The 576716-nt window shown below is 38.7% G+C and overlaps 2 protein-coding genes and 1 long non-coding RNA gene across 3 annotated transcripts; all 3 read right to left on the bottom strand.

Moving 5' to 3' along the window:
* Nucleotides 1-174744: 174744 nt before the first annotated feature.
* LOC124880212 lies at nucleotides 174745-175609 on the bottom strand. The gene is made up of 4 exons (XR_007041264.1): nucleotides 175511-175609; nucleotides 175308-175437; nucleotides 175129-175219; nucleotides 174745-175042 (listed from the first exon to the last, which is right to left on the bottom strand). It is a non-coding gene; the product is annotated as an uncharacterized LOC124880212 (long non-coding RNA).
* A 29047-nt stretch (nucleotides 175610-204656) lies between these two features.
* Nucleotides 204657-208124, bottom strand: LOC124880896 (caspase activity and apoptosis inhibitor 1). Its single transcript, XM_047386299.1, has 6 exons — nucleotides 207907-208124; nucleotides 205815-206006; nucleotides 205650-205734; nucleotides 205520-205568; nucleotides 205348-205415; nucleotides 204657-205261 (listed from the first exon to the last, which is right to left on the bottom strand). Exons 1-6 carry the CDS (start codon nucleotides 208009-208011, stop codon nucleotides 204807-204809), a joined length of 954 nt encoding a protein of 317 aa, XP_047242255.1. The 5' UTR covers nucleotides 208012-208124; the 3' UTR covers nucleotides 204657-204806.
* An 82691-nt stretch (nucleotides 208125-290815) lies between these two features.
* On the bottom strand, nucleotides 290816-574764 carry LOC124880928 (phospholipid-transporting ATPase ABCA1-like). The gene is made up of 50 exons (XM_047386373.1): nucleotides 574651-574764; nucleotides 566997-567121; nucleotides 558654-558747; nucleotides 556649-556790; nucleotides 556396-556523; nucleotides 551679-551797; nucleotides 550875-551072; nucleotides 539337-539423; nucleotides 539043-539238; nucleotides 523494-523633; nucleotides 522681-522797; nucleotides 516276-516473; nucleotides 507087-507292; nucleotides 502467-502643; nucleotides 487249-487471; nucleotides 481385-481606; nucleotides 473480-473684; nucleotides 468608-468724; nucleotides 466876-467047; nucleotides 465652-465783; nucleotides 464296-464435; nucleotides 463211-463348; nucleotides 457051-457274; nucleotides 456058-456133; nucleotides 452501-452706; nucleotides 449514-449562; nucleotides 446233-446337; nucleotides 445222-445254; nucleotides 444915-445054; nucleotides 438281-438408; nucleotides 428889-428987; nucleotides 427757-427946; nucleotides 409416-409510; nucleotides 407740-407845; nucleotides 390363-390437; nucleotides 385505-385674; nucleotides 376553-376730; nucleotides 373037-373152; nucleotides 370115-370259; nucleotides 358852-358975; nucleotides 350983-351112; nucleotides 348919-349039; nucleotides 341177-341239; nucleotides 337008-337114; nucleotides 330241-330382; nucleotides 328807-328941; nucleotides 322423-322526; nucleotides 321362-321454; nucleotides 305840-306083; nucleotides 290816-293729 (listed from the first exon to the last, which is right to left on the bottom strand). Exons 2-50 carry the CDS (start codon nucleotides 567060-567062, stop codon nucleotides 293619-293621), a joined length of 6726 nt encoding a protein of 2241 aa, XP_047242329.1. The 5' UTR covers nucleotides 567063-567121; nucleotides 574651-574764; the 3' UTR covers nucleotides 290816-293618.
* Nucleotides 574765-576716: the final 1952 nt, after the last annotated feature.

The following is a 576716-nucleotide window of genomic DNA, read 5'->3' as shown; positions in this document are numbered from 1 at the left end:
TTAAGATTCACAGGAGTTGCAATCTGCATGCTAAGGCCCATCAATTTTTCATGGCTCTCACACTATGAGCACTCGCAGCCAAAGGGGGTAATGCAAAATTGATTTGTGTATTAAAACTGCTTAGCCAAGCAGGCATCACTGGGAAATGTAATGATTACCCCTTTGGGAACTTGAGAAGGCCATGCGATGCCAAAATGATTGGCAGCAAGACTCTTCGTTATATATTTAAAGAATAACTGTGATTTATAAAAAAAAAAACTGATAAAAAGGGTAGCATTTCAAGGCTTCCATTAGCGGACCTAAATTATTTTCAACATTTTCTCTTTAGCAATGTGAAGCTACAAAAGGATGGTGCACATAAAAACCTTTTTATCAATGCATGACACAATCATCAATATTCTTCCTGACAAAATGATGTCAGCATCACAGTAAATGATGTCAAGCACAAATAGAGTGGAGTTCACAAGAAGTAAAGGCTGGCAGTTATGTCACAAGCAATGAAACATCATTTATTTTCAAACGGCGCCATTGATCTCACAACTGTTTTAGTAATGCAGCAGGAATTATGCCATAGACATTAACGTGGTGTCATAGACTTTGACACCTAATAGTGATGTAGTGATGATAGATGCCAGAAAGGTATGGTAACAGGCTGGTCCTTTTATTTGTAAACTAATCATGACAGCTTTAAAGTTTTTCTTTACCCACGAAGAAAGGTGAATTTCATTTAACACTGTAGTGTCATCTGTGTTGGTAATGTAATGTAATTATCTAAGTCAGGTCAATTCAGGTAGGACGTTTATATACACCAATAGAAGGAATATTATATTAATTTTATTTTTTTAATGATTTATTTCAACTGTTCTTTTTCCAAAGCGGGTTGATGATACCGCAAACAACAGCAATGACATTTAATAACAATGATGAGCACAAGTGATTCAATATTTGTCCCTCTACAAATTGCTTCTGATTTTGATTTATGGGCATTCTTAAATGCCTCAAATCAAACACATTTCAATAGGCATAAAGAAAAAGTTAACAAGAGTAAAAACAAAATGCAGTTTTTAAATGATGTTTTAAATTATTAAGGGAATCTACAATAACTTGGCCCTGTGTGAAAGTAATTGCCCCTTACACTTAATTACTGGTTGAGCCTCTCTTAGCAGCAACAAGTGCCACCAAGCATTTGAAATCACTTGCAATGATTATTCTACCTCACTGAGGAGGTATTCTGGTTCACTCTTCATTGCAAAATTGTTTTATTTCACCAACATAGAAGGATCATGCCACAGTGTTTCTATTAGATTTAAATCCAAACTTTAACTAGGCCTCTGTAAAGCCTTAGTTTTGTTTTTCATCCATTCAGACATGGACTTGCTGGTGTGCTTTGAATCATAGCCCTGCCACATAACTCAATACTCTTAAGCTTATAGTCATCAACTGATGGCCAAAGATTCTCCTTCAGGATTTTCTGGTAGAGAAGCAGAGCTCATAGTTTCATCATTCAGGTCCTGAGGCTGCAAAGCAGCCCCAGACCATCGCACCATATTCAACGGTCAGTATGATTCTCATCTATTGAAAGGCTTAGCAATTTAATTTCACTATCCACTTAGGGCGACAGTTTGGGTCTTTTTTCAGACCTTGGCAAATCGATGACGCATCCAAATAACTTGTCCTTATGCACAATAGCTTGAACTGATGAATAGACTTTTCAAATGTTCAGAATATTTGATTATCCTTTTTTATGATGTCAAGCTGTAGTCAAAATTATGTATCAGCTGTAGTCAAAAATGATCCCTAACTAGATATTAATAGTTGTCAGGCTTGACAACCTTCGGCGCCACTATTAAACAAATAGGTGAATGGAAGAATATATTTGAGCCTATATGTATGATTTGGACACTGTTGGATTAGAAAAAAATCCACAATAAATTCCGAATTTCTGTTATGTTGTATTGCCATTAAAGAAAGAATTATTTAAATAAATAATTAAAAAGCCCCAAACTAATGTTTCATGTTTAGTGCATGACCAAACGCAGGTAGGAGGAAGGGAGAACCATGAGGAACATGGATTTATTGAAATAACAAAAATGGAACCTATAAGGCTGAAGAAAGGAGACATGAAGGGACAACAGTAGAAACCAGCGAGGACTTAAAACTTTGTAACAAGTTCTGAGAAATAGTGATTACTGCTGTGAGGAACAGCTGAGTAAAATTTACTCAATCAGTAACAGCTGTGTGGGGAGCATAACTACAGGTCCTTCTCAAAAAATTAGCATATTGTGATAAAGTTCATTATTTTTCATAATGTAATGATGAAAATTTAACATTCATATATTTTAGATTCATTGCACACTAACTGAAATATTTCAGGTCTTTTATTGTCTTAATACGGATGATTTTGGCATACAGCTCATGAAAACCCCAAATTCCTATCTCACAAAATTAGCATATCATTAAAAGGGTCTCTAAACGAGCTATGAACCTAATCATCTGAATCAACGAGTTAACTCTAAACACCTGCAAAAGATTCCTGAGGCCTTTAAAACTCCCTACCTGGTTCATCACTCAAAACCCCAATCATGGGTAAGACTGCCGACCTGACTGCTGTCCAGAAGGCCACTATTGACACCCTCAAGCAAGAGGGTAAGACACAGAAAGAAATTTCTGAACGAATAGGCTGTTCCCAGAGTGCTGTATCAAGGCGCCTCAGTGGGAAGTCTGTGGGAAGGAAAAAATGTGGCAGAAAACGCTGCACAACGAGAAGAGGTGACCGGACCCTGAGGAAGATTGTGGAGAAGGGCCGATTCCAGACCTTGGGGGACCTGCGGAAGCAGTGGACTGAATTTGGAGTAGAAACATCCAGAGCCACCGTGCACAGGCGTGTGCAGGAAATGGGCTACAGGTGCCGCATTCCCCAGGTCAAGCCACTTTTGAACCAGAAACAGCGGCAGAAGCGCCTGACCTGGGCTACAGAGAAGCAGCACTGGACTGTTGCTCAGTGGTCCAAAGTACTTTTTACGGATGAAAGCAAATTCTACATGTCATTCAGAAATCAAGGTGCCAGAGTCTGGAGGAAGACTGGGGAGAAGGAAATGCCAAAATGCCAGAAGTCCAGTGTCAAGTACCCACAGCCAGTGATGGTCTGGGGTGTCGTGTCAGCTGCTGGTGTTAGTCCACTGTGTTTTATCAAGGGCAGGGTCAATGCAGCTAGCTATCAGGAGATTTTGGAGCACTTCATGCTTCCATCTGCTGAAAAGCTTTATGGAGATGAAGATTTCATTTTTCAGCACGACCTGGCACCTGCTCACAGTGCCAAAACCACTGGTAAATGGTTTACTGATCATGGTATCACTGTGCTCAATTGGCCTGCCAACTCTCCTGATCTGAACCCCATAGAGAATCTGTGGGATATTGTGAAGAGAACGTTGAGAGACTCAAGACCCAACACTCTGGATGAGCTAAAGGCCGCTATCGAAGCATCCTGGGCCTCCATAAGACTTCAGCAGTGCTACAGGCTGATTGCCTCCATGCCACGCCGCATTGAAGCAGTCATTTCCGCCAAAGGATTCCCAACCAAGTATTGAGTGCATAACTGTACATGATTATTTGAAGGTTGACGTTTTTTGTATTAAAAACACTTTTCTTTTATTGGTTGGATGAAATATGCTAATTTTGTGAGATAGGTATTTTGGGTTTTCATGAGCTGTATGCCAAAATCATCCGTATTAAGACAATAAAAGACCTGAAATATTTCAGTTGGTGTGCATTGAATCTAAAATATATGAATGTTAAATTTTCATCATGACATTATGGAAAATAATGAACTTTATCACAATATGCTAATTTTTTGAGAAGGACCTGTATATGTAGCTGAGGGAAACTAACTATCTGATGCATAATGAATACAAACAAAATCCTGGGATCCATGAAACTAACTAAACAAAGGGAAAAACATACCTACCACTAAGAATTAGGTGACTGTTTCCAAGTTCAACGATGTAGCAGTTGATTTTAAGGAGAAGTTGAAGAATTTGTTGGTAGTCTTCCATCTTTTTTACATCAGCTTTGTGCAATGAACCATTGGCAATGTCAGCATAACACCCCAACCACAAAACATGCTTATTCTGTCAGATTAAACTTTATTATTAAGTTATGTACAGGTCACAACAAAGTCCATTGACAGGTTTATACATAAAAAAATTAAATTAAAAGGATTTCGTCAAATCAGACTTTGATGTCTTTAATTGACAGAAAGGGGAGGAAGGAGCAAAGACAGCAATGTTGGGATTAGAATTCTGTATTTTACCTAGAAACTTGTTGCTGGATGGGTGCGAAAACTTGTTGTCACTCATGTAAAACCTTTGTGCTGTAATGCACCTGCACTCTGCTCTGTATCATGCTCTGGTATGCAGTTCTCCCTGTGTGTGTGGGATTCCGTTATCTATTTGTACACACACACACACACACACACACCAGAGGCCCATGAGAACCAGCCTCTTCTCAGCCTCACACACACACACCCTGTCTGAACTGTCTGTTGAACTGTGTTTGGACCACAGCATATAAATAAAGAGATAGGGTGTCAATACTTTGTAGTCTGCACTGCAAAGTGAGCTACCCTTGCAAGTAAAACTGACTGTATCGTTCTTACCTCTGAGTTGACTGAATAATACCTAACATTTACGATCACTTTATTATTTAAACAGTGAAAATAAATTAGAATTACTTAAAATTAAGAGAAGGTTTGTATCATTCAGATAACACCTCAGAAACATGTCCTAAAGGAGCATTAAAGGGTTAGGATTTAGGAGTTTTTTGTAGACCTACACCTATATACAGTTATATTACATAAATTTGAATATGGGTTTCCGATGAGGTTGGTTTGTCAGATTAAAAGCACCTTTTGAAAATATCAACCTTTAAGCAGGTATAAAATATACTTGTCATAAAGCCAGCATTTCTGTATTAAAGATGTTTTTTATTGGTCTGATGTAATATTCTAAACTTAAACCGTGTTTTCATTAACTGTAAGTTGAAAATCATCATATTTAAGGGAATAAAGGGTTGAATTCATCAGTCTATGTGCAATTAATCTACATAATGTATTTCACAAAGCCCGGAAACCACCCTGACACTCTCCCTTTCCCCCACACCCCCCCCTTTTTTGCTGACAGGACACCCGCAACCTGTAACTCTATGCGTTACATTAACGCTCAGCATGGACTCCTGCTTTACTTGCACTGCCACACTTGCACAATGATCACCTGCACTGTTGTATTGCTCTTGCATCTTATACTGCTCTATATTTACTCTCACTCACTTAAAACTGTGCACATATATTTATATTATTTTGTAGATATGTTTATACTGTTTAATTTGTACTGTACTGCACCGACTATGCCAAAACAAATTCCTTGTATGTCCAAAAACGTACTTGGCAATAAAGCTTTTCTGATTCTGATTCTGATTCTGATTCACTAAGTGAATTGAGTTACTGAAATAAATGAACTTTAAAAAAATATTCTGAGTTATTGATCTGGTCTGTATATACGGATGTCATCTGTTTTATTTGACATCAGTAGAGTAAAAACCACTCAAACTGAAAATATTTATATCAGTGTCACAACAAATCGTTTGGTACAACGTTTGGTTTCTTTGTGGAGTTACCTTGGTTCACTCTGCCGACTGCTACTTTAAACAAAGGATCCAAAAAGCTTAATACTCTCCCTCCACAAAACTCCGTTAAAAGGTTCCCGCTAAATGAAAAAAGTACTACTCCTCTACCACAGCTTTTTTCTGTGCTAAGTTTATACCTAGGTAATTTGTGTTTACCCTTGTTAATTAAATAAAAATGCAGTTGCGTAGTAAAAACGACCCAGGTTTCTGAAAAAAGGTTTCTGCAGTGGAAACGGACCCTGTGTAAATATCACACAAACCACATCTCAAAGGAACCAACTTATTCCCACATCAAAGGATTTTTTAATAGTAGAAAAAAAAAAATGTCATTGAAAGGCAGAAAAAACTTTATTTTCGGTCCATAACTATATGCTTTGCATATTTTCTATCAGTCTTATATTGTCAAGCATGCAAGCACAATAACTAAACTATAACTAAAAAGAAAGACCTTCCATATTTGCAAGATCATACCATCAATCAATAATGTTTTAGGCTTAAATAAAAGCTTCTCACATGAATGCTACAAATCAGTGGTGAAGACACTGATGTATGATTTATTATGTCATTTAATAGAAGACTCACCCTTACCCTCAGGCTGTCTCAGTTGTAACAAAGAGGTTCAGCTGCTCAGAAGGCACTTTATTCAACAGGGTAACAACTGCTTTATATCTGCACCTAACTGAATTACATGTGTCTGCTCTGAATCTACAAACGGCTGCTTTTGTAAAATAACCTTGCCTGATGACACAAAAAACAGCACTAGCACATACATATTTATCAAAGCACATCAGTAGGGGTCATCAAATGAGCAGTGGAGCTGTCGTCCAGCCTCCCTAGAAGGATGTCCTTGAGTGTCAGAGGAGGCGAGAACCTGCACTTGTGGAATATTTACCAGTCCCTCATTTGGCCGTTCAAACTATTATTAAAGAAACCACCACCATGGTAAAATGAGCTGAAGTTACAAGCTCTCTTCACCGAGATTACAACAACAGGACTGTTTTCTAGGAAGTCCTGAATTGTTTATCAGAATGAAAAAAAATGTACAGTTTTTTTGTGTATTCTCTGACAAAACAGATGCCATTTGGTGAATAACTTTCATAGAGGCTGGAATATTCTTTTATTGCCTCCTTAAGATTCACAATGTTCCCGCAAATTACACCGTCACCCTCCCACATCATGCTTTGACAAGTCTTCAACTACGAAAAATATTTAAAGGTAATTTTTTACCCAGAATATTAAAAAAACTGCTTAACTCCAATACAAGCTCCTTATTCATTAGTTGCCAAATAAAAAAAAGAACCTCCTCTTTCTTTTCTAGCTGCCAAACAAGCGCTGAGTCATTATCTGTTAATGGTCAGCTCAACGAGCGGGGAGTTTAACACAAATGGAATGTCATTTCTTGATTATTGCTAATCTTAATTTAGTGGCGACCTGCGTGTCAAAACATGTCCTCCGCTGAAGGCCACCCAGGGAACCGGTGAGAAGTTGAGGTGAGATTGAGCTGAGTTGGTGGGCTGCTGCAGGAAAAAGAAGTGTCTGAATATGACATATTTACCAGTTAATTAGGTTGGATGCATGCAAACGCGCAAAGTCCTTAAACGGTGTAGGCGTAAATCAACTCTCTGAATAAACTGCTGGAAAGTTTCAGCAAATACAACAATTCACACCCCTCTTGTCTTTTGATGCTGTCTTGTTTCGGCTGAGAAAGAAAAAGAAGGCAGCTTGTTGCTGTCTGCAAAAGACTGCAACCTGTGGTTGAGAATATGACTGGAAATGGCAGCACGACGTTATGTTTTTTCTTATCCATGTTTGAAAGGCAGCCACTGACCTTTACGACTAAGAGCTCAAACATGTTGTGTGCTACATCTGGGCTTTGGGCTTGGCAGTCACTGCACTTTTCAGAGATTATGGAAATATTTGTGAATGCCTCTGCCTAGGGGAAAAGACCAAGGGAAGTATTTACCAGGCACGCCTTCAAGGCCTACCCAAAAACGCAGCTTCCATTTTTGTATGGGATTTCTCCTCGCATGGCTTTTACAGCTGTCTCATAGCCTGTTCTTTTGTCATTCAAAAGCATTGGTTACATTCATTATTATTCTGATTTACATTTTGCTGCATTTGACTCACTGTTGGGCTGTAATGGAGTTTAAACGAAAATTCAACATGGAAGACTCACCACTGTTGGGGCCATCCATTTTGGTCGCACATTTTGACATGCGCAGCTCAACAGACGTAGCAGCTCTGACGTCACTGGAAGTATAAACTGGCTGAGATGCAGAGTCTCGGGCCATTTCCCGTCTGTTGCAGGACAGGCAAGACAAGAGCTCGCAGGCAAACTTTTGCTCCACAAGGCCATTCCCGGAAGAGCTTGAAAGCTGGAAATCTGTCTGATACGAGAAGATCAGGAGATTTATTTACCAATCGAAGACCGTGCCACAACCGGTGCAGGTGAAAACCTACAGAGGTTCTATGTCCAAGGAGAAGAGTTTCCTCCTTGTGTAATGCAGTCGACTAAAGGTTCTTCATATTTTCCCCTCGTGGACGGATGAGAAGTTACCGTTTTTTTTTCCTTAATTCGATCACGGACGCGTGATCCCCCCTCCCCTCCTTTTCTTCAGACATGATCCCTCCTCAACCGGTGGAGAGCAGAAATCAACTTCAAAGTAATTTCGTTCTTTTCATAGTAAACCGGATAGGTGCATTTAGAGGTCTGGGCAGGATGAGGCAGTTAAGGTGATGTAGGATCACCAGTAGTTAATCTCAGGTATTAACTTGTTGCATGCACTACTGATTAAATTATGTTATGCTGAGCTGTATTTTTATTTGCTGCACAAGCGCTGCTGAATCGTGCATGGTTAATGTTTTGTCCGGCAATCAGCTGGTTGTGGCTAAAGGGGCGTGGCCCCACCGTTTCATCAGCTGATCGCTGCGATCGAGACATCAACACGACAGGAGGATTTCTTTCCATTTAACCCAAATTACACATTTTGTCCATAAACTGCTGGTTTGATCTTCATAGACACTAAATGCACATATATATTTTTCTTTTATTATTATTGTTAGGTAGTCATTAATAATGGTATATCAGGATTATTTGGCTTCAATAAATCTTCATATATATAATTAAGAGAAGCGTTTGTGTTTATTTTATGCAAGAGTGATTTATCTGTCAAAACAAGGTCGAAGTACCCTCACCTTCGGTGAAGCGGTTGAATAAACATTGACAGTTTGTGGTTTTGGTTAATAATTTGTAATTATTAAAGAGCCTTGAGCTCATAATCACAACACCAGAGGACATCTCTGATTTCTATTCGTAAGTGATGATTTTTGGTTAAGAAATTAATATTTTTCAAATTCGTACTCGTACTCGTACTGGTCGTCTTCCGCTTTATCCAGGACCGGGTCGCGGGGGCAGCAGACTCAGCAGAGACGCCCAGTCGTCCCTCTCCCCAGACACCCCGGGCCTCATCCCAGTGGGATGTGCCCGGAATATTTTAATATTTTATCAAATAATATTTCGGTCTGTTAAGGGTTGTCCTGTGAATACCAACCCAGTAAGGCGATGGTATTAAGACAAAATATAAAGGTGTGAGACGAGCTCTGACATTATTGAACAGCATAAACTCTGCACATATATGGAATGAATTCACACAATTTCTTAAAATACAAGAATTTATTAACAAAAACAAGTTAACTCAAAGTCAAACATATTTCACTCAGCAAACTCTTTACTATGCTAAAACAATCCAACTAAACTACCAAGCAGAATTAAAGAATAACGAAGACTAATGGGCTATGTACAATATAAACAAGTTGATTAAAGATGATTGGAAATCATGACCAAAAAGAGTGATGCAACATTACCATGCAATGTTTATGTCTGAGAACCAAGGATTATCTTGAAGAATCTGGAAATGAAGTTAATTTAGTCTTAGAACTAACTTATGCAAAAATCAACAAATGTTTAGACAACCCTTCACAATGCAAGATCAGATAAAATATTATTTTAATAAAATAATGTTTTAAATAATGATCTGCTGAATAAAACCAACCTTCTGGATGACCATTCCTCAGCGGTGTCTAATTAGCTGCCTTTAGTTAATGGAATAATATTCGAAGAAATATTATTAAGGGAGTATTTTGGAAAAGAGCCAAATCTTTCTGGAGAAATGGGCTTAATGGTGCTTACTTAGTTATCAAATTTAGTAAATGATGTTTAGGAACTATTATTCACTAACTTGAAAACCAACAACCTTTCTGTTGAATACTCTTTAGTAGCAAGCACGTGTTCTTACCGGTTAGCAGTTGAGCTAACAAAGAAGCGGATAACTTAGCACCAGAATCAACACATTCCTTTAAAATACCAGGGTTAATTAAAGGGTTAAAATGTATAAGCGCGGACGGCGCGTTATGAGCAATGTTCTGTTTAAAATCACCCTTTAAATAAAGTTTGTCTTAATTTTAAAAAACATACAAAGAACACAAACCGGCACATGTGCTGTAGCTAGCCTACTAGCACAAAGATAGCTGAGTTTCACAAAAACAAAACTTCATAGAATGAAAACTATGAAAACAGATTATTTCATCCTAACTGTTAATCTGCCCAAACCTAACCTCATGAACTGTGGTGAGGAAACGTTGTCCAAGGGGCAAAGCTTGAAGAAACATCCACAGTCAACAAGCGGTTAGCTTTCAGCTAACCTCGGGGGTCGAAGTTGCGTTCGCTCTGTGAACAAAAGGGTTAGTTCCGGAGAGCTGGGCGGTTCGTCCTGTCCACTGCGGTCTCTGCTGTCTTCCTTCCAGGCTAGGAGACCGCGTCTTTGCCGGGGCTTCTCTCGAACACCGTTTGCGTCTGCGGGGGCGCGGAGAAACAGTCAAGCAATGGTTGTACCTTAATTATCCCTGTTCATGAATGAAAATACCGGATACACAGACAGTATTTCATCCATACTTATCTTTGCATATGATCAATGATCGTATGGCTTCCTTGTATCCAGTTGAGTTTATGTCTTTTTGCCAGCAAAAGACATCAGCGCGCTTTGTTCCCCTCCTATCCCGATGGTCACCGGTGTGGAAGAGAAAGACTTGTGGGAAGGTGGGGGGTTTTATGCAGGCAGTGGCATCATGGGAAGTACTCTGCTACCCCCCTTCCCCTTCTGAAGTTGTGCTGAAAGTCTGTTAAATGCAATTTATTTTGAAAGTTCCAGAAATGTCCGTACCGGAGTTTAATGTTGAAATCCATGGCTGTGGGTCCCAACACCACCCCCACTGTAAACAGTGTTGGCAAAGCACTGCTTCCCCCTCCTGAGGCGCCGGATGGTTTGCCAGAATCGCTTTGGGGCCAACCGGTAGTCCTTCTCCATGGCCTCACCGAACTCCTCCCAGGTCCGAGTTTTTGCCTCCGCCACCGCCCAGGCCGCGGCACGCTTGGCCCCGCGGTACCCGTCAGCCGCCTCAGGAGTCCCACAAGCCAACCACAGCTGATAGGACTCCTTTTTCAGCTTGACAGCGTCCCCTACTGCCGGTGTCCACCACCGGGTTCGGGGATTGCCGCCGCGACAGGCACCGCAGACCTTACGGCCGCAGCTACGGGCAGCAGCATCGACAATAGATGCGGAGAACATGGTCCACTCGGACTCTACGTCTCCAACATCCCTCAGAATCTGGTCAAAGCTCTCCCGGAGGTGAGATTTGAATATATCCCTTGCCAAGGGGTCCGCCAGACGTTCCCAGTGCAAGGGTGTCCAGCTCCAATACTCAAGGGCCGTAATCCAGCAGGTTTTAGGTGTGTCCTTGCTCCAACCCAGATGATTCAAGTGGCTGAATTACTTCCTTAGCATGTCACCTAACTCTGCAGTGGCCTGCTACTAAACCATCAATTTTATTCAGGTGTGTTGAATCAGAGTGATGTATAAAACATACAGGACACCGGCCCTTGAAGGCTGACTTTGGACACCACTGGTTTTATTGCTCTGATATAATATTCTTATTTTCTGAAAAACTGAACTCAATGGATTCATTACCTGTAAGCAACAATAATTTGTTTTAAAACATAAATGCTTGAAGTATATCACTCTGTAAGTGTAATGAATCTGAGTTTCACTTTTTGAGTGAAATTACTGAAAATAAATGAACTTTTCAGTGATATTCCGATGTTATGTGGCACCTATGTACAATACAAAAAGCTACAATAAATGCTAACCAATTCATGTAATTTACACTATGTTCAGAATGAGGGAATAGAATAGAACAATATAGTAGAAAAAGATTTAAAAGCAATTCAGCTACAGCTGCAACAGTGTAGTACTTACACCATAAAGAACTTATCATTCATCAAAACCTGACAATCATCAGAAACAGGATAAAGAGAGTATATGTTTCTAAGGTTTAATCTATTTATTTACTTTTAAGCAAAAACAAAAAGAATATATTTAGATTCTGAGCAATGATGTAAATGTATTTTCTTCTACCATTGGGCTGCAAAGACAGATCTGTAAGTGCACTATCTCCAGAACGTGGGAGGATCTTATCTAACCTTTCCTGACTCATGAAAAATTCAGTATCCTGGCCACCAATCTCCGCTGTCTCACAATGTTATGTCCGATACAGAAACTTGGCTGCTGGGAAGAGGAGAGGAAATTATTTTGGACTCCAGCACTGTAGGATCAGTGATATCAAGGCAAAAGGCCTCATTCAGCCTTATATCTTATAGCACCCTTTACTTCAGTGGAAGTCAGATTTCATCGACCATGCAGTGTGTGTGTGGGTGTGTGTGTGAGGCCTTGGGTTTGTAATGGGGGTTTGTGATAGGGGTGGCAGGTTATATAACGAGGGGGAGGCGGCAGTGGGGCGCAGACGAGTTGAGCGGCAGATTGTGGCTTGACAGCTATCTGAAAGCAGAGGGAAGGTCTAACACGGGTGAGTGACAGATATGTCGAGATAAAACTTCCTGTCGGTCTCCAGCAAGTGTTGCCCGCCATCACTGCCAGCCCTAACCACGTATTTACCCCTGAGGGGACTTGCAGACAGGACGGAGAAGATCTTAAATATGATGTGACTCCTCAACATCAGACAAACTAAAAGTTAGCAAAGAGACAAACAGGTTTTCTTTCTTTATTTCCAATAAATCTTTTTTCTACCTTTTTTTAGACAAATATTTTATCTCTATATTAAAGAGACAAATAATAGAACACAGATTCGTGTGATGCTTTGCTTTTGGCAGACAGGACAGACATGCCAAATTGACAGAATATGCCGCAGGACAGGTTTAACACTTAACTTTTCATTCTTGTCACACATACCAATTTTACTGTTTTTCAGTACTCTTTTGTAGACTTTTTCTATGATTAAAGGAGTCGGAAGACTAAAACCTATTCGTCTCAGATGTAGCTGAGATTATCTAAACCAATTTCCTCCACAGAATGGAAGAAGACGGCCAGCTTAGTTTAGCCAAAAGAAAGGGAGAAATGAGAACCAGAAAGTTAGCCCTGCTCATAAAATATACAAAGTAGAATACTTTGGGGTCACACTATATAGGTAAAGCTGTTTAGCCATATACTGCACATGTGACATCTAATGTTCCCGTTTGTCTCTGGGTCAGTTTAGGTAGTGAGCCATTTCCTATAGTTGTGCCATTCTTTTTTCATTTTCAGATGATGTACTGAACAGTGCCCAGTGAGATTTTGAAAGCTTGGGATATTGTTTTATAACCTAAACCTTCTTTAAAGTTCTCAAAAATGTTATCAATTTTCTGTCTGTTGTGTTCCTCTGCCTTCTTCAGGCTGTTTGCTTGCTAAATGTTATCTAACAAACCAATGCGGCCATCACAGACAGCTTGATGTTTACTGAGATTACATTAAAGATAACTATTTACTATTGAGGTGACTTCTGAAGGTAATTGGTTACACTTATTTTTTTCCTTCAGATGTATCAGAGCAAAAGAGGCTGAACACAAATGCATTCTTGAGGTAACTGAAAACAGAAATTTTGAAAACCAGGTATCAGTTTTGTTTCATTTCATAATTTCATAATTATGTCCTACTTGGTTCTTTCACATAAAATCCCAATAAAATAAAAAACTTTGGGGTTGAAACTTGGTAAAGTGTGAAAAACTGTACAGGTTGTGAGAACTGTTGCTAGGCACTGCACCTGAAACTGTAACCAGAACACAACGGATTCCTTGTCTTCAAAGTAAAGTATTACAATTTAGTCTTTTCCCAGTGAGTTCTGCTCAAATTCCCTGTTTTACAAATTCATGCAACACCTAGCTAGAAAGTCAGCTAGCACAAGGGTTGCCAAATGTCTGGGGAATAGTATTCCTTCCTAATAAAATAAGGAAAACAACACATTTTTCAAAGGTAGAAAATAGATCTGTAATTAATAATATTCATTATTAATTTTCATAACAAATCAGCAGAGTTTAAGGAGACTGTCTTATTGTTTCCAAAGCTGTCTGTTATGCATCACATCAATCCAAATTGAAAAACCTAGACCAACCTGAAGCAGGTGGAAATCCATCAGATATCCATCAAATAATAAGATTAAGCTTAACAACACAAAAATTGTATTTGAAAACAGACCCAATAAACACAGTTTGCTTGCCAAAATCAAAACTGTCTATGCATAGAATACATTAAAAGGATATATCTATAGGTAATGTAGTCTGACACCAGGAATGTCTATTTATGACATCAAACAACATGCAGTAGAGAAAAACAATTAAGAGGCAGCAGAAGAAACAGAGAAAAATTTACTGTTCACAACACAGGTGAGAAGGTGACATGGTCTCCCTAAGCAGTGTAGAGAAGACTGCTGTCTTCTGTGTTTGCTTTTTTGTAACACTTCATCTAACCAATCTCAATATCAGACAAAGATAAACAAAATACATACAAAATTCAGTTTGTGTATTTTCATTTATTAAGGGTCAGCAAGTTATCCAAACCTACCTGGCCATGTGTAAAAAAAGTAATTGGCCTCTAAGCATAATAACTAGTTGTGCCACCTTTTGCGGCAACAAATTCCATCAACGTTTGCAATAGCTCGCAATCTGTTTAGTTACATTGCTGTTAAAATTATGCCGCACTCTTTTTTTCCTTATTCATTTTAATGGAGCCATTGTCTCAAACTGTCTTTTTCTCATTTAACCCAGCTCCAAATGCTGCAGTTGGGAGTTCTCGGAAAATTTTGGACTTAGCCTGAAAGTTTGAACAAGCACAGCTTACAGGTCCCTCTCCCTTGCTCTCTACTGTTCTATAGCTCTCCCTCCACAGTGGAGCCTGCTGTGAACGTGCAGGCTAGTAGGCAGGATAAACAGCTATGACCACAGGGAGGAGCCAGAGGAGCTTGATTTGTTCAAATATTATATGTCACTAGTATTCTATCAGGACATAGTGACACTTTTAAAACATATGTAAAAAAATACTCGTACTCGTACTCGTCGTCTTCCGCTTTATCCGGGACCGGGTCGCGGGGGCAGCAGACTCAACAGAGACGCCCAGACGTCCCTCTCTCCAGACACCTCCTCCAGTTCCTCCAGGGGGAGCCCAAGGCGTTCCCAGGCCAGCCGAGAGACATAGTCCCTCCAGCGTGTCCTGGGCCGTCCCCTGGGCCTCCTCCCGGTGGGACGTGCCTGGAACACCTCCCGAGGAAGGCGTCCAAGAGGCATCTGGTATAGATCCCCGAGCCACCTCAACTGGCTCCTCTCGATGTGGAGGAGCAGCGGCTCTACTCCGAGCCCCTCCCGGATGGCCGAGCTCCTCACCCTATCTCTAAGGGAGTGCCCGGCCACCCTACGGAGGAAGCTCATTTCAGCCGCTTGTATCCGGGATACAAAGAGACCGGTGCAAAGAGGATTGGGTGGCGGACGAAGGTGGAGACCTCAGAGGCCCGATCCCCGGATGCTTAGGCTGGCTCTAGGGACGTGGAATGTAAAAAAAATAGTTTTTCATAAAAGTTACCTACCACCTAATTCATGAATTAATAAAGGGCCAACACAGGGCAAGGTTGATTTAAATAGCTTGTTCCCTCAATAAGTTAGATCATTTGAAAACTGATTATTGTATATACTCTGCTTATCTTTCTCAGATAAAAAAATAAGTTTGATAGGAAACATATAGGGTACAACAAAAACTAAAACAGAAGAAATCTCTAAGTAGTAGGCAAATACTTTTGGACAGCACTGTAAATCCAAACACTTTCAGTTAAATAAGAGAGGTATTCAGGATAACCTAAATGTATTTTGTTATATTACATACTTAAATACTAACATACCTTTAGCCTGCATATATTATACTAATTTACTCAGCACAAATAAATTGTGTTACTGCATTTAATACTATTTATATTCAGTAAATGTACATTAAGATTTGTATCCAAAGTGCTTTTTAATTGTTAGGTTAACTTACATTGACATAATCGATGAACTCTGCTAAATTACACAAATATTACATCTTTACTAGCATGCAGAACAGAGAAATTTAACTGAGTGAACCTCCTGTAGGGTTGTGAAAATCATTTACTCACATTCAAGCAGCAATGTGACTGTAGGAGATGAATTAATAGACTTGTGCTGCTGGGAACAGATCTCTTAAAATGGACAGTTGACGTGTGACATGCCAGCAACCCTCCACAGGCCTGTGGGCAGCCTGAAACAGAAGATCACTGTGCAAAGAGAGAGGAGGATGACACTGTACCATTTACCAAAAAAACAATAAATGAACCCAGTAGGCTCTGTTGATAGTTTCCTGGCCTAACCTGGCATTTCCCACGGCACTTCCTCATTTTTGGGAGTCGACCCCAAACCACAGTTATTACATATCTATTGGTTTATTTGTTCATTATATTTGTTTGTGTTGGTATGTTGTTGTCATTTTATTTATTAGAAAATTTATTTGGATTTTCCCTCATTTAATATTTCCATTTTTGTTAATGTTTACCCTCCTCAAAGAGTAGTTAAAAGTAAGATCATCACCTGACTGAACTTTTCACACGGCACCAAAAAAACACATGCAACAATTTAATCTTTCCTCGTTGTTCCTTTGGGTTTTTGGTTTTTCTAGCTCTTGTTTGCATTGCTTTGCTGCACTTCCAAAAAGTTGCATCTTTCTCAAACTTTTACATTTTATACAAATTATGATTTAAACTAACTTCTTAAGTGACTCTAACTATAATTCTAATTCAAAACTCAATTCAATTCAATTCAATTCAATTCAATTCAATATTATCTACAAGCAGAAGGAAACTCAGATGTGTTTTGGTTTGATCCCTGGTCATAAACTGACTACAAGTGACATTGCAACATTTTTACAATTTTTATTTTAAAAATGCATCAAAAGAGTAAACTAAAATAGGCTAAAGCTATGTGCTATGTTTATTAAACAGGTGATAATATTGTTGAGGGGCACAAAATGGAAGTAGGAAGGGACAATAGAAAATGATTAAGTACGAAGTGGTGGTATGAATTAGTCAAGAGGCAAACTGAACCTGAGCCTCCAGCTTGCCTGGGCTCTGATCTAAGATAAGACTTTCATGAAGATGAAGAAAGATGAATGAGGAAAAAAGGCTGTTAAACAGTAAAAAAAACAAAAAAAAGCAATGTTGATTTTATGATATTTAAACGGAAGAGCTAAACTTAATGAATGCAAAATAAGTGAAGGGTTTATAAACCCACTATTTGGTTGTACTCATTAAATATTTTTACATGATTTTTACATCTGGTTGGGTACGTTTTCTCTGATAATCCCACTCGTGTTTGCTTCTCTTTTAAATGGTTGCCAGTTATAGATGGTAGTTTGGCAGCTACCAAGGCAGGAGCACTGTGGCTTTGTTTCATGTCGCCATGTTCCATTTAAAGCAGGCCAGCAGCAGTAGCTACTACACATAGCAACTGTATGAGCAGTTTGAGTTTAAGCCTGAGGCACGAGGCATCCCACGCAACTGTGACAGCCGTCAGCTGTAAGTTTGCTTGGCTTTGCGTGAGTATGAACAACAGCGTCAATAGGACAATCTTGTGGTAATGTCTCAGCCCATTACAGGAGAAGCCCCACTCCTTTTGTTTCCACTCAAAGCTCTGCCGTACAGATGGACAACGTCTGTTAGTGAGCACCGATTGCAGTCCACCTGCTGACAGGGCAGACGACAGGGATATATGCCAACGCATCTGGCCATAGCCTTACAAGGGGGGGTTCAGTCCAAGATGCCAAGGTTTCTCTAGCTGAAAGTCCACCTAGGTGATAAATGATACAGAATCTGCTCATCCCTCAGGTTTCACAGCAGGACAGAGAGTCACTCCCGTCCTGAGCCAAATCTGACACAAAAGGGGGACTAAACAACAAAAAATGTGTTTTATATTTAAACAGTGTCTGATGTGGGAAGATTCTGAAAGACTAACCACTCTTTAATTCACAAAAAGGCTGTTGCAGTAAATTATTTTATTTAATTCTCTTCACTGTATGAGACCCAAAACATTTGAGATAACCCTACTTTATTTTTTACTGTTAGAAATGTCAACAGTTACACATACTGAACTAATTTGCTGCAAAGTTAGTAATCTGTTCTGTATCACATTTATAATCTCTGGCACATCTGCTGTGAAGAAAAATTATCAGGCAGCCATGCCTGGAAAAGATTTCTGAAGTGGAATCCTACCTTTAGATACTTACCTAATGTGAATGTACTAATGAGAGGATGAATGTGTGTCAGTTGTCATAGTTTCGCTGTGTCACAATTTGTTGAATTGTGTTTATGTTTGACCTTGTACTTTGTGGTAGGTTGTGGACACATTAACACAGAAAGATATTTCAATGTTCATGTTTGTTCATCAGCAGATGTTGCAAATATTAATTCTTTTAATGTATTGTTTGAAAAATGTTTGCAGCTGCTCAACCGACTTTGGCAAAGAAAAACAAGGCCATGAGCTTTTTGTTGAGACTTTGATTAATGTCAGTTGGGGTAAAGTGGCAAACGTCCTTAGTGTGACAATAAGACAGATAGATTATCTAAAGGAAATCAAGGTAATGACTTTCATTTGCTCAATAAGCAGATATTAATTATCTGTCCAACAGATAAGGGGCCCCGAATTATTGAGAGCCTTGAGATAAATAGCTTTCTGATAGAGACATAATGAAATCCTTTTTATGTCCTCCAACCAACCACTCATCAATTTACATATTAATTTCTGCTCTTCTTATTTTAGTACTTACCAGAGTTTGTACTCCACTCTCCACACCCCATCTGCACCATGGTGTCTTGTTTTGCTTTCAGGGATTTTGATTTTATCACAAACACTTCTTCTCCACTGGCGCCCTCCCTGCTACCTCCCTCAGAGGGGAAAGTAATGAAATGATGAATTTGTGAAGTAACCGCAGGGTGACTATGATGAATTTTGTGGTATCTCTCAGACTAATAGCTCTGTCAACAAGGAGAACTCTATAGATGAGCACAAATGGGCAAAGCAATCGTGGTATTTGTGGTTTAATGAACAAAGCATGAGCAAAGTGGGGGAGGGGGTACAAATCCAGGCATCAAATATCTCTCAGATACGAAAGGTTAATTTAGCATTGATTACTGTGATTTTTCGCCAAGAAATGCAAGTTCCATTAACCATCTGTCTGAATTAATCCTTGTACTTGACTGAGACAGATAAAATGAGCGTTATACCAAACAGGAAAAATGTCGGGCAATGTGTTCTTAAGTTCTTTTAGATGAACGGGAGAGCACCAGTGTGATTAGAGTGCAAATACTTTGTCAAGCATAGGTTCCATATATTACTGTCAACACTGAAAGCTTTATACTGCTGGGTGAAGAATTTGTCTCTGACGGTAGCGACACGATGTGTAGGTGGGAATACTTCACAAACATATGGAGGAAATTGTCTTTTAAAAAAGCAATCTTGAGTTCAAATACTGTGAGCTATGACTAGTAATACAGTGTCTTACTATCTTACTGTACCTTGCAAAATAATTCGAAACGCTTACATTTTCTTACATTTTGTCATGATAGAACCACAAACCTACGTACATCTTATTGAAATTTCATGTCAGAGACCATACCAAATTGTGAATTACTCTAAAGTAGAAGGGAAACCATTCATATTTTTTTAATAAACAATCTGAAAAGTGTGGAATACATTTGTGTTTTGCCCCCTCTACCCAGATAAAATCACCAAACATAACTTAATTAGTAAATGGATTCCACCTATGGTTGATTTAATAGCAGTATAAATCCAGCTGTTCTATAAAGCTGCCAAAGCTTTGTAAGGGACACTGCAAACATTTTTAAAAAGGTGCTCTGGTAAAAAGGATTATATGCAAATTAACATTCATATTATCATGAACAGATCATAGCCACAGTGAAACATAGTCGTGCCACCATTATGCTGTGGGGATGATTTTCTTCAAAAAGGACAGGGAAGCTGGTCAGAGTTGATGGGAAAGATAAGTGGGCAGAGGTTAATCTATCAGCTAGACAACAACCCTAAAAATACAGTCAAGGCTGAAATGAAATGAGTTTGGACTAAGGCAAATGTATATGTTAGGATGGCCTAGTCAAAGTCCAAACCTACATTAAAAATCTCTGTTGGTGAGAGCAGAAGGGCATTGTTTTTTTTCTCCAGTTAATTTTTTCCACTGGACCATATAATCAGAAATGTGGTTATCATCAGCAATGTAATACCACTCATAAAAACAAATACTTACCAATCACAAACATGCTGGAAAAATATTACACAGAACAATATATTTTTCTTCATTCTTTGATAAGCAAACAACATTATGTCCAAAAGCCCATTTGCTCTGGCTAACAGTCCACAAGCATCTAGGCTTTTCCAAAAGTGGATTTTAGCTCATAAAAGTGCTATCAGAAGTCATGATCAAGAGGATTCAGTCAGCAGACACGTTTCCAGGCCAGGAGTCTCACTGTTATCTCTCTGTCCAGTAGTGTTTCTCAATATTTTTCATTTTCATCAGGTAGTAGATACATTGAAACTTTACCAATGAAAGATCAGTTGCTTTGGATCTAGTGATACCATATATCGTCAGATACAGTGGTAAAAAGGTATAAAAAGCCTTGAAATAAATTAATCATTTACTGCACATGCAAAATGTTGCAGAAATATGTACTAAAATTCAACCTTTAACTTCAGAGGTGGTAAATATCTCTCATTGAGAATTATTTATTTTTTTCCCCCAAAGATATTGGTTTCACAAGTACTAGAGCCTCAACAACTCCCTGAAGCGTTTCGCAAATTTATATTTTACCCTTTTGAGTTGATCAAAGTGTCCGGGAAGTTTTAAATCAAAAAAACCTTGCCTGTTATTTTCCTATAAGGAACAAAGATTACATGACCCAAAGGGTCATTTCTGTTACCCACTCTTCAAAATGGGAAAGGCAAGAGAACCTGCTATTCAGGTAAGACAAATGTGTGTTGATCTCCATGACTCCATCTGCAGTCGTGGGGTGGATCAGAGATGGACAAGAAGCTGAGTGCAGGAAGGTGGTGGACCGCTTTGTGGCATGGTGTGGAAACAATCATCTCATTTTGAACGTGACTAAAACAAAGGAGATGATTGTAGATTTGAAGAGAAACAGGAATAAGTCAAAAACTATTTCTATCATGGGAGAAGAAGTGGAGGTGGTGGAGGAGAATAAATACCTCGGTGTTCACCTGGACAACAGACTAGAGTGGAGATGCAACTGTGAAGCCATCTACAAGAAGGGACAGAGCAGACTGTACTTCTTGAGGAAGCTTAGGTCCTTTGGTGTTTGCAGCAAGATGCTGCATCTCTTCTATAAGTCTGTTGTGGAAAATGTGATCTCTTTTGCCATCATCTGCTGGGGAAGCAGCATCAGAGCCAGGGACTTAAAAAAACTCAACAAGCTGATAAAAAAAGCTGACTCTGTTCTGGGGACTCCTCTGAAACCTCTGGAGATCATTGTGGAAAGACAGATTCTTCATAAAATGAAGAACATTATGGAGAACCCTGAGCATCCTCTTCATGAGACTGTCCTACAACAACAGAGTGTTTTCAGTCAGAGGCTTCTTCAGATCTGCTGTAAGACGGAGCGCTACAGGAGATCCTTCCTGCCCACAGCCATCAGCATCTACAACGGCTCTTTGAGGAAACCTTCATAATATGGGAAATGGCTATCATTCTATTCTTCAGGTAAAGCAGTAATCATGTTTAAAAAACTGAAAGTGTGACTAACAAGGCTGGACAAGGAACCATGTTTATCTTGCCGCCCCACACACCAAAGAGAATAGCAACGACTTCCATAAAACACTATCTGAATAATACAGGTTTCTCGCAAATAATCTGGAAATAACAAGTTAGACACAAGCAAGGTAGAAAAATGTGTGCAGGTTATGTTGTTACTAAGCCAGTTCTTATAATTGCAGTTTTGGTCTGTTTGCCCTGCACTTTCATATGAGTGAACTTTAGCTGTCCACCATGTGCCTTGGTAAGAGCTCTGGGTAAGCATCTCAGCTTACCTTAAACGCAGTCCACAAGAATTAGATTGGAAATAGCATAGGATGAAAAAATTTATGTCTGAGTGCAACATAATGCAGCAAAGTGAAGAAATATGGTAACATGGAGCTCTGACATTCACGAGGTCTTAGAAACAAAAAGAAAAGTTGATATTGTATTTTTTTGAATCTCAAGAGATTTGTCTTTAGCTTCCAATGCATTTTTCCATTTTTAATGTTCAATAAGATCATTCTACCTTTTGAAAGGTCCTCCTGGCTCTGACCCTGTTTCTGTCCCCTGACCACCGCCTTCTGCTGAATCACTGGGTTTGCAAACCTGACAGCCAGTGTGACGTAGCCCTGCTGCCTCCTGACGTTCACACACTGAGAAGCTGAAATTCAGTTTCCTAATCCTCTCATGGATTCTGAAAAGAGGTTCCTGTGCCTACTGCTGGTGGTTTCCTGCTGAACGCCTTTCAGAAAGTCTTTTGAATCTTATCAGTTGTGTCCTACTGAAATTTTGGGTCTTCTGAACTACCCGTTACAGAAACGGAAAACTGTTAGCAGTTTTGAAAACTCTTCTTTTGGAAATTTTGGTATATCTTGATAATGGAGACTTGCCCATGCCTATCCACAAGTGCACTGGAAAAAACAAACAGTCTTTGGAAAAGGTCACATTTTTTCATCTGGAAATCCTACTCTTATCTTCCACTTGGCTGTGCCCAACCACAACTCCAAACACATAGGAAATGTCACTGGAATTACCACAGGTGAGGAAAAAAGTTTTGCGCCTCTGGTGTGGTCTCCTCAACACAAATTATCATACTTATTTGACCATTTGCAAAAATGATATTCAAGCTATAGACATGGACTCAATATGTCTTCAAATTGCAAAACAAAAGACTTAAGAGACTTAGGTTCTAAGGACTTAAAAATATTTAAATATGTATCTGTTAAATTAGATCCTAGTACAAAACGGTAAATCTGAGCTCGTAACCTAAAACAATGCAATGCTACATGCAGACTAGGGCATACTTCTGGTGGGAAAACATTTATTGTTAAAGACTATAGATTTGTCTCAGACTTGCCCCTCAAACAAAGACTTTATAATTGATTTAGGTTTATCCCTCAAAGACTTGGTTGACTCGGACATGCCCCTCGAGGTTTTTAGACTTGACTTAGACTTGTCCCACACAGACATGAGACTTAACTTGGACTCGTCCCTCAAAGAAAAAGGGGACTTGTGAACCTTTTATTTCAGACCTAAGAAAATAGAACCTAATAGATCCTCTTTCGGAATATTCTGGATGGCGCAAGAACGCAAAGGGACAGTCATAATGAAGATGCTTATTTTAAAGAATTAAGTAAACTAGTCAAATAACTCCTTAAATACTGAAAACAGCTAATTAGTTTAATGCAATGACACCATCTTCCATTATTTAGTCACAATCATCTGGTCCTGTCTGTGTTTGTGTGTGCTGGAAATATACTGTGTTTGCAAATGACCAGCTGCACAGGTTATGTGTTTCTGGTAGGGACTCGCCTGTGCTGTCAACCTGCCCAGCTCCTCCGCAAGGTGTTCATCTGACCACATACCCATCAGCTGCATAGATAATGACTGTAATTGATTGGAGCCTCAGTCAGATTCTGTGGATTTGCCAAGTTGTAGTGGGAGCCTTATTTAATGCTGCAATAAATGCAATAATTATTTTTTAATTTTGCAAAGTGAAGCTAGTGTACAAGAACCCCATGCAGAGATGGGTGAATATTTATCAGTTTATCTCCATTTACTGTGACAGTATCCTACCGGCCTACACCTACAGAACTGTGATGAACACAGAAAGCTGTCTTATTCTGTATTCTATTGAATATGTGTTTTTGTTTTTCTTTTTTTCAATTGATTGGCTCTGACACAAACAGCAGAAGCTGTTCAATTGAGGGCCTCAGCTAACACTGTGCATTCCCTTTCAATATCCCAAGCACATGATCTTGCATTATGCTCCAGGAAAATATCCACAGTGGAACCTGGCAACAGAAAAGCAATGTATTAGTTTGATGGCAAGGCATTATTCAATACCTATTAAACTATGAATGCTTTCAATTATATGTTTGTGCTTCAAAATCAAATATTTTTCTGCTTATAATTTCACCTGGCTGTAACCAAAACCTTTCTTAAGTCACAAAAAAAATTTCATGCTTTTAAAAACTAAACCTATCACCATTGAAAGTAGTCCTGGATGAATAAAGGAATTAAAAGAAGAGGAAGTGCTTGTCTTAGGCTCTCTTTTAGAGGAAGATTAATTCCCTTTCAATATGCTAAACTGCTTAGAACCCAGGACTTCATCCGCAACATGGTCTTGTTGGAGCAAATGCACCCGCCTGGCCCTGCGACCCCTGGGGCTCATCTGTAATCCTTCAGGATCCTGTGGTCAATACCTTAAGATTGATTCACCTCTCCAGTCGAATAAACCTTTAAATCCATTAGTGAGACAGCTTAGGTTTACTTTACATTTTGATTACAATCAATTGCCATCCCTCGCTGCAAATCTGATTCTGCGGTTCTGTCCAAATGTTAAAATGCTTGCCTCAGTAGGCTCTATTGGCCTTACAAAGTGAAAACCCAGCCAATGATAAACGTTAGCAAGATTAATATACTGGGGACAGCACAAAATGATCATCTCCACAGGTGGGTACAGAACTATACTTGTTTCTCATGCAATGTAAAATAAATTATCATGGAGACTTCTCTAACAGGGATACTTTTTACTCTCTTACCATCCTCCTGTGCAGGATAAACTTGGATCCTTGTCCTGCTTTGTTTGTATCAACACTAGATAAAGATATACATTTCAGTGAACAGCCTTGTAGCTATTTCTTGACTCATGAAGATTAACCCACGTCTGCTTTACTTAAACAGCATGTGCTCTTGTATTTCCCACTTTGAATAGTGGCTAAAAGATATTGAGCTCGCAATCATACCCCATGTTTTCTACTCTGGGGAAACAGGAAGTTATGGATTACTAACAGAAGCTTACTTGGCACTCTGATCAGTTTAAAAAAAGTACTGTTATATAAGTTAAGTATAAGAAAAACTGGCTTCTATGTCAGGACATCTTTCTGTGCCCAATAAACACAAAGCTATGAATAACTAATTGAAAGTTCTTTCAAACTGACAACAAATCAAATTAAGAAAAGTGTAAATTACAAAAATGGCAACATTTGTGGAAGTGGTCATTTTGATTAAAAAAAAGTTTATCAATTCTTAACTAGAATAATAATAATAATAATAAAGAATAAAGAGAAACAGGAACACATTCACACTAATGACAGTTTTTTCACCCCTGTCCACCCCTCATGTTCGCATAAGATTGCAGCTTCAACAAAAGATAAATTTGCCAAGGGTAATAAATAAGGATTATTGTGCTCTTTATAAAGTGATTTCATGGATATAAATCGGCTGGACATGGACTGCAGCTGAGCCTGGTAACGTTGTGATTATGAAAACGAAATGGATATCACTAGAAAACAATCTTCTATTTTACAAAGCTGTCATGGTTTTCCTGATATCACCCACAATTTGGTAAAATTTTGAATTGATCAAGTGACTGCTGTCATTATGCCTATAACTTCTTTTTTTCTGCATGTGCATGCAAAGCACTGTCCTGATTGAAAGGGAAGCAAATAGTTCAGCAAACTTCACCTTACTAAAAGAAAAGTTTCAGAACCACATTCCCAACATAGACTACACATGAAGGTATCAACATTTAAAAGTAAAATACACTTTAACTGCTTTAAAATAATAATATAACATTATATTTAGAATGCACTTTACATCGGTTTACTAGTCTCAAAGTGCTACAATTAAGAGTTTAAAAAACCAAAAACAAAATAGAATTAAAAAACAAGTATAAAATCAGAAATGATTAAAATAAAGTTAGTTTAGAAATATTTTCAACACTATAAACCTATATCTTGAGTCATGGAAAGTTTTTGTTTTTTTTATCCTTGTCACATTTCTTTGGTTTTTAGACAACAATAACAAAGAGATGCAGTTATCATAATCTTGTAGCCAATTTCCAGTCTCTGGTGTTTACAAACCTTTGACAATCGATTTCAGCTGATTTCGGTTTCTCTATGCGTATATTCTAAAAAATGTCTAGCTTGACCTTTCTGACACTTACAAAAAGCTGGACACACATCCAAATCCAACATTTCCTTAACAGAAAGAATTGGAAATCTCAGAGCAACTTTGCTTTGGTCCGTTTAGCCTTTTATCTCCTGAATGTCTTATCCTAAATGGTTGTACCTTTCTGACTTCAATTTAAACAACTTACTGGTCCTAAAATAGCTAACTTTGAGTCTTCTTCACTCAGTAACAATGTCCACCCAAAAAAGTATTCTCAGAGTGACACTTCATATGGTTTGTTCACTGATTTGAAAAATATAAAATTTTGGACTTTGCAGTTGGCTAGTCACCAGTCAGAGCTGATGAAAATCAGTCAATTTTAGTCACCAGATGATTTCTATGAACATCTCTACCATATACTGGAGATCTATTAGACAAAAAATCGGAATAAATGTATATGTTGCATGACATTATTCCCCGCTGCACACCCACTCACCAACTTGGCTCGGTCACTATCTTTATTGGGGTCTCAAAGGTGCGGCAGCAGTTGATCCACGTCAAGCCCTGCCTCTCATTATAAATGCAACCAGACCATGACCCTGTGCCTTCGACCAAAAACATCACCACATGTTGTTCAATACAAGAATCCTCGGGAAATTTCCAAAACTTCTGCACCTTTCTTGGTTCAAACTGCCCCGAATGATTACCATTTAGTGAGGCCGTGCATTTAACAGGTCTGGGAAAACCTGTATCCACTATGCTCCATGGCCATAAAGTAATTTGTAAAAAAAAAAAAATGTTTATTTAGATTTTTATTTTCCACTAATGGTACAAAAACTCATACAGATAGCAATTAAGGATGACTGTAGTAATTTTTCTTGATGGCTATTGTGTTTTAAAGGATGTTATGATCCAACTGTCTCATATATCATCTTGGCTTAATGATATATATACATATATATATATTGCATTTTAATATGCCATAAGGCTGCCTTGTAAAATATATATATTTCATATCAAAATAAATATAAAATATAAAATATAAAATTACTTGTTTAAATGAAAGCAAAATGAATAAGCAGTTCAATAAATACAATATAAAATTTCAAAGCATTTTAGACATTTTGTTTTTCTTTTACAGACCAGGAGATACTGCAGAAAAGTAAAAAAAAAACTCAGTGTTATTCTAAATTATTGTGAGACCCCCTTGTCTATTAAAAGATGTGTCAAAATGCACATTAACTTAAACCAAAAGAGATCCAGTCTAAAAAAAACTGAATGTTTTGCTTCTGCTTGTGTTTAAAATGTTGTAAACCTTGGCAACACGAAGTCACAGACACTGTTTAACAGAACTGGGACAATTTTCAAAACACAATCCACCAATATGTAGGACATATGTAGAAGGTAAAGCTATTTCTCCTTGCATGACTCTTTTCTGTCACGTTATTGCATCTAAATCTTTGAATTTTTGCCCAAAAAAGCACCATAAGCTTTCTTCAGTCAAACACTTTGTGTCTGTCTCTTATATTTTCCACATGATAGAATTTTTGGTAATCCCTTTGGATTAGAAAGACTTCCTCTAATACCTCGAGATGTGAGTCAACCACACTCAGAAGGTAGTGCATGTAAGCCTGTGTTGTTGCATGGAGAGGAGGGAAACAATGTTTGGGATAAAGAAACTGAGCAGAAAGAGATGGAGAGAGGGAAGAAGATAAAAAGGGAGAGAAGAAGCTTTAATGTCGGTTTCCCTTTTAGACATGCTTTTAATTCCTCTGCAGGAATATCAGCAATATTTAACTGGAAATGTCACAGAATGTCAAGTCGGAAAATGTCACTGGGGAAAGACTGGAGGGTGACCTCAAACCTCCCCTTTAAGATGAAATAAATATGCCTCAGTGGTATTGTATAGGCAGGCTTTTCTGGGTTTTTTCCAACGCATGATTTCTCCATTTTACTGAGGCCATTCATTTTCATAGCAACAGAGAAGCGAAAAGCCAGAAGACAAGCAGGGGAGAGATAAATGAACTCATCAATCGTGCTGAGTGGGAACATGGGATTGGCTGACGTCTACCCTGTCATTTCCACCAGCCGCCCGGTAATTGTTGACTTGCAGCGCTGAATGCATTGTCGGCTCTGGCCTCCTGCATGTGATTATTGTGGCGAATGCCGAAAGGGACGGTTACCATTTTCTAAATGATCTATTGGTAAACATTTTCCATGCGAAAGCATACATTAAGGAGGCCCTTTGCAATTCACTGTTAAATTTATCTTCACCCAAAAGTCTGGTCAGTTTAATGAAGAAAAATACCTAAGAGAATGTATTGGTCTTTTACTTTTCCTGCATTACTTGACTCTATAAAAAGCAAATAACTTTTTCAATTTAAATAACAGGCAAAAGGATCATAATTTCTGGTGCATTTCATTAAGTTGGAAAAAACTTAAATTTATATTAAAATTCACATGTTAGATAGGTTTCTGTTTATGATTATAGCCTACACAATCATGGGGAACAATGGCCATTCACAGAGCACTGCCTCCAAGTACATTAACTGAAAGTTGAGTGGACAGAAAAACCGTGAACAATGCTTCATATGTAGTTGATACATTTTTCAAAGTTTTCTTATATTGTGTTGCGCTTTCCTGAATTTGTTCAACTATCTTAAAATAACGTGAAATTACCTAAAGGTGCATCACCATATCTTCTATCTAAATCAGAATATTATCAAAAAGCCAATTCATTTTGGTAATTCAATATAAGGCAAAGTCACCTTGGTCACACTGTTGTGCAGGTCAGCATTGAGAAATTTAGACATTTGAACCTTGGAGCAGTTGACTATAGATAGCCCTTGGGCTTGATGAGCCTGGATCCTGTGCAGCATTGAAAGGTAACTCACAGTAATATGGCATGGGATGCAAAAAAAAACATAAAACAACCCTGATCTGAAATCAATAAGGCTGGAGACAGTGAAAAAAAAAATCCAGGAACAGGAAGAGAACAAGGTGCACAGTTCAGCTAAAAGGCATAAGGATTGTTCAGCTCTTTTTTTTTTTATCTAGCACTGGGGGAAGATTTTCAAATGGGCAGCAATGATCCACTTATCACGTATCAAGATATTAGCCTGGAGTTCTAGGTGTCAGATTGGATACACATTCACTCTGCTGAAGTGCATCAGAACATCGCTTTCCCTTTCCCTCTTTGTCTCCTGCATCTCCTCCATTTTCACCTCAGAGCCTTTACCTTTAGGAATATTGATATTAACAAGACTGAGCCTTTGCTGAGCTTTATAGTGTGCAATAATGGAGCTAACTGAGATCATTACCAACAGAGGTGATTAAATTATTAGGAGCTTGCCCCCAAAAACACAGCAACTAGTTTGGACATAAATATTGACAGCACTGAGTCAGAGCTTCAAAGGACGTCAGAAAAGAAATGAATTCCTGACAATTCACCAAGGAGTCACTGAAGCATCTAAAAACAGAACATTTAGAAGAACTGCTGGTATGTCGTTTGTCTAATACTGCTGCTGTGATGCTAAAGTGTCCTCTGCTATGAGTCAGAACAGCATGACTTTACTAATAGGCAAGAGAAATGGTTCAACAAAGCTGCGGACGTTATTTCTATTGACAATACAGGGAGTGGCATAAAGAGTATTTATCTGTCTCTGTCCGGATTATTGAAGGGTGTTTTATAAGAATGAGAAAATAAACCAGAGCTCTGCAGACAGGATTAAAATGAGGGTGTTATCTTTTCACACAGCCATGAGCTACTCACTGAAATTCACAGAAAATAGCACCATAAAACTAGCGAGATGCAGATAGGACACTGAGACAGCACCAGTTTACTTAAAATGTTGGAAATAGAATGCTACCTGGTTATGGCAAAACTAATTAAAATAACACTCCTTACCTTAGAGATTTATTAGCAGAAACACAGCATCAGGCTTATCAGACCAGACTGTTTATGATTTAGAACATATTTTTGTTCCAAGAGAAATACCTAATAAAGGCAAATAAAACCTCTGATGAATTTCTGATGTTTATGTTGCCCATGATCACCAACTATCAGCAAGTGCTGAAGTCCTAAAATGAGGACACAAAGTAAATAATTGCAGAACTGCAAAAAAGTTCTGCATTTCTTCTTTTACCTACTGTGGTCTTGTACAACCTATATTTTTTGTCAGGTTGAAGAGATGATGGATGGGGCAAGTTCCTTTACTTCGTATTGTTGCTTTATTTTCAAGTCAACATATATCCTGTTAAGCTGCAACACCAGTTTGCCACTCTGCTCAGGTTTTGTTTTATATTTCTCAAAGTGATGTCATCAGTCTAAAGATTTTTAGTCTGCCTATGATGGTTTCAGCAATAAAAAAGCTCTATCACAATTTTACTGCAAGTTGCGATCTTGCACTCTTTGTCTTTGTGATCAATCACAGACGAAGAACCACTCTCATTAAGAGGGCACAAGCATGTGTTTTCATAGCTTTTTTTGTTAAGAAGCACGATAGAAAATGAGGTCACACTACTGTCTAAAACTGGAGTTCCAAGCGGGTCGGGACCCCCCCGGGGGGTCGCCAGACACCCAGTAGGGGGTCACCATATGAGTCAGAGTCATTGTGATGTGGCCCTTCATAGACTGAAACTATGGAGGGCCAAAAGGGACTAAATTATATAAATAAATACATCATGTAATAAAAAAATTTACCATGAAATGTCCTATTAAATAATATACAATATTATTAAATGTCATTTAAAAAAATTATTTAATTAAAAAATATATATAATTATTTTACTCAATATTTTATAAATAAATAAAGACGGCACAAATTATATGTATATTTAGGGGGCACTGTTATTTTGTGGGCCACAGGCTGAAAAGTTTGGGAACCCCTGGTCTAAAGCAATCCAAACGTTTGGCATTTTCACACCACAGCTATTTTGTCCTCTGTAAATGATCAGCAATGGTTTCCTCAGCTAGTCCCCTTTGCCTTGGCAGATGTGAAAGCTTATCCAGACTCTGAGTTCACTTTCAAGTAAACCCCGGTGCAATTCATTCACAATGGGAATGCAAATGACCATTTATTAATCCAAAGACAGGAAGTGAAACTTGGCCAATAAAGCTGATTCTGAATCGAAGAAAGGAAGTGATGTGTCCTATGTACAGACCCATTCAAAAAATAAGAAAAGTTAAAAAATTATTAAAAAGTTCATTTATTTTAGTAACTCAATTCACTCAGTGAAACACATTATACAGACCAATTACACACAAACTGATGGGTTCAAGCCTTTGTTTTTGTTAATTATTTAGATTTTCTGCTTAAAGCTAATAAAACCCCCAAATTTAAAATTAGAATACTACATCAGACCAATACAAATGTGTACAGAAATGTGGTTCTAAAGAAAAGTATGTTTGGTACCTGCTTAAAGGTTGTTATTTAAAACTGGTGCTTTTAATCTGATAAATGAGTCTTATCAGAATGCACATTCTAATTCACTAAATATGTATATACTGTAAAAGATTTACAGATGTGTGATTGAACGTGTGAACTTTTAAACCGTTTGCAATCGCTCGCTCTGTCTGTGTGTGACTGCAGCGACATGAGACATGTATAAAGAGAATTATGCTGGATAGCTCCCTGTCTCATCTTACTTATTTTGATAGTGCCCAAAACAAACGCTGTAACTGCTCAACATTTGTCAACTGTATATGTATTCTACATCCATGATATTAAGTGTTATTCTCATTAAATATGTCACCAGTTATCACATCAGCTAATAATACTATGGTTAGGATTATACGCCACCTTGTGGTCATCCAGAGTCACACCAGATGAGTTGACAGTTTAACATTTAATTTTTTTGTTTTACCTTCAGATTTTTACATTAGGAGAAGGTTTTCAGTTCTGCGTGACCTTTTATTTTGCTAAAGGCTAAGCTAAATGAATTTTAAAAAGCAAATTTTTGTATTACTCTGCTTTACTTACACTGTTCTTTCTTTCTGGCAGTGCCTGGTGTCTCTCAACCCCAAGGAAATGATCACTTATACTGATCCTGGTTTTGTTGGAGGTCTCTTCCTGTTAATACAGAGTGCTTCCTCTCCACCATCACAACGTGCTTTCTCAATGTAAGTGATTGCTAAAAACTCAATGAATTGATGCAATTGGCTTGACAATATTTGAATGATTTTTGACCACTTCGCAATAAATGAAGAACTTAGTTTAACTGTATTATGATGTAAACTCACCAGCCACTTTATTAGGTACACCTCTCCAGTACTGGGTTGGAGCCCTTTTGCCTTCAGAACTGCCTTAATCCTTTGTGGTATAGATTCAACAAGGTACTGGAAACATTCCTCTGAGAGTTTGGTCCATATTGACATGATAGCATCACACAGATGCTGCAGATTTGTCGGCTGCACATCCATGATGCGAATCTCCCATTCCACCACATCCCAAAGGTGCTCTGTTGGCCTGAGATCTGATGACTGTGGAGGCCATTTGAGTCCAGTGAACTCATGGTCATGTTCAAGAAACCAGTCTGAGATGATTTGTGCTTTATGACATGGGGCGTTATCCTGCTGGAAGTAACCATCAGAAGATGTTACAAATAGTTACATTAATCAGTGTCTATTATAATCTCATTATTACCTTTTGAACCATTTGAAACACACAAAATGATCCATGGTAAGAGCAAAATTGAATTGTTTTGAATTTGACTGAAAACTTTGGCTTACCTTTGGTCTCTGAATGACACAAAAATTTAGTTCATGAAGAGAAAAGACTTTCTACCAGAAGAGTTAAAGTGGCTTAGCAAGGGTCAGGACAGATATGAGAGGCACTCTAAAGATGTGCGCCTTCCTGCGCTACTGGCAGGTAATTTTATTAAATGTGCATTATTTCAAGGTCCCAGTCCTTTAAATGTGATAAAGCGTAATCTGGTATTTGCGCCAGGCGGCAGAGCACTGCGTGTCCTTTTCTGAGGTCAGCTGGCTCTTCTTCTTGTTTGGGAAGATATCCAATTTGTCCAATAAATGTTTAAAGAACCAAAGTTCAAAAGCTAGCGTTCAGAAATCCTAAATATTATAATTAACAGCACACCGAATGTGATAAATATTTGCTCTTTTTCCAAGAAGCATTCCCGGAAGCCTGTTAGGTGGTCTGGAGCTGCTATTGAGGAGCATGGGATGCAGGGCTTTATGTAATTGCCAAACAAATATGTTATGCAAAGCTTCTCTTATGAAGGTTTGTTGACACAAAGACATAAACATCTCTGGGACCTTACATCAGTAGAAAGAAACAGTGTTAATATTCCTACATGCAGCTGCACTGCTCCTATGTTGAAAATCCATAAACCAAGAGCTGCACAAATGCTCATTCAGACAAACTATAAAAGATAAAATAAATATATGAAATATAGAGAGGCTTTTAGGTCAAACGACGATTTATATTCCCTAACCCAGCCGGACTTTTCCTATTATCTCTCAGTGTATTGCAATGAGGCCCTGAATGACTCATAAAGAAAGCATTCAGTCACAAAAGGAGAAAACATGTCTTCAACCTGAGTTACACCATTTAGGCTTATTTGGTATGTTTTAAAATGTCTATTTTTTATCAGTAAATGATAAATCCTTGCGTAATCTAGATCTACTGCTTAGTTGTGAGCATTAAATTTATCTCCCCATGCCTGAGCAATGTGAGGGGGAACGTTGCAACTCTTCCACATGAGGATGAAATGGGAGAGATGTTCCAGATCATGTGCAGTGCTTCTTGTTTCCATGACTTCTGTCCCCAGACAGATGTTCTGTAACATGGACAGAGAGAGCAAGGCATCCACCTATGAGGATAAGGCTTCTATGTGTGTGTGTGTGTGTGTGTGTGTGTGTTTGTGTTGTTATTTTCCAAGACAAAGAGAAAACCAGGGCATCTGCTTCTATTGATTTTTTTTTCTGTTTCTGCTCTGAGTCAGTGGCCAAGTTTGAAGAGAGTCATGCATTCAGGCTTCCTCTCAAAATTAATCTACAGAACTGTTCTTCATACCTTGGCATGATAAAATCCAGCACTTTATGCAATGCAGTTTTATGAGCTTAAAGTTCCTATGCTGCAGTTACCGTTATAACAGAAATGTACAATGCAGGCATTATGCCGTACATACAACTGAATGACACAGCAGTACTTTCCTCTCTAATGAATGCATTGTTCCCATTTCCCCCCCCTCTTTGTTCATGGACATTAACTTTTATTGCATAATAGCGTAGTTGTGACACTACACTAAGTTTGCCTTTATGTTTGTTCATAAAGATTGATCACAGTTGCACATTATGGCTGACATTTTTAAAGTGTAGAGTAAAACAAAGCCCATGGAGTTTTGTGTTTTGTGTAGGCCTTTGGTCCGCATGGCTCAGGAAAGAGGGGAATGTAAATGGTTTGAGAATAAAAGCTTTGTAATTACAGTGCCTTGCAAAGGTTTGCACCCAACTTTGGACATTTTTGTTCATTCTTCTTTGCAAAATAGCACAAGTTCAGTCTGATTGATGGAGAGCATCTGTGAAAAACAATTTCAAGTCACAGATTATCAATTGGACCTGTCTGGATTTTATTGGGTCATCCTAACACATCAATATTTTTTGAGCTAAGATATTATATTGTAGCTCTGGCTGTATGTTTAGGGTCATCAAGCCTTTAGCAGCCTCTAACAGGTTTGCTTTCAGGATTGCTCTATATTTTGGTCCAGTCATCTTCCCATCAGGTCGGACTAATTTTCACTGGTGTGCAGAACCATACTCTGTTGGTAAAAAAAGCTGCACTGTATACACTGTGCATGGAATTTTTTACAGTCAGCAAAGTTGTAACAAAAAACTGTCTTAAAGTGAACTTTTACTATTTTTATATAACTGTCTTTAATTTGTTTATGGATTGTTGAGATGTTTGCTTTTTCTATTTTTCTTGACAAAGAGCTGGATAGCTATTTGTAGACGTTTGAAATTAAAAATGCAAATACACCTGATCTTTATTTATAAATTATCTATTTTGAAGAAAACAATTAGTATGGCAAACAGTATGAACATGTTTGAACCTCGGTCAGAAAATTCAGCTCCATTCCAAAGTGAGTGTCTCCAGGATAGAGTTGCTGTCACCGAATCTGAAGATCTAAGGACCATGGTCTGTAAAAAGTCAAAGTCAGCCTGGGTGTTTAATGTCCTGTGTGTTCTGGAAGTTGTTCAAATGTTGGGGTGGGTGTAGGTTTTTTCTTGGCATGGGTATGGGTGGTTGGTTGGCCTTGGGTGGGGATAGGTATCGTTTGGACCTGGGCCGTTCCAGGATCTGGGCTGGGGGCGTTCGGGTTCGGGCGGTACTGGTGTTTGGATTCAGGTGTTAACAGCTACACAGACTTATATATATCGCAGTTACCACCAAATACATCTTGCATTCATTAGTACCGTGCACTTTTATGCAACATTGTTGTTATTATATATGTTTCTGCATGTGTAGAAGCAGTCTGCTAGTATCTTGTATTCTCCTCTTCCTTCTTTCTCTCCTCTATTCTTTTCTCCTTCTCTCCCTTTTTCCATTTGCCCCACCTCTCTCTTTCTTGCTTCTTTTCTTTTCCTTTTCGTTTCCGTCTCAATGTCCCTTGCAATTGAAAGGATCCCAAAGCTGTTTCTAATAAGGTTTTTTTTTTATACTGTATATATCAAGCAGAGCATCATAGCGTTAGCCATAATGCTCCACTTGTAAGAATAAATTGCTGGGGCTTCTTCTTGGCACTCAGACAACAATTCAGAGTGCTACTCTGCTGGACAGGACACATAAAAAAAAAAAAAATGAATAAGTTGGGAGTTCAGTGTAAATCCTATGTAGAAATTATTGAGATTGAAATAAAAAAAAATCCTGTTTGACTTTATAATCCCAGCAGGGGGGCACATTTTTGGGTCTTACAAAGAGAACATGTCCTGGGTACAAGACGATGTCTTGTCGTCCCTAATAGGATGCCAAATGTGTAAAGTCAACTTAATTTAGCTTTTCATTTACTCTGGATGTCTTTATCAGGATATACAGGGGTTGGACAATGAAAGTGAAACACCTGTCATTTTAGTGTGGGAGGTTTCATGGTTTCAAGAATCCCTGATGAGGACGAAAATATCGAGGCACGTGACGTCGCCCGGTACGGCGGAGCCGGGGTCCCACCCTGGAGCCAGGCCTGGGGTCGGGACTTGCCGGAGAGCGCCCGGTGGCCGGGTTGCTCCTCACGGGACCCGGCCGAGCCAAGCCCGATCGAGAGACGCGAGGCCATCCCTCAGTGAGCCCACCACCTGCAGGGGGAACCGTGAGGGACCGGTGCAAAGAGGATTGGGTGGCGGACAAAGGTGGAGACCTCAGCGGCCCGATCCCCGGATGCTTAGGCTGGCTCTAGGGACGTGGAATGTCACCTTGCTGGGGGGGAAGGAGCCTGAGCTTGTGCGGGAGGTCGAGAGATATCGACTAGAAATAGTCGGGCTCGCCTCCACGCACAGCGTGGGCTCTGGAACCCATCTCCTCGAGAGGGGCTGGACTCTCTTCTACTCTGGAGTGGCCCACGGGGAGGGGCGGCGGGCTGGGGTGGGTTTGCTTGTTGCCCCCCAGCTCAGCCGTCTAGTGTTGGGGTTTACCCCAGTGGATGAGAGGGTCGTATCCCTGCGCCTTCGGGTTGGGGAGAGGTCTCTGACTGTCGTCTCGGCCTATGGGCCGAGCGGTAGTGCGGAGTACCCGGCCTTCTTGGTGTCCCTGTCGGGGGTGCTAGATAGTGCCCCTCCTGGGGACTCCGTTATTCAGCTGGGGGACTTCAACGCCCACGTGGGAAATGACAGTGACACCTGGAGAGGCGTGATAGGGAGGAGTGGCCTCCCCGATCTGAATCCGAGTGGTGTTTTGTTATTGGACTTCTGTGCTAGTCCCACCTCCGGGAGAGCTTTGACCAGATCACGGGGGTGTTGGAAACATAGAGTCCGAGTGGACCATGTTCTCCGCATCTATTGTCGATGCTGCTGCCCGTAGCTGCGCCCGTAAGGTCTGCGGTGCCTGTCGCGGCGGCAACCCCAGAACCCGGTGGTGGGCACCGGCATTAAGGGATGCTGTCAAGCTGAAGAAGGAGTCCTATTGGCTGTGTTTGGCTTGTGGGACTCCTGAGGCGGCTGACGGGTACCGTGAGGCCAAGCGTGCTGCGGCCTGGGCTGTGGCAGAGGCAAAAACTCGGGCCTGGGAGGAGTTCAGTGAGGCCATGGAGAAGGACTACTGGTTGGCCTCGAAGCGATTCTGGCAAACCGTCCGGCGCCTCAGGAGGGGGAAGTAGTGCTTAGCCAACACTGTTTATAGTGGGGGCGTGAGGCTGCTGACCTCGACTGAGGACATTATCGGGCGGTGGAAGGAGTACTTCGAGGATCTCCTCAATCCTGCCATCACGCATTCCGTGGTGGAAACAGAGGCTGGGGACTCGGGGTTGGACTCTTTCATCACCCAGACTGAAGTCACCGAGGTGGTTAAAAAGCTCCGTGGTGGCAAGGCTTCGGGGGTGGATGAGATCCGCCCTGAGTACCTCAAGTCTCTGGATGTTGTAGGGCTGTCATGGTTGACACGCCTCTTCAACATTGCGTGGCGGTCGGGGACAGTGCCTCTGGACTGGCAGACTGGGGACCGGAGGGTGTGTTCCAACTACAGGGGGATCACACTCATCTGCCTCCCTGGTAAGGCCTATGCCAGGGTATTGGAGAGGAGAGTCCGGCCGATAGTCGAACCTCGGCTTCAGGAGGAGCAGTGTGGTTTTCGTCCCGGCCGTGGAACACTGGACCAGCTCTATACCCTCTACAGGGTGCTTGAGGGTTCATGGGAGTTTGCCGGTTCACATGTGTTTTGTGGACGTGGAGAAGGCATTCGACTGTGTCCCTCGTGATGCCCTGTGGGGGGTGCTCCAGGAGTATGGAATCGGGGGCCCTTTATTAGGGGCCATCCGGTCTCTGTACAAGCGGATCAGGAGTTTGGTCCGCCTTGCCGGCACTAAGTCGGACCTGTTCCCGGTGCATGTTGGACTCCGGCAGGGCTGCCCTTTGTCACCGGTCCTGTTCATAACTTTTATGGACAGGATTTCTAGACGCAGTCAAGGGCTGGAGGGGGTCTGGTTTGGGGACCAGTGGATTTCGTCTCTTCTTTTTGTAGATGACGTGGTCCTGCTGGCCCCCTCTAGCCAAGACCTACAGCATGCGCTGGGGCGGTTCGCAGCCGAGTGTGAAGCGGCTGGGATGAAGATCAGCTCCTCCAAGTCCGAGGCCATGGTACTCGACCAGAAAAGGGTGGCTTGTCCTCTTCAGGTTGGAGGGGAGTTCCTACCTCAAGTGGAGGAGTATAAGTATCTCGGGGTCTTGTTCACGAGTGGGGAAAAATGGAGCGGGAGATCGACAGACGGATCGGTGCGGTGTCTGGGGACAGGGACGTCCGGGCGTCTCTGCTGAGTCTGCTGCCCCCGCGACCCAGTCCCGGATAAGCGGAAGACGACGAGACGAGACGAGGTTTCATGGCTAAATTGGACCAGCCTGGTAGCCAGTCTTCATTGATTGCACATTGCACCAGTAAGAGCAGATTGTGAAGGTTCAATTAGCAGGGTAAGTGCACAGATTTGCTCAAAATATTGAAATGTACACAACATTATGGGTGACATACCAGAGATCAAAAGAGGACAAATTGTTGGTGCACGTCTTGCTGGCACATCTGTGACCAAGACAGCAAGTCTTTGTGATGTATCAAGAGCCACGGTATCCAGGGTAATGTCAGCATACCACCAAGAAGGACGAACCACATCCAACAGGATTAACTGCGGACGCAAGAGGAAGCTGTCTGAAAGGGATGTTTGGGTGCTAATCTGGATTGTATCCAAAAAATATAAAACCACGGCTGCCCAAATCATGGCAGAATTAAATGTGCACCTCAACTCTCCTGTTTCCACCAAAACTGTCCATTGGGAGCTCCACAGGGTCAATATACACGGCCGGGCTGCTATAGCCAAACCTTTGGTCACTCATGCCAATGCCAAACGTCTGTTTCAATGGTGCAAGGAGCGCAAATCTTGTACGGTGGACAATGTGAAACATGTATTGTTCTCTGATGAGTCCACCTTTACTGTTTTCCCCACATCCGGGAGAGTTACGGTGTGGAGAAGCCCCAAAGAAGTGTACCACCCAGACTGTTGCATGCCCAGAGTGAACCATGGGGGTGGATCAGTGATGGTTTGTGCTGCCATATCATGGCATTCCCTTGGCCCAGTACTTGTGCTAGATGGGCACGTCACTGCCAAGGACTACCGAACCATTCTTGAGGATGTATCCTGAAGGCGGTGCCGTGTATCAGGATGACAATGCACCAATACACACAGCAAAACTGGTGAAAGATTGGTTTGATGAACATGAAAGTGAAGCTTAACATCTCCCATGGCCTGCACAGTCACCAGATCTAAATATTATTGAGCCACTCTGGGGTGTTTTGGAGGAGCGAAACGTTTTCCTCCACCAGTATCATGTAGTGACCTGGCCACTATTCTGCAAGAAGAATGGCTTAAAATCCCTCTGACCACTATGCAGGACTTGCATATGTCATTCCCAAGATGAATTGACGCTGTATTGGCCGCAAAAGGAGGCCCTACACCATACTAATAAATTATTGTGGTCTAAAACCAGGTGTTTCAGTTTCATTGTCCAACCCCTGTACAAGCTGATAGCCATGCATTTCACTTAATTTTCTGCTTTAAAATACTGCCGTTATCATTTTACTAGCAGAAACTAGAAACTAGTGCTTTTTCTAGACTTGTGACTAGACTTATAAGATGCAGACCATCAGATGTGCAAATAAACAGTTCAATACTGCAGTTATCATTACATTTTCTGTACCTGGTCACTCTTGTTTAGAAACCACACACTACCAGTGAAATTTCAACTTAGGATTTATACTGGTTATTTTTTTCAGTCAGAGAATGAAAAATGCAACTGTATACTTATACACTGATGATGACACCATTTAGTTGTGACATCAACATAGGCCAACAAACATTATAATTTTCCTCTAAAACAGGACTTGTTGCTATAGAGAAAAAACCTCTAAACAGCAGAACTTGCACCCAAAAAAGTGAAGAGAGTGAACTAACTACACAGTTTCAAAGTAGTCAAGTTAAATTTGGTGTCACACTATTTCCTATCTTCCTGTGTTTTCTGGCCAATGGGTCAAAACATAAGAAAATGAAGCAAGAGAACATCACACCCCATAATGTTTTTTTTCTTTAGATTTTTGTGTTGCTTTTGAAGCATACCCAGTTTGAATAGTGCATGTGCATTGGGATTAAGGGTGGGAATTCCCAGTTCATTTGTTCATCCATATTGAAAAATATGCTGACCATCTGTAAATTCAATTCTAATGCTTTATGAGTGCACTGAAGTGGTCAAATCAACATTATTAAATCAGAAAGTAGGTCAAGCCATTATTATATTACTTTCAGTGTCAAGCATCCAGCAATGGTTTTGTGGCTGCAACTTGAGTTTGATTCTGAAACTTGAGTCCCCATATATGTGTGAGGGGGCATGTAGTTTTGAAAACCTATGCAACCATTGCAATTGCATTTTGTTCAACTGCACAGATGCCTGTGAACAAGAACCTTCTTCTCTGCTGCTCTTTGGGTTTTACGAGCCAATACTCAACACAGAGGTTAAAAAAATCAAGTGTTGAATGTTCAGCCAAAATGGCACAGAATTGACAGAAACTGACGTCAATTTTGCTGTGCAAAGCCTTGGACAAAGCCCTGACAAATGACGGTGGTAGCACACCAAGCAAAAGTAAAAAAAAAAAAGAAGAAAATCAGACTCTGACAACTTTCCAAACTAATGTTTTTTTTGTTTTGTTGATTCTGTAGAGCTTATAATATGTGTTAACATTTCAGATATGCAACATTATGGAAAATCAAAACCTGAATAAATGTGGTTGGGTGACAAAATTGTTGGTTCTAATTTAGTCCTGTTTATCTTTGTTTCGTTGTTTCTGCTTAGCTTGTTCCTCTGTGAAGTCTGCCACCTCACATTCCAAAATCTCTGTCTACCTCCCAATCTGCAATTCAAATGGAAATCCCATGCAGAACAGGCCAGATGGTCCTTCCCAGGCTGCCATTGCTTGTCCAATCAAAAAATCCTGCCTGTGTCTATTGATCTATGCTCACACTTTTGTTTCCAATGCTCTTCCTGTAAAAAATACACATCTTGAGACATGTCAAGTTTGTACACTAATGTAATTTAATTTGTGGCAAGAATGCTGTGGTGAACTTTGACAGTCAACAATGAATTAAATGCCTCTGGTTAATGAGGAGTGGGTTAATAAAGGGGGATTTGGGATTTCTTTTACCACCAGGTGGAAAACTTTTTTCAATTGTTATGACTCTATCCCTAACAGTACATGCAATGTTTTTTTAGGCCTACCTCCAAAGAAGCCAGGTTTACAGCCCCACGCTTGTTTGGAACCAACAAGCAGGAAATGATCATTTGCATCTCTGCTACGCTGTCAAGTCAAACCTCTCTACTTCTAATATGAGCGCTGTCAAATGCTGACAAGATGAGCGATGTTACACACACGTGCCAAAATGTGTGAGGAAGTCATCTCCCCACCTGTCCTTCAAAAACACAGCAGGGTGCCATCTTGCTTTTACTCACTCTCACTGATGAGTAGAAATGTAGATGTGTGTGTATGTGTGTATTGGAGGGGGAGCATTTGATGGGGTGCAGTTCCCCCTCCTGCTAACCTCCAAAAATAGACCTCATAGTCTCGTTGTCCCTCTTGGCAGCAGCAAGTCTTTCTTGTCGTGACATGCTGTCAGAGAGCAACGCAAAGTAGCAATTTGCCCAGGTATCCAGATTTTTAAACGGAAGTGCAAAGTGCTCCTTCTAAATTTAGATCAAATCCTATTAAAGCTTGGGGATGCCTGTGATACACAGTTGGAGGGTGTGGATGCAACATTTTCATGCAATGCACTGTTTAACCGTTACATTCAAAGGTTTTCATTATCTTCACACTTCTAATATTGTGGATATTCCTGCTAAAATACTGGCACTGCCACACTTTTTTGAGAAGTTCTTAATTTTGGATCAATGAATCTGTTAAGAACCTTGCTTTTATGAAAATGACAATGGATACATGACTAAAGAGACTGGAGAAGACTATCTGACCTGTTAGGATTTTTACGCCTGCTTCTAAATCTTCACAGCACATTATCACAGCTGTGGATAAAGCATGTCACTGGGGCTTAGAGACAGGCCGTTAAAAAGCACTGAAAGAAAAGTTTCACTCAGAATTGTTTCATCCTTAGCATGAATGTCATAATATTTTGTTGTAATTTATTAATGCGTCCTAGTCCTTTCCTTAAAGGGAAGAATAATTCTGATGTTCATTATACAGCTTTTTGCTAAATCTTAAGTATTTTATGGACCTTTATATTCTTTTTATATTCTAATGGGTAAATTATTCTATGTCTCTTGTTTTGTTGGCAGAATTGGTAGAGTTTATTTATTTTGGTCGATTTGCTGCCACTGACCTGACCTTAAAACATGGTCTAGACATTTTCAGTGAGAGTTGAGGTTGGAGAGCTTCTTGAAGCTTATCATTAGCCTGCTTCCTCCATTCCAAAACCAGGTCTAATGTGTGTGTTTGGAATATTGCTTGTAAGGTAAGGTAAGGTAAGTTTATTTAGATAGCGCTTTTCACTAATGAGACACTCAAAGCGCTGTACATACAATTACAATACAATCACAAAGAACGCAGAAAAACAAATCTAATGCTAAGAAATCTAAAAATCTATTAATCCTTCTGAGAAATCTAAAAATCTCTGGTCAATATTACAATGATACAGATAACATTAATAATCCTTTGGGTTTTACTGGTAAGAACTGGTTCTAAACCAATCTTTCTAAAGAGGTAATTATATCATTAAGTCCTCTATGTAGGGGAAAGTATCTTGTGCTAAGAAGTCTCATCATTCCACTGAATTCTAACTAGTGAAGCTGAGTCACTGGTACAAAACAGCTTTAATCCACATTTTCAGGTGCTAATAATATATTGCTTTAACTGGTGCTGAAGTTGAACTAAGTAATCTAAGTAAGAATACACTTAACTGTGCACACGTTTTTACCATCTAGCTTTTGCTTTGATTTGAAGTTAAATAATTTAGAGGTAGTCCTTCTTTATCACTCCAATTACATCGTTTGGCAATGCTTGGCTGCCAGTGCAACTGACAGTTAACCAGCCTCACATTATAATGCTCCCGCCACCACGCTTAAAGATTGATACAGTCAACTTAGGTCTGGAAATCTTACCTTGTCTCCTCCGAAGGTATCTCTTATTATTGAATCCAAACAGCTCAATCTTTGTTTCATCCAACAATAAAACATTTTTCCAAAGACATTTGGCTTGTCCACATAGGTGGCTGTAAATTTCAGTTGAGATTTTGTTTCATAATTGGGTGCCAATTTTGTGGCAAAGTGAAAACTTGTTGGGTGTTCCAACAAACACCAAATGGTTTTGGAATGGATAAAGGAGGCTAACCTTAAAGCCAACATTAAACCTAATCAAAAGCTTAAGGAATATGCTTAAAAGCCAGGTCTGTGCCAGGAAACCTCCCGGTTTAAATGAGCTCTGCGAACGGGTTGTCAAATATCCAGCTGGTATCATGTCAGGACCTTGTTGATGGCTATAAAACGCATGTAGTTTCTCAATAAGATGCTAAAAGGTATTTAACCAAATATTAGTGGAGTTGGATGTATTAATTTGACCCTGTATATGTAATTTTTACCTTGTTTGGATTAGACAAACTTATTTAAAGGTGTTTGCGGAGTCATTATTCCACTATTTTTTTGAACTGTTCAAATAAATGATTGAAAATCTAAACGTAACAGGTAACATGGCAACAGTTGGCTGTTCTTCTACATGTCATTGCTGCCCTCTGCAGATCTGCACATCTTCAATAACAAAAGCTCAGCCGAACCAGACACTAATTTAGAATTGGACTGGCTTTTATTGTCCCATGAAGGAATTTTTGTGGAAAGTATTCCTCGGTAATTGTTTTAAATGAAAAGCAGACATTCATCATAATAAGGTATCACCTCCTAAAGCTATTTCATAATAAAACTTAAGTCCAATAATGAAATCCCTCAAAAATATACACATGTTGCTACATACTGCATGAGGAGAATATTCAGAGACCAGAGACCTTTAAAGGCTGTTTTTAGGACATGTCCCATTTTCTTCATGCACTAAAGCACAGTGACATGTATGGTCAGCCCACACCTGTGGTGTCATGTGCCATGTGACACTCGGCCTAACTCTCTCCCCCGTTGGGCTTGCCCACTTGCCTGCCTGTATAACAGAGGAATGCAATTAATGACAGATGGCCGGGCGATGACCACGTCCTTGAGCTGCGAGTCTTCCTGGCGCCTAGCGCTAATTGTATCACATATAACACAAGTAAAAGCATAATAAATCTGCGCAAGAGCAGGATGTTTTATGCAAGCCCTCTCCTCTTTCTCAGAGTGGTAAATTGCTCTGCTCTTGAAATATCTACAACCTTATGACACCCTTACTGCATTAGCTTAATTGCCTTTTTCTCGGCCCAGGTTTCTGGGCCGCAGGAAAACAGAGGAAGAAGGGGGAAAAGAAGAGATGCAGCCGTGCTAAGAAATTGTAGGGATTTTTCACTGATTAGCAACAATTGAGAATGATTACTTGCCATTGCATGATACGATGAGATCCCAGACAAGAGGGCATGAAATTGGGATGTGTGGGAGTAAAGTGACAAGCGCTATTTAAGGTTCACTCTATCTTATTTATAATAACCCACTCAGCATTGAGGCATATAACTGGTATAATGATGGAAAAACAAGGAATCAGATGTAAGGTTAGGACGTTATAAAGACAATTGAAATGTCCACACAGAGAGCTTGTGTCACTGCAGGGTTTTCCCTTCAGCATCACGTGAGCCCTCCCCACCCAATACCTGCCGGCCAAACCTTCCTATCTCACCCAGAGCTCGTTAAGAGGAGAGCGATTGCAATGTTTTGGAGCAGCTGCTAGAGGGGCAGCTCTGCCAATAAATCTCACTCTGCTGAAAGACTCTTGGAGATGCCGTCAGGTAAGGTGCAGGAACAGGAGCAGCAATATCTTGTGTCATGAATAGACTGTATAAACCTATGACCTGACCACTTGAAACAAAGCCCTTCAGGTTTCATTGGCTCATCTCAAACTAAAGTCCATGCACTCTGTACATGTACAATCAATGGTGGATATTGACCATAACATGGACACTGGGGCCCAGGTGCGTGTTCATCAGCAAATCCAACCGATGAGGGTCAAGATCAGTTCACCCTCAGGTTTATTTAACACTTTTAGTTTAACATTGATTGCAGCCAAATCTTGGAATTCTACAAAACCTACACTGATGTTATATTTAAACCTCCAGATGCCTTTTTCTGTTTTAAAGGACTAAATTAAAATTGTACATTTTATATTTTGTCTCTCAATGTATACACCAGCTCATGTTGACCAAATTTCCCTCCCTGGTGATACCTTGTACCTTAACCTTGTTAATTAGTCCTGACCCCCAACTTTAAATGCTGCAACTCGGGTGCAGTAATAAGGCATTAGACTAAATGCCCACCTTGTAAGGTGCAAATTTTTCTTTTCCTGGGGTCCAAAGTCCAAAAAGAAAGCATGAGACTGCTTACTCTGGTGTAATAATCAGATTATTTATTGTTGGTTATTGAAAATATAAAACAACTGGGGACCAAAGTTGCAAACATTTATTGTTTCGGTGTGAAATTTACATAGTCTCTTCATGTGCATGAATATCATACATTTTTCGCTTTTAATAATTGTTTTTTACTTTTCTTTTATCAGGGTGAAAACCTTTACAACTTCCCTCAAAAAAATGCACAGGTATGAGTTTATTGAGGAGGTCATTATTTCACATACAGGATCATATGTTTACATACACCCCAACTATGAAAAGTGTCCCTTAACCACATACGTTTTCCAGTTGTCAAAAGCTTTTATCATATTTCTGGCTGGATATTTAACCACTCCTTCTGGCAGAATTTGTAGAGTTTATTTAAAATGGTTGATTTCCCGGTTGTTAAACATGTCTATAAGTTATCAATAGAGTTGAGATGGGGTATTTGGAAAAGGCCTCTCCAGAGTTGTAACATTAGTCGGCTTTATTTATTTTAAAACCAGATTTGATGTATGTTTAGGATCATTGTCCTGTTCAAACATTCACTTGGGTCCAAGTTTCAACCATCTATATGTTTAATTGGAGGTAAAGTTTAATTCAGCAGATAATTCTATTTCCTCATTATTCCATCACTTTCTGAAATATACCAGTGTTTTTGCAGCAAAACAGCCACACAGCATGATCCTACAACAATGCTTGACAGTTGGTAAAGTGCTCTTTGCTTTAAAACTCACTTTGACTGCTCCAAACATACTTTTTGTCACCACATGTGTGACCAAATAGCTCAATCTTAGTCTCGTCTGAATGCTTTTGCCCAGAAGGCAATTGGCTTTTCCATGCTTAAGATTTCAGTTAAACACGAAGGTCTCTGTTTTGGATCTTTTGCATCTTTTTTAGCAGGTCCTCAGGTCCATGTTGGAGTAACACTTGGCTCACTGTGGCCAGTGACACTGGTTTCTAGGAGTTTCTAGTTTATGGCATGGTCTTGATTGTTTCAGGGTTGTTCTTGAACATCCTAACCAATATCCTTTATTTGAGAGTGACAGTTTGGGTCCGATGGTTACAGCTAACCCTAACCCTATTAAACAGTGTCTTAATAGGACAAAGGTCCCAACATATCTCAAAACTCTTTGTGGAATGGATGGAGCATGCTTGAAGAAAACTGTGCCAGGAAACTAACCAATTTAATTGAGCTTGGTCTATTTCGCCAAGAAGAATGATCAAACATCCTACAAGAATAAGGCCAGAATCTTGTTGATGGCTTCAAAACAAATGGTTCAAATGTGTCATCACCAATGATTATTGTATTTGGTCTTTTGATTGGAACTGTAGATGCAATAGTTGCCTCTCTGTGAAGCTTTGATCAAAAATGTGGAAAAAGTACATTGGTTATACATAAAATGTGATTCAGGTACAACATGTGTACTAAAACTGAAAATCATGACAAAACTAAACAAGTTTAAGTCTAACATTTTTATAATGAGGTTAAGGAACCTTCAGAATCCCTAAAGTAAGAAAGGTAAAATAATTAGTAACCAGTGTCTATTCTGTTTTATTTTCCCCACTGGCCTAAACAAAGCAACACCTTTTGACTGCAGTAAAATTGACCAGAAATGACTAAGTGGTCCCAGCTGAGTAAGCACACCAGGACAGCTTCGTTTGAGTGGAACAGCCAAACAAACCTTTAAAGCAGCTGGGGAAATAAAATAAGGTGGGGCAGGAATCGCCACCCCCGGGTCTGTACTTGCAGCCACGTTGCTGTTAAACTCAGAGCTCCTCATGTGCTGCTGAAAAGTGGTTTTCCACTGAAAAACAGAATAAAGAGAAGGCTGGTGAGGTATGTTGGAGCAAAAGAAAACAGGGGGTGAAAAAGAGAAAAAAAATGCTCAGATGGGGAAATCAATAAGGGTGTGTGAGAACTGGTCCACGCTGCTTGCATTTCCTCGATGGTCATCAAAAGGTTATTTTACACCCAAAAAGCTTGTATTGATTGCGCGCGCTCGGCACGGTCTCTGAAAGAACAGAGGGATATCTGCTGGGGGAATTTACACGGTATTTATTTTTTGCATTAGGATTAGGGTGGGCGTTGGGGACGATCAATGCTTGTTTAATGTAGCTGCAGGGATCAAACCATGAATCATGAGCTCCAGGGCTATTACATTTTATTTGGCATTATCATTGATGGGCTTAAAAGCCCAGGCATCATTCAGTTTAGTCAACATATAAAATTAGACTTCCATGTCAAAAAAAAAAAAAAGGATGCTAAAACTGTTTGCCACCAGATTGGACAAGAAATCGGATACATTTAATGTTAACCAAGTTAAAAAGGGATGTAGTTGAAAATAATTGGCTTGACAAGTGTTTCTAATTGTCCAAATGACCAAATCAATCTACAGCAGAAACAATGCTGTCTACTAATGGGTGAATGTTCGGATGGAATATTGATAACATTTGTGTCTAAAATTATTTACTAGAATACAAATTATTTTCCCAGCACATTAATTTAGTGTATTAAATTTTCCATAAACCTTCTTTGAACCAAAGCTTATATCTAAAGACAAGCTAAAGTTTTCGGTAACGTGAATAAGCCTAATCTGCCAAAAAGAAAAATATCGCTTTCATAAATGTTTCATTACAAATATTTTTATGTTTGTAAAGAAAGAAAACCTTACCCCCTGTGTTACGTTTACAACTTGAACATGAAATTGGTAAACAACCCTTAAAAAACATTTGAAAGATGTTGAACCTTTGTTAAGGTGTGGGGTGGTGTTACGTCACCAGGGAAGCAGATACGGATGAGCATGTTATGAGGAAGAAGAGTTAGAATTGTACAATGACGAGAAAAACTGTTGCCAACTTCCCAAAATCAAATGTTCCCTGACCAAAGATAAAACTAATTCAACTCAGTTTAAGTCAACACAGCCGATGGGTAATTAAACTGGATAATTTATTATCAGGAGCGGATTTAAAAATGGGCAATATGGCTCTTTGCTCTGGGCTACAAGAAGCAAAGAAAGTTATCTGTTGATTTTCCATTGCTAATTAGCATGTCCAGTCAAAAGGGAATGGGTACCACCCTGTGTTGTACACAGTGTAGATAATACAAAAGTTTTTTTAATTTTTAAGCTAAGAGGTTTGTCACAAATGCCAAACTAAAAGAAGCCTAAAAAACAAACAAAAAAGTGTAAAAGTAAAAAAAGTATTTAACTTTTGAAAATGAGAGTCACTGAGAAGAAATGAACCCAGTCAAAGTTCTATCTCAAAGATAATGACAGCTTTACCTTGTCCAGAACTTTTCCTTTGCCAAGACAACCTTTAGATATATGCTACTGTCAGGCAGCAGCCATAAATTGCCTCAGCCTTGGCGATTTGAGAGAATCAGTTCTACCAACGCATGTATCATAGTGACGAACTGCTATGTTGCTGCAACAGAAGGGATCAATTTATCAGCACATATCAGACCATAGAGAAAATGTTTTATTGTGCAATATGGTAGGTGATGAAAACAGCAATTCTGGATCAAGGCCAGGATCAATTGCACAGGCAGAAAAGAGAGAAGTGCTGCATTTCTGCTGATGAAGAAAAGTTAGGAGCGAGAGTATGGATCATTTTCACTTTCCGATGACTGAAAAGCTCCCAGCACATCAGCCACGAGACACTCATTGACAGGTACTGCGTGGCGAAACAGCAATCCTGTGCTTCAAATGAATAATTCAACCAGGACCAATAAGCCAATACTCCAGCATTCACTGTGTGACACAAAAATGACAGTTTCTCTTCTTATGTCTGTTGAAATTACAGAGATTAATAAGAGCACAAAAGTGGCGGTGCACTTACAAAGCAGCAGCAGCAATATTTGCTTTGCAGGGATTTGGAAAAGGCATTTCCTAGAATAAACTAGAGGTCATCAATGGATGCAACATTTAGCAGGCATATCGTATGTGGGTCCATTATTAAAACGAGCAGAGTATGACATGAATGTAATTTAGAAGGATAACATAGGGAGGTTTTTTCACTCAAAATATTAAGGTTTCTAAGTGTTGTGTTGTTATTGGGAGTGAGATTTACTATTTGCTTCAAATTTCTAGACAGAATGCCTCAACAATAAATTAGAAAAGGATTCAAGAGCAAGCCATTAATTACCTGTTTTTTATGTACACATGTACATTAATTAGTTACAAATATACATGTTTGTTGTTAATATTCATCAACCTACAATATTTCCTACAACATACTGCTTTCATACATATTGACCGTGCCTTGCAAAGTATTCAGACCCTTTGAACTTATTTACATTGTGTTTGGAAATCTGAAATGTGTAGCTTGCTTTTGCATTAATACCTTGTAGAACTGCCTGTTGCTGCAAATCCAGCATCAAGCCTTTTGGTGTATGTGTCTACTGACTGTATGTTTAGGGTAATTAGCCTCCTGGAAGGTTAATCTCAGCCCCCAGTCTCACATCCATTGCAACTTCTAACAGGTTTTATTCAAGGTTGTCTTTAAATCCATCAATCTTCCCATCAGCTCTGACGATCATCTTAATCCCTACTCAATTAAAAAATAGAAACAAAAAAACCAAAATTTTCAGAGGTGTTCATAATGTTTTAAGGTGTTTGTTGTTTTTTAGGCACACATTGAGCTTTGTTCAGTTTTGGTCTTATCTGACTAGTGTAAATTCTGCCAAATTTTTGCTCTCTCTCCTACATGTCTTGCAACAAATTGCAAATCTGACTTCTTTTTGCTATCTGCAGGCCACCGTTCCATACAGACCAAGTGTTTTTAACTGCATTACTAATCGTTGTCCTGTTATCAGAGTCTCCCACCTGAGCTGTGGATCTTCGCAGCTCCTCCAGAGCTATCACTTGATGATTAAAGCTCCAGTTGGCCGGCTTGCTGGTTTAGGTGGACGGTTTGCCGTTGTGCCACTTTCAGATGATGGATCGAACAGAGCTTTGTGAGATGTTTAAAGCTTGGGTTATTGTTTAATAACCTAAACCTGCTATGTGTTCCTTAGTCTTTATAATGTTGTTTATTCACTAATGTGAACAAGGCCTTCAGAGCTTTCTTTATACTCAGATTAAACTACCCAGAGTTGGACTCTATTTACATATTAGGTGATTTTCTTTAGGGGTAGCAGATTAAAAGGGCTGAATACAAATGCTTCCTACAATTTTCAGATATTTATTTGCAATACGTTTGTGAAATTATGCTTTTCCTTCAAGAAATATGTGGTTGTGGTTGTAAAGTGGCAGAACATGATATAGTTCAAGGACTATGAATATTTTTGAAAGACAGTATTAATGCATATATGTGTGGCTGTGTGCCTTAGATGGCTTTGTCATACAGTAAAGATGTCCTGATCTTTTAAACTTGCATAAGGACATTTCTATATGTGGATCACATGCTGTCTGCACATCCACAGGATTTTCTTTTTAGCCTCAGGACATGCATGTTAAGTTTTTGCCCTTGATTGTGCAAAGAATAACTCACATTAAGCTGCCATGTGGTTACATGATGCTCCTACAAACAGTAGTAAAAGAAGGGTAAAAGTATGCAGGCCAAACTTTCTCTGAGGGCCTAGTAGTGGGACGTATTGAAACCTTCATTTATCTGACATCAAGAAAGACAAGTAAAAAGTACCGATTTAGTACAAAAAGCAGTTTATGCATTTTATGTAATAGTTTTTGAGTTTTTACAAGAAAAGACATAAATAAAATAACAAACACTTTAAACATGTCACACTTTACAGTTCTTTACCGTTCTTTTTTGCTTCTTTATCCAGGTCTTGGTCCAGTATTTTCTTTTTTAGTAGAGTTACCCCCTTTTTCCCATGGTCCTGCTTCATCAAGGTACCAGGATTAAAACAGTTTGCTGAGCTACTTCAGGCATCTGATTAGTATGTTCCCTGAATGCTGTTGTTTAGAACATTTAAATGTAGAAGGCTGGAATTGATAGGAGGGACTATATATCGGTTATGTCTTAGGTTCTGACTGAGCTGGGAAGTGGGATGTCATGGAAAGATGGGTAATATGAGATTTTTAGTGGCTGTCAAATGTTTTACAACAAATACCACATCATTAAATAAAGTTTTTGTGGGTACCACCATGTACACATTTTAAAATAGTAGTACAAGAAACACCTTGACCATGTCAGTTTGTTTTTTTATGTCATAAAAACAAACTAAAAAAGAAGAAATGAAAACCAATATTGTTCATGGGCATTATGTTTTGGATAAAACAATCATATTTAATAATGCTTTCAATTTTTACACAGAGGCTTGAAAATTCCCAGGTTAGATGTAATAAAAATAACAGAAAGAGTCTTAGATTTCAGAATTTTGAGCAGGAAAGTTACATATTTCTCATCAGCCAGAACCTCAAGATCCAATATGCTTGCTGCCCTTGGATACAATACTTAGTACAAAAAAACAAGAAAAAAAAAAATCTTTATTGCTTTTCAGACTGTTTGCATCTCAGAATATCTTTAACCCACATGGTGCCATACTACATCTTTGTGTTTGAAAGAAAATATGTTGCTCTTACCTTCTTTGCTAATAGTAATTTGCCTCGTTAGTGAGCATCTGTTGGCAAATCCCACTAGTTTGGAACTGGTAAATGATTGGATTTGATGATCAAAGTTGATGATCAAAGTTGTGATAATTTTCCCCACTGCACTACTCTTCTGAGAAGTTTTTAAATCCCTAAAACAACTTATTTTTTAGGCTGTTTGCTCTTATTTGCTCTACATCACAGTTAATCCGGTTGTATTTTCTTTGCAAATACTTATTATCAACAATTCTGAGAACTACTGCAGACAGACCAAGTACCCCCCCAATGATACTAGTACCACAACTAGAGAATCACTGGTGTGGTGATCTTCTGTTAATAACTGTTATTAGAATAACAATAATTATAGCTTTTCGAAAATTCTTGAATCATTACAAGTTAGTTCCTCCTCACTTGATAGCAAATTATTCCAAACTAACTACTCAAGTTTTTTTTAGAAGCTTTGTTTAATTGTGCCAGTCTAATAATATGGCAAATTCTGAGTTCTGGTTGAAGCAGAATAGAGATAGGGCACCTAATTACCTTCATGGTAATGGAAGCTGACAGTGTGATTAGCCATTGACAGCGCTATTAGCCAGCCACTTTTAGGGTCCTTCTCGTCGAATCAGTTTTACTTTCTTGTGGCATATCTAAGGAAGCTTGTTTTTATCCAAAGTCAAACATTTTCTCTGATTTTAAACAAGAGCTCTCTGTGTAGCGGTGAAATTTGCTCCTCTAAATGGTTAGTCAGTTGTTGATATTACTTTGCTTGCAATTGGAAAAGACACATGCAAACGGTAAACAACAAGAGATAAGTTGAAGCCAGCACACTCGACACGGCCAAATACTACATCTATGGATCAATATTGCTTTCACTTGACAGGGAGAGATTGATCACAGGCCAACATGATTTCAAGATGAAAACAGCAGGTGTCTTCTCTGGAGGAGGATGTCGAGCAACAGAGCGGTGCACCCGCTGATGAAACCGACAGGCCGGCGGAGACGTAGAAAGCAGAGCCTCCGCTCACCCACGCACCTTACGTGACTGGATAGACTTGATTGAAGAGCCCTGAGAGTGTGGATGCAGCTGCTGCTGGAAGTCTGATACACGGCTCGCCTGCTGTTTTGAAATGAATGTTTTTGATTGAGCGACATGCCCTGACCGGTTTTTAAAGCAGGGGTCTGTTCTTGGTAATTATGACTGAAAACATATATAGCTTTTGATTTTCTTAGTTTTAACAAATAAACGTTTTTGTAGTGTGAATTTTCATGTTAGGCTGGAGCATTCTTATCATCCTGGAGACAGAAAACAGGGAAGCTTTGATATTTTTTAAAGTCATCTAATCCTAATTCATCCTTTGATTTGTTCAGCCTTTGTTTTTTCCCTTTCTTTTTCATAGTCTACACTCAGGAATCACTTTTAGCCAGAGTAGTAAAGCTCTTTCTGCCTGTTTAAACCCTCAAATCCTTACCCACACTGTTCAGCCACAAGACTCCTCCAACAAAGCAGGCTGTTCTCTCAGCATCATCATTTGATATGACAGACTTTTACTCTCAAAGATGATGTTAAAAAGGGACCAAGCATATAAAATGTCATATGCACAGCATTGATCTCTCCTGATTCCCCTCTTTTCCAAGTCACTCTAATCCTTTATCTGTGGAAATTATAATGCAAAGCATGTTCAGAGCATGAGCCATCCCCTCTGGATTGATTACACAGATATCCGATCAAAGCTGTCGGCACAGTTCTGGCTGGCCTAAGTAACTCCTAAGCAATGGCGTGTTCAGACATGTTCGGGCAAGCTTTTGATGCTTCAGAAAGGTTGATGTCTTTGTGATTACATCTCTTGACATCTATTCATGCAGCGGCTTGAGTCTGAAGAGGCAATATGCTAGTGGATTTCAAAAGGGCAGGAGTGACCATGGATCTTTAAAGGCATGTTTTAATCCTGGTATTTTTTTTAACAATTACAGTGCTTGAATAATTCCATATTTCTTCACGTTACAAATTTTAACCTCAATGTTGTTTGGATTTTTTATGATACGCGAACACAAAATGGTGTATAATTGTAATGGAAAGAAAAATGGCAATTCTCAAAAAAAAAAAAAAAAAAAAATTCGAAAAGTGTGGCATGAGCCACTTTTCCACAAAAAGCCAGCGGATTTAAATCCCCAGGATTTGTTTTACCTGAGTAATATGAATCCCACGGAATTCTGTACTTTCTTTTTCCATTGCCTAGGGAGGCCCCGGACCATTTATTTATTAGCCCAATGACTTATGGGGAAGTTGTGAAGAAAACTGCACTACACCTTCAGAAACAGAAAATGTTTTAAGTAAAATTTGCATTTATTCAAATAAAAAAAAAAAAAAAAAATATGACCAGAAGTACAGGGAATTGATACCTTGACTGTATAATCATAATCAAATTATGAAGTAGAAGATGCGTAGAGAATGGAGTAGAGGATGACAGGGTCACTAGGAACTGTGGCCTCCCCTAATGCATAGCTGTCTGCATAAAACTATGAAAAAATAAAAATATTTAGGATTTCATACTCCATTACGTTAGGTTTACATGAAAAGACAATCTCAGGGAAATTTGTAATTTTAGTGCTCTGATCCTCAGCACTGCATTAAAATATTTGTCTACAGAACTGTGGCCAAATATTTAATAATTAATGCCAACAATAACTTACAATATCACAAATGTCTGGTGAAAAATATGCTGCTTTATTTTCATGTACTTGTGGTTTTTCACCACATACCTACTAAATGCTTTATATTCATTTTCAGCCACCACAAACAGATCATGTAGCAGGTAATCCCAGAGTGCTTGGCTGAGTCCCTGTCCAGCTCCCTGGTTAGCTTAGCAGCCAGACCAGCCTGTAAGTGGAGCTCCTCTGCTCCGAAAACTCAGAAAAACATTTCAAAGTAGACTCATTCTAGATGAAGTGATTGCACAGATGACGTTTTGAGGTCTACTTTCATGCTTAAAAACATCTTAAAACAATTTTTTGTGAAAAACTAATGGTATGAAAAAGATTAATTTGTATGGTAACCTGCCCCTTTACTGAAGCTGCTGGTGCCATGCCTCGCTGCATACAACCCGCCCCTTCAACAAATCCCGGGGAAAGCTGAAAAGACCATGTCCAGACCAGGACCATTTACCCGTGAAAGTAAAGCCCCGGGAAAGTGAAAATACCCGGGTAAATTTGTATCGAAACATGACCTGGGCTTTACAAAGCCTGGGGCTTTGTGCAAGCAATGGAAAAGGTGCTGTGCATGTGTATTTTGTTACCTGAGTCAATACTTTGCAAAACTAAAACAGTAATTACAGCTGTAAGTGTTCTGGGGTGTCTCTTCCAGCATTGCACATCTAGAGAATGACATTGCTAATTCTTCTTTGCAACATACATTAGTTCAAGCTCAGTCAGACTGGATGGAGAGTGAATGTAAAAAACTAGTTTCAAGTCTCAATTATCAATTCCTTTTGTGCCTAGAAAATTCTAAAACATAAATATGCTTTGATCTGGATCTGATTGGGGGCAATTTTCCTGTTGAAAGGTGAACCTCTATCCCAGTCTCTCTGCAGTCTCCGATATATGCCTTTTATGAAGCTATGAGAAAACATGAGCAGATAACATTATTTTTGCCCGGTCTTAGTGCTGCGGTGAAGTTAGTCTCTCTTTACAGGCAGCAATGGTTTTTCATATCGTGTGCCGACATAGGGATGGCGGTTACCTAAAATCTTTGTACTCTCTTCTGAATGCATTGGTTTTCTTAGGGACCATCAAAAAACTCCAGTTGGTCAAAACACAAAAACAAACCAACAAAAACAAAAAAGAAAACAACAGCTTCCAGGTGACCCAAACACTCACAATAAGAGCAAAATGAATGTTCATGAAACCCATTTGGCAGTAATCATATCTGACATCAGCTTTCCAAAAGATGTGATTAATTCATTAACTAAAGTTTGGATAACTTAATTATGGAAAATCATAATTTACAAATTGTTGCTGGAAACTGCTTGGGTTATCTCTGTCTGGTATTACGGTTGAGTTCATGAACATTAATTTTGTTTACAAGTGAAAAATTGAAGTAAGAAGAAATAAATTAGTAATATGTGAGGTAGGTATAAGGTGGGTGTTTGAATTAGCAAATTTGCAAATTGAAGTGAAGGCAGTCCTGAAAGTTTAAATACATGTTTTTTTCAGATTAGTGAAATACACTAGAGTGGTTCCTAATGACTGTTTGATTCAATATTAAGAAATTGTGTATTTCAGTCACCTCCTTGAACCTGTAGATTTTTGTAGATGACTTGAATTTGTTGATGGTCCTTAAACAAGCCAACGCATTCAAGAGTGAGTACACGAAATGGAGCTAACCGCTGTCTCTATGACAGTAAACGATATGAAAAGTCTAACCTCCCTGTAGTCAACCATGGCGTTAATCTCTGTCGAACATCCAACGTAAAACTTATTAATTTGGCCTTACTCCAGTTTCCTCAAGACCCATCTCGGTTCTTAATTGAACATATTCACACTAAACTGTGATATCATTGCATCATTTTATTAATGTTTGGTTTCAGTTTTATTCTTTTGTTCCCTTTGTTTTGTAGGTTATTAGTTTTTATCATTCTTTTTATTTTTCCTGATTTGTCTAGTTGGATGTTAGCAGCCTAGTCTGTTGACAAAAGTATTTCAACCTGAGGTTGAATTACCTTGTTAATGAATTCTTGTTATATATATATATATATCTATATCTATGTGTGTGTGTGTGCAGAGCTCCTCTGTCCTACCAGAGGTTGCTAACATAATCAACCATCCAGCAGCCCTACGAGGCATAAGGTAGTGGTATAAGCATGTATATAATGTACAAAGTCATAATCTCCTCCATTGATGTTATGCATCATTTCAACACATAGTAACTGAATTGCTAATTGAAATACTGTGTCTCGCATAATCAGTTGCTGGTTCTTACCTACATTTTAATAGTAAAATGTTTTTAATATTTTTATAGTAAACTTTGCTTTTCTAGTTATACCTACCACTTAAAGCACTTTACATCCAGCCGCAGTTACAATGCTGAACCATTTCTGCACTGATACTCAGCACTGTAACTGCCATTTGGTGTTGAGTTGGAAAAGTCATCCAGTTGATGAGGGTGGAATCGAACTCACAACTTTCAAGTTGACTAATACTTATTCCATAGTTGCTAAACGTTGTGTCTTTTTTTAACTGAAATGATTAAATCATTACTATGTTAAATGGGAACAGACAGCGAGTTTTGACTAGTATGGCTGAACTTTAGAAAATTATATTTCTGCCGTATAATAAGTCTTCCATAACTTCCTATTGGGATCTTTTTAACAGCTTTTGTGTCATCTCAGGACAATCAGACTCAAAATAAGGATCCGTTAAAGGGTCCAAACATCTAATTTATTACTGTTGCACGTAGTTGGATGGGAATAGCTTAAATGAATAGAATTTCTCACAGCAGAAAGGGTCAAGGTTGGTTGATAAGCCAATAAAGCTGAATCACTGCATTTCTGTAATGGAGGGTCATAGTGTACTCAGACGTTGGGAGACTGTAGTAAACTGGTAACCGTCCTTGAAAAACACCACTGTCGAAGTATTGTGCATCAGAGCAGTCATGTGTTTTACTGAGGGCATTATTCCAGACTGGTAATTAAAGCAGTATACCTTGCTGACTCTAATCTTTGGAGATAAGTGTGTGGTAATGTGACTTTCCAAAGGAAAGCAATGCCAGCATGTACATTAGCAACCATACACTGTGCAGTGGGGGTGATCCACTCACTTTGTACTGGAATTACATTAGCTGCTTGTTAATGATAATGCGTTGGGAGGCAGGGCTATGTAACTGGTAAAAAGACAATTGCTTGACATGCAGGCATAATCAGAAGATTTAAAGTGAGTCTCTAATGTGAACATTGTAGGACATCGACTAGGTCAAAAGTTGTAAAGCAACTTTAAATCCATATTGTTTTGACCAAAGCAGTTTGTTCTTGACATTTGTACTGTTCAAACATTTAGTAGCCCAGTTGCTACATTACGTTCACTATGTAAAGGACTAAGTAATGGATGAGGTAGCCAGTTGTTGCTGTATTTTGAACACTTTCTGAGTGCCTTTTAATTTCATATTATTTCTCTTTGCTAAAAGTCAGCAAAATGTATGACAGAATTTGTTTGAGATTTTTATTTTTACTTTCTTCAAATTCAGATCTTTACATGCATTTCTTTGGGGGAATTAGGGGATTTACCATTTAAGGTATCTTGGTTCAATCAATTGGGTATTATCACACAAGCAAGCGTTTCACAATAGTTGCATTGAATTTCCTCTACCTTCAGGTAGAACTTGTGTAATTGAGTCAGGTTTGTAGGCCACCTTATATCTCACACACCATTTCAACACTTCCCAGACTTTTTCCAGTGGACTGAGCTCATGGCTTTGTCTTTAATCCACTTTGTAACCACTGTTGTGGTATGCTTGGGGTTATTGTCCAAGCATATGTTCGGAACATACATTTATGCTTAAGGTTTCTGGCTTGAGTTGTTGTTTCAGTATTTATGTGATAGGTTAAACAGTAGAGGTTAGAAAAAGGTTCATAGAATTTATAGACACATTTTATAGTTATTATTTTTGTTATAATTCCATTTGAAATGTTGCTAATGCACTATAGAATGTTTAAATACTATTTACATTATATACAATTCATTAAGAATTAGAAACCATCACTAATATGGTACAAGAGTTATTCTATGTGTACTAATTACAGTTCAGTAAAAGTTTGATGATTCTCAGATTGATTGCTTTTGTTAGAACTGGTTGTGCGCCTGCGCAAAGAAGTGTGTGAGGTTTTTTGAATAAAGCGTAATGGAGTAAAGATGACGGCTCTGTCCTTCATTTTAGCTCAAAGGTTACCACTTACCTATCCCAACTCATTGGAGCAGAGGCCGCAACATATACACATATTGTACTCTCCTCATAATGCCATCTATTTTGAAAAGCACACCAGTCCCTCCTGCAGCAAAACACACACACATGCTGTTGCCACCCCCATACATCAGTTTCTGTGAAGTATGCGGGTGGCAAGCTTCCTGCTTGCAAACTTCCTGCTCTTTCCTCCAAATGTTGTGGTGGTCATAATTGCCAAACAGTTCAATTTTAGTTGTAGAGCAGTACCATGAAAAGCAACATGAAAGCCAAAACTGGAATCTAGATTTTTAAGTTGCTGTTAGTGAGTTCTTCTCAAGGTGGGCTTTCAGGCCACATCAGAACAGACTTTGTTTGGGTTGGTATGGGTATTTTGGAGAAAATTAACTTTGTCTCTGAGGCACAGAACTTGTTGATTCCTGAATGGTGTGATGGCTGGACATTCCTATGCTGTGTATACTTGCATGCTTGAACAGAGGAATGTAGCACCTTCACTAGAAATTGTATCCAAAGATGAACAAGATGATGGTTGACAAAAACAAGCAGTGTGTTTACGGGGTTTTGTAAAATACATCAACAATTGTGCGTTCTTCAAACTCAAATGTTGTGAGTTTACCTATCAGAAGCTTAAAAAGACATAATACCACCACCTCGCCAAAATTGTCAAAAGACTTAGAATCTTAATGTATATAAATATAAATAAAAAATAAATAATAATAATATTAGATATTTCATGGAAATATAAATAAAAATATTTCTGTATCTTTTTAACAGTATGTGTATCAATCTAGATTCAACTGGAAAACAAATGTCAGAAAATTGTTAAAAAGTTAAAACATCGATAAAGTACTGATATCATATTTCTGTTTCAAGAGTCACCACTCCATCTGATGTCTAGAGATGTGTCCTGTCTCATTGCACTTCAATGTGTGTTAATAGCAAGAAATAGTGTGCATCCATAACACATCATTCAGAGGTGATCTGTGTATTTTCACCTGAAATCCCACAGCCAGGTGTAAAAACAGAATGTCTGGAATCGCTACTTTACCCAGTCAAACTGTAATGCTGGCTTACCCCTGCACAATTCAGCTGAGACGAAACTGTGACTAACACACACACACACACACACACACACACACACACACACACACACACACACACACACACCACCTCAATCCTATCACAAAACACAAGGAGATGGGTTTTAGTCCCTCCTGAAAGTGTTTTGTAAAAGGGCTACTGTTGCAGACTGCAAGGCCGACATGAAAACACAAAAATCTATAATAATATAATACACAAGTTGGGGCTGTTTATGTATTTTGTGCTCTCAAGTGATTCAGTTGGATTCATATATCACAGTGTGAAGTGTTCCTTTTAAACTACGTATATTGTGTGAAGAGAAGATTGTGGCTTATTTTGCTGTAATTAAAGATTTAAAGTATTGCAAGAGGGGTTACCTAATTGTTTTAGATAAGTTTGATGGAACTATATTATGTACAGTTATTATTTACATAAGTCATTCTTAAACTAAAGATCAGTGGTGAAAAATACAAAAACACAATAACTATGTATGAATATAAATGGATGTGGGAGATAATCTAGGGTAATTCTTTTACTTTTGTCCCCAAACCAGACCCCCTCTGGCCCTTGGCTGCGCCTAGAAATCCTGTCCATAAAGGTTATGAACAGGACCGGAGTCCAACATGCACCGGGAACAGGTCCGATTTAGTGCCGGCAATGGGAACCAAACTCCTGCTCCGCTTGTACAGAGGATTTCGTCTCTTCTTTTTGCAGATGACGTGGTCCTGCTGGCCCCCTCTAGCCAAGACCTACAGCATGCGCTGGGATGGTTCGCAGCCGAGTGTGAAGCAGCTGGGATGAAGATCAGCTCCTCCAAGTCCGAGGCCATGGTTCTCGACCGGAAAAGGGTGGCTTGTCCTCTTCAGGTTGGAGGGAAGTTCCTGCCTCAAGTGGAGGAGTATAAGTATCTCAGGGTCTTGTTCACGAGTGAGGGAAGAATGAAGCGGAAGACTGACAGACGGATTGGTGCGGCTGCCGCAGTAATGGGGGCGTTGTGCCGGTCCGTTGTGGTGTAGAGAGAGCTGAGCCGAAAAGCGAAGCTCTCGATTTACCGGTCGGTCTACGTTCCTACCCTCACCTATGGCCATGAACTTTGGGTCATGACCGAAAGAACAAGATCCCGGATACAAGCGGCTGAAATGAGCTTTCTCTGTAGGGTGGCCGGGTGGGGCTCGGAGTAGAGCCGCTGGTCCTCCACATCGAGAGAAGCCAGTTGAGGTGGCTCTGGCATCTATATCAGATGCCTCCTGGCCGCCTTCCTCGGGAGATGTTCCACACACGTCCCACCAGGAGGAGGCCCAGGGGATGGCCCAGGACACGCTGGAGGGACTATGTCTCTTGGCTGGCCTTGGAGCATCTTGGGGTCCCCCCAGAGGAGCTGGAGGAGGTGTCTGGGGAGAGGGACGTCTGGGTGTCTCTGCTGAGTCTGCTGCTCCCGCCACCCGGTCCCGGATAAAGCGGAAGACGACGAGTACGAGTACGAGTCTTTTACTTTTGCCTGTTTGAATAATTAAAAACTGATATACAATCTAATGTCTAATCCTTGAAGAATGATGGTGGAAGGTTAGATCAGGTTAACATTGTCATGATCAATTACAAACCACAGTGTGGAAAGAAACGTTTGGTTTTCCTTATAGGCACTTTCATTGCTCAGAGTGAGTTTTATCTGGGTAGATTGAGAGGGTGAGAAATGGAGGAAAAGCATGTGTCTCACTCCAGAAGAGTGCAAGTCGGCAACTCCAAAAAAAGATAAAATAAAATAAAAAGCATTATTTTTACTTTCTGATGTAAAAAATAGCTGTTTTACAATATTTTGGCAAAAATAAAGATCAAGAACTCTTATTTAAAGTTCATGGTACTACACTGTTTTTGGTTAAATGTTTTGCCTGTGTTATACATAAAGGTTGATTTGCACACCTCAATGTAAAAATAGTGTAAATGTTCTGTGAATAAAATCTGTATGCAAAACCCTATACAGGTAATTCCTGAGCATTTGCTTCTTAAAATTATCTGCCCTCAAAACATTTTACTAAACTGAGCTTACAAAGCTTACAGGGCCTGCATTCTGGATCATAATAAACAGTACATTTGTGCACAAAATATCAGCGGTGGCATAGATTTACAGGCATAGAAACTGGGCACAATATCAGAAAATCTAATTTCTGTTAGATATTATAATCTGAATGTCTTCTGGCACTCACGGAGCCCTGTACAATGTAGAGTTGTGATGTGACCTCTACATAGTGAGTGGATGGATACAAATATAGCTAATATTTGATTTTTTTTCTTACTTTTCTGATCAGAATCAGAATCAGCTTTATTGTCAAGTTCGCACATACAAACAAGGAATTTGACTCCGGTACACTTTGGTCTTTTGTTCTGTTTTTGCATTACAGAATATACAAATTTACAATGTACAATATACACATATATAATAAAAAGGTGCATTTGCAACATCTGTATGCTGTTGTTTTGTACTTTATTGAATGTTCAACAGAGAAACAGCCTGGGGGAAGAAACTGTCTTTGTGGCGGCTGGTTTTAGTGAACAGTGCTCTGTAGCGGCGGCCTGAAGGTAAAGCTCTGAACAGTTTATGTGCAGGGTATGTGGGGACTGCAGAGATTTTAGCAGCTCTTTTCCTGACCCTAGACCTGTATAAGTCCTGGATGGAGGGAAGGTCAGCTCTGATTATTTTCTCTGCAGTCCTGATTATTCGTTGCAGTCTGGACCTGTCCTGTTTTGTGGATGAGCCAAACCACACCGAGATGGATGAAGACAGGACAGACTGAATGATGGCAGTGTAGAACATAACCAGCAGCTCCTGTGGAAGGTTGAACTTCTTGAGTTGCCTCAGGAAGTACTGTCTCTGCTGGGCCTTCTTTCGAACAGTGTCTATGTGTGAAGACCATCTCAGGTCCTCAGAGATGGTGGTTCCTAAGAACCTGAAGTGGTTCACGGCTGATACAGAGTTGTTGAGGATGGTGAGGGTGGTGTATGGGGGTGGTGTTCTCCGAAAGTCCACCACCATTTCCACAGTCTTGAGTGGGTTCAGTTCAAGGTAGTTCTGACTGCACCAGTGTACCAGCCGATCCACCTGCTGTCTGTATGCAGACTCATCACCGTCCTGGATCAGTCCAATGGCAGTGGTGTCGTCTGCAAACTTAAGGAGTTTCACGGACAGGTCCGATGAGGTGCAGTCATTTGTGTACAGAGAGAAGAGGAGTGGGGATAGAACACACCCCTGGGGGTCACCAGTACTTATTGATCTGGATCGGGAGAAGATGCTCCCCAGTCTCACCTGCTGCTGTTGGTCCGTCAGGAAGCTGTTGATCCACTGACAGGTGGAGGCTGGGACGTTGAGCTGGGTGAGCTTCTGGTGGAGGATGTCTGGTATGATGGTGTTGAAGACCGAGCTGAAGTCTACAAACAGGATCCTGGCGTACGTCCCTGGGTGGTCGAGGTGTTGCAGGATGTAGTGTAGACCTAAGTTAACAGCATCATCTGCCGACCTGTTTGCTCGGTAACCAAACTGCAGGGGGTCCAATAAAACAGCTTATAAATACAAACTATAGAAATGCTATAGAAATTTAATAAACATTGAGGTTTTTTTTTTTTTCCAAATTCTATTCTAAAGCATCTGAACAATACAGAAATATAAACTAAAGACCTTGGGATCCCCCTGCCCTTTTGTGGAATTAATTTACATTTTGGACTAAATTATGGCCCTATTGTGTTAAGGTCACGGATCATGTTACCTTACAAGAAATGCTTCACATCAGACAGTGTCTGTCCGTGCTCATCAGTGCTTAGGGTTGGAGCGCAGGAGGTGACAGACAGCATGGGGGCTGATCAATGTGGCAACAGCTATTAGGTAAGTGGGGCTGAAAGGCCAAGTGTTTTTAAATGAGCCACTAGGGAAGGCATGGCTTCCTTTGCCAAAACTGAACATCAGCATTGACATTAGCTAGCAATGGTGTATTTATGCACACAATGGAAAGGAGCAAATCAAATATGGAAAGATATTATTTATTTTAACAACACAGCACAGGCAGTTGTTTTTAACTAAAACCAGGTGTTAGATGAGAATTGCTTAAACCTGTTAAAGAATTTAATGCTATTACACTTTATTGTTGAAATTGTCCCTTTGTTCTCAAGCTGTGATGCTGTTATATTCCTTAGGTGTTTGGATTTTGGGTTTCTTTTATGTCTGTGTTTTTATCATTACCTTTTTGTTTATTTATATTCTTTTGTTCTTGCCATATTTTGTGTATTTCCCTGTGTTCATTTTGTTAGTTCATTCTTTTGTGTTTAGTGTCTTTATTCGTGTGTCCAGTTGTTTGTTCATCTGTATCTATTTTTTTCAGAGCATCTCTGCTTTCCTTTTCCTTCAGCTGCTCAACATTATATCCTGATTGACTCACCTGCCTTCAGTGTCATTTTCCACACTTCCCTCAGTTTTTAAGCTCCTTGATTGTCATTGTTCGTAGCTGGATCCTCTCATAAATATCCATTTGTCTGTCTGTTCCCCTGATACTCTCCCAGATGAACTGCCTGTTCCCCTGTCTGTTCTCCACCTCCTGTTCTCTTTGGAACTTCTGTAAGTTTTTTATTTCATTATTAAACCATCACTATGCTCATCCCACATTCCTGTCTGCACTTGGGTCGTACTCCAAAACAAGATGTCATAACAGGTACATGTAGCACTGGTGTTACTTATGTTGCTTGTCGTGGCAGCCCAAGTTATCTTGATTAACTCAAAAGAAAGTTTGGTGTTGTTTACTAGAAACAAAAAGCTTTGTTGAAATTTTAAGGAGTACTATGACTTTTGTCAGGGAATATAATTATTGGCAGAATTTGCCTATAGTCTTCAACATAAGTTGTAGTAGCAGAGATTTCCCAAGTACATGGAGCAGTTGTAGCAACTTAAAGGCCTGTTCCTTCTACAAACACTTGCATCATATGAATCACTGTTTTATTGTAGTGGCTATTAATCAGTAAAAAAAAACAAACAAAAAAAACAAACACAACCTTCTGCAACTTAATATTTGGAACCTACTTAACACACTATGAGGATAATTATTTACCAAAATGGTTCCCTGATGACACAAATTAATAAACTAATCATACCTATTCTAGCCTATAAGAGTTTAGGAGCTCTCATGGTAAAAACAAACTCAGATATTTCTAAATAGGGTGCTGGGTTGTTACATCTCCACTCTGACTTCGCCCTCAGTGGATAAATCGCTGTATAAATATTCACTTTATCTGCTCAAATTTGAGTTGCAGACTTTGCCTTTGCTGCTTTTGTTTTGGGTGGCCATTACATAATGCATAATTGCCCAAGTTTGGCTTTCATCACTCTTTGAGAAATATCAGCTGCAATCTCGCATTTCATATTCTTTTTACATATTTCTCTAATTTGATCATTGAAATGAACATAACCTTTGTGAGTTATAAGCCTAAACACAATTAAAAATAATATGTTGATCAACTTACCATAACTAGATCATCTTTAAATAACTAGGGAACTATTTCTTTATGTATCACTCCTTCATTGATGTGCATTCACGCTGAACAGGTTATGTTTCATTATGTTTCAACCTACATGAGGTGTGGATGACTGATGCACTCAATTGGAAATCTGTGACAAATAATTCAGCTAAGTAAGGTAACCTTGTTTTTGCTCACAAACAAACAAATGACAGTAACTGCAATGTCACTCAGCACAATTGATTGCTTTTAAATATGGTGCATGCAAGACCCCCGGGTCGGATCCTATGGCAGGAATGAGGCGACTTATGAATAGCTAAAAGAAACAACAGGGATCCGCTGAGGAATAATAATTGGGCGTTGTATTGAACGGCAAAAAACAGTGACAGTTTTGAAGGTTGTGGAAAACAATTGTGAAAATGTATTTTATATATAGCACATGCATTGCATTATTAAATTGCTTTTAGCATCAGAAATAAACAGTATTATTACTACAATCATAATGTTTATACATTAGATCTTAGTTGTTGCTTACAATAGTAGACTTAAGTGAGTCAATTTAGAACAGATATAACTCCATTCATTTGCTTAAAAAAACATGTCTGAGTTCCCAATTAATTTCTAAAGAGTTCCTCTCTGCCGATCTGCTGCCTTCCAGCTTCATGCAATGTGGAAATTCCAGCAACAATCAACTGCCTTTGTCTACCTCAAGACCGAACAGTCACAGTTTTCTTTGTCCAGACATGGTTTTCTACATCTCCTGTCTTTATTTCCAAATTGGAAATTCACTTTATGACACTGGAAATCTTTGAATTCCCTTGTCCCATGTGCTCCTCTGCTTGCATTGTCTGCTTTTCAGTTTCATCCTTCTGTGCAATGTTTCACCTTACCTCAGGCATACTGGTTTCAAGTTTAATGGCTGGTTCTTAACAGTTGTCAACTACTATTGTAGCAACATCCTTTAAACTCACAATCAAGTGACTTTAGCCGAGCTAATATGGCTGTTAAAAGCAGGTAGAGTCATTGTCCTATATACTGTATTTCCATGCACAAATAATGAAAAAATAAAGGCTGCAGAGTGATGCAGTTGTTAACACTGTTGCCTCAAGAGAGTCCTGGCTTCAAATCTCAGCCCACGATCTTTCTGCCTGGAGCTTGCATGTTCTCTCCAGGCCTCAACCTACAATCCAAAAACATGCATCTTAGGTTAATTAGTCTCTCTAAATTGCCCTAAGGAGTGAGTGTGTGTGGGCATGGTTCACTGTCCTGTGTGTCTCTGTGTTTCCAAGTGATGAATGACAGTTCCCCCTATGATCCTGTGAGTTAATGACAATGGATGGATAGATTAAAGATTAGGTAATTAGAAAACTACAGAATATCATGTTAAAAATGCAACATCTTTGTATGGCCCAGTTGGAGAGACATACAGTATAATAATGCCTTCTGTGGCGTCAGCGGTGTGTCCACAGCTGTTAGTGTTATCTAAAATAAATCAGAAATATGACTTATTTTGCCCTGCGATGGACTGGCCAGGTTGTACCCCGCCTCTCGCCCATAGACTGCTGGAGATAGGCACCAGCTCCCCCGCGACCCACTATGGAATAAGCGGTAGAAAATGACTGACTGACTTATTTTATAAATGTCCACTTATTAAATATCAGTGATTTGAGTGTCTTGAGGAGAGACTGTTTTAGGCAGCAGGTCTTAATAAAAACACTCAAGTTATCATTCAAGTTTCTTTCCCTGTTCATTGATTTTCCAATCATGGTTCTTGTACTACATTTAGTTCCTATTAACTGTCATTTGTGACAATTATTCTTTGATGTTCGCCTAAAATAAACAAAGAAGCAAACAGATTTTCTATGTGAGCATAACTTAAACTCTGATCAACCTCATGGTCTTATAAAGAGATATGTAGATGTGCCCTAGGCAGGATTATATGAACTTGGCATGACTTAGCTGCTCCTCTTCAGCCTGGTGTTCTAAAAACTAACCCGCAACAAATGACAGAAAGGGATAGATACATGACATTAACTTTTATCTTGAATCATCAAATGTATCTGTAAGTTATGATTGGTGGTTCTGAGATCTGAATATATGACTTTAGGTTTGAATTGCTTACTAAATTGCAGCGAAGTAAAAACTAAATGTGGGTGATAGCAGCTTTTTTACAAACTCAACCATATTATAATTTGGTATGTATAGTGATGAAGAAGAACTCCTCACATTTGACTGAGCCTTTCTTAAACAAAGAACAATAAAAGAGCCCAGAGTTAAAACTGAATATTTAGGATAAAAGTGTGAAATTTGAAGTTTTTGATGAGCAAAATATTACGTGTTTGAACATCAGTGAAACTTCACTAGTAAAGTCCTGTATGTTTGGGGTATTTGTTTCAAAGACTTGTGTTGCTGAAATTTCTTAAAAAGATACAAACCTACAGGTATTATCACTGTATTATAACAGAATGCACAAACTTAAATTACCCTGACAAACTGTTAAAATAATTAAAAACATTCCATAACAGCCAGGAATATATCTCAAAACAACAGATTAATTTAGATTATCTAATATGGCCCAGCAGTAGTGACATAGTAGTTAATATTGTCAGTTATTTCCAAAACATTGGGGACCTTGGCTGCCAGCATTCAATTCAGTCTTATAATTGGATGGCCCCAAAGATCTGCAATTACAGAAGATCATAATTAAAACCTTGCTTTCCAGAAATGATTCAAGTTTAGGTTTTTTTTTTTTTATTTGGTCTGCAATTAAACCTGCCACTTCAGGAAATGTGAATGTACAATTACAACCGACGTAAAGGATTGGTCATCGGATACTGTAATTTCAATACTCATCATAGGTAAGAGGTAATATAGTAAAGGCTGTCTGGTGGAGTTAAGCTGGCTGTCATAATGTTGAACCTGTGGGTGACTATAGCATTAACAGAACACGGCTATGGTGTGTGGACACCAGAGTCCCACTTTGAACTCAGAAACCAATTAAACAGAGTAAAGGAAGCATAGTCTTTTTTGCAAGTATGTTTTAAAAGCATATAACCAAGTGTAATTGGGGTATGATTTATGCAGCTGGAGTTGTCTTAGTTTGAAAAAAAAACAACAAAGAAAACATATTCCTATTTACAGAAAATGTTGGCTTTCTGAGTTGTGATGTATATGCCACAGGATGTTTTTAGTATATCCAAAACATCTCTGGTAGTTTGGCTGAGCTAGGGCTCCAATTATATATGCTACAATATCAAACCCATAGAAAGGTGAAGATGGACGTTATTTACTTAAAGTCATGTATCTGATGAAGGTGCTAGCTTGAGTTTGCCAAATGATACTTTTCCTGTTTTTCTAAACTGAGATAACATTGGCTGCTGTCTGCTGGAGGTTAGTCACTGGTTGCTTATAAATGCTCAACATGACTTTGTTTCAAAACAAAACAAAACAAACAACAACAAAAACATGTAAACTACACCTGTAATCTTCTCATTAGTATCTCTTAGCGCAGACTTAATTTAGTATGATTTGTTTTTTTCTTTTGTACTTTAAACTGTTATTCCAGAGTCAAAAACACACAGTAAAACACAATAACTGCCAGATCCTGAAAGCTGAAGATGTCTTGGAAAAGAGGCAGTAGCATTGACTCATTTCATATGTTTTGATAATTCTACTACTATAAAAGTCAAAATAAATCATGGTTAGCTAGATAGCATTGTTGTCATAGCAAAAATAAGGAGAGCATAATTATTGCCTCCACTGATTTACTATTGTAGTCTAATATTCGATATATCACTCTGGCAGTTTTTTAGCTTAAACCCCAAAATGAATAAACAAAAGATAAGAATTGTATTCAAACAGAGAACATTTGCATATGTCAGAATGGTAAATCGATTTATGACATCAGAGCTAACAGCACCACATATTGCAAGAGGACTGGGAAATGAGAAAATAAAAGGGACAGAGCTCATTTCTCCTGTGACATGATGAAGCACACTTGTGCATGAGCATGAATCACCCTGCTGATGATGTGTATACAGTTCAGGGAAAACAGAACAGATACACAGAGTAGCTAGAGTACCTGAGTGAAGGAAACCATAACCTGTATCACTCTGCTTCAATTAAAAAAAACAAAAAAAAACTTTGTGATTTCTTCCTAAATATTCAGGCATACATTAATATTTGCTGAGGATGTGATCACACCCACACTCACTTTGTATCCAAGCATCAGGTGGGTTGCAGCTGCTCAAGTGGCTAAATCTTACGTAGGTGAACATAAATAGGTGTCATCATCTTTAGTTTGATAACTTTAGACATTAATTCTCAGTTGTGCTGAAAAATCAGATAAGGCGACATGAGTGATAAGGACCAGAATGAGCAATGATCCGGAAAATGAGGCGAGTTCAATAGGTGTATTTATGTGGTTGAGCAATTGGTTCAGCATGTAATTTATTCAATGACTCACTTGTACTCCTCAGATTCGACAGAATTATATGAGCCTCTGCATCAACACTGTGTGTTTTATATGTGCTTCATTTTGTCAATGTCTTGGAATAGGCAGCCTACTTTTTAAGAAGTGCACTGAAAGCACAATTCATCTTATTACAAGCTGAAAGCTCTTTTCACAACAGGTACAACACCTAGATATACCTCCATATTTCTGCTTGGAGAACAGCTGGTCTACTATTTAAATTCAGGATTAAAGTTTTATACATTTCAGTAATAGAATGAGATGTCACCACAGAATAGGGCAAGGTGCGAACATGCATTTGGTGCGTATTTCATAACAGTTTGGCCGCTGATTACATACAGGGCTGTGATCCAAACCATTGTCAAATGAAAAAACGAATCAAAAAGGACCAAATCATGAAAATCTCGTAAAATTCAATACTACTCCGACTGAACAGAAAAATAAAACAGTTAAAAGGGGTTTACTGAAACACAAGCTCTCTCTCTTCAGACTTTCATAGTTAATGACTTCATTTGTAATAATCAGATTGATTTGTTTTGCCTCACAGAAACCTGGAGGCTGCAAGCAAATTTTGTTAGTATAAATGAGTCGATTTCTTCAAATCTTTAAAATTTTGACATTCCTTGATATACTGGGCAAGGAGGAGGAATACCAGCCATCTTTCAGTCAGATTTATTGAGTAATCCCAGGCCTATTAATATCTACAATACTTTTGAATATCTATCTTTAAGCCAAGCCTAGTCATCTTTATTTATAAGCACTTTTAAAAATGCACCGCTGACCAAAGTGCTGAAGAGATGTTATATAGAAGCATTAAAACATGTTGTAAAACGACTTGAATAAATAAAAAGCGCTCTCCCATACTGGGTCAAAAGTCAGTTTTCAGAGCAGTTGTAAAATTCCCCAGTGAAGAAGCCTGTCTGATGTCAACTGGCAGTGAATTCAAAAGCCATGAAACTGCCACAGAAAAAGCATTGTACCCTCTTGACCCTCTTGGGGAACGGTCGGGGGGTGGGTGTGTGTGTGTGTGTGGGGGGGGTGAATGTAATTGAAAATAAAAGAATAATAGTTTTTCTCATTCAAACTGCAATGCACTAAAAGCACTGTTTTGTTTCATTCACCAGCCCTCTACTTTCAGTTTTTTTGATTTCTTATCTGATTTTGTCAGAGTCTGGTTCTCTCCGTGCCTGCTGCTTCCTTTTTCCACCTCTGGGGCCCACAGAGCTGGAGGACCGAAGGTGTGACAGGTGTTCTTCATTGACTCATCTGTTCAGAGGACCATATGAGGGCGGCTCACCTGCACTTCTGCGCCTGAGTGTTTTTGCCCTTCGTGGTAGTACTCCCTGGCCATATACCTTGTATCTTGTGATTGTTTTATGAGGATTTTTACTAACAGTCTGTTTACCTTGTCTTAGGCACCTTAGCCTTGCTCCTTGTTGGAGATCTCAAGAAAACCTCTGATCACAGTCTGGACTCTGGATTCATTCCATGCCGCCCTGGATACCTCTCTGTCTGGTTAAGCGAAACCTCTCCACCCTCCTACGGTTCCTCCTGGATCATCAAGAAGCCCTAACGGAATCAGCACTACCTCACTGTCCCAGACTCGCAACCATCTCCCCCCGGGCAGATCGCCCCACCCGAATAGTAAGCCTAACCACAGAACTAGCAAGTCTGTATCCTGATCTGAACTCACCTTGTTGTTTTCCCTTCCAGTCAGTCGGCCTTCCTGGAAACTTCGCTCCTTGTACATTTCACAAATTGTTAATAAATTGTTTAAATGCTTCTCTGTTTGAGTGTTCTCTGCATTTGGGTCAAATCGGCCTTAAAAACAATGACAGATTTAATGCTGAATACTGATATATAAATTATGGTGGGGGATTTTAACATTCATGCTGACACAGAAAGTGCTAGACTACATGTAGTCTTAAATGCTACCCTAAATAAAATTGGCTTTGCTCAAAAAAACCACTGGCCTACGCATTCTTGTCTTTTTACTCTGGACCTTGTGCTGACACAGGGCATTGAGTGTGAAGAAAAAAACAAAATATGTTATATAGTACATCTTTATTACATGCTGTAACAACTTTTAAATAACCCGTTTCATTATTTCTATTACAAAAAACACAGCAAATCACATTGTGTGATTTTTAAGTAATATTTTAGCATTTAATTGCATGACATAAGTATTTGATCACCTAACAACCAGTAGGAATCCTGGCTCTCACAGGCCTGTTCGGAAAACCCGCTTGGAAGAGATCCTCCTTCCCCGTTCCCTCCTCTGGCGGATTCAAACTCTTCATTCTGTAAGCAAACAATTCCTCTACTAAATCACCACCATGTCATGAAGGCAACCAAACTCACCACTCTCTCTTCCTGTGCAGCTGTTCCCCGCCGCTTTCATGCCCTGATCCTGACGACCTGTTCCACATCAAATAAACAAACATATGAACTGTTTTTCATTCTCCTGAGTTTTTCTGCATGTGGGTCAGAGCCATTAATGCTAAGATGACAGATCTGTGTTTGGACTGTTTTTATCCGGTTGAGTTATTAAAAAGGGTTTTGCTCATTATTGTTTATATATCCAGGTGATGCTTTTTTAGTTCTTACTTATTCTTTTGTTAATGGTGCCTTTTAGTTTATAGTCTGTATAGGATTTCTTTTGGTTAGAACATTTCCTTGCATCTCTGTTTAGTTCATTCATTTTAGATACCACTCCCTGCCACAGTCAGCCAATAATTAGCTTCAGTCCATCTGCTCTATGCCTATTAGGCTTCTTGTTTTCACCTGTGCCATGCTCTATTTATACACTTCTGTTTACTTCTTGCTGGGGTATGCTTTTGCTCAGCCAGTTTATGTCCTCCTCTGCTCGCCTTGCCACGCCTATGGATGACTGCTACCATCTGCCTATTGTAAGTTTTTCTTTTTTTATTAAAACCTTTTTAACTTTGACTTCCTGTCTGCACTTGGGCCCCACTCCAAAAACCACAATATGGGACATAAACCTTCAAATTGTATTTTAGATCAAATCCCAACCAAATTATTTAATTCAATTTCAATTCAATTTAGTTTATATATATAGCGCCAATTCACAACACATGTTGTCTCAAGGCACTTCACAACAGTCAGGTACATACATTCCAATTAATCCTAACCATTGAACAGTGCAGTCGGAGTTAGCTTTTTATTCAAATTGGATAAAAAGTTTTTCTATCTAAGGAAACCCAGCAGATTGCATTCAGTCAGTGACTTGCAGCATTCACTCCTCCCGGATGAGCATGTAGAGACAGTGGACAGTCACTGGCATTGACTTTGCAGCAATCCCTCATACTGAGCATGCATGTAACGACAGTGGAGAGGAAAAACTCCCTTTTAACAGGAAGAAACCTCCAGCAGAACCAGGCTCAGTGTGAGCGGCCATCTGCCACGACCGACTGGGGGTTTGAGAGAACAGAGCAGAGACACAAAGAGAACAAAGAAGCACTGATCCAGGAGTACTTTCTATGGGAAGGAAAAGTAAATGTTAATGGATGTAGCTCCTTTAGTCGTTTCACCTAGAAAAAAAGAACAGATAAACTCTGAGCTAGTTTTCAAGGTAAGAGTCTGAAAGAGAGCACGTATAGTTACAGTAAAAGCTCAGTCAATTGCCATATCTAGGAGAGAGAAAGGGTTAAACACTGAAAGACAGGGCCGTGTGGATCATCGGTAGAGGGTGAGCATTAAGTTGCCGCCAGCAGAAGCTCGAACGATTCCCCTCTCCAGAAAGGTGTCACAGGTAGACACAGTGCCAGGCAAGGTGCAGCTTCTACAAAGAGAATAGAGAGAACAAGGTTAAAAGCTGAAATAACAGCAAATAATGCAAAATTGGAGAGTAGTGTGAGAATGTAGCGAAGAGGGTGAAAGTGGTCGTTATGTCCTCCAGCAGCCTAAGCCTATATCAGCATAGCTACACAGATAGTTTCAGTTCAAATTACTTAGTTAAACGGCGCTTATTTACAACAATGTCGTCTCAAGGAACCCCACAAATGGTCATTGTTATACTAAAAACCACAACGATTGGGATACCTCTCTCTGTCAGACTGATTATAACCATTGGAAAAGAGAAGGGGGTCATACAGGTAGCAGAAATGGAGGGTGTGTTTGCACCTCAACCATAACTAAGCCGGTTTAGGCTATACCTGACTCCCCCGTACTCCAACCAACAGGGAGGGAGGAAGGCTTCCTCCCTGATAACCTAAGCCACTCTAACTATAAGCTTTATCAAAAAGGAAAGGTTTAAGCCTAGCCTTAAAAGTAGACAGGGTGTCTGCCTCAAGGACTAAAGCTGGGAGCTGGTTCCACAGGAGAGGAGCCTGATAACTAAAGGATATGCCTCCCATTCTACTTCTAGAGACTTTAGGAACCACCAGTAAACCTGCAGTCTGAGAACGAAGTGCCCTGTTAGGAACATATGGAACCATCAGATCTCTGATGTATGATGGAGCTAGATCATTAAGGGCTTTATATGTGAGGAGGAGAATTTGAAATTCTATTCTAAATTTAACAGGGAGCCAATGAAGGGAAGCTAAAATAGGACAAATATGATTTCTCTTTTCAATTTTCATCAGAACTCTTGCTGCAGCATTCTGAATCAGCTGAAGGCTTTTAACTGCATTTTGTGGACATCCTGATAGTAAAGAAATACAATAGTCCAGCCTTGAAGTAACAAATGCATGGACTAGTTTTTCAGCGTCACTCCTGGACAGGATATTTCTAATTATGGCAATGTTCCGGAGGTGAAAGAAGGAAATCCTAGAAACCTGTTTAATATAGGATTTAAATGACATCTCCTGGTCAAAAATAACACCAAGGTTTTTTACTTTATTACCGGATGTCAATTTAGTGCCATCCAGGTGACTCTGGTCCAAAGACGACAACTTCTGTCTTGTCTGAATTTAGAAGCAAAAAATGTAAAGTCATCCAAGTTTTTATATCTTCAAGACATGCTTGTAATCTATCTAACTGTTTGGGCTCATCAGGATTTATGGATAAGTAAAGCTGAGTATCATCAGCGTAACAGTGAAAATGTATCCCATGCTGCCTGATAATTTGACCTATTGGAAGCATATATATAGTAAAGAGAATTGGCCCAAGTATTGAACCCTGTGGTACTCCACAATTAACCCTGGAGTTTAAAGATGATTTATCATTTACATGAACAAACTGGAATCTGTCAGACAGATAAGATTTAAACCAGCCTAGAGCTGTTCCCCTGATCCCTATAGCATATTCCAGCCTTTTTAAGAGAATATTATGGTCAATTGTATCAAATGCAGCACTGAGATCTAACAGAACCAGAACAGACACAAGTCCATTTTCTGAGGCCATAAGAATATCATTAGTGACTTTCAGCAGAGCTGTTTCAGTGCTATGATGAGCTCTGAAACCTGACTGAAACTCTTCAAACAGGTCATTGCTGTGTAAATGCTCACACATTTGATTAGCAACTATTTTCTCAAGAATTTTAGATAAGAAGATTGGATATACAGGGGTTGGACAATGAAACTGAAACACCTGTCATTTTAGTGTGGGAGGTTTCATGGCTAAATTGGACCAGCCTGGTAGCCAGTCTTCATTGATTGCACATTGCACCAGTAAGAGCAGAGTCTGAAGGTTCAATTAGCAGGGTAAGAGCACAGTTTGGCTCAAAATATTGAAATGCACACAACATTATGGGTGACATACCAGAGTTCAAAAGAGGACAAATTGTTGATGCACGTCTTCCTGGCGCATCTGTGACCAAGACAGCAAGTCTTTGTGATGTATCAAGAGCCACGGTATCCAGGGTAATGTCAGCATATCACCAAGAAGGACGAACCACATCCAACAGGATTAACTGTGGACGCAAGAGGAAGCTGTCTGAAAGGGATGTTCGGGTGCTAACCCAGATTGTATCCAAAAAACATAAAACCACGGCTGCCCAAATTACGGCAGAATTAAATGTGCACCTCAACTCTCCTGTTTCCACCAGAACTGTCCGTCGGGAGCTCCACAGGGTCAATATACACGGCCGGGCTGCTATAGCCAAACCTTTGGTCACTCATGCCAATGCCAAACGTCGGTTTCAATGGTGCAAGAAGCGCAAATCTTGGGCTGTGGACAATGTGAAACATGTATTGTTCTCTGATGAGTCCACCTTTACTGTTTTCCCCACATCCGGGAGAGTTACGGTGTGAAGACGCCCCAATGAAGCGTACCACCTAAACTGTTGCATGCCCAGAGTGAAGCATGGGTTGGATCAGTGATGGTTTGGGCTGCCATATCATGGCATTCCCTTGGCCCAATACTTGTGCTACATGGGCGCGTCACTGCCAAGGACTACCGAACCCTTCTTGAGGACCATGTGCATCCAATGGTTCAAACATTGTATCCTGAAGGCAGTGCCATGTATCAGGATGACAATGCACCAATACACACAGCAAGACTGGTAAAAGATTGGTTTGATGAACATGAAAGTGATGTTGAACACCTCCCATGGCCTGCACAGTCACCTGATCTAAATATTATTGAGCCTCTTTGGGGTGTTTTGGAGGAGCGAGTCAGGAAACGTTTCCCTCCACCAGTATCACTTAGTGACCTGGCCACTATCCTGCAAGAAGAATGGCTTAAAATTCCTCTGACCACGGTGCACAACTTGTATATGTCATTCCCAAGACAAATTGACGCTGTATTGGCCGCAAAAGGAGGCCCTACACCATACTAATAAATTATTGTGGTCTAAAACCAAGTGTTTCAGTTTCATTGTCCAACCCCTGTAGGTCTGTAATTTTTCAAGTCATCTCGATGAAGGTTTCTTAAGTAAAGGTTTAATTACAGTTAACTTAAAAGCTTGTGGTACATATCCATTTACTAAAGATAGATTAATCATATCTAAAATGGGGCTGGTAATCAGAGGGAACACTTCCTTAAATAATTTGGTTGGGATTGGGTCTAACATACAAGTTGAAGGTTTAGATGAAGCTAATATTTCGGATAACTCAGGAATCAAGTTCTGCAGTCATTTCCAATGTTGTCTCACTTGCTGAGGATGAAGTAATCATCGTCGGGAGAATGTCAAAGATTTTCTTTTTAATAGAATCAATTTTATTTAAGAAGAATCCCATAAAGTCATGGCTGCTAAGAGCTAAGGGAATGGATGACTCAACAGAGCTATGACTCTGTGTAAGTTTCGCAACTGTACTAAAGAGAAACCTAGGATTATTCTTGTTCTCTTCTATTAATGATGAGAAATAAGCTGTTCTAGCTTGGCGAAGTGTCTTTTTATACAACAGTAGACTATTTTTACAGATTACGTAGGAATCCTCTAGGTGTGTAGAATGCCATTTTCTCTCCAATTTTCTAACATTGTGCTTTAAAGTATGCAGCTCTGAATTAAACCAAGGAGCTAGCCTCCTATGAATGATTACCTTCTTTTTCAAGGGGGCTGCATTGTATAATGCATCACGCAATGATGAAGAAACACTATGAACAAAAGAATCAATTTGTGAAGGGGCAGAAACAGAATTATTGCCCTCCATTGTGCTTTTCAGTGATAATGAGGAAATTAAAAGTGGAACAGATTCTTTAAAGGTTGTTACAGCATCGCCTGATAATGATCTACTATAATGAAATTTTCTTTCAGGTGTGGAGTACTCGGTTAAATTAAACTCAAAGGTTATTAAGAAATGGTCAGACAGGACAGGGTTATTTAAGAAAGTGTTCTCCTTGATCACAGACCCCATTTTAGATATAAGTAACACATCCTTAGTAAATGGATATGTACCACAGGTTTTTAAAGTAGATGTAATTAAACCTTTATTTAAGAAAATGTCTCTTGATCAAGATGACTTAATAAATTACAGACCTATATTGCATTTTTATCTAAAATTCTTGAGAAAACTGTTGCTAATAAAGTGTGTGAGCATTTACACAGTTCTAATCTATTTTGAAGAGTTTCAGTCTTGTTTCAGAGCTCATCATATCACTGAAATAGCACTGGTGAAAGTCATCAATGACATGCTCATGGACTCAGAGAATGGACTTCTGTATGTACTTGTCCTGTTTGTGCTGCATTTGATCATAGTATTCTCTTAGAAAGGCTTAAACATGCTGTAGGGATCAAGGGAATAGTACTTGACTGGTTTTAATCTTATTTGTCCAATAGATGCCAGATTGTTAATGATAAATCTTCTTCACATTTCAAAATTACGTGTGGAGTACTTCAAGATTTAGAGCTTGGACCAATTATCTAAACTATATATGCTTCCATTTGGTGAAATTGTGAGATAGCATGGGATTTCCGCTGTTATGCTGATGACATTCAGCAATATTTATCCATAAATCCTGATTAATCTAATCCAAGTAGATTACTAGCATGTTTTGAAGACATAAAACCTGGATGACTTTTATTTTTTTTCTGCAAAGACAGAAATAGTTTTCTTTGGACCAGATTGTTTGAAAAAGAAACTGCTCAGTCAGTCACTTAATCTGGATGGCATTCAATCTTTGTTATTTTTGACCAGCACCTGTCATTAAATCCCATATTAAAGAAGTTTTTGCAATTTTCATTTTTCACCTTCGGAATATTGCCAAAATTAGAAATGTCCTGTCTAGGAGTGACATTGAAATAGTAGTCCAATTTGTTTTTTCAAGGCTGGACTATTCTAACTTTTTATTAACAGGAATTCCACAAAATGCAGTTCAAAGCTTTTATCTTATCCAAAATGCAGCAGCAACAGTCAAATAAAAAAGAGAGCCATGTTAAAGCTCCACTGAGAGTTTCCACAGCCATCTGTTATGCAAAATGGAGGACCCCAGAATGCAGATGAGCAGGCAGCACGACGGTAGGTGAAAAAGCTTTAATTAACAAAAACTCTCTCACAAGAAGAGGCAGGAACAAAACAATAAATGAGCAGGAGAGACAGGCATGATCTGAACAACAAGACATGAGCATTGTAAGGATTATGATTATTGATTAATTAATATTCATCAAGAATTATAATTTAAAATCATAATTTGAAAAATATTTATTTCTTAACCAAAATCATTACTTACGAATAGAAATCAGAGATGTCCTCTGGTGTTGTGATTATGGGCTCAAAGCTCTTTAATAATTACAAATTATTAACCACACCACAAACTGTCACTGTTTATTCAACCACTTCACCGAAGGTGGGGGAACTTCAACCTTGTTTTGACAGATAAATCACTCTTGCACAAAATAAACACAAACGCTTCTCTTAATTATATATATGAAGATTTATTGAAGCCAAATAATTCGGATATACCATTATTCTGGTCCAAAACCATCACCTAACTAACAAGCACTATTCTACACAAAGGGAATAACAATGATTAACTAACAATAATAATAAAAGAAAAACATATATGCACATTTAGTGTCTATGAACATCAAACCAGTAGTTTTATGGACAAAATGTGTAATTTGGGTTAAATGGAAAGATAAATCCTCCTGTTGTGCTGATGTCTCGATTGCAGCGATCAACTAATAAAAGGGTGGGGCCACACCCCTTTAGCCACAACCAGCTGAATGCCCCAAATCTTAACAAAGAGTCATAAACTCTGAGGCGGGAACTCAGTGGAAAATCTCCAGCAATAAAACTGGAACAAAGAGTGGTCGGGCGAGGCCCAGACCGCAGTTGCTTTGAATGAAAAACTTTCAAAAGTCCAACTTCTAACTCCTGGCTGATTTAGGATCAGCCGGACAAAACATTAACCACGCACGATTCAGCAGCGCTTGCGCACCAAATCAAAACACAGCTCAGCATAACAAAATTCAATCGGTATTGCATGCAACAAGTTCATACCTGAGACTAACTACTGGTAATCCTAAATCACCTTCACTATGCCTCATCCTGCCCAGACCTCTAAATGCACCTATCCGGTTTAATATGAAAAGAACGAAATTACTTTGACGTTGATTTCTGCTCTCCACCGGTTGAGGATGGATCAGATCTGAAGAAAAAGGAGGGGAGGGGGACCACGCGTCCGTGATTAAATTAAAGAAAAATAAAATAGCAATTTCTCATCCGTCCAGAAGGGGAAAAGATGAACCGTTAGTTGACTGCATTACACAAGGAGGAAAACTCATCTCCTTGGACATAGAACCTCTGTGGGTTTCCACCTGCGCCGGGTGTCGGCGTGGTCTTCGATCGGTAAATAAATCTCCTGACCTTCTCGTATCAGACAGATTTCCAGCTTTCAAGCTCTTGAAAAGCTCTATTCGCCTCCGTTGTGCTGTCCTGTGAGACATGCGGGAAATGGCAACGAAACTCTGCATCTCAGCCGATTTAAGCTCCCATTGATGTCAGAGACGCGACGTCTGTTGAGCTGCGTGTGTCAAAATGTGCAACCAAAATGGATGGCCCCAACAGCATGATCTGAAAATGTGTGCATATATATGGAGTGTGAACCAGGTGGAGCAAGGAGACAGATTAGCTTGGAGCAGATGAACCAAATAAAGATAATTGACAGACAGAACAAAACGTGGCTGGCGCAAAACAGACTCTTGAATACAAACTAACAGAAACTAGAAAAGCATGAAACTAAAGCATAACCAGATCCAAAAACCAAACTTGACAAAACATGAACTAGAAGACAAAAACTAAAGCGTGACCAGGAAAATAATAAACAGAAGCATGATTCAAAAACTGTGAGAAATATAAGAAAAAAGCAGATACCAAACAACCCCAAATTATAACACCATCAGACTGAATGTGGCTCAGCTGTGTGAAAAGAAGTGCTGCCAAGTATCTGGCAAGAAGTGATGCACAAACTGACTCAAGCATGATATTTTTGTTCAGTGTAATATTAAAAAAACCTCTTTACAAAGATTTTAAAAAATGAAGTTTTTTCTTCTTTCATAAAAATCTGGATATATTCTTATCTTATTGAAGCAGTGCTGCTAATGTGTGTCTAGTAAGACGCATCTGTAATTGGGTTCATTTCAAAATTTATAAAGTTCAAGATGTGCATAAAAAATATTTGCACTATTTGTATAAAATAAAATAGCATAAAATGAAAGGCACGGCTTTTTGCATGTTTTTCTTGTAGCCCAAGATAAACATAAGTTCTGTTCTCACTATTTGCAGTTTTGTATTAATGCATTATTTAAGCTAATACAAATTATACAGAAATACATTGTTTTATTTCAAATATCAGTGTAAGCACCCCTCCAGTGAGGCGACAGTGCCAATACCTACTTTAACCTCTGCTCTAAGGTTCTGAACCTATTTGTCTGAGCCATTATCTAAAACACAGAAATCTTAGAAACGTGGCATGTTGGCGAAGAGGATTACTCTGTAGTTCACGAAGCAGGACCTCAGCTCTATGAGATGCTACCATCTGGATATGATGACTGAGTGTGGAACATGCTATCAGTCAGCAAACACAGATGTGACCTCCAGTTTTGACAAGCATTTACTGTAGCAACTGTAGGTGTTTATGTTGGATACAGAAGTTTTCTCTTTATAAATGTTTCTATAATTCAGTTTATCATCTGGCCAAAAACAAAACATTTCATTGTAATGCACATTATTACCTTAGTGAATTACTATTATTTACATGAGCTAACTTTAAAGACCTAGAATAATTTACCCTCTTAAGTGGAAGAAGGAAAATGAATGTTTAAAGATTAAATCTCTGGACATAGATTGCCTAATGACAGGTCTGTTGCTTAACTGAAAAGCTTTACAAGAAGCCATATCCAAGGAACAATCTATGCAAATGGCCACTGTTTTCTCCATGCTGGCTTTGGTCCATCTGGCTAAGATCAGCCATTCCATCGGATTACCATCGATAGGAAGTCTGGACCTGCTGAGAGAGGCACTTTCCTTCCTGATTCTAGATCTGACATTGGGATGGACAACAAACAACTTCCCATAATCCATACTGACCTTCCCTGGCTGCAATTCAGCTTTATTTTTAGTCACGCTTGAAGAGGACAAACCTTTACTCGCTCTATTGATGCAAAAACCACTGCAACAATTTTCCCTGTAGGGATCCACCTTATCAGTTTTTTATTTTGATAAAAGGCAAGAAAGTATTGATCTGAAGTGCTATGGCTCAAGTTACCCTGCATACCTCAGTTGCAAGAATCGAATCAAACATGTAAACTATAACACAAAAGATTCTAAATGATAATACTGCTTGTTTGATATGAATTGAAATTGCTGCAGTCTTACAGATAGATTCCGTGTTTATGTTTTTCACAGAGAACAACGTGAAAAATGGATGGAGTAAGTGATCTATGCAGGAAATGGCAAATGGATGCGCTCTGTGGTAATAAACAGGTGAAGAAGGGGTGAATTTACCCTTTACCAACAAACACTGTCTCTCCATTGAAAAGTCTTTTACTTAAATGTATGAATTTATTTATAATCTTGGATGTAAGGGAGGGAACAACCTAAAGCTAAGGGAAGAGGACGAAGCACAGTTTACGCAATGGCTCTGACCAACAGCTCGAGCAGGCAGTCAATATCTAGGCCAATGAGGTGAACATAGCTGCTGTGAGCATAACGTTTATCAGGTAACAAAATGCTCATTATTTTGCAGTAGTTCTTAACTTTTATGTCCTCTGTCAGTACAGAATGTCTGCTGATATCCCCTGATTGTGTTAAACCAATAACTGCTCCTTTTAAACAATCCTTCTGCATGTGTTGTACAAATAACAAATTTCCCTCTCTCAGAAAGTGAGAAAAACATCAGATTTCTTCTCCTCTTTGCTCTTCATTTTATCTCAAATGGCAAAAAGCTTAAAGAAAGATATAACAAATAATGAAGCATGTGTTTCCCCTTTAAAAGTCTTAATTACTACAAAGATCTGAGACAAATTGTAATAAACTTAGAAGTAATTTGATCATCTTTGAGTGTTAATATCAGAAAATGAATTCATTCCACCTCTGCCACAGTGTGTCTTTCTATAGACCCAGTTCAGCCACAGTACATTTCAAGCTTCAGAGAGAAGAAAGTACAGAAGCAAAAAATGGAGGACAGGGGGAGTAAATGTTAAAATTACCATATTGATGGATGTTACAAAATAGGGGCTTCATCTTTTTGATCTGAATTTTAATGATGCATAATCATGATGGCCATTTCTTGCCGTATTTGCATAGTATCCCGAATTATTCAATTTTTAGGTCAGTTCACTAATAACATGTATATATATTTTCTTCTTTTAATGTGGTTTAGGCCTAAGGTAACACGTGCTGTAATGGACCTGCAGATATAAAAGCACAAACCATTTGTTTAAATCAAAACACTAAAAAGAATGCAGCATTTTTGAATAAAAGTGTCCAAAACTGCAAGACTGAAATTTTTATTTTATTTTTTATAATGTTTTGTGCTTATTTTGTTAAATTTTAGGATTTAGTGATTTGTCTGAACAGTAGCCTGAAACTTATCTTTTTATACCATCTTCCCAGTCATGGCTGTTCTTCACACTTGTAAATTTCCAAGACATCAGTATCTTTTGAAAAAACATAAAACCCTCTTCAAGCCATGCCATTCTTCTCCCAACCTCGTTGTTTCTGAAAGTTTTTGACCTGATAGGCCCCTGCATGGTGCACATTATTAATCTATTCCCTCACCTGTTAAGCCCATTGTTGTTGAACCTATTCTTTAGAAACTTTGCTTGGACTCCTTTTAGCCAAATAGTTAATTTTAAAATCAACTTTAACAAAATTGTGAGAAGAAAATTATTGCCGGCCAACTGATTTCTTTTTATGGGACAATAAAAAAGCTTGGATAAAAACCAGTCTGGTTTTTACATAATGTATTCAACAGAAACCGCTTTGCTTTAATTGTGCCGTGATACCATGATGGCCACAGACACTGGAGAACTGTGGCTCTTTTGGTCTTGTTAGACTTTTTAGCTGCCTTTGATAATGTCGATCTCATCGTCCTAATTAAGAGACTGCATATTTTGTTGGTGCTTTCTGGAACAATTTTAGTATAGTTGGGATCTTATCTTTCAAACAGAAGGTCCAGTGTTTGTAAAAACCACATCATGTCATATTCTGCTGATCTAATATGTGGAATACCCCAAAGTTCTGTTATGGCCCACACTTTGTTTTGCTTTATACAGGTGTAAAAAAACAATGTTAAAGGTCACTCAAAACAACTTGTCCAAAACAGTTTTTACCATTTCAGAAATATTTCCTAACTTAAGGGGGGTGGTGTCAACCTGCAACTTGAGATGGTTAATGCTATTATTTCCTCTTGTCTAGACAATTATAATCCATTTTTACATCAGCCATCATGTTCAAACTCCTTCCTGTATATCATAATTTTCAAAGGCCACATACCTCAACTTCAGCCCTCAGGTCCTCAAACCAAAATCTGACACTAGTTCCACGGACCAGATTCAAAACTCAAGGGGAGAGTGCTTTATAAGTTCTTGCACTGTGTCTGTTAAACAAGCTTCCTTTTCTGTAAGTTAAAGTTTGACTCATTCAAACGCATATTCAAACATGATTTTTTTCTAATATCTTTTTAAACATTGATTTTTTAATGATCTTTATTATTTAATTTGTGCAGTTGATTATACTTAAATTTTTTTAAATCCATATTTGTGAAAAACGTTATTGATTATTATCTGTGAAATATGCTATGGAATATGATTATCTTATTTACTGTTTGGCTGAAGAGGTCACAGTGTGCCCTGCACTTCCACACCTCCTGAGTGTCTTATATGTAATCTAGGCTTTCTGATAAAGCCTTTTGTCTCTGACCTTACTGTCAGTCCTTGATGGTGATTGATTTTGCCCTTAAGTGTTTTCATGACAGCAAAGCACAAACATACAAGTTTGTATACAAATATTTACTGTATTACCATATTTTCTTCACAGAATTATTTAAAGGGTCTCAAATATATACTTTATACAGTTTTTAAATAGCTGTTAAATTATCACTGGATCTGGATCCAGAGGCCGATTTTAAAATGCACCAAAGAAGAAATATGGCTTTCTTCTTTGGTGTCACATAAGTCAGCTGCGCCCTAGTTTTCTATAGACTACTTGGATCTCCAATCTTTGGCTACTTGGATCTCCAATCTTAATCTTAGTCTCTCAAATTGTGCATAGTTTTAGGCACTGGAAGGAAGGTATGCTGTTAGTGGCAAGTGGCTAATTATGCTGTTGGTGAATCAGAGTTTGCAGTTTAGTGCCAAATTAGAGGGTTATTTATTTTTAAATTTTTTAAGAGGTTTGGACAGCATGATAACCATTTAAAGACAAAGGCTTACTTGTTTTGAATTGGTTAAATCACAGCTAAATAATAATTTAAGGAAAAGAGTTGTTTTGGCATTAGGATTAATTGAGATTGAAATCATCATCAAAAGCACAGTATATCAACAGGTCAAACCTGGACTGGTAGTAGATTATTGTTAGTCTATAGTGAAAATTTCAGTCTGAGCTTCACAATTCATTTCAGAATCAGAATCAGAATCAGAAAAGCTTTATTGCCAAGTACGTTTTTGGACATACAAGGAATTTGTTTTGGCGTAGTCGGTGCAATACAGTACAAATTAAACAGTATAAACATATCTACAATATAATATAAATATATGTGCACGGTTTTAAGTGAGTGAGAGTAAGTATAGAGCAGTATAAGATGCAAGAGCAATACAACAGTGCAGGTGATCATTGTGCAAGTAAAGCAGTGCAAGTAAAGCAGGAGTCCAAGCTGAGCGTTAATGTAACTCATAGAGTTACAAGTTACAAGTGTCCTGTCAGCAAAAAAAGGGGGGGTGTGGGGGAAAGGGAGAGTGTCAGGGTGGTTTCCGGGCTTTGTTAACCAGGCTGGTGGCAGATGGGAAAAAACTGTTCTTGTGTGGCGTGAGGTTTTGGTCCGGATGGACCGCAGCCTCCTGCCAGAGGGGAGAGTCTCAAAGAGTCTGTGACCGGGGTGGGAGGGATCAGCCAGAATCTTCCCGGCCCGCTTCAGGGTCCTGGAGGTGTACAGTTCCTGGAGCGACAGTAGACTGCAGCCAATCACCTTCTCAGCAGACCGAATGACACGCTGCAGCCTGCCCTTATCCTTGGCTGTAGCAGCGGCGTACCAGATGGTGATGGAGGAGGTGAGGATGGACTCAATGATGGCTGTGTAGAAGTGCACCATCATAGTCTTTGGCAGGTTGAATTTCTTCAGCTGCCGCAGGAAGAACATCCTCTGCTGGGCTTTCTTGATGAGGGAGCTGATGTTTGGCTCCCACTTGAGATCCTGGGAGATGATGGTTCCCAGGAAGCGGAAAGATTCCACAGTGTCAATTGTGGAGTCACAGAGGGTGATGGGGGCAGGTGGGGCTGGGTTCTGCCTGAAGTTCACAACCATCTCCACTGTCTTTAGAGCGTTGAGCTCAAGGTTGTTCTGGCTGCACCAGTCCAACAGATGGTCCACCTCCCATCTGTACGCAGACTCGTCACCATCAGAGATGAGTCCGATCAGGGTGGTGTCGTCCGCAAACTTCAGAAGCTTGACAGACTGGTGACTGGAGGTGCAGCTGTTGGTGTACAGGGAGAAGAGCAGAGGAGAGAGAACACAGCCTTGGGGGGAACCGGTGCTGATGGTCAGGGAGTCAGAGACGTGCTTCCCCAGCCTCACGCGCTGCTTCCTGTCAGACAGGAAGTCAGTGATCCACCTGCAGGTGGAGTCGGGCACACTCAGCTGGGAGAGCTTCTCCTGTAGCAGAACTGGGACGATGGTGTTGAAGGCAGAGCTGAAATCCACAAACAGGATCCTGGCGTAGGTTCCTGTGGAGTCCAGGTGCCGGAGGATGAAGTGAAGGGCTAGGTTGACTGCATCATCTACAGACCTGTTGGCTCTGTAGGCAAACTGCAGGGGGTCCAGGAGGGGGTCGGTGATGTCTTTTAGGTGTGAGAGCACAAGGCGCTCAAAGGACTTCATCACCACAGAGGTCAGGGCGACGGGTCTGAAGTCATTAAGCCCTGTGGTCCTTGGCTTCTTGGGAACAGGGACGATGGTGGAGGACTTGAAGCAGACTGGCACATGACATGTCTCCAGTGAGGTGTTAAAAATGTCTGTGAAGACTGGAGACAGCTGATCAGCGCAGTGCTTCAGGCTGGCTGGTGAGACAGAATCCGGACCAGCAGCTTTCCGGGGGTTCTGTCTCCTGAAGAGTTTGTTGACGTCCCTCTCCTGGATGGAAAGAGCCGTCCTCGGCGTGGGTAGGGGGCTGGTGGGGGGGAACTTCAGGGTGGGGGTTGGAGGTGCCAAGACCCCTCTTGAGGTTGGAGAGATGGGGGTGGTGGATTGTGGCTGCAGCTGTTGGGGGGCGTCGTGGGAGATGGTTGCAGGACTGTCCCTTTGTCTTTCAAAGCGGCAGTAGAACTCGTTCAGGTCGTTGGCGAGGCGTCGGTCGTTGATGGAGTGGGGGGCTTTCGGCTTGTAGTTGGTGATTTGCTTGAGCCCTTTCCAGACAGACGCAGAGTCGTTGGCTGAGAACTGGTTTTGGAGCTTCTCAGAGTACAGTCGTTTGGCCTCTTTCACTGCCTTGCCAAACTTGTACTTTGCCTCTCTGTATATGTCTTTGTCCCCACTCCTGAAGGCCTTTTCCTTATCCAGTCTTAACCTTCTGAGTTTAGCTGTGAACCAGGGTTTGTCGTTGTTGTAACTCACCCTGGTGTATGATGGTACACAGCTGTCCTCACAGAAGCTGATGTAGGAAGTCACAGCATTTGTGAAATCTGTGGGGGGAAAAGCTGGATGCTTAGTTTTCTAAGAAATATTTTTAAATCAATCTATAAATCAGTCTAGATCAGTTATTATCAGATAAATATTTTAGTTTTGTTTTAGTTATTTTTAGGCTTTAGTGGCCTTTATTAATTTTTAAAGTATCTTTTTGACAGTCAAATGGTGTGGAAAGAGTGGTGTAAGGGAGTGCAGAAAACGTCAACAGGCTGGGATTCAGTCGTATGTGTCATATTGGATAAGGCCGACTTGACCCAAAACAGAAAACACGGAAGACAGAGAAGCGTTTCAGGAACTTTATTTACAGGTGACCTGGGGCTGGAAAACCAAAATCTGCTGACCGGCTGCAAAGGAACGGACGCAGGTAAGAAACTGCAAATGCAACCCTTGAACCCTACTTTGTAAGGGGGCTTACGGTCTGGTTGGAGGTCGGCCTGCCAGGGAGAGAGGTTGTCAATCCTGGGGGGGCGGCGTGGCTACGCTGAACCGCTGGAGCTTCAGATTGTCTTGGCAGGATGGGGGAGGGTGGACAGGGTTCACCTGGAAGCTGTGGAGGAACCACCAGGGCCAGAGGCCGGCAAGGAATAAACGATCAGAATCCAAGTTATTGTCAGATGAGTTCTACAGAGGTTCTTTTACTTGGAGCGTGACTTGGGCAACCTGAGACAAATACAAACTATTAGTCAAGGTTATCAAAATTCTTCAAAGATACAAAATTTCTTCAAGGTTCTTTGAAACTAGGATTGGCCAGGTAATAGTACCACAAAGAGGCAAAACACTCAGGCGTCAAAGTGCTGGCTTGCCACCCTCTTGTAGTCCTCCAGCTGATGACATGATGCGACACACCTGTCCACCCTGATCCTTCAGCTCCAACGGTGGAAAAGGGTTAGTAGCAGGCAGATGATAACCAGGATCCGACACCACCCCACCTCCCCCTCAACGACCGCCACCGGGCGGTCCAGATGACCCGGCCCGGGATGACCAGAAGTCCTGGACCAGTGTCGAGTCCAGGATAAAGGACTGGGGAACCCAGAGGCTGTCCTCCAGACCATAACCCTCCCAATGTACGAGGAACTGCCACCCCCTGCCTTGCCGACGGGAGGCCACAATCTGACGGACCGAGTAGGCAGGGTGGCCCTGGAACTCCCGGGCGGGTGGAGGGGGCGCGGCCGGAGGGTAGAGCGTGCTGGACTGGACTGGTTTTATCTGAGATACATGGAATACTGGATGAATCCGGAAACTGGAGGGTAAACGCAGGCATACAGATGCAGGGTTGACGAGAGAATCAATAACATAAGGACCGATGAACCTGGGAGATAACTTCCGGGACAGGGATTTGAGTGGAACAGTCCGTGTCGACAGCCACACCTGCTGACCTGGGCGATAGGCAGGGGTGGGGATCCGCCGCCTGTCGGCGTAACGCTTGTTTGACGCAGCAGTCCATTGAAGAGCCTTGGTGGTAACCGCCCAGATCCGTCTGCATCGTCGGACGTGCTGTCGAATTGATGTCACAGCGATCTCACTCTTATCAGCTGGAAACAGAGGTGGTTGATACCCCAACAAGACCTCAAATGGGGTGAGACCACTGGCCATGGACACATGAGAATTGTGGGAGTAGTCAATCCAGGGCAGGTGGTCACTCCAGTCAGTGGGGCAGCGGAGCGCTGCCTCCATCTCCTGGTTGAGTCTCTCCACTTGGCCGTTGGTCTGCGGGTGGTGACCGGAGGTCAAGGAGACAGTGGCTCCCAGAGCCGCACAGAACTCCTTCCACACCTGGGCGGTGAAATGGGGGCCCCGGTCAGACAGCACGTCCAGGGGGATTCCATGCAACCAGAACACGTGCCTGACCATGACCCTGGCAGTCTGGAGGGCGGACGGCAATTTCCTGAGAGGGACAAAATGGCAGGCTTTAGAAAATCTGTCCACTGTAGTCATGATAGTAGTCATACCATGAGAGTTCGGAAGGCCAGTGACAAAATCCACAGTGACGTGGGACCATGGTCGAGGAGGAATGTCCAGCGGTTGCAGGAGACCAGCAGGTGGCCGATTGGATGTCTTGTTACGTGCACAAACCCTACAAGCCGAGACGTAGTCCCTGACGTCCCGGTGCAGGGTGGGCCACCAGAAGCGTTTGGCCACAGCGGCGATGGTCCGACTCGCACCCAGATGGACGGCAAACCTCGTAGCCTGGAATCAGGTAATGAGCCAGGACCGAACTGTACTGGGGACATACATCCGGTTTGGTGGTCCAGTTCCTGGGCCCTGGTCGTTGAGGAGGGCCTGCCGCACGCTGTCCTCAATCTCCCAGGTCACGGCTCCGACTGTGCAGCTGGGGGGTAGGATAGGTGCAGCTAGCGTCTCAGTCTCATTAGCGGAAAACTGTCGCGACAGAGCATCAGGCTTGGTGTTTCTGGTACCGGGTCTGTAAGAGATTGACAAGTTAAAGCGTGAAAAGAATAATGACCAACGTGTCTGGGATTTAACCGTTTTGCAGACTGGATGTATGACAAGTTCCTATGGTCAGTCCAGACCAGCACTGGATGCTCTGCACCCTCCACCCAGTGCCGCCACTCCTCTAGGGTGAGCTTAATGGCCAGGAGCTCTCTGTCTCCCATGTCGTAGTTCCTCTCCGCCACCGATAAGCGACGGGAGAAAAAGGCACACGGGTGGAGCCTTCCGTTGAGTTCCTGGCGCTGGGAGAGCACTGCCCCCACCCTGGTGTCCGAGGCATCCACCTCCAGAATGAACTGCTTTGTTGAGTCTGAGTGGACGAGTACTGGTGCGTGGGTGAACTTGGTCTTCAGGGCATTGAATGCGGTGTCAGCTTCAGGAGCCCAGATTAATGGCACTTTATAGGATGTCAGAGCTGTTAGGGGGCTGGCCGTCTGGCTATAATTCAGTATGAACTTTCTATAAAAATTGGCAAAGCCCAGGAACCATTGTAGCTGTTTCTGTGTGGTTGGAATTGGCCAGTCCTCCACAGCCCTGATCTTGTTTGGGTCGGCGCAAACCTGCCCACCCTCGAGGACGAAACCCAGGAAGCTGATTGACGACTGGTTGAATTCACATTTCTCGGCCTTTACATATAGTTGGTTCTCCAGGAGGCGCTGTAGGACCTGGCGGTGATGCTCTGCTGGGGTCTTTGAATAGATCAAGATATCATCAAGGTAAACAAACACAAATATGTTCAGGAAGTCCCTTAATACATTGTTCACCAGAGCCTGGAACACGGCAGGTGCATTACACAATCCAAACGGCATCACTAAGTACTCAAAGTGTCCGAGTGGAGTCTTGAAAGCCATCTTCCACTCATCTCCCTGCCGGATCCGGACCAAGTGGTACACGTTTCTAAGATCAAGCTTAGTAAAGATCGTGGCCCCATGGACCGGTACGAAGGCAGACGAAAGAAGGGGTAACGGATACTTGTTTTTTTACTGTAATGGCGTTTAGGCCTCCATAATCGATATACGGACGGAGAGACCCGTCCTTCTTACCGACGAAAAAAAAACCCGGCTCCCAACGGAGATGAGGATGGTCGGATAATCCCAGTGGCTAATGACTAGGTTATATAATTCTCCATTACCACCCTCTCTGGTCCAGTGATCTTATACAACCGGCTGGATGGTAATGGAGCTCCCGACAGAAGGTTGATCGCGCAGACATAGGGACGGTGCGCTGGGAGGGATAGGGCCCGAGATTTATTAAACACGGACTCAAGGTCGTGGTACTCACGTCAGATCAGGCGGTTCGACCTCCCTCTCCATCACAGATGTACTAGGGCAAACAGCTGACTGGAGGCAGGATGACAGGCACGGCGTGGACCAAGACTCTACCCGTAATTCAGCCCAGTTCAGATGCGGGTTGTGGCGCTGAAGAAAAGGGAACCCCAGAACCAGGGAACTCTGTACTATAGGGAAAACAAACAAGGCGATGCGCTCCCTATGGTTACCAGATAACACCAACTCTAAGGGAACAGTCCTGTGGGTTATACTGTGGAGAGTACGGCCATCTAAAGCCAAGACTTGACGTGGCGTGGTTAACTGTTGTATCTTAATCTGATGGTGTTGAACCAGGCCCTGATCGATCAGGCTCAGTTCACAACCCGAGTCTAGAAGGGCAGAGAGTGTGAGGGTCTGTCGGTTGAATACTAATGTGGCAGGTAACGTGAAACGTGAGGGCATAAGAGGGGGTGTTTGGTCCACCGGTCGTCTGTTAGAACCGGCGGACCCAGCCTTTTGGCCGAACCGGGCAGGCCGACACCAAATGCTCAGGGGACCCGCAGTAAAAAGAAGACTATTCTGGCCGGGCCGGCGTCTGAAGGGTAGGAAAGGACTGCATTCTAGACTGCATTCTAGACGGAAACTGCTCAGCGCAGGTCCATCTCATCTCCCTCATACGGGTATCCAAACGGAGTGCTAAGGAGATATATTCGTCTAGATCATCAGGTTCCTCTAACAATGGGAGTTCATCTTTTAAACCTTCGTCCAAAGTCTGAAAAAAACACTGATTTCAGGGCGCTGGAGTTCCAGCCAGATGAAGCTGCCAGAGTGCGGAAATCTATGGTGAACTCTGTGAGCGGCCGATTGCGCTGCTTAAGCGTGCGTAATCGACGAGCCATATCTATGTCAAAGGTGGATCTGAAATCCTTTAAAAACTCCTCATAAGTGCTACCAAACCGATTATAGTCAGCGAATCTAGCCTCCGCCCATCGGAGTGCTCTACCAGTCAGTAAACCCAATACATAAGAAACTTTCGCGTCATCATGGGGAATTGACTGAGGGGATCTGTTAAACATCAGGGTGCAATGTAACAAAAAACCGCAACAATTCCCTACTTCTCCGTAAAATTTCTCTGGGCAGGGGGAAGTGACGTCACGACCATGCGGAAGTCACTGCGAGGCGGGAGGCTCCGCAGCGGCCCCCGGTGGTGTGGCGGGTCCAACACTCAGAGCGTGCTGCATGAGCCCTGTCATCTCCGCCAGCTGCTGACTGACCTGTCCCTGATAGTCGAGGAGCGCCTGGATCGTTTGGCCATGTTCCGAGATGGTTCTTTGCAGCGCTTCTGCTGGGTGTGGCTGGCCTGAATGTTCTGTCATATTGGATAAGGCCGACTTGACCCACAACAGAAAACATGGAAGACAGAGAAGCGTTTCAGGAACTTTATTTACAGATGACCTAGGGCTGGAAAACCAAAATCTGCTGACCGGCTGCAAAGGAACGGACGCAGGTAAGAAATTGCAAATGCAACCCTTGAACCCTACTTTGTAAGGGGCCTTACGGTGTGGTTGGAGGTCGGCCTGCCAGGGAGAGAGGTTGTCAATCCTGGGGGCGCGGCATGGCTACGCTGAACCGCCAGAGCTTCAGATTGTCTTGGCAGGACGGAGGAGGGTGGACAGGGTTCGCCTGGAAGCTGCAGAGGAACCACCAGGGCCAGAGGCCGGCAAGGAATAAACGATCAGAATCCAAGTTATTGTCAGATGAGTTCTTCAGAGGTTCTTTTACTTGGAGCGCGACTTGGGCAACCTGAGACAAATGCAAACTATTAGTCAAGGTTATCAAAATTCTTCAAAGATACAAAGTTTCTTCAAGGTTCTTTCAAACTAGAATTGGCCAGGTAATAGTACCACAAACAGGCAAAACACTCAGGCGTCAAAGTGCTGGCTTGCCACCCTCTTGTAGTCCTCCAGCTGATGACAAGATGCGACACACCTGTCCACCCTGATCCTTCAGCTTTTCGTTGTCCGATGTGCTAACCCCTCCCTCCTACTTCCCCATGTTTAAAGGGATTGCTCCATCCAGCTCTCCATCTAACGGGTCCGGACTTCCCCAAACCTGAAAGATCTTACTAAGCAGGTTTACTGAAAGTTCTGTTTAAGCTGGTGTCGGGAAATGACTCGCCTATCCTCTGACAGCCTTCATCCAAAAGTCTCGCCCTTCTTCAACTGGAGGTCCGGGCGACCGAGTAGCCTATTGCAGTCATCCACACCTTCGACAGTCACTTTTGTTCACGGCTGCTCATTCCCTATTTTTACAACTGGGTCTTGGTATATGGGCTAGATTAATTTTAGTAGCTCAGCACGAGCCCCAAGGGCGCTGTTTTAACAAACTTGACTAAGGCAATCTATAAAAGCCTCCTAAAATATCTTAGAACCAGGCAACAATACTTTTTACCACCAATGAAAAACCAACAATACGGTGACTCAAATAATTGAATATCCACAGTTTAACTAGAATTTTATATGCTTTCTTTAATTAGCAACGCTTATGCAGGGTTAAGTAACAGTTTCAATTCGGCAACACGTAATAATTTCAATTCAGCCTGTCTTACCCTGATGCTGAAACTAATGAGTTTGGAGAGGCTTTGAAGACGGAGGCTCATCCATGCACCTGATGGAGAAGATTCTTCTGGTAACAACGAGTGGTTTCTTGAAGGGAATACGACTTAATCTTCACTTTTCTTCCTTTAAGTGGCACGTACTGATGCTCCAGGCTTCAATGGTTAAACAGGATATTTGTTGTCATATGTCTCAGAAGACAGTAGTTTCCAGAGGCTGAAGAGTTGAAGGAAACCAGGAGACATAAATAAGGTTGATTCAGGACTTCCAGAAGCCTGAAACTTAGAGCAATCAGCTGTTCACCTATCAAGTTCACTTCTGTTGTGTGGATAAAAAGGCTTTAGATGAAATCAGATTCTTAATCTTGAGGCACAGTCCTTCTAAGGCAAACGTCCTCTTATTAATGCAGTCGATCAGCTGGGCTGTGTCTCTGGTCCTCTGATTCATCTGTAGCATCTCTCCGATCTTGTTCGCTGGTCTTCTGCGAGGAAACAACCAACTAGTTCCTCTATTCTTGCCCATTTTATAGAGCATTTCCAACAAACCCTTTGTGCTCATTGGCCAGTGGTTGTTGCCATGGCTGTCCCATTGGTCACCCATGACATAAGGGGATTTTCTGGAATTTCCCGAGTCGTGTCCATATCAGACATGCCATCATCACCTCAGTCCTGAACTGTCCTGCTGGCCTCTTCTTTGCCCTGTGCCCCCGGATCAGTCATCAGTCTTGTGCTATATGCTACAGCTCTCACTTCCCCAATTCCCGAACATCTGCTCTATCCCTGTCTCACTCAACGTTACACTTCCTCTTAAACAGAGGCTTTAATTCTTACATTGGTGCTGCTCAAACTTTTAGTTTCAGCATTTACTTCATTTACAGTTTAAAACCATTACTTAAACTTCATCCTTTTTATTCATTCACCACGCAACATTATCTCTTTCATATATAGCTGATTGAGAATGTCAAACCTTAAAGTTTTTTGGGTTTTTTTTACTCTAATTCTCAGTTCTTAACCACATTTCAATCATACATCTTTTAACATTTTAATCAAAGATTACTAATTTTATCCAATACATGTGAAAGAATATAAAATCATCATACATCATTTCTTTGGATATACTTGTATTTTTGCAAAAGATAAGACAGATAACATGTGGCAGATAATATGTGCCTCCACACAGGCCTCTCCAGTCTCTCAGCTCCAGAATATGAGAACAAGCTTGTTTCACTCTCCACTGCTTCAACTGTGTATTTATAATAATTTTTACATGGATTACACATAAGGATATAAGGATATCTATTGTAATTTTTATGGATTTAACTGTGAGCAGTTAATGAATGTTGCATGGATTACATGGAAAGATCTCACCTAATTTTGATAAGCTCCAATGGTCCCTACTGGTGGAAAAGGGTTAGTAGCAGGCAGATGATAACCAGGATCTGACAGTATGATAGTTCTACATACCGGAGTCGCACCCTGAACCCCCCTACACCATCAGCACCACAACCATATTTTCAGTTTTTAATGTTTATGATAATTACATAACTAAACATTTTTAGATGGGAATGGTCATCTTTGCTTGTGTGTGGGTGACAGGAGGCAAGAATGCACTCGAGGGAGTTGCCAAACACCAAAAAGTGGTTCTTTGGTTGATCTCGTTTAAACAATTAAATAAACAAATAAAATTTTGCTCTAATTGTTAAATAAAAATAATAACATTGGTAATAAATTGATCAACACTGATTTCTTTGTATACTTTTGTTTTTTTTCTTTATTAATAAGTCAAGAATGTACATTTGATTAACCTGACAAATTTATTTTTAAGAGTTCTGATGGCTGGATGGTGCAGTTGGTAGCACTGTTGCCTTGCTGCAAGTTTTGAGTTTGCTTGTTCTCCCTGGGTACTCCAGCTTCCTCCCACAGTCCAAAATCATGACAGCTAGGTTAATTGGTATCTCTAAGGCTACATTCACACCGCAGGTCTTAATGGTCATCAGATTTGTTTTTTTGGTCTTTTTTTCAGAAATCTGAGGGTTTTTTTGTGTGGTCGAACACATTACTTTGAAAATGTTGCAGCTCCAAAGTGATCCGCATGAGCATAAGAATAATACGAGTGTCGTCAAGCACAGCACAACAGTAAATACGGAGAAATAGGTGTTATGGTTTAAGTGCACAACAGAAGCCATTTACTGTCAGCGGGTGCTGTGTGGGAAACACGTGAAAAAAAACGGGGCAAACTCTTTATTGAATGTTAACAACTTTACAGAGACCGAATTTATTCAGAACTTTATCATATGAATGTGGCTCAAATTAAAAAGTCAGATACAAACCAGGTCTGAGCGTTCCAACTTGCTTTAAACAGCCTGACCTGATCACTTGACCTCGGAAAAATCAGACCACATTTGCCTGCAGTGTGAAGTGGGCCTAAATTACCCTTAGGTGTGAATGGGTGTGTGCATGGTTGTTTGTTCTGTGTGTCTCTGTGTTGCACTGTGATGGACTGGCGACCTGTCCAGGCTGTGCCCTGCCTCTTGTCCATAGACTGCTGGAGATAGGCACCAGCCCTGCCACAACCCTGTACGAAAGAAGCTGGAATAGAAGATGGATGTATGGATGGACCAATGGACAGACATTTTATTGCCATCCCTCTCAACATTCAGTGTTTTGCAGTGAGACTTATGGATCTACTCATGCCAGTGTTTTGATGAACTGTCTATAGACAGGTTGCTGCAGATGCTCCACTGAGGTCTCCATAGCAACTTCTTGTCATTTTAAAGTAATTCAGTGTAGCGAGACTGTTGCAGGGAAATATGACCTCAATACCCATCACAAAGTGACAGAGCAATTTAGGTGACTCCTTAATCCTGTTTTAAGCCCTCAAAGAAGCATCATGCATGCAAAGGAACTGAAAACACATCTGGTACAGCTAAAACTGATATAGATACTTTCAGTATATTATTATATTTATAGTGTCATCCCTTCATGGCATAGCGGGGTAAGTCTGCATCTTTGATATGGAGGACCTGGGTTTGATTCCTGGTTGCGTCAGGAATGGCATCTGGCGTACAAACTCCACCAGGGCGCAGCTGAAAAGACTCCTCTTCCTCCATTGGATTTACATCATCTAGTGGACTGTCTTCATCATCTTTCCTGTTAGCCATTTGTCCATCTCTATATTATGTCTCTGCTGTTCGTGGCCAAGGAGCTTTTATTGAAATTCATAACAGATGCTTGAGTCATATAAATAGATGAGATTGTTGATAGTCTTATATCACAGCATAGACAGCCCATCCAAACCCGGCCAAGTGAATCTACATAATCTATCAGTAAGCTGTAAAGCTTTGTGCCTTCAAGATGACCTGGTAGATCGATACTTCACTACAGGTATTGACAGGACTTTAAATGGTGGCTTAACACAATGTGCAAGCTCTGGAAACATTTCTTCACACTTGCCCTATTATCTAGTTGCACATTTGTTTCAAAGACAAAGCCTATTCACTTAGAAAAGGAAGAGCTCTGCCGAGTATCAGAGGCATAAATAAGGTGACTTTCAAAGGGGAGTTAATCTGAAACTGCTTATTGGAGCCATGTTGTGACTTAAACTACAGAATGAAAGGCAGTTCCACTAAAATACACAATTTATTTTAGTTTTACACCTTGGCCATTACAAGAGATGCAACATTAGTTTAGCATTTTGCTAATGACATCTTTTGGACAATATTTTAGCAAAAATAACAAAGGTAATTGAGAGGTCAAGCTAGCAGAATGTGAATCTGTTGAAGAAAATTAAACTCAATCCACAGTGTTAAGCATAACTTTTAATGGGACCTGATTTTATTTTGGAGAGGTTTTGACATTTCTTCTTCCGCTTGTGGTAAAGTAGTAAATGTCATTAAGATAATGATGAACTGGGGCAAATAATTTATCACCAAAACAAAACTTAAATTTTATAACTCAACATCAGCTCCAGATCTGATGATGTTGTTCTCTGTGATTATAGTATATGACATCTTCACCTATGGTTTTCTATCAGCTGTGTGCCTGTGTTTTACAAAGGTGGTTTTTACAAATCACAACCTAGTTTTGTCTGCTTAGTTTTTAAAATTTGATTTTTTGTCATATTATATATTATTTTAGATATAATTGTTTTGATTTTTCAAATCTGGGTATTCCCTGAGAAGAGTTTTTCACTGTTTTACAGTGTGGTTCACAGTGAAAATAAAACTGTATTGGCTGTTACAGGCTCCAGTCTTTCTGTCATGTAACCTACTCTGCAATCTGCTCAGAGAGCAGCTGAAACACTGGCCTTTACATTTTATGACATTCAAAGCAAAGCAGCGAGTGTCTGAAGCAGGGTGTTGCTGCCTAGCGTCTCTGCAGTGTCTATCTTGTGTTTTAATCAGTTTTGTTTTTTTAGTTTTTGTCACTTTGGTCCCATGTGTTCTCCTGACTGACTCCTACCTCTGTACAACAAGATCATATAGATTTGTTTTTGCTACCTCTTTGCAAAATATGATTTTAGCTAATGAATTCAATCAGCAAACGAAAGGAAAATTGTACTTGTACAGGTGAACTTTATTTAGTGCTAATCAGATTTACTATAATTTATGACAGATGTAAACTGCTGAAGTTACTGCAAATTAAAAGGTATTTAAACAAAGTATTCATTTAAGGTTGTACACCTTAATGCAACCAAATTCTTGTTTGTTTATTTTTTTATATTGTACCTCTAAAAGATTTGTTTTTCAGTTGCATTGTGCAGGATACATGGAACGCTTGAGGTGGAAAAGTAGGTGCAATTTATGAAGGTTTCAATTACCAAAGTCTAAACAATTTATACTTTTAACAAGGGTGTATTCATTTTTAAGTCTCTGTTCATGCTATTTATTTGATTAATCATAATATAGTATCAGAAGACTCGGCAACTGCAAAAGCCAAATGTTCAATGGCTTAGGTAGTGGACAAAAATTATTTTGATCAGAATATCCTTAGATTTTACTTCTCAGCTTGAATAAACTTTAATAAAGACCTTATTCTTGGCAGACAGCTTATATTACGATCATATCTTACTACTACTGTGAAAAATAGAAACAATAAAATACCATTTTAAAATTGTCAAATTGCCTCAGCTGTTTAAAAAGAGCATCTTAGCTTCAGCTGTCATTTTCTTTGAGTTTGAGGCTTTTTTACCATAAATGTGCTTAAGCAACTGTTTCCTAACAATGCTGCCATTAAAAAATTAGCAGAATCTTTATCTGTGTAACAGTTTCAAATAACACTGACATTCTTTTTTCACGTGTTTCCCTTTTCAACAGACAAATTAATTCCTGTAGAGGAACCAACGCTGTTGAATTAATAACAGGAGAAAAATGTTGACAGCCTAAAACCTATTATTGCTTGATGCCTCATGCTTTTTATTTCTTCACCATCACACCTTTGTAGAGAAGCAACAGATTATTTAATTTATGACTATAAATTAATCTCAGTAAAGATCAACCAGGAGTGTTACAAATCTTATTAATCCAGATTATTAACACCTAACTTTTATTTATCAAACCATTTGCATTCAAATAATAGATGTTCCAAAAATTGTAATGTTTGTCTACCCCCCAAAAAATTTAATTATCGACAGTTTCTGCCCCCTTTTTCTGGGCTGCGGACCTTAGACAATTAAAGCTGTTGCTGCAGTTGGTTGATTTTATTCTGGCTTTCTACTATCCGCTTTGCTGTGTCTCCTAGCATAACGAAGACTCCGTGGAGCATGATGGGCAAATAAGAGAAAAACATTTTCCATCAATATGAAAGCCAAGGAGTGAGGGTGGAATGCCTCGAAAATGAAAATGGTGGCTTCGTCTCGCGCAGTGAGAGCCTTGAGGTATTCCGCCTTGCACTTGAAAAAGACTGAAAACTGCCAACTTCTCCTCTTTTTCGCTGCCTGTGATGTACATCTTGTGAGCAGGCAGTTTAGGAGCAGGAGGCCCGATGGATGGTTGTTGAACTAGTAAAAGCAGAGGCTGTGCTGAATTGCTGCATTAGGGGAATTTAGGCTAAGAGGGCTGTGAAGTGATAGAAAATATAGAGACAGAATCTGGATCACTGATGCTTTTTGATATGTGGATGATGGTATGAGAAAGATACAGCTGGTCAACCTTACAGTCGACACTAAAGAAAAGACCATAAGAGCATGTTTTACAAGAGCTTCTGCTCTGATACGCACTATATAAATTGATGTTTCATTCACAGGGTTTTATTCATTCATTCCAGTCTATGTGCTGGAGCAGGGATACATCTTTTTGGTGAACACAGGAAGCTCATCTTAAGGGAAATAACTGTATTATACTGTAAAATGTACTTTGTGGCATTACTAATCAGTGTTTGTCCCACTGTATGTTCACAGACTGAAGCAACTATATAAAAAAACATATCTAACCAAGAAAAGGTTGTGGAATATGGAGATCAACAAAACAGAAACACTGCAGGACTCTACATGTAATCCTTAACAGAACAGATTTTTCAGTACTTATCGTCTTTAGCTTCAGAAGCCTTTCCTTTCCTGGTCCAACACGACCAGTTTGTAACTATTAACACTCTTATTTACACATGCATGCACCAGCACTTCAGTTATACCGCTTATTCATGAAATGAACAAGTGGTGTGGTGATTTTTGTAAAACACAGCAGCAGTGAATAGAAGTAGTGACCTTATGTGGCAAAAGTCTTACTTTTTGCCCCGTAATAAATCTGTTTCAATTAGAGGGTTTAACTACTCTACAGTAATCTCACAATGAAAACAATGCTACACACGTGGCCTTTACAAGGAAAGTTAAAACAGTACATCTACAATCAGACGTTTTTTTTGTTGTTTTTTTTTACTGACAGACACATAAAAAGCAAAAACCACAGTTAATAAATTTTCTTATCTAAGAAGTTGACTCACTGCTAGAGCTGGCTGTCGTAGCTGTAAGATATTAGCTGTCATGTCCTCGTCCCCCATCCTTGGGTTGTTTCCTACCTTGATGCCAAGATTCCACTTGTTTCAAGTCCCTGGAGCACATGGTTTCAAAAGGAGGTCCAATTTCTATTTTACTTTCACAAATATTAAACCCTTTTTATGCATAGAGGGTCGTTGCGGAAATTAAGAGTCTTCATTCCCATCTTTTTCCTTTGTTACCAATATGTAGCCACTCAGTTTAAAATATTCTCAATGAAAAGGTCTTTTTTTTAAGAAAACAATTGTTTTCTCTTTGCAACAAAAAAAGAGTCACACTACATGGTTCAAGATGGGATGACATGATCCACAGATCCTCGCACATTATTTTTAGGTCCTCTGACCTACAAAATAAAATGAAATTTGCTCCTTTTAAAAAACATACCAATCCCTATGTTTTTTCTAAGATAAAGCAAGCTGTATGTATGCTAGTTTGTAGTAGTTGATTATATAAATTTTTACCATAAAAAGGATTTCTGGATTTTTTTTTTACACACCCAAATGTCACTGAACACATTTCAATATCAGACAAAGATAATCTGTGAAAAAACAAAGAAACATTTTCAAATGATTTCACTAAAGGGGAGAAACCATCCAGACTAATCTGTCTCTATGTGAGAAATTAATTTGCCTTCCCTTGTTAAACTTTTAAATAACTATGACTGACAAACTTTTCTGGAAAGCTGAGTTCAGTTTCATGAGCCACAAAGTGGACTGATTACTGACAGACCAGTAGCATCAAGACATAGCTTAATTAGAACCTGTCTGCAAACATAATGTAGGCCGAAGGATCTTGAAAAGCAATACATTATGCCCTGATCTGAAGAAATTCAGAAGAGATGAGAAATGCAACCAGGACAAAGGTTTTCCCTTATATTCTGTATAGTTTTCATATCAAAATCATCACAATCCTTAGCTTTTATACATAAATTATTACATTTTGTTCTATAAATATTTAGAAACTATTTGTATTCCTGCTAAAAGTGTATACATGTCTGCTATATAGGCAACAAATTCATTTCAAATTTTCTCAAAAATGTATTTTTTTAATAGATGTTTATTTACCATTTGTGATCAAATTGTTAAGCACTTTGTATGTATCGTATGTGTAAATTATTGGTCTCTGTCCTATTTTTGGTTCACCTCCACTGTTCATCAGTCTCAGTTTCAGTTGCACTTTGGCAGCGTTTTTTAGTGAAAAAGCCAGGCTGTTTAATATGAAAGCAGATTTGTTTTTCTGAGCTTCTCAGAATCTAAAATTTTACATAAAAATTTAACTCTTTGCACTCAGTCCTCCAAATCATTTAGTGATAACCAGCCACAGTTGTGTGCAATCCATAAGTTTTGTGATCAATGCTACCCCTCTTGTCACAAACTGCTTGCAGCTAATGGTATGATTAGAGGCATGAACAGGGCTAACGCCAAGGCCTTTTATTCTCCACATGGCATGCCATTAGAAAGTCTGGCCTTATTCTGCCATGTCCATCTGCCTCTTACAGGAAACATGTTAATTGATGGATAAGGACGTTGCGGGAAATGGTTATGGTGTTGATTTTCTTTTAAATGTTCCTGCTACTTAGCTGCTGGAAGAAAGGAAGAACGACAACTTTCCTGGACCCCGGACAGCTGAGAGGAACGTGGGCTGGTGATGCCACGTCAGCAGGGGGTGAACAAGTGAAGGGTGGATGATTGATAGGGACTTAAAATAGAAAGAGGGACACCCACCTTCCCTCTCATCACACCAATTTCCCATTGCTGGAACCAGGATGGGTTTAATGAAGCAGGGCTGTTTTTTTCACACATTGTTGCAGGATTTCTCATTCTCTGCAGGCCTCTGTTTTCACTGGCTACATGCACCCAGCCACTTTCACTGCAGATGATTTCATTATTGACAAAGTATACTAATGAAATGTCACCTCAGACAGCTGGCTGAGACAACTGATGTGCCAGAACTTTGTTTTTTCTTGCTTTATTTGAAATATTCTTCTCTTTACTTGTGTTGCACGTTCTGTATTGATTTTTGTGCCCTTGATTTCTCACATCATAACACTTGAAATGAACTTTGTGCCCCTTTCTGTTTGTAGCAAAAATGTATTATCTTAATCCTTAATACTAATTCGAAACACGTTGTGCATTGTGATACCATAATTAGGGCTCTGTTATGAAAACATTATTATTGCAAGATAATTGGAGTTTCTCTACATAATACACATGTAGTCAATAGGGAATTACAAAAAGCCTTGAAAGTCAATTCAGATAGCACAACAGAAAAGCACAATATTTCTAGTTTACAAGCCTTAAAAAACCGAAAACTAGCATTGGTGATAGGTATTATTTAGTCAACTCAGAGGTAAGGAAACGGCACAGTCAGTTATACTTGCGGCAAGGGTAGGTCACACTCTGCAGTGCAAAACTACAAAGTATTAACACTCCTCCCTCTTTATTTATACATGCTTGGTCACACACAGTTCAAACAACATTCAAGGTGTGTGTGTGTGTGGGGGGGGGGTCAGAAAGGTTAGAGTTCATGTGTCTTGATTTTAGAGAAAGGAGTGAGGATTGGTGCCAGTCTCTAGACGTTGCTGATAATAGCATAACTCACCCTTCTCTCTTATCTCTTTGTCTATGACATGTGGGGGAAGAAAGCAATTAGAGCAGACACAAGTGATAAACAATATAAAAAGTCATAAAAACCCTAACAGTTCCCCCCTGTTTTATCACGAATAAGTCATGAGTAAATACATGTAAAATGAAACACTCTGTGTAAGCACAAACCCACAGGACGGAAAACAGATTATTTCGTGGGAAACACTTACACGGTTCCTCCGCCCCTAGGCAACCACCAATCATGGCAGAGTGAAACAATATAATAAAGCAAAGAAACAAAATGTAATAATAATAAAAAATAAAAGAATTAAAACAAGCCTTGTTCATATCATCAATGCACTTTTTCTCATTTCACTTAAACAGCAACTTCTTTAGATTTTCTGCTATAAGGTCATTTTATGAAGTACAAGTATGAATACACTCAGGCATTGAAGATATATTCATTTACAATATGTCATCATAATCATCTGCTTTTTGGGTCCAGTGTTCATCTTGTCCATCTCTTCTCGTGTGATGTTACATCCTGTGGATCCTGTCTTAAACAGAGAAAGAGCCCTGCTACCAGGTTTAAGCTCAGGCTTATCAGTCCTGTCCACACGTCACAGAAAGCCATGCTAAATTGGGCACAGGTCAGTTGTTTTCTTCGCCGGTTTGAGATGTTGGACCATATGGATCAAACTCCTTTGTACCCGGTCATTCCCCTGTTACCCCGTCGGTTGGTTTGGCTCCTGTAACGGTGATATTAGTTTACAGTGGCTCTTGTGGATCCAGGATGGTCTCTGCGATTTTCAGAGCTGTTGGTGTGGTCAGAAGAACACGGTATGGCCCTCTCCAGCAGGGGGTGCTCCAGTCCTTTCTGTGAAGTGTCTTAATCAGGACCAGGTCCCCAGGCCTCAGGTTCTCCTGTGAAATCGGAGCAGAATTTACTGGCAGACTACTGGACAACTGTACTTCTTTTGTTTGTAATATCTTATTAATCCATTCAGCTAATGATGTTTCCTGCTGTGCTTTTTCTATGTCATCCATTTCTGATGGCAATAGAAAGGGTCTGCCTGTCAAGTTCTGAGTTTGGATCGGACCAAAGTGCAGATAAGAGCTTGGCAGCCGCATAATTAAAGGAATCTCCATCTTTAATTAGCAATCTCGAGGAAGTAGCAAAACACAAAGAACTGATCAGGGAAATGAAACATGGCAGAACAGTGAGTAAATAAACAGAGGAACCAGCAGGGAACAAAGAACACAGACCAACTAATATACAGGGAGAAAACAAAGGCAAGTAATCACAGGAACTAAGAAAATGTGTGACAAGCTGGCAGGGAGGCAGAGGGGACAGGTGGAACTGATTAACAACACAGGGAAACAGATCTAAACAAAAGTTAACACAAAACACAAACCAAGTCCAAGGATGTCATATCATGACACTGCCATGTACTATTTCAAATGGAGTGAGACCAGTTTGATTTGGAGTTATTCTTATCCATAATTTAACCAGAGATAGACATTCAGGCCATGGCCTCCCTGTTTCTTCCATTGTTTTCCTTAATCTATTTTTTATTGTTCCATTTGTTCGTTCAACCAGCCCAGCAGATTGTGGGTGGTAAGAACAATGTTTTTTTTAACTGAAACCCTAATGCTTTAGAGCACAGTTCTATTACATTATTTACAAAATGAGTCCCATTATCTGATCTTATGATTTGTGTCACTAAACTCTTCGCCACTGTGAGCGCATCACAGTGTTTTGCAGGATACATCTCAACCCACTTCGAAAATGCATCTATGAACACTAAACAATATTTCTTTCCCCCTGACCATGATAACTCTATGAAATCCATGTGTATCGTGTGAAAGGGATGGATTGCTGCTGGGAACTGGCCTCTTTTGGGTCTCATGTTCCCCTGTGGATTATGTTTGCAGCAAATAATACATGATCTACAAACGTTTCTTGCATAGTCAGAAAAATGTATGGTGTGGAAATGTAGATTTACTAAGTGTATCATTCCCCCTCTCGACACATGGGAAACCCCGTGTGTTGCATGGGCCGCCGTCTTGTATAAATTCTTTGGTAATATTGGCTTATTTCCCAAATTATAAATGTCATCTTTCTTTATGGCCCCTCTATTCAGCCAAGATTTAACTTCTGCAGCTGGTGCAGATTGTTGTGAATCTTTCAGCACATCTGTATCTATAAATAAGAGATCTGACATTTTCAAAGTGAGGGGAAGCCTCGAAGTTATTTTAGCAGAAATATCAGCAAAGGTGTTCCCCTTTGTTTCCATGGTTTCATCAAATTGATGCGCTTTACATTTACAAAGTGCTATCTTTGCAGGTACCTGGATAGCTAACAGCAGTCGTTTTAACAGATTAAAATGTGTCAATTCTGTTCCAGCTGATGTTTTAAACCCTCTATTTTCCCATATTTTAGCAAAATGGTGAACAGAACCGAATACATATTGGCTGTCTGTATAGATGGTTAGGATTTTTCCTTCATATACAGGGGTTGGACAATGAAACTGAAACACCTGTCATTTTAGTGTGGGAGGTTTCATGGCTAAATTGGACCAGCCTGGTAGCCAGTCTTCATTGATTGCACATTGCACCAGTAAGAGCAGAGTGAGAAGGTTCAATTAGCAGGGTAAGAGCACAGTTTTGCTCAAAATATTGAAATGCACACAACATTATGGGTGACATACCAGAGTTTAAAAGAGGACAAATTGTTGGTGCACGTCTTGCTGGCGCATCTGTGACCAAGACAGCAAGTCTTTGTGATGTATCAAGAGCCACGGTATCCAGGGTAATGTCAGCATACCACCAAGAAGGACGAACCACATCCAACAGGATTAACTGTGGATGCACGAGGAAGCTGTCTGAAAGGGATGTTCGGGTGCTAACCCGGATTGTATCCAAAAAACATAAAACCACGACTGTCCAAATCACGGCAGAATTAAATGTTCACCTCAACTCTCCTGTTTCCACCAGAACTGTCCGTCAGGAGCTCCACAGGGTCAATATACACGGCCGGGCTGCTATAGCCAAACCTTTGGTCACTCATGCCAATGCCAACGTCGGTTTCAATGGTGCAAGGAGCGCAAATCTTGGGCTGTGGACAATGTGAAACATGTATTGTTCTCTGATGAGTCCACCTTTACTGTTTTCCCCACATCCGGGAGAGTTACGGTGTGGAGAAGCCCCAAAGAAGCGTACCACCCAGACTGTTGCATGCCCAGAGTGAAGCATGGGGGTGGATCAGTGATGGTTTGGGCTGCCATATCATGGCATTCCCTTGGTACAATACTTGTGCTAGATGGGCACGTCACTGCCAAGGACTACCAAACCATTCTTGAGGACCATGTGCATCCAATGGTTCAAACATTGTATCCTGAAGGCGGTGCCGTGTATCAGGATGACAATGCACCAATACACACAGCAAGACTGGTGAAAGATTGGTTTGATGAACATGAAAGTGAAGTTGAACATCTCCCATGTCCTGCACAGTCACCAGATCTAAATATTATTGAGCCACTTTGGGGTGTTTTGGAGGAGCGAGTCAGGAAACGTTTTCCTCCACCAGTATCACGTAGTGACCTGGCCACTATCCTGCAAGAAGAATGGCTTAAAATCCCTCTGACCACTGTGCAGGACTTGTATATGTCATTCCCAAGACGAATTGACGCTATATTGGCCGCAAAAGGTGGCCCTACACCATACTAATAAATGATTGTGGTCTAAAACCAGGTGTTTCAGTTTCATTGTCCAACCCCTGTAGTTCACACGCTCTGATGACAGCATACAGCTCTGCAGTCTGTGCTGAGCATGTATGGGGCAGGGCCTGTGATCCTATAATTTTAGTTTCAGTGGTTATTGCATAACCAACTCTGTTTTTTCCATATTCATCTTTTGATGCTGATCCATCTACAAAGATTATTTGTGAGTTTTCCAGAGGTGTCTGAGAGATATCTTGCCTAGGTTTTGTGTCTTCCTCAACCTTTGTTTATAAGAATGTGGTTTCCCATCTTCTGCTGTTGGAATTAGCGTGCTAGGGTTCAGTGGACCACATCTTTGCAGAGTTATATTTGGTTGTGAGAGTAGCAATGAGGTCAACGTAATATGCCTTGCATGAGTCAAGAAAGGAAGTGAAGTTTGTAGCAATATAAGTGACACTGAATGAGGAACTGTCAGTGTGAGCGGGTGGCACAACACAATTTCAGCTGTCTGCCTCACGGCTTCTACTGCTGCGATGCAGCTCTGCAGACAATTTGGAAATCCAGATGCCACAGAGTCCAGTTTTTTAGAATAAAATGCTAAAGGTCTGTTTTTGGAGCCAAATGGTTGGGTTAATACAGCTTTCATATAACCCTTACATGCATCTACACAAAGTGTGAAAGGCTGGCTATAATCCGGCAGAGCTAAGGTGACTGTTGTTTGAAGCAGATTTTTTAGCTCTGTGAATGCTACTTCTCCTTCCTTAGTCCATATGATTTTGTCTTTTAATGTCAAGTCTTTGCCATAGATCATAGATTGCAAGGGTTGTACAATGGCTACATAGTCTGGTATCCATTCTCTGCAAAAATTACACAGTCCCAGAAAGGACATCATTTGTTGTTTAGTTCGTGGTTTTGGGGCTTCTTGTATGGCTGTTTTTCTACTACTTAGGAGGGAACGACCATGTTGTGATAACATATGTCCCAAATAAATCACTTTCTCCTTGCAAAACTGCAGTTTATCCCTAGAGGCTTTGTGCTCCGTCTGGTAGAGATGTTTCAAAACTGTTATAGTAGCTTCCTCACTGTTGTTGAGTGTCTGAAGCTATAAGAATATAATCTACATACAAACGGACTTGACTATGTGCAGGCACCTCACAGGTGCTCATAGAGAATCTTAAGGCTTGTGTATATACATGTGGGCTTTCACTGAAGCCTTGTGGTAGTCTGGTGTAGGTGTATTTTTTCCCTTTAAACTTAAAGCCAAATAAATGCTGTGACTCTTCGTGCAGTGGTACTGTAAAGAAAGCATTGCTAAGATCTACCACTGAGAAATATTTTTTATCTGGAGTTAATGAATGCAGTAATGTATGTGGATTCGGGACGTCTGGACTCGCATGTCACACTATTTTATTTATCGGTCTAAGACCCTGAACCATCCTCCACTTTCCTGTGCTGACTTTCTGCACTGGAAAGATAGGTGTGTTGCATGTAGCATCAGGTGCTTCCCTTAATATTCCTGATTTCGACATATCCTGTATCACTGGCTTAATACCCTATTCAGCTTCTGGTTTCAAGGGATACTGGCGAACTACTGGCCGTTCTTCAGATATTAATTTAACCTTATATGGTGGAAACCCCTTTATAAGTCCTACATCAGTCGATGATTGGGACCACAGTTCAGGTGGGACAGCAGCTAAGGCAGGGTGCCTGTTGCTCTCTTTGCTTTCAGCTAGGCCCTGTATCTGTCACTTTGCCTCATCCAAATGTGTCTTTGGATGAACTTTGACTATCCACCCTAAAGTGAGTTTCCAGATTCCTGTGTTAGGATCTACTTTCCAGTCAGAGCTTGTTAATGCCTCATATCTCCCTCTTTCAGCACGCTGTATACAGGTCCTTCTCAAAATATTAGCATATTGTGATAACGTTCATTATTTTCCATAATGTAATGATGAAAATTTAACATTCATATATTTTAGATTCATTGCACACTAACTGAAATATTTCAGGTCTTTTACGGATGATTTTGGCATACAGCTCATGAAAACCCAAAATTCCTATCTCACAAAATTAGCATATCATTAAAAGGGTCTCTAAACGAGCTATGAACCTTATCATCTGAATCAACGAGTTAACTCTAAACACCTGCAAAAGATTCCTGAGGCCTTTAAAACTCCCAGCCTGGTTCATCACTCAAAACCCCAATCATGGGTAAGACTGCCGACTTGACTGCTGTCCAGAAGGCCACTATTGACACCCTCAAGCAAGAGGGTAAGACACAGAAAGAAATTTCTGAACGAATAGGCTGTTCCCAGAGTGCTGTATCAAGACACCTCAGTGGGAAGTCTGTGGGAAGGAAAAAGTGTGGCAGAAAACGCTGCACAACGAGAAGAGGTGACCGGACCCTGAGGAAGATTGTGGAGAAGGGCCGATTCCAGACCTTGGGGGACCTGCGGAAGCAGTGGACTGAGTCTGGAGTAGAAACATCCAGAGCCACCGTGCACAGGCGTGTGCAGGAAATGGGCTACAGGTGCCGCATTCGCCAGGTCAGGCCACTTTTGAACCAGAAACAGCGGCAGAAGCGCCTGACCTGGGCTACAGAGAAGCAGCACTGGACTGTTGCTCAGTGGTCCAAAGTACTTTTTTCGGATGAAAGCAAATTCTGCATGTCATTCGGAAATCAAGGTGCCAGAGTCTGGAGGAAGACTGGGGAGAAGGAAATGCCAAAATGCCAGAAGTCCAGTGTCAAGTACCCACAGTCAGTGATGGTCTGGGTTGCCCTGTCAGCTGCTGGTGTTGGTCCACTGTGTTTTATCAAGGGCAGGGTCAATGCAGCTAGCTATCAGGAGATTTTGGAGCACTTCATGCTTCCATCTGCTGAAAAGCTTTATGGAGATGAAGATTTCATTTTTCAGCACGACCTGGCACCTGCTCACAGTGCCAAAACCACTGGTAAATGGTTTACTGACCATGGTATCACTGTGCTCAATTGGCCTGCCAACTCTCCTGACCTGAACCCCATAGAGAATCTGTGGGATATTGTGAAGAGAACGTTGAGAGACTCAAGACCCAACACTCTGGATGAGCTAAAGGCTGCTATCGAAGCATCCCGGGCCTCCATAAGACCTCAGCAGTGCCACAGGCTGATTGCCTCCATGCCACGCCGCATTGAAGCAGTCATTTCTGCCAAAGGATTCCCGACCAAGTATTGAGTGCATAACTGTACATGATTATTTGAAGGTTGACGTTTTTTGTATTAAAAACACTTTTCTTTTATTGGTCGGATGAAATATGCTAATTTTGTGAGATAGGAATTTTGGGTTTTCATGAGCTGTATGCCACAATCATCTGTATTAAGACAATAAAAGACTTGAAATATTTCAGTTAGTGTGCAATGAATCTAAAATATATGAATGTTAAATTTTCATCATTACATTATGGAAAATAATTAACTTTATCGCAATATGCTAATATTTTGAGAAGGACCTGTAAAGTTTTCTAATTCTTTCCACTGACCCCCCTGACAGATGAGGTGTACTGCCTTTAAACTGTTGAAGCTGTCTTCCTGACAGTATGATTGAGGTGGAAGATTTCCCTGTTTTGGGGTCAACATACAGATGCTGTATGGTAACAATCTGATTATTTTCTCTGTGAAAAACAGTATCATACTGATAATCTGGCCCTGCAGTATTTTTATATCTCATGGTTACATGGAGCTCAGTATCTGGCATGTACTGTGCCTCCTGGGAGCTTTGTTTTTCTCTGGTTCTCCTCAGTAGTTCTCGAGCTGTTGGTGTGGGGCCTAGATCGAGGGACCAGTAATAATGTGGCTGTGAGAGTTCATTTAGGACTAGGGCATCTTCTTCTACTACAGCTTTCATACCTGTTTCTGTTGATACTATATTTATATGCAACCTTTGCATAAGATCTCTTCCCAACAGGTTTACTGGACATTTTTGACTTATCAGAACGGGAGCCTGACAAGTAAGCTTTGTCTCAGGTTCTATTATTGTTACTGGTGCACTTAGGTAATGTACCTCTGATGTGCCAGCTGCTGATCTAACATGCACTGCGGTGTTAGAATATTTTATTCCGGGTGGAGGTTTAGTTAGCACAGTTCTACATGCCCCTGTATCACACAAACAGCTATATACTTTGCCATTAATTATGATGTTTTCATATGGCAAATCTTGCGTCCTACTTAGTGCTATAAGTTCCAATGCGGCTTGTATATCAACCTCCTCCATTTCACCATTGTTTTTCTCTGCTAGTGGGGGAGGAGGTGGGGGCTGTGGCTGTAATTGTCAATTCTGGGTAGAATTGGGGTTATACACCCGCTTTTCATTACATTCTCTTGCAAAATGTCCTGGCTCATTGCAGATCCAGCAGTTTTCATCTTTTGCGCCAGGGTTTTGTAAAATTGTCCTACATTCTCTAGCATAATGCCCTATTTTTCCACACCTCAGACACACATTGCTCTGTGTGTAACTGTGTCGTGGCCCTCCTCCTCCTCTGTGACCTCTAAATCCCGTCCGTCCTCTTTGCCTGCTTGCCCCTAAGCGATGCAAAGCCATTAAACTGTCTTGCATTCCAAACGTATCTGTCTTCCTATCTCGTTGTGTTTTATGAACGTGCTCCGCGTATTCCAAAGCTTGTGTAACAGTTCCTGTATTTTGATGAACCCAGTGTTTATCTATATACCGTCAGTTAGTTAGTTTACTTTGTTTCTTCCCCATGATGTTTAATTTTAGTTCACAATACTATAAATGTCCCAAATAGAAGTTCACTGGCATGTCCAAACTGGTTTGCTGAGTGGGCCAACGATGAGTGGACCCTTAAATTAGACACTCTCTTGTCCAGTTCTTTAGATTTGGACTGAGAAAACTGACTGTCCAAGCGGTCTGACAACTTTAAATATCTCCAACTTTGTTGGAGTAGAACTCCAAAATAAAAACATGAAAACTACTGAGAGAGCAGCAACCTCAATGAGTGTTAAAGATTTAATCAGCTTGTTGACAATGTGAACGGTGATTTCTTATTCTGGAGACTGGATTAATGCGCTGCCCCTCCAAAATCTAGGAACGGAGCCTAGACGTTATGTTAGAATGTGTCGGAGCATAGAATCTGCCTGAGTGAAGAAGTTAAGTGAGAAACACTGAATGCCTCAAATGTAGCAGAAGGTTGAGAAAAGAAATGTAAAAAGAAATGGAGAGATGCATCTCACCTAGAGACAAGCAAGGCCCGGCGTTAGCGAGGTGAAGGACGGTGGGAGGGGCTGAGGAGTGGGCCTGGCGCCGGTAGAGCGCAGAAGAGGAAGCTGACGTAGCCAAGTTGGAGGAGAACTCCGGAGATGTTGAATGAGATTAATGGAGTGCTGGAGAGAATCCATGGACAATATGCATGAAGCAGAGAAGATTGAGGGATGACTGGAGTAGAAGAAGATGTTGAAGCTTGAGGTGCGGGAGGATCGGTTTGAGAGACAAAAATCAGAGGAGAAGCTACATGCAGAAGACAGGCTGGAATGTGCAGGGGGAGCCAGGGTGGAGGAGCTCAACGTCGGCAACGTTTGGCAGGAGGATTTTAGGGGGCTTCCGGAGGAGGTAGGAGGTGGAAGAAGAGAATCATGCTGTGGCAGGAATGCGGAGAGCTGAGCGAGGTGGGATAAATCCAGATTGGAGTCAAGAGACATGCAGCACGGTGTTGGGACCTCCGCCATGGGGACAACATGATAAGAACTTTTCTGGAACTTTCAAAATAAATTGCATTAACCTACTTCCATCACAGCCAGAAACGGAATAACTGCGGACTTCCCATGATGTCACTGTCCGAATAAAAACCCCGCTTCTGCAACAAACTGACCTCTTCCACGCAGGTCCCCAGAGGAACTGGACGGAGGGACACAGCGCGCTAATGTCTCTTTGCAGGCAAACAGACATAACTCTTCAAACTGGATCCAAGAGTGTCATACGATCACGTGATCATATGCACTAAGTTAAGTTGGAATGAATTGCTGTTTGTGTATCCAGTATTAATTTGATGAACGGGGATAATTAAGGTACAAGCGTGGCTTGACGTTTCTCTCTGAGGTCTACAGAAGCAAACTGTGTTCCAGAGATTTCCCAGCAGAGACCCTGTCTCTACAACGCAGAGTGAAGCAGTTTTCCAGGTCTGAAGGAAGGGCAACGGGACCGCATCACCGTGGTTACAGCTGTAATGTGCAGTTCGGCAGTCCAACAGAACGAGCTGCGCAACCCTACAGCTACGGAGGTTAGCTGCAGTTAACCCTTTGTTCACTGTGGATACTTCCTTCAATTTCGTCGTCCCGGGCAACTTTTTCTGAGCACGGTTCGCGTAAGATGTTGTGTTTTGGGCACAGAGAAGTAGTTTAGAATGAGATAGTCTAAAAATTTTTGGTTTTATGACGTTTGGTTTTGTTTGTATTGAAACCCAGCCATCTTCGTGCTAGCAGATTAGCTGTAAGCACGTGTGCTCAGTTTGTGTGTTCTGTGTTTTTTTTTTAAAGTTAAGACAAACTTTATTTAAAGGGTGATTTTAAACACCGAAGATCGGCCATTGTATGCATTTTAACCCTTTTATTAATGGTATTTTAAAGGTATGTGTTTGATTCGGATGATAAGCCATAAGCTTCTTTTGTTAGCTAACAGCTAAGAACACACGGTTGCCTGCTAAAGATCATTTACCCAAAAAGGCTGTTAGTTTTCAATCTAGTAAAATAATATTGTCCTAAATATTATTTTACTAAACTTGATAACTAAGTAACACAATTAAGCCAATTTCTCAAAGATTTGGTTCTTATTCAAAATAATATTTCTTTAAATATTATTTTAATAAATAAAGGCAGCTAATTAAACACCGTTGAGAATTGGTCATCCAGAAGGTTGGTTTATTTAGCAAATCATTCTTTAAAATATTATTTTATTTAAATAATATTTTATCTGATCTTGCATTGTGAATGGTTGTCTAAAGGTATGCCAATTATTGCCTAAGTTAGTTCCAAGAATAATTTCACTTCAATTCCAGATTCTTCAAGATAATCCTTGGTTCTCAAACATAAATAACATTGCATGGTAATGTTGCATCACTCTTTTGATCATGGTTTCAATCATCTTTAATCAACTTGTTTATATTGTACATAGCCCATTAGTCTTCCTTATTCTTTCATTCTGCTTGGTAGTTTAGTTGGATTGTTTTAGCATAATAAAGAGTATGTTGAATGAAATATGTTTGACTTTGAGTTGACTTATTTTTGTTAATAAATTCTTGTGTTTTAAGAAATTGTGTGAATTCATTCCATGTGTTTGCAGAGTTTGGCTGTTCAATAATGTCAGAGCTTGGCTCATCCCTTTCAATTTTGTCCTAATACCACCGCCTTACTGGACTGGTATTCACTGGACAACCCTTAACAGACCGAAATATTATTTAATAAAAAGTTAATATTAATATTAAATAATATATTCATATTCATAATTATAACAACGGTCTGGACTTGGAGAATGGACGCCAAAGCGGGAGGCCAGGCGAATGGTTCTGCGAGCATGTAGGAAGGAAGGACGGCGAAGATCCATTGCGAACAACGCAAGGAGCGGCCAGATCATCAGACTGAAGTCAAACATGACGTGGCTGAACGTCACAATTCAGTTGCAGAACGGAGGGATCCATGGATGAAGATTTTTTTAAACCTTGAGAGCCTTGAAGGATGATTGACCGGGGAGAAATGCAGACTTGACGCTGATTGGTGGAGCAGAGCCGCATAGAGGAGTAATTAAACGAAGCTGGAGGTGATGGTGAGTCTTCCATGTTGAATTTTTGTTTAAACTCCATCTCTCATAGGAATTTCTGCCCAATTCTCCAAACTAAGATCACTCTGATTACTCTCTGCAGCAGGTAAGATGCTGATTGCTTATAAATACCAAATATTATGACAAGTAACTAAAAAACACAAATGTTGATGAAAATAAAATAAAAGTAAAATTTAAGTAACAGGTGGTAGTCTTTAAACTCAAAAGGTAGTATTATAATGTAAGAACCTATTATGGACAAAGGTTTTTCCTTATATTCTGTATAGTTTTCATATCAAAATCATTACAATCCTTAGCTTTTAAACATTAATTATTACATTTTGTTCTTTAAATGTTTAGAAACAATTTGTATTCATGCCAATAGTATATGTCTGCTTTATAGGGTACAAATTCATTTCAAATTTTCACAAAAAAATTAATTAATTTATTTTAAATTTACCATTTGTGCTCAAATTGTTAAGCACTTTTTATGTATCGTATGTGTAAATTATTGGTCTCTGTACTATTTTTGGTTCACTTCCACTGCTCATCACTCTCAGTTTCAGTAGCATTTTTCAGTAGCGTTTTTTAAAAGTAAAATTAAAGTAACAGGTGGTAGTCTTTAAACTCAAAAGGTAAGTATCATGATGTAAGAAGAACCTATTATGAACCTATTAGGAAAAATGGATACACACAACTTATTCAAATCACAGTAATGAGTCAATCTTTGTTTCTTTTATTATTTTATATATTTAGAATCAATTCATAATTACCTACCTCTGGTTCAGAATTTGGTGTGATGTTTATTTCTACTTCTCTCATTTTTGCCTCATAACTAACATAATTACATGTTATAATGATCAAAAAGCATTAAATGTCTCTGAATATCGCAGTGTGGTTGATTACTGCTTGTTATTTAAGCGTTGGAGTACATTTGGTAATCAGACATGCTGCACAGAGTAAAAGAGGCTGCAGAACCCAAGTGAGCTTGGCTAGTGCTACTGACAGTGACTCACCAGCATCCAGAAATCAAGTTTTTTTTTTTCAATTTAAGGTCACCAAACTAGCAAAACAGGTGCAAAAAATGGGAAACCATCATTCAAGATGCCTTCCTTGCTCTAAAACATTTCCAATTGTTGGCAGAAATGTAGACAAACTGCAGTATAAGTATATTGCATGAGGTGCTCTCTCTGCAAAGAAGGAGTGCACAGCAACAAAAGCAGCACAACTGAGTGATACTCAGAAATTCCTTGCACCGCATGCTGAGCTGCCGCTCACAGTGAACACAGAAAGTGGATTCTTTTGTTGCAAAAGAAATTAAAGTGGGGCACGGAAGTAGTGAATGGTATCTAAGTTAGATTTTATGAAGAGAAAACTGCTATTCATGTAGTAAAAATTAACGTTAAAAGTTAATTATTTAAAGAGATAATCGAAATTACCTAAAACTGGTTTTGAAAAGTCAGAGCTTCAAAAAATTTGTGATCAAAAACTGGCCACGAAATCTGAGATCAGTGCATTTATTCTTCTTATACTAACATAACAAGACACAGCAAAGTATGTTCAGATTAGATTTATATCCAAATCTGTTTTTTGTAAGTTTGACTTTCTCCTACACTTAAGCCTTTATGTCATTACAAGCTGTATATCTTATCTGGTAACTGCTACAGGCATAAATTATTGCAAAAACAAGCCAACTTATTTTCACATCCTTTTGGGAACTGTTTGGTTTTCAAGACTCCATTTGCTAGATTAAAGTGTATATCAACAACAGAGCAGTAGGGAACAAAGTGGATCATTTAAATGGCCTTTCAGAGAAAATATACAGACATGTGTTAAAAAGTGTATGTGTTAGAAGGAACAACTTGGTAGCCATAAAGCAAACACGAGCAGCAGAGACTTCTTCTGTGCTTTCTATTTTAAAACATTCTTCTTTTTTCATATTTGGTATTCTGAGTCACGTAATTTAGCAAAATTGCCACTTGTGAGAAGGAACATTTTGTTCAGGGAAAACAGCAGTGATCCTGGAAAATTGATACTTCTTAGCCTATTTAAGGTAAGAATAACACTTTTAGGTCTTTTATCTGTTCTTTTTAAACTTTTTTCTATTTTTCTAAACTCTACTTTTCCATAATTGGAGTGTTTATTTGCTGCTATTATGCCATTGTATCTGGCTACTGTATGCATACAACAATCAGTACAATCTAAAGAGTGAATCTGAATGTCTTGTAAAATAAAAAAAACACAAACTGAACAAAAATAGGCTGCTTGCTTAGCCACACAACATAAAATGTTGTTTTAAAAAACATGCCAAAGTAATTTTTCTAAGGCCCTCTTTAGCTGGACCACCCACAAAATCTGCTCAAAGACAAAACTCTGTCAGATGGATCTTAACATCAAGCTCCTTGACGGGACTTCCTATGTGTGCCACGTGTCTCTGAAAAGCTTAGTTTATTTTGATGTGTCATATTCAACACATTAGAATATTACTCAAAACGTCATTTCTTTCAGTTACTCAATTGACAAGGTGAAACACATTGTATAGATTAATTACACAGAGACTGATGTTTCCAAGCCTGTATTTATGTACTAAAATGATTTTTTTTGCTTACAGCTAATGAATACATGACATTTAAGATTTAAAGTAATACATCAGACCAATGTAAAAACATATCCAGAAAGGTGGGCATGATAAAAAGTATGTTTAATACCTGCTTAAAGGTTGTTATTTTCAAAAGGTACTTTTAATCTGGGAAACAAACCTCATATTGCAATTTACTGAATATGGCTATATTCCAGACCTGATAACACACCCAGACATAAACTGGTCCATTCCTAAGGTCCCATTCCACAGATTCAGAAAAGCAACTTGTTCAACTTGGTTTGTACAGTCGAAAGCATTAAAGAATGTTCTGAACTCTCTAGGTCAATTAACCAATGATAGATAGTGCTTCAGGTCAACATTTGCAAATACATCAGATTTAAACACTCCTGTGAAAAAGTTATTTTTTTCTCTTTTTAGATCTCTGCAGGAACATTTTCACTTGTCAATATTTGACCACTCTATGCAAAAACAACAAATCTGTCAAGACTAAGGGCTATCATCTATGACAGCCCTCAAGTCTGGGCTGGGTTGGGTCATTCCAAAATTGAATTCGACTTCTGGTGAAGCCATTCTTTTGTTTCTTTGGACTTACAGTACAGACCAAAAGTTTGGACACACCTTCTCATTCAAAGTGTTTTCTTTATTTTCATGACTATGAATATTGTAGCTTCACACTGAAGGCATCAAAACTATAAATTTACACATGTGGAATTATATACTGAACCAAACAGTGTGAAACAACAGAAAATATGTCTCATATTCTAGATTATTCAAAGTAGCCACCTTTTGCTTTGATTACTGCTCCGCACACGCTTGGCATTCTGTTGATGAGCTTCAAGAGGTAGTGACTTGAAATGGTTTTCCAACAGTCTTGAAGGAGTTCCCAGAGATGCTTAGCACTTGTTGGCCCTTTTGCCTTCACTCTGCGGTCCAGCTCATCCCAAACCATCTCGATTGGGTTCAGGTCCAGTGACTGTGGAGGCCAGGTCATCTGGCGCAGCACGCCATTGCTCTCCTTCTTGGTCAAATAGCCCTTACACAGCCTGGAGGTGTGTTTGGGGTCATTGTCCAGTTGAAAAATAAATGATGGTCCAACTAAACGCAAATCGGATGGAATAGCATGCCGCTGCAAGATGCTGTGGTAGCCATGCTGGTTCAGTATACCTTCAATTTTGAATAAATCCCCAACAGTGTCACCAGCAAAGCACCCCCACACCATCACACCTCCTCCTCCATGCTTCACGGTGGGAACCAGGCATGTAGAGTCCATCCGTTCACCTCTTCTGCGCCGCACAAAGACACAGTGGTTGGAACCAAAGATGTCAAACTTGGACTCATCAGACTAAAGCACAGATTTCCACTGGTCTAATGTCCATTCCTTGTATTATTTAGCCAAAACAAGTCTCTTCTGCTTGTTGCCTGTCCTCAGCAGTGGTTTCCTAGCAGCTATTTTACCATGAAGGCCTGATTCACACAGTCTCCTCTTAACAGTTGTTCTACAGATGTGTCTCCTGCTAGAACTCTGTGTGGCATTGACCTGTTCTCTAATCTGAGCTGCTGTTAACCTGCGATTTCTGAGGCTGGTAACTTGGATGAACTTATCGTCCGCAGCAGAGGTGACTCTTACTCTTCCTTTCCTGGGGCGGTCCTCATGTGAGGCAGTTTCTTTGTAGCGCTTGATGGTTTTTGCGACTGCACTTGGGGACACTTTCAAAGCTTTCCCAACTGTTCGGACTGACTGACCTTCATTTCTTAAAGTAATGATGGCCACTCGTTTTTCTTTACTTATCTGCTTTTTTCTTGCCATAATACAAATTCTAACAGTCTATTCAGTAGGACTATCAGCTGTGTACTGTATCCACCTCCTGCACAACACAACTGATGGTCCCAAACCCATTTATAAGACTTGAAATCCCACTTATTAAACCTGACAGGGCACACCTGTGAAGTTAAAATCATTTCAGGTGGCTACCTCTTGAAGCTCATCAACAGAATGACAAGAATGTGCATAGCAGTAATCAAAGCAAAAGGTGGCTACTTTGAAGAACCTAGAATATAAGACATATTTTCAGTTGTTTCACACTTTTTTGTTCAGTATATAATTCCACATGTGTTAATTCATAGTTCTGATGCCTTCAGTGAGAAGCTACAATATTCATTGTCATGAAAATAAAGAAAACTGTTTGAATGAGAAGGTGTGTCCAAACCTTTGGTCTGTACTGTATGCTTTGGGGTGTTGTGCTGGAAGAATACGTTCATCTCCATCTTTCTAGCAGAAGCCCTAAGGTTTTCCAAACAATGACAGGTTTTGGAGCCATTCATATATCCCACACCTTGACTAAGGTCAGAGTTCCAGTTGAAGAAAAACAGCCCTAAAGCAAGATGCTGCCACCTCCATGCTACACAGTAGTTCTGCTACTTTTGATGATTTAGATGTATGTTGTTGGGTTGACGTTGTGATAAAACATCTTTAGCATTCTAGCAGAAGAATGGAGGTTTTGAGCCAACATTGTAAGATGTAGATAAGAAAGTCAGAATGAGGACATTGATGAGGAATGAGGATGCCAGGTATATATATATATATATATATATATATATATATATATGTTATATATATATATATATATATATATATATATATATATAGGAGGCAGGAACCAAAACAATAAACAGGCAGGTGAGACAAGCATAGCGTGATCCAAAACACAGGTGACATGACCTGAAACACCGGTGACCTGATCTGAAATGTTTACGCAATGAGTGACTTAACAGGTGTGTATTTATGGCGCATGAACCAGGTGAAGCAAGGAGACAGATTCGCTTAGTGCAAGTGAACCGAATAAAGTTAATTGACAGACAGAACACAATGTGACAGGAGCAAAACAGAAATTCAAGGATACAAACTAATAGAAACATAACTAGAAAAACATGAAACCAAAGCATAATCAGAAGCCCAATCCAAGAACACAACTTAGCAAAACATGAATACAAACACTAAAGCATGACCAGGAAAACAGAAGCAGGATTCAAACCCCAACTAAAAATAAGACCAACAAAAACCCCAAAACACCCATAAATCATAACAACTGGTGCCGATCTGCTGGAGATCAGCACCAGCAGTATATGGGCCTAATTGTGTCTACTCTTTAACCAACTTATGGTCAGACGAGGCAAAAATGTAGTTCTGTGGCCACAGTTACAAGAAGTTTATTTGGAGGTATCAAGGTGAATCTTTCAAACCCAACAACACTGTACTAACTTTCGAGCATGGTGGCGATACTATTATGCTGCAGGGAATGAGCTTCCTCCGTAGGGTGGCCGGGCACTCCCTTAGAGATAGGGTGAGGAGCTCGGCCATCCAGGAGGGGCTCGGAGTAGAGCCGCTGCTCCTCCACATCGAGAGGAACCAGTTGAGGTGGCTCGGGCATCTATACCGGATGCCTCCTGGACGCCTTCCTCGGGAGGTGTTCCAGGCACGTCCCACCGGGAGGAGGCCCAGGGGACCGCCCAGGACACACTGGAGGGACTATGTCTCTCGGCTGGCCTGGGAACGCCTTGGGCTCCCCCCGGAGGTGCTGGAGGAGGTGTCTGGGGACAGGGACGTCTGGGCGTCTCTGCTGAGTCTGCTCCCCCCGCGACCTGGTCCTGGATAAAGCGGAAGACGACGAGTACGAGTACGAGCACGTGTTCTTAGCTGTTAGCAGTTAAAGCTAACAAAAGAAGCTTATAGCTTATCATCCGAATCAAACACATACCTTTAAAATACCATTAATAAAAGCGTTAAAATGCATAAAATGGCCGATCTTCTGTGTTTAAAAAAACCCTTTAAATAAAGTTTGTCTTAACTTTAAAAAAAAACACAGAACACACAAACTGAGCACATGTGCTTACAGCTAATCTGCTAGCACTAAGATAGCTGAGTTTCAACACAAACAAAATCAAACGTCATAAAACCAAAAATGTTTAGGTTATTTCATTCTAAATTACTTATCTCTGCCCAAACACAACCTCTTACGTGAACCGTGCTGAGGAAAAGTTTTCCAGGGCCACGAAGTTTGGAAAAAGCATCCACAATGAACAAAGGGTTAGTTGTAGCTAACCTCCGTAGCTGTGGGGTGGGACGGCTCGCTGTCTGCTGGCCAAACTGCACGTTACAGCTGTAATCATGGTGATGCGGTCCTGTTGTCCTTCCTTCAGACCAGGAAAACTGCTCCACTTGGTGTTGTAGAGACAGGGTCTCTGCTGGGAACTCTCTGGAACACAGTTTGCTTCTGTAGACCTCAAAGAGAAAGGCAAGCAACGCTTGTACCTTAATTACCCCCGTTCATGAATGAATACCGGATATACAAACAGCAATTCATTCCTACTTAACTTAGTGCATATGATTGCGTGATCCAATGACACTCTTGGATCCAGTTTGAAAAGTTATGTCTGTTTGCCGGAAAAGGGACATTAGCGCGCTGTGTCCCTCCGTCCAGTTCCTCTGGGGACCCGTGTGGATTAGGTCAGATTGTTGCAAAAACTGTGATTTTATTTGGACAGTGACATCACAGGAAGTCCTCTGTTATCCCTTTTCCTGGCTGTGCTGGAAGTAGGTTAATGTGATTTGTTTTGAAAGTTCCAGAAAAGTTCATACTGGCCTTTCATTTTGTAACCATGGCTGGGGTCCGAATAATGCTCTCCTTGCCTGACCTGCCAGTTTAGTTGGACAGCCTTGTCCTGGTAGATTTGCCATGATGCAATGCTCCTTCCATTTTCAGATGATGGATTAAACAGCGCGCTGTGAGATGTTCAAAGCTTTGAGTATTGTTATGTAACCTAACCCTGATATAAACGTTATATGTTGTAAAGATACGTTCCTTGGTCCTGATGCTGTTTGTTCACTAATGTTCCATAAGAAACCTTTGGTGCTTCCCAGATCAGCTGGATTTTTTTGTGAGATCAAATTAGTATTCAGGTTACCTTTGAAGGCAATTAGTTGCCCTCAATTTTATTCAGGAGTGTCAGAGTACATGGCGCTGAATACAAATGCACCTCACACTTGTAAATAGTAACTTGTAAATGCCTTGAATTAACAGAGAGGATTGATTTGCTTTCGTGAACTGACACAAGAGGTTAAGCTTATTGTTGAAACAACACAATGCAGTGCAGACAACCCACAGCAGCAGGTTGCAGCTCCTCAAGTTACATTCAGAAGCAGGGGACATGCAAATCACCTCACTTCACTGCTTGCAGAACTGCTCCCCCCCCCCCAACTGCTTTCTTTTTGGCTCTTTTTGTTTCTCCCCTCTTAATTTATGCTTACTTCTGTTTAGCGCAAGGTGCTGCGTGGTCATAATGACATTTTTATTGCCCGGTCTCCTTTGGCTCTCTCAAGGCAGAGATCACAGGCACAGCAGGATTATTCTGTAGTGAGGCGTCGAGCAGCAGACATCATATTAAAGCTCAGACAGCTCCAAGGATGTTTATTTGCTTGATTTGCTTCTAAGACAGAAATGTACAAAGTAACGGGGCAATAAAGAAAAGAGTAAAATAAAAAAATAAAAGCAACCTCTTAGCTGAGATTTGATTTCCTGGGGGAACGAGTAGTGTGTGTGTGTGTGTGTAAGGTGCCCTTGACTGACTTTTTGACAGTTGTTTGAAGAAGCTTGCAGGTAATTTATTTATTTCTCTGACAAATCGTGCTCTCCTTGCTCTTCATGTGGAGAAAAAAAAATTCCTTGAGACCTTTTTGCTATTCATTGTTTGAGCAACACCAGGACGTTTTGTGCAATACTAACAAACATTCCCCCAATCGTCACCATACATCCACCGGCGGTAATATTTAATACATTTGCCTCTCTAATATGATATGGTGAAAGATAATAAATGAGCTAATGTGACCAATGAATATCACACACCCACTTCCACAATGCTTATTAAGAATTAAGTGCTTCAGCTGACACTTAGGCTTCCGACACAGTTTGCTGTGGTAATTGAAGGAGATGAAACTGTAAGCACAATAGACTTGAGGCATTCTGTTGATTAGAACTGATTGCATTCGTAGTCTGCACTTCTTTGTTGCATGATGAAACACCTGCAGAGCATAGGTGGTTGCTCACTTTTAATCTTTTTTAACATATTAATATGCATTTTTTTCACCTTTTCTATAATATTCCTTTTGTGACCATCGTAGTTTTCTATTTGGCTTAAGAAAAGCTGTTTTTTAATTTAGTGCTGCTTTGGTCTAATTGGTCCCACACCGTTATTTAAAAAGCTAACTAATGATGGTTTTCAACTATAATAAAGTCGGTACAGTCTTTTAAATATTTAATTTGAGCTTTATATATATAAAGTCTGAATCCAGACAAGATGTTGTTTAAGTGCAATCTGTACACGTTGCAAATATGTTGTGAGTATGCATAGGTGAGATTTTGGCCAAATCTCCTTTCTAAGTGTCATCTGAAGGCCAGGGTTCCTACATATTTTCATCGCATAATCCCATACCTTTCATGACTAGTTATACCTTTTTCTATCCTGTTTTGAATATATCAATAAAAAAGTTCAACATGAACCTATGTCACATATTTCATCGGAAGGCAGTTTGTTTTGAAGGTGCAGTTTTCCTCATTTTCAATGTGTTTTGGAGGATCTGGCAACAATACCAGACACCATTTAAGGTCCTACACATATTTAATTAGTTTTCTAGACTCAAATTTCTAGATTTATGCTAGCATTCTTTTTGTAACGTATTCTTGGAGTTTAAGTATAAAATATTATGTAAACCTTCTTAAACATTAGTTTGGTTATTTTATCTGCAGATCCCGCTATACTAAATTCTGGTAAAAGGGCCATTTTGCTACTTTTGTAGCATGTGGACCAACTTAGATGATTTGATCTATGCTTGAATTTCTTGAACTCTTGAATTTTTCAAAGGTATATGAAGTATGGTAAATTTGAACTCTTGAGCATGAGTTGAAGAAGCACAGTTTGTGAATTTTTGGTACCTTACATTGAAATACTCCCAAAAACTAAATAGTGATGGATAAAATCTTAAAATCAAGTTGTGATTTGGCAAATCAAAGATAGTGTTGTTTTATGGTGGTAATACTACCTAAAACTCAGAAAATACTTAGGTTTGTGAAAGTATATACAAGCACGTCTCATTTTTTGTTTCCAAGTGTGGCCCTAATAAATCTCACAAAGCAACACCTTTCCCTTTCACCACGGAGACTACACCCTCCATTCCGCTATGAATGAGCAAAAAGTAGGGTTAGAATAAGAGGTGGAGGGATGGAATGATATTCAGCCTTTTGTGTGAAACAAATCTTTTGCAGACTGCCTCTATCTGCCAAAGGCTTTAGTCAATACAGCCGAGACTATTATTAATTTCAGATCTCCACAGAGGCTTTGATCAGAGCTTCTGTTTTCCAATGATCTCATTTCAAGCTGCAACATGAACCTAAACGGTCAATACCAACGTCTTACTCAGTTCTCATTTTTGGCTCATCCACTGGCTTGAAGATGTGAACATGTATAACTCCAAGAGAGCCTACTTTGGATTCATTTACCAATGATATAGGTGCTACCAGTCTGTCGCTTTGAGATGTATAACTAGTTTAAAAATACAATTTTTGTTGCAACTTACAGTTTCAAAAAGAATACTAAAAAAAAGCCTTTGGTAAAGTACAAGTGAACAGACGTGATGCAGTCAGCCATACCTGGATTTATGTGAGACATCCATTAAACGATTAAGCACTGTCAGTAATCTCAGGCTGTTGCTGCATCCACAAATGCAAATTAAAACCATGCAAAGGGGGAAAAACAAAACAGACTCAGCTGCCTGGAACTGACTCAACAGGAACATTTTAGGAGCCTAGCACACACACGGAACCAATATTAACTCAGGGGAAATTTGATATTTAATGAGTTGTTTAGATAGAGGAAGGTACCCGCCTTCTTTAAGAAACTGTTAAACAGTCACTTGATTATTGAAACACACTATACTAGGCTGGACAGCCTTAATTCTTTGTGGCATAGATTCAACAAGGTGTTGAAAACATTCCTCAGCGATTTTGGTTCATACTGAAAATAAAGCATCACACAGTTGCTGCAGGTTTGTCAGGTCCTCATCCATGAAGACTCTCCTGTGAGTTGAGATCTGGTGATCGTAGAGGCCATTGGATGACAGTGATGGGGGCGTCAAAGTTTTTTCTTTTAGAAGCCAACATTTGGGGCAGCATAAGAAACCGTGTGACAATTATCCAAATTATCAAAAAATGTTAGCAAATTTTTATTCACATGACTGTTAATTTTTACACAGCTACAAAGGGAGTGTTCTGTGCATGCATAGTTTTTTTTTCTCTGTACTATAGCTTTCTCCCACGGTCCAAAAATGCCCACTAAGTTAACTGGCAAGTCTAAATTGCTCCTCAGTCACCGGCTGTGGCCATGATGGGCTGTGATGAAATGGATGAACCCTGTCTAGGATGTATCCCCCCTCTTTCCCACTGACTTCTAGGATAGGGTACAGTACACTTTTGACCCTTGACCAGGACAACGTGGATATAGAGAATAAATGGAGGGATGAAATTGTGTCACAAAAACAAAAGTGATATAAATATAATAATCTAAAAACATAACCAAGTCTCATAAAATATTGTCAAACTTTCAGGCACTACTGTATATTCTTAATCAAATCGGCTGAGGTCTCTTTGGTTCTTATTTCTTATAAATAATTTAACAGAAAAATCTATCCACCACAACATAGGGTTATAATTTCCTGCTTGAAAGTAATTTCAACACCAAGAGCATATCATATTGGAAAAAACAAACCTCAGCGAAGATCCTGCAGAAACTGTGCTGTGCAAGATAACACTGCAGTAAGGTGCCCTTTGCTTACAGAGAGGGCTTATAATGAGGTAAAATTGGGGAAAACATTGGATTAATAATACATGGGTCATTTGTAAATCAATAGAGGGGCCAGCAGTAGGCCACTGAATTGGCTCGAGGATTTATTCTGATTACAGACTGGGAATAAAGATCCATTTACAACCTGAATGCGACAGCAAGTAATTATGAAGGCTGCCTTAGAACAAAAACGGAAAGAGTTCTGTGGGAGTTCGCCGTTAACTTCAGGGAAGAGCCGCTTCATGATAAGCCGCATTGTATTTCACGTGCAGTTGGTTGGACATGGCCTGGGAAGGCTAATTCATGAGGGATGAGGTGGTTGAACATTATAAACGAACATCATTAAAAAGTTACACCCAAAGCTCTAAAATGTTCCAAGCATTTTGTAAAACATATAAACCATATTCACACTAATCATGACTCTTTCTTTCAGGTTAGTCTAATTAACGTACACTTGATTTTGCTAAACTGCAAACACATCAACATTTCAACTACATAAATGTTAATCTAATTTTATCACCGACAGAATGATAGATTGAGTGCTGTTGGCTGCAGTTGGTCACTTCTTTAATTTGTTTGTATAAATGTTTTATGTAATCAAGATAAAAATAAATAATGTTCCCAAAACTGCTGATTCATGTTCAACCATCAAAGGACGTTTATTGTCCCTCAGTGGGGAAATTCTGGTGTACCAGCAGCAAAGTGTAAGGCAAATGGGAGCATGTAGATACACAAAAAAGTAAAAAAAACCCAAAAATAAGAATAAGAGACTATAATTTACAACATAAGAAAAACTCGTGTACAGTTATTAAAAATAGCATACTCAGATCAAAAGAACTGTGCAACTGAGTAGGGTGATTTAAAAAATGTACAAAACATAGGTGTATGTTTATTCAGTTTATTTATTTTATTTAACGCCATTTCACAACATCTCATCTCAAGGCAGTTTACAAAGTAAATGCATGTAGCGACAGTGGAAAGAAAAACTCTCCTTTAACAGGAAGAAACCACCAGCAGAACCAGGCTCAATGTGAGTCACTGCCTGCCATGACCGACTTGGGCAGAGACAGAAAAAGAACACAGAAGCACTGATCCCGGAGTACTTTCTATGTTAAAGAAAATAAAAACATTGATGGTTCTAGCTCCTTTAGTGGTTTCATCTAGGAGAGAAAGACAGCTAAGCTGAAATACAGTGAGTCAATGAAAGAGAGCACATACAGTTAGTCACAGTAAAAGCTCAGTCAGTAGGAGAGACAGGGTTAACAGGGTTAACACTGAAAGATAGGGCCATGTGTATCATTTAAAGGAGGAGAACATTAAGTTGTTGGCATGAAGATGTCACAGCTAAACACAGAGCCAGGCCAGATGTAGCTTCTTGGTAGAGAAAAAACAGAGAGAACATAAAGTTAAATGCTGAATTAACAGCAAATAACACAGAACTGTGTTGAGCAATATCTATTTTTCTTCTTCTTCTTTTTGTTTTGCTGATTACAACAAGCATTTTTACAGTTGTTGGTTTGTAGATTTTGCAGATTAAATTACATTTTGAGTCAAATAATTTTAGGTTTATCAAATGAAGTCCCAATAAAAAACAATGACACTTGTGGTTTTAATGTGACAAAATGTGAAAAAGTTAATTGAGGTATCATTACTTTTACAAGTCACTGCCAAACTTTAAAACCCGTGGATTAAAAAAAAAAAAAAGATATTTAGGAGAGAAAAGCTCTGTCTGAACATTTCTAGTTTGTAAAGTGCACATTTCAGCTTTTTTCAAAGTATTGTAAATGAGTGAAGAAATGTGTGTGACCTTTATGATAAGGACACTGACTGACTTGTTTGAGACTTTCTGGTCCCATTTTGTCATATTAGCACTTTATGACAAAAGCACTTAGTAGGGTCTCCTGTTTGTGATGACATTAGATACATTTGTGATACATGCAAATAGCATCCTTTTGATTTAAGTTTGATGCTGATCATTTTTCTGAATTTTAAAACCCGCATACATCAACTGCTCAAAGCAAATGTTTCTGTTATTTTTTATATTTCACGGAGTAATATAATAAAAAAAAGGAGTATCTGTCAATCTAGTAATCAATACATTTTGGCTGCAATTACATTTTACCATTAGGCTTCTTGCAAAGGAGATGGAAACACAAGTACAATGAACTGCAAAAAGACACTAAAATGAAGACTAAAATGCTCTGTTTTATCTTGATACAATTTCTTTGTGTCTCAGTGGGTGAAAGTCTAATTATGCTTTAATGGGTTTTGTAATTGCAGACAAATAGTTTATTTTGAATGAGGATCAATGTTTTTATTCAAATTAGATTGATTTCTAATTAAAAGCTAACTGAGCATAAATCAGGGAATTGCCTTTTATTGAAGGCAGCTAAAAATAACCACCAAGTTTGCAGCATGTCTGGGCACTTTGCAGGTTGTGTTAAAATTAAGAGTTTTCGCTTACTGACTGCCTGCAGCTGTGATTCAAACTGGCTTTGCATAGATATTTTCTTCAGCAATATGACATGTGCTATCTGGAATGTCAGCTGAAATGAGAAGACAGCTGAAATGCAAAGCCATTTCCTGCTTGTTCTGTTGTAAAGCTCACCCATGTTACTCACCCATTGTGTGGCTTCCTCCAGGTTATCTGTCAGGCCCGGCAAGCACCCTATTATTTTCTGCCATTTGACTGTCCTCTCTGCCACGGTGCAACTATTCTGTCGTGCCATGTGATCGGTCTGATATTTTTGACATCCAGCGAGTGGTATCTAGCGATCTGTAATGGGGGTAATATTTCCTGTCAGAAAACGGTCCCTGGGAATGGGGTGTGGGAGAGGGAGACAAAGCTACACAGAAAAGAGAGGAGGGAGTATGTACCTTTTTGGAGAGAACCTTTTTTTGCAAGCACTCTATTATTTTCTGCCTTTTGACTGGCCCCTCTGCCACATTTTAGACCGGTTTTTATCTTAACTCTGTCACATCTTGATATTTCCAATCTCTACTCAACATTGTAAGCCTCTGAGTAAGAAATGAAGTGCGTCAAAGCCACTGCTCGCACAACACTCCCTTTCTGGTGAAAAATGATCTCCTTCCGTTTCTTAGAAACTTTTTGGTAAAGAGAAAAAAATATGAATATATTATAACTCCACTGCCCCTGCATGGTGATGTCATTACAGGAGACATCGTGATCAACTATTACTCATCACTGGCATCACTGTCACTTTTTGCTGGTTCACTCAGAAAATACCTCCTTTGTTTGTTGCATTTCATGATTAAAGAGAAAGGTTAGCTTTAAAAATTGTCTTATTTATTTCCAGATTACATCAATTCAGGGCTGAATTACATTGGAAGCAAAGTTTTAACGTCGACAGCACTTTTTCTTACTCGTACTCGTACTCGTTGTCTTCCGCTTATCCGGGATCAGGTCACGGGGGCAGCAGACTCAGCAGAGACGCCCAGACGTCCCTCTCCCCAGACACCTCCTCCAGCTCCAGCCAGTTATTAATATCTCAGTTTTCAAGTTAAAGCTTGTTAAATATGCAATGATCTACAACAAGTAGAATGAATGACTATCCGAAGTGCATTTCTCAAATAAAGAACAAAAATTCACATGCCATGACAAATTAGAACACAACACTAAATTTTTAGTGCTTCAGGAATTTTTACGTATCGCTTGTAAGGCAAAGGTGCTACATCAGTATAATTGAGTAGTATTTACCGTTCAATCAATAATAAAAAACGGAACAATAGATTTAAGCTGAGCTTGATGCATCTGTATGTAAATGTGTTATTTAGAGAACTCTTAGTTAATTAAACATTTGCAGAGGGGAAAATGGTACCTGCTTGACTCAGAGGGAATGATATGTGAGGCAGACTTTCAGTTACTGTTAATCTTTTATTTCAGTACAGCTAGTGCAATTAAATGTTAAGTAATTTTCTTTAACAAATAATCAGTTCATTGTACCCTGCCTTTCACCCACAGACTGCTGGAGATAGGCACCAGCTCCCCCGCGACCCACTATGGAATAAGCGGTAGAAAATGACTGACTGACAGTTCATTGTAAACATGACCTTTGTGTGTATAAGATGATGTATATTTCAGTGTAAGGCGAATAGTTATTTATAGTTTGTTACAATTTGTTAATGACAACAGGATGTCATGTGTATTATGGATAGAAATAAAGAATATATTCAATTTTCATCTTGGAGGACAATATCGTCAAGTGTAAAAAGAGAGTGTTATGTAATGGACTAAATTGTTTTAAAAGGATGACGATCAGTAACTAAAACAATTGAAAATGTATTTATTTATTTAACTCTGTATTTTGCAAAAAAAAATCTTATTGACCTCATGTCCTCTCATAGATGTACTGAAAGAGCTTAACTGATCCCACACAGCAGTTCCCTACCTGAACCCATGGTTCAAACACTTTTCAATTAACTTGAACTGTTCTTGAAGCTACAGTAAATTGCATTCATTGACCCTTTATATAAAGTCATTGGTAGTGGTCAAATGTTCCACTACACGGAACATTTAGGGCCATTCTTGAAGATGAAGACACTAAACATAAACCAACAGCATTTGCCAAACATAACATAAAACATAAATCCCTCGCATATGTACAGGGATTTGGTGGTGGTAGCGCTGTGGTAGTATGGCTAGAAAAATAGCATGAAAAATTGAATTTGGCAAGCACTACGAATGCTGTAGATTGCTTTTAATCTGAAATACTTCTCAAAAATGTTTCACGATACAGCTTTACTCAAACTGTGTCTGGACCGTAGGGCAGTCTTAATCTGGAGTGAAAGGAGTGTACCCCTCATGTAAAGAGTGCCCATGAAAAATCTCCATTTGATAGGTTTGATAGCTTTACCGGTTTCCCATACATTACATCATGAATGCAATTTAGCTGCTTTTTGAAGTGGATGTACAAAAACGTAGGGCTTAGACGAAGTGGTAGGGAACATGTGGTGAAATTGAACTCATCCTTGGAAAACATTTGTATGTGAAAAGGCTTTCAGAAGCATTATCAAATTCATGTCCAAAATACAGACAGCTCATTGTAATCCTTAGGCTTGGCATAGATATAGAGCAACTCTAAGAACAAAATGTTTAGGGTTTGCTGCTCTGCAGAAAAAACAATAGTACAAGTTTAATTTTTGTTTTAGACAATGTACAAAGATATTGTACACATTTCACCAAGTAGAAAAGCAATAAAGTTCCACGAAAATAGGCCTTCAAAGGAGAAAAGAGATAAATCCTACAACATACATTGATATGCTGTGGAACCAAATGATGAAGCAGAAAATATTCAGAAAAGACTTAAATCCTCAGCTTATAACTTTATGCAGGAAGATACAGAAACCAAAGTATATGAGTAATTTTTTACCCAAATTGTGGAAGTCTGCAGAATTAGGCAGAATGTTAGTAGTTTACTCACACAATCTGTTTATAACCCTATAGCAAATGTAAGCTCTCTTGCAAAGTATATAAAAATACCAGAAATCATAAATGTTTTCCAAAGTTTTCTTCGATTTACCCATGTTCTCTCTCTCTCACTCTATCTCTCTATTCCTTTCTCGCCTTTTCACAATGACAGACGTTAAACATTATATCCAAATTGGATCTGGGAGATTTGAGCGCAGTCTGCATCTGCTCTGAGGGACAAATACACCGAGGCTGTTGATTGTTCGAGGAGGACCAAAAATTGTGCTGTCATGGTAGAAAATGCTGAGAGATTAATATTGGGGTGAATTTTGCTGCCATCATCTCGCTTTCATTATCAAGTAACAAACGTCGGAGAAGGGTGGGGGAAAAAAACAAAATAAATAAATCCCTGCTTCAACGCTGAACCTTAGGTGTGAGTGTGACATTAAGTTGACAATTCAGTGTATGGGTTCTGTTCAAACAGATGCAGACATATCAAGCCAAGCCATTACTGTCTTTAGTAGATTGGCTTAGCTTTGTGGAGTAATTGTTCAGCTATCTGGCAATAGTACCCCCCCCTAACAAATTGGTTTAGGCAAGATTGCTTTCCAAATATAACAGTGAGGAGGTCGCATACTGAATCTTTACATGGTTTGCTTCTAGCTTTTGAGGATGACATATTTTGCATTAACCTACATTTATTTACCATATCAATGTTGTGCATTGGCAGTTGTAAGATGCACAACATTTATGATCTTTTGAGAAAAGGTCAGAATGTGTCAATTGCATGTCATTGTTTATTGAATGCTGTTACCTCCTTTCTACTGAGATGCAGCCGTTAAAGTTTTAATCTATGCCTATTTATGCATCTGGCATGGGATTTCTCACTTAGTGGCTTAATGCATAGACATAAAAGGTCATTTCAGCTGTATAATGCTAATGCTAAGCTGTGGGGAAAATGCTACAGTGTATTCCCAGTGGCTCCCTTGACCAATTTGTAACCCCATTTTGTAACTATGTGTTGCAACAATTACATACTAATAATCTGAGGTACTTTGATGAATTATGGTGATAAACAATCAGAAAAATGTTAAACGCCCAAGTATAATTTATGTAAAAATATATTATTTTAAACATATGAAAAAGGAATATATATATATGTATTCGCAATACCCTATGTATTCGCAATTGATACTATTTTGCCAAAAGTATTCACTAACCCATCCAAATAAATTCAATTCAATTTAGTTCAATTCAGTTTATTTATATAGCGCCAATTCACAACACATGTTGTCTCAAGGCACTTCACAACAGTCAGGTACATACATTCCAATTAATACTAACAATTAAACAGTGCAGTCGGAGTTAGCTTTTTATTCAAATTGGATAAAAAGTTTTTCTATCTAAGGAAACCCAGCAGATTGGATCCAGTCAGTGACTTGCAGCATTCCCTCCTCCTGGATGAGCATGTAGAGACAGTGGACAATCACTGGCGTTGACTTTGAAGCAATCCCTCATACTGAGCATGCATGGAGCGACAGTGGAGAGGAAAAACTACCTTTTAACGGGAAGAATCCTCCAGCAGAACCAGGCTCAGTATGAGCAGCCATCTGCAACGACCGACTGGGGGTTTAAGAGAACAGAGCAGAGACACAAAAAGAACACAGAAGCACTTATCCAGGAGTACTTTCTATGGGAAGGAAAAGTCAATGTTAATGGATGTAGCTCCTTTAGTCGTTTCACCTAGAAAGAAAGAACAGATAAACTCTGAGCCAGTTTTCAAGGTTAGAGTCTGAAAGAGAGCACATAGAGTTTGTTACAGTTAAGCTCCGTCAATCGCCATGTCTAGGAGAGAGAAAGGGTTAAACACTAAAAGACAGGGCTATGTGGATCATTGATAGAGGGTGAGCATTAGGTTGTTGCCAGCAGAAGCTCGGACGATTCCCCTCTCCAGAAAGGTGTCACAGGTAGACACAGAGCCAGGCCAGGTGTAGCTTCAAGGAAGAGAATAGATAGAACAAGGTTAAAAGCTGAAATAACAGCAAATAATGCAAAATTGGAGAGTAGTGTGAGAATGTAGCGAAGAGGGTGAAAGTGGTCGTTATGTCCTCCAGCAGCCTAAGCCTATAGCAGCATAACTACACAGTATAAAGTTAGGTGTTCCAATCGCTTCCATGGCCAGAGGTTTATAAAATAATTTTTCAACAAACATTTGTAGAAGAATGGTTTGTTCTTAGCATCGCAGTGAATTCCACCATGTAGTCATGTGTAGTTATGAAATTTCCTCGCTCCTAAATATTTGAATAGATTTTTTTTAATTATTCAACTATCAACTATTAGTGGTATTATAAAAAAGTGGAAGCAATTGGGAATGACAACAACTCAGACCCAAAGTGTTACGCCATGTAACTCTGACGGGGTGGGGGAGGCAGATGCTAACGCGCATAGTAAGCAGAGTTTGCGGTCTTTCAGCAGATTCGCCACAGACCTCCAAACTTCATGTGGCCTTCAGATTAGCTAAAGAACAACGCGTAGAGAGCTGCATGGAGTGAGATTCCATGGCTGAGCAGTTGCATCCAAGTCATACATTGCAAAGTGCAATGCAAAGAGGCATCTGCAGTGGTGTAAAGAATGCTGCCACTGGACTATAGAGCAGTGGAGGCATGATGAATCGTACTTCTCCATCTGGCAATCTGATGAAAGAGTCTAGGTTTGGCCATTCCCAGGAGAAAGGTACTGTGTATAGTGTAAAGATTAGATGGAGGAGAAGATTATGCTTTGGGGTTGTTTTCAGAACCTGGGCTTTCCTCTTATTTCCATTGAAAGTATCTCTGAATACTCCTGCATAACTAGAGGTTTGGACAATCCCATGCTCAAAACAGTGCACAAGGCAGTCCATAAAGATATGGATGAGAGAGTTTGGTGTGGATGAACTTGACTGGCGTGCACAGAGTCCTGACCATAACCCGATAGATCACCTTTGGGAAGAATTAGAGCAGAGGCTGAGAGCTTTACCTTCTTCTCCAACATTAGTCTATGACCTCACAAAATTGTTTCTGGACAAATGGTCAAAAATTCCCATGAATGTCCTAAACCTTGTGAACATCCTTACCAGAAGAGTTAAAGCTGTTATAGCTACAAAGGTTGGACCAACTACATAGTTGTTCCAGAATTGAGCCGCTCAGAGTAACAGCATGTTGGAGCTCTGTTGTTTTCGTTCTGTTTGAGAGAAACCGAAATAGGTCAAACACTATTTCCATCATGGGAGAAGAAGTGGAGGTGGTGGAAGAGAATTAATACCTCAGTATTCAGCTGGACAACAGACTGGAGATGCCACTGTGAAGCCGACCACAAGACAGGACAGAGCAGACTATACTTCCTGAGGAACCCTAGAACATTCAGTGTTGATGCTGCCTATCTTCTATACATCTTTTGTGGAGAGTGTGATCTCTTCTGCTATCATCTGTTAGGGTAGCAGCCTCAGAGCCAGGGACTCAACCGGTTCGGCCCTAAGCATTTTCGAAGCAATTTCCAAAAATTAAATTGCATAACTGAAATAAATCAAGCATAGCTCCACAGTTATAAGGTCTACATGCAAACTTTTAGTACTTGTGTAAAGGTAAGACATAAAGGAATATTTTCCATTGAAACCATTTTTGCAACTACGTTAGATTTATTTGTGATTAACAAAGAAATAATTCAACTTTTCAAGCCTTGCCAAAACATTGCAAAACACCATGTAAATCCCTTTGAAATCCCATGAGAAGCCTCAGATTGTTCTCATCAACATCTTGACTATAGCTGCAGAAAATTTGGACTGAATCAATTAAAGCATATTTGTTCCGCAAAGGTTTTAGTAAGCAAAGTACCAGGCAGAGCTTGGATTTAGCCAAATATGCCAAAAAAGTGTTTTTTACCTCATACCAGGGAATCTGTGATCATTATGCATATGATAAAGCCTTTGGCAATGGATTTGTATTAATGTGTGTTTAAAGGCATAACTTTGAATTTTAAAAAAAGTATATGAAAAAAGTCAATTTAATCATAAATCTCATGACCGTGGGGGATCCCCATGATGAAGACCTCTATGTTATAGTTTGCATGCTCTTGTTGCCCAAAAAAGCTGAAGGTTTTATTATTTTAACTTTTAATTCATGTGGAGTGTGTGAACAGCATGTGAGATTCTGCTCAGATTTTCTATTCATTTCTATTATCTGTTCCTTTCACACAGAAATAAGTGCAACTGGAAAATATGGGAATACTGTATTCCTGTTTTAAACGATTTGAAAGGTTAAGATGCAGATTTTCACCTTCTCTCTTATGTATTATCTTAAATATATTTCACACAATAATCTGAACAGAACAGGAGAAACAAATGAAAGAGTAAAGAACATTATTTTTTGCCAGTATTTGTATATATATATTTTTAAATTGTTGGTAGAATAAATTATTGGTTACTTAATAATCCTGCTGTAGATATTGTAGCTGCTGTGTAACTCTAAGTGTAATGCAACTTCCTTTATTGTCTAAATCCATAATCTGAACTAAATGGCATTGGAAACTTTAAGAAGTCTGTCTTCAGTAACAGGTAAAAGTAATCTAGATCTGTCCTGGCCTGTCGCACCGAGAACATTTTTATCACATCTTTTCACTCATGATTGATCTAAAAGTCAATTTTAACTGTGCAAATAAAATAATTAAATCTTTAAATCTTGCAAATCATCATAGAGACAGAAAACAATATGAACTGTATTTTCAGGCAGATTCTACTTTTCTGTTTTGTACAGTTTTGCCACATATTTAACCTTCTCCAAAGGACGCCATTTTAGAAAACCGACAATATCTATAATTATAAACCTTTTATTATTATGATTCTGAAAGTTGTAAAATAAAATATATTTGATGGTGAATATATTGCTTACACAGGGAACAGACTGCAAATATTAACACTTATTCAGATTTTCATAAAAGCATGAATAGCTGTCAGCTACCAGTTAGGTGAGTTAAACATAAATGCAAAAAAACATGAATTGAACAATGACCTCAAAACCAAGGACTATAATTTCTGTGTACTGTTTCATTCCTAATTTTTGCATCATTGCTTGTCTTGTCTTGTCTACTCATAATAATGACAGATGTCAGTTTAGTATGAAGTAAGCTATTAAATGTAAGTGCAATCCACATTCAAACTTATTCAGCAAGAAGAAATGGACTTTAATGATAATGCAAATAAGGTGTCTGACCTAACCTCACTTGAGTTCACCTCCACACATTTAAGACTACAAACTATTAAACCTCTTCTTTTAACCAAAATTTAATTAGTTAAATAAATAATTTGTAAATTTCTGTTCAACAAAACTATGTCCCTAAATTGTTAAATTTAAAGTTTTGGATCTCAAACAAGCACCCTATCTGTGTATGATTTTTATAATAAAATAATAAATAAAATAATACCCAAAAAGTGAAGACAGCATACAACCAAGCTCCGATTCATACATTATTTAATTCCCTCAATCACTGATAAACTTGTGTTTATTTTGTTGAATGCAAGTTTGGTGGTGTTCAAAAAATTGCTGCTCTTTGTTGTTATTATGATCTTTAAAACATGGAGTTTTGACGTAAATTCAACCTGGAAGACTCACTTCTACCACCGGCTCCGTACTATGACTCCATCATGCATCTCTGTTCCAACCAATCAGCGTCAAGTCTGCATTCCTCCTCAGCCAATCACCCTTCAAGGCTTTGCTTTTAAGGACCTCCAACCATGGATCTCCCTGCTCTCCCCCCAAGCTTCGATTCTCCTTTTAAGCATCAACGAGATAGTCCCGCCTGTAACCCGGCTCCCGCCGCCACATCACCCAGCTGTCTGTGGCAGCAGCTTCTCTTGCGAGCAATCATCTGGCACCTCAGGCTTCCACGTCTTCTTCTACGCCGGCTATCCCACAATCTTCCCTGCTTCATTCATCTCTTCCATGGATTCTCTCCAGCGCTCATTATCATCCATTACTTAGCTTCTCCGGGAGCTCGCCTCCAACTCTGCCATGTCAGCGCTTCCACTTCTCCGCTCTGCCAACGCTCAACCTGCTCCTTGGCCCCTCCCACTAACATTCACCCTCGCAATGCCTGTCCTGGTTCGTTTCCAAAGGTGAGATGTATCACTTCATTTTCTCTTTTCCATTTCCTCATTCATGTGCCCTTCAAGCACGCTGTTTCCCACTCCTCTTTTACATTGAGGTAGATCATATACTCCCACGCATTCTGACATCTTACTCAGGCGCTGTTCCAAAATCCTGCAGGGGCAGCTCATTAATCTGGTTTCTCTCGTTGTTACTATCTCCTCAGGTTGACCACTGTGTCGCTTCCCCTGATGGCTGTACTGCTATGTTTGAATCATCGCATCGCCGCCTTACTAACAATCTCTTTTTTGGCGAGCTTGTACCGCCTTTAAGCATTTCAGAGACGTCTTCTGCTCTTAAACCCAATAGAATAAGCTCGATCCCATCCATCCCACATCGTCGACCTACATTTCAAACAGTGCTTCCCTATCAATATCACAAATCCTTCTCTCCCAAGCTGCATCCACCTTTACGCAATCAGGAGTCTGCCTAGACTGGCTTATTCTCACCACTGAAATTGTATCATAACGCAAGCCACCTCTGATTCCTGCGGCTCAGTTAGCCATCAGAACGCTCTTTGTTCTTCTCTGCCTTTCTTCCAGCACTCCTGCCCAGCCATCTCAAGCTGCTGGCTTCCCGCTCCAGTCTCCTTACGAAATGGAACGGTATCTCCTTCTTTTACAGTGACGTCGTTCTCCCGGCTGACTTGTTTCAGTTTTTACGGTCTCTGGTCCCGGTCCAAAAGTTGGCTTCTCGAACAGATGGTTCACAATCCTTTGTTGACAAAGCCTTGCATGTGAACACATCATTTGAGCTAAGAAAATATAGAACGTAATACCTTAGTAACTCTAACAATATGCTGCTTTTAACCTTTTTTCCATATCATTTACCATAAATGAATTATTTACCTTAAATTATTACAACCCCCTTTTATGGTTGACAATTTTTCCCTTGAATGCTTTTATATTTATTAAACTTGTAAATATTACCTTCTTTATTTTTCCTGTACCATTAAACAAAATAATGCAACACATAATATTTCAATTGTCTGTGACTTTACTTAGCTTATACTATTGAAACTTTTGAAAATATAACACCAACCTCTTTGCTCTGTAGAATTTCAAAATATTCTTTTACGCATTCGAACATTCATACCAACCTTGTTCCCTTATCATCCAAGCGCTAAGGACCATTTACTGTTTTGATACGCCTTAACTATATCTTTTCCCGTTATAATCGTGGTGCACACTTTCTCTCGGCAGACCGGGTCGGCGCTGCTCTGTTCAGCTTGCGACACAATCAATTTACAGCACCTTTCCGGACTAAGTGTTTTCACAATACAAGCATTAACTGCATTACTGCCGCAGCAGAATAACAAACTCTTACGAAACAATTTATGAACAGACAATATTAGTAAGGTCATTTCAAGGACGTAGCTCTTACCTCCATCGAACCTGGCAGGCCTGTCATGTTCCCGGTTATTCTAATGCAGTCGCTTGTTCCCTGTCTCGATTTAAATTTTCAGGTATTCTGTCGTCTCTGTCCATCAGCCTACTTTCACTCTACTCGGATTATTTCTCTCTCTCCTTCCTCCGTCACAGTCAGCCAAACATTGCTGTATCTCAGGTTTAGCTCCTTCCACTTTCAAACCCCATTCCTTCGCCTGGCAAACTTTTGTAAATTTTGCCTTGCTATAACACACCATCGTAACCGGTTTGCATTCAAACACCTCTAGCTTTCATAACGCATTGCTTTGAACATCGTTGTTTCAATCTCCCCTTCATCCACAGCTGTTAGGATTCTGGCACGTCTGCTTGTCCTGCTCTACCCTGTCTCCCTGGCTGCAATCAGCAGATGAGATGCACCTGATGACTACTGCAGTGCAGTGCAATCTGTGGAATGCCAAGCACCTGTGTCTTCCCTGATATATACTGACTCTGACAAGCAGATGGTGCCAGATTTTTGAAAGCCATCGTGTGAGTAGATATCCAGCGTTCCTTCCTGTCTGATCATTGTTTTTTGACCTTGCCTTGTCTCTTGGATTTTGCCTCTCTGCCTGCACCTTGTCGGACTTTTTGGATTTTGGTTTTCGACCCTATTTACTGCATCTGGTTTATGCCTCTGCCTGCCCTTGCCTGAGGTCTCTTGTTCCAATCACTGACCCTGTGTCTGTCTCCGGATTATTGAGCCAGCCTAGCCCTCAGCCTAAAGCCACCCGCCTCTCTTACGTGCACTGTGGAGATCTCTGCCTGCCACCCACTGAGGTTTCCCCTCTGGGTTTCAAGTTCCACCCAAGACAAAAGCAGGTTAGTGACTTATCTGATCCTTGCAAGATCTGGAGAAACTACATCCTAATCCTTCTTTCTGCTTCGGTGATTCCCAGAAGCTGTGTGGAGTTTAACCTGTGTGACGTTTTCCTCTGGCTGAATAAACCTTTTAATCTTTCAGTTCTGTGTCTGGCTGAATCTTGGGTCCGCTTGTTTCTGATCCGTAATAGCAGCCTATTAGCAGGCATCAATTTTTATCAAAAGATCCCACGTTGAGCTTTTCACTCATCACGGCATTAACTTCTTCTCAAAGACATCTCAAATCATTGCATTCCGCAGCCTGACTCCCAGAGATCTATTACACTTCCCCTCTTTAAAGAGGGGGAAAAAAATTATGACCCTTCGCTCCGCTCATTTTCAACTTATTTCCAATCTCTTCTCTCCAGTGCCTTCCTCCTCACCTTCTACGGCTTACTTAGACTAAGCAAATTTACTTCTCCTTCTAATTTATTAGTGCCATCTAGAGATTTAGCCTTTTCAGACCTCAAGTTCCATCCAGTCCATTTCAAAGTTTACTTCAAACACATCAAAGGTATAGGTTCATGTTTCATTTCCATAGCTCGCCTCAATGGCCTTTTTTGTCCTTTCTCTTTTGTTCTCAAACGTCACAAATCAGCTCACCCTTCATGCCCCTATTCCTTACTCCAGAAGGAGTCACATCCTGGTTTCTCAAATTTGTGAGGCAAACTTTAGTTCAATGCAACCTTCCCCCTAGACAGTTCTCAGGTCACTCATTTAGAATTGGGGCAGCCACTTCAGCAGCTACCCAAGGAGTTTCCACAGCTCTCTACAACAACTCGGCCGCTTGTCGACTTCAGCATTCTCTTCATATGTCTGCCCAAACTTTCATTCTGTGCTCTGCTCAATGACCTATCAGCTCTTAGGTAAGAGCTTCTGCATTAACTGGTTGTGGTTGGCCTTTTCAGTTTAAACTTATCCTTGATTCCCCTTCTTGACTGTCAGACACGACCAAGTCTTTCTCTCTGCCCGCCTCGTCAGGTTTACCAAGTTCCCATCCTCTTGCTTGTCAGCTATCACCTATTTTCCCTTCGCCTGTCGGGCACACCCACGTCCGCATCCGCCAGGCCTAGTCAGGTTTATCATGTCCCATCCACGCCTCATCAGGCACATTCCAGCCTAACCAGTTTATTCCATTCCCTGTCCAGCCAGTCTGCTTCATCTTTTTTCCTTCACTCGTTAGGCTTAGCTTAGCTCTTACTCAACACTTCGTTATGTTTCCTTTCCCTTGACTTTGGCCAGATTCATGTCCTACCCTTCTTCACCTGTCAGGCTCTTATCATCCTTTTCCTCCCCACCCTTCTGCTCCATTCATATCTCTTTTTGCTCGGCCTTGGCCTCGGTTTTTGGGGGGGTGACATATCTAATCCTAACTCCATGATGTTCAAGCCCTCTATGGGTTTTAAGTTAAGTATATTTAGTCTTCTCAGACTTCAAGTTCTATCCTGATCATTTCAAACCCCATCTCAATATACCAAAGGGAAGGTCCACGTTTCATCTCCACTGTTCGCCTTGATGACTTGTTCAGCTAATTTCAAGCCATGCTCAAATTCGCACTCAAACATCTCCCATCATGCCCCTCTTTCTCACTCCAGTAAGAGCCCTTTGTCTGCCTCCTGGTTCCTCATATATTTTAGACCGACTCTAATCCAATGCAACCTGCCCCCGGTCAGTTTTCTAGCCATTCATTTAGAATAGGGGCAGCCATTACTGCAGCCACCCAAGGAGTCTCAACAGCTTCCCTTAAACAACTTGGCCGCTGGTCATCTTCATCCTTCTCATCCTATGTCTGACCAGACTTTTTCTTTGTGTTAGCTGCCCAAAGATCTCTCAGTTCTTGGGTAATTATCTGGTGATGGATGGCCCTTCATTAAATTGTATTTATCATCTTAGACAGATCGTCTTATCTTAATTCATGTCTCATATCCCTGTTTCTCCAAGGTCCTTCGTCAGCATCCGTCATCCTCATTCATTCATTCTCTCACCGTCTCGTCATCTCCATTCTCCCCTTCATCGTCCTTCTGTCTAAATCATGCTCATGCCTACGCAGTCTCGCTCACCACACGCGTGCTTATGCGGTCCGTTCTCCATTCTCATGCCTATGTGAGCTCACTCACCTGCATCCATTCATCATTTTCATGCCTTCGTGGCTCAGTACATTCTTCATCACTGCATGATCTATCATTTCATGCCTACGCAGTCTCTGTCATCATTCTCTCCTCATCAGCAATCTCCTGCCTTTGCGGCACAATTCATTCATCATCCACAACACCTTCATGGCTCGACATATCATTCTCATGCTTCTGCTGTCTCATTTTTCTCAGTACCTCCGCCGCTCAACTTCATCCCCTGTCCACCTTTGTAACTCTGACCTTCATCTATTCAACTCGATTCATCTTATCCATCCCCACTTGTCAGACCAGAACTACCAGAACTGCCACATCATTTATTTTAGCCTCGGCCCGACCTCGCCCTATTTCGGGGAAAGACATCACTAATTCTACTCCTAAATGATTTATTCAATATCATGTCATTCATAGCCTTCATGTCTTCCTCCGGGGTCCAAGCACCAAAAAAATAAACATCTGCTATTTAACTTATCTAATCGGCATCTTTGTGTTTTTATTGTGAGTCTTTACAGGATTGAATTAGCATTTAATTTTGAGGGAAATAATATTGTTAATAATAATACTAATTATAATCACAATCATCATACATTTTTTTAAGTTTTACTGTGTAATGGTTTCTCTCTGGTCAGCACTTAGGTTTATTGGTTAAAAAAATAAATAAATGAAACTCAAATGATGACTGCAAAATCAAACTATGATGGATTGCTTGCATAAATTCTTTGGAATAGGCTGATATTTTTATGAATGGACCTTCAAACTCCTCATAAGATAGTTAATCAACGTCTGCTGGAGAATGATTTTTTTTTCCAAAGGGAAAGGTATTAGCTTTTGCAAGCTTGGAGCCCTATGACTTTGTAGAATTGTCCTATACAATTTTTCCCTGACATTGCATTAATCATCATTTCACAATTTCAAAAGTGCTACAATAGAAAAATGAACACCTCTGTAAAAAAACATCTACAGTACATGGTAAAAAAGACAAACATTAATATTTTCTACATGATTTAGCTATGATATAGTTCATAACTTCTTTTTTATTGCACTTTTGCAAGTGTTTTTTTCTTTCTGCTTCATTGTTGTGTGCTTCATTAATTTAGGCTATCTATTACTTATTACACCTTGATAAGCTGATTTATGCTTATTTTCACAGTAGTTTTAAAATACTGTTAATTAACTGTCCATTTGAAATGTTTTTAGAAATATATGTGAACACTGGAAATTTTTTAACTAAATAAAAACCTACTATATAATACCACATACATTTAGTGCAGTTATTTCCCATTAAGGTTTTATAATGCTGAAGTGGTCATAAAGTAAAACCTAGTGTGCAGTTTCCAAAGAAAATGATTTTCAGGGAAATCTATACCCAATGGAGAGGCCAGTTTTAGCGTGTTAGCGAAGCGATGTGAAATGTAAATTCAAGATTTCCCTTTCAAAATAGCTTCGAGCTTTAAGGAATTGCAAAATGCTACAATGAAACTTTCATTTCAACCCACTGACGGTAATCCCTTCCTCATCGCTCGTTCCTTTGAACGTTTTTGCTGCGGTTAAAAGTGGAACAATCAATAATGAAGTGAATCTGGGCACATTAGAGCCTCCATCTGGGATTTGAATGTTCCCTTCCCCCCATAAATCCATAACATCAAGGGTGAAAACAGTGACAGAGCTAAAGAGGGCCCCCCTCCCCATGGCACCCCACGATGCACAAAAAGAACCGAAAACAGTTCAGCACTCTCATCCATTTAGGAATCACTTGGTATACATCCATTATTCTTCCATCAGTGTCATTCAGAGGTGTTATTTCCTTGTGCAACTATGTCAGGATAATGACTGAAATTTACCTAAATCTCCCTCAAATCAAATGCCATTATGTAGATTTACTTACAAATATAATCCTAAAGTCATGTTCACTCCCCACTCTGTGGCTTTCTTGTTTGTTTAATCTGGTCACGTCTGCCCTATTCCCTCACCTGTTTTCTGCCGGGTCACTTTGCACCTCAGTTAATTGAGTAATTAAATATTTTTATACCCTTGCTCGTGCAGGGAGGGAGAGCCACATAAATACTGTAATAACTGAGCAAAGTTTTAGCTTTGAAGGTCAAGCTCGTAGCACTGATTTCTCTCTGCCCCTTAAATATTTTATTGCTTCAAAATGAAAAATAGGACCCCCTATTCAAACATACCTGCAAGCCAACTGGAAAAACTCTCAGCACCAGTGTTTACAATAAACAAGGCTCAGTTACCATATTTTGTCTTCCTTCATGGTGTGATCAAATTTTGTGCTCAGTGCTGATCCTAAAGTAGAAACAAATATAGTATGGCATATGATATAATTTTGTTTAACAATTAGGTGCGTAGTTCATTATTAAATGTTTAATGCAATAATTTACAAATATACTCCTGAATTTTGAGACCAGGAAAGATCTGAGCCAAAAGATCCAGTGGGCTTTACAGGAGAGTGCAGCCCAATAACTATAATGAAAGCTTGAAGAAACATCTTCATAGGTCATGTCTCTTACCATAACACAAACTTGCCCATTTGCAAAGGAGCACCGAACGTGGGACATTTAAAAAATGGAGGAAAGTTTTATCCTGTGCAGATTTTTTATTTTTTTTACCTGCTCGGTACTGGCATGACAAGGAGCTCGCATTGGAGATGTCTTCTACAGGGACCAGAGGAGGAGGCTCCATCATGATCTGGGACATTTTTCGTCAATTGAATGATGAAGCTACAGGTTGCACAGGGGAGTCAAACCAGGGCTGGTTTTGTGGAGATGTTGCATATCTGTTGACTGAGGGCCCCGGTTGTGGGAAGATGACTGTTATTTTTTTTACAAAACATGTCCTGATGTACATTAGGGATCACTCTCCAGCTGGGACACCGAAGTCCAAATTTCACTCATCTGACCAATGTCACAGTGACAGTAAAGCATATTTAGTGCCAACATGGAACATGGAACATTGCAACAGTGCAAGAAAGGAGCTCTAATTCCATAACTGACTCTTTCACTCTGCAGTTTTACATTGGGAGAAAAAGATTGAAGCTATTTGGCCCTAATATTAAGAACTATGTAAGTGTCAAATGGAGGGTTTCAAACCTACACTGTGCTAACTCTAGCATGGTGGTGGCAGTATTATTCAGGGGGTCTGTTTTGATGCTGCATTGCAGTATGGTGGAATAAAGAGGATGGTGGACTATCATAATTCTTCAACTGCATCCTAAATCAACAAAAACACGGGTGAAATTTGGACATCAATAAAACTCCAAATTAATCTCAAACTCATGCTGATGATGAGGACATGTAAACGTCTGACTCACACTGGGTGAACTGATCAATCAGTTAATTAATTAGCCACCTCATGAGTCATGTTGCTTACATAAGTAGAGACTCAAATTAAACACTGTGCTGGGATTGTCACATTTCACATCCGACAGTAAAAAGGCCCCAGTGATAATTCAGTCATTATTAAAGACAAATTATTAAAGCCTTTCTCAGTCCCTCTGCTATAAATGACTTGTTTGATTTAATAGGCAGTAAGCAATGAATAAACAGATAATTAATAACTATGTAACTCTGTATGACCTCAATACCCCACAGGAGTGCACTAAGGCTGAGATTATATTAACATTGATCCAATTGAAGACTCTGTGCTCATAGTGTGCCAGACCTGGCTTGCAAAGCTCTTTTCGCCACCATCTAGTCGGCCACAGAAAGAAGACCCAATATCAAACATTAATTATTGATTTGATTAATCAGCAGTTAGGGGACACGGGGATGCTGTCGCTTGAGTGGCAAATGCCAATATTCGCAGTGCTGTTGGGGGCACAAGGCCGGGGTGACTGTGGATCAACAAGCCAATACGGAAGAACCGATTCATCATCCTGTCGACCAATGTCCAGAGGGTAAAAGGCAGGATTTTCTGATGGGAGGCAGCTATGCAATGGTGAGGAGGGTCAACGAGCTTACACCTCCCTGATGAATGCATAAGGATTGTAAAGAGCCCTGGTTAAATGAAGACACTTGGGCTGCCAGGAGAGAGTGTTGCAGAGTTAAGCATAGATGGAAAATAGACAAATTACAGGTGTCGTTTAAAATATTAGCGGATTGCTGAAGCCATTACCAAAAACCTGTAAAAGATGCCTAAAGAAAACCCCTGTCTAATGTGATTATATCAAACTATCACAATCCTTGTGTTTTATTTAAAACTATGGATTTTGTTCTTAACGCAACACACTGTATTGAACCTTTGCCTGCTGCATTTGAAAACATTTTGCACCTTTCTAGTAAGAAAGTCACTTACACCACGGCCCAGACCTCACATTCTGCTCATGACCTCTCAGTCTATGTGCCCTGTTCATCTCTGCAGGAGGTGGTTAGTCACTTTTAAATTGTTTTTACATCATTCTGACTGATTGTATGATTTATTATTTTCATACAAGCCTGTTTTGTTTATTTTTAAGTCCTATTGATTTTGTTATTGGTTTATTTTTGCATCCTGTTTGGATCGTCTGTGTACAACACTTTGGTCCTGTGGGTGTTTAAAGTGCTACATAAATAAAGTTGGTATGGAACGATTTGGGAAGCATGCTAACAACTACTACTTCTAGTTTTTTTAATTACAACAGATATGCAGAGGTGAGGTACCTGCACTGTTACCACCATCCAAACTGCTGATTAAAGTACTGCACCAGCAGTGAGAGTTTTAATCATTTTGACAAAAAAAAAAACAGAGGTCAAATGTTACAAAGGCTAAATGCCATCATATAATACACTTAAACAGTGCAGACTCATCTCAATGACTTTTATTAAATATATGGGACTAAAGGGTGCCTGACTCATCCTCAAACAGATTGTGTACATGTTGAACCCTGTTGAATCAAAGCGACCAAATAGTGGCCACATTTTAGAGGAACATAAATTATAACCCTTTTTCATCAAAAAATGTGTTCTCAATTCTATGTCAGCTTCCCACACTGCACATCCATAGCATTTACAGAGAGCTTTTAACAGATTGCATTATTTAAAAAGCCAACCCCAACACACAAAAGCAATTTGAGAGAATAGCAGCCGTAAAATATAGCTTTCAGTCGTGGGCACGCAAATGGTTTGTCTTTCATCAATGCCTTTTTTTTCCTCTGGCTGCTTCTGTCCTCTTGCCAAACACGGCACCCGCCAACCCCCTCCCCCCGGCCGCCACCCCTGGCCTTTTTGAGAGAGCATCATAAGTGTTACTGCTGCACTCAAATACAATTGATCTTTCATCAGGTTCACTTCAACCCAACAACCCCACCCAATTCACACCCCATTTGAGTTCTCTCATAGAAATTAGGCATGCCTTCATAGTGAGTTGTGGGTGCACAGAGAAAGAAGATACAGTGCTGACCATTTTTATTTTCACCGCTGGTAAAGACCTCACACTATAAAGTGATTACATTTATGCAGTCCTTTTGCGAAAAGGACAGCTCCTATTCATTTTTTATCTCTGTAGATTGTCCACTAGAGATTTTGCTAAAACCTGTTGTTTTTCTCTGTGGGGTTTTTAATTTTTTCACCTACTAAATAAATGTATCTTGATTAAAAAAGTGATTTTTAATTGATGTATATCAATTAAGGTAAGTTTTTCAGTGTGAGAATATTACCAACCAATAAAAGATGGATTTATTACAAAGCCTTTTGCACTTCTTTGTCAGGGGTGTGTAAACTTTTTAAAATGTACTAAAACATTTGGAGAATAAGGTCATTAAACACAGGAAGTGCACCTCATTACAATAGACATAAAAAGACACCTTTCTGCGGTCAAATATATCAGAAACAAGTTTGCAAAAACACAAGGTCTTTGCAAATAATTAAAATGCTGAAGTGGAGTAACCTTAAAAAACCTTTAAATTCCATGAGCAAGCAGGGCTTCTTTTGGGTCCCTGAGAAATGGCAAATTGAATCAGGTTGCAACAGTGACACTGAGAGACAAGTTCAGTATATATGATTTATCTACTTAGACAAATGCAATCACTGTCAGCTTAATTCTAGGAAAATGTTTCTGCATCTCCTCCATGGAGGGCAAAAACAGTATATATCAAATTTGATTTTATCAAAAACGTTTTTCTTCTCTCCCCAGAGGGTTCCTAAAATTACATTAAAAGGTTGAATTCACAATTTGTTTACATATAATAAATAACAGATAATGTCACTGCAATGTCATAGTTTACAGCAATGGAAAAATATCCAAACGTATCTTTTCAAGGACATGTGATGGGTGGTCAAAACAAGATGCATCATATCTAGCCTCCTCGTTAAAGGCCTTGCACAGTTTTATTTTGCTGTAATCTACAGGAAGAACTTTCTTTAAAATACATAAACCAGGAAAAATGGCTAAAATGAAGAATATTATGAAAAGCATAAAGACCCTATGGTAGGATCTGTAACATTTTCAAACATCAGTTAAGATACCAGTATTCGGTTGTTATTTTAGAAATGTGCTGTAATTTATATATATATATATATATATATATATATATATATACACACTATTAAAAAAAAATAAAGGGAACACTTAAACAACACAATATAACTCCAAGTAAATCACACTTCTGTGAAATCAAACTGTCCACTTAGGAAGCAACACTGACTGACAATCAATTTCACATCCTGTTGTGCAAATGGAATAGACAACGGGGGGAAATCTTTGGCGATTAGCAAGAAACACTCAATAAAGGAGTGGTTCTGCAGGTGGGGACCACAGACCACTTCTCAGTACCTATGCTTTCTGGCTGATGTTTTGGTCACTTTTGAATGTTGGTGGTGCTTTCACACTCGTGGTAGCATGAGACGGACTCTACAACCCACACAAGTGGCTCAGGTAGTGCAGCTCATCCAGGATGGCACATCAATGCAAGCTGTGGCAAGAAGGTTTGCTGTGTCTGTCAGCGTAGTGTCCAGAACCTGGAGGCGCTACCAGGAGACAGGCCAGTACACCAGGAGACGTGGTAGGAAGGCAACAAACCAGCAGCAGGACCGCTACCTCCACCTTTGTACAAGGAGGAACAGGAGGAGCACTGCCAGAGCCCTGCAAAATGACCTCCAACAGGCCACAAATGTGCATGTGTCTGCACAAACGGTTAGAAACTCACTTCATGAGGATGGTATGAGGGCCCAACGTCCACAAATGGGGGTTGTGCTCACAGCCCAACACCATGCAGGACGCTTGGCATTTGCCAGAGAACACCAGGATTGGCAAATTCGCCACTGGAGCCCTGTGCCCTTCACAGATGAAAGCAGGTTCACACTGAGCACATGTGACAGATGTGACAGAGTCTGGAGACACCGTGGAGAGCAATCTGCTGCCTGAACATCTTTCAGCATGACCGGTTTGGCAGTCAGTCAGTAATGGTGTGGGGTGGCATTTCTTTGGATGGCTGCATGGCCCTCCATGTGCTCGCCAGAGGTAGCCTGACTGCCATTAGGTACCGAGATGAGATCCTCAGACCCCTTGTGAGACCATATGCTGGTGCGGTTGGCCCTGGGTTCCTCCTAATGCAGGACAATGCTAGACCTCATGTGGCTGGAGTGTGTCAGCAGTTCCTGCAAGATGAAGACATTGAAGCTATGGTTCCCTACACCTGAATCCAATTGAGCACATCTGGGACATCATGTCTCGCTCCATCCACCAACGTAACGTTGCACCACAGACTGTCCAGGAGTTGGCGGATGCTTTAGTCCAGGTCTGGGAGGAGATCCCTCAGGAGACCATCTGCCGTCTCATCAGGAGCATGCCCAGGCGTTTTAGGGAGGTCATACAGACACGTGGAGGCCACACACAAAACTGAGCCTCATTTTGACTTGTTTTAAGGACATTACATCAAAGTTGGATCAGCCTGTAGTGTGTTTTTCCGCTTTAATTTTATGTGTGACTACAAATCCAGGCCTCCATTGGTTAATAAATTGGATTTCCATTGATCATTTTTGTGTGATTTTGTTGTCAGCACATTCAACTTTGGGGGGGCAGAACCATTTCAGTTCAAACACCAGAAGCAGAGAAATACAAAATGTTATTTGATCATAAGGCAAAGGGCATAAGTAAGTAGGAACCCAGCCACTAAGAGCCTTGTAAACCAGAGTCAACCAGTGTGTATTTCACCTTGCATTTAAAAAAGGCATGTCAGCCTTAGCAAACAGTTCACAGTGGTTGCTGAGGCAGCTACAACCAGTGATAAATTTCAGGGCACAGTGGCACACCGGATTCAAGGACTGAAGAAAACTGGTTGAAGAACACACATTTACAGTACTTATATAAAATAGCGTCCCTTTCAGGAAATTATTATATATCTTGTCATAAGTCTATATGGAAAGAACCATGAATGTATTTAATGCGTGGCTAAATAAATACAATGAAAGTCTGAATAAATAGAATGACACTCGAAACTCTGACACCATCAAGTGGGTGCACCATCTTCATAGATATTCAAATATAAACACGCCCGTTCGTGGGAAAGCACATTACTCAGTATGTGGGATTTTGACGAAAACCAAGGTTGAAATAGGAGCAACAAGTTTTAAGGATATTTTGTTAATAGCAATAAATTTCTTATCCATTTAGGTTTTAAACATGTGGAGCTTTAGGCAAAAAAAAGGAAAAGAAAGATTTAAAATAGGCATGTTTGAGACCAATTTTTAAGGTGACAGTGTCTCTAGCATTCATAAATTTTTTTTCTCTGTGCTGTGATTTACAAATGCAGATCTGATTTCATGCATTTTCTACCTACTGCATGATGGTTAAACGACTGTCACATCCAAATATTTTAAATTTGCTGTTAAACGCTGGTAGGGGTACATAAAGTACTGAATTTAGGATGCATTTACATATGCTGTTACAGGTAAAGTGTGGAGTGGATTAATGTATAAATATTTTAAGGTTGTGATGGAGGGCCAGCATTGTTTGGCAGTTTACATTTTAGAGGTTGTAAATTAAATGTATATGTTGAGATAAACAAACTAATGAATAAATAAGTTAAATAAATAATAAATTAATATTATTTTACCATTTATGAAACAAAATATTATTTTAATAACATTTACATTAACAATATTTTTAAAAATGGTCAAAAGTCCAAGCAGTGTTCCTGAGACAGAGAATGGATATGTCCAAATTTCTATCAAGTTGGCACAACTACTTGATGGCATCAGATTGACGTTTATGCAATATATCCAGACTATTTGTGCCATATATTCAGACTTATGACAATAAACATACTGTAAAGTATGTAATAATTTTCTAAATGACATGGATGGATGGATGGATGGATGGATGGATGGATGGATGGATGGATGGATGGATGGATGGATGGAAAAGGAGTAGTTTTAAAAAGAAAATATCTGTTTTCAAATTTACATTTTATTTAAAAAATGGCATGTCAAAAAAGGATTATGCCCTTCTCAATAATGGAAATTTCAACCCCTTCTTATAATTGCATCGATGCATTCTTAATTTCAGGCCCAATAAACATATATCTGAAAACAAGATTTTTGACAGGCAAAATTTAGTAGAAAAAAACCAAGCCAGACACATAGATTTATTTATTTAGTTTTACACATAACTTCTTACACACAATACTCTCTACTTCACTACTTGGCTTTACTACCACCCAGCTCCACATAGTAATGGTGGTCAACGGATCTAAATTGGCATAAGAACTACAATTAATTAATGGAATTAGGATGTAATACAAAGTCTCATAACATACATTTAAATTATGAAATTTTTACATATTTATGATTTGCTAATTTATCTTGATAATTCATGAAAATACCTAGCTATTACAACAAAATAAGATGATATGCAATAGTAAAGTAAATATATATGATTTAGTTTGTTAACAGATACACAGTGAAGGCAGGAAGGGATGAAATGGCAACACATGGATAAGTAGAAAGAGTAAAAACCAGTGACCAGGCAAGCTGACCTGTAGCCACACAATGACTAGCATGTTCTAGCAGCATTCAACTTTTGTGATTAGTTTTATGTACAAAAAAAGCCTGCTTCATCCTTGTGGACCTTTTTTTTCTCTGTTTGAATCCACTAGAGCTTGGTAAAAGGATGTAAACACCACAACACCAAAATCTAGAGATCAATATTTGTCTTAAATACACTTCTGAGACACTAAACATGCTAATCAACATCATGCTTGCTTTGCAACCTCAGCTTCTTTACCAGCCTCTTCTCAGTAAATTACACTTGTGGCGGTGTATTCACTGGGTCCCTCGGCTGTTCTTTATTTACCTAAGCCTTATTGAGCACAGTAAACAATACAGCCCACTAAAATGGGAAGGTTTGACTGCTAATAACACATTTCTATGGAGATAATTGCCATTTAAATATGTATTGTTTGACTAATTTCAACAGATTATAAAATAAACTAAATGCATGATTAACAGCAAATAGCTACACCGAGTCATGCAATTAATCACTGAAAATGTATAATCCATTTGCTTCCCTAAGTGTTATATAATCATCAGTCATGTCATGAATTAACAAAAAAAGAGTTTTATGATGTTAAGGTTTATTTTCAGTTATTTGCTAAGCTACTGTAACTTTTGATTTGCATAAATATTTTTAATTACTTGACGGCTTAGAAGAAAAAAAACAAAACACTACAATGGCTCCAAGTGATTAACAAAATATTCATTATATATATGCTAAGACAGAAACCTACAATTAAATTGTTAAAACTGTACTTTTAAACCTTGTTTACATTATATCAACATATTATACAGACAGGATGCTGTGTGGGATTTTTTAAGTGATACCAAATGTCAAGTAACTGTAAAGAGCAAGGTAAAATATTTCCTTTCTAAAAAAGTGTAATAACGAGATGAAATGCAAGCAAAGTATTGTACCTTCTGATGCTGTAACCCTAAGAAGACTGTTATTACAGCAACCAAGAAGACAAAGAGCGTTTGATCGATGATTAACTCAGGGCTGTTCCAAAACTTTCAAGTAAACAAGAACTGTAGTAACTTTAGACTGTCCCTAAAGGAAGGAAAACTTTAATTGTATAAATGTCAAATCTTCTATTCCCCCCAACGCTGATGTGTCATTCAAATATTTACCCAGTAGTGAACAATGTCTTCACTCTTATGCTTCTCTAAACTAATCACAAAACACGATGATAACAACATCTACTCTAACCAGCCACAGTCAATAGAGTCAGGTGTTTCAAAATGGCAGCCAGTGAATGTTTCTAAGCCTCTGATTTCCTCTACTTTTCAAATGATGCAACTGAGAAATACTTCAAGTCACAGGAGCCTCCGTTGAGTAGGAAGGTTAAAAGTGTTTTGAATGAAGTCTGCAATGTATACTGAGCCATGACTGAAGTGAACACTCTTTGAAAATTGCAATATCCGTCTGGTTGTTGACATCTTCCCTGTCGCCTCCTTTGGACACAGATTGCTTAAAATAATTTACTGACCTTTCCTTTGCATCTCATTACATTTTCCAGTTGTCAAGCAGAGCTTAAAATAGGGGCTTGAAATATGAGCTAATAGATGTGGTGGTGGAATTTAAGTATATTTTCTATTCACTGTAGTTCATCCAGCCACTATTCAGTGCCTTCAGTGCTCCAAAACGATGAGCCTAGTTCCTTAAGCCTAGTGAACAGTGGCAGCAGGAGCTGGCCTTATCCTTTTTTAAAAGTCTCAGACAACAGTCTGAATAACAGAGACAAATGTTCTTATTTCTATGCTCTAATTACATTAGCTTTAAATCCATAGTCATTTTCTCCAAAAATGAATATCCACATTAGATAAGTGGGTGATTGATGAGCTTGTGTAGAGTTTTAAATAAACAAACAACAAAGGAAAAGTATGGTAATCACCACCACATCGATTGCTAAAACTCAAAGTTCAAGCATTTTCCAGGCAATGATACACATGACTGAGGTTATTAAAATTACATGATAAAGGCTTCCTTTAAGAAAAACGGCCAAGATTCTTCAAAACAGGTTAGATTTTAATTGAAAAAACATATTTACAAGATAGTGAAAACATTTTAATCTAGGGCATTTACCTTAAAACAGATTTTCTTACATAGAACATTAAGAAGAAACATGAACATTTTTATCTACTTCTAAATGTGATTGAGATATTTGTTAGGGTTGGTCAGATAGGCTAAACAAGCCTGCCTTTCAACATTTTGGTTTGGGCTAAATTCAGGTCATATGGTTAAAAAAAGAGTCAAACTTTCAACATATCGTTACACCAAAAATATTCATACTACTGGTATGTTTAGACTAAAAATGACTTTCATTCAACCAAGAACTTTGGTTCTGCTAGGAAATGAGACAGGGTTCTGTCAATTTAAAAACGGTCATCTTTCCACTTGTATTTTGATGATTTATCTTTGGTGATTCAGGTCTGAGCTCTAAGTCCATTAGGCTGGAGGGCCCCCTTGCCATCACACAAAGATTACTTTAAAAATAAATCTGCCACAAGTAAGAATCATTTTGGACTTAACTATAATATTCTGGACTAAATAACACAGAGGACTGGACCGCCAGAACTTGATACTATTCTACACCTAAAAATTTGCCTGTATAGGTTTAAACATGCATTTCATGTATAGGGGGTTAGCAACATCAGAGCCAGTTACTATACAGTTAAGTTAAACAATCTGGTGAAGAACACCGGCTCTATTCTGAGGATTCCTCTGAACCCTTTAGAGCTGATTGTGCAAAGAGAAAAGTATGATAAAATAATGTGCTGTGTATCCTCTTCACAGCACAACAACTCAAGTGTCTTCAGTCAGAAGCTTATTTGGTCTCCTGCTACATAGACTATAGTTGGTTAATGGTTAGTGATAACCATTTAAAAATATAAGAAACATAATATTTGACTGAATGCTGAAACCCATTCATAAATATTTCCAAAAACAGATTTATATATATATATTATTATTATTTTTTATTTTTTTTATTTATATATTTTTTATTTTATTTTGTGGTGCTAGTGGCTTCTATTTTGTAAGTTGACCAACAGGAACACGGGGTGGAGAGAGAGAGGGAAATAGGGAAATAGTTAAAAACTGAACAGAAATAATCAGCATCATTATCAATATTGTAGCTTGGCAACAACAGAGCAAATGATGTAACATGAATTATCTGCACCACTTAAAATAACATTGGTGTTGTCACTCATTCGATAGCATGGAGCAGAACTTATATGGAACAGTTCAGTTCACAGGGCATAGTGATGCACCTTCACGGCTAGATGTCCGGGATTGCACCATCTGTTGTTCAGTTGTAACAGTGAAATAGCTCATTAGAAAAATCACAAGAACGTCCAAGAAAACATGAAATAAGTAAAGTTGCTGCAAGAAGTGTCATATAACTAAATGAAGCATAACCTCAGCATCTAAGTCTTGAAGCGGTGAATCGGAAAAGCAAGTAACCACCCCATCGAGGATGGCTCCAGGAAAACAGCATGTACATTCACCACCTGTTCATACATCAGGGATTCACAGACATTCTGGCATCAAAGCTTACGTTTATTCACAAAGGCTACATCTCAGAACAAGTGAGAAAGTCAGCCAAGCACAGCAGAAGTGGAACTTACTATATTTGTTATCTTTTCCTTTTCTTATAGTCTACATTTGTTCCCTTGTTTGGAATAAAAGCTATATTCCATATGTCTGCACAGCAGCTTTCTTATTTACCATCTTCAGTGGCTCCCTTGGGACTCTTCTTCATTTTGTTTTATTTCTTCTAATTCAGCTTAATAGTCTCGAGACTCTTTATCTTGCACAGTGTAAAGTAAACCCTGCAAAAACTACTTTTCATGTAAGGCTTTATAAACAACATTAATTTGCTTTACAAACGTGTAAGTATTTCTGATTGTTATGTTTCCACATAACATAAGGATACTTGTACCAGTGCAGCATTGTATAAGTGCACTTTGCTTTTATTAAATTCAATGCTGATTTGCATATAGCATCTTTGTCCTGTGTGACAATTGTCTCATCTTACTGTGCACTACATTATATGTGTAAAGTTAAAAGGAAAATCTGAATTGTTATCTGGTAATAAATGGTTCCAGTACATTTTCCACTAACAGTGTAAATGTAAATGTTTGTTCAGAATGTGCCAAATGATGACTGGGGTCATTTTAAATGTGCATATGCTTCTAGGAGCCCAGCCTAAAAGGGTTCTCCGCTTCATTTTTGACCTAATTACTATTAATTATATATAGATTAATAAATAAAGACTGACTGCATGCCAGAGCTCAATAGACTAATATTTTCCACCTACATCTGAAATTATAATAGTGTCTGAAGTACAGCATGACCCTTACTTTATTATTTGCCAAAGCCTTTTAAGTTTCTCAATAATACTGAAAATGTACTAGGCAATACCCGTTATACCCTTATTAATCTTTTTTATACAAAACACAGGGGCCTGCATATGCTAACCATAAGAAACAATGGACAAGATTGCATGTATGCCTCTCTTTTTCAAGCAGGTTTAGTCAAATTCAAAACGCAGATTCTTAACAGCCCATATAGAAAATATCTGAAATGGTTTAGCATTTTAATACATTTTTTTTTGTTGAAAATTGATAATCCTTTTACATTTTTCCTTAGCTTTTCAAAGATGCCTGTCTTATTTCCTATCAGGAATAATCTTAGTTGAAGGAAAATAATTCAAAATCTCAATCTGCCAGGGGTGTGGATAATTTAAGGCTCAATTTAATGTGTTATAAGCAGTTTTTGTCATTCCCTATGTGTTCTCACTGTGACTTTTCTGTCTCGGAAGGTATGCATCGTCCTGTGATTTTGTGTTTGCCTCTCTTTCCTGAATTGAGTCACTGAAGAAGCTATTGCTTCACTAAATCAGAAAGATGGCGCTGTTTTTATTTATTTTTGTTATTTTGGTGGTCTTTCTCAGCAGTGTCTCACCACTGATTGTGTATCATCGGCTGGCACTTTAAAATATTTGTGGCATGGTAAAAAATCTCCCAGTCTAAGACTTTACTGGACAGTCAGAGACCAGATCCACAGACATAGCTATGTCTGTGGATCTGGTCTGCTATGTGTATGCAAATGCCCTGTTGATCTGGTTTTGTAAGCCCTCACTGGCACCTTTGATACAGTTGATCACTGTTCTCCTGTCTTCTCTAGACCACTATGTTGTTATCTGTGGCACAGCTCTGGAGTGATTAACTTCAAACCTGAGGGAGAGAACTTTCTCAATTTCAATGACACCTTCTCCTCTACAGCTCCTGTCTCCTTTGGGATGCCACAAGGCTCCATTATTTGCCCCCTTATTTTTTCTCTTTATATGCTGCCACTTGGATCAGTTATAATTCAGCACCAGCTGTCCGTTCATTGTTATGCCGATGAAGCTAGATAGCTTTGTCCACTAAAAGCTTCTAACAGGTCTGGCTGTCGGAACTTCGCTCTTAATTGTCTAGCTCCTTTGTTTGGTTATTTAATTAGCATGTTTATGAGTAGGATCAAGGTGTTCTACAGACGTGTCAATATTAAAACCACTCCGCTGCCACAAGTGGCTTCACAATACAGTCTAAGTGTACTGGTCTCTGTAATACAATGGTCTAAGGAAAGTCTGGTATACTTTCTACTATCCAAACTATTAGCCTCTCTAATGTTAAACCATGGCTTTCCAAGATTTTCCTGCCCAAGGGGCAGCATCAGCCAGATCAGCCAGACAAAGGGAGTCCACTCCATGCAGTGGTAGCTTAGCTTGTTGTCAACAAACAGGTCTACAATCCTTGTGTCCACCATAGATTAACAGGGCTCTGACTGAACTCTGCCTCGCCTACATCTGTTGCAGACTCAACATGCCATTCATTTTCAAGCTAAACAAAAACTTTGTTTTCACCTTACATAAATTGAAAAACGTAACTTCAATTCATAACTGCCTTCAGCAGGCTTGTGTGGAGCCTTTCACTCGGGACCGATCAACCCGGCGGGCAGCATTGACTTTGGCCAGTCTGCAGTTAGCTTTTTGTTTTGTTTTGGGAGGAAAACCGGCTGGAAGCAACTGGGATTGTTACACTGGGTAATTTACACATCTGCCACAGCTCTAACCGCTAGAAAAATGGGGAAAGCCACTTCTTGGACACTGTACTGATGCTGAAGTACGTCTGTACTTCCCCACCTTACTGTGTGTTCTGCCATTTTCTTTCCGAAACAGACAAACACACCCACTTGTTGTTACTGCCCTGCTCCCTGACCCAGTCACAAAAAAAGAAAAAAAAAGCCAAGGGAGTAGAAGATATGAAACACAAACCTATAGTTTAATGGGCTTTTCAAGACATGACCATGACTGAAAGGAACAGACTAGTGGACTTAAGTTAGCAAAACCTAATTTAGTGGAAGCTAACAGGTCCACTAACAGTTTCCAAAGTTAGCGAAGATGTTAATTCGCTAAACAAAATATTTGATGTATATATGATGCACGTTTATTGGTACCCCAAATCAGTGATGGCACAACTTGAGTGGTTCCTGCTATTAATATTTTGTACAATCCCTTTTTGCTAATAGGACACCTTTTAGTCTTCTTCTCTCTTTATTAGTATTCACCCTACAGGCCAGATTTTCTATAGTATATAGGTCTAGGAACTGACATTGCCATGGATAAGGTTGACTGAACCAGATCTGTAAAGTTTTAACCATATGTTTAAGGTCTTTACCATGTTTAAAGAACCAATGAGGAACTATTTTCAGTTTTCACAGAGTCCACCATGCGCTCTATGGTTCCCAGACCCTTTGGAAAAAAACAGCCCCACAGCATCATACATCCTCCATCATACTTTACAGTGGACATAAGGTATTTTTCTGTATATTTATTCTATGCTTTACATCAGACCCACCTGGGTTATTTGATTAATGAAAGCTCAATCTTTGTCCTTTTGGACCAAACCACACAACTCCTTTAAAGTCCCAGGAGCATTTAGGTAACTCCAGATGCTTACATTTTTGATGTCAACACAGTAAAAGCTAACAACCAGTTATAAATATAGTTTAATGGTTTTTACGGAGACATGCTGACCAAATGGCAATTTTTGCTGCAGGTCACAAACAGAGAGCTTTTGAGCTTTTAATGTTTTTTTTTTTATCTTGGTTACCATTCTCCTCACTGTATGTGGTGGCAAGATAAACATAATTCCTTTTCCAGCAATGTTTATCACAGTTTGAACTGTCTGAATAGACAAGTAGCTGTTTTCTTCAGCCATTTCCTGACTTATGAAAATCAACACTTATCTGCTTTACTTCAATTGCATGTTCTTTTGTCTTTCCAATATTGAAAAGGGGCTAAGAGAAAGAGGTCTCTTTGTCAAGTCATATTTACACCACAGTGACAGAAAACTTTACCACATTTGAACTAAAGGTTCCTAGAAACTCTGATCAACTTAAAAAAGTAAAATACCAACAAAACATATTTCAGTTACATTTATTTTAAAGGAATTGTTAGAAGTACAAAAAGTACAAACTGATGATTTTGTGAAGCAAAGTTATTTCTTTACATAGATTTTTTTCCCAGTGTATAAATGTACTCAGATTTCTCAAAAAATTCAGCATGAAATTATGCTACTCCAATAAAAGACCAATTTAGACCATAAGACCATAAAGACCATATTACAATTCTCTTGAAGACACACCGTTCCCAGGAGTACCAAAGAATGTGACCAAGAACATGGAGCCCTAGTATAGCTCTGGTTCAATACATCTTTAATTTGCTAATTTTCATTTCTTTATATCAATTTAAATTGAAAGAAGGAATTAGACACTCATAGATAAGTAATCCAGAATCAACTTGAATGAACATCTACTTAAAAATGATCTACATTTATCCACATTTACTATCTCTTCACCAACTTTAACTTTTAGCAAAGTAGTATCAGTTTAAAATAGATACATTTGTCATTAAGAAAATGGTCCATGAGTTCCAAGTTGTAAAAGGTGTGATGGCATTTTAGTCACTCAACCACACAAAATGCTAATTTTTTAATTTAAGAAGTGAATTCCTTACTTGTTAGGATGACAAATAAAACTTAGAACAAACACAGAAACTTTAAAGGTTTGAAATTTATTTCTAATTGCTGTTCTATTGCCTCTTAACTCAAAGTCTGAGATGATTTGTGAACTTAAGCTGGCATGGTAAAAAAAACTCCTACACTGCCCCCTATTGATGACACACAGACGTACAAGGCACAAGGCTGCTCTGAAAAGAGGACGCAGTTTTTGCATGAGACATTTTAAGACCAGAATGTCAGTGACCTTGAATTGGAGTGGAATTTATGGGAAATGGATGGCAAAATGGATGGTGATTAGGCTGTGTGAAAATGGGAAACCTGTTCAGAGCATAGGTCTCACAGTAAATGCTCATCCATTACAAGGAATGTATGTTTATAATGTGTGTGCACTGCTTTTTATACCTTTATTTAAGATGCCAGTGACAGATCTTTGCATAAAAGCATTAAAATGTATTGTTTGTTCAAATACTTTAGAGATATTTAAATGAATATTTAATAAACATGGGCTAAACTAAATAACTCTTCAATACATGTAAAGGAGGTTAAATGAATCAAGTAAAATAGCCTTTTTACAGGTGAAGAAATAAAAGAATTTAGCAAAAATTATTTTAGTAATTCAATTCAGAAAGTCATGTATGCCATACAGAATCATTACACGGTCATATATTTTAAAATTTAATAATCCCGCCATTAATCATAATCAAGCCTTGTCAACAGTCCAAAGTCAGTGCAATTGTCTACCAAGAAAATGTAGGCCTTAAGTCTTGAAACAGATACTTTGTCGGCTTTCATACGCTAAGGTTAAGGTTGGCACCTAAACGCATGACCAAAAGAACCAATACTTGCTTTAATGATCATGGTATCACTGTGCTTGATAGGCCAACAAACCGGCCTGACCTTAACCCCACAGAGTCTCTGCCTTCAATAACACCTCAGCAGAACCACAGGCTGATCCCTTTCATTCAACGGTGCATTTATCGAGTAATGCATGCAAAACAAGTACCAACCACTATCAATTGCATATAATGCATAAACGTACAACACCAACAGATAACACGGCCCCCCAAATCATAAGCAATACAATAATTTCCTACCACATTTTTTCCTTCTACTCAAATTTCCATTAATACCTTTGCAGACAATACCCTGTGAACACCCAGCCTTTTTAGTAATGACCTTTTGTTGCTTAACCTTCTTGTGGAGGGAATCTCGAAAACATGTCAAGGCAGCAGTACTGCCCACGATTCTGTGGGCTATAGCCTTCATAATTTGAAAATCCAGTTTTGCTTGCTTTATATTATTCAAATTTTCTCAAAAAATAGGTATGGGTTTTCAATACCATCCAGATTAGATCCAAATGCATGCACTGTATTCTTTCGAACTGTCTGAAGAGTGGTTAAGTGGGACTAGTAATTTGAGAACACCACTGACCAGCTGAAATGCTGGGAGCAAAAAAGCCCCACACATTGTAAAACACACTACCATCTCTTAAACAAAAATCTCACATAATGGGAAAGCAGTGATGTGGCACTGCACTGTGACAGGGCCTTGTTAGTGACTTTAGCTTAAGAACTACAATACTGCTGCGTCTGGCTTCTCCTGAGAAGGGAGCTAGCTAGGGAAACATGAAGAAAAGGAGAATTAGAATCAGGGAGCAGAAAGGATAGTTTGAGATGGGAAGGATAGAAAGAGACAGCGACATCTGTGTGCGAACTATGGATCATTGGGACTCTGTAGTTCATGGAAAGTTCATTGGAAGTCTTGCTCAGATTTATGTCATCTGTTTAGCCGTTCATTGCTCCTTGGAGTACATCTTGCTGCCTTTACAGCCTGTTCAGCTTGACAAAATGGCAAGATGCTTATCAAACCTCCTGCAGCCAGGAACAGCTTCTCAGTCCAAGTTACAGATTTCAAATAAAAATCTACAATATCAATTATGCATCTCTCACCGGATTGGACAAAGTGGTCTTGGTTTTTGCTCGCTGGTAAATATAGGCATATGATGATTTGGATGCTTCTAAGAGGAAAAAGCAACCAGCAATTTGGCAGACAGTAATAGGGGTCTAATCACAAACAGTGCCTGTGACAGTGAGCAAGTGGGCATACAGAAAAATATGAAAAATGACTCCCTCTGTCATTGTCCAGATGACTGAAAAGCACAGGGGATAAAAGTGAGTCATATGTAATTGCTGCAAAAAATTCCAAAGTAGCAAATAGTTGTTGTCAAACGGAGACAGTTCTATGCATGCACAAGAAAAGAAAACTGGACAGTAGACAGCTACAGGACTAAACATGGAGTGAAAGAGTGCCTGAAAGTTGAATGTATTAATTAGAAAGTTTCCAAGAAAGGAAACATAGCAAACTAAACGGAAACTAACTGGTGCTGTTTTCAGTTTGAAACCACAAAAACAGACGGAGAAAGGATACCAGCATCTAATTAAGCTCATAATGGGTTTGGAAAGCTGCAGTACAAATGGATACCATTAACTTTTATAGAGCTCCAAAATAACCTTTTTGATGTTAGTTTTCAGGAAACCTTTAAGGCAACTCATTACAGATACATCTGTGCAAAAGGTAAATTAAGCGGAAAAGTTATTAAAAAGTTTCTGGGTGTTAACAACAGACTTCTTCATATTCTCAAAACATTCACTGCTAATTAAAATCTGAGAAAAGTAGACTGTAGAGTATTATCGGGAAACAGGTACAGTCCTAATACTTTGGCGTATAATGCTTGGCACCTCAAAAAGCAGAGAAAAATTGCAGCACTATACACGAATTTAAAGAGATTTATAACAGTTCATAAACATAATAGCTGTAGCAATTGTAGTTGTCTGCGTCAAACAGAAAATCTAACAAAATGAAGTAATATTTATTAGAGGTTTAATGATACATCCATCTTACAAGACTGGATCATACACAACTTTGGGTTCAGGAGACAATATTTCTACAATATAATATTGACTACTAACAGGCTAACTTTAGCATTATTAGTTACAAACAGAGTAAAGGTTTCTGTTATCTTAAACTCTGGTTTAAGGAACCAACTATTTGATATTTTGAACAAGAACAGTGAAATAGCCTTTTAGATCAGCAGCAATAAGCTACAAAGCTAATGTCAACATTAATGTAATTTGAGGATTAGAAATTAGGCAGTAGCCATATTTTGAAGTGCTTACAAATAATTTGCAGCTTGTTTGTTACTTAGTGACACTTTCTTTTTTTTACAGAGTACCAAACATACTACCACATAAACAATTTAAATGTTTTTCAGTGTCTATGTTACTGAAGGTTGGTGGGAGTTACAGTTCAGTTTGCACAGTAGTCATTGCCTATTTCCATATGAAAGAGTTACAATTTCATCCTTTTCTACCATGATTTATTAACTTTAAACAAATTACTTTATCCCCACAGTCATGCACAAAGTATTTCTAATGTTATAGATGATTAAAGACAAACTGTTCATGAATAATTTACAAATTTTCTATTATTTTTTCTAAATGACTAAATAACTGACTGAAGAAACATAAGCTATCAATTATTACAGAACCACAAGTAAACAATAATTATATATATTTTAGTTTGATTTTACGTTTGAAATTATATGTTTTTAATGTTATTAGTAGGCTGTATTTAAAATTGCATTTGAATATAGATTCAAGATGTCTATTAGGTGGGTACAAAACGTCTTTAGGGTGATAGGATTTGAAGAATGGTTGGTAGTGCATTTCCTACAGCAGACAGTATGAAAACTGCAAAGGTGCAAAATTGCAGCGGGGGGGGGGGGGGGGGGGGGGGGGGGGGGGGGGGGTACTTCAAAATAAGAGTCTAAAGTGTAGATAGATACTCTCAAGACTAAAGTGCAAATATTCAAATCCAAGATCCATTATAATAGCTTACAGTTACTTGTACATATGCAACCACATGTTGACAGCAACTGGATAGCACTGTGTGGGACAGACTTAACTTTCAAAGGAAATATTTAGTGTTTTCACTGCTGTGAGATCCTGTGGCATGAAATCATGTTACACCCCTAATACTTATACAACTAGAGATAACAGCCACAATGATCTTTAAGAAAGCAAGGCAAATTTACTTGCATGTCACCATTCTTATACAGTGTTACGACCTCTGGTCTTGCAGTCTTTTCTTTTATCCAGATTCAGGTGTAGGAGCACACTCAGATGATTGGCTGCCTGGAGGCTGCTGAGGAACCTGATTGGACCTGCTGAATCACCAAGCCAATCAGTGGATGATGAGACCCACTTGCATCCTACAAAAGGCTCCTGGATTCACTCTTTCAGTGGGGCAGTTTTTGGAAGAGGTTTTGTACAGCTGACCCCTGCTTTGCTTTGTGTGGTTTGTTTGGAGACTGTTTTGGCAGCTGCACATTATTTTGGTGCTGCTGACCCTCCTTGCTCTGCTTACCAGTTTGGTTAAATGCTTGTTTGTGTTCTAGTTCAATCTAGAGTGTTGTGTTTGAGAAGATTGGTCTGGATTTGTCATTTTCTGTCAGCCATATTGTATGTTGGAACCCTGCTCCTTGTAATAAATCCCCTTAAATGTTCTCCTTTTAAGTATGGACTCATTTTTATGTTCCCACCCCCTGATCCCCTAGACCTGGGGTTGTAACATAAGTGGGGGCTAGTCCGGGATACTTGTTAAAGAGGATCCCTGTGTCCAGAGTTGGCGGGTTTGTCAGTAATTAGCTGTTATGCCAGTTACATTCAGTTTGGACCCTCTTTTGCACTCAGAACTGCCTTAATCCTTCATGGCATAGATTCAACAAGGTACTGGAATAATTCCTCAGAGAGTTTGGTCCATATTGACATGATAGCATAACACAGTTGCTGCAGATATGTCGGCTGCACATCCATGATGCGAATATCCTGTTCCACCACATCCCAAAGGTGCTCTATTAGATTGAGATCTGGTGACTGTGGAGACCATTTGAGTACAGTGAACTCATTATCATGTTCAAGAAACCAGTTTGAGATGATTATCCTGCTGGAAGTAACCATCAGAAGATGGGTACAGTGTGGTCATAAAGGGATGTACATGGTCAGCAACAATCCTCAGGTAGGCTGTGGCATTGACACGATGCTCAGTTGGTACTATGGGGCCCAAAGTGTGACAAGAAAATATCCCCCACACCATTACACCACCACCACCAGCCTAAACTGTTGATACAAGGCAGGATGGATCCATGCTTTCATGTTGTTGACGCAAAATTCTGACCCTACCATCGGAATATCGCAGCAGAAATTGAGATTCATCAGACCAGGCAATGTTTTTCCAATCTTCTATTGTCCAATTTTGGTGAGCCTGTGCGAACTGTAGCCTCAATTTTCTGTTCTTAGCTGACAGGAGTGGCACCTGGTGTGGTCTTCTGTTGCTGTAGCCCATCCGGCTCAAGGTTCGACATGTTGTAGGTTCAGAGATGCTCTTCTGCATGCCTTGGTTGTAACGAGTGGTTATTTGAGTTACTGTTGCCTTTCCATCAGCTCGAACCAGTCTGGCCATTCTCCTCTGACCTCTGGCATCAACAAGGCATTTTTTGGGCACAAAATCGCCGCTCAGTGGATATTTTCTCTTTTTTGGATCATTCTCTGTAAACACTAGAGATGGTAGTGCGTGCAAATCCCAGTAGATCAGCAGTTTCTGAAATACTCAGACCAGCCCATCTGGCACCAACAACCATGCCACGTTCAAAGTCACTTAAATCACCTTTCTTCCCCATTCTGATGCTCGGTTTGAACTGGAGCAGATCGTCTTGACCATGTCTACATGCCAAACTGCATGTAGACAAGCCAGCCATGGTCAAAGAACCAGGTAAAGCCAAAAATGTGCAGTTATTTGTATCAATGAAGCAACAAATCGAGGTAGTCAAAAACAGCATTTCAGAAAATAGTAAAGACTTATCATCTGATTGATTTTTGCACAACAGTTATCACATTACAGGCCAAAACTTCACACAATCTGTGAATGTTGTAAACTTACAGTAGCTTTAATAGAGGTGATGATATTAAAATACAATATTTGTTGTTAAAATAAAGACAATAATGCAAAATGATATCCAGTTGCTGTCAGCATGACTTTGACGAAAAAGGTCTAAGCTACTATTATAAGCTCCTAGATATGAAGGAGTTTGCCTTAAGTTTGACACACTGTTGTATGTGTTTTGGGTGGTGTTACTTAGAAGCAAGAAAGGAAGTACTTTTTGAACTGCTCTGTTGTGCTCACAGTTAATAGACTTCTCATTGGGCTGGCTGACAAGAGTCAGCTACAATAGCATTGGAGAAGAAGCTTCCACCACTTTTAAGACATGTGTATGTCAGCATTCCGGGTAACTTGCAGAAAAAAAGGAATAGTGAAAGAGTGACAGAGAAGATTCAACTTCTAAGTATTGTAAGATAACTGCCTCTGGCTTAACATTATCCAATAAAGACAGTAGGTGGAAATCTGCTTCTTAGCTTCCTACTGGTGCCAAACTAAAGGGTGTGTTTCAGTTTGTTTGATAGTCTTGACTGCATTTTTTTCATCTCACTGATCCAGTCTGAACTGAAAAAATATACACCAAAATTATTTTTAAACTATGTTTAAGACCTACCAGCTTTTTGCACTTTCACTTAGACTTTAAATTACATGAGCTGCATTCCATTGAGGCTCAATTTGACTTTTAAAAAAAAATGACGTATAAAATCTGTGCAAACATGGAATGACAAGAATTCTAAAGAAAAAATAAATGCGTGATGTAAACTAGTAATGGAAACAGGAAATAAGTCAGCGGCAACCCAACCACACAAAAATAATCCTTCATAAGAATTTCTGAAGCGTGGAGTAGAGCACAGATTTCTACATCCTTCATCACTCAAAGAAGTATCGGCTTTCTGTTCTGAGTGATGCTTCGGATGCACATAATACAAGAACTGTATGACATTACATGGTAAAAAAGCATGCTCTGGGGGCAAAATGTGATCTTGTTGCTTACTGAGTGTATATATATTCATACAGCATGTTGTCTTGTGCCTCCCTTACAATTTTCAATCTGCTGTACTTCTGTATCTTGTCATGATGTTTTAATGCATTCTATACTTAACGAATGTAAGGCACACAGAGGTGATTGTTATATTTGAAAGCACATTTTCTTTTTGCCCCAAGTCTCCTAAAATATTCAATACCAGCTCATTCAGCATGCAGCCAAACACATATATACATACATGGACACAGATAAATGAGAAACAAGCAGCCCATAGATAAATACCTCCAGGTTTGGAGAAATGAAGAATAAAACCTGGAACAATAAGGATTCTTCATTTGGTATTTTTATTCAGTGTAAGTCATGCTTCAATGTGATTAAAATGACATCAACCAGAGAAAATCCAGGGTTAATTTACCAAGAGTTTGTCTGTGTATAATATAATGCTTAATTTAGGGACTAATTCAAATAATAAAAACAAAAACAATATAGTCTTAAAACAGAGGCATGATTTGCTTATGTTTTTTTTTAGCATGAGTATTTTGCTTAGAGCACAGAACCTTATATGTAATTTGGTGAGTTGAGGCTCTGTTGACTTTGAAAAAATACAATCTTCTGCCCATCAAATCTAAAAAACTCAGTAATCAAATTAGCCTTTATTTGTGTTTCATATAATGGCAAATGACCATCCATCCATCCATCCATCCATCCATCCATCCATCCATCCATCCATCCATCCATCCCTAATGTTTGCATCTATCAACCACTTGACTGCAGTTACCCTTATGCTCGCTTATTTAGCAGGATCCCACTGTAGAAGAAAAAGCATGAGAGAGGTTGTTTTAATTTTGCTATCCAACATTTGGACAAGCCAATGAAATACTGTGAAAATACAGTCTGGTCAGTCTGAGACCAGAATTGAACTCTTTGAACTCTCATCCCCAGGTCATTACACACACCAATTTTTGAAAGAACAATGGCATTGCATATCACCCCAAAAACACCTTACCAACAGTGAAGGTTGGAGGAGATAACATCATGTTGTAGACCTGTTTTTCAGTGTATTGCTCCGGCAGACCTCATAAAACCAAAAGAAGGATGAATGGAGAAATGTAATGGGACATTCTTGATTAAAATCTGAAGATGTCTCACATTTTCAGCAACACAATGATCACAATTACACAGCTGGTTTTACAGAGAAAATAAAACTTGTAAACATGTATGCAATTGAAAGTTAATGGAAACCCTTCTAAATATGGTGCCTCAAAGAGCTTTAATGATTTGAAGAGATTTTTTTCTGTGCAAATGGGTCAAAATCACACCTGAGCAATGCCTGCTAGTAGTTTCTCCATGCAGGAGACTGCTTAACATCATCAGGATTGCATTGTATCAAAAGCCAACAGGGGGTCCACTGCTGCCTTTCACTCTCCACTCATTAAAAGACTTTTAATAGGCTCTGAAGAGGGTGTACCTCGTCTAACTGGTTCTAACTGGTTTAATGCTTGTCCAGGTTGTCAAGGAAAATTATTTTTGTTTAAGGCTCAACTTGCCATTCGGTGCTGAAATATTGATTCGAGTAAACTTCAAGGGAGTTGCTGGCTGGCGGTCTCTTAATGGCAAAGCGTCTGTGGGGATTATGGCTTTCAGAAAGTCAAAGACGATAAGAAAGGAAGCAAAATAGATTTTTAACTTTAGAGACTTTTAAGTGGCTGAAGAAGAAACACTGGAAGAGGTTGGAAAGAATGTACAGGTAATTACCAACCAGCGCCCTTTAATCGCGGCTCTGAAGAGTTCAATTGGCATAATGCTGTTCCCCTAAAAAGATGTTTAATTCAACAGATTTATGTTTCTTTAATAGGAAGGGATTTGCTTTCATGATGGCGTTTTTTTCTTGCACAAGCACATTTCCTGAACAAATCCGATTAATCAAATCATAATGTATTCTATAGAACCAAATGCTTAAAAAGGATATCAATCCATAACTATTCAAGCCTGTCTTCATTATCTGCTTTGCACTTTTCAAGTTCACGCCTCAAAACAAGCCTCGAGCAAAACGAGATGAATTTATTCTCCATTATAAGCAACCGTTAGTGGCAATCTGGCACGCACAGGCACCACAGCCCAGTGTTTTTTTTAAACTAATTTAATTACCGAGCGCATTAGAATGGCTTTGCATTTTAGAAAAGGGCAAACAACTTGTTCTGTGCAAAACGCAATCTGTTAGTTTATGTTTTTTCACGGTGTTGAAATAGAAGATAGTGGCTCTTTGAAAATTAAAGACAGGGCCAAATGGTATGTTAATTAGTATGACAGTAATTGTGAATTCACTTAGTTAATGGGTGCAAAGGCTTGAAAGGAGTTAACAGGCCAATATGTCCTTGAGGTAGTGTGATTTACATACATTAGGTTTTTTTCACCATTTTGATGTGGCCATTTTCTGTATCAAAGTTTGTGGCTCAGCTATTTTTGTGATATATGTCTAGATATTGTATTTCTTCCTGGCATTTCAGGCATACAACATAGAGAACGTGGTTGCTTACATGTGAATGGCTCCACAAAAAGGATATCTCAAGACAGAATTCTAATTGCCTTAAAGTAGGCAGGGGCCAAATTGCTGTAATAGTAACCTGTGTTTCCATGAACTTCAACCATTTGCTTTATTTGGGTATTGGTGCATATTGTAGGTGTGTGAATGTGTGTTAGCTACATTTATGAACAAGGTATTACTAGGGACATGAATATCATAATTCACTCAAACCATTAAAACATCCAAATATATTTGCATGTTTTATGTAAAATGTACTTAGCAAAACAGCATACTCACCAACAAATGTGTTTTTGCTGTCAATGAGAACACACTGACAATAGCACAAAAAAATAGAAGTTTATTTATATAGAAGTTTATTTATTTAGTATACAAATCAGCACATAGGCATTGCTGGGCAAAGTGCTTCCAATATGGTCCTTGATATGTGCTAAACATGCATCAACAGGCATCGGTGCTGTACATACTGTTATGTGGTGGTTTAGGGCAAATTCAGAGACTCTACAAGGGGTTAACCTGTTAAAGCATTAAATAAAGTAAACTTAATAAAAGTGACAGCTTTTGGTACTATATGTAAACAAAAGTAGAAACTATTTTACAAAAAAGAGAAAAAGAAACTAGTATGGTCAAGGCAGAGGCTCACACAAGCATCTGGTCCAAAATGATGTCGGAACTCAGCAACAGCTACTTTATCTTTACTTCCGGAAGCACATCTTTTGATTAGGTCTTCAACTGTAACGTTTGTAGCCAGTAACACTAACTCAGACCTGTCAAGGGAAAAATGTTTGCAAGCTTGTCTCCAGCAAAAACACAGATTCAAGCCGGCATCCATTTATTTGTTTTTCAATGATTTATTTGGTGAAGTAATCTTGTTCTGCAAGAGCATCTTAGCTCCTACATCTAAATGAAAGCTTTGCAAAGAAACCACCCAAGCCCAAGACTCATGTTTAACAAATATATCAGATTAAAACATCATAAATATGTACATTGTAGGGGTGCTCCAATCAGGTTTTATGCTGCCGATCACTGCTACCAATCACCCTGCCGATTTCCAAAACTGATCACATGGATTAGCTGTATATGTTTCAATTCAATTCAATTCAGTTTTATTTATATAGCACCAATTCACAACACATGTTGTCTCAAGGCACTTCACAACAGTCAGGTACATACATTCCAATTAATCCTAACCATTGAACAGTGCAGTCGGAGTTAGCTTTTTATTCAAATTGGATACAAAGTTTTTCTATCTAAGGAAACCCAGCAGATTGCATCCAGTCAGTGACTTTCAGCATGCCCTCCTCCCGGATGAGCATGTAGCAACAGTGGACAGTCACTGGCATTGACTTTGCAGCAATCCCTCATACTGAGCATGCATGTAGCGACAGCAGAGAGGAAAAACTCCCTTTTAACAGGAAGAAACCTCCAGCAGGACCAGGCTCAGTGTGAGCGGCCATCTGCCACGACCGACTGGGGGTTTGAGAGAACAGAGCAGAGACACAATTTCAATTTAGCTAAAAGTGCTACCGTCATGATTTAGGGGGGTTGTGGTTTTTGTTTAGGTTTTAGTTATTCTTATTTCCATCTTACGTTTTTGGATCTTGCTTCTGTTTTCCTGGCTGTGCTTTAGTTTCGTCCTGAACAGGGTGTACCTCTCTCTCGTCCAATGACCCCTGGAGATAGGCACCTTGTCTATATTTGCAACCCTGCAAGGACAGGTGGGTACAGACAATACATGGATGAACATTATCCTAACTGAGCTGTGCATTTCAGCTGCTCCTCCAGAGTTACCATGGGCCTTTCAGCTGCGTTTCTGATTAAGGCTCTTCTTGCCCAGTTTAAGTGGATGTCCAGGTCTTAGTAGATGTGCCACACTCTTTCCATTTTTAGATGAGGGCTCATACATAGCTATAGCAAAAGTTCAAAGCTGGAGAAAGTGTTTTGTAATCTTGCTTTAAACTCCTTTAAAAAAACATCTGAGGCCTTCACAGAACAGATGCATTTATGCTGGAATTTAATTGCACACAGGTGGACTCTGTTTACTAATAAGGTGACTTCTGAAGGTTACCAGTTGATTTTATTTAGCATTGTCAGCATAAAGGCGGCTGAATACATGACATGCCAGACTTTCAGACTTTTATTTATAAGAAACTTTGCGCTAATGTCTCTTTGCTGGCAAACAGATATAACTCTTCAAATTGGATCCAAGAGTGTCATATGATCATATGCACTAAGTTAAGTAGGAATGAATTGCTGTTTGTGTATCCAGTATTTATTCATGAACGGGGTAATTAAAGTGCAAGTGTGGCTTGACTTTTCTTTCTGAGGTCTACAGAAGCAAACTGCATTCCAGATAGTTTCCAGCAGAGACTCTGTCTCTACAACGCCGAGTGGAGCAGTTTTTCCAGGTCTGAAGGAAGTACAGAGGTACCGCAATACAACGCCGCTCTGCGTGTAATTCTGCCCAGGCCTGCAGAACGAGCACCCTCCCACAGCTACGTAGGTTACCTGCAAGTTAACCCTTTACTTTGTTCACTGTGGATGCTTTCCTCAACTTCATCGCCCCGGACAACTGTGCTGAACCGTACTCCTCAGCACGGTTCACATAAGAGGTAGTGTTTGCGCAGAGATTAGCTTAGAATGAAATGATCTAAACAAAGTTCATTTTATGAAGTTTGGTTTTGTTTATGTTGAGAACTCCGCTAGCAGATTAGCTGTTAAGCATGTGCTCAGTTTGTGTGTTCTGTGTTTATGTTTTTAAAGTTAAGACAAACTTTATTTAAAGGCTGATTTTAAACACAGAAGATCGGCTATAACATGCCGTCCACTCTTATGCATTTCAACCGTTTTATTAGTAGTATTTTAAAGATATGTGTTTGATTCTGATGATAAGCTACAAGTTCTTTTGTTAGCCCCATCCGCTAAGCAGCTAATAACATGTGCTTGCCTTCTATGAGTCAGCTGAAGATCATTTACCCAAAAAGGTTGAGTAGTTTTCAATCTAGGAAATAATATTTCCCTAAATATTATTTTGCTAAAACTAAACTTGATAACGAATTAAACACCATTAAGACCAATTTACCCAGAAAGATTTGGTTCTTATTCAAAATAATATTTACTTAAATATTTTAATATTTCCTTAATGTTTCCATAAATATTATTTCAATAAATCAAGCTATTTAAACACCATAAAGATCTATTTATCCACAAAGGTTTGGTTTTTATACAAAATCATATTTCCTTAAATATTATTTTAATAAGTAATGGCAGCTAATTAAACACCGTTGAGAATTGGTCATCCAGAAAGTTGATTTTATTCAGCAAATAATTTGTTTTATGTTTTATCAAACTGTTTTATCTGATCTTGCATTGTGAATGGTTATTTAAACGTCTACCAATTATTGCCTAAATTGGTTCAAGTTAAGACTAACTTAACCTTATTTCCAGATTTTTCAAGATAATCCTTGGTTCTCAAACATAAATATTACATAGTAATATTGCATCACTCTTTCGGTCATGGTTTTCAACCATCTTTGATTCTCTTATTTATATTGTACATGGCCCTTAGTCTTCCTTATTCTTTCATTCTGCCTGGTAGTTTAGTTGGGTTGTTTTAGCATAGTAAAGAGTTTGTTGATTGAAATATGTTTGACTTCGAGTTGACTTATTTTTGTTAATAAATTCTTGTATTTCAAGAAATTGTATGATTTCATTCAGTGTTGTACAGAGTTTTGCTGTTCAATAATGCCAGAGTTTGGGTCATCCCTTTCAATTTTGTCCTAATACCACTGTCTTATTGGGCTGGTTTTCACAGGAAAACCCTTAACAGATCAAAATATTATAAAAAAAATATTATAGTATTATTATTAAATATTCATATTCATAATAACAATACTCCACTTCAGAGTTATGCACTACTTTATTTTAGAGTGTCACATAAAAACACAATAAAATACACTAAAGTTTAAAATTGTAATATCACCAAAGATAAAACAGTTCTACAAGTGTACATAGTTGGAAATGTGCTGTACAAATAGCTTGCTTACATTTCCTAAAGGTAATGCTGACAAGGCAGAAACTTTAATCCAATTTATGCTGCCATTCATTTTCCTGTCACTCCCACATAAAATACGTCCAAGTGGACGACCTCCATGCTTGTGATTCTGGTGGTGGTCAAGGACACTTCTACCTCTGCGGTGACAGTGGGGAAGGAAACTAAAAGGGCTTAGTCTGCAAACAAAGTTTTCAGAGTGTTTTTTGGATTAAATATATGTACATTTATCATGCGTTACACTCAGTGAAAGTGAGAGACAAACCTGAAATCCCTGAATGATTTTCTCACACCCCGCTCCTATGATGTGCGGGTGGAAGCCATAACTCTTAAAAACAGTGGTTTTCCCTGGCAATCTATAAACATATATCATCCAGTAACAACACATTCATCACAGAAAGGTGAGAAAAAAAAGAGCTGAGGAAGCGACAGTTTGCGTAATACCTCTGATTAAATCACCGGAAGGCGCCACAAAAGTTACACCCTCCACCGAAATCATTTGTTCTTGGCAAATTAGCACAGGCAGGTGCTATTATTCTTGTGTGGACCCTTGGGCTTTGGGACAGAAATTCATCTTTTCAAAAATAGAAGAGAGCAAATCACTGTGAAGTTATTCAATCTGTGCCTACTGATTCAAGTTGAATTACCTTTCTTTGCTTTACATGCAACCACGGGGCTTGTGACATTTAGAACAATGATAGTGACTATCAAAAGAAGCCGTCCTGGTTCAAAGCACCCTGGAGACTGGAGACAAAAAAAGGAAAGGGGAAAATAACTTTTGGACTCACTGTGACTGCACATTTTCACTTTAAAGCTTTATTTAGCCCTCAGAAGAAAAACCTATTGCTCCATCGCAGGAGCCGTTTCTTTAAGCTTGTCATATTTCCATCAACCAACCCCTCGATGTGTTTAACTGACCCCCCTCTTGCAAAAACTGCGACTGAGTGCTACCGCAATATGAATAAATAGGAAAACATGCGCTCATCTTTGTGCCACCTCACACAACGTACAGTTCTGAACTCAATTTCACACTTCGCTGCCTTCTCAGACAATTTAGACAGGCTGATGCCAACAGCAGAAAGTCAAGAGACAATGCATTTATTTATCGACTTTTTGGCAGAACGAAGAGGTGTGTGTTGGGAGAAAGAGATGATGGGGGGGATTTGTCAGGCGTGTGCGTGGATGTTGACGTGGATGTGCCCATGCAGCTCCTGTATGTATGACAGAGAGACAGAAGAGGGAAGAAAAAACAGAAATGTGATTCAGTCCCCGAAGAGATGCAGAGAGAGCACGGCAGAAAGGAAAAGCGAGACAACAGGCATATCCAGGGGAATTGTTTTCTTAGTCACTCATCCTGTGTTTGTCCCAGCACTTCTGCAACGTGTCGGAGGAGGAAATAAAATGCTCTTCGTCCACAGAGAGACATAGTCCACTGCGGGAAATCTGACAAATGATAATTAAAAAAAATAGAAAATTACCTCTATAGATTTTAGTGCAACTAGGCCAGTTGTCACAACAAGTCAACACAAATAATTTGCGCAAATGTGCTTCTTTCCCACTCATATGGTGCAGTGTGATTCACAGTGCACATTACGGCCCCCTGATGAATATGAAGATTTTATATATGATCCTCATTGCAGCTGCAGCGTGCTTCAAATTGTTAGGTACAGACTCATCAAACTAACATTGTTGTAGCTTGGATTTAACAAGTTTCTAAAACAGTATTTCACTTTGCACATGATGTTTGATGTATTGTCTTCCACCCATTTGTTGGTCTCACCAAGGGGTTTGATTGTGAATGTAAGGAATGCCATTCCAATCAAAAACAAAACATTCTATTTATTGACACGTTTCTTTTCCCCCTTCTTTTTTGTACTGTCGTACAGCATGAAATTCTGCACTCTATGTAGAAAGGACCTCGAGAGGTCACCCATGCACACAGCCTAATCACTAGCATAATAAAAATAAATTAGCAGATTCATTAATCTATATTTTCATTTCCAAAAAGAGATGATGAGGTATAATTGGAAATGTGTTTAAACAGAAAGGAATAGTGTTGGAATTTATTCTCCAGTAAATGCTTATGTAAAATCAACTTTTTTTAGGTAATTGGTTTCCCATGGAGGGAAGTGCTATGTCATTCATGATGTTAAGCTTTGCTTATACTGATATATTGCAATGTTACAAAAGTACTTAAAGGTTAAATATGTTTGCTATCCAATAAAACATTTGTCTACAAAGATGTAAGTCATATCTAATTGTCTTAGGCAGGCTGTGCGCACCCTGAGATTTTTTTCCCCTATATGCACTGAATTAAGTAATTAAATAAAAATACATATCTCACATCTTTTTAGAGGTGAAGAAGTCTTATAAGACATTAAATCTAAATCAATTGCACCAACACTAGGTAATTTAATAATTACAATATCTGCCTTATTCATCATTAATTATGGCCTTGAAATTGAAATATTTACATTCTCTGCTTTATTTAACCAGGTTGAACCTTCTATAAAATGATAGTAGATCGGTTAGTATAAACAACCTGGTTTTTGAGGTCTGTTGCATTCCCTTTTTCAGATGAAAAATGCCGTGCTGAAAAGGATTCTCTCAAACCCCCAGTCGGTCGTGGCAGATGGCCGCTCACACTGACCCTGGTTCTGCTGGAGGTTTCTTCCTGTTAAAAGGGAGTTTTTCCTCTCCACTATCCCTACATGCATGCTCAGTATGAGGGATTGCTGCAAAGTCAACACCAGTGACTGTCCACTGTCTCTACATGCTCATCCAGGAGGAGTGAATGCTACAAGTCACTGACTCGATGCAATCTGCTGGGTTTCCTTAGATAGATATTTATCCAATTTGAATAAATAACTGAATCTGACTGCACTGTTCAATGGTTAGGATTAATTGGAATGTATGTACCTGACTGTTGTGAAGTGCCTTGAGACAACATGTGTTGTGAATTGGTGCTATATAAATAAACTGAACTGAATTGAATTGAATGACAAAGACTTATTGCACAAACAGCTTCCACAAAGACAGCGGCAACCACCGTGGCAGGTACTTATTTATAGGATTCTTATTTTGTGGTAAGGGTATTTATATTGTTTTTCAAATTTATTTGTTGCCATGATTATTTGTAATTTGTTAAGCTTGTAAATTGTAGCTCCGGCATGCTGTAGCAGTCAATGCTGCCTGCCACTGCCACGAATTGAGCTCGGCCCTGCTGTCCCAGCGCCGCCCCACAGATAAAACTCCGCCCCCTCATTTGAATATAAGAACACAAAGAAAAAGAGCTTAAAATGAAAAACGGGGTTAAAAAATAAAAGTCACCAAAATATGTAATGTAGTTTACAAAATAAAAGTGTCACAAAATAAAACTATGGGAAGAAACTTGTGCCCTCAGAAACTGAATTTGAATTGCTCTGACTGAATTTGCATTTGTGTAATTTGAAATTAAATGCATTGGTTTGAAAATGAATTTCACTAAACTGAAACTGAATTTTATGGTTTGAAATTGAATTCATTAGCTTTTAAAATGTATTTTGTTGTATTAAAAATTCAGTTCGACTACTTTCACTTTCAGGTCTGAAATTCAATTTCAGTTCCAAAATTCAGTTTTTTGTGTCATACATCCAGGTCCATGAGGATAGCCACAGATTAATCAAACACAGATTCATCGATTTACGTTTCACATCAGGTTAAACTTCCTTTACGGCATGTTGAGCTGGAGCAGTGCAGGATACATGAGCTTGGCAGATGTCAATCACCAAGTCAAATGAACATCTACAGGAAGCATCATGTAAACAAATGATGGTCAAACAGTAACACTTATGCTACCTGTAGCTATTAGCTAAACATGCCAAATTAGCCTAGTGTGCCGTCGGTGTTACGTCGGTCTGCATTTCTCTTGCCCTTACCTCAGCGTAACTTCTGTTGCCTAGCAACCGTGTTAGCGTGAAGCGCAGAGCTGTGGAGCCGAACAAATGGAGCCTGAAGGTTAATAACGCTGTCTCTACTGTAAATGACTACACGGTTTTTATTTACCCTTTTACATATTGCTGATGGCTTATAATCCTATTATTTTTAAAATGTTATTGTTTTATGATCTTGTTCATTATTCAGCCATTTAAAATGTTGAAATCGTTTTTGTGTTCATAGATATAAATGTCTAACACTAGATACAATGCATTGATGACAAATACCATTTGCTTAATTTATTTGCAAAGCTTTCAACAACTTAAACACTAACATATTAACTTCAGGAACAAAGTTTAAATCAGTTTGCAGAGCATAATAAAAATCATGATAATTATTATTATTATTATAATAAACCGAACATTAATATTAGATTTCATCTGACTGAATTATATCTGTTTAACTTCCACCCATTGGGGAAACCCAGCGGGATTTTGAAAACAATGTGCGACAACAACAATCAGGTGTTCTCTCGGGGTTTAGCGCACTTCAACCACCCGGTCAGCTGACAGCTTAATTGCATTTGTGCAATTAAGCGATATCTTGATAAAATGATCAGATATTTTAGGTTTACACAACTACATTCTTGTCTAAAAACACTGTAAAAGTTCAGTTGTTTCACAGAAAGCGCAATATATCCAATTTTATTCACAACCTTTCTTTCTCCTACAGCCTTTGCTACTTCCGTAGAACAATCTACTTCAACCCGCAATGAATCATGGGATAGGGTGGGACATGGAGGATACACCGACCAATCTGGGGAAAAGAAGGACGCATTTGTTGAAACCTTGGAGATTGGACAGTATTCGTCGCCTCATCCAGGACGTTATAAGCCTACAAATGCGTCCTTCAAAGGATGCAGTTCTGAATTTGGACACAGCAATAGTGAATGATATCCATGAATCAGTAAATCTATGTTTGATTGATCTCGGGCTTCAAAAACCCAGATGTGTGACACAAAAAGCTGAATTTTGGAACTGAAATTGAATTTCAGTTCCTCAAAGTGAAAGTAATGAAACTGAATTTTCAATACAAAGCAAAGCAGTTTTCAAAGCAAACAAGTTCAGTTTTAAACTAAATAAATAAATAAATCTTTAAGTAAATTAAATACATCTTGAAATGAATTAAGTAAAATAAGATGATTTTTGACGACATTTTTTAACATAATTATTTTGTTTTATTTCATGGAATATTTATTAATAATTCATCAATAGCAGTATTTATTAATTTATTAAATTTTGAATGAAACGGCTCTCCATAGTAGCGCTATATAATTAAACTTGACTTGACTTGACTAGTGAATGCAGTAATAAAAAGCACCACTAGAGGTCTGTAAATGCCCCTTTTTACATAGTTTATAAATATAGGTATTTTGTTTAGCTTTTAGTGTGTAGTTATTTTATTTAGTTTTTTGACATAATTACTGTATAGTGTAAATGCTGCTTATGTATGAGTTATTGTGTACAAACTGGGGTTATTTAAATTTGATGTTTGATGTTGAGTATTGCATTTATAATTTATTACTGTTAGTATTATTTAATCACCTATTTATAGGATTCTTATTTTGTGGTAAGGGTATTTATATTGTTTTTCAGATTTATTTGCTGTCATAATTCTTTGTAATTTGTTAAGCTTGTAAATTGTTAAGTTACACCGCTTTTTCCATAGTGGGTTGTGGGGAAGCAGGTGCCTATCTCCAGCAGGACAGGTCGCCAGTCCATCGCAGGGCAACACACAAACAACCATGCACACACTCATTCACACACATAAGGGCAATTTAGAGAGACCAATTAACCTAACAGGCATGTCTTTGGACTGTAGGAGGAAGCTGGAGTACCTGGTCAGAACCCACGCATGCACGGGAAGAACATGCAAACTTCCCCCGGCCGGGAGTCGAACCCAGGACCTTCTTGCTGCAAGGCAAGAGTGCTACCAACTAATAAAAACGATACTATGCAATTTGTTTTGTAAACGTATGTTGCCGATGGAGGCGAGCATCATGTAAGATCTCGTCTAAGGGCGTCTAAGGTGGCCCTGACTGGGTGTACCTCAGTAAAGTATGGCCTGCTCTCTGTTTATCTGGAGAATGTACCCCAGCAGAAAATAAGACTAGCTGCCTGTAACTGGCTGTCTGAGCTCCTACAGAATCTGATCATAGATTTCCCAAGAAGAGATGGTGTCTCTAATTATGTAGATGAACCAGTATCCTGTCCACTGCCTTGAGAGAAGACAATATTGAAACTGCATCTCCGTGCACTGAATGTGTGTACCAGTACTGGGCAACCCCAGCTGCTAGACCGAGAGCAGCCGCCACACAACTCAATGGCCCTTCGGATATGCTTCACTGTTCATCGGACAATTCACACTAAGAAGTTGTGTCTGGGCAGAAAAAAATTAGTATAGGATTAAACTCATTAAATATTGTTTATTTCATTGAGTTTTGCTTTGTTTTGATGTTTAATCTGTGTTGGGCCAGAGGAGGCATAAAGCAGCCGGAGCTGAGGCTATCAATGATTCAAACATTATCACAATGAGTGGTTTTAGCACTGATAGTTCAGTAACGTGAGATTATTCCATTTTATTTGTGTTTTCCTCTCCTCTCACTAACCTGCATATAATATGTCTGCATAGTTTTTATAAACATGCTAAATTTCTGTAATCCCAGCTGCTCTGATAATGCTATGACAGTAGCCACTATTGGACCTGGTCATCCACCTAAACATTGCTACGTTTACTACAATGCTTGTTCTGTTTGCGCCGTGATTTGTCATAGCATGCCTTCAGCGCTCATACACACATTAGCATTGTAGTGTGGTGATTAAAAGTGAACGTGGGACTTAAAGGTAATTTCTAAATAGTGCCGCAGCCCTCTATTATCTTTGCTGTTACCTAACCCGCTAATTGCGCTGTACATCCATCTGCCATCTTGTGACTCCATACACGTTTCTGAAGCCATCTTCGTAGTCCATTACTCCATTCAATCCGTCACCAATTAACCCAACATTAAGAATAGATTGTCCGAAATATCATTAATTTTTAATTCAGCAAATGTTTTTAAAACATTATTTTACTAAAATGCATGATTGTCATTTCTGCTTTGCATTGAAAACATCTAGCAACTCATCTTAATCAATTTAAAACTAATTTGGCCTCATTCCCAATTTCTCACAACAAACCTTAGTTCTTAAACATATATATTCACACTTAACTGTAATATTCCTGCATCCTTATTTTATTAGTTATTAGTGTTATGTCTGTTTAACTCATTCATCTATGATTATTCTTTGGTTAATTTTTCTTATTCTTTTCCCTTTTTTTGTAGTTTAGTTAAATAATAGTAGCCTAGTTAAATAGTTTGTTGACTGAAGTATTTTAACTGGTAGCTGAAGTAGTTTGTTAATAAATTATTGTCATTTGGAGAGAAGTTGTTTGTGTTTATTTTTTAATTGAGTTTGAGTTATTCTGTACATGTGTGCAGTAAAATGGCAGCTAGTGTTATTTTTTTTAATCTCTAGAGATCAAGGATTGTAACACAATAAACTCTACAGGAAAAAATATTTTGCTCTCCTCTTCTTTCAGGCCAGCAAACTCTTCAATTACTTCCTAATTTAAATCTATCATTTCACAAGTAAATTTCTTTTCCATGGAAAGCATGGTCAGTGCATTCAGCCTCTCCTGTGTCAAGGTGTTTCTCAGAAAGGTTTTTACGCTTTTCAAGGTTGAGAACCTCTCAGCTTCTGCGGTGGTCATGGATGTGGTGATGATAATCTTTAGAATAGTGACAGTTTCTGAAAAGACCTCCTCTAAATTGTTATTCATTAACAACTGAAATAGCTCCACAGCACCACAACAGGCTCCAAACTCTTCTTTCGTGAGATGGGAACAAATTCTGTGTTCAGCTTGCTTGTTCAGCATTGGGTAGGCCTTCAAGGTTCTTCAAGATGCATTTTCAAGATTTGACATGCAATGTTGCTTAAAACTGTCCCCATGCAACAAGGTTGCACAGACTAGATGGTCTATGATGGATAAGCTCTATCTGGTGTATCCCAGAATGGTGTCGACCTACACAGAGAATACAAAAATACATAGGGAAAAAATAAATGTCAATAATTTAATTTTGACACTTTTACCCTCTGTTGTGGCATGATTTTGGAAATAAATATGTTGCTATTGTGACTACTGCAATTATTACCTGATCTGAAATTTTCTGAATAATGTTCAATGTTATTAAAAAAAACAACAAAAAATGAGGTGATCAGGTGATAGGCCGTAACATCTGCAACATGACAATGTTATATTTAAAATTGTATTTCAAAACACATTTCTCCTCTAATGAATATTACAACCTCCAATAAAACTTGGACAATGACAGATACCAACAACATAACGTCACCTTTTCTGTGACCGTTTGGCGATATTTTGAGTATCCGATGCCTCTTTGCTCGCAAAGTCTCACTGCTTTGTTCACTGATGGAATAGAGAAATCTTCTGTAAAGGATAAAGGGAAGTCGTAATAACCAAAAACAGGAAATATATAATGATTTAAAAAAAATGATGATCATGTTACTAACAGGAATATTTATTACCTCATGTTTTGTATGTCCTGTTCAAATTGTTGGATGATCCATTTGATATGGACTGAGCCTATGTTCTTCGTCTGGGGCTGGGCATAGAGGAGGTTCCACATCTGGCACAATGAGGTGAAAAGGTTTCAGAAAGAATTAGTCTTGATGTTCCAGCAGCATGGCCATTGCTCCTGCCTCTCTGATGGTACTGGGGTAAAGGTCACCTAAATCTTGTATATTCTCAAAACACTGAATAAGATCCTCTCAGTGTTTGGCTCGGCTGTGAAAGTTCAATCTGACATTGCTGGATATTGGAAGTCTATGGGCCACCATTTTATAAAAGCATCTGTATGCTTTGGTGATCTGGAAAAAGAAGCAGGCAAATCCACCCAGGTCAGAAAAATATTTTAACCTGGAAATGTGAGAGATGGCCTGTTGCATGGTCAGCCTGTGTTAAAGTTCATATAGTGTAATTGTCCTTGGCACATATTAATAGTTATTCATAGCCGAACCAATATATTGTTGCACAACATTGGCTTCTGAGCAGGTAAACAAAATGTTGATTTTCACCAATTCTTTCTAAATTAACTATGTGAGAAAAATATACATGAGATCAAATAAACAATGTAGCTCTAATACAAGACACTACTTAGCGTAACAGGTGCTTTATTTTATTATGTAAATACTGAGGCCTTTTAAAACACTACCCTCCAGGGCCGTGCAGGTGCTCAAAGCAAAAAAGGGTCACATATTGCCGGAGTTATTAGCAAGAATCTCACCCAGCTTTTACAGTTCAATGTACTTTGATGTACTTCAAATAGTAAACATGGAGATATACAATTGAATCAAATCAAGGGAAAACTATAATATAGAAATAGGCACCATGCATATGTGTATTAAACACTTTATTGTGATCAGAATTTCATATTGCTGAACTCCTTTCATTATAGGGATGTATTGAGATATTCAAACCTGCATATGAACAGCAAAATACGTCACTTACAGAACTACACCACCAATTGTATTTAGTATTTACACAATTAAACTGTTAAAAATAGAAACAGAGGGGCACAATGCAACCTTTTAGTGTACTGTAATAACCCCCCTGGTAAAGAACACAGCAGCCTGGGTATTCTGCACTTACAGTGGAGATGAAGATGGACCATTCAGAACAGCACAGGTGCATCAAACTTTAACAAGAACTACAGACAATAAAACAAAAATGAGTTGTTGACACGTGACCTTGGTGTTACATGTCACCATGAGAAAACGTAAAGCCTGACATTGCTAACTGACCCACCAAACTTTAAGTTAAACCTCTTCTATTTATGTTTGTATTTTGTGATTACTTATATAGATTTTGTTCTTTCCCTTTTCTTTTTTCTTCTCAGTCTATAGCTCAGTGTCTTGTTTTTTCTGCCTCCATCTCATCTGACCTGTCATTTTCCTTCTAGAGGCAAGAAATTAGCTCTAAATTAATTTACATTTAACTGCAGTACATCTTAACATCATTAATAACTCTTAAACTGGTTGCTTGTAAAATTTAAAATAAGTGCACAACCAAACAACTACATGTTGACTATAGAAAATATTTTTTGAGGAGACAGATTTTAAAATAAATTTTGACAGTGATGTAATCGACATAATGATTTGTCAGTGAAAGGCTATTTATTTCATTCTAACCTGTAAAACAGCTGACTAGAAAATGAAGAACTATATTTTAATTTGCCCCCCAAAAAGATTGAAAAAATCACAGCACCAATGCATCTCATCATCACACATCTCCTCAAAGTACATTTTACACCAATATTATAGTAATACTGAGTGACAGCTGTTAACACAAAAGAGAAGAGGCAAAGTCTTCAGCTAGCAGCTAGCTCATGACACAACAACGAACTAAGGTCTGAGTGAAAAAACCTGAATGATAATAATAGCGTCTCCTCACCTGTCTCCTACCGCTCAACGAGCGCACAGTCCTCTTCTTTTTCCCCCCTACGTGTGTGTTGTGATTCAGCTGCTCTCTGCTCAGCCTGCTCCTCCGTTGGTGATGAAGCAGAAGCAATACAAAGTTGTTGACACAAGTACAAGTACCCATATCCTCCAATTTCACTCACTGACCAGTTTATTGACCAACCACTGTCCTTGAATCTGGACCAAAAGCGAAATATTCTGGGCTCCACAGTCTGCTTTTCTGTCTCACTGTGTGAGGGGCAGTTATTGTGGGCATCACAGGGTCAAAAGGCTAAAGTTAATGAAGTGATTAGGGGGTGTTGTCATGTCATCTCTTACGAAATAACATTAAATACCATTATTAATATATGTTTTCATTAGGTGTCAGAGGAGGGCTTATGGGAATAAATAAATAATTTAATTAATAAATAAATATTTTGACCAAAAGGGCAGGTGCTCCAGGCCCATACACCCCCTATGAAAACATTCATTCAACTTGAAACTTTTTACATTTTGTCACCTTACTACCTATGACTTTAGTACATCAATGCCCAGTCAAATCTGTGTACTCCTCACTGTTTTCGGTGTACCACTGGTTTAAAAAAGCAGGTTACCTTTCTCCTACTTTTTTGACACAGATCTTTCAGCTCCAGAATTGGTCTTCCACTCTCTAAAACCTCCTATTTTGACTGAAAATCCAGTTTAGAAAAATCCTTTTCCAGTTTTGAGAAGTAATCGTCCATTTTGATTTTCATCTAGAAAGAAAGAACAGATAAACTCTGAGCCAGTTTTCAAGGTTAGAGTCTGAAAGAGAGCACATATTATTAGTTACAGTAAAAGCTCAGTCAGTAGCTATGTCTAGGAAAGACATAGCTACTGAAAGACAGAGCCATGTGGATCATCTGTAGAGGGTGAGCATTAAGTTGTTGCCAGCAGAAGCTTGGACGATTCCCCTCTCCAGAAAAGTGTCACAGGTAGACACAGAGTCAGGCCAGCTGTAGCTTCTAGGAAGAGAAAAGAGAGAGAACATAAAGTTAAGAGCTGAAATAACAGCAAATAATGGAAAATTGGAGAGTAGTAAGAGATTGTAGCGGAGAGAGTGAAAGTGATGTCCTCCAGCAGCATAAGCCTATTGCAGCATAACTACAGAGATAGCTCAGGATAACCTAAGCCACTCTAACTATAAGCTTTATCAAAAAGGAAAGTTTTAAGTCTAGCCTTAAAAGTAGACAGGGTGTCTGCCTCACGGACTAAAACTGGGAGCTGGTACCACAGGAGAGGAGCCTGATAACTAAAGGATCTGCCTCCCATTCTACTTCTTGAGACTCTAGGAACCACCAGTAAACTTGCAGTCTGAGAACGAAGTGCTCTGTTAGGAACGTATGGAACAATCAGATCTCTGATGTATGATGGAGCTAGATCATTAAGGGCTTTATATGTGAGGAGGAGAATTTTAAATTTTATTCTGGATTTAAAAGGGAGCCAATGAAGGGAAGCTAAAATAGGAGAAATATGATCTATCTTCTTACTCTGGCTGCAGCATTTTGAATCAGCTGAAGGCTTTTAACTGGATTTTGTGGACATCCTGATAGTAAAGAATTACAATAGTCCAGCCTTGAAGTAACAAATGCAAGGACTAGTTTTTCAGCGTCACTCCTGGACAGGATATTTCTAACTTTGGCAATGTTCCGAAGGTGAAAAAGGAAATCCTAGAAAGCTGTTTAATATGGGATTTAAATGACATGTCCTGATAAAAAATAACCACAAGGTTCTTTACTTTATTACCGGAGGTCAATTTAATGCCATCCAGGTTAAGTGATTGACTAAGCGGTTTCTTTTTCAAATACTCCAGTCCACAGATGACAGCTTCTGTCTTGTCTGAATTTAGAAGCAGAAAATTTAAAGTCATCCAAGTTTTTATGTCTTCAAGACATGCTTGTAGTCTATCTAACTGGTTGGGCTCATCAGGGTTTATGGATAAGTAAAGCTGAGTGTCATCAACTTAACAGTGAAAATTTATCCCATGCTGCCTGATAATTTGACCTATTGGAAGCATATATATAGTAAAGAGAATTGGCCCATTTACTGAACCCTGTGGTACTCCACAATTAACCCTGGAGTTTAAAGATGATTTATCATTTACATGAACAAACAGGAATCTGTCAGACAAATAAGATTTAAACCAGCCTAGTGATGTTCCCCTGATCCCTACAGCATATTCCAGCCTTTCTAAGAGAATATTTTGATCAACTGTATCAAATGCAGCACTGAGCTCTAACAGGACAAATACAGACACAAGTCTATTATCTGAGGGTAGGAGAATATCATTAGTGACTTTCAGCAGAGCTGTTTCAGTGCTATGATGAGCTCTGAAATCATCTGGTGTGACACTCTTTTAAACTAAGTGGCGCTGGGTGGCTAAGATGCTAGTATTCTTTTTCCAATCCTTTAAAGGAGGATGTTGTCATATTGTTTCGAACAGATTTGACCCACATGCAGAAAGCAATTCAGGAGACAGAGTTTTACGGTAATAAGTTTATTTACAGTGTAATGAAATTTGCAGGGAACTGGAACTGGGATACCAACTGTAAAATAAACAGAACGGTAAGCAAGGGATAACTCTGGATCTAAACTCTTAAATAATAATTCTGCCTTACTGGATTGATGGAGAAATCCTCCAGTGGAGAGACCCAGGGGGTTGTTTACCTGTGAGACTGGAGATGGTGAATACTGGTGTGCCAGGATGTTTAGTAGGTCCAAGAGTCTCTGAAGTTGGTGCAGTGGATGGAGGAGGGTGGACAGGGTTCGCAGAAGGAGATCCAAGGAACAAAGGAATCAGGAGGCTGCCAGCCAATGTGATCCAACAAAGCAATAGGAGGCTTGAGTCTTTGTTCATAGAGCTGGATAGCTTCCTTCCAGAAGACAGTAATCCAGGCAGGGTTCAATGCAGAAGGCAAAGTCAGGTTCAGGTAAACCTGCAAGGTAACAAATACAAAACTACCAAAGTACAAGGCAAGGTCAAGGCAAAGGTAATGTGGCTTGAGCTGTACCACTAAGGGAAACACTCTGGCAGTGAGTTGCTAGCAGCCTCCTCCTTAAATACTCCTCAGAAGATAATCAGGGGGATAGAGAACACCTGTCACCTCTCCTCCAGGTTCCACGCCATCTAGAGGGTAAGCACAGTAAACAGAACCAAACAAACAGACATGGCACAGATCTTGACAGATATAGAATATATATGAAATCAGCTTACAATAAACACAGTGTTGCATAAGCAATAAGCTTACCATATAGGTTACAGCACCTATTCCTGTGCTGTTATATCTCCAGAAAACCAGAACTAGCTTGTTATACGCAGTTACTACCCTGTCTTGCATTAGTGTGGTGGGGAGTGCTTTAGACAGATGCGTAATTGACTGATTTTCTGCTGTGGCCCTTAGAAAACAAAACAAAACAAAAAACACACATGTGCACATAATTTTCTAATTGAGAGTGGGGATCACCTGTGACTGACATTCTTCGTCAGACTGCATTAACCCTTAGTGATGTGTGCACTGTATACTTCGCAGTGATGGAAAGTGTTTTCATGGCATTAGGGTGGTACAGTTCAGTTTATAAATGTTGAATATATATTTTCTCATATAGAGAGGTGAAAACTTTTTTTCTATTCCATTTCTTTTCAAAAAAACCACTGCTTATTAAAGAAATATATGAAGCAATTTATGTTCTTCCCCTCTGTTTTGGCAAAATCATATCCAGCTGTGATCTCAAAACCAAGACACACCCCTAGCTTCTATTTAGGAACAGAAAAGGTTCTTGAAACTTTGAGAAAAGTAAAACATGTATTTTAGGTGTGTTGTGACTTAAACTCTATGCAAGTATACCCCCCCAGTCATTTGTTTAAAGGCAGGAAAAACAGCCAAGCCTTCTCTTCAAATAGAGTGATGTCAAAAGCACAACCTTGAGGCCTCCATGGGAAAAATAAAAGTGTCTTACTAAGGGCAAATTTCCGCTTCAAAATTATTCAAAGCACAGCCTTGCACAAAATATTCTGTCATGATTTGGGGGTGTTTTTGGGTTCTTCTTCTTATTATTATTCTTGATAGGTTTTGAATAATGCTTCTGTTTATTATTTTTCTGGTCATGCTTTAGTATTTGTCTTCTAGTCCATATTTTGTCAAGTTAGGGTTTTTGTATCTGGTTAGTTGCTTTAGTTTAATGGTTTACTAGTTATGTTTCTATTAGTTTGTATTCAAGAGTCTCTGTTTTGCTCCAGCCAAGTTTGGTTCTCTCCTGTCTGTCAATTAACTTTATTCGGTTCACCTGCACCTAGGTTTCAGTCTCCGCGTTTCACCTGGTTCTTGTTCTATATATACACATCTGTTCTGTTCATTCCTTGCGGAAACATTTTGGATCACCATCTTTATTGAGGTACTGTCCTTCGCCCATGCCAAGCCTGTCCATGTTTGTTTTTTGCCAACGTCTTCTTCAGTAAGTTTTTGTTCTATAAATCATTTCACTTACCGTCATGCTCCCTGCTCATCTGCATTCCGGGGTCTTCTGTTACGCAAGTCTTGACATATTCAAGCACTCTTCAAGTAGAACCCGGGGTTCAGGCCCACTGAGCAGTTTCTTATCACAAAGGCTTTGTGTAATTGGCTTAGACATATCAAATCAACTTTCTACAGAATTCTCAAGTAAGCAGGTATGACATTCTAATGGGCTTCCTCATTAGGTTTTCCGGGAGGGGGTAATGTGTTTGAAATTAATGTGACATTTTCAACTCCAAAGAGTTTCGGTTTTCAGTTAATTCCCCTGCTCTGTTGCTTACTGTGGAGGTAATTTATGCACAGTGGTGATCTAATTCAAAGCTGCGTTTTCTAAGCTGCTGGAATATGATTATCTGACACCAAGCAACATGTGTGTGGATATATCAACACAGAGAAAACAGCAACAGGATGGGCAAAAAACACCAACTTAACATGGTGTAAGAAGGTGCATAACCCGAGTGTACCAAACTTAAATTAATGGGAGACAATCTCCTTCAGGACTTTCGGGTATAGAGGGATTTTCATGGATTTATTGGTTCTAGTAAGTCATCCAGCTCCATTTCATCACACTGCCATCACCATGTTTGACTATCAATATGATGTGTTTCTTATTCTAAAATGTTTTGTTTGTTTTACATCATATGTAACAAAACACACATCTTCCAACCAGCTCCACCTTTGCTTTGCCAGACTACAGAGTTTTTTTTTTTTTTTCAAAAGGTTTCGGGAACCATTAAGATGTACTTGTACTCATCGTCTTCCGCTTTATCTGGGACCGGGTCACAGGGGGAGCTGACTAAGTAGAGACACCTCCTCCAGCTCTTCTGGTGTAAGCCCAAGGCATTTCCAGGCACGTCGAGAGACATAGTTTCTCCAGTGTGTCCTGGGCCGTTGGCTGGGTCTCCTCCTGATGGGACATGCCTAGAATACCTCCTGAAAAATTTGGGGCTTAATGGTATATGTAAATGTAAGCTGATCTTGGATTTATTTACATTATGGCATAATCATTTGCATTTTGAGATCTGTTTCATAATTTCATGTTGTCATATACAGGTCCTTCTCAAAATATTAGCATATTGTGATAAAGTTCATTATTTTCCATAATGTCATGATGAAAATTTAACATTCATATATTTTAGATTCATTGCACACTAACTGAAATATTTCAGGTCTTTTATTGTCTTAATACGGATGGTTGTGGCATACAGCTCATGAAAACCCGAAATTCCTATCTCACAAAATTAGCATATTTCATCCGACCAATAAAAGAAAAGTGTTTTTAATACAAAAAACGTCAACCTTCAAATAATCATGTACAGTTATGCACTCAATACTTAGTCGGGAATCATTTTGCAGAAATGACTGCTTCAATGCGTCGTGGCATGGAGGCAATCAGCCTGTGGCACTGCTGAAGTCTTATGGAGGCCCAGGATGCTTCGATAGCGGCCTTTAGCTCATCCAGAGTGTTGGGTCTTGAGTCTCTCAACGTTCTCTTCACAATATCCCACAGATTCTCTATGGGGTTCAGGTCAGGAGAGTTGGCAGGCCAATTGAGCACAGTGATACCATGGTCAGTAAACCATTTACCAGTGGTTTTGGCACTGTGAGCAGGTGCCAGGTCGTGTTGAAAAATGAAATCTTCATCTCCATAAAGCTTTTCAGCAGATGGAAGCATGAAGTGCTCCAAAATCTCCTGATAGCTAGCTGCATTGACCCTGCCCTTGATAAAACACAGTGGACCAACACCAGCAGCTGACACGGCACCCCAGACCAACACTGACTGTGGGTACTTGACACTGGACTTCTGGCATTTTGGCATTTCCTTCTCCCCAGTCTTCCTCCAGACTCTGGCACCTTGATTTCCGAATGACATGCAGAATTTGCTTTCATCCGAAAAAAGTACTTTGGACCACTGAGCAACAGTCCAGTGCTGCTTCTCTGTAGCCCAGGTCAGGCGCTTCTGCCGCTGTTTCTGGTTCAAAAATGGCTTGACCTGGGGAATGCGGCACCTGTAGCCCATTTCCTGCACACGCCTGTGCACGGTGGCTCTGGATGTTTCTACTCCAGACTCAGTCCACTGCTTCCGCAGGTCCCCCAAGGTCTGGAATCGGCCCTTCTCCACAATCTTCCTCAGGGTCCGGTCACCTCTTCTCGTTGTGCAGCGTTTTCTGCCACACTTTTTCCTTCCCACAGACTTCCCACTGAGGTGCCTTGATACAGCACTCTGGGAACAGCCTATTCGTTCAGAAATTTCTTTCTGTGTCTTACCCTCTTGCTTGAGGGTGTCAATAGTGGCCTTCTGGACAGCAGTCAGGTCGGCAGTCTTACCCATGATTGGGGTTTTGAGTGATGAACCAGGCTGGGAGTTTTAAAGGCCTCAGGAATCTTTTGCAGGTGTTTAGAGTTAACTCGTTGATTCAGATGATTAGGTTCATAGCTCGTTTAGAGACCCTTTTAATGATATGCTAATTTTGTGAGATAGGAATTTTGGGTTTTCATGAGCTATATGCCAAAATCATCTGTATTAAGACGATAAAAGACCTGAAATATTTCAGTTAGTGTGCAATGAATCTAAAATATATGAATGTTAAATTTTCATCATGACATTATGGAAAATAATGAACTTTATCACAATATGCTAATATTTTGAGAAGGACCTGTACGTGCTGTATAATGAATGCTTGATTTTACACGTTTGGTAATTATCAAGCCTAGGTGTGGTTAGTTATTTTGAATTCAGCTTTCCAAAAAAATAATTATGATTTGACAAAGGGCTGAGGGTTTATCTTTTGACTGGCGGCAGGTTAGTTTAGGTGTTTGTTTTTTTTCTGAGAAATGTACACCATAAGTTCAAGACTGCATTTTATGTTTATTCAGGCCATGTCTGATATTAAAACGTGTTTCCTGATCAGAAACATTTGTTGGGACCCCAGCGATGGTTTACAACATTAAAGGCCAGTAAGAAATTTTAGGCGAATCCAGCTAATTAAACACCATTAAGACCCATTTATCTAGAAAGGTTTGTTTCTTATTCAATACAATATTTCCTTAAATATTATTTTTATATTTTCTAAATAATATTTCTTTAATTATTATTTTAATAAATGAAGGCAGGTAATTAAACACCATTGAGAATTGGTCATCCAGCAGGTTGGTTTTATTCAGCAAATCATTCTTTAAAATGTTATTTTATTAAAATAATGTTTTATCTGATCTTGCATTGTGAATGCTTGTTTGAAGGTATACCAATTATTGTTGGTTCCAAGTTGGTTCCAAGACTAACTCAACTTCCTTTCCAGATTCTTCAAGATAATCCTTGGTTCTCAAACATAAACATTGCATAGTAATGTTGCATCACTCTTTCGGTCATGGTTTTCAACCATCTTTGATTTGTTTATATCGTACATAGCCCATTAGTCTTTCTTATTCTTTCATTTTGCTTGGTAGTTAAGTTGCGTTGTTTTAGCATAGTAAAGAGTTTGTTGATTGAAATATGTTTGACTTTGAGTTGACTTATTTTTGTTAATAAATTCTTGTATTTTAAGAAATTGTGTGAATTGATTCAGTGTGTGTACACAGTTTTGCTGTTCAATAATGTCAGAGCTCAGCTCATCCCTTTCAATTTTGTCCTAATACCACTGCCTTATTGTGCTGGTATTCACAGGACAACCCTTAACATACCGAAATATTATTTAATAAAACATTAAAGTATTAATGTTTTCCTATGATGCACAGATTTAGAGCTGTATATTTAGATAGACTACTAAATGTTTAACAAGAATAACATTTATTTTTCAGAGATCTGGGTAGCACTCTTTGCCTTGAACCCAATTAATCTTAAAGAGTTACTTAATCTCTCCAAGTAGTTACATGTAAACATGATTAGGCATAGTGTATTGCTGAAGCTACTGAACTAAAGCAGCAGCAGAAGATGCACTCTGTCTTCTTTCTTTGCAAAACGAAAGGATTAGTTTCCCCAGTTGAGTTTTATCCAACATTCTGCACTATTATCATCATTTCCCAGTAAGCAGAAGCTGTGTGGATACTCCCCAGAGAGCAGCACTGAGCTCTTCTAATGCCTTTTGTCATGTTCCCATGGAAACATTTCCATGGCATTCCCCATTACAGAAAGAGACACTTACACATCACTTTGGAAAAGCTTTCGGGGACATCTTCAAGACAGTCATAAAAAAAAAAAAAAAAAAGATCTACAAAAATAAATCACTGCAAAGGTCTTTTGCCTCAACTTCAAACATACATTTTCATTTCAGGGATATGTGGGACACTTTGATGAATTTTTATTCACTAAAATACGTCTTTTTTTTAGGAAAGGTAGGAATGTTTTATTTTGCTGTAGAAAATTATAAAAACAGCCAAGAAATTGTAAAACAATACACCACATGATGAAATGCACTATTGACTCATTTCACCAATCATAAATGAAAGATAACAAACAGCGCCTCTTAGCACCTCCTTGTCTCGGCCTATACGTCCTCCATCACCTCAAGTGCGACAGTGGCCGCTGCCCAAACGCTCCCTGCTTGCGGCGGCGGGGGGAGCGAATTTTCCAGAGGCCTGCTCGGCTCTGATTAAGTCATGTCTTATTATGCCGTCTCTGCACCCATGTAATGAGTCTGGTGTGAAGGTGATAAAGCTTTGATTAAACATGCAACATGGCTGTTATGACTTCTCAGACAGCCGTAATAAATAAACATACCTGCAGCGAATGCTGCGTTTTAACTCTTGCAGATAGGTTGGGCAACTTTTTGGCCGTCTTTTGCAAAAAAGCAAACCTGCTCCAATCAGGTGTGTGCTTCAATAAAGTTGGCAGGTCTTCAAGCAAAGTCATCATTCATATCCAAAGCACTGATTGCACCTTTATGACATATCATTACCTCTGTGACTAATGAGTCACAGAGGAATAGGTTGAGGTGAGGCTATCAATACTCTGGAGCTCTATAATTGGTGGACCTTTGCTGTGAATACGGGATGACTAATGATGGATCTCTTGGTTTTTAGATGTTGATTTTTAAGTAACTCATCACTTCCTTGTGACCTTTAATTGCACAAAATAGTAGTTGATACATTTTCAGAAGAAAAATTCTACAAAAGCTCAGATGTGAAGCATCGAGGAGTTCTTCATTTGCCTGCTGCTGATTAGTTTGGGTGGGACCAGATTAAACTGATTGGCAAAGGTTGATTACCGCTCAAATCACTTTAAACTTACCTTGATTAATGCTTGAGAAATCATCAAGAGCGCTAAACTATTGAGCCTCTGAAAAACAAATAGTTTGCTTTCTGAACCCTTTCTCAAACACACACTCACACACATCACAATTGTGTTTTGACAGTTTCATGTTGGGTCATCCCCACAGTGTAGAATGGTTGTGGTCTTATTTGTGATAAATACAAATTATCTCAATTAATTAGAATACTTGTAAGAAATATTCATTTTCTCTGATAATTTAAATATTATTTACAACCAATAAAAACTAATAATTAAAAACAAATAATAAATCAATTACTTTTTAATGGAGAAATGTTACCTGATAGTCATTAACACCCTCCACAAGACGTGAAGCCAAAAAAGGTACTCGTACTCGTAAGGCTCTTTACAGACTGTGGTGTCATAGCATAATAATAGGAAGTTCAGTGGAAGAAAAAACTGAGGCAGAAAAAGGTGCACAAGCAACAGAGTTGATAGACTGATCAGGCATGTGCATACTGCTTATATTTCCTTACACAAACTTATGAGCGGCATGATAGAAAATTATTTTAAATCATCACACTGTAATAAACTTTATGTCTCTTAACTAACTAAAAAACTCATTATAACAAGTGGTTGAAAAGATAAAATAAGTTAATTTAACCTTAGGAAGCTGTCAGTTTTTACAGTGTGTCAAAGCATCTACTAAACGTCTCCTTGTCAGGTACATTTGATGCTTAGATGGAATGAAGCAACTCCTTTTTTACCCAAAACGTTAGGTATAAAAACGACGAAGAGTGCAAAAGTATGAAAATACACATTTCACTGCTTCTGTTGTTTGTGTAAATATTTCAAAAGAAATATATGATGCTATTTCCCTTGTTTTAGAATTCATAATGATGCCAAACCTAATACACTAGATGGTTATTCATTACCAAAAGATATTCAAACTGATTAAATATGTGTATTAATTGGAACCACATATAAAACCTTTTCCAGAGTTACACTTGGAAAAACCTTAATTATTACAATTTAGAAAGTTGTGGGTTAGGCATTTCAGATGTTTCTGTAATTTTCATTACAGAAACATCTGAAATGCAGTTCTATCCCATACTCAAATATCCCTTTTGCAAAAACACTGTTCGTAGCCCGTTCTGCTTTCCGAACGTGATTTTGAACCAGTGATGCGTATTTTCACCAACAAAAAGAGGAGCACAAACTCTTGTTCAACTTGGGCACCGCAGAATACTTGGTTCTTCTGCGTGAACCACAATGTCCCCCGTGGCCCGGCCGAAGCTACAAATAGAAGCAGCAAGTGAAGCGGCGAAGACGAAGAACATACCATATAAACATTATTTTAAACATTATTTAAACACGCATTGAATAACTACTCGTTTCTGTACACTTGCAGATGCTGACCATATGCAAATAAAAACATTGTACATACAGTACCATTGTCCTTGCACAGAGTCGTTATCTCCTTTTCTGTAAGTGTAGTTTATGGACGCTCAGTTTTTGCATTAAAAGGAACATTGAGTGCAGATTAGCAAGCACCATGGTCGCGCTACCACGTTTCCCCCCGCTTTGTGTGATGCCCACCGTTGATGAGTCATGCTTGGTTCCCAAAACTGGTGAAAAGGCATGTTAGTGTCGAACAAATGAGAAATATGAGAAAAAGCATGAGATGATGTACATTTTGAGTCAGTACATTTCATAATTCTGGTGCTGCCTGAAGATGAAGCTGTGATGTTATTAGCTGACCTATGTTCCAGATCTTTATCTTTATCATTAACTGTAGGTAGTCACAGAAAGATAGAGAAAACAAATAGAAGCTGCAATGGGAATTTTCGTCAAAAAGCTGTGAAGGGTTTAGACATACAAGACAGCATAAGTAGCTCCAGTATTCAAGAAAGTAAGCTTCTGTTTGAAAAAAAGAAAATATGCAACAGAGGCCAAAGTCAATGAACACAAAACTCTGAAGGAAGGATGCAGTTTTTTCAGTAAATTAAATCTAGAAAACATAACCCTGAAATCAAAGTGATTCTGACACTTGTGTTTAAATTATGGCTTTTCCTAAGAGAGCAATACACTTTTTTTATAGTTAAAACACACATCAGGACTGTCATCCTAAGGCAAGTAACTTGATGTAAGTCCTGATGGACAGAAACCCATAAAGCAATACAGTCCTCTCCTGACATTCCCTTTTACAATTATGTAACATGATTGCTTGCCAACTGGTAGCAGGAAGCAATTGACAGTTTTATCATAGTATGGACAAAAGTAATTTATTTGGCAAAGTCCTCTTTGTGCTGCTACATGAAATGAATCATTCAAATAAAACAACTAAATAACATAAAGATGGCACCCAGCTGGGGTGTTCATAGTGACAGTTCACAGTCTTCCAGTACCAGCAGAAATGGAGGTTTCTTTACTCTGAAACATAAGATAACTGAGTTTAATGTCAGAAACGGATGTTTTATGCAGAGGTGCTCACACTGTCTAAGCTGTTAAAGGAATAGAATCTTACACTGTTAACAACTGTGCTACATGAACATATCCATTTATTGTTTAGGTCAAGAATGCAAAATGGTTAACTATTATTGCAAGGTCTGTCCATATGGCTGGAAAACTCATCCTTTAACCTTTTTGTCACTTTGAAGTCCCAAAGTCGGATCGTTTTGTTTTTACGCCATTTTATTTTCCAGGTAGAGCCATGAAGCAGATATACAAATAAACAAAACCCGTTGGTGCATCTTATTTTCACTATTCATAGTTTCATATCTCTGTTCTTGGTTGAACCAGTAAATATATTCTGCTAGAATTTAAATAATAAAAGAATCCTGAAAAATCTGTTCAGTCTTTTTACTGTTTTCTTAATCACATTTAATGGCAGTTTAATCAGGATTATTCAAAACTTTCACTTTGTTTTTGTTTTTAGTCAATTTAGGGATTGACTTGATGGATATGCTTTAGATCATTGTCCTGCTGCATAACCCAAATATGCTTGAGCTTATGGTCACAAAGTGTTGAGCAGACATACTCCTTCAGGACTTTCTAGCAGAGGGCAGATTTGATAGTTTTATCATTTATGAGAAGTACAACTCCCAAGACAATCAGGCAACCCCAGACTGACAAACTACCACTTCTATGTTTAACTATAGGTATGACATTCTTTTCTGAAATACTGTGTTAGTTTTATTCTACATGTACAAGTACATCTCAAAAAATTTGAATATCATGAAATAGTTTTATATTTTTTTCACTCATTTCAGAAATTGACACCCATATATTTTATCGGTACCTTACACATACAAGTGAAAGTTTTCAAGCCTTTATTTCTTGTAATTTGTATGATTATGGCTTATATTTAATGAAATATGACAATTTATATTAATTAATAATCAATGTCAGATCTCAGGTTAAATATACTGACAAGTTTGCTTGTTGGAATATGTTTATTTTATGTTTATTTTACTGGTTGCTATTTGTGTTTAAGTTAATTTAATTTATTTGGAACTGGAAATTTAATTTAATGTTTACCAAACACTTTTTTGTATGGTATTTGGATATTTGTTCGTTTGTTATAAGCATTTCTGAAATTGATTTATTTACCGAAATCCTTGTCTGAAATAAAAAAAAAACAAACAAAAAAAAAAATAATCCAAAACATCAGTCTCTCAGAAAATTTGAATATTGTAAAACAGTTAAGTATTGGAAACACATGGTTTCACACCCTAATCAGCTAATTAATTCAAACACCTACAAAGGTTTCCTGAACCTCTAATGGTCTGGGTCTGGGTCAGCAGGCTACACAACCATGAGGAAGACCGCTGACTTGACAAATGTCCAGAAGACATTGGTGACTGATGACCTCCATAAGGAGGGTAAGCCACAAAAGGTATTTGCTAAAGAAGCTGGTTGTTCACAGAGTTCTGTATCCAAGCATATTCGAGGGAAGTTGAGTGGAAGAAAAAGTGTGATAGAAAAAGGTGTACCAGCTACAGTGTTAACTGCAACCTTAGGATTGTGATGCAAAATCCATTCAAGAAGGGGACTGAGACTGAAGTCAGTACATCAAGAGCCACTATGCACAGACGGTGATTATTTGGGGTGCCATGTCATTTACTGGTGTTGGGCCACTGAATTTTCTGAAGTCTACAGTCAACACAGCCATCTTGAAGGACATTTTAGAGCACTTCATGCCTCATTCAGCTAAAAATCTTTATGGAGATGCTCATTTCATTTTCCAGCTGGACTTGGTACCAGCCCACACTGCCAAAGGTACTTAAAACTGGTTCAACGACCGTGGTGTGATCACCTCCATGCCACGCCACACTGATGCAGTCATTCATGTAACATGAGTCCAACCAAGTATTGAGTGCAAATGAACATCATTTTCAGAAGTCTGTCATTTTTGTTTATTTTTAATTTTTATTGATCTTATATTATATTCTAATTTTCTGAGACACTAAACTTTGGGTTTTCGTTATCTAAGCAATAATCATCAAAATTAAAAGAAATAAAGGTTTGAAATATTGCAGTCTGTGTAATTAATCTACAAAATATTAGTTTTACTTTCTGAAATAAGCGCACTGAGCGGGAGCAAATTAGCTTTATCGGTTAACCAAAATAAGCTGCCAAACCCCAGTAACACAAGTACAATCAACCATCCACCCATTCATACACACATTCACATACTGACACTGGTAGGCTACATTGTGGCCACAGCTGCCCTGGGGCAAACTGACAGAAGTGGGGCTGCCATACAATTGCCGCCACCGCGATGACCACCAACGACAACGACTGGGAGAGACAGAGCAGGGGTTCGAACTGGCAACCCACCAGTTACAGGATGAACACCTACCACCTGTGTCCCTTTCGCCCGTACTTTCTTATGGATTTAAAAAACAAAAACATGGAACTTAAAAAGAACATTAAACTTATAATGTACATAGCGGTGGCACGACATATAATTTTGCTGACTGAGCTTCTTCACAGCTAACTAGCTGTTTGTCATTCTCACAGCTAAGTAATATATTGGTGAAAGTAAGCACTAGCCAATGTTTGGGTTTAAACTATATTGTGTTTCCAAAGTTTAGTGTAAAATAAACTGAGATTTATTTAATCCAAATAAATAAACAAGCTGCTTACAGTAACAGGTGACACCTGCAGTGCTTTAGATGTTCTGGGTTCATTATGACCTCTTGGATGTGTTGCTAATACGCAAGAGTAATTTTGCCAGGTGGACCCCTAGTGAAGTTTCATCACTGTTCAGCGTTTTCTCTTTTTGTTGATAATGCTTCTCACTGAATTTCTTTAGATTAGGCCTTGGTGTGTTGCTTTTTTTTTTTAACTTTAGCCTACTTCATGTTGTCAGACATCTTGATACTTCATGTGATTTTGAAGTTATTTCATGCCTTTTACCTCATTTCTACCAGAGGAGCCAATAACTGTGCTTCATATCTACTCCTAGAATTTCAAACATTTAGACAGAGTATCAGTAAACATATGAAATGTAAATTGTTGTGAACACCATATAAAGCATAACTTGAAATTGTATATAGGTAAGTACTTGTAATATGGATATAAAGTAGTTATACTTCATATTTTAGGAACATTGCCTGGTAATCTGAAAAGTTAATCAGCTTTTGATTACACAGTATGTTCCCACTGAAGAATTGAGTTTCTGATAACATGAACATTTAATGAACATTTCAAACCTATTTGATATCAAAATGTTCTGCATTTGGTTTAAATAAAATATATTTACCGAGGCTATCAACCACAACAACCCCCAGACGTAACTAAGCTTCTGGATCATGCTGCAGCTGCCTCTTGCCATGGGAGTTACCTTTGATGTAATATTGTAAGATTTCATTTGATTAGACTGGTTTGATTGGGGGAAGTCATCCATCTTGCCCCATGAGTATGCGGAGCATTTTGTATTATTGACTCACTGCTCTAACTGGCAGAATTTCAGAGGTATTTATGCACCATTTCAATGTCGACTCTGAAATTGTGAGGGACCATTTTGGTGGTGGAGCTGGGACCCATGTGGAGAGAGCAGGCCTGGAATCTGAAAGTCAGATATCAGAGGAGTCAGTGAAGAGGAGAACTTTGCTCCAAATGCAGATTCTACACTGGAGTGGAATATCGAATGCTCAAATCTCTTTCAGGGGAATTAGAAGTGTGACTGAAAGAAGGGAGTGCTTCTCTGCCAAAATGATGCCAAACTTACAATAACCCCCTTCACATTTTTTCAAGGAGAGTTCTGCCAGGCTCTTTTCTCTAATATCCACATAAAAGTTAGGAATGGCAAATGGATGAGCTGCAAGCTTGGGATCAAACAGGTGAGAATTCAAAATGTGAGCATCAGGATTCGTACAATGAACCAGCTCGTGCATGGTTACATCCATCTATTCCTGAGATTCAGAAACAACAAGGCGTAAAATAAACATATTCATCACAGGGGTTGGGGAAATAAATTAAAACAGCAGAAAGAGATGTCACTGAATGTCATCAAATTAAAGTATATTCAACATAAAACATGACTTCCACCTTGGCAAGAAAATCTGTTTTGTCTGCCGCTTCAGGAAAATGAAATATGCCCAATGAGTCATCACTTGTGGAAATATAGTGATTTAGTTATAGAGAGGTGCTAAGTTATTTATTGGCTGTCAGCGTCTGCTTTTAGTTCAATTTAATTTCCCAGTGCAGTAGAAAACAGTGAAGGTGCCGGAGGAAAAGTTGAGAGACATGCCAATATTTGTGACAACTGAAAATACAAAACATGTCAAAAAACTCTTCCTTTCACAGACGTACAATGCAAACATTTATCCTGGTTTATGCTGGACAGTGAAGGCATTAAAAACGTGCAACAGAATGACGTCGTGCTGGAAGAAAAAAAAAAGCTTAAAGCTTTGGGTATGGACCCCTCTAAGCTAACTGTAAATGCAAGGTAATACGAAGATGTAATACAGCCAGCTGTCCTGAAGCTCTGCTGTGACCTGGCCTTAAGAGGTTACAAGTAGCGAAGTACAGATTAAAGCAAAAACTTCATCCAACACAGTGTGGAGGGACACATTTGAACTAATCATGAGGTATCATGAGATACTGCGGCAGCATTTCTAAAGCTATAAATCATGTACTTCAACTATGTGTATGTAATCACTAAAAAAGTACAGGTTATGTTTTACATTGTTATCGTGTTCCCCTGCAACAGATACTCCAGAATAACTGTCTGTTACTTTTGAAAGTGTGCTTTTCACTCTTCAGAGCAAATTGCCTAAATCATAAGCCTACCAATAATTTAAAAACTTTTTTTTCCTTTCCCATAGAAAGTACTCCTGGCTTAGTGATTCTTTGTTTAGCTGTGTCTCTTTCCTGAATAGTTTTTGACAGAGCTATTGCTGCCACTGTGTACTAGCTCTCTTTTCCTTTTGATAGACAGTCCACTTGACCCAGTTCTTCTGTGTTAAGCAGTACCTCTCTCCTGTAAGGAGTCTCTGCTGTATGACAAATGGTTCATTTAAAAACGCTGTCATCACATGATTACCCAAAATGAACTGCTGGAAAATCATTGACTCAATTCCAATAGCTGGTCTTGTTTAGGCAGATAGGCTGTACATGATCAACTGGATGCTCTGTATTATGCATTTGATTGGAAAGAACTATGTTGTATGGTTCTAAATGGATCAGTTGATGTACACCAATTTAGATTTCATATGATTGGATATAAACAGGTTCCTTGAGACAGCATTTACACTGACTGAATTAATTTATAAGTAGGAACTGCAAAAAGCTCAAGAACAAGATGTCTTTACAACGATTTAACTCCATCCTTGCATAGTTAAATGACACCTATGCCAATTATTTAAATATGGTCTTGATGATCTCATAAACCTGTGATTAAGTTATTCATTTGTAACTAGGACAAGCCTAGCAGAACCTTGAATCTGTTTCAAATATCAGATCTGTAAAATTAAAACATTTGAACATTTAGAGAATAAAGCGTTTGTAAAATATTGACCTTGATAACGACAGTGTTATTTAAAAGAATCCTCACTGCCAAAGGGCCTTGGTCCTGAAAGAGTTCAGATTCTTTTAGCAAGACATTGTTTTCAATTTGTAAATGCTGCCGCTCAATATGTTAACATGGATTATAGGGTTTGTTTGAATTCAGAAAATATACCAACAGATGTTCTGTTCATACCAACTGGATCATAACTGGGCTAAAAGAAAAAAGAAAAAAAAACATCTCAACGTCTTTACCAAAGTAAACACTTTTTTTTCTCTCTTTTCTGTTATTGGGGAGCATTAAAACACATTCAGAAAAATACACAGAAAAAGACACATTTAACCCTCCCCGCCCTCACCTCTCCTATGAAATAAGCCTTTTAAATGCAAATCACTAGAAGAGGCAACTGGGTTTTTACTGCAGATTTCATTGACTGCTGTAAGAGTGGTGGTGGGGTGCAGATATTTTGCTCTGAATGCGCAGCTGCCCTTATCCAGCTATGCATAAGGGCAGCTATGCATTGATATTCAAACAAAGCAACTGTTTCAAAAAATTGACAGAAAAGCTTTTGGATGAATGGATGTTGTGAATTTAAACAGCTATAGACACTGGAATTAGGACTTAAACGCAGCTTGTAATGTATGGGTCTGATGATCTCAGGTTTGTTTTACTTTTAGGTGTCTCTGTGATTTCAAGACTCTCTGCTCAGATATCGGCAGCATATTGAGTCATGGTCTGTGGTTTCAGGGAATAACTTTGACCTGTGTCTAAATGCTCCTACAGACTGGACTCTGCTTAATTTGAAATAAAACCTCTCTTACCGATGTTCAGATGTAATACTGGCTAAATGCGAGCTGCAGTACCACTATAACATGAGCCAGTAAAATCTATGCACTAGCAGTCCTCTGCACAGATCACTGCAGGCACCCGGCCCAGTTCTGTTCTGGGGCGGCGTGTCACTGCCATCTAGTGACCATAAAGTAAAACACACATTTTCCATGTTGAAATTCCATACTTTTCCATGCTGAATTTTGCCAAATTCTCAATCCTTAAAATGTTTCAAATGTTTAAATAGAAAAGTTCACTTTACATTAGGAAAGAAAGAAAGAAAATAGAGGGAAGGAATGATGAAAGGAGTGAGGTAACAAAGAAGGAAGAACTGACAAGGAAGGAAAAATGAAGAAATTGAAGGATGGACAAAAGAAGAGGGAGAACATGAAAAATAGGAAGGGGGAAAGAGGGAATGAGGTAGAAAATGAATGAATGAAGCACAAAAGTAAAAGAAGTAGAGCTGTAAGGAAGCAAAGAATAAGGTGAAAATGAAGAAAATAGGAAGAAAAATACTATAGAGAAGCAAAATTTTGACAAAAGAACCAGTATTTTTCCATAAAAATCCAGTCTTAAAAAACTTGTGAATCAAATAAAAATGTTCTAGGCTGCACAGGAACTCTGACCCCAGAAAGCATTTATAACATTCAGTTAAAATGGCCTGCAAATTGTTTCAAATAAGCTAAAAAAAAACTTGCAATATGCAGAGAAAAAGTCTTTTAATGATACAGTCATTCATTAATATCTCATTAAACTCAAGTGAGATAAAAATATACTTCTCAGAGTCAAACATGAACAAAAGCTCTGGACAGGAAATACTTGAATACAACTAAATCATTCAACACGTACTGTCTAAATGTTGCTCGTTATACACAGTTTTCTTTTGTCCCCAGCTTTCATCAGAGCCTTTATGGCCCTCGCCCTCATCTCCAACTCCAGCAGCTCCAGCTGCTGAATCGACGGCGAACAAACTGAAGCTCCACCTTGAACGGCTTCATCAACACCAGGAGGCTGCATCTTCCCACCACTTGGTTCTGCAGCTTCCTCTTTACTTGATGTTGAAGAGAGTGCTAAGATTTCACTGACGCTCTTGTCTATGTCGCTCTGAATGTCCTTCTTTGTATCTGGAGCCGCCAGCTCAGGGTTTCTGGAGGCCGTGTCAGATCGCTCACCGCCACCGTCGTCCGCTTTCACGGCCATCTCATCGGCTTTGACGGCCTGCTCCTCTTTTGGCCCCAAGATGTCGCTGTCGTAAACGTCTGCGTTTATGCTCAAGACGTCGCTCTCCTCGCCAGAGCCACCACCGTCTGTTCGAAGGAATTTTAATCAACTTTACAGTTTTTAGCGTTAAATGTCTGAGGAGGATCTTTCTCTATCATTTCAAAATAATTACCTTGCTTAGCGTCTTCGGTTTTAGCCGTTTCTTTCAAGCAGGACGTAGAGTCAACATTGTTATCCTGTCTGGAATAAAAAAAAAATATTAAAAAGGGTAAATACATATGCAGTTACCAAAAAGTACTTTTAACTTTGAAATTGAGATCTAAATGAGATAAATGATTGCTTACTGGCTCTCTAAAGTCCTTCCATCACTGTTTCCTGCAGTTAGCTCTTCCCCTGAAGGAACACAGCTTTATTTACGATCACAAAGCACAGTAATATTTTAATAATATTTGTCAAACTGGTCTAAAATCTTACCTGCTAAAATCTGAGTGAGATTTGTCTCTGAGATCGGTTCCAGCTGCTCCAAACAAAGAGTTTTGATTTCCTCTAAACTGCACTCCTGTTGATGATGAGTGTATAAATACGGGATTCAGAGGGTTAAGGGTTTTAAATCATTGCCTTTCCGTACACGCAAACTACCTTGAGCTCATCGGGCAGCATCTTCCGGACCTTCTTCTCCCCTAACACACAGAAACACTGCTCTAGCATCTCGTGTTTGTTGCTGATGTAAGCCTTGATGGGCTGGAAGGGCACGCTGAGGTCCAGTCCGCCTTCCTCGATGTCACTGCCAACCCGGTCCAGCTCAGGGTCGGCAAGCTCATCTTTGGCATTCTGCGACATGGAGAAAACAAGCCCTATGGTCAAATAGTCAGAATCCCATATTTTCCATACTAACATTTCCAGAGTTTTCAGTCCTGTTTTGACCAATTTTAAAGAATAAGTAAGAAATCTTGCCATGAGTTTAACCCTTCTATATTGGTTAGAATTCAAATATGGAATCCAGTAAAAAACACACACTGAAGGTAAGTAAAAAATAAAACAAAGAAATAAAGACCTAATAATTAAACTGTTAGCCCACACATGTCAACAGGTGTTTATGCTGACTGATGAAAGAAAAATAATTTCAAAAAATGATGTAAAGAAAAGTCTATTGTTGTCTGAACAAACGTTCCAGACCGAAAAAGGAATGCCGTAAAGTGAAATCCTCCCTGTGCAGTGCTGCAGTAACATTTTCATCACATACATGCAAACACACAGATGAGGGAAAAACTTAGTGCACCCTCTTTTAATTGTATGTACTTAGCTTAATATTGAATCCTTACCAGCTCCTAAACGCATGCAAATACTAATCCATAACAGCAGTTGCAAAAGATATTTTGCAATGTAATATAAGAAGTGTTTGCAGTAGTCTACTCTTACTGTTTCCTCTGAAATAAAGAGGAAACTTGTAGCCAAATGCGGCTGAAATGCAAGTACTCTACAGAAGATAAAAAATAATAACTTTTATTCTTGTATTTAGATAAACAGTAAAAAAAAAAAATGAATTGGAGGAAGATGCTTTTTTCATTCAAAGAATGAATTTTGCTTCATTTTTTCCCAGTATTGTGCACCCCTAGCACGTATTCGGCCTCATGGAAGAGTGGGAAGAAGAAATCCATTGCTGGGATAAAACAATGAGGGGTCACGTTTAAAGTTTTACACGAGCCATGCAGGGGGAACACCAATCATGTTGAAGAAGGTGGTCTAGTCAGATGAGACAAAAATCTAACTTTTTGGCCTACATGCAAAACATTATGCGTTTTGAGAAACTAACCCTGCACAACAGCCTGAACACACCATGCCAATAATGAAACATGGTGGTGGCAGCCTCATGCTGTGGGTATGCTTTTATTTAGCATGGAGAAGGAAGCTGGTCAGAAGATGGGAAGATGATGACGCTAAATACAGGTCAATCCTGGAAGGAAACCCGGCTGCAGGCGATCAGGGGTCTTCAACTCCAGCCCTCAAGAGCTGCTGTCTAGCAACGTTTAGATGCATCCCTCCTCCCACACACCCGAGTCAAATGGTTGAATTAAATCCTCACCATGGCACCATGGTCTGCAGAAGCCAGGTGATGAGCCATATAGTTAGTCTGAAATATATAGTTATAGTCTAAAAATTGCAGGATAGTAGCTCTTCAGGACTAGAGCAAAGGTTCACCATCTAGCAGAACAACAATCATTAATATACACCCAGAGCTACAATGGAAAGCTATCTATATCAAAGCATATTCATGTCTTAGGATAACCATGCAATTAAGAAACTACGACAAGATTTGTAAATGCAGATGTGTGATGGAGGTAAGAGAAATGCCCCCAAAAGACTCGCAGCTTGTAACTTTGCGTTGGTCTAGCACCTCAAATCCAAATACTTTTGCAAGGTAGTAGACGTAGAGTCGAAACAGGCTAAACTCGCAGCACCCTTAAGGCAACTTTAGCAGCAGCTAAACTGAATATAATGTGGGATAACATCTGAGTCCGAGTAATACATCTATGTTATCTCAGATATACAGGATAAGAAAATCATTTAGAAACAAAGAGGTCCCACTGCACACTGAAATGAACATGCTTCTTTCCATATCATCCGGTCTCATCTAGCATCATCTAATGTATCCGTCATTTATTGACTGGTGTAGTTTAGGACTGCAGCTCGGAGTGAGCACCAGTTCAAGGAGCTAACCTGCAGAATTTACCTCTAACTGTGACTCCGAGCTGCGATGTTTGTTGCTGTTCTGTCGCTCCTCTGAGTGCGAGTGTTTCCTTTTCTTCTCCGAGCCACTTGGTTTCTTTCTCAGCATAATTAAAAAAACAAACTAGATGCTGTAGCAGAAAGACCACTAGCTATCTTGGTTTATTTACAAATTACGTCAGAATGTGAGAGAATCATCTTCTTCTTCTTCCTGGCAGAGAGTGTTATGGTTCTCTACTGCCACCCACTGGCGAGGATCGTTGGCGAGAAATAAAAAAAAAAACAACTAATTTTCTTATTAGACAAGTTGAAAAATAATTCTGTTTCTTCAATGCTTTTTTTTTTTTTTTTTTTTTTTTTTTTTTTTTTTACGTTTTACCTCCAGTCATATTTTAACATTGAACCACAACATGTTTTATCGCTTCTAGATTACATCTGCCTTTGGGTTGCTTGTGTAGGTATGACCCTCAGTAAAATCATCACAGTTTATCAGTATTTAACAAAATGTACAAAAAAAAAAAAAAAAAAAAAAAAAAAAATTTTAAAGTTATTAGCTTTTATTTAAAACAAAAAAGCAACTGTTATTCCTGCTGCATCAAAAACAATTCAACATATTAGTTACAGGTTTTGATATTGTTATAAACCATTATTATTTAGTTATTTTGATATACAGACTCAATCAAAAATATGTAATAAATTGCTGCTAAAATACTATTATTAAAAAATGCTTAGTAGGGACAATAATATAGCTTATGCAATTCATGCTGCTCTTTATAGTGTAAGAGGCTGTTTAATTGATCCACTGGCTCAGACAGGAAGACAAGGTTGAATTAGTAAAAAAATGCATGCTATTACTCTGGGCACTCTGTGAAGTGTCATCAGACAGACAGCCTGGGGGAAGGCTTAGTGGCTTGTTTTTGCAAATTATGTAGTATTGACATACAAATGCATAGAGAGATGCAAAAGGAAAAGGTGCTCAGTATATTTTGTTACACTTACATTTTTCAGATTAACAAACAAGTATCCATGTCAGTACAAAACAGCATTTCATATTAACTTGGGTTGTAGATATGAACATTTATTTGATGATCTTAAAAATGTAAACTCAAATAAGAAAAAATCTTTTAAAAACACGCCACCTGGCACCAAATCCGATTTCAAATAATACAATTGGAACCGCCGAGAATGAAATAATCTGCATCAGCAAAACTAAATTTAAGCATCATATCTTTAAAGGAGAATATTAAATTATAATATTTTTAGGACCTGTACCTGATTCTTGCAGCAGCACGTTTTTAATTAGCTTGATGCTTTTCAGAGAGGACCTGCATACTAATGATACATTTCAGGTCATATTTGTAGTCTATGGGTTTCTCACTAAAATGTACAGTGAGAAAGACTGTACGTTTCACACTACCTCAAATACTATGAATTTATCCTCATTCCTATTACTATCTGGGTTACAGCTGTCTCTCAGTGTGGCAGGTGCCTTTCCTGTGAATCTCATGCAGCTTACTGAAGCACAAATACGAGAAATCTGCATCTCATCATATTTAAAACTCGCTCTCTACTCTAGCAACGGCTGAATCAAAAAACCTCTTCTTCAATTTTACATGCTCTTGCCATCCCCTTGGATTTTTTCTTTAGCGTTTTATAAAACACAGCATGTCAGATTCATTTCTGCAAAATAACTCAAACCTGCTCTTGCTCTTGCTATTTATATCTCTCGAGTCAAACTTCATAGCGGGTGACTGACTATGTTAACACACTGATACATATGAAAATGCAATATTTAGTTAATAAATGTATGGACTTGAAATCTGTGCAAAACCAAGTCAAATGTAGTACTCTGCTGAAAAACGTCTGTCTATCTATCTATCTATCTATCTATGTATCTATCTATCTATCTATCTATCTATCTATCTATCTATCTATCTATCTATCTATCTATCTATCTATCTATCTATCTATCTATCTATCTATCTATCTATCTATCTATCTATCTATCTATCTATCTATCTATCTATCTATCTATCTATCTATCTATCTATCTATCTATCTATCTATCTATCTATCTATCTATCTATCTATCTATCTATCTATCTATCTATCTATCTATCTATCTATCTATCTATCTATCTATCTATCTATCTATCTATCTATCTATCTATCTATCTATCTATCTATCTATCTATCTATCTATCTATCTATCTATCTATCTATCTATCTATCTATCTATCTATCTATCTATCTATCTATCTATCTATCTATCTATCTATCTATCTATCTATCTATCTATCTATCTATCTATCTATCTATCTATCTGTACTGTATGTGTGTGTATCATTTTTCTTCCACTTCACAAATAACCTCTATTTCATGTTGATCTATCACAAAAAATCCCATTAAACACATTTATGTTTTTGGTTTTAGCAAGACAAACTAAAAGGTTAATGCTAATGAATCTTAAAGGACAAGCTGTTTTTCAGCTTCTTCTTCTCGTTGTAACCAAAGTTCCTTGTTTTTTAAACTTAACTGGACTGAGACACAGATTTTGAGGTGGTGACGACACAAGCAAAGCAGTAAATCAGCCTAATTGGCTTCCCCGCCTTTGCCTGAAATAAAGCAGGAGCCAATGCTATGGCTGCCTGGGCGCCATGGAGACAGCTGTCTACCCATAATGCAGGTTGTTATCCTGATGCCTTTCGCCAAATTACGCCATGAATGTGGGGTGAGGTGTGCATCGATCACGGCCGTGCCTCAGCGAGTTTTCTTTGCAACATCTGCTCCCATGTGTCTGGATATCACCTCATTAAAGGGCATTAATGGAGCTGGCTCTGTGGACCAGGGTAGGTTGAGGCGGGCCTATGGGGGGAGCTGTGAAAAGAGTCTGAGGTATATCCAAATCTGTGTGTCTGACTAAATCCCGATAACTGCTGCCAAACCTATTCTCTCTGTGCAGTTTTGCAGTGAGGCAATTCTGACTAAAATCACACATTACCCAGTGACATTACATAGTAGTTACATAAAAACACCTCTTTATGCTTCAGTTTTTGTCTCCAAAAGTACATTACTGACTCTTTTCAGGGCGCAGTTATAACGGCCTTTATCTCAATTGTGTTTAACTCTGCAAATTTAACATATGGTGGCAATTAAAAGGAATTTGATAATAATTAAATTAAGTTTCATTTGATGGACAACACATTAATGTACACTGAGCTTCATGTGTAGGATTTTTTGGACATTTGCTCTTTTGCAACCTTAAGCTAAAGCCACATTTGCACACTAGTCACAAAAGGACTAAAATATCTCATTGTACAAATGTGTCAGTCAAGAGAAGATTGCAAAGAATGTCCACAGTATTATGTATACACCATGGTACAGGGAAGAGGGCCATTGTTAATTTAATATAAAATAGGACACCAGGGACATTACAAAATGGGACATTTCTCCAATATGGATGGAAAGGCCAGAGGGAAACTGGTCAGGGAAGTAACCAACAGCCCAACAGTAAAAGAGCAACGGGAATTTTCAAAAATTACTGACGGTGCTCTACAGGTCCTTCTCAAAATATTAGCATATTGTGATAAAGTTCATTATTTTCCACAATGTCATGATGAAAATTTAACATTCATATATTTTAGATTCATTGCACACTAACTGAAATATTTCAGGTCTTTTATTGTCTTAATACGGATGATTTTGGCATACAGCTCATGAAAACCCAAAATTCCTATCTCACAAAATTAGCATATCATTAAAAGGGTCTCTAAACGAGCTATGAACCTAATCATCTGAATCAACGAGTTAACTCTAAACACCTGCAAAAGATTTCTGAGGCCTTTAAAACTCCCAGCCTGGTTCATCACTCAAACCCCCAATCATGGGTAAGACTGCCAACCTGACTGCTGTCCAGAAGGCCACTATTGACACCCTCAAGCAAGAGGGTAAGACACAGAAAGAAATTTCTGAACAAATAGGCTGTTCCCAGAGTGCTGTATCAAGGCACCTCAGTGGGAAGTCTGTGGGAAGGAAAAAGTGTGGCAGAAAACGCTGCACAACGAGAAGAGGTGGCCGGACCCTGAGGAAGATTGTGGAGAAGGGCCGATTCCAGACCTTGGGGGACCTGCGGAAGCAGTGGACTGAGTCTGGAGTAGAAACATCCAGAGCCACCGTGCACAGGCGTGTGCAGGAAATGGGCTACAGGTGCCGCATTCCTCAGACCTGAGCTACAGAGAAGCAGCACTGGACTGTTGCTCAGTGGTCCAAAGTACTTTTTTTGGATGAAAGCAAATTCTGCATGTCATTCCGAAATCAAGGTGCCAGAGTCTGGAGGAAGACTGGGGAGAAGGAAATGCCAAAATGCCAGAAGTCCAGTGTCAAGTACCCACAGTCAGTGATGGTCTGGGGTGCCGTGCCAGCTGCTGGTGTTGGTCCACTGTGTTTTATCAAGGGCAGGGTCAATGCAGCTAGCTATCAGGAGATTTTGGAGCACTTCATGCTTCCATCTGCTGAAAAGCTTTATGGAGATGAAGATTTCATTTTTCAGCACGAACTGGCACCTGCTCACAGTGCCAAAACCACTGGTAAATGGTTTACTGACCATGGTATCACTGTGCTCAATTGGCCTGCCAACTCTCCTGACCTGAACCCCATAGAGAATCTGTGGGATATTGTGAAGAGAACGTTGAGAGACTCAAGACCCAACACTCTGGATGAGCTAAAGGCCGCTATCAAAGCATCCTGGGCCTCCATAAGACCTCAGCAGTGCCACAGGCTGATTGCCTCCATGCCACGCCGCATTGAAGCAGTCATTTCTGCAAAAGGATTCCCGACCAAGTGTTGAGTGCATAACTGTACATGATTATTTGAAGGTTGACGTTTTTTGTATTAAAAACACTTTTCTTTTATTGGTCGGATGAAATATGCTAATTTTGTGAGATAGGAATTTTGGGTTTTCATGAGCTGTATGCCACAATCATCCATATTAAGACAATAAAAGACCCGAAATATTTCAGTTAGTGTGCAATGAATCTAAAATATATGAATGTTAAATTGTCATCATGACATTATGGAAAATAATTAACTTTATCACAATATGCTAATATTTTGAGAAGGACCTGTACATGTGACAACAATCTCTTGTGCCACATCTTTGGACTAAGAAGAATGGATAGTGGATGCAAAGACTGATTAAAACAAACCTTAAAAATCTAATGGTATGTATGGCACAAAAGCCTTTCAGCATTATCAAAAGAACACCATGGTAATACATGGTGGTGGGACCATCATGCTCTGGGCTTACTTTTATTTATCAGAACCTTTAAGATGAAGAGAGATTTTACTTTTCAGCATTACTGTCAGTGCAAGCATACATCAACAAAACATGGCAACATGAGAGGAGACTTTAATTTTTGAAATAGCCAAGCCAGAGTCCATAACTAAATTGGACAAACAATGAGCTGGTTCTGCTCAAGAGGGCTGTGGACCAAATTAGTCCTCACAATCTGATTGGTTTGGAGAACCTTTGCAACTTTTATAGAATCTGCAAATATTGCCAAGATGTGAGACGCTGATAGATTACTTCAAAAGAAGACACATGCAATGAGATTAATGCTGCCCTCCCCCGAACAAAACACTGTAAAAATGAAAAATTTTAAAATGATTCATCATGGTGTCATTTCTTTTACATCACAAAAGCTGGACTGTACACATTTGAAAGCTACAGTATCTCAGTTACTTTTCAGAGGCCATTCTTTTAACGAACAACGTACTTTACTTTGGAACACATTTCAAATCCTATTATCAAGTCATCTGTTTCTCAGCCAGCCCAATTCTTTCATTTGATACTTCCTCATTTCATCACCTCAGTTACACACCCCTCTCGTGAAGCAATAAGTTGTGAACAGTAAACTTTCCAATCAACACCTGTTCTCGACAAATCAATGCTTACATCGACTGTGAGAGTAACAAGTTCTCCTCCAGTTGAGGAAGTCCAGCTGTGTACATGCTTCACACCTAATAATTCTGGCTCTTTTGTTGGCTACCCAAAATCCGCTTCATCCTTACCATCCAAACATTATTTGATGGTAACAATATAACTTGTTTAAAACTATGATACACAGCTACTAGTCAGTGCAACAGTAAAGCTGTCTATTATAGGACTTTCAAATAGGTGAAATCTGGTTGAATTTTAAAAGCAAATGCCTGATGTATTGAACACCATTAGTGATTAATGAACAAATAAAATTAGAACTTTGTACATGACAAAATTCTAGTACCACCAATTGTACCAAACCAGCCATATCTGAACCCTTGCTTGAATTTTCTGGACTAAATCTTTTCTAATGGTGCTGTACTTCACTTTATCAGTCAGCCTTTGCAGAGATGTTTATATATTGTACTCTTAATTAATATGTCAGAGCTGGAGCTGCATCATTTCAAGGTGACATTCCTGAAAGTGCTTTTAGGCAAATCTGATTTTGCTTTGTTTCTTACCATTCTCCAGTAATACATATAGTATTCCGATATTCACATATCCTAACAAATCAAGGGTTGTCTTTGATACCAAAAGTCTTCAACTAGACCTTGTGTTTGTCAATATAAACACATTTTAGGGATATGCAATTTTTGAGCAGAGGTCACAAACATAGGACTTAATGGCATTACTGATTCTCAAAGCAAAATATATTTTTTCCTGTGATATTTATAAAACACTACGCACAGTGGTCTAATACTTATTTTTTGCAAATGTGAATGAACTAAACAGACTTGGCCAAATCTTGTTTTTGGCTTTTTTTTCTATTTGGGCTTGATTTATGAATTCTTCTCCAGTAAAACAGCTCTAAGCACTAGGATCTGTAGAACCCAAGAAAAAATCTTGTAATGCTCAGGAATCTGTTACTGCTGAAGATGATGATTGAGAAACATTTTGTGAATACCAGTTTAGCACTGCTCACAGGACTGTTTCCCTATGATAGAACAATGAGTTAAAATTTCTCACCATAATTGAGTTTGTTATAGCTGCATAAATAAAATTATCTTTCAAATTTCGTATTTTATAGTGGCAAGTTGAGTTCCCTTTTTCTTGTTTGTAAGCCACGTCACTTTGTTGATAACAATAATATTATCCACCACTACAATGCCAAACATTTGTTAGACGTATTTGCTAATATAGAATTTTGGATTTCAATCATCTTTATGATTTACCTTCAGAACATGGCTAGCCAAACATTGTAACAGACTATTAAATATTCTATCTCAACTCAGACCTTTCATTTTTATGTGTAATTGTAATAGCTTCAGTGTATTTGCTTATTTCTTATATTTTCTTAAATTATCTATAAAAGCATTTTAAACATAGGGTAAGGAAATAAGGACCTGTCTCCATTTGGCTTAACCATTCACTAATACTTATTTTAAAGTTTTACCTGCAGTTGCTTTGCCACCACAATAAACACCAATATTTTCATACTGTAACTCTTGCAGTTTTGTAAACATCAGTGATATTATATCTTCTTTAATCTATAAAGAGGGAAAACAAACAGATTTAAATGTCAGTGCATCATCCCATCTGGACTTATCCATTTAGAGACCAATTTAGGCCATGGCAATATGTGAGAGGGGGCGTTGAAAAAAACAAAAGTGGGTTAGTAGATAGCTGGAACTCAATCTGTCTGCACTCCTGCTGAGAAAGAGAGAAAGAGCAATGAACTTTGAAGTTTCTCTGGAACACACCCAGCAGCTCGCTTGCAATGTTCCCAAGAGCTCTACACTGTGTGCGTTTGAGTTAGCGAACAGGCAGGCAGATATAGCCTGTCGGGTCTTGCAGGGTGAGATGAGAACCAGGCACAGGATGGGATTTGGCCTTCCTCTTGCCTTTCATTCAGTAATTGAGGGCAAAGACAGGAAGGAAAACTGACAGGATCCTTCCCCGTGGAGAACCAACCCCTGATCCCGAGGAATCTTAAGGCACTGGTTCACTCAGGCTATGCTAGGTCCAGATATTTTTCATTTCAAATGAACACAAGCAGGAGATAGGAGTGTTCATTGTTATCCACTTGTGTGAGGATAGTCTCAGACTGTGCTTACTGCCTTCGTTTCATTGAAGTAAAATTTAGGGCAACTTTCCTGGAACAAAACAGTTTGAGGAAGAAGTAGAATGGAAAGGTTAGATATGAGACAAATTTGAAAACTGTGTTAACTAAAAAATGGCACCTCCAGAAAGTTTTAATACTATAAATAAAAGTCACATTTTCTAAAATGTGCAACCAGACATGCAGTATCAGACCCTTTCCTAGAGGGGGACCTGTAGGCAAATTGAACTATGATGATTCCCATAATAAATACTAACAGAAAGTAAGCTATCATGTTGGTTTATCTCGTTACAGGTAAACACTGGCCACACTAGTGACTCCTTTTCAGAAAGTGACTAACCACAAATCTGTGGACTTTTTATGTGTTGTTGCAGACTTTTGAGGATTTGCAAGAACACCTATTCTTCTTACTCTTCACAATTAGGCTCAAGTGCTGCTATTTACCCCTGCCCCATCCTAAAGCACTCGGAGGTGGCTGAGTCCTCCCATAGCAGTCCCTGCCAGCTGCAGTCAGAGTTTCTCCCTCCCCATCCAGACTGCAAATGAATTGACATGCGTAAAGCTACCACTGGTTGATCAAGGTGAGCTGCAAATAAATCTCAATTATCTCTTTTAGGTCTCTTTAGATTGATGATGTAGCTTGTATACAAAATGTACAAATCATTATGTTTCTTGCAGTCTCTCAAGGGGAATGTTGGATTAAAAAATATAACAGACCTAGGAAAAGCTCACTTATTGTCACTTATTGTCACAATGTTATGTAACTATGTCATTTAGCGACATACTGAGTTAAGACAAAAACAGTCTGCCTGAACAGCAACCATCAGAAAATGTGAAAGATTAATCATGAACAATATCAAGAGTCACAGTCTTAATTTAGAAGCTGGTACTCATGCGAGTTTTAAACTACTGCTTTTTTAGCTCTCTGTAGCAGCTAGCTGTGAAGCAGTTCTAAAGCTAGCTTGTAAATAAATGGGAAAAACAAGAGAAGAATAAATACTAATTGTGTTTCATTTATTTCTGTCATTCTTTATAAAAGTGACTCCAGTTCAGAGCAATTTTGTTGACATGTCAAGTTATTTACAAATATGGCGGTGCTGCTGTACTTTGAAGTCGCTACACCAAGAAGTTACCACATGGAAAAGTCAATGAACAATTCATAAACAATCATAAAAATTACGTACTTATTTAAAAAAAAAACAAAAAAAAAAACTTTAAAATGCTACTTTTCTAGCTTCCTGTCGAATTTAGCAGTGCTGCAGTACAAATGCCAGCAGACAAATAAACAGAAAAACAGGAGGATTCAGCTGCATTAGTTTGCCTTTTATCTTCCTCAGCTAATGACATTACTGTTAACATCTTTACTTAAAAACAAATGTGATGTTTCTTAGGTTGCTTTTAAGTTACTGATGGGTTTAGTTACTCTACCCAAAGAACTGAAATATGGAAATGTCAATAAGTAAATGATTAACCCTCCAACAAGCCACTGCCTTACTTTTAAAACAATTGTCACGATTGATAATGTGTAGGACCAAAATGCAGACAGGAGGTAGGCAGGATCATGATAAGTAGACGTTTATTGGAAAATGGAGCTTCCAGACAAAACCAGCTGGAGGCACAGAGGAAGAAAACAATAAAGAGCAGTTGGGGATACATCTGGATGATAACAAGTGGATCTGACAAAGCCTGAAATTAAACCAAAGGCATGGATACAGGGAAGAGTAATTAGTGGAACAATGATCTGCTGATCCTAAATAACTAAATTAGAAACCACTGTGGGGAGGGCATGAACAGAATCCATGCCATCCCAAACACTAAACATCCATGGTAATGCTTTAACAAGCTATTTGAAAGTTGGCATGGCATTGTCTTTATTTGGCCCAGAAAAATCTTGAAATTGTGACTTTGTTGGGCATAGGTCCAAAAGGTCAGACTTGGTTAGTGCGATAGACCAACATCAACCACCTTCAAACCACCTTTAGATGTCAGTAGAGATCACATACTCCTTTTCAGCTTTTACCTTTCAACTACAATTTATATTGATGGAATTAAAAGCAACATTGTCTTTTCTATGTCTATTCTATGAGAATTTGGTAATTTTCTTACCATTGTGACCAATTGTGATCAGACAAAATTGGATTGCCTCCTACCTGTCATTAGGACTAATGACAGGTAAGACTAACGAAGAAACTCACCAGACAAACAATCATGGTCTCTCAATGATGCAAACCAAGCAGCCCTTGATCAAGAAATTTTGAAGAATGAAGATTGCTAACTGTTTAGACATATAAAACAAAAAAACAAAAATCTGAAAAATAGGTCAAATTACCAAAATATGTAGTGTTAAGCAGATATGTTAATTATGAGTGACACAAATGTTTAAACAAACACTTGACTATATAATTGTGTAATGTATGGACTGAGGCTGGCATCCTGTACCTTGCTTACATGGCTGGTATCCAAGCATACCTCCAAGGCCTTAGCAGCCCACTGCGTAAAGAGCAGGGATTGATGAACAGACAGAAGTTGTGCTAATAAAGCCAAGCTGGCAAAGTTCCCTGAAACAATCCAGCTCACCTTTCTGCCTGCAGTTGTGAGAACTACAAAAAACACCACTACTGGATATATTCATTGGTTATTCATTTGCCTGGCTCCTGCTTCTATGGTTGCAGAAAACCCAGAGATACATCAGGGAGAACCCTCAGCTTCTATACAGCAAAGTCTGACTCCAAGAACCCTCATATCATGATGCAATACCACAACATATTTCAAATTGCAATAGTTTAATATCTGTTTATAAGATATTCTTTCACAGAATGTTGATAATGTTGCTGCATATGAAGTTTACTCACTGTCACAAATGAACCATGCCCCTTCAAAGGTTTTTTTGTATTATTTTAAATAATAACCCTTACAACAATAGTAAAATTTGTAAATCATCTGTATGTACTGCATACTTCATGCTTTTGAAGGTGAATTTTAAAAGGAAGTTTGATGTAAGAAAACAAGAAAAGAAAATCTCAGTGTCTGACAACCTCTAAGTCTGACTGACAGTTGCCAGGCTCAGAGTTATATGGCCATTTCCCACTGTCAAAGGGATATTTAATGTGACTTAAGCCCTGTATTCATCCATGACAAATTTCAGAGTAATTTCTCCTTCATAAGTTCTCCTGAAGAAGCAATCAGGCCAGGTAAACATACAAAGTAAGTAACTTAAAAATGATACTTTGTATGCATTTGTAAACACATAGAAAACTCCGGCAGTATATATTCCCAACATAATTACATAAACCACAAAAATATTTAATATAATTGTATAAATGCTTCTCATTCATAGCTCGGTTCAACATTAGTGTGGTACCATGCTGTGTCAACTTATCCCAAAGTTCAGCAGTAGTTGAACACTTTAAAGAATTTATTTTTTGAAAAGTGCTCATTATAAATAAAAAGAAGGATTTGACAAAAGTTCAGACAAACTTTTGGGTTTTTACAGTTTTTAGTTTTTTTAGTTCAGGGTCCCGGCTGCTGTCAGCTGCACCACAGGAGTTTCTCTGGAAGTAATCTGTAATGATTTGAGACCAACAATCCATCCTTTCATCCATCCTTCCATCCTTCCATCCATCCATCCATCCATGGCTGGACACTTTTTTTGCTCTCTGAGAAACTAAGACAAACTAAAACCTTGCAGTGTAACGTTTCCTGTGACAAACACTTATGTTATTAATCCCTTTTAGCGAGTTATGATTTTTTTCCACAGCTTTTCCACAGCTTTACCCCATCCTCCTCAGAATCAGGGTGGTTTTTGAGTTGTGTGCCAGTCTTTACATACAATTTTCTTGTCATATTTATGCTTAAAATTTTAAAATCTTAAATTACATATTTTAGAAATTTACAAACATATGACAGTTTGATTTCATAAAAAGGCAAGATTGGGGCTTCTCCATACCGTAACTCTCCCGGATGTGGGGAAAACAGGAAAGGTGGACTCATCAGAGAACAATACATGTTTCACATTGTCCACAGCCCAAGATTTGTGCTCCTTGCACCATTGAAACCGACGTTTGGCATTGGCATGAGTGACCAAAGGTTTGGCTATAGCAGCCCGGCCGTGTATATTGACCATGTGGAGCTCCCGACGGACAGTTCTGGTGGAAACAGGAGAGTAGCAAGATGTACACCAACAATTTGTCCTCTTTTGAACTCTGGTATGTCACCCATAATGTTGTGTGCATTTCAATATTTTGAGCAAAACTGTGCTCTTACCCTGCTAATTGAACATTCACACTGTGCTCTTACTGGTGCAATGTGCAATCAATGAAGACTGGCTACCAGGCTGGTCCAATTTAGCCATGAAACCTCCCACACTAAAATGACAGGTGTTTCAGTTTCATTGTCCAACCCCTGTAAATACGTTTGGGCTAGGTGTTTAGTCATACCGTAGATACACAATAAGTACAAACAAAATACTCTACTGTTCATCTTGAATGAAGCTGGACAAGAGGACTTTTATTTGATATGGTAAAAAGACTGATAAAAAAATGAAATAGTAAGGTGTTGCCATGATGGTAGCTTTGCACAATGCATTTCAGTCAGAATGATGCTCTGTTTCTAACCTCAGTTATTTGCTGGTAACAGTGGGTCTAAAGATAGATAGATAGATAGATAGATAGATAGATAGATAGATAGATAGATAGATAGATAGATAGATAGATAGATAGATAGATAGATAGATAGATAGATAGATAGATAGATAGATAGATAGATAGATAGATAGATAGATAGATAGATACAGCAGGCTACAGCAGCAGAAGTCCACACCAGCTGCCACTCCTATCAGCTAAAAGCAGGAAAGTGAGGTTACAATTCGCACAGGCTCACCAAAATTGGACAAAAGAAGATTGGAAAAAGGTTGCCTGGTCTGATGAGTCTCAATTTCTGCTGCAACATTTGGATGGTAGGGTGAGAATTTGGCATCAACAACATGAAAGCATGGATCTATCCTGCCTTGTATCAATGGTTCAGGCTGGTGGTGGTGGTATAATGGTGTGGGGGATATTTTCTTGGCACACTTTGGGCCCCTTATTACCAATTGAGCATCATGTCAATGCTGCAGCCTACCTGAGTATTGTTGCTAACCATGTACATCCCTTTATGACCAGTGCATCCATCTTTTGATGGTTACTTCCAGCAGGATAATGCACCATGTCATAAAGCACAAATCATCTCAGACTGGTTTCTTGAACATGACAATGACTTCACTGTACTCAAATGGCCTTCACAATTACCAGATCTCAATCCAATAGAGCACCTTTGGGATGTGGTGAAACAGGAGATTCGCATCATGGATACGTCGTCAGACACGCTGTCTTCCATCTGCACGATACAACTGGAACCTGGAGGACCGATCCTGACAAAATTTAAAATAAAAGCAGAAATATATATATTTTGTTTTTCCTTTTCCTTACACATGCGTTTTCATCAAGAAATGTAAATGTTTTCTTTTTCGTTTTCATTAGACATGCGTTTTCATCAAGAAATGTAAATGTTTTCTTTTTCCTTTTCCTTACACATGCCTTTTTTCTTTTGACATTTCCTCGTCTCTCTTTTTCCTTTACCGTATGCATTTCTGCTTCATTATGCAAATGAGGAGGGCTGCCTTCTTCTCTCCAGCTCCTCTCCTATTGGTCAATATACAGGAAGGAGGAGGATCCATGTGCAGGCCGAGGGTGTGTCCCAATTCAGGGGCTGGATCTTTCCAAGTGCGTACTTGTGGGCTGATTACGTCACAGCGCGGCGCGTCTGTCAGATGCTGCCGACAAATGTGTCCTTCTTTTGCCCGATTTGAAGGATGTGTTGTGAGTATCCTTCGCGGTCCATCTTTTCCCATGATTCATTGCTGGTCGAAGCGGTTTGGTCAAACAGGGGCAGCCATGGCGGACCACAGTGGCAAAAGCTGTGAGTAAACTGTGAAAAATTACATTTTCTGTGACACACATGAACTTTTACAATGTTTTTAGTGCGGGAATATAACTGTGTAGATGTAAAAAATCTGCTTGATTTCTCAAGACATCGCTTAATTTCAAACGTGCTCCGACGTGTTCGGAGTTTTCCGCTCCCACCGTAGTAACTGCCGGCTTGCCTCACCAGCTCTACCGGCGGTGGGGCGAGCTAGACCCGGTAGAGATCTGACCGGATTATCGGCACTGAGCTCCTGCTGCCAGTCATCACAGTGAACGTTGAACACAAGTGATTTCTAACAGTTTATGTTAGTATTATTTTAATTTATTGTGTCATTTGTTCATGTAAGTCGATTTGACATTATAGGTGTTATTAAAGTTAACCTGAATAAATGGACGATTTTATGTAATACTACTGTATTGCTGGAGAGTGATTGAGAATAAATAAGCTTTTAAAATCTCAGCAAAGAAGTGAAAAGTTTGAAAGAGCTTGTTTTAGGCATTTGCATAGAAATATTTTAATATGTTCTGCAAATTAAGACAAATGTAAAATTAAAAAATACTTATTTTACACTGATATTAAGCAAGATTTTTTTGTTTTTGTTGTTTAGGTACAAAAGAGCAGACGGGCCAGTTTATTAAGCTCAGGGGTGAGAACCACCACCTTTTTACTGGAGCTAAAAACTCAGCCACCGTGGCTTGGAGGTACAATAACAACATTCTTTGCAGTCAGTTTTTGTCCAGTTTCAATAACTCCTATCTTTCTAACTTTCATAAATATCCATCCAGTGATTAACATACTTCTTTCGGTTTAGGACAATTCTGGAGAAGATTGACCAACAGGGGAAGGTCACCCCCTTGCAGGCCAAAAAAAAAGTGGGACAACATGAAAAAGAAATGTAAAGTTTGTTCAGAAGTTCTCATGTCACATACAAATAAAAAATATTTCTAAACGTCTTGTCGGTTTCTCTGTTTAGTCAACTCTTTTTTTCTTCCTTCTAACTTTAGGATTTTAAGTATCCAGGGTCAGGAGAGGGAGTCAATGAAAAGCCCACTGCTGCTGTTGGCCCTGGTTTGTCCTTATGGATGAGGTGTTGGGAAAGAGGTCTTCCAGAACACCTCCTGTCCTGATTGTCTCCATCCCTGAGGACACTCCAGGGCCAAGCGGAGGGGTGGGCAACCACATGGAGAAGGAAGACAGTGAGCCAGCAGGAAGGGGTCAGAAAAGAAAGAGGGACAGAGATGATGGAGTTGATCAGGGAGGACATGAGGGCACAGAGAATGGAAAGACTGTTTTCCATCTTAGAAAGAATGGTACTGAAATAAGGTGCTATATAAGAAATATTAAGTTTTGTTCAGATAGTTTCTTAAAGTTTTAAGCTGTTCTAATAAATTTCAATATTGTTTTTGTCACTGTTATTTCCATTTGACCTAACAATACATCAACTTCATTTAAATTTCTAAACACAATTTATTTTGAAAATTACAAATAGCATTTCAAACAGAATGTGGAAAAAAACAACATTCAAACAATTCAAGATTACAAGACAAAAGACATAAAATAAAACTATGTACAAGTATTTACAATGGCGACAGCAGGATCAACCTGAGTGACCGGTTCCTGGAAAAACCTCTTCAACAGAACAAAGAGGCAGATGTCTTTCTGAACAGAAAGTCTCTGGTGGTGTGGCTAAATCTCTTGCAAGGTCAGAGACTTGGATAGGATGCTGCAACTGAGACCTGTGGTTTGTCTTTCTGGATGGTGAGCGAAGCATCACAGAGGTGGTCTGCAGATGTTTGTGATGCCTCTTTCATCCATCAAGTTTAAAGGGCTGGCTGGACCACATCACTAAGATGTAATCAGAAATATGTAGAATTAGAAGATGTTGCTCACAAAATATGACAATTAGTTATACCCCTCAAACATTAATCACATCTATAATATTATACTTGCCTGCAAACAGTAGTCATGTTCTGGTGGTGTGTGTATATATATATATACATACATATATATATATATATATATATATATATATATATATATATATATATATATATATATATATATATATATATATATATATATAGATATATATATATATATATATATATATATATATATATATATATATATATATACAGCGTTATTCACGCTGGCGGTAATGACACCCGGTTACGTCAATCGGAGGTCACCAAAGTTAGTGTTGCTTCGGTGTGTAAGTTTGCCAAAACAATGTCGGATTCCGTAATTTTCTCTGGTCCCCTCCCCGATCTGACCAGTGATGACATGTTTAGCCGCATGCTGTCATTCAACCGCTGGCTGTCTAGGTGGTGTCCAGAAAACGATGTTGGCCACATTGATAACTGGCGAACATTTTGGGGAAAACCTGGTTTCATCCGGAGAGACGGCATCCATCCCACTTTGGATGGAGCAGCTCTTCTTTCAAGGAATCTGGCTGAATTTATTAGTTCTCCAAAACTCTGACAACCCTGGGTTCAGACCAGGAAGCAGGGGTCGTAGTTTAACACACCTCTCTGCAGCTTCTGTACTGCTACCTACCCATTACCCTATTAAGACAGTGTCTTGCCCACGGCCAAAATTAAATAGATTAAAAAATAATCTAAAAGGAGGAAATCAGGAAAATCTAATAAAAATAAACACAACTCAGACTAAAAAGAAAAATACAACAATTAAATGTGGCTTACTGAACATAAGATATCTTTCTTCAAAGACTTTGCTAGTTAGTGACCTGATTTGTGACAATCAGATTGATTTACTTTGCCTCACAGAAAGCTGGCTGCAGCAAGAGGATTATGTTACTTTAAATGAGTCAACTCCTACTAATTATTTAAATTTTCACATTCCTCGAATTACTGGTCGAGGAGGAGGAGTAGCAACCATCTTTCAGTCTGATTTATTGATTAGCCCCAGACCAATAAATAGCTACAACTCTTTTGAATATTTAATCCTGAGTTTTCCTCATCCAAATTGCAAAGCACTAAAACCTCTTCTGTTTGTTGTTTTGTACCGTCCACCAGGCCCTTACTCTCAATTTTTAGATCAGTTTTCAGACCTTTTATCTGATTTAGTGTTAAATACAGATAAAGTTATTATAGTGGGGGATTTTTTCTTGCCACAGCTCGCATTGATGTGCCATCCTGAATGAGCTGCACTACCTGAGCCACTTGTGTGGGTTGTAGAGTCCGTCTCATGCTACCATGAGTGTTAAAGCACCATCAACATTCAAAAGTGACCAAAACATCAGCCAGAAAGCATAGGTACTGAGAAGTGGTCTGTGGTCCCCACCTGCAGAACCACTCCTTTATTGAGTGTGTCTTGCTAATCACCAAAGATTTTCCCCTGTTATCTATTCAATTTGCACAACAGCTGTGAAATTGATGGTCAATCAGTGTTGCTTCCTAAGTGAACAGTTTGATTTCACAGAAGTTTGATTTACTTGGAGTTATATTGTGTTGTTTAAGTGTGCCCTTTATTTTTTTCAGCAGTGTATATATATACACACACACCACCAGAACATGACTACTGTATGCAGGCAAGTATAATATTATAGATGTGACTAATGTTTGAGGGGTATAACTAATTGTCATATTTTGTGAGCACCATCTTCTAATTCTGCATATTTCTGATTGCATCTTAGTGATGTGGTCCAGCCAGCCCTTTAAACTTGATGGATGAAAGAGGCATCACAAACATCTGCAGACCACCTGTGTGATGCTTCGCTCACCATCCAGAAAGACAAACCACAGGTCTCAGTTGCAGCATCCTATCCAAGTCTCTGACCTTGCAAGAGAAACCAAAAGGTTTAGTCACACTTTCTCATTTAATAGTTTTCTCATTGTGCATGACTATACTATACTTTATTAATCCCAAAGGGATTAATAAAGTATTTTTTAATTGAATTGAATTTACTGTACATTGTTCGTAGATTCTCACTGTATGCATCAGATCTGTGAATGAACACATATAGAATTATGTAGCAAACAAAAAATTGTACAATAACTTTAAATATGGTTTATACTTGTTGTGGAATTTCCTTATCAAAGTGGATAGAAGTTGACTCATAACAAGAGAAAATCCGGACTTTGTCTTTATAAGTTTTATTCAAAGGCATTCAGCGTTTGAATGACTGTCACCGAGCAAGTCAGTTAAGCAGAGCCCTGATCAACAGTTACACACAGTATTTATACCAAACATGACAGTGTTATCTCAACTTCAAAGAGTCTGTGTTTTATGGCCCAAACCCTTCTTGAGTTCAAAGGTGACAAGGTTATCTAGGAACAGACCTAACTGCCCTTCCTGACATCGTCCTAAAAGATGGGTCTTAACCATTAAACTTCTGATAATGGCTTTTACAGCTTCTTCCTCTAACACAGATGTTCTGAGGAGTGAGATAAAAATACACTTTGAAACACTTACTGCAAGAATTTCCATCACATACTTTAGATTCCTCAAAGTGATGACTGAAATATTAACCTTTGGTCGTCTCTCAATGAACCTCTGGGAGGGTTCAAGACTTTTTGGAAAACCATTTGAGGTGACCACCTCATGGTGACTGGTATATATATATATATATATATATACATTTAGGCAGGTGTGAAAAATGCTGTAAAAAAAGAATGCTTTCAAAAATGGAAGTGTTAATCATTCATTTTCATCAATCAACAAAATGCAGTGAATGAACATTTAGAGAAATCTAAATCAAATCAATATTTTGGTGTGACCACCCTTCGCCTTCAAAACAGCATCAATTCTTCAAGGTATACTTGCACAAGGTTTTTGAAGAAACTCGGCTGGCAGGTTGTTCCAAACATCTTGGAGAACTAACCACAGATCTTCTGTAGATGTAGGCTTTCTCACATCCTTCTGTCTCTTCATATAATCCCACACACACTCGATGATGTTGAGATCAGGGCTCTGTGGGGGCCATGCCATCACTTCCAGTATTAATGACTGTGGCTGTATTTTTGGGTTCGCTCACCTGGCATTTTGTAAATTAGTTAAAATAAATAATCATTATTTATATTTCTGAAAGCATTCTTTGTTTACAGCATTTTTTCACACCTGCCTAAAACGTTTGCACAGTACTGAATATGTACAAAAAAAGGAAGAAATAAGAATAAAACTAAACCACAGGTCTAATCACAGGTCAGTATAAGTATGTTTAGGAACCACGGTTTGTTTTGAGGAATCTGGAATGAGACTAAACTATCTATGAAAGCTAACAAAGAATACAGTTGCTAGGTGTTCAGACAACCACCTCACAATGCAAACCAGAAAGAAAAAAAAAAACAACACAATTTTAATAAAATCATTTTTCAAAATCCATTTGCTGCAGTGAAAATCAATACAGTTTTGGACATTTGAATTTTAATGCTACTTAGATTAGACATCAAGTGAGATGGCAGCTTTAAACTGTTAAAGATTCATAGTTTAACAGCAGGACATCAGGCGTGAATATGTCACATCCAGAAATAGCGGCTCAGCTTAACAACAACAAAGAAATAGCGTCTGCAGTGCTAATTAGCAACCTCATTAAGTGCCACAAGTACCTTTAAGTACTATTAATACAAATGTGTGTATGAGTGCTATGGCCAGTTGCAGCGTGAACAGAACGAGCTATGTAGTAAACACAGCAGACCTAATGGTGGCTACTGCCTTAGCATTAGCAGAGCTTCAGGTTTAGCATTAGAGATAACAGAGACACAATTCAGCATGTTTATAAGGATTATGCAGACATTATGCCTGGTTTATGCAGGTTAGAGAGAGGAGATGAAGGGAATCTACTCAGGTTGCAGAAGTAAAGTGACTCTTTAGCAGTTGTCAACTTTATCAAACAAATTTGTTGCACTAGACTCCATGGCCTGTAAGCACTCAAAGCAATACACACTGAAACGAACAATGTTTAAATAGCTTTATCCTAAACCAGTTTTCTCTGCCTAGAGAAAACCTCTTACATGAACTGTTCTGATGAACAGGAGGACATTCGATATGGCCAGTGTGTTGTGTGGCAACGGTGAGTGTCTGCTCTGACCAATACACAGTTCAGTGTTGAACTGTATAAGAGAACAGTTGGTTGTGTTGTATTTACTAGTGTCTGTAGTGGCCGTAGTTCAAAGGATTTAATAGTTTTTTGGAATAGGCAGCATTAGGACTGTACACCCAAACCCACCCAATGCACTTGATTAAGTAGTATGTATGAATTTAAACTCCATACATTGTGCAGGAGAGCATGCTCTGTCAAACAGCTCCCCTTAAGTGCTTTGACTGGAGGTAGAAAAAGACATCTGCTGTGCAGGCTGATGACTGATACTGCATGATAATACTGTTTCAAAAGCAATGCTCCCACTAAATATGACAATACAAAGAGCTGGGTGTGAACTTCTGCAGCTCCCACATCACTTTCAACTCTTTGTGCTGACAAACTACAAAATGCAATACATCATGGATGCTTTAACCACTGATGTTCCCCCGTCAGTGGTCCACTGTGTACCCTCATCATCCATCACAAGTTTCTACCTGTCTCTCCTCTTGCTCCTTACACCTGCTCTCCTCACAAATGAGCTCCCAGGATGGAGTTTGTCTATTCCTCCAATATCAGGCGTTTCACTCTGTTCCACAAGTGTTACTTCACACAAAATACCTCCATATCTGAGTCCAGCACCTGGATCAATAGCTGGGAGAAGACCTGAATGCACATTCTTAATATACTTTGCTGCTAAGATCAAAGACTTCATGAGGCAGTTGGGTGCAGCTGACACTTAAATAACCTTTAAAGTTGAGACCAGATGATCACTTAGACTGTATAAAAAACTAAATACATTTATTTTCCCCCTGTCTGGCATGACATAAAACTAAACCTTTCCTGTTCAAGATCAGTTAGATTAACAAACTTACTTCTGATTGCTAAATAAAAAAATAATGAGAGAAATAATAATTCATAACTTTTTTCAATTTGTAATGTTTACATAGATTTCCTGTATTCAGTAAAATTGCCTTTTAAACTTTGAGACCTGGGTCAAGTGCTCAGGGTGTCCTTCCACAAGCTTCCCAATTTTGTTGAAAGTTTGGCCCATTCCTCTTGACAGAATGATAAAAGGTTACTATTCTACCTTGCTCTCACACACCCTTTCAGCTTTGCCCACTATTTTTCTTTGCTTTGTGATTGCCAACACCAAAACACTGACTGTTGTCCCTAAGCGACTTTGTAACTGATTTGACAGTAACTAGGTTTATTGTTAATTTTTTTAAAAACATTTTATGCCCAAGGTTTAACTTCATGACAGATGTCTTCAGATGTTGCTAAAATATTCTAAAACAATGTTTTTTACTTGTGAAGCCTTTTGCATTTGGATTCGCAAACTGTAATCTGGCTTTTTATGTTGCTTTTGAAGTAATGGCATCTTCTTTGCTGAGTGTCATTTGAGCCAAAGTCAGTTCAGGACATGTACTGGACACACCCATGATTTTTATACTGCATGTAATTCTTGGAACATGGTACATTTAGGCATCTGGAAATTGTCCCCAAGGATGAACCAGACTTTTCCTCAATTTTCTATTTTTTCCAGGATGTCGCACAGGAAGCAATGTGTTTGAGGTATTCTCTCAAAATATATCCTTGTTGTTGCCCTGAGTGCATTTTCAAACGGTAATCTAACATTGTTACTTTTGAAGTAATGGTTTGTTCTTCTCTGACTGGCTTTAAAACCAGAAATATTTAGAACATGTTTGAATAGTGACACTCATACCAGCTTGCTTCTGTTCTGAGCTTGATACAGATTACAAAATGTTAATTCCCGGGGAAACAAAACCCATCTGTTGGGACCACAGCCATGGGTTACAAATGAAAGGCCAGTAAGAACTTTTCTGGAACTTTCAAAATAAATCACATTAACCTACTTCCAGCACAGCCAGAAACAGGGAATAACAGCAAACGTCCCGTGACGTCACTGTTTGAATAAAAACCCCTTTTTGCAACAAACTGACCTCTTCCACGCAGGTCCCCAGCGAAACTGGACGGAGGAACACAGCGCGCTAATGTCTCTTTGCGGGCAAACAGACATAACTCTTCAAACTGGATCATACGATCACGCGATCATATGCACTAAGTTAAGTAGGAATGAATTGCTGTTTGTGTATCCGGTATTCACTCATAAACGGAGAAACAGGGTTCAGTAATGCTCTAATTCAATGTAATATATATATATATATATATATATATATATATATATATATATATATATATAAGTCACACTAGTCACACTAGTTTCAGTTAAGCACAATGCATCTCCTGAACAGTGTGAGACTGCAGTATTTACAACCAGCTTTATGCGGCTGGTTGTGTTTTCACCCCACTAGCACAGCAGATCATGACTTTGATGGAGCATCCTGACCTTTGGCCCCATCCTACACCACTTGGCTCGACCCGCTCATTAACAGGTCCGAGGATCTGACTTACCATCTGTCCCAGAGTTAAGGTTCACCAAACCCCCCACACTGTGGCCCTCTGCACTCTCTGTGGCCCCTCCTGGCTGAGAGGCCAAGGAACAGAAGGTGACATTCCAACTTTCTGTCTCCTGCTTTTAACTTCAGCTCCACTCAATTCCAGGTTGAGTTCAATCCAAAAAAGGTTTGATCCAAGAATAACTATAGTGCAAGGTGAGGAGAGAGGGATGTGGTTGTTTACTTTGTTTACAATGTGAAGGTGGGGCAGGGAAGAAGGTGCCGGCGTGGGAATCTCGAATCGACAGCATCTGGCTTTGAATGCTCCATACAAACATTTGCTTATATCCACTGGCAGTTTGTGCATGGAGGAGAGTTGGGGCGGTGGGAGAAGAAAAACAAACAGTTATTTTTCCAGTCTTTTCATTTTAACTCTATTTCCAGGGGGTGCTGATACTTGATAAAGACATGCACGCCTCACTCAGCATGACAATGTTCACTTGCCTCCTCTGAAAGTCACTCAGACACTAGGAGAGGAGAATCAAGAGTGATGAGCGGGGAAAAGGATGAGCGACAGGATGACGGAGCAGCAACAATCCAGTCAGAGCCCGAAGTGTTTCCTGGTGTAGTTGCTCGCTCCGTTTTTCATCCAGGCTCAAATTGGGACAGCTCTGGCAGTAGTAAATCAGCCACAGAGCCACCACTGCTGTAAATGAATCTCATCATCTAATAAGTTTTAATCTCTCTTCTCTGCAGGTGCATTTTTCTCAGATGATGACACTTTATGAGAAGTGTAAGTAATGTCTCCAAAGAATGGAGTAATTTGTTCTGCTCAGTCCATTAGATGCAATGAGGATATCAATTTGTTTTTAATCACAGTAATGAAAGATTTGAAGAAGGCTGTTGGTGTAACAAAATGAAGAGACAAATCTGGTCTTGTGGATAGTGTGGATTGTTTTCCTGCCTCAATAAACTGTTAACCTTTATTTGTATAATATAGTGCCTTGCAAAAGTATTCATATCGCATCATGCTAGGGGGATGAGTTTCTTCAGCAATTGCAGGAAAAGTAGTCAAATTTTAAAGGAAGATGGATGAAGCTAAATAGCAGACTATCTTGATAGGAAAACTTAAAGACGCTGCAAATTAGCCGTTCATGTTTTAGAATGGCCCAGTCCAAAATGCTCAAGTTCAAAACTTAATCCAACTGAGAATCTCTGGCAAGATTTTAAAACTGATCAGAGAAGCTTTAATCTGACTAAAGTTAGATATTTTGCAAAGAATGGGAATACATTCTGTAAATGTGCAAATCTGATTGAAACATATCTCAGAAAGATTGCAGCTGTAATTGCACCAAAAAGTGTTTAAATAAAGAGTCGACTCAAGATGTTGAACACAATTTATGCACAATTATGCACTACTTTGTGTTCATCTATTATATAAAATGCCAAGAAATACATTAAAGTTTGTTTTTGTAACATGACACAATTTAAAAAGATCAAGGTGTGTGAATACTATTTAACGGCTCTGTAATCTTTCATTAAGAACCCAAAGTATTTTTTAGCAAAATCACAGAATAGACGGGAAGACATAAGCAATGTCTTTAGCTGTCATTTAAAGTCAGATCAACACATAATTTTACCTTAATGATAAATACTCTACAGGGCTGCATGAATGTGACTTCAACTTGTGATCATGCACTGTCATTTTAAGCTTGAACCACTAGGAGACAGTATTAGCATGAATACAGTCAGGAGTCAAACACACAATACAGTGTGTGCATGACTCCTCCAGAACAATGCCATTTCCTAAGTGATTTTCCTGAAACACAAACAAATACTGACAGCGTGGAGTGTTCAGCTGATGGGTAATTTATTCTAATTTATAGTCCAATTCTGTTCATATTCTCGTAACAAAAGAAATGATGGCGTCCGCAGTGATATTTATGATACACAGTGGTGAGAAGCGAAAAGAAAAAACCCTTCCTGATATCTGATATTCCAGAGACGTCTGGAGTAGGAATCCTGCAGGCTGGGGGGTGTACAGGGGAGAGGAAATTAGCAGTGGCATTAATGTTGTGCTGCAAATGACACGCAACCTTTGATGCCTCTCCAGTGAGCATTCAGTGCTGCCACCTCTTTGTCTCTCCATCTCTGCCTCTCCTGTTTTCTCTCTGGTGACAAACTCCAGCCCAAGTCTTATATGAGAAGTTTCTATAGCAACCCTGTTGCCAGCATGATTTCATCAGTTAATTTCCCCACAGACCGTCTGACAAAGTGAGAAAAACAAAAAAGACTTTGGGCACCGGGTTTGACTTTGCGGGGGTGAGGCCCATGTTTTCTTTTTCCTGAGCTCCACTTTCACTAACAGTATTTAATCTGCTAAATGACTGCCACTGCTAAATCATATCCAAGTAGAACCAATCAGAATGCAGGGCGGCTTGTTATTTATCAACTTAATTGTTTAAAATTTAGAACAAGATGTGGGAGTCCCATTCAGTACATTACTCTCTTACCAATGCCTTCTTTGTTGTCAGAAAGAATAACTTCCAACTAAAGTGGAAAACTCATTCTAAAAGGATGTATTTCATCAGTTCATCTGTTCTTTTTACATAAACAGGTGCAATATCAAAATGTCCAAACAGCACCCTCCACAATCCCTGGTAAATATGTATAAAAAGCCTTAAATTCAATTATAAATGGTTGCTATGGCGGCTTGGTGACCCAAGATGGCAATCTTTGCTGAGGTTCTCTGACAGTGAGCTCCCTGTGGGTGGTGGAAGAAAAACTGTAGCCTTCGTCCAGCAACACAGTAGCTCTCAAAAGCACAAAGTTAAATTGAAAAACAAATAGATCTATTTGGGAGGAAATCTGGAAGTATAAAGAAGATGCAACAACTCAGTTACATCTAATTCTACCTTATTGATTAGGTTTTGTCATTCAGTCTTCTTGAAATTACATCTGCCATCAGTTATGGTGAATCTGGTGCACCTGTGGTCATGAAATCCTTTGAGCGACTATTGCCGAAGCATCTCTAGGACATCACAGGCCCCCACTGGACCCCCTGCAGTTTGCTTACTGGGCAAACGGGTCAGCGGATGATGCAGTCAGTTTGGGACTGCAAATTGTGGAAATATAAATGCCTTATTATTAGTAGTGTGGAAATATAAATGCATTATTATTAGTAGCTAAGACTGAGATATATTTGGGACTTTGCTGCTAATAGATTGATTATTATTAGGAGTTTTTAGTTATGATAGTTAGAAAAAACATAACAGTAGCCTCTAGTATTATAGAGTCCAGTTTTTACACAATGAGTGTTTATTATTCAAGGTTAAAGCTTGCAGGTGTTTTCTGTCTGTATCGTGAGAAGCCGGCAGTGTATTGGGGAGGCATGGTACTCCTCTCCCTGAAGATTCCTGAAGACGTGTGGGAAACAATTCTTTAATTAAATGATTAAATGTATCTCTGTTTCTTTGATACTGTTGCTGGGGAGACATCCACAGACAGAATGATTGTGTATGTGTACTGCATAGCAGCGTGGGGTATAAAATGTAATGTAACGTAGCCCCCAGTGAGACAACACACAGACGTTTCCAGGTACCCGTGTAAGTGTGATGTCTCCTTCTCTGAATTTAGATTGGTTTTAATAAACTTGTGGAAACGTACAACTGATCTGTGACTGAGGATTGTCCTTTGGGGTGCCAAATAAAAAGAGTCGATGAGAGGTGAGGAGTAATGGAAGAGTTAACGGATGGCCAGTAAAGTTTTACTACCTCGACAAAGTCCACCTTGTCCACCCAGGGATGTACAGCAGGATCCTGTTTGTAGACTTCAGCTCAGCCTTCAACCCAGATACCCTCCACCAGAAGCTCACCCAGCTCCCAGTACCGGTCGCCACCAGTCAGTGGATCACCAGCGTTCTGACTGGCTGGCAGCAGCGGGTGAGACTTGATAGCATCTTTCCCGAAAAAGAACCAACAGCACCGGGCCCCCCAGGGGTGCATTTCCCCCCCACTCGCCTTCTCTGTGAAAAAATGACTGTAGTTCAGTGGACCCATCTGTGAAACTTCTGACAGTTTGCACCTCTGTCATTGTTCTGATCCAGGACAGTGACGAGTCTGCATACAGAAAGTGGATCGGCTGGTCAACTGGTGTGGTCCAAACCACCTGGAGCCAGCAGGCCCGCTAGGCCATGCCCCTTTTTGGCGGTCTATAAATCTAGGTAAAACTCCACCAATTTTTTTTTTCTTAAATGTATTGCAAGAGGAGGCTTTAATCTTCACAATTCCCCAAATGAGTTTTGCACAAATATCTTTTAGTTTTACAGCAGCTTAAACACATGCAATGACATTTTAAGGTCCCTCAGACATTGCTGACTCTGTAAACAAAACGGTACAAAAAGCACCTTTCTCTTTGCAGCCAACCAACATGTCTCATATCATAACAAATTAGAGACACTCATCTTTCTGACAAGGCATAACTTGTCTTTCTAGCACCTTCTCTGGTAATGTAATTTGCTTGCACATTACAGTCTGCTGGTTGCTGTCTGTCAGCTGTTAGCTTGCACGCTACTCTGTTAGCTTCCAGTTATGTTTGCAACTGTACATTTTGATGATACACAGGGTAAATGTGATAATCAAATGCTATGTCATATACAGAAGCACTCCTACAATGGAAATCAGCACCTTTATTTGACCAGATTCCCTTTTACTTCCTTTTTATAAGGTGAAAAACACATTTGGGAAAGTTTTGGCACCCTTTGCCCTCATGCCATTTCTGTCTGGCATATTGCCCTCTAAAACATTTGTGTAACATGTATGCTTCAACTTATTCAGTCCATAATTTGCTGCAGTTATAGTGAATATGTGGATGAATGCAACCTGGGGGTTCTCCATAGTGTTTTGCAATGTTCATTTAGAAAAAACTTTTTGCAAGGCTCAAAAATTAAAAATTTTTCTTTGTTTGATCACAAATAAATCAGACATAGTAACAGTTACATTAGTGGTTCCACTGGAAAAATATATTTTTATGTCTTACAATACACAGGTACCAAAGGTTTGCCTTATAACTGTGGAGCTATACTTGATTTATTTAAGGTATGTAATTTCGGCAGAAATTGCTCTAAAACCCCTTAAGGCTTAACAGTTTCACCCGCTCAAGACAGTGGAGATGATGGTGAACTTCCGGAGAACACAGCCCACTGCCTCCTTTCACCACCCTCAACAACGATGACTGTGGACAACTTCCGGTCCCCGTGGTTTGGCTCATCCACAAAATGAGACAGGTCCAAATTACAACAAACAATTAGGCCTGCAGAGAGGAGCACCAAGGGTGACCTTCCTTCCATCCATGACAGGTTGAGGTAAGGAAAAGAGAATCTAACCTTTCTGCAGAATCCACACATCCTGCACACAGAGTGTTTAGAGTTTTACATTCAGGCCAGTGCTATTTGCAAAACCAACCGCCACAGAGACGGTTTCTATCCCCAGGCTCTTTGATAAACACGTAACAGTCAAAGTGCCCAGATTGACACCATATTTGCACTAGTTCAACCCTGTCTTCCTCTGTTGTAAAAACACTGTATATATACATATTTATAAAAAAGTAATCTTTTATTTTTATTTCCCTTTTTATATATTTATATGTAAAATATTGTCATTCAGAGCAAAGTGGAACCAAAGTCAAAGTCCTTGTTTATGTACAGAAAGTTGGCGAATAAAGCTGATTCTTAAATGAATCTCAGCTGTCCTTGTTGAATTTTTCTGACTTTTCCATTTTTCCATCCTTTAGCCAAAGCCTTAGTTTGTGTAGATGATACAAAGAAAACGAAATATGTGCAAAATAAACCCCTTATAGTCAAAGTGGATGAAATTACAAACAGTTTCAATGGTCAATCAGCTTTGACATAAAATTGTTAGGTGTCTGCTAGAAAGTGAAACAGGAATTTTTTTCCCAGTGAGTCCAAGTATTCATCCAGATCAAGGAAAGAATGACTTCATGAGAGGGAAATTAATGTTTTGAAATGATCTAGCCAGAGTCCAGAACTACATCTGACAGATGCTCAGTGGGGTCACCTGATGAGGGCCCTGGACAAGATATTTCCACACAGATTTGGAGACATTTTCTAAGGTAGACTGCACAAATTACAGGATGCTGGCAGACTCCTAGCAAATAAGTCTAATTGTTGATTAAAAAGATTCTTCGACATTAACAGTACATACTTTTCACTGAAAAAAAGGAAACTGGCATCTGTTGAATCTATGTAAACGTCTTTATTAACTTTAACAAGACTGAATTTTCTGTGAGTACATAAAACAACTGCATTGTGTAGATACTACATAATATACATATTTGCATTTTAACATGTTCAATTAATCTTGGGATAAAGTGAATCACTCATGTTAATACAAGGTTCTCGCGATATTGCTCTCCTAAAACGAGAAAGTTTAAAAGAAAATCACGCCCAACGGTATCTGACTCCTTCACATCCCCAACTAAACAAGTGCAGCTCAGCATGGAATCTATTTCAGTATTAACTAAGCAGCGATGTTTAATGTCTTCTCGGATAGCAACATGAAAGACCAGTTTTTAAGGGATCTATTCTTGTTGCGCTGTTTAATGGGCATATCCAGAGTTTCAGCTGCCATTATTAAGTGCGCCACTTTCTGTGCAAGCTAACTTTATGTTGCTAACTAGAGGTTCCAAACTTGTTAAATTTAACAGACTAGGACATGAACAGGGAGAATTAATGACTTTGTATAAATAATCTGTGCCATACTTCGTGCTGTTTATAAAGTTATTAACGTTAAGGAGTAGCTCCCTTGTAGTTTTTTACCGTGCTAATGCTGTCTGCTAAATTAGCATCTGCTCTCAAATATTTGATATGTAGTTGACTAGCGTTGTTGGACAACCAGTAGCACATAGTGTTTTTGGCCAATTTTTCCGACAGTACAGAGATTACTTAATGGGACCATTAATGGACTGCTGCAATGTACATTTTCGTTTGCTCATGTATTTAATGTTGGCTGCAGTCATTTTAGTAAGGGGCGGGTAAAAGACACTTTGTCCAACACCAATGGCTCTGGTTTGAGAGCAGGTACTCTGTAAGCGGACGGATACGGGATTCTCGCTATTCCCTCAAACCTAATCAAATACACAATCTAGCAACTTCAAAACGCTGTCGTGGACACTTTGTGACCTGCACATTCACCACGCTATGAAATAATAACGTATAATTCTGTAACATTACAACATATGAAGCAAATACTCATAACTACATTCCTAGGATTGTTTTTGTGTTGCTGTTTTTGCTGCACATTGACAGACCAAATCCATCTCTGAATATCCTGTTGTCAAGTCTTTTGCTGTGGGCTCTAGTGTTTGTGGTGGTGAGTTGTGTTTGTCTTATGTAATCCAATGTAAAAGATGCGCCATGAATTCTACTTTTAGAAACAGTTTTTTTTTCATTGTCAAGGAGATAAATAGATGCTGCATATGTGCTTTATATTGAAAAGTGTCCCTAATATTGTCAACCCCCTCAAGTATGTTAATAAATGAAGTAACCTTTCAAGAAATTTCACAAGAACGTCAATACAAGTATAAATATACAGAACGTATAAAACAATTATTTAACTTTTTAGCTCCTCATTGTTCACTACTGCTATCTATGATATATAGACTTTTTTAGCAGCTCGTCGTGCATTATTAAATTAAAAACATTTTGTGGATTTCTTATCAGACACTAATCCATTATTTTCCTTTTTCTTCTTTTCAGTGAATGATGCTGTGAAAGTGGCCCTGTAAAGCCTGCCCCTCAGTTTTACCATGTAGGTCTAAAGTATTAAGTCATTATGGAGTAAAACATTCATTCATTTGAATAGATTTCATGTGTCTGAAGGCCGTTGTCAATCAGAGGGCTGTATATTTAGTTGCCATTTATGTCCTTGCAAAGATCTTGTCTTTGAAAATAATTATTGGGCTCATATTTATGCACACTTGAAGAAAAATTAGGTGGTAACTTGCTCATTTTTTGATTGCAACTTTCAAACGAATATGTTTGAAACATTTAAATCCCATAATAGCAGAACACATAATTTATATTTAATAACAAATTTTAAACATTAAATCATAACAATAGCTAATGCTGTTCCACAGGAATCTGTGGAAACCACTATTGATGACATTGTTTTTTATTTATTTTTTGCCAATTTTTGTCTTTGTTTTGACAACTTGTTAAAATGTTTTGTGTTGAAATAACCTTTCAGGATGACATTGATACTGCCAAGGAGAGTATCATAAGTGGACTCTGCATTTTCCTCAACGAGGACCCTGATGACCTTGTGCAGGAGTACATGGTAAGTTTGTGGTGGCTCGGGCATCTATACCAGATGCCTCCTGAACGCCTCCCTTGGGAGGTGTTTCAGGCACATCCCACTGGAAGGAAGCCCAGGGGACGGCCTAGGACACGCTGGAGGGACTATGTGTCCTGGCTGGCCTCCTCCAGCTCCTCTGGGGAGAGGGAAGTCTTGGTGTCTCTGCTGAGTCTGCTGCCCCAGCGACCCCGTCCCGGATAAAGCGGAAGATGACGAGTACGAGGAACAAAGAATCATTTTTAACTAAAATAAATTGTTTCTAAATAAACATGAATCTGGCACATACAAAGCATTTTACAGTGTAAACAAGAATCTGTTTTTTTTCGTAATCAAGATGTTTAATATTTTAATACAGTTTTGCCTGAATTACTGCTCTGGGTGTGTTCATCTTTTAGCAAATGGCATGTTTTATTTGATTATTAAATTAGTGGATTGTTTAATCAATTAAATGGGATTAACCCAATCGTTTCATCTCATACCAGTTTTGTTGTACGTTTTGGAGCAATGTGTGCATCAACACACCATTTATAATGTAATGCTGTGCCATTTTGACTGTTCTTCCAGGTTATAGAATAAAATGACTGCACCAATGCAATAATTGTTAATGAGCGTTTGCATTTAAAAACAAACTGACATTTCATGTGTGTGGGGGTCCAGATACCAGCTTTGTTGTATGTTTTGGTGCAATTTTTTTCATCAATACACCATTTATAAGGGCTGTAAAATGTGCCATTTTAACGTTTTCCAACTCTTGAATAAAAGCTTTTATTGGTTCAAAATCTTTTCTAAATGTCAACTTATTTGGTGGGGAGAAAGTGGGTAACAGGATGTTGAAATAGATTGTAGAATTGTAGAACTTGATTTACATTTAAAATTTGTTTTTAATTTAGAATAATGTATATTTTTGGAGTAACATTTATTTTGAAATTTATAATGATATTAAAGTATTAACATTATCAAGGTGTCATTAGCATATAAAATGAATGTTGAATTTAAGTAATGAAATTGTGTTAGAATAAAATGATTGAGTTGTGTTGAAATCAAATGACAAAAGTGAAATGATTGCAAAACTCAATTTATTCAAACACATTTTCATCATTTTGTAGCAACATAAAATACTTGTGTTTGAATATTTCAATCTGACTCACAAAGAAAGGGATGACAAATAGAAAAGTTTTAATGATGAGAAATTACATGGTTATTTCTTTGGCACTTGGACCTGGGAAGAAGAGATGAATGCTGAGAATAGCATGAGCTAAGATGATCATATGTAAGGCTTAGATTTAGGGATGTCTTCCCCCTGATCCGACACTGGTGGTGGATTGGCGGCCAGGGAGCGAGGAAGCCAGGAGTAGATGTGAAGGAAGATGGTGGAGGTGGGGTGGAGGAGGTATGAGCTCGCGGACAAGCGAGGATGAACACAGCTGAAGGTCCTTTAAAAGCAAGGTGTTGGAAGGTGATTGGATGGAGAATCAGATGGACAGGATGCCGATTGGAAGGCTGGGAGACGCACAGAAGAGTCATTGGAAGGTGGAGGCGGTGAAGGTGAGTCTTTCATTCTGAATTTTTGTCTAAACTCCATTTCAATCTGAAAAGACTCACAAAGAAAGGGGTGGCAATTAGAAAAGTTTTAATGATGAGAAATTACATGGTTATTTCTTTGGCGCTCGGACCTGGGAGGAAGACATGAATGCTGACAATGACATGAGCTAAGATGATCATTTGTAAGGCTTAGATTTAGCGATGTCTTCCCCCCAAATTAAGGGCCGAGGTCGGGACAAGGCCTTATTGAGTACTAGAGGGGGCATCTATCAGGAAAGTAGCTATGAAGCAAGGAAAATAATAGAGAAGCAAAGCAGATGATCGATATGCTGTGAGGGGCAATGCAAGGTGATAGATATGCCGAGAGGGGCAATGCAAGGTGATAGATATGCCGAGAGGGGCAATGCAAGGTGATAGAAATGCAGAGAGGAGCAATGCAAGGTGATAGCTATGCCGTGAGGGGCAATGCAAGGTGATAAATATGCCGTGAGGGGCAATGCAAGGTGATAGATATGCCGTGAGGGGCATTGCAAGGTGATAGATATGCAGAGAGGGGCAATGCAAGGTGATAGATATGCCGAGAGGGGCAATGCAAGGTGATAGATATGCAGAGAGGGGCAATGCAAGGTGATAGATATGCCGAGAGGGGCAATGCAAGGTGATAGAAATGCAGAGAGGAGCAATGCAAGGTGATAGCTATGCAGAGAGGGGCAATGCAAGGTGATAGATATGCCGAGAGGGGCAATGCAAGGTGATAGAAATGCAGAGAGGAGCAATGCAAGGTGATAGATATGCCGTTTTGGCAATGCTTGATGATTATGCTTAGAGAGCAGAGCAAGGTGATAGATATGCCGTTTGGCAATGCATGGTAAAGTGTATATTCCATGGAGGATATACATATAAAAATATGAAATAAAGCTATGAACAGATCAATGGAGCATAAGAATAGATAAACGAGTAAAGAAGGAATAAAGGCAGGAAATGAGAGGGTAAATAAAGGGAAGAAGGAGTATAAATGGAACGGGAAATAGGAGAGGATAAAGAAAGAAAAATTAAGTGAGATGAATAAATTTCGGAAACTATGGAATGCTGAAAGTGCCATGAAAGAAATGCAGATGAAGATATGAAGTGACGATAATAATGATCTATAATAAGGATTGGAAAATACATTGAGCGAGAAGGCAGAAAGCAGGAAGGAGAATAAATTTAATCAAATAAAGCATAAAAAGACAAGGAATAAACAGCCTCCAATTAAAGAAGGGCGAAACAAATAGAAAAGTACTTGTAAAAGATCATAGAAGATCTAGAGCGAGGGAGAAAGATTAGATTCAACTGGTAGGTGCTGAAGGGAAGAGTTCTGAAAATAAACAAAGATTTGAACAAATAAATAATGAATAAAGCCAATCACCACCAGGAATTGAAGGGATCTTTTACCTGAGAACTGAGAAAACGTTGAGCAGTTAGAACAGTGTGGAAGTCCGGGCGAACATAAGAAGAGAAGGATGAAGAGGACCAGCGACCCAATTGCTGTAGAGAGACTGAGAAGAGGCCTTGAGTTGCTGCTATAGTGGCTGCTCCTATTCTGAAGGAATGGCCTGAAAATTGATGGTGAGGCATGTCGCATTGAACTAGGACCTGTTTGAAATGTTTGAGGAACCAAGATGAGGTCATGGGCATTTTCTCTGGAGTGAGGAAAAGGGGCATGTTAGGAGGGCCTAGTTTAAGTCTCTTGAGAGTGAACTTAAACATGGCCAGGAATGGGCAAAAAGGACCATAAAGGTGGGTGATGGAAATGAAGCAGAGGCCTTTGTCTTTGGAATGTTTGAGAAAAACCTTGTAAAGATCTGGGTAGAATTTCAGATCAGAGAGGGATAAATCCCTGGAAGGATGAGAAAGATTAGAAGGGGAGGTGAATTCACTTACCCTGAGGAAACCATAGAATGCTAAAAGAAAAGCACTAGAAAGAAGCAATTTAAGATAATCGGAGAGGGGGCCTGAACAGAGAGAGGAAATTGGAACCTTTAGGATAGGAAGAGTGACGGGTCTACAAATATCGGACTGAGGAGGACAATGTTTGCTAATGACTTTAAAAAAGAGCTTAATAGAATGGTTTGAAAAAAGACTGGAAGCCGGTTCGGGGAGGAATTGTTTAGAAAATAAATTTATACCAGCTAAAAGACTCTGAATGTAAGGGAGCTTAAAGCGACGGTATTCAAAACAGTGGGTTAGGAAGGCTAAAACAGTGGGAATGCGGACCGGGTAAAGGGGCGTGTTATATGCTAAACAGAATTAAGCGAAGGTTCGCCAAGATAATGAATATGTTTTGAGAGTGGAAGAAGCTAAACCGGACATACAATGTAATTGAGCGGATTGGAGGATTGAATGCAGAGATGGATGTAATCCAGCTTCAGATATTGAAGAGAAGGAATGGATGTGGGATGCCAATTGGCTGATGGGCGAAGCCTGTGGAAAACCTGCAATTTGGAGCGGGATAGAGCGTTAGCAGCTTCATTAGAATGACCAAGAACATGACGGGCTGAGATGATGAAATTGTTTAAAACAGATTTCAAACATTTATTTCCAGAAACTCAGGTCTGAGTGGCAACTGTCATCTAAAGTCACAGAATCAAGCAGGGAGGGGAAGGATTTGGCTAGGTCTAGCAAACAGGATATAAACGAATGTCCCTGGGGAATGATGCGCATAGCAAAATTGAGGTGGCCTAAGAGAGACAGAAATTGCCGCTTGGAAACGACAACGGAGGAAACATGAGACTGGGAGACTTCCCGAATGCTGGACAGCTTATCATCAGGCAAAGAGGCTACCATGTCTTTCCGAATCCAGCAGAATACTGAGGAACTCAAGCTTGTTTGCCTGCCCCAGAGTCTTCTCAGCAGACAGAGGAACGCCAACCTGCTGAAATAACTTAATAAGTCGAGGGAGAGAGGGGCTATGGGAGGATGAGGGGTGGTCGATGACAAGGAAGACGTCTAAGAGGTGCAGAACGGAGGGTATCCTAACTATATTAAGGAGGATCCAGCAGAGAGCCTCGGATAACTTGTTAAACAGAGAGGGACTACTCCTGCAACCGAATGTAAGCCTGACAGCAAAATAAAAATGGCGATCCCTTTTCACGCCTAACAGGTGAGCGATGAACCGGCATGATTTTAAAGGCGTGTGTGATGTCGGCTTTAGCGAGCCAAGCGCCGTGCCCCACAGCTGTAATGAGCTCGATGGCATGATCAACTGTAGCATAACAAAGGGATAAAGGGGATTTAAGGATAATAGAATTAATGCTAGAGTGCGGGCCAGAATGAGGGGCTGAGAGATCAATAATAAACTGTTTCTTCCCCGAATATTTCCGAGCGGTGATTCCCAATGGGCTAACATGAAAGGATGAAAACAGGGGGGGATTTAAACGGGCCCATCATGTAGCCTTTTGATGTTTCTTTAAGAAGCAGTTGAGTCACGATTTCGGGTTCAAGCTGAGCTGATTGAAGGTTATGGCAGACAAGAGTAAGAGTGAAAGAGGGGGAAACGCCTATGAAAAAACCTTGAGAGAGGCAAGAGATGAGGAAATCAGTGAAAGAGCGATCTGGGTGGGATTGTAAGAGGAGGGCCAATTCTGGAACATTAACAGGAGTCGAGAGGTAACAGGAAATACATTTTTTAAACCCTGACGAGTTCTGGGAAGGGATGAGCAGGGAGGACTGATGAATTTGGGATGAGCGTCCCTGCAGAAACTGCAAATATGAAGAAAATTACAAGGGGAGAATGAGCAGATACCTTCCTTAAAATTGTTACATATTGGACAATTATGAATGACCTCGATTTTCCTTCCTCGGTGATCCAGGAGCTGGGGGCCGGATGAGAAAAGCGGTTGAGGGCGAGGGGGGCATTGGAGGAGAAGGGAAGAGAAGGGCATAGGGAGCTCTGGTGACCGAGCATGCCACAGGAAAAACAGGCAGTTGCTTGAGTAAGCATGATGAGAATTTCGCTATCCAAGACAGACCAGTCTAGGCAAACACCAGACTGAGCGAGAGTGGAAGCAGCTTTGGAGGTGAAGGTTTTATGATACTGGTAGAAGAGGGTGCGACCGTAAGAGAGATGAAGGTCTGTGAACAGGGAAAGATAACCATCGAGCTCCACTCAGCGGTCAGTGTAAACGGAACAAATAGTGTCTCTGAAAATACTGAAGGCAGCTACTAACTCACCGAATGAAAGATCTTTGGACAGGCAAGGATCGGCAGATTTAAATATAGCCTTGAAACCTTCCGATGAAGCGATTTTATGATCAACTTCTGGGGAAGGCATAATCAGGGAAACCAGGTTAATATATTGCCCTGGCAGGATCTTGGAGCGCAGCCGGGGAGACACATTGTCGTGCTTGGGAACATAAGATCTGCCTGAATATTAAAAAAAGAGAGAGAACCTTTGAAAATGTTTACTTTCAACAGGAAAATGTTAATCTACTGACATTTACAGGATGTGAAAACTAGTTTAGTTATGGCAAGAATTTAAAGGAGTAATTAAAGCTTCTTGATACATCTTGATCAGAATAGTGCACATAAATTTGCACTTTGCTCTACACTGTATTTAACGCGCACCCCATACAATAAAGTGTTTCTTGAGGACTAATAGTTGATCCATATGTTGGGACTGAAATAACCTGCAATGGACTGATGAGGTCTTAAAATCTCTTTCTGTGTTTATGCAGTGACATTGCAGAGACGCCTGATGGAAAACTGATACCAGGCTTTGATTGAGTAACTTTTTCATCAAGCTCAGGTAGAACATCAACCTCAAAAGCCCAATAAGTTGTTCTAGATTCGGCTATTACACATGGAATAATATATTTCTATACCAATGTGCTCCTTATTATTACCATGCAGTTACTGACTGTTGTTGGAATTATGAATCTGGGAATATTATTTAATATTTAATATTAATATTTTATCAAATAATATTTCGGTCTGTTAAGGGTTGTCCTGTGAATACCAGCCCAGTAAGGCGATGGTATTAGGACAAAATAGAAAGGTGTGAGATGAGCTCTGACATTATTGAACAGCATAAACTCTGCACATATATGGAATGAATTCACACAATTTCTTAAAATACAAGAATTTCTTAACAAAAATAAGTCAACTCAAAGTCAAACATATTTCAATCAACAAACACTTTACTATGCTAAAACAATCCAAGTAAACTACCAAGCAGAATTAACGAATAAGGAAGACTAATGGGCTATGTACAATATAAACAAGTTGATTAAAGATGATTGAAAACCATGACCAAAAGAGTGATGCAACATTACCATGCAATGTTTATGTCTGAGAACCAAGGATTATCTTGAAGAATCTGGAAATGAAGTTAAGTTAGTCTTGGAACTAACTTAGGCAATAATCAGCAAACGTTTAGACAACCATTCACAATGCAAATAAGATAAAATATTATTTTAATAAAATAATGTTTTAAATAATGATCTGTTGAATAAAACCAACCTTCTGGATGACCATTTCTCAACGGTGGCTAATTAGCTGCCTTTATTTATTGAAATAATATTTGAAGAAATATTAAGGGAGTATTTTGGAATAGAGCCAAATGTTTCTGGAGAAATGGGTCTTATTGGTGTTTACTTAATTATGAAATCTAGTAAATGATGTTTAGGGACTATTATTCACTAGCTTGAAAACTAACAATTTTCTGTTAAATACTCTTTAGTAGCAAGCACGTGTTCTTACCGGTTAGCAGTTGAGCTAACAAAAGAAGCTAATAGCTTAGCACCAGAATCAACACATACCTTTAAAATACCAGGGTTAATAAAAGGGTTAAAATGCATAAGCGAGAATGGCGCGTTATGATCAATTTTCTGTTTAAAATCACCCTTTAAATAAAGGTTGTCTTAACTTTAAAAACATACAAAGAACACAAACAGGGCACGTGTGCTGCAGATAGCCTGCTAGCACTAAGATAGCCGAGTTTCACACAAACAAAACCAAACAGTGAACAAAGGGTTAGCTTCCCGCTAACCTCCTCAGCTTCTCACGATCAGAAGGTGCGTTCGCTCTGTGAACAAAAGGGTTAGCTCCGGAGCTGTAGCTGGGCAGCCTGTCCTGTCCGCTGCGGTCTCTGCTGTCTTCCTTCCAGACTGGGAGACCGCGTCTTTGCAGGGGCTTCTCTCGAACACCGTTTGCTTCTGCAGGGCTCGGGGAGAAAGTCAAGCAATGCTTGTACCTTAATTAACCCTGTTCATGAATGAAAATACCGGATACACAGACAGTATTTCATTCGTACTTATCTTTGCATATTATCGATGATCGTATGACATCCTTGGATCCAGTTGAAGAGTTTATGTCTGTTTGCCAGCAAAGAGACATCAGTGCGCTTGTCTCCCCTGACCGGTCTCTTTCGAAGGCCGTGTGGAAGAGGGCGGATGTAGCAACAGCTGTGCTTTTATTTAGGTAGTGGCATCACAGGAAGTTTGCAGTTATCCCGTTTCCTGGCTGTGCCGGAAGAAGGTTAATGCACTTTATTTTGAAAAGTTCCAGAAGAGTTCGTACCAGAGTTTAATGTTGAAATCCATGGCTGTGGGTCCCAACACTGTCAAAAAAAAGTAATTCAGAAACTCTCAGCATAGTGGTTTTCTAATCTTTTTCTCCAGGAAAAGATGTTCCTAAAACATGCAAATTATTATGTTGGTATATTCTTGCTGCGCTACTATAATACTAAAACAGTTTATATAGATGCATATCAATGTTTTTGATATGGGCTATTTAGCTCTTTGCCCAAGGCTGCATGCGCTAGGGGGCAACACTGTACCAAACCAAGTTCTCAATTGCATGAGTTTTCAGTTGTTTTTCTGCATGTCTAGACAACAAGATTAAATAAATATTTTTAAAAGTCTTATAACTTTAAAATGTCGATACTAATCTCAATGTATTTCTGTTACACCCACTCCCTCTGTATAGTATACAAAAGGCAGATTCTCAATGTGCCAAACATTTCTTTCCAGCTATGTATGATAAGTTAATGTATACGTATGTTTAAGTCTTCATTCTTGGGTCTTTGGTTGATTTTGGTTGTCATTTGTGTTTGGGTTTTCATTATCAGGTCATTTCTGTGTTTGTCATTATTGTTTAGCTCCTGCTAAACAATAATGACAAACACAGTTCATTTCTTTGTGTCTAGTTTCTTACCTATTTCTGAGGTTCTGTTTTTGCATCTAGACTGTTATTTTTATGTTTGTAATCCCTTTGTGTTTTGGTCATTATTCTCCTTATTTTGGCTCCCCTGCTCAGTCTTTTCATGCACAGCTGTTCCACATCCCCCTGGTTATTTATGCTTACGCGGTCCCAATGTCATTTTCCACCCTTCCCTCATATAAGCTCCCTGGTTTCCATGTCCTCTCCTCATGCTCAGTTTGCATTTTCAGCTCAGTCCTGTTATTAAAATCTGTCTAATTGCACTAAGTGGCCACTGCGCTCCTGTCTGAATTTTGACCCAACTTCAAACACACAATCCCTGACAGTTTAATACACAGCTCTGTGCACTAAAATATATAGGACATACATATATACAGACATGAACAGTTTTTGACATGAGAAAATTTCCCTTTAAACTGCTGAATTTTATTCTAGAACCTGAAAAGAAATTTGCTATTTAAATATTATTGTTACTATATATATTATTACAATTAGCCTTTTTCAGTTGCTAAACCTGAACAGATTTTACTCATAACAATAATTTAAAAATCGATGTGTCTTATCTAACCATGATTGCTCTACCAATGCACTCCTGTTGCATAAGGGTATGTTTCTGTGACTCTTCACATTCCTAGTAAATACAGGTCCTTCTCAAAATATTAGCATATTGTGATAAAGTTCATTATTTTCCATAATGTCATGATGAAAATTTAACATTCATATATTTTAGATTCATTGCACACCAACTGAAATATTTCAGGTCTTTTATTGTCTTAATACGGATGATTTTGGCATACAGCTCATGAAAACCCAAAATTCCTATCTCACAAAATTAGCATATCATTAAAAGGGCCTCTAAATGAGCTATGAACCTAATCATCTGAATCAACGAGTTAACTCTAAACACCTGCAAAAGATTCCTGAGGCCTTTAAAACTCCCAGCCTGGTTCATCACTCAAAACCCCAATCATGGGTAAGACTGCCGACCTGACTGCTGTCCAGAAGGCCACTATTGACACCCTCAAGCAAGAGGGTAAGACACAGAAAGACATTTCTGAACGAATAGGCTGTTCCCAGAGTGCTGTATCAAGGCACCTCAGTGGGAAGTCTGTGGGAAGGAAAACGTGTGGCAGAAAACGCTGCACAACGAGAAGAGGTGACCGGACCCTGAGGAAGATTGTGGAGAAGGGCCGATTCCAGACCTTGGGGGACCTGCGGAAGCAGTGGACTGAGTCTGGAGTAGAAACATCCAGAGCCACCGTGCACAGGCGTGTGCAGGAAATGGGCTACAGGTGCCGCATTCCTCAGACCTGGGCTACAGAGAAGCAGCACTGGACTGTTGCTCAGTGGTCCAAAGTACTTTTTTCGGATGAAAGCAAATTCTGCATGTCATTCCGAAATCAAGGTGCCAGAGTCTGGAGGAAGACTGGGGAGAAGGAAATGCCAAAATGCCAGAAGTCCAGTGTCAAGTACCCACAGTCAGTGATGGTCTGGGGTGCTGTGTCAGGAGATTTTGGAGCACGTCATGCTTCCATCTGCTGAAAAGCTTTATGGAGATGAAGATTTCATTTTTCAGCATGAACTGGCACCTGCTCACAGTGCCAAAACCACTGGTAAATGGTTTATTGACCATGGTATCACTGTGCTCAATTGGCCTGCCAACTCTCCTGACCTGACCCCATAGAGAATCTGTGGGATATTGTGAAGAGAACGTTGAGAGACTCAAGACCCAACACTCTGGATGAGCTAAAGGCCGCTATCGAAGCATCCTGGGCCTCCATAAGACCTCAGCAGTGCCACAGGCTGATTGCCTCCATGCCACGCCGCATTGAAGCAGTCATTTCTGCAAAAGGATTCCCGACCAAGTGTTGAGTGCATAACTGTACATGATTATTTGAAGGTTGACGTTTGTTGTATTAAAAACACTTTTCTTTTATTGGTCGGATGGAATATGCTAATTTTGTGAGATAGGAATTTTGGGTTTTCATGAGCTGTATGCCACAATCATCTGTATTAAGACAATAAAAGACCTGAAATATTTCAGTTAGTGTGCAATGAATCTAAAATATATGAATGTTAAATTTTCATCATGACATTATGGAAAATAATGAACTTTATCACAATATGCTAATATTTTGAGAAGGACCTGAATGGACAAGTTTAGTAGCTATTTTACTTTTCCTGACCTAGGGAGATCGATGTTCATCTGCCTTATTTGGATAACATGTCCCTGTGTTTCCTGTTTTGAACAGTAACAAATAGAACCAATCTTCAGTGTCTTGCTTGCCATATCTATGGATCAAGGATACAGGATGTAATGGATTTCTAATTAAAAGTTATTAAATTAATCAATCAAACACTCTGATCAAATAGAAAACAAGTAAGAATAAATAACTAAACAGATGCCAATACAGTAGTTATGTAGTCTGCAACAGACATTAGCCTACAGCATTTTAATCATGTTGTAGGTATGAATAGATCACACACAGATCAGTTAACAGGATCTGTATCTTCAAAACTGACTTTAAGGGAGAAACCTACATTTGTGAATGTATTATTAACTATAATGATTATATCTAAATGGCCAGTTTGTTCTACCAGTTTTAACTTCCTCAACATCCCAAAATTATTGTAAAACTGACTCTCAGACGTGCAAGCAGAAAACGTAGGAGTAGGGTCACAACGCAGGATCAATAATGGCTGTAGCAACAGTCACAACATGAATAGATAACATATGTTAGGACTTTTTAAGGCAACGATGCTGAATCCATCACCTCTTCCCTGCAGGTTTACTGAGAAGATGCAGCGAACAGTCAAAAGGAAAAACCAGATGTTGGAGTGCAGCGGATAGGGCATGACCTGCCTTGCTAATACCTCCCTGACTGTAGGGGGTGCCTGGTGTAGGTGGGACTCACACCGTCTAGGCATTGATGGGCATGTGAGGGGGGGCACTGACACGGCTGGAAATCCGGCACCTTTTAGGCTCTGACTGTGGCCCTGGAGGTCTTTGGAAATGTCAATCATGTGCCCTTGGACCCACATGCTGCTACCTTGGCTTTACCTAACTTTGCTCCACAATTCTCCTGCAAACACAAATAAAGCTCAGAAGAGAACTTAAGGTTGTGAGGAATAGGTATTCAACTTGACACTCTTACAATAGGTTATAATCATGCAGACAATCTTGGAAACTGGTCATGTTAAATTAAAAAAAACCTGTACCAGTCAGTTACATTTTCCTTTATAAATAGATCTGTCTGCTGTTTTATTTGGAGTTGAAAAAAACCCAAATAAGAAAGAAGAAACAGATAAATCGAATGTGTAGAATGAAAAAATGTATAATTCTGGAAAGATTGTATAAATACATCTGTGATGATTTTTAAACCTAACATTGGGAGCAAAAGTGTGCATTTTTACTAATCCAGACAGTCACAAAATATCCATACAAGTTGTATTTCAACCATATTTGCGTCGCAATCAACAAGCTTCTTTCATTATTTCACCTGGATATTTTACCCCTTTAATGGCAGACTTGGTAAAGTTAATTCAAACTGGTTCTTTTAATTTTCTTTGAATAGTCCTGCTGTTAGGCATAGTTCATACATTTTCAACATGATTCAGTGTAAGGCCACTGCCAAAGCTTAATGTTTGCCTGCAAAAATCCATTTCACCGATTTTGATGTGTGTTTGGGATCACTCTCTAACTGAAACATCCAACTGTGTCAGAGTTTTACTCACCAGCCTGGTAATTTGAAGTAAACTTGAACAATTTGGAGATGGTTTTGCACCATTGTGCAATGCACCAGTACCACTGGCAGCTAAATAATCCCAAAGGACGGTCCTGCCACCACCATGCTTTGACTATTGGAATAATTTTCTTAGGTTTGAAAGCCGCACCTTAATTTCTTTAAACATTCTTGGTGTCATTGTGGCCAAACAGCTCAATCATTGGTCATCTGACAATGACTATTGGATTCCCCATGTGGGCAGCTGCAAAATTCTAGGATCTTCTTCGTTCTAAATTTGGTTTGACTGGAGGCTGAAGTAAATTCAATCAACATGGGAAGTTTATAGAATCATAAAAATGACCAGGAATGGCTTTGAATCACAAAGATAGAAAACATAGAAAAATAAAGAGAAATGTAAACATGGGAAGTATTTAAACCACAAGAAAAGAAAATTCTGATTTACTCACAGACTAGTCGCAAAATGATTATCAGACCTTTTGTATCTTCGCATAAATGTAAACGGTATTCTTTAACAGTCCACATAGCATTTTAGCTACGGCAGGGGATTGTCCCGGTTTACCCAGTGCAAGAGTATGTTTGTGTAAAGAAATCTTCCCCTAAACAGCTTAAACTCTGTTAGTGCCATGCTCTGCACATTAGCCTCAAGCTCCTTAGTTTTTTTCTTAATCTTTAAAGAAACGTTCTAACAAGTTTCGACACTTTTTATATGATCACAATGATGTAATACAAAATTATCTTTAATCTTATGGCCAGAACAGCCCCACCTTTATCTGAGCAAAGTTTTAAAAGGTAGTGCACTTAAAGCAATGTCCTCTGTCATAAACTCCACTGGTAGATCAGAGAAAAGTGGTCGCCAGGTTTAAATGGACTAATAATCCAAATCCAAATGCAGACCAGTTTTTTACTGGGAGATTGATTTTATGTCTTTGCTTTTATCTTTTATGTGCTTTCAATTTTTCTTGTAAGTTGATGTGCCAAATCATTCATTTAGTTCCATATCGTCACTCAAACACCATTTGTTTCCTGATATTCAGTCATCATACTGATGACTTAAAAGACTGTCCTCTTTGGACCTGAGCACCTTGGAAACCTGCTTCGTCAGTCATTTACAGTTCTGGTTGTAAATTTGCATCAACTTTGTGTGGCCGCCCATAATATTTGATCAAAGGTTCTATAGCAAGTTACACCTTAACTATATGCTCTTGGTAGCCATCTACAAACAGTTGGAGTCAGTGACGCGTGATGGAGTTCATGACTGGTGAGGCACAGACTCCTCTGGAGTCAGATGTACAAATATATGAACCCAAATTAGAGGCTTATATTTCAATTTTTACCTTAATTGAATTATTTAATTGCTTTAAAAGCTCAGAAGGACTTCACACAGGTGCAGCTCAGAAGTAAAATGAGCTATGGCCTGATGATAACGCGTCTCTTGTCTGTCCACAGGTATGTCTAAAAAATGTTATCTTAGCAACTTAAACTTGGTCCTCATATAATGAAAATAAGTATAGATGAACATGGAAATGCTGTGCTGAAACGGTAACTGTTTTGGAGCATTTGTTCATGGGGTTTCTGTATGTTTTCTTGTACATGTAGCCTCCCCATTTTCGTAAGATCGCTATTGTTGTTACACATAAATGAGTACTAGAAAAGGGTTCTATTCAAAGCCAGTATTAATTATTGTAATGTGCTACTGAGTTTTCTAACAGGTAGAGTCAGTTGAGCATATTGTAAGCTTGGATAAGTAGTCCAAATCCAAGGTTGGTAAGATTGCCATATTGGTTCTTGGTTGTTTGGTGGTGCGTTTTCCTTCATTTGGCCAAGCGCCAGAGTATAAAGTAGGCTCTTTCTTATCTAATTATGACGTATTGAAGAGAGTCAACATATTGTTTTTACTTATTTTTTACTTTACTTATTATTATTTAAATCTTAAGACATTTTTATTATTCTTTAATGTCAATTTTATATTATTTACCAGTCTACGTATTATCATTTTCACTTTTCTAAATTTTGTTAATTGTCTAATATGTTTTTGATCTGATTACTCTTATTTATATTATTGTTTATGCTTTTGTGGTGTATTGTATGTTGTGTAAATGTGAACATGTGATGATTGTGTTTCAGAAGTAAAATGAGCTATGGCCTGATAATAACGTGTCTCTTGTCTGTCCACAGGCCTACAGCCATAGTCTCTCATTTTGGCAACACAGTCTACGCTAGCTGTGTGCCACATGGTAATGCCCAGCTTACCCCTAGGGCTGGCGCGGGTAACAAAAATATCCAGATTGTCCCTTACCATTACATTGTGGATGCTAATGTTCAGTCTGTGCTGCCTGTTCAATGCCAAGTCAAATCTGTGTACTCCACACTGTCTTCAGATGTACCACTCCGGTTGAAAAGAGCCCTGAAAAGGGTCTTCCTCCCTCTAAAACCTCCTGTTTCGACCAAAAATCCAGTGTAAAAAAATCCTGTTCCAGTTTTGAGAATTAACCTTCCATTTTGTTGGACCAAATTTAAATAACAGTAAGGTTACAGGTCTCATCGGTGAAAACACCCTTGACCTCTGCGTAGCTGAAGAGTACGTGGCGACAAGCTGTTAGCAGTCTTTGCCTATGGAGCTCACTACTGCCCCCTATAGGTGCCGAACTGTACTTTTTAGCGTCACCCTATCTATTTTAATTGCGCATTTATGGCCAATTAGAAAGATTAAATATGTCACACACATTCATTAAATGTATTAGAGACTGTGGAAAGTAAGCATGTTTAGTAAATGTGTGTTGCAGCATGTATATATAGAATATAAGAAGAGACAGCAATGGGCATGAGCTAACTACCTGCATCAGTCACTGTGTGTGATACAGCCCCATTGTGGTGAGGCACAGCTATTCACTGCCTCACATTGCTATTCTCCCATGTATTTGAATCTGCAATGCGTAAATTCTGCGATTTTGACCATAAAAATTTTGAAATCACAAAAAACCAATTTATAGAACTTATGTCATTGCTAGTATTTTACTTGTCATGATGGCGGGTAAAATAAGCTTTACCTCACCTGCCTTCCCTGACTGCACATCACTGGTTGGTGTCAGGATCTGGGGTGTGATCTACCTGCTGCTAACCGTTTCTCCCACCAGGTGCGGTTGCTTGGAGGAGCTGGAGAGGGACAGGTGTAGCTCATTAGGCTCATCAGCTGGGCAGTATAAGAGGAGATTGCGCCCGCACTTCTTTGCCTGAGTTGTTTTGCCTTTGCAGTACTACTATCGGACAATCTGAAAATGCTGCTCTTGTTTGAGAACAGCAAGTTCGAACTTTTGTTTATTCTTGTACTGATCCACCCTGTCCTGAAACCTCCAGGTGCTGTTTTCCTCTGAACCAGACTGAGCAGACCTGAGACACAGAGACTCAGTCTGAACCGAGTCCTGGATCGAACCTTTTTGCTGACTCCCCGGCGAGTCCTCCAGCTCAGCGAATCCTGTCCGCCCTCCCAGTGCCCTCCGCTTGGCACTGCTTCGCCAGCCACGGCAGTAGAGACTACCACACACACACACACCCCAGGTTCTGTGGCCTTTCCCCCTGGCAGTGCACCCCGCTCTCACCTGTAAACAGCACATTCTGTTCTGGCTCGTTTCTCTTTCTTCTCCCGCAGCCAGAGTTTTCCAGTCCCGGTCTCCGTCTTCTGGGCTTGTGTTTAATAAATTTACCATCTGAACTTTCCTGTCTCTGGTGTTTCTCTGCATGTGGGTCAGGTCGTCAGTTAACAGTATGACAGTTGGGACCATATTGACTGGTTATGATCATTCTTTTTGGCAGACATGGTAGAGTTCATTTTAACGGGTTGGTGACCTTGCACATCTGCTTTTTTAATAAATAGACCACACATTTTTGAGGACAACTGATTTCAATGCCATTCTGTAAGTTTAATGTTAGCCTGCTTTATCTATTGCAAAACCAGTTTTGATTTGTGTAGTGGATCATTCTGCTAATCAAATCAGATTGAAGCCTGAAAACCTTGTTAGACTCACTTTTTCAAGTTTATGGACCTACTCTCTTTTCTTTTGCTAAAATGGTTTTCTGGTGCTGGTGTTTAATTATCCAGGTATTTGTGAAACTTTGGATTCCTCTTTTTAGTCTCTTCTAATACCCACTGACGTTGGGTATTAAAAGTTGCTGCCTAACCATGGATTATTAAAAACAGTTATTGAATTTGCAATCTAGCAAAATAAAATCCGTCAAACTTATATGTTGCTTTGGCTAAATTTAACAGTCCAGTAGGGGCACTTTGGAGGGTGTTGGTGAAAGCACTTTATGACCGTAATTCCACACAGACCACAAATAACACAAATCGCCAAGAATCCCAAAATTTTCACAAACGTTCCTGAATTTATAACTGATTCGTATTTTATTCTCAGTCACTTTTTGCAATTCCTGAGCCATCTGGAATTGGTGGCAAAAGTTTCGAGCTGTTCAAAATTTTGGTGCCAAACTTCCAAATGCCTTATAATGCTCCTTTACACAGAATGAGGTGCTGTCAGAAACAACAGTTAATGAAGGGGTTTTTATTCAAAGAAAAGTTCTGTCTGAAAATAATTTTCAGGACTTTTTTAAAACATTGAATGTTTCTGAAGAACACAGGAGTTTAGTGACAGTCTTCCATATTCTGAGGTATCTGTCTTCCTATTTTACAAAGCCCTCTCTGTCTTTTGACAGCACAAAAGGCCTAAAACAATCATGTTTATCCAAACTAAGCCAAACTGGTCATTAAAATTATTCCACTACAAGGGGCAACAGAAGGGGCATTTTGAGCTATTCAATAAACTCCACAACAATTTTATCAAATTGATCTTCTTGAGGCACGTCACTGAAGTCTCGACCTTGTCACCAGTGCATCTTATTACAAAGAACTCAGATGTGCTTCGGTTGTGGATGGCGCTGCCACTCAGCAGGGCCATTACCTGTCAATCAGTCATTTCAACAGCATATTAATGACCCTCATTATGTATTGTAGCCATGTGGCACAACACTCTGTGTTGCTACGTCTGTTCCACCATCCTGAAAGCAGATTGAACAGGGCAGGAAGGCACGCTCTTAGTCACCTCCTTTAAAATCTCATTGAGGTAAATGACAGAGGGAATAGGTCCAAGAAATAATGTGTGTGTGTGTGTGTGTGTTGGGCGGGGGCACTTTGAAGGACTCTGCATCTGCTCGAAAACGTCATTCCAGATGTCCCGTTCTTTACCAGTTTGAGAACTAGCTGCAGTGGGTTAACCGGGAGCAACACAATGGCACAGAAGTAGCCGAACTTCTTACCTCTCAAATATTAAAAGTGTCCATCTTCATAGCTGTCACTTCTGCGTGAAAGGCAGCAAAGGAGAGTAAGTAAATAAAAACAGCACAAAGCTTAATCTCTGTGACAGCAGATAAGATTGGAAAGCTGAAAATAATTTGGAGATGTGTCAAAATAACACAGACCTCCTTATCCTTTGCATATACATGCAAATTGCCACCTCTGTTCCGAAACAGCAACTCATCCTAAACTCCATTTACATGGATCACACAGAGCAACTGACATAAAAAAGTTTTTACTGGAGAAATAAATCCAATATGCTATTGTTAAGCAACTACACACACAGAAACTCGTATTAGAGGAATCATTTTGTGTTAGGAGAGTGTCTGATGAGCAGATTAAGAATAAGCAATAAATAAAGGGTGATTAACTGGAAGCAGGAAGCGACAAGGCAATATTAAACATTTACAAATCGGCCCAACGGTACCCTTAAAGCCCAGTAATTAAGAGGATGCATCTCATTTGCTGTTTTTTTAACCCTGTCACACAGAATATAGTGGCATCACTACACATACACAAATATGGCTTTGGCAAACCATTATCTTTTTTCATCTGGAAATATTGTTATCCTTAATCCATTATTTTTACATATATTCGAGCTTTCTCATAGTAAGTTGTGCAAACTATTGCTCATATTTGCACTGAAATGTAAAAAAATAATCACAACCTTCTTATAAATCCACATCGTGCAACCACAAAGTACAAAATGTTTTATTGGTATTTTATGTGATAGACCAACACAAAGTACTTGATAATTGTGGGGTGGAAGGAAAATTATATAGGGCTTTCAAATGTTGTCACCGTAAAAACTGGAAAGTGTAGCATGCATTTGTATTTAGCACCCTTTACTGTGTTACCCCTGAATAAAATCCAGTGCAATCAACTGGCTTTAAATTTTACAACTAAATAGAATCCACTCATTTCGTGCTTTGTCTCGATAAAAATACAGCTGCTCTATAAAGGATACAATAACTAAATAAGTAGCCAAGGGGCCCATGGTAACTCTGAAGCAGCTGCAGAGATCCACAGCTCAGGCGGGAGAATTTCTTTATAGGACAACTATTAGTTGCAAGTAGTGGCAACAAGTCAGTCATTGTTAAAAGAAAGTCATAAGAATTTCAGTTTGAGATTACAACAAGTCATGTGGAGGACATAGCAAACATGTCTAAGAAGGTGCTTTGTCCAGATGAGAATAAATTTGAACTTTCTGGTTTATGTGCAAAACGGTGTGTTTGGCAGATAGTTACACTGTACTTCACAATAAACGTAGAGTCCCCATGGTGTATCAGAGTGTAATATTCTTGCAAAATACTGTCCAAGTGGTTCAGAATTTAATATCTTCATTTTACTTAAGGAAAAAAAATCAACTTATCATGCAACACTGCAGCAACATTATTTAGGTTGTCTTTGTCTGATATTACGATCAAAGGTTGGATTTGTCTAAATGCTACTACCTGTATAAAGCAGACATTAGTATGCCCCACTTATAATTTTAGGATGACACAGCAAGCACCATGCCTGTACGTCTTTTTGTCTTTTTTCAGTCAGCTCTTTCCTTTGAGACAATTGCATGCAGTCAGTGTATTTTAGCCACAGAGGGATGTAGAGTAGGCTGCAGACTAGTAAGCAGAACTGCTGCTTTAGAATAAAATAAATATTTGCAAAAAACCTTTACTCTCTTAGAGAAAATAGCTGCTGTGCATGTTGTGAGGTGATCAATTAGACAAGTAAAGAGGTTTCATTAAGTGTTGAACAAGAAACCAATGATCCACCCAGTGCCACCATGAAGAAGGCAAAGAAATCACTGGGCAGTTTCTTCAAGACAGCACCACTTCCTGCCTCATCTTTTGTGCAACTTTCACAAGCTGTAGAAGCTGAGCTTAACAGTTACTTGCTGTCCCCTGCCATAGACAGTGAGGGAGACCCCTTGGTATGGCGGAAACTCCACCAAATTACTTTCGCAATGGTCTCAAGGTGGGGAATCAAACCCAGGATGGGTGTGTTGAGGACTAGCCTCTGTATGTGGGGCCCCCTCCCTACTACTACACCATGCAACACCCCGAAACCCAACTATTTGATGCTGAACATCTAGTTGTTCAAAATAAAGTATCTTATGTTATGAGGTTACAAGATATAAAATATTGATTTTACAGCTGCCCTCACATTCTTATTGAACCAGAAATGTGAAACATCATGATAAGAACAAGAAATTACATCTAAAGCTAAATTTTACGCATCAATAAAAACTACGAGTGAACATTTCTGGCACTTCTTTTTTAAATCCACCCCTAAAAAGATCAAACAAAAACTCAAAAGTCCACATCAGTTAGTGTTTTTGTAACCTGAAGGTAGACATGTATACTCCTTAAATAACTCTGTCAATGAAGATGTCAAGAACAAAACATGAAGCGTATCACTCTAAGACATGCACCTTGAAGTAATGCTTAAGCATCTTTGGGCCTCTGGTTTTTAAATTTAGGCTTACTTTCTTAGCAAATGAGTCCAGAAAGTCTGTACATGCTGGCTAGGAAGTTTTGTTGACAGCCTGGGAAGGACGTGGCAAAATTTCATGAACTGCACAGCTACTTATGTTGATAGTTTCTCTGGTAGCCTGCAGACTGTATGAGTGTGATTTCTCACAGTTCACTGCTCTGCTGATATGATCAGAAAGGACATCAGGTGAAGAGCCTGCTCGTTTCTGTAGAATGGTGTCTAAGACAAGATCTTCCATTCCGAGTGACAGTAGTGCGGAGCAAATCACATTATGTCGTTGGGTTGTCTACATGGCACTTGAAATGTCTGCAAAGTTGCTAATAATTCATTCATGTTAGCTCTGTATGAGAACACCAGGATATTTTTTGGATTCTTTTTTTTTATTATTTTGAAAGCAAAAGACTTGGAAAGAGAAATCCATCCTAAGTCCTTGATTTTTAGATAATCTTTTAACTCTTAAAACCATTCATCTTAAAACCATTCAGAGGTGCCGCCAATAAATTCAGCAATGAACAAATCTCGGCCCTGGATGCCCAGCAGTATCCAGGCCATTAAACAGAAAAGTACTCTATGACTAAAGCTGCTGCAGATCAATCTGTCTGGCCTTCAACATGAACTGTATAACCATGTTCAGGCCATGCTTATACAACTCTTAAATGTAATCACAGCACACTTGAGATCTCAGACAGGTGCAATTTAACCAATTCAATTGAGATCCATTATTCCAGTAAAATTCAATCATACAGTCAGTTTCAGATCCAACATACTGTAGAGTTTAACCTAAGCAGCAATACAGTACAAGCATATTTAATCGATTGTTGAAAGCTAAAAGTTAGAAAGTTGTCTTTGTATGAAACACAGACTATTGCATAGAGCTGTTGAGTTTCTGGGTCAGTACAAGTGGCAATCTACTGCAAAAAAAATGTTGTCTTCTATGGGAAAAAGAACACAGAATTAATGCCAGATTTTGCTACTTTAATGGCAGCATCCAGGAAAGAAACACATAAAAACAGAAGCACAGAGCCAGCGGGTACTTTCTACATAGACAACATAACAAAGCAAAAGTTGTTAATGGCGGGCAAAAGCTGATATGCCTCACCCAGGAAAGAAACACAGCTAAACAAAAAACTTGCTGAGTCAGGGGTACTTTCAATGGGGAAGAAAACAAAGAGAGTACACATAATTAATGGAAGTATTAGCTCAATTAGTGGCTTTGTCCAGGACAAAAATTCAGCCAAAAAAGAACTAACTGAGCCAGGGGTCCTTTGTATGTGAAAGAAAAGAAAAAAAAAAAAAAACTGTAGGTACTACCTGAATATATTTATAATTATATACTAAAATTAGATTCTACATTTTTTTAATTGCTAATTTGAATAGAGCACATACGTAGATATAAATATAGGTATTTAGTGTGCAAATAAGCAAAATAAGGTGTAACTGGGCATAGCTCAGACCCCTAGATGGCGGCAGTGTGTTCCCAATAGAATGCTTGATTACCATGTAATATTCATCAGCCTTGGCTTCAATAAGACTAGAAAAGGCTTGAGGCAAATTTGCAACAACAGTCTGCAAGGGGTCATTGACAGCAATATTTATATCAGAGGCTTATTCCAGGAAAGAGGCACAACTAAACAAAGAAGTACTGAGTCACATGTACTTCAAAACAGAAAGTTAATGGCAGCAATAATACCCAACAATGCATAAACAGAGGGTAGAAGGACAGAGAGAAGAGTGAGAAAAAGTGGTTTGCATGTCATACAGTAGCATAACTATGTAGTTCCCTGTAAATAGGCTCTGAGTGATATACAGGTCCTTCTCAAAATATTAGCATATTGTGATAAAGTTAATTATTTTCCATAATGTCATGATGAAAATTTAACATTCATATATTTTAGATTCATTTCACACTAACTGAAATATCTCAGGTCTTTTATTGTCTTAATACGGATGATTTTGGCATACAGCTCATGAAAACCCAACATTCCTATCTCACAAAATTAGCATTTTTTATCCAATCAATAAAAGAAAAGTGTTTTTAATACAAAAAAAGTTAACCTTCAAATAATCATGTACAGTTATGCACTCAATACTTGGTCGGGAATCCTTTTGCAGAAATGACTGCTTCAATGCGGAATGGCATGGAGGCAATCATTCTGTGGCACTGCTGAGGTCTTATGGAGGCCCAGGATGCTTCGATAGCGGCCTTTAGCTCATCCAGAGTGTTGGGTCTTGAGTCTCTCAACGTTCTCTTCACAATATCCCACAGATTCTCTATGGGGTTCAGGTCAGGAGAGTTGGCAGACCAATTGAGCACAGTGATACCATGGTCAGTAAACCATTTACCAGTGGTTTTGGCACTGTGAGCAGGTGCCAGGTCGTGCTGAAAAATGAAATCTTCATCTCCATAAAGCTTTTCAGCAGATGGAAGCAAGAAGTGCTCCAAAATCTCCTGATAGCTAGCTGCATTGACCCTGCTCTTGATAAAACACAGTGGACCAACACCAGCAGCTGACACGGCAACCAGACCATCACTGACTGTGGGTACTTGACACTGGACTTCTGGCATTTTGGCATTTCCTTCTCCCCAGTCTTCCTCCAGACTCTGGCACCTTGATTTCCGAATGACATGCAGAATTTGCTTTCATCCGAAAAAAGTACTTTGGACCACTGAGCAACAGTCCAGTGCTGCGTCTCTGTAGCCCGGGTCTGAGGAATGCGGCACCTGTAGCCCATTTCCTGCACACGCCTGTGCACGGTGGCTCTGGATGTTTCTACTCCAGACTCAGTCCACTGCTTCCGCAGGTCCCCCAAGGTCTGGAATCGGCCCTTCTCCACAATCTTCCTCAGGGTCCGGTCACCTCTTCTCGTTGTGCAGCGTTTTCTGCCACACTTTTTCCTTCCCACAGACTTCCCACTGAGGTGCCTTGATACAGCACTCTGGGAACAGCCTATTCTTTCAGAAATTTCTTTCTGTGTCTTACCCTCTTGCTTGAGGGTGTCAATAGTGGCCTTCTGGACAGCAGTCAGGTCGGCAGTCTTACCCATGATTGGGGTTTTGAGTGATGAACCAGGCTGGGAGTTTTAAAGGCCTCAGGAATCTTTTGCAGGTGTTTAGAGTTAACTCGTTGATTCAGATGATTAGGTTCATAGCTCGTTTAGAGACCCTTTTAATGATATGCTAATTTTGTGAGATAGGAATTTTGGGTTTTCATGAGCTGTATGCCAAAATCATCCGTATTAAGACAATAAAAGACCTGAAATATTTCAGTTAGTGTGCAATGAATCTAAAATATATGAATGTTAAATTTTCATCATGACATTATGGAATATAATGAACTTTATCACAATATGCTAATATTTTGAGAAGGACCTGTACTTCCTTCCTACAGCATGCCTGCTCAGTTTCAAAGCAGCAGCCACCATAATTAGCAGCCATTAATAATCATTTTGGGACAAGTAATTATGTCATTGTTCATAAACAAGAAGTGTTGATAAGCTAAGAGGCACACTGCAGCAAAAGCCTAACCTCCTGTAACTGTGATGTGTTTTTCATAAACGATCTGTTGGAAAATTACGGTATATAGATTATCAATGTTTAGTTTAAATCTTATTTATGTCTGAAGTTCTACTATAGTTAAGATGATTCCTATGATTGCTTTTTTGGTGTGAAAAAGTGTTTGTGGAAGGTTAAGGAATGCGGTCTGGAGTGGATCACTCCCTGGACATGACAAGCTTAAACCATATATGGGAATGACTACACCTTTAGGTTGAAATCTCTGTAAGAATTAGCTGACCAATTCCCGCTTTTGCTTGTAGGAATATGAGTTGTAAATAAAAGGCTGGTCCAAGGATTCTTCCTTTGGGATAAGGAAGTCGCTGTTCTGGCAGAGGACTGTCTCACCCTTGCAAGTCAAACTTACTTGGTTCATTTGTGTCTTATTTTACACTTGTCTGTGTTTATCAGCTTTCTAACTCTAACACAATCTTTGCAAGTTTGCATCAGGGTGTGTATTTGTTTTCATCTCACACGACAATAAGCACTATTTGAGGGACTCATCCAGCTGCTGCAGCATTTTAAAGGTCAGCCATATTGCATGTCCTCATCAGCTTTTTGCTGAGGCATCGAAGTACACTCATGGTAAACAGCTCTTTCTTTTTGGGCCAACTGGACTTATCTGTGAAGCTGCAGGAATGAGATAATGTTAGTTTCAATGCTGTGACAGTGCCTCAGATTTGATGTTGAACAGTTCTTCCTATGACTTAAGACATGAGACTATTTTTCACTCCTGTCCCGTTGTCCCTCAAACTGAAACACTGTCCCAGATTTCACTCGGTCAAATTCTGATATGTCAAAAAACTATTCGGCTGGAACTTTTCTGAAATGTAAAGAAAGCAGAGCTGCAGTTATCATCACAGAGCCGCATCAGCTATCAATTAAAATACGCAGCCGCATCCCACATCACGACCAACCTGCACGCCACGATGCTAGTAAAATAAACAGAACAAGTAAAGGATTTTCTTGTATTACCACAGTAGGCTATACAGAATATAATGGAAAGTATGTCATGGAAAAGAAAATGCAGCCACAACAAAGACTGGGAAGCGGTTTATAACTGGGTGAGGCCAGTGAAAGGTGATATCTGAGGGATTTTTGTGAAGTGTGTCCAAGTTTTTTTTTGCTGAGATCACCAGTGTTAAACTTTAAAAGCTTGTAAAGTTTTTTTCAAACTTGTTCTATTTCCTTGTTGTGCACTAACAGGCAAAGCAGAGATCGATGAATGTAATGTGAGATCTTTGTTAAATTCAAATGTATGACATCATCATAGTGTTGGTAATTTGTCCCACAATGTCCCTCATAAGCACCCTTATTGTCCCGCATTCGGTTTATTGATATCTGGTCACCCTATGAGAGACAGGCTCAATCCATTCCGTGAAGCTATTCCTATTGGCTGTCACTAGAAGTATTGCTTTAGAACATTTTCACAATTTGTCTGACACTAAGACAGACATTTTTACCCATTCTTCAATACAAAACACAGTACTGTCCAAAAGTTTTAGGCAGGTGTGAAAAAATGCTGTAAACATAGAATGCTTTCAAAAATGGAAGTGTTAATCATTTATTTTCATCAATCAACGAAATGCAGTGAATAAACAAAAAATAAATCTAAATCAATATTTGGTGTGACCAGCCTTTGCCTTCAAAACAGCATCAATTCTTCTAGGTCCACTTGCACACAGTTTTTGATGGAACTCGTCTGGCTGGTTGTTCCAAACATCTTGGAGAACTAACCACAGATCTTCTGTGGATGTATGCTTTCTCACATCCTTCTGTCTCTTCATGCAATCTCAGACACACTCATGATTTTGAGAGGCTCAGTGGGGGCCATACCATCACTTTCAGTAATTTTTGTTCTTCCTTACGCTGAAGATAGTTCTTAATGACTTGGGCTGTATGTTTGGGTTCGCTCACTGAGTATTTTGTAAATTGATAAAAATAAACATTCATCATTTATATTTCTGAAAGCATTTGTTTACAGCATTTTTTCACACCTGCCTACAACTTTTGCACAGTACTGTATGTGCAGCACAGTCCAATTGGGTGGAAAGTGTCTGTGAATCAAATAAAATAAAGTTTTGACACAGATTATCAACTGGATATAGGTCTGCACTCAGACTGGGCCATTGTAACACTTCAATCTAAGTCATTCAAATGTAGCACCGGTTGTCCTGCTGGAGGGTGAACCTCCACCGTCTATTTTTGCAGACTAACAGTTTTTTTCTTTAAAACTATTAGTCTGCAAAAACAGACAAAAACAGGTGGTGATGCCACCACCACCAATGCTTCACATTAGGGCTGGTGTGTAAAGGAAAATGCATTGTTGGTTTTCTGTCACACGAAGGGTTTTTTTTATTTTCTCTTTTATGAGCTACTTTGTATTGGTCTATCACGTAAAATCCCAATGAAATACACTGATGTTAGTGGCTGTAATCTGAGAAAATGTGAAAAAGTTAAAAGTTTAATACTTTTGCAAGGCACTGTATATGCCACATCATTAGCATATAGCTGTTTATCAACCTTGTTTAGAAAGATCAACAAATATGACTGGCTTTTTTGAGAGTAAATCATTAACAAAAGAATGCAACACTTAATAATAATCCAATAACGGAGGCTATTGGAATTACATTGTATGCAATAATGATAACTGGGACTCTGTGTGTCTGGAGAAAAATCCAACAAATGAAGACATAGGTTCTCACGAGTGGCTCGGAAATGATTATCTTGTGCTCAGTGGAGCTTTGCTGATTGGTATGCACCTGCAGACAGATGTGTGATGCATTAATCTGCACAGGCTTTCCTTTTATCTTGTTTAATTCTCACCCCTGCGCTTAATAACCAATCTGTTTTATTTTTCTACTCATTTACTTCATTGTTTCAGATTCAGGCTTGGCTACGTAATCATGTCAACAAACAGGGACCTTAGAACCACATCACAACCTCGGCTTAACTATTTGTATCTTTCCCTGCAGAAATTTCTGCTTTTGTTTGACAACAGTGCTATAGCTACAGATTCAAGCATCTGCTCATGCTCCAGAAAAAAAAACATGTCTTAGAAAGCCGTGGTGTAAATGTTGGGTCATAAAACCCTGTCTAAGTGAATAATGAGCTGGTTTACCAGGCTGAGCGTGTGCAGGACCAGGTAGGTGACGTACTGAGGGCGAAGCAAGCTGGGAGCCATGCAGTTCTTTCAGCAGGCTGAGCGGCACTTTGTCATCGTCTGAAACTGGCTTGTGTGCACACTGAAGGGTCTGAGCTGTCAGGGATCTGACACCCCCCTCCTCATGATGGCAGATAAACACTGAGAGCAGAGTGGCATGCCCTGTTACCAAAACAGACTGAAAAACACTGGGAGGCATTAGGGAGAAAGAGAGAGATGAGAAACATAAGAGTCCAAGCGAGTCTGGGTTGTGAACTCTTATCCAGTTTTTTTTCTCCATCAGTTTTACTCCCCTTCCTCTTCCTCCAGCTGCTTGTTATAGAAAACCAAGCCTTCTCACCGAGCCATTAGATAGTAAGGTTTAAAGTGGCAAGAGGAAGGGGGAGCCTGCTTGTTATTTTGCCGCTATTGTCAACGAGAACCCTGCTCTTTCTTTAAGCGAGTGCATCACTTTACAGACAAGGTTATATACAAAGTTATAACTGCTGTTGAGAATTCAAGGCACCTTGTAATGGTCAAGACACTAAAACAAACCCAGCAACAAACCAGAAGAATGCAGGAGGACGAAACGAGGTGAACATGGCTACCAGAGGACAATGTCAAACCTTTTCTTACTCACTATAAGATCTGAAGTCCACCTTAATCTGAAATAACTGTACTGTTAACAAATATTTCTCCTCAAACAAATTTGTTTATGTTTTGCCTTTTTTTTTGGTTTAAATTTTTCAATTGATTAAAGTTTTTTAACAATCGACAATGGTAATCTGAACAAATACAAAATGCAGGTTTCAAATGATGATTTCATTTATTAAGGGGGAAAGTATATATACAAATCAACATTGTCCTACGGGTAAAAGTAATCACCCCTCTTTTTAAACCGTGAATCAATTATGATTGGCCACCTTTTTTGGTCCATTACTATACACCCTACCAGAGCTTGATTACAAACAGTCTTGTATGATCAATATTTACCTTAAATATCACTTAGCTGACAACATGAAGTAGGCTATAATTTCAAGAACAGTTTAGAAACAGTTTTTCATCTTAGCTTGTGGAGAAAAAAGAGAAAGAGCTGAGAAAACAAGGGCATAGAGTGAAAAAAACAGGGAGAGAACATAAAGTCAATGGGAGCAGTAAATGCAGATATTATTTATTGGTGTTATAAAACCTAATTTCCTTACAATAGAATATGAGTAGTATAAAAAGTTAACTTTAAATCATCAGTTGTAAAAGCTTGTATGAAACATTTCCTCTGACTTTATTTCGTACTCTAAAAAGTTAAACACAAAATCGACCCCTATTTCATAACTACAAGGCCAAAACAAATGTTAATACACAGCTATTTGAAACTAAACTGCAGGGACAGCAGTAGCAAGCTTTAAGCGCACGCTCCTCCCCATTTTTATGTGTATATTTAAGTGACTGTGTTATATTGCTATAGTTACAAGAACATGTTTTTTTTATCAATGAAGAAGAGTGGGACTTGTCCTTTCAAGTTCTCAGTAGGTTTAATGCAGCCTGCTTGTTTAAGATTTCCTCACCTGTATAATGCCTGGTTCACATGTCAGGATTTTTATGCCAATTTGTGACCCAATCTTCCCCTTCCGACATGTCCGATCATCATGATGGCTGTTAAGAATATCTTCTGAGATATTCCTGCTGTGTGTTGTGCGTTAAGAGGGATCTCGTCGGCTCGGAAAGACGTCTGGACCCCTCCGACCTCAAATTGGGGATGTTCAACATGTTGGACTGTCTTGGCCCGATATCCTACGGTGTGGGGTGTTCCCTAAGGACAAACGACCACGCAGCCTGTTGTATGTGACGTGTAGGCAATTAGAAAGTATGTTTTTTTTTTCATGTTGTGCATGTTTATTTCCACTGTAAATAACCAGGAAAGCTAAATGAAATATAAGAAGAGAGAACAACCTAAAAAAAAAAGTGTGCAATGATGTGTCCCAAAAACCCCCCCACACCTACATATTATAGTGAGCAAGTAGAGCCCATACTAATCAGAACCTCATATTGCTGGCGCTATCTCCACTTCTTTAACCAACATCTTTTTTTTTTGTAATATTTTTTCTTTGTTAAAATTAGTTCACAAACTATCAACATTGCTTCTTCCTCATCATCCTTGTTTATTTACTCTGAACTCACGTTTGATCTTGAGAGGTTTTGAGAGATTTCCCGTCTGACATCTGTATGTTTGTGAGTGTTTGGATTATGCTTATTGATTAATTCATATTTATCAAGAATTATAATTAAAAATCATAATTTGAGAAAATGAATTTCTTAACCAAAAATCCTCATTTATGAATCGAAACCAGAGATGTCCTCTGGTGTTGAAATTGTGGCTCAAAGCCCTTGATAATTACAATTGTTAAATTCTCAGTAATAATTGATAACTATTATTAGATGTCACTGTTTAATCAACCGTTTCTGCCGAAACGTGGGGAACTTTAACCTTATTTTTACTGACAAATCACTCTTGCACAAAATAAACACAAACGCCTTCTCTTTATCTACGTGTATATTTATTAAATCAACAGCCCTGATACAACTCGCTCTTCCGATTCAATAATCTTCACCTAGTCAAACATGCAAAGTTCTAAACAAAAGGGTAAAATATCTAACTAAACAAAATAATACACCATTGAGTGTGGATGAAATCAAACCAGTAGTTATGGCAAAATACAAAAGGAATATGGTTGAACGAAGCTCGGGGAGGCCACTCCCAAAGTGTAGCTTAGTTACTGTGAGTCATAAACATCCTCCACCGCTGGGGAGTCCGAGCACACAAAGGGTTGTAAAACGTTTGGCAGCATGAAGTTGAAGACAAAGAAAATGGTTGGTTTTCACAATTAAGTTATTATAGCAGTTTGATTTTACAGCACACCTGCGTGCAGGTGTCCAGACAGTAAAACACAACTTGTGAGACTCGCCGGAAACCAAAATTCAACAGCAATCAAGTTTCAAAAAAACAATGGCATGCACATACAATTCAGAACACATTAAACTATAAGTGGCAATTCTAAATCGCACTAAGATCCTACTCTATCCTGCCCGAGCTATCCCTCATAAAGAAATAAAAGGAACGAACGGACTTCACTTGTTGAAGTCTTCCTTGGGGCAGAGAGGCAGAGAAAGAAGGGGGGACGAGTTTCCACGCGTCCGTGGGTAACTCAGGTGGGGATTGGTCTGTCTTCGTCCTCTCGGCCTCCTTGGCAGAAAGGTGAAAAATATGACGGACCATCACTAGTTGACTGGAACAAAAAAGAACAAGGAGGAAAATTGCGTCTCCCTGAAAACTCCGTGGTTTTTTTGGTTGCGTGTTAAATCCACGCCTTCAATCGGTAAAGTTGAAAACTCCGGGCCTTCCTAGTCCTGGAGCCTCTTTTATGTGTTAGTTCTCGTTGGCCAACGGGGAGAATGAATGAAAGTCCACGTGAGATTTTCTTCTCCAGAATGATGCGCTTCAGATGCCGGTAACCACGTCTTGGTCCCAACTCGGTCCCACAATGTACACCATACGCTGTAGGACCAAACCTGTACATCTATGATTTTTTTATTGCTATTTGAGGGGTCTCTCACATTTTGAAAATCCACCAACAATTTTAAAACCTGTGAACCAGGGATAAAGGACACCAGCTTATGCTGTATGAAATTCCTTGGAATGGGGGATTTAATGTTTACCAAAGATAAAAGAGCTCTTGCTGCATGTAGTACAACATTTACAGTTTGTACTTGTCTTGATTTATCCCATCAAAGTGTCTGTGAATTATTAGGTTTCCAAGGCTAGAATATACAGTCATGTACTAATCAAATAAGTTTCCCTTCCCCAGAATAGATAATTGCAATTCGTGCAAGCTAATCAAGTTCAATGACACATAATGTAAAGAATTATAATAAATGTTCTTCAGTGCTGATTGCAAAGGTGACTTGAAGAAATATATAAATGCTGTTAATCAGCAGATGCAAAAGTAATTTTTTGTCCCACCCACCTTCGGCAATAAAAAGGCGGCAATGCTTCTGGCTTGGTCAACAAACGGGAAGAAAATCGTTCAAAAAGGCTGGGAAATATGCCTGACTGAGAGGTGTTGCTGCATTCATCGCAGCAGGAGATCCCAAATGATCAGCAATCAAAAGAGAATGGAGGCCCAGACAGTGACTTTGAACCCTCATCATCCCCCAGTAGGAAGCCCTGCAGAGACATGGGACTGTCTTAAAGAAAAAAAAAAACAAGAATCCTAAATTGCTTTGGACAAGTGTGACAATACATGGTCATTATAGACAATTCTGGAGCATTTCTACATTGTTAAAGATAAAGTGATTCCATTAAACTGAACCTTGTTATAGATGCTCTATCACACCCTTGTAGACCTGAAAAAAACACTCTAGCATAGGTCACTCAGCCCAGTGCAGACAGCAAAGAACTTAAAACTGACTCAGAACATTGCTGCATACCAGATCAGTAAGCTGGGTCATATTTAGATAAAAGTTAGTAAAAAATAAAGAAATAACCTTTAATCCAGAAAACCACAAATACCAGTGACTAACATTAAACTATAATAATTACTCCAACTGGAAAAATAGTTAAGAAGCCATGCTGCTGTGTTTGAGTATAATAAATTGCAGCTCTCTTCAGTAGAGATATGTTCAGCATCAGAAAATAAAGCGGCAGACTAGATGGTGAGCTTGTTCAGAACTGTTAACAAAGGCAATTACTGTACGTCGAGGAGAGAAGGTTCCCTCAAGATGATATTTTGCCCTGGCTGTCAAATGGGTCACCCAGAACTCTTTTGTATTTTCTGAAACATCTTTGGACATAAGGATGAAACGCCTATTTCAAAACCCAAAGTCAGAGATGCTTTTAGCTTTCTTTTATGTTTGCTTTTTTCTGTTAAAAGCTTTTGAAATCATTTCACAATACCACCTGTACCTCGCCTTGACTTTTTCATTTAAACATATCCTTGGCATGTTATTTTTTGGGTCATGTGCTGCTGAAAACATCAACAGTGGCTCAGCTCTGTCCAACTGTCTCAAAAAGACAAGGCAACTTGCAAAAGTAAGTCACATGTAGTACTTGCACTATGTCTTGGATGCAAAAATAAAAACATCACCGCGTCACCTCTACACACGTGGACAAAATTGCTGGTACCCCTCGGTTAATGAAAGAAAAACCCACAATGGTCACAGAAATAACTTGAATCTGACAAAGGTGATAATGAATAAAAATTCTATGAAAATGAACAAATGAAAGTCAGACATTGCTTTTCAAACATACTTCAACAGAATTATTTTAAAAAATAAACTCATGAAACAGGCCTGGACAAAAATGATGGTACCCTTAACTTAATATTTTGTTGCACAACCTTTCAAGGCAATCACTGCAATCAAACGATTCCTATAACTGTCAATGAGACTTCTGCACCTCTCAGCAGGTATTTTGGCCCACTCCTCATGAGCAAACCGCTCCAGTTGTCTCAGGTTTGAAGGGTGCCTTTTCCAGACGGCATGTTTCAGCTCCTTCCAAAGATGCTCAATAGGATTTAGGTCGGGGCTCATAGAAGGACACTTCAGAATAGTCCAATGTTTTCCTCTTAGCCATTCTTAGGTGTTTTTAGCTGTGTGTTTTGGGTCATTATTCAGTTGCAAGACCCATGAACTGCTGACTGCATGACTGAGACCAGGTTTTCTGACACTGGGCAGCCCATTTTTCTCTAGAATCCCTTGATAGTCTTGATATTTCATTATACCTTCACAGATTCAAGACACCCTGTGCCAGATACAGCAAAGCAGCCCCAGAACATAACAGACTCCTCCATGTTTCACAGTAGGGACAGTATTCTTTTCTTCATATGCTTCATTTTTCCGTCTGCAAACATAGAGCTGATGTGCCTTGCCAAAAAGTTTTTTTTTTGTCTCATCTGTCCATAGGACATTCTCCCAGAAGCTTTGTGGCTTGTCAACATGTAGTTTGGCAAATTCCAGTCTGGCTTTTTTATGATTTGTTTTCAACAATGGTGTTCTCCTTGGTCGTCTCCCATTAAGTCCACTTTACCTCAAACAACGTCGGATGGTGCGATCTGACACTGGTGTTCCTTGAGCTTGAAGTTCACCTTTAATCTCTTTAGACGTTTTTCTGGGCTCTTTTGTTACCGTTACCTCTTTGTTTTGTCATCAATTTTCCTCCTGCGGCAACATCCAGGGAGGTTGGCTACAGTCCCATTGATCTTACATTTCTGAATAATATGTGCAACTGTAGTCACAGGAACATGAAGCTGCTTGGGGATGGTCTTCTAACATTTACCTTTAACATGCTTCTCTATAATTTTCTTTCTAATCTCCAGAGACAACTCTTTCCTTTGCCTCCTCTGGTCCATGTTGAGTGTGGTACACACCATGTCACCAAACAGCACAGTGACTACCTGTATGTAGGCCCACTGACTGATTACAAGAATGGAGACACCTGTGATGCTAATTAATAGACACACATTGATTTAACATTTCCCTTTGGTCACATTATTTTCAGGGTACCATCATTTTTTTCCAGGCCTGTTTAATGAGTTTATTTGTTTTAATAATTCTGTTGAAGCATGTTTGAAAAGCAATGTCTGACTTTCCTTTGTTCATTTTCATAGAATTTCTATTCATTATTACCTTTGTCAGATTCAAGTTATTTCTGTGACCATTGTGAGTTTTTATTTCCTTAACTGAGGGGTACCAACAATTTTGTCCATGTGTGTATATGGCAGTACTGGCAGTATACTGTTCATTTTATTGATTTGGGTTAATCTGAGGGTGATATGCAGTATTATTGGGTACCTAGGTTGCTTTTAAGGCCATCCAGATCTTGTATACCCAAAGCAGGCTATTCAACCTGCTCCACTTGCAGGTTGGAATCCACCAATGCGGCAACTTCTTACTGATCTTTGTGTTAACGGACATGAACTGAAGGCGTTTGTGCAACCTCAGAGTCTCATCTTTGCTTATTGCAGGGGATATATGGTTCTCTTAGGATTTTCAGGCCATGACATCTGCATGCAGTGGAGTGGTTCATGGATGAGTGCAAGCAGCCAGAATGAAAGTCACCTCTTGTATGTCTGAGATCTTGGTTCTCAACCAGATAAAGGTGGATTGCCTTATCCAGGTTGGGGTTTATTATCTGCCTCAAGCTGAGGAGTTAATGTTACTGTATAGTTCACAAGTAATGGTAGGATGGACTGGAAGATGGATAGGTGGATATAATTGGCTGAAATAAGCTTCCTCTGTAGAGTGGCTGGACTCTGCTGTAGAGAAAGGATGACAAGCTCCATCATCTAGGGGTAGCTTGGAATGGAGCCTCTGATTCTCCACATAAAAAGTAGTGAGTTGTAAGGGTTCAGGCATCTGAATAGGTGAAGAAAAATGTTTATTAAAATATTGTGCTTATGTTCTGGTGAAGCAGCACAGCCACAGGCTTCACCAGCCTGAAGATGAGGAGAGTAAGATTAGTGGAGCTCTGGAAATAAAAGGATTGTTTCTTACCTGCAGGTCATAGAGTAATGCCACTAGAGGAGTACCATGGATCATAACATAAAAGAGTTTGTTGGATGACAGACAAGTGGTGGTGGTGACTAACCTATTGTAACCTTTTCAATAATGATGCTAAGGTGGATTCCACCACAAAAAACCCAGAAGGTCAAGAGAATGCTCCAGCTGAGACACTGAGTTAGCTCCAGATGGCTATTTCTAAGGCAAAGGAAACAGAGAGTAAGTAACCATGTTAAGGAAATAGGGGTCTAAATGCATTGAGTGCTTAAAATTAATACAAAACATAACCAATGGCTTAAAAATCAAAAATGACAAAATAAAGGTCCTGCTAATTACATTAAATGTTTAAAATTATAAAAACGTTTTCTACTGGGATCAAAGGTGATTTGAAAATTTCCACCTTAGAACTGAATGAGGCTGACCTCACTGTGTGCGTTGAGAAGCAGTTCACTGCATAAGATCCATCCCCGACTGACCGTGGTTGAGCTGGGCTATCCTAACCACAGTTAGAGGGAAGGTTAGAGAGCACTGAGAAGGCCCTGAATCTCGGTCCAGACGTGGACAAGTTTTAAAGGACTTTTTCCCCATTACCCAGACATGTAATTGGCCAGAATGATTCAAAGGAATTACCTCCTCCCCTGGGAGAAACATTTGATTTTATGGTGAAAAAATATGGGCCCAAAAGCACCAAATGCATTAACAAATAAGTCAAAGATTAAAATTTTCCTGGAGGGGGTTAATTTAGTCTTTTGATTTAAAAAAAAAGTTTGGGTCATTAATTTTAATCTGTAGTACAACTTTTATGTGCTTTTCTTTACTATACTTTATCCTGCCACTGCAATGTACTTTTTTATGTTTTTGGTTATCATATAAGGCACATTGAATTGTCTTGGTACTGAAATGGACTATACAAATAAACTTGCCTTTCCTTGCCTAACCAGGTTTCACTAGAAGCCTAACAAGACGGATGAACGTTCCACAAATGATTGACAATCAGGCAAAAGCTGTGAGTACTGCTGGTCTTCTGTGAAGCTTGATGAGCTGGTGAGTATGAAGATTTATCAGATCAAGAAGGAAAGATAAGTTTGAAACAAATGACCCCATAGCTGCCCTGGGATTACAACAATTTAAAATCTGTTGCTTTATTTTTTTTAGCAAGTTATAAAAAGTATTATTTTCTGGACCTTCATTGTAAAAAAGCTTTAAACTCTGCCTCTTGCAAATAGACTGCTGGAGATAGGCACCAGCTTCCCCGCGACCCACTATGGAAGAAGTGGTAGAAAATGACTGACTGACTGACTTTATCTGTTCTAGTAATGTAGTTTTTTATTTATTTCAATGTGAATTGTTATTTAACATCCTGACTAATTTCTATTCAGGAAAATGTGCCTCATTTCCCAACAAGTATTTGCGCTTGTATTATAAACAGCGTCTATCAGGTATCAGGCATTTTTGGGTATTGTTTTATTTTCGTGGCAATTCAGTAAAGCTTTCCTTTTCACTAGAGAGTGTTTCTGATCCAGCAGCCTCACATTTTAAAAATGCCTTTTTGAAGCAGTATGAAACTTTGTGAGACATTTATTGAAGAAATGTTGACCATACTCGTTTCTTTTTTTATAAACCTTCAAAGGGCGTTCAGTAGCAACAATTGTTTTGGGGACCAACGTTTCAGCTCATGGTACGTTTTGTGCGTAGGATGTGGCATGTAAAGTTTCAGGTCCTCCTTCAATGTGGTCTTTGTAGTGTGAGGAGGGACTCTCGGCACAGGGCTTAAACCACGATTATCATAGTTATTTTTGATTATTAAAAGCATTCAAAATTAATTTCCACAGACGAAAGTTAGCACATATACCTATACTTGACTTTTTACTTCAGATGTCATTGGACTCATGCGCTGCTAATAATACAGACAGAGACACAGATCTGTTTGACAGTCTGAGCAAACCAGGACAACTTGTCAGTCCTGACTTTATAGAAAACCTGGATGCTGAGATGCAGGCAGCTAAATGGAATTCATGCATCATTTATCATAGAACACCAGTTCTCCTCCTGTCAAACTGTCTCCTCTGGAGATGACAGTAGGGATTTCAGCTGAAAATACAAGCAATTTTTTACTGTTCTTCACTTGAGCTGATAACTTTCCTTCCTTGTTATCATGACTTTTCTTTGATAGTAGAGAGAAAATATATTCTTCATGCAAAGTACGTGTCTAAAATCTAAATCTTGTCTTTAGATTTGCAACATTTTGATTGCCGGTGTTTTATTATTTTTCTACTTGCATGCAAATGTCTAGTTTGCTCAACAGACCGAAGTCTACAAGTGCAGTAGATAAAACAATAAATGACCTTTTACAATTAAATTGCCCATTCTGGGACTTAAAGACATTTTTGTACAACTAATAGAAGTTCTGGCAAATCTGGTATGCAAACACACAAAAAGCATTCATAATTATGCGACCACTGTGACCTAAAATCTAAAAAGTCTAAGATTAGGTATTAATTATAAGTTGGCATTTGGTCACATCCATCTTCATGTTTAATATTGCACATATAAAAAGACATCTGAGGAAACAGGAAAAAAAAACTTTACTCTTTCATATTAAAGAATAACTGCTTATCTCCGCTTTGAAGGACGGACATTGCATGTAGCTCTGTGGACATAAAGAATTGAATAAATGATTCAGTGCCATTTTTAAACATTAAACACAGAAACACTTAAAAAAATCTTAATATTAAAGCATTTCAGAATCATATCTAGAAGAAGAAAATATCTTCTTAATCCCAGATTGTGTAGATCTGGGGCATTTGTGATAGCACTCCCCAAATGTTAGCCTCTTATTTTTATCCGCAGAGCCGCTTTAGGCGGTACATTGTTGTCACACAAGCCATGGGTATTGCATATGTGTTTTCACATTTTAATTTAATAAAGTATAAAAAATTCAGCCTGCCAAGATTTCCATATACATTGTCAAAAAGGATCCTTCAAATCAACACTGATGAGCTGAGCAGCACATCTTTCAAAAACCACAAGGTTAATATTAAAATCCCTGAATGTTTAAATTCTAAATATTTGACAGCATGAGGCCTGTCGAAAGATTAGCAAATATTATTTCTCCTTTTAAATTTTTAAAGTTCAAAAACTGACAAAATGAGAACAATTATTATAACAACAATTATTTATCATATAATTATTATAACATTTATAACAACATTATTTTCTCTGAGTTTATAGTAGATAAATATGTAAACTGTTACACTTGACTGTATTTGTGACTGACCGTCTGGGAGAGTTTAGGTGCTGTCACAGCTGCCGTTTCTGATCTTGTCACATACTTTGAAGTATCTAAATATGGTTTTTACATGGTTTTTAACATGCAGAAATGAAGCACATTTTGTGAAACATAAAGTCCTGTTAGGTATAATAACTACAGTGGGGCAAATAGGTATTGAACACAAAATGTTTCTCTGTAAATACACCTATAAAGGGGCTATTGACATGAAATCTACACCAGATGTCAGTAGCAATCAAATAAATCAAAACAAATTACAGTAACTCACATAAGTGAGTACAACCCTCACATTTTGGTAAATCTTTTTTTTTAGGGACAGCACTGAAAATATGACACTTTGATACGATGTAGTCATTGTACAGCTTGTATAACAGTGTAAATTTGCAGGTTCCCGATGGAATCCTCTTCCACTCTTTAATGATAATATCATGGAGCTAGTGGGTGTTAAGAGACCTTATGCTCCTCCACCTTCCGTTTGAGGGTGCCCCACAGATGCTCAGTAGGGTTTAGGTCTGGAGACATGCTTTGCTAGTCCAGCACATTTACCTTCAGTTTCTTTAGCAAGGCTGTGGTCGTCTTGGAGGTATGTATGGGTTCATTTTCATGTTTGAATACTGCCCTGTGGCCCAGGAAGACTAATTTGATACTGTGTGCGGCGTATTGTCTGAGCACTGACAGGCTGATCCCCCCTCCCTTTTAACCTTGGTCGACCATGACGAGGCCTGTTCTGAGTGAAACCTGTTCTGGTCCCTCCCACTTGCTCTCTGCTGTGCTACAGCCCTCTCTGCACAGCAGAGTCTGCAGTGAACGCGCAGGCTAGTAAGCAGGCCACCGATGGCGGCAGATAAACACCTATGGCACATTCACTGGTAGGGATGAAACATCGATATGCTTTATACTGACTATGGCTTGCCCATACTTTGACTACAAACTTGGTCCTCCAATCATTTGCAGAGCTCCATTAGCACAGACAGCAGAGCTGCAGCACACGGGCAATCTTGAACAGCGGTACGTGCTGTGCAGGGGTAGAGGGGTGTGAGCAGTGCGAACACGAGTGTGATTGGCACTGCTAAGACATTCTTTCTGGTTCTGATTGGTTGGTTTCTGACCAGGAGCTTTGTATTTCTGCAAATGCAGTAGGACCACTGGGAGGAGCCAGAGAAGCTTGATTTTTTTTCACACAAAATCCTTCTCATATTATACTGTCCAGACATAGTAACACTTTTAACAAATATGTAAAAAATATTTTTTTTTACAAAAGTTACCTATACAGCTTTAAAGCGCTGTATGGTCTTGGCCACTGTGCTTTTGGGTAATGGCAGCTTCTAGATGTCTCCTGTATGTAGGAAGTAGCCACATGTATTGCTAAGGTATGATTTTGATGTTGAAAAATCTGGGGGACTCAACAGATTACTTGCGAGGGTCACTGCTGCTGCACTGAGATGTGAGTGGGGTGCATTATCTGTTTAAACCACAATTTTTTTTTTTTTTTTTTTTTCAGATATTCGGTTAATGAAATGACAATATGTTTTTGTATCTAAAACTTAATTGTAATGTTAACACTGATTTAAAATGTATTGTAAATTTAATTCATGTTTATGATTCAACAAATTGTGATCACCTATGGCCATGAACTTTGGGTCATGACCGAAAGAACGAGATCACGGATACAAGCGGCTGAAATGAGCTACCTCCGTAGGGTGGCCGGGCACTCCCTTAGAGATAGGGTGAGGAGCTCGGCCATCCGGGAGGGGCTCGGAGTAGAGCCGCTGCTCCTCCACATCGAGAGGAGCCAGTTGAGGTGGCTCGAGCATCTATACCGGATGCCTCCTGGACGCCTTCCTCGGGAGGTGTTCCAGGCACGTCCCACCGGGAGGAGGCCCAGGGGACGGCCCAGGACACGCTGGAGGGACTATGTCTCTCGGCTGGCCTTGGGCTCCCCCTGGAGGAGCTGGAGGAGGTGTCTGGAGAGAGGGACGTCTGGGCGTCTCTGCTGAGTCTGCTGCCCCCGCGACCCGGTCCTGGATAAGCGGAAGACGACGAACGAACGAAATTGTGATCATTCGTACGGGTAAAAACAAACCATTTCTTTCCCTGTGAAGATAAACAAAACAAAGATACTATAAAACTGAAAAAAAGAAACAATCAAACAAAGTGACAGGGGTCACTTCTTCTAATACTAAATTTATATTTAAGGGAACATATGTTTTGTAGATTTTTGGTTTCTGTTTGGAGCTTCAGTAACACACACTAATCAAACCTGAGCAGGCTTTGGCAGGAAAAAAGTACAATGTTACATGCAGAAGAGGGGATACATATTTGCTGAAACTATTTTGCAAAAATCTCATATTATCTTGTGAAGATTGAACTTCTTCAATATTTATTGGAATCCACTCAATCTGGCTCAATTAACATCAAGCCTTGGCTCAGAATATTCATTACAGGCGCTGATTGTTTTAATTTACTCAGCATCTAAATCCATAGCCAACAGCCTAATGCTGTTACTTCTGCGGACAATCGCCAATATTTATGGGCTTCCGAAATGGAAACCATCCATTAACCCTTGAAGAAAAAGAGGATTTGTCTCCAAAAACCCTTACAATTTATTATTTGAATTAGATGGTGAAAATCTTCTGGCTGGACCAAAAAAGATGATTAGTTGGGCGAAAAGGCAGATTTTCTTTTATTCCTTGTCTTGTGGGTGGCCTCCTGTCTAGCTCACATGCTCTATGATGAGGAGTAAGATAATTAAATAGATATTACCAGTGGTATTCCAACTCAAACTCTAAAATTTATTTTGATTGACTAAAAATTTATTTTAAAAAAAGTGATTTAAAACGCAGGCTCTCTATTGGAACAAAAACACAAATGGCTGCTGAATTTTTACATAAATCTTTTGAATGAAGGATAAACCAAAAGGTTATATTTGTCATAATGCGAGAACACAAGCCGATTAACAGTTTTCTGAGAGTTAAACAAGAATAACATACATATTGTATAAATTAATAGTTTCTATAATCAGCCTACAATAACCACCCTCAAGCAAAAACTGCACATTTCGAGAGCAGAGGATGATTACAGTCTGGTCTGAGGCACGGATTTTCTGCAGAGCTTACCTGTTGACCAGATCATTGAATCTCCTCTGACCTCTGTAATCTTTCTATTCTGAAGGCACAGTGCATTTTATTGATTAGCAAACTGTTTGGGGGTTTTGTGTAACTGATAAAAACCTCCTTTGATCACAATCAGGATTTAGGGCTGTGTTTGATCAGTACCGAAAGGTTCTCACAGAAAAAGGGCTACAGCAAAATAATTCAAATAAGTCACCAGTCTTGGAGATGTGACAGGCCTGAGTGCAAAAATACTGCGATCTACTAAAGTAGCAGCAGCCATAGTTTCTTCTGCTGTTCCCAGGTCAAGTTGCCCTTTTTGTCAATTTGTAATCCTTGTTTGCTCCAATAAATTGTTGTTCCAGTAAACAAACTATTAACTCTCAAAGTTTTTCTTTGGCCTTTGACTGACTTTTTGCACATTGTGAGTTCAGTTCTTCAACATTTTTTTAGAAGAGTTTTTGTTTTGTTTCCTAAGCCAATCAATACTGTTCAAACCAGCCCGACCTAAACATGCTCCTGAATCCAACGGATGAACTAATTTTGTTTCAGCACTGATCTGACAACTTAACAATAAAATGATTTAAATTTGATCTTCTTGTGGGCTTCATGGTGGTGCAGTTGGTAGCACTGTTGCCTCGCAGCAAGAAGGTCCTGGGTTTGGCTTCCGGCGCGGAGTTTGCATGTTCTCGCTGTGCATGCGTGGGTTTTCTCCGGGTACTCCGGCTTCCTCCCACAGTCGAAAAACATGACTGTTAGATTAATTGGTCGCTCTAAATTGTCCCTAGATGTGAATTGGTGTGTGCGCCATTGTTTGTCCTGTATCTGTCTGTGTTGCCCTGTAAAGGTCTGGCGGACTGTCCACGGTAGACAGCTGGAGATAGGCACCAGCTCCCCCGTGACCTTGTACGGAAGAAGCGGATAAAGAATGGATGGATGGATCTTCATGTCGTCCTTTATCAACAAATATAGTATTTGGTCCAATTTCTTTAGCTAAATTTATGAAACATACCCAAAATAACACATAATATAGCATTATGTTGGGACCCACAGCCATGGATTTTAACATTAAACTCCGGTACAAACTCTTCTGGAACTTTTCTAAATAAATTGCATTAACCTACTTCCGGCACAACTTAGGAATCGGGGGTAACAGCGGATTTCCCATGATGCCCCTGTCTGAATAAGAGCACCCCCTCTCCAACAAGCCGACGTCTTTCCACACGGCCTCTAGTGGGACGGGTCAGGGGAGGCCCAGCGCGCTGATGTCTCTTTGCTGGCAAACAGACATAAACTCTTCAACTGGATCCAAGGAAGCCATACAATCATCGATCATATGCAAAGATATGTACGAATGAAATGCTGTCTGTGTATCCGGTATTTTCATTCATGAACGGGAAAATTAAGATGTAAGAGTTGCTTACTTTTTCCTCTGAGGCCTGTGAAGCAAATTGTCCCAGAGAAGTTCCCTAGAGAGACATGCGGTCTCTATGAAGCCGAGTGGAGCGGTCTCCCAGTCTGGAAGGAAGACAACAGAGACCCCGTCACTGTGCAGTGTGGTTGGCGGACACAACGAGCAGTTCTTCATCCACAGCTGGAGGTTAGCAGGAAGCTAACCCTTTGTTCCCAGAGCACCTTCAACCCCCCCACAGCTAAGGAGGTCAGCTGTGGCTAACCATTGTTCACTGTGGATACCTTCTTCAAACTTCGTCACTTGGACAACATTCCTCACCACGGTTCATGAGATTAGGTGTTTTGGGCAGAGACAGATTTAGAATGAAATGATCTAAACGTTTTTCATTTTATGAAGTTTTGTTTGTGTTGAACTCAGCTACCTTGGTGCTAGCAGGCTATCTGCAGCACACTTGTGCTCAGGTTGTGTTCTTTGTTTGTATGTTTTTAAAGTTAAGACAAACTTTATTTAAAGGGTGATTTTAAACAGAAGATTGATCATAACGCACCTTCCGCGCTTATGCATTTTAACCCTTTTATTAACGGTATTTTAAAGGTATGTGTTGATTCTGGTGCTAAGCTATTAGCTTCTTTTGTTAGCTCAAATGCTAACCGGTAAGAACATGTGCTTGCTACTAAAGAGTATTTAATAGAAAGGTTGTTTAGTTTTCAAGCTAGTGAATAATAGTCCCTGAACAGCATTTACTAGATTTGATAACTAAGTAAACACCATTAAGCCCCATTTCTCCAGAAAGATTCGGCTCTTTTCCAAAATACTCCCTTAATAATATTTCTTCAAATATTATTTCAATAGATAAAGGCAGCTAATTAGACACCATTGAGAAATGGTCATCCAGAAGGTTGGTTTTATTCAGCAGATCATTATTTAAAACATTATTTTATTAAAATAATATTTTATCTGATCTTGCATTGTGATTGGTTGTCTAAACGTTTGCTGATTATTGCCTAAGTTGGTTCCAAGACTAACTTAACTTCACTTCCAGATTCTTCAAGATAATCCTTGGTTCTCAGACATAAACATTGCATGGTAATATTGCGTCACTCTTGTTGGTCGTGGTTTTCAATCATCTTTGATCAACTTGTTTATATTGTACATAGCCCATTAGTCTTCCCTATTCTTTAATTCTGCTTGGTAGTTTAGTTGGGTTGTTTTAGCATAGTGAAGAGTTTGTTGATTGAAATATGTTTGACTTTGAGTTGACTTATTTTTGTTAAGAAATTCTTGTATTTTAAGAAATTGTGTGAATTCATTCCATATATGTGCAGAGTTTATGCTGTTCAATAATGTCAGAGCTCATCTCACACCTTTCTATTTTGTCCTAATACCATCGCCTTACTGGGCTGGTATTCACAGGACAACCCTTAACAGACCGAAATATTATTTGATAAATTATTAATATTAAATAATATTCTTAATTCCAACAATTAGAACACCAGCAAAGTATTTCCTAAGAGATCTACTGTTCATATCCTGAAGATACATGTAGTTTCTTTAGGCTTGACACTTTTTCCATTCTACTTCACTTTTTCTCTTTCCTCAGTGTTAACTACACAACATGGTTTCATGATCATGTACGAGGACTGGATGAATATTATGAAAAGCAGCCAGAGAAAATCAAGACCATTTCAGATTACGAATCCTAACATTAAGTAATGAGGGTGAGTGTAAAACATTTGCACAGTAGTGTTAATAAGTTTTGTTGAATGAATACCTCAGTTCTAATTATCTGCATCATTTAATTTATATACTGTGTTTTTATATTGTTTAGTTTTTCATGTTTTAATTTTTATGCACTGTTTGTAAAGCACTTTGTAGGTTTTATCAGTTAAATGTGCTAAGTACGTGTTGTGCTTGAAACTCATATTTCACTGGATTCTCCATTGAATTAAATAATCTGCTCATCAAAGAAAGAATGAAATGACATATATAATTTCAAATAATACACAGCTGTAAGGCATTAGCAGCATTTATTCCTCCCCTCTGCATGGTCAGCTATCTTCTGTAATCTAACCATTACCTATAAACTGACATGTTACACTGGAAAAAATGGCGCACTGAAGTAATGGTAAAAAGCGACAAGTAATCTTCCTTTAAGACCTGAAGTTTTATTACCTCAAAAGGGTTCTCAATTGGACGATCATGTCTGGCACCGTGCCACAGAACTCAGTATTTTAAATGAGAAAAGAAAGCAAAGACAAGTGATACCTGGCATAAGCCCAAAGGGTAACACCAGGTACCAAATTTATGAAGAGATCTTTCCTGTCTTAAGGTTACATTGTATTCAGGAAAATTCACAATTCACATTGACATTGTGCTTTATAAAAATATTCATACTGTTTACTTGCTCATGTTCTGTCATGTTTCAATCACAATCCTCAGTGTATGTTATTAGGATTTTATATGATAAACAAACACAACCAACTGTATGAGGTTTTTCAACATTTATTACAAATAAAAACTAAAAAACTGTGGCATGCATAAATATTCAGCCCACATACGCAGTGAACATCCAGATAAACAAATCTTTACACATATTTCTTACCCAGATCTCATGCTCAGCTAGATTGGAAATCTGAACCATTACATTGCAGTGTGATGTGTCTCCTGTATGGCTTGTGACAAACTGCAAGTGAGACTTCTTATGGCTTTTTTTCAACAAGGACTTTCTTCTTTCCACTCTTCTATAATTATCACATTTGTGGAGTGTATGATTTATAGTTGTTCTGCTGTCATATTCTCCTACCTGAACAGAGTAACTCCTGTTATTATGAGCCTCTTGGCTGATTTGGTACTTCAACATGTATGTCATGATACATTAGATTTCACATAATGTCTTATTAATTGATTATATTACATCTCCATTTAGGTAGGACTTTAGTTTAGGATTATTACAAATAAACTACCAAAAATACATTTCACCAGACAGCTTACAAACAAAAATGATATATTTAATATATTAATATATATTTAATATATAATATGATATTTGATATATTGGAGCTGAAAAATAAAACCCTATGGCATAATTTGGTTTGGTAAAGGACCCAACAAACAAATCTTACAGCTTGGCACAAGGAGATCAGGAAATGGAGCATGGTCACAGTAGCAAGGAGAGAAGCAAAGGAATACAGAAAGCAGAGAGAAATCAGGAGCTTAAATAGTCAGACGGGGTTGAAGATAAAAAGGAACCAGATGAGCTAATCAGAGGAAATGTGGGGCAGCTATGGCAAAATGAAAGGAGGAAAGCTGAGGGAGGGAGACTAATTAACATAAATTAAACGATGTGGGCTACATTGATAATTGGCAAACATTTTGGGGAAAACCTGGTCTGATTAGCGCTAAATTGACCTCCGGTAATAAAGTAAAAAACCTTGGTGTTATTTTTGACCAGGACATGTCATTTAAATCCTATATTAAACAGGTTTCTAGAATTTCCTTCTTTCATCTCTGGAACATTGCCAAAATTAGAAATATCCTATCCAGGAGTGACGCTAAAAAACTAGGCCATGCATTTGTTACTTCAAGGCTGGACTATTGTAATTCTTTACTATCAGGATGTCCACAAAATGCAGTTAAAAGCCTTCAGCTAATTCAGAATGCTGCAGCAAGAGTTCTGATAAAAATTAAAAAGACAGATCATATTTCTCCTATTTTAGCTTCCCTTCATTGCGTCCCTGTTAAATCCAGAATAGAATTTAAAATTCTCCTCCTCACTTATAAAGCCCTTAATGATTTAGCTCCATCATACATCAGAGATCTGATTGTTCCATATGTTCCTAACAGAACACTTCGTTCTCAGACTACAGGTTTACTGGTGGTTCCTAGAGTCTCTAGAAGTAGAATGGGAGGCAGATCCTTTAGTTATCAGGCTCCTCTTCTGTGGAACCAGCTCCCAGTTTTAGTCCGTGAGGCAGACGCCCTGTCTACTTTTAAGGCTAGGTTTAAAACGTTCCTTTTTGATAAAGCCTGTAGTTAGAGTGGCTTAGGTTATCCTAAGCTCTCTCTGTGGTTATGCTGCTCTAGGCTTAGGCTGCTGGAGGACATAATGACCACTTTCACCCTCTTTGCCACATTCTCACACTACTCTCCAATTTTGCATTATTTGCTGTTATTTCAGCTTTTAAATTCATGTTCTCTCTCTTTTCTTTTCCTAGAAGCTACACATGGCCTCTGTGTCTACCTGTGACAACTTTCTGGAGACAGGCATCATCCAAGCTTCTGCTGGCAACAACTTAATGCTCACCCTCTACCGATGACATAGCAATTGACTGAGCTTTTACTGTAACTAATTATATGTGCTCTCTTCAGACTCTAACTTTAAAAACTGGCTCTGAGATAATCTGTTCTTTCTTTCTAGATGAAACTGACTAAAGGAGCTACATCCATTAACATTTACTTTTCCTTCCCATGGAAAGTATTCCTGGATCAGTCCTTTTGTGTTCTTTTTGTGTCTCTGCTCTGTTCTCTCAAATCCTCAGTCGGTTGTGGCAGATGGCTGCTCACACTGAGCCTGGATCTGCTGGAGTTTTCTTCCTGTTAAAAGGGAGTTTTTCCTCTCCACTGTCACTACATACATGCTCAGTATGAGGGATTGCTGCACAGTCAATGCCAGTGACTGCCCACTGTCGCTACATGCTCATCCAGGAGGAGTGACTGCTACAAGTCTCTGACTCGCTGCAATCTACTGTGTTTCCGTAGATAGAAAAACCTTTTATCCAATTTGAATAAATAACTGAATCTGACTGCACTGTTCAATGGTTAGGATTAATTGGAATGTATGTACCTGTTGGGACCCACAGCCATGGTTACAATGTGAAAGGCCAGTACAGACTTTCCTAGAACTTTCAAAATAAATTGGATTAACCTACTACTGGCACAGCCAGGAAACGGGGTAACTGCGGACTTCCTGTGACATCACTGTCCAAATAAAAGCTACATCCTGCGTCTTCCACACGGCCTCCAGAGGGACCGGATAGGGGGGACAGCGTGCTAATGTCTCTTTGCTGGCAAAAAGACATACACTCTTCAAACTGGATCCAAGGGTGTCATAAGATCACGCATTCATATGCACAAGTTAAGTACTGACAAATTACTGTTGAAATAATCCGGTATTCATTCATAAATGGGAGATTAAGGTATAAGCATTGCTTTACTTTCTCTCTGAGGCCTGCAGAAGCAAACTGTGTTCCAGAGTTCCCTGCAGAGACAAAGTCACTACGAAGCTTGAAGGAAGGACAACAGGAGCCTCGTCCTGTGGTCACGTGCAGTGTGGTCAGCGGACAGAACGGGCCTCCCAGCCACTGCTCCGGAGGTTAGCTGGAAGCTAACCCTTTGTTCACAGAGCTTTCTTCAAACTTCGTCGTTGCCCGGACAATTCCTCAACACATTCATTCGAGGTTTGGTGTTTGGGCAGAGTAATAAAGAAAGATTTAGATTGCAATTATCTAAACGTTTTTCAATTTATGAAGTTTGGTTTTGTTTGTGTGAAACTTGGCTATTTTAGTGCTAGCAGGCTATCTGCAGCACACGTGCTCAGGTTGTGTTCTGTGTTTATGTGTTTTTAAAGTTAAGACAAACTTTATTTAAAGGGTGATTTTAAACACAGAAGATCGGCCATAATGCGCCGTCCGCGCTCATGCATTTTAACCCTTTTATTAACGGTAGTTTAAAGGTGTGTGTTTGATTCTTGTGCTAAGCTATCAGCTTCCTTTCTTAGCTTTCACTGCTAACAAGCTAAGAACACGTGCTTGCCTGCTAGGGAACATTTAACAGAAAGGTTGTTAGTTTTCAAGCTAGTAAATAATAGTCCCTAAACATTATTTTACTAAATCTGATAACTAAGTAAACACCATTAAGCTCCATTTCTCCAGAAAGATTTGGCTCTTTTCAAAAATATTCCCTTAATAATATTTCTTTAAATATTATTTTAATAGATAAAGGCAGCTAATTAGACACAGTTGAGAAATGGTCATCCAGAAGGTTGGTTTTATTCAGCAGATCTTTCTTTAACTTGTTTATATTGTACATAGCCCATTAGTCTTCATTATTCTTTAATTCTGCTTGGTAGTTTACTTGGATTGTTTTAGCATAGTCAAGAGTTTGTTAATTTAAATATGTTTGACTTTGAGTTGACTTATTTTTGTTAATAAATTGTATTTTAAGAAATTGTGTGAATTCATTCCATTTGTGTACAAAGTTCTGCTGTTCAACAGTCAGAGCTTGGCTCACACCTTTCTATTTTGTCCTAATACCATCGCCTTACTGGGCTGGTATTCACAGGACAACCCTTAACAGACCGAAATATTATTTGATAAAATATTAAAATATTAATATTAAATATTAAATAATATTCTCAGATTAATAATCACAACACCGACTTTTGTGAAGTGCCTTGAGACAACATGTGTTGTGAATTGGCGCTATATAAATAAACTGAACTGAATTGAATTGAATAAATTGAGCTGAGCAGAGATACAAAGACCAACCATCAACCTCAGCTCTAAGAGAAATAAATCCAAAAGCGGAAAGGAGAGGACACAAGAATAATTCAACCTGAAAAGGCTCACATAATGGAGAAACAACAAGAATACGGTTAAAGAGTTTATTAATGAAAGATTATTTCTTTGGCGCTCAGATCCCTGAGGAAGCCGTGAACGCTGAGGATGAAATGAGTTTGAATAAACATCTTATGATTATGATTAGTCTTCCCCGTCTCCGTCTTCCCCGTCCCGATCCTGGTGGTGGCGTAGGCCTTGGTATGGAAGGAGTTGGGAGCCTATGGTTGAGAAGGGGTGGAGGAGGGTCGAAGCTCAGCAGAAGAACGGTCTCTTCCATGCAGATGGTCTTTAAAAGTGATGCCCTGGGAGATGATTGGCCAAGGAGGAGTGCGGACCTGCCGTTGATTGGAGCAGCCAGAGAGGAATGATTGGACGAGATGGGGTGGTGAGTATTCCATGTTGAATTTTCGTTTAAACCCCATATTAAGAAAGTAAACACAAAAGCATGACCTATTATGACTATAGCAACACCTTGCAAGCAAAAATGAACTCTGAGAAACACATTGAATAAGACCATAACCAGACTATAGTATCACAAATAAATAATTAAAATATAAACACTAAAGGAAACCAAAACCCAACACAGTAGGATCGTGTCATATACATTCACCTTCATAGTTTGAACTAAATGGAGGGAGGGGATTTAAATGGATAACTTGCTTTGGCTCATCTGGAATGATAGAGGTATTCTAAGAAATGGAAATGTTTTAAAATGAGATGTCTTCATAAATACGTGGCACACAGGTCTTCCTAGAATGAGATTTAACTTTTTTATTATATTCAAACTCAATAAACAGTTGGTTTTACTTGAGGAGTACAAACCTTGAACTGGCTCCAGAAAGTCAAATACGGAGGAAGCCCACACAGAATAAGCATCGGTGCAACAGTTTGACAGGAAAATGAAATCATCCGCAGATGCCTGGCAGACAAAAATGTCTCTTCGGCTTTCAGATGAAGCCACTCCACTAACAGTGAAGTAAAATGCCTTAGGCCCAGTCTGTTTTCTGGCAATCTGTAGATTTAGGAAGAATGTAGAATACAGAATAAGCAGAGCTTCTGTTGAAGGAAAATAAAATAAAAATCTAGAGGAAGTCAAGTAGATAGAACAGCATGAAGGAAATTAAACCAAGAGGCTTTTCAAAGTGGGACCCAAATAACTCTTTGGACAAATAAAGCTGTGGGCAAACATTAATTCAGAGTCGCATTACAATTTGTGCAAATGTTGATTCACTTGTCTTGTAAAAATATTCAGAACCAACAAAATATATTATAGTTTGCAACACACAATATTGCCAAGTGAGGATTTAACAAAGAATGCAAACTATGTTAAGCTCTACCAGTAAACCACAAAGTATGTGATGAGGGTATTAAAATTTTATCAGGACTCTCAATGCGACAAGTAAAGCAAACAATGAACACGAATGTTGTTTAGAACTTGAAAATGAATTAAAGAATTAGTTTTTCAAAACCTGAATATGTTGAAATTGGGTCAGAGCAGGGAAATTATAGACAAGGGAAACTGAGCAAATAAAATATTGCCTGAAACTGGAAAAGTGTTGTTGCAGGTAACATTTTTGCATTTTGAGTACAGAGAACAGTATTGAGTGGAAAAGCAGACTCACAAGAGAGCTCACAGTGTACACCTCAACCAAAGGTGTACATAAAAAATAAATGTTTTGTGTTTGTCCAAAAACAAAGTAATATATTTTGTGGTGTAAAGAAATTACACCCTCAATCAATTCTAAGGGGTTTTTACATGGTTATCTTAAAAAAACTGTTTGACATGGTTCAGATCACATAGGATAACCAACATTATTTATATTTGCTATGTGCCCTAATCACAGTATTTTCTTTTGTCAGATGTTAACACTAAGCCAAGGTTTATATATAATAAGATTAATATGCCTTTAAATAAATTTTGGAAAAAAAAACCTTAATGATTCATGGCTTTATAAGCTGTATTATAAGGCAACAGTTCAAATATACTGCTTCCTTGTGTGACATCAGTTGAAAATCAACATACATTGTGGACCTCCACAAGTTTGGTTCATCCTTGAGTATGATTTCCAATTGCCTGAGGTTGAGGTGCAACATTCAACTGTTCAAGGAACTATACAAATGTAATCACCTTAGAAATGTTCAGCCATCATACCGTATGTTCAGGAAGGAGAGGGGTCCTGTGTCCCAAAGATGAACGTCTTGTGGTGTAAAATGTACCAAGGAGCAAAAGACCTGGTGAAGATGTTGGCTGGAGCTGGTAAGAGAGTGTCATTATCCACAGTGAAACGAGACCTGTACTGGCATGGGCCGAAAAGCCACTCAGAGAGGAAGAAGCCATTACCCGAAAAGCAACATAAAAAGACAGATTATAATCTGCAAATGCAGTTACAGACAAAGACCTTCTTTTTGGGAGACATTCCCTGTGGTCCGACCCTAAGCATACAGGTTACAAAGTTGCTGAAGGAAAACAAAGACCGTCATAAACTGTGTAAAAAATATAAATTTGGCAGACAAGGTCGACCCATAGTGAAAGCCTGCTGAAAGAGCTTTTAAATGACAATTACGGTCGCCTTCTCTCTTGACATATTTAGTAACATTTAGTTATTGCTAAGCTAAAGAAAGGTTAAACCTAAATGCAAAATCTAACTCATGGGCTTTTCTAATGAAATATACTACAATTTTTGGTCAAATGCTTCTGTTAGTCAAACCCAAAATGTGCAGATCTACCACAAAGCAGAAGACAAATGAAATATCCAACGTCCCTAAGGCATCAAGCAGATTTGTGAGGCAAGACAGAGGGATTTATAAATAACAACCATGGGTTAATACTGTTGTATCAGTTTATAGTCCTTATCTGCAATATAAGAATGGAAGTAGAGACAAGGACAGCAGCAGCAACAAGGGTTTAATAAAGTCAGTTTTACTTGCATTTCTAACATATTTTTTTGTGTTAATCGTTTTTTGCCATTTTTTTGTTTTTGACACATTTTGTTTTACTTAAATAAAAATATCCAAGGCAGTCACAATTAAGGATGAATTACCTTTTATTCTGACACAAAAAATCCAATCAGTATCATCACATTGTCTTACAAAGCACACATAATGACAAAATGTATTCGTTTTTATTACACGATTCTTTGTTGAAGGATACTTAATCCTGCATATCCTTTGAAAAACATTTTAAGCACATAAAATTGATTAGAACAGACGTTAATAAACAAAAATGAAGCTTAAAATAAAATTCTAAAGTAATATACATCTCAAAATAATTTTATAAAAACATGACTAGTATATGGACACTTACATAAAAGACTGCTTCATCTAATGCAGCATCAAGAGCTCTGAGAAGTGCTGCCTGTAACCTTTAAGATGCATGCATAGGATGTGTTGTCCTCCTTGCAGAACTAACACGTTGACACCCAGTTCACTTAGCAGTAGCCCCTGAGTCAGTCTCTGAACATATTTTCAGTTAATTAGAGGCCTGTTCAGACATTCAAAGCAAATGCATTTCAGAGATGTTATTAATTTTAGTCCTAAAGTTATCATTGGAAGTGCCTGTCAGCATATACAGTACAGGGATAAAGCTATTTTCTAGTGCATTTAGGCAATAGTGTGGCCTCAACATTGCTACATAAAGTGTTTGCAACATAACTAATAGAATTACATTCTGTCAAATGTAAACAAATGATACATGTTTCAAACAAAAATTTAATTGAACATCTAGGCTGAGGTATCCTACATAATTTTTTATAAAGGGAAGGGAAGACTTGGCCCATAGACCTGCCCTGAGATATATAATGATCAGCAACAAATCTCAAAACAAACCTCAACTGCTTTTTGTTTTTAACCTTTGATTAAAAATAAAAAAGATTTATTTTATCCATGGCCCAAATCTTAAATAAAGTTGTTTTTGGAATTAATTTTACACTGTTTTAATGTATTAAAATATTAAAGTACCAGTAGAGTAACTCAACTCATCTTGACTTAAAAATTGAAATACCTAGTGTTATGTACTGGTTTTTAAAACAATAGTTATTTTGTTTATTTCATGAGCAACTTTTTACACTGGGACACAATTTTAGAAAGTCTTTAAGAAATTCTGCAGTAAACACACTGAAATTTTAAGTGGATATGAAAATAAAGCCTGCAAGGCTGGAGAATTGTCTTTACACTAACTGCTGACACATTTCTAGTCCCATATTTAAACTGGTAAAGGGACAGTTTCCTTTTTCTAATGGGGGTATTTGAAGTACATTATTTCACCCTATTAGACAGGATCTAGTTGTCCGCCGTGTACAGGCTCTGTGTTTAGGCCATTGCACTCATGGATGTTTGCATGTCTAGATCTTAGGTTGTGTTGCGTGGTTAAGCGTAGCTATAACACCAGCATTTATGTTCTCTTTCAGAGAGGGAAGTAGAGATTTTTAGCTATTGTACAATTTCATAAAACTAGGATTTTTTTTACAGTAGAGCATTAACCTCTTGACCACCTAAAGCAACTTCAAGAGTCTTTTTAATGGGGCAATTTTGAGTCACAAATTTTTACATATTTAGATTTTTGACAACAAAAAAGACAACTGGCCTTTAAACCCATTGAGAAAATCTCCCAGCTAATTGTGCTTTGTTTATTTGGGTTGATGACATATAAGGTACACAAATCAAACTGATTAGTTGGTATCGGTTAAAAAGTATGGTTAGTTAAGCTACTTTAGACAGTTTTGCACTCTTTTTAGCTTCTCTTACATGATGTTGATGTCAGGATCTGGGTTGTGTTTATGTTTGTGTTTTGTGCTTGCTACACGTGTTTAGTGTTTTCAGACGGTGCTGGAGTTCTCAGGTGTGCTGGGTGACAGGTGCAACTTATTCCACTGATTACTTTGAGGAGTACTTAAGCAGGAGGCTGCCACCACTTCGATAACAGAGTGTTTTGCCCTCAGTGGTAACAAGCTCAGCCAAATGCTAAGTCTATGTTTTGTTCTTTGACCTCATGTAACTTTATGCTCCTTTGCAGATTGAGACTTTGGATTTACTTTGCTAAGCACTGACTACGTGTCTGGAAGTTTTCTGGATAACCAAGAGTACCTACGTTTTGAGAACTTCGTTTCCCATCTCCTGTCTTTGTTTGGATTCGCATCAAGCTGGCGGTTTCCTGCTACTTTCGTCTCCTGGATCAAGCCGTAAGCATACCCTGTCCAACGTAAGCATCTGCACACCAGACTCATTCCTGTTTGCTCCAAGCACACAACCTGGATCCCAAATCCCTCAACCCCTGGTGAGCTGACCCCACGTTTCTAGTAAGCTGTTCTCTTGATTATAAGAATTCTTCGTCTTTTGCTTAGTATCATTTAGCTCCTTGTTCTCTTCCCGTACAGTTGCTGATTCGTCCGTTCTTGTTATCTGATTGTTTGAGACACAATAAAAACATTATCTTTATTCCTTCTCTCCAGAGTGTTCTTCTGTATGTGGGTCAGATCTATTTTGAGAATAATGACAGTCACCAAAGACATGTGTGCAAAAGCTTTTTGCTTTTTTTAAATTTGTTTAATTTGTTTTTTTTTTTTTTTTTTTTTTTTTGGGTAGATTTTACATTGATTAAATGGTAAACTGGAATAAAATGTGGTATAAGGAAAAAACTGACCATGACATGTTCTATACTTATCTACAGTAAGTTTGGTTCATTTTATAGAACATGCTGGTAAATGGCCATAAAGAGCCATTACTGTACTACTGCCCATTTAAAATCACACTCCATTTAAACTTATTTGAGATGTATTGCTGATCCCTTCAGGTGCCATACATTAATTTCTCCTTTTAAACCTTCTCTGCTTCTTAGGAGGTCTGCAGTGACCTCAGTGGCAGCTCATCTGTAATGTCAACTGGGTTGCTGTAGCTCTGAGAGTCATCCTCCCCATGCTGTTGCTGTGCAAAGTTCACAAAGACCTGGAATTTAAACAAATCAGCAAAATCAAGATGAGTTTAAGGCCTGCAAACATTCCTTTCTCAATTTAATTTTGCTCCTCTCCCCCTCCTGCTTTGAAAACAGCCAGAAGCAGCGACTCAGACGGCCACATTCATGTGAATGAGTTGCTATACAGAGGCCATGAGGCATCAAGCAAACGTCTGGACTCGCACAGTGAATGTCAGCTTGACATCTTTGAACTGAGAATAAAACAATCATTCTTCTCTCTGTGATGCAATTTACTATAAGACAAAATCAATCCTATGGCTTTTATAAAAAGTTGTGTGGATTTCATTGTGCTGTAAAAACAGCAGACTCTCTGCGGCCAGCTTCAGCAGTAATGGCACGCAAAAACTTTTACTCTGCTGAGCAAAAACAGCAAAGAGGATCATATAAAATGATGAGAGCATTGCTTTTTCATTAAATGGATTTCAATGGCTGTGTGAAAGTAAAAGCATGTGATTTATGAGGCTGCATTTAAAATCATGGTAATAAGAAAAAAAGAAAAAAGGCCATCTAGACCAACTATCAGAAACTACTCAGAGTTTCTGTCAATTAAATTATTCTTTTCAGTCACGTAATATGCATTGGTTAGATCCAAATAAACTCAAACAACAGGGTTTAAAGTACCAGATGAACACATCAGTATTGTATTGGGCCTAAAAACCTTATTTTGTTCCATGAAACTCAGATGGAGGAGAAATAAAGATCTGTTTGAAGCTTCTGTTTTAATTATCTAATGAATATAATCTGAAACCTATAAACATTTTTATATCTTTAACAGCATTATAACATTAAACGCCAACCATGCTGACATATTTCCTTTGTTACTGAGAACATTTTATGAATTAACATAGCAAAATGTGGTCCGGCATCCTACTGTTAATGTGATAGTTATTAAATAAAAAAGTGCCATATAAAAAGAATCAAAAAAGCAAAGAATTTTCAAAATCTTTAGAGGAATATATTTCATATGAAAATTTAAAAGAAATGGATTAACAAATGTAAAACTAAAGACAAACAGGAATGGAGTGAATTTTTCTATATATACTTAAAACAAGTAAGGAGGAATGTGTTTTGCCAATGATTTCTATGTTGTAAAAATGCTTCTTGACAATACATTTTATACTGTTGCCAAGTCTGTTTCTGCTCAGGTATCCACAAAGAAAACACTTCAGATTCATGTGTTAAGTGTAATGTGACTCTGCTCAGTGCTGCCAACTCTCACTTTTTGAGCATGTGGTCAAGGTGTTTGAGCTCAGCTGCTTGAGGGAAAGCTGCAGCTAATTGGTTAGGGAAAGAGTGTGAAAAGTGGAGATTAGCTCAGTTGCGTTTGTTTTAATAGCTCTCCATTTATTAGTTATATGTTGGGAACTTGAAGGATCCCGTGAAAAGTCACAGGACATCAATGGCACCAGTGTCTTCCTTGGTAAATGGTATTTGCTTTGCTGAAGTGCAGAGCACACATGTTTTAGCAAAGCAGGGGGGAATTGTTACACGTGAACATGAAACTAAGGGAAGTGCCCTGTTCTTTCAATTTTACATAAAATAAGTGGAATGAGGCCAAAAGGAGAAATAGATCAACAAAAAGAAAGCCTTTTAGAATAAAATTTTGAGTTAAGTGAATAGAAAATATACATGACACATCTAAATTTAAACATTGCACTGCATTTTTGAACCAAGATAAATTAAAAGTATCAGTTCACCACAAAGTTTTTCTTCAAGGAGAAACTTTGTGATCAAGCTTGTCTGCTATCCTGCAAAGCTTGCATCAATGTAAAAGTAGGAAAAAAAATATGTTATTTAAACATAGTAAGTTGTAAAAGTAGTCTTTTGGTACTTTGTTCAAAACGAATCATTCGGTATTAATAGTATTCTTACTCCTTCCTATTTTTCATATTTTGTTACGTAACTACCATAGCGTTCAATGTACTTTAGTGGGATTTTATGTGAAAGACCAACACAAATTACTGCATAACTATAAGTGTAAGAAGAATGATTAATTGAGTCCAAAACGTTTTCACAAATAACCTAAAAAGAAGGGCGGTGCATTTCTATTAAGCCTCTTCTACACTGGAATCCTTCAAAAAAATTCAATGTAATTAACTGCTTTCAGAGGGAGCCTAATTATTGTATAAAATTCACCTCTGTGTAATTTAACCAAAGGTCTTCTCTCAAGTACTCACAGGTTTGTTAGAGAATATCTGCATCAAAACACTGTCACAGAAAACAAATGCATTAGACAGGTCAGGGATCATATTTTAGGATAATGTTTTGGGGAAGTTTAAATTAGGAATAGGTTATAAATTGACAAGACAAGAAAGGATATTATTTAGAGAAGAGTGTGGCAAGAAGAATGCCATCAGGTGTACCTTTTGCAGATGTAATATCTGCAATATCTCTTGGGGGTGCGCTCACTTTTGTTGCCAGGGGTTTAGACATTATCGATTGTTGAGTTATTTTGAGGGGACAGCAAATTTGAAACTGTGTCAAATCATCAGTCTTGCCCTATAAAAATATATACTTATATATTCACAAAAACTTGAAGGGTGTACTTACTTTTATGAGATACTGTAAATACAAGCTAATTGTGTAAGAAAACCTGTTAGGGGGCTATTTTATGTAGACGTCTACAACAAATTGGATTATTAAGACATTAGGTTCAGGTTTCAGATAGAAGGTATTTGTTGTATTTCATAGACAAAGACACAAGATTAGCTCAAGCAATACATCTGCTTGTCTCTTGTGGCTGCTTAGTGTATGATAAGCTTTCTCATGACTAAGGAACAAGCTACCTCTGCAGAGCAGCCAAAGCTCAAGAGTTCATGAGTGATGTCATCCCATCTGCAGTGTGCATCAAGGTCAGGCTTGTCAAATCATTTTGTCAGATGACAGTGAGTGAGAGGATAAGAATGACAGTAGCAACAAATACCCTCTCCGCCCCTCTCTGTGGGCATCTCTGACCCCGCTGCTGGCTGATATCAGTTTGATATGCTGAGGCACGCTCAGAATTTGATATTCACACTCAAGGCTGCACAGTTATCCAGCAGAATATCCAAGAAGTGTTTGTGTTTAACTTTCTATAAGACCAATAGTTAGATAGGTCTCTTCTGAATAGTGCAGCACTTTGGACTGAACATAAAAAGAAACAAGGTAGATTCAGCTTGTGCTATGAGGGGTTATAGTTGTTCCCTGATGTTCACTTTGTATATTTAGCCAAGCATCCACACACGACATGAATGTCATGCGCCAATGCTGCTGAGTGGCATTTCTGTAATAACGGATACAGTTATTAATTGCATTACAGAGGGTAAATTCAGGTGTTGATTTGGAGACCACTGAGGCATAACGCAGGAGGGGAAGGACGTCATTTACACAATTAACCTCTGTTATATAACAAAGGACATCTTGCAGGGTGCAAAAAGATTTGGTTAGATGTTTTTGATCATACAACCTGCCAATACACTAATGTATTAAACCAAAGGTCTAGGTGGATGATTTTGCTTATTTTTGTCATCTTTTGTTTAATGTTAAAACTCTCCACAAAGGATAAATAAAAACTACTGTACTAGCAGCTATGTTAAAGTGCTCAAAATTAGGGCTGAATGACAAATTAATCGATTATCAAAATAATAATTAGTTGAAGCCCTACTCAACATGTCACTTTAAGTCTAGAAATTAACTGAGAAATTTGCTCGTGACTAGAATCAGATGATTTTTAGCTTCATTCACCTTGACCAGTTACCAAAAACTCAAAGATCTTTATCTGACCTGAATGCACCATATCTGTGTTCAACAACAACACTGTTCTGTGTGGTTGCTGTTACTGATGGAAGAAGATTCAAAATTAGCTATTTTCAGTGTCTGTGAGGCCCTTAGAATAATTTCATAGGAAGCACAGAGATGCTGTAAGCTATTTAAGAGGAAACTATTTTCTATAGCATGTCAGGACATGTCTGGAGTTCATGCAAGAGACGGAGAGAGCAAGACCTCAGCAGATGCAGTAACAGGAAGGCACAGTACAGCAAAGTTGATCTCTTACACCCTTTTAAGCTTTGAGCTCATCTATTATGGAACGTGCTGGATCTGGAAAAGCTGGCAGAATTTTGAAAATCTCAGTGGTAAGATAAAGGTCTATAGGGAAACACACAGAAATTGCTGTTCTCTTTCAACATTCGTTTCGGTATCTCACTATGGGACACGCCTCCAGCGCCTGTCCCCCAGACGTTCTATTACATTACGCCAGTCTTGACTAGCAGGCGGAAGTGACGTCCTCTCCCATGGGAGGGACTTCCTCCCAGTATAGAAGCCGATGTCACGTAGGTAATCTTCAATTTAACACCTCTTCTCTCTTCCAGAAGCACCTCTCAGACGGTCATTACAATAACTTGAGTTAGCTTAACTGTTCACAGAGCGAGCTAACAACTCGGTCGCCGAGCGCTTCTCAATAACTGTGCTCGACCGTTCTGAGTCCTTTTCAATGCTGGTCTGTCACCAAACAGCAGCGCTGCAACTGGTCACCAAACTAGCTGCAATCTTAACGGAGCTTACGAAGTTGAGTAACTTGCACTCGTTCTTAGCATGAACAGAGTCAAACCACCATCTAGAACCTGCACATGTGGCAATCTCATAGCTGGGGCAGATACCCACTCTGTCTGCGCTTCGTGTTTGGGGCTGCAACATGCCCAGGACGCGTTAGCGTCACTGGCGAGCTGCAAGCACTGTGCACGGCTCTCCCTTAAATCTCGTCGGCGCAGGCTAGCACGCCAAGCTAGCCTTTCAGAGGTTGATCCTATGATGGGGGTAGCCAATCCCCTGCCACTGGAGCTTCCTGGTACTGATGAGAGAGAGCCCACTTTGGCTGGAGCCAGTTGGGGCAATCAGCTCGACGCTGTCGTGCCACTGACTGACCCAGAGGAAGACGAGGCCGCACTTCCAGTTTTCAGCACTCTTGCTAATGCTGAGTCCGAATCTGAAGTGGAGTCCATCAGTCTCGGATCTGACGACGACGAGCTGGACCTTATGCCATCCAGTTGGGAGCAAATCCCTCTGTGACGGATGACACCAGTCGCTGCGGTTCCCTAAACCCGACTATAACGGACCTGCACGATGTCTGCAGAAGGGCAGCAAAGAAGCTGGGCATCGAGTGGCCGGAAACCCTCACCGAAACTACCACATCTCAATATGAGGGGAAGTGGCTTCCGAGAGCCAAATCTTCCAGCAGACAGCTGTTGCCGCTCTTTCCTCGAGGAAGCAACCCGGTCCTGGAGCAATCCTCTCACCGCCAAGAACCTCGCCCTGGGAGGGTCGGCGCTGGACTGGACGGGCATGGAGGCCGGCGGTTTTTCACATCTGCATCCCATAGAACCTCTGCTGGCATCTCACCTGCACCCATCGCAGAAGTCAGCCATGACAGCGGCAGAACCCACCCTTACCTTCAAAGCTGATTCTTTGTGCCGTTTGCTCAAGCGGCGGCTCGACCGGCCTACTGCATCCCCAAATGCCAGCCTCAGCCGCAGATAGCAGCCCGTGGGAAACAAACCGAGCTCAAAGGTGCTTGGGGAAGGAAGCCATTCACTCCACCGGCGACACCAGGAAACCAAGCAACCCCCCCACTACTGTGAGCGCAAAGAAAAAGAGGCGCGCTACCTAGGGAGCCGTTTTCGGGGTGGGAGAGCAGGATCTGCCAGACACCTGCACCCCCCCTACCAGGACACATCCTGTCCCAGTTCGAGTTCAGATCGCCACGTTCAAGGCAACTCAAACGGCCTACAGAGCCGACGTTGGAGCTCATCGTTCAGAGCCGACTGAAGCGGAGGAGAATCAAAGCCACCGAGAGCTCAGTGGAGCTGCAGCTGTGGCCAGAAAGCACACACCAGAGCACAAACACAGTGTGTGTAAAAACACGATCTTCCCCCTTCACAACATGTTCAATAAAGTTGTTTTCTGGCACGCATCCAGGCCTGGAGCCGAGGGCGCAGCCACAACAAAAAAACATGAAAAATATGTTAAAAATAACACACAGACAGGACATGGCCATGCAGCTGCACATGAGGCCACAAGGGGGAGCTCTCATCCTACCTCTAACACAGCAGGCTGCTTTTTCTGTGGAAGAAGTAGACCTGGGTGGAGCACAGCAAGCAGTTGTAGCAGAACAGCAGATCCCTCAGCCGGTGTTGCGCAGTGTTTACATGGAAGCCCCTTTAGGTCCACTGGCAAACAACACTCAGCTGTGGCAAGCATGTGGAGTGTCAGATTGGGTGTATCCAAGGGATACAGGCTCCAATTTGTGACAGCCCCACCCCGTTTTAAGGGCATAGTACAGTCATATGCCCGAGGAGAGTCCGCTCGCGTTTCCCTGCAGCACAAAAGAGCTGTACCGCTGGTACCGAGACAGGTTTTACTCCAGATACTTTCACGTGCTGAAAAGGGGCGGGGCTCTGCAACCGATATTGGATCTGCGGGCTCTGAACGCATACCTGAGACGATATTCGTTCAGGATGATAACACACGCAGCTCTGATAAAGTTTGTGCGTCAAGGAGACTGGTTTGTCTCCATAGACTTGAAAGATGCATATTTCCATATCCCTATATACCCTCCTCACAAAAAATACCTCAGATTTGTGTTTCAGGGAAAGATATACGAGTATTTGGAACTTCCTTTTGGCCTCTCACTGAGCCCTCGTGTGTTCGTGAAATGCACCGAGGCAGCCATCGCGCCTCTGAGGGAAAGGGGGATGCGTCTGGCGACGTATACAGGTCCTTCTCAAAAAATTAGCATATTGTAAAATAAAATCTGATTAACTAAACAGCCCTGTTCTGCAAAACAGAAAAAGGAAGGAGACGCTTCTTGAAAGAGAACCGGGGTTAAATCCTTAACCTAAAGTTTTCTTTATGCTAGCTTTGCTAATGCTGCTAAACGGCCACATAAGATGTTAAAGATGGTTGAAAAAGTTTTTTTTGTAAAAAATGAATAAATATCTGTTTCTAAATAATAGTAAAACCTCATCTTACAGCAACTTTTCTGTCACACAAAGTGTGATGTTGCTTCTGCCATTAAATAATAAATGAACGCTAATGACAGTGGTCCCAGTCTGGAAATGGATTAAAATGCTTATCAGCACATCCAAGCCTAAGATTAACAGATAATATTAAGTCTATAATATTTAGTTTTTTTTGGTATTTAACAATTAGTTTTAATTAATATTTAATTCCTCACATATTTTGCTATTTTAAGTAATCTTTTCCTCTTCTGTGTCCTGCTTTGATTTGATACATGGGCCTGGAGCAATTTGAGCAATATTATATTTACTGAATGGTTCTGGTTGTGTTAAAATGCTTGTTTGATGTTTGAAACCACTGCAAAACAAATATTCCTATGGGTATCAATAAAGTAACCATGAACCTTGAGATTGGAAATCGGCCACAAAATTCGAACTGGTGTTACCAGTTATAGTGCTATGTTAACCTTTCGGGACCAATCAAACATATCCTCTATATTCAATAATGACCAGTTTATCCAATTTAATACACATATATACAGGGGTTGGACAATGAAACTGAAACACCTGGTTTTAGACCACAATAATTTATTAGTATGGTGTAGGGCCTCCTTTTGCTGCCAATACAGCGTCAATTCGTCTTGGGAATGACATATACAAGTCCTGCACAGTGGTCAGAGGGATTTTAAGCCATTCTTCTTGCAGGATAGTGGCCAGGTCACTACGTGATACTGGTGGAGGAAAACGTTTCCTGACTCGCTCCTCCAATACACCCCAAAGTGGCTCAATAATATTTAGATCTGGTGACTGTGCAGGCCATGGGAGATGTTCAATTTCACTTTCATGTTCATCAAACCAATCTTTCACCAGTCTTGCTGTGTGTATTGGTGCATTGTCATCCTAATACACGGCACCGCCTTCAGAATACAATGATTGAACCATTGGATGCACATGGTCCTCAAGAATGGTTCAGTAGTCCTTGGCAGTGATGTGCCCATCTAGCACAAGTATTGAGCCAAGGGAATGCCATGATATGGCAGCCCAAACCATCACTGATCCACCCCCATGTTTCACTGTGGGCATGCAACAGTCTGGGTGGTACGCTTCTTTGGGGCTTCTCCAAACCGTAACTCTCCTGGATGTGGGGAAAACAGTAAAGGTGGACTCATCAGAGAACAATACGTTTCACATTGTCCACAGCCCAAGATTTGCACTCCTTGCACCATTGAAACCGATGTTTTGCATTGGCATGAGTGACCAAAGGTTTGGCTATAGCAGCCCGGCCGTGTATATTGACCCTGTGGAGCTCCCGACGGACAGTTCTGGTGGAAACAGGAGAGTTGAGGTGCACATTTAATTCTGCCGTGATTTGGGCAGCCGTGGTTTTATGGTTTTTGGATACAATCCGGGTTAGCACCCGAACATCCCTTTCAGACAGCTTCCTCTTGCGTCCACAGTTAATCCTGTTGGATGTGGTTCGTCCTTCTTGGTGGTATGCTGACATTACCCTGGATACCGTGGCTCTTGATACATCACAAAGACTTGCTGTCTTGGTCACAAATGCGCCAGCAAGACGTGCACCAACAATTTGTCCTCTTTTGAACTCTGTTATGTCACCCATAATCTTGTGTGCATTTCAATATTTTTAAGCAAAACTGTGCTCTTACCCTGCTAATTGAACATTCACACTCTGCTCTTACTGGTGCAGTGTGCAATCAATGAAGACTGGCTACCAGGCTGGTCCATGAAACCTCAGTTTCATTGTCCAACCCCTGTATATAATATTTAGACATTGTTGCACAGGACTATCAGAAAAGCCAACGATGGTAAGTGACTAGGACGGGAACATCTAATGCCAATTGGTCCATCCCTCTATTCTCTTCCAGTTATCTTCTATTTATCTAAGATTGGGTCACTAAGATAAGTCCTGAAAGCAACCTTGTACATCCTGCTTCCCAGCGACACTGTCTTACTGATCCCAGGGGATCTGTAGCAGTTTCCAGGTCAGAATAGATTTACAGTCCCTCCAGCAGGTTCTGGGTCTGTCCTGGGGTCTCCGTCAAGTGGAAGATCACTGGGAAACCTTAAAAGAGGAACTTATCCTGATCAGCTATCTGAACAACCTCAACCGACTCATGATGTGGAGGAACAGTGGCTCTACTCTCAGCTCCCCCTGGATGATGGTTCTTCTCATTTATCTACGAGGACAATCCCAGATTCCAGAGGAAGTTAATGTCAGCCATTTATAGATGGTTCAGCCCGAAACTAGCAACAGGCAAAAAACTGAACATGAATCTTTCATCTGCCAGCTGAGATGTCATGGTTGGTTTTTATGTGTACTTTTGGTGCCTGAGGATGCCAGGTCTTAGGGTCATAATATGGCTCCCAGATACCAGAAGAGGTGCTGATTAGTGATTAGTCCTAAATTTGTGTTGAGGCCATAAATAAATAATGTCTATGGGATTGTGATCTTGAAAGTAGAAAGAATGCTGCTCAAATCTTCATATAAACAATTTTTGGCTTCTTACTTAAATAGATAACTTGGGTATGTGTTAAAAGATTCCAAAAAGGCACCATTTGTTAGGCATACTGAACAGAAGTCAACCCTAGAAGTGATTACACACTTTCATGTTGTCAGTACAAAATATATGATCCCTTCTGCTCATTCATATCGACCAAAAGCATCTCACATTATGCGTGTTAAAAAACCCAACCAGTACACATTTCACCTTTCAGATCCACTGTGCACCATCCCCACAATCAGCATCAACGCCTGAGCTGTAAGCCGTGTCGATCAATATTAATTGTAGTTCAAGTTGGGTGTTATACTATAGGTCAAGGCTCTGCTGTATAAATCACCAGCTGAAAGGTGACTGTCTGGGTATCTGCAGGCTCTCTACCATAGTCCCTCCATGTTTTAATACCCTGACCTGCTGATTTAAGTATGATTTATTTACTGCCTCTTATCTGGTAAAGACTGACCAATGGACAAACTGAGGCGGCTTACACAAACGTCAGATACATTTTCAAGTTGAGAAGCTGCAGTATGGCTGAAATTGAAACATAGTTTGAGTTAAAATCTGACTAACTATTAATTAAAGCATTTACTTTCTGATGCATGTTTTAAATATTTAATTGGATGACTAAATGAGTCCTGAAAGGCATATTTTACGTAAATAATGCTCCCAAAGATGGCATTCATCCCAAATTACAAGCTTTCCACTTGGAGATCATGTTCATACAATTCTGATAGTCAAATCCTTAATATTGCTGCAGTATCCTTTATATGACACAGATTAAAACAGAGCACATAGACTGTACAAATGACTCCCATCTGTGTCTTTTTTTGCTGCTCTCTCAGTGAGGTGGACTTATGATCTTTCCAGGCTTACAAGAAGTCATCCCAACCTCCCTGTCTGGTCATCTGCTGCGGAGCTAATAAAAGGGTTTGTAACACCAACACACCCACTCTCACCACTCACTGCCTGATTGTATCAGACCTCAGGGGATGCAAGGAAAAACACAAGGTGAATACAGTCTGAGACATCCAGGATTTGGCTTAGTTTCAACAAAAAGGTTGAAAAAAAAGAAAATATATATTGAGCAGCCTCCACAAAAGCCTTAAAATCAATTAATCTTTTAATGTTGCAACATAATCTCACATGGAAGAATTCAACAAAATCCAACATCTAACAAAAAAATCTCATATCCAGTGCCCACATGGGGTCAATATGTTTCTCCAACAATCATTAGACATGGCAACTGGCTGTTTGTGGCAGAAAAAAACCTTTCTTGTGTGACCAGTACAAATGTAAACGTACAGAGTTCAGTAAACGCTACTGTGACTAGGATCTGTGACGCTGTGGACTGGTTTTTCATTTAAACGCCCTAGAAAGCTTGTTCTAGGGCAAGGCACCTTGAACTCTTTGAAATATGGTATTTTTGGATACTCACCCAAATTAAAGGGCCAATTAACACCGGAATGAGTAGCGTCTAAAAGAGTGGACCCAGGACTCTGGATGGTGTTATCCTCCTGCCAAGTATTCTTAGCCAAACCCTACTGAAACTGTGTGCTTTGACCACATGAGAGAAATGTTTTGCTTTTTGGCAACAGACAATCCAGGTGGGCATGTTTCTTTACAAAGGACAATAACCTTATTAGAATTCAATGGATCAGGAACCCTAATAATATGATAATAATTCAAAACATATGGCCAAAGCAACAAAAACATTGTTCACCAAGACCCAAGTTAACCAAGAAAAGTTGTTCAAAAGAAATGGTAAAAGATCAATTTTATGCTCAAACCTTCTGTATAAGATTATACCCACAGATTAGATCTCCAATGGATATATATATTAAAATTCCTAGAATGGGTGGATTGGTGGTCTAGCAATCCATTAAACTGAGCTGAGAAATTCAGAGTTCAAGTGTCTCGTTTCTTACAGTGCACCCAGCTAAAAATCAATATTTTGCTCAAGAATAAACACAGAAAATGTTTATCAGCCTCGCCCTCATCCTCAACATCATTATTTCTTTGTCAAAATGCTCTGCTAAAAAAACTTCCCCATGAGGATAAAGGAGAAACTCTGGAGTTTATACTAATAAACAGGGGTAATATAAAATCTATTAAAATTAACCAAGTAACTTCCTGAAGCAAGGAGCTGTTCTTATTTATGCCTGTTTAGGTCTCTTGTGTGAGGAATTATGAATTCAGATGAAAAAGGGTGAAAATGGAACACTATTGAGACATATTAAAAGTTGAGCTGAAAAATGTTGATAGTTGAGAGCACTAATTTTGAAAGGCATATAATAGCAAAGTCATTGTGCTTTTATCTATCTCACCCAATTAAGGCTGAAAATATGTAGCAGACAATTTAATACAGAGTTTATGTACACAGTATTATGTGTAAGCTTTTGTAACATATGCAAATGCTTTTCAGAACTAAAGTAAAATATTGTAGCGTATTTACATTAAAAATATCCCAGCCAATTCTATCTTTTAAGTATGCCTTTGCACCCAAGTTTTCTCATGCATGTTATCAAAAAGGTCATTAATAGGTAAAATAAGGCTTATGTTTTCATGTCTCACCTGATCCAGAGTGGTCTGTGACACAGAGTAGTCCTCCACGCCCAGCCTGTGCTGATTGCTAGTGAACAGGCTGAAGATGCTGGCCAAAGCTCCCTGTGTGTATGGGAGCTGGTACTGGAGTGTATTGTGGTGTTTCTCCTTGAGAATGCTATCTGAAAATGTCTGCTGGACAAAGTCCTCGACTGGCTTGAGAGCAGGAGAGGAGCCACCGACACGTAAGATAACCGTGTAGCCATCACCAAACCTGGAACACAGTTAGTAAACATTCAGCATTTGAGGTACATCATGTCTGTAATAGTGTGGACCATTGTGAAAGCTTAAATACAGAGCATAGAATACAAAATAATTAACCTGATATAATCTATCTATCTATCTATCTATCTATCTATCTATCTATCTATCTATCTATCTATCTATCTATCTATCTATCTATCTATCTATCTATCTATCTATCTATCTATCTATCTATCTATCTATCTATCTATCTATCTATCTATCTATCTATCTATCTATCTATCTATCTATCTATCTATCTATCTATCTATCTATCTATCTATCTATCTATCTATCTATCTATCTATCTATCTATCTATCTATCTATCTATCTATCTATCTATCTATCTATCTATCTATCTATCTATCTATCTATCTATATCCATCCATCCATCCATCCGCAAAAAAGAAATGTTTCAGTCACATTTATTCAACTTCAATTGTTGGAGGTGCTTCTCATTCTTGCACTGGTGAGGTTGCTCAAAACCACTATAGTACTGTGAGCGCCCAAAAAGATTTCTTCTGTTCTTGGTTTTTTGTCACACCAAAATATTTTACATGATCAAACTAATTTTAAAACCAAAAAAACTGTGGAAATGCAAAATGAGGACTTCATTTGAAACTGAAAAAATGCCTTTTAGACTAACCTGGCACAATGTAGTAAAAGTAACTACCCCATAAACCTGATGCCTGCTTGTACCACCCTTAGCAGCAACCACTGACATCAAGAGTTTGAGATAACTGCATATGACATAGTTTTAATTCAGAAACATTAAATATTTTTAAGCATGAAAACTCTTCATTTTGTTTAGTTTTTTTCTTTTAGCCATTTAAATATGACTTGCTTTTGTTTTTCAGATTACTGTCCTGTCCCATGGTATTCTTTTTCTGTAATGCTGTGTGAGTTTTACACCAGATTTAATGAGACAGACACCTTCCAAAAAGTTTGACTTTTTTCTCCTCAGTTCCCACATGATTTTCTCAGTGATCAGCAATATATTTTGCAAATGTGAGATGGGCTTTTGTGTTATTTTTGTTTAGCAGTGGTTTTCGCCTTTGAACTCTTCCATAAATGCTATTTTGGTCCAGTCTCCTTAGTGTTGACTCAAGAACACTGACCTTAGCTGAGGCAAGTAAGCCCCACTGTGCTTGTTCATTTGTAACCTTCTGGATTAGCTGCTGATGCACTCTTTTGGTGGGAGTAATTTTTCAAAGCTGGCTGATCCTGGGAAGGGTTACTACTATTCCATGTTTTCTCAGTTTGTGGATAATGGCTCTAACTGTGGTTCAACGGAGTTACAAAATCTTAAAAGCGGCTTTCCAGACTGATAGATGTTAGTGCCTTTGTTTCTCTTGGACTTTTTTAGGACCAAGACGTGACATGTCACCTCTTGAGAATTTTGAGCCTACTTCATGATGTCATACAGGCTGTATTTAAGTAATTTCTTGATTCTAGAGGTCTGGCAGTAATCAGGCCAGGATACGGGTAGTGAAACTGAATCCCAAAAGCATGGTTAATCACAGTTAATTCAACAGTTAAACAAGAAGAGTAATTACATTTTCACATTTCCAGGTTAACATTTATTCGTTGACACATACAATCGTCCTTTGAGAGCTCTGTCTTATATTAAAATTAGTTTCATTATCAGTAATCTATTTCTTATCATTGGCTTTTCACCACTGAATAAATGTGCTCATAATAAAGGCTGGATTTTTGTAACAATTTTAAAGCTTCAAGATTGTGCTACTGCAATAAAAGATGAGTTCAATCTATGTATGATTTCCCATACATTGATGCATTTTTTATTATAAAATTTTATCTCAAATGTTACATCTGCTGTAATGTTTTGTGGTTTCTCCATCCAGCTAGTTTGTATTAACACCAGACTGGAGCTCTTTACATTTAGCTGAGAATAAGGGTACTATGTTAACACTAAAGAAATACTGTGTATTATTTTTTATAAACCTAATATGCTAATTTAAATATCAACTCACACAAATATGTTGTTGAGCATTGTTCTACAGTTATTGCAACCCTTCTTTAGTGCTGCAGTTGTGTCTAATTTCATTAGTGTCATTTCACACTCAATGGCATTAATAGAACTGCTAATTAACAGCAAGTCTAAACAGCGCTTGTGTCATCATTGTCATTGCTAGTATATTATGAACTTTAGCTAAAACATAAATTTAAACAACATATTTCTATTACCATTAACAAAAAACATAAATATGCCCATATTAAATGATATTTCTGCTAACGCTTGACATAAATAAAACATTGTAGATATAAATATTGTCATAAATGAAACCAAACTCTAAACATAATTAGTATTCCGCATCTTTGAATATGTGTTATGTCTGCTGCAAATAAAAACTCTGTGCCTTGTTATTCTGTCATTAGTACTCCTATGACCCCTTGTTTTCTGCCTAATTAGTTCCCTAATGTTGGATTAACTCTCAGAAATGTCCATTGTGGCTTGTGCTGAGCTTCATGTAACGAGTGTTGGAGGGCCCCCTCTGTGGCAATTAGAGATATGGTGGATAAACTAAGCCTGCATAATCCCGAAGGGAGGGGGAAGAAAAAGTGAAGCACTGTTGCTACTGAAAAACACAATGAGCAGGCCTCATAAGTAGCTAGGACCCTTTAGTTGAAATATGAATATTTCAAGTTGAAGAGTCTCAGTGTGACAAAATTATAACTTATTACATAAATTATTAAGCACAATGATTCATTAGGAATGTTATTGTTTATGTTAAGTGATGACATCTGGTTTGAAATCTATTTCAGTTGAGTTTCTTTGAGATTATGTCAAGAATAACACTGTTTCATTAAATGTTAGAGTTTCCTGAAATGTGCTTAAAGAAACTGACACCTGATGTCCTTTAATTATATCATTAACTGATGCTAAATAGATGAATAACCTAAAAACAGAAACGTTGAGAACTGGACGGATAAGAACTGCATCCACTACACCACCAGTTTGGGATTTGCATGCTATCATGTTCTCATTGAGGTGGGATAACGTCTTTGCTGTCAATGATTTAGAAAATAAATATTTAGCTTGATGAAAATATATATAAAAAAAGAAATTAAAGTACCTATATAAAAAAAATATAAGTAAAAGAAGTAACGAAAGCAGAACAAGCAAACATTTAAAAAGCAAAGCATTGTGCAAGGAATTCTGATGGTATGGCAGAATTTGATGCAATAGGTTGTATTCAGCATGCATGCAAGTGAAAGTCTTTTGAGATTTCAGAAGAATAAAAGCCTTTTTTTCTGAAACAATAATCAACTAGTATTCCTTTTCACTGATATTATAGATTTCTTGGAAGAGTTAACTAACAATATCACATTTTTAGTCTTAAAAAAGATTTGGGCCAAGCAAAGACCTCCCTAACACAAGCGCATTAGATGTGCGAAGTCTACAGGTCCTTCTCAAAATATTAGCATATTGTGATAAAGTTCATTATTTTCCATAATGTCATGATGAAAATTTAACATTCATATATTTTAGATTCATTGCACACTAACTGAAATATTTCAGGTGTTTTATTGTCTTAATACGGATGATTTTGGCATACAGTTCATGAAAACCCAAAATTCCTATCTCACAAAATTAGCATATCATTAAAAGGGTCTCTAAACGAGCTATGAACCTAATCATCTGAATCAACGAGTTAACTCTAAACACCTGCAAAAGATTCCTGAGGCCTTTAAAACTCCCAGCCTGGTTCATCACTCAAAACCCCAATCATGGGTAAGACTGCCGACCTGACTGCTGTCCAGAAGGCCACTATTGACACCCTCAAGCAAGAGGGTAAGACACAGAAATAAATTTCTGAACGAATAGGCTGTTCCCAGAGTGCTGTATCAAGGCACCTCAGTGGGAAGTCTGTGGGAAGGAAAAAGTGTGGCAGAAAACGCTGCACAACGAGAAGAGGTGACCGGACCCTGAGGAAGATTGTGGAGAAGGGCTGATTCCAGACCTTGGGGGACCTGCGGAAGCAGTGGACTGAGTCTGGAGTAGAAGCATCCAGAGCCACCGTGCACAGGCGTGTGCAGGAAATGGGCTACAGGTGCCACATTCCCCAGTCCTGGGCTACAGAGAAGCAGCACTGGACTGTTGCTCAGTGGTCCAAAGTACTTTTTTCGGATGAAAGCAAATTCTGCATGTCATTCGGAAATCAAGGTGCCAGAGTCTGGAGGAAGACTGGGGAAAGGCCAAAATGCCAGAAGTCCAGTGTCAAGTACCCACAGTCAGTGATGGTCTGGGGTGCCGTGTCAGCTGCTGGTGTTGGTCCACTGTGTTTTATCAAGGGCAGGGTCAATGCAGCTAGCTATCAGGAGATTTTGGAGCACTTCATGCTTCCATCTGCTGAAAAGCTTTATGGAGATGAAGATTTCCTTTTTCAGCACGACCTGGCACCTGCTCACAGTGCCAAAACCACTGGTAAATGGTTTACTGACCATGGTATCACTGTGCTCAATTGGCCTGCCAACTCTCCTGACCTGAACCCCATAGAGAATCTGTGGGATATTGTGAAGAGAACGTTGAGAGACTCAAGACCCAACACTCTGGATGAGCTAAAGGCCGCTATCGAAGCATCCTGGGCCTCCATAAGACCTCAGCAGTGCCACAGGCTGATTGCCTCCATGCCACGCCGCATTGAAGCAGTCATTTCTGCAAAAGGATTCCCGACCAAGTATTGAGTGCATAACTGTACATGATTATTTGAAGGTTGACGTTTTTTGTATTAAAAACACTTTTCTTTTATTGGTCGGATGAAATATGCTAATTTTGTGAGATAGGAATTTTGGGTTTTCATGAGCTGTATGCCAAAATCATCCGTATTAAGACAATAAAAGACCTGAAATATTTCAGTTAGTGTGCAATGAATCTAAAATATATGAATGTTAAATTTTCATCATTACATTATAGAAAATAATGAACTTTATCACAATATGCTAATTTTTTGAGAAGGACCTGTACATGTTTTACCATGATGTAATGGAACTTTCTCCAAGATATGCAAACCCAGCATTATGCATTACCAAAATGTAACCCCCATCAAACTTTCTGATTATTATTTGCTAATATGCCAGATGGTAGCTCAGAGCTACTTTCCACCTGCTTGCTCCTTGGCAGATTTTCCAGTATTGCCAATGTTACGGTCTCTAATAAACGTGCAAAGCAGGTCACATGAAAAAGACATTGTCAATACAGGTATCTCTTCACAGCCCACACGGAAAAAATGGAATCTGCTTCCCTTCATAAAGCTGAACTTTCTCTCTATACTCAAATGTGCTCATAACAATCCTACCATGAAATAATTTCTTAGCAAGAAGGTACAGACAGAATCTTGGAGAGTCACAGAGGAATCCAGTGCTGCTTTGTCACAATCACACTGTGTGATCACACACATAACACTTTCTTTGAGCAGGCAGCCTTCTTGTTTTTTCTCGACTGAGGACCACTTTATTTGATTTAAAAGACCCTCAGAAAAAGATCTGATAAGATCTCATACATAAAGGCTTTTATGTATGTACATAAATAAATAAATTTCAAACCTAAGCTCAAAGTTTAGCCATTTTTTAGGTTCTTATTGATAAAACTTTTAGTATGTTTTGCCTTTAAGGCCTGCAGCTCAATATTGACAGCTTTATTAAAGACTAGACCATCAAACCTTTAATTAAATAGTTTTAAAAAAATGTAGAAAGAACCAATCTTGAGCAACCTTTAATGTTAGCATGGGGGAAAAGCTTGAAGAAAACGATTTGTAGGTAATTTAAAAGCAGCATCTGTATCAAGTGTCCAGCTTTATTTTAAGTTTTCTACACTCTTTTGTGTCTAAATTCAATTCAATCCTAGTTACTGGAGATATAAACCCAAACATTCACAACCTTATAGCTTAATGCAAATATTTCCATTGAACTCAGGCTTTGAATACAAAATTTGCAAAAACCAATGAGTGAATGGATGGATGGATTTTTCCAGACTGTGTAGGAACCTTGGTGTCTCCTTGTAAATTTATTTTCTTCTTAGCCTTCATACACAAATCAGGCATTGCCATGAACTCTATCCAAAACATTTCTCATTTCATGTAAAAAAAACATCATTTAAGGATTTTTCTTAAAAATACAACAAACTAAAGGAGAACTGTCTCTTTCAATACCATCTCATCAAGGCTAAGATCATTGTCTCCGTATGTTTATTATGCTACATCTGAGAAAGGTTCATCTCAGTCCAACGTTTGAAAAACATTGTGAACTTACCTATTTCAGCGAAAGGCAGGTTTTTATTAACAGTAAAAAAAAGAGCCCTTATCAATTAGCTCTCCCTCAGTCTCTCCCTCTGCCTGTCTTTTATTTCCTCTGCTGTTGCACCAACGCAGAGATTTCAGGCACCACTTTGAGGAAAATAGTCTTTTATATGCTCATATTTTACTTCTCCTCTAAATCCACCGCAATCCAAGTTCTTTCATCCTGGACACACTATATTTCTCCTCTAAAATAAATTCTGCAAGTATGGGGAAAGGAAAACATAGATATCAGTAAATAGAGCCCGCAATGCCCCACGTGGTCACACGGTCCAGTGCTTGAAACAATAAATTAGGTTTTAACCAGTGATTTAAAAAAACAACATACAAGTAAGATCTTAGCAACTTGGGGCTGAAATCAGCCTGAGAGGAAATAATGAATGGGTTATATTTAAAGTCATGACTGCACACATTGTCACAGCTAATCCTTTCAGAATATTTTACATTTCAGATATGATACAGCAGCTCAACATAGCGTGGCGGAACAACTGTTATTTCTGCTGCACGGTTCCCCCCTCCGCCACTCTTTTCCTTTCTTCATTTTCATTATTTTGCCTCTTCTCCTCCACCCTGGAATGCCGGTAAGTCATTCTACCATGTAATTTAAAACAAACAAGAGCCAGGCACAGATAAGGGCATGATGAGCTGAAAATAATTCGGCTGCCTTTCTTAATCTCAGGGAGCCTAGAAAGGTCATCTTTACTGCTTGTCATGTCCCAATGCGTTTGTGCACAGGAGCACAAAAAACTGCAAGGCAAGGCAAGGGGTCAAAGTGATGCTTGGGTGTTCTGACACTTTGATCAAGTAGGAAGTAATCAAAGAAACCTCCACAGTCCTTTCAGAGTAGAGATACCCCAATACCAGCATCAGGCATCGGTCCATGTGCGTGTACTCATACTCATGTTCATATTACTAAAGGTTTTCTGTTACTACAGGACCCAATACTAGCGTGAGGGGGCTATGTTGTCCCTGCAATAGATAGCATCTGTGTGCACACCATGTTCCTCCCTGACTTAAAGAGTTGGATATAAGAGAAAAAGTGACGTCAGCCCTCTGGATATATTTATAAGTCAATGACTGGGAGAAAGTAAAAGGACTACAAATGATGCTCTGCAAGGCTGTCAAGAGGAGGATCAAAGTCCAGCACTTTTTTACATGAGCAATTTGTGAAAACATCTAAAAAAAAAAACCTACAAGGAGCTGAGTTCAAAGAGTTCGCTAGCAGTAGCTAGCAAAACACATAAAATGAAAAATGTTAGGTACAACAAGTATTTAATTTTTATTAGCCACACTTTTTGCTTTCTTTGTAATTTCATAGTAAACAGGAACATAAACATCTAGTGGCTTTTACTCAAAAGTAAACTTGAGCACACCCTTTTATCGAGCTTAGCTAAACACAACCAGCATTTTGTAAGGATTGACACATATTTAATTTTTGTTGCCAAGAAGACTGAGAAGGTGTTTTTCTAGACCAAGAAACCTTCATTCCTTTTGTCCCACCTCGCAACTGCCGAAAGTAAAGAAAATGAGGTAAAATGGAAAAAACAATTGAACGAACCAGTCAATGTCCCACTACATTCTGTGGATGTACCACTCTTCTCTCAGGAGCCACACTTTCTTGTAATGTTGATTTTGTTTTCGGCACCAGTGGCCTTTATTTTTTAAATTTTTTCGACAGTGAGCTGATAGGAAATGTGACCAGAGAGAGAAAGGGGAAAGACATGTAGGAAACGTCAATGGGTCGGGTGTTGAACCCGTGACAGCCGCGTCAAGGACTAAGGCCTCTCTACATAGGTAGTGCACTTTACTCCTGTGCTGCCCTCTTGTAATTTTTTAAAGCAAGTCTTGATCAAAAGTTCCACAAAATGTTCTTCCCCCAAGCTGACCATCACAACAAAATGTGCAAAGTGTGCTTAAAACTGAAAAAAGTGAACAAATGAGGTAAGGAACTGCGTCTAAAGAAAATACACTATCCATACCAGATGTACAGTATATGAAAGTCATGTCTGCAAAAAGATAAGAAATGAGAACAAGTCCTGATTCTGGACCTGATAAACTCTTCAGAGTTTAATACAGAGAACACAAATCAAGAACAACCCAAAGTTAATCTCAGACCCCAGAGCATGATGCTGCCACTACCATGTTTCGATGTGGGTATGACATGCTTTTGGTGATGTCCAGTGTTTCTTTTCTTGTTGTTGCCAAATCTACATTATCTCAACGGATACCTTTAGGAAATGGATCTGAGACAAAAACAGCCTTTTGAGTGATGTCCTCAAAACTGATATGCATTTTCAAAGATAGATGATGATTTATTAAAATCTCTTATGGTAATCACAACATAAATTGTTTTCCTAACAAAAACAGACATTTAATTAGAAATACCTGTATGTTGAACAGATATGTGGCCACTTAAGAGCAACACAAAAAGAATGCAGCACTTTTGTTACAACAATCTATTATGTAGAAAACATGAGAGAAGAGGATACATGTCTTCTCAACCACTAAACCACCTTCTAACCACCTTTCTATATTTTAGCCCCAAAATATAGAAATAACTGGAATCATGGATTTAGTTGAAGGTAACAACCAAAAGCTGAGAGAAGAGGACATTTTATAGTTCATGTCACAGTGACAAAAAATGGCTTGAGTGGGAGTCAACTGCAAGACCATCAAAACGACTAAAGGCGTTGTTTGTGAACATTACATTAATCAGGGAAGAAACTGCATTAATTTATAGTGGTTTTTTTTTCTTTATATGTCCTCTGTCAGTACAAATGTGTGGATGTCTGCAGACTGTTATTAAAAGTCAAGAGCAACTCTTTAAATCCTTTCCTCCTGCATGTTTACTTACGATAATTAGCTGCAGCAGTGAATCTGAGCCAAATGAGTCATCTCCTTAGTATACTTATTTTTCCTTTAGAATTAGCCTGACGTGACTTCTTAGGTCTGAACAACATGTGTTTGTAGGGAAACTGAAATGCACACTGTGACAGTTGGTGTCCTAATAAGAGTGTTTTGACAGCTACATTCTGTGCAGCAGTTAAACGCAGATTATGATGAAGAAATGTGAGTTTGGCATATGCACTGAATAACTCTAATATAATGTTTGGACACTTTGGTAACATACTTGGTGGGTAAAACTGGGAGGAAGAATGACTGGACATCAGAGAACGAATGCTGGTAAGAAACAGAACAGATATTGTAGCATCTAACATGAATGCTGCCAAAATTCAGTATTCTTAATTTGAAATTTTGTTAAGAATGATCCTTCCCAATTGTCGTGAATTTACAGGCAGAGTGGACCTGCCACAAAGTGTCTTCAAATTCCCGGGTAGGGTGCCAGTTTGTTAAGTCTCTAATGATTAAGTGCTTAGATTACATTCTCCTGACTTTCTCCTCATCATCAGATAAATCTCTACATACAGCGGTTGGACAATGAAACTGAAACACCTGTCATTTTAGTGTGGGAGGTTTCATGGCTAAATTGGACCAGCCTGGTAGCCAGTCTTCATTGATTGCACATTGCACCAGTAAGAGCAGTAAGTGGCCTGCACAGTCACCAGATCTAAATATTATTGAGCCACTTTGGGTTGTATTGGAGGAGCGAGTCAGTTTTCCTCCACCAGTATCACGTAGTGACCTGGCCACTATCCTGCAAGAAGAATGGCTTAAAATCCCTCTGACCACTGTGCAGGACTTGTATCTGTCATTCCCAAGATGAATTGACGCTGTATTGGCAGCAAAAGGAGGCCCTACACCATACTAATAAATTATTGTGGTCTAAAACCAGGTGTTTCAGTTTCATTGTCCAACCCCTGTATATCTCCAGTTTATAAGATCAATTCATGCTAGAGACTTGAGCTATCACTACTTTTGTCTTGGGTGGACAATGGTAATGCATTACTCCTGGGGTTTGCATCATTCTCTGCAAAATCTTGGCTGCATCCTACGCTGCCTGGTGCTCGCCTTCTTTCATTTAACATGTAAAAATTTCTCAATATTGAGACATTGGAATTAATATACATATTCTGAACAACATGCCTTAAAAATATACATATGCTCTTTAGTGATAGTATAAATCGTATGTAAGGACCTTTAATAGGTCTTGAGAAAATTAAACGAATGGTACCACAGTTCAGATGTTGGGATTAGATGTTCTTGGAACTGTGTATCATCGATTTAAATTTCAACATCTACATGTGGTGCTTCATAGAACATTTGAGGTGGAAAAATATCATGCAATTAAAAAACAAAGTCATACACACATATCTTCAATGTAGTCGTTGTCTGTTAGTGCTAGGGTTGCTTGTAACTTTAACAGCAAACAACAATACATTTCAAGCATCAAAGTTTCAAACAAATTAAAGTTGTCCTAAAGCGATCAAAGCTGAAGATGTGCACTGTCAAAATCAGCAGCCCTTATATATATACAGTACACCCAATGCACCATGTGTCTGACAGCACTGCCTTAATTACACCTACGATGTTGATGCATTGTAAACCGTAAAGAGGATTATTTTGTCATCCATCTCTGCAGTTGACAAGCACTTAAAAGCACTAAAGTATTTACTTAATGGCACACCTGCAGAGCTGACGCACAGCAAGTGGGAAGGAGTTTATTGGACTTCTCCATGTCAACTTCAGGAATTGATCCAAACTTTCAGGGACTGCTCTTTTAAAAAAAACAACTCTCCAGCATTACCTAACACATTAAAGTCACTCTGTGTCCCACTTCATGGTCAAAATGTGTCACGATATAAAAAGAAAAGTATAAGACTCCCGACTGTTGGATGCGCTTTACTGCAGGTACTCTATGAAGAAGTGATATGAATGATATCAATCAGTGGAAAATCCTGCAGTTGGATTGACGGTGTCCTTCCTAACTGACAAGATTATGGGAATGCTTTGAAGCTGCTTTTATTGGTTCCTCCACTTCATTTGGGTTTACTTAACACCTGGGAGCTTTCATATGAGTGCACCACCATACTAAAAACCAATTTACAGCCTCCAGTGCATTTTTTTTTTAGCTTATTTATTCCTCACCGTCTCGATCCAGCTTTCGTAAACTCCAGAAATGTGAGTGATTTAAAGGGGCCGTATATGAGGAGGAATAAACAGATGTAGGGATAACGAAGAGGCAACCCGTCTTCTCAGAAGGGACTGCCCAAACTTAATCTTCAGCCTTCTTTTCATGTGATGACCACCTCACTAGTGGTGGAAATTGGCTAATTTTTGTCTGACTCACACAGAGGCCGGTTTATTAAAGCAGCAGAAGTACATTTTACTGATAACCAAACAGTGAATGATGAACTAAAGGGGGCAGCACTAACAAAGCTGACTGTAAGTACAGAAAGTGTCATAAATAGACAAATATGGGCAAAGGTTTTTGAAGGAGAGGAATTCTGGGAGAAGGCGAGGGAGTGAAGGGCTGCAAATGTTTGAGGGTGAGTATGTATTACATGTGAGCCATGGGGGGGTCAAAATGGGAGAGCTGCCCCCATGGTGAGATGCTGCTCTCGTTTCTGGGGCTTGTGATGAAAAAACGATGGAGGAGCAAGTGGCGAGGGGACAAAGTGGTAACCTCCCACTTTGCAGGTCAAGACGCTCTCGCCACGTGACAATGCCATGCACCACCTGCCATGGACACATTGCCTGACCTACTGTCTGATAGAAGCTTTCCCATCTGCAAGCTGGCAACAGAATGTGAACTACTTGTGCACAAGAAGAGGTAGCTAGTAGCTGTTCAAATATTTGAACCCCTTTTACCTTTCATTATTTTGTCATGTTACAATTAGAAACTTAATGTATTTTATTTAAATTGAAAGCGACAGACCAACAGAAAGTAGTGCATACTTCTAAAGTAGAAGGAAAATGTAACATGTTGAATTCTTTATAAAAGAAAATCTGACTAGTCCCCTTAACTCTGATACGTCCAATATAGTCCAACTGTCTAACAAAGATCTATTTCTCAGGTGGTGGGAACCTGTTAGAGTGTTGTGTGCTTCAAAAATCTGGCGTTCGCGGTAGATTGGCAACGAGAAAGTCCATAAGAAAACCATAAGAAAGTCCCATTTGCAGTTTGTTTGCCACAAACCATGTAGGAGGCACAGTAAACATGTTGGAGAAAGTGCTCTGCTGAGATTTAAACGAGGAAACAACGTTTTTTCCTACATGCAATATGAGGCTTCACAAGTGAAACATGGTAGTGCCAGCATCATGCTATTGAGAGGGTTTTCTTCAGCAGTGACAGGGGAGTTGGAGATAATTACTAGGGCAACCCTGAAATAAAACCTGTTAGAGACAACTAAAGACATGATACTAGGGTGGAAGTTCAACAAACCTAAAGATACAGCCAGAGCTACAATGAAATGGTTAGGATCAAAGTATATTCATGGGTTAGAATAACCCAGTCAAAGTCCAGACCTAAATCCAATTGAGAATCTGTGGCAAGAAAATGTATATTTGCAGATGCCATCCATTCGATCTGACAAGAGTTTGAATTGTTTTTAAAGAAGAATGGGCAAAAACTCTGTTGATGTGCAAAACTGGTACAGACAAACCCCTACAGACTTGTAGCTGTAATAGCCGTGAAAGGGTGGTTCTACAGAGGACTGACTAAGAGGAGCTAAATAGAAATATATCACACATCAGATTCAGATTTGTATTAGTAAAAAAGCAATAAAAAAAAACAATGCATATTTTTCTATTCACAGCTATGACCTACGTTATGTTGGTCGCATAAAATCCCAATAAAACACAATGATGTTTGTGGATATAACATGACAAAATTGTGAAAAGTTCAAGAGGCACTCTGTAGGAGAATACTTTTTTTGTACATTTCAGTGGTAGGAGTGTGTGTGTGTGTGTGTGTGTGTGTGTGTGTGTGTGTGTGTGTGTGCGTGTGTGTGTGTGTGTGTGTGTGTGTGTGGATGATGTGCGATAGCACAAACATGTGGCGACAGTGACAAGAAAAGAAAACAGAGAAGACATTGCTTAATTGTCTTTTCAGTCATTAAAGGGGTCTCACACCTCATGAAACATTAATTACACCGAGTGCTGTGGAGATAGGAAAGCTTAATTAGAAATTATTCACTGCACAGCGAGAGCTGAGCGATAGTATTTCTGCAGCGTGTAAATTGTCCGTGTGAGATCTAAAATAAGCGCAGCGAAAATCTATGTAGACGCTGCGCTTATCTGGTTTCCCCTCACTTGCTTGTCTTATGAAGTGAGACTTTTTTTTACCTAATGGCAAGTGGAGTGAAGTAGGACATGTTCACCCTCCTGTCCCCTCTTCCCCCACATCATCTCACATTGCTCCGACCTATCTGATAACTCCCGTTTACTTCATAAATTATTTACTCCACCCAGCTCGTGCCCTTACATTCTGGACGTAATTGACACAGAGAATTTGCCTGTTACCCTAACATCTGGGAGGGACTGATTAGTTCATCTCCCTCCCACTTTACTCCTTCACCTCAACTATCCCCATCTTTTAATAGCGCTTCCAACAACGCAGCCTATGTTTTTCCCCTTCGCAGTGATCTAAAACCCCAGTTATTCATGTGACATTAACGCTCTTGATGGGAAATACCCTTGACACTGCCGCCTCCTCCGTGCTGTTCCACACGCTTCCCCTAATCCCCTGCACAACTTGACAAATGGTCTGCTCCACCCCCTCATCTCAGGTGTATTGATCCAACTCTCCACCCAGCAATTGCCACCACGTAATCCTGTCAGGAATTTTATTCCTGCATGTGTGTGTGTGTTGGTGGAACGTCATTCCTCTTACAAGCTCAAACAAAAGGAGTGGCAATAATGTCATCAGACTGTACCCAAGATAATGGAATGGCCTCTTTGTGGTATTAAATGTTGGCTTTAGAAATGTCACATAAATAATTATTACATATGCAAGACGTGTCTGTGCAACATGGACATCTAAAAAGGGTTTGTTGAGATTGAAAATTGGAGCAACAATACAGAAAATAGAGGGTTTATCTCTGGAGCGAAACAAATATGAGCAAACGTTATGGGATGAAGACATACTTAAACTGAATCCTATTTCAGCCTTTAACCCTAGATTTTTACATTTTTAATAGGTATACTTTTAACACACTATTCATGTGGGTCTAAACATGAAGAATCATTTGTGAAACCCCACCTTGCTTCATATATGAAGATTTTGTATTGATTGTGATGTGCCTAGTTACATACAAAGCCAGTGTATTGTGATTCATCCCAAAACTAGCTGAAGTGTTCAATCTTTACTCTTTATCTCATTTAACCTAGGCACACAGCTCCAGTTAGATGCGATATGTTTACATTTGAAATGGTAGGAAAGAAAACCTGTTTGCCTTGGTGACCCCAAGATGTGATTCTTTGCTACAGGTCCTCATCCAGCCTAGTAGCCAGTGTTTATACACCAGAGAAAACAGAAGGCCATGAATTATTATTAAGGCGTTCCTAAGAATTCTGATCAACTTAAAAAATAAAGTATAAATGAAAAAAAAAACTTGCTGCACATATGTTAAAGAGATTGTTAGGTGTGTCTGGGCCAGCACTGTTTTATTTTTACAAATTGTTTCCTAATGTAAGATGTTTTCCTTCACTGATTAAATGTACTCAAATGTTGGCTTTCTCTAAACCTTTCAGTGTGAGTTTATACAACTACAACAAAAACGTATTTCTTCACATGACTTTTTACACCCATCTTTAAAACTCTGTCAATATTTAGTACTCTCTGATAGTCTCCTCGTATATCCATTTTACATACAGTGTACATACTTAAACAGTTTTATCCAATAAGTTTGCTCTTTTCTTTCATTTTAGTCCAAAAAGTAATAAATTGGGTTCTTTTTAGTTCATATTTAAAATTGTGGCATGTTCTCTCAGCACTGACTTGGTATTTAGTGGCAAAATACGAATCCTCACCTGTTTTTTAGATGCTGGATGCTTCCAAGGCACTTGAAGCGACCGTTTACCATGATGGCCATGCGGGTGCACAGTGCTTCACACTCCTCCATACTGTTGAAACAAAAATATGGATGGTGATTGGGTAGAAGAAACAGTGAAACTCTTGACCTGATGAGTTTTTCTTTTAAAGGCAATAGCATCCTAAAAAACAACATTCATACTTTTTAGGACTTTCAGAGCACATTTCTCTTTTACAGCATTGTAAACATCTGTTCTGACACCTTAAATGGAGGACAAATTTGGTAATTAGAGTGAGTACAGAGTGCCATCTGTAGCTCTATTATCTATTATCTTTTTGGATCTCTTTTTTTGTTGGGCTGCAGCTTGAGCCAAATGTAGTTGAATCGAAACCTGCGACTGCTTTCTGAAGCATGGCGCAATTAGGATTATGACTTCGTAAAACCTGATGAATTTGCCACCTAACAAAACAGAACCACCTGGTCATGACATGGACAATTGGACGCAGCTCTGCCACATTGCCTGCGACAACAACAAATGCTTTTATTCCTTCATCAAAGGAGCACGTGTAATGAGGAGAATCTAGTCCAAATGAAACTGAGCCGGGGGGAGCAAATGTTTCCATTTGGGAAATATTGAAATGAACGATGAAGTCAGCAAACAATTACAGTTTTGAGTCATTTTTCTTAACTGCAGAAAAAAAAGTTTGGGAACTTAAGTTTGCTTCAGGAAGTATTGGATAATAAAAAGACTCCAGCACTGGTATTGACAGTTTTTCCTTTTGAAGAAGGCAAAAAAACAAAAAAAAAGCTGCAGTCAGTCGATATGCCCTCACACTTCATGAAAGCTTTATAGCAGCCAGTGTGTTTCTGGCAGCCAATATTAACCACCTTTCTGGACACAATACCTCTCAACAAAACGGGGACAATCAATTATAATTACAATATTTATAGCTCCTTTTCATTTATAGAAAGCATGTTTTTCGTGCTTTTCTCCCAGGAGAAGAGTGTAAATATTTTGAGTGGGTGAACTCATCAAAGGAGGATCGAGTGAGGTCCCACCTGTGCGATGTGAGAATGACTGAGCGTCCCTCTTTGATGACACTCAAGATGCAGTCCCACAGGAAGCGTCTGGCTTTGGGGTCCATTCCAGTGGTTGGCTCATCCTGCAGTAAATAAAAATAAATAAATAAAATGCTTTCTCTTTATTTTAAAATCAACACATTGTTTAGGGATAAACTGCAGAGTGGTGCTGTTTACCACAAATAGAGCAAGAAATGGAGCGCCTTGCAAAAGTACTCATAACCCTGGAACTTTTTCATTTTGTTGCATCACAACCACTGATTTAAATGTATTTTATTGGGATTTTGTGTGATAGACTGACACAAAGTGGTTGATGGTTATGAAGAAAAGGGAAAGTTATACTATTTTTATTCACCCTCATTAACTCTGATGCCCTAAAATAAAATCCAGCACAAGTAGAGCATCAGTCAGAGAAAATCTGCTAAAATGACAGCTGCAAGGGTACACCTAGGTGACTGGCTCAGTAGGAAGAGTAGTTGTCTTGCAATCAGAAGGTTGTGGGTTTGATTCCAGGTTCCTCCTGCCATATGTCAATGTGCCCCTGGGCAAGACACTTAACCTCAAGTTGCCTACCGATCTGCGTATCGGTGTATGAACGTGTGAGCGATAGTGAGTGTGATTGGGTGAATGTGGCTCTAGTGTAAAGTGCTTTGACCGGTCTGTATGACTGGAAATGCGCTATATAAGTTCAGTCCATTTACCTTTACCTGCTTTACAAATGTAGAGACTAAAATTGTTGCCCATTACTCTTTGCAACATAGCCTAAACTCAGTCATTAATTAACATTAATTATCAAGTCTTGCACATATTTGCCACTGGGTTCTGGTCTATGCAGTACTATTTGTGCCACTAACCTGAGAGCAAAGTGAGACTCATGTGAGAGCATTTGTATCTATGTGAAAACAATAATCTGTGGTGTGTGCATTTAAATCTCACACACACACACTCACTCAATACGTGTTCTGGCACAAGCCCAACTCTGCCCAACTATTGCTCTGGCTGCTCCATGCTCGCGATTGGTTCTGTCTATGCATTTGCAATTTGACAAAGTATCAAGCCAATCACAGGCATGTGTTGCTCATCTAATCAGAGTATTCCTTTCAAACAATGCATTCGGTTGGAAGAAAAACAACCAATCACAACCAGCACATGAAAACACAGCAGCAGGTGGCAGAAATGACAAAACAACACCTAGGATTTAAGGAAAACACAAGAGAAAATCATAAAATCAACACTAGAATTGCCTAGTCTAAGAATAGTTACTTAAGCATACAAATATGCTTACTTATTTTTTTGTATATATTTTAAATTTTCTTGAGATAATAGAAAAAAATATATATTTTTTAGTAATACCAAAAAGGTGAAAAGTTACCTAAAAAATGAAGAATTTGCATATTTTCCTTCTGAAGAGACATCCAGCTTTCATGTTTAGTTTGTTTTTTGCTAGGTAAAATAAAAAAAAAATTTCATGATGAAAATGTTTTTTACTCTAAAAACGTGAATTTTTGTGGCCCACCACAACTCACCACATTTGTCTGAAAAGTTTAAACAACACAGCCCTTCACATAAAAACCCCCCAAAATGTATTGTAGTATTTGTTTGTAACATGAAAAAATGTAAAAAATGCTCAAGGGGTATGACTGCTTTTGCAAGGAACTGTATGTGGGATATATGTACAAAAAAAACCCACAACAAAACTGATTAATGCAGGGCAATGAAATGTTTTTTTTTATTTTTTTACGCAAGCATCCAAACACCTTAATAGGGAAAATGTTTTGAACCGTGGAGCGCCATCTGTTCAGTAAAGTCCAGTATCTGCCAAGGTGCACTGCAGCTGTTCAATTTGCACATAACACAATTAATAAGAAACAAAAAGAGAGACATTTAAAAGCACAGACATGCAGTGCACAGGGATTTCTTTGTGACCATAACACCCATGTGCACATTAACAAGGACACAGGGTGAAACCCAGGCAGGCTCAGCTCAGCACAACTCAACATGCAGACACACAGTGCCACTGCTGTTTCTCCTTTTCCTCAGGGCCTGTCTGTTCACACACGATTAGAGTGACAGTCCTCAGTCTGACTGGTTTCATTCCAGACTTCCCTCAGAAACTGAATCCTACAAATCCCACGGGTTTGGTCAGGATGCCCAACGACAGCCTGTGCAAAAAAAACAAAAAAAAACTATGTGGTGCTGCCTCAAGGCTGACTGGGCTCCCTGGGCTACCACACAATGCTTAAATTGACACAGATGCCACATTATCCCTCAGCTTCAAAGTGAAGACTAACTTGGCTGCGGGGACTAAATAAGGCAGTTTGGAACGGTGTGCACAATTTGATCCCGCCAAAGCTGTAAAGATTATCCTATTACATGTAATTTATTATGGATTATTCATCACTGTGCTAAAGTTATTGGAAGCATAAACATATGAACTGTTATGCATATATTACAGTGTAAGAGCAGAAAATGTTGAATAATTCAGCAAACTAACAGAAGTCGTATTGCTACATGAGCTCACAGGAAATCACACATTTGGCGGGCGCGTTTAGAGTTTCTCTTTATTACGTCTGCTGAGGAAGTATATGGTTTCAGTTTGTTTTGTGCGCTAGATAGCAGGATGGGTTTGCATGAAAATGGGAACAGAAATGGCTGTTGGCTGAACATGGAAATGACCGTCATTTGATGACAATTTAGATTTGGATGTGGATCCAGTTAGTTTAGTCATGGGCCATTCGTCACATATGATAACAACACATAAAAATAAAATAAAAAAACTCAATATGACTTCCAAGAAAATCACATAAATTTTTCCAACACAGCACAGAATGTAGTTCGTCTAATCCTTGCTTTTAATGTTCCTTTTTGAAAGAAAATGCTCTTGCTCATGGTTTCCTACATGAACATTTTAGAAATCCACAAACAGTCTCTTATCCCTCCTTTTTGTTTAATTTCGCTCAAAAAGGCAAACTTGTTTGTAATCTTTTAGAGTGGTCTTGATGATTATCCAGGCTTTCTGAAAGTCTTGTAGTATGTTTTTGCCTGCTTTTATACAAATGTTTTGTCCAGTATATTCTCTCGTATGAATAACTCAGATATACAAACACAAATAAAATAAAACTAAAGGTGGGTTTCCACTGCAAGGAAAATATCCAGAAACCAGTGTAGTTTTTTTTGTCATTCTTGAAATATATTTTTTTACATCTACTCGGGTAAAAAAAAAAAAAAAAGATAACCAATGTAGAAATTTACCTGAGAAAATTCCCCCTGTATAAAGGTAATACTTATATTAATACTTGTATAATACTTGATATTACCCTGAACGTTTCTGGGTGGGGTTTTGAGGAGAGAGGCTGTTAAGTATCTCAGAGTGGTTGAAGTGCCACTCTAAGGCCACAAAGGCTAAACGATTAAAACATGTTCAAGTTCTCCTGTGCTTCACAACTAAATATGGGCCAGTAAACAATTTCTAATATGATGAAGTTTCCATTTAGTTTATGATTAGGGTTATGGTATAGGTTACGCTAGACTTTTCAGTTGTCTGACATTTTGACTGATGGGATAAAACAAATCTTGTTATATTGTTTTTTTACCAGTCGCTTTATTTTTTTTAAATCATACATGCTATTGAATGTTGAATTATTATTTTTAATAATTTTAATTAATATTCAGTCCAAACAAGCTGAACAGAGAATCGACATCAACTGGATAAATACACGAGTTTTTTTTCCACAGTGACAAAAAAACACTGACTGAGGTTCCAGGAACTACATATGAACAATAACACACACAGTCTCACTACTTCCTCCTGATCCACATGGACCTAATTGGCACACCTGCTTAGGCTTTTTTGAATAAACGTTGGACACTAAACTGTCCTGACATTTTTCCGAGTGAAGCCAATGAGGTCATGCATCAAGTGAGAAAACAGGTAATGAATATGCTAACTTGCCAACAAGTGGTCAGGGGTGTGAATAGCAATCTGTCAAAATGACAGATGGCCTTCAGATTTTTCCGTCATTGAAAACAAAGGTCAAACCAGAATATATCCAGTTAACTTGACTGGGTTATGGTTAGATGTCTTGGTTAGAGTTTTGTTTAGGCATCTGGGTATGAGGGGCTTGTGGGGGCTTGAGAATGTAGGAGGACTGAAAACGTTGCCCGCAGCCTGAATATTTTGTCCTTTTGGTCCAAAAACCGTCAGTGAAGAATAACTGCAGTAGATTTTTCAACTCTTTTGTTTGGGCAGCATACTGACGTTGTCAGAGATGGAAAAAGCCAAGTTATCCAGCAGCCCTCTTTCCTAAGACTATTACAGATAAAGAAATTATATAACAGTACAATTCTATATCTGGAATATGTTATTCCTTTAGGAGTTACTTTTACCTACTTCTAGTTCTTTTTTTACCAACATCTCTTTTTACTCTCAGAACCAAGGCAGTAAATGTTGAATCAATTGTGAGCATACAGTTCCTTCTCAAACAATTAGCATATTGTGATGAAGCTAATTATTTTCCATAATGTAATGATGAAAATTTAACATTCATATATTTTAGATTCATTGCACACTAACTGAAATATTTCAGGTCTTTTATTGTCTTAATATGGATGATTTTGGCATACAGCTCATGAAAACCCAAAATTCCTATCTCACAAAATTAGCATATTTCATCCGACCAATAAAAGAAAAGTGTTTTTAATACAAAAAACGTCAACCTTCAAATAATCATGTACAGTTATGCACTCAAAACTTGGTCGGGCATCCTTTGGCAGAAATGACTGCTTCAATGCGGCGTGGCATGGAGGCAATCAGCCTGTGGCACTGCTGAGGTCTTATGGAGGCCCAGGATGCTTCGATAGCGGCCTTTAGCTCATCCAGAGTGTTGGGTCTTGAGTCTCTCAACGTTCTCTTCACAATATCCCACAGATTCTCTATGGGGTTCAGGTCAGGAGAGTTGGCAGGCCAATTGAGCACAGTGATACCATGGTCAGTAAACCATTTACCAGTGGTTTTGGCACTGTGAGCAGGTGCCAGGTCGTGCTGAAAAATGAAATCTTCATCTCCATAAAGCTTTTCAGCAGATGGAAGCATGAAGTGCTCCAAAATCTCCTGATAGCTAGTTGCATTGACCCTGCCCTTGATAAAACACAGTGGACCAACACCAGCAGCTGACACGGCACCCCAGACCATCACTGACTGTGGGTACTTGACACTGGACTTCTGGCATTTTGGCATTTCCTTCTCCCCAGTCTTCCTCCAGACTCTGGCACCTTGATTTCCGAATGACATGCAGAATTTGCTTTCATCCGAAAAAAGTACTTTGGACCACTGAGCCACAGTCCAGTGCTGCTTCTCTGTAGCCCAGGTCAGGCGCTTCTGCCGCTGTTTCTGGTTCAAAAGTGGCTTGACCTGGGGAATGCGGCACCTGTAGCCCATTTCCTGCACACGCCTGTGCACGGTGGCTCTGGATGTTTCTACTCCAGACTCAGTCCACTGCTTCCGCAGGTCCCCCAAGGTCTGGAATCGGCCCTTCTCCACAATCTTCCTCAGGGTCCGGTCACCTCTTCTCTTTGTGCAGCGTTTTCTGCCACACTTTTTCCTTCCCACAGACTTCCCACTGAGGTGCCTTGATACAGCACTCTGGGAACACCCTATTCGTTCAGAAATTTCTTTCTGTGTCTTACCCTCTTGCTTGAGGGTGTCAATAGTGGCCTTCTGGACAGCAGTCAGGTCGGCAGTCTTACCCATGATTGGGGTTTTGAGTGATGAACCAGGCTGGGAGTTTTAAAGGCCTCAGGAATCTTTTGCAGGTGCTTAGAGTTAACTCGTTGATTCAGATGATTAGGTTCATAGCTCATTTAGAGACCCTTTTAATGATATGCTAATTTTGTGAGATAGGAATTTTGGGTTTTCATGAGCTGTATGCCAAAGCCATCCGTTTTCAGACAATAAAAGACCTGACATATTTCAGTTAGTGTGCAATGAATCTAAAATATATCAATGTTAAATTTTCATCATTACATTATGAAAAATAATGAACATTTATCACAATATGCTAATATTTTGAGAAGGACCTGTATATGTGACCACTCCCCTCCCTAAGTTATGTACTGTACTCCTTTGGGAAATGTAATGAGAATTTGCAGCTTCGATCCGTATCTTGTTTTTGCTACCTCTAAGACTTCATATTCCAATGCTATTTATATCTTCTCGATACAATCTCTAAGTGTACAAAAAGAAAATAAATTATCTACTTAACTCTAAACACCTTCAGTGAACAAATATTGATGGAAAGTACCACTCGGGTACGTCTTCATGAAACAGCAGCATATTTCATTTCACTGTATAAAGCTCCATCTCACCAAGAAAACCACTGGCGGACACCCGATCAGGGAAATCGCTGTGGAAAGTTTGCGTTTGTTTCCACCGCTGTAGGTTCCTGCTGACTTGTTGGCGTACTTGACCAGCCCTAACTTCTGAATCCCCCACTCAGCCACCTTTCGAGAGAAAGAAAAACAAAGCTGCCATTATAGATTCAAAATGATTGTTTTCAAGTCAAGGTAAGACAGCAGGCATCACTGTGACCCATAACCCAGTTTATTGCTCAGGTGACACACCCAGGTACTTAGAAGAGTCTGCCATCTCAACATCAGTTTCCTGAATGTTCAATGCTTTCAGTAGTATTTAAGCATGATAAAAGGTCAAATGTCTCACAGCTATATGGATTAAATGTAAAATGCTTCTGGAAAGGCCCCAACTTCATCCCTATTAAAAGGTTTTTGGATTTTACCAGAAAAGGGATCAAATTTCCAACCGGATATATGTAAGGGACATTTACCAAATAATATTAGGCGTGTTTATAATATTTGAGCTTGAAGGTTTGATACTGGCCCTGTGTTAACAAAAGGAAAACAAAACAATCAAACCTGTTTACCCACTTCTTATTTCTAAAATTTCTGAATAGTTGTATTTTGTATTATTCAGGTCTGGGAAAAAGAAATCTTTAAATCAATGTTCAAAAGCAAAAAATTAATTACATATATGCCCAGGATTAGTATATGTAAGTATTTCATTGTATCAAACTCTCAAATCTAATCTTATACAGAGTTGTTGCTTGCTGCCCTAGCTTTTGTATGAGCAATAAGGGTGTAATCTGTTTTTTGTACTGACTTATTTAGTGTTCTTTTTTTTTTTTTAAATGATGATATATCGCTATATATTATTTGAGGCTGTATTTATGACAAGACTTTCTAGGGATGCGTATGGATGCATTTCGTTTTTTTGCAATTCAAAAACTGCATTTGTTTGGATTTATGCTTTCAAATAACATCACAATGGATTGCTGCAACATTTTGGAGTACTGCTTGCAAGACTTGGTCCCTTTGCACAGCAGCTAAGACATCAAAGTCCTGGCTTTGTCTGTGGTCACTCCCGGCCCACTTACTCTTTTGATATTTTTTTCTGCTGCAGAGGCAGGCCGTGTGAGAGAAGAGCAGCCAGGGTGCCTTAGGCACCCCACACCACTGGGCACTGTGAATAATGTAGAGCCATAACCCACAGCTGCTGCTTTTGTTCCATGGGCCATTTTTCATTATGCATTGCTTCTTGCATCCAGCTTATCTCAAATTTCTGCATGTATTTTATTTTCTAAATATGTATTCTTGGTGACATGCAACTGAGATTAAACCTAAACCACCTGGAAAAAGAAAACACGTTTCATCGTGCCTGTATTTGAAGTTTTATAGCTTCTTGTTGCCTCAATCTAAAGGAAGTTAGAAATAAAATACGACAATTACCATGGCAACCTCTACTTCTGGTACCCCTCTTAACCGAGCATAAAACTCCAGATGCTCTCGACCAGTCAGAAGTTCATTAATGGCGTCAAACTGGGGACAGTAACCCATGTTCTGGTGTACATTTCTCATTTCTCTTCGTATGCTGGAAAAAACACAGAAAATAAAATATGTGTTATTTTAGTCAGTGCCAATAGAATTTCAAAATAACATAATTATAGAGTAGGATGGAATGACTAAGCCTCTGGAGGAGTAAGAGAGTTGGAAAAGAAGAAACATTTCTAAGAGAATCATGAAATATTCAAAATGACTTGATAAGAAACACAAACAAAAAACAGAGATAACGCAGTAAAGGCCGCAGAATGAAATGTTTCACACTCTGCGTGTACTCCCAAATAAATGTCATCATATTTGAAGCAAAATAGGAAAAAACACCCCTACACACACGCTGTCTATATCACTCCGAGGCATAAAGCGGTGAAGTGGATTTTCTTTCATCTCTTCCAGGCTGCTTTGTTTCTTAAAGATAATATTGGCAGAGTTTTTTTTCTCTTTTAATGTTTATTTTTCAAGAGGAATTGTTTGCCTCAGGGAGGCTGAGTGTGATTTGGTGGGTCTTTGAATGGATAAATTCCAACAAGGAAGCGAGTAAACTGAAAGCTTATATGATCTAATACTGTTTCGGTCTTGATTGATAAAAATTCATGGTAAGTGTAGGTAATGGTCTTCATCTGGTTCTAAAACAATGTGGTAAAGCATTTCTCAACAGTAGTGTCATAAAAAAGGCTCCACACTGACCATCATTTTGAACTGGAATAAAATATTTTTACCGAGGAACATTTGCCAGTCGTCTACCTGATACAATATGATGCTCACTGAATCCTCCCAGATTAATTAAGTCTTAAAAATGAATTGGAAATCAGTGTTACCTTCAAACAGTGCAGTCTGAAGAAGACTGGATGAAGTGAACAGATGGTGTTAACTACATTCAGTTATGTAAAAACAGAAGCTATGTAGAGATATTTAGAATACTACATAGAGCAATTGCTGCAACAAGGATGGATCAAACTTTAAGCAATGAGTGTTCTTAGCAAAATCACGTTTTATTTATGCTTTACATAGTTGATCGGATTTCCTAGAAAGTTTTTATGAGGAACCCAGGACTTTGTTTGTTTGACCTGTAGTATAAACAGAACGTGACAAATGGTAATTTGTTTAAGCTACTGGCATCATGAGGTCAACGAGTCTCCATAACAGCCATTAGACAATATCTACATGCCAACTGATTGTTTTCCAGCGATGGCAGGAAAAGCCTTTTCTCTCCTACCATCGCAAATGTTACAAAATGCAACTCACTAAACTCTACTAGGACTTTAACTAGAACTGCGTCCTTTGATCAGAAAAGAATAAGATTAAGATGATGCAAAAGATAAAAAAGCTCCTTATTCCCTTGAGTACAGAATTAGCTATTACATGCTTTGGGCCTATAAATACAGCTTATAACATTTCAAATACAAATGGTCAAATCATATCTTGTATGTGTTGAATAAAAATAACTTGCACATCATATTAGTTTAATTCCTCCATGACTATTTAATCAGTGTTGCTACATCACAGCAAATCTGAAAAACATAATTTCAGTGCAAAGATGATCATGCTGCTTGGGTGCTCTTTTTACTCAACAAATTTACTGTCACTGGTCTCACATCTACACTAGGATGTTTCCTCAAAAGCTATAGCATTAGCATTATCGGAAGGATTCTGCACATCTGCCATCAGGTTCCGCTTTAATGTGGAGAAGGAAACAGCATTAATATTTTCTGCAGCTCATCAGGAATAATGTAGACTACTTTCAAAATCTGTATTGCTTTTTCTAGATCACTCTACACTGATTACACCGAAGCTCTGAAGTTTGTTATGTTTGTGAGTCATGCTGCCAATGCTATAAAACTGAATTATCAGCCCTATGGGACGCTGCAATTTAGCCCCAAGATCTAGACAACTATATGTAAATTCAGGCTTTCTCTTTCACAGTTTGGCATACACATGTATGTGCAATCTGGAGGTGTGTGCTTCATGGGGAACCCTGCACTTATACTAATCTCAGTATGCATTTGGCCTGATCAGAGTATTGTATTTGTTTAATCATGGATCATGGATGGAGATCATGGATTGTTTGTCACAACTGCTTGGTAACTGCCTTTAGCTTCAAGCTAAAACTAGCTGGACATGATGCCCATGGCAGAAAACTACTTGCCATAGTGGCCAGTCTTGCTTCATATTCTCTGATGATTGAACCACAGTGGTGCATTCCGACCATAAGTCACGGATACCCAAAAACTGCAGCTACCAGGTTCCCCCCAATATCTTGATATCCTGCCACCACGATTATTAATCATCAAAATCTCATCATTATGCTCAAAATGGTCAAGGGCCTCTCACGCTCCATAGTACAGAATTGAAAATGCCCTACGTTCTTAATTCACCCACAAAGCTCTCCTAAAATGACCATCCAAATTCTGTCTAATTCTTTTTTTCATGGTTTACTCTTAATCTAGAGTAAAGGTGGCCTTAGCAGCATAGTGAACAGACAAAAGCTATCGCCTAAAAACAACTAAAAACTCATAATAATTTGAAATAATTAAAAGGAAAATCCTCTGATCTTACAATAATTGACTATTCCCAGGGAAAGTACAGGGTTAATACAAAGACCGAGCATCACTTTATTAATACATACTGTAAGTATTCAGACTGTACACTTGGCAGTGACTCAGATGGGTTGGTTTTACTTGAAAAGGACTAGTTGATATGAAAAAGAAAAGAAAGCAATTTTAACAGAACTTAGGACTTCAGGCGGAGACAAAACCATCATGTCAACCGGATGAAAACCTTCATTTATACATATGACTGTGGTTTTCAGCAAAACTTAGCAAACCTCTTAACACAACCTGTGTCAATGCTGTGTCTATACCAAGCACAGGATCTCTAGAGAGACTTACAGAGAAGAAAAACTGAAAATACAAGCTCTGTATGTTCTACTTTAGAAATTAACTGGTCTGACTTGCTTGTCAAGTACAAACCATATAGGTTCCTCAGGTCTTTAGAGACTTCTTTGATCAGTGTTCCAAGTACCAGGTCTAAAAGGTGGGCTGCATTAAGTTTGTATGCTCCTCAGCTCTGGAACAAACTCCCTGAAAATCTGAGATGTGCAGAAGCTATTTGCTCTCTTCAGTCAGGACTGAAAACATTTTTCTTTTTTGCAGCTTTTGACCACAGAATTATAATCTTTGATGTAGTGTTTTCCTATTTGAAGAGTGAGTCTAAGTACTAGGTTTGGAAAGGATACAAATAAAAAAAAAGTAATAAAATTAATCTTCAATCTAAAGTTGGATTTTACTTTGCCTTTAATATCTGTATTTTAACATCTCTTTCTTTTGTGCTGTGCTTTTACACTTATGCCTTGTTATTTTCCCTTGGATTGCCTTGTGATGAATTGTGCTATTAAAAAATAGCTTGTTTTCTCTTTACCAGGTTCTAACATCTAACCTTAACGACACAAACTCACAAAACAGATTCAACATATATACACAATTTAAAATTCTTTGTGACAACCTTGTTTATGTTAGAACTACAAGTAAATTTAACTCATAATAATAATAATAATGTTCTGTTCTATTAGTTATTTAGGTTTCAAAAACAGAGAACTGCGTGAGTAATTTTCTTACTTTGTTTTTCTGTGATAATACTATGCAATCATGTAATTTTTGCTCAAGGCTCTTTTATTGGATAGTCATTGCAAGAAAGTTGCTAGAAAGGTTGTTTCCTATACAGTGTGTGTACTCTGTTTTTCTTTTCTGTAGAAAGTACCTCTAGCTCCATGCATCTGTGTTTAGGTATATTTCTTCGATGACCATTAACTTAGTGTACACCCCTGGATACTCTCCTATAGAAAATACCCCTGGCTGAGTAATTCTGGATTTACGAATTTATATCATTGACAAAGTCATTAATTGAACTATTGCTGCCATTAACTTTGTATATATTCTTTGTTTTTTCCTTTCCTCAGATGTTGCCTGTAGACGTTCATTGGCCGCCTTCCAAGACACAGTCATTGATGGAGCGTTGTCTGCCAGTTCACTATATTTATTTTCCCATAGAAAGTTCAACTGGCTTTGATTCTGTGTTTAGCTATCTTTTTTTGGTGGACGAAAACCTTTTGATGGAGCTTCTGCTGCCATTAACTTTACTTTTTCTTCACTCTCGCCAAATGCCTTCCCAGGATGAGGGACCACTGCAAAGTAAAAGGCTTCTTGCAATTGACTTCTGTAGACTGATACCTTTTTACCAATATCCCTTATTTCATCAGGTAAATCAAACCTTGCTGCATTGTAAATTAGGCTGACTTGGACATTATGCAACTATATCTGAATCAGACTGTTTGATTGTACTGTGCTGGAATGAATTAGAGAGATTCAAACATAATTTGAACTATATTGGATTCTACATAACTGGATATCAGTTGGTCCTATTTGTCTTGTTACATATTTTGAGATGACATTCGTTTTCAAATGAAGCTATAAAAATAAACTGAACTGAACTGAACTGAATTTATATATGCCTACAATTATTTTAAAATTGGGGAAGAATGTGCTTTCTTTAGCAGCTGAAAGACCACCCAACATGTTTATGATGTAATCATCCAGCAAAACCAAAAATGAGGTAATGATTCACTAATTTTCTACAAGAGACAGCAAATGAGCTAACACCCACATGAAGCATGGTTTCTTTTTTGTAATACTAATCAGACACCAAGCAGGAAAGGAAGTCAATGCAGGTATGAACAGCTATTCTTGAAATTACAGATAAGAGAGAGAACTACCAGGAGAGCAGAAGCATCCATTTAGGGAACTGTTGCCTTTCCTTCTCTGCTGATCTTTCCTCTTGCCAATGCACAGAGAGCGAGTATAATGAGATGAAAACAGAAGAGTGGGTGTTGCCGGCTCACATCTGTTTTTCCTCTCTTTTCAGCTGCTTCCCCTCAAGGTCCCAGAGATTTTTCTTTGATCATTATCACCCACATTAATCAACATTATCAGTGCCGTGTAAGGCCCCCGCTGCATACGACTATGTTCCCTTGTCGAACACAAAGTCAATTATCAGATATATGAACAAACATCTATAGCAACCACTACTCCACTGCGTGCCTCTTCTCTAAGCCGAGCTTGGAGATACATGGAGGCGAAGGAACAGAGCTGTTTGTTCCTAAAATAAGAGACGGCGAGCCTACTTTCTCTCAAAGCACTCGGGATTGTTGCTTCGCTGTTGTCAAGGTGTTTTATTTTTTATGTTCTATGCTGAACCATTCTTTATGGCTGATTTTGTAGACAAAAAAGAAGAAAAAAATATGAAGCAGGTACAGGTCAAAAGGAATGATACATTTGTAAGAAAGATCAGAGTCTTCAGAATATGTTGGTGAGGACACAAGACACAGTTGTTACACATATTTTATTTTAAAATTCCATATTTTTCCATACTCAAGTTTCCAGAGCTGTTTTTCCTTTTATCCAATTTTGTATAAACACAAAGGTTTATAGTGAATTTAGAGTGGACAATTCAACAGTGGGCATGCTTTCAAACGGGAGCTGGGGAGAAAAAAAGAGACTGGAGAAGGAGCAATAGACAGAAAGAAAACAAAGGATCGAAGCCAGAAACAATAGAATATAGTTAGCAACTGTTAGTGTGAAAAAATAATTTTTTTAAAGAGGGGGTTACTTGAATACATTTTTAGGCCAAAACCACAGCCGGATGCATTATGTGAGACAGTAATTTGATACAAACTGGTAGGCAGAAGTGCTTGTCTAAACGGTCACCCTCAAGGCCACAAGCTTTGAGTGGGAAAGCATCAACAATCTGTCTGATAACACCCACATACGTACAAGCAGCAGAAGGAATCAAGGTGAACACGAGGGAGAGACAAAGAGAGGTTTAATCTCCACCAATGGGGGTGTGAAGTCTGTACCACAGATTCCCCCCATCTATTTTTTACCACCAATCATTGTAATTTAGTTTCCCGTCATCCATTCTATAAATTATGTATGTATTGTATGCACCTTAGTGCATGCAGTGAGTTGAACAGAGGAAGAGTCTTATACAAGTGAATTTAAGTCTTCCCTAAATTCTCAACTGAGAGAAGTAGTTTGGTTTTTGTTCTCAAACAAACAAACACGCAGTTTTTTCAACTCAACGGGACAAATGGAGGACACAATGAAAAGGATAGACGAAGGTAGGGATAATAGATTGAAGGAATGAAAAAAAAGTAAGGAAAAAATAAACAAATAAACAGAAGAAGGACGGAAAGAACAAACAAACTCAGAAGAGATGGATGGATGGATGGATGGATGGATGGATGGATGGATGGATGGATGGATGGATGATTGAAACCTTTTAGAAAAAGGAACAGCTAACAAAGTTTGGAAATACAAATATTGTTCACTAGTCTATTTTTCATTTTCTATACTTTCCAAACCAGGAAATAAAAATTTATTTCAATTGCATTCTTTTCCAGATGTTTGCAATTGTGCAGGAACCCTGACAATGGAACACGGGCAGAAAGAGCAAAATAAAAAAAAGAGCCATGGAGACTACCAGGATGTGAAAAAGAGATGAGGGAGAGAGGGAGAAAACTAGAGCTCGATCCCCACCTGAGCAGCTATCTTGTGTGGCTAATTGAGATAAGTTACTCTCTGCACTAGTGGGACATGGAGCCTCACCTGTATCCGTTTAGAAAGGCCTCTCCGCTGGAGACTGGGATGTCTCCCGTCAGCATCTTGAACGTCGTTGTTTTCCCAGCACCGTTGATCCCCAGCAACCCGAAACACTGGAGGAGACAGGGCGGTCCATTAGGAAAATATTGCAAGTCTCAATGGAAAACTTACGGGGCAACATACTTGATTGCATTTCAAATAGTCTGTATGTTCTTTAGCAAATACAATGAAGTGCCTATACTGTGAATGTGCACATCTATCCAAGGCGGATAATTGAAGCTGCAATTTACAGTGTCTGTGCGAGTTTGGTGCTTTTTACAAAATAACAAATTGATGTATTGTGTGCACTGACAAAACAGACAGTAAGTCAACAAACACTGTGAGAACCTTGCTAGTCCCTGAGTCTCTTCTTCCCTCTTCATACTGCAAAAACAAACACCCTCCTCTGTCTTTATTTTCCTCCTGATGCTAGTGATTGTACAACTTCTGCATGAAAGGAAGTTGTTTCTGCAGAACCTTCTGGTTGTGGTCATGTGACCCCTTCCCCCTCGGTCTTAGGTATTCTGACTTCGACATGAATATTTGATTCCTGTCATCCATTGATCCCTGCTTGTTTGTGACCCGCGCCCATAAAAGCATTGAGGAGGGCTAAGCTCGATGTAAATAATGCATGGACGTGTGGGGCGTGATCAGCAAAGCACCACGAATCACAATATTCCTCTGGCATTTACACTGGGCTCTGAGTAAACACCGGCAGGAAGGACGGGTACCAGGGGGGAGGCCCCCTGAGCCCCAATGACTGTCAGCTTTGTACACTTTGTTTAAATGTGTGTGTATAGCAGTTTTAACGCCATTCGTGTAATGTATAACATGCTATGAAAAGATTGCACTTAACCAATCTTGTTGTCTAGTTCCAATTTACAAGGTTGCAATAATAAATTAGACCCACACATCTTGGCTGCTTGCTACTCTGTAGTCTTTGTGTGCTTGTTTTAGCACACATTTACTTTGCAGTCCTATAATGCCATACAAGATGGAGATAGTTCATTTTACTGCCTTCATTAAGCTGAGTTTAGAAGATATTTTGATTGGACTCAGTGGGAGGAAAGAATGAGACAAAAGCTATTGATTTAAATCTAAAACAAAAACAGAAGCTGTTGTCAGAAGTTAACAATTACTCAGCTTGGCCATGAATATAATATTGATTTTGGGCTTTAAACTGTTTTTTTCATCTGTATTTTTGTCTAGAGTGGATTGATAATACAACATATAACCTCAATCTTGTTTTAAATAAAGAATTGAGTAAAATATTGGTGAAATACATACAGAGGTTCAAATAGAGTGCTTTGAAAGGGTTTATGCATTTTTGTCACACTTAAACCTCTCAGACAATCAAAAAAATAAAATTTAATAAACCAGGTAAATCCAAAATGCAGTTTTCCAATAATGAGGATCCGTTTTTCATAGCCACTCACCTTGAGGTGGCCGATCAGGAAAGAATCCCTTGCTCAAACATTGTGAAGGAAATGTGATATATGTTTGAAGGAGTCAAGGTGAGGGTTTCAAATCAAAGAATGCTGTGTGGAGTTTGATGGGGGCAGCGTCATGCTGTGGGAGATGTTTAAAGGTGGACGGAACAGTGAAGGAAAGATTGCTTCCAAATTTGTCAACACCTCAAATCCACAGATAGATGGTTGAAGCTCGGACACAATTGGAGGCTTCTAGAATAGACTTCCCAAAGACCTGAGCTCAACCGTTTTGAAAATTTCTTGGTCTTGTTGGGACCCAGCCATGGATTTCAACATTATACTCTGGTACGAACTCTTCTGGAACTTTTCAAAATAAAGTGCATTAACCTTCTTCCGGCACAGCCAGAAAACGGGATAACTGCGGACTTCTTGTGAGGCCACTGCCCAAATAAAAGCACAGCTGTTTCTACATCCGCCGTCTTCCACACGGCCTTCGAAAGGGACCGGATAGGGGAGACAAGCGCGCTGATGTCTCTTTGCTGTCAAAAAGACATAACTCTTCAACTGGATCCAAGAGTGTCATAAGATCACGCGATCATATGCACAAGTTAAGTATGAGTGAATAACTGTTTGTGTACCCAGTATTCATTCATAAAAATGGGAATTAAGGTACACGCCTGGCTTGACTTTCTCTCTCTGAGGCCTGTAGAAGCAAACTGTCCCAGAGAAGTTCCCTACAGAGAAGCGGTCTCTATGAAGCTGAGCGGAGCGGTCTCCCAGTCTGGAAGGAAGACAGCAGAGACCCCATCAACATGGTAACATGCAGTGTGGTTAGCGGACAGAACGGGCCGTCTTTCATCCACAGCCACGGAGGTTAGCTAGAAGCTAACCGTTTGTTCACAGACCGGCCGACAGAACAGCAGCCACTCCCCGCAGCTAAGGAGGTTAGCTGTAGCTAACCGTTTAAAGACTGTGGACGTCTCTTCAAACTTCGCCGCCTTTGACAATGATCCTCACCACAGTTCATGAGGTTAAGTGTTTGGGCAGAATAATATAGAAGTGATTTAGATTGAAATGATCTAAACGTTTTTCATTTTATGAAGTTTGGTTTTGTTTATGTTGAACTCAGCTATATTGGTGCTAGCAGAATATCTGCAGCACACGTGTTCAATTTGTGTTCTTTGTGTGTTTTTAAAGTTAAGACAAACTTTATTAAAAGGTGATTTTAAACAGAAGATAGATCATAACGCACCGTCTGCACTTATGCATTTTAACCGTTTTATTGACGGTATTTTTGAAGGTGTGTGTTTGAATCTGGTGCTGAGCTAGCAGCTTCTTTGTTAGCTTAACTGCTAACAGCTAAGGACATGTGCTTGCTGCTAAATAATATTTACCCAAAAAGGTTTAGTTTTCAATCCAGTAAATAATGTGTCCCTAACATCATTTTACAAAATTTGATAACTAAGTAAACACAATTAAGCCCCATTTCCCTAGAAAGATTTGGCTCTTCCAAAATATTCCCTTAATAATATTTCTTCAAATATTATTTTAATAAATAAAGGCAGCTAATGAGACACCATTGAGAAATGGTCATCCAGAAGGTTGGTTTTATTCAGCTGATCATTATTTAAAACATTAATTTATTAAAATAATATTTTATCTGATCTTGCATTGTGAATGGTTGTCTAAACGTTTGTTGATTATTTCCTAAGTTGGTTCCAAGACTAACTTAACTTCACTTCCAGATTCTTCAAGATAATCCTTGGTTCTCAAACATAAATAACATTGCATGGTAATGTATCACTCTTTTGGTCATGGTTTTCAATCATCTTTAATCAACTTGTTTATATTGTACATAGCCCATTAGCCTTCATTATTCCTTAATTCTGCTTGGTAGTTTAGTTGAATTGTGTTAGCATAGTAAAGAGTTTGTTAATTGAAATATGTTTGACTTTGAGTTGACTTATTTTTGTTAATAAATTATTGTATTTTAAGAAATTGTGTGAATTCATTCCATGTGTGTGCAAAGCTAATGCTGTTCAATAATGTCAGAGCTCGTCTCACACCTTTCTATTTTGTCCTAATACCATCGCCTTACCGGGCTGGTATTCACAGGACAATCCTTAACCGACCAAAATATTATTTGATAAAATATTAATATTAAATAATATTCTCAGATTCATAATCCCAACAGTTTGTACCAGTAAATCAATGACCTTAAATAACTTTGAGTTACCAAGATGAGCAGTTAAATATCAAGTCAGAATTTAACCTAAAGTGGCAAGGAAAAATGTTTACGGTGTTTGTTTATATACATATCTAATATTTATAATAGTTTTGTCCCTGTGTCAGTAAGAGAAAACCTATAGTAAATTCAAACTTCTAAATGTCACTAAAGTTGATGTCTAACTATTTCAACTTGCAAAGAGAACAGTTCAAATGCATCATTGAAAATCTAAATGATCATATTCATATCAGTGATGAGTGTATGTAAATTTCTGACTACAGCTTTAAATAATAATCATTCTATTAATATTTTGTTTCAGCATTCCATATAATTAACATTTCTTCTCTAATAATACAGAAATTCTTTATCCAAAATCTGTGATAAAAAATATGTGCAAAAATAGTCATCCCTGTAGACAAAATTCACGCAAACTTTACAGTTGAGAAGTTGCTTGTGTGATCCAGACGCATCTGGCTTACCTCTGCAGCAGGCACACCCATGCATAGCCGGTCCACAGCAGGGGTTCTCTTCCTAGGGTATACCTGCAGCGAACAGACAATACAATGAATCAACCAACCAGCCAGAGAGAGGACGGGAGGCGGCGGATGGTGGGGAGCAGACAGTGAGGGAGACAGAACCCTGGATGGCAGCGCGGAAGACCATAGCAGCAGCAAAGAAGGGAGGTGGAGGGAGCAGGTGGAAAAAAAGACAGGAGAGAGATTGTGAAAGTGAAGGAAACATATTTTAAATACAATGGATTATTTGAAACTCTCTGAACAAGCCAGATGGGGGAAAATGCTTCAAAAATAAATTTGAAAACGTGTGCAGAACTTAAAAGTAGAACATTTTAAAATTTGTATTTGTGTCTGCAGTGATGAAGCCTGTGAAGGTAATCTGCCCTCCCTCTGAGAAGCACTTTCTCAGCCTCAATAACCTTCAACTCTCACAAGCTCTAAGTATTTTATAATGGGCACCTACTTCAAACACATCTAGTGTTCTCAGTACGCTTGACTGGAAACCAAACTGAACAAAATAAACAAACAAAAACATTTCCTAAGACAGGGGAGATGTTCTAACCAGCTGGTATAAAAATGGACGTGGCAGTGACCCAGAAAGCTTCTTTGGACGTTGGCAGCCATCAAACATGCAAACTTTCAGTTAAATGATATGTGTTTTTTACAATTTAGATTCAACTAAGTTACACTCCATCCTTCATGACCATGACAGCTCACTACAAAGACCTGGTTGCATCATTGAGATAGCTTTACAACCAAGTCCTGCTCCACAACAGACTGAGACCATCCTACTGTCTCTAGGAACTCTAAAACCCTTTGAATGTTCCTGGTTAGCTGCAAATCAGAAAAACCTACTTTAAAACTGAATGCAATTATGACCATAAGCTGTAAGTACTCAGCATATTAATAATCAGCTTCTCAACACCACATCAGGATGTTCCTTGAGGCCTTCACAGACCACGTGGATTTATATGGAAAATAAATTACACACAGAGGGATTCTATTTACTGATCTGGGGTCTTCTGAAGGCAGTTGGGTATGCTGGATTTTATTTTTAATAATCAAAGTTTATAAAGGGCTGAACATTTTTTTTTGGTGAGATACTGTTTATTCCCTCCAATATACAATTACTACTACATTTTGCCAGTTTACAATATGAAATTCTAATAAAATGCCCTGTAGTTTATGGTTGCAATGTGGATAAATGTGAAAAGGTTACATAGGTATGAATACTTATCAAAGGCACTTTAAATTTAATTTCTGGTTCTAGGGACACATGATACTGAAGGAAAAATAATAAATTCCTTAAAAACTGTGATGCTGCCTGGACAATGTTGACAGAGCTTTGTTTAAGAAGTCTGTGTCCTAACTGCTAATTATTTTGGTTGGTACAAAAAGACTGGACTAAAGGGAGATTATTCTTTATATGTTTTGGGTGTCAGTTTTAAAATTTTGTATAAACTCGTCAGTTGTATCAACAGGTAAAGAAATCAGTTTGTGTGTAAAAATATTCTCAGGGCCTTTCTTTATATGGCCTGAACATGCGTCACGCTCTTGTTGATTGCTTTGCCAAGGTACTCAATCATCTCCACTTTAAGTCCCTTGATTATTGTCCAAACAAGTGATGAGGTGATGGGGTTTTTCTGAAAATCAATATCTGCAACCTTGGTGTAGTGGTAATTAGGCTGAACAATCTCACAAAGTTCATCACAACTAGCCCAAGACTTACTTATTCATCCTGCAGCAGAGTGACTATACAGTAACTGCCTCATCAGCAGATTTCAAGACTTGCTTGTGAATTTGATGACTCTTTCTGTCTTTAACAGTAAAGTGTATAGCAGTGAAGACAGTAGAGCAGACTCCAGTCAATTTGGTTCTGACTGGGGCCTGCATGCTGGAATACTTTATATGCTCTGGAATACTCAACTTTTCATCATTCTAATTCTCATATAGAGTATTTTGAACAAGCATGTGGCCTCTTATAGATCTCCTCTATTTTGCTTTTGTCAAATAAAAAAATTGGAAGATTTATTAACATTTAAGAAGATCCAAATAATTCTAATATCAGATGAAAATCTGTTTTCAAATTATTTAATTTACTAAACCTTAAAAAAACCTTTAAAAAAAAAACCTTAACTAACCTGACCCTTTATAAAAATAAAGCCACTCCAACCAGTTGTATCATGAATCAGCTGTTATTAACCATATTTGTTGGTTAGATTTCACTATCTACACCCAGGCCCGATTACTGTAAGCTTGTAGCATCAATAAATTACTTACACACGTGGACAAAATTGTTGTTACCCCTCGGTAATGAAAGAAAAACCCACAATGGTCACAGAAATAACTTGAATCTGACAAAGGTAATAATGAATAAAAATTCTATGAAAATGAACAAATGAAAGTCAGACGTTGCTTTTCAAACATGCTTCAAAAAAATTATTTAAAAAAATAAACTCATGAAACAGGCCTGGACAAAAATTATGGTACCCTTAACTTAATATTTTGTTGCACAACCTTTCAAGGCAATCACTGCAATCAAATGATTCCTATAACTGTCAATGAGACGTTTGCACCTCTCAGAAGGTATTTTGGCCTGCTCCAACTCACACTAGGAGATAGACGCTGTAAGTGAATCCATCCCCTGCTGTCAGATTAATTCCCCAATAATCATTTGACCACTTGGGGCACTCATTGACAGATGGTCAATTGATCCTTTATTATTAAATAAAATATACAATATACAATAAAAGAGATGTGGCATTGTAGAAAAGCACTGCATCCAGTCACGATAGAGCAGGAAATTTCAAATTCCACCCCTATGATCAGTATGCACAGGAGAGCATCAAAAGCAAAATACACTTAAATATATACTTCAAAGACATCACAGAACTTCATGTTCCACAAATCCTCCTTCACTCCTTCCACTTCTTTTAGATAAAGTAATAGGTGTTTTTCCAAATGCCAGCAAAGTTCATGTCACAACAGAAATCAGTGTTACTGCAGCTTTACAAACATCTACGGGAATCCATGGGAGAGTTCCAAAATTTAAACCACTGGGGACCAAAGAAACACACAAGTCAGTATCACATGTGCCGAATACATAATGATGATCTAAGATTTTGGAGAAAATATTTTGTGAAGTGACAAGTAAAACAGTGGAAGATTTGAAAGGTCTGTGCCCAGTTACATCTGGCGTAAAAAAAAAAAAAGCCTTTCAAAAAAACAATATGATAGCTACAGTGAAACATGGTGGGGGTAGTGTGATTGTCTGGGCCTGGTTTGCTGCTCCCATAATTGATGCAACAAGGAATTCTGCTCTCCTGCAGAAAATCCTGAAAGAGCATGTTTGGCGATTAGTTTGTGACCTGAAGATCGAGCATACTTGGGTTAGCTATCTAAAAAAAATAAATAGCCAGAAATGCCAGAAAATTCTCCAATGAATTGTTCTAAAAATAATAATAATAATAATAGTTCTAAAAAAAATTTAATAATAATAAAGATTTTGAAGTGGCCTAGTCAAAACCCTGGACTTATATCCAATTGAGATTCTAAACTGGAAAACCCTCACAATGAGGCACAATTTTTCATAAAAGAGTGGGCCAAAATACCTCCACAGGGATGGATCCTCATCATAGTCGTAAAGATGCGTTTTTATAAAACGTAAGTATTGCAGGACATGTGAAATGCCCCTTTTTCATTTGAATGCTCACTGAATCTGAGGTACTGAATATACATCATAACTAAAGTCATAATTCTGAGTATTAACATTAAAATATAGTGAATTTAAGTAAATATCTATGGACAGAATGAAAAGGTGGTTGGAATTGTTTACGTCATCTGAAACACAAAAGCATCTTCATCCTCGAATACTGACCAGCCTCATCAAGCCTCTTCCGATCAAGTGTGCCTAATGATACTGTGTTTTCCTGCAAAACCCAATGTGAATAATGAAGTAAAGTAACTTCAACTCATATTTAAAACAAAAAAAAAATATTCAACATTCAGATTAATATAGTACAGAATGAGATAATTAGTATATGACCATTTTGTGAGAAAAAATGTTTATACTGAATCCAAAGCTGTGTTGGGTTGCTGCAGGAAGAAGAGACAAAGCCTTAGTTACAGCTACTGATAATAACAAGACATTCAAAACAACATTTAAAATATAGGACACAGGCTGTGTCCTTCAGAGCTATGAAGAGGAGTTCTTAACCATCTCCAAAAACTTGGTTGCAGAATTGTGCACATCGTTACACTAATTGTTTGTTGAAGTTCCTTTAGATTTAATTTTAGTATTCAGAAATCTTTGCTAGGAGGCCATCAGCATGTTACGTCTTAAATTAACAATATTTTCTTACCTGTCAGATTGTGAGGACATCAGTTGTCCACAGCTCTCCTTGTTACACTTGCAGATTCTCTATGAAATGTATTTCTTGAATCTAGCTTGACCAATCATAAACTTTCATTTTCTTTTTGTACAGTCAATTCTTCTGAGGATTTAGATGGATGAACAGACAGGCAGATGGATGGAACCCTGTTTTTATTTCTTTATAAGTGAGCAATCTTAAAAGAAATCAGCAGGGGAACTAATACCTATTTCACCCACTTTGTAAACACCACGGGGGGCAGGGGGAATATTTTAGTGATGATTCAATAAAGAAGTCTTGTCAGCTTGTGTCTGATTTGTGCCACTAAATGTCCAAGGGCACAAATTACCACATTAGCCGAGCTGTAGCACGCCAAGGTGCCACTCATCTGATCGTCTTCTGAACTCAAACATCTGTCACAGGTCCTCCAAAAACTTCCCTGTCAGCTTAATGAGTGTCTGGAACGCTGAACTGACAGTGTCATCCCGAGAACGGGCTCTCAGAAGGACACGCTTCTATTAGAGCCTGAATCGATGACAGTAGAGGTGCTAATGCTAAGTGGAGGCTAGCAGATGGAGCAGGATTCTGGTGTTCAGAGCAGCAGGAAAAGGAGATGGAAGGAGGGAAGGTGGCTCAGGAATTTCGACACATGACTGATGGGCTGTCGATCGCTTCAGAGGCATGCTTGGATTTATGACAGGGTGTAGCCTGTGGTGTGTGGCCATCTAAGCCATGTGCTCATTGATCAATTTGTTATCTAACAACCCCACTCAAATGGATGGGCCACAGCTGCTGTGGGAGTCAATGAGGGCACTGCATGAAGAATCCTGATGCCTTCTGTCAATGCACTGCTGTTTTTCTACAGTGACAGGAAAATGTGTCATCTTAGAGACCAACTACCATTGGTGAAGGTGTATAAACAATACCTGCTACCCATCAGCAGCAGCAGTAGTTTGGGGTACTTAAATGTATCAATCAGACATTATTCTCTAAAAAGTTAAACAAATTGAACCTGAAGAGGAACAACTATACCACCCTCTCATTTTTTTCACCTTGAGGGATGATTTGTAATATATTACCCATCCAACTGTTTCAGCCAGCACTTGTTCAGTAATTATCCCTGAGAGTGCGACGCCAACTGTGCAAGTGAGCAATAAGCGAAAGATTAAGTACGGAGAGACCAAGGAGACCAAGGGAGCAGAGAAGTAAGGAAAGGTGGTAAGAAGCAAAAGGCTGTTAGATCAGCCAACTGTCGGCGTCAGAGGTGTAGAGGAGCCTGCTGTTGTGACACTTCCTGCTGCCCACAGGGAGGGAACATCTGCCAGTGGAGGAAACATTAATCCTGCTGCCTTAGAGACGCACATACAAGTACTGTGATGAACTAAAGGACAGAGTTTTAACAGCGAAACAAAAACGTACATTTTCTTGTTTGGATTTTTTAAAAATAGGTCTTGATTCTTTAGGGTTTTAGAGCTTGTTTTAAAAGTTTGTCTTTGAACTTTGGCTGCTTTTTGGCTCATTTACAGTCTAGTTCCTGACCATTTTGTGAGGAACATTTCCTTCATATGAATCATGCAGCCATAAAAAGGATAAAAAACAAATACATGATCCAGTGTTGTGTTGACAAAAATGAGACAACCTTTAATCAATTTGATATTATCATATCAAAACCACAAAAATAATTTGCATGTATTTAGATGATTCAATGAGAATAGACCACCTGATGACATAGTTTTACAGACAGGAAGATATTCTAGATTACTAAACTAGATGATCAACTAAAAGATGATGTATCTCTTAGGCTATGTTTTAGTCCTTGCTGGATTTCTTAAAGACATGATGACCTTGTATTTTAAACTCTTTTGCAGAAATGTCCAGTTTTTGTAATGTCACTGGTTAGTTATTAGAGGTTTCATAATATTTTGATCCTATTAAAACATAAAATTCCAAAGAAAAATGCTACAGTTTGTTTTATGTTAACTGTTAGGGGTGTTTCCAGAAGGTTGTTGATTTTACAATCCAGGCAATTCCTTTTTAAAATCTTATTATATTAAAATAGTGTTTTATTCACCCTTCTGATTTGCAATGTGAACCGATTGTTTGAACACATAGCAATTGCTGTAGTTTTAAAGCTGACTTGTCATCACTACAACTTCCTCAAAACAAACCTTGGTTTTGAAACATACATCTTCACATTGATCTGTGACATCACTTTATTACTTTTATCATTTATATATTGGTTTCGGTTTAATTCTTTTGTTTCCTTTTATTGTAGTTTAATAGTTTTCCCCATTCCTGACATTTTTATTTAGTAGTTTAGCTGAATGTTATTAGTTAAAGAGCTTATTGATGATTTTTTTTTTTTTTTACTTTGATGTTGAAGTATTTTGTTAATACATTATTTTATTTTGGAGATACGTTGTTTGTGTTTATTCTGTAAACAGTATGTTTGCAGGGTTTGCTGTTTGAGAATGCCAATGAACAAATTCACTCCATCTATTGTTCTTTAATGCCTCACCTCACCAGGCAGGTATTTATAAAACAATAAAGGACAGAGACTGAAAGCTGTTCGGCTAATAATTTCTGATAATCAAGTGATGCCACGGCTTGGTAATGTTGAACTAAATGACTAACTTTGTTGGTAATTGCCTTTGGCACTTATTAAATTATTCATAGGCAAACTAAACCTATTCTTGCACAATAGGTATCAGAAACTATGACATCACAGAGGATGTCATAGAAAGTTATTTCTTGAGATGTTTTTTGTTCCAACCGAGTAAATGTACTGAAATTAATGGTTGGATTGTCTGATGATAAAAAAATGCAATCTTTCAGTGTGAGATTATGCTACTGCTATAAAAGACAAATTTTAGGCCTTTTCAACCCATTGTTACCAAAGGTGCCAATTAATAAGGAGGTTGTGTGCCCAGATGAGTGTCAAAAATGTAAAATAGATATATTTTTTGATGTATGATAAAAAATTAAATTTCCTCAGCATCCTCAAGGGCAAACACAAATCATCTTGCAGATAACTGATTGAAAAGGAAAAGCCAAGGACTCATAAAAAAATATTTTTTTATGGTGGTCATGATGAAATGTTGCCATACATATTCACAAAACTCATATTTCAAGAAAAGCAGCTGGGGATCATCAGCAGGTATTATGTTATTTTACTAATTAGAATCCTGTGCTTCGTACACTGAATATGATCTATGCCAAAGTGTATTCAAATGTGTAATCGGGCTTCATTGTGCAAGCGTTCTACAGAGTGATTTATCATATAAAAAGACTGAATAACCACAGACTAAAAAAGCATTTGAAATCAAGGCTGCATACTTTTGTGAGGTCCCAGATCCTCAACAGGTCGTTCTGAGCTCTGCCTTCGTACACCCTCTGGCGTTCCCGGGCGACGTCGACATCCTCCTCCTCTGTAGCCGATGGCTTTGCTGAAATGAGCCTGATTAGACAAAAAGTCAAGGGCTCCAATTATCTCTGCTCTTTAATATTAAAATAAAAACGACCTGACATATTAGATCAGTCAAAGTTTAAACTCTGTGAAAACAATTCCTACAATTTTGATAAACTGCGGAGGGTTGGTTACCAGGGAAACCCTAATTTAAAACTAAAACTCACACCCACAAACCCAAATGTAGTCACAAAATGAATAAACAGATCTTGCTATCTGGATGGCAAAGAACTAAAAGACTCTTTACTTGTTTGTACGATGGAGCATTAAAATTATAGTGAGGTGCCTGTGGAATAAACCTGAAAAAACAAAGCCTTATTGAATGATATCAGTCTTATTGAATGATAAAAAAGTGGGTGGACATGGGGCTCTAAAACACAGCTGTCTTAGTTCACCGTTTACTGGAACTAAGGCACTCTTCAAAACTATTTGGGAGTCGAACCCAGGACCTTCTTGCTGCAAGGCAACAGTCCTCCACTTCAAATAAGCCTATTGGAAGCTCGACAGGCCCTAACATCACCCTCTGAACTTTCAAAGAGCTTAGTGTTTTGAAACTTCTAAATTTGAAGAAAATAATAATACAAATCAGAAAAATACCATCATTATTCAATCTTCAACTTTACTTTTACTCTTTTCTATAATTATTATTTGTGGTGCCAGTAACTGTGGCAGCCTGATTTTGTTCAAACTAATTTTCCCAAAAAAGTAAAAAAGTGGACTGGAATTAAAGGTTGGATATTGCTGTTTTATAGTGTGAGATACTGTCACTGAAAAAATGATCAATATATATTAAGATTTTCTACACATTACTTTACCAGCGGTGCCAATAGCTGTAAAGGCCACTCCATCTCAAAACGTTCAGCTCACAAAGATTGAAACTGAATAATTTATGTTCATAGTTCACCACTTAAAAATTCAGGGCAAAATCCATTGCTTCCAGCATGAACAATCCACATCCATTTAGATTTTTAAAAGGTAAAATAAATGCCTTATCATGGTAGATGTCATTATTCATCAATGTCCACTTTAACTGCATCATAACCTTTTGCATTCAGTAAAGTTTTCTTTAAAAACAAAAGCCTGTTGAATTAGGGTTGAATAAGCCCATTATGACTATATTTTTGGGGACAATTTTAAAAAGATGCTTGAGGTGGAAGCTTTACTTTATGAACATTCTCCATGTAATTTAGTTACAAGTCAGCAAAATGAAGTCAGACATTATCAGATGTGTGTGTAATGTCCTGACTGTTCAGGGCAAAAACAGCAGGCATACCCTGCGTTTGATAAGAAATATTTTGCCTTTGTTTTTAATAAAGTAGCGAACGTTGTCCTACAATTCTCTCAGTTTACAGCAGAACATTGTTTAATGTTGCCACAATGAGACATGCTTAATTCAAGCTATTTAGGTGTAAAACAGCATTATTCAGGCTCAAAGCTCTCAGGAAATAACTCATCCATCCATCCATCTACGCTTTTCCCTGCAGGGTCAAAGGGGGTCACTGGTCAAAAGGGTGGGGTCCTGCCCTGGACAGGTCTCTAGTGGGAAATAAAGCAACTTACTTAAAAATTAAAATTGTTCAAATGTCTTTTTTGGGGTTCTGTCCTAATTTCCCCTTTTAAAGCTTATTTTCTTTAAGGCTTTCCTCTGGAAGAGACCATTGCCATGATTGGTCAGCTGATTGTTCAAAGGTGACCAATCGCAAACCAGCTGGCTTTTACAATGCCTGTAACTCTCTGAAAGATGGTGGGCACAACCAAGAACTAAGCTGACTTTATACAATTGTGTAATGTTGTAACATCATCAATCAAGAGAGCTAAATGCTGGTTGAATACTGAGGAATTTCAATTATGAATACAATTAAAAAAACTTAAGCATTTTAAATTTTCAGATCTTATAGCATAATATTATTACTGTACAAGTTTCTGAGAGTCACCTTGATTTGCAGAAGAACTTGTACTGGATGAGAATGGTAAAGATGAACATCACAATTCCCTGAATGGACATGGCAAGGAGATTTTTTCCCACCATCTCCCAGCCGAGTGGATTCTTAAAACGATCTTCACCTAAAACAAAGAATATTAGGACAGCAATGATCATCGCAGGCCTTTTTAGGTCCACTTCAAGGCCTTATCAACAGATATTTCAGGTAATATCATCAAAATAAAAAGAAAACTGCTAGGTTGTAATTTCATGGACAGCCAAATTACAGTATGTCTCTTGTAAAAGTTGTTGGCTTTTTAAAAGGTCTGTGGTTAAAGCTAGCAGTTAAAAGAAGCCACGTAGACTTTAGACAGAACAACCAAAATAAAAAGTCAGCTCTGTCATTTAAGAAAATTGTTGACATCCTGTATTTGTTTTTGTATATGAACACATAAGTAAAGCTGTGACAGCCCTTCGCACAAAATTCCCCCTCCTTTCAGCCTAATGTGGGGTAAGGGGATTTGTGGGGGGCAATAGGAGAAACAAGAAAAACGAAAGCGCTTTCAGTCTCATTCTCTGGTAAATAGCCCCTCTTCACACCAGCCCTTTTAAGGTGATTGCTTTTCTCCCTCCGCTCTCCACCACCACTGCAAATTATTCCTCAGACCACTATTTCCTGCTCCATCTCTCAACAGATAAGACTCCTCTTCCTCTTTCATGTGACTCTTTGCCTCTTGACGACCCCCTGGACCCCAGATCCACCTCCGCAGCCACCACACCACTTGTCTCCCTTTCTCCTGTCTAAATTTAACTCAAACGCAGAGAAGAGCTTTAGTAGAGGTTTGGGAGCTATGTTACTTGTCAAATATTTCCACCCTGGAGAACTGGCTATTTGAAAGAAATAGTATTGTGTCACTTCAAAATGAGGACTGTGGTTGAATTGATTGTTTCTCTGGGGAGGAGTAAATGATTTCTGGGTATGTGCACTACTTCAGTGTTACTTGGAGTTCTGACCACCAGCAGAGCCAGGGCATGCTGTTTTCATGACTGTATGATGTTACAGTAACACAAATACAGTAACACAAATATGCCCATTAATCAGGCAATAAAAAAGTGAGGAGAATCTCTCTATCTGCATAATTATTAGGCAGCCTTTAATTGGCAGAATAATTATGCAACAAATTTTCCAATTTCATGGATTTATTGGTATCTGTTAAAGTAAGAATGAACAACTCAAAATGTACAAATAAACATTTAATTCATAAAAAATAAACAAAGCAGTGTCCAATAAAGCCAGACTTCCTTTCAGTAACAGTCACAAACCTTTCATTTACATATTCTGTCAATTTCTTGATCTGGTGATGATCAAGTTTTGTATAGCAGGAATCACAGCCTCCCAGACACTTTACAGAGATCTGTACTGTTTCCTTCAGTATAAACCTCATCTTTAATAATTGTTCAGGCCAGGTGAGGAAGAGTGCAAGATCATTATTCCTCTATCTCTAAGGCCTTTGCTGGCGATGGAACCTTTTCCTGCATGAAAACCATGGTCTTCTCGGAAGAGGTTTGCAGTTTTCCACAGAGGAAGTGTGGCTGAGGCACAGTCTCACACCTGCTTCTGATCTTTTCATCATAGGCTGGGAGATTTAAGGAGCTGGCTGACAACCACTCAGTGCCCAATAGTCAACGGTACAGGTCGTAAAACCTAACTGGTATTCCAAAGACATTTCCCACACAGCTTATTTGTGTATTGTTTTCTGCATCCTTCCTAGGTTCTGACCATCCAAGATGGCGCCACAGATGGTCGCCTCGGCGTGTTGGTGCGCATTGTTTTGTTTTGTTTTTTGCTTTAAAACGGTCTTCTGTGATGGTACCCGGAGCTCTCTCACCAGAGAAGAACTCATGAACATCAGGGCTGCTACACCAGATTAGTTATTTCCAACTTTTCTGCCTACTGCTCTGGAATTTTTGGACATTCTGGTCAAAGGTGCGCTCACCTTTGTTCACGTGGTGAAACGCCGGAAGAGAGGGAAACGGGCTGGGGTGCTGGTACGTCTTCGCCAGCGTGGATTACGAACACCGTTACCTGGAATATTTCTCTCTAACGTGCGCTCACTTCCCAACAAAATTGAGGAACTACAACTGCTGTTGGGGAAAAACAGGGACTTTTATTCATCGGCAGTTTTGTGCTTCACGGAGACGTGGCTGTGTGGATTAATACCAGACTCTGCGCTGCAGCTGGCAGGATTCCAGCTCTACAGAGCGGACAGAGACACGGAACTCTCCGGCAAAGCGAAAGGTGGAGGAATCTGTTTTTACCTCAACAGTGGTTGGTGCAACGACGTGACAGTGACTCAGCAGCACTGTTCTCCAGACCTGGAATCCTTCATCATAAACTGTAAGCCTTTCTATTCCCCCCGTGAGTTCGCTTCGTTCATCCTGGTCGGTGTTTACATCCCGCTGCAAGCTAAATTGCAGGTCGCACAGCGCATGCTCGCCGACCAGATACTGAGTGTGGAGCGGACCAACCCGGACTCCTTAGTTATCGTCGTTGGCGACTTTAACAAAGGTAATCTCACCCACGAACTCCCCAAATATAGAAAGTTTATTAAATGTCCGACCAGAGAGGACAACATTCTGGATCACTGTTACACCACCATCAGAGACGCTTATCACGCCGTCCCACGTGCTGCACTGGGCCAATCCGACCACATCATGGTCCACCTGATTCCTGCATACAGGCAGAAACTAAAGCTCTGCAAACTTGTTGTGAGGACGACAAGGAAGTGGAGCAGTGAGGTTGTGGAGAATCTCCAGGCGTGTTTAGGCTGTACAGACTGGGATGTGTTCAGGACTACTACCAACAGTCTGGAGGAGTACACAGAGGCTGTGACTTCCTACATCAGCTTCTGTGAGGACAGCTGTGTACCATCATGCACCAGGGTGAGTTACAACAACGACAAACCCTGGTTCACAGCTAAACTCAGAAGGTTAAGACTGGATAAGGAAGAGGCCTTCAGGAGTGGGGACAAAGACATATACAGAGAAGCAAAGTACAAGTTTGGCAAGGCAGTGAAAGAGGCCAAACGACTGTACTCTGAGAAGCTCCAAAACCAGTTCTCAGCCAACGACTCTGCGTCTGTCTGGAAAGGGCTCAAGCAAATCACCAACTACAAGCTGAAAGCCCCCCACTCCATCAACGACCGACGCCTCGCCAACGACCTGAACGAGTTCTACTGCCGCTTTGAAAGACAAAGGGACAGTCCTGCAACCATCCCCCACGACGCCCCCCAACAGCTGCAGCCACAATCCACCACCCCCATCTCTCCAACCTCAAGAGGGGCCTTGGCACCTCCAACCCCCACCCTGAAGTTCCCCCCCCACCAGCCCCCTACCCATGCCGAGGACGGCTCTTTCCATCCAGGAGAGGGACGTAAACAAACTCTTCAGGAGACAGAACCCCCGGAAAGCTGCTGGTCCGGATTCTGTCTCACCAGCCAGCCTGAAGCACTGCGCTGATCAGCTGTCCCCAGTCTTCACAGACATTTTTAACACCTCACTGGAGACATGTCATGTGCCAGCCTGCTTCAAGTCCTCCACCATCGTCCCTGTTCCCAAGAAGCCAAGGACCACAGGGCTTAATGACTTCAGACACGTCGCCCTGACCTCTGTGGTGATGAAGTCCTTTGAGCGCCTTGTGCTCTCACACCTAAAAGACATCAACGACCCCCTCCTGGACTCCCTGCAGTTTGCCTACAGAGCCAACAGGTCTGTAGATGATGCAGTCAACCTAGCCCTTCACTTCATCCTCCGGCACCTGGACTCCACAGGAACCTATGCCAGGATCCTGTTTGTGGATTTCAGCTCTGCCTTCAACACCATCATCCCAGTTCTGCTACAGGAGAAGCTCTCCCAGCTGAGTGTGCCCAACTCCACCTGGAGGTGGATCACTGACTTCCTGTCTGACAGGAAGCAGCGCGTGAGGCTGGGGAAGCACGTCTCTGACTCCCTGACCATCAGCACCGGTTCCCCCCAAGGCTGTGTTCTCTCTCCTCTGCTCTTCTCCCTGTACACCAACAGCTGCACCTCCAGTCACCAGTCTGTCAAGCTTCTGAAGTTTGCGGACGACACCACTCTGATCGAACTCATCTCTGATGGTGACGAGTCCGCGTACAGATGGGAGGTGGACCATCTGTTGGACTGGTGCAGCCAGAACAACCTTGAGCTCAACGCTCTAAAGACAGTGGAGATGGTTGTGGACTTCAGGCAGAACCCAGCCCCACCTGCCCCCATCACCCTCTGTGACTCCACAATTGACACTGTGGAATCTTTCCGCTTCCTGGGAACCATCATCTCCCAGGATCTCAAGTGGGAGCCAAACATCAGCTCCCTCATCAAGAAAGCCCAGCAGAGGATGTTCTTCCTGCGGCAGCTGAAGAAATTCAACCTGCCAAAGACTATGATGGTGCACTTCTACACAGCCATCACTGAGTCCGTCCTCACCTCCTCCATCACCATCTGGTACGCCGCTGCTACAGCCAAGGATAAGGGCAAGCTGCAGCGTGTCATTCGGTCTGCTGAGAAGGTGATTGGCTGCCGTCTACTGTCGCTCCAGGAACTGTACACCTCCAGGACCCTGAAGCGGGCAGGGAAGATTCTGGCTGATCCCTCCCACCCTGGTCACAGACTCTTTGAAACTCTCCCCTCTGGCAGGAGGCTGCGGTCCATCCGGACCAAAACCAAAACCTCACGCCACAAGAACAGTTTTTTCCCATCTGCCACCAGCCTGGTTAACAAAGCCCGGAAACCACCCTGACACTCCCCCCCCCCTTTTTTTTTTGCTGACAGGACACTTGTAAACTGTAACTCTATGCGTTACATTAACGCTCAGCTTGGACTCCTGCTTTACTTGCACTGCCATACTTGCACAATGATCATCTGCACTGTTGTATTGCTCTTGCATCTTATACTGCTCTATACGTACTCTCACTCACTTAAAACTGTGCACATATATTTATATTATATTGTAGATATGTTTATACTGTTTAATTTGTATTGTATTGCACTGACTACGCTAAAACAAATTCCTTGTATGTCCAAAAACGTACTTGGCAATAAAGCTTTTCTGATTCTGATTCTGAGGTTGTTTCTCAGAGTGCTTCTTGTGCTGCTGGAATTCTGTACAGGTTCAACCTGGACAAAACCATCAGGCCAACACGACCCAGCAGAATCACTTAGAAATAAAATTTTGGAGCAGGATTTAACCCTTTTTAGGCATGAGTCCATCCTACACTCTTTCAGTAAACAACAGGGATTTTCTGATCAATGGTTATGACTCACGTGAATAATTAGAGATATGCATGTCAAACCTTTTCTGTCAGTACCTCCTCCTTCTCTAGCTGGGGCAACTGCTGCCCCGCCAATATCTCCTCCTACATCTATCAGATTCCGCGAGGCTGCACCTGCATGAAATGGCTAGAGGACAGAATAAGTGGACTATTTCCCAGAGTTCATTGAGCAGCAGATCATCTGTCTCCTCTGAAGCATCTTCTTCATCTTTGGTTAAATCCTGGAGTACATACTATCGCTCTGTCTGTTTACAGTTGGCCCTTCCCACAATTGGCCAGACATCCCCAGAGGAGGAGTTAAATGCCACAGATCTTTCAAACATTCCCAGAGAATATGACGACCTCAACCAACACAAGATCCTTTCCTTGCCTCTGCACAGACCTTACAATTGTTCTATAGATCTTTTCCTGGAGCTTCTCTTCTATCTATCCATCTTTAATCTGTATAAACCACAGAGAAACTATGGAAAAATACATAAATGAGTCACTAGAAGCTGGGATCATTCATCACTCCGCATCCCCATTAGGTGCAGCAGTTCTCTTTGTAGCAAAGATGAATCCCTGCATTAGATAATATCCTCTTCCTTTAGTAATCTCTGCTTTGAATCAGTCAATGGTTCTACTATCTTTACCAAACTGGATCTCCATTATGCTTATTGGTCAGAATCAGGAAGGAGGACATGGACGATGGCTTTACAGGCCTAACTTACGCTCCAGCTGCTTTTTTAAGCCTCAGTGAATGACGTACTCCTTGGCTTCCTCAGTGACTTTGTCTTGGTTCATCGTAATAAAATGTTCATCTTTCCCAAAGAAAGATGAACATTTTCTTTGGGAAACTAATCAATATTTGATTAGTTTCAACATTAGTACCAATGGTAGTACTGTGATTTGTTTTTTCAACTAAAATCTATTTGTCTTAATTTGTTGTTATTTTTAACCCTTTTTGTTTATAAATATTGTAGTTTCATTGAATTTTATAGCTTTTGGTCATAATACCAGTGGAGTTTTATTACCAATCCATTTCTAGTCTAGAAGAACTGTTCCTGTACATTTACGAAATGGCACTATATATTTTTCAAATGAAGAAGAAGCAACATTCCCCCTTAAAATGAATGGGTAAATATTCTTTCTGAAACTTCTTTTCAATCTGTTCTTCTCTCCCTGTAGCTTCAAGCAGACATCTCTGATCTTATCATGTATGTTTTACTGTTCTCACAAACCTGTTCAGTGTTTGTTGTTTGTTACCGTTTATCTGTTCTCCCCCTGTTCTCCTTTCAGCCGAACTGTTCAAGGATAACTCACTCTAGTTTGTGTCAGGTTTCTTCCCACAGAAAGAGAGCTTATCCTCTTTCTGAACCCACCAGTCTCTTCTTTGTTCTGCTATTTAAATGAATATAAATTTGGCAACAAACAGTAATCACTTATTAGGCTGTTAAAATTATTTCTAAAAGTAATCTAAAGAAAATAATTTGGTGCTCATATAAATACAATTTTTGAGCTATGAATGCTTTTTTTTTGTTTTACAAAAAAAATGCATTCTGGTTTGCAACAAAGAGAATGAAAAGATATTATATTTTAGTGAACAATTTTCAATTCGGTATTGTTATGTGTAGGGATGGGTATCTTCACATTTGAACCGATACATTACCGATGCCTGGTACCAGGGAATCTGTATCAGTACTCAACGGTATCAATTTTTGGTACTTTTGTGTGTGTTTATATGGTAATAAATGTTAGTTCACAATTTTTCAATTTAACAAATTTATTTCTCAATTTATAAATTTTAATGAATATATCAAAACAAAATCAAACTGTTTGTATTGTAACATCTCAGTTGTGTCAAACATTTCTTCTCTCATGATTTAGCTGCAAATGTCAAGTCGCGAACGTGTGCTGACGGTGCCGAATGCGGGAGTTGTAGCTGTAGATCTGAGGTTTTTTTGAAATTCTGTACTCTTCAGCCTTGAGAAACATCTTATAACCAGGTGCTTTTTCAGATTTAAAGCATTCCTGCCACTGACCTTGCACTTCACGTCACAAATATTGCAGCGAGCTCAATCTGCAAAATACAGTTTATGCTACAGCTCTGAACACTAGCTCAAGCAGGGAGCCAGACCACAGAGGTGTGGGGAATAAGAGGATGGCTGGGCTCAACACAGAGTGCTTTTAAATCCTGCTATAGGTCCGATCTCTAAGCTTATTCTCTAGGACAACATTTCTCCTTACCTTCTCCTCCTAATTGGGTAAATCGCTCTCTAAATGATAACTTTATAATCTCATTCAAGTTGCAGACTTTGCCATCTCTCTTTTTGGAGTTTGTCTGTACTCTCGGCTTCCTTGTGCTCGCTTTTTGTCTTTTAGACGTTTGTGACAACATGACAGCAATATGATCAAATAAAATGTACCTAAATATCGTTAGCTACAAGGAAAAGTGGTAAAAAATTATGATCTACATGTATGCAATGCAATATGATATAATCAGAGTATGCCTCTAACTGTTTCTCTCTTTTTTTGCTGCTGGTATTAGTCCTTACCAAAACTGATGTAAAGCGTTGCCATCGCCTGGTTCTTGGCCATGTCAATTAGGCCTCTGCCCAGACAGAAATGTGGGAATATCAGCAGCACCTGCTTCACTATGTCATTGATGCGAGAAATATTCTGTTGAAGGAAAACACACAAAAAAACCCAAACACGTCAGAGTCATGACAAACTTTTCAATATTTATATGCCTTGATTTAGTTTTTGTATAGCCCAAGCACAAAATGTTGAACATTAATCCCTAATCAGCAGGCAGAGAAGAGCTAAAACTTCAAAAGAGGGTGTTGATAATTAACAAACACCCTGCACTCCATTCGCATGCTGAGCGCTGTTGTGTTGCAGAGCTCCAAATGGCGTGTTGAGAAAGCAGTGTATCAAGTTTCATCTACCATATCCGACACTGGGGACCATACTGTGTGATCTGTGAAAAGGCCCACATACAGCAAAGCATGTACAAACAAATGGATGAGCTGATGCTCGAGCAAACAGATGTTCATCCTCAAAGTCATAACTGAGGGAAAACGCTACATCCGACCCAAAAGAGGAGGTTCAGTTTGCCTGCCTTTTTGTTAACCCTTTTGACAGTGTGATATACAACAGCAACAAAACAGAAACCACTGAAAACAGACAAAAAGCATATTGGCTCACTGTTTAACAAGGAATAAATTAAGAGCATGTATTTTCTTGAAAGGTATTTTAACGCTACTTCGCTAAACGTGTTCCCCCATGGTGGCAATAATTACGGATCCCAATAAAGGGCAAATCAGTAATGAGCTAAGGACTTGAGAAAAATGAGCTTGTAACAATCTAATGGAAATAAGGAAGGACATCCAGTATACCACAGAGGAGAAACAGGGCTTAGAAAACAAAAAGGCAGAAAGAGCAAGGATAAACTATAAATACACCTGCTGTGGCTCGGCGTTCAAAACCAGCTTCATGCATTATGCATCCTGCTTCATTGCAGCAGTCTTCAAAGCTCTTGCATATGCAGCGGGAGACTGAAAATTCATCATTGCTGCTTTTGCCCATGTAAAGATTAAGTGATGCGGGATGTTGTAAGTTGGACTATAGTTTTCCAGGTAAAGTCCTTTAAAGTCCCATACTTCATTCATGGATGTGTTTGTATGTTATTGCAAAGTGAAATTACTTTGCAAGACTGAGCTTTCAATATGCAGTTACCAAGATTGCAAGGAGCCATAACTGACTGAATGCCACAGTCGGAGCTACTTTTGCCAGTTACATTTCCGGCCTTTTTGCCTGCTCTGTAAAAAGAGTAGCTGATCTCAGCTATTTGCTGTGTTTCAGGCAGAAAACGTGGATAAAACCAGAAGTTTTGGCTACAAACGTCTTTGATTCCTGAAGTTACGCATTTCACAACTATGTGCTAGCTTCACTTCTTTCTAGTATTATTTCTCAAAAACATCCAGTTTTAGTTAAGCCAGAATTAGTTATACCCAAGCAGGCTTAGATTTAATTTTTTGTTTGCAGTTTGTTTGTTTCTGATAAAAAATTAGACATAATCTAAAAATATAGAATAAAGCAATGTAAAAGGATTAATGCAGAAAGAATAATGTCACAACTCAGGATTACAAAAGTAGCCATACTCCTAGAAACCTTCCGTATTTTATCACATTACAACCACAAAACTTACTGTTTTTTATTGTGATTTTAGACTAACAAAAAAACAAAAAGTAAACATAATAGTGAAGAAGTACATTGCTTTAAATAAGTTTTGCACATAAAAAATCAGGAACTTGTTTTCAGCCCTCTTGATTTTCATATCCCTAAATAAAACCTATCAAATCTGGCCTTCATGGAAGGGCAGCTGGAATAATGCCAATGTTGGCATAAAAAGCCTCATATCAACTTCATTGCTGGTCATGTAGGAGAGACAGCAAAAATGGAAAAAGGTGCTCTGTAAATGAGACCACAATGTAACTTTTTACATTGCCCTGAACACACCATGCCCATGGTGAATCATAGTGTGGGCAGCTTTAACGCTGTAGAGATGATTTTCTTTGACAGGGAGAGAGAAGCTGGGCAGTGTAAAAAGGAAGATAGATGGAGCTCAGTACAGGGCAATCCTGGAGGAACACCTGTTAGGCTGCAAGAAACAAGAGAATTGGGTGGAGGTTCATCTTCCAGCAAGACAATTTTTCTGAACACATAACCAGAGCTATAATGGAATGGTTTAGATAAAAGCATATTACGTGCCAGAATTGCCTGGTCAAAGCAAAACTAGTAGAAACATACCTCAAAAGAATCACAAGCCAATTTTACTTATGGTTATGTACACCATACAGACATATGGAAGAGCTGACAAGCAGCCAGCAAGCAACCAGATGCTTTACTGCCTTTGTTAAGTAACATAATTAGGTTTATGGATAGTTTGCAGCCAAAATAACTCCACAAAAACATAATGTGGGTAAAATTCACTCATTGGCAAGTGTCCATATTATAAATTAGCTTAAGTAACTGGATATATGATGTTATAGATGTATAAATTGGACTGTCGATGTCCTCTTTATTGCTCGGCTGGCAGCCCACTCTGTGACCTTCTTACCTATGTATTCACATGCAAAGCAGGTAACTTAGATCTGACTGTTCAGGACTGGTTTTGGGTCCAAGTGTGAATTTTCATGCTTAACTCTTTCTACTTTTTTCTGAACAAGCAAGGACGCATGGTGATGCCAGATCCAAACAGGACCATGACGACACCAGATGAATAGGATGAATCCAATTCAAATTGATTCATCAAAACAGTTTAACACTGCTTTGATGCAGATTTGCTATTTTCCTTTAAAGTGATTTTACTGTGAATATCATATGAGAGCATTCGGGTTAATGAAAAGAAAGCAACCAGGCTTAATTCTCTCTCTTTGTGGAAAAATAATCACAGTAATGCTTCAGATCAAAAGTGGGCTTATGCAAGATTAATTTTTCTTCTCTTAAGAATAGGTGGTCACTGGAGTACCTTATCTGAGGTAGATATGAGAGCATGATGAAAAGCCCTCACTGATCATGATGTAAAAGCAAACCTTCAGATGTCTAGTTTAACAATAATCTGTTGCCTTTTTCCTTCTACATTTATGCATTTGCTTGAAGATTAAAAAGGGCTGTACAACAGTTACACCATTGTTTTATGTAAGTGTATGATTTCAGATACACAACAAAATATGTTTTGCAGATAAAGGTACAGGCATGAATACTTTGTTTATACTCCTCAACAATAAACAAAAACAAAAAAATATCTGAAGTTTAATGGCATCACTTATTGTTTGATTCATATTTAAACATAAATCCGGTTTTTGGTTATTCATTCAGTTGCTCATTTTTTAAATTCTTAAACCAAAGAAAATGGCAAGCACGGAAAAAGATAGTACTCCTAACTTCCTTTTTTGTGGAAGCACCTTTTGCAGCCAACACTGTGGGTGGTTTGGTCCGCTTTTCATGAGAAAACTGCTAAAGCTGTCTTACGTTTGAAGGGTGGTGTCTCCACACTGCAATTTATTTAGAACTATTTAGGATGAAGGTCTGGGCTCATGGAGGGCCATGTAAGAACATACCAAACCACGTAGGTTTACATTACAAAACAGATTTTAAATACTTTTCAGGGGAAATTAAGCATCGTTTCAAAGAACTGTGAGAGTACCAACAATTTATTTCTGTTTTTATATGTATTTCCTTGCTCTGGGATGTAAATGCTTGAACACACATCCACAGTGGGATTTTCTAAAGGCCCTTTTGTTCCTTACATAATCCAGCGAGCTTGTACAGAGATAAGAAAGTCAAACAACTAATAAACAGCAATGACCTTGGTTAAAAGAAGCCGGTCTGTCTTGGGGAAGAATGCAAACAAAGCCGAACATAATTTCAGATTTAAACAAAAAAGCATCTTATCTTAGCTAGTCGTTAAAAAACAGCTGGAGCAGATGATTCATTTTTCCTCCTTTTGTTTATGTTCGCTGCTATAAATCCATTTTGGTTGTGAAGGTGGTAGAGTCTGTGCTCTGCTTTATCTGACCCATATCGCTGCTTGTGCTTATTTCCACCATGCAGCTCCATTCATAACATCAGGGCAAGCATGCAGATAAAAAGAAATAAATATGACTCAAACCTTCAACTATCGTATTTTATATGGCTGATACTTTTGTGGAAATGGGGAAGTTCCATCGCTTAAATCCTTCAGGGTAATTTATGTACTCATGGTTGTGACCTCAACGTTAACATTTTGTGATTAAGGGCACTGCAGGGCAGTAAATGTGGAGTTTGATACAATCTGCTCAAGTCAAACATGATGCCACACCTTTACCTCCATCCCTGAAAAACCTCCCTGTGTGCCTGTGGTTATCTCCAAGAGGCACGTGGTGGAGGTATTGACTCAGACAAGGCTCTAGGCATTAGGCGAGCTAGGATTGATGCAGTCTACGGGGAGTCGGACAGCCCTAAGGGTAGAGAATCTCCCAGTGGTTTTAAAACAAAAACTAGGGCAAAGAGTGTGTGAAAGTGCTGTTCCGGTTCTTCACTCTGCTATTTTCTTCCCCCCAACATTTTCATCTCATGAAAAAAAGAAATGGAGCTATGCCCAAAGGGGATCAAGATCCTCCCCCTGCTTGAAGACAGAAAACATCCCGAAGCCTGTAGCTTTGCTTTTGAGCGACACTATTCAACTAACGCCACCACCGAGGATCCTGGAGATGATGAGACAAAGCTTTGTGACTGGATTGAGCTGTCATGTGGTAGGAGTACATCTGTTCACTGTTATGTCTTGCAAAAGTGTTGAAACCGCTTGAACTATTCCACGTTTTGTCATGCTACACCCACAAACTTCAGCAGATTTTAGTTTTTTTGGGGGGGATTTTTACTATTGTATTAATGTAAATTGGAAGAAAAAATTGTAAATAATTTAAAAACATTTTTTCACAAACAAACTGCCAAAAGATCTATGCGTTTGTATTCAGTCCCAATGATTTACAACTTTGTAAAATACACCGAGTTTATCACTGCAGATGGTTCAGATGTGTGGATGCCATGATGGATTTTGAGGTCTCCGTTGGTGAGAAATGCATTAGAACATTAATTTGTATTTTTTGCTTGTATCTTTTTTAATAGCACATAAATGAAATAGGTTTATGTCCTGTTACAGTTTTGTTTTAAAACAGCAGTAGCCTTGTCTTTTTTTGTGAGACAGCAGGGTTTACTGTATAGGCAAACCACTGATCTAAACCATTCCAATGTAGCTCCAGTTTTATGGTTATTGTACTGTTAGAAGGGGGACCCTTGGCCCAGTCTTTGTTTAGCCTCTGGAAGGTTTTCTTCAATTATTGACCTATGTTTAGCTCCATCAATCTTCCTATCAACTCTGTTAAACCTTCCTGTCCTGGATCCAAAAACTAATCACTTCAGCATGATGCTGCCATCACCCTCTTTCACCATGAGGGTGTTGTGCTCAGGGTTAGTTTCTCACCACGCATAGCTTTTTTGCACGGAGGCCAGAAACTTCACTTTTGGTCTCATTTGATGAGATGATCTTCTTTCAGAATCAGAATCACAATTCTTTATTTGTCATTGCTCCACATGGGTGCAACAACATTTCCAAAAACAGAACAAAACAGTGGAGGCAAGTAGTGCAAATTAAAGAAAAATAAATATTAAAAAGTTATGAGTTATAAAAGGTTATAAAAAAGGGACTCTGCAGGTGGAAAAAATATATACAAGAATATTTACAGGTTGTTCCAGTATTGCACATGAGGAAGCATACAGGTCCTTCTCAAAAAATGAGCATATTGTGATAAAGTTCATTATTTTCCATAATGTAATGATGAAAATTTAACAGTCATATATTTTAGATTAATTGCACACTAACTGAAATATTTCAGGTCTTTTATTGTCTTAATACGGATGATTTTGGCATACAGCTCATGAAAACCCAAAATTCCTATCTCACAAAATTAGCATATCATTAAAAGGGTCTCTAAACGAGCTATGAACCTAATCATCTGAATCAACGAGTTAACTCTAAACACCTGCAAAAGATTCCTGAGGCCTTTAAAACTCCCAGCCTGGTTCATCACTCAAAACCCCAATCATGGGTAAGACTGCCGACCTGACTGCTGTCCAGAAGGCCACTATTGACACCCTCAAGCAAGAGGGTAAGACACAGAAAGAAATTTCTGAACAAATAGGCTGTTCCCAGAGTGCTGTATCAAGGCACCTCAGTGGGAAGTCTGTGGGAAGGAAAAAGTGTGGCAGAAAACGCTGCACAACGAGAAGAGGTGACCGGACCCTGAGGAAGATTGTGGAGAAGGGCCGATTCCAGACCTTGGGGGACCTGCGGAAGCAGTGGACTGAGTCTGGAGTAGAAACATCCAGAGCCAACGTGCACAGGCGTGTGCAGGAAATGGGCTACAGGTGCCACATTCCCCAGACCTGGGCTACAGAGAAGCAGCACTGGACTGTTGCTCAGTGGTCCAAAGTACTTTTTTCGGATGAAAGCAAATTCTGCATGTCATTCGGAAATCAAGGTGCCAGAGTCTGGAGGAAGACTGGGGAGAAGGAAATGCCAAAATGCCAGAAGTCCAGTGTCAAGTACCCACAGTCAGTGATGGTCTGGGGTGCCGTGTCAGCTGCTGGTGTTGGTCCACTGTGTTTTATCAAGGGCAGGGTCAATGCAGCTAGCTATCAGGAGATTTTGGAGCACTTCATGCTTCCATCTGCTGAAAAGCTTTATGGAGATGAAGATTTCATTTTTCAGCACGACCTGGCACCTGCTCACAGTGCCAAAACCACTGGTAAATGGTTTACTGACCATGGTATAACTGTGCTCAATTGGCCTGCCAACTCTCCTGACCTGAACCACATAGAGAATCTGTGGGATATTGTGAAGAGAACGTTGAGAGACTCAAGACCCAACACTCTGGATGAGCTAAAGGCCGCTATCCAAGCATCCTGGGCCTCCATAAGACCTCAGCAGTGCCACAGGCTGATTGCCTCCATGCCACGCCGCATTGAAGCAGTCATTTCTGCAAAAGGATTCCCGACCAAGTATTGAGTGCATAACTGTACATGATTATTTGAAGGTTGACGTTTTTTGTATTAAAAACACTTTTCTTTTATTGGTCGGATGAAATATGCTAATTTTGTGAGATAGGAATTTTGGGTTTTCATGAGCTGTATGCCAAAATCATCGGTTATAAGACAATAAAAGACCTGAAATATTTCAGTTAGTGTGCAATGAATCTAAAATATATGAATGTTAAATTTTCATCATTACATTATGGAAAATAATGAACTTTATCACAATATGCTAATTTTTTGAGAAGGACCTGTATTGCACTTAGTGTTAAAAGAAATCTAGTGTTAAAACACTAAATTAAAGTAACACTTATAGTAACACTTAGTGTTAAAAGAAATTTCACATGTTTGATGGGTTTCCTATAGCTTGTGGGAAACTTGCTTTCACCAATAGCTTTCTTTTTGTCACTCTTCCTTAAAGACCGACTTTGGGGTGCACCTAACTTATAGTTCTCCTGTCATCAGATTTTTTTCCCCCTAAGTTGTGGATCTCTGTATCCCATTGGCAGCTTCTCTGATTAATGCTCTACTTTCCCAGCCTGTCAGTTTAGTTGGGAGGGCAGCATCTTGGTGAGTTTGCAGCTGTGCCACACTGAATTTCATTTTCAGGTGATGGATTAAACAGTTATCTATGTTCACAGCTTTGATATTGTTTTCCCTATCTAACCCTGCTTTAAACTTCTCTATAACTTCCTCCTGGATCTGCTTGCTGTGCTCCTTGGTTTTCATGATGTTGCTTGTTCCCTTTAGGACTCACAGAACAGCTGGATTTTTACTGCAGTTAAATTACACACAGGTGAATACAAATGCACACAATACTTTTCAGAATTTTATCTGCTAAAAGGTTTAAAAGACCATGTATCCTTTTTATTCTCCATTTATGTATATACACTTCTTTGTGTTGGTCTTTCATAAAATCCCATTGAAAAACCTGGCGATTGTGGTTGTAATGTGAAAAATTACAAATTGTTTTTCAATTTACTGTTCTTTAGCAAGTTTGGCCAGTGTGTTTCAAAGATAAATCAATGATGAACTCTTGTTGAGAGTTTTAAAATTCTCTGATTGCTACTGACCCATCTGTTCTCTTAACAGCATTGAAAACCTAGCCTAATTAGAGGGATTATTACAGATCTCTGTCAAACTTCAAGTCTCACAGAAACACTATCAGCGTCCCCAGCACTTCGAGCAAGAGAAGCAAGCTGTAAATCCGCCCTTTTATTCTACCTGTGGGCAACATGCTCCCCATTTAGCTGGCACCTTTTACGAGTTACATCCCCACTGACACTGTATTAATAAATAATGAGAATGCAGACAGAAAAATAGAGCCAAGTAATAAATAACCAAAATTTGACAATGAATGCTGGCGATAATGAAATCACAATGCAGAGGATGTAATCCTTGCTAGGAGACAGGAAATACCCTGAGCAGAGCTCGAGGAGACATCGAGTTTGAGGGATCTGTATTGGTGAGGGGAAAAACTATGTGGCAAGACAACATCCAGCATCAGAGTAGGACTGTGGAAGATGCTGAGACTTATATGAAGCATCAGATGTATAAACAGCTTGTCAGAGTTTAAATTATGCTGTGTGTTGATGAGGAATGACTGATTAGTACTTGGAAAGCATGTGTAATACATGCTAATCATGTAAGTAAAAAACAAGTCTGCAAAGCTATCTGGACATATTTGGTTAAGAAAATAAATTATAAAGAAATACAGAGAAGTAAATAATGTCCATTGATGCACATTTCTGGGACAGAAACTGCCTAATTATTTCATGAAATTTTTATTTAAATACAATCCCAAAAAAATGATTGACAATTTTTCTTCTCTTATTCTGCATTGCTTCCTCTCCAAATCAAAGATCTGCATTTCTTATTTAGCTCCCTTTTGGTTTCTTTGTCTTTTTAAATCCTTTGAGACCGAGGCTGCCACCAAAATGAACAACTCACTGAAAGATGGATGAGGGAACTTTCCCGAAGACCCCAATTCTCAGCGAACAATTAAAGTTTAAAAAGAATAGGGAAAAATGGGTTCTTTGAAAAATCCTTGAAAGGAATAAAGGGACTACTTTAAAGCAAATACCAGGTGGATACACACGATCTATCCACCCACCTATATGCATGCATGCTCGAGGAAGGCTTTACTTAGAAAACACAGAACGTTTATCAAGGATTCAAGTCAATTAGTCAGCTTCTGTTACAACTTCTGCGTATATAGGATTTTGGAGGGGCTGTGGGATTTTCACAGTCTGGGTTTGCACTTTGGCAAGAAGAAAGGCCTCTTCCATTTTAAAACTTTATGTACAGTTGAGACCAGATATTTACATACAGTATATAAATAGACTGTTGTCATTGTCTGACAAGAAATAAGCCTAACGCTTTCCGTTTTAGGACTATCATAATTATGCCCTGCTCACCTTGTGATGTTCACTCAAAAACCTTGACTTTGCTGCCTAAAAGCCACATTCTAACTAATCTGGGGGTATGTTCAGGGTCATTGTCCATTTGGAAAACCAATTTGTGCCCAGCCTTCAACTTTCTGGCTGATGTCTTGAGATGTTGCTTTCATATTTTGACATAATGTTTATTCCTCATGATCCAAAAAATAAGGGTTTTGTCCCTGGGTGCATTTTGCAAGCTGTAATTTGGCTTTTGTTGGCTTATGTTGTTCTTAGAGACATGGCTTCTTCCTCTCTAGGTGGCCTTTCAGGCCATGTTGGTACAGGGCTTGTTTCAATGCAGATAATGAAACTCTTACCAGCTTAAAGGGGACATATGCTTTTAAATCCTTCCGTTTTACACTTTAATAATTCAGTTGTGGTATATATATTGTGGAACTGCAATGCTTTGGTCTGAATTTCTTGTGTTTGTAGCTCTAATTGCCCCTCTTTTACCCCTGTTCTGAGCTACAACTGAGATCAATTCGTTTAGGTGCAGCTTCTTTAAATGCTACTGAGACACTTCAGGAAACAGGATGTTCCCATTGATGTGGGTACATTTCCATGAAAAATAAAATTTAACTAGGCACTTCGAAGAGGTTCTGATGCTGGTGTAATGAATTGAGTGGGTTAAAACACACCAACCAAACATTTACACTCATCTTCTTGCAGCATTGGCATATCTGAGCTTGGAGTACAAAATCACAGTGAGAAATAAAAATGGCACATATGCAAAATTGATCAGCTGGAAGTCCATGACCTTATTTAGATGTTCTGCAGCAAATACTGTGACGTAACAGTTCAAAGGACGTTATAGAGAATAGAAAAAAATGAACAGATTTAAAAATATGACCCAAACAAAATATTTATAAATATATTTATTCAGCACCTGGAGAGAATAAATTCAACTTTTCTGCACTCCTACAGACTTCCAAGTACAAAACACAATATATTTAAGGGCTAAAAAATTGGACCTTGCATGATATGTCCACTTTAAGCCATCATATTCTCAAGGTCTTCTGCACATTTCACACTAGAACATTTTCATTTCTGGGACACCGAACCCCTCTCCTTCCTGAACAGTATAATGGCAGCAAATTCCCAGGATTTTTATATAATGTTTATAATTGTTTGAACAGATGAGCAATGCACCTTCAGGTATCTGGGATCATACTTAATTCACACTTAATTGAGCCTTAGAATTGAATGTGAAAGAGAGCATGAATCTAGGGACAACTGAGGAAGGATAAGGAAAATACAGGAAAACACTAAGTAAACGAAACATAACCAAACACAAGAGTGACTGGGAATCCATGAGCAAAACTTAAAAAGCAACTCAGGAACCGATGTTCATGGGAAAACAGGAGGTTAGGTGAAAAATGTGCACAAGAGAGAATGGATTATCAACATAAAAACGGAACTACAAGTATAAATGGGCATAATGACTTTCCATGAGTTTATGCAAAAATAATTAGTGACTGCTGCTCGTGTATCAGCTTCCTCAATGAGACTCCCATATTGTATTGGATTGGTTTAACCACTGCCCATTGTGACTTCAAACGAAGAGCAAGTAAGACACTTAACATCTAGCATCCAGTTAAAAATGAGATTCAGCCTTTGTTCACATTTATTAATGTAGCATCCACATAAATTGCTGTCATGGCTGTTTAGAACAAGAATGTGTGTTTGCTGAATGTGTATTCTAGCAGATTAAATGGCTGTGTTTTGCATTGCGTTTGTCACTCACATCATCATCAAAGAGCTCCATGATGAAGGTGGCCACGCTGCCATTAATGCCAATAAAGAGGTTGATGCAGGTCAACACCACGTAAGCTGTGCTGGGCACGCTGAAGATGAAGGAGGCTGGGTACATCATGGGTGTAATGGCCCACCTGAACAGAGCAAAACAGACACATTCAGAGAGATGCTGGTCCGTAAACTTAATAAAACGCTGCCCAACTTTAAATTTCTGAAAGGTTATCTTCACACTGCCCCACACTCAAAATAATCACTAGGGTTAATAGTTGTGGCAGATATAAAATTAGCAGTTACTGAATCCAAGCAATTTTCAATTCATGAATGTAGATTACCAGGTCAGCTGTGCCGGTCCATGACACCAGCAGCCTCCACCAGATAATTTGCATTTTAAGTAAGTGACCCATAAAAGCGCTGCAAAATAGATGCCGCCCACACTTGGCAGCCAGCAGATCAAGTTTGGTTATAAGAGGAGACGAAGTGAAGCTGTTGTGAAGTGGAGTCACGGTAGGTTATCCAGTAACACTGGCAGACCCTCTCCAAAATTGTACCCTCTGCATGTAATTTATGCAAAATATTTCCAAGGATTAAGATGATATTGTTACCTAAAGTAATCATTTACTTTTTACCTGATTACATTTGTTTCACAGATGGCTTTCTGTAGAGTCTTTGCTTAGAAAACATTTTGTGTCTGTTAAATATTCTTATGGTTTACTTTGTTATGCATTAAACCTAAGCACTCTAATTATTACTATAAGAATCTATTAGTCATAGTTAAAAAAAAAAAATCTAAAATGTTTCCATTAATGGCCTTGGCATGAACTTTAAAGGTGAATTGTAAAATAAAATGTGATATTTGTAAAAAGGATTTACTTACAGGGCTTTTAAAGGTCATGATTGAAATCGTTTGATTTTGTTGGCCTTTCTATGTGTTGTATGGATGTGTGTGTGTTAACATTATAGAAAATGCAGCAGAACATGCTGGGTGTTAATTCTGTAGCATCTAAATGAGTTATTGATCATCACTGGCAATGAAACTTTGATTATACCATCAAAACAGGGAGCCCTTAAAAAGCATCAGGATAGCTTTAAAATAAATTAATCTTTCATTGCAGTAGCACAAGCTCACAATATTATTATTTTTAATCCAACATTAATTTCAGTACATTTATTAAGGGGGGGGGGGGGGGGGGGGGGGTGTTAAATGCACCAACTTGTGGCAGAGGCGGAATCCAATGCACAACTCTGCGATTACCAGAAGTCTGCTTTGTGACTTTACTTTCTTGTTGATCAGAGTGTCAAGAAACGTTTTTTTATCAATAATTGATGACTTGCTATTTCTCTTGGGTATAAATATAATAAGAAATGCATATAAGTAAAGCAAATGTGCATTGATCTTCATAATACAGGAAGTTAAGCAATTCACCTAAATTTGCCAACTTTTACAGTCTGCACAATAATTACAAGTCTAAAACATTGGGAATTAAAACAGGCCCAATTTGCTAAGGGAGGTAAAAAATCTCTAAGGGTAGATAACTGGAAAAAGAGTGAAATCCTGGGGTCACAAATTCTTAACAAGACACTATCTACATTGCCAAATTGGCTGTTTGGAAGGGATGCCAAAAAAACGCATTTCTGGCCTACCATAACAAATTTAAACATGTTGAAACATGTGCTGCTACGACTAATCGGAACAGTGAGCTTTCAAAAAACAGTTCAGTCAAAAACCAGCCAACATAATCCCCTCTAAGATGCTCCTGGTCTGTCATAAATCACAAATCAAACTGGTGATCCCCTGCACTCATAGAAGCTCTTTAAATCTGATCAACATGGAATCAAAGAAGACATGCAATGGAGCTCTGCAGAGTTTGACATATAGTGTTACAGATGAAATAAGAGTCAGAAAATGACTAAATGGACAAACACTTGTGGCGTGTAACACCTTTAGTTTAATTAAGCATAACTGCAGCTGAAGATACTCTGCTTGGCTGAAGTCCAGTGATGGGTTCTGTCTTGGTGCACGTCAGTGCAACTCGTTCAGTGTTTGTTAACGGCGAGAGTTGATATGAGTCAAATAGGCATTGCACAGATCGGTATCTGAGTGTTTTGGGCTAGAATCCTTAAACCAGCTGACTTTACAACCTGTCTGTAACAGCAATATCACACTTGATCAATAATATATCAATAATAATAATAATAATATTTTAGAGTTTATTGATTTCACAATTGAGACATAATCCTCTGCATTTAGTCCACCCCTTTGGGAGCAGTGGGCTGCCATTGTGCAGTGCCCAGGGAGCATTCAAGGGCAAAGGGTCTTGTTCAAGGACCCAGAGTTGCAGGCTGTGGGATTTAAACCAGGGTACATGTGTCCTCTCCGGGACACAAATGCCGTCTAACCACTAGGCCAACACTCCCCTTAAATCAAATACTGATACAAAACATAAGGTAAAATAAACATAACATGTTTCACCAGACACAAATCAACCTTATTTTATGGCATTCCAAGTCTACAAATCTGAATCCTTGCTAAGATTAAAATTTGTCTAAATTTAATAATGTAGCTTGTAGAGACTTAATTTAAGCTAAAATATTAAATACATGAAAAAACAACAACAACAAAAAAAAACTTGCAGTCCACAGCTCTCCACTTGGGGTCACATGTTTTACTATACTGAAAAAGCTGTAAACTGTTTTATTTCAGTCCTGTTACACATGGTTGCATCAGTAAGATTAAAACAATAGCATAGGTACTTTAGATTGATGGACTTATTCAGCTTTGCATGAAATGTTCAACCTTTGGCAAACATGAGGCAAAAACAACAACAATAATTACTGGACTCAGACCTGCTGTAACTTTGAAGATGGTTGACAACCACTTCCAAGGAAAGAGTTTTCTTTTAAGTTTACTTACCCATAAAAAAGAAGGAGCAGTATCAAAGCGGGCAGGTTGGGCAGTGAGACGTAGGCTTTTTGTTGGAAGCAGAGGAAGATCACGATCACTATGAAGCAGGGCACGATGTAGTTACACTGTCAAAACGATCATAAAAAATAAAACATAGGCAGCTTTCTCAAACAGACGTTAAGGTGTTTTTGTAAGAAAAAAAAAAGGTTGACCTGCAGAACATTAATGATTACACTGCAACACTTTGACAATGTTTTGTATTCCTTTTTTTTTTTCTCTGACTGATTATAAAATACGTGGATAACTTTTTAATTAACACTCGAGTGTATCCAGTAATAACTTTCTAATCAACTCATTGAAGAACAGATCCATTTGTTTTTCTTTGAAGCAAATATTCACTCAGTGACACATTGACTGAACAAGGGTACTATGATATTGTGACTTTTTTTTAATGTATGTATATTTAATAATTTATTAAATCCCCCCCCCCCCCCCCCCCCCCCCACTGTAAAGTCCGCTTAACATTGTGTCTTCATGAAACGTCCTTCCACACTGAATTAAAAGGTGTCAAAAACAGTTATAGATATAGATTTAGATTTGAAACCTGGATTACCTAGATATTGCCCTGTGACATATAAAAACCATTGCTCTGTAGGTCATCTCAAACTGCCCTTCATGGACCTTTAGATCTAGTCAAAATAAACTATTGTTCTTTCACAGAAGTCGTGACCTGGAATCTCAAAAGTATTAACGTTTTGATTACCTTGACAGTTGTTAACCTCAAACAAAGTTTTGTCTTAATGTGTCTCATTCAACCTGTGCAATTCACCTGAAAAACAATCTGTCAAAATAATATAGTTAAAAATCTGACACTCAGATTTTTGGCAGACAACTGAATGTTTTGGGTTAAAAATGACTGGTATTTGGAACTGGTCATATTTATATCAGGCCATGATGCTGACAGCAGTATGTTTCGCTATAGTGAATGTGTCCTTTTGGTGATGTGCAGTGTTATTTTTTCCTGTCCGGGGTGAACCCCGCCTCCTGCCTATAGAGCGTGGAGATAGGCACCAGCTTCCCCGCGACCCACTATGGAAGAAGCAGTAGAGACTGACTTACTTCTTGTAAAGTTCCAGTTTTGTTTCATCAGGCCATAACACATTATCCCTCTAAATTTGGGAGGTTTTATCAAGTCATAAATTTATTCTTTCTGGTAATGACTTTATTCCTACTTCTTAGTCTAGAATTGTGCAGAATACAAGAGACTGTTGTACAAAACACAACCAGTTCTTGACAGTCTAGTCCTGCATGTCCTTCATTACTACTTCTGCCAGCCTCCCTGAGAAGTTCATGTCTTGTCTTTTTTATGAATTTTGAAGTGTTCGGTTTTAAAGGCACCACTGTCCCATATTTCCTTAAATTACTGTGCCATGCTATATTTATATATAGCTCTGGACGTTTTTTACCCTCCACCTGACTGATACCTTTGTAGAATGAGATCATTTTAATCTCCCAGACACTTAAGGCTGTAGATTTAAGGTGCAAATAAGTAAAGTTAAAAAAATGCTACAAGGACTAATGAACTTTATTTCTGGTTGATCAGATTTACATTAACTGAAGGCAGTAATTTATTAAAAATTACACTTAGGCAATGTACAGTTATGCAACTAGGTTATCACAGTTTCTTTTAGTTTTCACAGTTTTCCTTCCAACAGCTTTGTTTGATTTTCAGTTAAATTGCACAGGATAAATATCACATTATTTTTGGCATGACGTTTTGACCTGACTTTTAATGGCCCTGTTAAAACTAATCATTTTAACAGGGATGTGTAAAAGTTTCTCTTATATGAAATATCTTTTTTTCCCCAACTTAAAAATGTAGAAGCTTCGAAATCATCCATTATTAGTCATAACTTTAAATGTTGATGAAACTGTTAAACTCTAATGTGAACCTGTCTTTTGTTCATTAGAAAGATTGTGTGTTTGAAACTTTGCAGTGAAAACAGTCCAGTCAAAAAACATTTTGAAATTGTTGGTCTGTTTGTAATCCAGAGAAAGTATTGTTTGGTAATCCTTTTTTTAAATGAGCAAGCTGATGTGTCATATCTGTTGCATTAAAGTAGGTCTGCCTATGATTGGTTGATCAATCCCTCATGACATCTCCTACTCTAGAAGCATAGACCGCAGAGGAGTGAGAACCAGTGAACCCAACAAGAGGACTTGCTCAAATGGGTCAGAGAAGACTGATCGATCTTTCGGACTCCATTATTGTACTTTTTTTTTTTGTTTGCATTATATACTATGTTTTTTTGTTTGTTTGTGTGTAAAAATATGCAAGATTCCCCTTCCCCGCCACCTCTTTCACCTCGACTCCAATTCTAAACCAGAGAAACAACAAGACATCCAACAACCTGAGACCTACGGTTGAAAAAAACAGCTGTTGTGCCAAGATTTTCTGGTCAGCTGAGCAAAGTGACAGCAGGGTTGGAGCTACACACTTGCAATGATCCAGTTTTTTGCATGACTGAGAAAATAGCCCAATTTTAGACCTAGTAAGGGACTTATTTCATGATGTACTCTGGTTGTTTTGGTGTTGAAACCTGAAGAATTCAAATTCTTAGATTTTAAATTTTCTCTACTTTTCCTCCCTCCGAGATAAATTAAAAATGACAGAAATTAGGCCTAGTCCACTCCTACCGTAGACTCCTGAGAAACCACTAAACTCTGGATACTCTTGCGGTTTTGTCAGTTAATTACAAGTGTAATGATAGAATAAACATTAGTATCGTTGTTGCTTTCTTTACATACATCACCAGCCCCCACTGATTTTTCTTCTGTTCTTTAGTTGACGTATAATTATCTTTGACCGATCTTGCATACATTTTAAACCTGAAAATGTTATTTTATTCATAATAGAGACCACTCAATGCACAGGTTAAGTAATTGTTCTTAAGATTGATTTTAACATTATGAGAAAGCCTAATGAACATTAATATAGTTTAAATGGAAAACATTCTACTTTTTGGTTGTATTTGTTTTGTAATGCAGTGCCTATCAGGAAAAACAGTCCTTAGTCCAGCTCCCTAGTTGCATTTGTCTTCCTCTTAGACAGCATTTATTCACCATAATAATGTGTGCCCTGATGGTATTTCGTTACCAAAAGAGCCTGATGAAATGTTTACTTCCATGATGCCTGCGGGAAAGAACCAGTAAGCCTGTTGAGCATAACTAGCAGGGGCACCTGCTGTCGATAATTATGCCTCCGCCTATAGCAGTGTATCAGGTAAAGCTTTTTTCCCTGTGACCAGTGCTGCCAGAGCTGCATTATCAATTACAGTGGATTGAAGTATTTTACTCATAGCCCTGGGTGGAAATAAAATCTTTAGAACAGCAGTGAGCTAGATTATAAAACAAGAAATAATAGGCTTTTAAAACTTACTTGGATAGATTAAAGGTCACATTTTAAGCAAGTGTTCAACATTATTAAGTGAGATTTAATCCTTTGAGAACTGTAATAACACTTACCATATCCCAGACGAAATTGGTTAACCAGTAGATAGTTGGGTTTACACCGCTGACAAATTGTAGATGCTTGGCTTTGCTCACCCTCTCCTGGATGAGAAATAGGACAAAGCTGGCAGGGATGAAGGACATTGCGAAAATAACGCAGATGGACACCACCACGTCTGTAGAGGTCGTGGCCCTGCAAATCAAGAGATACCATAATACATTTAAAGTGGAGCAGAGAGGTAGGTGTAGATCATGACATGAACAGAGAAACTATGTAAACAGCATGTACAGTTCTGGCCAGAAGTTTAGATACTTTCATCATAGACATGACGGTAATTGATTCTGAGCTTTTAATGATTCATTTGAGCTGTTTTTTTTTCAGGGTGGAATAAGTACACAACACACAACTGTAATGATTCTTAAATATAACAAATAGGTTCTTATGTTTTGAGTTGTTGCTGATTTTAATGTTGCGGGTGTGTGGCTGTGGGTTGGGCAGTAATATAATTAAAGCAGGGGTATAAAATTAAGCACATTTATTTTGAATTCTGCCAATTTTAAATACAACTTGCACATACAGGAAACCAAGAACACATTTTTTTTTTTTTACCAAACAGACCATTGTGTATTAGAAGTAGAAGAAGTTATTTCAAACCAAACAGAAAACAGGGAACAACTGATTTGTCTTTCATTATAGTGGCCTTCATTTCATTGACACACATCCTTATTTATGGCACTCCCCTTCTGAAAGGTCCTTCAGTCTAGCTGCTCAATTAGCATTAGATAAAACTGATCTTCATTCTTTTAACCCCCGCGTTCCAGTACTTCTGTCCTGCTGCATCATTTGCATATTAAATTAGTTGCCCTTGCCACATTCATCATCCACAAACAGGCACAATTAGAACACATAAATATGACATCATTTACACCAAGTTGGTTCCGGCCCACGTTTCTGCTGGTTTCAAGGACTGTGGGGAGGTAATGTGGGGGACGAGGCACTGAATGGTCTAGCTATGAATGCTTGAAGGTGGTTAATTGCTGTGAAAAGACGACAAGCCATCTCCTAATTAACCAATAATGGAAGAACAAGAAAGATGAACAGTGGGAGGAAAGCCGAAAGTATTGCTTATCTTCAGGGCATTTTTATTACTGACGGCTGCAGAGTTAAGCGTTAAATGTAACAGTGAAATGAGGCTGTGGTAAATATCAATGATCAATATTTGGATCGTGCAGAGCCGTGCAAGAATTACAGCAAACAAATTTGATGCTCTTGGGTAAATCATACTGATTTTAGCAGTTCAGTTTTCCTATAAATGTTAAACTTACTTATGTTTTACATCCACTCATGCTGGAGTTTGTTATTTGCCAGAAAAAAATCCGTCCAATTCAGAAGAAAAGCAGGCATAATTAGGATGTTGTAAAAATAGTGTAAGAAAATTAACAAGGGCCCTATCTTTGTATCAGTGCAAATGAAGCAGTGAGCTCATTAAAATTAAGCTGTAATTTTACTTGGTCTGATTAATGACTTTTCTTTTATTAAAAAAATAAATAAAACATCACTTTTAAAACATCACATGGGTTTAAAAATGGCTGCAAAGTGTCAAAACAAACTGATTGACACATTATTAGAAATGAACGTAAGAAATGCACATTTAGTGTCATAGTATTTGAGATGTGAGTAAAAAGGTTTATACTTAGATTCCACTTATCACAGACTGTTTGATAAAAGGGTGACATTGTTGGCTTTTGTTTTGGCCCACAGAAACAAAAAAATATTCCTTTAAATTAGGGCCAACAGAGCGGCTGAAATGAGCTTCCTCCGTAGGGTGGCCGGGCACTCCCTTAGAGATAGGGTGAGGAGCTCGGCCATCCGGGAGGGGAATAGAGCCGCTGCTCCTCCACATTGAGAGGAGCCAGTTGAGGTGGCTCGGGCATCTATACCGGATGCCTCCTGGACGCCTTCCTCGGGAGGTGTTCCAGGCACGTCCCACCGGGAGGAGGCCCAGGGGACCGCCCAGGACACACTGGAGGGACTATGTCTCTCGGCTGGCCTGGGAACGCCTTGGGCTCCACCCGGAGGAGCTGGAGGAGGTGTCTGGGGAGAGGAACGTCTGGGTGTCTCTGCTGAGTCTGCTGCCCCCGCGACCCGGTCCCGGATAAAGCGGAAGACGAGTACGATTAAGGCCAACAGTCACTGAACAGCAGAGCGTTCGGACATTTTTGAAACAGAAGAACTTTGATTGAACGCTGGATAGATGTTTGCCTCTTAGTTCTTGATGTGATTCCTGTGATGGACCGGTGACCTGACTGGGTTGTACCCGACCTTTTATTTCTGACACACACATTAAACTTAATGAACCCCAAATAATTTATCAGTTGGACATTATTCTGGTTTTCCACAATTTGAAGCATGGATATAGTGACTCCTTGACCACCTTTTCACCAGCTGTTTTTTATTTGTATTGTTTCAAAAAGTAGACGTCATAATCCTGCTGTGTGGGTCTCTGTTAGAGGGCATGTCTGCTCGAGTCTGACTGAACGCCTGTCGGCATTCCTCTCATCAGGCTGTTTGGAGAATTAAGGAGCTGTGACACCACCTGTCTTCGCCTGATGCTCAACCAACCTGGTTGCTGACCTCCCGTTGATATTTCTCTCACATGAATCTTCCAACACAGACATCTGCAGGAAATCCTGCCTGCCCACTCTCCAATGCTCTCTGTTTAGTTCCCGCCCAGATCACCTTCGTTTCCATTTAAATCAGAAGTCCTTTGGATACTGACCCGGTTCATTCTCCTCCTCAAGTCTCTGCCATAAACCTCAGCACAGTAAGCCTTCGCATTCTATCATTTACTTGGAAACATTCCTCTCTTTATTTTTCTCTGCCTCGAATGAACTGTTTCTCCTCTTACCCAGACGCTGCAGAACCAATCCACTGAAGTCCTGTAACTGTATTATTTCTTGTTTTAAATAAACCTTCACTCCGAGTCCTTTATGACTCTGCACGTGGGTCAGAAAACGTCCTGGAAACGTGCCAGTAAAAGGATAAAGCAGTTTTATGAATCTTTTCTTGCTTACTGCTAAAAAATGGTGAATGGGAGCAAAATGTTTCACATAACAGGGTCATCTTTTGATAAAAGTAGTAAAGTACACTGAACTGTACCACTTTGCTGTATCAGGTGCTCACCTGCTCCTCCACCCCTTTCTTCTCTGAAACCTCTCCACTTCTTCAACATTAAGGAAAGTCCCATCTAATCTGAAAATCATAGCTCTTAAATTATGTCTCACTCTGTACTGGGAGGTCAAAAAGAAAAAGAGGCTCAGGCTGAACCTGTGGCAGAGAGAATGTTGTATCTGTCTCTGGATGCAGCCTCCCTCTCTAACTCAAAGCTGTCATCAACCCCTGGCCACTTCATAAACACCAGACCAGCAGCAGGTTGGTAACATGGATTGAAACCAAGCAGCATGGAAAGTGAGGGGCCTGTATGTTGTTGAGAGATGATTGCAATAATTTGCAGCAGATGGATGTAATGCTTCACCCAAAATATCAACAACAGATAATATTGAGAATCTAAACACAGGACAAACATATCTCTATTTATTATTCTGTAATTAATATGTGGTAATCTGCAGTATCACTAATCTCTCATGTAGAGTTGATGAAGTATTAGAAACAAAGAGCGTCAATATTGTAATATCAGCACTTGGTCTCAAATAGTGAGCATCCATGGGTCTGCCCAGTGCTTTATATCCTTCTGTTCCTCCTTTGCTGCATTCCTTGCCCCTTTTCTCTGCCTTTCTAAAGCTCCAGCTCAGCATTTTTGGATCTAGACGAATTTTAAGCCACACCTAAAATGTCTATAAATGTCATGGCTAAACTAGGCTAAGTTTGATCAGAAAGTGAAAGTTTAAATTACAATTTAGACAGTGAATAGATGTCTATCTTTAGCTGAGATTGGCATCAAAATGTAAGACCATATATAGTAAGGTGGCCGGTAGTCCGAATCTGATCTTAATTTACCTGAAAAATAAAAATAAAAAACACACAAATGTATTTTAATAAATATGAAATTATACTAATGGTGATCTATACAAGGTTCTTAAACATTTTCAAGTAAAGATTCCATTGTTTTCTACACTTAAACTAGATAAATTGTCAGTCAGTCAAGGCCAGGCTTTACATTGAAAAGCACTGGATGGATGGATGGACAGACGGACGGACGGACGGATGGACAGACAGTTGACTTGATGGTTTGAACAGGTTAAGATGATTTGAGCTTTGTGGTGCAGCATCCTACAGGAGGTAACCATCAGAAGTCATCTATTACACTGTGGTCAAAAAGGGATTATTATAATCAGTAATAGCACTCAGGTACTGACAGTGCTAAACTGATACCAAGGGGTCCTAAGTGTGAGATGAAAATATCCCCACACAACTACCATCAGCCTGAATCATTGATATAAAGAAGTATAAACCCCTGATTTCATGTTTTCACACCAGATTTTGACTACCATGTGAATCTCACAGCTAAAATCAAGATTCATTGCACAAGCCCAACTTCCCAGTGTGTTATTGTCTGATTTTGGTGAGCCTGTGTATATTGTGGCCTCAGTTTCCCATTCTTAGCTGGCCAGAGTGGCATCTTGTGTAGTCTTTTGCTGCTTTTACGTGATTGCATTGTGCAAACTTTGGATCTAACAAGTCTTCAAGCTCTTTTGCAATGATGTCGTAATGTAATAAAAACCAGAAAAATTAACCTAATGAGGGGATGACAGAGCGAAATTCACTTTAGGAAATTCACTCCTTACAGTCTGTTTTTAGCTGTAACAAGATTTCTATAATATGAATGGTGAAAATAGGTTAGATTTAGATTTACTGCTATCTGAATTAAATGATTAAATCTTGACTGTCAAGCCAATTTCTAAAATAATTCCTAAATCACTCCACTGCATCTGCTGTACCTATTTTTTTGTATCTAGACAGAATGCCATGGTGCCTACTGAAAAATGGAAAACAAATGCATCCACTGATACTCCTGTAAAATATGGTAGTAAGACCTGCAGTGAGCCAAAAACAACTCCGTTTCAACCAAACATTTGAAGATAGAAAATCTGTTTAAGACCATTTTCCATTTGAATGCTTTTTGTTTCTCCCTTTGCCTTCTTTTCCATATTTACCTGTTAATTTAAAGTTGAACTGACACTTAACATAGAGGACTGTGGCCTAGTACAAGGGTCAGTGTTAAAAAGAAAAAAAAATATGATCCGAGCTGGATTATGCAAATATTTTGTTAACTGTTGCATTTTTGCCAGTCTTAGTGTGAAAACAATATATTGTGGCTAAAAAATATTAGAACACTGGACCAGCTCTACACCCTCAGAAGGGTCCTGGAGGGTGCATGGGCGTTCACCCAACCAGTCTACATGTGCTTGTGGACTTGGAGAAGGCGTCCAACCGTCTCCCTTGGGAAATCCTGTCGGGAGTATGGAGTATGGGAGTATGGTCCGTATTGCCGGCAGTAAGTCAGAATCAGAATCAGCTTTATTGTCAAGTTTGTACATACAAACAAGGAATTTGCCTCCGGTACACTTTGCTCTTTTGTTCTGTTTTTGCATTACAGAATATACAAATTTACAATTTACAATGTACAATATACAATGTACAATGCAATATTCTGCATTACAGAATATACAAATTTACAATGTACAATGTACAATATACACATATCTAATAAAAAAGGTGTATTTGCAACATCTGTATGCTGTTGTTCTGTACTCTATTGAATGTTCATCAGAGAAACAGCCTGGGGGAAGAAACTGTCTCTGTGGTTTTAGTAAACAGTGCTCTGTAGGTAAAGCTCTGAACAGTTTATGTGCACGGTGTGTGGGGTCGGCAGAGGTTTTGACAGCTCTTTTCTTGACACTAGACCTGTATAAGTCCTGGATGGAGGGAAGGTCAGCTCTGATTATTCTCTCTGCAGTCCTGATTATTCGTTGCAGTCTGGACCTGTCCTGTTTTGTGGATGAGCCAAACCACACTGAGATAGATAAAGACAGGACAGACTGAATGATGGCAGTGTAGAAGATGACCAACAGCTCCTGTGGAAGGTTGAACTTCTTGAGTTGCCTCAGGAAGTACAGTCTCTGCTGGGCCTTCTTTCGAACAGTGTCTATGTGTGAAGACCATCTCAGGTCCTCAGAGATGGAGGTTCCTAAGAACCTGAAGTGGTCCACGGCCAATACAGTGTTGTTGAGGATGGTGAGGGGGGTGTATGGGTGTGGTGTTCTCCGAAAGTCCACCACCATTTCCACAGTCTTGAGTGGGTTCAGTTCAAGGTAGTTCTGACCGCACCAGTGTACCAGCCGATCCACCTGCTGTCTGTATGCAGACTCATCACCGTCCTGGATCAGTCCAATGACAGTGGTGTCGTCTGCAAACTTAAGGGGTTTCACGGATGAGTCCGATGAGGTGCAGTCATTTGTGTACAGAGAGAAGAGGAGTGGGGATAGATCACGTAATTCGGACTCGTTTTCGGTGAGGGTTGGACTCCGCCAAGGTTGCCGGACAGAATTTCTAGGTGCAGCCAAGGTGTTGAGGGGATCTGGTTTGGTGGCCTTAGGATTGCGTCTCTGCTTTTTGCGGATGATGTGGTGCCCTATTGGCTACATCAGCTCGTGATCTACAGCTCTCACTGGAGCAGTTCGCAGCCGAGTGTGAAGCGGCAGGTATGAGAATCAGTGCCTCCAAGTCCGAGGCCATGGTCTTAAGCCGGAAAAGGGTAAAGTGCCTTCTCCGGGTCGGGGGGGAGGTCCTGCCTCAAGTGGAGGAGTTCAAGTATCTTGGGTTCTTGTTCACGAATGATGTATTGGTGCTGAGTCAGCAGTGATGCGGGTGCTGTACCGGTCTGTCGTGGTGAAGAGAGAGCTGAGTCAAAAGCAAAGCTCTCGATTAACCGGTGCATCTACGTTCCTACCCTCATCTATAGTCATGAGCTTTGGGTCTTGACTGAAAGAACAAGATCATGGATCCAAGCGGCCAAAATGAGTTTCCTCCGCAGGATGTCTGGGCTCTCCCATAGAGATAGGGTGAGAAGCTCGGTCATCTGGGAGGGACTCAGAGTAGAGCTGCTGCTTCTCCACGTTGAGAGGAGCCAGTTGAGGTGGCTATAGCATCTGGTTAGGATGCCTCCTGGACGCCTCCCTGGTGAGGTGTTCCGGGCACGTCCCACTGGGTGGAGGCCCAGAGGAAGACCCAGGACACCCTGGAGGGACTGTGTTTCTCGGCTAGCCTGGGAACGCCTTGGGATTCCCCCGGACAAGCTGGCCCAAGTGACTGGGGAGAGGGATGTCTGGGTCTCTCTGCTTAGGCTGCTGCCCCCGCGACCCGACCGCGGATAAGCGGGATATAATAGATGGATGGATAAAAAATATTATGAAACTTTTATTTTTGTGAGTTTTTTAAAATTTATGTTTATAATGCACTACATTGGCTGAATTTGTCTTTCCCAATAGTTTCCACTGTGTTATAATTCCACTAAACAGTTCACGCAATTTGTAAGTGTCTGATTTGCCATTTGTCTTAACAAGAAATTTCAACAGGTTGGCCTGATTGACTATATGAAAAAGGAATAAATGAATTGTTACTTGTTAGCTATGTTGGTCATAATTGGTCATATGTCAACTAGCGCAAACGCAATCAAAGCCAAAATCCAAGAAAATACGGTGTGAAAGAGCTTATACCATATAAGATACAATGAAATCTGATTACTACATAATCCAATAAAATCGTTTGCTTACAGGTATGTAATTGCGTCACGAATTAGCAAAAAATTATATATCACAGAATTTTATCAAACATTCTCGTGTCTGTTGTGTTTTGCAGAAACTTGCCAGGAATAAAAAAAAAAGTTAAAACTGTGAAACAGAGTTGTGTTTGACACCTCAGGGATAGTATAGTTTATTTGGCCTCTAACATTAGAAGTAAAAAAAAAGTGGTCTCGGGTACATGTGTAGAAGCTGAAATTCCAAGAAGAAAACTCGAGGTAAACATTGCAGGTGGGCTGATGGCAGTTACCTTGTTGCCAGTCTGCAATGGCTGGAGTTTCTTCCAACCGACACTGGGTGAGGGGTCCAAACACACTTATTTCTACAGGCTATATCTGGAGTCACTAGCTAAACTAACCCGCATGGAAACATCAGAGCCAGAAGGAAACAGATGCAAGCATGAACACATACTTAGGTCAGTGAACAGCTGCAGATTCCCTCAATGCACCATCTTCCTACTGGGTTCTATTAGAAAATTATTATACTTTACTTTTATTAGATATTTTCAGTAATGAATGACCTCGTTGTAAAGAAAATGGAGGACTGACAAAAAGTAAGCAATTTTCAGACATGACCTTTGCCATAGAAAACCAAGGCTGCTGTCAGTCAAAAAAGGTGACCCATGTAAAGTGTCACAAAACACCTTACATGGGTCTAAATGTGGGGAAATGAATGAGATTTTGTGTAACATCAAGTCCTGTGTTTTTGAAGTATGTGTGTTGTTTTCCATGCACTGCTGTTGTGACATGTTTGGGTTGACATGTTGGGAGATCAATGAAGTGAAAATCCCAACTTTTCCATAGCATCAATATCTTGTTTTATTTTTTAGATTTCTCTGAAAAATAACGATAAATTGACCATTTGTTTCTGTAGTGGTGAGGCACACATGCGGTTTCCATGCCGTGTACGAGCTGTTGCGCTCATATGGTGGAATTTTTCAACATGTCCAAAATAATCTTTGGCAAGCTGGTTTATGCAGTGATCAAATTAAACATTCTATAGTGTCAAAAGCATATGAAGGAGACATGGTAGGCTTATTTCTTCCCTTTCCATTTTAACTTTCAACATCACTGAAACAAAAGGCTGATACATAATACGGTGACGAGGGTATAACACATGACAACAGGACTCTTTGCTTTGACTTACATAGCCATATAGGAGAGCTGCTCTTTGGTTAGGTTTAGGGGGTGATTAGAAACAGAGATGCCATGATGCCGTGGATCCTCTCCCACAGGTAGATTTCCTCTCAGGATGCCGTTGTTGGCCACACTTAGGAAGGACACCATCCCGTGCCATGCTTGATTATAGAACCACACCTGCAATAGAAGAAACAGCAATGGCAATGAAATCATGTAGTAGAAGTTCCTTCAGATCTAGTGTTTCCCTTAATAATACCAATTTATTAAGCAACACTTGAAAAGAACAATGTAATAACAGACAAATACAGATTAAAATACATGCTTATGATAAATTATTGATTATACACTGATAAGAATAAAAAGATTTTTGATTATTGACTATCCAGTTATCTTTTTTCCTGGGGTAAAAACATGATGCAACATAGAGACAAATTTCTCTTTGACACTCTTTAACATGGGAAACACAAAAAAACATGCCATTCAAGCAAGGCAGATATTTGTTCATTGCTTTAAGTCAGGTAATGGGAATTGGAATATAGCTACTCACCAATATAGCTATTCACTTAAATCCTCTTTCTTCCTCATACTGATGTTAAGTTTCAACTTCAGTAAATCGTCTTCACAACGTCTAAACCTCTAAACAGCCACTGCCATGTTAGCTGCAAGCATTTGAAGAGTTACACAACAAACGTGATCGGCCAGTGTATCTCACTATAATGGCCATCAAAGAGATTATGAACCGCTGTCATACAGGTGACTGTGGCTCAGTGAGAAGAGTGGTCGTCTTGCAATTTGAGGGTTGTGGGTTCGATTCCAGTTTCCTTCTGCCACAGGCTCTAGTGTAAAGTGCTTTGTGTGGTCTAGAAAGGCGCTACATAATCAGAATCAGCTTTATTGCCAAGTTCATACAAACAAGGAATTTGATTCCAGTACACTTTGCTCTCTGGTTTTGTTTTTGCATTACAGAATATACATATATACAATATACAAATATACACATATATAAATAAAAAGGTGCATTTGCAACATCTGTATGGTGTTGTTTTGCATACTATTGAATGTTCAACAGAGAAACAGCCTGGGGGAAGAAACGGTCTCTGTGGTGGCTGGTTTACGAAACACTGCTCTGTAGCGGCGGCCTGAAGGTAAAACTCTAAACAGTTTATGTGCACGGTGTGTGGGGTCTGCAGATATTTTTGCAGCTCTTTTTCTGACCTTAGACCTGTATAAGTCCTGGATGGAGGGAAGGTCATCCCGGATTATTCGTTGCAGTCTGCACCTGTCCTGTTTTGTGGATGAGCCAAACCACACTGAGATGGATGAATACAGGACAGACGGAATGATGGCAGTGTAGAAGATGACCAACAGCTCCTGTGGAAGGTTGTACTTCTTGAGTTGCCTCAGGAAGTACAGTCTCTGCTGGGCCTTCTTTCGAACAGTGTCTATGTGTGAGGACCATCTCAGGTCCTCAGAGATGGTGGTTCCTAGGAACCTGAAGTGGTCCACAGCCGACACGGTGTTGTTGAGGATGGTGAGTGGGGTGTATGGGGGTGGTGTTCTCCAAAGGTCCACCACCATTTCCACAGTCTTGAGTGGGTTGAGTTCAAGGTAGTTCTGACAACACCAGTGTACCAGCCGATCCACCTGTTGTCTGTATCCAGACTTATCACCGCCCTGGATCAGACCAATGACAGTGGTGTCATCTGCAAACTTCAGGAGTTTCACGGATGAGTCCGCTGAGGTGCAGTCATTTGGGTACAGGGAGAAGAGGAATGGAGATAGAACACACCCCTGGGGGGCACCAGTAGGATCCTAGGATGGTGGGTTTCTTGGGCACCGGGATGATGGTGGATCGTTTGAGGCAGGAGGGGAACTCACTTTTCCAGTGACTTGTTGAAGATCCGGGTGAAGATTGGAGCAAGTTGATTTGCATATGCTTTCAGGCATGATGGGGAGACATTATCAGGTCCTCCAGTTTTCTTTGTTTTAATGCTCTGAAAGAGCCTGTTTACATCTTCCTCGGAGATCTTTAGTGCAGGCAGAGGATCTGAAGGTAGGGGGTTGGTAGCTTTGTGGGAAGAACTTGTTCCTGAATGGGATGTGGAGGAGATGATTTAAGGCGTGAAGAGCTTCCTGTCATGTCTGCAGTAGAAGCCATTCAGACGGTTGGCCAGGCGAGGATTCTGTTCAGGATGGGTGGGAGGGGCTCCTATAGGCAGTCAGGTTTCTCAGACCGGTCTGTACAGCCGAGGTATCACCAGTAGAAAGGCTGTACTTAGCTTCTCACTGTAGCTTCTCTTGGCTGCTTTGATCTCCTTTGTTAGTTTGTTCCTGGCCTGCTTGTACCGCGCCCAATCTCTACTGCTGTGAGCTTCTTCCTTGTCCTTGCGCAGATTCCTGAGGCGTGGAGTAAACCATGGCTTGTTGTTCCCAAAGGTGCAGAAGGTCTTGGTCTGTACACACATGTCCTCACAGAAACTGATGTATGATGTCACCACATCAGTGAGTTGGTTTAAGTCAGTGGCTGAAGTTTCAAAAACAGTCCAGTCTGTGCATTCAAAGCAGGCCTGTAGCGTCTGCTTTGATTCCTCAGTCCACTTCTTAACAGTGCGAACCGTCGGTTTGGAAGCTCTTAATCTCTGCCTGTAGGTTGGGATGAGGTGGATAAGACAATGGTCCAAAAAACCCAGAGCAGCCCTGGTACCAGCATGATATGAGTCCTTTAAAGCTGTGTAACAATGGTCCAGTGTGTTTTGGTTTCTGGTGGGACACTTAATATGCTGTCTGTATTTGGGAAGTTTATTGGAGAGGTTTGCTCTGTTAAAATCTCCCAATATTATAATGAAAGAGTCCATGTGTTTTTTCTCCACGTGTGTAATCAGGTCAGCAAGATGCTTTTCCGCGGCAGAAGTGCAGCCATGTGGTGGAAAATATGAGCCAATTATTATAAACGAGGAAAACTCTCTCGATGAATAAAACGGTTTACAGATTATGGAAAAAGACTCCAGATCCAGACTACACATTTTTCCCAGCACTTTTACGTCTCTGCACCAACCTTCATTTATATAAAAGCAGATTCCGCCTCCTCGCCTCTTCCCCGATAGGTCCGCGCTGCGATCTGCTATGAGCAGCTGGAAGTCCGGCAACAGCAGTGCGCGGTCTGGGATGTTTTCGCTCAGTCATGTCTCGGTAAAGCAGAGAATCGCTGATTCGTAGATGTCCGAGTTTTTACCGGTGAGGAGAAGCAGCTCGTCCATCTTGTTGCTTAGAGAGCGGACATTTGCCAAATGGATTGAAGGCAGTGGTGTTCACAGTCCTCTTTTGTGGAGTTTTACCAGCGCGCCAGCACGTTTCCCCCTCCGGCGCTTTTGGAGCAGTATCCCATAGAGTGTCGCAGCTCTGCTTGCCAGAAGCTCAGTGAACCTTGGATTGATGAAAGATGGTGAAAAAATCCCGAAAGAGGACTCTCTGATGTTGAGAAGTTCCTCTCTGCTGAATGAGACCACAGAATTGTGGCCCGAGACCGCGGTACTGTGGCTCAAAAAACATATAAACACACAAAATACACAAACAAAGACAGAGCGAAGCTCCGAGGCGGCCATCGTCGGCGCCATCTTGGTTGGTCCAAAGTTCAGTCCATTTAACATTTACAACGTTGGTACTGTGGCACACTCTCTTCTGATGTTTGGTGCTGCAGTTTTGAGCTTCCAGTCCACTAGTAAATCAAATTTGTTCTAAAGACAGTAGTTCAAATGATTTATGTGCCTGTTGGAGGAAGCATGGACCATCAAAAATAAGCAATTACATGAAAAAACACAACGTTTTTGATAATTGGGTATCAAGGCGTCTCACGTTGACAAAATCCTGATGTGACATAGCGTGCAAGCTGTGGAGCAGAAATATTTTTAACACATTCTTTTTCATGTAAAAGATTCTCTGAGTTTTTGGTTGTTGGGGAGATGAAGAAGAAAAAAAAGAGGATGAAATAAAGTGGGTGTGAGAGAGGACTCCCCGCTGGTAGTTCAGTGATAATTAAGAGTGGATGGTTTCTGAGTGCCAGCCTCACAACGCTCCATCACAAAGGAGCATGTGGAGGATGTAACACAAACAGACATACATGTGTGTGCACAATGTCTTGCTTTATCTCAAGAAAAATACCTGCACTTTAGCAGCAAACCTCTCAAACCTCTCAGACAAGACATTCTCCTACCTGATCTGTGAATCTCTGCAGCTCCTCCAGAGTCAGCATAATTCTATTGGTCTGTCCTATTTGATAATAATGTTTGAGATCATAAAGGTTTTCTGCAAAATAAGTAGCTTTTGCATAAAAATAAGAAAGCCATGGCAAGATTTTCATTTTTTAGCATAAATAAATACCAAAACAAAAATTAAGCAGAGTGGAAATATTCACAGTAAATGAAAAGTGGGATGTTCATATCAAGGAATTTAATGTTATTTTAGCAGTTAAAATGCATTTACTCCATTTAAACAGTGTACGGTTTTCTACACGTTTTCTACAGTTCTGATTCCCCTTTATTTCCAAAGTTGCTCAAATACGTCAGATTGTTTCAGCGCATAATAATGTGTTGATTGCTCATCATTTGAGACAATTTTTTCATTCACTGTCTCCCTTTATTTTATAAGATGCTTAAGAATTAATTATGACATTACAATTTATGAAAGGATAATTTTCATAAGTACTATTTTACATTAGCAGTTTGTTGTCTGTGTGCTTCATTCTCTTTTAATCACCACAGTTCCCCTGTAAAAACCCTAACAGCACCAGACTAATTTTTACCTCTGCTACCATCACACTTTCATCCTCTTTAATTTGATGTAACAGTCTTGGAGTGTTAAAACGATACCTTGACATTGTCCCTGGTTCCCAGCTTCTTCAGCAGCGTTTCGGCTCTCCGCAGGTTCTGATCAGTGACGTTATCCTAATAAAGATGGGAGAGGAAACAAGAGAAAAATAATCCTGAGTTGGAGACCTAATTGGATACCCTTGGAAAAGCACCACTGCTCTTTGAAATGCAAAGCGTGAAGCAGAGGGAGACAAGAATTAAGACTACTGGAGAGCATTAGGGAGTACTGAGCCACTTATTTTGCTGAGACTTGATGGGAAATAAAATATGCCCACTATATTTCTGACTGTTTCTTTTTTCACATTTCTTTTTTTTTTCCCTTAATGAAATAATTAAACTGCGATGGACTGGTGACCTGTCCAGGGTGTGTCCCGCCTCTCGCCCATAGACTGCTGGAGATAGGCACCAGCTCCCCCGTGACCCTCTATGGAATAAGCGGTAGAAAATGACTGACTGACTGTGTGAAATAATTAAAATGAGTGTCACCACACAGTGCCTTGTAAATGTAGTCACACCCATTTATCTATCTTTTTTTTTTTTACACATTGTCACATTTGTAATGCAAACCTCAATGTGTTTATTGGAATTTTGTGCAATAGACCAACACAAAGTTGCAAAAGGGAAGAAAAATGGTGGTTTTCAATGAAAAAAGTGTGCTTTAGTATTCAGACCCTTTTTACTTTGTCACCCCAAAATAAAATCAGCACAATTAATTGCTACCACAAATTACCTACATTTCATTCAAAAGTATTGTCAGTATAAATCCAGCTGTTCTATGAAAGTCTGAGAGAGGACAACACCTGGGATTTGTTAGATAACATTAGAAAACAAAAAGCATCATGAGGACTAGGGAAAACAGCTGTGGAGAAGTTTAAACCATTGTTACCTTATAAAACAATAACCCAAGATTTGAACATCCCAGAGCACTGCTTAATCCATCATTTGAAACTAGAAAGAGCAAGGCAAAACTGTAAACCTATCACGAGATGTCTGTCCACCTAAACTGACAGGGTGGGCAAGGGGAACATTAATTAGAGAACCAGCCCAGGGGCCCATGGTAACTCTGAAGATCAAGAGACCCACAGTTCAGGTTGGAAATGTGTCTCAAGAAGAACTATTAAGTGCAATGCAAATTAAAAGCACTTCAGTATGTCACATCAATAGGTGCGCATTAGCTCCAATTAGACGCTGAGAAGAAACAGATAACTGGAGTTTTTTTTTTAAATTATATCAAATGCCTTGATGCTTGAGTCTTCTGAACATTAAAGGTATAATGGGATATGGAGACATATTTTTTAACATGCTTCACCACAACATGCTTGCAGTGGAATGGTTTAGATCAAACATATTAATGTTTTGAAACGGTCCAATTAAAGTCTTGACCTAAATCCTTTTGAGACTCTGAGGCAGGAGTTGTAAAAAACAATTTAAAACCATGTATTGCTTTTGTTCCACTTCATAATGACGTACTACTTTGTGTTGGCATATCAACTCCAAAATCCTAAATCCAAATAATTTTTTTTTTGTAAAGCACATTAAAATAACCACACATTTGCCCAAACTATAAGCCAGCATTAAGATTTCAAAAATAATTCTGTGATGCACAGGAAGCAAATGAAGGGAGGGCAAGATAGGTGAGATCTGCTCACGTCTGTATGTACCAGCTAGAAGAGGTGCAGCAGCATTTTTAACAAGCTGAAGACATGAAAGGGATGCTTGACAGACACTAGCATAAAGTGCATTGAAATAGTCCAGACGAGTTGAGATAAAGGCATGAATAATTCTCTCCAATTTATACCTTGACAAAATTGGCTTTAGTTTTGCAATTTGCCTCAACTGAAAGAAACTGTTTTGCAAAACAGAGCTGATCTGTTTATTTAGTTTAAAATCTGAGCCCATAATTACTCCTAAATTTGTTACATGTGGTTTCATGTATGACTTGAGGTGCTATTGTGGCTAAATAAAATAACCCTTAGTTTGCTTTTTGTTGAAAATACTTATTAAGTCCATTTGATAGGAGTTGGAAGGAACAAGGATTATTACGTGTTAGAGGCAGGTAAACCTGGCAACCATCTGTGTAACAGTGGTAGGAAATACCATGTTTTTTAAGAATAGACACCAAAAGGGGAGCATGTATAAAGAAGAGGACCAAGAATTGAGCCCTGAAGAACCCTGCAAGAAAGGGGGCTGTGCTGGACACAAAAGATTTCAATATTACCACTAAGCATTCAGTTAGTTAAATAGGGATGAAGCCAATCCAGTGCTGCACCTTTAATTCCAACCCAATGTTCCAAAAAAGATAATAATAAGAATACTGTGGTCCACGGTATCAAACGCTGCAAGTAGAATCTAAAATTACAGGAACCACAGAGCATCCAGAGTCGTTTGATTAAAAATGTCATTAAAAATCCTTAATAATGCTGTTTCATTACAATGTAAATGTTTAAAACCAGACTGGAAAACCTACACAATGCCATTAGTGACCATCCCCCTAACCCCCAAAACAACTTTAGCAGATTATATTAAAATAATGTATAATCAAATTTGTCAATGCAAAATTAAGTTCGAGGCCTGTGACTTCCTTGTATAAGGCACTCTAAATGGCCAATTACCTGATGTAACCAATCAACTCAGAATCAAAATTAAACAGGAAAAAAATATTTTGCAAAGGGGTAAGGAGATACAAATGTTGGCGAGAGAGCAGAATGGGAAATGCTCCTCTTCACTTGTTCATCAAGTGAAATGAGCCTTGAGATGAGGGCTTCAGATGACGGGCGTCAGATTTTCTGAAGTGGCATGCTGACACCCCACTGTTGAGCCCAGCCGTGAGAGTGCTGAGGACATTACATGTGTGATATAAATGCAAATGGACCTCCTGTTGGACTCTGCCTTCATCAGTCGCAGATGAGAGGAGCAAGAAAAAAAGGCTGTGTCTGTGTGTGTGTACAGCATCCGAGAGGTCTGGGGAGGTAAAGTGTCAGTGACAACTGGTGAGGGAGGTGGGAGGTGGAAAAAAAATAAGAGAAGAGAAATCAAGAAAGACATCCCAAGAATGCAGGAGTGTGCTCAGGTGCACATTTCTGTCTGCACTGACACAACAGGAATGGAAAAGAGAGCAATGGACAACAAAGAGACATCTCCAGCCCCGGAGATAGTCACAAGGGGTTTATTTTTCTCTATTCTGTAATAGTTCAGTCACAAAAACCTATAACGCATGGTGGCATTCTCAGAAGTGTGATACTTTGTCTATTCAGAGCACTTCTTGTCCTCTTTTCGAACCATTCTGCTTGCATGGCTTAACAAAATGTTTACACAGCATTTCATTAGGCGGCATAAACTTATCATCTCCTTGTTGAAAAAAAGGGGACAAGGGAAGAGCTCCAAATTCTCTGCTGACAGAAATATTTGTTGAATAACATTCTCTGTGTTCCAAGTCTATTCATGCGCGGGGCCGAGAACAAGACTCCTACGCTTGTCTGTGATGCATCCCACAGCAAAAAGCGAATGAAAGCTTCTTCTTGTTTGTGTGTTTCGCGTTTTTACTCCACTCCGGTATGAATCATGCCAAGCAGGGAAGAAGAAGCTCCAGTTGGGAGAATTCCCGAAGATTAGCGGCAACTGAAACAAGATGAGAAGTGGTCCAGCAGCTGCCTGAGTCTAATCCTTGTGAAACTCCTTCCTCCTCAGCTACAATGACAAGGCTGGTTTGGCCCGAAGACCCCAGTGAAGTGTGTGGGGATGTCTTTTTGGCAAGAGTTCACTGGTCAAATTGTCCGTTTGGCAGTTTTCATGCATATCTGAGTTTGAATTTTCGACTACATTGTAATCCACCATATAGTGCACTAAAAACCCACTGTGTGACATGGTAAAATTACATATTAAGCTTCTTTTTGTGTTCAAAATATGCCTAAACAATGTACAAATCAGGGTTCTTCAATTCCAGTCCTCAAAAGCAATGATCCTGCAGTTTTAAAATTTTTAAACCTGGTCTAACACACCCGAATCAAATGAATGGCTCATTACAAGGCCTCTACACAACTTGATGACATGCTGTGGAGGTGATTCAGCCCTTTGATTCAGATGTAATGAAGCACAAGAACTGAAGTTGGAGAGACCTGCTCTAAATTGTCCATAGATGTCTAGGCATAAAATTGGATATATCTGATGTACAAGGAAAAGTCAATATGTTCAAGCCGAGACTGGCAAGAAAAAAACCAAAATGGGAACGCCTGGAATTAGTCTTTATCGAATTACGTCATCAACTCAACTTCATACTGAGGGCTACCAGGTTGTGCTAACAACAACACTCTTCAGTGAGGTTTCTGTTACAGCAGGAAGGTGACTGAAGGTTGGCCTTTTTTAGCATCACTGTGGTCTTTAAAGATGAAAGTTGGTGTGTCTCTGCTTCATTACACCTGAATAAAATAATGAAGTCATTAGCAGGACTCAACAATTTGATTCAGGTGTTGGACCAGGGACACATATAAAAGTTGCAGGACAAATTAAACTTAAAAATTAAGACTGCTGATTCACCACTGCAAATCACAATAACTGTACTTATGCTAATGTGTCAGTTTAAATTGTCTACTTCACTATTCAATCTTTGTTTTCAGCATTCTTGTTATCACCAGTCAACATGGAGAAATATAAAAGTATTTTTTTTAAAGTCTTTGTGCTCTAAAAAATAAAGGGAACACTTAAACAACACAATATAACTCCAAGTAAATCAAACGTCTGTGAAATCAAACTGTCCACTTAGGAAGCAACACTGATTGACAATCAATTTCACATGCTGTTGTGTAAATGGAATAGACAACAGCAGGAAATCTTTGGCAATTAGCAAGACACACTCAATAAAGGAGTGGTTCTGCAGGTGGGGACCACAGACCACTTCTCAGTACCTATGCTTTCTGGCTGATGTTTAGGTCACTTTTGAATGTTGGGGGTGCTTTCACACTCATGTTAGCACTCTACAACCCACACACTCTACAACCCACACAAGTGGCTCAGGTAGTGCAGCTTATTCAGGATGGCACATCAATGTGAGCTGTGGCAAGAAGGTTTGCTGTGTCTATCAGTGTAGTGTCCAGAGCCTGGAGGCGCTACCAGGAGACAGGCCAGTACACCAGGAGACGGGAGGAAGCCATTGGAGGGCAACAACCCAGCAGCAGGACCACTACCTCCGCCTTTGTGCAAGGAGGAACAGGAGGAGCACTGCCAGAGCCCTGCAAAATGACCTCCAGCAGTCCACAAATGTGCATGTGTCTGCACAAATGGTTAGAAACCGACTACATGAGGACGGCATGAGGGCCCGACGTCCACAAATGGGGGTTGTGCTCACAGCCCAATGCCGTGCAGGACGCTTGGAGTTTGCCAGAGAACACCAGGATTGGCAAACTCGCCACTGGCGCCCTGTGCTCTTCACAGATGAAAGCAGGTTCACATTTGCTGGCAAACAGACATAAACTTTTCAACTGGATCCAAGGATGTCATTTGATCATCGATCATATGCAAAGTTAAGTACGAATGAAATACTGTCTGTGTATCCGGTATTTTCATTCATGAACAGGGAAATTAAGCTGTAAGAATTGCTTACTTTCTCTCTGAGGCCTGCAGAAGCAAACTGTCCCAGAGAAGTTCCCTACAGAGAAGTGGTCTCTACGAAGCCAAGCGGAGCGGTCTCCCGGTCTGGAAGGAAGACAGCAGAGACCCCATCACCGTGGTAACGGTAACGTGCAGTGTGGTTAGCAGACAGAACGGGCCGTCTTTCATCCACAGCCAGGGAGGTTAGCTAGAAGCTAACCGTTTGTTCACAGACCGGCCGACAGAACAGCAGCCACTCCCCGCAGCTAAGGAGGTTAGCTGTAGCTAACCGTTTAAAGACTGTGGACGTTTCTTCAAACTTTCTTCGCCTTGAACAACATTCCTCACCACAGTTCATGAGGTTAAGTGTTTGGGCAGAATAATATAGAAGTGATTTAGACTGAAATGATCTAAACGTTTTTCATTTTATGAAGTTTTGTTTTGTTTGTGTTGAACTCAGCTATCTTGGTGCTAGCAGACTATCTCCAGCACACGTGCTCAGGTTGTTTTTTTTTTGTGTTTTTAAAGTTAAGACAAACTTTATTAAAAGGGTGATTTTAAAGATTGATCATAACATGCCGTCCGCGCTTATACATTTTAACCCTTTTATTAACGGTATTTTTAAAGGTGTGTGTTTGAATCTGGTGCTAAGCTAGCAGCTTCTTTGTTAGCGTAACTGCTAACAGCTAAGGACATGTGCTTGCTGCTAAATAATATTTACCCAGAAAGGTTTAGTTTTCAATCCAGTAAATAATGTGTCCCTAACATAATTTTACCAAATTTGATAACTAAGTAAACACCATTAAGCCCCATTTCTCTAGAAAGATTTGGCTCTTTCCAAAATATTCCCTTAATAATGTTTCTTCAAATATTATTTTAATAAATAAAGGCGGCTAAGTAGACACCATTGAGAAATAGTCATCCAGAATGTTGGTTTTATTCAGCAGATCATTATTTAAAACATTATTTTATTAAAATAATATTTTATCTGATCTTGCATTGTGAGTGGTTGTCTAAACGTTTGCTGATTATTGCCTAAGTTGGTTCCAAGACAAACTTAACTTCATTTACAGATTCTTCAAGATAATCCTTGGTTCACAAACATAAATAACATTGCATGGTAATGTTGCATCACTCTTTTTGTCATGATTCTCAATCATCTTTGATCAACTTGTTTATATTGTACATAGCCCATTAGTCTTCGGTATTCTTTCATTCTGCTTGGTAGTTTAGTTGGACTGTTTTAGCATAGTAAAGAGTTTGTTGATTGAAATATGTTTGACTTTGACTTGACTTATTTTTGTTAATAAATTCTTGTATTTTAAGAAATTGTGTGAATTCATTCCATATATATGCAGAGTTCTGCTGTTCAATAATGTCAGAGCTTGTCTCACACCTTTCTATTTTGTCCTAATACCATCGCCTTACTGGGCTGGTATTCACAGGACAACCCTTAACAGACCGAAATATTATTTGATAAAATATTAACATTAAATATGAAATAATATTCTGAAATTCATAATGCCAATTCACCAAAGGTTCTCTTTGCATGTGAACATTAGGTAAAAGGACAAAAAATATAAAATATTTTTGTTTGTGTTGATAGGGCTGTTTTGATTTGAGATTATTTTGAAAAGTGTGCTGAAACCATATTTTAAACCTTTGTTGCCATGTCTAAGCAGTAAGCATGTTGAAGTTGGCAGCATTTTAATCAAGTACTCGCTTCTAACTGATCTTTGTTACAAAAGATCTTATAGTTTTGATATAGTTGTGATATACTTACAGCTGCATATGCTAACTTAACTTGATATAATACAACAAAAAAGCTACTGGTAAATAATCAGAATGGCGTCATAAATATTTAGCCAAAAACCTAAAATCAATTGTGTATCCTGAAAGTATAGTTTTTGTTTTGGTGCTGGTTACTCATCCTGTTGAATGTTTATATCTTTCTAATTTTGTACCTAAGTTTTAAGTACAAATTTGAGCTGTGGGACATTTCAGACTGAATGCATGTCAGTTTATTCTTGCCTTGGGGATATTTATTAGATTTGACAACTAGTTTCCTGTCTTTCACAGGAAATTGTGCTTCTAGGAGGTTGGAGAGTTAGTTTGCTTAAATTAGAAGTCAAGGGTTTTCTCTTATTACATGATGAGCAACTGTTCCTAATGGGGAGTTGTGGACTATACAGTATGTCCTTAATTCATGAAAATAAATAATGAAAATAATTCAGTACAAAATAATTACCTGATAAAAAATTATTTACCTGCAAAAGTGCAAAATGGTTTGAGAAAATGGAAAGGAAGTAAAAAGGGACAATAACACATGGATAAAAATGGGAACATGAATTGGGACCGGGACGAGTTGACTTTAGCAATTTTTGTACCATGTACTTAGAAATATATTGATTAATATTGTGTAATGGAAATTATTTTATTAAGTGTTCCAAAGTGTATGACCTTTAGGTTACCTCACTCCTCAGAACATCTGTGTTAGAGGAGGAAGCTGTAAAAGCCATTATCAGAAGTTTAATGGTTAAAACCCATCATTTAGGGTGATGCCTCAGGAAGAGCCGATGGTTTGTTCCTAGATAACTTTGTCACCTCTGAACCCGAGGAGGGTCTAGGGCCATAAAACACAGACTCTTTGAAGTTGAGATAACACTGTCATGTTTGGTATAAATACTGTGTGTAAATGTTGATAGTTTGAAGAATTTGTTTTGCATGCAGAATCATTGGTGATTTATTAGATTGAAAGTTTTCCTTGGTGCCATTAAGCTAGCTGACAGTTCAAGATATGCCAAAAGTAAGGAATATATTTTTGATAAAGAATCTGAGTCATGACTTCATACTTGGTGGAATTATTTATTAGATTCAATTTATAGGGTTTATGCATCCGAATTACATTAGATGTCCATTAATCTAATACTCATCTTCATACAAGACAAATCAGGATGATATGTGACTAATTTCTAAGTGAGACATTGATGAACTGAATAACTAAAGTTTGTGTTTTATTGTTAATGGAACTGAATTGCAGTTAAAAACATCTGGATTTTCTTTATGTTGCTTTCGTTAAATTCATAGTGACACATAATTATAGCAGAATTAATTTTTTTGGTTCTATGTAATGTGATCTTGGTTACTAGAACATTTTTGTTCAAACTTTTTGCTGGATTGTCGCATGGGTTGGACCCTGCGCCAGAAGAGGGGAATGTCAGAATAAAGTAATATGGGGTTCCAAAAGTTTTAGCACTCATGGGAAAAAGGGTAGCTCAGACCTCCAGTGAGGACTTAGTGACAATGCGAGAGAGACGTTGTGCTTTGTTTATATAAATGGTGCATAGCTCCCTAAGACCACATTCTGAAAACCTGTCTGAAAGTACGGTGTTGATTCTTTTGTGAAATCTTACATTTCCACCAATTAGACCATTTTTGAACTTTTCTTTGGGTATTCTGAAACTATGGAAAGAATGACCTGGCCGTCCTCAAACATCATATGTCACATTTTTAATATTCAGAATATTTAGCTGATGGTCACTACTAGAATACCAGGTGAAGTCACAAGATGAATTATTTTGGTTTTGCTGGATGTTTTGATGAAGTTCATGTAATTAAGCACCTAGGCTTGAGAATGGGAATTAAAATTAGCCAAGTGTTGTGAAGGCCCTGCCTATTGATCTCACTTAAATGAGATTGAGACAAAGGACAAAGTGTTGTGTGGCAGGTCTCCTAATTTGGGCATGGGGATATTGCCAAGATCATTTTCTTCCACATCTTTGTGTGAAGATGGGATGTTGTTTTACTGTCAAAACCTGCCCACTGTATTTTCTCAAGTTTCACAGACGGTGAAGGCTGCATTACCAGAAACAGCCACTTCCACCCTCCAGTCCTTTATTCCTGGCAACTGGATTCTGGTCAGAGAATCTAGGAGAAAACACTGGAAGTCCAGGCGCTGGAATGGCCCATATCAGAACAGGAAAGCTGCAGGAAAGCTGCAGATGAAGCTGCTCCAGCTCCTCCAGCTTCATCTGGCTTCTAGGACACAAGTCATCTTCCAACTGGATCATCCACGGCCTGAAAGGTGTGAGGACAGCGGACCACCACAAGACAAAGAACTGTAAGCTGATCACTGGCGAGTGATTGAAGAGGTGGTTGAAGAACACTGTTTTTACAAGGGCACAATCCCTTGAGCAGTGCAACGTTATTTCAGAATCTACTTAAGGGCATCGCATTGCCTGAAAGTTAGAAATCATAAGGTCATTTGCCTCACTGCACACACACCACAGTGAGAGACACATAGGAAACATACAGGGATGACCTCTACACATTGTGCATAACCTTTCTCTGGATGATGGACTGGCGACATCTGCAACAGAGAGACAGTCAAACATGCGCCATGATGCTTATTCTCCTTAATTTCTTAACATTTGGTGCCTACTAGGCACTCCTTTGCCTGGACAGCAAGGGTCAGCCAAATTCTTTTCTCCCACTTTGATAGCGAAACTGACTCTGAGGAGGAAATCTCGAATGCTTTTATCTAACTTTCATGTTTATTGCTTGATATCTATCATTATGGTATTATTACAAATTTGAAATGTGTTCATTTCCACCGTTGTTTAGTTGGACTATGGAAGCCTAACTTCCAGCAGGTTAGAGTTTCTGTTTCTAAACATATTTCTAGAGGAGCTTCCTACGACCGCCCACCTGTACCAGACTGGTAACAGGGCAGCTTGAAGCGCAGAAGCCACTCAGGAGAGGCAGCAGGATTTTTGAGTTTTGTTTATGATTTGTTTTCTTTGAACCACTTCAAGGTCACGATACAGTTATATGGAAGATGGTCTGTTCTGATGCTAATGATTGGTATTGCAAGTATTTTATTACGCCTGTGTTCATTTGGGAAAAGGTACAGCAAAGATCATTTGTGGCTAATCTGAGTAATTATGCCAATAATACTCATCAGCTGATTCGAAGAGAGATTCATCACTTTTCTGACTACCATGATCATACTGATAATGTCTGGTGGCAACTGATGCATCAAACCGTGAGGAAGATAAGAAATGACAGTTGCTATGTTTGTTGTTTGATTCCACGTGCTATTAATGATCAACCATTTTTAGTACCTGTTCCTATTGATACTACTTTCTTTCCAGATAGGCAACATAACTAGCTGGTGGAGGTTGTTTTTCCTTGGGTGAGAAATTATATTGTAAGGCAAAGCAGAAATGTTTGTAGATTTTCTAGTGAGCCTAATATAATATGTGTTACTACAGGAATTATTTATAGATTTTGGGGTAATAGGAATCTATAAGATATCCAGATATAGGTACAGATATTTGTATTGCATAGGAGGAAAACACACCTTATTTATTTGGAAAGACAGAAGGTTGCAAAACTATTATATCTGTTTAATGTGCTTTAATCAACAGACATAAATTTGAGTCATGTCCTATCAGAACTGCTGCTTCTACCATTTCAGGATCTTTGGTCCCAGATCCCTTTGTGTTAACTCTTAATTTTACAGCCTTGCCGAATGGAAGTCAATTGTATGGCATGGTAGGTAAATTAACCAGGGTTCTTGTTGCTTTTCCTAGTAGAGCTGGGTACTCATGTCCTTAGAACATGGTTTGGATGTGTGGAAATAGATCATATCTGTATCTGCCTGCTAATTGGTCTGGAGTATGTTATCTAGCCTATTTATTACCTACAGTCACAACCAATCAGACCATTATTAGAGAGGAAGGTTTCACTGTTCTGACCAAGGAGCAGCAAGCTCTTACAACAATGAGTTTGCAAAGTAGAATGGCTTTGGATTATCTGTTAGCTGAGAGGGTTGATGGTTTTGAAGAATTTTCCTTTAGCTGTGATTATCTTGTAATCAGAAGAAAGTTCTAATGGAAATTATTTTATTAAGTGTTCCAAACTGTATGACCTTTAGGTTACCTCACTCCTCAGAACATCTGTGTTAGAGGAGGAAGCTGTAAAAGCCATTATCAGAAGTTTAATGGTTAAAACCCATGCTTTAGGGTGATGCCTCAGGAAGAGCCGATGGTTTGTTCCTAAATAACTTTGTCACCTCTGAACCCGAGGAGGGTCTAGGGCCATAAAACACAGACTCTTTGAAGTTGAGATAACACTGTCATGTTTGGTATAAATACTGTGTGTAAATGTTGATCGGGCCTCTGCTTCACTGACTAACCTCAGTGACAGGGTCATCAAACACTTAATGTCTTTGAATAAAACTTAGAAAGACAAAGTTCGGATTTTCTCTTGTTGTGAGTCAACTTCTCTCACATTTGATAAAACAATTCCACAACAATTGCATATTTAAAAATTTTAACATTTACAAGGCCGTTGTTGGACCATTGTTTGCTACTACACCTCCCAGTATCATTTGCTACTACACCTCCCAGCATACATTGCAGTTAACAGGAAGTGGGTATCGCAGCTCTGATGTCACAGTGAGCTATATCAGAACACGTGAGACGCCCCACCATTGCTTTTTCTCCCACTGGAAACAACGGAGGCGCGCATCATTTTGGAGAAGAAACTTACACGTGGGTTTCCATTCATTCTCCTCACTGGCCAAACTCATGACAAGCTCAACAAGCTAAATACTTACTGGGATAAGAAGACCAGTAGGTTTACCTTTCCGATCGAAGGCGTGGACCTGACACGCAACTCAAAAAAAGCCCACGTAGGTTTTCCAAGGAGATTAAAATGTCCTCTTTGTTTTTGCTCCAGTTGACTGCTGATGGTCCGTCATATTTTTCCCCTTTTACGAAAGGAGGAGAAGCCGACCATCCTTGATTTTGTTGCAGACGCGTACCAAATCTCCCCCCCCTCCCCTTTACTCGCTGCTCCAGAGACAACACACAAAGTAATTCCGTTCTTTTTTTATTTCTGTTAGTAAGATAGAAATAGCTTGGGCAGGATAGAGTAGGATTTTAGGGCGATTTAGAATCAACACTTATTGTAGTCCGATGTGTTCTAAGTTGTATGTGCATGCAATGTCTTATGAAGCTTTGACTGCTGTTGGACTCTGAAAGCCCCCGTGCTTTGAAGCTGTTCTCACTGTGCCTTGAGCCCTGAGCGCACACTCAGGAGACTGTTAGAGGTTCTCAGAACCCCTTCAACTGTGGTTAGAACCTCATGGTGGAACACTTACTGTTCCATTGTCTTCACTCTTAGTGTTTTTCCACTGGTTGCCGACTGAAAGTTTTATGACCCTTTGTGTTTTACTGAGCTCCCACTTTGGGGGTTTTATGAATGCAGGCTGGTGGAGTCCGCTCCCGAAGGGCTGCCCATGTGAACGTATTGCTGTCTACTGGTTACATGTCCCACATTCCAAGTAAACCTAAAGCTCTGTTCCATTACCATTTTTGCCAGAAACTGCTGGTTTGACTTTCAGAGGCACTCAATGTTGTTTTATTTTTTTTGGTTAGTTATTTTTGTGTACAATTATGCATGCATGATTTGGTGAAGATTATTGAATCAGAATAGCAAAGTGTATCAGGGCTGCTGATTTAATAAATGTTCACATAGATAAAGAGAAAGTGTTTGTGTTTATTTTGAGCAAGAGTCATTTATCTGTCAAAATAAGGTTAGTGTTTCCAGCCAATCGGTGAAACAGTTGATTAAACAGTGACACTTTGCGTGGTTAATAATTATCAATTATTAATGAGAACTAACTAATTGTAATTAAGTGCTTTGAGCTCATAATCATCACATCAGAGTGTATCTCTGATTTCTATTCGTAAGTAATGATTTTTGGTTGAAAAAATTGTTTTTCTAAATTATAATATTTAATTATAATTTTGATAAATATTAATTAATCAATAATCATAATCCTTACAATGTCAAGTAGCGTTTGAAATGCAAAACCACCGGGATGTCCACCATTTACTCCTAAAAGGTATTGAACAAGATACTATGAGTGAATTAATAATTAACTGAATATTAGGCACACAGACAGGAAGGAGTTAAAGATTGTTAAATTAAAGGATTCAGTGAGAAAAACTTGCATTTCCAGAAACAGTTGGACTCTGGCATCATCTATCTAGTGTGTGGCTTTCTTTTAGCCTAATTATGTAATTGACAGCACAGCCTTCTGCTTCTTACTGTTCCCAACGAGTCCTGCTGCACCTAACTATGTCTTCCTGATGGATACAGAAAATGCAATTACACCAAAAATTTCTATGCTCACTTTCCAGTCGGAACTGATGGCCCAGAGAGCAAAAAAAACGTGTTACTTCCAGTTACCGTTCATATTACAAACCTGCCAAGCAGCAGCAGCAGTAGAAAGCCAGACATTTCCCCAGGACATTGTAGCCTTTTAAAAACAGGGACAGCAGTGCTAGGACAGCTAATGCCTGACCATTAAGGGTTACATCATTTCTGCTGCTCAAATTAAATTCACTTTAGCATCGAGATCCCGGAGACACAGGGGCTAAACATGGGCAGGGATGATGCTGGAGTTCCCAGAAGCCAAAGCAGCCTGCAGATCTTAGAGTAGTTATAATGTCCACAAATTTGAAATGTTAATGAGCGTATTTGCGGGAGACAGACTAAGAGGGAAGATGAAAAAAAGAAAGAAGGAAATAACTGGGCTTGGCATGGGGTTCTAGAAAAACTCCACCCGAGGCCATAAATACATTAGCTCGCGTATAAAATTATTTGCATGAACTAAACTGAGTTTAAGTTTATACATGTGAACAAAAATTTAAAATGTGTTAGTAAAACACCATAAAGCACTGAGCATGAATTTATTTAATCATGAAGCTTCTTCATTTCTTGATCTATTTAAAGCGTTAGTCACATCTTCTACTGAATGACCTTGATAGTGTTATGATTCTGGCACGTCTGCTCTACCCTGTCTCCCTGGCTGCAATCAGCAGATGAGATGCACCTGGTGGCTGCTGCTGTGCAGTGCAATCTGTGGCATGCCAAGCACCTGTGTCTTCCCTGATATATACTGACTCTGATAAGCAGACGGTGCCAGATTTTTGAAAGCCATTCATGTGAGTAGATATCCAGCGTTCCTTCCTGTCTGATCATTGTTCTTGACCTTGCCTTGCGTTTCGGATTTTTGCCTCTCTGCCTGCTCCCTGTCGGACTGTTTGGATTTTGGTTTTGACCCTGTTTCCTGCATCTGGTTTATGCCTCTGCCTGCCCCTTGCCTGACGTCTCTTGTTCTGATCATTGACCCTGTTTCTGTCCTCGGATTATTGAGCCAGCCTTGCCCTTGGATTATTCAGCCTGGAGTCACATCTTACCTGTGCTGAGGAGATCACTGCCTGCCACCCACTGAGGTTTCCCCTCTGGGTTTCAAGTTCTACTCAAGACAAAAGCAGGTTAGTGACTTTTCTGATCCCTGCAAAATCTGGAGAGACTACAAGTCCCTAATCCCTCTTTCTGCCCCGGTGATTCCCGGAAGCTGTGTGGAGTTTTACCTGAGTGACGATTTCCTATGGCTGAATAAACCTTTTAAATTTTCAGCACTGTTTCTGGCTGAATCTTGGGTCCGCCTTTTTCTGATTCGTAATAGATAGGATTTCATATTTTGTTTTCATATCCTGTTTGAAGTTGAGTGTAGAGCTTTTTTTTTTTTCTTACAAAGTTGAACTTAGTTACTGGCTCATCTATTTAACATATTATCCCTTAACTCTCATTCGTTAAGTTGTCAATTAATCCACTTGGAGTACAGATGTTTTTTTTTTTTTTATGTAGTTAGTGAGAAAAGAAAATACACTACTGTCCTGCACTACAAACCTATTTGGACAGTGATTTTCCAACACAAAACATGTTTTTTGCCAGAAATCACTGTCAAAAGTTCAAAACCTAGACTAACAATACTGTCAAAGTTCTTGTTCTGATTGAAACAGCAATTAGATCAAGAGGCAGTGCTCTAATCAATGTTTGGTTAAGAGTACAGAGTAAAAAAAAAAAAAAAAACACAAAACAAGTCACAACATTTAATATGGGAAAAGTCCACTAACCCTGTGCTAAATTGAAGCTTCATGATATTAAGAAAACATGCAAGGTGAGAATGTTCAGAAATGTCACAATAACCATATGACTTGTGATAAATAAACAAATACCTAACAAACAGGTTTACTATGCTTCTGCTTTGGGTTAATTATACGTATAGAGATGATGGTGATAGTGAGTACAACATGTTTTAATTAAAAAGGTAGCATCTGGTAAATTTCCTGTTTTGGCAAATAAACAACTCAGTTGTTAATGACTTTACCAGAACATCTTAATGACTTTCTAAAATATTTTCTGTAGCATTAACGAGGCATCACCAAATATATCAACGTAAGAGAGAGCCTGTATGCATGATAATTACAGCTAAGCCTAAAACTATTTATATCCCTGGCAGATGTAGGTTTCAAACTATTTTCATTCAAAAAAAAAAGGTTTGTTTCTGGTAGGAAATGAGATAGGCACCTCTCCGAAGATAATTATTTAAGGAATATTAATTTTGAAAGAAAACATCTAGTAAAATTGCATGTTAAAATTAAGTATATCCTTCTCAATCAATGGAAAATTACTTATTGGTATTATCAAACTTATTCTTATATTTGCTATATACATGATTTAACTGGTATTTGTATGACCTTGAGCTCCAATGAGCTCCAAGTCTTAGAGGTTAGAAAGCCTTCTTGCAATTATACCAACCTGGCACATATATCTAAATATTACTATATATTACTTCTAGTCAGAATAAACATGTTGGTAAAATATAAACATTACTTTAAACCCAAATCTGCCCGGGGTATGAATCATTTAAAAAAAACTTTTAATGCTCAGGTATCTGTTGAAGATGTAAGAAAAGGAACAAATGTTTACATGTACTAATGATGGCCGGCCTTTAGGTTGGAAAAAATGTTTGGACGAACAATGACAATAAGTTTTGGTTTGCCAAACACAAAGTTATTCAGGCTGTTCTCAAACTCAGCATTCTTCACTTGTCAGAATAAAAAAACAAACAATGACCTGTAAACAACAGCAAACCTCCAGATACCTCACACCTGGGCTGAGATGTTAAAGATGTACAAGAATTGTTGTTTTTAAAGAAAGGAAAAAAAAAAAAAGCCAATTGAAAATAAATACCTCATTCTGTAAATGACAAAATTCATTAGAAAACGTGAACCTGCAACTTGCCGAGTTGGCCCAGCATTTAAAAATAATTTTTTTAGTCCACATTTGTGAGTGCAATTTATGCTAGCAACACTACTGTAAGTAAAGCTTTCCTTTAGCTACAGTCACTTTTAAATGTTAAATATAAACAATTAAAAAACATTTGCAGGACGATAGACTGATTTAAAAATTAAGTTTTAGCTAAAAACAAATCTCTGGAAATCTTGGAAGATCACTGCCAAATATCAGTTCTAATAAAATTATACACAAACCTACCTCTGCAGGAGAAAAATATAGACAAATAAGAGATGTGCTCTGTGCCTCTGCACAATTTTTGTAAATAGGCTCAAGCTCTGTCTACAAATACTTGTGCTTGTGAGCATGGGACATTAGTTTGTACAACTTGAAAGTAGTTTAAAATCTAAATTTGCAAAGCATTAAACAAAAACAGGTAAAGTGATCAGAGGGGATGTGTGTGGAGTTTGAAAATGCAAAAATACTGTATATTTTAAAGAAGAAATTCCAGTCTGGAGAAAAACTGATGGGTTTCTATGGCTGCAACATTATTTTAAAACTAGTTGGCATAGAAACACAGAACCAAACAGTATAAACCAATTCGGCACAATCAGCTCAAACATTTCTGACTTACCTGAGATGAGTTAAACAGGGCTTTTAAATCCCTGAAGACATCCTCAATTTCTGCCTCTGTTAGACGGACTTGTGAGTTGACCGCTCCCACGGAAATGCCTCCATACCTGAAATCCCAGGAAAAAACAGGTTTAGATACCGAGTCAGGTGGAGAAAGCAGCGTGTTAACTCATATCAAGGACACATCATCATAAGTAGCAATTTCCCATTAATTTAATGAAATTCACTGCCAACTTTGTCCAGATGGAAAAAAAAATATACAAACTCACCAGTAGAGTTTGATTTTCTAATGAAGCTGTTTAGACTGATTTAAGGAAATCTGCACAATTTATTCACACCAATTATTGCAAAAAGCCTTTATTGCGAGAAACTGTTTGACCACTTAATATTACTTTAATCTGAGACTTTATGAAAACTTTTCAGTGTGCTGCTTTATTTGTCAGCGTAAATAATGTGAGAGCACAGCGATATGTCTAATAAACGCTTTCCTCTCCAAAAGATATATTAACATGTGGCCAGGGAAAATGTGGAATCGAATGAACAACTGTTTGTTTACAAAATAAGTACTAATCCCATTGGGCCCCAGTCACACCATTAGAGACAATCTGACATCACACAATGTCTATGCTGGAGGTTCTGCTGAGTGTGTTGTTATTGTATAGTTACAGTATGTGAACTTTTCAAAGTGGTGGTGACCATATAGAACAACAAACTAATGTTATTTATAGGGTAAGGACCCCCTATTCAAGCACTGATTAGGGGGTCCTTACCCTACAAACTAATGTTATTTATAGGGTAAGGACCCCCTAATCAGTGCTTGAATCCCCACCTAAAAGAGGAGAAATAAATCTGGTTACAGGTTACCTGTATTCATACATTTACATTAAGTTGCAGTTGTTTCTAAGTTTTTCATAGTATTTCTGTGGACAAGATTTGGAGAAGTTTAGGTAAAGATCTATTTTCTTGTAGCCATTACTTGAATTTCATGTTCTCTTGTTGTTTCCATTTTGAAGTAGAGTTGAGAGACATGTAGCTCTGGGTTCTGCATATTTATTCACCATAACATGAAGTAATCTGTTGCTAATATAAAGTTCTTAGACACTCTGATCAACTTAAAATGTGAAAAGTAATGTTTGAGATTGCTTCAACATTAGGTTTGTAGGAATTGCGCAATAATATAGAATTAAAAAAAATAAAATGCAAAAAAAACTAAGAAACAATTATTAGTGTGAGATTTTCTTCCCACTGAATAAGTGTACTTACAATATCTTATAGATTAGATTTTTTCTTAAAGTTCTTTAAGTGTTTTATGCAACTGCCATTAAAAAATTATATATTTAAGGCTTTTTAAACATCCTTATGAGAGGTGGCAATACTTGTGGAGGGTGCTGTAAAACATACCCAGAATACAGAATAAATGCTGGAAATGCGGACAGCTTTGGAGTTGTGATTAAACAAACGCCAAGCTAATTCCTTTCATTTCCGTCACTGACAGTTGACTGAAACTGTTTTCATATAGCAGAGTGACAGGTTAAGGGAAGCAATTCAAAGAGTGGCCCACTAGGATTTGTCAAAACATTTCAACTGCAGAATCCGTGAAGATGGAAAATGACAGCAAAACATGTAGGAATTTGGCTGTTTGTGGTGATACAAAAATATAAAATAAATATATCTTACCTTTTTTTACCCAAGTTCTCCAAAGTCTTGACCAGGAAATCTGTCATGTTTCGTCCGGTTAAATCCAGTAAAGTGTCTGTTGTGTTTTGTACTCTCTGTTAAAAACAGAAAGCAACTATTAACAATTATTATGACAGTTATTTTTTTTTTTTTCGTGAGGCACCAAGGGCAATGCAAACTTGTACAAAATCCCCAGTTTTAGGTAGACCAGTTTTAATTGTTTTGATTTTCTGGCAAAAAAATTGTTAGCAAAAGGTTTAGACTCTTTTCTTTTAAAACAACATCTGGTTATTGGGGAGCATAATGATACACTTTTCATCTGCTTTACTTTTATTCAGGCAAGTGGCAAACAGATTTTTTGATCAGTGTGTATTTGTGGTAAAAACAGATGCCTGCTTCAGAAGAAGCAAGATTTACCTAATACAGGCTCACTATAGAATTTGGTCATCTTATCCAAATTACTCAGATCACCTGGGGCACATTCTACAGTCGGGTCATGAAATCCAAAAACGATTTACGCTGTTCCATTCAGAATTTAACAAACGCATCATTGTTACGAATGCCATGTTGATTTTGGGCTTTGAATGATTTACCTGAACAGGTTTTACTGTCAGGATGGAATGATGATGCAATACATAAATGTAAAAATATTTGAAAGAGGGAATTGAATTCACACATTTGGGTGTTTTATACATAAAGATTGAAAGCTGCTGATTTAAGTTGAATTTGAAGAATTTGGAAGTAGAAGTACTTTTTAATACTGCAAAGCACCAGCGCCAGGGACATTTAAATAGGCTCTCAGTATGATCCACCACAGTTTGTTCAGTGTCCTTAGGTTTGAAAGCTTCACCTTGACTCCTCCAAAATCTCTACTTGCTATTTGGGCCAAACAGCTCAATCTTTGTCTCAACTGGTATAAAATCTAGCTTGTCTATGTCAGCAGCTTAATATTTTTACTGAGCTTTAAGGTGTTAGTTTTAAAACAGGAGCTTTATTTTCGTCAGAACACATGAAATAGTTGACCGTGATGCTAGTGTTTCAGTAGTTTCCAGTTTGTGGTAGGTTCAAGCCTATATGGTTCCTGGGTTGTTCCTGAATATTCTAACCAACGTTTTTCCATCTGTGGGTCACGTGGTGGAAACCTGGACATAATTGGGTTTTGCAACAGAAGGACGCATAAAACATATTAAAACCGGCTTTAGACAAACATGCTAATGTTAAGTTTTCCCTGCAACTTGCTAGGGGACATTTACCTAATTTCTGGGGTGTACTTATATTTTTATGACGGTATGTAGTTTAACCTTTCTTTTGGTAGAGAAAACCCAAAACAAGTTTTGTGCACTTAATTCTTGTTTTCAACTAAGTCTTTTAAGTTTTGTGTTGTAAAGTCACTACACTATAAGCAAATGAATATGCTATTCATGCCAATAATGGGAGTTTGTAAACTTCTGACCAGAATGCAAAGGTCTATGTTTGAAAACAGAAATGTGATGCAAAACAGTCTCCATGTCATAAATCATTGGCATTCAGATCTACTGCTACATCCCGTGAACAATAGCTCATCACACACACACACACACACACACACATCTGAGCTGAAATGAATGTTCTCCTATGCATTAAAGCTCACCCAGCCGACGCAAAATCAACAACAGTTAAGAGCAAGAATACTTAACAGGTGGCATGTGTTTACACTGCTGGGAAACACACTCTCACCCCTTATCATAATAGTCAATTAAGCTTGACTATGGGAAGCCTGGCTGAAATTGAGACCCCCGCCAAAACTCAGAAAGCTGTGTCTAATGTCAAAGGACCTTAATTATATGCCCCTCTGTGGATGAATGGGCACATTCAAACATCCAATTAGGAAGGGGTACGACACAGCGCTATGAATAAACTGTACCTTGTGCAGACTGATGCTCAGTAGATGCACACCACCTCCCTAGCTGCAATTGCAAAGCTTATTCAGAGAGGTAACACTAATTATTAGGCAGAGAGATCCTTTATAAAATGGGGTTTGGACCCCCGACGGCGATGCAAATTACCAACATGCCCCCAGTTACAAACGGTTTGATAAGTGAGCTTTACGTACAAACGGTATGTTGTTTAATTGGTTACCACTGGGCCAATTAGCCTTGAATGTATACTCATTATTCTCACTTAACATATAGAACCCCATTTCAATTAATGCCAGGTAGCTACATTTTCTTGATAAAATGTTTATACCCCTTGAACATTCACATCTTCATCTTATCGACAAAATAAAACCACAAAACTTTAGTGTATTTGTAACATAATAAGACCTCAGAAATCAGACTTTTTTAACAGACAACCATGAAGCGGTCATGACCCTGAAGATAGAAGAAACCTTTTACTCAGATGTATTTCAGTACATTTGAAATAATGCTCTTTAAAGTAAGAATCTTTTTCTTCTAGTTTAAAACAACATAAGCTTTTGAAATAAATGCATTCTGCATTCCAGAATACACTATCTGCTGCCTTCAGCCACATATATCTTACCTTGTCCTGATTTGGAACTGTCTCATTTTTACAAAATAAAGTTTCTCAGAACCCTAGTTGGTTTTAAGCAAGTAAACAGCTGACAGACCCAAACATAAGCACTCGTATCTTCTTCTGTGATCATGGTGTTACTAGCTGCAAACTGATGGACCTAAAGTTTACTGCTTCCTGGTTCACTGATTATATTATTATTTTCATTCTCTATATTATTTAATCAGATGTGATAGACACTTAAAATTGAGAAGTTAAATAGTATGAAAAGCATCGATGTTTTTTTTTTTATACCAAGAAAAACTTTTAAATTGTGGTGTGCATTTATATTCAGCTCCCCCTGAGTTAATGTAGAGCCACAGATCAGAACATTTTGTTTGACGTTTGCTCTGTCCCCTGGTAGAAGGGAAAAAAATGAAAACTGAGGGAGAGTGACTAAAACACAAATGAGCAGGAATCCAGGGAAATAACAAAACATCTAAGAGGACAAAAATTAAACTAACTAAACATAAACTGGGAGCAACAAGATCTATAAGGAAATATGAACTAACACATTTAACACAGGAATCCAGGGAAGTACCAAGAACGAAACAACCACATGAAACTAACAAGCCAGAATGAACTGAAATAAAGCAAGTGAAGAACGTGTAATTGCAAAGAGGTTCAACAGAACTCAAACCCAAAGCATAACAGAGGCAGACTGACAGGACAGTCATGTTTTAATAAGTTTTCAGCTGTGCCATACTTTCCATTTTCATAAGATTAATTGAATTGCACCCTGTGAGATGTTTAGAGATTGGTCGGCAATCTCTGAACATCTCACAGAGCAGACAGTTGGTTGTACTGAATTTTATTTAGAGTTAACAGAGTAAAAGAGGAGAAACACATATGCATGACATACTTTTCAGGTCTTTATTCTTAAAAAAGTTTGAAAACCCTTTTCTTCCACAATTATCTGCTATCTTGTATTGATCGATGACATAAACTGTGACATTAATGTTTGTAGTTGTAATGTGTCAAACTAAAGGAAATGTGGGTATGAATACTACTAAAGAAAAGGCAAAGAAAACACAAGAGTTGTGCAGAATATTTTAGTGTAAATTTAAATTTGAAGAAGTAAACGAGGATAACTCAAATCAGAAGGCAAAGAAGAAATGGGAAGAGAAAACAGAGGAAGAAGATGGCCCCATCTGGCTTATGAATCAGAGATAAGGTGGATGAATGGCACAACAACCTTGGCTTATCTCTGAACAAATATGCTTCTCTTTCTGAAAGCCACAGGAATGGAGAGACAGACAAAAACCAAAAGTAAGAGCTTCTATGCTCCACTGTGCACACCATGAGTTTAGACCGCGTGTGTCTAATTATTTTGGCCTTGGTCCACGTCGTCCATCAAAAAGACTGAAAGGGAAACATTATGTGATGGTAATACCTGGGCTTCCATCAGCAAGCCTCTGTATGTTCGGCTTTCAGTTCCAGTCATCCGTTCTCCATGCAGCTTGATGGAGAGTCGAGGTGAGGCAAATGTAAACTAAGAAGTAATCAAATCTGTTGAATGAGTGGGCATAGTCGAGCACAGCAGAAATAAGTAGATCAGTTGTGTTCACGTGATTCTTGGTGCTGGTGATGCTATGCTCCACCAAGTTAAAGCTAAAATGGAATTCTGTGGAGTCTTTTTAATTAAACATTTAGACAAGTGCTGAGCAGAATAATTCTGCTGACAAGCCTGTGAGTGGGCAGAGTACAAGCAGAAATCCTTCAACCTAACATAGTAGGTATTGTGCACAATTGCATGTCATTGTGTAACTGCTTGGATTTGAATGTCAATGTGTGTTTCTGAAACTGAATATGTGTCTACAATGATCCCAACCCCACAATCATCTGAAACCAACCCCAACATATCTGTCAGATATTAGCAAAGCACACACTGAATTACAAACAAGCAGCTTCAAGCCAGAAATAAAACAATCTCATTGTTGGAGATTGTGCACATATGGTGATGGGAGACCCCTTCTGTTATATTTCGCAACCAAATAAGGACACGTTTATTTCCTTCTGATCATACGTTTGTGGCTTGCAGGGTTCCTATATATTTTCCTAATACAAATTTGAGACTTTTCGATATTTCTATTGAATAAATTATAGAGCAAAAAAAAAGAAAAAAACATGTAGCTACTCTGTAACTGCTATACATACAGAGTATATTTGGAGATGTGAGGATGCAGAAGGAATCATACATAATATCTGGTTCCACAATATCAAGAGATTTTAACATAGGTAATTTTTTTATTACTTTCACAGTCAATGTTTCACAAAGCACAAAAAGTGTTTTATATAATGTTTAATGAGTGCAGAATAATTTTTGACTCATCTATATACTGCATTTGATCTGTTTTTCTAAGGGAGTTTTTTACATCAGTATAGAGTTCTGAAGACTAAGTTTGATTTAGAGGTGTAAGCTTAAAAAGTTAACATTTTCCGCCATGGACGATGTCATGTCAGTTACAACAGCTATTGGCATGTTGCTTCGTACGTGACACAAACGCAGTAAAAAAAAAATGGCACAGAAGGCGATACTGTCACATGCTGCTATGGTTATACAGACGCTGTCCCGGTGGGGGGTGGAATAAAAATGTAGGATTAATCTTTAAGTTACATAACCCTTTTTTATTTATTTTGTTTCCTAAATGCCCTTGTAGTGGGGGTCAAGAACCACCCCCCCCCACAACTTCTGACTCTGAGTTCAATAAGCCGCTAAGGTACAGCATAAAATGCTTGGTCAGTCAGGCAGAAAAATATAAATCTGCATTTTCAATCTATAGAATAGGTGATTCTCCAGGTTGACCAATCAGATGTTAGGTTTTATTAAGTGAAACATTGCAGCAAATTAAATTATTTCATCGTGTACTTTAGCACATGAAGCAAAAAGTAGTGAAAAAAATAACTTATATGTATGATTTTAACATACATTTGATTCAAATTTTTATTTAGATTCCCCGATTTAATTACTTCATAAAGTCATAAATTGAAAACTCTAAAATATATTTATTTGATATATGTATGAATCTGGTTTAGGTTTGGTAAGTCTAACTAAGGTATTTTGTATTTTAAACTGAAGATGAACAACTGCAGTCCGGATTCCATAAAATACACAAAATATCCTTCAAGTTCTGTGCCAATAAGAAGCTCTGAAGATTAGATGTCAAATTTAGCATAAGTGGAGGCTGGCAGTTGTTCAGTCACGGTATTCTCATAGTGTACAAATCATTTGTATCTCATCAACCCAAAATACTACAAGATAAACAATTTAAAACTAGCGGAAGCTTCTTCAATGCAACCAAGTGTTGTGTTGTTTAAATATCGCAGACGTCGTACCATGAGATCTCGTCACACCGCCAATACATACACTGAAACAAAAAACTGAAGAGCCTGTTAATGAAATCATAGCAATGTTACACTGGTCTTTCTTAATGTATGTAAGTGGATCTTGCTGAAGTGCAGTCTCTGCATCAAGCAGAGCAGTTTAGGTATCTTGTGTTTATGAGTGATGATCCAGTGGAAGTGGGAAATTAGGATTTGTCTTTGGTAATGCAAGTACTACTCTCGTCTTACATGGTAAAGAAAAAGCTGAGCCAAAAATCAAAGCTCTTGATTTACTTCTCTCTCTATGCTTCAACCCACTCCTGTGGCCATTAAATACGGATCATGATCGAAAGAACAAGTTCTGGATATAGGAAGCTTAAATGAGCTTCCTTTACAGGATAGTGGGACGCAGCCTTAGTAACAGAATCACTTCTCCTCCACACTGAAAAGAGGCATCTGATCAGGAGGCCTCCTTGGCACCTACCTATGGAACGTTTTTCCAGGCACATTCCACTGTGAGGAGATTCCAATGTATACCTAGCCTGTTTAGAGGGGCTATATCTATCGCTTCTAGCCTGAGAACATGTTGGGACCACCCAAAATAAACTGGAAATGTTGCTGGGGAGAGGGATGTCTGGGTTTCCCTTCTGGAACTCTTACCCCCACAACACAATCTTGGAGAAGGCAAACATGTTGGATGGATAGATAGAGCAGCAAAAAAGCTTCAAGCTCATGCTGTATTATGCATTCACTTTATCATCTACACCTGCAAATATTCTCATTAAGGACTTTGGTTTTGACACTTAACTCATCAAGCTAATGAAGTTAAAGCAGTGGTAGGCATCACACAGACCCCTATTCTTTATCTCTGAACAAATGAGAAGTTAATAGCTGACCTCAGCAGCCTGATAGAAGTGGCTAGGCAGAGTAATCTGTAGGTAGGCTATAGTCAGATCAGTTTCTAAATGATAAAGACATCAATTGTAATGTGGGGAATATTTTCCCTTTATCAATTCCACTGCATGCATGGCTGCCTATTTGTCTGTGAAGGTTAAATCTCACAGATGAATGAGAGTCAGTACCTCAGGACTGATAGCGGGCTTACTGTTGCTTGCCATTGCCATGGAAACAATGTTTTCACACTACCTCCTGCAGTGCAGTATCTAGTTTTTTTCTCCCCTCTCTTACTTTCTGTAGTTTCTCAAGGGCGTATTCTGAGGATTGGCAGGATAAAAGATAAAAAGAAAAAACTTGTGTGGAGCTGGTGCACTTCGTCATGATTTATTCAACGAGGGAGTATTTCAGGTCAAAGGAAGTACATCCTCATGATATGCCCTACTTTCATGGGGGGTCTTTGCCATGGACTTGAATTAATTTAGAGTCTCTGACAGTGGATCATGGTGCACACGTTTGCAGTGCAGTGATAAGGTTAAATCTTGTTCCTATGTATGATTAGTACCTTCACACATATGTGCATAAGATTGAATTTTATTTCATTTTTTTAACACAGCAATGTCTTAAAGAAAAAAAAAACTTAAATTCAAGAGTTTCAAGTACATAGATAGTCTTTATTAGGTTGGGAAATTATTAAAATCGAATCTCAAGTTTATCTATGGCTGACACGATAAGAAAATTAATTTAAAATGAAGGTGTTAGCAACTAGAGATTCAATCAGAGAGAAAGGACCTTCACCAAGGGAGATACATGTTACATGGTTACATGGTTTGTGACCCTGTCAACAGGGTCACAAACCATGTGGGAATTCCAAATTGTCCTGCCACGATAAGGATAAGAAAATCCTACAAAAAAATCCTGCATCCAGAAGGTGCTCCAAATCACCACCAAAATATAGTCATCTGTTCCTAGTCCTAATACACACTATATCTGAAAATATCAGGAAAATCTGTTCATAAAATTCTGAGATATTTTGCAAACAGATGAAAAAACCAACACCAACAAAAACATAACCTCGTTGACGGAGGTAATAAAGAATAAATAAAGAATTCACAGGCAAGCAAATGGAAGGTAACATGGAGGAAGAACAGTGAGGAAAACTAAAATAACTGTGAGAATAACATGAGGACAGCAGGGGTGCATAGCAGGATAATCTGACAATGACAGAATGTAACAACCAGAATGTTTTGCTGGTTGTAAAACAGCTGAGTCTAATCACTGAATTTGGAATAGCCTGAGGGAGAGCAGGGAACTTATGGCACTAAGGGAAAGTAATGTCTGAATCAGAGATCATAGAAACAGAGAAACAAACGGAGACTATAATAATGTGACCATCTTAACAACAAAGGGAACAAAGATCTGATAATAATCTACTTACAAAACAAGTAAACCAAAATGCAAAAATGCATGAAAGACATACAAGCACAGATAAAGACACAGGGCCCAACGCAAAACTAAACCTAAGTCCAGGGATCATGAAAATGGTAGCATAGATTTAGCTACTGAGTGAACTGAAAAGCTAACTGGGAAAAGGTTCTTTGAACAGATCAGATTTGTTTCTTTAGATTTTGTGGCACTAGATGTCTTTGTTCATGATTTTCATAAATAAATGACAGGAAATGGGCAGATAGAACAGGGGGGTAAGAGGACTGCCCCATCCCAAAGTTGTTGTTCACAATGTACAACATTATGTATGATGAAACCAAAACCATTTGGTCCATACAAACTCCTCATAACAACTGTCAAGCATAGTTTTGGTAATGATTTGAACCATGCAACCTGGGCACCTTGCATTCATTGAGTTCATATGAGCTGTGCAGTCAAAATCTGGAGCTCAGCCTAAATTGGGTCATGTAGAACACAGTTAATTCAGACACAGTAGCAAATCTACACCAGATTGGCAAAAAAATCGGCTTAATGAACTAAAGCAACATTATAAAGAAGTGTAGGCCAAAGTTCCTCCATGTTGGAGATTAATAGTCATACAACTACTAGTAATTTAAGGTATTGCTGCTAAAGGTGGTTCTAGAAGCTATTAAACTATGCCTGAATTGAAGGCAACGGAAACTTTGTATTTCTGCACAAAGATGACATTAAATTTGCGGCTGTTTTTAAAAATAATATTAAAGGCAACCAGATCATCTGGTATATGATATAAAAGTATTACAATGGATCCATATTGCCACTGAGCCATAAAGCGCAACCTTTGCAATAAAGCATATTTGTCACTGTGTTCATTATCTGTTAACTGTCAGCAGAAAACATTCTGGTGTTGAGTAATACACCATGTATATGACCCAAAAGATGACTGTCATTAAAGAGGAAATAGATGAAGTGTAGAGAGAAGGCAGAACTGCTTCATCCACAGCCTAGAATGTATGATCATGCTTCATAGAAAAATTCTCTATTTTACCACAAATCATGCTGTATCACAGTCAATCTACCATCCAAAATCAAACACTATCACAAATATTTTCCAGTTTTTGATGATGAAATAAAACGCTTGAGGGCTGACTGGCTCACTGTGTTACAAAAACTGACCTTTGCCAAATAAATAAAGCACAGTATTTTTTTTTATATAAAAGGAAGGTATCGAGGGCAGAGAAAGGCATTTTGAGCACCTTCACACAGGGTGGGAGATGACTGGCAATAATCCTTTTGTGGGATGGTAACTCTCTGTCCTCAAGGTTGTCTCCATGCAAGAACGAGAGACCATTAAATTCTCTTTTACAGGATCACAAATGGAAGAAATAAGACCCTATGAATAAATAAGGAATGTGCATGTGGAGGTAACAAGATGGAAGTTGTGGCCTTGATAAATGGCCTTTTTACTAGGGCTGACAATACTAAAACTACTAGCCACTAATAGCATGATGGCATAAGGCAGTATTCCTGTTAAGTTACCAAGAAGCAGAAATTTGAGTAATGAGAAGAATACATCAAATAATAATAAAAATAAATTGAGAGAAAGACCTTGATAGCACAGCAGGGTACCAGAGAGAAACAATGCTCTATATGCTAGAATTGCACATCAGTGGCAGTGGAAAAGGTTACAGAAAGGACACCACTCATGTTTGACTGGCTCAACAATCATCCTTTAACATGATTCCTGGACAGCTGCTCATTTAAAAGGGCTCTGGATGTTCCTATCACAGAGAGGACTACCTTTTTAGTATCGCATGGGTCCAACAAAGGATTTGAAATCCATGCCAAGTGTGAAATAGAACATTATTGTATATAATAAAGGAGCTTCAGGCAAAATTATTAAATGTACTGCTTGTTGTTGGAAAGTATTGACTTATTTCTTCCACAATACTCTCACATTTGTCCTTGCAACATGACCCTTACAAAAAAATCTTCATCAATTCAGAAGGAAATGTCATTCAACTGATTCGATTTACTGTAGCAGAATCAGTTTTTTAAACTTGTTTTGTTTTATTCCCACTGCACATATACTTTTCATAACTTTTTCTTTTCGGCGGTCCAGCTTGTATTTCACAATAGTTATATTCATATCTGTGAAATGAAATTACGCGAAAAAAAGCGCAAAAGGAAAAAAGCAATCATTTGGCAGCTGAGAATGCAGCTAAAAGTTGTGATTATGTTACATTTAGAACACCAAACTTGGACATCAGTGTCCACCTAAGACAAAACTAGAATTTGAGATCATAAAGTGGGGATTTGGTGGTTTACCCAGTAGGAAGATAAAGTCAAGTGGAATGTTGTGTCATACCAGTAACTGAAAGACATAACAAACCAGCACCCTACCTAGAGATTTAAAAGAGCTCACTGGTGAACCCAGTCTATGGAGTGGTATCAGTGCCAAAATTAAGAATATTGCGCACCCAGGTGCCTACTTCCTTATTGAAGGAGACTATATCCATTCCGAAGCCAGTTACTGATCTGAACAATGATAGGCTGGCACCGGTAACTAAGCATCTGGTGCGGGCAAATGAGAAGGAGAGTACTTACTTGTGTTAGCTTTGGATAGGCTGGTGAAAGCCTTGGATAGGCCGGCAACTAACATGCCATTTTTTTTTTTTTTTTTGAGAGTAGATGGCGCAGTTCCGTAACTACACATATGCCCAATATTTATACCAACATATTAATAATTTAATAATTTAAATTGCTGTTGTATTGGCAATTAATTGTTTATTTTCTCATACTATTGTCATGGACTGTCAACAAGAAAGTGCACTTCTTTGTTGTGAAGTCCTTCAACTGTTGTTTTGATGTCCATGTTGTAAGGATTATGATTATTGATTAATTAATATTCATCAAGAATTATAATTTGAAATCATAATTTGAAAAAACATGTATTTCCTAACCAAAAATCATCACTTACGAATAGAAATCAGAGATGTACTCTGGTGTTGTGATTATGGGGTCAAAGCTCTTTAATGATTACAAATTATTAATCACCAACTGTCACTGTTTATTCAACCACTTCACTGAAGGTGGGGAAACTTCGACCTTGTTTTAACAAATAAATCACTCTTGCACGAAATAAACACAACGCTTCTCTTAATTATATATATGAAGATTTATTGAAGCTAAATAATCCTGATATACCATTATTCTGGTCCAAAAACCTTCATCTAACTAACAAGCACTATTCTACACAAAGGAAATAACAATGACTACCTAACAATAATAATAAAAGAAAAACATATATGCACATTTAATGTCTATGAAGATCAAACCAGTAGTTTTATGGACAAAATGTGTAATTTGGGTTAAATGGAAAGAGAAGTCCTCCTGGTTCTGATGTCTCGATTGCAGTGATCAGTTGATAAAACGGTGGGGCCACGCCCCTTTAGCCACAACCAGCTGATTGCCCCAAATCTTGACAAAGGGTCATAAAATTCTGAGGCGGGAACTCAGTGGAAAAACTCCAGCAATAAAACTAGAACAAAGAATGGTCAGGCAAGGCCTAGACCGCAGTTGCTTTGAAAGAAAAACTTTTATAAGTCCAACTTCTAACTCCTGGCTGATTTGAGATCAGCCGGACAAAACATTAACCACGCACAATTCAGCAGCGCTTGCGCACCAAATCAAAATACAGCTCAGCATAAAACAATTCAATCAGTATTGCATGCAAGACGTTAATACCTGAGACTAACTACTAGTGATCCTAAATCACCTTAACTGCCTCATCCGGCCCAGACCTCTAAAATGCACCTATCCGGTTTAATATGAAAAGAACAAAATTACTTTGACATTGATTTCTGCTCTCCACCAGTCGAGGAAGGATCAGGTCTGAAGGAAAGGAGGGGAGGGGACCATGCGCCCGTGATCAAATTAAAGAAAAAAAACGGTAACTTCTCATCCGTCCAGGTGGGGAAAAGATGAACCGTTAGTTGACTGCATTACACAAGGAGGAAAACTCATCTCCTTGGACAAAAAACCTCTGTGGGTTTTCACCTGCACCGGGTGTCGGCGTGGTATTCAATGGGTGAATAAATCCTCTGATCTTCTCGTATCAGACAGATTTCCAGCTTTCAAGCTCTTCTGGGAATGGCCATGTGGAGCAAAAATTCGCCTGCGAGCTTTTGTCTCTCCAGATATGCGCCTCCGTTGCACTGTCCCGTGAGACAGGCGGGAAATGGCAATGAACCTCTGCATCTCAGCCGGTTTATGCTCCCAGTGACGTAAGAGCTGCGACGTCTGTTGAGCTGCGTGCGTCAAAATGTGCGAACAAAATGGATGGCCCCAACAATGTTACAAAGTGTAAATTGAGCTTACTGTTTTTATACCATACTGTATTTATCTCTAATCAGCCGAGGGGAGGGGAAAAATGTACATCCATAACCTTTAGGAAAATGAAAAGCTACATTTAAAGAGGTCATGTTTAATGCAATTAAAAATACTTTGTTGATCCCGAAATGGAAATGGGCCTCTCCAAAGCTAACACAAGTGAGTACTTGCCTTCTCATTTGCCAGCGCCAGCCGCTCAGTTACTGGCCCCGGCCTATCATTAATCAGATCAGCAGCTGGCTTCAGATTGGATATAGCTTCTGGAAACAAGGAAGTAGCCACCGCTGCGTGGGCGATAGTCTTAATTTTGGCACTGACAAGTCTGCCTTTAATTCACCACAATTTCAAGTTAAGGTGTGTACAGAACACACACCATCATATTCAATAAGTTAGGAAATGCCTTGCTGTGAGGTTAATCTGTCAGCTGAAAAGTACCTATTAAAAATAACAACGGTGGCCCAGTTGGTAGCACTGTTGCCTTGCCGCAAGTAGGTCCAGGGTTCGACTCCCGGCCGGGGGTCTTTCTGCATGGAGTTTGCATGTTCTCCCCGTCCTTGCATGGGTTCCCTCTGGGTATTCTGGCTTCCTCTCACAGTCCAAAGACATGCCTGACACGCCACCGTGTTAGGTTAATTGGTCTCTCTAAATTCCCCTTAGGTGTGTGAATGAGTGTGTGCTTGGTTGTTTGTGTGTTGCCCTGCGATGTACTGGCGACCTGTCCAGGGTGTACCCTGCCTCCCACCTATAGACTGCTGGAGATAGGCACCAGCTTCCCCGTGACCCACTATGGAAGAAGCGGTATAGAAATTGACTGATCTTTAAGCAGGTATTTAACATTCATTTCTGATGGAATATTCTAATCTTGAATGTTATGTTTTTATTAGGTTAACATGGAACACCCTAACAATTTAAAGAAATAAAGGCTTGAAAACATCAGAATATGAGTAATTAGTCTATAAATCTGTTTCATTTAGGAAATTGAGTCACTGAAATGAACTTTTCAATATTATAAAAATTTATCGAACATGACTGTAAACAGTACAATAGGAAAAGAGTACATTATATAAATGATAATGTGAAAAGAACTAAACAAAAAAAACATTGAAACAAGTGTAAGTGTGACTATAACCCCATGACTATACCTCTCTGCCTACCCTACGTCTATCAGACTTACAATAATTTTACATGTAAAACTGGACAAATTGTATTTTCAGAGTATAGCACACCTTCTTAATCTGTCTCTTGAAGCTATTATTAGAATATAAAATTATTCCCAGATGTTTAAACCGACATTCGCAATTTCTTCTCCCATAACAGTTACAGTGGGTTGAAGTTTGTGTTTTTGTTTGCTTGAGAGAAATAGTCCTTCGCATGTGTGTGAATGTCTGTGTCATTTCTGTACTGGTCAATGATATATAAGCTGAACAGTACCAGCCCCAGTAACAATCCTTGCGGCACCCCCATGTTTAGTTCTCCCAGTTGTGACATTGCATCATCTCGGGAGTATTCTATTTATTCGTTTTTTTGTGTAAATCTATGATATCCTCAACGTTCTAAATCTAACCTTGAAACAGAAAAAGCCGCGCCTGAGTTATCCATAAGTTGAAACTTAACACAAATATATATGTTAAAATCATGCAAATAACTCTGAAATAGCTCTGTTCTGCAACTCCTTTGCATATGCATGTTTTAGTGAAAATGGAAAAGTTTTTTTTTTTTTTGTTGTTGCATATTTAACTTCAGGCAAATAAAGATTTAACACAGCAATGAGAAAAAAGTTTTCCAAAGCTAGGATGTCAGCAAACATGTGTTAAGGCTGTGTGATAAAGGCTTTATGTATTATTCATTATGATGTTGCAAACTAATTATATGTATCATGGGAATCTTGCATACATCATCTGTAACATGATACCTTAATAATATTGTACATTTTTAATATCTAATTGGGTACTATGTAAATTATCTGTTTCATGAATATACTAATGAGGATTTTTTTTATCTGTTTACTGATCAGGCAAGCAACATTAATGCTCCTTTCTATAATTAAAACTTTGATGAAGCTGAGGTTAAAATAACTTATCTTTAAATGTGTTCATTGCAAGCTCACGCAATCTGGTCAAAAAGATGCATAAGCATCTTTATTACTGTGGACTTTTAATGAAGTCCCCCTCTCATCAAGGATTCTGACACATTTATAGAGCTACACATTTCACTGTATTACTGTCTGGTACAGCTGCTGTACCACTCTGATCACAGAGAACAGTGAATGCATAGTAAAAAAAAACAACCTTAAAGCCCCAAAAAGACCATAAGATGCCCACATCAGCAACACCTACAGTGGAACACAGCCATTATTCCACATTCCACCTGCATACTACATGATTGCTGTAGGTATTATATTGTTTTCTAGTAGAATGGTGGACTATGTTTAATTGATTCTGCACATAACAAGAGAGGTAGCTATCATCTAATACAACCAAGACATTTGGAAATTTTTTTTTTTTTTTTTAATTTACCCAAAAAAACAACAAAAACATTTTAGAAGTTAAAAAGCAACATGCAAACACTACTGTTTTCGTCAATGGAAACTACCTAGTTTTTGACATTCCTTTCCACACCTACCTCACAGAACAGGATTTGCTGCCACACCTTCCTACTTCTAAAATCCTGTTACACCAATTCTGCCCAGCAGCCCACAATCCAAACTGTGTGAGCTACAGTTTATTTCCTAAGGGATCTTTTTAAAGCTGATGAAAAGTTGTTGAAAAAAACTTGAAAAGTTGTATTTTAGTATCATAAGGATGCCTGTTAGGCTTTACAAGCAATTGTGTGGAACAATATGCGATAGTGTGATTGTCACATTGTTGCAGGAAAACCATGCTCACTAGTTCATGCAGCATAAACACAAAACTACCACATGCTGAATATCCTACAGCCAAAACTGTATGTTGGAAAATAAAGGAGTAGGTTATCATTTTAGATGTTTAAATCCAATTCTAATAAAAATGCCGGTATATTCAACAAAACCAATGTACACACACCAAATCGACCTTATGTAAAAAAATCCATCTATTCTCTCTCTCTAAACCTTAGATTTCTCATTATCATTGGGCAGCAGCAGTGCAAATCATTTGACTCTAAATGAAATCCCACTTGTTCTCCACATCATGATTAGTTCAGTCAGCAGGTGGCGGCTGCTTGGCAGTGACGTGGTGTCCCAGAGTTGCCCATCAATCCCCAGCTTGGCTCATATCATTTCAGGTCAAACCATGCAACATTTGCCCTGGCTGCATTTGTCCACGACTGTTGTTATATGTAATGGTCTTTAAAGAATTGGTATTGGCTTTCTGGAGGATGAAACCTACTAAGCTCCCTGGATGTACGGCATTAGCAGAAAAAATGTCTAGGCTCTGCATTGGTGAAACATCTTAAGATATGCTACACTTTTTATATGCTGCCACACACTGCATTGTCAAAGTATTTTTACCACTTAAATGTTTTCACATTTTGCCATGGGAAAGCTACAGATTTAAGAGAAATTTATCGGGATTTTATGTGATCGAACAACAGTGTAGTGCATATCTATAAAATATGTGGTTTTCATATTTATTTGCAAGACAAATTCAGAAAGGTTTGGTGTACATTTGTATTTAGCACATCTAAATCAATACCTTGTAGAACCACATTTTACACAGGATTACCCCTATTAATTAGGTCCAGTTTCCCTGTCCCTACATCCCCAAACATCCCCACAGCATGAGACTGGCACCACCATATTGTTGGACTCAGCCATGGGAGGAAACAATGACTGAACTGGATTGCCACCAATCCAACAAGGTAAAAAAACTCTGAACTCTAGAATGCACAGCATTAACCCATTCTCATGCAGAGCTAAAAGGAAGGAGGAGATCCACAGCTGGAACATCTGGACCCTGCTGAACGAGTACAAAGACTGCATTTTGGAGACTAACCTTGCATCCAAAGTAAGTATGGCCTGCTGTCTGCGTAACATCTGATCGTACCCTAGCTGAAAATAGGACTAGCCACCTGAAACTGTCAGAACTTCTGCAGAAAGAATCTGAGAATAGATTCTCCAAGAAGAGATGGGTCTGTCTCTGATTAAGTCAACAAAGCGGTGTTCCCAAATGCTAAGGAAAACAGCGATAAGACTGCAGCTCTGTGTGCTGAACAAGCATACCAGTACCGGGCATCCGCCAACTCTAGCCGCAAGACCAAGAGCAGAAGTTGTTTGTGTGCAATACTTGCTATTTGAGAACAACAGGCTGCAAATTCACTCCATCCATTGTAATAACACACCTTAGCACATAGGTATTCGTAAAACAATTACTGCCAGAGACTGGGAGCTGTTTGGCTTCTAAGCTGGTACCCAGACTTGATCATTTTGATTAAAATTACCAACTTCATTAATAATTGTCCTTGGCACTTACTAATACATATTCATTGCCAAACCAACCTATTGTTGCACAACAACATGTGATCAAAGGGATAGTTTGTTTAGAGTGATTTGAATTACTTGTTTGCCTCCACCGTTAGTGTTTTGCATGTTGGAAAAAGTTAAATTTTGGTCTCATCTGACCCCTACACAGCTTAAGGCAAATCTTCGGGGGGACTTCTTATACATATCTTTCAACAATAGCTTTCTGCTTGCTACTGTTCTGTGAAGGCCAGACTTGTGGAGGGAGGAAAGAAAATATTTGTTCTTCTGCCTGTTGATTTGTGCAGCTCCTCCAGGGTTATCCTGAACCCCTTGGCTGCTCTGATTAATGCTGTCCTTGCTGTCAGTTTATGTGGACGACATGTCTTGGTAGGTTTGTCATGCTGCCATACTCTTCCCATTTTATGATGATGGATTGAACACTGCTCAGCAAGATGTTTTAAGCTTGACTGATTGTTTTATAACATAACCCTGCATTAGTCTTATAACTTTATCCCTGAGTAATATGTTATGTTCCTTGGTCTTCATGATGGTATATGTTCACTCATGGTCTCTAACAAACCTCTGTAGGTTTGTTAGAGACACTGAAGGCCATTGTTGACTGGATTTTATTTAAAACTATCATTGTAAAAAGGGTCAAATGCACGCCACCCTTTTCAGATTCTTGCTTCTAAAGACAATGTATCCTGTTCCCTCCACTTCTTAATTGTGCATTTTGGTATTCACATTACACAAAATACCAGTGAAATACATTGACATTGTTTAATGTGAAAAAATGTTAAAGAGATTAAAGATTATGAATATATTGCTAGTTAATGTACTTAATAAGGTAAAGAACACTGTTCAGGTGAATTTTAGGGTTAAATCTTATAAATATAAAAAAAACTATTTGAGTGAACAACAAAACATTTTTGGATATTTTTAGTTGGTCCCACTTTCATGCTTGAGTGCAAGTTCACAACAAAAAGCCAACACAGAAGTCTGATTTCCATTTTGCAATGCAATGCAAATTTCCTGTTGGTAAAAACCTTTACATTTCAAATCAAAATGGTGCTGACTGAGACTTTCGGGGTACATGCAAAAAAGCCTTCATGATAATCATTTTCATTGTACTGCACTGTCACTGATTTAGTTGTTGTTTTTTATATTTAGACGCTTGCATTCCCTTGCTGCTCTATATCACATATTCACTATAGTGCTGCTTGCCAGACAGTGGCCCTGTCGTGGTAAAAGAACCTCAGAGGGTAACAGACTGATTTATTGGTAGAAATAATCCAAATGTACTTAGTGACAAACTAACCTGAGGTGGAGGGAGACCTCCCGCTCCGGGTGGACAGTCGGGTAACATAATCATCCGGTTAGGAGTGCTGCACTGGCAGGAAGGCGAGGGGTTAGACATGCTCCAGTTCCCATTGAGGAAGATGTCCGTGACTGACTGATCCACAGATGGAGTGAACCAATTGGAGTTAGTCGGTGAGCATGGTAGGGCTCTGGAAAATAATAGGAAGAGAAGCTCACTGTCTATTTCTTATACAGCACCAGACCCCTACAGTGACATATTTAAGAGCACATTGTTAATGTTATCATGCTGTCTAATTGTTGGGTTTGGTGATGTTTTATTTTTCATCTTGGTTTTCTGGCTTTACTTTCATTTTGATTGTCTTAATTGGTAGTCTTTCTCTTTGCCCCTTTGCTATTTCATACACCATATTGTGACAGTTTGTTCCACCTACTTCCATGTTATACCTGCAAACAATTCATTTTGTAACTATTTATTTAGTCATTGTGAAGTGCTTTATTTATCTTGGTAATTAAGCATTTTTAGGAATTATGGATATAAATACTCAATAAAATTGTATGTAAAATTTAACTTAATTATATACATGTTTTCTGAAGATGCTATAGCATCTTTACATTATTGTGGTTCGGGTCTAACTGACTTAATAAATCCGAGGTTTTGACCTCGGGTTAAACTACAAGAACTATGAGCACTCTTTTGCTTGGAGCTATTTTTTATATACAGATAAAGTTCATGTGAGTGTTACTTGAACCACAAAACGCATACATATTGGCCCCAGTCAGTGGATGAAGTTAATCTTTGGGCTGATAAGCCAGTGTTAGTCCTCCAGCTTTCTTGTTGTAGTCATTGTTGGATCATTTCAAAAACACAAAACTGTAAAGTACATGGGTGTAAATTCTGAAATATGTCAGTTAGTTCTTACGATTTATATAGAAAAAAATATTTATTGTTTTTCTATTTTATTCTCTGTTGAATATTTCACGGTATGATTACTTGGTTTAGGTACAAGTATGAGTTGAACTTTTTAATAAACAGACACAGATAGCTAAGACAAAAATTTTACAACTCTTGGACACTCATTTCTGGCTTGATTAATCTGTGATATCAAGTTGTAAAAATCCAGACTACTTACGGTATCGGATTTCCATGCATACAGCGTGTCCCAAAACCAGGGCTGTTCACTAAAGTGTCTGCCACCTTAGCCACCTCCAAATTTTCTGGCATGTCATTGCTGTAAACATAAGAAATGGATGCATATTTATAATAAAACACTTAGGATGGAAATTTTTTTGTGTTTTCCACAGTCGGCCCATAAGTCCATATTGTATGAGGATCAGCAAATGAGTTGATAACTTAGAGTAATATAAGGAATAATGTTAGTAGACTTAGTAATAAAAACATTATCATTATTATATTTACAGGATAGGTCAGATGTTGTCAACTAAGAAACACAAATGAATGAATTATATAAAAATGCATTTATTGAGTAAGGCAATTCACGACATAGAAAGAAAGATTAGCTTTGTATAGAATGTAGAAAATGGATTAGTTAAATGTTTGAGATGTTGAGTATTTTAATCCAAAACTGACACATACAAAAAATGCTTCTTTAATGTATTCACTGCAGTGGTTTCTTATGTGGGTTTTCTCTTGATACTCTGGTTCCCTTGGATAGTGAAATGTTATCATAATTTATAGCCTAAAAAACATTTTAAAACCTTATGAAGGTATGAAACACGAAGAAATCACAAAAAGCACTATGACGCTTTATATTTTTAGGTTGAACAATATTGAAACGTCTATTTTTGCACAATATTATAAAAAAATTCCAAATATTCAAAGCACATCGGACATTTTTACTCGCCATATATTAAGAATGACACAGCATATGGAATAGTAGAGCACCTCTGTCATTTGTTGTAAACAAGAAATATATTATCTGTGAAAATGAAGATTTCTATTCACTCAATAAAAACTCTAAAGTATGTTCAAAAGTCTTCTTGCCAAAGGATTAAGAGAGACTTGTTTATACTGATTCTAAGCTTAAAGTTAAAGCTCCAGCTATAACAGCTAATTCAAGATGAGTCAGCAGCGACTGTGGGTGTGTGAGTATGAAGTTTTTGGTTATAAAAATACCCTGTTTTAAGTTCTCATCTATTTATTTTATCTGTCAGCTAAAAAATATCTGCTAGCATCCATGGATCATATTATTAAACTAAATACTGCATTTTATGAGTTGATGTTTAGCAGCAGCACCATTTCACTTTTCTCCAGTGTCTTAGCCAAATGAATGCCTGTTTGTAGATCACTATTTGACTACCTTTCCAACCACGACACGTGTGAGGACTATTTGAAACAATGTCCTTTAAGGTGTTTCTGGTTACACTTGCTTTAGAACATACTCTGAAATTTGAATTGTTTTCCATTTTTGAAAGGCCACTGGAGTTTAAACCATTTGCTGTGCTCAAAAATGTGCGATGGACTGGCGACCTGTCCAGGAGGTACACCATCTCTCGCCCGTAGACTGCTGGAGAAAGGCACTAGCCCCCCCGTGACCCACTATGGAATAAGTGGTGTAGAAGATGAATAAATGAATGTAAAAAGGAAAATTGATGGTGAGGCATGTAACTTTCTATTTCTAACAAATTGAATCTCTTTTAAATCTATTTTCTAACAAATTCCCACCAAGATGGCGCCGGCGATGGCAGACTCGGAGCTTCGCTCTCTCTTTCTTTGTGTATTTTGTGTGTTTTTTTTTTTTTCAAGCCACAGTATTGCGGTCTCGGGCCATAATTCTGTGGTCTCATTCAGCAGCGAGGAATTTATCAACATCAACATCAGAGAGTCCTCTCTCGGGATTTTTTCACCATCACTCATCAATCCGAGCTTCACCGAACTCCTGACAAAGGGAGCCGAAGCACTCTATGGGATACTGCGCCGAAAGCGTCGGAGGGGAAAGCGCGCTGGTAAAGCTCCGCAAAAGAGGACTTCGCACACCACTGCCTTCAATCCATCTGGCAAATGTCCACTCTCTAAGTAACAAGATGGACGAGCTGCTTCATCTCACCTGTTAAAACACGGACCTCCGGGGATCAGCTTTACCGAGACATGGCTGAGTGAAAACATCCCGGACCACATACTGTTGATGCCGGGCTTCCAGTTGTTCAGAGCGGATCGCAGCGCGAAGCTATTGGGAAAGAAGCGAGGAATCTGCAAACCTCTCCAATGAACTCACCAAATACAGACAGCATATTAAGCGTCCCGCCAGAGACAAAAACACACTGGACCATTGTGACACAGCTTTAAAGGACTCATATCATGCTGTTACCAGGGCTGCTCTTGGTTTTTCGGATCATTATCTAATCCACCTCATCCCAACCTACAGACAGAGACTAAGAGCTTCCAAACCCACGGTTCACACTGTTACGAAGTGGACTGAGGAACCAAAGCAGACACTACAGGCCTGCTTTGAATGCACAGACTGGACTGTTTTTGAAACTTCAGCCACTGACTTAAACCAACTAACTGATGGGGTGACATCATACATCGGTTTCTGTGAGGACATGTGTGTGCAGACCAAGATCTTCTGCACCTTTGGGAATAACAAGCCATGGTTTACTCCACATCTCAGGAACCTGCGTAGGGATAAGGAAGAAGCTCACAGCAGTGGAGATTGGGCGCGGTACAGGCAGGCCAGGAACAAACTAACAAAGGAGATCAAAGCAGCCAAGAGAAGCTACAGTGAGAAGCTTAAGAACAGCCTTTCTACTGGTGTTACCTCGGCTGTACAGACCGGTCTGAGAAACCTGACTGCCTATAGGAGCCCCTCCCACCCATCCTGAACAGAATCCTCACCTGGCCAACCGTCTGAATGGCTTCTACTGCAGACATGACAGGAAGCCGTACCTCAAACCATCTCCTCCACATGCCATTCAGGAACAAATTCGACCCTTAAAACAACCAACCCCCTACCTTCAGATCCTCTGCCTGCACTAAAGATCTCCGAGGAAGATGTAAATAGGCTCTTTCAGCGCATGAAAACAAAGAAACCTGGAGGACCTGATAACGTCTCCCCATCATGCCTGAATGCCTGTGCAAATCAACTCGCTCCGATCTTCACCCGGATCTTCAACAAGTCACTGGAGATGTGTGAGTTCCCCTCCTGCCTCAAACGATCCACCATCATCCCGGTGCCCAAGAAACCCACCATTGTAGGATTAAATGACTACAGGCCTGTAGCCCTGACGTCTGTGGTCATGAAGTCCTTTGAGCGGCTGGTGTTGAAGCACCTGAAAGACATCACAGGCCCCCTGCTGGACCTCCTGCAGTTTGCTTACCGAGCAAACAGGTCGGCAGATGATGCTGTCAACTTAGGTCTACACTTCATCCTGCAACACCTCGACCGCCCAGGGACGTATGCCAGGATCCTTTTCGTAGAATTCAGCTCGGCCTTCAACACCATCATACCTGACATCTTCCGCCAGAAACTCACCCAGGTCAACGTCCCAGCCTCCACCTTCTTCAGTGGATCAACAGCTTCCTGACGGACCGACAGCAGCAGGTGAGACTGGGGAGTATCTCGTCCCGCAGCAGATCAATAAGTACTGGTGCCCCCCAGGGGTGTGTTCTATCCCCACTCCTCTTCTCCCTGTACACAAATGACTGCACCTCATCAGACTCGTCCGTGAAGCTCCTGATGTTTGCCAACGACACCACTGTCATTGGTGTGATCCAGGACGGTGATGAGTCTGCATACAGACAGGAGGTGGATCGGCTGGTACGCTGGTGTTGTCAGAACTCAAGAGTATGGAAATGGTGGTGGACTTTTGGAGAACACCATCCCCATAAATCACCATCCTCAACAACACCGTGTCAGCTGTGGACCACTTCAGGTTCCTACGAACCACCCTCTCTGAGGACCTGAGATGGTCTTCACACATAGACACTGTTCAGAAGAAGGCCCAGCAGAGACCGTACTTCCTGAGGCAACTCAAAAAGTTCAACCTTCCACAGGAGCTGCTGGTCATCTTCTACACTGCCATCATTCAATCTGTCCTGTCTTCATCCATCTCAGTGGGGTTTGGCTCATCCACAAAACAGGACAGGTCCAGACTGCAATGAATAATCAGGTATGCAGAAAGAATAATCAAGATTGACCTTCCCTCCATCCAGTAATTATACAGGTCTAGGATCAAGAAAAGAGCTGTTAAAATATCTGCAGACCCCACACACCCTGCACAATAATTGTTCAGAGTTTTACCCTCAGGCCGTCGCTACAGAGCACTGTTTACTCAAACCAGCCGCCACAGAGACAGTTTCTTCCCCCAGGCTGTTTCTATGATGAACATTAAATAGAGTACCAAACAACCTCATACTGAAGTCGCAATTTCACCTTGTATATGTGTATATTGTATATATGTATTTAAGGACATAAAGATATATGCAGAATATATTTTATAACGCAAAAAACACACAAAAAAAGAAACTCAGAGAGCAAAGTGTTCCAGAGTCAAATTCCTTGTTTGTTGTTTGTACGAACTTGGCAATAAAGTTGATTCTGAAATACTAAGAAAACTATGTAAACTTCTGACATTGAAAAACAGCAAAAACATGTATGTAAAAACATGTTCTCACAAGTTATTCTGCGATGTAGCAAATAGAAATCGTTTTGGTAATTTAGGTAAGTGACCTATAACAGATAAGGCTTGGTCTGATTTAATGTCAGTCAGGAAAAATAGGTAATGTGAAAACAAAAACCCGATTTACCTGTATTTCTGTGTTGGCAGAGCCTGTTTATTACTCATTTGTTCCCATAATAAAATGTGCATTATTTTGCACAAAAATCCAGGTGGTTATCAGGTTTAACATCTGTATGTGGAACCTGTTTATTAAGGGACCAATTTAATTTTCTGTTAAGAATAAGAAGCTCTGTACAATTAAATAATTTGAATTTGAAGAAATCCAGGATCACTTTTTAATTCCATAATGCAGGCATTTTAGCTTCATAACTTTGACACAGTTTAGAATTGTAAACGACACTGCATCTTTAAAAAAATAAGATGTAATCTAAAAAGTACAGCATATTTCCCAGGCATCATCTGACTTTCTGCACATATCGTCTTAGTTCCTCCTTCTGTGAGCTATTCATTAGTTCCACTGTTTCCATGTATATGCACAAGTCTTCATTTCGGAGCTATCCAGTAGTTTCATTATCTTAAATAACACAGTAACCCAGCCATTGTTAATTACAAAACAGATGGCTGCACACAATCCATTTTTTTTTTTTTTACAGGCGGACCACTTCCACTCGCTGGTGGCCAGGAAATGGCTGTGTGACCTTCACAGATACGTCCCTAAATGAGACAATGAACACTGTATTAATCCAAATGGTTGGCTGAGCTGTGACCACTGCTGGCCGAGGGCCATCAGCGCGGTCTTTATGAAGTACCGTTTTAAATCCCACAGTACCATGAAAGTAAAGGGAAGAGGGTTCAGTTAGCATGGAGAATGGGAAGATTGTTTGAGTGAGACTTGGCCCAGAAACAAGCCCATGATAGTCAGATAATAATGGCAGCCTGATTAGAGTATATACTGGCTCTATTCAGGGATCCATGTGAGCTCAAACGTGCAATTACAATTAACTGGACTATGTAGAAAATGTTTCACTTCAACCGTTAATTCAGATTTTATTCGTTTGTTGTTCCTGAATCAAAACACAAATAATCATTAACTGTTTAGGCTATTAACGTCTCCTTTATATTTTCAATAAATAAACAACTGATTTATTAAGCTAAGACATAATGGATAATCAGAGCTTTTTTTTTTCCAGTGGAATATGAAGTTAGACACCGCTGCTATTTATGTTAAATGGATATTTGGTATAAGAAAAGTGATAATTTTGTGACATGGTGCAAAAGCGACCATGTGAGCTGCTAATTTACCTTGTAATAAGGTAATGGAGATATGTTGTAATTATTTTTAGTAGGATACCTATGTCCAATAACATGATTTTAATGGACAGTATTTGTAGGTTTTTAGTTATGTAAAGATACAGATCCATAACTTTGTGTGTTTTTTAGGAAATCATTGTTAAGACAGTTTCATTTTCAATTTAAGCAAAATTTGCAAAATTATCAAAAACATTTCTAAAATTTGTATGGGCATGTTAAGGCTTTACAAAATCAATTATCAGAAATTGGCCTCAAAATCTGTCATTGATCCATCTCTACCTATTCCACAAATAGGAACGTTTGGGACTATACTAACACTAATATATTTTAGCTATGCATAATAATATGGTGGGATTTCTTTTTCAGTTGTAATTTGCAGAGGTACACTTTGCTGTTATATTTATGCATTTAGTCAGAGCAAAACCTTGTCAGCAGTTATGCTTGTGATGAGGAGATGCAGCCAAGAGTAGGACAGTGTCCAGACTGGTGACCTTAGCAATGCAAAAATCTGCTGCCAATACTGAGCACAGTTTCAGCATCTTTTTGCTTTGATGTTCTGCCTCTGATGTTTAATATTGCCACGGATGTGCAGCTTTTGAATCCGCATGAAAATACAAATACATTATCAGACATTATCTGATAACAGTTAAGATCATTTGCCGGCTAAAGTATTTCTGATAAAAATCGAATGGATTTTGTTTTATTAGGGGTATGGACCAATTACTTTGACTGTTACTTTGATGAGTAGATTTATAATAAGAATTATGTTCCATCACATTATATCAATCAGTATTGGGAATTCAATGATACGTTCACTTCAAGGGGATTATATAAGATCTTAATTTTTTCAAAAAAGCTAAGAATTCCCATGTTTTGGTCTTCACTAATGGAATAAAGATTTTACAATACACAATGCTCACCAGCCTGTAAAATTCAAATGTAGGTTAGCATGATTCAACATAAATCTAAAAAGGTCTTAATTAAATTAATGACTGATTAAATTTAACATAAATCAAGTATCTACAGGTCCTTCTCAAAATATTAGCATATTGTGATAAAGTTAATTATTTTCCATAAGGTCATGATGAAAATTTAACATTCATATATTTTAGATTCATTGCACACTAACTGAAATATTTCAGGTCTTTTATTGTCTTAATACAGATGATTTTGGCATACAGCTCATGAAAACCCAAAATTCCTATCTCACAAAATTAGCATATAATTAAAAAGGTCTCTAAACGAGCTATGAACCCAATCATCTGAATCAACGAGTTAACTCTAAACACCTGCAAAAGATTCCTGAGGCCTTTAAAACTCCCAGCCTGGTTCATCACTCAAAACCCCAATCATGGGTAAGACTGCCGACCTGACTGCTGTCCAGAAGGCCACTATTGACACCCTCAAGCAAGAGGGTAAGACACAGAAAGACATTTCTGAACGAATAGGCTGTTCCCAGAGTGCTGTATCAAGGCACCTCAGTGGGAAGTCTGTGGGAAGGAAAAAGTGTGGCAGAAAACGCTGCACAACGAGAAGAGGTGACCGGACCCTGAGGAAGATTGTGGAGAAGGGCCGATTCCAGACCTTGGGGGACCTGCGGAAGCAGTGGACTGAGTCTGGAGTAGAAACATCCAGAGCCACCGTGCACAGGCGTGTGCAGGAAATGGGCTACAGGTGCCGCATTCGCCAGGTCAAGCCACTTTTGAACCAGAAACAGCGGCAGAAGCGCCTGACCTGGGCTACAGAGAAGCAGCATTGGACTGTTGCGCAGTGGTCCAAAGTACTTTTTTCGGATGAAAGCAAATTCTGCATGTCATTCGGAAATCAAGGTGCCAGAGTCTGGAGGAAGACTGGGGAGAAGGAAATGCCAAAATGCCAGAAGTCCAGTGTCAAGTACCCACAGTCAGTGATGGTCTGGGGTGCTGTGTCAGCTGCTGGTGTTGGTCCACTGTGTTTTATCAAGAGCAGGGTCAATGCAGCTAGCTATCAGGAGATTTTGGAGCACTTCATGCTTCCATCTGCTGAAAAGCTTTATGGAGATGAATATTTCATTTTTCAGCACGACCTGGCACCTGCTCACAGTGCCAAAACCACTGGTAAATGGTTTACTGACCATGGTATCACTGTGCTCAATTAGCCTGCCAACTGTCCTGACCTGAACCCCATAGAGAATCTGTGGGATATTGTGAAGAGAACGTTGAGAGACTCAAGACCCAACACTCTGGATGAGCTAAAGGCCGCTATCGAAGCATCCTGGGCCTCCATAAGACCTCAGTGCCACAGGCTGATTGCCTCCATGCCACGCCGCATTGAAGCAGTCATTTCTGCAAAAGGATTCCCGACCAAGTATTGAGTGCACAACTGTACATGATTATTTGAAGGTTGACGTTTTTTGCATTAAAAACACTTTTCTTTTATTGGTCGGAGGAAATATGCTAATTTTGTGAGATAGGAATTTTGGGTTTTCATGAGCTGTATGCCACAATCATCTGTATTAAGACAATAAAAGACCTGAAATATTTCAGTTAGTGTGCAATGAATCTAAAATATATGAATGTTAAATTTTCATCATGACATTATGGAAAATAATTAACTTTATCACAATATGCTAATATTTTGAGAAGGACCTGTATATACCATGGAATTATGATCCCAAGCACTTCAGGATTTTTACTAAAAACTGGAATCAGGTACAGTTTTCCCTTGAGGTGGTGGACCACTGACTGTCTCAATTGAAGGAGTTATGGTGGGATGAGCTGGAAATGGCTAGACATATTAGATGCTTCACCTGCAGTCATGTGGGTGCTGCTTTGGTCTGTTGGAGTGAAGAAAGAGCTGAGCTAAATAGATTGATGTCTACATCCTAACCTTCACATATAGTCATGAAATGTGGATCAGTACCAAATGAGAACAAAATCTTGAATAACAAGTGTCTGACATGAGCTTCCTTCATAGGGTGGCTGAACCCAGCCTTACAGACAGGGGGATGAGCTCTATCATACAGAAGGAGCTAAGAGAACTGCTGCTCTTTCTCACCAAAAGGAATCAGTTGAGGTGATTCATGCATCTGATTAGGATGCCACCTGGACACCCATCTTTTAAGGTTTTCTGGACACATCCCACTGGGAAGACAACCAGCTGATGTTGCATTTAACTATATAGTCTATCTCGCCTGGGAAGGACTTGGGATTTCCAAAATTAGCTGGGGAGTATCGCTGTGGAGGGTATGTATGGTTTACCTCCGCAACCTTTTCTGGACTCTATAAACGGACAAATCGATTTGAACAGACCTGAGTCTTAATTAATGCACACAAGTAAAACTCAATACATTGTCTGAGGTCATGAGCAAACTGTATATATATGGTATATATCTTACATCATGAGAGCCCACAATGTGACCCAACCATTATGATAATATGCAGTTTGCTAATAAATCACACTGATGCTGAAAAAATATATATATTTTTAGTGTAAAATAAAAAATCACAGGTGAAATTAAAATGAAAATAATTTCAATGTATGAAAAACAGCACAAAAAAAAAAACCACGATATTCCATTAGATTAAGTTGTTACCTGTAAAATGTGGTTTGGGGCAGACCATATATCCAGGGCTGTAGCTCCAGACTTGGATATTCACTGAATGGTGGGACGATGAGGGAGAAGATCAGAGACAGGCACACGAAGAAAGCAGGCAAGACCACCTAGGGGGACAGTGACAAATTTAGAGTCAAAGCACCTCATTTAACTGCCCTTACACCGCACTATCTGAACCCTTTTGAATTAAAATGAGAAAGTCACACAAATCCAATAAAACAGAAGATAAAATACAAAACATGGTGTATAATCAACCCAAAATTATTAAAATCAGTATTAGAGATCAGAAAAATTCAGTGCATTGCAAAAGCATTAACCCCTATGAACATTTTGACATTTTTACAAGTTGTAACCACAAACATAAATTAATGTTATTGGGATTTTACGAGATACACCAACACAAAGTAGTGGATAGGTGTGTGGTGAAAGTAAAAGTGATACATGGTTCACAATATTTTCCACAAATACAAACTTGAAAATGTGGCGTGTATTCAGCAGCCATTACACCTGTTGGGAGTATGATTATTGATTGAATAATCTTGATAAATAATTATAATTACAAATCATAATCTGACAAAATCAATTTCTTAACCATAAATCCTCATTTACGAATCGAGACCAGAGACGTTTCTGGTGTTGTAATTGTGGCTCAACGCCTCTGACAATTACAACCGTTAAATACTCCGTAATAGTTAATAACTATTGCCGGAGATGTCACTGTTTAATCGACCGTTTCTGCCGAAACGTGTGGAACTTGAACCTTATTTTGACTGACACATCACTTTTTGCACACAATGAAACACCAAACGCTCTCTCTTTATCTATGTGAATATTTATTAATTGTCACCTACTCAACATGCAAAATTCTACAAACACAGGGGTAACACATCTAAATAAGCAAAATCAACAAACGGTAGTGGGTATGTATTGAGTCAACCAGCAGTTTATGGCACAACAGACGAAGGGAGAGGGGGATATGAGTGGTGGCGAGTGGTGGGGGTTGGAGCGCAGCTCCGACTGTCCTTATGGTCTTCTGATCATAAAACTCCCCCCTAACTCCTGACCACAAAGGATTGATAACTTTTGGCGGCAAGCTAGCACAGTGAGATTGAAGACAAAGGTAAAATGGAGAATTTTACCATGAGGTCGTTTTAACAGTCCAGTCTTGCAACGCACCCGCGTTCAGATAGTAAACACAAACAGCTCTGGGGAACACGGCGGGTCCCGATATTACATAACACATCAAAAGTTTCAACAAGCAAGGTTACATGTACATATTATTCAGAACACATGAGATCCTAACCAGCGATTCTGATCGCTTCTACAACCTCTGACCCTGCCCAGGCCTTCTAATAAAGAAATAAAAGATGGGTTTTACTTGTGTCGTCTTCTTCCAAGTGAGGGAATTCGAGCGAGGAAAAGTGGGGTTAAGTTAATGTGCGTCCACAATTAACTTCAGGGGAGCGGTCAGTCTTTGTCCTTTGGTCTTCTTGACAAAAAGGAAAAATATGATCTGACCATCAAAGTCGACTTGAAAATGAAACACGGTAGCGGTTCGTCTCTCCGAAACTCCGTGTCTCCAGTTACGTGTTAACTCACGTCTTCGATCGGCAAAGTGAAATCTCTGGCCTTCTTAGTCCAAAAACTTCAGTTATGAATGGTTCGTTGTCCAACGAGAGAGAATGAATGAAACTCTTCACAGAGCTCTTCTCTTAAAGTGACGCGCTTCAATCACCAGACCGATTTCTAGCAGAAGGCAAGTTTTCAAACATGAGCGCCTCCTATACAGCACCCTGTGACGTCAGACTGGGGACGCCCAGTCATATCAGTCGCAATGCTCGATGGGATATGTAGGAGCGGGCTGCCCTGGGTACAAAATGGCCGATGCCATTGGAGGGGCACAGTGACGTCCAACAACGTGCAGATAGTCCAATACTCAGCAAACAAGTGGTCCAACACACCCTCAAAAAATTTTCATTTCAGAATGAGCAAACAGAGTCAATCTGTGTTTGATTTAATCTCAGTATAAATATGTCACATATATATATATATATATATATATATACCTTGACATTTGTGGTTGTAATGCAACAAAATGTAAAAAATAAATCAGTAAAATTAATACTTTTTGCAACACCAGTTGTTTCAAGCTATTTGTGGACACAAATCCATTATATTTTTTATTTTAACGTTTGTCATTTTTTGTGAAAACAAGTTATGTATGGTTTTATATATAGTTACAGTGAAGGGTGATAAAATAACTGTTTTCAGTCAGATAAAAAGAGGCCTCCAGATATTGATACAGATCCACCTTTACAGGGCACAAAATGGAAAAGTGGCTCATCCATTTAACAATAACACAGGACCAGTACAACAAAGCTTACACATTAATATGCTCCATGCCAACTTGTTTGGGCTCCTCTGCATGCTTTATGAGTTTGATTAAACATTTGCAACACACCCGCCGTCATCTGGCCACTCAGATATAATTAGATTCTCGCCATTCTCTCATCTCTAGTTATTTAACACACAGATGCACACACACAGAAAAACACTCTTGCCTAACCTTGTCTTCCCATCCTATCCTCTTCATGTAATTCTCTTTTCATTACATTGTTATAGGGGACAAAGGGGCCATGGAAAAAAAGCTAAATATCTGTAACATTTAATCATTTGTAGGTTGGCCCGCAGCAAAAGGGGGAGGTTCTGCATGGAGCTGATTCATTGCAGAGCATATAAATTTACCAGGCTGAGGAGCTACAATTGAAAATCTTGAGTTTACTATATATAAATGTGTTGAAAGAAAACTGAAGAGCAGAACTGGGGCTAAAAGGTCTAATGGCAGACCACAAAAATGATTAATTGTGTTGCTCTTTGTTTCAATTTTCTCTACAGTAACACCAGGTGACAGCTGCTGTGTATGACATAGGAAGAAATCTATTTAAAATTAAGGAGGAGTCATCATGCTCACAAATGCCGGGCAAAGCCCAAAAACCAATGCCCGACTTTATTGCTCTCCCAGGATTAGCAGATAGGTTGGGAAGAGATCTTATCCAAACTCGACTAAAAACAGCTTTCATAGTTCTCAATTCTAAGGACTAGGAACAGGTGATTCATATTTGAAAGCTTCTGTAAAGAATTTGACTCCACAGCCTTGTCTCAACAAAGAGGAGCCATGGACTTCTCACAGCGGCTGCCTGGCACGTTGAAAACTAAAATATTTACTGACCACAAAGTGGGAGAAGGCAATTAGAAAAAAAATACTTCTTTTCAGGTAGCTGTTTCAGTTCATATTGTAATTCCAAAAATCCGCAGTTACCAGGAGTGGTCAAGGTAAAGGCAAAGTAAATATACTGGAAGAACCACATCTCTCCCATTTTCTATCAATATGAAAGTGAAAGAAAATGCAGAAATATCTACATGTACATATATCCAGCTCTAACGTAGTGGCCCTGTTCTCTTGCTGTGCTGTACTTACTACATCAATTTCTCTTTAGAGAATATTTTGTACCAAACATAATAAAACTTTATTATATTTGGTACCTCATGTTATAAAAATGTATTAAACCTGCATCACCTGAACCACCCTTCTGAATTTTGGACTACCAAAATTCTACATTTTACTACATGACCTGTTGCCAAAAAGTCTGATGAAGAGAAAAGTTAAAATAATATCCTTTAAAATAATAATAATAATAATAATAAAAACTGGTCTCCAACTTTGAAATATTAGAATGGATTGGATGTGATGATGCCAGTTGGATAAAAAATTTAATGGAGAACAGTATGAATTATATTATTATATTTTTAAAAATATATCTTGGTTAACCTAGGCAGAATATTCAACAGAAATACTGAAATGCCTCACCACTCCCACAGGTGGCAGTATTATAAGTGCGACAAAAAAAAAAGAAAAAACTTTCCAAGCATAACTTTAGAATCTTCCAAAATTATTAACAAATTATCAGTGCTTGCTATTTGACACCAATCACCATTTCTTTTGAGCAAATGTTTGAAGTTTAACAGTGACAGGACAAACTAAGCCACACATAACAAATTCTATTGCTCTAGGTCAATTTACTCAACGTCTCTGGGGGTCTATGGGGCAGTGGGTTGGCCTCGGCTGGCCCGAAAACTCAGCTTCTGCATGATGATTGAATGATCTGTCTGAGGCTGAAACCCTTTTTGATTGATAGCGAAATGAGCATATCAGCGAATCAGCGATCTTGAAATTGAGCTTCCCCTCCTTGAAAGACCAGCATCCGCCACTGATATATAGAGATTACAGGGGAATGAGTTCACACTAACACACGCAATCTAAGATTAAAACAGTCCTAGATTTTGTACCAGACAAAAAAGGAAAAATAAAACAACTAATATTGTTTAAGGTCATGAGAAAAAGAAAGTTTTGGTTAGAGTTTAAGATTAGATCCTTAACAAATATATAATTTCACTAGCTTTTTCTCAACCGAAAAAGACAATAACCATAATAATAATAATAAGAAATGTGATTTTAAAACACCCACAAATCCCCAATTTGCGATATCAATTCAATTCAAAAACATTTTAATAATCCCAAAAGAAAATTAAATAATCACACACTTCAACCAATTATTATTTTTGAATATTTCTGAGTCTGTTTCCTATTCTGTAAATTACGGAAATACAAATATTTCCATGCTTAGAAAACAATAACAAAATAAATGTGCAATATATGTATCTGAAATATTTAAAAAAATAAAAGACATTTAATTTGTAAAACCAGTAAAAAAAAACACTGTAAAAAGACATCTAGTCTCATAACAACAGTTTAAGTGTCACAATCTGTTTTGCTACTCTGTGTAATCTTCCTGTCTTCCCGGAGAGGTTTTGCTGGTGGGCGTGGTGTTCAGACGCTGTCTGGAGCTGGAGCCTTTTTAAGGATCTGCAGGACAAGTATTCTTCACCTGATGCTCCACGTTGAGTGGTAAATCAAGCCTCTGACATACCAGTTTCCTAGTTCTTGGCAGAAACTTTGCAAGTTTTGTACAAACATTGAAGTAACCAAGCTCGTGTTTTTTGCTGCTCTCAGGTCGCGTGGATCACTACCCTGGATTCACTTCCTTCACCTTCGGGCAGAAACCCAGGACCTCATCTACCGGCGGCCTCTGCAAGCTCAAACTATCCTCCAGCCTGCCTAGAGTGTCCTAGAGTGATTCTGCATGTGGGTCAGGAAAATCTCAGCTAATATGACATTAAGAGTCATCGGTATGGAAACTCTTAAACTCATCCACCACAATATAACCATAATACAAAACCTTGCATTGCAAGCATCATTAATAACAGCTTCTTACACCATGAATGATCTCTACTGTTTTTCATGTCAGTGTTTTTTTAGATTTCCATAAAAGCTTGTAATCAAAGAGTTCACCTCCCTGCAGAAACACATCCACTAGCAATGAAAGCTGTTGACATGACAGAGCAAAAGAAAGACCTTTAGGTAAATGAGCGATAAATGTGGCCTCATACACACACATACACACACATACCGAACTCGGTGTACCCTCTACAGAGGGACGTCCAGGACTGACAGTGACTAATGCGGATTGGTACTGCAGCAAATTACAAGTAGAGCCAATCAAAGGTGAAACACTGTTCTTTCTGTTCTGCATCTCCAACACTGTAGAGGATGTTCTTTGCTGTCTGTTTCTGTCCTGACTACTTTACTATAATGACAGGGATCATAACTGATATCATTACTTGATTTATACAAGCACAGTGTTGTGTATAATGAATATAGACGGAGGGCAAAGGCAATTTAAGACTCAATGCTGTGAAAAAAAAATAAAACATTCAGTGCCAAGAAAATTGCTACTTCCTGAAATTGGTTTTGACTCGCTGAAATAATGCCTCTTTATTAGTTTTGACTTTTGAAATTATGTTTATGAAAATGAAAATAATACAGACATTCACTTAATGGGCTAACAGAAGCCTGTCATCTGTTTAATTGTTCAATTTTAATATGTGGCTAATCAAACCACTTGATTGGTGAAATCAAATCAGAAGAGTCAAATTGGCTGTCTTCATTTTTTTCCTCACAATGGTCAGCTGAAAGTTTGATACAGCCGAAATGTTTTTCTGTAGCTACCCTGACTGTACCACATGTGTTGTCCTTTCAAAAGGCAAACACTGCTGAAAAAATTCTGGGCCCTTATATTGAGACTGAGTGTGTGTCTGAATAATTCTGGAGACCCTCTCACTGCCAGCGGTTAACTCTTAGTTTTGTCTCCAGACATGTACGACATGTGCCTAAGGGATATGATGATGATTACTGCAAATGCGGTGCACTAACACAACGTTGCATCATTCTGAGGCACGGCTGTACTTTTTTCAATGCGTTATGTACTGCTTTCAGTGTGAATTTTTTTTTGAACAACTTAAATTTCCACAACTATTGACTACATCAAGACAGATGCGTTCCCTCCAGAGTTTAAATTAACGCACTCGATCATACGTGTCACTAACTGATTTTGGGAAGCCAACATGCATTTCACACAATCCTATCTTGATCCTCCCGTGCAACTACATGAGGGTAAGCCTTCAATTCATCAATATGACAAACTGAGACCATTACCTGTGCAATGAGTCCCTTGCGGCTCCTTCGGGCGTGGTGGAAGCGCTTGATGAAGAGTGCCAGAAACTGCCTCCTGATCAGCTTCCAGCCGGTGATGACCATGGATCCTCTTCCATTCAGGCTGGCACCTTGACTAAAATCTGCCATTAAATTACACAGTTATTGTCTTTGAATGGAGACACACACAGATATATAAACACACATACATGTGTATGTATCTTCATTTTCAGCAGGTTAAAAAAGGCATATGATTGAAGGTAATTCCAAATAGAAGCTGTGATTATATGAAGACAAATACAGCATATACCTTTCACTTTATTTGAACATTTTTCCTTTAACTCTGCAAGACAACAGAAAAATACCAACATTTAATCAGAGAGTGTTAAATTGTTTTTGTACTGTGTAGAGGAGTGGGTCAATACATTAAGATATAATTATAAAGTTACACGTTTTCAGTACTTTCATGCAGAAAGTGAAACACATTATTGAAAACAGAGCAAAATATGTTAGTCTTAGTCCTGTTATTTAAGATGATGACTTATAACAAATGAAAATACAAAATTCTGTTTTTCAGAAAATTTGAATATTACATAAGACCAATAAAAATATATGTTTTCTACGGATATGGTATGTTCATGGCAGAGGCTGCTGACTTGAGAGATGTCCTGAAAACAGTCAATGACACTCTCCACTAGAAGGGTAAAAACCAAACATTATTGCTAAACAAGCTGGCTTTTCACAGAGTGTTTATAAATATGGAGAGTTGAGTGGAAGGAAAAATTGTGGCAGAAAAATTGTGCGCAAACAGTAGGGATAACTGCAGCCTTTAGAAGATTATGAAGCACAGTGCATTCAAGAGTTTGGTGGAGACCCACAAGGCCTAAACTGCAGCTGGAATCTAACTTTGAAAGCCATCAGGTAAAGACGTAGGAGGAAGAAACAAAAGTAGTGGACTATTGCTAAACGGTTCAAAGTAATGCATGCAAAAAGAGCCCTGTCCAAGTATTGAGTGCATATACTATCCTATAAATACATGGCTGTATAGTATTTTTTATTGATGGTATGTAATATTCAAAGTTTCTGTGAAACAAAATGTTGGGGGTGCATTACCTGTAACCCACAAACAAACAAAAAAAAAAGTGCTTGGAATATATCATCCTGTGGAATAAACCTTTAAAATGTATGAATGTAAATTTTTTAACTGAATTACTGAAATAAATGTTTAATGATCTTGTGTTTACTGAGATGGACGTGTATGATCATGTAAATTCACAACTGTGTCTTTCATTTAAAGAAGTAAAAATTTAAAAGAACATGCCACTCAGCCTGTTGTGGTCTGATTTAGCGTGGACGGTGGCAACACTGTTCCTCTTAGATTCACGAGAGCTTCTTTTCCAGTCTCTAACCAATGGCTCCTTTGCTGCTGTGGGAATACAAATAAGATATGTTGTTTTGGCCTGACCCAATTTAAGGATATAAATAACAATAAGAATAGCTCCCTGTCTCGCAAGATGCCACATTATGCCATATATGAGTACAAACTCAGGTATTTTTAAGGGACGGGCACATTTACGACAATCTGAAAAAAAAAGTTTTCTAGGAAGTGGATGAAAATAAAAATAAAAAACTGTCAAACTACCAGGTAAACCTTTAATCTCTATATATACTAATTGAGTGTTTAAGGCATCATAATAAATGCAGCATAACTGAATTACGTTGCTTAGTGAATATTTGTTTCTTATCCACCAGATATTTCCCAATTCTTTTCTGGCTCTGCATTTGATAGGAAACAACTGTCGTAATTTGTGCTCTAAATGCTCAGAGAGGATTAAGGTACAAGTGGACATGGGAGACAGAGTTACCAGACCATGTTGGCCTGCAGGTAGCTCATCAAGAATTATCGACACAATTAATTTATCTTGAAGGCAATTTCACTGAGCAGTATTAGTCATGCTTTAGACATTCCCTTTCATGCTAACTGTAACACTCATCACAAGATGCACAGTTACCGCTTGTGTTGAAGCACCAACTGATATAGGGCACATGGTCTTGCATGCAACATGTGGTCAACCAGATCCACCATCTTGTACACCATTTGTTTGTTCTATAGGCCCAGCAGCACAGACTGACCACAAGGGGATGACAATAATTTATGAAATCCTTGTTCTTTTGATGTTCATCTCTACCCACATACACAGACACACACTCACATACAGTAACTACCCTGAGACAATCAGGCTCTCTTCAGGCAATCTGTGATGTAAAACTTTATTAAGCTTAGTGTAACAAATTTTTGTCATTGTTCTGATTATTATATACAAATTGTTATTTTTATGAAGAGGTGGTATGTCATCATTTGTGTTTAATAGTAATAGCTGCTGGTTGAAAGGCTTCTAAATTCAATCCCTTATTAATATACAGTGCCTTGCGAAAGTACTCGGCCCCCTTGAACTGGTCAACCTCTTGAAACATTTCAAACATAAAGATATAAAATTCAAATGTTTTGTGAAGAATCAACAACAAGTGGGACACAATTGTGAAGTGGGATGAAATTTCTTGGATGTGTCAACATTTTTTACCAAATAAAAAACTGAAAAGTGGGGCGTGCAATATTATTCGGCCACTTTACTTTCAGTGCAGCAAACTCACTCCAGAAGTTCAGTGAGATGATCCAATGTTGTCCCAAATGACTAATGATGATAAATAGAATCCACTTGTGTGTAATCAAGTCTCCGTATAAGTGCACCTGCTCTGTGATAGTTTCAGGGTTCTGTTCAAAGCACAGAGAGCATCATGAAGACCAAGGAACACACCAGGCAGGTCCGAGATACTGTTGTGGAGAAGTTTAAAGCCGGATTTGGATACAAAAAGATTTCCCAAGCTTTAAACATCCCAAGGAGCACTGTGCAAGCAATCATATTGAAATGGAAGGAGTATCAGACCACTGCAAATCTACCAAGACCCGGCCGTCCCTCTAAACTTTCATCTCGAACAAGGAGGAGACTGATCAGAGATGCAGCCAAGAGGCCCATGATCACTCTGGATGAACTGCAGAGATTTACAGCTGAGGTGGGAGAGTCTGTACATAGGACAACAATCAGTCATACACTGCACAAATCTGGCCTTTATGGAAGAGTGGCAAGAAGAAAGCAATTTCTCAAAGATATCCATAAAAAGTATCGTTTAAAGTTTGCCACAAGCCACCTGGGAGACACAACAAACATGTGGAAGAAGGTGCTCTGGTCAGATGAAACCAAAATCGAACTGTTTGGGCACAATGCAAAACGATATGTTTGGCGTAAAATCAACACAGCTCATCACCCTGAACACACCATCCCCACTGTCAAGCATGGTGGTGGCAGCATCATGGTTTGGGCCTGCTTTTTGTCAGCAGGGACATTGAAGATGGCCAAAATTGATGGGAAGATGGATGGGGCCAAATACAGGACCATTCTGGAAGAAAACCTGTTGGTGTCTGCAAGAGACCTGAGACTGGGACGGAGATTTATCTTCCAACAAGACAATGATCCAAAACATAAAGCCAAATCTACAATGGAATGGTTCACAAATAAACGTATCCAGGTGCTGGAATGGCCAAGTCAAAGTCCAGACCTGAATCCAATTGAGAATCTGTGGAAATAGCTGAAAACTGCAGTTCACAAACGCTCTTCATCCAACCTCACTGAGCTCGAGCTGTTTTACAAGGAAGAATGGGCAAGAATTTCAGTCTCTCGATGTGCATAACTGATAGAGACATACCCCAAGCGACTTGCAGCTGTAATTGCAGCAAAGGGTGGCGCTACAAAGTATTAACGCAAGAGGGCCGAATAATATTGCACTCCCTACTTTTCAGTTTTTTATTTTTTTTTAAAGTTTGACACATCCAATTAATTTCATTCCACTTCACGATTGTATCCCACCTGTTGTTGATTCTTCACGGAAAATTAGAATTTTATATCTTTATGTTTTAAGCCTGAAATGTGGCAAGAGGTTGACCAGTTCAAGGGGGCCGAGTACTTTTGCGAGGCACTGTACCCACCAGGCATCACATCTGCATAGGTTGAGACAAAAATGCTAACAGCCAAGTGAGATTGATACTATTATTAGTTCCTGCTTATCAGATGGTGCAATGAGAAAAATAATTTTATTCTAAGATTAAATAACCTTTTGGACAGTTCTTGACTAGCACCCACAGTGGACAGTGCTGGTTCCCATGTGAGAGGCATTTCCCCATCGCTAAAATATGTTGGGTAGATGTATCTCAGGTTATATGCATGAGTGGTGTAAATGCATTTAAGTGAAACACACAATATACACAATGTTTTTAGCACCAATATTCCACCAACAGTTATTGCTGTTACACTCTTCTTGCTTAGGAACACCCATTGTCATGTCAAGGAACGATGGAACATTGTTACTTTAAAACGATTTTTGGACTTTTTGAAGCCAAAAACTTTTTCACAGAATATAAAATTTAAAACGGGAAATTGTAATAAAGAATTAGCAATTAAACGTATATTATTAATTATAAGAGTTAAAGAAAACTTGGAACATTACATACAATGTGCTTGTTAGCATGCAAATATTTTGTAATCTTACATGGTATTTCTGCATCCACGCCAGTATCTTCTGCCACTTTGAGAAATATCTGTGAAATGAACAAAATTAAAACATTTTTTTATTATATTTAAGAGTCTGAACTATTATTTACAGGACACCTCATTACAAGCACACAAGCATGATGAATTTTTTCTGATAACTATCCCACACACACGTGTAAACTCATTTGCAGGTTTATGTATTTGACAGTATTTATGAACACAAGAGTTCTACACAGACCTGCTATAGATGGTAAAATCTGCCATGCTTTTGTTAAAAACTGCTTTGATTAATGAATCTGGTGAGATGAACTTCATCTGAACACCTGTCACGTGGCTTTTCATAAATGAGTCCCCATCTTGGCTTTATTTACTTATGCAACTCGTTTCTCAGAGTTTAAAAACCAAGTCATGTGTTACCAAATCTGATTTCAAATATCACATAGTGTACATCGGCCATTCATGGTAATTTTACATGGTCATACTGTTTATTTAATGCTACCAAAAGTATCCCAATCCAAGCTTCTCAACTGTTGGAAATGTTTTTTTTAACTAACTTCCGTTACTTCTATAAGTTTAGGTTTATTTAATACCTAAATAATCACTGCAGTGTATTCAGGCTTCAAAAGATGAAATGGATGTGTGAAAAAAGCTTGTCATGGTTGAATTTTATTACATTTAAATAGGAATTATTCACATTGCCTTCTGGCCATGAGTGTCTCTGGCATGTCTAAGTTACATGAAGAGCATTAGCCAATAGCTGTGCAATTTTATGATCAAACAGCATGTCTGTCTGGCACCCTCACAACATGAGTCATCTGCATGGGAAAATTAGACCATATATAAAAGAAAAGCTAATATCTCTAACATGGGAATCATAAAGCAGTTTCCGTTATAATACAAAACTTAAATATTACTTGGTTAATTTTTGTTCAAATACATGTCATTTTGCTGATGCATCCAGGCAAATTAGAAAAACAACTCTGACAGCAAACTGATGCAAGAGGCTGAAATGTGTAAGGAGCAAAATTAACACCAATTTCAATAAAAACAAAAAACTGTAAGAGGAAAGATTGCTGAATAAAAGGCTGAAACTGTATTGAATTGGACCATGAGGCATTAATAAAAACACATTTAGCTCTAAATATATTGTTCTGGATAAACTATAGCTTTGATTTGCAGCAGAGAAACATCAAAGAATTATTGTTAACTCAACTATCTGCGATTGAAATGTTTTGGCCATTAAAACTACGTAAAATGCTTTAGATAACAAAGTATGCTTCCATTTTATAGTATCTTAAAAGGTGACTAAGAGAAATTATTTAAATAGCAGAACAAAGGAAGGGAAGGAATAAAAAAACCAAAAAGGTTTCAATCTTTGAACCAACATAAATTCCTAATTATACAGTCTTGGACACATTTATTGGAACACTTGGTAAAGATACACTATGTGTCAAAAATTTTAGACACACTTTCTTACTTTATGGGTCTTCTTTATATTCTTGACTATTTACATTATAGATTCTCACCAAAGTCAACGGAAGTGTGAATGAACACACATGGGATTATGTAGTAAACAGAAAGTGTGAAATAACTCTAAACATTTTTATATCTTAGATTCTTCAAAATAGCGAATCACTCACTGAAGTGTGGGAATCACTCACCGAAAGCATCAAAACGGTGACTGAACACATATGGAATTATGTAGCAAAAGGAAAATTGTAAAATAACTTTAAGGAATCTAAAATATAAAACATAATTAAAGTTGCCGCCCTTTCCTGTGATGACTTAAACATTTGCCTTTTGACTTGGCCGTTTCTCAATGAACTTCTGGGATGTTCTTTCAAGACTCTTCGGAAAACAATTTCGGGTGACCACCTCATGAAGCTCAGAGAGTAAAGCAATAATAAGAGCAAAGGGTGGCTATTTGGAAGAATCTAATATATAAAAACGTTTAGAATTATTTCACACTATTGTTTACTACATAATCCCATGTGTGTTCATTCACACTTCCGTTGACTTTGGTGAGAATCTACAATGTAAATAGTCATCAACATGAAGAAAAAGTGAAATGAGAAAGTGGTTCTAAAAGTTTTGACTGGTAGAGTGTGTGAAAACCTTTAAATAAATACATATTTTAAGCAGTAGCATAACCTCACACTGAAAAGTGTTAGGAAACCCAACCTTGATTTTAGAAACATCCCTGCTGCTACTTTGTTCAGCTGCCTGATGTGTCCAATATGACAGCATTTAGACTTCATCAGCAGTCTCAATAAATTATCCAGAGTCTTGGATCCTCTTATAAGGTCTTTTCTCCTCAGCTCACCCCTCAGGTTTTCTATAGGATTTAGGTCAGGGGACTGAGATGGCTATGGAAGAACATTTAATGTGTCGATTCTACCATATGTTTGGGACTATCCTTCTGAAATACTCGGTGACAACACATTTTTACAGCACTGGTAGATTATTTAAATTGTCTTGCTCTTTAAAAGAGTCAATAAATCTTGATTTTAATCTCACCTGACCAAATAATACAGTTCCAGTTTAAAGTTCCAGAAGAGTAAACGTCTTTTTTGGTGGACTGAAAAACTGAAAAGTTGTTTTCCAGGCATGACAACCAGCAAAACAAATATGGGTTATCGTCTAGGCTGGGGGTCGGTGTCTAAAAGAAATGGGCCTCTGTATCATACCATATTTATACCCCTGTGAAGCAGAAAGTCATGAAATATGATTTAAACGTTCCTTTTAACTCAACATAAAATTGTAAAGTATGCAAAAAAACTGCTTTAGTTACATTTATTTAATAGAGACTGTTAGGTGTACCAATTATTGTGACACCAGTGATTTGGTGAAACAAAAAGATTATTTCTTAACATGGGATTTTTACCCTACTTAATAAATGCAAAACAAAAAAGGTTAGAATTCTACTAAAATTCTCAGAGTCAGCTTATGCTTTTCCAGTGCTGTCAAATTTCACATTAAGTTTACCTCCTCCAATGTGGTGTCAGAGATACCATAGCTGGTCAGGCCAAGGTCAGCCATGGCAAGATCAAGCTTGTGGAAGAGTGTGGCAAAGGTCCCATCTCTTGCTCCACTGTAGGGCAGGATGAACGTGATCTCCTGACCAATGCTCTCCAAAAATGTAGCCTCTGGTACATGGCGGCACACTAGCTGAGTCACAGAGGCAAGATCTGCTTTAAGGAAAAAACAATACAGAATTGATCAAAAGAACAGACTGTACAGAATGTGAAGTTTTCCAAAAAACATAAGAGATGAAAGTATTCCCTTCCTATATGTTAATCATACTTTTTGATTTTGTGCATTTTTGCGTTCCTTTAAATAATTTAAAAGTAGACACCAGCAGATTGCTGGAAAATTGCAAACAAATGCGATGATAAAAGATCTTCTGTCAAATTCAGTATTGGTGTAATACTTGCAAAGATATCAAAACCATGAAAACAAACAGAGAAACATGTTTGGAAGGTTGTGCACCTGATGATTTGACATTTACAAAAATACTTTGTCGGTACACACTGTCACTCCTCTCTGTCATCTGCTCTGAAGCGGGGATTTAGTGAGGATCAGTCCGCACAGCGTTGCAGAACACAACACATCCATTATTGATCCAGAGCCTCTCATACATAATTACTGAAGCTTAACAACTACTGGCTTGGTACTTTGTGGAGAAGTAAATGGATCTACCTTACACTTCCGACTGAATTATTTTTTGAATGCATGTGCGGTTGTGTGTAGTGATGTGGTCTGCTTATTTTAGACTAATAAGGAATAATGGGCTGTCACTTATAGAAATGTGATTACTTCTTCCATATCATTTTCTATGAAATATTTAACCATAATATGCTAAAATAAGGTGGTTTTCTTGGTATGCTTATGGAGTTGCAAAAGGAAATGGAAGATAAACAAGTGACTCAAACTGCAATCTCTGCCCTTTGTGTGAAGGTGTGTTTGCAATAGTTCTGTCCTGTGGGTTTCTGTCTTGATGGATGGATGGATTGATGGATTCAGTTTGATTAATTTATTTTTACTTTGTATTTGTGCAAACACGTGAATGACGCAAACTACAAACACATAAATACACAAACACAAAAATCCAATTCAACAGAAAAGCGCTGCAAAAGACAAATGCTGCAAATACGAAAACAGCAGCAAATAGCACAAACAACAAGATAAAAAATAAAAAGCTGCAAACTCCCTCCACAAAAACAAAAGTGCACCAGACAACTAAGGGGAGTCGACTAACAGGTCATATGGGATCAGACACTCAGTAAACACATTAACAGGACTGCCCAGAAGAAACTTGAAGGGAAGAAAGAAAAGGTACGTTTAGCATTATGACTTTTTTATACAAGTGGTTGTAATACTTCACAATACTATAGAAAAGCAGCATATTATGTCAGTAATATTAGTCGTCGACTCCCTCTAGTGTTCTGGTGCTCTTCAGTTTCGTGGAGCGAGTTTGCAGCTTTTTTAAGTTGCTGTTGTTTTTGCTATTTGGTGTTGTTTTCGTATTTGCAGCATTTTTCCTTTTTCTCCTCAATCCTGCCGTGACGCATTCCCTGGTGGAAGCAGAGGCTGGGGACTTGGGGGTTGGACTCTTTCATCACCCAGGCTGAAGTCACCGAGGTGGTTAAAAATCTCCTCAGTGGCAGTGCTTCAGGGGTGGATGGGATCCACCCTGAGTACCTCAAGTCTCTGGATGTTGTGTCTTCAACATTGCGTGGCGGTTGGGGACAGTGCCTCTGGACTGGCAGACTGGGGTTATGGTCCCCTTCATAAGAAGAGTGACCGGAGGGTGTGTTCCAACTATAGGGGGGTCACACTCCTCCCTGGTGTGGGCCTCCCTGGTAAGGCAAGGTAAGGGTAAGGGTATTGGAGAGGAGAGTCGACCCTCTGCAGGGTACTCAAGGGTTCATGGGAGTTTGCCCAACCGGTCCAGATGTGTTTTGTGGACCTGGAGAAGGCATTCGACTGTTTCCCTCGTGGTGTCCTGTGGGGGGTGCTCCAGGAGTACGGAGTCGGGGGCCCTTTATTAGGGGCCCTCCGTTCCCTGTACAAGCGGAGCAGGAGTTTGGTCCACATTGCCAGCACTAAGTTGGACGTGTTCCCGGTGCATGTTGGACTCTGGCAGGGCTGCCCTTTGTTACTGGTCCTGTTCATAACGTTTATGGACAGGATTTCTAGGCGCAGCCAGGGGCCACAAGGGGTCTGGTATGTGGACCAGTGGATTTCGTCTCTTCTTTTTGCAGATGACATGGTCCTGCTGGGCCCTCTAGTCAAGACCTACAGCATGCGCTGGGGCAGTTCACAGCCGAGTGTGAAGTGCTGGGATGAAGATCAGATCCTCCAAGTCCGAGGCCATAGTTCTCAACCAGAAAAGGGTGCTTGTCCTCTTCAGGTTGGAGGGGAGTTCCTGCCTCAAGTGGAGGAGTTCAAGTATCTTGTTCACGAGTGAGGGAAGGATGGAACGGGAGATCGACAGACGGATCGGTGCGGCTGCCGCAGTAGTAGGGACACTGTGCCAGTCCGTTGTGGTGAAGAGAGAGCTTAGCCGAAAAGCGATGCTCTCAATTTACCGGTTAGTCTACGTTCCTACCCTCATCTATGGCCATGAACTTTGGGTCATGACCAAAGGAACCAGATCCCGGATACAAGCGGCTGAAATGAGTTTGCTCCATAGGGTGTCCTCCCTTAGAGATAGGGTGAGGAGCTCAGCCATCCGGGAGGAGCTCGGAGTAGAGCCGCTGCTCCTCCACATCGAGAGGAGCCAGTTGAGGTGCCTCGGGCATCTATACCGGATGCCTCCTGGACGCCTTCCTCGGGAAGTGCTCCAGGCACGTCCCACCATGAGGAGGCCCAAGGGACCGCCCAGGAGCCTAGGAACGCCTTGGGCTCTCCCTGGAGGAGCTGGAGGTGGTGTCTGAGGAGAGGGATGTCTGGGTGTCTCTGCTGAGTTTGCTGCCCCCGCGACCCAGTTCTGGATGAAGCGGAAGATGATGAGTACGAGCATTTGTTCTTTTGCTTTTGTCTATTTTTGGTGATTGCACTTATGCAGCGGTTTTTCTGTTGCGTTGGTTTTTTTGTGATCGCATGTTTTGGAGTCTGCATCATTCATGATTTATGTGGTTTTCATTATTTATGTGTTTGCAGCAAATATTTGCTGTTTGAGGCTCGTTCAGCCATTTGCTGCATGTTTGCACCTGTCAGCCAACGTTTATTACAAAGACAAAATAAGTGAGCTATAATAGATGCCTAAACATACAAATACATATCTAAATGAAGGATCTTATTTAAATCAATAAAGTTTAAATGAATCTTGTCCAGTTTAGTATAATGGTATTTCTAAAGTCAGTTACTTAAAAAGATGAAGGATTAAGAAAGGTAAAAACAGAAAAGGTAAAGATCAGTTTGAATCAGAACTTCTTTTCATCACCGTCTTGCTTTCCCGAAAGGTTTTGAAGAAGGACAAAGAATGTTAGAATTAAAAAGACAGTTGGTGCATACGAGTAACCAAGATACCCTTGTACCTGTTGGGTCAGAATTGTCCCACGTGTGACTGCCAAAGCCATCATCTGGACTACTTCTGAAAGGACGGTCTGTCTCCTGTTAATCAGAATTGGATTAGAAAGGCTCTATTGTACCTTACCCATTAGAATGATGAGCAGTGCCTCCTTGAGGACTCCTCAGGAGCATTAATCAAGTAATGTGCTTCTGCAAGTTTCTACCTAATTAGTCTAAATAAAGCTGTGTGCATACATCAGCAGGTAATGTGTAATCTGTGATGGAATATGTGTCCATAGTTCTCATCTTTACAACAATACAGCAGAAAATAAATGTTTAATCCCAAAAAATATTGAGTGACCTACAATTTCTACAATAAGATAATACAATAAAATAATATCGTAATATCATAAAATATGTGTGCATAGTTAGATGAGAGAAACAGAATTGCAGCCTCTACTCTAATTTATCCCAAAGGTGTTCAAGAAGGCTGAGGTCAGGACAAACTGGCAGGCTAGTCAAGTTTCTCCACACCAAACTTCATGCACCTTGCTGAACTTGTTAGCTGAATTAATAATATATTTATTTTCTTACACAATTTATATTTTAGAGTGCATTCCAGGAATAGATGCCTAGATTTTAGTGTGATTGCGCATGGGGATTTGTTACATTGGAGAACTTTTGGGTTTAAGGATTATGATGTGTGTGTTATGTTTGTGGGAATAGGTTTAATCTGACTCTCACTGTGAGTCCCTAACCTGAACAACCACTTAAACAAACTGATGGAAGATCTGGTGAGAAGAGGTAAGGTTGAAGTGTTGTGTGCAAGGAACAATGTGTAGTTGTTGCTTTGCACACTTTTAACACATTAGTTAGGATAGATGCCTATATCTTAACCAAGTGGTATCACCACTCCAATTTCACCCTTGATTGTACAGAAATCTAACTACTCTACCTGCAAACAAGGCACATATGCTGAGAGACTGGCAAAAAATTATCCAAAACTAACACACGCTTACTGTTTGTTCCTCCCTGGACAGATTTTGTTTGATATTTTTACGTTGACTAGTCATCTTTTCCATCTCATCTCTGACCAGAGTCAGGTAGTAGCCACTGCCGAAACACTTCTTGAGGAAGAGCGAGGAGCCACAGCATTGCATCTTTCCTTGGGAGATGATGGCTATGCGATCTCCTAAGATGTCTGCCTCATCCATGTGGTGTGTTGACAAAATGATGGTGCGACCTTAGGAGAAATAAAATAGAAATGTGATTTAAATCGTAGCTGAAAGAAAGAATACAAACCATACTCCAGGTACGACTTGTAACCGTATCATTCATGCAAATCCATCCAAATCTTTTTTTAGACACAGTCTCCTAAAAATTAGTTGATATCAAAATTTGTCTCATGTTGTCACTTATCTTCTTAGTGTCGATTTCACTGTGATCTATTTTTTTATTCATGCTTTTGTGCGTGGCAACAAAGCAAACTCAAGAAAAACGTGTAGGCGTGAAACTGGGACATAATTAAAATGACGATAAAGGCCTTCCACAGCCTGCTTTCCAACATTTCTATGGGAAACAAATTTTACTCCATCTCTCTGTTTTGTTCCCCAGGTACTTTGGTTCGAGAGGCATCAACTGAATGCAACTGCAGTGACAAAAACGGCATGAATCACACGATTATTCACAGGTGTTCTAATCCTTTTACATCACGTCGGATCAGATAACACATATTAATTATCACATACCCCAGAAAGCAAGAGAAAAAAAGGCAGATCTGTAATGAAGTCACAGTGTGGTCCTGTCTCTGCTGTCTGCATTAAAGCCGCATCAGAGAGAAATCTGTTATTTGATCCAGTCATGTTTTTAAGTAGGAAACATTTAACATGTTACAACTATTACAATGAAAGAAAGCTGCTTTGAAATGGTTTGTTAAGATAATTATTAAAGCATAAATTAATTGTAATCACATGCTACAGACACACCTTTATAATAATGGAACAGTTATTCGCACATAGATTTTTATTATATCCTCACAGTTCAGCTGGTTAAATCCTTTAACAACAGCATAACACAGTAAAATCAGTGACTTCAAACATGAAAATGACATGTATTATTATTTTTTTTATGATTACAAATTTGATTGTATAAAATGGATTGTATTTAGAATAGGGTAACTGATTAAGCAACTGTCCCGAATCACACAGGCATTTTAAAAAGACAAATAGTGCAAATATAAACAACTGCTCCATGAAAATACTTGGACTGCTTGAAAAGTTTCAAGTTTGGGTTTGTTTAGACAACATAAATTTACTCTTGAAGCTGTTAGCTTGAGTACTTAGCATAAGTAGCTGCTAGCTTCAGAAGTTGTCAGTGGAAGTAGATGCTAGGCAAAGTAGATTTTAGCTTGTGTAGCCTTTAGCTTGAGTAGTTGTCAACTGAAATAACTGTTAGGCTAAGTAGCTATAAGCTTGAGTAGCTGTTAAATTCAGTAGCTTTTAGTTAAGGGAGCTGTTGCTTGAGGTCTTGTTACAATGTCATTAGCTGGTGTAGCTGTTAGCTTTAGTAGCCCTTAGCTTAATTAGGCATTGGCTTAAGTAGCTGTCATCTGAACTAGCGGTTGACTTATGTAGCAATTAGCTACAGTAGCTCTTAGCTTAAGTAGCTAATTGTTAATTTAAGTAGCTACATATTAGCTTGACCTTACTCATTTTCTAACCAATTTTTTTCCCAAACTGTTACTCCATATTGCTTAAAGTACACCGCTAAACCTCACTTCAATAGAATTAAAATATCTCTTTTAACCTCAGTGATATTTTTAAATAAATTATATATATTATTATGGAGAAAATATATCATCATAACCTTAATAATTATTTCAAAGATATTTGTAATTTTTCTCCTCTGCTCACAAAAGTCAGATTTTAGTTTTTTGCTGTTTTCCTGCAGCATCCGCAGTTCTCACAACCTAAAGAGAAACATCTCTATATATGTGAGATATAAGACATCAGCTTACTAAATTTACAAACCAGGGTTTTCACCCTTTCCTCACAAATGGTGGGGGTGGTTTTTACTGCAAAGGGTCATACACGGTGCTGAGTATGGCTGTTTTTGTACAAAGTTAAATCTGTATCCTCACAAGTCACATTATCCCGGGGACGAGGACACACTGAGAGGTCATTAACTGTGGCTCGATGCAGCCATTTTGCTTGTCCAACTATTTCTGTGTCTTCTCTCTCTCTTTCTCTCTCCACACCAATGTATGCCGTGTCACCAGCTGAGCTGCCAAATCTATCTCTTCACTCTAAAGCATTGCTGCATTATGTTATGCCTTGCAAGCGCAGCTTACCTTTTATATAAAATGAAAAAAATATTCAGGTTCATGAATGCACGCAACCTAGTCAATTTAAAATACAGGAGAGAAACATTATTCTTGAAAAAAGGGGTACGGCTGAAAGGATTGCAGTTTAGTTCAGTAACTGACTGGCTGCATTTTGCATGCGATGCTCAAACCTGAGAGATGAATTTGTGTGTGTGTGTGTGCGTGTAAATAAAAGAATTCTGAAAAGCATTGAATCACTTGCGAGTTGGGAGAAAAAAAAAAATTTGTTTGGACTGCAGAAGACCCATATATATATTGATTTATAGCGTGTTGTTGCACATTACAGCATACAGTTATATATCAAGGGTGTGTTCAGGTAAATTGCTGTACTTGCAATGCATACAGCAAAGAGGAGCTAGAAAACTGGATTCTTTTATTTAGATTCCTTTAATCTAAATCAAGTTGATAGAAATAGATTCCACAGTGGTTAAGAAAGGCAGAACAAAAATATAATGAACTTCCGCATTGCGATAAATTATATAACCTAACTATTAACTGCTGTTGGTGATTGTCGTCTCAGATCAATTAGTTCTTCCAATATAATTTAGAACCTGTCCATTAGGTTATACTAAACAGATGTCCTGGCATTCAGTGTAAAACTTTAACATATATATATAACCACTCTCAAAGGTAGTCAGACAGTAGGGTTAGTGGGATGCGGCGCTGGTGGTGTAGGGCTTAGCGCGCGACCACATATAGAGGAAGTAGTCCTCGAAACGGCCATCCCGGGTTTGAGTCCCCGGACCCAACAACCTTTGCTGAATATCTCCACCTCTCTTTGCCTGTCCTTCCTGTCTGTTAGTGTAAAATGTCCATGAGGTAAGATGTTGTGTGATGTCATAAAAAGATTCCCAGACTGACAGTTTTGGTGCTGATTTTTGCTGTTATGTCCTGTGTTGCACTGCATGAAAAAAAAAAAAAAAAACCTGTTGCAAAACTTTTATCCCATTTGTTCCGCAACAATGACTTAAGCCCCACATTGATTAGCCTTTGGGGCATAAAAAATTATGTATTGCCTGAAAACACATGCTGCAGTACTCGGAGTCTGCACTGGAAATTGTTGGTACAATGGTTCAGTTAGAATTTTCTCAATTCCATCAGGTTTTTACTGCAAATGCATAAAGCCATTTAGAATTTATTTCCATTCATTTTGCACAAATTTCTATCACATCTCATATGCATGCTGTAATTTCATATACATGTGCTTTTGTATTTTTTATGCCCCCATGATGCTTTCTCCCTTACATGTCTATGGGATAAAAGGTCAGTCAGTCACTTTCTACCGCTTCTTCCATAGAGGGTCGCGGGGAAGCAGGTGCCTGACTCCAGCAGTCTATGGGCAGGAGGCAGGGTACACCCTGGACAAGTCGCCAGTCCATCGCAGGGGATTAAAGGTTCCCTGCTTTAAATAAATAACATTCCAGCTTCATCTTTCTACATGCAATGACCCAATTTTTTTTTTTCCTTTGCAGATGCTCTACCTGCACTGATGAAGATTTGTTCACTGCTTAATGCTTTGCGTGGCTCATCTAATAGGAAAGTGAGCGCTAATTCCTAATTAAATCAACTAAAAATTATTCAACCACATGGGGGCAGAATGTATAACTGTGTACACAGCATTTAACATTCAGCCCGAGATGGTTAAGCAGTCCTTAAGCATGGCAGAAAACAAAAACAAGATGACCATGACCACAAGACACAAAGACAAAAAGTAACTTACTCATCTTTACATTGCTACACACTGTAAAGTTTACGCACTTCAATGTAATACACTCAAGATTTATACAACTGGGGTGCATCATAAACATTACCCATACTTCATATGTATTCAATGTATTGGAGACTTACAAACTGCTCCTTATGTCCTTCATATGTTTGACGCAACATAAAAAGCATTCACTAAGCAAGTGTCTGATTTATGAAACATATTTTCTCCCATATATAACATAAATAAACATATAAGATTAATACAAATGATATTATGAATATTTCTAGTTAAAATTTAGGAAACTGGTGAGTGATTCTCATAAGGGTGATAAGCCTAACTGAAAGTGAGAACTTGCCAAGCAATTTTGAAAGACTTATACTAATATACAGTATTTTAAAAACAAGGACACTATATTTTGTCTTTTTTTTTATTTAAAAAAAAAAACAAGTTAAAGCTGTGTTTTACAGAATCTGTTGTTATATTTCTGTATTAGATTAATTCACTTTAGGTTTCACCAGTTTACCAAATGTAATTTCCATGTTTGTCCACATAAATATAAAACAAATGCTCTTTTTTACACAAAAGGAGTAATTGTTTCATAGATCTATGTTTTTTAAAGAACATGCGTCAACTTTTTATTTGACCAGTTTATGTTTAACTAGTCAAGGCATTTTAGATTTTGAACTACAGATGATCATAGACTTCAAAGTTCTTGAAAAACAGTGAAAAAACACTTAAATTTAGTGCCACTTTTTAGCATAATTAAATTCATCAACCACCCATGGTACACAGCTACGTTTTCTTACAACACAGAGGAGGGCAAAAATCCAGTTCACTGAACATGCAAACAAACAATAAAGACCTGGTTAGATCCTGGGCATAGAGGCCTAATCTATAAAGACTGGGGTAGCTGAACATTATTCAACTTCCAGCAATAGATAATGACCAAAAAGTCACAATTTGCTATTTTCTTCTTTTTTCTCTCTTTTGTTTCCTTATTTCTTTCTCTCTCTTTTTCTTCTTTTTATCCTAAGTCATTATAAGGCCTTCCAATGAGTACAAAAAATAATAATGTAAGGTTCTAATGTAATGTAAGAGAAAAAGCAAAACAAAAATCAAAAATAAACCTAGAAGTCCATAAATAATGTTAGTGTCAACATGTTGACAGAAATTAGCTGTTATGACAAACATGTCAATATCGGACTAATTAAACCTACTCTGATAGTTAAATTGAACTTATAAAAGCATAATAACAAACAATTTAAATTCAAAGGACTTAATTTCCACTAATTATAGGGTACAGTGCCACCAAACAAATCAGCCACTACTAAGCTTAATTCCACTTTGGGGCCATGTGGTCAACCTGTCCATGTGGAAAACCTCCACATTTAATAAGCTGTGATGAACTGTAACATGAAGTCTAATTTCAGCCTCCACTTTTTCATACAAATAGATTCCCTGTAGCATTTTCCCTCATCCCTTGCTTAATGACAAGCTTAATAACACTGTGGCTCAAATAAAACCAGAGAGAAACAAAAATGAGTCATTTCGAGCAATGTGGGGGTTCTCATTAGAACCGAGTTATCTGCAGCTACCGATTGGAGTGAAAAGGGCTTGATTAGAGAGAGGCAGATGCTAATGACACAGTGAGGGCAGAATGTCACTCAGTGCACATTAAACATTTAGACATTTGCAGAGAAAATGTGCATGCTCTGCTTATAGTCTTCAGCAACCACAGTGTATATAAAGACAGAAACTGACAGGCTGACTAATTCTGCAGACCATTAGGGAGTCTGTCAATAAAAGCTACTTGTCTTCTTTTCCACTTCAACCTGTGTTTGTTCTATTTACAATTTCTGTCCATTATCGGCTGAGTTTTACTGACAGCAAGGAAAACAAAATACTTTCTAGTGATTCTGAATGCCTGATTGCTTTAATAGCATACATTTAAGAGTTAGCCCTGTTGGTCGCAAAGTAAATATTCAGGATTTGTTTCTTAGTTTGAAAGAGATCAAATGAGCTATAAGCAATCCAAGATATTCTATGAACATTAAAGGCTTCAAAATTGTATATAGTTCTGAATTCATACCTTGTTTGTACTTTAACAGTAGTTCCCAGATCCCCCGTCGAGCATAAGGGTCTACTCCGGCTGTTGGTTCATCCAGGATGACAATCTTTGAACCACCGACAAATGCTATGGCCACGGAAAGTTTTCGCTGCATCCCACCTGAGAAGCATTAAAGAAAGTTCAGTTTTTGTCTCATCTGACCAGGAGCACCTTCTTCCACATGTTTACTGTGACCCCTACATGGCTTGTGGCAAACTGCAAACTGGGCTACCTTTGGCTTTATTTCAACATTTGCTACAACTATGTCCCGTTAACAAATTTATAACAGAGTTATCATGGACATCTTGGCTGCTTCTCTGATTAATGCTGCCTTTGCTCTAGTCTGTCAGTTTAGGTGGACATTGAAGTTTGTGGTTGTCACATGACAAAATGTGGAGAAGCGGAAGGATTGTGAATACTTTTGAAAAGGCACTGTGCACACTTATAATTTAACCAGATGTTAATAAGGAGAAACAGTCATATTTGTATTTCTCTTAGACATTCTACTTTTATCATAAGCAAAATACCACACGGTCATGTGTCAGCATCAAGTTTCAAATTCAATACGGACACAATTTTTGGAAGTGATTATGGAATAAATATGATGAGATGGTCCGCTCTGTGTTTTATTGCCTTTTGGATTCTGAGAAATGACTGATGGCCAGGACGCAGATACACTTTCACAACAATAATTCTTGGCTCCTCTCTCTTAGCGGCCTCTTCAAAATGCATCCAGTGCAGTGCTAATGTAGTGGAAATGTCAGCATAGATCAACCTTGAAAGTCATATTTCAGTGATTTTGCTCACAAGCAATTGGGACAATTTATCAAATAGAACCTGCTTGTACCCCCCAGACAATGAATTACAGAGCACAGGTACAGTGGGTGTGGGATACAGATACATGCAGGTGTTGAAGGAGGAATAGCTTATTATTAGCATTTCTTCTTAAGAAAAAAATAAATCAAAACACGCGTACACACATCCACAACTAAATATATAGGTCGGCATACTGTCAGTCAGACCATCTGAGATGTATCCCAGATGTGTCATGGTACACTGAGCCTCACCTGACAGGTTCTTAGCAAGATCCTTCCGCTTGTGTGGTAAACCAACATCTTTAATCATCTGGTCCATCTCAGATTTAACCTCACTGCGACTACATCCCTTCAGCCTGGCATAGAAGTAAATGTGCTCCTCCACAGTGAGCCTGGGAAGTAAGAAAAGCATGTAGGACCTGTTCAGCTAATGTTTAAAGACGCACAAGTGGCCTTATTTCTGTCTGCTTTGAAATAAATGTGTCAGTGTGATTCATTTCTCTCTAGATGTCAAAGATAATCTTAAATAAACAGTTTTGAACAAAAGAACACCATTTATTAATATAATTTGACATGTTTTATGGATGGATGGATGGATGGATGAATGGATGGATGGATGGAATAAAAACATTTTAATCAAATTCTATCTTTTTCCAGACTGCATAGGAATCCGGAATTAATTTTTAGGTGATCAGTTTTGCATTAGATACCATGGTGTCAGTTAGAGTTTTGGGGAAAATGCGTTTGTTTGTTTGTTTGTGTTTGTAGCAGTGCAATTCATCATTTGAAATTATTTTAGTTGTACTGCTGTCAGAAGTACGTTTGGATAAAAGTTTTAAATTTGATAAACAGGTCACTATAGTAGTCTGGTCCAGCTTTTTCCATCTGAGGCTGATCCCTAAAATCCAACGCTGTTTGTCTACTTCATGGTGCCCTTGAAAGGGTGATTGACTATTTTGTTACTTTTAGACTGGACTGCTGCAACTCTTTCTACTGGGATGGACAACTCTTATGAACACAAGCAGGTTCCCAGCAGAACTCTGAGGTCTGGTAATCTGCTGCTTCCTGATGTTCCTATGACTTGTGGGCAGAGACAATGCTTTTTCTGGCACGACTCTCAAACTTTGGAATGATCTCCCACTCACTGTAAGGATGGCCAGTACCTTGAATGATTTTAAATCCCTTAATTTGGCTTTTAATTCTGGATGAGCAGAAGTATCAGGATGGTTTAACAATAGTTTATTTTTATTTTTATTATTCTTATCTTTTTATTGTTTTAACTGCTCTTATTCTACTGGCTTTACTCTAGATTTATGTTTATTGCTCATTTCATGTTTTTGTATTTCTTTTATTTTATAGACCTGCACAGCATTGGTCACTTTGGGTGTGTAAAGAGCTCTATAAATAAAGCTTGCTTGATTGATTGATTGATTAAAGATCATTGTTTTTAAATGGGCAAAATGAATATTTTTGAATCATGTGTAACTGGAGAGTCTGAGTCATTATGAGGCCTCATTATGTGTAAGATGACACAGTTGTGCATAGACCCACAGCCTTCCACTTTGTAATCTGAAAAACAGAATGACTTAACCTTGTTAATTCACTCACTCATTAAATAGGACATTATGCTGCGGACACATTCCCAAATACTTCCGAATGTTGTCTATGTCGGTGCGAATGTCATGTCCGTGAATGAGGGCTGTTCCTGATGTAGGTGGGAACAGTCCTGTCAGAATTGACCTACAAAGAGGAAAAACCTTTGAATTTATTGAAAAAAAAAAGAAAAAATGACCCTAACCAAACAACCAAATTAAATACAAACCTGACTCAGGTACTGAAAATTCTGTCAGGAGGGATAGGCAAAAATTCAAACAAACTACTGTGAGAAGCTTGTAGAAGGACGCCCAACACATTTGATGTCATGCTGTATACAAGGCAATTCTACCGACTACTAAGGAAATTTATATATACATCTGACTTTGAATAGTAAAAAAGAAAAAGAAATGTAATTATTCTGGCATGTGGAAATAGAAATAGTTTGTCATCTTAACTGAATTGAAACAGAAAAAGTTCACTCTGACTCAGTGTCAGACAGTTTGAAGAAACTTGTGTCTTTAAATATCTCTAAGTTTCTGTGTAGTGATTTTAAAAGTCTCTTTTCTGTAGTGGGTAGTGTGGGGCAAGTTTTTTTTTTTTCTGTAAAAATACTCCTGAGTTAAATAAATACCTTTGTCTCAAAATATTTATGATACAAAAGCCCCCTAAATTATAATTAAAACTAAATTACTGAAACATGAAATAAAACCATCGTGCATTTTTAGTAACGGTTTAGCCTTTTCTTCTTCCTACTCACAAAAAACATCAGCTGTAAGATCCCATTTCCCGGATAAGGAGATGTTGTCATTCATAAAATCCAGTGACCATGGGTTTTAGTATGTGAAAAGTCCTTACTCTGTCCTTCCTCTTATTGTCCCGTTATGTTTCATTCCAGTGGCTCAGAGCAGACGTCTTCCCTGCAGCCCTTAGTCCTGCATCACTTGCTCTCTCTGTCACTCAGAATTTCTGGGCCACTGGCTTTCATTTATTTTCTGTCATCCAAAACCCTAACCAACCTTTCTTAGCTTTTTCCCAAGCCGCAATTAGATAACTCCCACTCTCGGTTACAACAGCAGACTCTTTCTGATGGATGTACTCACAGTAAAATCACTCTTTTAAAAGCAGTAAACTAAATAAATGCAGCAACAGTAAAGTCAGCAGTTTATTTTAATGTTCAATAGGCACAAAAGCTGAGACAAGTTGGAAAATACAAGAGAGTAAAATAATATGTCTCACATTGTGGTTGTTTTTCCAGCTCCATTGTGGCCCAAAAATGATGTGATGTGATTCTCAAAGAAGTCCACACTCAGGCCGTCAACCGCCAGCTTTTTCCCGGTTTTGTAGATTTTGACAAGATTGCGAATTGACACCCCTACTTTCACACCGGGAGGTGGTCTTTCAAAATATCCTTCATGAAGACAAACAGATATTCCCATATAGAGGAAGAAGGAAAAAATAATGTATTTTAAAGAATCAGGACACCAATAAAATGAGAAAGCCTCTTGTAGTGTTTATGAGCAAATAAATTAACATTGTCTAAAAAGAGCAAAAAACAAATAAATGGATAAAAAAAAAAAAAAAATATATATATTAATAAAACGTTAATGAAAAATGACTTACATGATCATAATGCTCGTTGCTGAAATGTTTATAGGTATAACATCCGCATTAACACCAGTGTTTTTTTGCATGTAGGTTTTGATCATGTTTTATTATATTTTCTTTTAACTTATATTCAAGAAAACTCAATAAAGTAATCTAAATAATATTAAAACAAAATAATTAAAACACATTATCAAAAAAATGAAAAAAATGAATAAAAGCTGTAAATATAAAAAACAAAACACATTAAAACACAAAACAATCCTACAGTAAAAAATAGATTAAAAAAACACATTGGCACAAAATGAGTTTAAATGACAGCATGTCAAAATGACATTTACAGCATTTGCATCAATATTTACATCAATTTATTTTTGAATGCTGTTAAAAAAAGGAATAACATGACATAATTAATAAACAAACTAAAAAATGTCCATAAGTAAATTTAATTTAAGATAAGTCATAAACTGAAAAATAAATCCATTACAATAAAATATGTCTTTTCAAGAGGGAAATGTTTGCAGGAAATGTACATTATTTACATCAACTGTTTTAATGATACTGTAAACCATAAAAAATGCAGTCAGTCATTTTCTACCGCTTATTCCATAGTGGGTCGCGGGGGAGCTGGTGCCTATCTCCAGCAGTCTATGGGCGAGAGGCGGGGTACACCCTGGACAGGTCGCCAGTCCATCGCAGGGCAACACACAAACAACCATGCACACCCTCATACACCTAAGGGCAATTTAGAGTGACCAATTAACCTAACAGGCATGTCTTTGGACTGTTGGAGGAAGCCGGAGTACCCGGTGAGAACCCACGCATGCACGGGGAGAACATGGGGAGAACATGCAAACTCCAGGCAGAAAGATCCCCGGCCAGGAATCAAACCCAGGACCTTCTTGCTGCAAGGCAACAGTGCTACCAACTGCGCCACCATGCAGCCCTGGTAATCCCATAAAAAATGAATTTCCTTTTAATTCAGACACTTTAATTATGCTTGATTACTCATATTCTTAGCTTAAGAAACTGAAAACACATTTTGATCTCTAAAACACACACAGCAACACAAACACACACACACAGGTTCAATGAGGAAACTAAACTCGGTACTCAGAAAGATTTTTCTTTTCTTGTTTTTAGCTGTATTCTTGACTTGAAGCACCCCCTCCCCCCACCAAAGCACAAAGCTCTATTATCAACAAATGTGACAAATAAGGTGATAATGTTTGTTCACAACCCTCCTTGACTCACCTCCAGTTCTTATCAGAACCATGTTCCCACCGGAACATAAACAGGGGTGATTAGAATCTGACAAACAGTGAAACACCAAGAAGTGAGAACTGCAAATGAAATAGAAGTTTACCGTCATCTGCCCCAGAGTTTGTCAGCAGATCGGGGTTGTTTTCAGTTACTGGTGTCACCCCGCACCAGTAAGATGAAGTAAATGGGAAATACCACGGCTTAGGAATCCCATACTGGCCTGCAAAGAACAATAATTACATTTTCATTCATGATGGCTTAAGAAAATACAATGAAGCCCAGAAAGTGCCAGGCATAAAATAAAATTAAATATAGAAAAAAATTTGAGACCAAGCAAAAGCAAAACAATTAAGAAGAAAAAAAAAAGAAAAAACTGACTGAATTGCAAACTTCATCTTTTAACAGTTCATTAAAACATAATTTTAATCAAACAAAAGCTTCCATTTTAAGATTACATTAAACCAGAACATTAAATCATGGGAACCGTCTGGAAAGTAACTCAAGGATGAACTTTCTCCAAAAGAATACAAACATTAATGTTCAATAAGCTTCTGCAATGTCACAAGATTTATTTCCACCCAGTGTTGCATTAATTTTTCACCAAGATTTTGCATTGATGATGGTAGAGTCTGACTGCTACGCAAAGCCTTCTCAAGCACATCCCAAAGATTTTCAATGCGGTTAAGGTCTGGACTCTGTGGAGGCCAATCCATGAGTGAGAATGATGCCTCGTGCTCCCTGAACCACTCTTTCACAATTCGAGCCCGATGAATCCTGGCATTGTCATCTTGGAATACGTCCGTGCCATCAGGAAATAAAAAACACATTGATTGAATAACCTGGTCATTCCGTATATTCAGGTGGTCAGCTCAATTCAATTCAATTCAGTTTATTTATATAGCGCCAATTCCCAACACATGTTGTAAATTGCCGCTATATAAATAAGTAACCTAACCCACTCTAACTATAAGCTTTATCAAAAAGGAAAGTTTTAAGCATGGCCTTAAAAGTAGACAGGGTGTCTGCCTCACGGACTAAAACTGGGAGTTAGTTCCACAGGAGAGGAGCCTGATAACTAAAGGATCTGCCTCCCATTCTACTTCTAGAGACTCTAGGAACCACCAGTAAACCTGCAGTCTGAGAACGAAGTGCTCTGTTAGGAACATATGGAACAATCAGATCTCTGATGTATGATGGAGCTAGATCATTAAGGGCTTTATATGTGAGGAGGAGAATTTTAAATTTTATTCTGAAAAGAGAGCCAATGAAGGGAAGCTAAAATAGGAGAAATATGATCTCTCATTTAAATTTTCATCTGAACTCTTGCTGCAGCATTTTGAATCAGCTGAAGGCTTTTAACTGGATTTTGTGGACATCCTGATAGTAAAGAATTACAATAGTCCAGCCTTGAAGTAACAAATGCATGGACTAGTTTTTCAGCGTCACTCCTAGATAGGATATTTCTAATTTTGGCAATGTTCCGGAGGTGAAAGAATGAAATTCGAGAAACCTGTTTAATATGGGATTTAAATGACATGTCCTGGTCAAAAATAACACCAAGGTATTTTACTTTATTACCAGAGGTCATTTTAATGCCATCCAGGTCAAGTGATGGACTAAGCAGTTTTATTTATTTTTTTTTAAAGACTCCGGCCCAAAGACGACAACTACTTGTCTGAATTTAGATGCAGAAAGTTTAAAGTCATCCAAGTTTTTATGTCTTCAAGACATGTGTGTAGTCTATATAACTGGTTGGGCTCATCAGGATTTATGGATAAGTAAAGCTGAGTATCATTAGCGTAACAGTGAAAGTTTATTCTATGCTGCCTGATAATTTGACCTATTGGAAGCATATATATATATATATATATATATATAGTAAAGAGAATTGGCCCAAGTACTGAACCCTGTGGTACTCCACAATTAACCCTGGAGTTTAAAGATGATTTATCATTTACATGAACAAACTGGAATCTGTCAGACAAATAAGATTTAAACCAGCCTAGCGCTGTTCACCTGATCCCTACAGAATATTCCAGCCTTTCTAAGAGAATATTGTGATCGACTGTATCAAATGCAGCACTGAGATCTAAGAGGACAAGTACAGACACAAGTCCATTATCTGAGCCCATAAGAATATCATTAGTGACTTTCAGCAGAGCTGTTTCAGTGCTATGATGAGCTCTGAAGCCTGACTGAAACTCTTCAAAGAGGTCATTGCTGCGTAAATGCTCACACATTTGATTAGCAACTATTTTCTCAAGAATTTTAGATTAGAACCGAAGATTGGATATAGGTCTGTAATTTTCGATCAAGCGAAGGTTTCTTAAGTAAAGGTTTTATTGCAGCTACCTTAAAAGCTTGTGGTACATATCCATTTACTAAGGATAGATTAATCATACCTAAAATGGGGCTGGTAATCAGAGGGAACACTTCCTTAAATAATTTGGTCGGGATTGGGTGTAACATACAAATTGAAGGTTTACATGAAGCTAATATTTCTGATAACTCAGGAAGCTCCACAGGATCAAAGCAGTCCAAACACAGATCAGGTTCTACAGTTACTTCCAATGTTGTCTCACTTGCTGAGGATGAAGTAATCATCTTCGGCAGTATGTCAAAGATTTTATTTTTAATAGAATCAATTTTATTGAAGAAGAATCCCATAAAGTCATGTCTGCTGAGAGCTACGGGAATGGATGACCTCATTCTTTGTATACATACTGTTGATGAACCCAGACATGACCAACTCCAGCAACCCCAGATTATAGCACTGCCCCCACAGGATTGTACAGTATAGAGTACAGTATAGAGTCCAATCTTTATGCTCCCTAGCAAATTGAAGCCTTTTTTTTTTCGGTTAGCCTCACTGCCTCACATTTCCTCCACGAAGACAATGGATCCCCACTATCCTTCCAGTTTTTGATAATGCGTTTGACAGTTCTTAACTCAATTTTGGGAGGTTGAGAGAGGCTTTGTGGAGCCCAGTGGACCTTAGCCTTATGAGTTCGAGCCGCTGGCTCAAGACGCTGACTCAGTGATGCCTGAAGCCGGCACTGCCAAGGTAGTGGAGGACAGAATGGGTCCAATTTCTGAATGGTAAAATGATGTTAGCAGCATCATTGCTAACATGGGCTAGCGTTCAAAGCAGTAAGAAGCTTTCAGAAAGTTAACATTTTACATGTAGCTTTATATTATCTCAAGTAAAGCATATGATTGAAGGTATAAAGTAGAGGATCCGGATCGGGACAAACGTGCCGTCCAATCCGGACCCAATCTGATTTTGACCATTTATATATTACTGCATGTAATCCAACAGTGTCTTAATTTCACTTGCACCTCATCTCCTGTTAATATGGTATAGCCCCACAGTAAGGGTCAATGAAATTCTGGTCCACACTGCAGGCCAGCTGGTGGCAGTAATGCATGGCAACTACCAGAAAATGACAAAGAAGAAGCTATGCGGACCTTCAAAATGGGTTGCTAAGTTAATAGCTTGGGAGCTTACGTTTGCTGATAGTACAGTGAGTATAGTGAGTAAAAGAAGATGACTTCATCAAAAATACATAAAGTGGACTATGAAATCATACATTTAAAGATGAATGGACAGAAGCATACAGTCTCTTACAGCACCACATCGAACATACAAGTGTTAACTGTCAGTCCAGTGGATTTTGGGAAAACACAAAAAGCATTTCACTAACTGGTAAATGAGCACAGAGTCCATGGAAGTTGTGGAAGAAACAATTTTAGATGGAAAATATGGACAACAACTTAAGGAAAAGGTTAAGGAAATTATCATGCGTGTCACAAGCACAAGAAGAGCAGAATTATACCAAGTTGCACAGACCCAGCTCGACCAAGCCATTCAAAGTGTATTTAATATTGGTACTTGAATTGGATTGCTCTTTTCTGTTCAGCATATGATTTCATGGGCATATGAATAATTGATCAGTAATTTAAAAAAACTAGTGTTACAAAAATGTTATATAAAGATGACAGAAAATATTTTGATTTAAAAATGTTCAGACCCCAAGGTGTTTGGATGAGTTAGGGAGTTGACCTCCTACTATTTTAATTGGGGGACCCCTGGTACAAAGCATAAAAAGCTATGATCAATGCTCGCAATTCTAACTCCTGCCTTGCTAAGGGGGCATCTGCAGGGCTGTAACATAGACATGTACCAGGATGTACTGTTTAAAATAATAGGAAAATTCAACTGCAGTAGCCACCATTCAACATGAAGAGTGTTTAAGGAAAAATATTGCAGAATTAAACAAGTTTATATGATAATGTAAAAGAATTGCACAATAACATAAAGATAGCACCATTAAGGCCCAATTCATAGAGTTTAATTGCAAAAAAAATGATTTGGGGTGTAGTTACACTTTAAATGTAAATTAAAACATTTCTCTAATGATTACTCAATCTGCATTGTTTTATTATCTCTTGAGAAATGCCTTTCCCATTTGCTATCAGAAACAAACTTCCTGGTTTAATGAGACATTAGTTTGATCCCACATCTAACAGGAATTTAATTATTATTTAGTTTAGATCAGTTCCTTCAGCTCTGGATGTCTGCTTCACATATCTGGTGTTCCGTTTGCATTCATAATTCAGAATTTTTAAATTAGAAGAGAGAAAAATCAACTGTAATTACCTGTTGCATCCAGAACTATGACTCAACAAATTTAATTACTCTTGCCAACCTATTCCTAGCAATGAAAATGTTGCTGCTGTGCATTAAAATCTTGTTTTGCCTTTTTTAATTGGCATGGTGACTGAGCATGTTAGTTAGCAAATACAACAGCTTTTCCTAATGGCACAAGGAATATTGTTTAGACAGGTGTAGTGTACTTTCAAGATACATTTATTAACTCCCAAAGATAAAAAAGGAAATTTTAATACACATGGTATTTATGATTTTTTTGTTCAAAATCACATAAATTATTTTAAATCTGCTTCAAATGATTACCTGGGAAGACATTTTCAATGTACCAGGTTAGCACCCAGTATAGGACAGCATCAAAGAGCATCATGGCGATGGAGACGATGAAGGTGTAGGGATCCCCCTCCTGGGGACTCCCGCCAACGTTGTGCCACCTTATTCCGATGCCTTGCTCCTCATACTTGGAAAAGTTCTCGCACCCAAAGCCAAAGGCAACACATGACAGCAAACTCTTTGAGGATGAAAAAAAGCAAGAACAAAAATTTTTAGTGCTACAAATGTGTAATTATTCAAAAGACATTTTGCAAAGAAATTCACCCTGCTCCTTTTCGCCTGCATGATGACTATATAATAGGGGTATGCAGCTGGTTGTGTTAACATACTGTACTGTGATGATTGGATTGGAGGAAACAACTAAGCCTGTATCTGGAGTCTTGGGCGGATGCCTGGTGAGCAGTCCCAGCCAACAGAGCTTGGCTCACCAACCAACATAAAACAATAAATTAGTGCATTTCCTTTTCATTTCTGAATTTAACAAGGAGATTACTAATTAGGAAGTGAGGTTCATGAGGACTGGTAGTTGAGTTGGGTTGTGTCTCTTAGTACAGAGCCATAGCCACTGTCTTTCTCAAAGGTGTTGTCTGAAGTGTCTCGAAATGGTATTCCCATCCATTGAACTGTCATGTTTTGTGACAATACAATCAGAAATGTCAGTTTGTTTTTACTGGGATTTTATATGATAAACCAACACAAAGCACTGCATAATTGTGATATAGAAGGGTAATGATAAATCGTTTTCATTTTTCTCACAAATGTAATTTGAAAAGTGTGGTGTGCCTATGTATTCAGCTTCTTTGAGTTTGTAGACTCAACTTTTGCTCTGATTTTAAAGATTTCAGTTATATGTCTCTACCAGATTTGCACATCTAGATATGGAGGTTTTTGTCGATTCATGACTGCAAAATAGCTCAACTCAGTCAAAATGGATGGAAGGCCACGGTGAACATAAATTTACAGGTCTTCTCATTGACTCCTAATTGGACTCCATGAGAGGCCTGGACTTTAAATTGGATATTCTTACATATCATAAAATGTAAGTCCATTGTAGCTCTGTCTGGAATGTGTAACTCTGCGTCAGCCTCATTTTGGCCTGACAACAACTTTAACCAGCCTTCCTGTCCCTGCTGAAGAAAGGTATCCCCACAGAATGATACTTCCAACACCATGTTTCACTCTGGGGATGTTTTGTTTTTCGGGTGATGTGCAGTGCTAGTTTTTTTTATCATCCATAGTGGTATGCATATAAGCATAATGTCAAAATCTGGTCACATTTGGCCATAGTACCTTTTTCGACATGTTTGCTATGTCCCCCAATCGACAGATTGCTTCACCTCAGCTGTGTATCTCTGCTGCTCATACAGAGTTACAATGGGCCTCTTGTCTGCTTCTTTAATTAATGCTCTTATTGCCTTACCCTTGCCCAGTCAGTTGACAGATGTGCCATAGTCTTTTAGTTCTCAGATGATGGATTGAAGAGTGCTTTGTGAGATGTTCAAAGTTTGGGATGTTGTTTTATATCCTAACCCTTCTTTAAACTTCTACAAAACTTGATCCCTGAGCTATCTGCTTGTTTTCATGATGTTAATTGTTCACTAATGTTCACTATCGCAGGACTTTTGTATTTACAAGTTAAATTACAGACAGGTGAAATCTATTCAGCGATGATACTGATTTTATTTAGGGGTATCAGATTAATGGGGGCTGAATACAAATGTGTGCATAAAAAAGTTTGAAAACCATGTATCATTTTCCTTCCGCCGCACAATCCCACAATAATTTGTTTTAATCTAGAAAATCCTTACAAAATTCATTGAGGTTTGTGGCTGAAACACCAAATGTGGGAAAGGTTAAAATTATTGTTTTGGTAGGCACTTTAAATTCATGCATTGCCAAAAAAATCTGTTTAAGGTTGATTAATTAAATGCTCCATAAAACTTTAGACAATAAATGCTTGAAAAACCATCTTTAATTACTGAAATTAGGTGATGTCTTGAAAGATTGTGGACACTTAAATCCATGTGCTGCAAACAAAAATCTGTCTGATTTTTCATACAGCGGGAAATTGAAAATGATGCTTTGCCCGCGCGAGACATCATCTGCCATGGCCCCTAGTTCCACATTGCCATGTTGCCCGCCAGCTGTTTCATCACACCTCATTTGCTCGCAGCATTTATACTCCTGCAGAAGTGTTTGCTGAAGCTTGAGAGACGAATCATCATGGATAGCCGAGGTTACACAACTACACAGAGATAGAGCGAGAGAGAAGGCCAGAGAGAGTGAAGCTCCACAGATGACGCCAAAACTCTAGCCTGCCTGGCTCCCAACCCTGCTGGCAGCATCTTGTGTTGCCCTCCGCTGACCATCTGCCAATCAGTCAACAGATGAGGGCTGACAGCGGGGCCAGTGGGCGCCCATCCTTGACCTCTGTATGAACGGCTGACAAAACAACACGAGCCCAATCCTTTTGGCTGTTGAGAAAAGGGCACGAGTTGGGAGGCAGACAAAACAAGCCCCCGCTTATTGAACACATGTCAAACTGGAGATTTAGACATCATTCAACTGGCTTTGGACAAAATCCATTGTTAAGAGGAAGAGTAATAAAGGTGGTGGCTCTTTTTGTTCTGGAACATTTTCGACAAGTACCCAGCAGGGATAAATGCATTTATGTCTGAAGAAGCTTCCCTTACAAAGTGCTTTTAACATTCTTATGTTTAGACCTATCTCCAAGGCATTCCAAAGATTGAACATTTTAGAGTTTGGAACAGCAAAAAGCTAACATACTTGATTCTGTAATTTATGACATAATGTTTTGTTTTTTTCTCACAACCAACCAATCTTACCCTGTTTTTTCCCTTTAAATCTGAAGATTAGCAGCTTGATTATAAAGTGCATTGTAATATACTTCATACCATGTTCACTTAAAAGTAGGAGGATTGACCAACCGTTTCACATTTTGTTACATTATAACTGTAAACTTCAATACATTTTGTTGGAATTTTATGTCACAAACCAAGACAAATTTATTGCACAATAGCGAAGAGGATGGAAATGCAAATATGTTTTTTCAAAACTCAATACTTTGCAGTATACAGTACTTCTATTGCACCTGCATCTGTATCTCTACCAGCTTTGCACATCTAGAAAATAAAATGTTTTCCCATTTTTCTGTGCACAATAAAGAGCATCTGTACAAATTAAGCCAAAATATGAATCTGTGGCAAAATTATGTCTGGACATTGACTGGGCACTTTTAACGCATGCATGTGCTTTAATCTAAACCTCTCCAGTGTAGCACATTCTGCCTGTTTGCAGTTGTAGTCCTGGTGGAGGGTGACCCTCCTCCCAAGTCTTAAGTCTTTTGCTGCCTGCAAAAGGTCTATGTAGGCCCATGTCCCCATCAACTCTGACCAGCTTGCCTGAAGAAAAGCATGCTCACAGGAGGGTGTTGCCACTGCTAGTGATGGGCAGTCAGCATAGGCTGGGTAGGCCTACTGGCAAAAAATTATTCTCAACCTCCAAGTTTGCTTACCTATTTTTTTTTTGTCTTACAATAACAAAATGTTAATTAATGTAATAATTTAATCAGTTTAAGGCACGGAAATCCTAGAGTTAAGCATAACTTAATATTGTTCACTTATGGTCAGGCTGGCTGCATAACTGAAGCAGTACACTGTTTTACTTCCATCACAGTGCAGGCAAACAGTATCCCATGTTATCATACAGCTTTGTGTTACCATGCTCAAACCATTAAAGACTTTTATGATGTCTTTCATGGTGTATCAGACTCTCACGTTGACTATCTAAGGTTAAAGTTCAGGAAAAAATGAGATCACAAGCAAGATAAGTGCCGTTAAAGTTTTTTTTTTTATAATGTTTTATTGGAAGAAAAGCAGGTGGACAGATTTAATGGATTTCATTTTCAAAGTAGGAAAAGGTCTCTTTATGGCATCTCTCATAAAAAAGGTCCAGATTGTGAAATGTGAATTTTTGTTTAGATGGACGAAAGTTGCTTTTCACACTGGTTTGAATTCACTGTTGAAGAACACAAATAAGCAGATGGTAACAGTCAAGGGGTATAGTTCTATATTTATATGGAGCTCTGCAATGCAGCTGTCGCAGTTGGAAAGTTGTTGATTTGATACGAGCATTCTCGCCCACCAAAGGGCTAAGCAACCTTGGGCAAGTTGCCCACCGATCTGTGAACCAGTGCATGAATGTGTGTATGTTTATAAGTGTGGCTGGTTAAATGTGGCCGCCCATTTAAATTGCCTAAATGTCTCACTCATCCCTCTGTCTGTGCTTTCTCCCTATTTTTTTAGACAGCATTCCTAGATGTAGCAGTGGTGTTAGATAACACATGTATTTTTTTTATTTTTTGCTTGACCATATAAGTTGTACTTGTATCATATAGTTGAGATTGCATGTATATTAATATGAGCAAATACTATTGCATTCATTATTAAGTCAAAATTCTAAATATGATTCTATACCCAGTTTTTTGGGTGCCTTCCTGACCCTAGATTTAACTGCACATTACTGGCCACAACATTATGTCAAAGGAGGGTGCTGAATTCACTGTGATGTGCAGTGTTGGTTTTCCAACACACATAACATTTTGCATATTGACCATAAAGTTCCGTTTTGGCCTGGCCAGAGTACTTTCTTCCACATTTGCATTATCTAACATTGTTTGTCACTTTAAATTGGTCTTCTTCTGCCTTTCTGATAACAAAGGCTACTCTTATAAAAACAGATGTGTAGAGTGGACGTCTAATAGTTGTCTACAGATTCTTCCACCTGAGCTGTGGATCTTTGCTGGTCCTCCAAAGTTACTCTTGGCTGCTCTCTTTCACACACTTGAACTGTCAGTTTAGGCCCATGTCCATGTCTTGGTAAGTTGGCTGTTGTGTCAGACCCTTTTCGTTTTCAGATTATGGAATGAACTGTTCTCTGTGATGGGATGTACAAAGCTTGAGATGTTGTTTTACAACCCCACCCTGCATTTAACCTATCCACAACTTTATCTCTGGTCTGTCTACAGGGTCCCTTTGCCTTCATGATGCTGTTTGTTCAGAGGCCTTCATAGAATATGTGTATCCATAGTGAGAATAGAAGGACTCTAATTAGTGATTAGATGACTTCTAAAGTTGAATGCACTGGATTTAATTTAGGAGTAAGACAGTAAACAGGGTACTAACAAATTCATATCACAATTTCCAATGTTTTTTTATGTATAATTTTTCTTCCACTTTACAATTAGTATACTCTATGTTGGTTATTACTTAAAATCCTAATGAAATACAGTAAAACTTTACTTGTAACGTGACAAAAAGTGAACAAGTTTAAACACAATAAAACTTTAGCAAGGCACTGTATTAAAAAAAACAAAATCATTTTCTGGACCCCACCTTTAGTAAATAGCACAGCATTTACATAAACATCAGCATTCAACAACTGAAAAGGTTATGAGAATGCACAGCTGAGTTATTACATATTACCCTCATTCCCTCTATGCCTTTGTACTGTCTGTTTTAGAACAAATGCCAAAAGTAACCCCAAACTCTATGTAATTGATAGTCAAAATAACCTTCTCAGTTCTTTCTATTGTAGATTCAAGTGTATGTCAGTGGAGTCATATAACTACTGCTCAATGTCGTAAAAGCAAAGATCAATTAATTGATTTTGCAGCAAAGCCTGAGAAGTTCGTCATTAGTTTTTGGAAGCTTAGCAATTTTTGAGATTTTCCTGGACTTAATGGCTAATTGAAAATGGCACTGGTTAGCACAAAGGCAGTTTAGCCCCTCTGCTATTTCTATGTCATTATAAAAGAAAGGAAGTGGTCAAAGCACAGCAGAATGTTCTCTGTTTTACTTCTGTGCACTGCTTGAAGCACTCCCTGTGGCATAAAAGTAAAAAAAACTGTCCTTACAAATTCACGTGATCTTTGACGTATTTTTGCACAAGGAATAAATTCTAAAATCAAGGACATTGTGGGGGGGGGGGGGGGGGGGGGGGGGGGGTGGGTGGGGGGGGGGGGGGGGGGGGTGTGTGCTTTGTCTGAGCTGAATAAAAAGAGGAACTGAAAGGGATTGGATGGGGGAAGGAAATGCAAATGGGCTTTTTCTTTGACACCTATTAAAGTGCAAAATCTTATCAGGAGTTGATTTTGTTTTCAAAACTGAACCACCAACTCTGGAGTTTTATAAACTGGTTCTAAGCTGCCGCCATCCCTTTCCTGTAATAAAAGAAAGCAGATGCTCTTGTTAAAAGTTGAGTTCTACCATTGCAATCCTAGATACTTCAGAAAAACAGTACAAGGGGTTACCTTGTTGTTTGCCTATCCTTGACCTTTTGACTCCACCACAAACTCGCGCTATGTTGAAGTAAAAATGAAGCATTTAGATATTATTAACCTCTTTTGTGAAATCTGCTCCAACATACTAACACAACATGGGTATTTCGATTTGTTTTTGTTCTAGTCTGTTCTAGTGTTCAGTATTCTGAAAATAAGGGTGCTGTGTTTTACATGAATAACTACAACAAGTATGCAGCTGTAAAAAGGATTAGAAGATGAAAACTTACTAAAATATTTTCTCAAGAATTCATTCATATACAAATACATTTAACTTGGGGTTAGGGATATACTAACAGAGTTTGAACCAAAATTATTATATAAAATAATTTTAAAGTGCAAAGAAAATAACACATGCACTAGATGTTTTTTTCAGATATAAATGTATGTTATACATAAATCCCCTTCTGTGTCATTTAATATTATAATAAATAAGCTGCTCTGAAAATACCTCAGAGATTTGTTAGAAAACATTAATGAACAGACTGCATCATGAAGACCAAGGAACACTACAGACAGATCAGAGAGGAAATTGTGAAAAAGTTAAAAACAGGATTAAGTATATAAAACCAGTGCATCATCTGACAATGGAAAGAGTGTGTTGTAACTACAAACCTACCAAAACATGGACATCCACCTAAAGTTTTGGTCAGTTAGACTTGCAGTTGTAACTGCAGTAAAAGGTGGATCTAGAAGTATTAACTCAGGAGAGCTGAGGGCACACCACACTTTTCAGATATTTACTTGAAAAACAACTGAAATCACAGTATCTTCCTTAGGAAATAACATATAAACAGCAACACATATCTGATAGAGCATTTTTTCAGCCAGCAAAAAAAAAGAAAACGTGTTGATTTAACTTTTCTAAGGACGCATGGGCACTGCGATCAAGAATCAGGATTTCTCATCCTTCTGTCTGCAAGAGGCAGGTGGAAGACAAATGATAGCAGAACTGCGATAAAGGTCACGCAGAAAGGCTATGCTGAAAGTTGAGCAATGGTACACCGTTTATCTTTATCACACAGAACAGGAGAAAATACCAAAAATCTTCATGTGATTCTTTGTCTTTTCATTTATGCAACTCTTTTATGAGAATCCTCATGTGAAAGTATGCCAGAACAAACAAATGAAACAAAAAAACTACGATAACATCATGAATACAAAAAGCCTTTCCTGCCACGAGCTTCACTTTCATTTAATGTCAATACAATCTTTAATTCATTTGGAAGGCTCAACGGATCCCATTTTACTATCTGCCAGCTTGCAAAGACAATAACAAATATAAGATATATATTACTGGAGGAAGAGGTGAACTCACTTCCTTTCATTATAAAACCATCTGGATATTTATTAAAAGGAACAGTAAATAGACATAGAATGAACAACTGTCACCAATTCAAATTAAAAGCAAAAATATAACCTTGGAATAAAACTCTGAATAATGCCCTCCCTCACTTATGATAACAGCTGGGGGAGATATAAAAAAAAAAAAGCAATGTCAAAGATAAAGATGGACTTACCACAGCCAACTTAGCTCTGAAACCCATGACATCCCTCCAGGCATAGCAGAGGCTGTGTGGCAGGTAGAGGAGAAAGAAGATGAGCCCGCCACATGCCGCCGCTAAATTGGCCTTAGAGAAGAAGATGCTAATGAGGAAGCACTGGGAGATGGTGGCCAGACAGAACACCAGCAGGAAGACAAAGATTACTGAGGGGTCGCTGTACTGCAGGACTTTGCCATACTGTGTTTAGTGAAAAAGATAGAGGGTAAAGTTACTCTCAAAAACACTATGAAGTATCAAACAGGCAGGTTGGGTGGAGTATGATCATCATGGCAGATTTATTTCAGAAACACACCAGACAGAGTTATTTCAGAAAATGACTGAAATGTCTCTCGTTCAAACAGATTTCCATCCAGCTGTTCCTGCTTGATTCATTAGCAAAGACTGAGACACGTTATACACGTTGTTTATCTTATTGGTTGTAGTCTTCCCAATTGAAAGTTTTGAGAATTTTCAACAATTTCAGGAAATCAAAATGAACTGAGAAGTTTCAGGCTATATTAAATTTCTGCATTTGTATGGCTTTAAAAAAATCAGGCAGAGTAAAAGGCGTCTTCAGTTGACATATATACTTATTTAAATGGAATATGTGAAATTTATTTGTGGTGACAAAAGAAGCGAGCACTTTTCCAACAAAAATAATCTATGCAGGAGATGTGAGTGAGCTCTGTTGTAGAAAACAGATGAATGAGGATGGATTTCTCTATGTTTAGAACAAATTTAGGTCCAGGAATATAAAAGTAATGTAGTCTTTAATTTAATGTACGACACCTTAAATTTGAGGGAAGAGGCCGCAACACAGTTAATGCCACAGTTAATGCCACAGTTAGAACTAAGCGTTTGAATTCAGATGTTGTCTGACCATGCTGATGCCTTTGCACATCGAAGTAACCGCATTGGGCAGCAATTGCTATGTTTACTTGAATGCTGCAAGTACGTCAGTGCCTAAAATGACATATTTTGTCACAATCTGTCATTTGTCAGTCCATAGGAGGCTGATTTGTTTGGTCTTGAAGGAATTACACATAGACAACATTTCTGTCAACTTTCTCCTCAGACCAGACCAGACAAATCACCACATAAATCTTTAGCTCACATTCAAGCTGGAAGCTTTGCTGTCACTACTCTTAGCTTGGGTGGCCACTGTATTGTGCATTGATACTAAAGCTTTCAATTTGAAAAATAATCACTCCTATTTCAGCCACAGTCTCTGTTGCCTTGTACTCGCTTTTTTGCCCACTTTTACTTTTTACTTATTCCAATTAGAGACATTGACATTAATAGAAGCAGTGTGGTCTACAGGCTGTACATAGCTGTACATAGCTGAAACTGAAAAGTTGTGAAAATGAAGACATATATGACCTTTAAATATGCAATGCTTCTACTCTACCTGTTTGATGAAGGACCGTTCTCTAATTTTAGAGAGCTGATTGCAATCCATTCACTTTAAACAAAAACAGCAATACAGTTGTTCCTGTAACTAACTGAAAAAAGACTTTGCACTGGTAAGGAACATGGTTCTATAGTGAAAGATGAATTCTCATAAAAGAGAAGTTCAGTGCAGCAAAAAATATGTTAAAATTAAAGAAACAAAATCAAGGTAAATTAATTACCTTCCAAGGTCAAAGTGCTGTTTAGGATAAACCTATTATTATTACTAAAAGATTAATGGATTATCCAGTCTCCCAAAAAGTAGAGACAGGTCCTTTCTGAGCCACTTTTAAATCATTCTCAAATCACCTTGAGTGTCATGGTGAGAAGAAAAGCACTGATGGCCAGCGGCAGCAGACTGGACACTGCCCAGGTCATCCAATAGATGATGTTTCTCAAGCCCATGATTAGCACAGTCTCCTTCAGCCTTGCCTCTTTTTCAGAGACAATGCCTTTAATGATCATGGCCACTGAATAAACCCATGCTAAGGTCATGTACAAGGGAAGAGAGCTCGCCAGCGATCGGAGGAATCTGAAAGGTGAAGGAGCATTACCAGAAAAGACGATGAATACCTGGGTACAGCATTTTCTATGTCCTTCCGCCAGCATTATACTTAGGTCCTAAAATCCTAATTAAGAAACTAGCAGTCTTGAGAACAACAGCCTTCATAAAAGCTTTTAGTAGAATCACTAATCTACTGCAATAAGTTACCTATTGATGCATTTTACTGGAACTCAGGAGTGTAAATTTATTTTCTTCCATGTTAAAAAAAAGTCAAATATTTGGCATTCCAATCTTTCTGAATCCAATCCTAAAAAATAGACCTGGCTGCCTCTAACATTAAAGTGTTAACAGCTGAATGCTGAGTAAAAGTAAATCAATTAAACACAAAGTCTTTTAAACCACTAGCAGGCCCCTTTCATAACAGACCAAGACTACAAAACAACGTTAAAAATTAACCAGTCTTTGGATGGTCTCTCTAAGGTTATGAAGGTCTCCTGGCATACACAAAGATAACAGTACACTGGCTATTGCATATCATGGAGTATGGGAGTTTGAGAATACAGAAAACATCTGTACTTAGGTGGTGGTAGTTAATTATTATGGTGAAAGCATAACTTAACCCTGAAGGAAAAGATGAATTTGGAAGAGAAAACAGCCTACATGGGACATATTCACTCTATTGCTTTGGTCATCAGAGGATCTAAAGTGGGGAATTTTGACCTCCTGCCCAGACTAGAACCTCATCATGACCAAAGTGGGCCTGTTGACAGTGCAGCATCCTCTGCTGCAACCAAAAGGATCTCAACAAGCACCTGAAAGAAACAATCCATAATTTCTAAACCAATAATAAACTCTTTGATTATCGAGATTGTTCAGGTTAGGGTCTCTGTGGATTAGGGGTATGGGTGCTGGCGAGAGGCACCCATACCGCCATATTTTACATATTGGCTTGTTGCTTTGAGAATAAGGAATTTTGTTGGTCCTTTAGGCTGTAGTTCAACAACAAAATGTATTTGTTGCATTTAACATTTGCAGTACTAACAAAAAAAAAACTGTACATGATTGGTTGAAAAAGTGGTCTTTAAATATATGAACTCTTCTGTGCATATATATATATATATATATATATATATATATATATATATATATATATATATATATATATATATATATATATATATATATATATATATATATATATATATATATATATACATCTTGACATAGGAGGGGGGTTTTACTAATCTGCTGCCACCAGGAAACATTACAATGGGTGTGAAAGACATGGATATTATGGGGTGGGCTTGATCCAGTGTGTGAAAGGAGTCTTAGTAAACTACAGCATCAGTAACTACAGCATCTAAATGCATAAAATGCTGTAGTAAAAAAAAAACAAAAAAAAAACAGTGTCATCAGTGTGTATTACTATTAGTTGTTAACCTAGCAATTAAGCTCAATAACCAGTAAATACCAAAGGGTTTTCCAGTTTGTTGGTGTAACACAGGTAAGCCGAGGGTGACATCATTCCCAAATCCTAATTTGACAAGCAGGGTAAATGAAACCTAGCACCTGTATCACCCACATCACTCATCAGGATCCTGCATTTAAACAAGACATTAATTTAACAATTAGCTTCATAGTCAACCTCCTGTGTAGTGGCTGACAGAAAGGTGAAATGGTGAAATGAAAAATGGCATTTCTTTGAAGGTAAATTACATTTGGCCAAGTTTGGACTTGCATTCGGAGAAGTGTCTGGTTTAGAAAGGTCAGTGGCGGAGACTGATAACTTGTTAGACCTGTGGCTCTGGTGTTGTGAGGAGGTCTATCACACAAATGTCACACAAAGTTCCTCTTTTCTTTGAAGCTTGCATCAAGTGTGCTGCTTCCCACACAGCGTGTAATTGAGGTGTCTTGAAGTTTTCCATTAAAGGCTGCACATTTTGGCCAGTGGAAGGGGCACATGTAGCTCTTGTAAGGGGTAACTGAACTAGGAGTAGAAGAATCTCCTTAGTTCTTCAATTGGTTGGTACACAGTACTGATATTACACACTTTAGTGACAAATCCGTTGATTTAGAAGGCAATTAATGGAGTAAAATATTTATGATCAAGTGGAAATGTGAGAATATATCATGAAGGTGGTTCTGTTTTGTTAAAAATGAGAGATGCATTAGGAAATTTCATCAAACACCTCCTTCACTGAGCTGAACCAATGTAGGAGCCATGTGTGAGAACAGTGCAAATAAATCCATCTGTGTGCCAAACAGTAAAAGCATCATCTCTGCTATAATGGAGGAGAAAACAAGTGCACAATGGCAATGGACCCAGGTGCAGGTGACAAAACTGTTTGTTGTCAGACCTAATCCAGATACAGCCTTTGATAATTACCATTTGATACACCATTATTATTAATGTGCTGAAAATGGCTGTGAAATTATCATTTAGAATGGGCCTGTGATCTGAATGCACAGCCTCCTCTCTAGCTCATACGCAGCAGGCAACTAACTCAATTTATTGTTATTAATGTTTACAAACTGTTGAGAGCTTGCAAACGCATTAGGCTGATGGGAAATTACATTTAACCCAGCTGTTCGAGTATCGGTTTCTTATTTATCATCCACATTTTCCAATTAAACTGCTCAAATTGATTACACTCATCCACAATAACCATCACTTTTATTTCATTAAATGTCCTTTCGAAAGAAGGAGTTTTTGAAGGATGTGCAACATCTAAAGGGGTTCAATTGAAATGCTGCTTCACGGTGTGGATCTCTAAAGACATGGTTTCTTTAACATAAGAACAGCTTGCGGTTAATTCCTTATTAGTTCTTTAGCGGATGTTATTGGAACAGATAAATAACACCAACATGTGCAACGAAAGCAAAATCAGCACATAAACCATAAACCAAAAATCTAGCCAGTGTGCAGACAATAGCTAAAGAACTAAACTAAAACTAATATCAATAGTGTATTAACACAATTTCAGGAGAACTTAAAAATGTTCAATATAAATCCAGAATAATTAGTTTCATATGATTTAGGACTTTACATTTGATATAAAGAAAGGCTCTCTAAAAGGGGGGCACAATTTTTCTTACAGTTGGCAAATTATCTCTATATTTACGTAGTTATTTTAACTTTTTCTTTTGAAGCCATCCTTTACATATATTCATTCAGAATGATTTAGCTTTAAGTTACATCAGGAATGAAGAAATGAGGGCATAGAGGTTGCACATCTAAGCTTTTTTCTCTTCTTTTTCTTATTGGTTTTATGCTAAGTGTGTAAAATAATTAATCCAGAAAATAAAAGGTGACAGATTTTTCAACCATGTCAACCTTCCAAAAAGTTTTTTTTTCAGCCCATCTACTTCTTTTCATTAAAAATGAGCCCTCTGTTCCTCCCACTTTATGACTATTACAAAGCAAATTACCTTTAACATGATATAAAATACTATAGAACCTTCCGGCGCTGAAAGATAATTAATTTTGAGTGCAATCACAAAAACATGTAGCACCGACCATTCACATCCCGATTGAGAAAAGTGGAGCAATTAAAACTACATCCTCTGATTACAAAACACAAGTGCAGTTTTGGTTGCATGCTTAATTAATTAGACAGAGAAGACTGATTTGAAGAATGGCAGATAATGATCTGATTCTGTGTGAATTAGTTATGATTAACAAAGACAAAGAATCAAAACACAAAGCATAAACAGCTATTCGTCCTGAATTACCTTTGTCAGATTCATTTGTAGGAAACATTGTTTCCAGGTGCTAAACTCCCTGTTTGATGAGCTTTAAGCATGCTCTGAAAAACTTCATAGATTACCTTCACATGTCATGCTTTGCGTTTTGATACTTTCCATTGAGCAACCCTGTTCTACTGACCTTGACCATGACACTTATGAGCACACATGGGACTATGAGCAGAACAATGTTCTCTGTGAACCTGGCAGACCAGAGGGCGCCATTTTGAACACCAACAGCTCGCAGCACCTCCTTGAGCCGCAGCTCCTTCTCCAGCACCAGGCTTTTGATGGTCATGCACACAGAGTACATGAAGGCCAGCACCAGGAACATGGGCAGAATGGTTCCAATACTCTGGATGAAGCTGGGCATTAAGGAAAGCAACCAAATAATATCAGAAGTGCATGTTCACAAAGAGGATTCACCATGGCTAAACAGGGAATTTGATTGCCAAACAGATGCTTAGAATGTATATTTATGAAGTTAGTGGGTGCTTATATTCGTAAGTCTTTTGATGACACAATCAAACTAGCATTCAAAATAAAGCTATACAAGAAAGAAAATTACAGAAGAAGCCTTATTTTCATATACACTAAATTAAAAGACAATTGTTTTCTCACTGACATTAAATCAGACTAAACTTTTCCTGTTTTAAGTCAATTAGGATTACCAATGGTAACATTACCATTTGCTAAATGAAGAGTTTACATACATTTCCTATGTATTCTGTAGCATTGCCTTTTAAATTCCAAATATTTTGGTTTCCTTCCACAAGCTTCTCACAACAGTTTCCTGAAGTGTTTGAAAGACCCATTTGTGCATAGTCTTAAGAAGTCTTGCGTTTTAAGATGTTGTTTCAATCCCAGTGAGCAAGTTTTTTATTGAAAATGTGTAATAAATGTCTAAATGGTTAATAAGCAAAATTCTGTACATATTGGGTTTATTAGTGCATATTTTTTAAACATCTTCAGTTTACAACTCTGGTCCAAAACTCAAGAAACTTTACATTACAAGTCCAGTTCTTTACTAGCAGAGCTGTGAGCAGACCTCTCTATGTTAAAATAATGTGCAGGTCCAAGATTTTTCAAGTGCTTTTAATAATATTGGAATAACATTAATGACTATTTTCAAAAAATACATTTTAAACTCGATTCTCCATCTGGCTTGGCGACATTTTGTAGTTCTAGTGGCAAATTTGGAGACATTTTGAACAACTGACTTTTTTATGCAAACAAACTGAACTTTGCCTCATGCAGAGGGAGCAACTTTCTGTCAGAAATACTTTTTGGTACCACTTTTTTAATGAAAATTAGTGTTGTCTCTATCTGCCAGTACAGTATAAAACTATACATATCATTATAATTACCACTAATTACACACTTTTTTTATACTCAGATAAACACTGCACACTGATTTCATTTCTGCAATATCACAACTGAAAATAGGATGAAATTTGTTTACAATACTAAATCAAATAAAGTTGCCTTTGAGCTTCAGTTTATGTTTTGTGAAATTTCTTCTTTGTTTAGCCTACAGTACAAGACTCATTTAACTGTGGAAAATGGCATTCTCTGACCAGCATGTGCATGTATCTTTTCACGGGCTTTTGGTAGTGTTCTGGAGTTGACACACATTTTATAGCAAAACTTGTTCATCTCTGGGACACAGACGTCGTCTCCTTCCTGAGTAGAATGATGGCTGAACATTCTGATACTGTTTACACTTGCATTATACTGCCTTCAAATACTTCCACAGCTTTCATCAAGTTTAATCAAATGTTGGCAATTGACCTATCAGAATCGTACAACATCATGATACCATCAGCTGGGCTTTCACAAACTGTGTAAAGGCACAGTACTTAATGTAACCTTTCAACTTTTGAGAAAGTAATACAAAACTCCCCTTATTCTGCCATTTAGTAAGCAGGAATTAGTTTGCTGACTAAAACTGACCTAAACCAGGGAATAATGTGTTTGAATTTATTTTACACAGTAAAAAAACAAAGGTTATGCACCCAATTTCAACTACATTGATAGTTAGAGATACAATTTATGTAAGTTAATGAGACTCTGTTATAAAGCACGATTAACTTCAGGTGTGCAAAGCTCGGTGTAGCAAAACTGATGTAAAGCAAATGTTAAATCCACAAAGGCAGCCTTTTCCAAAGTCTGGCTTTATTTCTTACATTAAAAAACATAAAGTGTATTTTGCAGATAATGAAAGTCCCAAAGAACAAACAAGACAATCTATGTTGCTTTCACGGACTCTACGCCTTAGAGGTGTTATCAGTTTTACACTGAGCTACCCTTTTAAAAGTTGGTGCATCAGCTCAATCGAGCATTTAGTGCTTCAGCTCAGGCCTGAGATGATGTATGATTTGATGCTGTTACAACACAGTAAGATGATATTAAACTGGCTTCATAATGCCACCAAAATGCCATGTCAATATCTCCTATGCTGCCAATATAATAAAGTGCTTCCTTTGAATTATGAGACAGTGAAGGAGAGATATCAAATATGCTTTGACAGAGTGTTCAACATTAATGCCTGCATATCCATAAACACCGGAGATGTAATGCAAGCAAAGCACTGTTCAGCACAAATGGAAGGATGAATGAAGCATAGAGAATCTACTGCCACTGGAGGAACAGCGCCTTTCTATCAAGAAAACACTGGTAAACAACTGATGAAAGCGTATCTCTAGAATATGTGCAGAAATTAAGTTCCATTATAATTCTGGACAAATCCTTCTGGATTCTTGCCATGAGAGATTAGTTCACTCATAAATAATTTTTTTTATTTTGAAAGAGGTGCTATTTTGCATCTTTAATTCATTTTGCTTTTTCAGTTTAGCCCAAACTACCATGTATCATCCCTGTAATTACCTTTTAAAGAGTTTTTACTGTGAAATTTACAATGTCTCTCACAGCCCCTCCACACTATTGGCATGCCTTGTGAAGATTTCTCAATTCAATTAAAAAATGTGAAATGTTTTACTCCCAAAAGGAAATTAAATGTAGCTTATATTATGCAGGTTTCTTCAAGGAGTCATTGTAGATGCTGCCGTGGGCAGGAGGGATCTCCTGTAGTGGTCTGTCTTACAGCAGATCTGAAGAAGCCTCTGACTGAAGACTCTGTTGTTGTAGGACAGTCTCATGAAGAGGATGCTCAGAGTTCTCCATAATCTCCTTCATTTTATGAAGAATCCTTCAAATCCTTTGTCTAAAGTACTTTTTTACAGATAATGGTGAGATTTTGGTTTGCTTTCCTTACTATCCACCTTAGTGTACGTGGTGTACTCATCTAGCCTTGTTTGTCACAGTTCCTGTTGTTTTAAACTATTTTTTTTCTTTTACATTTCTCCGACTATAGATATGGGTAAGATTAGGTAAGAAGCCATTTTTTGTTGCCATTTCCTTTCTTGTTAGGAAAAATACCCAATATGCTGAAAGTGAATAGTCATCTGTCTTTTTTTAAGAGCAGCAAAGAGAAACTGGCATTTATATTTATACCCAGCAAAACAGCAAGCATTGGTTTTTGTGTAAGCCTTTCTAGGTGCTCTGATCACGTGGAAATATGAGAATATATCACACTTCCATTTGATCAGAGCCATTTTGTGATCAAGGGTAAGGAGGAAGGGTCACTTTTATTCAGCGCATCAGACTGAGATATAGCCCTCCAAACGAATAGGTATGAGCTGCATTAGGTATTATTTTAAGGTATAATTATTGTGGGATCAAAAAATTCCATATAAAGTTAGAAATAATTAAGTTACTTTTTTTGTTAGTTCTTAACGTTGATTGTATTTTCTTATTTTTTTTTATCACAGTAATAAGGCAAGCAACAAGAGGTTGAAAAGAAAAAAAAACTTGTATTAACCATACTGAACACTGTATTAAAATCATTATTATTATTATTATTAAAATTGGCAATTGGCTGCCTGTGAGCCAAAAATAGATTCTAAAATCCTCCTCTTGGCTTTTAAATGACTCAATTGTTTTATTCCTTCATACCTCTATGAAATTCATTCTTTGCGGTATTTTGTATTTCCGCTTTTATTGCTTTTGATTTTATTTATTATTTTATAATTCTTTATGTCTTGGTTTGATCTGTTTTAGTAGTGTACAGAAATTTTGTCAAACAAATAGTTTTTTTGTAAGAATAAATCAAATAGATTTGGTTTGAATATTAACAAGTCCATATTTATATCTAATAGTGTCAGAAAAGTCCACATGCTTCATGTTTTCGGTTGTGAAGTCCAGTTTTAGATAGATGCCTGTAACAAAACATGTAAATAAAAAACAATATAAATAAGAAAATAAGAAACAAATCAATGAATTTAGAAAAAAAATCTCCTGTCACTGTCACACCATAGATGTTATAAAAGCATTTACCCACCACTCTATTTGCAAGGAAATGAGGCAGTTTTGGGCAATATCAAGTCCTGCCACACATTTAAAGTATCAGCCTTACTTTAATGGCTTCCTGTTCTGAAAACTACACAACGGGATAAATATTTCACAGTGTTCTGTTGCATCAGTAGGGAGCAACGTACCTATTGCCGTGATGCCACAGTCTTGTATTTTTATTTTTTCATATCTAAGGATCAACTAATGATATGGGAACTAAATTCCAATACTCCTTGAGTGCCCCAAGTGGACAGGTAAATATTAGCCTAATTATTCAATCCATTAATTTTACATTTACATTTCAAGCACCCAGCATGTCAAGGTGAGTCAGTGCAGACAGCTGAATGGAGGGCAATTAAACTTTAACATTTTAGATAGGTGCTAGCACAAACTTATGGGCTACAAAAAGAATGGTTCACTGCAGAGTGCCCAGTGACAGATGCTGCAGGAGGCAGCCTCAAAGAGACATCAACAACATTTGAAATATCACAGAGTATCTTGTTAATAAAAATTATCTTCAAAAATTCTCGTTCTGTTTTTATGCTTAATATTTCATTCATATGTGCAGTTATGTAGATGCAAAACATCTAATGTACTACAAAGAGTTTATAAACTGTTCATTTCATAATACTGATATTTCCAAAATGCTCATAGAAATGATAATTTTGGTAATGTTTTTGTTAGTCCAGTTAGTGATTTGTTCAACATGATAATGGTACAGAAATCAAGATTTAAGACTTTCATAATTCCGATAGTGATGTAGAAAGCTGACTGGGTGATCTTGAAATGTCTAATTTAAGATCTGAAAGACATTTAAGATGGTTTATACTTTAACATGAAGACCTAACAGCCATATTTCACAATGCAGAGATCTGATACATCAGGCATGGGGTTATCAACTTTGTTAAATAAAAATAATAAAAATAATCAATATAAATCCATAAATACCCAGCCTCTGTCACGGGAGGTTGTGAATCTGTGAACATGATATGCCAAAGATACAAAGATCCAAGGTAGCCAAATGCATGTATTTTCTGTATTCCTCTCGGATGGGTATCCAGGTATGCAGATAGACGGCGGGCATATGTGACGTATGGTTAAGAGTCCATGAACACGATAAGCAGAAGATGCTAAAGTAGGAACTGTGGGGGATCCAATAATTATATTTTTGGGATGCCAGTCAGATGGGTATCTGGATGTTCTGATATTTTTGTAGGCCGAATATCGCAAAAACAGAATCCCTCATGAATGCATGTGGATCTCCACATATCTTATATGTATATGTTCCATAGACGGACATATCGTCGCATCGGATAGTGCCGTATGCTTTTTGTGCAGTGCATAGTGTGTAGATCAGAGCAAGAATATTATTATTGGGTCATTGCGCAATATTTGAGTCAAAGTTATGTCGGTTCTATAGCAGTGGTGGACATACACTATCCACAAGGAATTTTCCACCATTTTCCCCAAAAAAAAAATATGTTGATCAAATATGGTATGCTACAGTGAAAAATATTTTATAAGGTCATAGTGGAGTAGTATTACCCTATTGTATTGGGTCCTTCTATTCCATTGAGGCTGATACATTATAGACTCCCAGTTATGATGTAAAATTTGATTTTTCTTCTGAATGAAAGTACTTAAACTAAAGGGTGGAGCTGTGCATTTTTCATTGTGTGATTATGCTACTACAGTAAAATTAGATTTCTATTAGAAGACTTTTTTTTTTTTTTTTTTTTTTTTTTTTTACCAGGAGTAGCAATAAAAGTGTTGTGTTATTTTTGCAAAAATGTTTCAAAACAAAAAAAAAATAAACACATGGTGAGCTGCAAGAAATAACAGTCCAGCTACATGAGAACAGGAATAGGAGAAAGACAGATCTTTTTCTAGGACACATACACAACCCTAAAAGACTGGATCACCTTTCTAAAGCAGTCCCAGAAGATTAGGGAAAAGGATCAGTTGACTTAGTTCAAACCCATATCAACTAAATCCAAAATCCTTCACTAGCCTACGTACATAAAATCGTTTTTTTGAAGAATGAATTAAATCAATACACTGCCACAGATAGCTAACTTATACATACGAAGCCTCCAGTAAGATGTGCATAAAGTCTGAATACTAATTCGGGTATTATCTGTTCCTAACAGGCTGTAGCAACTGACGTCCTGTGTGAGTTAACTCTTTCTCTGACTGTTCTCTCCCTGAGGGGGGAGGGATCAGTCATGCACAGTGTGTCTGACACTGACAACCTTGCCACCAAGACTCTCGTGAATTATACATCTGCTGATCGATCAAAGGTGCTTAAGTAATAGAACCCGAGGCAGCTCGTGTGTTGTGGGGCTCTGGTTTCATTGGCAGGCTGGCCTAAATTTGGAGAAGCTGGTAGACGGATAAATCGAGATAGAGCAGAGCATACTCTCCTCAGAGGTTTGCATGCTTTAAAAAAGCTTGCTGTCTCATTTTGAGAAAATATGCCATTTAGGTTCAGTGCTGGGAAGATATGAGGGGCTTACTGAAGGGAATAGACCTTATTTTCTTATTTGGGTTTATTTTATAGCTGACATGAATCATATATTAGGAAAAATTTTATTGTGTTGCTCTTAATGTGTGTCTTTCTAAATGTCATAGACATATTCTAAGTTGCATTTGCAGTTATACTTACCTAAAATATAAATGTATCCAGACAAATAAAGTGTTTATTTGTTTACAGAAATACTTTCATAAATTTTTTTTTTTTTTTATTATATACTGCTTGCATTATTTTTGGCCAAAATAAAAAGGAAAATAAAATTGTATTGACTTAAGAAACTGACACTCTCATATCCACAAAGCTGTATGAAGGTTGGTGTGTTTGAGGTTCTCACCTACCTCCTCTCATTACAGTGTGTGACTGGCACGTGGGTTCTTTGGCTGGTGATCATTAAGGCTAATCAGGAGGAGCTTAAAGAGGAGCAAGTTCCCTGAGGCAGATGCCAGATTGTTTTGATCACGTGAGTGGTAATCAGGCTCCCTACTACCGGTCTTCAGACACTCAACTTGGTTGTCTCTCTTCCCCAGAGAGCTACATTGTCTTGTTGTTATCTTGTTATTAACAAACATGACAAAACAATCTGGCCATCGAGACTCTGCAGCACAATTACGGACTACCCTCTACAAACAAAGTGTTATTTTTTGTCACCTTGATTCCATACTCCAGTCTCTGGTCAAACAACAAACATCAATTGCCCAATCTCTGGATCATCTTACCCATCAGTTTTAAGATCTGAGCTGAAAACTTAAAAATAATTGTTCTAACTTCAATCCAGCTATTCTTTACCACAAGCACTTCTGCCTCTCCCATCTTCCTGGATGCCATCGCCCCTACTCCAGAGCCTTTCTCAGGAGCTTGGTAAGCGTTGGTGTTTTCTACTCTACTTCACAGTTGTTTTTGGCCGTTCGCCCTGTTCATTCCCTGATGACACTACTAAGATCCTCCAAATAACCTTCTGAAGGATAAAGCTCTAAAATGGGTAAGGTAGAGGCCATCGTTAATGAACATACTATTCATCTTTTGTCCTAGGATGGATTCCTATAGCTCTTCAAATAAACCATTTCTCCATAAATTAGTGATGAAGAGTCAGCAAAGAAACTGTGGAGTCTTAAACAAGGAAATAAAACATTTTAATCCAGCCCACATCTCAAAATCAACCAATCCATACCTCATCATGAAGTAAAACATGATTCATCTCCCCAGAAGTTCCTGGGACCCATGCAAATTTGGTCTGTCAATTATTAGATCAAGGGCAATGACGAGTCTGCATACAGACTGGAGGTGGATCAGGTGGTCCAGTCGCGCCGTCAAAACCACCTGGAGCTCAAGCCACTTAAGACAGTGGAGATGACGGTGGACTTCCTGAAAGAACACTCCCTCTCCCCACCACCCTCAACAACCCTGTCTACTGTGGATCACTTCCATGGAATAAGAACCAAACTTTCTTGGGACCTCAGACGGTCTTCACACATAGGCCCAATTTGAAAGAAGGCCCAGCAGAGAAATTATTTCCTACAGCAACTCAAGAAATACAACCTGCCACAGGAGCTGCTGGTCACACTGCCATTGATCAGTCTGTTATATATATATATATATATATATATATATATATATATATATATATATATATATACATTGTAGCAGGCAATGGCTGGTGGGCCAGTCCTGGTATTTGTAAAACAAAAAAAAACAATAAATATTTAAATAATGGTGATGTAAATAAAGGTGAAGTAATGTGATGTTCTCTACATTTCTTTTTCTCTCACACACTCTGTTTTTTATCCTACTTTAACGTGCCATCATGTTACATGGGTATTTTGCCTCACTGTCGGACATTTATAACAAGGTTATTTTCCTCCATGTAGGCTACTGTGCGTTATTTGTTATTTTTAACAACACAATGTGCGTATATATCTTATGGCATGTCATGTGTCTCCGCATATTATATTACTCATCATGGTGGGCTGCCATGACCAAAAATGCCAGGGCCATTTTCTGGTCCCAGACCAGCCCTGCCATCAACAGCACAATTATCTCATCTCAAACACTCCAACAAACTGACATCAGAATAGCTAAACAAAAAAAAAAAGGTGTCCAGACCTCAGTTTAATTTAAACTCTTTGGCAAACCTCAAGTGACTTATGCCCACACCCCTAAATGAACCGAAGCAATGTTTGGCCAAGAGGTTTGGGCCAAATTCCTTCTCACTGATTTAAGAGATTGAAAAAGTAATTACTGCTAAAGCTAGTTCTACAAGCTCATGGGGTGTACTTAGTTTTTCACACACGTTTTCATTGTGGCTTGATTGTTGCTTATGAAATAATGACATTGTGGAATTTTTGTTCTTGTACACTGTAGGTTAAATTATTATAATTTTAGAAGTTTGTGAAAACCAGATCATTTTTAAAATGGCCCGAGTCTTAAAACCCTAGAGGGTGTCATTTATTTTTACTATGCTGATGTCTGGTGAAAGCCTGATACATGCTTTGATCTGTTTAAGTAAAATGAAGCTGCATTTCATACTGGCTCGGCTTCTTGAAGAAGTCTCTCTTTCAAAAGGTATAAATGTTACATAATAACCCTCCTGACTTCAAACACGAGGAAGTGTGATGTAGCTTCTTATACTTCCCTGCTCTTAAGACTTTTTGCTTCAGCACTTTTAAACTTAAAATACAATGAAATCTATAATGGCCTTAGCTTAAATGCTTTGCGTAAAGAAAATCTTTTTTTGGACAGAAATGTGCTTCTTTCCCATCTTAGCAGTCTGTTCCACGCACAAATCTGTCCCTGCAGAACCTGATAAAGGAGGACACTGCTGGCATTAAGTATGCAATGAACAGTCTATGTTTGTCAGAGTACTTCTGCAACAGTTTGACTTTTCTCCCACCAGACAATGTGCTCCAAAAAACTTTTACATTTTCTTAAACTCAATGGGAGCTGTCATCCACCCTCAACTTAAGAGTTCTGTACAGCCACTGTGCCATAAAAGGCAGATTGATGGAGGGCTGCTGTGCCAGTTGGAACTCTGGCTAGTTTTTAGGCTCTGTAAAAGGCATCTAAAGCTCTATCAAAGTAACCTCGGAACACCTGACACATGCTCAGTCAATCTGTTTGACCAAGTAGATATACCAGGCATTGGTCTTCTTGGTCCAGCTGTTGTTCCAAGTAGAGAACAATATTAATCATTCTCCAATGTCTAATTTGCTGCATTAAAATCAGTGGAATGCTACAACAAAGGTCAGTATCAGTTGTTGGATTTGCCTTTGAGGTTCCGTATAAATCCATACAAATTTGACCTATAACCCTACACTTATTTGTTACACAACCTTTGCCTCACATTCTTTACAAAGCCACCACTTTTACAGTTTGGACTAAATGGCATTATTGCATCTCACAGTGTTATTGCTACTAGGTCATAAAAATGTGCCACAGGAACACAAACAGTAAACAGACAAATTTGCTTCTTTAATAAGCTTTCACTGTTCATGCAGATGAAATTGACAGCCTCTAGTTTTGCAGTCAATGGTAGCAACTGTTTAGTCCAGTAACTTTGAAGCAGAATTGGTTTTAGTATATTATATAAAATATGTGCTAATATTTTAAGTGAATTTAGGCTGTAAGAAACTATTTTTCTAATGCTCGAAGCAGTACTGAGAGTTCCTTTTAAGAGGAGCTACAAAATGTTTTTATGGTGTATGGTTGAAATTTCTATTTTCAACAATTTTCTTGTAGAATCCACCAGTCTACCAATATTGATTGGTCCAGCATGCCACTGATGTGCATGAATGATCTATGCATAAGGACTGAATGTCTCAGTTGAATTTGTTTTTGTAAACAGATAAAAAAAAAAGAAATCACTATACATCGTTTCTGCTTTTTTCTGTTTCATGTCAATCCTATGTGAATGTGAGACCTCCTGATGTGGAACATCACCTCAGGATCCAAACAAGACATGCCTTTGATTCAGGAACGTGCAGCAGAGCTGAGGCTGCTGATAAAAGACCATTTATGTGATATCAGGCCCCTGCAGGGGTCTGGCTGCATCCCACACTGCCACTGTACCCCTGTGCTCAGTGTGAATAAGACAGTACTGGGAGCTAAACCAGTTTGGTTATCTCATGCTGACAATGCCAACAGGGTCAGCTGTGGTTGAAGCTGCCCAGATTGCTCTGGTTCTTCAGGTGTTTTAATGCCAAAACATTTTGAAAGTGGTAGTGAGAAAGGGGAAAAGGAACATATTGCTTGAGCAGGTATTGTTATAGATTTTAGCGTTCAGTAGAGAATATATTTGGTTTTTTGAAATGTTTACGTAATTTGGAAGCAAAAGAAACATAAGAGCATGATTATAAGGTCTCAGAGAAATTAATGATGTGATTGCTTCAGGCTACTGTCAAAATAATTCTGTCTGCATAAATTACATATGATTAATGTCAACTTGAGAAAAACTATCAAGTGTCTGGCGTTCACATTCAATTAAAAAAAGATGTTTAAACAATGTTCTTCTAAAACCTGTTTCAAAATTCAGGTTAACCTGAATAAAAGTAAAATGGTAGGGCCTTCTTCTTTGACTTGGACAAAACCTTTTACACAGTTAGCCGCAAGATTCCCATATCCAAAAGTTATCAAACTTAAATTTCTGTTAATATAATCAAATGTATATAAAGTCATATTAGAATAATAAAAATAATCATACAGTAATAAAGGAAAAAAGTGTGTTTATTAATATTAGTGTACATCAGGGTTATATGCTGGGTCACCTGGTTTTTAGTATGTATAATAAAAACTTTCATTAGGTTTGTTGATTCAATCTAACTTATTAGATGTTTGCTGAAGATACTGTTGTATATTGACTTGCAAAACCAAGCATTACTATGTAAAATACTAATGCTTTAAACCATCAAAATACTTTTTGATGGTTTAAATTCTTTGTGTTCATATTAGATTAGTGGCTGTTAAATAATGTCACTCTTTTTTCTTCACAACATGTTTACTTCCTGGTTCTTTATTATGTAATTTTAATAATCATGCATTTTAGTGTTTTAATTTAAATTTTATTTTATAAAGATTCTAGTGACTTTAGATGAAAATTAGACTGTGCAGCCTAATCTACTACATTTACACAATGGAGCAGAAGTATTCAAGTGTATGAATATGTCCACTGTCCCTTTTAAACAAACACAATTAAAGATTGCATTCTGCTATTCAGAGGGTATAATTTACTGTCTTCTTAAACCGCATATTAAAGTGAAAGAGGCATTTGTTTTTCGAGAATAAACAAGAGAAATTAACTAAAACATCTGAAGTCAAATAATCTTTTCCATCTTTTGTCCTGGTGAAACAGTTGTGTGGAAGGCTGAAAAGGATAACCATCAGAGTTTTTCCACATCATGGCTTTCTGTGTTTTAATGGTTCTTCCTTTTTGTGATGTCATTCTGAATTTTAGACATGAAAAAGCAGTTTTTGAATGTTAATAATTCAACGATATCTCCCAAATCTACAGACTGGCAAAGGGCTGATCTCTGGAAGGCTGTCGGACTCGATGTTTTTGTGTAATTAGTTGTTGTGTTTAAAAACAGTACTGCTCACATGCAGCATTAAAAGTGCACGGCATCAACTTAAACCACAACATACATGTTTCTTTTTGGGGGGTTTTCCTATTAAAATAATTATACCTCAGAATTCCTTAATAGCTTATTTACACTAAATTTGTATTTATGAAAAAAATCAACAATTTCCCCCTGGCTTTTGTAAATGTTGTGTTTATCTCACTGTAATGGGAAAAAAATGCATTACTGACTCAAAATCTACATTGCAGTTATCCTACCTAATGATAACATCAAAAGTTGTTTTTTTGTTTTGTTTTGTTTTCTCCTTTATTAATCTAGATGATGCAGCTGCATGGCTGGAAGGCATTTCTAAGCCTTTAGGAGATCTTGGCTGTGGTACCTTAATTTTGAAGCTGAATGATCCAGCTCTCTCCACTTATTGACAACCCTAGTAGAATGTGTTCTAAAACCTTAAAATAAATAGTTGTTATGGCAACTTGGTGACCCTAAGGTGCAAGTCTTTGCTCCAGTTATCCTACAGTGAGCTTTGGAGAATTATTTTCTTACCAGACTGGGTGTTTAGGCAAGGCCTTATGTGTCAATATCCGAGTTCACATTAGTTCTTGGAGCTAGCTACATTCTTCATCAACTTTACACATGGACAAGAACTGTTAAAATAAGTTGGCCCTTGTGTCACACCATATTTGTCCCTCCAAAAAACAGGAGGTCGTGTATTGCTAAAATGAATAAAGATACTAAAGCAAAATGACTCATCAAGTACAAATAAATTCTAATAGTAAAATTAACTTAACGCTGCTAGGGCTTTGTCTTTATATATTCCTTTTTTAACTCTTAAAGCTACAGCGCTGTAAGAAAGTATTTGCTCCCTTTATTCTGTTTTGGCTTTTTGGTAATATCTTTCAGATCGTCAAAGTAATTTTAATATCAGCCAAGGATAACTTAAGTAAATAGAAAATATTCAAATATTTTAATTTTTCAAATAAGGATTTCATTTAACAATAGAGAAAAAGGCTATTCAAACTTACTATAACTACTAGAGCCACCCTTGGCATCAACAACTGCCATCAATGTTGATGGCAGTTGTTGTGACAAAGAGTGTTGGCCCACTCTTTGTCACAAAATTGTTGTAATTCAACCGAAGTGGAGTCAAGTTGTGTTTTGGATCATTGTTCTGCAGTGCATCTGAACTTAAGGTCATGAACTAATGGCCAGACATTCTCCTTAACAACAGAGTTCCTGGTTCCAACACATTTGACTTTTGTGATTTGATGTCCTTGTTCTGAAATGCTATGTTAGCTTTACCCCAGATGTAATGGAACAAACAGCTTCCAAAAACTTCAACTTTTATCTGGTCAGTTCACAGAATATTTCCTAAATGTTCTGCGGATCATCAAGAAAATGTCAAAATTCAAGATGGATCTTTATTTTTGATCAGCAGTGATTTTTTTCATGGAACCCTTTGATAGATGCCATTTTTGTTCATCTTTTTAATTGTCATGAACAATGATGTTTGCAGAGGCAAATGAGGCCTGCAGTGCTTTATAGGGTGTTCTGAGTTCTTTTCAGACGTCCTCGATGAGTCCAAGATGCTCGTTTGGAATAATTTTCATAAATCTCCCGCTGGTAGGTGAATGACTTTTCCATGTTCTTTTGTTTTCTAATAATCCAAATCCAAAAGACTTAGAAACTGTCATGCCCAGCCAGTGTCTGAGTTTCCCTGCATGGTCCGTGAGTGAACAACAAAAAATCTCAGACTTACCACCATTCATCTGACTCCTGGGATCTCCTTCTCTGCACTTTGGCCCTACCTACAACTGCACACCATGACAGAAAAGGCTTTGTAACTTTTTCTAGACTGGCAGATGTCAATGACTTTTCATCCTTTCTTAAATTTCTTTAGATAGGGCCATGATGTGCTGTTTTTGAGATACAGGCATGCTCAATTTTAGTGATTTCTTGATTTTACAGGTCTGGCAGTAATCAGGCCTGTATTTGGCTAATATTTTTGGGATTTACTCGTATTATCTTTGTCAGAAATTAAAATGTATTTTATGTTCTGAAAAATGCCCCGTGAAGGACTGGCGATCTGCCCATGGTGTATCCTGCCTCTCACCCAATGACTGCTGGAGATAGCCACCAGCCACCCCACAGGCCAGCAAGGATAAGCAGGGATGGATGGATGGACGAATGGACGGACGGACGGATGGACCATTCAAGAGTGACAAAAAGAAAAAAATTTAATCTGCCATGGAACAAGACTCTTTCACTGTATAAGGTCAGCTTCGTAACTAACTCAAACTAAACATTTAATTTGTTCTTAAATGCTCAAACACAATTATGGACACTCTGAACAACTATTTTAGAATCATTTTGTAAAAAAACTAACTAATATTACTTACTGTGGGATCTTTCTTTGTCACAAAGAATAAATGTACTCAAATTAAAGGTTTTTTGTGTTTGCAGTGTGAGATTATGCTATTCCAATACAAGACTTCCTACACATTCTTCCCAGGAGTGACAAAAGGTGTGGAGAATGCTAAATATTTGAAAAGCCAGACCTATTATATATATAAAACAGCATCACAATAAGGGCTGCTCTGCATATAAATAAATTGGGCAAAGTTTACTTTGGAGATAATGAAATACAAGAAAGCCTGGAAACTCAGAGTGGTCACTTAAATAATTAATCATCAACTATGAGGAGATTTCTTGTGGTTTGACAAAATCAATATTTTGAGAAGTGCATTGAGAAGCACCTTCTCAAGCAAATAAAGAAGTATTGCTTTAAAACCTCTTTCCTTCATCTCTGATCACAACCTGATGGAAACCAAGAAAAGCATTTGTACTCACGCATCATCAACAAAGCATGGGTATGGGATTTGCTGGACAAAAACACCAAGCGGCTGAGACTTTGACGTTTGCAGTCGTATAACAGCGTGGTCCATCATGTCCTGCAGGTAGGCAAAGCCTCCCCAGATGTAGCGGAGGTCATCAAAGGAGTTGTCCCTGGCTCCAGGAGACCACGACCTTATTAAAAAGAAAGTCGGACATGACTTGTCAGTGGAAAGGCCAAGTAAACCACAAACTGAACAGTCAAGCACCTGCCCTGACTTTTTTAGAAGTCATTAATGTCAAAAATATAAAATAAACAGCTTATTTTGAAAAGAAGAATTCTTGCCTGTGTCCACGTACATGTATCTTGCTCTTCTAGATTAAATCTTGTGCTTATTTATTAAAGAAAAAAAATACCTTTCAATAAAGACTTGGAGCTATGGATTGATTAAACTAGATAAAACTGCACAGTCATTTCTCTGTTTGGCAAAAGGTGAGAGACAAAAATATAGAAGGTATCCATATTTGTACGAAATGTCTGAATTAATTTCACTATGAATTCATCCACAATTTACAAAATAACAGTTTTGTTATTTTGAAGTCTCCCGACCAGTCATCAACACTTACTGAAAAAACAAGGTCATAAATTAAGAAAAATATGACTTCTTCTTCTTGAAACCACAAGTGAGATTCTGTTTGCTTTTACAGAACAGGTTCAAGGCATTTTCATTTAGATCTTTTGAGACATGATCATGTTGCTGTGAAATCAGAATTTGTTAGTTCAAAGTCAAAAATATATTCTAGTTGTTAGCCGGAAAACACTAGGATGTGCAGTTTGTTTTGTGTTAACTACAATTTGCAAAGCAAGATGCCATATTTCTCTCACACAGAAAATGAACATGTTGACAAATAGATTTTTTATAACATTATGTGTGCCACTGGTTTCGTAAGCAACAAACTGTCAGTAGTGCTCAGTTGTAGAATCAGAATGATTGCCAAGTTTGTACAGACAAACATGGAATTTGACTCCGGTACACTTTGGTCTCAGTGAGGATTTTTTTTTTTTTTTTTTATATATATATATATATAAAAGTGGAATAAAGAATATCTTTATTCATCTTTTTACAATTTATTGTTTATACCCAAATGTCCACTATATTGTATGTGCACACAGCCACACAGGATACTGAACTCAAGTAAGCTTGGTGAGGTTAGACCTTTCCAAGTGGAATACCATCTTTAGGGGGCATTCTTGTTTTTCCGACTGCAATTTTGGAAAACTTACAAGGAAAACCATCACTAGTCCATGACCACCAACTCTAGCATTAGAAGGGAATCAACAAGCCCTATAATGAAAAGTACATGATGTATATTGTGAAACATGGAGGTTGATCCCTGATGTTTTTAGGGTGTTTGAACTGCAAAGACACAGGGGACTTGATCAATAATTGTTGGCAAATTGAAAGCAGGAAGTTGTCAGAAAATGTCACACAGCTAGTTAACACAAGACGAACCAATAATTTATAATAATTGAATCTACAGGCTTTTTACCAAAAAGAATGAGGAGCACTACTATGCGAAAAAAGAGCCTCATCTACAACTACCACAAAAGACTTAACCCTAATGGTAAAGACGGCGACACAGAAGTAGGTTGTGTAAACTTTTGATATAGGTAACCTGAGTAGTGTCTGTTTTCATTATGATAAAAAAACAAACACTACTGCTTGATAATAAATATATTTACCCAACCACTTACCAAGAGCAAAAGAAGAGTTTTAGTAATATATATTCAAATTGTCAGACAAATGGCCAAAAGAATCACGAATACTCCAACGGTATGTAAACTGAAGAGCACAACTCATAATGTTGGCTGTATCTGTTGTTCCTTTAAATGTTTATACTTATGGGGAATAGACTTCAGCAGCTCCTATAATTACTACTCAACTCATCTTATATTAAAAAAGCATTCATTTGGAGGAATACATTATCCTCAGTAAGCATCAGGACTAGTGCTGTCTTGAGTAATTAATTGAATTTATTCCCAAGGTTCGGAATGAATTTAGGGCATTGTTTTTATCTGCTTTTCCAGAAATAAATTCAAAATGACCTCAATAGAAAGAAAAAAACATGGAAAGGGGTATTTAATTCAATAGGTTTAAGTCTGCAATATGACATATGAATAAGCCTTATTTCTGTGGTTAATTTATTATGGAGAAGTTTTTGCAGCTGCACCCAGTCTGCGATATTCTTTACGTTTTATTGAAGTCTTCAGGCCAGTGAGCAACATATTCCGCTTTATATTACATGTCGAACAAGAGGCTTTTACAGCAAAAGGTTTAAGGCATTTCCATTGTGGCTTTTGAGACTTAAGCATTGTATTTATGATCAGAGGTCAGAAGCAATAAATTTCTCTTTAATGTGGACGTTGAAATCAAATATGGTTGTTGTGTGTATGACTTCTTTATTTGGATGTCTGGTGGTTCAGTGATGATTGTATATGTTTCACCTCTTTGCCATTTTGTGTTTCTGCAGTGTCATTTCTTACGCCTCCAATTTGGAAACAAAAAAACCGCAGTCTACAAAGGGACATTTGTACTCACATTTTGTAATTTTCTGTAATTGCGTCATTGTTATGGTAAGGAAATGTGGTAATTTAGTTCCAGTAAATAATATTCCCCGTGCATTATCACTCTAAACTGTTTTTGTGATGATCCACATGTTTGGGTTTGGTTTTCTTATGTGTTTTTGTTTTGATCATTTCCTTGTTATGTTCTTTGGGTCTTACTATTTTCAGTGTATTTCTGAGTCCACTTTAGCTAGTAGGATGTTGTCAAGCTTTTGTTCTCAGTTTCTTAGTCTGTTCTTATGCCCAGTCCATGTGTGCTATTTTATTTCTTTTAGATATCAGTTTGTTTTCCCCCCATGATTTGTAAGTTTCTTTGTATCTCTGTTCAGCTACATTCAGTTTAATTAGTCTCCCACCCTCAGCAACAGCCACTATACAATCAAATAGATCCTGTTTAAGTCCTTGTGCCATGCTGTCCATTTTATTTTTATCTTTTAATTAATAAAAATTTTCAAATCGTAATGCTGCTTCCAAGATCCTGTCTGAGCTTTGGTCCAGCTCCAAAATCACACCTTTTTATAGTAATGGTTTGATTAGGGATATTTTGCAAATTTTCCTCCATAATTTGTGAAAGTACTTAACTAACATGCAAATTAAAGTGATATGCATTGGTTAAGTACATGTTTATAAAGTGGTTGGGATGCAATGTGTGGATATAAATAGGCAAAAAAATGTATGGTGCAAAATGAAAGGGAATAATTTATATTTCATGAAATCAGTCATGCACAAAGTACTTTACAAACTCTTTGTGAAGATATTGCTACAGTATTTAAAAGCATACAATTCTAATGAATAATTTGTGCTAAAAACAAGTTTTTCTGATCATACAGTAGTGGAGAACGGGGTTGGTGGTCACACGGGTTGCTTGTCACAGTCATAAAATCTAGCTCCCTAGAGTGCGCTTATACAAAATGTTTGTGTGTAAATTTTCAAAGTAGTCACAGAGTATCTACATTTTTATTTGAGCAGTTGGATAATTCACATTAAGGTAAGAGGATTGAAAGTCTCTTTAAAATTATAATCTAACTGTTGATTTTCTCTGTGTTCCTTTGTGATTTACTTACACAATAGATTTATAATTAAACACTTATTACCATTTAAAAATACTAAGGGAGAGCTACAATTAGAATAGTTTTTTTTTTTCTTTGCTAGACTGTAACATGTGCTTGCTAGCTGCTAGCAAAAAAAATCACTGGGGGGGAAAGTTGTCACATGCTCTTTGTGGTTGGTTGTCCTGTGCATACAGTCCAAGAAATAGGTACATCAAAGTTGAACAGATATCTGTATATGTGTCAAAACTGTGATTCAGAAAGAGTGTAAGTAAATTGATAGTTGGGTAGTTGCCATTCTGTTCTTTTGTAGAGACCTTGATTCTGTTTTTTCGTAATACAGATTTTTGTCAAGTAGCCTAGCCTATATGTTCTGTCATTTGATGGTATGTAAGATGTTATTGTGTCTATAAGATGTTGTTTCAACTAAGATATGATTTTAAACATTGTAAATTGAAAGACTGTTTTAAAAACCTATTTTTTTCAGAAGCCTCCGTTCTAAGCTTTTTTCTCATTGAAAATTAATTTTTAAATGCACAAGTTGTATTTGGCGTGTACCTTTTGAACACATTCCTCTTGAGAAGGATAAAATTACTATATTCTGACCAGACACTTTAAGCTTCCATTACAAATTGAAATAGTAATGACTGAGCACAGCATTGTTTCGGAATTTAAATGAATGTAAAAAGTGTGACAACCAACCCTTTTCCTACCCAAACACTCAATCCTACCAGTTATTGTAATTCTGACTGAAACAGTTTGGTTGTATTTAAAGTCCTTTCCAGAATTTCCAAGTCCTAACTTTACAGATAAATTGAAAGTCAAATACAATGAGTCTTCAAGATACTGCTAATGCTAAACATCCGTAAAAAAAAGAAACTATAACAGGTAAGTAATGCATGTGAAGTTGTAAGAAGAGACCCCTATTGGTGGCCAAAAAAAGAATCAAGAAGAAACACATACCTGGCTTTCACCTTGTTTGTACGTTCTACTTCATCAATGTCCATCCGTATTTTGTACTTGACATAGGTAGGGATGTGGCTTGAGTTTGGTTGGAGGTTTTGAAAGACAACTCCGGCCCAGAAAGTATCGTTTTTCAGATGCTCCAAAGCTTTGTTCACCAGCTGGGCTTCAGTCGCGGCTGCTTCGAACTTATTCAGATCCCAACACTGTGAACAAAATCAGAGATAATCACAAAAATGTCTTCCTTTACTATAAGCCTTTTTCAGAGAATGGTTTTCTTTTTATCAAAACTTCTGGAATTCACACATGGGAATTAAGCAGAGGCAGGAATTACGTCATTAGAAGGGTAGCAGATGGATTTTCAGCTAAGAAAAAAAAAAAAAAGCTATTCACACAGCTATTGACTAAACCACACAGAGTGCAGTTCAAATTATCTGGAAATGCCAGAGGGGTGGGGACATATTTGGGCTTTAGTAGAGACGAGCAAATGAGATACAGGCTCAGTAACAGTCCCCTCTTCTGCAGCCTTGTCCCCTCGTTTTGTGAGATGATAATGAGCTAACCGAGCCAGCCACACCTGACAGATGTCCACGCATTTCAGTGCTGCAATAGTTTTATCATTTTTTTCCCCCAGCAGACTGCATTCTATATCAAGCAATGGCAGAAAATATTACAGCAACTCCATTTGTTCAGTACATAATAGAGAGAATAATGGGACATTAAAGAGTTGAATGAGCCAAACGTTTTCATAAGTGCTGAGTAAAATGTAGGATAGAGAATGTGTTTAATAATTTTGGTAGCAACTTCTATGTGACAATATACAGTGCTTTGCAAAAATATTCATACCCTACATTGCTTGTTTAAAACTGGCATTCAGCCCTTCTGAGTCAGTTTCTTTGTAAAATGACTTTTTGCTTTAATTACAGCGGCAAATCTTTTGGGCATGTCTCTACCAGCTTTGTAAATCTAGAGACTGAAATTTTGTTAATTCTTCTTCTCAAAATATGTCAGTCTCAGTCACATTAGATTGAGAGCGGCTGTGTAGAGCCCCTGGACTTTGCTGGGCCATTCTATCACAACTCTGCTTTGTTCTGAACCTACCCATTATAGCTGCTTGCTTAAATTTATTTTTTGCATTGTATCGACAGTAAAGAGATTGTTTATTATCCTTTTATTGTTATTTTTGAAATGTGACAAAATTATGGCAGACAATTAATGTAGTGAGTATAGTCTGAACTTATCAGTATGTATCTGAAGATATTGCTTTATTACCTAAATTAAAGGTGATTCAAAGCCTCAATGATAACATTACCTGTGACAGTAATTCATATTAGATTTGGCACCAATCAGCATCTTTAGGTGGATGTCTTTTAATTTTTTTTTTCCAACCACATTTTGACATTGTTAAGACCAATGCCATGTTGTCTTTTCTATGTTTATTTGATCAAAAATTTGCTTTGGGGGATTCTTGTTATCATTAGTCACTGAATGAGTGGCTAATACAATTATTCTCAACACATGAGATTGGCAACAGAAGGCATTGTATAGCTGTGTTCAATGTGCATAATATTTATTCTGAAACTGACCCTATTTCCCCCAAGGAGAGACATGTTCCTGCATGCCTGAAAATTTGCATCTACTGCATTTACAAGTCTCTCAGAGCCTCTGCAGTCTGTGTTTACTCTGCACTTTTGTCATGTTGAAACATAAGCACCATTCTCTTTGTTAACCTCAGCCCTACCACCTAGAAGGCACAGACTCCAGGTTTATGAATTTTAGGTAGTTTTTTTTTTTCCTTAACCAATAGGCTAGTAGCCTAATTGGAGCAAAATTATATCATCAATCTGACTCTAGCTCAAAAACAAAGAACAGGCCATGCTGAGACCCTTCCAGTCTCAACTTGGCTTTGCCCTCTGAAGCAACACACGCACTTGTTTAGACATAGTTCCAACATGGCTGGTAATTTAAATGATGAGCTGATCTGCATGGGATACAAAACCATCACATAAGTTACTGCCAATGTTCTGGTCAAGAGGCTGTGCAATTGCGGACCATGACATCTGCTCTATATCCCTTAAACTTGTATACTCACATGCAAGACTCCAGTAGATCATACAATAATTTACTACTGAATATTCCTCTAATAAAAAAATGCATTCATTTGAATCAATGTATTAATCTCTGTGAGCATCAGACCAAGGTTATTAGAGGCAAGTAATTGAGTTTATTCCCAGGGATGTGAATGATGCAGTGGCATTATTTTATCGTCTTCCCCAAAAGCTCAAATTGGCTTTAACAAAATACAAAAAAGGATGGGTGTAGTGATTTTATTCACTGAATTTAAGTGTGCAATTATGCATGAATTTTAGGTCTACTCTATTAATGTCGGATTTCTTCCGTGTCTTTTATTCTGGAGAACAGCGTCAGCGTCCAGCATTATTTTACTTTCATTTCTTCTGCTCTTATTGTTTAATTAAACCATCTACTCCTTTTGAATGAATGAAGAACATAATAACAGCTACAAATAGTATACAATATATTTTTTTCATGTTAAAGAGAATAGGGGGGAAATGTAGGGATTTGTGAAACAGGCTAAAAATGTAAGCACTTTGCATTTCATGTGTAAAGAAATGTTTTAGGAGAGCTTGTTTTATTATAAAACAACTTTTTTTTGTAGTTCTTTTTTAATTGTTGTTTTGCTTTGTTTTGAGATTTTTAGGGCTTTGTGAATGAATGCCTATAGGACAGTTTTGTTTGTTATGGTGTCAAAGAAAAAACCACAAGGTTCTGAAGTGAATTTTACCCATACTCAGGATGTTCTTCCATCATTTTTTGATAATGTTGATATTATCATCAACTACTGTCAAATTATGGCATGCTTCCTAAAAAATCTGTCAACGGATATAATTTTAAACGGTAAAATAATAATTGTAAAAAAACAAAAAATCTTGAGTCGTATAGTTGTGGCCTTAATTGTGAATCCTCAAAGTGTAGTATGCACTTGTATTCAGTCTTTTTTACTCTGATATCTGTTAAGGCCTGTGAAAGGTTTGTTAAGGAACATTAGTGAACAAAGAGCATCATGGAGACCGAGAAACATAGCAGATGGGTCAGAGATAAACCTGTAGAGAAGTTTAAAGCTGGTTTAGGCAATAAAACACTATCCCAAGGTGTGAACATCTCAAAATAGCACTGTTAAATCTGTCATCTGGACACTGAAAGTTTATGGCAAACCTAAGAAGACATGGCGGTTTTGACTTGTTACAGCCTCAGAAGATTTGAGAATGGGGTGGAGTTTCATCATCCATCAGGGCAACGACCTTAACATGCAATCAGAGCTATGAAGGAGTTGTTTAAATGAAAGCATGTCCATTTGTTCGAATGGCCCAGTCAACGTCTAAACCTAAATTCAATTGAGAATCTGTGGTAAAACTTGAAAATTGTTGTCATTCATCCAGTCTGATAGAGTTTAAGCTTCTTTGCAAAGCAGAAATTATACTCTGGTTTAAGACATACTCCAAAGACCTTGCAGCTGTGATTGCATAGTTTGATGGGTTTACAAAATATCGAAAAGTTCTATATTCTGCAAGGTATATAATCAAGACCCAAACTGTTGGCTTTGGCTCTCTAGTTGAGATTTTACCCTGCGTTGCAAGTTATAATGGACTTACCAAAACATCCGCAAAGTGCCTTCATCTTCTCTTGTATCCTCACATTGCCTACTGCCTATTTTTCAATATATCACTTTGCTCTAAAGTATTGTTAAGCAAGATGGTTTTCCAGTATAGTTTTGCACTTACTTTCACTGAATATGTTATTTTGTGATTTTATTTTATATGAACTTATTTCCCGGCTTGAAAAAAAGATAATTCCAATAAACATGCATGCATCCAATAGAGAGAAAAAGCAAGAACATGCATTACAAAAGCTCCATTATGTGTTCAAAACAAAAAATAAATCAACTGAAAAAGGAACGGTCGCATTATTATGTATGGCATTCCAACAGGGACTTACATACTACCACATTACATGTGTTGCCTACGCAGAGTAACATACATACCTACCTACCTACCTACCTACCTACCTACCTACACATATATATATACATATATATATACCGATATATATATATATATATATCTAAATATATCTATCTATCTATCTATCTATCTATCTATCTATCTATCTATCTATCTATCTATCTATCTATCTATCTATCTATCTATCTATCTATCTATCTATCTATCTATCTATCTATCTATCTATCTATCTATCTATCTATCTATCTATCTATCTATCTATCTATCTATCTATCTATCTATCTATCTATCTATCTATCTATCTATCTATCTATCTATCTATCTATCTATATGTATGTATGTATGTATGTATGTATGTATGTACGTATATATATATGTATGTACGTGTATATATATATATATATATATATAGTCAGGGGCATTAGAGTTTAATGAACAAAAGAGCAAACCCTCTTCAGGTTGTTTTCCATGAAAAAAAGACAAAAGCCAAGAGCTGGAGTGATATATCAAAAAGCTGCAGCCTTGATTTTGGTGTGAACAGTAGTAGTTAATAGATCCTGCAACCAAAGAGCGGGAAACAATAAAGTGCGTGCTAAACATGGACATGTTAGATCTAACGCACCCAGCGAACAAATTGTGGCAACCCTGATGTTCTGGCAGATGACAGATGAGACAGTTGTGAACAAAAAGATTCCTAGATAAATTAAAAGAAACCGGCAATTATTTCTGAGATCCACGACTGATGCCAAAGACTGCCTTGTCTCAAGACTCTGAGTAACAGAGAAATCATGCTGATAAGAGAACTGATGCTGCAACCTTAATTAATTTGAGTAGAAAGTTTTAGACTTTGCAGAGGGTGAAAAGTGTCACATCATTGCTTGACAGTGTCAGTAAGCAGCAGAAAAACATTTTTCTAAACATGCTGTGAATTAAAAGCATTGCATTTTATCTGAGCACATCTCAGGGATACATAATAACTATTACCACTGTTCCCTGGGTTTCAACACTAATTATTTAGTAATCATTTTTTTACAGGCATTACATGTTTCATCAAAATAAACACATGTGACCATAGTGTGCTTAGTGACTTCACATCTTATGCCTGCTTTGCATGGTACCAAATCATATGTAATACTGCTGTTGTACTATTGCATATCTGCCTTTCATTTCTGTGATATATATCAAGATACAGGACTTCAAGTAAAAAAGGTCTCTACTAGATATTTCCACTGTTTTATTAATAAATGCTGCATTTATGGTTCAAAATGTGAAAATAATGTTTGCGCAATGTTTAGCAGTGCACCTCTACGACTTAGTGTAAATGGTCCAATTAAATTGGTTCTTTGAGAACAGGTATTGCTTTTAGTTTTTTTTTGGAAGACTGAGTGTATTAGGTGATAACGATATAACCCCAGAACAATGAGAAATTTTGTAACGCTTTTTATCCACACTTTTATCTTAATCACAATAAATTCCAAAAACCATAAAAAAAAAAAAAAACATTATATTAATTTCCTCCAATTCATTGTTGTTTTGGAAACATTGTAGCACCAGCATCACTCTCAATCTCCCACCAGACACTCTGAACTGTTGAAGTTTAACTCAGCAATGTTGGGATTACCTCTTTTGGACCCATTTCCTGTTTGACTGATTACAGTGTACTTCCACAACTTATTGGAATTGCACTGTAATGATCAAAATCAGGCTACTTGTAGGTACATTTGGACATACAAGTTGACAATTAAGTCTACAATTATTCATGCCCCTGGCAGATTTAGAGTTTTAAATTATTGTCATGTACAAAGAACCTTGGGCCTGATCTTCAAAAGATTTGTGTGTACAAAACCCTACGCAAACTTGTTTGCATCAGCAAAGCTGATCTACAAACGAGGTGGTAAAAATGTGCAACATCAGCGGAACTGCGGGCGCAAACTTTTTTGCGCGTCTGCCTTCAGGAATATGTAAAACATATGATAATGACCCAAACGTGCAAATTCATGGGAGGAGGATATGCAAATGCCATCCCTCACTACCCGCAATGAGATTTTCAAGGCCTGAAATGGTTTGCGGGTGCAATTTTGTCTGCTGTCACTTTGGCCAGAAGGACGCATAGATAGAATAACAGATGACAAGGTGAGAGAATCTTGTGTACATGTGCCAACAGATTGGGTTTGTCAAAAATAAAAATAAATATTAAAAATAGATGAGAATAGAGGATTCTATGTAGAATTATCTAAGTTAACTGATTATCACAAACAGAAGCCATGATATTTCTCCTAAAGTAAAACTCCTTGCACACTTCATTCAACATCATTCCAGTGTAACGTCGCTATGAGTGATCATCTGCTGAACACACACAAACCTCATCATGGCAAAATGCGCACATAACTGATCAAGCGTGCACAGCCTGTAATCACACATCATGCAAGAGACCCACTGTGCTTTGATGATAATATAATTAATAGGAAAGAACTAAAGACATTATAACAGATTCAATCCTTCATTTGCAAACTGGATGCTAAAATCACTTCTTAGCAGGTGAAAAATCACCATTTTAAGGCAGCATTATTGACAGAAACGTTATGTCATTGCAGGGCAATTGGAACTGGATCAGTTTGATTACGTTGTTAAAATGTGAACATATGCCAGGGGAGGGTTTTGTTCATGCAGTAAAAAAAAACTTTGTGTCACCAAAAAACAATTTAAATAGTCGTTAAAATATCGATAAAATATTGGCAAAACAAACAAAACTAATTTAAAATCATTGGAAAATAATTTATTTTTACGTTCATAAATGTTCTAATTGACTTTTAAAGGTTTTGTTGACAAGTAACACAGTCAACTTGCATGCTTTTACACAGAAACATAGAACCCAAAACAGATGAAAAACTCGACACGTCTGTTTATTATACATGTTTAAAGAATTTGATGTTTAAAAGAATATATCTTCGTATTATACAATTTATGTCTACCTTGAATGAAATGAAGATACTGTTATGTGTTCCTTTCTAATTTTAGTCATGTAATAACACATAGAACAATCTTTTGATAATTAATGTATGTTAGATTTCTAGAGTTTTGGACCACTATAGAAAGTAACTACCTCAGCTAACCAATACATCAACATTAAAAACTGAAATCACATTATGTTGCGATAATTGGGGTTTTAGTGTTCATAATTTTGCTTTGAAAATCCCTAAATCACTAGTCTTAGCAATTACAATCCCTCCTAGGTAAAAATAACACTCCAATGGCATTATGATCCCTCTGGCTAAAGAATAAACCCGAACATATCACAAAAGACTGCTCAGGAAAGGTTTTAAAAACACTGTAATGAACCCCAGGCACTGATCCAAACTAAAACTCTCCAGATCCCAAGCCGATCAATCCTGCACAGAAATGCACACGAACAAGGCTGGCCAAAACAGGCTCAATACTGCAACCCACAGGAGCACAACTTTGAGCCACCAATATCTAAATACCAAACAACACAGGACTCCCTCAGCTATTGTGTCCAACCCAAACCAGGTCCTAATTGGCCAGCAGAAATAAAAAAACTGGGTTCTAATGTTGTGACCCCCCCGAAAAAAGTCTGTGTTTAAATATAACTACACTATTGTGAGTGTTTAAAGGTCATAGAGGACTGGCTTTTAGCAGCAACTCCAACCAAGGAAAATCTCAGGAGTAATCTCAAGCAGAAATCAAATAAATAACTTACAAGGAAGAGCTGAAAGAGAACAAAATTAGAAGAGCAATAAAGTGTTTAGCAAATTTAGCCATAGGAATTGTGTTTTAAACCCTTAAATGTCAAAGAAGCCCTGTGCTGCTTGTAAACGTAAGGTGCTTTGGACTTAATAGAAACATACACTACTAGTCAAACGTTTTAGATACACTTTCTCACCAAAGGCAACAAAACTGTTAACAAACATATTAAATTAAAGTATATAGTAACCAAAAGTTGTGAAATAATTTTTAATATTTTAGATTTTTCAAAATAGCCACCTGATGCTATGATTACTGTTTTGCACCCTTAGCATTCTCTCCAGGAGCTTCATGAGGCGGTCACGTGAAATACTTTTCCAAAGAGTCTTGAAAGAGGTTCATTGAGAGTCGGCCAAAGGTTAATATTTCGCTCATCACAGCAAAGAGCGCCTACTTTAAGTCCAAAATATAAAACATATTTAAAGTTATTTTGCAATTTTTAATTTGCTTCAGAGAAGGCATCAACACTACGTACAATGTAACTAGTCATAAACATAAAGAAAACAATTAAATGAGAAAGTGGTTCTGAAACATTGTACCGGTAGTATAGCTATTGTCACGGTGGGGTTTTGGGGTGGACCAATGTGCAGACAAGAGCTTGGCAGCAGCATTTTGAGTCGGTCTTCAGCTTTATTCAAAGATTACGAACGTAGCAAAAACGTAGCAAATATCGCTGCAGGTACAAGCATGAGACAAAACCAAAAACTTACTTGAGTACACACTGCAGGAACGTAGCAAGAACTGAATTTAATCAGTGGTTGTGATCGGAGGAACCAGCGACACACAATGAAACAAAATCAGCTAATATACTGAGGAAGACAAAGGCAGGTAATCAAAGGAACTAAGAACAGGTGTGACAAGGAGGCAGGGAGGCTGAAGGTGGAACTAATGCATAGACTAACACATGGCGAAGGGACTAATTAACAATAAAGAGAAACACAGACCAAGCAAACCTATAGACAAAGATAAATAATCAAATGAAGCATACGGAAACTAGAATAACCATAAACTAAAGGAAATAGAAGAATAACAACAACCTAAGACCTGGCAACCCAAGTATAAACAAATAACTCATAAAGAGACCCAGATTACAAAAGTAAACAAACCTAAAACCAAACTGATGGAAACAAGCAGAGAACATGAGGACTAGAATAAATACAAACAAAATGTAAACACTAACTAAAGCTGACCAAACAGGAGAGAGAACTAGAACTATAGAAATTAAACATAAAGAACCATGCTAAAAAGGGACTACAACTATAAAGGAAACTAACACAGAGAAAGTAACCAAAACAACCACGAGTAACAAAATACTAAATATAAACATCTTAGATAAAAAGTAACTAAAGACAAACAAAGTCCAAACCCTGACAGCTATATTACGTACGCCGACGAATTTGGAGATGAGCTTCAGGATTTGAGTGGTGGTATTGTAAGCATCTCGCCAGTCATAGGGAGGCATGCCAGGAGGACGTTCTTCTGGAGGCCCGTTGTACAGGAAGTTCTCCAGTAGTTTGGCTGTCCATCTTGTCCCACTGAGGCGCTGGTTGAGGGCTGCCGCGAAGATGGGATTCGCCAACAGAGCCTAATTTTAACAGAAAGTAGATTTATGTGATTAAGCTACAGCCGTCACTTGTTATACACAAAAAAAAAAAAAAAAAAAAACAATAAGAAGGAAAATTAATAATAATAGGGGACTAAAGGGGTTTAATATTGTATGGGAATATTCTAATAAAGAGTATGGCAGGTCAAATTTAAGTGGGTCTGGAATTAACTTTCTCTGATTTCAAAAGCCAACTGTTAGCTCATATACAGAAGATACAGTACAGCTTCCTGCGTTTAATTCGGTTGAAATTAATCCAGTTTATGCTTCGAGCAACTATTCACAACAAACATTTCAACGCATTTTACAAAACAAACAGATACAGTTTTAATACAGACATATAAATGTTGAAAAGTTGATTCCAGCAGATTACACGCACTTTCCCACTTAATAAATACACTCAAATTCAGGATTGGATTTCAAAAAACTAAATTTTGCTCCTGCAATCAGTAATAAATTTATTGAATTTTACACATCTTTATATATGTCAATAAATGTGGATGATACTCAACTGTGTGTGCAAAAACACAGAACAATATAAAACATGTATTCAATGAAATTGAATGCTAATTATATCTCCTTACATATTGAGAAGCCACAAATGGTCCCTTCATTCACAGATAAGAAACAAATATGTGCATTGTCTCTTCTAAACCTTGTATAAAAGAATGAAACTGCTTCGGTGGTGCAACAAATTAGTAAAGCTAATATGTGCAACAGAGAGCGAGAACAAGTGCAACAGTAATACAGACATTTAAATGACTCTCAGTCCCTCATACAACAGTACTTTGAAAATGAGCTCATTCAACTCCGAACTCATAGTTTAAAAGTGATGCCCTTCATTTAGCAGCCATAACAATTTTTATTCTTTCTTATCAAGTATTATACAGATTTCTGGTAAAATGAAGGTACTTTTACTGTAGTGACAATTATTAAAATTAGACCAAACTGCTAGAGACCCTGAAAGAAGCTGACCCCGCAAGTTAATTATAAGTCATTTTATTGTGCTGTCATTTAGCAATACATTACAGCTAGCTAAAGTCATGTGTCAAAGTTGATGGGCGCTGACCTCTGGTCAGGAAACTGAGCTGCACATCAACTGAGCACTGGTCATCTGTTGCGCTAAATTCTGACGTGACATTCAGACATCTTCTGCCGAGTGTGCTCAGTGGCATTTCACCGCCAACACTTCTTATGACATTATGCCTGACTTAAGAACAAAATGTCAAATTAAATAATATTTCTGCTGTGTGACCTTTGGGAAAAAAAGGCAAATATGTCTTTGTTTTTATTGTGGCTGCTATTTGAAACGCACACCGCAACAAAATGAGTGTGGTTCTTTAGAGACGTAGAGTCAAGATAAAAAGATAGTTATCTTTGAAGTTTAGGGTTCAATGTATTAGGATATATTACAATTATCTGGTCTTTACCAAGCTCTTAAATTATTTAAATCTCACCCCACATGTTGGAGCACATAACAGATTAAAGACAGTTATTATTTGTGTAGTAATTACTTGATTAGCAAAATGGACAGTCTTTGTGTGTAAAGCTAAATATAATTTTGCTGCTTCATGTTCAAATGCACTTGTTTAAGCAATCATCAGCATGCCACCTGACCTCTAAAAAAGCAAGCATTTTATCAGTATTGTGATGTTGAGCATACAGATGTTTTGACACAATGCAAAGCTGGAAAGACATCAGCAATATCCTTAGGTATGCAATTCTTCCTGCCATTAATCTGGGAAAGGTTTTGAGACAATTTCCAAATAACAGAGTTTTCTACAGTGGCAACTGTGGAACAGTGAGATGAGTAGATGTCTTGCAGTCTGAAAGTTGTGGGTTCAATCCCAGCTTTCTCCTGCTGCATGTTGCCCCTCGGAAAGGCATTTTACCCCAAGTTGCCTTCTGATCTGTGTATCAGTGTATGAAAGTGTTTGTGAGTACAATTAAGTGAATGTGGATCTAGTGTAAGTGTAGTTGTTAATTTCAGTCTATTTACAGTGAACAATTATTCATAAGAGGAAGACAGTCACCTATTTCCCCAGAGGTCGGTAAATTCATTCAAATGTCAATTTATGAAACACTAGGAGGAAATGCAAAAAAAAACAAAAATTCAATCGCAGATTCTACAGTCCGCAGTTGGCATGTTAAATGTTAACATTCATGACAAGCGGATACAAAAAGACTAAACAAGTATAGCTATTGCAATGCCATGTGGTGGCATTATCTTTCTAAAAAGAATAGAACCTTTAGTTTACAAAAACTTTGGTCTGTAAAGTTAAATCTGAATGAAACGCATTCTTCTGGGCCAATGCCCTTTGGTCAAGAGACATTGAAGCAGAGATCTTGGGAATTATGAACAGCAACATGTTTTGAGATACACAGCATTTCGACATCCTACACCAACTGTCGAGCAAGCTGGTGGTGGGGTGATTGTTTGGGCTTGGTTTGCTGCCACAGGACCTGAGCACCTAGCACTCATTAGAACAATCATGAACTTCTCTGTAAATTATCTGTCCAACAGCTAAAGCTTGGCCCAAACTGGCTCATCAGTGGCACAATGACCCCAAACACTGCAGCAAATAAACAATGAAAGATTTTAAAAAAGAACCAAAGTCTTGTGAAGGTCCAGTCAAAGTCTAGACCTCAACATGAACAAAAAGGTGTGATGGGACCTGAAAGTACTGTGGAGGAACAGATGTCTAAAAAAACTCAAAGCAAGTTGTTGGAAAGAATGATACGAGAGATCGTTAGCTATAAGGAAAACAACTACTTCTACTTAAAGTGGTTCTACAACCTATCAAGTCATGGAGTGTACTCAATTTTGTTACATCTTTCTTTAATAAATATTGCCTGGGTGAAATCTGTGTACTTGTGTCCACTTGATATTAAATGTAATGATTTTAGAACTTGGTGAGATAGGATCACTTTAATATCTGCTAATATATAAATTCCAGCACTTAAAGAGTGTGAATGTTTACTTTTTTATCTCATTGGGGGTATGTCAAGTTTCAGCAACAAAAGCATGCTGGCCAAATAAAGTATAGCTATGAAAGCATCTTTTCAGCTGGAGCTTGTGTCTGAATGTGTTGTCCACCGCTTAATGTTCCGTGGCATTTGAACCAAATTGTTGCAGATGCACCGTTTAACCTCACCAGTCAAGTGTTAAATGAACTTATTTGTCATGAGACTGTCTTCCAGTGACGTGACAAAGTCAGATGGGTCTGTTTTTATTTCTACACAAAAAGGAACCCTCTGATCCCCTTGCTGACTGTACACTTTTCCTAAAAGATGAAAGTATCTCCAAAGGGATGCACCAGTATAAATATTTGCAAGCGTCCTGGATAATGTGTTTCACCACTGGTAATGTGACTATCCTTTAGTTACCTGTTATTAACACACTACCTTGATGCAAAAACATTGCATTGCATTTGCAAGGTTGAAGAAAGTAGAAGGAAAACAGCAGTCTGTAACCTTGAAGGACCTCTCAAGATGACAATCCTCTGAAAGCAACTAGTTTCATAGCAAGAGGTGGGCAGAGTGCTGGGCTGGGAGAAAATGAAGACAAAGGAGGATTGTGGGTCCATTTGTGTAAAGGTTAGGGCTAGGGTAATGAATACCCTTGCTATATGGAGCTCCCGATGTCTGCTTCCCTCTAGCTGCCTATAAGCTCATTTGGAGTGACACCGGAGTAATGTCAGTGTCAAGGAAATACAGCGAGAGGCAAACAGAAAGCAAGAGAGGACGAGCAAAGAGAGGTGGTGGCGAAGAGTCGCCATCCTTTATTTCTGCAGGATAATCCTCTCCACCAGGATGAGAATTACCCTGCACTTATCCATAATTACTTTTTTCCCTTGGTCTCCGCATCTAACAGGAGGTGTAGCAAATTGATGCACACAGCATGTATATTTTCACCTGCAGCTTATCTTCATACCTATTTTTTTCTTTGTTTTTTACAGAAAAATATACCAGAGTCTGCTTTGTAACACCTGTGTGTTTTTGTTGTTTTTCCTGTCTCTAAATAAAAATAATGTTGTGATGTTGCAGTGCCAACTTCATATTTGATATCTTGCTGAGGATGTGCATGAAGTCTTTCCTCAATTATTAATAAGTTACATGTTGCACTTTCAGGTGTACAGTATATTTCAGAAACAGCTATGATATTTCTGACCATAATTTAGTGTAACTTAGAAACTTAGATTTAAGATTACTGTTTGGAATAACTGAAAAACTAATACTTTAAAAAAGTAAGGCACACCTGAAAGGTCTCCAACTGTCTTGAGAAAGAAAATAAAGCATATCGGTAGTTTGCGTGACCCCTGTTCACCCCTCATTTCTCTCGACAATTTTATCTATTTATAGCATCATCTGGCATGATACGTTCTTCAGATTTGATCAATGGATTAAGATCAATATGGTAAAATTAAACTCCTATGGAAGTGAGTCACTCCTATTCAATATATAAAAACAATATCTTACTGGGATAAAAATCTCCTACTGGGATGCAGAGGTGGAAGCTAAATTATGCATATACCAAGACTTGAGTTACAGTGCCATATTAGACATTTGTATACACTCATTATTGCCATAAATTATTAATTTGGGGGGTTTAATAATTTTTGTAATACAAGATAAAACTTCAGAATTTTGAAAATACACTCTTCTTTTACTGGTGCATTGTGCAATCAATGAAGACTGGCTACCATACAATTTTGCCATGAAACCTCCCACACTAAAATGACAGGTGTTTCAGTTTCATTGTCCAACCCCTGTATATATATATATATATATATATATATATATATATATATATATATATATATATATATATATATTTAGCAGGCTGCTAAACTTGACCCAGCTCATCTTTTGATCCTTGGGTTCTTGTTGTTAGAGTCAGAGTCTGCCTCAAGTGGGACTTTATGAACTGGGAATATGTGGTGAAAAGAAAAAATCAGCTAGGCACAAGCCTGCACTCCCAAGTACACATGTCTCAGCAAAAACTAATGTGTCCTCATACATGTGTTCTGTTTACATCAGTGCTTCAGGTAAATAACTGCTTGCTAATTGTCCATTGTCATTTGACGCAGGACTAAATGCCAATACAACCCATTGCAGAAAAAAACAACAGGTGGGTTTTGTAAAGTGTAAATTGGTCCTTTAAAAACAGGTTGTTTCAGGAATCCCCTGTGTCCAACTAGGTATAGATTCTTGTTATAAGCTTTACAACATATTTAAACAGTTTCAGAATATCTAAAAGTTTATTTCACACAGCTACTTTTACCAAGATGCCAGAAACAGTGCAGACTTTTGAACTGTCAAATAAACCATAAATTGGTGCTCCCCTTCTACAATCAGCTGTGTCTGTCAGAGTCGGCCTGAATACTCTCCTTCTTAAAAGAGAGCACCATCCATCACATTTTTAAAGACACAATTGTTCTAAAACTAGCAGCAACACGTTTTGAGTTAGCATGTCTGGGGGTAAAATTAACAGTCTATAGGAGGCTAAAACAGGTTTTAAGTTCAACCAATGTTACTTTACAAAGATCAGAAATACTTTATAATATATTAATGAATTATTATGATTATTTTTCTGAAGGATGAATCATGAGTTTTGCTAAGTAACTTTCAAATAACATTTGTTCTTTCTCATCTGTTTTCTTTTTATTTGTGCATGACAATAATAATCATCACACCTTCATTGGGCAGCATAGTGGCTCAGCTGGTAGCACCATACTTTGTGGCAAGAAGGTCCTGGGTTCGAATCCCTGGGGTCATTCTGCATGTTTTTTTCCAGGCATGCATGGGTTTCCTTCAAGTATTGTGGTATCCTCCCACAGTCCAAAAGCATGACTGTTAGGTATAGTTACTTTAATTTACCATTAAGTATCAATTGTGTGTGTGTGCCTGTTTGTTTCTGTGTTGCCGTGTCATGGACTGGCGACCTTGTCCATGTGTACCCTGCCTCTCGCCAAATACCCCCACAGCCCACCCCCACCCCCCCAATGGGTGGCAATGCAAAGAACAAACAAACCAAAAGTTTTAGTTGTGTCAAAAACCTGCCCTTTTTCTCTTTTACCTTGAACTATGAAAAAAAATAAAACTTTCCAGAAAACCCAAGTAAAAACAAAATCAACAACAAAAAATAAGCAGTGGTGATTTGGGGTCATATGTTTCGTTGAGTCTTACCCGCATTGTGTTGACCTGAGGGCTGTTCTGCAAAAAATCCCAGACACGTGGTCCAAGTTCATCCCAAGAATCTACCAGCTCCCCTACCATGGCTAGGGAGTTGAAAGTGCTGTTTGCCTGGAACAAAAAAAGAAAAACAAGACACAACAAAAAACAATATTTAACAAAACAATCCAACTCACCCTTCCTCCCTCTCAGTGGGAAGCACAGAGGTTTGTGTTCCTACTAATGCCAATACATTAAAGTACTCCATGTTTTCCCTCTCTGGAGGAACTACATTGTAACTCTGCTAAAACCCCTTTCCAGAAACACCTCTTATCTTGCCCCTTACCCCCCACATTATGGGGTTGAATTTAAATGCTATTTTTTGCTCTTTAACACTGACTTGTATACATTTTGTTTCCAATGCGTAAAGGATTGGCTTGAGTAGAGCCTCTAGCTGTGAAACTAGAAGGTTTTGCACACCTTTGATATGTAAAATCCTCCCTTCACATCTAGTTTGTTTTGTCTAAAATCACGTTGATATCTTAAAGGAAAAAAAGTTTATGAAATATTAAAACATTCATTAAAAAGGCCTCAAGTCTACATATTAGCTTTTTCTTTTCAGCCTTATTTGTAATGTGTGACATTCAGGCTTTAACACAAATTAAAAGCCTCCTTCAGTTGGAATTAAATTTGTGACAAACATATTTAAGTACATACTACAACTAAAACTGAATTTTAGCCAGGTAAAATGTAGCATGCATGTGCATGAGAAATAAAACCAGCAACAAAACATTTTCTTTTTTCTGTCTTTCTTTGTTTTAAACATACTTCTTTAACTAGGAGGCGAGCAGCAGGTGTATCTGGTGCGTAGAGAACCTTCCCTCGCAGTAATGGCTTGAAGGTGCTCCAAATGAAGCGCAGACCAGGTGTGCCCTCCAGGGTGTCAACGAGAATCTGACAAAAGGCATCTGCGGAGGAGGGGAGGAGAGTGGAGAAGTTTAGGAAAGTCAAATTCAAGGCCAAGAGTGCATTGACATACAGTAGTTCAACATGTAGTAGCTGTCATGGGTTCTCGAGCTTTTAATTCTCCTCTCTTTTCAGAAAGAATTTTAATCTGATGTACAATGCCTTTAAAAAAATATTTACCCACCTTGAATGTTTTCCAGTTTTCGAATTTTATAATTTCCCCCATATTACAAAAATTTGCAAAACGAAAAGTTTCTTTCATGTCAAAGTGAACTCAAATTTTAACATACCAATTACTAATAACTGAAAATATATAGTGGTTATAAATACTCGACCCAAGACCCAATAAAATAAAACCAAATTTTAATATTAAACAAAAATTATCAGAGTACATACAAAAAACAACTTTAAAGTGATTCCCTTTATTAAGGGAAGAACAGCTATCCAAACCAACCTGGCTCTGTGTGAAAAAGTAAATGGCATTTTTCCTAAATCTTGAATTCTTGGGACAACTGAGTTCTGTTCCACTTGCCACAACTAAACCAGTACAATCAAGGTTAACAGAATTTGTCTGGCATCATGAAGTAGGGTGAAAGATTTCAAAAAGCAGCCCATCATGCCCCGATCCAAAGAAATTCAAGAGGAGATAAGAAATAAATTCATCTATCATCCTGGAAATTATTACAAAGCTATTTCTAATGCTATGAGGCTTCAGCAGACCACAGTGAGAGTCATCATCTACAAATGGTGAAAACATAGAACAGCAATGATGCTTCCTAGGAATGGCCGGCCAACCAAAATGATTCCAACAGTGCATTGATGTCTTGTCGAGGAGATGACAAAAGAACCTACATCAACATCTGAAGTGCATATTTGCCCAAAGGTGAGTGATTTATATAGATAACAATGACCTACAGTGCCTTTCACATTTCTCTGCTCTCCTAGTAAAAAAAAAAAAAAAACATTTTTAAGATGTGGCATAATCTCATAATCTCCTAACTTTAATTCAAATAGATTTTTTCAGCAATCCATGACGTGTCATTTTCCTTCGATAAAATACGATGTGACAGAGAGGCACATTCAAAATGGAAAATATAATTGACATGCCATTTAAGGAAGACAGCTGTGTTGATCATCATATACATCATACATACATACATCCATACATCCACACATCGACATATCCCAGGATGGTAATAACTGTGTTTATTATGTATTAATAGAGCACAACACATATGTGAAAGACCTTTTTCTCAACTTTATGTCAGCTTTTAACATGATCATAGCTGGCCAACTTGATAACAAACCGCTTGACTTGGGTATATATAGTCAGGTGTGCTACCGGATCAGATACTTTTTAAATAATTGATCCCAGTTGTTCAGGACATGTTCTTAACCCCTCCCTTGCTAAATGTCATTTATTGCACCTGCAAGGGTGTGTGCTAAGACATCTGTTGTTTTTTCTTTGAATGCATGCCTGCAAACCAACTCATAAAACAAATGCAAACAACTAATATAAAAAAAACAGAGGACACTACTTTGGTTGACCTAAAACAAAACAGAAATAGGTATGGATACAGGAAAGAGGTCCAGAATGGTGCTCCATAGATAACCTGGTGCTTAGCATCTGCAAAAGATGATCATTCTATAAAAGAGAATACCCCACTCCCATACACATTAAGGATGACTCAGTGCAAAAAGTATCCTCCTTCAAACTTGTGAAGTGTGTAGAACTCAGTATATTTTGTAAGAAGGATATTCAACCATAGGGGTTTGTTAGAGCAAAACCACAAACACATTTATCCTTTCTTAGTGTGAAACTTGAATTGTAATCTTAATCAAGTTGTCTGATGACCTACACAAAAACAAAAAACTAAAAGTGATCAACATACAATAGTATTGTTGTTGTCTTGTGGAAGAAATATGATGCAGAACCAAGAAGAAAAAATTAGGTGCATCTTGTGTCCCATAGGCTAACACTGGCCTGATGATTGTATTGATGGGATTAACAAACAAAAAGATGGGCTATGTTTCAGGATCTCCCTAGTAGTAGTAGTCGACTTGTAGACGTCGGAGGAAGATAAAACAAAACAACAAACTGCTTACAGAGCATAACAAGACACTAGATTTGCACCATAGAGAAAATATTGATCCAATCAGTGCACTTCAGAACCGATGTCTTCCCCTAAACTATAGAGTCTTAATTAAGGACATTTGTTCATCTTTCAGTCGGTTGCAATCATTTGTTTTGACAGGTGTATTTGGTATTTATTGATTACTTTTGTAGGTACTTTGAAGGTGAAGTGATGATGACTTGAAACATTGCTTCAAAATAAAGTGGCTTTGAACACTTAGTTGATTACCACATATTGTTAGAAGAGGAATACAATTGTTAGTTTAAAAAATCTGAATCAAGAGGGCTTCAAATGGTTGGGTGAACTTAGTGGAAATGCACATCCACTTAACTTTTTTTTTCCTTCCAAATTGCTAACAGGAAACCTTGGTAAAGGAATAATGCCTCAGTTAACATTTTTGCCCCACCAAGGTTAGTTGTATGATTTTGGTAGTGTTGAAGCGGTGGCAACACAGCTAATAATTGTACACAGTAAAACCTACACAAGCTTTAACACACTCAATATTTATATGTTAGGTCAAATGATTGTTTTTATCATTCCACTACTCTAGATTCAATAAATTATTCATTATATAATGAGAAAATAATAAAAAAAGTGATATTGCTAGGATCAAAATAAACACAGATGACAAACATCAACAAAAAAGTTTTTTGTTGTTTTCAAGTAAGCACATTTCTGCAGGTTTGTGTTTCTGGATTTCCACATTTTAAGTAGAATGAACTTAGTGTGCATTTTTTTTGTAGATTAAACTGTATACCCTAGTTGGGACTCTCAACATTTTCTTATTAGCAAGATTTTCCATGGAAATGTTAGAAGTGGGTAAAAATGTCTCAATGAAATGAACAGCGATTTGGTTATAACTACAACTGCTTTAGAAAAAGAAAGTTGCAGAGAGGATGTGTTCATAAAAAGGACACTTTTTTTTATTTCACGGAAAACACTGACAGGCTGAAGTAAACACAAGTCAAGGGTCCAGACCTGACAACATAGAGAAAAACTACTATGAACTGAGTAGAAAAAATCTATGTGCTAAGCGGCCGCAAGATCATTATTAATTAAAATGTTCTGCCAACCTGAATATTGCTAGGTTCTGAGAGTGCTGTAAGTTACATGAGGTCTTGGACTGTGAGCAAAAGCACCTTGAGCACATAGTAAGCTTATTCTTTGACTTTCATTTTGCTTGTTTTGAATCTAAATGAGTTTTTCTTGAAGTGTGGTACTTTATCAAGTAATGGATCAATGCGACGTGTCATCTGCCATTCAATAGGGCCGACTGGCTGTCCCTGTTGTTCCGACACCTGTCACAGCATCATTGCTTTTTCCAGGCTTGTCTCATTTTTTTGCCCATCAAAACTTCAGTACCTCAGACCTCTCTCCTCTCATTTTACAATGGCAGCCATCTCTCACATCAGTGGTAGTTTAGAGGCCATTTTCAGTGCAATTAAATGTTAGCCCTTCTGCCTGCTGGTCATCTTTCCCAGGTGCTCTAGGGAGGTCGGTGCAACACAGATAATGGCCTCCCTTTAGATTGGATCTGGCCACCTGTTCATTTCGCAGCCTGCAGTAATGCCACTTTCCGCAATCCTAACACTTTAGAATTGAGCAATGCGCATTACACTCGGCCCAGCAACCATCTGTTCAACACATTGTTTAGTCTGATTAGAAAAATTAACTAATTATAAGCTTAAAGTATATTAGCAAAAATAAGAAAACATCCAATTTAGCTTAGAATACAAATTGTTGTTAGCAAATTTCGCAAGTACAGTTGATTTTTATTATATTTCTGATACGGAGTTGAAACAACATATTTGTGAAAGTACATTTTGAAAACTCCTCTCAGCCAGCTGGTGAGACATCTCAAGGTTTGAGTGAAAGCAGCTGCAGGCAGCCAGAAAGAAAGTTTTAAACTACAGGTGACAAAAGATGAAGAAAACAAACTTCTGTTCTCACTACATCCATGGGCATAAATTGTTTTGTCAATACTTCTAAAGACAACACCAGGATCCATTTTGACTGAAGTAAAAGAAAGAGTTGGTTTCTCAGAGATTAGGGATAGATGAAAACATTTTTTCAAGCAAAACACAGATTAGCTGTAGCTTCTCTATGGGGACCCTATATATCTATTTATCCATTAAAACCTTTCCCCTCCATCACAGTTAATCTATTTAGGGCAACAAAAAAAAAAAAAAACAAGCCTATTTGTGAAAATATAATTTCCCCGCTTGTTTATATATCATTGATTAACTGGTATTAACCATAGTTTTGGTTCAGTTTTACTGCCCACATTAAAGGCTGATCACTACTGGACTTGTAGAATAATTAAGTCACTTAAACTGGTTTTGATACTGCGTAGCTTCTTTAAGGCCTTGATGATCTACCAGAATTAATACTTTTACTAATACAAAAAATAATTTTGCTCTCTAGCACAAAATCCTTTACAAAAATGTCCAACTATTAGTTTGTGACCTTAAACTCCAGCACACCTGGCTTGTGCTGTAGTTGAAATTTCTAAAGCACACCAGCAAGTCCCTTTCTAAACAGTTAAAAAAAGATAAAGGTTTGCAGTGTCCTAGTCAAAGTCTGGACATAATTTCAATTTAGTTGACTTTAAACAAGAGGTTCACATTTAGTTTGTGACCATTAACATCACTTTATCAGGCTATTAGTATCAAACATGGATTTTAAGATGAGTGCAAAAAGCTTGAAATCCTGTCTCTAAGTTTGAGACTTATATTTTGAAGTGTGAAAGGAGGAAGTTCTTGATTTGTTGCCCTGCTGCTTTGACAAAAATGAAAAATGTTTGGAAACACTGGCTAGCCACCACAAAGGTTAACCACCATCTGTTTTAGAGGTTTCTATAGGTGTTGAAATAAAGGACTAGCCAAAAGTTTTTTGTCAAGAGATGCATTTCATCATCTCTGGTTCATGATCTAAAATACTGGACCTTAAATATACAAGTCTTCACTAAGAAAGAACACAGTTTTATATACCACAATATATTGAGAAGTTAAATGTGTACAGGACGTATTTTTTTACAGATGTCTCAAAATACTTCTAAAATATATTTTTGTTATGAAACCATTGTATCGTGTATTGTTTTATCTCATGACCTGGAGGTTTTGCTCATCCCCTGATATTGTCAAATAATCTTTATATTGTATTAACTTTTAGAGTCCTATCTGGCATTGACAATGTAGTCTACTCTAATAAACTTCTAGATGCAGCTTTAACAGTCTACAGTGCACGACAAGTTCTGGGTGAAGCGAAAAAATAATAAGGTATCGTTGTTCAAGACTGTATACTACATATAAAGAAATTACAGACAAACCGAAATGAGTGTTTTTTTTTTATAATTTATCATCTCAGAATGTGATGAACAAGTCTTGCCTTGACCCATAATATTGACTTTAACTGAATTTCAGCACTTGACTTTATTCACTCCAAGCTGTTTTAATTAACAATAAAATAGTTATAGAGACTTCTCCAAACCATGTTTATTTCAACTTGAATGTCAGGCATTTTAATCTCAAGTTACTCAAAACAAATGCATTTTTCCTCTCTTTATTTACTTTGTTTTTCAGCCCACAAGGCTGCAGGATTTTTTTGTTTCTTGTGCAAAGTCTGCATTTGTTTTGTTTAATACGCTGCTGTGTAGCTCAACTTGGCCATCTGTTCTGCTTTTGATGGAACAGAAACAGATGTGCTTTATGTTTCATAAATAATAAAAACATTTACACAGAACAAATGTGAAACTTGGGCTTAAAGTTTATCTTTGAAGCAGTGGTTTCATAGTCTTGGTTTGCAACTTTTAACTTTAAACAGCCTGTCTAAGGAAATAAGGTGGGGTTAAAATGCTAAACTTTGGTTTACCAAGCCCTGTTATCTCCACATCAGAGTGATTGCAAAACAAAATGGTTGTAAAACACCTTTGATTAACTTTTTTCTCAGAACTTGCAATATACCTACTGAACCAATAAACTACAGTGAGTCAATTTGAATCTATCCCTTCTGTCCCTTAAAAAAGATGTGTTGTAAACTCATTGCACTTAAACATTACATTATACTGCACTGTGAAAAAGTATTTATCCCATTTTCTTCTATTTTTGCTTTTCTTCCACTCTTTCAGGTTTCAGATAACCAAATAAATTTAAATTTCAGTCAAAAGCAACCACTGAAAATACAAAAAGTTGTTTTTAAATGATAATTTTATGTATGACTAAAATGTGGGCAAATTTGTATTGGTCTCAACAAGTTGATCTTACTAGATGTGTCAATTATCATGTGCTTATTTTATTTATTTTGTACAATGTCTTAAACTTAAATAAACACTTTGTCAGTTATTTCCAGAAAGGATCAACAGGGAAAATGTTATGTTCCATTCACTGAGCTTCCAAACTTAAGGAGCAATCATTTTAATAATCAGGACTTCAGCATTGACCAAAATAATCCTGATTCTACTTTTTTTTCAAAAACTAAGCAGCCAATTCTGAAATCTAGGGTTATATAAATATGAATAATCTAGTGTAGCAATTGCCTTGAATGCACCATGGAGTTAAAACTGTGGTCCAGGACTCTGTATAGAAGTGGATGGAATGAAGAAAAAGCATCTTAACAAAAGCCTCAGCTGATGGGCCTGACCCATTTTACTTATGTCCCGGGGTTCCTGGCATGACGTGTACCAAGCGTTTCATGGAAGAGGGCACCTTTTCATACATAAAAAAATTTTGCAAAAAGCAGAACAAAACAGGTAAAATACAGAATGACGAAGAATCAAAATACCTAAAACTACCCAGATTTGTTTAGATATTATTTGGTAAGTGTGCTTTATATCCTTATTTTTTATTCCTTTAAAATTTTCATCCTGTAACACACCATACCTTACAGTGTTATGGAAAGCTTTTTTAATAAAGTTACCAACAGTTGACTGATTGGCACAGTGAAAGCACTCCCCTCTAGACATGTACAGTTTTGTTCCTGATTTCATCAATGTGTTCTGATAATAAAAGTAAGAGACAGATTTGCTTTACAATAAAGTGAGAATGAAGATGACAGTGACAAATGTATTGCAACTTAATATGAATCACCTTTGTGTCTTGGGAAAGATAAATCATGTTTGAATATTTTCTGTGTTGAAGGGACCATGAGATTACAGACATTACATATTATCTAAGTCTCTCTCTGGGGTTTTTATTTTTTGACAACAGAAGCTGAATTTATTACAGAACTGACACTGAAACAAGAAAAACAACAAGCTGGTCTATACACTAGGTTTAGCCACAGTAAAATAATTGCTTGGAGCCTTAAGCCAGCCCCTCAACTTACCTGACAAATTTAATCAATTTGAGTTGTACCCTGGGGAGGGGCTCAATTCAGTACCTCTGTGAAACAGTGCTGTCAAACACACACACACACACACACACAGGTTTGTATTTTCTAACCATATTAAGACATCGTATTGACTTCCATTTGTCTCAGTAACTCTATTTGCATCTAACTCTGACCTTTACACTAACCGTAACCTATACCATTTCATATATTGCTCGTTATCCTAACCCCTAAACCTAAAAGTGATGCCCCATTGCAGCAAGACTGGGCTTTGGTTCCCATAAAACTTATTGATCCTTGAAGGTAAGTGAATACACCAGTAAAAGGTCCTAATGAGGTAACATAAACAAGTGTACAGATAATAAGATATTTGAATGTGAGCACATGTAAAGAAATGGGTACCACTGAGAATTTTGATGACTCACCATCTTTTCTTAGGGTATTTTTATTCCATCCACAACTGAGAAGCTTGTGCATGCTAAAACTTACAGCACACCAAAACAAAAATATCCAATCATGCCAATACTTCATGTACTAATGAAGCAGAACAAAATAAAAAGTCAAGCTTTGTCTGAAAGTCATACAGGCTTGAAATAATGTTAATTATTTTACTCCCTATTAAGAGATAAGTGGAAGTCTGCTTGATATTTACCCTTATCAGAGAGGAGCTCTCACTGCCAATTTTTATCATAACAGATAGACATAGATAGGTTGATTATCCATTCAATAACTTAGAAAACATTAAAGGACACATGTTCAAGCCAGAAATCCGTAAATAAAACTATTACAGATAATTAACAACATATAAAAGGCCAAATATTAGGCGGAGATCAGTATGAGTGTTAACAAATTAGAAAATAACTGAAACAGTTATTTAATTCAGCAATTCATTTGAAAAAGTGAAATTGATCTATACGTAGATTCAAAAGACATCTCCCCCTCATCTTCCTCTTGACAACATCTAATAGATCCTATCTGCACAGTGATACCATGGTCATTAATGCAGTTACTGACACCTTTGTTGGTGTGGCCAGCTGTCAAGTCCTGCTTGAAAATGAAATCAGCACCTCTATAAAGTTCATCAACAGAAAGAAGCATGAAGTGCTGTTGAATTTCCTGGTAGATGGTTGTTCTGGCTATGGTCTTGATAAAAAAAAAATAATCTGTGGACCAACACCAACAAATGACAAATCTTCACATGCTTTTTAAACTTTTACAATGGCCCTTCATCAACTTGGATTCTGTGCTTCTCCACTCTTCCTCCAGACTTTGGGACCTTTACTCTCCAAATGAAATGCTACATTTTCTTTCATCTGAACTTTGGACCACTGAGCAACAGTCCTGGAGGGACTTAGCACAAGGAATACATGTTAATGATGGTCTGCAGGTCGACTGTTAAGTCAGCAGTCTTATTCATGATTGTGTAGAACAATTAGCAGAAAATATACATGCATCACTCTTTACTCATATTTAGGTATGAGTACCCTGTTTTGAAATGAGTTACTGAAATAAAGCAAGTTTTAAAGATATTCTAAATCATTCAGATGCCCCTATGTCTGAAAATCTTCTGAGGAATGTCAGAAAAACTGCAGAAGCAGCCATGGCTTCCTTATTTTATATTGGCGAAGTCTAAAAATACCTACATTGTTTTTATATCACAGCTAAGTTGTTTTGCTATTTAGAAGCAGTTGCCCCTTGAGTTTTTGAGATAAAATATATGTAGGCATCACAATAGCCAAAGTTGAGCAAATCGACATGTAAATGAGCTCCTAGTTTGCTTTGGTGAGTTACACTAGTTTCATTTAAATTGTTAACTCATTCACAATGTATTGCACCAACATTTGTGGTGAAAACTGTGATAACTTCAACAGTAATTGTTCCTCCAATATCATGCTTATGTTACAATAACAGCTTCGCTATGAGCAAAAAACATGATATAAAAAAAAACATAATAATTACTGGAGGTGCTAATACATGCCATACTGGTGATTCAAATGCATTTCTTTACATTATTATTTTACCAACTGAATAAATGTACTCACCTTAAAGCTTTGATTTTTCTCTGTTTTGTTTTTCTTTCTGAATGAGACTTTGCTACCACAGCAAAAAATAAAAATATGTAGTTTTAAGACGTTTTACACATCTTTACCAGTGGTGCCAATAGATGGCCAGCATTTAAGGTCCAAATTTATTTAAGTTGTTTGACAGATTGCATATATATGTGGTGATTTTAAAATATGGACACCCAACAATGTTATTTTGTCACGATACTGTAAATATGCTGTGTTCTGTGCTGTGAGTTATTATTCACATTCTAGATTAAGCCTATAGACTGACTAACTAATTGTGAAAACAACCAGTATGCTAGCTACAATATATTTCTTTAAAATATAGTTAAATTTCTCTTATTGTACGTAAGCAATTCAAATGTTATTGTCCACAGTTAACTTAAAAGGAGATGTTGCTGATTCATTAGCAAAAACCCAAGTACTGGCCTTTGTTTCACAGGTCCTCAGAGTGTACTTTTAGACTTACACAACAAGCATAATTGGCCATTATGCAGACATACTGCATATCCCAGATCCATTTACATAGACCAACACAGTGAAATGCTACAGCAGATCTGAAAAATCCATTAGCATGCTAACTGAGATGTTACTGCTTATTATGTAAGGAGGGTATGCTGTCTTTGCTAATTTGCACTGGCATGAGCATGCAGTTTCACTCCACAGAGTAACTTTATTCCCAGTGAATAGCAGCTTCTTATTAAAATCTAATTTTGTGCCGTTTTCTCCAAAGAGCAAGCATTTAATGAAACAGGACTATGGGGTCTCTAATGAGCACAGAGCTACAAGATGTTTCACTGCAGATCTAATGCTCAGAGCTTTTATGAAACAAACTCATTCAGTTATTCTCCAAACTGCCCCCAAACACATCACACTGTAACCTAGAGTTGTGCTTTATGGATACAACTTTTTTTATTTTTTATTTAAAACTGGAGGCAAATACAGTAACTGAGTTTGGTAAAATAAACTAGAGGGTTTCAACAGTCTTGTAAGGATTGTGAAGCAAAGCCCATTCGAATGAAAACCATGGCTGTAATTGCAAAACACATGTGTATCCAGGGTGACAACTGTACCAGAGACGTCAAAAGCATCTTGCTTGGACAAAGGAGAAAAAAGACAGGGCTGTTGCTCTGTGTTTCAAAGTCCTCTTTTTTGATTAAAGTTCAGCATTTAATTTGTAAATCATGGCCCCAGAGTCAGGAGGAAGAATGAAAAGGCACAGATTCCAATATGTTTGGAGTCCAGTGTGTTTTTTTTCAGTCAGTAGCAATTTATAAAGATGTTATCTGCTGTTGGTGTTTGCTGTGTTTTATCAACTCCAAAGTCACAAATCTTAAAGCACGTCATGATTTCCTCTTTTGTCAGTCTTTATAAAGATGCTGTTTTTACCTTCGAGTATGACTTGGAACATGCCCTTACAGCCAAAAGTAGCAATACATTCTTAAATTTCTATGGTATCACTATGCTTGATTGGCCTGCAAACTGACCTAACCTGAACCCCATAGATAATCTACAGAGCATTGTAAAGAGGAAGATGTGAGACACGACCTGGGCTTCCTTAACATTTCGGCAGACCCTTTTGCTGATCAATTCCATCCTACGCTGCACTGATGCAGTAATTCGTGCAAAGAGAGGCCCAGCCTAGTTTGGCAGGCATATACTAAACAGTACATGGACACATTTTGTATTATGGCTTAGAATATTTGCTGCATTTTCTATGAAATGAATCCAATAATCAGGATTACAGAACCCTATTCCCAAAAAGAACAGTTCATAGTGGCTTTAGGAGCAATAAACTTTAACAGTGAAATGCAGTGCTTCACACCTTCCAGTTGGTACATGTGTAGTGTGAACAGTTTGAGTGGTCATAAATGTTAAGCTGCACTCAGTCATCTGCACAAGGATCTGTGTGCACCCCCTCAAACGTACATAGATGATGAAACGTAAATGGACTCATCACCTCCTAAGAAGCAGATATGTTAAAGTGCACTTTAGTCATTTTAATAAATTATTATGCATGACTTGGTACGAACCTTATCTGCTCTTTTCTTCTTTTTGCCATTCACAAATTACCACATAGATGTGTAAAACACAAAAATCCTTGCGTGCCCTTGCATGCATGCCCGATCTGCCCATTTATTCTTGATAGAGTCCTCAACCTTCAGACTAATAATTCAGACCTCAAAAGCAAGCTATCCTGCAATGAGGGCCAAGTCGGCACCGGGTTAGATCAAAGGCTGATGCACAAATACTTGTATAATCTATGCTCCTGCGTTTACTAATTAAATCAATAGAACATGTATAATAGCACACTCATGTTCCTGTTATAAGAAGTTTTTTAGATTCTTCTAACTTGTGTAAATGAACCAGTTTTCTGTGTGACTACTTGGAGCAAATTTCTCATCAGCAGCTTCACACTGCGACTAGGCACACAGCAGTGTGGAGGAAATCTTTACTGTTCTATATTGACAGATTCAAACACTGCATTGACTTATTAATATGAGAGACACATAACTAAAATAAATCCACCTAATGTATCGAAAATCTCCAGGAAAGCTTAAGTTCCTCTGCTTTTAAACTGTATGAGTCAAATGTTTTTGCTATCCTTTCACAAGCTTCCCCAATAATTCGCTAGAATTTTGTCCCACTCCTCCTGACAGAACTGGTGTAACTTAGCCAGGTTTTGTAGACCAACTTGCTCTTGTACACCTTTTTAACTCTGGCCACAGATTTCCTAGATATAACCACAATGAGATAATGGCTGTGTGATAGCCACTCCAAAACACTGACTTTGGTCTCCTCCAAACACGTACTTAATTTAGAGGTATGTTTAGAATGATTGTCTATAGGAAACCAGGGTTTAGCTTGCTGGCTGTTATTTAAAGGTGCTGCTTCAATAAATTAAGATAATATTCTTCACTCAGAATGCATTCTATTTTGGCAAGTGCACCAGTCTCTCCTGCAGCAAAACATTGACACAACATGATGCTGCAAACCCCATAATTTAATGTTGGGCAAGTGTTCTGAGGAAGTGTACCCCTTATTCTGCCTGCAAATGTAAACGTACTCATTGTCACTTATGTTACACTAATATTTTGGTTTCATCAGACCACATAACATGTCACCAAAATGAAGATGTTTATGCCCAAGTTTATTTGCAAACTAATCTGTGTTCATTTAAAAAATATATATTTTTCTTTGGTGTGTGGCATTTCAGCATGTGCAAGCACAGGATTTGCTTCACTGTTGACATTTTTACCTAACGTTTGTGTTTGCTGTGGGGTTCAGTCATTCCCAGGGGACAGTATCTGTCTCCTTCCTGAACAGTGTGAAGGGTTGACATTCCCATGATGCTTATATTGTGTATATCTCAGCTCTTAGCTATCACCCAACCCCTCTGGTTCAGAGGACTCCATCCCACAGTCCCCCTCCCCCACAACCACTCTGTCCCATTCAACACTTCAGGTAAGGAACATGCTGTGAAAGATCAAGGTGAAGGTTGAATGGCATCAGCCCCAGGTTCCTGAGGGGCTGCACAGGTCAACTGTGTGGTATCAGGGGATACATTTTGAACATGAGCCTGAAGCTGGGAAAGTACCACAGCTGTGGAAAACATCCTGTGTATTACCAGTGCATCCGAGGGACCTCAGCAGCCACAGGCCAGAAGCACTGACCTGATCTCATGAAGATCTTTGAGAGGCTGGTGGATCTTTGTAGGATCCACAGCAGTTCGCCTGCCTCCCACACAGAGCTCTGACCCACATGGAGAAGCCTGGAAGCACTGTGAGGATCATGTTCTTTGATTTCACCATCCAGCCAAGACTTCAGGGGGACACGCTGGAGCTGTCAGAAATGGAGACTGGACTACCCCACTGGCTGCCCACAGTATGTGAGTAGACAGGGTTGTGTCTCTGTGTTATTATATATTTACCTTTGTGTGAATTGGCATGGTCTTACATGGATTTTATTTTGCTGCTGGTACACCTGAATTTCCCCTCTGAGGGAAAAGTTATTTAAATTCTATTCTGTTCCAACTTCTGAAGACAATCATCTTCTGCACTTGCTTCAACCTGAGCATTCATGTTAACATCCATCATTGCTTGTGGTTGGTCACAATCATATTTTGGCCCAAAGATATAGCTTGAATCCTTTGGAGCTAGAACACTCTTCTGATCTTCATTATATTGTACTCTATTTGAATTGTATTTATCAGAGGAAAAGTTTATCATATTGTATGAAAGTGCTTCAGAATGAAGTCGCAGTGCATGAAAAGTCACCCCTGCTGCGTAGTGTTTACTTAAGCCAACAAGTCCCCCTGAAAGTTCTATTTTTTTGTCAATACTGGATTGACACTACTATTTATACCCATCTATCCTTACACCCGTCTCACATCAGTGATCCGATTGTTCACTATGCAAAACTAATAGCTTTTTTTAAATATATTTTTTGCTTTCGCTTTATTAAAACCGAGAAGTAAATCCATTTCTGGCCAGTTTCTTTGATAAAACCCTATTGCTAAGGTTCTGCAGAGCAAACTGGTCTTCAATTTAAACAACTGTACACTTCTATGTAAATAACTATGTCATGAAAAGTGGTGGCAATGTAAATTTGTTGGAAATTGTGTTTGCATGAGCTACCTGAAATATCTGAAACTCCAGATGTTTAAAAATGCTATAAATCTCCTTTGGAACTTGCATCACTCTGACAAGCCACAAGACTCTCTAGTGATAACTGACCTCCAAACTTAGACAACTCTACTGCAGGTAAGACACTGAATGCTCATACCAAACCAACATTCCAGTTAACCACTGGAAGGCTAGCTTAGCCACTTTAACACAAATCCAGATAACAGTTGGACATATTACTTTAATTAGCAATTTGCTGAAGAATATGGCTGCGGTGGTAATTGTGTTATTTGTAAATACCACAAAATGCTAATTAAGACTTAAATCTTCATCAAAAGTTTTTGTGGACCATCTGTCCTCTGTGGGAAGTTTTGAAAGCCATATGTCCAATTTTAGCATAGTATATATATCTCCACCATGTGTTTCTGACCCACCCTATAAACTACTATCCACTTCCACTTGAGAGAAGCTGAATTTCCTTTGCATTAATGAAACATCGTTATGTTGGTTTGGGGAGCAAACAGCTTCTAAATGGAATGAAAAGAGCTGAGTTGATTGGCTGGAGCACATGCAAGCCACGGACTCAATCTGCAAGCATGTATTCATAATCAAGCCCGGTTTTCGAGCTCCAGCAAAAGTGCCAACTGTGTCACAGGTGCCTGCTTCTGGATGTGCGTAAGTGGCCGCATCCTGTGCAACCTGCACAGCTGGCAGGACTGTACAACCATGCCCTGCTAATTCATCTTCCCATCCCCACCAGCACGGTGAGAGAGGAAATAAGCAGAAAATGCAAGAGGTTTCCTCTAATTTGTCTAAACTGTGTAATGGCTGAAATATAATTACTTCGAGTGTTTGTCTCTTCAACAGCTCCCTCACCTGAGACACTGTCCATTTCTGTTGCATGGCAAGATTAAATTCTAAAGTATTTTCAAAATTTTCCACCAAAACTCCCTCATATTCTCATACAAAAAATATAAAACAGAAGCTTTACAAACACTCAGGGATGTTCTGCCACCCATGATAATCCTGTGTAATTCCCAGTAATTTCCCACTTTCAGAATGCAGCACAATTAAAAGCAATGTGTGGCAGTAAAATTACCACAAATCAGTCCCTGTGACATCCCACATTAAGCGTCACAGGTTGCTGTTTTTCTGTGCTTTTGCTGGATGCTATTATTAAATTTAGTAAAGATCTACGGCTGTAAAACAGGATCTGTGTGGCTGCATGCTGTAAACAAATTACATCTCTATGGCACCTACCAGAACTGTTGCCCATGCTGGAAGTTGACATATTGTTAGCCATCTGTGTAGGTGAAGGCAAACTGAAGGTCATGTTGGTGGAGTTGTAGTTAGGATGTTTCCCACACAGCAGCATGTTAACACTTCCAAACATGTCCTCTTGAAAATCCAGGGACTCTGCTGCCTTAAAGATCATGGAGTTCTGCAGCCTGACCACCTGGGTTATCAGATAGTTACAAGAAAACAGCAAATTAAATTCTAATCATCTAGGGTAAATTTAGCCTCTTTGCAAGTGTGAGTTTTATTATCACTAACATTCTCGATCAGTGGTAGTGCATCTGCAGTCATTTTCCTCATTGGTGCCTCTATGTCCATCGAATTCAGGTCCCGAGCAAAAGGGGGCTTAAGGAGTAATTGAAACAGTTTTGTTAGAAATGAGCCTCAGAGAGAATGTTGACCCTAAACTTATCAACAGAATAAATTACACAAGCCAAACTCTACAGTGCCTGGACAAAGTACAAATATCTCTTTCACTTGTTCGTGTTCTTTCATTTCACAACCACAAATATTTTATTTTATTTTGTTTTATTTTATTTGGATTTCGTGTGACAGATCGGCACAAAGTGGGGCATAATTGTGGAGTAGAATGAAAATGATGCATGACTTTCAAGGTTTCTTTCCAAGTAAAAATCAGCAAAAAGTGCCCAAAATTTGCATTCAGTCCCCTTTACTCTGAGATCCCTAAATAAAGTCCAGTGCAATTTCTTATCTTCATAAGTTACCTAATTAGTACATAGTGTGTAATTGCGTGTAATTTAATATCTCTCTATAAATGCACATGTTCAGTGAAGGCCTGTCAGGTTTGTTAGGGAACATTAGTGAACAAAGACCAGCGACAAAGGAACCCTGCAAACATCTCATGGAGAACATTGTGGGGACGTTTAAAGCAGGTTTAGGTTAGAAACAATAAATATCTCACTGAGTTCCCAAGTAATGCATTGAAAAGGATGCAAATGGAAAAGGTATTGCACAACTGTAAGCCTACAAAGACATGGTTGTCCACCCTAAACTGACAGTCTGGGCAAGGAGAGCAATAATCAGAGCAGAAGCCGAGAGGCCTTTAACAACTATGGAGGGGCTGCAGAAATCCACAGCACATGTAGAGAAATCTGTAACATGGCATCTATTAGTTTTGCACTCCAGATGCAAGAGTTGCATATGAAATGAAGATAGTTGGTGCTGAAAGAAAGTCCTAAGAAGTCATGTTTTCACAGTTTGCACAAGTTATGTAGGTGACACATTAAACATGGGAAAAAAGATTACCTGGTCAAATGAGACCAAAATTGAACTCTGTAGGCTTCAGGCAAAATGTTTGTGGCAGAAACCTAACACCCTGAATACATCTTCCCCACCATGAAAATGGCAAGTGGAACAATCATGCTGTTGCGACATGCATTTTCAGCAAGGACAGTGCAGCTGATTCGAGTTGATGGGAAAGTGGAGCTGAATACAGGGCAATCCTGTAACAAAACGTATGTGAAGCTGCAAACTTAAGACTGGGGCAGAGGTTCACCTTCCAGCAGGACAACAAACCGAAACATGGAGACAAAGCTAAAATGGAATGTCGTTGGAATGTCCTAGTTAAAGTTAAAATTTAAAACCCATATCTGGCAAGACTTAATAATTCATATTCAAGTCGCTCGCTGTCCAGTCTCACTGAGTTTGAGCTATTTTGCAGAGAAGAATGAGTATAATTTCAGCCTCTAGTTATGCAAAGCTAGTGGAAACAAACCCCAAATTACTTGATGCTGTATTTACAGGGAAATGTGGTCATAAAAAGCATTGACTGGGCTGAAAATAAATGTATAATACAGATTTGTTTTTGTCACAAAAAATTTTTTATTAAAAACCATGCACCCATTTCCTTCCTCTTCACAATTTGTACTACCTTTTGTTAGTCTGTGATATAAGATTCCCATAAAAACATTAAAGTGGTTGTAATGTGAAGACGTGAAAAAGAATACAAAAAACAAGCTTTGATGCCAAAACCATTTTCTTCCAATCCCCATCTTCACCCTCCCCCTTGTTTGTTCTTTCACAGCAGGAGTTGAAATCATTACAGTTCTTTGTCATTTGAGGGGAGGGCGAAGGGGTAGCTCGATTTGAATTTTTAACTAAAAGTTTTAGGGGCACGCTCAATGATGGCCACAGTGACTTACAAATGTGTTTTCTTGATTAAAAAATATTTTCACTGGTACAAAAAACCTTGGAAAGTCTAGTTCTGAATGATGATGTTTGGCATTTTAATTGTCCTTAGCTAGCATAAAGGTAACTAACATTTCTGAGTATCTCTCTCAACTACAATAATGTGTACTTTGATGTATATCAATGCTGCATACTTTACATTTTAGCCAGTTTTCTTCCCTAGCAAAAAACAACACAATCTAGTAACATATTTCTTTATTAACAATACATTACTGTGACAATGACCAAGATAATGTGTAGTTGGATGCCATAGCATACTAAATGCTGTACAGATTTTTAATGACATACATTAACATAATGGATTTGATTCTTTCTACATACGAACACCTTCTGACAACTGATCCCATATTGGCTGCTTAAAGTAGCATCCCATTTTAGAGCAGAACATTTTATTTATGTCTGTACCTTTGACTTAAGTGCCAAGGTGCTTACCGGGTTATGAGATTCAATCTAAATGTCTTGGTAGGGTAGGGTATCGAATAATCATCTACTGCTATAGAAGCATTCATTCGCTGTAATAATGTTTTGGCTTAGAACATGTTTTGTCACAGCATGTGGGTAATATAAATCTAAATAAAATATTTTCTGTAATATATTTCCAAATTTTTTAAACTTGATTGGATTGTCTGAAACCTTTCTTTATTAACCTGTAGCATCCCATCTGAGCACCACAAAAAGAGAAGGAGAGTATGAACACAAAATGACAAAAAGGTCACTTTCTTTGAGGAACTGTCTAAAATGGGAAAGACAGATAACATGGCATTTAAGTAATACAGATGTACTGTATATTGGTCTTAATGAATCAACAAATTATGACATGAAAAGAGCTAACCACCTAAACAGCCCAAATTTACAGTCAAAGCAATAATTAAAATGAGTTGTGGGAGCACACCCTGGATAGATCACCAGACTATCACAGGGCAACACAGAGACTCACGGGACAAACAACCATGCCTACACTAATGCCCAAGAGTAATTTAGAAGAGCCAGGTACCCCAACAGTCATGTGTTTGGACTGTAGGAGGAAGCTAGAGTACATGGAGAGAACCCATGCATGCACGCCAAGCCGGCCTTTTTACAGGCAATCTGTGACAAACAGTGTAAAGACAGGTGGACAACCTGGACTGAATCATTATGCACTGATTACAGATTTTTCTACTTCTGTACAACCTATAAGTTAAAATAAAAACAATTGAGATTTCTTATTTTTTCAACAACAACAAAAAATACTGTGGTCATATTGTGGTGAACCCAGTATTGTAACATTCGTAAGCGCATGATCAGTTTGAAAGTACTTCAAATCTGGGCACAGCGGTGGCACAGGGGAAAAGTGTGCGACTCCTGCTGACACTGCAGCCCTTGACGCAGCCTTCACAGTTTTGAGTCCCATTAAACTTTGGTGTATGTTTTCTCCTCTCCCTCTACCCCATTTCCTGATGGTCAACTTACAAAAACAGGCCCCTAGTGCCACAAAAATAAAAAACAAAATTGAACAAAAACAACTGGCAAACACATTAAAATTTGTATTTAAGTATTTGTTGCTATCACACCCAGTAAGGAGGATGGTAAGATAGGCAAAACAAATCTCCAAAGCTCACTGATAAAGAACTATAGCAAAGTTTTCAACATAACATTATTCTACTGCAATAAAATAAGATTTTAGGGCTATTTAACATCTTTACTACCACATGCCAATAAATATGGACAGTATTGGTCTGTTTATGTTCACCTAAATGGTATATGCATAACCTTTGCCTCAGTATTATTCAAACAATTGTATTAAAATGGCACTCTTACTACTTAGCGTCCCTGTGACATTCTGAAAGCCCACAAGATGAATGTGATGAGGAGAAATAAATGGCACGCCCTTTCAACCACTGTCACTTTCATGCATCAAGTGTCAACGGTAGCCTTTAGTGCTTGGTTTGCCCCTGGTGGTTTAACTTCCGAATCATAGAAATGCATGCAGGACAAGGGTCAAGAAAGTTGCTGAGTGAAGACGACATGCCTGGGTTATTCATACAGAAAATTCATAATCAGTCATTTTTAGGAAAATGAAATTAGGCCACTTTGTAAACACTGTTCAAACAACAGCCTGACGTCTTTTTAAGTAGAATGGGTATTGACTTTCATTGTTAACGAGAGAAGGAAATTAGCAAGATGAATTTACTGGAGTGTTACTGATGGGTGGACAAAAAGTCCAATTAAAAAGGTACATCAAGTCAATAACATCCCTGCTTTCTGATTGTAAACATTTTTGTTTCAATGTGAGAATCAGAATGATATACAATGCCTTGAAAAAAATATGCCCTGAGCTTTTTCCACATAGTGTCAAAATTTAATCACAAACGTCTTTGTATTTAATCGAGACTTTAGATGATAGACCAACCCCAAGATCTGCATAACTACTGCATGATTGTAAAGTAGATGGATAATGATAGATGGTTTTCAAATTTCGTATGAATCTAAATCTGTCAAGTGTGGTTTGCATTTTATATAGCTCTTCTGAGTAAACATTTTGTTGAACTACATTTTGTTCAACTGCAAGTCTTTCAGGGTATGGCTCTACCAGACTTACATAAAAAGACTAATACTTTCCATTTTCCTTTGTAAAAAAGTGCTGTCATATTGGATGGAGAACATATGTCTTGCCTTAGAGACTCAATCAGATTTCAAATTGACTGGCCCATGCTAACACTTGGTGTGATGTCCAGTATCAGTCTTCAAGGGTCACTGTCTTACATGTTTTAAATATTCCACTTGCTCAACACACCCAAATCAAATAAACAAGTTAATCAACAGGCCTCTACAGAGCTTTTTTGAGATGCTGAGAGACATGCTAGATCCCTGTTAGAAGAGGGACACATTTACAAAAATCCAGGAGTGCCGAAGTAAAAGTTGCCTTGTTTACAGATTGTCCCATTTGAGCAGTGGACATCTGCAACTCTACCAGAGTTACCACTGGTCTCTTGGCTGGTTCTCCGATTAACTCTTTCTTTACCTGGCCAGATAGTGTAACACATTTCTCCAATTTCAGGTGATGGATCGAACATTGCTTTGTGAGATGGCCAAACATGCAGATCCTGTTTTATAACCAAATCCTGCTTTAAACTTTTTTTCAGCTCTCTCCTTGACCTGTCTGCTGTGTACCTTGATCTTTGTTGTACCATTTATTTTCCCAATGTTCTCTTACAATCCTAAAAGGTCCTTACAGGACAGCTGCATTTATACTGAGATTAAATAACATACAAGTGGACTCTGTTTACTAATGAAACGGTTTTTCATTTACTTTGTTGCACATATCCTATTCAGGTAAAGGGGGGTCACTGCACATGCATGCGAGACTTTTCAAATTTTTTGAAGAAAAAGCCTGGAAGCCATGTATCTAGTTTACAATTGGCCAACTTTGTGTTGGTTTGTTACATAAAATCCCAATAAAATGTTTAATTTTATGTTTGTAACGTAAGAAAATATGAAAAAGTTCAAGGGATTTGGAGACTATTGCACCAACTGTAACTAAACATAATCCAACATAATGTCTACAAAAATGTGTAGTACACATGAAGACAACTGGAGCTTCTGACATTAATCAGAGATGAAAACTATTTATTCATACTAAATGACCTTTTTCTTCATCAGCCACAAATAAAGTACTGAAATTCCTCCACACTCAAAGGCATGAAAACTACATCAACTTCAGTTTATTTACAACTATTAAATCGCGGCACGTGACGTCACCCAGTACGGCGGAGCCGGGGTCCAACCCTGGAGCCAGGCCTGGGGTCGGGGCTCATCGGAGTGTGCCTGGTGGCTGGGTTGTTCCTCGCAGGACCCGGCCGGGCCAAATCCAAACAAGAGACGCGAGGCCATCCCCCAGTGGGCCCACCACCTGCAGGGGGAACCGTGAGGGACTGGTGCAAAGAAGAATGGGCGGCGGACGAAGGTGGAGACCTCGGCGACCAGATCTCCGGATGCTTAGGCTGGCTCTAGGGACGACAGTGACACCTGGAGAGGCGTGATCGGGAGGAATGGCCTCCCCGATCTGAATTTGAGTGCTGTTTTGTTACTGGACTTCTGTGCTAGTCACGGATTGTCCATAATGAACACCATGTTCAAACATAAGGTTGTCCATCAGTGCACTTGGCACCAGGACACCCTAGGCAGGAGGTCGATGATCAACTTTGTTGTCATATCATCAGACCTTCGGCCGCATGTTTTGGACACTCGGGTGAAGAGATGGGCTGACCTGTCCACTGATCACCACCTGGTGGTGAGTTGGATCCACTGGAGGAGGAGAAAGCCGGACAGACTTGGCAGGCCCAAGCGCATAGTGAGGGTCTGCTGGGAACGTCTGGCGGAGCCCTTGGCCAGGGATGTATTCAACTCCCACCTCCGGGAGAGCTTTGACCAGATTCCGAGGGATGTTGGAGACATAGAGTCCAAGTGGACCATGTTCTCCGCATCTATTGTCGATGCTGCTCCTTGTAGCTGCAGCCATAAGGTCTGCAGTTCCTGTTGCGGCGGCAATCCCCGTACCCGGTGGTGGACACCAGCAGTAAGGGATGCTGTCAAGCTGAAGAAGGAGTCCTATCGGCTGTGGTTGGCTTGTGGGACTCCTGAAGCGGCTGACGGGTACCGTCAAGCCAAGCGTGTCGCGGCCCGGGTGGTGGCAAAGGCAAAAACTCAGGCCTGGGAGGAGTTAGGTGAGGCCATGGAGAAGGACTACTGGTTGGCCTCGAAACAATTCTGGCAAACTGTCCGCCGCCTAAGGAGGGGGGAGCAGTGCTTCGCCAACACTGTTTACAGTGGGGGTGGGAGGCTGCTGACCTCAACTGGGGACACTATCGAGCGGTGGAAGGAGTACTTCGAGGATTCCCTGTTGCAAACAGAGCCTGGGGACTTGGGGTTGGACTCTTTCATCACCCAGGCTGAAGTCACCGAGGTGATTAAAAAGCTCCGCGGAGGCAGGGCTTCAGGGTTGGATGTGATCCGCCCTGAGTACCTCAAGTCTTGGATGTTTTGGCGCTGTCATGGTTGACACGCCTCTTCAACATTGCGTAGCGGATGGGGACAGTGCCTCTGGATTGGCAGACTGGGGTGGTGGTCCCCCTACATAAGAACGGTGATCGGAGGGTGTGTTCTAACTACAGGGGGATCACACTCCTCAGCCTCCCTGGTAAGGCCTATGCCAGGGTATTGGAGAGGAGAGTCCGGCCGATAGTCGAACCTCGGCTTCAGGAGGAGCAGTGTGGTTTTTGTCCAGGCCGTGGAACACTGGACCAGCTCTATGCCCTCTACAGGGTACTCGAGGGTTCATGGGAGTTTTCCCAACCAGTCTACATGTGTTTTGTGGACCTGGAGAAAGCATTCGACTGTGTCCCTTGTGATGCCCTGTGGGTTGTGCTCCAGGAGTATAGAGTCGGGTGCCCTTTATTAGGGGCCATCCGGTCTCTGTACAAGCGGAGCAGGAGTTTGGTTCGCATTGCCGGCACTAAGTCTGACCTGTTCCCGGTGCATGTTGGACTCCGGCAGGACTGTCCTTTGTCACTTGTCCTGTTCATAACTTTCATGGACAGGATTTCAGGCACAGCCAAGGGCCGGAGGGGTTCTGGTTTGGGGACCAGAGGATTTCGGCTCTTCTTTTTGCAGAATATGTGGTCCTGCTGGCCCCCTCTAGCCAAGACTTACAGCCTGTGCTGGTGCGGTTCGCAGCCGAGTGTGAAGCGGCTGGGATGAGGATCAGCTCCTTCAAGTCCAAGGCCATGTTTCTCGACCGGAAAAGGGTGGCTTGTCCTCTTCAGTTTGGAGTGGAGATCCTGCCTCAAGTGGAGGAGTTTAAGTATCTCAGGGTCTTGTTCACGAGTGAGGGAAGAATGGAACGGGAGATCGACAGACGGATCGGTGCGGCTGCCACAGTAATTGGGGCACTGCGCCGGTCCGTTGTGGTGAAGAGAGAGCTGAGCCGAAAAGCGAAGCTCTCGATTTACCAGTCAGTCTACGTTCCTACTCTCACCTATGACCATGAACTTTGGGTCATGACCGAAAGAATGAGATCCTGGATACAAGCAGCTGAAATGAGCTTCCTCCCTAGGGTGGCTGGGCACTCCCTTAGAGATAGGGTGAGGAGCTCGGCCATCCGGGAGGGGCTCTGAGTAGAGCCGCTGCTTCTCCACATCGAGAGGAGCCAGTTGAGGTAGCTCAGGCATCTATACCAGATGCCTCCTGGACACTTCCTCGGGAGGTGTTCCAGGCACGTCCCAACGGGAGGAGGCCCAGGGGACGGGCCAGGACACGCTAGAGGGACTATGTCTCTCGACTGGCCTGGGAACGCGTTAGGCTCCCCCCAGAGGAGCTGGAGGAGGTGTCTTGGGAGAGGGATGTCTGGGTGTCTCTGCTGAGTCTGATGCCCCCGCGACCCGGTCCCGGATAAGCAGAAGACGACGAGTACGAGTAATTCAGTTTATCAACTCTGACTCCTTCCCTTGTCTTTTTCTTTGTGCTGTTGTTGTTATCACAATCACTCAGCAATGTAAAGCTTTAAGTGTGAAGGCACCGATGTTTTCTTCCATCTATCTGCTTGAGGCGCTCAAAAGCTTTTCACCATATCTTGTCTGGGCCGTGCTTTTTTCTATGTCTGAAAACGCCGGTGGGCTTAAATTGTTCAAAAAGCTCTCTCTATGAACTTCCTGCCTTATCACTTATTTATTGGATTTTCTGTCCCATTTATTTTTTTTCAAAGATAAAGTCAAAGAAAAGTGCAGCTTCCATTATCCCCAAAAGAACTGGAGGCAGTTGTTCAAAATACTATAGGGAAATATTTCATTTAATGAATAACTCCTATGTACTTGAATAAATTGAAGAAAGTGAAAACATTAATAAGCTCAGAGGTTGGCATAAAAAAACAAAAACAAAAAAAAAAACAAATCAACACCAATGATAATAATGCAGTGTTAAGGTATTGATAGGCGTTTGCCTGTAATTTTTGACTGAAATTATTCTCCAACTTCCTCCTCTTAAATTCTTAGAGCCTCTGGCAGACTGGAAGATTAAATTTTTTATCATTAAGACGGCACTGTACAAACTTCACTTATCATTACAACAAAGTTCGATGTATTTTATGAGGATTTTATGTTAATGTGCAACACAAAGTACCATGTAACTAAAGTAGAATAGAATTGATAGTTTAAAATTTTCTTTACAAAAAAAAGTCTTGTGTGGCATTAAATATAAATTGAGACCTCTATTCTAACAGTCTATAGGGCCAAGTTTTGCTGCAGCTACAGTCGTGACTTTTTTGTGATACGTAGTAATGGGAATTACTGCTCTTTTACCAGAGTGGGATCTTATTACTCAGCTCACTAAAAAGAGCCTTTTGGCATCCAAATGGCTTCTATGATTTTTTTGCTGCTGAAATAAATTTATTACTAAAACTAATGTGAAAATGGGCTTTAAAGTCAATTTCTAATGTGTAAAACGTACAATATATAATATATTCAGTCTGTTTATAGCCTTTTAAACATAACATGACCTAAAATACATTATAAAGTACAAAAAGTTGTGTTTGCTCAGCAGTTCTGCATGGGTAAAGATCTGCTCCACTGTTTCATGGCCAGGACCAAAGCTACAGAACGTCTTCTGAATCTGAGTTTCAACATTCAGTCAGAACCTCCTCTCAAACATACTCTTCAGTCTTGTTTCTTAAAAATCAGCAGCACCACCCCAGTCTGCCAATCCACCAGTGTTATTCCAGTTCTCTGTGTGATATTGAAGAGGCGTGTCAACCATTACAGCTCTACAATGTCCAGAGACTTCAGCATCTTAGCCCAAATCTCACCCACACCTGCCAGCCTGCTAGTAAGGAGCTTTTGAACTACCTTGGTACCTCTGCCACAGTGATAAATTCACATTCTCTTTAGTCTTCAGGCTTTGCCTCCACCTCATGCTGACCGGATTGAAGAGATCTTCAAAGTGCTTCTTCCATCTCCCAACAATATTTTTAGTCAAAGCCTGCAGTTCCACACATGGTGGGCAGGCCTCTATTTCCCCTTTCTGAGCCACTAAATGGTTTCCCAGAACTTACTATAGACCAAGTGAAAGTTTTGGTCGTGAACATGACCCAATCTGATTCCATGTCCCCAACCTCATTGGGTTGTATTCAACAGTAAAATACTACAGGGAGCTGAATCCAAATGCATTTGTATTTGTAAAGGATTGTACCCTGTGCTCTTTTGTGTCCACTTTAGAATTATATACTACATTGTGCTGTTCTCTCATTAAAAAATACACAGAACTTTGAGGTTGTAAAGTGACAATGCCTGAATAGGTTAGAAGATGAATAATTCTGCAGATTCGTTGTAAGTCAGCTTGAACAATGGAGACCAGAAGAGCGAACAAAATTGGCAAATTAGGAACAGTCATTTTGTAACTTCTCTTCTCTCTAGCATGACTATAACAGACAAGATGTCTTTAATTAGAGGTTTTTGTCTTTTGATGTGCCTAAATGTGATCCATTTATCTAATTCAAGCACCAACTACTTCTTTTAAAGCAGGCGCTAAAAAATTACTTAAATAGGCCAAAGACTGTTCTGTCACAATTTCTTGCTTCCTGACAGCAAAATTGTAAAAATGTGACGCAAAGGCACTTTATTTAAAATCTGGTCATCTGTTTATGTCAGCAAATATAAGAGGAGAAAATCAACCATATGAGCTGGTAAAATGCTCACATTCTTTGTTCCAATTGATCGTCAAAATCTACTAACATTGAAAAACTTTTATCAGAGCTTCTTGTCATATCTAACATGCTCTAATTTTTTAGGAGGTGAATTATGAACATAACCTAATTAAGTATTTAAAAGTAAACTATATTTTAACAATATAACACATGTCAAATGTTGTCTGGGAGCAAGAGTTTGAGCAGATTACAAGAAGACTGAACAGAGTACAGAATGGTCTGTTTTGTCCTTTCAAGTTCTAGTCTCTGTCGTGGAACATGTTGGATTAGGAAATATTTGCTTCATTTTCAAAATCTCAGCATTAAGATAAAACCTGCCATATTTAAGAATACAGACAGGGTCGTTTTTGCAAACTGCAATAATCAGCAATATAAAGTGCTAAATTCCCTATTCAAATCTAAACCTAGTAATATCAGCAAAACTGTTTTACAACAATTATACTCATATAAAACATGTATGACCACTCATGGTAGGGGGGCTAGAAAAAAACGTTTTGAGTGCTGATGTCGCTATATTATGGCTCTGAAAGAGAATCCACATTCATTTAAAATCACCTATGGCTACAAAACTGAGATCAGAGCAACTCTAATAAGTATTGGGTTAGCTCTTAATTGCAGTTACATTAAAATCTTCTTTAATGTCTTAGAAATCAGGTTTAAATTTTATAAGTGCTAATAAACCGCCACACCTTAAGTCATTTTCAGAAGCTAAAGAAATTTCAGTTCTAATTTAAAAGCACAAACCGATCATTATTATCTGTCAAGATTTCTAAGTAACCAAAACTTGCTAGGCAAAGTTTGTTGGACAAGTTTGGAGATATGTTGGTTCTGTAAAGGTTGGCAGGGAAGAGGCTTACCCCTGAAAGCACTTTCCTGATATCCATGTTTTGTAGAAGGACTTGCTGGGTGTTAATCAGCTGCTGTTGACTGAGGGAGCAGCTGACATTTTGAAAAGCCTCCCTCTCAGCTTGGCTGCTAAATTGGACATAGCCATCCAGATCCGTCCCCTCACACAGGAAGCTCCTCACATTGCCAGGCCTTGGGATACCCATCATCTGAAAAATAAACACAAACCTTGGCAAAACGTTGGCAAACAAGGTAACTTTGCATCTATACATAACCCTTTCGGGTCAGATGAGGAGTTTATTCTCCCGTTTAATGGTAAGCCTTTGTGGCTTTTTCCCTCCCACCATTTTACAAAAACATCTTGTTACTGTTTTCATATTTCCAGGCTTTCTTGACATCAAAATGCTCTAGTTAGTGGTAATCTTTTAGTTATTGTTCAATGCATTTAATCTTCCTTCTTAGTAAAAATTATTGTAATTTTCCAGTTTATTTGATAACATTTACTACAGATAACATTGGGCTTAAATGAGGTAATTTATCTAATTAATATCCTTGATATAACAATCTACTAATTGCTGGATGTTAAAAACGTCATACAAACTTCAGTGCACTTAGACTGCATGTCAAGACAAAAAGCTCCAATGGTTGCTCTTGGTCACGACATTTCAGCGTGAAATGCTCAGAAATGTAATTTCTGCCACATTCAGTTATATTCATAAAAGTATTTGAATTCCTTTAGTAACTAAGATATGTAAAGAATGGGTACAAATGGGAACAACACTTTGTTGTTTTGCAGTTCTTTGCAGAGGACTTACAGGACTGAGTTGAATCTTAGCATCCATTAGGCTTTGGACTACAGCTGGTGGAACCAACAAATCCTTTGTCAGATGGGTGGTGAAGGTTTCATTCTCTCGTAGAATACTTCTTAGGATTTCTAATTAAACAGAAATATGGAAAATACTGATAAATGGTGTATATGCACAATTATGCATAAGGTTCAGAAATGTGGCTTATCTGGAGAACAAAAGTATACCTAATGTTTAAAAAAAACATCATTTTCATAGATTTGGTTACAAATGAAAAATACATGTGCATACCTGCAGCTCCCTGTCTATCCTGCTGAGTTTTGGTGCGTCCCATTACAAAAACAAAATTGAATTCATGTGATAATCTGTGTGATCTGGTGCTATTTGTCATAATGGAAACCTAGCACCTAATATCCAAACTGATGTTGATATCTTCAAAGCAGTGGTAATTTAGGATAGCAAAATTTGACTTGGGTTTGACACATACAGTATGCTGCTTATAAAGCTGAAGGTGAAACATGATAAGCAAAAGCACTTTTCCCATTTTGAGATTGTGGGTCATTTGGCTTCCAATGAAAGGGCTGGTTCCTGATAAATGAGAAAAAAAATCAGGGTAAAATATAAATAAAAAGAATGTTTTAATTTTTGTATTTTTATTGGACGGCTATTCTGGTCACCAAGTATTTTTTTTTTAAAACATATTAGGTGCTATCCATATGCAAACTGGTTGTTTCGGAAACATGCCAGGAAAAAGTATTTTCTGTCCTATCTGGCATTTTTATTTGTTCTATTGAGATTTTAAATGGAACCATGTGTTTTGTTCAGATGAGGTTTAGTTTTTTGGCAACACATAATCCAAGTGGTTATGATGTCACACAAATGATGAATATGAGGAAAACCACTTTATGCCTACTGTAAAGTATGGTGGAGGATCTGTGATGTTGTGGGCCTGATTTTCTTCCATCAGCCTTGAGCTTTGCAATACCTGGACAATTTAAACTGAAATCTGCTAGCCTGCTGGAAAACTCAAAGGGAGTCAGCAGTGGATCTTTCAGCAGGATGCTGATCCAGAATATATGACCAGAGAAACACAGACATAAAATCTATTCAATAAATGTTAGTACTAAATCTGCACTGTTTTCCTTTGCACTCTTCATTGCAGTTGTAGTTAAATCCGAACATTTGAGCTGCATGTGAGTGTACAAACAGATGATTTGATGATCCACATTTCCCACACGATTACCAAACTGTTCTCTGTTAATTAGCTACCAAAAAGTAGAGTCAGTTTCCAAAAATAACTTCACTGTTACACGTCATCACTGAAAGAAACAATGATGCTGCTCAGCACGGGTCCCGCTTCTGTGAGCCTACACCAAAAACCCATGATATTTTCGTTCTGTGAGTGTTTACCACTTCCTGTGAGTCCAGCTTGCACTGCGGCTGATGATGAAGAGACCACATAAAATAATTAAATTACAGCTTTTGTAATTGTGATGTGGGTACCACAGTCAATTATTTGGATAGGGTGGGACAGGTCCAGTTATGACAGATGTATTGTAGACATGACTAGAATTAATTACATCAAAGGAAACTTAGCTTTCACCTTGTGAATCCTACTGATGGCAATTATTATGCTTCTGATGACTGCAGGTGGCTTAGATTGCCAGGTAACAGAACATGCTTTGCACAAATGACCACCTGGGTCCTCTTAATCAGCCCATGGTCACAACAAAACAAAAAAGAAAGGACAACACAATCCCTTTTGCCATTTTAGCCTTTTTGATAGCACTCCATTCCCTTTCCTTCTTAATGATCTTTTGTGCTCTCCTCTCAGAGAGCAAGTGCCATTAATTATGTCCAGGCTTAGATCTTTGATGGATTTAATCTTGTATATTACAAGCCGGTGACCCCAAAATGCAAATGGCCCAAAAGCCGCTTGTTGAACAGCACAGCCCTCCCCTTCTCCCTCCCTCTATTGGCTTTTTGCAAATTAGGTGCAGTATGAAAATCTGAATATCATCAGACTAAATGAGCCTAATGCAAAACAGCAGCTTATCAAGACAAACGATCTGTCAGTCTGCATAGCAAATTGCATCATAAATAATCGCACACCATTGTTTTTAAGGGATAAAGGGGAATAACAAATCCTCTAACTTGTCATCCACATGATGGGGATACTTTCCTTGATGGAGTGCAGTTTAATAAAGGAATGGGTGCACTATTTTAGCTTTATTTTTTATTTTTTCTATTGTGGCATTGTATAGTGACCATCAATATACCAAATTTGACCTTTCACCCACAAGATCTGTTCTCCTCCAAGCATCATAAATGCTTGTCTTCAACTGTTACCGTGATCAAAAATTCTCCACGCTTAACTACAAAAGTAATCTTTTAGATTTTGTTTTAGATTTTTTTTTTTTCATTTAGTTAGTTTTACTTTAACTTTAATAACATTCTTGGAAGACCTCAGAGTGACTGACAAAAAACATAATCCAGAACTATGTGTAATAATTTAACATTATATTAATATAATATGTTATATTAAACATTTTATTAAACATACATACATACATACATACATACATACATACATACACAGTCCTATTCAATAAATTAGAATATTTTTGAAAATTCAATTTATTTACCCAATTCAATAAGTAAAACACAATATATAGATTAATTACACACAGACTGATGTTTTAAAGGCTTTGTTTTTTTTATTATGATGATTTTCCACTCACAGCTAATGAAAACATGACATTTAAGATATATATACAGGGGTTGGACAATGAAACTGAAAAACCTGTCATTTTAGTGTGGGAGGTTTCATGGCTAAATTGGACCAGCCTGGTAGCCAGTCTTCATTGATTGTGCATCCAATGGTTCAAACATTGTATCCTGAAGGCGGTGCCGTGTATCAGGATGACAATGCACCAATACACACAGCAAGACTGGTGAAAGATTGGTTTGATGAACATGAAAGTGAAGTTGAACATCTCCCATGGCCTGCACAGTCACCAGATCTAAATATTATTGAGCCACTTTGGGGTGTTTTGGAGGAGCGAGTCAGGAAACGTTTTCCTCCACCAGTATCATGTAGTGACCTGGCCACTTTCCTGCAAGAAGAATGGCTTAAAATCCCTCTGACCACTGTGCAGGACTTGTATATGTCATTCCCAAGACGAATTGACGCTGTATTGGCCGCAAAAGGAGGCCCTACACCATACTAATAAATGATTGTGGTCTAAAACCAGGTGTTTCAGTTTCATTGTCCAACCCTTGTACAAGATCTATCTATCTATCTATCTATCTATCTATCTATCTATCTATCTATCTATCTATCTATCTATCTATCTATCTATCTATCTATCTATCTATCTATCTATCTATCTATCTATCTATCTATCTATCTATCTATCTATCTATCTATCTATCTATCTATCTATTTATCTATCTATCTATCTATCTATCTATCTATCTATCTATCTATCTATACAGTACAGACTAAAAGTTTGGACACACCTCATTCAAAGAGTTTTCTTTATTTTCATGATTATGAATATTGTAGCTTCACACTGAAGGCATCAAAACTATGAATTAACACATGTGGAATTATATACTGAACAAAAAACGTGAGTGTGTGTAGGTTCTTCAAAGTAGCCACCTTTTGCTTTGATTACTGCACTGCACCCTCTTGGCATTCTGTTGATGAGCTTCAAGAGGTAGTCACCTGAAATGGTTTTCCTACAATCTTGAAGGAGTTCTAAACCACAGATTTCCACTGGTCTAATGTCAATTCCTTGTGTTCTTTAGCCCAAACAAGTCTCTTCTGCTTGTTGCCTTTCCTCAGCAGTGGTTTCCTAGCAGCTATTTTACCATGAAGGCCTGATTCACACTGTCTCCTCTTAACAGTTGTTCTAGAGATGTGTCTGCTGCTAGAACTCTGTGTGGCATTGACCTGTTCTCTAATCTGAGCTGCTGTTAACCTGCAATTTCTGAGGCTGGTGACTCGGATGAATTTATTGTCCGCAGCAGAGGTGACTCTTGGTCTTCCTTTCCTGGGGTGCTCCTCATGTGAGTCAGTTTCTTTGTAGCACTTGATGGTTTTTGCAACTGCATTGGGGACACTTTCAAAGTTTTCCCAATTGTTTGGACTGACTGACCTTAATTTCTTAAAGTAATGATGGCCACTCGTTTTTCTTTACTTAGCTGCTTTTTTCTTGCCATAATACAAATTCTAACAGTCTATTCAGTAGGACTATCAGCTGTGTACTGTATCCACCTTCTGCACAACACAACTGATGGTCCCAACCCCATTTATAAGGCTTGAAATCCCACTTCTTAAACCTGACAGGGCACACCTGTGAAGTGAAACCATTTCAGGTGACTACCTCTTGAAGCTCATCAACAGAATGTCAAGAGTGTGCAGAGCAGTAATCAAAGCAAAAGGTGGCTACTTTGAAGAACCTAGAAGACATATTTTCAGTTGTTTCACACTTTTTTGTTCAGTATATAATTCCACATGTGTTAATTCATTGTTTTGATGCCTTCAGTGTAAAGCTACAATATTCATAGTCATGAAAATAAAGACAACTCTTTGAATGAGAAGATGTGTCCAAACGTTTTGTCTGTAATGTATATATGCACAGTATAGATATACATATATAAAACAGCATACCAGTCCACTAAAACTATGCATTGCTATCATGTTTACCAGTCTGATTACCTTTACCAGGGTCAGCCTTTGTCAAAACTGAGGTCCACCGGTCAACATCATCTACCAGCAACTGCACTTGACTGAGGATAGACCTGTCTGCCAAAACAGACTGTAGCTCTATCAACATCCCAGCAATTCTGGCACATTGAAAGATGGAAAAGATCACAAGTTGTTGAAATAAAATAAAAAAAATAACACTGTAATGAAGAAATACATCACAGTGTTGTGTTATATTATTATTTTATATATTTCCAGAGCCTACATGGAGTTGTTGAAGTTATTGACTTGGCCTGGTGTCTCTCCTGGTGTTGGGTGGTTCAAACAGGGATTGTCGATGTTACATATCATACCTTGAAGCCAGGGCAGAACGCCAGCAGATGGCATGGCTTTGTTTGGGTAGTGACCTGAAGGAAAAAAGAGAGCTACATTTTTTGAATATGCCTTACTGGTGGGTAAAGATTTAAATTAGATCCACTGATATTAAAACGGTATAATAACTCAGGTCATAGTGATGCACTATCCAGATGCTGTTAGCATGTGACTTAACTTGGTGAATTGCAAGTGTGAGCTACTATCATTATTACTTCAAGCAATAGATATAAATACGAGTGCTTTAAACTTGATGTCCTATACGTTTTAGACTATTAGTTTGAGCTATGAAAGTAAGTGTTCTTTGCTGTGTTGACAGGTTTGACATCAGGCTAGCTGACAACAGTTGCTAACAAATGCTTAAAAGTAGCTTTCCCACACAGTCAAGGTATATGGACGACATCCTATTTGAGAAAAAGTAGAGAAAATACAAAAAAAGACCAGATCCAAGCAGTTTATAAGCACTATGAAAATACTGTGACCGGCTAATATTTAGTTGCTAGCAACACTAAAATTTACATCCACTTCAGGGCTTATTATCACTACCTAGGTGATGTTTTTTTCACTGAACCTGGACTACTTTTGATCAGCTCTAGTTTAAAATCGAAAATATTTAAGACATAGAAATTCTGATGTGAATTATAATTCACTGAACAAACATCTTTTAACACACTTTGACATTTGTGAAACCTTAATTTCATTTGTGAAAACACTAAAAGGGAGTGTTTTTCAATTATTTTTAATGGTATGAGAACTATCTTAGAGTTATATATCAATTTATTATCTTCCGCTTATCTTCCATTGGGTCACAGGGATAATAGGTCTAGTAGGGAAACCCAAACATCTCCAGCAACACTGTCCAGCTAATTCTGGTGGATCCCAAAGCCAGAAGGAATATATATTTCCCTCAAGAGTATTCTGTGTCTGTACCAGGGTGTCCTCCCAATGAAATGTGCACAGAAAGTCTTCAATGGTAGATGCCCAGGTCTGAAGCTCTACTCAAAACTCACCGCAGATGATCTCTGGCTGTGCTAATTCACCCTACAGAAGAAACTCATTTTAGCCACTTGTATCTGGGATCTTGTAATCATGATCCATATCTCGTCATCACAGGTGAAGGCTGAATTGTAGCCAGGTCAGAAAATCAAGACCTTTTATTTCTGGCCTAGCTCTTTCTTCACCTAAACTGGAGATTTTCTGAAACTCCCGCTTCATCCTAAATCACTCATAAATAAAACATCAAGATACTTAAACAATTCTGTTGCTTAAGGCAGACACTGACATCCAATCCAAAGGGAGCAATCCACCTTTAGGTGGAACCATGACCTCCAACCGAAGCTGCTCTCATAGCCAAAAGCACAAAAAGTAAAGATGCAACCCTGAGGTTTCTTTTTGTGAGCATGCCCTGAGATCCTGTCACTAAATACCACAAACAGGATCATTTACAATATATAGCTCTTGCAGAGTCCACCCAACACTAGGATCAAGCTTGACTTTGTGCTGAGAAGGGGGCCACAGCCTTTGCTTTGGTTTTACAAGGTCCAGAAAGCGCTTAAAATCCATCCAGGCCCTCTGGAGTTAGACAAGCATAAAAACCACAGTTCGTGAACTATTCAAATCTGTCCTCAAATATTCTACACTAATTCTTTAAAACACAGTTTTTATTTCTGCTTAGTCTTCCCCAAGGTTATGCAAAAATCTTGTTTCATTTTCATAAATGCTGTGTTGCATACATGCAAAAATATGTTGTCCCCACCTCCCCCAAGTAATAAATGCAATTTCAGTTGATTATATTTGTAATAGTGTCAATTCAAATCTCACACATTGGAGAAAAATGTTCAAAGGTACAAAAAAGCCAGACTGCTTTATCTGCAGGATAAGCATTGTGTTTTACTTACATTGGCCTTTGTAAAATGGCTTATTGGTACTCCTCACTCCCACCAGTATGAAAAAAAGAAACAGAGGCCACAGCAACTCCACAACCAGCCGCACCTGCAACAAAGACAACATTCATTTCATTCAAATGTTTTGCTTATGAAATACATCCTTGTTATTGTAGAGGGAATCATTTGCATTACTTCATCATCAGTCAATAATGAATCCCCGCAAGGCTAAAAAAAAAAGGTTTGCAGAGTGCATCAACTCTTTTAGAATTGGAGTCACTATTAACAAAAACCTTGACATTTTGGGAAAATGTGGTCATTACCTGTGGGATTATAGTCAGCTATATAGACATAGGAAGCGCAGCCAGGTAACCAGGTTTAACTATCCAGCAAATGACAAGAAAGCTAACTAGCAAACATAGAGACAGGTCTGTCATATAACTCTAAATCTCTTTTTGTTATAATTTAGTTTGTGCACAGAAAATATTTTTCTTTTTAGATGGATATATGTTTTCAGTTGGATATTAAATCCCAAGACAGAGATTTTTTGTTTTTTGTTTTACCATCTATTTACACACGTAAGCCACAATAACAGCCTAAACAGAAAATATTGTAACCTTGTGTCCTATCAGAATGTTATAATGTACAACAGAGAATATTGTTATACATATATACAACAAAATGTTGAAGTTTGAGCTCGGTTCATGACACTACATCAGTATTCCTCAGTTTTCTCCAGCTATTACACCAAGCCTAAGATTGAGAGAGCAGTTTCTGCCAGTAACTCCCTAAACTGAAGCTATCACACACTCCTTATCATTTCCTTGCCACACTCAATCCTCTCCAGGAAAAAAAGAGTGTCAACCACTTCTTTGTGTTAATACAACCACTTCTCGCCACCTTGCAGGCAGAGTCTCTTGCGGCATGTCAAGTTTTTATTTCAACATCAGGGAAAGGTGTGGGAAGACAAACCAACAAAGCACAAATGTTGACCTCAGGGCTTTACTTTTTCGATTTTCCCTCTCAGGGCACAGCACGGGCCCCATCTCCAAAAGGTGTGCGTGTATAAAAACACGTACAAATCGAATTGCATGTGTAAAAGAGCAGAACAGCAGGAGCAAACTTTCTAGCATGTTTGCCTTGATGAATATGCAAAACAGATGCTGATCACCAGGACACTAATATAAAACTATAATCTTTGTTTCTATTAAAAAGGAAATTTTAATTCTAGTGCTGCTAAATTATTTCTGTTTTTATTAAAAAGGAAATTTTTAATTCTAGTGCTGCAAAATTATTTCTGTTATTTCTGTTTTGTGAAGAACTCAAGTGAAGAGATAAAACCAGTCAGCTTAAATACTGAGGGAGGTGTGGAGAATGACAAAGAATGCAGGTGAGTCAATAAGGTAAGCTGAAGGAAAGCATAGAAGCTGAGGGAGAGAGACTAATAAACATAGAGGAGCTGAACAGAGATACAAAGAAGCGTGTGGGAAATATTTATCAGAAAATGAACAGGAAATAACTCAAAAAACAAGAACACAAGAATAAACTAAGAAATTAACAGAAGAAATTAACTAATAAAGCAACACCTTATTAACAATAATGGGCACAGGGAAATGCACTCAATAAGGCTTCACCTAAAGAACATATTAAACAACAAGGAAATAGTCAAAACACAAAAGAAAAACAAAACACAAACGTCAGTGAATCAAGACAATAACACAATTACAGTTATTAAAATGTTACCTAGCCCCAATATTTTTTATTATTTTAAACTTTAGTAGTAGTAGTTTAGGATTTCAACTTTCTTATTGCACACGACATACCTTTCTACTGTTCTGATCTGGGTAGAGTAACACAAGTTTAGCAATTGGATAGTCACTGGCTAATTAGTTGCACCAAGACTAATTAACAGGGATGATGCTCAGAGCTTGTCAACTGTACCTTTATTAAAGGTTAAACAGTAATGGGTGTTGCTGATTTAGGGACAGTTTTTTTTTTTTTTTGTGGCTGAATATGACTTTCATGTCAGTAAAAGAAATATGTGACAGCCTTCTTTTAAGACAGCTGAGAGGCAATTTGTAGTGTATGTTCTTGTTGGGATGCACAGCCATGAGTTACAACAGGAAATTTGGTACGGACTTTTCTGGAACTTTCAAAATAAATTGCATTAACCTACTTCCGACATAACGTAGGAATTGGGGGTGGCAGCGAACTTCCCATGATGCCACTGTCCACATAAAACCCCCACTTACCCCACAAGTCTTTCTCTTCCACCCGGGACTCTGCTGCGAGGCTGGCCGGAGAGATAAGCGCGCTAATGTCTCTTTGCTGGCAAAAAGACATAAACTCTTCAAACTGGATCCAAGGGTGTCATACGATCATCGATCATATGCACTAAATACAAATGAATAACTCTGTGTATCCAGTAGATTTGTTCATGAAAGGGAATTAAGGTACACGCCTGGCTTGACTTTCTCTCTGAGGCCTGCAGAAGCAAACGGTGTTCCAGAGAAGTCCCAGTAGAGAAGCTGTCTCTACAAGCCGAGTGAAGCGGTTTTTCCTGCCTGAGAGAAGGACAACAGGAGCCCCATCACCGTGGTTACGGTAATGTGCAGTTTAGCCGGCTGACAGAACAACCACCACTACACACAGCTAAGGAGGTTAACTTTAGCTAACTGTTTAAAGACAGTGGACGTTTCTTCAAACTTCGCCGCCCTGGACAACGTTCCTCACCACAGTTCATGAGGTTAAGTGTTTGGGCAGAATAATATAGAAATTATTTAGATTGAAATGACCTAAACGTTTTTCCATTTTCCGGAAGTTTGGTTTTGTTTGGGTTGAACTCAGCTATCTTGGTGCTAGCAGACTTATCTGCAGCACACGTGTTCAGTTTTGTGTTCTTTGTTTGTATGTTTTTAAAGTTAAGATAAACTTTACTTGAAGGGTGATTTTAAACAGAAGATTGATCATAACGCGCCATCTGTGCTTATGCATTTTAACCCTTTTATTGACGGTATTTTTAAAGGTGTGTCTTTGATTCTGGTGCTAAGCTATCAGCCTCCTTTGTTAGCTTCAACTGCTAACAGCTAAGGACACGTGCCTGCTGCCAAATAATATTTACCCAGAAAGGTTTAGTTCTCAATCCAGTAAATAATGTGTCCCTAACATCATTTACTAAATTTGATAACTAAGTAAACACCATTAAGCCCCATTTCTCCAGAAGATTTGGCTCTTTTCCAAAATACATCCTTAAATGTTTTACCATTCCTTTAATAATGTTTCTTTAAATATTATTTTAATAAATAAAGGCAGCTAATGAGAACCCGTTGAGAATTAGTCATCCAGAAGGTTGGTTTCATTCAGCAGATCATTCTTAAAACATTTATTAAAATAATATTTTATCTGATCTTGCATTGTGAATGGTTGTCTGAGTTAGTTCCAAGACTAACTTCACGTCACTTCCAGATTCTTCCAGATAATCCTTGGTTCTCAACCATAAACAATAATAATATGATAATGTTGCATCAATCTTTTCAGCCATGATTTTCAATCATTTCTCATCAACTTGTTTATATTGTACATAGCCCATTAGTCTTCCCTATTCTTTAATTCTGCATAGTATTTAGTTGGATTGTTTTAGCATAGTAAAGAGTTTGTTGATTGAAATATGTTTGACGTTGAGTTGACTTATTTTTGTTAATAAATTCTTGTATTTTAAGAAATTGTGTGAATTCATTCCATGTGTGTGCAGAGTTTTTGCTGTTCAATGATGTCAGAGCTCGTCTCACACCTTTCTACTTTGTCCTAATACCATCGCCTTACTGGGCTGGTATTCACAGGACAACCCTTAACAGAAATATTATTTGATAAAATATCAAAATATTAATATTAAATATTAAATAATATTCTCAGATTCATAATCCCAACATTCTGTAAATGCCATGATGACACACTTAAACTGTAGTACTTTATGTACACATGGCTATCATAACCGGAGGACCTCATACCAGTCAATGTCTGCTTGTAGCTGAGACATGGCAGATGAGTCTTCATTAGCCATCCATTGGCATCAAAAGTTTAATTCAATCCATGTTTTCATGTTTTCAGCCTTAATTTATTTGCTTAACATTTTTAACAAATGTTACAGCAGTTTCCTCCAAACTGCTATGTGTGTGGAGAGTCCCCTCTGTGCTGTCGGCAGCATTATTTGTTTGTCTGAACCACTGGTGAGCCGTTTGACCTTCAGGGTATTCAGAGAAGGCCCTAAGAGGTCCAAGAAATGATAATGACAGCAATAAATAATATAATAATAATTTTGACACCATTTGTTTAAAATGAACAGAGTGTATTGTTTTAAATGTAATAAAACAATAAAAAATTTGCTTGATTCTGGGTTTTCTGCCCATGATCTAAAACGTGCAGTGATTTTGTATTAGGATATATCAAGCCGATCAGAAATACTTGTCTGCGGTCACTAGGCAGACATTGTCTACCATGGGGTTGTCTGTTACCTCATTTAAATATCTTCAGCCTTAAACTGAATATCAGTTTAAATTCTGATGTTTTGATCAGCAAATCATATTTCGATTTGTATCCCGTAGGCGTTTTCTTTACCTGGCTGAGTTATCATATGTGGCCTAGCGACAATTATCAAAGGAGATGTTCCTAGAACACTGAAAGGAGCATGCAAGTTCATATGCTTACACTATAAAGTATACTTTAAGGGTTATTGTTTTGTTTTCAACAGCTGAATGCAGTCTGAGGTTAGATAAGTTAATTGTTTGTGTCGTTGTTCCCAAATGTTTGACTGCTTATCTGCCTGTCTCTACCTGTGCTTGTTACTATGCAGAAGCCTAAACTAATAGGTGAATATTTAAATAAATACAATTTTAATGAGACAAATTCCAAAATAACACATACAGACAAATAATTTATTTTATGAGTCATTTTAAAATTACAGTATGTGTGAGGTACTGTGGTGCTTTTAAGGCTATTAGACAATGAGAATCTCACATCGACATGCCTACACTCAATATATATTTCAGAATGATGTATAACAACATATTAACACATCAAACATGTACAACATATTATAATATACATGTTTTATTAAATAACCAATTCTCTAAGCCACAGTAGCATGCACATTTGATTAATTTAGGTTAAAATGATATAATGATGCTGTCCATGATGCACAAACCCATCTTTATCTGGTGTTTTACATATCCTTCACCACATCATAACACATCACCCCCACTGTCTTGTGGAATCGTCCTCTTAGCCCCAACCTCGGCTGACCTACATGTATCATCTCAGGTGGAGCGACCTGGTTAGACCAATCAGATGATTGCCTCTGATGACATTACTGGAAATAATAAGAAACAACGACTGTTTTGGTCCTGACAGGTAAATAAAAAGTAGGCCAAGGTAAAAAAATGTGCCCATATTCTGAATACTGATGAAAATGTGCTAAATTACAAACAAAATTTTTATGAATGTAAGTTTTTTTTTTTAGAGCTATTTAGAAAACTTTTTAAAACTGTCTCAGGTTTGTGATTCCATCGAGTCTGTGTCACTGCAACACTGCTGAGAGCAAGAATTATTCTAATATATTCTGAACAGAGGAGGAATGGACAGTGAACGCAGATCCCTGAGACTTTCTCAGTGTCTGGCTCCCCAGGCATTTTGCCGTTGGACACCAGAGTCTTTGTGAATAGATAATCTCCTCCTAAGAAATTATGCTGAATACTGGACCATAAAAATCAGTTTCATGCCTGTTATAAAATCCTAAAATGCTTGGTGAGGCATTCATATAATTGGTCATTAACCTCCACAAGCCCTCCACAAGCACCATTGTCCTTGCTAAGTCCCACTGGTTTTGCCTAATAATAATATTTCATGTTGACGTTGGCTAAATATCCCCCAGTCTGCAGCATAAAGCCACCACTCTGCTAATATATCATTGGGGAAAAGCATCTCATGCTCATGGTTTCTTCCCAAAAGAGAAATATACTAACCTGTTTTTCTGCTAAGCTGATAGATTTACACAAGCCACACATATGTAAAGCTCCAACTCTGCCTTCAGCATTTGTATCAGGGTATGTTTTCATTACTTTCTTTCTTAACTTTTTTATATTCAATAAAACTCAGACAAGAGTCATTACTGTGCTCGAGCAAGAGCTTTGTTGTGAGTCCTGTCATCACCACATGGAGTGAATCAAACAATACTCCATAGCTCAACAACAATACCACCCTGAAAAATCAAAAAGGTCTCACTAGATACATTGACTACCTATTTGGACACTTCAAAGGCTCCTTCAACTGAACAAGAAGAGATGTTTCAATTGAAATCAAAGGTTACTTTAGTTTTTATTATTAACTGATCTGTGCCAGTTTTGTACTTAGCTAATTGCTAGGAGGCCAATTCAGCCACTGAAATTTGGTCAACTCAAAACAAATTCAACTAGAAACATAATTCTTGCTGAGGCCATTTATAAACCTTTAATTGTCAGTTGTGAATGGGAGCAAAATTGTTAACTTCTTGCATTTACAACAAATTAGCTTGAGGTTTGTACATGCTCTGATGCATTTCTGCTAAATTCACCATTTTTCTATCAGTAATATTTAGAGTTTTTCAGTAAAAACTACCACCCGTCTTGATCTTTTATACCTTTGTCCAGAAATTAGATCCAAAGAAATTAAAGTCAAATCTTTCTTATAGCTGTTTACAGGCTTGGTCTTTTCTACAGTGAAGCATAATGCTTATATGGACCAACAACTCAGAGAATAACCTTGTGTTTGCTCATTCTAGGTGCATCAGTTTCTTTTTTTAAATATCCAGCACCTTCTTCTAATCATTGTCCTAAAAAATGTCTCTTCTTTAAGTAATATTCAGCACAGATGGGTTCAACCCTGCTGATGGGCATTTCAACCCTCCCCCTACCTCATAATTTGCAGTTTGGGTTGTTTCTTACCATTTTTTTAAACTGAGCTTGCATCAGTTGGCACGAACAAGGGAGAGGTAATGAAATAATGTTATCTTATGCACAGTTTAGCACAACAAATGGCTGGTATTACTTACATAGACTTCTGTTATTATTTGTTGCTAATTGTTTACAATGAAGGATGCATTAGTCTAGTAGCAATTATGTTCCTGGAAAACATGTAAAAGGAAACATATATTAAGTAAAACCCACCAAAGTAATTACCTAATGAAAATAACATGCTAGAGTCAATATAGCCTAACCTCTGTGTACATAAACATGTTTTTTTTGTGCAAAAATTACAAATGAGCTTATGTGAGATTGACTCTCTGGTTAGGACATCTCTGTGTATCTCCAAAGTCTATTATAGACTTATCTTCTATAGGTAAGATATCGACTACTGATAGCTCCACAGAAACTCTTTTCTTTTAAATCAAAATTTATTTTAGGGTGCAGAAAGTAAAAAAGTATCACATTTTCACTACTGTAAATGATAATAACCATTAAATTGATAAGGACATGTTTTCCTGACAGAAATCTTCAGCGTGCTTCTTTGTGGGAGGCCATTGAGCACAAACATACCCCCTAAGAGCATCAGTAATGCTGAATGGCGGTTGGAGCTTTAGTTAAAGTATTTCAATCAACTGAAGTAAAATTGACTGAAACATTCAAACCTTTAAGTTGTCATATTGTGACTTCTTAAAGTGCTCACATTCAAACTAAAGCACTGAAAGCAGTAAAACTGATAAGTGACTAATGAACAATGAAAGCCATTTATATCCTGCAGGAACACCACAGATTATTAATTATTATTATAGCTATTATAGTCATTCAGCTTTGTATGAAAGAACTGTCATCAAAGACAACGTGTAAAAAATATGTTTTATATTGCTAAAAGGTTAATTAAAAACTGCAAACTTTCTGCTGATATTTTTAAAACCTCCCCTTTTAGGTAGCATGTTTGGTCTCTGTAAAAGAAAGACTTTCTGCCCTTCAAACAAAGCCTTTTAAAGTCCCCATCCATTTCCACTGGGCCTAACGCTGGCTTTGTTAGAAGTGAAATACAGGCAATGTGACATAACGGGTAGAAGAGATAGATCATCAAAAATTGAAGGTGACACTCTGAATTGGCTGGCATTAAGATAAGATTGTTCTTGTTCTCCAGAGTGGGAGTTAAAGACAGCTTACTTCTTTAGGAGACAATTTTTGTTGTAAATCCCTGCCTATTACCATTCCTCTCCATGAATAACTTACCTGTCCTTGATAACACAAGTCTGGGGCCACATCCTCATTTTCCCCCTATTGCTGACCAATTCTGGCAGATACACGTTGATTTGCAGGAAAAAAAGAAGAAGGCTGGTGAGCACAAGTATACCTTCTGTCTCTTCCGGAGAGTGAAGTTCTTCCACAGGAGCAGAGAGAACTGCATCAGGAGACCCATTATGGCTTTTCCTGGCAATATCTTGCCAATGCGTCGCGATGGCAACTGGCCCACTTACTCTGGAGGGAACAAAAAAGGCAGAGTTTGGTTTTAATACAGAGGAGCAATGCATCTTGGGGGAATGCCACTAATCACTCACTTCCCCAAGCCTTGGGGCTTATGGTGCAGCACCTGTTCGAAGAATTATTATCACCTACGCTCAGCAAATCTCAGGACGACCAATGTCTCAGCATGTGGAGATTACACAGTTTGCCTCCAGAGCACAATAATTTTTCAACTGACATCATGAATTTGAAAGGTATTATGACAAATAATACGACTAAACAAAATTCTCTTTCAAACAGCAGCACAGTCTGCATCTCATTGACTTCTGTCTTCCTAACTCTGTCAATTATTCAGTTTTTTAAAGATTATAGAGAACAATAAAAGTAAAAAAAAAGGCTTCATCACTTTCATTGTAACAAAAGACTGATGTAAAATATTTATTGCATGTTTTATGAGCTACTCAACCCTGATTACACAGCTAATAAACAAATATGTCGGCCGTGCCATTTTTATGTGTCTACATCAAGTATGACCTTTATTAAAGCTCCACTGCTGAGTGTCTTTTCACTGACTTCACTCGTCTTGTTGGTATGGAATAACAAGGTCCAGATTATTGACACAGGAATAGTGCTTCTCTTTATGTTTAGCATGTTATTTTCAATAGATAGCAGAGCCCTTCTTCTTCTGCCCCACAAAAAACAAAAGCTAAACCCACTCCCTTCATGAAGCCCATTCTGAAAAAAAAACTACTTTATTATGTAACTTAGGAGAAACATTAAGAACTACAAAAATATCAGATGGATGGATGGATGGATGGATGGATGGATCTTTAATTTTGTTAAAAATCATAAACACCAATTCAGAGAGCAATTTAAACATCATCATGCCACTGGTGTTCTAATGTGCACAACACAGTAAACATGCAAATAAAACATGTCCTCGGCGCCCCCTTTGTTGTGCCACCCTGCACAGAAAGCCGCAGCACCCTGATCAAAACCGTTGTTCAAATATCCTGACCAAATAAGCACCCTCCAGTGAGAGTATTCTCTGTTTAAGATGATTCTCATTGGTAATTTAGACTTTGATAACTTTGATATTTTTCATAGATTCTGCAAAAAATAAAAAATGGGACACTCAATTCACACCATATGTCCGTAGGTGTTTTGAAAGCTTGTGACTTTTAGGATTGAATGTCTTGAACTTTGTGAGGTGCAGCAGGTAAGGACTTCATAGCATGAGAGCTGGCTGATGCTAAATTAATCAATGCCAGTTGAACTGAAATATTCCTTCACTCTTGTCCAAAGTCCATAATTTAATAGTCACTAGAGGCTGCAAAATCCAATTCTCTTCTATCAGAGCAATTTTATTTGTAGTGTTTACTATCTGTTCCCCTCAGTTCCTGCATTTCTTTGTCTTCTCAAGGAGATGGTTATGGAGCCGTACAAGGGAAACGAAAAAATGGAGACAAAAAAAAAAATGACTTGGGTCATTAAACCAAAGCTTTCTACATGCATGAAAGCATGACTCCATCAACATCTTGCATAATTGAGCAAGTGCAGCATTCTCCAGCAGAGTTTTCGAGGTTCATCTTTTGAAACATGCAACGGACAAGATGGAAACAGTTCAGTACCACCTCCACACAGAAATCACATCAACCGTGAAGGGTAAACAACATTTCTGGGAACTTACTCCAGCCATGTGTCAGAAAACGTGCACATCAGATGTGTGAAAGAAAATACGATTTTTCTCCGGCTTTGTGATGCGTGTGTGGGTGAAAAGCCCAGTACAAGAAATTGTTTCCAGTTGAGAACAAAAAATATACATGTTAAACTGGTTTCCAGACCTTGATTTTAATGTACTACCTTGAGCACAAAGTAGTAAATTCTGTTTCATCTCTCTCCAAATTAGCTTTTAAAAAGACAGTTGCTATTTGGCACTTGTATCAGGTTTCTACTGTATCATCAGTCCCATAGAAAGTCAGGCTAAAATAATGAAAGGAAATAGCAAGCAGAGAAAGCAATCCCATATAAAAAAGAATGCCAACTACTGAGAAACTATAAGTGGCAATGGATGCCTGGCATTTGGGGACTGAAGACGGTGAAGTGCATTATTTCAGCCTCCAGGATAATCAAAAGAAAACAGATATTTGTCATAGAGCATGAGAGCACAGGACAGCAGAGAATGACAGCAAACATCACTTACAAGATGGGTCGCCATGGCCCTCTGAAGGGTATAATGGTCCCTGTGCTTCTTTGTTCAATATATCTTTTTTTTTCTTTGTCTGCCTCCACTTCTATTTTATGATCAATACAATTTTCACAGCAACAGGAAAATCCTTGACTGAAAAAGGTGCGTCCAAAAAGGTAAAGATGTCTGCAGTATAACTAACAGAGATAAGGTATAATTTAGGTCCCTATGGTGTCAACATACGTACATCGGTGTGGCAAAAAATAAAATGCAAACACTTTCTCTTTTCAGAGAAACTTAAGCTAAATTCTTAGTGGTTTGCATTTAAAGTCTAAATTTCATAGAACAAATAAGCACCTAAACAATAACAAAAAGAAAATAAAAACATACCACCCCATAATCCAATTCTCCTGGGTCCATTCATTTTCTTACCACTTTTCTCCAAAAAGACACGAACATAGAACATAAGCACAGGAACACCTGGAACTTCGGTGTGACTATTCTATTTCTGGATTCAGCGCACTGCAGTTTGAAAACTGGTAACAACATGACAACAGTCCTATGCTAATTTGTGTTTCTGTAATGAAAGTGTTTAATTAGGGGGAAAGATGGTTGTTAAAAACTTAATCAAACCACTTATGCATGTCTTGTGTTTTACTGGCATATGTAAGTAATGCTCCAACATTGGCTTCCTATGCATCTGATAATCAAGCATATGTATTTCCTCAGCTACTGCTAAGCCATAAATTATTCAGACCCCTGGCATATTTTGATATAAAGTTATTTTGATAAAACCAAAAAGTAATGTATGTGTTTATCTTTAGATTTTATTAAAATGCCATGTTAGAAATTATTTATAGCCTACTCAAGATTCGATGGAAATATCATTTCCATTACAACAATCAAACCCTTATATTTGGTGAGCAGCTTTTTGCATGTTTCCACTGGTATTTTAATGATGTGATGAGCTCTATGGCCCTTTCTATTTTGCAACATAGAAAGGGCTTTCTAACAGCGGTAGACATAAAAAGTATGAAAAAACATTACATTAAAATGTAAAAAAAGGAAAGGGAACCAAAATATTAATAATTCCAACACTTGTTTTAACACCCAACCCTAAGCCAAATGTCAAAACACCCAAAATACTTCCAAATACTCTTCAATAAAGAGATCATTTTAAAAGTCAAAGACAATTATTTTCCATCTGCATCAAATGCCTCACTTTTTATTTCCAAATTAAATTTTATTCTTTTGTACATTCTCTAAAGCTTAAGAGAATCAAAGGTTCATTCGGTTTCCTGTTGCATGACAGATGTTACTCTCCCACACACACATTTCTACCATAGTTTCAACAACATCCAAACTCTCTTGGGTCTCATTTAACATCTCTCATGGCCTGCACAGTCACCAGATCTAAATATTATTGAGCCATGTTGGGGTGTTTTGGAGGAGCGAGTCAGGAAATGTTTTTCTCCACCAGTATCACGTAGTGACCTGGCGACTATCCTGCAAGAAGAATGGCTTAAAATCCCTCTGACCACTGTGCAGGACCTGTATATGTCATTCCCAAGACGAATTGACACTGTATTTGCCGCAAAAGGAGGCCCTACATCATACTAATAAATTATTGTGGTCTAAAACCAGGTGTTTCAGTTTCATTGTCCAACCCCTGTAAGTCTGGATTTTCTTCAGCATATGCCATTTTAAGCTATACCTATGTACCATTTTAGTATAGATGAAGGTTTTAGAAATGTAATCCAAGGGTCTTAACAAAGGAAGAGTTAATGTAGTGCTGCTCTTTCACCATCTGGCTCAATTGAACCGTTCATTTAGGTGAAGTACATGAACTTACAGCAAAGTATATTCATCTTTCTACCATTTTCTAGGTCAAATTCACTACCTCAATATATCAACAGACATCAAGTATGCTTGGATTGTCCTGCTTCTCTCCTAAAAGGAATTCTGTGAGATACAATTTCCCTCTGATGACCTATCAACAGCCATGTCCTTCAGCTCTGCAGCGCTGTGGGCCACTTCAGCCTCTGAGTTTCTGCAGCATAATCACCAACTTGTGGGAGATGCGAAAACCTCCTCTGTATCGTGGCGCTTCCTTTTTACTGGAGCACTGCACCTTAAGCTATCAGCCTGCCTGTTCTCCCTTCAGGCACGTCTCATGCCTCTGCCAAGCTGTCAGTAAAAGAGAGTTTATTGACCCCAAGATGGGACTTAATTTTTCTTTGGAGGCACAAACTGAATTCTCAGTAAAGAACAGAGTTCCTAGATAATATAAACATCTTTTCTTTCCTCCCTTTATATTCAGGAATCAAAGCCCCACACTGTAATATACACTTCTAAAGGCAGAACAATACAATATGCAGCAATAGATTTAGTGCTATGAAATCAACTAACCTGCCACATATCTTTCAAGGTGCAATTATTCTGGTGCCAAGATGATTTTACTGTTCCAGTTCACATTCAGAGCATTATAGTGTCCTCATCAGCAAATAAGCATGTACACACAGCAAACAGTGTTACACATGATGAAGAAAAGCCCTTTTCCATGGCTATTTATTTTTTCGATAGACTGACTCAGGCGCACACCCATAATTACTTATTTGGGTTGAGAATTACGCCATGCTTGAGAGGACAATGTGGCCAAATTATGCTGCTGCACCCTGGTGTAGAGAGCTCAACAAGGGGTTGTGCTGACATTAAATTTGAAAACAAACAAATTACTCATATTTGGTTTTTTTTATTGTCCTTCAGTGAAAAAACAGAAAGAAACAGCTATGTAATAGGTACTCAACACAGAAAAAATTTTGGCTGATGGTAAAAGGATATTTTATATTCACCTCCTAACAATGTATTCTTTTAAAAAGGAACCATAGGATTGCTGATGCAAAGTGCAGTCTTCAGTTTTTTATCAACAGCACTCAAGTCTTATTTAAAACAGTTTTTTGGTGCAGCAATCAGTGAAACATTTTACCACATGTCAAAACACCAGCAGTTTACTGTATCTCTCTCTCTATATGGTATGAGAAGATGTAAAAGTAGGACAGTCTTTGACAATCTGACATAGCGTTGTAACAAATCCCCCAAATTATTACCAACAAATAATTTCTCTATTGTTTTACCCTGCAATTAGATTTTTTTCTAATTTACAAATCAAAATGTCTGGAACATTTTCTGCAAAAAATATACTTTTTCAAAAAATAACTATTTTCTATTGTGGCATCAAAATCAAACATGAGGGTAAATCGAGTTCAGTATAAATATAAACACAATGGTTCAAACATAAGTATGCTGACACTTAACTCTAGGATACTTGGGTATACACATGAGTTCATGGTCAACTCAATGATCTGGTGCCCAGGTCCAACGGCTCTAAAACAGGCCCAAATTATCATTCCTTCACCACCATGCTTCGCAGTTCAATGAGATATTTGTGCCACTGTACTGTATTTGGGTTTCAATAAATAAAGTGTCCATTTTGGCCAAGCAGGTCTACCTTGGCTTTATATGTCTAAACAACTTTCTTCTATGGCTTATTTAAATGCAAATTTAACTGACTTAAATCTTACATTTACATTACTTTTATAGAAAATAGGCTTTTTCTCTCCAAAAGTAATCCTTTCAAATAAGTAAAACTGTTTAAATGTTTTTATTGTACTTTCACTAACATTAACCTTAAACAAGCTAACTGAGGCCTGTAGTGTCTGAGACTGAGCAAAGGTGGTTTTTTTTTTTTTTGGTGTTGTATAGTCTGACCTTGGGGTGAATTCGCTGGGGTGTCCACTTCTAGTAGGACTGGTAACAAAGATTTTACACTACTGAATACTTTCTCCCACTTTTCTAGACTGATGTGAAGCTAAGGTCAGCAAATTACCTTAACTCCTGCTTTTATGGAGATTGTCACTCCTGCAGAAGATCAGTTAATAAAGTATTTTAATAAATGAGGTGATTAATGACATGGGAACCAGGTGAATACAATTAAAAGAAGGCAGTGCAGCTGGTTGATGACGTAAACTGTGGAGGTGTGGGGCAGGGACATAAACTCACAGCATCTATTCAGGACACAAATGAATAGCTAAAGACAAAAACCAAGAGCTAAAGACAAAAAAAGTAAGAACCTAATCATACACACAAATAACAGAACACAAGAAAGAATCAATCATTTCTAAAAGAATAAACTTATATGGAAATCTCAGACCAATTTCGTAATGGGACAAAGATTTCACCGTACTGCAATGGCCTCCACAGCTACCAGAACTCAAGGCAATAAAGGATCTTCATGATGTGATGGAATGGGAATATCACATGAATGTGCAGCTGAAATATCTGCCAGAACTATGTGATGTTGCCATGTCAGTATGGTCAAAAATCTCTGAGGAATGTTTCCAGCATCCAACAAAAGTAAAGTTGTTTTAAATGTGAAAGAGGTACATAATAAAGTAACAGGTGAATGCTGTGAATATTTTTTTCTAGATTACAGTCAACCTGCTGGCTAACAGATAGCATCTACAGCTATCTCACTGAAAGGGAGGAATATTCAGTTGTCCCTCCTCATAACAGTAAAATACTTTTATAATGTTACAGTACATTAACAGCAGGTTATTGCCCTGTAGGGCATGTGCTGCAGGTAATTTCACTGGAGAATAATATGTCAAGTTTCTGAAAAGTGTGCCATACGGAGCAAAACTGTCAATCACATCTTTCTGCTAATTGCTCCCTCATTAGAAATGAATCAAAGTGATGGATAAAAAATTATGGAATAAATCTTAGCACTTAGTGAATCATTACCGTACGTCAATCAAGAACATTCGTTTAGCATGTTAGCATTTACGTAATGCTGTCCAAAAGTATCCATAACTCATTGCTTCCAGTTAAAGCAGTTAAGGTAAATGATTAGCATGGGAACATATAACTCTACAAAGGTTAAAGGTCACAGCACTTCCAGATTACCAAACAATTGTCTGAATGTGAGTGGCTGTAATATTTCACAAACTACAACACTTGGTGAGTTTCTTATTTCGACTGATTTTTGTAAAAGTATACAAAACTTTTTTTTCCCTGTTTTCTTCTCAAGTTTTTTATTGTAGCAGCCTCCAGGCCAGTTTATTAAACGTTTTCAAATGTGATAAGTCGTTCTCAAGGCAGTCTATTTGATCCAGCTCCTGTCTAGACAGGATGGAAGGAAAAACACACAGGCACTCCGGGCCTCGAGTCTGAGCGCGCCTCAGCAATACAGAAGCCAGCTACAAAAACAACAACAGCCAGACCAAAGACAACATCACAGGAGGCCTGGCTGCAGAACACATGTCCTGTTAGAGAAAACAAACTGTCAAAAACAACTTACCTCCAAGCTGTGAGGTCTTTACCGTTCAGCACATCCTAGGGCTTTTATGGATAGAGCAGTTTTAAACCTGTCGGGCCCTTATGCCTCACCAAATAGCTTCTCTCCCTCTTGTTTCTCTCTCCCTTACCTGCCTCCTGTGACTGCTGTTCTCTTTCACCCAAAGTCATAAAATATGCAAATAACCTCTGCAGCTCATGCTATGGTGACTGTAGCCACAGTAATACCCCAGCCAGTATGCACACAGGATAACTTACACAGGAGGTTCCCTAAAGCTTAGTCCTGCAGCAGACTGTATTAGTCAGCTTCTTGTTTCTGATCAAGTGAGGAGGGTACACAGGATCACTGACCTATATTTCATTTGCCTTATGTCTCTCAGTTAACTTTGGGATTTAGTCACCTGTTGACTTAACCATTCCTGAACTAATTACTTGGAATTAATCCTTTACTTTTAATAAATAAAGCATTAGTCAGAGAGGTTAGAGACCAGATGGGATCATAAGAAGTTCATTAATTTTTTTATTTGTTTACTGAGGGACGAGGCCAAGCTGCCCATGTTGATGATATTGTCGATGCTCAGCTGAATGCGTCACATGGGAGCGAGCAGCTAAGTGCATCAACCATACACTTTTATAGCAACAATCTAATTTGGTAACAAGGGGGCAAAGAGTTTATTATTCTGGGTGATAAAGAATAATACCAAAGGTGCACTGGGAGGATATAACTATGCAGATGAGATGAGTGTTTACTGAAAGGGTAGACAAGAAATGAAACTAAAAGCCTCACACTGGGTGATCCTTCTGTCATGTTAAAACTGTTAATGATGTTTGTTTCATGTTGTTTTAATTTCAGCCATGTTCCACAGTAAAACAATGTGATCACATAAAAATATCAAGACAGTTTGTTTTGTTTAACATATTTTTATGAAACTGACCTATAAAAAAACAGGACTTTGACTGGGCCATTCAAACACATGATTATGTTTTCATCTAAACCATTAAACTGTAGCGCTATATGGACCATTGTCTGTGATAGTAAATGACTGCCCCAGGCTAAATGCCTTTTTAGCCTCTAACAAGTTTTCATCTAGTTCTAATTCTGCTATTTAGCGCCATCCAGCTTCCCAGCAATTCTAAACAGCTTCACCATTTTTGCTGAAGATAAGCTCATCTACAGCACGATGCTGCCACCACCATGTTTCACTGTGAGGATGTTCGGAGTGGTTCAATGTGGGGCAAAAAATTTTGTTTTGGTTTCCCTTCTTCCACAAGCTTATTTTTTCTCCTACATGGCTTATGGCAAATTGGCCTTTTTCTTTTTTACTTTTTTAGATATTGTTATATTCTTCCATGAAGGCTTTGTTGGAGTGGCAAATTAGTATACTGTAAAAAGATTCTCCCACTTAAGCTATGAAGCTATGCAGATTCTACAGAGTTGTAATAGGGCTCTTGCCTGCTTTTCTGACTAATTGCTCTATTTTCCCAGTCTGCCAGTTTAGGTGAACAGTTATGTCTTGTTAGGTCTACATTTGTTACATATCTACCCATTCAAATACTGGGATATTTTTTCATACTAAATACTCACTTACTAATTAATCGTATCTTAAAGCCTATTGGTTGCATTGGATTTTATGAAATGGCTTAATGCAAATTTTAAAAAAAAGAAAAAGTTAAAATAAAGTTTTGGAACTATGTATCAGAATTTGAGAAACTGTGAGTACTTTTTGGGGTTACAAATACTTTTTCAAGGTACTCTAACATGCCAAGGAGGTATTGGAACACAGACAGGAAACAGAAAAAGAAATGGGCAATGTAATGGAGTAACAGATATTAGAAGCACTCTAACAAAAAGGATCTAGCAAGGAAGAATCAAAACCAGTAAGCTGATATACTGAGGGTAGAGTGGAGAATAACATAGAATGCGGGTGAATCAATCAAGGGATAATGTAGAACACCTGACCAGGAGGTTGTCCAAAGGAGATGATGAGATAATAAAGGAGTCCCATGTTGGAATGACTGTGACTTGACATAGAAGAGTCGTAGAAGCTGATAGATCGATCGATCGATCTA

Source organism: Girardinichthys multiradiatus, chromosome 14 (genome assembly GCF_021462225.1).
Source record: "Girardinichthys multiradiatus isolate DD_20200921_A chromosome 14, DD_fGirMul_XY1, whole genome shotgun sequence".
In the NCBI taxonomy this organism is placed as follows: Eukaryota; Metazoa; Chordata; class Actinopteri; order Cyprinodontiformes; family Goodeidae; genus Girardinichthys; species Girardinichthys multiradiatus.
The sequence above is the reverse complement of the archived record's forward strand: the minus strand, read 5'-3'. Positions and strand labels throughout refer to the sequence as shown.

Excerpts from the sequence above, each read along its gene's own strand:
- LOC124880896 (XM_047386299.1), bottom strand. The coding sequence starts at position 208,011 with ATGCTGAGAAAGAAACCAAGTGGCTCGGAGAAGAAAAGGAAACACTCG. Across the intron at positions 206,007-207,906 it reads GCTCGGAGTCACAGTTAGAG|AATGCCAAAGATGAGCTTGC; the intron begins GTAAATTCTGCA and ends TCCATGTCGCAG. Across the intron at positions 205,735-205,814 it reads TGCTGCCCGATGAGCTCAAG|GAGTGCAGTTTAGAGGAAAT; the intron begins GTAGTTTGCGTG and ends CATCATCAACAG.
- LOC124880928 (XM_047386373.1), bottom strand. The coding sequence starts at position 567,062 with ATGGGTCTCCTGATGCAGTTCTCTCTGCTCCTGTGGAAGAACTTCACT. Across the intron at positions 463,349-464,295 it reads TCTTGCTAAGAACCTGTCAG|GTGGGATGCAGCGAAAACTT; the intron begins GTGAGGCTCAGT and ends AATGCTTCTCAG. Across the intron at positions 376,731-385,504 it reads CAGCTCTCCTATATGGCTAT|GGCCACGACCTCTACAGACG; the intron begins GTAAGTCAAAGC and ends CTTGATTTGCAG.